This window comes from Callorhinchus milii, unplaced genomic scaffold (genome assembly GCF_018977255.1).
Source record: "Callorhinchus milii isolate IMCB2004 unplaced genomic scaffold, IMCB_Cmil_1.0 Scaffold1, whole genome shotgun sequence".
In the NCBI taxonomy this organism is placed as follows: domain Eukaryota; kingdom Metazoa; phylum Chordata; class Chondrichthyes; order Chimaeriformes; family Callorhinchidae; genus Callorhinchus; species Callorhinchus milii.
The window spans coordinates 1,591,903-2,168,618 of NW_024704742.1; the positions used below are offsets into that span (position 1 = coordinate 1,591,903).

At 43.8% G+C, this 576,716-nt stretch overlaps 1 protein-coding gene and 1 non-coding gene across 2 annotated transcripts; both read left to right on the forward strand.

Annotated features, from left to right (window-relative positions):
• Positions 1 to 16,837: 16,837 nt before the first annotated feature.
• On the forward strand, positions 16,838 to 461,763 carry ccser1 (coiled-coil serine-rich protein 1). Its single transcript, XM_042337524.1, has 12 exons — positions 16,838 to 16,940; positions 23,057 to 23,141; positions 111,210 to 111,970; positions 112,060 to 112,548; positions 122,301 to 122,485; positions 154,173 to 154,272; positions 177,049 to 177,160; positions 251,829 to 252,039; positions 314,301 to 314,378; positions 356,099 to 356,179; positions 407,265 to 407,342; positions 461,373 to 461,763. The coding sequence occupies exons 3-12, from the start codon at positions 111,268 to 111,270 to the stop codon at positions 461,379 to 461,381; spliced, it is 2,046 nt and encodes a 681-aa protein (XP_042193458.1). The 5' UTR covers positions 16,838 to 16,940; positions 23,057 to 23,141; positions 111,210 to 111,267; the 3' UTR covers positions 461,382 to 461,763.
• trnat-cgu lies at positions 65,302 to 65,373 on the forward strand. The gene has a single exon. It is a non-coding gene; the product is annotated as a tRNA-Thr (tRNA).
• Positions 461,764 to 576,716: the final 114,953 nt, after the last annotated feature.

Below are 576,716 nucleotides of genomic sequence, written 5' to 3' on the forward strand. Positions count from 1 at the left end.
TTATTGAAAGCATTCATCAACAGAAATGANTTTTTTTAAGCAAAATGTTCAGCTTCGCTATGAGTACAAACACAACTTCACACTTCCATCAGAGACTTAAAATTACACTTCCCAATAATTATCATTACCCTCCCACACCCCCCCCCCCCACACCCCCACACACCCCCCACCATGTTAAGCTATTGTAAATGCAAATTCATTGCATTTGCAGGTAATATCGTCTGTTGTTTTGGTAAGAAGATATGTTCAGTAATTGACCTCAGTTGTAGACAATTCTCTGAAGCATTACACTATTGTCGGAAGCGCTGATAGAAATAGGAAACATATTATGGAAATTTTAAGTAAGCAATGTGAGAAACAATCTGGTTAATTGTAGCCCTGAATAATAATGTTTCATATGACTGCAATTGTTCTATAAAAATGTGAACATGTGATATGCATTTGTTTTCCTTGTGATGTATTAAGTGACACAGGGGTATACGATAAAATAATGAAGCATTTCTGCAGCAGACAGGATGGGTCTAATTTGCGAGAGCTGCACACACTGAAATGGCACTTTGCCTCATTTTTATGCTGAGAACGGAAGTTATTGCAGTGGGAATCCTGGCGATGAGGGCAGCAGTCAAATGAAACGCGATTAATTTTCTTCAAGGAAACAAAGGACAATTGACGCCTATCTGGTGCAGCTCCTGTTCTACCGACGTCTAACTGGAGCAGAGCAAGGGCTTGGTTTGAGGCAGCCCATCACTGTGTGACACAACACAGCACCACATACTGCTTACTCTGAGTTCAAAGCCACGCGAACTGCAGCCTCAAAACTTTCAGAGACTCACTCTGGTTACTGTTTTCCTCTGAAATTGACTGAACTGACCATGTCGCAGCGCGGGATAACCTTTACTATCTATTGGCCTGGTTGACCAAGCCCCCCTTAATGTTGAGTCTTCAAGTCGTGCCTTAAAAGCTATTTCTTCAATCATGTTTCGGTCACCTCTCTCTTCCCCTTCTCCCCCTTCTCAGCATCCATCCTCGCCACTGTAAAGCGCTTTGAAATGTTATTCTACACGAAGGGCACTGTATAATTGCAGGCTGTTGGTGGTGGTGTCATCATCTCAACTAAGTGGTGTGGTCCTGGAAATGCTATAGTGTACGATAGGAACATAATTAACTGGAACATTGTCCAGTCAAAACCTATCAATAGTTGTTGGACGAGTTTACATTTCTTGGTCTGTGCGTCGCTGTCATTGCGGGTATTACAAAAGTATAAATACATTATTTTTTACTGCAACTTAAATGTTAAGACGCATTGTTAGGGTTTTGTAGGGAGGGAATGGCAAGTGGAAAGTATGACTGTGGATCTTAGCACTTAGTTGAGACTATAGATCCACACTGTTACAATCGAGATATGAATTTTGATCTGCTCGGTGACAAATAGTTACAGGGTTTTGGGCCTTAAGCTTGCCAATATTTTTCAAACTTCAACCCCCACTGAAGATATTCAAAATAGCCATCCGCCATCGACAGAGAGGTGTGAAAACAACCTCACACCCAAAGGGATGTATTGATACACTCATTTATGTGGTTCCACCGGTTACTGCGGAAAAAAAATTCAAACATAGACCCACATTTATTTTCATGTAATCTGTCAGTTAAACGGGATATTTGGGATCCAGCAATTACATATAATTAAATAAAATATGTGTGAGCTGTGAAGGGAGGGAGAGCTTAAACTGTTCACTTATATCTGTGAAATTCATTAGTTATTCACTCCCCAATCTGACATTGTGGGATGAGTAGTCACTTACTGTTAACTATCACTCACATATACTTATTACAATCTTGTCGTTTCAGGATTATGATGGTTTATTTTCCTGAACCCAACTCTAATCGTCTGTATAAATGCCTGAAATATACACAAATGCAAACGGAATTCACAGAAGATGTTTGCTACCACAATATAAAGGAGCCAATTTCAACTGAATGAATTCAAACCTCTAATAATACCACCCATTGTGTTTTCAGAAAGGTGCTAACTTATGGCATTTGACAATTAATAGCGCAAAATCTCACTAATTTTTGCTGTGCATTTTCTCACCAAGTGAATCTGCACGACAAAACGGAGGGACCCGCCTGAAATCAAACCAGTAATGCGTATTTCTTCTAATTTATGTAAAACATTTTTTGCCCGTTAATCCAAGCACTCCACAGTCAGAAATATTACATGGCAGAATACATATGTACAACAGCAACAGGAACATCCAAAGGAAGGTATCTCTGATATTGCAATGGTACCCCGGGATTGCCCTTCAGTGAGCCCATGCTAAGACTTTAGGATCATAGTCTAGACCAAACTATGCCCCACGGATTGGATCCAGCCCATGGGGCCACCAAAGAAGAGGCTAATCTAGTCCATGTTCGTCGGGTAATGTGTTTCGACGTTTTTCTTGATTGAATATTCCTTGATTTATGGCATTGAATAAAGAAATATTCAATCAAGAACATGTATGAACTGAAAAGATTGGCCATCACTGGTCGAGACTGACTTACCAATCAGATGCCGGGGGAGTCCTGCATTGTCAAACCCGCTGTCTGATGAACTTGAAACCATAGTCCCATCTGCTTATTCAGACGAACGTGACCACTACCTGAAAATAGAAGGGAGTTTCTGCCAGAATTCTGTCCAACAATCCCCCTGATAAAATAAATCATTCACTTTATGGCTGTTTGTCAGATATTGCTGTGTGAAAATTGGGGGCTGCATTCAACAGACATACGCAATTACTGTACGGTAACTCCTGTGAAGCTCTTTGAGACGTGTCAACAAAATTAAAAGCTCTTTACCGCATGCAAAGATTATTGTTGTTTTAACAACAATTTGCACTTGTGTGCTTTGTTTTGTGTAAAACAGCATGCCCCAAATATTTGATAACGGCCATCCAAACCGAGAAGTAAGAGATTTAATGACAGCAATGTGGGTGCAAACCTGAACTGGCTACTTGTCTCCATTGAAGAATATCATTATCCATAAATTTCTGCCATAGTAATCGCTTTCTGTGAGAACGTGTGGGATCCCCAGATGCATTCTGTATACTAGCACTTGACACATGGTATAGTGAAACAACGTGCTGAGTTCAGCAATTGTCAAAGGTAAGCCAGGTTTACATGACAGAGCTTAGAAACACAAAGTATATTGAATAATGGTCAGCTCATTCACATTGATTTACTTTGCTATTGAGCTTGTTTGCTTATGCACTGGGCGCATTACACCATGTTTCATATAGCATGCAGTAGAAATTTTCCAGCATGCGCAAGCATTTGTAATGCACGACTGCACATAGAAAGTTCAGGTGCGAACCTTTAGCATCTTATCGGTCTATCAAAGCTTTGAAACGTACTTACTGAGTACATTCTTTAACTGAATGAAGTAGCAATCCCGTTTTTTTTTAAACCAAAACAGCTGACAATATTTGCATTCAAACAAGACTCTTATCACTATTCGTTGCTCTAAGTGGTAAAATTTGCAGCGTTCATCAGTGCGTAAAAAAGAACGTGTGAAGGAACCCACTAATTTGTTCTTTAACTAATTAGTGCTGGTTTGCAATCGACTGACTTAGCTCAGCATTGAGGGTGCTGTTCCTAGACGTTAATTCACGCTGCACCGGTTTCCTAGAATAGTTTGCGCGAATGCTTATCTAATTCCATATAAGGAGTGCAAATACTTGGGAGAGAAATCCCAATGTTTACACTCCTTATCTCAAGTAAGACAGGCTATTGCCATGACCCACCACATGAAATCAGCTTTACAGGCACTTTCCCGTCTCTTTTTTTCAAAAAGGTGTCACCAGCTGATCTGTAGCTGCGCGCTGTGAGGCTCAGAGACTGGGATCGGTAAACTCATTACTCAGGTTGTCACAAGCGGTTAATTCGCACAACTTGACGCCAACCCAAAACGACAGATCTGGGGCTTTAGCTTTAGTGTGTCCCGTGCCTTAATTTGTACGAGGAACCAATTAAGGGATACCACAAATTTTACTCTTATATTTTCTTGTGAGCAAACTTGCCCTTTTTTTTTGCTTTGGAGTGATGTGTTTCCTGTCCACTTGACATAAAGAAGAAGATGAGAAGATGAAGGGGCAACAGTCCAAACTGTTGATTGTTAATGGTACCTTTGGATTTAGTGGACACCAACGTTTGCCTGGACACTGTCGTGAAGCACTGTGCAGAGACGGGGTGGAGAAGGCTCTTTGGCCAAGTTCATCCTTCTTAAACAATATAGCAAGGTCCCAACACAAGTGATGTTTGCGGCATATAAGACATATGTACAAACAGAGGGTCTTCCTCCAACCCATTTGCAAAATCCAGGGTCGAGCAGTGAGGTGGATTTGTGACAACCGCAGGAAGCGGCTATATGGAAGGAGGGCTCTGGCCTATACTGACCTGTTGCTAAGTGCCCTGGAGGAGAAGGAGGCTTCACAGTGGGCATGTCTATTTGCCAAAGCCTCTCACATGAGGACCTGGATTAAGCAAGTGTGCTGAGTGAGTCTATTTGGAGCTCGGAGAAGGTCAAGGATGCTGGCCAGTTGGTTGCATTGCCGGAGACATCCACCTTTGGATAAGCCGATTAATCAATAACCTGTGCCCCTGTTGGGATGGACGTTAAAGGTCCCATTGCACCACTTGAAAAGAGAAGGGAGTTTTTTCCCATTTCGAGATAAAATAGGTCATTCACTTCACGGCTATTGTGGGATGTTGCTTTGTGCAAATTGGCTGCTACGTTCACCCATAAATACACAAATGCTTCCTTTTACAGTTGATCATGTGAAGTGCTTTGAGACGCTTCAAAAACGTGAGAAGGCGCTATATAACAATGTACTTTTTTTTTAATTTGACCTGCGGGCAGTTCTTAAAACATTGTGAGTTTGGTGTGCGATGAAATCTTCCAAAGGCAGCATTTTCTTTAAACAGCAATTTTATTTCTTGAATTGCCACTTCCCCACCCCCCCCATCTCTCCCCTTCACTTCATCTCGTGGAGTCCTGTAGCTCAGTGGTTAGAGCACTCGCTTTGCAAGCAGGAGACCCGAGTTCAATTCCAGGCAGAGGGCGAAACCTTGGGCAAGTTTCCTTACTCCACACAGAGCCTAATAATAATCCCTCCAAAACCAAAAACAATAATAAATTGGTCATTTTCAATCTACAACTGTTTGTGGGACATTGCTGTGCGCAATTGGCTGCCGCGTTCGCCCACAAATATACAGTCAATTCACTTTACAGTGTGTTCTGTGAAGCGCTTTGGGACGTCCTCCCGATGTGAAAAGCGCTATATCAAATGCAAGGATTATTATTATTATTATTATTATCTCTCCCCTTCTTCTGTAAAATTAGTTCCATGGCACAGATTGCTAAGCGGACATGATGCACAATTGAATCTTGACAGTCAATGTTGGCGGGCTATTCGACTGTGGATGGGGGAAAGGGGTTGTTGGGGGAGGGGGGGAAGTCGCATTTGAACTAAACACATCCAAACCATCCTCCTAGCAGGGGTCTCCAACAAGCAGTCAGGAACAGGAGCTCTTATTGATATTTCCTCTCCATAATGCAGACCACTTGGGGCAAACGTCACACTCCAATCTCTGTCGGTGGTAAAATTAGGTCAGTCAGGTAAAGGTCTGGATTTGTACCTGCAAACCCATTGATACGGAAGTAGGAAACAATGTGTGGTGTTACTAATACAGGTCTAAGAGATATGTTACATTGCAGTTTCTCCATTTTACTTCCCTACTGCAAACAAGCAGCCTTTGTTTTTTGTGAGTGTATGTTATCGATACCTATTTTGGTGAAACAAAAGGAACAGTCCTTTGTTGGCATGATGTCCTGTTTTCATGAAAATAAAGCAGTTGAGGCCACTGCCAGGAGAAAATGAATCATGTTTTGCAGCTGCTGGTTGAACAAAAATTCTGTTCTCAGGAGGAATATTGATCGATATCATCAAGGAAACAGGCGACAGCAAAGGGAAGGGCAACAGTGACAGAAAATGTCATTGCTTTCTTTGCGCTCAAACATATAGTGCATCTTGGCTGCCATAAGTGACCTACAGCAGTTTCGTAAGTATGACTAATGCTATGTTGCAAACCATTCATGCACATGCTTGTATCCTTCCTACATCATCATTTTAGCCAACAGCTATTTACTGAACGTACAGGATTTCAAATCTAACCTGTTTAAGAAAAGGTTTAGAGTTATACTCTAACAATTGCCCCCAAAAATACAATATATTGTTTTTTGGATACCATTTAGAATAAAAAATAGAAAGGTTTACATTTAATGTCGCTGGATCTGAGGTGAAGTGGTTGGTGGGGGAGGGGGGGGTGGAGCATGCAACATCTATTGTAAAGTGAACATAAACTCCTTGCCCACTGTAATACAGCTGGTTCAATTGCCAGAGGTGATTAGCTGTCACTCAGATTGTAAACTGAATCTAATTTGGGATGACCTGAGTGCATTGGGAGATGGAGCCCGACAGATTTGACTCGTCATTGTCTGAGGAAGGGCCCACTGCATCAGCATGCTTTCTATGAAGATAAAGTACAGAGATTATTTGAAGCCGGTCAGTGAAATAATGCGGTGGTTAAGATATACTTCTGATCGACTCACTCAATAACACAACGGTGATCTTGTGTGAGTGAAAGGCTACTGCTGAAGGCGTTGGTTTTCTATTGTGCAATAGATGGTTCTAATCCAATACGATCCATTACATCTGGAACGCCTTGAAGAAGCTATTTCCACGGTTGGCAATGTTGCACATCTGGGTGAACCGAAAAGCACAACATATCTCTCTTAGGCAAAGAACCTATGCTCAACTTTTATTTCATCATATCGGGAATGGCGTTATTCTATGAGCTCAAATTAAATGAAGGCCAGGCTGCATTCATTCACTTCTTCGATTAGAGTTACTTAACTTAAAGATTTATGGTTGAATACGTTCAGGAACTATTTGGGGAACCGGATGAAAATACGTTTCAGCCTGGCTCAGTTGGTAGCGCTCTCATCTCTGAGTCAGAAAGTTGTTAGTTTCAGCCCCACATCAGGACTTGCAACTCCTATAGTCCAGGTTTGCACCCCGATACAGTGATGGGAGTGTGGTTCATTGTCAGACATGCTGTCCTACGGATGAGCCATTAAACAGAGGTCCTATCTGTCTGTTCAAGTGGACTTTGAAGATCCCATGGCGTTATTCAAAAAGAGAAGGGAATTTCTCCGGATGTCCTGCTCGCAAATCCCCCAAAATAAAATTGGTCATTCAATTCATGGCTATTTGTGAAACATTGCTGTGTGCAAATTGGCCACGTTTTTCCACAAAACATGCAGTCACTGCACTTTACAGTATATCCTGACCTGAAAAACAAATTGTAAGGATTATTATATTGAAATAATTATTGAAGATTTTTTTGTTACCAAACAGCTGGACACTTGCTGGAAGGGGAGGTGGACGACGGGAGTGCAGTGAGCAGCCTCGGGTATCAAAAACCACGGCACAGATCACACAGTTTTCAATCGGTAGCTGAATTTTAAATGAACCCGTGTCAAATAACTTGAGAACTGCCAAGTTCTGTCATATCAACTCCTTTATCCATCTGCAAAGCCAGATAGAATCAATAATCATGGACGTATCTTTCTACCATTTTTTTCCAACCGGATCGTGTCCTTTCTCTGACTGCATCCTTGCCTTTATCTTCCCTGCATCAGCCACCCTCAAAGTTGCATCCCATTGCCAGCTCTCTTGAGTGAAACCTTATTGATTGATGCTATTGACCGAAAAAAACACTGGCAGCTGCTTTGTTAGTCGTGCCCTGGATGTTGTCAGTGCCTCATCTTTTAACTCAGTCTATTCCTGCCTGTTAGCTGTCCAGGTGGTTCTCTAATTCCATAGCCAACTGCGTGTTGGCAATTTTTCAAATTCTCTCCAAGACAGACGGCAATTTTCATCCACACATAATAACGCGACTCAAGTTTAAGCATCTGGCAATCCACATCTGGAGTGTAGCATATTGAATCATGCCATTTGCCGCCGCAAGTCATTTCTTGAAATGGGGTCAGTGATATGCGTACACGTTCCAGTTATAGTTGATTTTTTTCCCCCCCAGACAACTGCAGTTGTCCCCAAAGGTTGTCAACCATCACCTCTGGGCTTCACTGACAAACAAGGTCATTTTATTTGCAGGATAACTGGACGAAGCATTATCTGGAAACAAAGTGAAGTTTTCATCTTATCTGTTTGCTTTACACATGTTTACCAATAATTGGAAGACCTGGGAGTGGAAGGTTATCGTACAAAAATACCATCATTTGTTTTTAAGAAAATGTATGACTGGTAAACATCCCAAAGGAGGAGAATTTCTCGTGTGAGTGATAGTAGAGTTACCGATCATTGGTGGCACTGACTGTCCTTGTATTCTTCTGAAGCACTGACATTCAAATACTGATTTTTATATATTCATATATCTTCCTATACTTGCCCCCTCCACTGGGCTAACTCAGGCTTGCTGTGTGTCCCTGCCATTTCTGTGTCGTCAATGATAGCCCAGCCTTCGGATTCAACACTCTAACCCTCTGGAATTCCTTCCCTCTGTGCCTCTCTCGTGCTCCCTCTCTCTCTATCTTTACGTCTGCCTTAAAAACTACCTCTTCAACTTTGTCTGTGGTACCCCTCCCCTGAAGGAAATAGAGACAATATGGTTTAATGTGTGGTATTCCTTAACGGGATTCCTCTCAAAGTGATTATATACGTGGAGTCCTGTCAGGTATTGGTTTGAGCACTCGCCCCGCAAGCAAGAGGACCCGGCTTCAATTCCCAGGCAGGGCGAAATGTTGGGTAAGTTTCCTTATTCCACACGCCACTGTTTACCCAGCAGTAAGTAGGAACTCAGATCGCTTTTCTGGATGGTAATAATCCCTCAAAAAAGATGTGGTCACTCAGTCCACAACTATTTGTGGGGACGCTGCTGTGCGCAATTGGCTGCCGCGTTTCACTCACAAAATAAACAGTCAATTCACTTTACAGTATATTCTCTGAAGCGATTTGAGACGTCTCGAAGACGTGATAAGACACGATATCAAATGCGAGGATTGTTTATTAGTATAAGGAACCTGAGTTGGGAAATGGAATGGACATTCTCTCTGGTAACTGGAGGCACATCACAGGAGCTTTTTAGAAAGGAAATGACGTTAAGAAATACTTAGCCAAGTCCCCATTATATCTTAGCATCGATGGATCTTTTTTGTGAATGCTTTTCTCAGTCCTAACAGGTATGTATGTAACTCTCTGGGATAGATTTCAGAATTATTACGCTGTCTTAAGATATGTTTAGATCGAAAGGAAACAACACTTGCACATGGAGTTAAAGATTTCGCATTTCAATCTGAAATACTGTATATCAGCTTTGTGAAAGTATTATGTGATTTCAACTACGCAGCATGTGGCAGTCTTACTACTATTTACAAAGACGCAATTTATGATGTGTGCAACCTAATTGCACATCGTAATTTATTTCAACACGTGCCTTACAATGCGTCTAACTCATCTTAGAGGTGAACACTTAGTTACATTTGTGGTTGGTAAAAATTCACAATTATTGTGACTGCGCCAGTAATAATCTCTCAACGAAAATTTCAAATATAAATATAGATTGCACATAATGTGCATATAAATTTACAGTAAAAAAACATACAATCAGAAGAGCATCTTTCTGTCCCACCGTGGTTGTCAATTCAACGTGAAGAGTCTGAAGCAGACTGCAGCTGTGCTCTGCTGCCTATAGGGAGCCCTGGCATTGCTTTCCACGAGTGAACTCAATGGGCTTTGTGGCTTTTTATTATTCCCTAAATTCTTATTATCTTATATAAAGTACCTGCTTTGAATTCAAGATTTGAGGGCTGTTACTTTGCTTCTGGCAAAACGATCCATCCCTCTGACCAGATGCGGGTTGCCTGTGCCGGTGCCAATGGTGTCCTACGCAATTTCCATTAACATGATTTTATGGTCACAATTGATTTCGCGGTAGCAATTAAGGGAAAGAAACATCAGGTGACAATAAATTGGTTTACATAAACCGGAAAAAAAGCCACTCCAGGGTCTAAGGGATCTTCTGCACTTCACAATAAAGTTGAAACCGAGTTCAACAGGGAATGTCTTTTTTTTAGAACGTGTACCTTGATCAAACGGCCGAGCATATACTGTAGGGCGGGTTGGGAGCGGTGGCCGATTGTTGAAAATGTTGAGAGAGAGTTGCCTATCGTACATGGATCATATTGCGTTGACATACATTGTTTGGAGACTTTTTTTTGGCTTTATGGCAAGGTGCACGGCAGTGCAGAAAATAACGTAACGTTTTCCCCACCCCTTTTCCTTCCTCTGTTCGGTGTCACTCGCCAGGGCCAAAGCCAAATTCATGGCTTCACAGTGTGGAGAGAAAAAATCATGAACGCATGCCTCAATACAGTGTTCAACGTCACAACACACTGCACCACGCCATTGTGTTACCTGACTGATGCTTAAGTAATGAATCAGATTTTCCATTTAATGTCTGAGTTGGGTGGTGCTATGGTGTCACTTCTCTGGAATGTGATAACTGATAACTGGCTGTCGTGAGGCTATAAATCACGCCTGTGTGCAGGTAAATTATATTGCCACCATTTGTACCACTGAGTGGATCACATTCCACGTGCGATTCAGCCAGTTTCACCGCAATCTCAAGCGAGCTTGGAGCAAAGTATTCCGAATTTATTTTTTTAAGCACCTACACAAATACATAAAAAGGGTGCACAGTCACAAATCATATCATTTTCACACTCCAGGTCAGGGCTGGAGTTGTGCCACATTGTCGGAGGTGCCATCCTTCTGATAAGACATTAAACTGAGGGGCCTCCTGTCTGTTCAAGGTGGACGCTAAAGATCCCATGGCACTTTTTGAAAGGATAAGGGAATTTCTCCTGTTGTCCTGGCCAACCACCCCCCCAAATATAATCGGTCACTTGCTTCATGGCTGTTTGTGGGTCGTTGCTGTCTGCCAATTGCCTGCTACGTTCAGCCCAAAAACACATCGTCATTTAACTATCCTGTGAAGCACTTTGGGATGTGTCCTCCTGACAGGAAAGGTGCTATACCAAATCTAAGCGTTATTATTATTGTTACACTATTACTAACTCTACTATATATAAATGCCCTCATAGATGTGATGATGTGTCACGAGTTGAAATTCACGAGGATGAAGCAAAGAAAAAATCCGCATGCCAAAGAGTTCTTTAAGTTATTTCCCTTTTGCGCCAAACCATTGGAGTCCTTGAGAGATGTTCCTCTTGAGAGGTTGGCCTGAAAGTAAAAAAAGCGGGAATGAGTGGAGGTGTATTACAATGGATACGCAATTGGTGGACCGGAAGAACCCAGAGGGTGGTGGTACAGGGAATGTCATAAGACTGGGAAAATGTTACCAGCGGAGTTCCACAAGAGTCTGTTTTGGGACCTCTTTTGCTTAATATTTTTGTAAATGATCTGGAACTAGGAGTCGCAAACTAAGTTAGCAGATGACGGCAAGCTAATGAAGGTGGTGGTTTGCAAAGCTGAACAAGATAGGTTACAGGAGGATTTGAATATACTTGGGACTTGGGCAGATCGGTGGCAGATGAAATTCAATGTGGAGAAATGTAAAGTACTTCACATGGGGACAAAAAATCCTGGAAGTGACTATAATTTGAACGGAAGGAAAATAATATGTACGGAAAATGAAAAGGACGTGGTGGGTCCTGATTGACAATAAATTGAAGCTCTCCCAACAATGCTCTGGGGCAGTGAGTGAAGCAAACCAGATGTTGGGATGTATCAAAAGATCAATAGGAAGTCGAAATAGTGGGGTAATCCTGCCACTGGATAAATCACCGGTGAGACCATACGTAGATACTGTGTATAGTTCTGGTCGCGGCAGTACGAAAAGGATATGGGAGAAATCGAGAAGGTACAGAGGAGGGCAACCAAAATGATTGAGGGAATGGAAGGACTGGACTATGAGGAGCGACTCAGTAAATCGGGTACGTTCACACTGGCAAAGAGACGATTGAGAGGCGACACGATCGCTGTCTTTAAGATTCTAAAGGGGCAAAACATTATAGATCATGACAGGCTGGTTCAACTTGTCCAGAATTGTAGAACCAGAGGCCACGGCTTGCGACTGGAAGAGGGAGATATTCAGAATGAACCTATGCAAACACTATTTCAGTGAGTGAATAGTAAACCTGTGGAACAGGCTCCCCAGGGAAACGGTTGAAGTAGGTTGAAATGTTGATTCTTCTGAAAACAGATCAGATCATTTTCTTTTAGGAAATCACATTGTGGGATATAGTACATAGGTAGTTTGGGACATGTGTGCAGGCGCCCGCCAGAAAGGTGGAAGATGAACTAGATGGATCTTGGTCTTTCATCGTCCAGCATTTCTTATGTGGAACACTGCATTTTTGTCAGAGAATTCCCCCCCTTTTATAAATATAATATTGTTATATTACAGCTCAGGTCTGAAATGCTGTACACTGTCCAGCACCTTGGGACATCCTCCTGACATGCAAGGCTCTATACAAATGTAATCTTGTTGTTGTTAATTGTGGCATTGGGAGAAATGTCCACATCGTATGTGGCAAGTGTGCCTCTCTTGTGCGTTTACGAGGAAGTTAGACGTACACATAATGGAGAAGGGAATAACAACAACATCAAATTACATGTATTTAGCGCCTTTCACGTCAGAAGAAAGTCCCAAGGAAGGAATAGAAAGATATGGGAGAGGAGAGTAAGAAGTGCAACAACAACAACAAAATTACATTTGTATAGCGCCTTTCACGTCGGGAGGACGTCCCAAGGTGGGTGGAGACTCGGGTGGAATATGACCAAAGGTGCGGAGTAGTGGGCTGTATGACCTGTGTACGTGCCTTACAGTCTATGTAAATCCTTGTAAACCTATGTATCGTAGGCACCATCTTTGGAATGGTGCATAAAGAAAGCATGTACCTGAATTCTGTGGGTTAACTGTAAACTGAAATATTTGCATTCAGATCTGTTGAATGCCTGAAAAGGGTCTGACAGGAACATTAGAAGCTTTAAAGGCTGTTCAGTGAATCGTATTCTTTCAAAAATAAATCATTTCCATAATGCTTCAAAATGTGTCTTTGGATCAGTTGGAGTCAAACTAAAGCCGTCGGACAGCTTCACTAGAAAATACTGAATTGATGTGAGTTGAAAAGAGTTGTGCCGTTTCTTGTATTGATGTGACATAAAAAGCACTTTGCATAAACACAAGCAATGTGCTATAACTGCTGCATCTGATTCTCTGAGTCTGAAGATATTTGACATTTCCAGTTAAACAAACTCCTTTGAGGGGGGGAAAAAAAAATTAAAATTCTGCGCACATTTATACCTCTCTAATCAAAAGGTGGACAGCTCCATCACAAAATAGTGCTGTATCAACACAACTGTTTACAGAGGGGGAAAAAAAACATACATAGTGAGTGGTCATTCGCCAATAAAAGGTGATGTTTGCGATCAGACCAAATGCTGATCTGAGTGAATTGCTTTTTGCGTCACTTAAAAAATACAAGAAACAGTACTCTTTTCAACTCGCGTGAATTCAGTATCTTTTATTGATGCTGTCCATTGGCTTTAGTCTAACTCCAACCGATCCAAAGATGCACTTTGAAGCATTATGGAAATGATTTGTTTTTGTAGGTGAGTAGCAGAGGTACTGAAAACCTTGGGATAATGAATACAAATTTTATGACTCAATGTGGTCTAATTTATTGTTGTGCTAACCATTGGGGGTACACACGTGCAACACAGGGAATTACATGTGGCCTTAACCACAGCATATAACGATAATCCTTGCATTTATTGTTATTATTATTATTTGATATAGCGCCTTATCACGTCTTCGAGACGTCTCAGTATATAATTAACAACCAGTGCAAAGGATTCCAGGATAAATTCAACAGGTGAAAGTGAAAGATGTCCTATGACGACGTTTGAAAATGTGTCCCTCTCCCTCCACCCACCTTGGCTTCCACCCTCGGTCCAGGTGCCCATCAGCACTGCGAAGCACTTTAAGATGTCTCCCCAACATGAAAGGCACCGGGTGAATGTAAATTGCATTGTGCTGAAAAGTGGAAGGGGGAGTTTCTTCTTGTATAGTCACTACAGTTAATGGAAATTAGTACCGAGTACTTTGAGATGTAAAATGTAAATTACGAACGTAAAAGAAACTAATTCGCATTAGTCACACACTTTTTTGGGTGGTGAATTGTAAAAACTTGTAAAACCATAGTAATTGCAAGTGTCAGGTGGGCATTTTCTTCATATTACATAGAAGTTCTCGTTGCAGTGGGAAAAAAAAATCCCTGGCCATAGTGACTGGTCTGGACTTGGAAGGGTAGACTCAGCTCTTGTTAACCCTGCAAGCCAAAGCCCTCACGGGGAGGGTGGTCCGAGCTGGACAAGCAGTGGAAAAGCTTGGCCAGACAGCGCTTTCAATGGAAACCTGTGTGGAGATTGAGTGGTTAAACTAATTACACTCCAGAAATACCCCAACGCACACGCTGGCATCCCCAAGCCTGGAGCCTTGCCAGTCTGCACTAATAACCCTCCGGAGTAAGCGTCCCGCCGGGGAGAGAGTGCGCATTCCGTTCCAATCCCCGGGAATTTCCACACGTCGGTGAGATAATAATACTGATCCTTGCATTTAATATAACGCCTTATCGCGTCGTCAAGACGTCTCAAAGCGCTTCACGGGATATACCGTAAGTCGGATTTCCTGTTTATTTTCTGTGGGCGGAACGTGGCAGACAGTTGGCGCACAGCAAGGTCCCACAAAGAGCCACGGAGCAAGGGAACAATTTTATTTGGGGGCTGGGGGCGGGGCGTGGGGGTTTGGCCAGGACATCAGGGGAGAGAAATTCCCTTCTCTTTTCGAATAGAGCCGTGGGATCTTTAACGTCCGCCTAAACCAGGCCGGCGGGATTCGGTTTGTCCTCCCTGTGAGCTTTGGATCTTCTGCAGGGTGGTGGCGGGTTTCCTCATGTGTCAGACTCCACGCTGTTTGGGCACTACTGATGATTGGCTCATCGGCGGAGTCTGGAAGGGCAGACCAGCCCCTGGGGTCGGGGAGTCATTAACCCTGGAAGCCAAAGCCCTAACTGGGAGGGTGGTCCCGGCTGGACAGGCAGCGGGAAAGCTTGGCCAGACAGCGATACCAATGGCCAAGCTATGTGCGGTCTTATCTGGTTAGACTCCAGCAGTTACCAACGCACACTCCGGACTCCCAACCCCCCCCCCACCCACCCTCCCCCCCCCCCCACCCCCCCACCACCCACCCCAAGCCTTGGCTCTCTCGCCCAAACCTGCGCCTTAATACCTCCGGGATTTCCGGGATTAGGTAAACGGCACGGGTGCCTCCGGGGAGAGGGGAGGGAGAGAGAGAGAGAGAGAGAGAGCGCATTCCATTCCAGCAAATCGATCCCCGTGTGGGTCGGGGTCCGGGGAACATCTCAGCTCGGTTCGGGGGCACTCGAGCGAGAAAGGTGGCGGGTTGGCCTCCCCGCGCGCGAGCGCCAGCGCGTGTCGGACAGACACCCATCGGGGGCCAAAACAACAATAATCACACACCGGTCTCACTTGGACTTGACCCACAACAACAACAACAACAACAAATAACCTCCAAAGTGCCAGACAGTCACAGACAGACAGACAGACACACACAGACACACACACAGACACAGACAGACACACACACAGACACAGACACACACAGACAGACACACAGACAGACACAGACAGACAGACACAGACAGACAGACACACAGACAGACACAGACAGACACACACACACACAGACAGACAGACAGACAGACAGACACACACACACACAGACACACACACAGACAGACAGACAGACAGACAGACAGACAGACAGACACACACACAGACACATAGACAGACAGACAGACCCTGCAGCTCCCAGAGGCTCTAGGACCCAGGGAGATGGGCTGGTGGTTGGTTGGATGGGAGGAGAGGAGGAGGAGGAGGAGGAGAGAGGAGAGAGAGGGAGGGGGGGGGGGGGAGGGGGGAGATGACTGCAGTCAGTCAGAGAGGTACAAAGGCAAAGAGGTATTTACCTTTAATTCCGACCATTGGGACATTTAAACCACAAACACTCACTGACTCTCTGACTCTCTGAAGCTTCAGATGGATTCCACCTGAGAGGACAGACACAGACACAGACAGACAGACACAGACACACACACACACAGACACAGACAGACACAGACACACACAGACACACACAGACATAGACACAGACACACAGACACAGACACACACACAGATACACACAGACACACACACACAGACACACACACATAGACACAGACACACACACAGACACATAGACACACACACACAGACACATAGACACAGACACACAGAGACACACAGACACACAGACACACAGACACACACACAGACACAGACACACAGACAGACAGACAGAGACACACAGACACACACACACAGACACACACAGACACACACACAGACACACACAGACACACACACAGACACACACACACACAGACACACACACAGACAGACACACACACAGACACACACACACAGACACACACAGACACACACACAGACACACACACACACAGACACACACACAGACACACACAGACACACAGACACACACACAGACACACACACACACACAGACACACACAGACACACACACAGACACACACACACACAGACACACACACAGACAGACAGACAGAGACACACACAGACACACAGACACAGCACAGACTGACGGACGGACTGACGGGGGTTCGGGATTCCCGGGAAGCGGTCGGAGCGAAGGTAACATTGTGTCACCAAACACTGTACATTGTTTCCCGTCTGAGAGCGTTTGGGGGTTTCAGGTGGAAATGGGGGAACAGACAGTTACACACAGACACACACACAGACAGACACACACACAGACAGACACACACACACACAGACAGACAGACACACACAGACACACACACAGACACACAGTCACACACAGACAGTTACACACAGACACACAGTCACACACAGACAGTTACACACAGACACACACACAGACAGTTACACACAGACACACACACAGACAGACACACACACAGACAGACAGACACACACACAGACACACAGTCACACACAGACAGTTACACACAGACACACACACAGACAGTTACACACAGACACACACAGACACACACAGAGAGTTACACACAGACACACACACAGACACACACACAGACAGACAGACACACACAGACACACAGTCACACACAGACAGTTACACACAGACACACACACAGACAGTTACACACAGACACACACACAGACACACACAGAGAGTTACACACAGACACACACACAGACACACACACAGACAGACCCACAGACAGACACACACACAGACACACACAGACAGTTACACACACTGATACAGACACACACACACAGACACACACACAGACACACAGACAGACACATAGACACAGACACACAGACACACACACAGACACATAGACACACATACACACACACACACAGACACACAGACAGACAGACAGACAGACACACAGACAGACACACAGACACATAGACACAGACACACAGACAGTTACACACAGACACAGACACAGACAGACACAGACACAGACACACACACAGACAGACACACAGACAGACACACAGACAGACACAGACAGACACAGACATACACACATACACACACACAGACACATAGACACAGACACACACACAGACACACACACACTGACTGTCTACTGTATCTGTGTGTGTGTGTGTGGACACTGACAGCCTCAGCTCTCTCTCTCTCTCACACACACACACATATGTATATATATATATACACTTCCTGTTTCAAATAAGACAACAGCAAAAAAAATGATATCGTCTCCTATACAGAGAGATTTATATATATATATATATATACATATAAGGCATTTGGTTCAGATGGCAGATAACCTGTCAAAGCAGAGCAGGGAACTGGTCCTACTCTGGGTACCTGGTGTCACCAGCTGTGATGGGGAGGAGAGAGGAGAGAGAGAGAGAGAGAAGAGAGGAGAGAAAAGAGGAGAGAAGAGAGAGGAGAGAAGAGAGAAGAGAGAGGAGAGAAGAGAGAGGAGAGAAGAGAGAGAGAAGAGAGAGAGAAAAGAGAGAGGAGAGAAGAGAGGAGTGAAGAGAGAGAAGAGAAGAGAGAGGAGAGAAGAGAAGAGAGAGGATCACATCACATCACATCAGATCCTCTCTGGATGGAGAGATTGCTTCATCCTGGCTGGGATCAAAGCGCAAGCCTGCAACACAGAGAGAGAGAGAGAGAAAGAGAGAAAGAGAGAAAGAAAGAGAGAGAGGGGAAGGGAAGGCTGAATTGTTTTACATTCAGTGTTGCGCAATTTCTTGCTCGTTTCACAAATGAGGAGCCACCTGCCTGCCCTGGCTCTCTAATAATAATAATATAATAATAATAATCCTTGCATTTGCTATAGCGCTTTTTACGTCGGGAGGACGTCCCAAAGCGCTTCACAGAACACACTGTAAAGTGAATTGACTGTATGTTTGTGGGCGAACGCGGCAGCCAATTGCGCACCGCAATGTCCCACAAACAGTCGTAGATTGAAAATGACCAATTTATTATTGTTTTTGGTTTTGGAGGGATTATTATTAGGCTCTGTGTGGAGTAAGGAAACTTGCCCAAGGTTTCGCCCTCTGCCTGGAATTGAACTCAGGTCTCTCACTTGCAAAGCGAGTGCTCTAACCACTGAGCTACAAGACTACAGGACTCTGTGGCAAGGCGAGGCACCCACTGCAGAGAGAAGGGTGGGGGTGTGTGTGCGTGTGGGTGGGTGGGCGTGTGCGTGCGTGGGTGGGGGTGAAGCCTTCATGTGCAATTGGTTATTCATAGCACATGTTCCCATTGAGCTGCCAATGCCCCTTCACTCATGTACCTTCATTGGGAACATTAGCCGCACAAATCAATCCAAACTATTCTGACAATACAGGTATTTATTATATATATATATGTATATTTAAATCCTAATGCAGGACATGGTTACCATCAGGCAGGGGAAGTGTGTTTGCTGTGGAAGGAAGGACTTTTGCTCTCTCTCCTGCTTCTTATTTGCACTTGGCATTTCTTTTTTTTTGATTGTACTTTAAACCCCCGAAGGTTTTCGCGTGGTAAGGTTCAACAGTTCCACGTTGCTTCGGCTGTGTTTTATAACTTGGGACTCAGACGTTTATAATTGGGTTGATCTGCTGGATGTTTTTCGCCTTCTTTTGAATTATTATAATAACGACACCTTGCCACGCGTTTGTCTTTGCCGTTGAGTCTTGTGAAGCCACGCTGCTGTGGTTGAAAAGGTGCAGTTCCTGATAATTGTAAAGAAAGGTGTGTGTGTGGTTTTTTTTTTCAATTAAATTTTGCTTGGGACTGAAACACGATTTCAGCATCAACACAAAACACAACAGTTGTTATCGCGGTCTGTGTCCTTTGGTCCTTTGGTCCTGAAATAGTTATTTGTGAGTTTTGTTGGTATCGCTTCACATTGGATTGTGTTTTCAAAGCAGTTATTGTGTAGGAGGAAAGGATTAGGGTATTTTGAAAGCTCAATCAGCATATTTCAGGACACACACACACACATATATATTATATATATATATATAGCTGCCTATATTATGTTTCTCCAGACGTCTGTGTAATGTGGAAACCCAAAAAGAGCAACTTGCAGTTTTTTTTCCCCCCTGCATCAGCGAGGTCAAGCCGGCCGTGTAAAGCTCTTGGAAAGTGTCCTGTTGTCAAGTGTAACCCATTCCTATCTTCAAGTGCATTTCTTTGTGTGCTGCCTTGAAGCTTTGTAACTGCTCCAGTCAGCAATATGCCGGCTGAGAGAGATAGAGTGATGTGCTCGGAATTTGTAGGAGATTAGCTGGTGACGATCACAGACCTACAGTGCAAACTTTGTTGGGTGAGAGAGACCATGGGTTTGACGAAAAGGTTCCAGTTTTAAGTCGTTATTATTTTTTTTTATTGGTTATGTTTGGTTGTCTGGTTATTTCCTTGTGCAGAATAATACCAACTGGACTGGGAATTTCACCCCTTCTGGTGTGGAGGTCAACAGATGAGTGTATAGGGAATTGTCTGAGGGCTCAGCGGTGATCGGAAATGGTATAAATCCCACCTTGTTTCAGAAAGCGGTGATGAAAAGGTCTGGCCGGTTGGCCTGATCGAACATGTATTTATTTTCCAACAAGGTACAGCCTCGGCATATATCTTACTGTTATCTCAGCTTTGTCTCAGTCGATCAAGTGAGATGTTGCTAGCCAAGGAACGAGAACATCCTCCTGAAGACCCTTTAACCGCCCAAGAAAGAAAAATGTAGCCTTTGCCTTGTGAATTGAAGTCATCAATGCGTTCGGTGTCCGAGGTTTACTGGGTTTGTAATCTTTGGCTGGGTTGCATGTTTATGATCGAGTGAGCTTCGGGATAAGGAGATGGTGGGTGTTGAGTGGGCCCTTCGTGATGAGACTGAAATAGTCGGACGTCAGAAAAATGCCCCTTTCAATATCTTATTACCTTCTGAGCGGGTCTAACGATGTATTTCCATCTCCATGGCAATGACATATTTTAAAAGACGAATTTTTTTTAAAACCCAAACCTTTTTGGTTGGATTCATCTGATATTCAAATGTATGTTAGAAAAGTGAAACAGATGACAGCGCACTGTGTGGCCTAGGGGATAAGACACCTTGATAGAAGCAGGTGAGGGGGGGGGGAAATATTCCCATCGACTGATGTAGTGAACAGGAGTCAAAACCTTCACATTCCCAGTTTAGCTCCCAAATCCCTTACTTTTTCCAGGTACGTTCCCACAGGTGAGACACTGCATTGGCGCCAGTCGCCAGCAATATGCTTCTGGTCACATTTTTTCTCAGGATTTAACCTCTCTTGAGATAAATCAAAAACATTGTCGATATTTTTTTTTCTTGGGAAGGATGGGGTGTGGACGGGATGTGGGTGAATAAATATTAAAAAAGGACTTTTAATTCGCGTGAAGGGCGTGCTTGGAATAAAACCATTGGGCGCTTGACATGTTGGCAGACGGAGTAGGTATGTTTTGGAATGACTTTTATTGGAGCTACAGACAAGAGTAAAGGTTGGTTTGATATTGGTGTGCGTAACACCTCAGGCAACATCTCCACATTTGGCCCCTTCCACAGCATCAATTTATCGTCTGCCAAAAAAAAAATATGGCACGTTTCTGATCAGCCCCCAAAAAAAATCCTTTTCTTTTGGATGGTAGAAAGCAATTTCTATTTTTTTAAAAAAATTTAATTCTGCTGCCAGGCATCTGAACCAACCTGCTTGGCAACCTGCTTTCATAGGAATCATCCAGATGTATTAATCATAAATAATTGTTTGCGTGTTTATGTGGGTGTGTATGTATTTCGGAGGGAGTTGTGTATTTTGGAGGAGACACAGCCTTCCTTTGTAGAGAGCGTTGAGGTTGCAGGTGTGGGACACACACTCTCTGTGTCTCTCTCTGACTGGGGCTCAGATGTTGAGTGAATCTTCACAGAAAGCAGCACCTCTAGATTTACTGTGGCCAGAAACAGACGGACAGACAGACAGACACAGACAGACAGACTTGCTTGTAAGTCGCTTTGCTGAGGGCGAGGAAGGAGATAGTTACTTGTGAACTTGTTCAACATCCACTCACTCACTAACTCACTCACTCATTCGTTATGTGAGGCGTTTTGAATTCATGAGCACCTGCTATTTTGGTGCGTGGTGGCCATTTGACCCAAGGTGGGTGGGTGGGTGGGTGGGTGAATGGTTTTCATTTACACCTCTTTTTCTTCTTGCAGTATTTCTTGACTGACCGATTCATTGACCGATTGATTTCTTGATTGGTTGTTTTCTTGATTGATTGATTGATTGAATTGATTGATTTCTTGACTGATTGATTTCTGGATTTGATTTTAATTTTAACCCCTTCAACGCCGTGCCTGCATATCCTTATCAGGAATATCCTCCCAAATCATTGCATCGGTGGAAAATTGTTGTGTTTTCCACGAGGCAACGAATAAGGATCAGCAGTCACCAAAACGTACAGTTAAAAGAATCATAACAGATGAAATACTGCCTGGGTGGAAGTCTATGTGTCTGTGTTCTCTCTCTCCCTCCCTGTATGTGTGTATGTGTGAAAGACCTTATTATATTGGATTCAGGGAGTCCAGAGGTAGTCATTTGCAGTGTGATTCTGCAGCCTATAGGATGGTGATGGTTTGAACCGAAAATTGCAATGATATACAGTACAGACACACACACACACACGCACACATACAACATACAGGCTACAGACAGACAGACAGACAGACAAGCACACCAGAGAGAGAAACACAAGAGGGACTGACTGCCTTTCCCTGTCATCTGGTGACCATTCGCTGGTGAGGTTGTGACTTGCTCTTCAGTCAATGTGAGCGTGTGTGTTGTGTGTGTGAGCATCCTCGTTTGGGATCATGGGGAGTGGAGGCTGAGGTCCTATTATTATTATTAGTAGTTTTTTTTTTGCATGTGATGGAGCAGGAGCTGATGAAGCTTCACTGATCTCACACACACACACACACAGAGACCGAGAGAGACTGAGCAAAGACCACAGCCACACTACTCCCTCCCACTGCAAATAACCTGCAAATTCTCTCTCCATCTCTCCATCTCCTTCTCTCTCGTTGCTAGGGAAGGCATTTTAAGGTTGGCGTTTTTTTTTAATATATATTTTATGTATATATATATATAATATATATTTATAGAATGTTTGTTTCCCCATCCCCTCCCTCCCCAGGATGGGGTATGTGAGAATTGGGGTGTTGATAGAGATCATTTGTGATCCAGTTTTTTTTTTGCTTTCACATGAGCAGAGATCTCACGTAAGATAGAGAGACAGAGAGAGGGAGAGAGAGGCACCTGGTGTAAGCCTAGGAATGAATGAGGCAAGAACAAACAGTAAGTACCCTAATGTAATATTTCCCCTGGCAAATCCTTTGCTTAAGCTAGCTCTCTGATTGCTAACCATAAGGTTAATTCTGTTTGCAATGTGTTGCTATGGTTTCCTTATATATGTGGTTTTTTTTTAGGGTTGATTTTTTTTTTACCTAATCATTGCTGTAGCCTTGATTATTCCAATAACCCCTAACTCAATCCCTTCCCCTCCCTCCCGCCCTACAATTTGATGCTCAGTGAAATGATGGAGCAGGTGAGGTTGGACTGTGGCGAATTTATCTGTCACTTGTTATTTGCAAATATTTTACTTGCTAACGTAGGGCCAAATGCCTCTGTGGTTTCAGTAGGGTGTTTTTATTGGTGCTGCTTCTCTGCAGTACTTGGTGTTTGTATCGCTTTTGTTTTCTCTCTCCCCCCCTCTCTCTCTCTCTCTATATATATATGAATGGATTCAATATTGTATGCGCTTCACTACATTCCTTTATGAATCCCTGAAGTTTCCTTGCGTGTGTACCACGTCAATAAAACCTCCTCCAGCGTTTTTTTTTGTAAAAAAAAGGTCTGACTTCTTGTAATTCTCTGCACTAGTTATCTAACACGTTATGCATTCAAGGCAAGGCACAGAGAGACTCGAGTTCAGATTGGGTGGGTGAGAGTGTGGGTGGGGGTGTGGGGTGGGGAAAGAGGATGTAATTATTGTTTTGCAAAAGAACAAAAGCACATAACGTATTAAATATGTACAGCGCTCGTAACCCATTGATTGCCAATAGACCATTATCTATCACCCTTTGGACCCGCTGCAGGCTCTTCAGCCTATTCATTAGCAATTATGGACGAGAGCACTTATTGTTTGAAGGAGTGCCATTTAGAATCTGTCAATAACTCCAGTCAAGCTGCCTGTTGAGCGAAACGTCGGACAGACTGATAACCATACAGAAAAGATAAGGAGCTGTCTGAGTGGACCTGCTAAAAGAATGAGAGATGGATTTGAATGCAGGCAAAGCCAACAGGGAAATAATCAAGCTTTGAAGGGTTAACAGTGCAAGGACGGTGGTGAGGATTTGGATGCGATTATGAACAAGTCACCGAAACAGTCGCCTCTTCGTGTGAAGCTTTAACCAGTCCCCCTAATCACGTGCATCAAAAGGCCATCTGAGACGCAAGTCTGACTGCTGTATATATAGCTCACTGGTGAGGCCTGGATTCAAATCCCCACCACGGATACATCCGTAAAACCCACACTGTCAGTTGTTCTGCAGTAACGTGCGGCTGACTTAACCCACACTTGACTCCTACCCATTCTGGGAAACCGAACGATTTCGATCCTTCCCGAAGGAACAAAAATCGTTGGAAGGATGTGAAAAGGGTTAGAAACCCTGAGCCGTCCTCAACAGGTTCCCAAAGTTACTAGAAGCATCTCGAGATGCTACCCCACATGAGGGGCGCTGTACAACAACAACTTAAATTCATATAGAGTCCTTTGTGTGGGCAGTGTCTCAGAGCGAGGAATCAATTAACATTGAGGGAAAACATGATCTTGGTTTACCAATTCCAAGAGGAAAGGAGAATGCAGATTTTTACACTTGGACTGTAAGCGGAAGGTTACAGAACAACAAGTAGAAGATTAAATAACCCCAATGATACTTGAGACGACCGGAAATTTGGCCCATCCTCACGAAGACGAGTGTCTGTTTACAATACATTTTCTGATGAACTTCTCGACCTGTCAGGACCTTATTGAAAAAGAGATGGATTAATACTTGATTCGAAATAGGATGCATCTCTCGTTTCTGAGTCAGATAAGACCTTAAACCGAGGCCACCTCTGGATGTTAAACGGGTGGCTGCATAGGCCCACAATATACAGTCAATGCAGTTCACAGTACATTCTGTGAAGCGCTTTGAGACATCTCAGTGACGGGATAAGGCGCTGTATCAAACGCAAGGATTGATAAATTGACCATTTGGAATACTGTAGATTGTGCGCTGATCTATAGATTTAACTCGGACTTCTCTCCTTATAACTTAAAGCTCTCGGTGACAGAGCTATTCTCTCAACTCTTCCTTTCACTCTCACCAAAATGTGTCGCAGTATTCTACAGTATTCCTGTCAAGTGTAGTGAGTGGTTCTGTAAGTAAACACAGCAGCTGTTTTGACCCTAGTAAAGTCACACAAACAGCCGTGGGGTGAATGATTAATCAATCCGCAAGATTATTGGGCAGAACTCCAGGAGAACAACAACAAAATTACATGTGGAGTTCTGTAGGATGAGGGCAGAGTGGCAGAAGGCCTGCCCACCAATGGTGGGGTGGGTGAGGCAGGGGATGTGAAGTAGGCTGGAGCCCGCTGAGCGGAGGGAGCGGGCGGGTTGGTAGGGGTTTAGGAGGTCATAGAGGTAGTGGGGAGCAAGGCCATGAAGGTGAGGACCAGGATCTTGAACTGTATCCTGGTCAGATCTGCCCTGGAGTGTGAACCCAGAGTACAATATCAACATGGGGTTTGAACCCATATATTTCTGACGTGGAGCTGATGGTGAGCCAAGCTCATAAAGTTGCAATAACTTTTCTGACTTACAGACAAATGCCCTTGAAATTTAACTTTGTGTTTGTTTAGTTTTATTTGCCTATAAATAAACATTTCACTACATTTTGCAGTAAATGCTGTGAAGTGCTTTGAGAAGCAATGTGACGAGGGCCCTATACCAAACACGAGGATTAGTACTTTGTTATTTATTGATAATTGTATGATGTGAAACTGTTTAACGCTGTGCACTTGTTTACTGCGTTCCCTTTGCTGACATGTTATATTTAGTTCCATTAACATCCATGTGCTATTTTTCAGCCATCTGTTCAATTGATTCAGATCACATTGAACGTTCGCCTACAACATATGATCATAATAGTTTCCAGTATACCCTGTAAACCTCTTTGAGGTGTCCTCTTGACATGAAAGACACTATTACCAAATGTAGTGATTGTTATTATTAATACGTACAGTATCTCCCTTAGTTTATACAGTGTCATAGAGCTCTGTATCACCAACATACTTCCTAATATTGCAAGATGTTATTCATAATGCTAATAATCATTATATTTGATACGATGCCTTATCATGTCATTGAGATTTTATGGTTTTATGGTGAGGTATACAGACTCTGCATTTTGTAGGCGAAAGCATCGGCCAATGTGCACTCAACTATGAAGTAATGTACAGTGTTTATTTGGTGGGATTGGTGGCCAGGATACCAAGAGAAACTCTCTTCTGTTTTCGAATCTTACCGTAGGATCTTTATTGGCTAACTGAAAAGGCAGACGTGACCTTGGTTTGAAGTCTCGTCCAATATGGTACCTCCAACAGTGCAGTGTACTCTCAGCTCTTCATAGTGCCATCTAGTACACTATGAGTTCATTATCCCAATGTGGGGCTTGAACCTGCAAACCCCTGAGTCAGAAGCGAGAGTGTGCTACCACCTGAGCCAGGCTGACATCGTTTATGAACTGTATAAGCAATAAGGAACTCAGTACTGACCCCTTCCCAATTCCACTCATAACTACTTCCTAGATGATTCCCTCTCCCATTTGTTATTATCTCTGCTTCCTGTTACAACGAACGTTTTCAACCCAAACTGATTCATTTGACGTTAATTCTCTGAGCCTGCATTTTAAGTGCCTCACACTATAATTTCTGTCAAATGTGACTGAAAATCCAGGGAAATTGATGCCCCACAAGATCAGCCACATCTACAAGTTCATTTATGCCGCAACCTCCCACCCCCCCCCAAATAATTCCTTTCTTACTATCTGTGCACTCTTCAAATAAAGCTTGATACTATTCTGAATAATGCTCTCAAACATCTTTTTTGCCAGTGTTGAGTTCTGAGTATTGTTTTGCAATTACAACTGTAGTAATTAAGATAAGATCCTATCTTTTTGACCATTTTACCCCACTACCATTCAGCAACCTCCTCAGCTCAGTTGGCTGTGTAAATTGCTTTGACATGTCCTCCAGACATGAAAGGTGCTATATAATTTGCGGTGGTTGTGGTTGTAATGAAGTTGCAGCTGTCCTAACATTCATCTAGCCAGCCTTGAGAGAAGACATCTCAGAGGGATCCTCCAAGAGGTGTATAAAAACTTGAATGGGATTGAAAACATAAACCCACGTCAATACTTTGGGATGTACCAAGATAACAGGACCAGAGGACACGGGTTTAGAGTTACAAAGGATAATTTCAAGACACACACCAGGAAGTTCTTGTTTAACTTTTTCTTCAGCCGTTAATGACTGGAACAGGTTGCGGGAGGGTGGTTGAGGTCAGGACACTGAATGCTGTGATGTGATGATGGTAGGTTGGTTATTCTGGAAGTATGAGAACAGATGGGCCAGAGGGCCTTCCTGATCCTGTCAGCCTTGTAAGGATTTTGGAGATTGGTGTCAGTATTGGTTGGATTCAATCATGGGATCCAAAGGTGAAAGGATTACCTTTGCACAATCTTGTCACCAGACTGTACAAGCGTGTGTGCGGTTCCAACTTAGATTTGAGGGATAATTCCTGGGGATACAAGGTCAGAAAATTACATTTGAGGAGATGCAGTGACTTCTTACTTGTTGAATTTAATTTATAGAAGAAGGTGATTCAATATTTGTTCACAGGTCAGTTAATGGCAGCATCAACTGTGTGTTCTTTGGTCTGTTGTTTTTATGAGGGAAAAAATAAGAATGCGGCTGAAAGCAATGATGAGCGAGAGGTGTAAATCATTCCAGTGTGTCAGTGTGTGCCTGATACAATCCTGGCACAAATGATGCATAGCTTTTCTGGCTCATTTCCTTTCCCAAACAAATATTTGTCAAACAACTTTGGATGGAGACAGTGTCCATTTAAAAAAAAAACAGTGCCAGGAGCCAATTGCTTCTTGGATTTATGTTTGACTCCAGCACAATCTAACGGGATGAAAGGTTTCGCTGTCTCTGCTGGCTGTGAGAATCCTCCGAGAAACAATTTTGGCGAGCGTCGGTCTAGTTCCTGGTTGGCAAGAATAATGCAAATGGTGGCTTATGCTTTGGAACCAAATTAGGATTTTTACACCAAAAAGCCCTAAAACTAAATAACCAGTTTGCTCTGAGAGCTTAGAAACGCTAATGTGGGAATTGCAAACGTAAATGGCATCGTGGCTTTTCTGAGGCTGGGGTTGAAGCATATTATTCGAAAGAAGTGGACGGATCGTATCTTTGTCGGAGGACTCGGTGTTGACAAACAAACCAAAAAAATAATAAATTGGTCATTTTCAATCCACGACTGTTTGTGGGGACGCTGCTATGTGCACTTGGCTGCCGCGTTTCGCCCACAAATATACAGTCAATTCACTTTACAGTCTATTCTGCGAAGCGCTTTGAGACGTCGAGAAGATGTAAAAAGTGCTATATCAAATGCAAGAATTATTATTATTATTATTATTATTGACAATGGGATACCCTCAATGAAAAGTGCAACAATTTAAAAAAAAATGAAAACGGCAGCAACAATTTATACATTTATCCAGAGCCTTTTGTATTGGGAGGACATCTCAAAGCACCTCGCACAGCTATCTGGGAGAGCTGAGGAGGGCTGGGAGGGGGGGATGGAATGACGATGACCGGATGACCAAAAGCATGCTTGAAGAGATGGGTCATGAGGCAGGTTTTTGGAGGGCGGGGAGGGTTTGGAGTTCCAAACGTTCTCTGATTGGAAAAAAATTCTGAGCGGTGAAATATGAAAAACATTTGCTTTTGATTGTTCGTTGGGACGTGGTGCGGGAGCTGAACATTAATGGTGCGAGTACAGCTTCCTGCTTAGTTCTCCACCGTGGTTTCACGTGTCATTATTTGCTTGTGCCAGTGACGGTCTTCGTAGGCCACGGGATGTGTTTGCATGCTGTTGATGCTAAATTTGTTTGCTGTGTCCGGGCGATATGGCTGCACGGTATACTGACCGCACTGGCCTATTCCGATTCCTAGAATCGTAGATATTTCCAGTGGCAGAAGGAAGCCTTTTGGCTGTTGTTGTCTGCACCAGCTCGTCGAGCAAGCTGTTCATTGAATCTCACTGCCCTGCCTTATCTCCACACCCCCCTTCAAACCTCTAACTTTTATATACCTATCCACTTCCCTCTTGAAACCTTCAATGGACTCTGCCATCTCCATGTTCCAACTACAGCGTCACAATTCTGGGTGTCCTCTGTCCCCTAATCACTGACTCCATCACCAGTAGAAATAGCTTCTCCCTATTCACCCTATAAGACCCCATCCATTTGAAGGGCAGTATATAAAATGCAACTTATTGTTCATTACTGTTCTGGAGGACACCTTCTCTGAGTTAAACTGAGGATTTGTTTGTGGCAGAAACAAACCGTTGATTTTAAGGCCTCTTGTTCACGGGCTAGTTTAACAAAAAAAATTGTAAATTGTAAAAATTCAGTCTTTATTTTTCTGACAGTAAAGGAACTGGCACTGGTCTGATTGATATTAAGAAATAATTCAGTAAACGTAATTTTTTTACGCCTCTACAGAACCCTTTTTGCGCAAAATACTAGTTGTAATCTGTTCTTGTTCCTGGTATGACTTTCGTTCAATGCTTTTATTGTTGTTGTTATAATTCTCCTATTTGCTGAATGCCTCATGCAAGGTTGTTTGCGATGCAATATGTCACCAATTGTAACTGATGTTTAACCGGAAGAAACAAATCATAAACAGCCACAGAATTAAAAAAACACTTCTTCCTGAATTGGGTCCGAGTTGATGCACTGTTGCCCGGTTCATCAGCAAAATAATATAAGAGTGAAAACAAGAAAAATAGTGGATTAACACAGAGTATGCTATCAATCGGTCATCTCTATAGCGCCATCAGGCTGACATCCATAATATGGTGATTTGTTTTTAAACAGAATAATGTTGGGAGCCATTTACTATAGTGTAAACATTCATTATCCTGTCCCCAATCACGGATCACTAAGAGCAAGCTCCTTTATAAACCAAATACCCATATTCTATTTTGCTGGCGTTACGATGATTTGTAGCCCTTGATTTTTTTTATTAGAAGACAGCACCTCCGACGAGTAGACTGATCCCCTCCCCCTGCTTTGCTGCAGGCAATAAGAAATGGTTACAAGATTGTTGTACACTATGGGGTGACATTCGCAGGATTTCCTAGCCCAGGAAGACCCACAAATTGCACCTTTATAAAGGTAAACGTGCCAATTAGTGACCATTGCCCTTGGTGGGGAGGAATGCAGGGAGCGAGGTTTCCTTGGAGCTGACCTGGCTCTTGTGTGACGTGCTCGGCGATTGAAAAGTCAAAATGGATTCAGCTCTCTGTGGTGACCTTGGTAGTCCGGTTCCTGAGCCAGACGGGTCCACAGTACTCGAGGGCTGTGTTGACGACAGGGATTCTTCCCACGCAGCTCCTGTTAAGAATGCCAACTCCTTGATGGACAAGCAGTGAGAAGTTGCCAAACAGTGCTTTCAATGGACAAAACCAGGGAAATGGAGATCTTGGGAAGAAACTTAAAGCCCCCACCCCCTCCACCAACGAAGGCACGTAAATAAAACATATACAGGAGATCACTGTCCAGCGCCTTGGGACGTCCTCCTGACGTGAAAGGCGCTATACAAGTGTAATCTTGTTGCTGTTATAATTCCCTTCAATGGAGAGCTGCCTCACTTAAAGAACGTGTGAACGACTGTGCAAACATGAGCCCGGCCACAATCCCGCTTCCAACGCTGAGCTCCTGTGCCAAAACATGTCTGACTTCTGAGTCGTGGGGTTGCCACCAATGTCACTTCCTGCTCTGCGGAAAAATCACTGTTAATGTGTTTAGGCACAGGAGGCACTGCAGAGGTCACCCTGTGAAGGAAGTGATGTCAATTGGCATGTCCTGTGCGTGCACAGCAAGTAGGAAGTGATGTCCTTCAGCATCCTCGTGGATCGGGACGTCACCTATTTATTGCGCCCTGCTTACGATGTAGCCTCTGAGACATTAGATCCAGCCGACCGCACATTATGATGAGTGCTCCCGGTACAGATGCACCCGGGTTAACAAAAGAAGAGAGGGGGAAGAAAGAGGACTAAGGTATGGGCCAGAAAGTTCGAGCCAACCAAGGCTGAACTTCAGGCCTGCAAGTATGTTGACTACAATGTTGAAACAGGAGGAGTGCACGTGTTTCTCTCTATGTCCGAAGATTGTGGGCCACACAAAGGCTTTAAATTCACCGAGCTGGGTGAGTGAACACATCTTATTGTTTGTTAGCTGGTATGCTCATCAACCTTTGCGATGTGGGCTTACGCGAAGGAAAACCCCACGTGAGTATATTTGTTGAAAAGAATAATTGTGCAATAGCAGGAATTGTTTGGGAGGGGGGAGGGCATTGTGAAATTGCCAGTGGCTAATGCACGTATGAAGTTTTCTTTTTTTAAAAAAAAAGGGGAAAAATAAAGAGGAACTGAGGTATCTGATTGCAGGGAGAGGAAACGAATCAAACATAATGACGCTTGCTATTTCAGACACTGGTTGGACTCCATCTGAGTTTAATGATCAAGGATACCATTGTCTTCAAGAGGGCACGGTTTGGGGAATGAAATACAATACTGGGTTTCTGCACTCCGAGGCCAGGTGAAGGAAGTTGAGCTTGCCAAGCTCTTTGGAAAATATTTTCTGAGACGATCTCAATTGGACTGGCATGATTACAAAAGAAAATGCAGGAAGTTGATCTAGGCAAATTGTTCGTACTGGTGAAGGGTTCAAACCTCGGGCACATCTTTCCAAAATGACAGAATTCAGGCGGAACTATTTTGAACAAAGTGGCATGAAATCCAAGTAAGTATTTTAAATATATTCAAACTTCAGTTGAATTGGCTTGTGGAGAATATTGCCTGCGGTAGGAAGGCGAAGGGAGTTAGATGAACCAAAAAGGGGTAGACTTGTTGATGTTCTGAAGCTCTCTGGATAAAACCTATGTTTATATTGAGAATATTGAATGTCTTGGAATTATTTTCAGTTAGCAACCTATGGGAAGACCCTGAAAAGCATCATACATTAGAACAAAGTTTGAGTGGCTTACAATGATTTCCACCCTGAGAAGAATTGCTGCCTGGAAATCTCTCCAGGGTCTCCATTTTGATTTATATTTAGCGTGGTGTACTTCAGGGTGGTTTTAGTATCTTTGCGTAAATACCTTCCTTGTCGGTCTCCCCAGCTCCACTTTCCACCAACTCCGTACCCCCGTCACCCCAGTCCTCGCCAGGCTCCGCTGATTCCCTATCACAGAACAGGTCGATTTCATGATCCTCTCACTCGTCTAGAAATCCTGTGATCCAAGATAACAAGGTCTTTGAATGAAAAGCTAGACAGGGAGGAGGAAGCCCCAGCAGCAGAGCAGCGGGCTCTAACCCTGCCAAATGCCAGCTTTTCGACCGGATTTCAGTCTTGTCAATTTGCAAAGCCACTTTGCAAGAAAGTTGCAGCTTTCCAATCCAATGTAATCGCTTTCACTTACGTTTACTCGTTCGTCCCTTCTCGCATATTTAGGTCGGCCGTTTCAGTTGGTCGCACTTTTGCCTCTGAGTCAGAAGGTTGTAGGTTCAAGCCCCACGTCGAGACTTCTGAGTTCACAATCCGAGCGCTGCATTGTGAGTGTCGTGGCCAGCAATCCTCCAGATAGAATTGGTCACTTGTAGTTGGTTGTGAGAGATCGCTGTTCTCTGAATTAGCTACCGAGCTCCCCTACGAATACAGAGTCACTACACTTTACGACAAATCCTACGTAACACTTTGAGAAATGTTGATAACACGATAAGGAACCATATCAAATGCAAGCATTATTTATTATTTTTATTTATGACCTCTATTACTATTACAACGACAGCTTGCATTTATACAGCACCTTGCAAAGAGCGTAACATCTTCGAGTGCTTTCCAAAGGCGAGGTCAGACACCGAGCTGGAGGAACGGGAGGGTGGGGACGATGATTATCGGCACAGTTGAAGAGGTAAGTTTCAGGCATGAGTTAAAGAATGAGAGAGGGTGTCATATAGAGGCTTGGAGAGAGGGAGTTCCAGAGGTTAGAACACAATATCTAAGGATTCGCCCTTCAGAGACTATGCACAAACTGTAAAGAACCAGAAAAACAAGTTAGTAATATAAATAGAAGTGGAAAGGTTGCGACTCATATAAATGCCGAAACCACAGAGGACCATAAATAAAGAATTTTGCTTGTATTGTTTGGGAAAGTCATAGCTGTCATCTTTGAGGGAATCCTGTTTTTCTTTCAGTCTGAGTGGCCTAGCGTTTGTTTCCTGGAACGGTACAGGTTAACGGTACTTAATCTGAAATAATTGAATACTACTCTTCCACCAACTTGTTATTTGAGATCACGTTGCTCACAATTTTATTGATTTACCCAAAGAGCAACATTGCCTGTTTGAGGAGCATCCTGAAGAGGACTCCACAATCCAGCACTGTGGAGTAATGGGATCCATCAGTACAGCTCTGAGCTAACAACATAATAATCCTGGCATTTCACACAGTGCCTTATTAATTTCGAGTACCAAGGACTGAACCAGGCATTCGTGCACCACAAGTCCTCAAAGTGTTTCTGGTGCAAGGAATGTTTTATGAAGTGCCGTAAACTTTGCACCTTGTGCGGACGTGCTGAATAACGACAGTTCTGTGTCTGCCTTTTTGGTGATGTTACTTGGGAGAAGTGCTGGCCCCTTTTCAAAGCCTAAGGTAATACACCGGCGACAAGGATGGGATGTACGGAACACACTTTAGCGCAGGAGGACAGAAAGTCAGCGGCAGAAGCTTGGAGAACAAGTGTGGTCCACAGTGCACCTGCACTTATATAATAATAATAATCCTTGCAGTTGATACAGCACCTGATCCTGTCTTCAAGACGTCTCAAAGCGCTTCACAGGATATACCGTAAAGTGTAGTGACTGTATTTTAGGGTGGTGGGGTGGGGGGGGTTGCGAGATACCATAGACAAACCGTCTATAAAATACACCGTCAATCCACTTTACAGTCTATCTTGTAAAGTGCTTTGAGGAGTCTCGATGAAGCGATAAGGTGCTACATCAAATGCAAGGATTATTATTATTATTATTATAATAAACCAGCTTGACCAGGACACTTTTTTAACCGGGGTGTTATCGCATTGAGTGATTTATTGAATATTTTTGGCTCCTGTGCAACTGCTCGTGCGATCAGTTTTAACATCTTAAATCATGAATAAAACCTTCCCGTGATGGAAAGGTTAAAATAATCCTGGAATCACGGTTCTGATTTGCGAAAACTCGCGACGTGTGCAGACATGCTCCGCAGATTAAAATTGATTTGCTTTTGTAGCAGCACCTATCGCCGTAGTGAGAAATTCTTAAGTAGTGCTTCAAGGTCAATGATTGTTGGTTTGAACTGAGAGTGAAATGAATCATAGATCCAATTCGTCTGTCAGTCTCTTTAGGTGTCGTATATTGTTGCAACATAATTCTTACGCACTCAGACCAGAGCACATTATTTATGTAGTGCCAGAAATGTGAGTGAAATTGACCTATTCTAACTAGAAAAAGGAATTGTGAAGTAAATAAAGCCCAAACATTGTAAATCCTCTGATTAAAGCTCAACTGGTAGCATGCTCTCTTCTGTTTCGGAAGCACAGGGCGAAACATTGGGCAAGTTTTCTTACTCCACACACACACACACACACACACACACGCCTCTGTTTACTTAGCAGTACGTAGAACCCTGGCTGTTAGTCGATTGCTGGATCGCTTTTCCGGGGATCATAACCCCTCAGAAAAAAGTAAAAATTTGCTCACTCAATCCACGGCTGTGTGTGGGACGCTGCTGTGTGCAATTGGCTGCTGCGTTTTACCCACAAATGTACAGTCAATTCACTTTATAGTCTATTCTGTGAAGGGCTTTGAGACGTTTAGAAGAAGTGATGAGGCGCGATGTCAAATGCAAGAATTATTATTATGTGGGTTCAAGCCTCACGTTAGGACGTAAACTCAGTCTAGACTAATACTCCAGTGCATTACGGGGGACGGGGGACGGGGGGGGGCTGAATATTCAGAGGTTCGGTTTTGTAAACTGAGGCCCTGTCTGTTTGCTCAGGTGGAAATTGAATATCCGTCCACACTATTTGAAACAAAAAGGGAACAACCTGGTCATTCACTTTGTTCTATATTGGTGGGCAATGGAGCTCAATGTTGAGCTGCATTGCCCACCAGGAAGCTCTCTGGAGTTCATGGTACCTGCCATTCACCCAACGAAGGCTCTAGCCCACCTTGTCAGATGTCAAATGACCATCGACTGACTATTCTCCTGGGTGGGGTGGTAAATGGGGCCTCCTTCTAGCTGACCTGACTTTAAGGAATGTCAGAATTGTGCCAATTCTCTGTTGCAGTTTAGTTAGTCCAGTTCTTGAGTCAGGTGGGTCCGCACTACTCCAGGGCACTGCTGATGACAGCACAAGTTCCTGGTTCATCCATAGAACTTGGAGGTGCAGATCAGTCATTGAGTTTAGAGATTCTTCTCACTCAGCTCCTATGAACCCTGCGTAATGGGTAGGGTGGTCCTAGCTGGACAAGCAGCGGGAAAGCTTGTCAGACAGTGTTATCAATGTCAAGATGTGTGGATTTGGCCTGGTTATACTCCAGCAGTACCCCAACACACACTCTAGGGTCCCCAAGCCTTGGGTTTTCAACCTGTGCCGAATACTCTCCAGATTTAGATAACAGGATGGGTCGCTCCAGGGTGAGAGAGCGCATTCCATTCCAGTGTAAGTGGATTTCCGTGGGTAGGTGGGGTGCATGCAACTCTCATTTTGGTTTGGATACCCTTAAGCATGGCGATGGTTTCTGTATGTGTAACCCAGCTGACTGTACAAAAAAAATCACTTGGCTGTTTGTAACTGTTATGTGCATTTTGGGTGTCACATTAGCTTAGAAATGACCTGGAAAACACTTTGAGGCATTGCGATGTCATAGGCTATATCTCACCTGAATTGTTTTACGCTGACACAGTGGGAGCCATAGATGATAAAGTGCCTGGTACGCTTTATCATCGATGGCTCCCACTGCCTGACAAACAAGACTGTTATTCAAACAAACATACATAGTGTTTCTCTTTTATTTCCCCTTCCTCTTTTCTCGGTTTTGCTCTGAATTGCTGAAAGAGTTATTTCTGAAAATGTCTTCTTTCTGTTCAGAACAATGTTCTTTCTGAATCGTGGGATAAAGAACGTTGCAGGGAAAAATAGCCAACCAGTGACATGAGTTGAGTTGCAATGAACCTTTTGAAAACAGGGAGAGGAATAGCGAGTTGGAGTAGTGATTCACTTCACGGCTGTTTGTGAGAAATTGCTGTGTGCAAATTGGATTTTTAATAAAAAAAATAGTGGTGGTGGATGCCTTTGAAAGATAGTGGCAGATGCACTGAGTGAGGCACAAGCAGAGTATGTCTGAGTTCTGGGCAAAAATGATTGAGACGAATATAAATCGTGGCCCTACCTGCCTGAACGTCTCTATTGCTGGACACCGTGTCCTACCACTTCCCATTGACACGATTGGCCCGAATGGCCTTCTTCTGCGCTTTAAATTTCTGTGGTTCAAGAGGGTGTAAGTTGTGGCACCAATTTATTTTCAGTCAGCTGGCGGTCTTGTCATGTGCAGAGAGACCCATCGACATGCTTGAGAGTATGTAAATTAGACTGAGAGTTCCACGTATGTATGCCACCTACACGCGGACATTTACCTTGTGCCTGGAATGGAACGCACACCCTCTCTTTCTCTCTCTCCTTGGAGACCACACTTGGAGCATTCTGCTTAGCAGGTCCTGAAGCGTATTTGGTGCAGATTGGCAAGAGCCAATGCCTGGGAACCTCAGTGTGCATTAAGCCATCGGAGTCCTGTAGCTCAGTGGTTAGAGCACTCGCTTTACAAGTGAGAGACCTGAGTTCAATTCCAGGCAGAGGGCGAAACCTTGGGCAAGTTTCCTTACTCCACACAGAGCCTAATAATAATCCCTCCAAAACAAAAACAATAATAAATTGGTCATTTTCAATCTACGACTGTTTGTGGGACATTGCTGTGCGCAATTGGCTGCCGCGTTCGCCCACAAACATACAGTCAATTCACTTTACAGTGTGTTCTGTGAAGCGCTTTGGGACGTCCTCCCGACGTGAAAAGCGCCATATCAAATGCAAGGATTATTATTATTATTTATGTGGCAATCTTCAGCTAAGGCCACCCTATAGAGGTTTGCCTTGCACGGGTAACAGAAGCTGCGTGGGAAGAATCCTTGGTACATAAAAACCTGCTGACAACCCAGGCTGCCTAGTCTGTCATCAGCCAGTCTGGTGTTGAAGTGGTGCATCACTGGTTTATTTCTCTCCTGAGGTCATTGTAATTTGAGCTTTGCTGTAATATGTGCAATATTTTGATCCAGGCCATTAACACGAATATTTGGAAACCTACCAGAATAGGTCAATGATAACCAAGACAGTCAAGAGTCAAAGCGATGCACGGATCGGTGATCAACCAACAAGCCTCAATAGGACTGGCTTTGGAGTGTAGAGGGTCATTGGAGTTGTAGACGGGAGATTTGAGTCTTCAAATGTATCATCAAAGTCGTGATATTGTAAACCAAACAAAAATAAAAAAAAGAGTGTGTTTGGATTTTTCTAATATCGTGTCGATGGAGTATTGTGGATAGCAGTGTCTGACATTCAATAGTTTTGTACTATGAATCTTGTGGTAGCAGCAGTCGTGTGCAATTTTAATCTCGTTACGAGTAGCAAGGGGTGAGTAAAGAGACTTGATATTTGTTCTTGGGGCTCTGAGAATAATGTGAGCCCAGAGAGTGAGGCTTGTGTTTAGTGGTTTTTTTTTGAGGTCAAGTTACATTTACTCATCCTGACATTTTAAAAAAAAGTGAAGTAATGCCTACTCTATCATCTTAGTAACAATAGGAATGACAAACAGCAGAAATTAAATTGAATGACGGCTGAGCAAGGCAGTTGTTTTATCACTGCAGAGCACTGCCACAGGATTACGAGGAGCCTCGAGAAAGGGAACAGATCTGCAACTGAGTCTCTGAGGAAGTTCGCAAATTTGGAATGGCAGGTACACAATTTGCCGGGGAGGGGAAATTTGTGAAAACAACTTTTCGACATCTAACGGGCAAAAGTATAAGTACATTTCGAAATGCAGATTGAATCCAGAAATTCAAACTGAGGATTGCATGCGCTATTGGCCGCCGTGTTTCGCCCACAAAATACACATCAATTCACTTTACAGTAATACTGGGAAGCGCTTTGAGACGTCTCAAAGATGACCAAAGTTGCAGTCAATGCAAAAGGTCTTAAGGTGGGGAGGGCAGGAGGTGGAGGGACACTGGGATCGTGTTTCAGAGTGCGGGGTATAATGGCTGAAAGCTTACCAGCTGCTTCATGTTCCCCACCCGACCCAACCCGATGGGATGGGTCGGCGTTGGGCGAGACCCTGGAGGAATTTAAACAGGGGTGGGGGGAACAAGGGTCTTGAATTCAATCCGCTGGAGGTTGGGGAAGCCAGCGGAGCTGAGTGAGGATGAGGTTGACTGGCTCACAGAGCCTGGTGTGGAAGAGGAGAGAACACGAGCTGCAGAGATCTGGATGGTATGCAGGAAGCGGTGGTGGGGAGGGGGAATCCTGGTCAGCAGGATGTTCAAACTGCTGCTGCTGGACACGAACGAACGTTGTGAACAAGTGTCTTCCTCGTTCTGCAGTAGTTCACTGTATTCCAAGACAGCTGGGGTGCAGTGGAGAGGAAACATGCACTTGTTGGGGGTGGGGGAGGAATAAAAAGGCATGCGCTGGCTTTACACATGTGCCATTAGCATAATTTCCAGCTGGTTTTCCATTCTACTGCAGAACCGATTAAGAGCGCACAAAGGGAGCAGTTAAAAGGCCAATAATTACATTTCCTCAGACCTACTAACTGATGCAAAATAGATTTCTGGTGATGCCAGATCTACACCAGATGGTAATTTACTGCACCTACCTTGGAATGCAAATACCTGTACCGGCAAATCTCGTGTACTAAATACGATTAGACTCGATCCTAAACAGGATTGTTCACGCTGTTTAGTTTATTCTAAAACTCCTCCCAGAGCTCGGTAACATAACTCGGATACACTCTTCGGAATGCACGGCGAAACCTTTCAAGTTAAGTTTACGGACAGTGAGTGGATTGTCAGTAATTTCACAGTAATAATGCCTTTTGTTTGGTCAGCCAGGTGTCTTGACATATGAGAAAATCTATTTCCATGCTGATTAATATTCAGATCAGGCTGCGAGTTCTACATATACTGTGTGTGACGGTACACTTGGAAATTACCCTTTGTCTGGAATGGAATGGATGCTCTTTCCCTGGAGGGATGCACCCTGCTCACCTAATTCTGGATAGTATTAAGTGCAGGTTGGTCAGTGCTACGCTTTGGGGATCCCAGTGTGTATGTTGGGGTATAATATATAATCAGCAATATTGGAGGGGCCGTTTTCGGATGAGATGTTAAATCAAGACCCCGAATGCCTGTTAAAGATCCCATGACACTATTCGAAGAAAGAAAGGAGCTTCTCCCAGTGTGTCCTGGTCGACAATCCTGAAACTAAACCTGATCATTCACTTCCTGGTTATTTGTGGGACATTGCTGTGAGCAAATTGGCTGCTGTGTTCGCCAACCAAACATACAGTCACTGCACTTTACAGTATATCCTGTGAAGCACTGTGAGAAGTCTTGATGGCATGATCATTGGTGCTGAATCAATTATTATAATAATATTTCAAATTTTATCTGATGAATCCAAGTTTGTTGAATCTAATGCAGGTATTTTGAATTCTTCAAGCCTCCAACGAGCTTTCGTATTCAGATATTATTTCACCATAAAGTAGTCTAAGTTTAAATCCAGTAATCTCACCAAATGCTCTGGAACTCTGCTCGCAATCAATCCTTGCATTTGATATAGCGCTTTTCACGTCGGGAGGACGTTGCAACGAATGTTGGTAATTGATTGTGATGCCCTCTGTGAAACACTAACAAAGGCATTAACTTCTTCCAAGACATTCATCCGTCCTTATAAGCGCATGATCTGTACTTTGGAAAAGAGTAAACATTTGCTTCCAACTGAGCACAAGATGAGTTCAAGGCACAGGCACTAATGAACCAGTAAAGACATAGAATTAGTCAGGAAATGCTGACTGGACGAAAACGAGATTGCTTGACATTTTAAACGATGCGGCCAACATTTTCTTTCTTTTTTTTTAGGAAAAAAGGAAACTATTTCAAATTAATTAAAGGTGTTTCTATCTATGTTGTCGATGGTGTATGTCCTCCACCAGTTTGCAATCTGTCATCTAATTAGGGTTCGTACAATCATTCTTAAAAAGAAGGGAGTTTCTCCCAGTGTTGCAGTTAAGAATCCCTTGAGATAAAATTGAGCTTTCATTTCATGGCTGTTTGTGTGTAAATTGACTGCCAGGTTTGACGACACTTTACAATAAATCCTGTGAAGCGCTTTGGGATATCCACCTGGTGTGAAAAGCGCTATATCAGATGCAAGGATGATGATTATTAATATTAAAGTGGTTACCGTTGATTAAGTGGCCGTCTCAGAGGCTGTTGATATCAATTTGTCTCCTCTCCAAAACAATCGCAGGAAAATATAAGAACGCAAGGAGGAGCGTTATGCACAGTGTGCTGTGCACTCCCTGAGCAGTGCAGGAACGTTTGAGAATAAGTCATAACGTAAGAATCATTGGAGTAAATATATCTGAAACGTAAAGGAATGAGGTGGTTGTTCAGCTGATTCATCTTGTTTTTCCAGTTGGATCCAGCTGGACGTAGTGAAACTTATTTTCAGTTTTCCACCTGCCTTGGTGCTAAGCTTAAAATCCCAGCCAGAAAAGATTATCCAATGCATGTTGGATGCCAAAGTTCAATCACAAAAAGGCAGGGTGTATTATTTCTCCTGATCAAAGGTGGTGGAAGATGTCATCGAGCACGCCGTCTGGGCGGGGAAACATTTTGAGGAGTGGTAATGATCTCATTGTTCAAACGTTCGGTGTCAAGGAGTCAGTAATTATTCATCGGGGAGGAGTGCGTCATATCTGTGACCAACCTATGCACACGCAGTTCAGGCTACAGTCATCATTTGGTTGACATTTCATTGCTGTGGTTAGCAATGCACAGTTAACTCCATTTTTTCCCCCTCTCCACTTAATAATAATAATAATAATAATAGTATTAACAATTCTTACATTTGAGATAGCATCTTTCCCATCGGGAGGATGTCCCAAAGCGCTTCATAAGATGTACTATAAAGTGCAGTGACACATTTGATTTTATTGTTTAGTGTGTAGGCTGGTTCATGGTAATCCTGAGGTTTTGACCATTGCAAAGATTGTAAAATAACAGTTCAGCTTTCACTGGTCAGGGGTATCTCTGGAATAAAATGATACCTCGTACAGATCCATTGGGTTTGATGGTATTTGGGAAGCTATTGATTGTATTTGGGACCCAGGTGGTACAGAGTGACCTGTAAGACACCCAGGTTTCGTTTGGGATCGCTTATAATATGAGTCTACTGTGAATACTGGAAGCGTGGCTGTGAATACTGGAAGCATGACTTCTGAGTAGCCATTCTTCCCACACTAAATAACGCGTCACATAATTCAACTACGTGACACCTGCTGCTTAGAAAAGTCTGGGTGACCCAGTTATAAAGGCACGTGTTGTTTCCAAACACTCGGTCCTCCATGTTATAACAGAGCAGGCAAAAAAAGGTTGCCATTTGGTTTGTCTGATATTACTTCCTGTGCATGTCTGTTATGCGTAAGAATTGTCTCTCGCTCGCAAAGGAAACCTTCGCGTTACTTTGCGTGTACAGAAAGGGGCAACGTGTGGTAACCCGCTGACCCAGAAGGCAGCCATTTAACTTTAACACAGGGGCCTGAGCTACGGACCCAGACCATCGCTTTATTATGAGCCAGCTCGCCCTAAATCTGCCTTTTCCTAGTAGATGATCAGATGTTGCCAGATTAGGTTCTTAACCAGATTAGGCTCCACGTCCCCCGCCCCAACCGCCCTACCATCGGTGGTCGGGCCTTCAGCCTCTCAGCCCCGAGGCTCTGGAACTCCATCCCCCAGTGCCTTCGCCGCTTCCTCCCTTTCCTCCTTCAAGGCCGTTCTCAAGTCCTTTCTCTTTGACCGAGCCTTCAGCTCCCCTCTCGACTCTCTACCCCCTCCTCGCTCCCTCCCTTCCCTCCCTCACCCTGACCATTTCCCCCCTCCTCCCTCCCTCCCTTCCCTCCCCTCACCCTGACCATTTCCCCCCTCCTCCCTCCCTCCCTTCCCTCCCCTCACCCTGACCATTTCCCCTCCTCGCTCCCTCCCTTCCCTCCCCTCACCCTGACCATTTCCCCCCAATGCTCGGGTCCTGACCCAACTGTGCAGCGCCTTGGGACGTCCTCCTGACGTGAAAGGCGCTTTATAAATGGAATCTTGTTGTTGTTGTTAACAATCCTATCGTCAGAATAAGGTGCTGCCGTTTGTCAGGCACTTTGAATAAAATCTTGTTTCACGGGTGCCAGCAGGTAGCGGGCAGACCCACAGTCTACGTCACTCCAGCTTCTCCTGAACACCGCTGCCCACATGCAGGAGTTTGGCCTCTGCATGTGTGCAGTTTGTGCTCTTAGTCTCAGGGAACACTGGAGCGCTCTCGGCTCAGTCTGTTTCACTTTGCTGTGTGCACTAATTATAGCCACCGAGGCTGATAGGACAGAGACAGGATTTTGCACCAACATTTTGCTGCTGTCAAAGTAGTTTTGGGTGTGAACATTCCAGTATAACGAGGGGATAAGAAAATACTTCAGCGGAGTCTTGTGACATCAAAGCTGAGGATCTAATCTAACATCAGCCTGTGGTTTGAAATCCTCTGCGTGACTTCCAGTGGGTGAGTTATGCAAAAAAAATCTTGATTTAAAAATATTTTCAAATCTTCCTTATTTCCCCCCCCTCCCCGTAGTTTTGACGCAGGCAGAATTTTATTTACATTTACTTTCCGTACCTGCTGGGGAAATGTTCCTATGAATAAAGCTTTTATTCGGTGTGGGATTCGAATAGGAACATCTGTAGGATCTCTTAGAAAGGCTCTGTTTCAGGAAAAGAGCGTTTCCTTCCTGATAACTGCTGAAGTGCAAGACGTGTGACTGACTCAACCCCATAAGGTGTAGTTGCTTTCTTACATACTGTATTATCGGAATAAAAAGAACTTTCATCTCCCCCTTATTGTTAATATTCTATCCAAGAAGCAAAAGGTTGAAAAACACATTTCGAATAGCTGTTTCTCATCTATTTCTTTGTATTTGATTTCAGTGTCAAGAGCCCCAACTAAATTTGAAGACCTTTTGAGGACTGATTTTCCTGTTCAGTTATATTACATTGACTGCAGTTGCTAAGAGTAAGGAAATACTTATTGCAGAAGGAGTACTGACTGCTTATGATTCATCAGTATTTACAACACTCCAGATGATTATGAACTGGAAATGAGAAAGCTGGGAAGAAATTATAGATAAAGTAAAGCTTGGAAGGGACTGAATTATGAGGCTTCAGTGTAACTTGTGCTCAAATAACACGCACTCGGGCATAAATCGAGATTATCATCAAGAAGCGAAAGTGAGGAGATTAGAAAATACCTTTGCACAGAGGATTTGTTAGCGCTGTTGAAACAAGTTTGAACCGGCATTTAAAAGGGAATTGAACAGATTTGTAATGAAAACATTTCAGAGGACATGCGACGCATGGGTTTGGACAAAGTGATAATAGATTCTGATTATTAATGCCTGTATTTGGTATCGCACCATTCACATCAGGAGGGTGTCCCAAAGCACTTTACAGGATATACTGTAAAGTGCAGTCAGTGACTGTGTGTTTTACAAGCAAATGCAACAGCCTGTTTTGCGCGTAGCAGTGTCCCACAAACGGTCACAAATTGAATGAACATTTTTTTTTACATTTTGGTGGAATAATAATAATAATAATAATCCTTGCATTTGATATAGCGCTTTTCACGTCGGGAGGACGTCCCAAAGCGCTTCACAGAACACACTGTAAAGTGAATTGACTGTATATTTGTGGGCGAACGCGGCAGCCAATTGTGCACAGCAATGTCCCACAAACAGTCGTAGATTGAAAATGACCAATTTTTTTTTATTATTGTTTTTTGGTTTTTTTGGAGGGATTATTATTATCTTGTTGATACTCGTCAACAAGAAAGGGGGAATTGTTGGCCAGGACAACAGGAGGAACTCACTTCTCTTTTCAAATCATTTCTTGGGTTCTTTAAGGTCCACCTAAACCGGCAGATAGGGCCTCGGTTTAACGTCTCATCTGAAAGCAGTGAAATTGGCTTCCGCTTTTCGCTCACAAAATATGTAGTCAAATCACTTTTCAGTAGATTCTGTGAAATGCTTTGAGACGTCTCAACAACATGATAAGGCGCGACATCAAATGCAACGATTATTATTGTCAAAATTGGTCACCTCCATTTCCGTCGGCCTCTCTAATTGTACACAAAGCTTCGAAACTTTTTTTTTTAAAAAAAAGGTTGTGGGGGTCCAAACTAGGCTGGATAAGGAAAGACAGGGAAGCGTTCTGTGAGATAGCCGGGGCAGAAACTTTTTCTAAACTGAAGGGGTGCTGGAATGGGGAGGACACGATGTGGAGTCACAGGCTTGAGGAAACCCAGTAGCTTTGGCCTTCATGGATACTTCGGAAAGGTTTGAATTGTTGGGTGCTACTCGATTTTCTGTCTTGTGTGCTAAAGCAGCATCGTGTACTGTGTGCTTCCATCAGTCTTGCACTGCACATCATTTATTCTCCATACTGCTATGGATGTTATGGTAGCTGTATATTTAGATCGGAATACATTTCCCTTAATAACAGAGTAATTGTTAATCCCTGAAGAATGGCTGTTGTGCATCAACAGAGATGGTGAGGATCTCTCATCGCTGTCTTTAGGCGCTGTTACTGCCCCAGGAACAGAACCCGAGCCAAGCCAAGTTGAATCAAATGAATATTGTTAATAATAAAAGGATTTTGAGACTGCAGTGTAATCTTGAAGGTTCAGATCATTGTTATACATTGCTTCAGTTATACTATCATGGCTTATGATGGCACATGAACCCCTATGATTGAATGATTAATTATAACACAACACAATTTACATTTAAATAGTGCCTTTCACGTGAGCAGGATGATGTCTGGAAGGTTTAACATCCAGCTCAGGTATCCGCTACGCTCTTCGCAATCGCCTTGTTTGAGCGTACAGATGTACCGTTCAATAAATCTTGCCTTGCCAAAGCTGACGACAATTCTGCTTGCTAACTGGACTGGGACAAATAAATGACCACTTGTCACTGCACTTGTGCCAGGCCGGCTGGTTTACAGAGAGCAAGGCTGTACAATTGCTGGATTGCAGGCTGAATTGATGATTGAGATTTTATCATCTTTATTTCAAGAGCAATGAGGACATTTCCGGGACTTGGGAAATTTACAGAGAGGCGAGCAAAATTGAGAGAGGGTCTTTAAGATATTAAATGGTAAAGTAGGCAGAAGCAGGTCAGTTATGAGTACAACAATGAATATATTACTGTTGAAAAAAATCTCCACGGAGCAGCAGGTATGTCGAAAAGATTTCCATTGAATTGAGGTAGTTATATGCTGATTAGCTCTTTTTCAAAAGAGAGAGAGAAAAATAGGTGGACGTTCGCGAGTTAAATTTAAGCAGCTCACCAGTAAGTCACACACTTATCCCTCCAATCTTTCATTTTTTTTTACACAGCTTTCCTTCTGCACCTGGACCTCTTATCATTTTTAATATATATTATAATATCATCACAGGAATAGGCAACTGGTATATAGCCAGAGGACCTGGGTTTGATTCCTGGGCAGGACGAAATGTTGGGCAAGTTTCCCTACTCCACACGCCTCTGTTTACGGTAACAGTAATTAGTTACCTGGTTGTTAGTCAATTGGCGGATTGCTTTGGGGTAATAATTCCTTCAAATAATAATAATAATTTGGTCACTCAATCCACGACTGTTTGTGGGGCGCCGCTGTGTGTAATTGACTGCCGCGTTTCGCCCACACGTGCAGTCAATTCACTTTACAGTATATTTTCTGAAACCCTTTGAGACGTCTCAAAGGCGCGATAAGGTGCTATATCAAGGATTATTTATTATTATGATTTTTTTTTTAAAAAGCTTTTCTCAGGAAATGCAGTGGTTTAATCAAATTAGCCGTTTCCAAATATTTTGTAGTGAGTCGCACCGAATCTTCAGACTGTTTTGAAGGGTTGGTCAAATCTGTCTGTTTTAACTTGTATCTATTATTTAGTCAGTGCTTTGGCCATAAATCCTCGCAGGTTTTACACTGAGAAGCTCATTCGTTGATTTTATCAATGGGTTTGGAGGAGGATTTTCATCTGTTTTCTAAACCAGATGTCCTGATGGATATCTTGGAATTCTTATAGCCGTCTGCGGTTATAAATGACTATTCAGCTTTGAAAGCAGCACTAAGCTTCTCCAGTTGATAAAGTGTGGGTTTTGAGTCGGAACCTTATCACGTTTCAACGCATCATTCTTTCTGCTAACTACAGAGGAACCACTCTCTGGAACTCCATCCCCCAAGTCCCTACCACTCGCCCGTTCCCTCGCCTCCTTCAAGATCCACCTCAAGACCTTCCTGTTTGACTGCGCCTTCGGTCATCTTTCTGAACCCCAGCTCGGGTGCAAACCCTCGACTGTCCAGCACCTTGGGACGTCCTCCCAAAGTACAAGGCGCTGATACAAATAAATGTCAATTTGTTGTGTGGGCGTGTGGGTGGGGTGGGGTGGGGGGGAGGAGGCGGAGAGGGGTGGATGGCAGATGATGTTACTTTAAGTGATTGGATTTTCCTCCCTGCTCTACGTTGACCTTCATCGCTGGAGTTAGTGGAAGGAATGCTCCTGGGTGAAAGTGCTTGAATCAAATTTCCATCATTGTTTCACTGATTTGCAAGTGGTCACCAGTAGTTGAGGGTGATCAGGGCTGCGAGTGGCTGCACAGAAATTTGGGGATGAACAAATGATCTTTCTTCGTGCTGTGCAAGATGATACGACATCGGCGAATTATGTGTGCTTATGAAATGGGTGTGTTTTACGTTTGCAGTCAGGTTCTCATTTCATTTGGGAACTTTTGTTATCAATCCATCGGGGAGTTTGAGTAGACATGTTCTCCTGCATGTTATCATAAACTTTTCTCTGGTCCCTTGTACAAGTGACAGTGGGGGAAGTTCTACCCAGGTTGAGATTTACTCTAGAGTGTAAAGATTTACTCTATTTTCTTAGCATTTCATTTTATAATAATAATAATCCTTGCATTTGATATAAAGCTGCATCAAACGTAAAGGGTTATTATATATCATAAATTGCTTCACAGGATGGGGGGGGGACTGTATTTTGTCCCACAAACAGCCTGAAGTGAATTACTATTTTTTTAATTTGGGGGCTTATTGGTCAGGATAGAGGGAAAAACTCCCTTTGCTTTTCGAATAGTGCGATGGGATCTTTAACATCAACCTGAACAGGAACTCGGTCTAACATCAGATACGCTGGAGGACTTTCTTCATTCAAACCATTCAAATGGTCTTGTGTTGTACGGAGGAATAATAAACCCATTGGGGTAGGTAAGCGAGGAACCCAGAAAGTAGTACCGCAGATTTTTTTGATTTTTTTTGCTGGTGGTCGTCCGGTGTCTGACATGTGTGAAAACCCATCACCGTTGCTTAAGAGTCTCCAAACCAAGCTGAGAATTTCATGCAACCCACCTACACGTGGAAATCCCAGAGATAGGTTGTTGGAATGGATTGCGGGCTCTCTCTCCCTGGAGGGATGCATCCTGTTTACTTAATTCTGGAAAGTATTAGGCGCAGGTTGGCAAGAGCCAAGGCTTGGGGATTCCAGAGTGTGAGTTGGGGTAACTGCTGAAGACTAATCAGCTAAAGCCGCACAGCTTGCCATTGATATTGCTGCCCGTCAAGCTTGACCACTGCTTGTCCAGCTAGGACCACCTGATCTGTTAGGGCTTTGGCTTGCAGGGTTAACAGGAGCTGAGGGGGAGGATTCCCTGCCCCAGTGACTGGTCGGCCCTTCTGTCATCAGCAGTGAGTGCCCTGGGATACTGAGGACCTGCCTGGCTTAGGAACTGGACTAGAGACCGGCACAGTGGGCTGACTCGATTCTGACATTTCATTGCCAGACATTTCACCTTGGAGCCACTTCAGCTCCAAGGAGAATCTGCTTACCTCCCCCCCCCGAGGAGGATAGTCACTAAGTCACAGAGGTAGGTTGAAGAGGAGAGACAATGAAGGATAATGGGGTTGTTTTCCGCCTAATTTTAATGGTAGGCTACTCCGTTTACAAAGTCCTGTTACCCCGTGTTTTTCCTCCTCCAACGCACTGACCGACAACCAAAACATGTGGAAGAATGATGATAATTGTATTCAGAAGCACTTACATATTTATGTCCAGTACAAGTGTTTACCATTTTTGGGAAGCTGCTTTTTGGAACCGTTTCTTAAAACCGCTACGCACATTTACCATTGTATTTCCTCTTGAGTTTCACGGACCCAGGTACTGATCACAGCATGTTCCTGAACCGTGTAGTTACTGGTATCAGACATCGTTACCACTCGAGTCGTCTGCAACAGAAAATAATAATTCATTGGAAGAAAAGAAACTGGGGGTTAACAGGACTTTGTCAACACCCTGTACATGTTTATTTACCGACATGTCCGACTATTGTTTTTTTTCAACCTTTATTCATATCTTAGAATTCAATTATAATGCGAGCGTTGGGGTAAACCTATTTTCTCCAAATGGATTGCGTTAAAGCCATAATATTGCTGATCCGGGGAGTTTCCACAAACTGATTGAAGAAACGGTGTGCTGCATAATAGCTGCCGGGTATAGTTTACGGTCGAATGTTGTAGCTGCTGCAGGGAAGACTTACTCAGTACCATTTCTTTCCGATTAAATGAGTGAATACAAATTCCACTAAAATAATTGAATTGTGGTCATTGATGCAAGACCGTCACAGCATCCCTACCTCTGCGTGGGAGCTCGGTGGATTATTTCCTGAATAAAAATCCAGGCCGTGTGATGAAGAACGGCGTTGAGAGGACCCTGGACTAGGATGTCCCACTCCCGCTGTACGGTGCCAGCATTCAACAGCTGTTAGAGCCAAGAAGGCAGAGCAGTGAAGCTAACTGAGGCTGACTGTTACCACGAGCACCAGCAGCATTTAAAATGACTTGTATCTTACGCTTTCTGTCTCCGTCTCTTTCTCATTCTCTCACTCTCCTCCTTCTGTTCCGCCGGCTCTCACTTCCATTTTCTTTGTCTCTCGCTCTCTCCGTCCCTCTCTCTTTCTCCGTTTTCGTTCACTCTCGTTTCTCACTCTCGTTTTCTTTGTCTCTTTCTCTCTGTGTGTCTCTCGCTCCCTCTCTCTCCCGTTTTCACTCACGTTTTCTTTGTGGGTGTTGTGTTTTTTCTCCCTCTCTTTCCCTCGCTCACATTGTTATTCACTCTCTTTTTCTTTCACTCACATTTTCTTTGTCTCTCATTCACGTGGTCTATATCTCCCTCTCTCTTGCTCTCACATTTTCATTCTCTCTTTTTCTTTCTCTCTCTCCGTGCCTCCTTTGTGTCTGTTTCTTATCACTGTCTCCTCAGCAGTCATAGCAAGAAAAAAAAAGCTGTTTTTACTTTTAATAGATTTTCGTATCAGAAATGCCTTTCAATAATAAAAACTAATTCCACTGTGAGCTCTATTCTTCAAGCCCTTCACGAAATCATATTTACGTATGATTTCAATTCCTTGCTTACTTCTAAAATAGTTTTTATTCCTTGCTTTGTTAACCTAGAATAAATGTACAATGTTTATATAGCGCCCTTCACACAGGATAATGTCTTGGAGCCCTGCGAGAAGCTATCCTGACTATTAAGCACACGCACACGCACGCGCAGTAGATGCAAAATGTCATTTCTATAAAATAGCAGGTTCTATAAAATAACATTCCACGTGCGGTTTATAATAACCCTTACATGCACCGTGTAGTGCCTTTCACGTCATGAGGATGTCCCAAAGTGTTAGACTTGTAAAGAGGAGTGACTGTATGTTGTGCACGGTCGCAGCTTTCCAGGTTCCACTGCCTTCCCGTCACCCAGCGGATTCACTTTTAAGACCCCGCATCCCAACCTCTCCGTGCCCTTGCCGACCCCACCTCTGTGACGGCCTGCGGTTCTACTCCTCCGTCCGCTCCACCACCTCTGCTCTGCTGACTCGTGTCTGCTTCGCGTTTTCTGTATCTCCTGAAGGAGCAAGCGTCCCGTCACTTTTGCTCCCATTCTGTTGGAAGTCACTCCCTGAATCCTCCCACATTGCACGCTCCTCTGCTTTCAAATCCTGTCAAAGTCTACCTGTTTCATGGTGCCTTTCATAGTGCCTCACCCCCACCCGCCTCCACCCCTGCTGACCCCAACTCCCAGCTCCGATCCTAAACCCCTGATTGTCCAGCGCCCTGGGACGTCTTTCTGACATGAAGGGAAGGCACTATATAAGTGTAATTTGTTGTTGTTATTTGGCCATTTTTCCCCAATTGCTAACTCTCCCCTCCTTGGGCTTCCACGGTCTCTGTGAACCACTTTGAGATGTTTTCCTGCCTCAAAGGTGCCAATTGATCTTTATTCTCTTTCAGTATTTCATAGCGTATACAACCAGACGATTGCATTGCGTTGTTTAAAAGGTTATCTTAAAATAACAGATTTGGGATAACATTCAAACAATTTATTAATAAAAATAACGAACAAATGCTTGCATTTTGATAAAAGACTTTTCACATAAGTCTCAAAGTGTTTCACGGGATTTACTGTAAAGTTTACTGACTGAGTTTTGCAGGCAAACACCCTCTAATATAATGTATTGACAGTGTTGAAGCCCATAGACTGCTTATACATTGCTCATTTTATCTGGGGGTAGTGTCGTTGATCACTAAAAATAGTGATCTTTCTGCTATGATCCCATTATATAAATCCCATTATAACCTTGCAGTGAAGAGACCACTAATTTTAGTGATCAGTGAAAAGCAGACTCCATTGTGAAGGATAATGAAGCCTTAATAGCTGTGCGATTCATAGTAGACTCATTTAACCACGACAACGAGAGGATATTAGATATGAAGCAGCTAAAGAAATCCTCCACTTCAACCATGGCCGATATCTGAGACTGAGACCGATTCTATGGCAACAGCACCACCGTTATGAAAGCAACGAGTGGGGATGCTCAGTTCAGGGGTCTGGTTGTTTGCAGGTACCAAAATCTATCACTGGTGTGTGTGTGTGTGTGTGTGCGCTGAGAGCTCAGTGATACCAAAAGGTCCGAACAGATGCCTGCTTGCTGCCAGTGCTGAGAGACGGGTGGCTGTAGTAGAGCCTTGAGCTTCCCTTCCCTCCCCTTATCTCTCCACCCCCATCCCATTCATCACCCTCCCCCCATCCACCCCCCTCCACCAACCGTGACAGCATTGCAAGGTGGTTCTCTGCTCCTTCAGAGGTTAAAAATGTGAGATAGCATCGGGACATCAGGAAAAACACCTTCGAGCTCTTCGAGATGAGGACGACACCAGCCAGCCATGCTCTAATGAGACGTGCTGTCTAATAATTGGCCTAACTGGCATGTTTGGGTGAAATGTGTTCTCCTCGTGCAGCTGGGCCTCAGAGTGTGTGGAGCGTGTGCAGCAGCAGCAATTACTGTGAGCCTTACCTTAGCCACAGTGACAATAGACTGAATTATTCAGCAGCACTGGTCTGTACGGGACAATCCAGGTACATGTATGTTTTATGACTGTGCTGTCCGGCTGACTTCCACTGTGAAATATTTTGCAAACACCCGCAAATGGTGCCGGGGGGGGGTGGGGGGGCACGGGGGCCATCGTGCGGAAACGGATCAGTTCAATGCCATGTTTATTTTCCTACTCCGTAAAAAAAAAAATCACGTTGCTCACTGTTTCCGGCCGGTCGTTAGAGTAGGGTTGTTAACGCCTTGTGGTCTGGTGGAGACAACGCGCCTGTTTGCCGCCGATAGAGTGCAGCGCGGAGGACGGATGGATTTTTCCACCTCTCGCAGATTAACCTTTCACTCCATTGTGAAATCCGCAAGGCACTTGTCGTTTCCCCCACGCACTTTGCGTTCAAGAGGATTCACGGACTGTGTGCGTGTGTGTGCGTGCATGCGTGAGCGTGTTTGTGCGTGTTCGTGGGTGCTTTGTGGGATGAAATAGGAAGGAAAACCACAAGTCATAGGCGCGTGGATCCATTGGATGCAGGACAATTTTTCGAGAGGGAATCCTGGTTTCATTTTGGACTTCCTTACCTCTTAAGTAACGTCCCCAATGATGTCTTCTTAATGTAAACTTGCTCTAAAGTTTATAGTACAGTATATAGATGAGCTTAATCGCATTGCATTAGCGCGATACAGAACCACCATTCAGACTGTGATTTGGGACCATTTCCTCTTCATCACACAGAGAAACCTTAAAAGTCAGGATTTTCTCTCCTCCAACTACTGTTTTGCCGCAATAATCCACTTCATTGAGGTGTAATTACGACTATAATTTGATCACTTGTTTTATTATACTGCAGTTCATTGCTGTCGTGGTTAAGAAAGTTACTTGAACTCCCCTTTGATCTAACAGTAAAACAGAATACAGGTGAACCCAGCAGCCCTTTTTGCCCCCCAAAAATGTCCCATAAACAGCCATTAAACAAATAACCAATTTTCTCTGTGGGATTGTTGGCCAGGAAACCAGGAAAACACTCCCTTGTCTTTTTGAGTGGTACTATGGGTCGGACTTCCTTGCCTCTTAAAAGGTTTCTGTAATGTCTTCTTCCTTACCTCTTAATGGGTTCTTTAATGGCCACCTGAACAGGCAGGTGGGACCTCATCTCAACCAAAGGATGGCACCTCCAACAATGCAGCACAACCCCAGCACTGCGTGTGAGTGTCAGCCTTGACAATGTTTTCCAAGTTTGACATTGCTTCATTGACCAAGGCTCTTGTCTCATTACATTTGCGTCCAGTCCGGAAAGTAGTAATAGGTTTATTTTCGTTGATTGTGCGATTTGTGTGAGTTACAATCTTAAATGGTTTTGTACAATGCTGTGAATGTTTGGTTGCACAACAGTTAAGAAATCAGCTCCTTTAGCTTCTTTGATATACTCTTTGTATGTAACTGGTGAGTGGTTTTGCTGATGTCTTTTGTGAAGAAGTAGCTGCTGTTAATGTTAAGCGTGTTTACATCACTCTCTTGGACTGCATTAAAATAGTGTAGTTCTCATTGCCTTTTAACAACAACAACAACTTGGATTTATATAGCGCCCTCCACGCCGGATGGTGTCTCAGAGCGCTTGAAGCAGGGCTCCAACACTGTGTATTTCCTTGACCTGATGCTGACATAGATACACCTTCGTGGTGACATACAGAAGCAGCATGCTCTGCTTCGCAAAAAGGTGTCAGCTGAGTTGATCTTCCTTGACCTTCAGTTTCTATACCAAGTCTTTATCACATTGAACGAGATTTACGTTGGGGAGAACAGTTCAAGTTGATCGCGACTCTTTGCACCCACTTTGGCTTCAGCTGTTGATGTTTAGGTGCTGACACTTTGGCGTTGATCGTTTTGCTGCCTGAGCTTTAAGCTTTAAAAGCCCTATGATTCTGCTTGTGGCCAACATCCTGGTTATGTTGTAGGGCACACCCAGCCATCGCCGGGTAAACAGGAGAAGCACTGCTTTACCCAGGTGGCTTCTAATTACATAATAGAAGCAAAAGCCAGGGACCATGTCTGAGCATTGGACAGTGATATTCCTGACCTAAGTCTTGGCTTGTGCTGCCACACTTTGTGCTTTGGACTGTACAGGAAAGTCTTTTCCAAGAATACGCAGAGATGCCTCTATGTGTGTGAGAGAATTGTGGCTGTAACTTGAGATCGCTAATTGTCCATGCGGCAAGAAACAAAACTGAGAAGGCAACTGGTGGAAGAATTGGTTCAGCTGCTGACACCAAAAAGGAAGAGGCCTTTTTTTTTGTTACAAGTAATTACCCGATGGACTCGAGTGCCAATCGAGTTCAATCTGGATCTCAAAGCCAGCGTAGAAGCCCTGGCAGGGATGGTAGAGTGTTTGGAACTCAACGTCAAGCATTCCCAGTAGGTCCAGTGGCCAACCTCAGCCAGGCCCCTGCAGAGAGGTGCCCTTCCTCACAGGACTGCAGCGTCGAAGGGAGAGACACATCACCCCACAGTCAGCGGCCAGGTATATTCCAGGTTCCAGCAAAACTGTTCAAGTAAATGGAAGGGGAAATGCAGCAGTATTCATGGAGAGACTCGATAAATAACACCCTTTAAGTGCATTTTAGCACAGGTTTTGTCAGTCAGCTGGACTGATGTTCCCATGGGCAGAGAATGGTTTCCGATGGTGCAGTCAGTTTTAAGTGGTCACAGCAGTATTTCCTTATGAAGTCAATTAAAAGAGAAAAAGGGGGGAATTGCGTCTCTTAAGTTTGCTTTTTGTGAAGACTTGTCTCAAGTGATACGATAGGTGCAGCAGGATTAAACATTGATGAAATGAAGTGCCTAGCTAAGTCCCCGTGCATCACAGAATATGCTGTACGGGCCAGGCGCTGTGAAATTAATTGTCACGACAGACGATTGGCAAGTTCCTAACTCACTGAGGTCCGTAACGTGCCCATTGCTGAAATGAGCAACCTTTTCACTACTTGTATTAATTTGTTTATGGTACGATGTCTCGTGATAAAGGAGGAATGTAAAGATTGTGTTTGGCTGTTTGTGAGCCATCGCTGTGCGCAACTTTAGCTGTCGTGGTCACCTCCAAAATCCACAACCAGAACTACTCCAGCTAAGATATGAAGAATCTGTTTGGTTTTATATTCCATTCTATTCTATAAAATCCTATTCTATGCAAATTACCTTCATGAGAATCCACTGCGAGCGCTCTGAGACACAACCCTGTGTGAAGGCTGCAATACACATGGCCAGTTGTTGTTAAGAGTACACTGTACTTACTGCACTGTGGAGAGATGCAGTTAAAATTGTCACCAGAAACTCTATAGCAATGCGACATGGGGGAAATCAGGCGGGACCCGCGACTAATTAGGTCTAGCTTGGTAGCAGTGGCCTCCTGCTGTGTGACTGACTGCCCAGAAATACACAAACCTTGGCAGGTTCTCGGAGAACGCAGACATTGCACGGAGATCCTTTTGCTGAACCCCGGCAGCTGCTTTGCAAACTGGCTTCCCCCCGTGGCATCATTCTGAGATTGCAGCGAAACCGTTTTCTTTTGTCAAAAAGCCCTCCTTGATGGACTCGATCGTAAAATTCCTCCCGTTTCATATTGTGTGCATTGCCGCCACGAAACATTATCGGTGTCACGATGCGGATGGCAGGATATAACCGAAGAGGCATATTTGATTTCCCCCCTCTTCTCATTACTGTCAGTTTTGCTCTGTTGGTCGCGCTCTGGGTCAGAAGGTTGTAGGTTCCACCGTGCACCAGGCCACGAGCTCGTGGTATAGACTGACACTCCAGTGTGTTGCATTATTAGAGGTGCCATCCTTCAGAGGAAATATTAAACAATATCGTGTTTCCCTGTTTTAATATGGACTTCAAATGAATTCCTATCAATTGTTCGGCGTCCAAAATTGACCCCCAACTGACCAATCATTCTCAAGACCTTCCTTTTTGACCGCAGTTTGGCCATCTTTCCTTCCACTGGGCTGCACATGCTTAAGTAAACACTAGGCAGTAATTATTACAAAATGCTTTTGAGATGTTTTGACATAATAATGATCCTTGCGTTTGATACAGCGCCTTATCACTTTGTTGAGACGCCTCAAAGCGCTTCACAAAATATACTGTAAAGTGATTTGACTGTATATTTTGTGGGCGAAATGCAGCAGCCAATTGCGCACAGCAGCGTCCCACAAAACAGTGGTATTTGGATATAATACATATATATATACAGACATACAAATGCATTTTTGTTTACTCTTGTACTAATGGAATCAAATTTCTGTTGGAAGGTGGTAAAATAATTTGTATCCTGGATTCTTAATCAACCAATGATAATCAAATACAAACAGAAAAGTATTCCCGAAAATTGATCAGAAGTTGAATCAAGTCTGACACCTTGGTCAGATAAAGTTTGAGTAATGTGTGTGTTTTGGAGTACCTAACCTCAGAGGGGTATCAGATGTACTGGAGTTACAGTAATTCAGAGCTGAGAGATGATTCCAGGTTTTGAAACACGTCCATTACTTATAAGGAAAGGATCATAGGCTTCGTCTCTTTGACTGTGTTATCGGAATTGCCTTAGAAACAGAATATAGAAGTGAAACCCAGGTTTGATCTGTAACTGTGATGGGTTTAGATTTTACGTTGAGAAAACTGATACACTTGTACTCCTTCATCGGAGAACAAGTCATAAATCAGAGCTGTAGCTTCCCTGCACCGACTTTCTGTCCGTTTGTCTCAGTTACGCCCAATGCATCTTGCCAGTGATCTCAATTAAAGCTGCTACTGAGAGGGGAAATTCTCACTTCAATCCAAAACCAGCCATTACAGATTGAATCGAGACTGTAAACTCGATCGGCGTATAAGGACTATTAAAGTCGTTATTTATTTTTTTAATTCGGTTTTCACTGATAAATAGCCCTTTTCTTTTCTTCAATGAAAGTCATTCGGTAAGACATATTTTCACCCGTATTTAAGTTTTAAATCAGAATTTGATGATTTTGTTTGGCATCTGTAACTGTTTGCACACACAACAAGCAAGGCCCGTCTGTCTGCAACTAGGAAACGTGTTTTGAGCTTATCCCCGAAGACTAGCATTGCAACAAAGCATCTTTCCCACTGCGAGAGATATGTAGATGTCCCAAAATAATTCCTGATCTGCACTGTATTCATCTTTGTTGGTGCTAAATCTCCCCCACCCGATTTTCTCCCTTGTTTTGACAGAAAAATTGACTCGAGAAGCCCCCCTGGAAAATATCCAGGATTTTTGTTTGTGAATAAAAACTGACTAATGCTGCTTAGCAACAAAACACTGGTCTACTTCATGTCCCTCACCCTGCCCATCCCACAGTCGGTGGTTGGGCGTTCAGCTTTTGTGCCACCACTCTCTGGAACTCCATCCCGGAATCCCTTCACCTCGACCGCTCCCTTGCCCCGTCAAGGTCCATCTCAAGATCTTCCTCCTTGACTGTGCCTTTGGTCGCCTTCCCATTCCCACTCCCTTGGCTCCCATCCCTCCTGAATCCAACCCCAGCTCGGGTGCAAACCCTCGACTGTCCCAACTCTTTGGAACGTCCCTCTAACATGTTATACAATGCAGTTTGTTGTTGTTGTTGTTGAGCAAAGCATGAATTTTTGCTGGGAAGGGTAGAGGAATGAAGGTGTATGAGTTCATACGGGCAACCTGTTACAGTCATTAAATACCTCTGAGTAAAGAAAAACTTTATTATATCTGTCCTAAAACTGCCAATTGTGACTAAACCTATGGCCTCTTGTTCTATTATCTTAGTGCATCCCAAAATATTGATCTGGGTTTACTTTTTCAATCCTATTTAAAGTGTTATCCACGTATAAAGTCCTCTCCCGAGATGTCTTCTCTCAAGACTGGGTTAATGTGGTTGATTGAAGCGAAGCATTGCTCATGAATTGCTGGCTGGAATTTTCTGTGGATAACATAACTAGAGGTAGAGTCTTCTCCAACAGGTTTTTTTTTGATGTCTTGTTTTGTTGCCCGAATTTCCTCATGAATAATAACTGGGTCAACTTATCTGTCATGTGGTAGATGCAGGTATTCATTCATTCAGCCAGTGGCTGTTAATGCTATCTATTTACCTCTATTTCAATATAACTATTTTCAGTCCAGGGGCTAAAGGAGATAAAACAAAAGGGAGATACAAACTCTTTGTGTCGAGTAGTTTACAAGTGTTATGTACTTTTCTGCTTGCAACCATGCATGTATCTCACTCGCCCCCTGAGGCCACATGAAGCAGAATGTCAGTGAATTCAACACATTCAGACACTGTAAATGTTGTATTGAACGCTTCAGATTGAAAATTGCAGCGTTTTGTTTCATAATATTTGTTGCATTTCATAAAGCATTCAATGCTGCGATAATTATCACATGGAACCCATTTATCAGATGCCACGAATTCTGCCTCTATCTGAAGCATTCACATGGTTTTCTTTGTGCTCGAGCATCTGATACACTCTCGTGGCATCGTGTTGCTGTGGGAAACGTATTGAAGCTTTGAGGGGAGAGGAACAATAATAGAAAGGAATAAAGTGGGTTGTGGAATTTGATACTGTCAAAGTGGCTAGATATGGAGATAGGAAACGTACAATAAAGCACAGCCCTTCTCTATTTTCCTCCCAATACAGTTCTTCACTTTTAGTGCGAGAACAGTGCTTTCAAATGGCATTGAAATGCAATCATGAAAACCCATGTAAACACACGAGTCTGAGTGTCTGCACGTTTCTCATAGCTGTTTATTCTTCTCGGTAATGATAGCTACTCACTCGCTAAATTGCCTCTCCTCATCGGCTCTCAAATTGCAAAAACTTTTACGTTCTGCATTTTGTTTGCTGCAGTTGCTGACCACAAACTCATTCCCACGTAAACATAGGGAGTGATCTGTTTACCGAAGCACGTATATGCCATCCACAGCCAGTCCTGGGGGAGCAGTTTTCTCTCTTGCAATTCGCTCTTGCATGCCATTGAGCTGCCTACACAACTGTGCACCGAGTCTTTACTGATGCTGGTTGGTATTTCTGGGGTAGAGTCACTGCGGGAGAATTCTCCTGTTAAAAAAAAATAGCTAATAAGGCAGCCGTCAGGAATGATTACAAATTCACACTTTTTTTCCCATTATGCGAAAGGAAGATGGCTTGAGACCACTTTTTTTTTTGTCTGTGCGCTCCCAACGCTTGACACCTTTCCTCTCACCAGCGACTGGAGCGGTCGTCTGTCTCCTAATGGAGGAAAAAATAATCATTTGCAACGAAGGTGTGTAGCAGCTGGTGATTAATGCATGTCATGATTAGTCTGAGCATGGAGGAAAGCATGGTCCTTGACTGCATCGAAAGTGGCTCAATCTCCAGCTTCCATTTCTTAGATAGATTAAAAAAACAATTACTGACCCACTTACTTAAGATTACTGGGCATCATCATTCAGATGGGTTACTTGTGAGCTTTCTTGTCTGTCTTTGAAATGACGGGAAGTCATCAGTTTGGCTCCTGCGTTCTGTTTTACTGGCTGATGATCCTGCTGCTTTGTCTTGTGAGCCGGCTTCCACCCCCACCAACCCCCCCGTTCCTCCCCCCCCCCCCCCCCCCCACCTCCCCGATGTTATTTACTGATTTTTATAAAAGAAAGCCCGCAAACAGGAGAATAGAAAAGGTCGTGCGGGGGATTGGTCATGCTCACGTGTATTTCTGGCTTCGAAGGCCTGAGGGAATAGCCTCTCTTGAAATCTGAAGATCAATACAATATTAGATACTCGGGAGTCAGCTCGAAGTCTAAAATCTAATCTAGGGGTTATATTGGACAACGCGTGCAGTCATTTGTGCGTTAGCAGAGCAGTGGACTAGTCATGAACTTCGAGGGAGGAACACGAACATCTATGTTCCTTTCATCGTTGCCTTACAGGAAACACACAGGAATACCTTGCTAAAAAGCAGAACCAGCATCGTCTGAGAGTCGAGGAGCGATATCGTTGAAATGTCTGTTCCTTTTGTTCTCCCGATGTTTTTTTCCTGTCCGGGTCAACTCTGGAATACAGCTGATCTGTTCTCAGAGCTTGGCAAAGGACAGCGTTAAAAAACAACTGTGAGAAGATGTGTAAGAGCACTGCGGTGATGAATGCCTTTCTCTCTCTGTCCCCTTGTAAGGGAGGAGAGAGGGAGGGAGGGAGCTACTGTTTTAACAGTACAATGCAGTACTGTGTAGTAATGATTAGGGGGAGACTTGTAATTCAGTGGTTAGAAGGTGAAGTAAAGGCCAACAGAAAATATCACAGCTTGACATTCAGATGATGTTGATCAATTGAGTTTAGTTCCGCCCTAACGGGGAGGGTGGTCCTTGCTGGACAAGCAGCGAGAAAGCTTGAGGGGCAGCAATATCAATGGCAAGCTGTACGGTTTTCACTGGTTAGACTCCCCATCAGCTACCACAACGCACACTCTGGGATTTTCCAAGCCTTGGCTCTTGCCGACCCTGCGCCTAATACTTTCTGGAATTAGGTCAGCAGGAAGCGTCCCTCCAGAGAGAGAGCGAGAGAGAGAGGGAGAGAGCGTATTCCATTCCAACAACCCATCTCTGGGATTTCCATGTGTAGGTGGGAGATGTGGAAATCTCAGCTTGGTTCGGATAATCTTTAAGCAACGGACACCCGGCTGAAAAGAAAAGTAGTTTGCCTGGAAATGATGCTCAAGCTGAATAGCATTTTTGGTCGGACCTCAGCTGGAATATCACAACTCCTCCTCAGAACATAAGAATTTGCTGGCGAAGGAAGACCAAGGCACATCTAGCTCGCCTTCCACCAGACTGCCAGTCGCTGGACATGTCGTGTCCCGAACTTTATACGATATCCCGAGATCTTATTTTCCAGCAGAAATCTACCGAGTTTGTTCGTTCTTGAAACGAAAAACATTTTCTGCTTCCACTGTCTCCCAAGGGAGCCTGTTTACGCAGTACTCCCGTGCAGGATCTCAGATCAGCGGGTGGGTGAATTTCCTTTGAATGTAGATATTTCATGTGCATTCCCTTGCATGTCCCGAATTTATGTTGTGTGGAAACCGCTGTGTTTGCTTAGGTTTCATTTTCACAGCCATCCTTTGGTGGTTAGTGACAGACACCTGGCTACTGTTGCCAACCAACTGTCCTCTTGTTTGTATGGTCTGATTTTAATTGGTGTGTTATCTAGTTTGATTTTATTGCCTGTTACGGGAAATTAGCGTGGCTCTTGCGCATTGTGCGTAGAATAATGAATACCTGGAAGGAGAATTGCAAAAACTGCAATTTAATCAAATCGTTCAGACAACATCCAAACCTACGAAAATGAAGATGGAGTGGTTTATAACCACACTCTCAATCCAAGATCACATTATATAGCTTTGAACTCCCTCTCCGGTGCCTATTTTGAATATACATTCATGTAATCTTCTATTCCCTTTGTCTGCGAGCGTTTAATTTCAATTTGAGACATGCTTTTGCTGTTGATGGCTGACAGGAAACGTCCCATTCTTGATCTGTCATAATGTTCACCGATAGATGACGCTGGCAAGAGTCATAATCGTTTCTTTTAATCCCCTGCTCATTTGAAGGTATAGCTATCTTTTTTTTTTTGAAAGGCCCCCAAATTAAACTGCACAAAATTCAAACGCACACCTTGTTTTGGCTTATTTCAGAACTCGCTGCATAGCACAGCCTGCTGAGCATTCATTCATGTGTGTATTTGGGTTTGTAGTTTTATCATTGGAGTGAATTACCACAGGGGATCTGGAAACATGTAACCCAGTTCATAGGATAAATCGCGGCTGAAGCCTTTCAATTGGGACGGAAAGAAATAAAATATCTCATTTATTAGCTTGCTCCAATAAAGGAAAATCCGATTTTTAAATACACCGAGGATTTAACGGCACTTGACGATGATGATGATTGTAATAAACAGAGACAATATTGCGTTATTTCTTAATGGATTTCTTAATTAAGAAATCTGGAACTCACTGATGCTAATTCGAGAGAAAGGGAGTTCAGCTCAATCCATATTCCGAGTGAGATTTGTTTGATGTGAAAGGTTTGTCTTATCAGCGCAAGTGATGGTTGTTCAAAGAAAAAGATAATGGATTTAGCTTATTTTCCAGCCTGACTGATGGTTATTTTGTTGGTGTTTTTTGTTGGTTGTTTTATTATTTCGTTTCCTGCGTGATGGCACGCTGTGCGCCAGCAGATTTTCTTTCCTTAATTGCAATTTTATTTAATCAGCAAGCACGACCGTACACCCTCCCCCCCACCCCCAAAAAATCACTGAGCCATTTGAAATCATGAACCTGTGCATTCTTGAAGAAGATAGATTTAATACTGATATCAAAACATTGCGATTTTCTTTTTAAAACATCCATTGTTCAGGTTTTGTGCTCTTCTTTCTCCCTTTGACTGTTTTCTCCCCTCTACGGGTATGTGTCTCCCTCCGCGTTGTAATGTCAGAAGACCACAGTGGTCAGGAGGCGCACATTGCAAGAGCTTCTATTCCCCCCTCCAACCCCGAAACTGAAGGCTCCACCACAGCTTTGGCACAGTCCTTCCACGCAGCACAGCAGAGCTGTAGTCAGCCCCTTGCCACATAATAATAATCCTTGCATTTGATACAGCGCCTCATCATGTCTTCGAGGCGTCTCAAAGCGCTTTGCAGAAGTATACTGTAAAGTAAATTGACTGTGTTCGGTGGCCGAAATGGGGTAAAAGATTGCGCACAGCGATGTCCCACAGTCGTGGATTGAGTGACCACGATTTATTTTTTTGAGGGTTTATATTACCCCCCCCGGAAAAGCGATCTGCCAATTGACTACCAACCGGGTTTCCTACTTACTGCTGGGTGAACACAGGCGTGTGTCGTGAGTAAACTTACCCAAAGTTTCGCCCTTCCCGGGAATCGAACCCAGGTCCTCTCGCTTGCGAGCGCTCTAACCACTAAACTACAGGACTGCCCCAGTACTGATCCTCCCCTTGATGCTGCCTCTGCTCAGCTCTCTTTTACGTGGCCTGGATTGGTAATTTGAGGAGCACAAACTACACATGTTTGGAGTAGCGTTGTGAGATAAATCGTATCAATTACGTTTACTCAATCTCTGTTACATCAAGGCAGCAGCATAGGCTCGATGGGTCAAAACGTCTCCTTTTGAGTCATTTCTCTTATGTCTTGAGACCTCTGAACACAGTTCTTACAGTAATTTTTTAATCCTGACTTAAAACAACGGACAGAGTGGTGAGGGTGTCAGGAGGGATCTCTATATTCCCTGCTGGTGGAGGGAAGGAATGGCAGACGGAAAGACGGCATTGTGTGTGTTTGGGGAGGCTCGGAATAATGGCTTTATCACTATGGTCGAGTCTGCCTTTGTGGCTCTGAATTCACAGCTTTCTCGGGCCCTCGAGTCGAGAATCTGAAGGACCTGAATGTCGGAGAACCATTAGTTATATTCACTGTCGGCAATGTTTTTTGGCAAGGAGTATAATCTGGATTGAGTGCATTGCAAGGGTGCTTAAGGAAGTAGGTGATCAAATCACTGGATAGCAATATGAAGTCAATCTCCCCCCCCCCACCCCACCCGCCCCACTGCCCAGATGAGATCAGCTAACTCTAGACACGATTGATTTGGGACCTGCTGAGCCTGTGCGAGTCTGTTCCTCCTCCAGGCAGTAGATTTTACCAGCTCGAACCATCAGCGAAGCTGGTGGAATAGATCGATAAATTAACCCAGCTGCAAATATCAAGCGTTTTATTGGAAATCTTTCGACCTAATCCACAAGCAAGTCCAGTCACAGGTGAACAGCAGCGACCGTCGGTTGCCTTTGTTCAATAACCAGAGAGGTGTAAACGTGCCTGATGCACTGGGCAGGCTGGGCGCTGTGCCATTGCAAAGTAAGACCAGCGAGAAACATGACACGGCGTGCAATTAACTCCTGCCACTGTGGGCTCCTTCACATTCCTGTTCCAATTCGGAAATCTCAAAGCAGATGTCGGGCACTTGTGCTTGTAGTTGTGGGAGAGTGCACGAGCTGAAAATTTCAGGCTGTACGCGTTCCGCATGCGACACGGAAGGGCAGCACAATAACCCAAAGGCGATCTGTAAAATAGACTATGACCCTTCGTTTCAGGGGGTTTATCTGCTCAAGTTAATGTTTCAAGGAATGGAATGCAATAAAAATATAGCTGTACGCGATTTAACCCTTTAGCGCCCGCAATTCCTTTGTGTAGATAGATCCTTTAATAGAGGCTGACTTTTACACGGTAAGCATTCTGGGGCGCCTGTCTCTCAACCTCTCGGTTGAATTGCCTCAAAGACACATTGCAGATAACGGCGTTAATCAGTGCGAACAGAGCAGTGGAGTGGGGGAGCTGTACTGACGGGTACATTGTGTTTACACGAAACAATAGAAACCCTGAAAAAAAAACAACGCAGCAAGCAAGATCCGAGTAGACTGAAAGATATGTTCTTTCCATTTGTCTTTTTTTTTATATATTGACAAGCTCGGCACATACAAAAGCCTCGAAGGTGAACTTTAATTTGGGACATCAACTGCATTGGAAATGAATTTCCTGCCACAGAAACTGCGACCGAGTACTCAGAATTGAAGTAGTGCAGAGGAGGTAGTTCCAGCTCCCCGGGTTACCACTTGAATAAGATGCCTCTCTATGTATAAGCCAAATTCTTTTATTCCAGTGAATAGACGGCTTTAATCTAACGGTGGCAGTTTTACTTCTATAAGATGTACCAATTTACATTGGGCAATCACTCCAGCCCAGCAGCCTGATGCATACAAATATGTATTGCACAGATAAGGTTGTTCCTTATGTTTAATGTACAGATGGACAAGTGTCCCAGAATTTTTCTTCACTTCGTGGCTATTTGTGGGATGTCGCTGTACAGAAATTGGCCGTCTGCCTTCCCTACAAAATACGCAGTCACTGCACTTTACAGTGAATTCCATGGACGCACCTTGAGACGTCTTTCTGACCTGAAAGGTGCCACATCAAATGCAAGTATTATTAAGGGAATGTGCTGGATATGAAAAGGGGAGCTTAGAAAATCTTATATTTAGAAAGAGGATTAATAATATTCAGCTTTTCATTTGATACAGCCTCTTTCACACCGACAGGATGTCTCAAAATGTTGAGTAGCATCTTCTGGAGTCCTGTAGCTCAGTGGTTAGAGCACTCACCTCGTAAGCGAGAGACCCGGGTTCGATTCCCGGCAGGGCAAAACCTTGGGCGAGTTTCCTTACTCCACACGCCTGATAATAATCCCTCAAAAATAAACAATAATAAATTGGTCACTTCAATGGACGACTGTTTGTGGGACAGACGCCGCTGTGCACAATTGGCTGCCGCGTTTCGTCCACAAATATACAGTCAATTCACTTTACAGTCTATTCTGTGAAGCGCTTTGGGACATCTCGAAGACGTGAAAAGCACTATATCAAATGTACGGATTATTATTATTGTAAAATGGAGTGACTGTGTATATCGTAGGTGAACACCTACATTGCGAATGCCTTATGGAACGTGAATGCCTCACAATACAATACTTTTTATACTAATATAATGGTTTCACATGGAAAGGATAGACATTGCTTCCACAATTTACCACAAATAGCTGTGGAAGCTGAGCCTATAAAGGTATGTCAACTGGAATTAGAGACTGTCATAATATTAAAAGCTGATATTACAGGAATGGGATTAAAGTAGATGGCGACAGCACAGTCACAATGAGTCAAATGACTGCCTTCTGTGCCGGTGGGTGCAATTTGCAAAATAACTTGGTATATTAAGATTAATCTTTTTTTCCCTAAGACTCTGCAGGTTAGGATTGAAAGGGGGTGAAATTATTGAAGGATCACGGCTGACGTGTTAATTGATGTCTGCCGGTCAAGGCACCTTAGGAGAGATTTCTTTGTCGCATATAGCCTACTTTGAGAGGCTTGAAAAGAGCTTTAATGAACAAAGTTCTTGGGTTCCTAAATCCAAGCATATGTCTGGGCTAAAAGGATCACAGTCTGTCAGCAAGCTGTTTGCCTTTGCTAAAAGCCTACATACTGGGGTTTAAATAGTGGAGTTTGTGACTGGCTTCCTCAGGAGTATGTTGCGACAACCCACGGGAACTCCCATCTATTGAGATCTACGTCTGAAACAGCGTTCCCATGGACCAACAGGAATATCCCGGGAGAAATTCCACCTTTATTTATGCGTCTATAATTCGGCAAATTGTGGACTTCACTTGTCTTAACTTTCGAAACCATCGTAATGTATTTCTTAAAAGAAACTTCCAGGAAACTGGCTTCAACGTGAAGTGTACGAGTTTGCCAAATCTTCCGTTGAGTAATTCTCAGACCCACCCGAGCGGAATTCCTCCCCCAGTTGGAATAATGAAACAATGCAAATTATTTCCAACACGATATTCTTCGCCTAGAAAGTTCACGGTCACTACACTTGCGGGGGAATGTTGCGAAGTGCTTTTGGGAGTATGTCCTCCTCACAAGAGAAGTGCTCTACCAAATGCAAGGGGTATTATTATAGATTGCTAATTAGTCTCTATTGTTTTGCAATACTTCAACCTTATCCTCTGTCTGAACTCTGTATTTGAAGACAATGCAATGTCGTAATACAGTGTCACAATCAAAGCTTCAAAATCAAGCGCATAAGGGGACGGTTTAGGGATTTTCCCAAAAAATGTGGGATTCCTAATCTTGAAGCCAAACACCCGACTTGAACTATGGAAAAATAACGCGCTAACTGTGAAGAAGAGTCTTGAACAGTCCTTTTCGACCACCAAGCGCTTGAATGCCAACCTGACACTGAATCACAGATCGCAATCATCTTTCGAAGTTGTTCGAGAACTTCCCTGTCTGCTGCATGGCATTTTCTGGTGATGATCAGCCAGTCTGCGTCACCCAGACCTCAGGTGGAAGACCAAGGGATCGTACAGTGGGCCCCTGTGGACTTCCTGCCTGATTGTATTTTATTTGCTGGTGAAGAGCAGGGTGTTTGGAATCACAGTTAACTACTTATAGTGGAACTGTCGCAATGTGCACCACCGATCACTTAAAAGTGAATCTTTTTCTTTATATCCTGGGCAGACCACAGTTGACACGTGCATGAAAAAAAAATACTCTTACCGCTATAGTTTCGGCCCAACCTGCTGCAGTTTTTTTCCTCCCCCTGACGCAGCATTATTTTAGTGGAGGGGAGGAGATGGGCAAGGAACGCGGTTAGATGATGGTCTGTGTTTTGTATCTACATTTTCTCTGAAGCAGAAGGGGCTCCTTGAGCTTTTGACCCACTTGTAAATTGAATGCGGGAACAATTCCGCCGTTGAAAGGAACTAAAAGATATTCAGCTGTTGCCAATGGAAGTGAGCTTGTCACAGTTCTTCAACTTATTAAATGCACTGATCTCCTGTATAGATACTACTCTTGCGCTTCAATTATTTTAGGTTGACTCAATGCGACCCTCTGCTTTCGAAGATGGCTTTTGTCCCCTCTTGGTTATCGGTATAAAGGGCAGTACGTTCGTGATGGCTGTTGAATATAATCCTTCCCATTCCTTTCACATTGGCGTGTGTTCCGAAGAAAGCACTTGAAAATTAAATCATTATCGGAAGGATTTGAGTCCAGTGGTAATTGGTAACCAGCAAGCCGTTTGTCTTTGGAATTATGGAATTCTGATTATTATTACTACCCGCAAGGTCGTAATACTACTCAGCACTGAATTGCTTTTCACTGAGATTTCTCTAAAGTGCGCTCATTTTGTCGGCGAACTAAGCAGCCAATTTACGCACAGCAATATCCCCAAAACGTCCATGAAGTGAATGACCAATATTATGTAGGGAATTGTTGGCCAGGACACTGGGAGAAACTCCCGTCTCTTTTCGAGTAGTGCTGACGGAGCTGAAACTTCCACCTGAACTTTGATTTAACGTCTTCTCCGACTGCTACCAGCTGGGCCTGGCTGACACCGGAATCTGTGGCAGAGGGGGTGCGTTGTGCTGTGATGTTTATTCAAGTGTAAACTCCCCACACGAGTGTTTGCGTACCCTACAGCCTCAGAACTTTCTAATTCCTGCTAAGCCAATTCTTCGGGCGGTATCTGACTGCGAACGTTACACAGTCGCAGTAAGACAGAGTCGCTCCACGGCTGACAGCTTGCCTCAGATTGTCACGTTCTCGCCTCAGGGTTTGATGGTATTGGGTTGAAGTTCCAGGTTGGGTTTGAGCTCGTGGAGAAGACTGACACTCTTAGCGAAATACCAGGAGAGCACTGCGTTGTCTTGAGTGTCGTCTTTTGGGATGAGACATTAAGCTGAGGTCCAGTCTGCTTCGTTCAGGTGGACCTTAAAGCTTCCGTGACAATGTCTCACTCGATGCTACTCGCCTGCTCCCTTTGCTAGCAATGCGAAGCGCCTTTGAGATGTCCTCCAGAAAAGAAAGGCACAAAGTAAATGTAAATTGCATTGTATAAATAAACACCCAAAATGCAAGGATTATTAATTTAAAAGATAGAGAGTGACGTGCGTTCATGTTAATTCCCTGTTATTTTCACTGTTCTTGAGGTTATAGTGAAATATTTTGAATTTATAATAGAGATGTGTTGAGTATCTTCCATCTATTTCTTCTTAATTCTAACTTTTTGAAGGTATAAATATTTAATTAGAGAATAGCCCTTAAAAATCTGCCATAGAAAATGAAGATCTACATATTATATAAAAGCAAGATTTGAGTTTGCGTAGAATTGAATACTGTGGATACAAATTGGGCTTCATAGCACCTTTTGTAATCTTAATTGAGTCTGTCAGTAATTTTTTTTTGAAATTCTGATTTTTTTTTCAATATTTCTGCCCATTTTTTCTCGGGCTCTCAGTATTGTTTCTCCTGTTTTATTATAATAATAATAACCCATTAGCCAATTGCGCACAGCAGTATCCCACGAACTGTCATGGAGTGAGTGACCAATTTTATTTTATTTTTTTCTCATCTAAGACCATTCTCCATTAAACCCCCGCTCATGAACTTCCATTTTCGCTCACTCACAGCACAGCTCTGAGTGCCTCGCTCGCGATTCCCAGTGTTGCAATGCACATTCACGCCCTTGCGTTCAGGTGACTGAGAATGGGATCGAGTCCCGTTTTCGCCACAGAAATGTGCATTTGTTCTGTGCAGTCATTATGTGCACTATATGGTGATGAAGGCGCTCAGGTCATAAGGGCATTATGTTGTGTCCCATTAAATTCCCTTCCAAAAGATCTTAAAATAACCTGGGGGAATTAGCCTCCCGTTGGTCATTATGACCATTAAGAAAGAAATCAGGCAGTAAATTAGCCTGATCAGCAAACACAGTACGGGTCCCAATTTTCCTCTGAACAATACTGAGGTGCCTAAGGTTCATAAGGTTACAGTAACCGACAAGGAAAAGGCGGCGTAAAGCACCTAATACTGTCATGGTGAGCAGTAAACAAGGACACCGGTGCAGACAAGAGAGAATTGTACCCAGACAGGAGGAAAATGGATGCAGCAACAACATTCATTTATGGTGTGCCCTTCATGTCTTGGAGCACTTTACAGTGGTGGGGTTTGATGCGGAGCAAGGGAGCAGGGGAGATACCCATAGATTTGTGTGAAGAGCTGGGAATTAAGGTGGGATTTAAAGACCGACAGGGTTTGAGGTGAAGGAAAAGTGTTTGGGAGTTCCGGAGATAAGCGACATAGTGACTGGAGGCCACAAAGCTATGTTTCAGCAAGGCTTGCTGGATTCTTTTCATTTAAAAGTTTTTCTTTTTTGTTTTATTGAATTCATTTGTTTATTATGTTCAGTGTTTTCTTCAGAAGAGGTATAACAGACAATAACAGCTAAAGGAATCATAAAACGCGAAATGCAAGAGCCTCTGTTAGAAAGGGAATTAGAACGGTGTAGTCTCCTGCATCCTCGCTGCGATGTTTGTGTCAACTTAAGAAAGATTATGGGACAAAAGGTTGTGCGTTCCAGTCACAGGTTACAACTTAAAACCAATAAAGTCTATACTGGTGTTCCAATGCAGGGCTGGGAGGGGTTTGGTGTTGTCAGAGGTGCCGTCCTTCAGATGAGACAATAAACCCAGACCCCCTTTACCTGTTCAGGTGAATGTTAAATATCCCTGGCATTATTCAGAAAGAGAAGGGAGTTTCTCCTGGTGTTATTAACAAACATTCCCCAGGATAAAATTAGCCATTTACTCCGTGGCTGTTTGTGAGACACTGACGTGCGTAAAATTGGCTGCTTTGATCGTCCACAAAATGTACAGTCACTGCTCTTTACACAAGACCCTGTGACGTGCTTTGAGATGCGCTCTTGTTGTGAGAATTGCTATATCAAATGCAGGAAATCCTGACATTTGTTTGCTCTTGTGTGCAACTTGTACCTCTTGTTTGAGATGGAAGGCAACCACAGTATTGCAGTATTTGAGCGTGAGGAATTAGCATAGTTCTGGTGCCCTAATATTGGTGTTTTAGAAGGCCGAGCAAGACCTTCATGTATTCTCTTTGTAAATGTTTGTGTTCTGCAGTATGCCAGGAGTGAACCATGTACAGATGGCACAGGACTTTCAGCAGAACTGGCTTTCAAACAGGTCCTAAGCTGCCAAAAGATACAGATAGAAATTACCCAGCTAATTGCTTCTTATGACCTGAGGGGTTGATTTACTGGATGAAGCTGGCAAAGGCGCACGCAATGGAAGTGTTTGGATCGATGGTCCGCAACTCGCATGTATGAAAATAATGCCTAGGATGAGGTTTAAAGCCTGCACGAAGGGGAATTGTGCGGCTGTCGTATCCTTGAGGTTATATCAACTCCCAAGACCTGGTATGGAATATTTTTCCCAAATTGTGAGCAATTGTGAATCCTGGCCTTCTCCCACTCTATGGTCCTCCATCCCGGAGTCCCTCTCTGCTTTCACCCCCGACGTCCCTGCCTTCAGAAATCGCCTCGAGATCTATCTTTTCAACTGCGTGTTGGGCCTTCTACATTGGCTGCCATATTTTCCCACAAAACATACAATGCCTGCACTTGACAGGATATCCTGTGAAGCGCTTTGAGACGTCTGATAAGGTACAATATCATGTGCAAGGATTTTGGAGAGTTCTAAAACTCGTATCCTCTGGATTATTACTATTATTAACAATAATTAATAAGAGCCTGATATTAATGACCCACATTGTTATTGACCCATATTGTAACCCTGTTGTTCTGTTGTAAGGTTGTTCTGTGTTGTCCACTGGAGGCTTCTGGAACTCCTATCCTCTGGATCTGGATTTGCCTTTGTTTCAAATGTACATCCAGAGTGGCTCGTGCACTGTCAGTAAATTTACTTCAACAAAATTGTTCCAAGGCTTGCGGTATCAAATTGTACGACTCTTTCAATTGCGATTCCTTTGAATCGGAGCGCAGTGTAACGAGAACGGAATTCTGCAAAATAGCCGCCACCAAAATAAATCCACTGTACCAGCGCTCTGTCCAATTGATTGTGTGTGTGTGTGTGTGTGTGTGTGTACGTGGTTTGTGTTGGGGTGTGTGGTTCCTGTGTGTTTGATGTTTGTGGGTATGGTGTGTGTGTCGCGTTGTGGTTGGGGGGTGTATGTGTGTGTGGGGTCGGTGTGTGTGTGTGTGGGGATATGCGTGTGTGTGTGTGTGTGGCGGAGGTGTGTGGTATATATGACAGGTCAGGATCAGACTCAGCTGTAGATCGTTCTGTTGTCTGCCAACATTCACGAACCAAGCTCATGCATGATAAATGACCATTTCAGCCCAGTACCAGAGGGCAGTCGGTGCCTGCGGAACAGAGCCCCAGCGGGAGAGCTCAGGAGGAAAGAATATAAATTTCACGTTCCCAATTTCGGAAATCCAGGAAATAAAACATAAGAGGATTTATAAATCTTTCGACTCCTCCATTCCCCACGTGACCGTGATTTCTTTTCACTTTGGCTCCTATCTCAGGTACAGTTTAACAGCTTTCACTTCTGATAAATCTATTCTATCGACAAAAGTTAAACCCAAAATGAAGAAGATGCCATCTCTTACTTTTATCTTTATTCCTCTAGCGGTGTGGTTAATGGTCTTGGCTGCTGTTATTTCGCCCACAAAATATACAGTCATTTCACTTTACAGTATATTCTGTGAAGCGCTTTGAGATGTAATGAGGAGCTACAGCAAATGCAAGGATTACTATTATATTATCATTTCCACAGTGATACCTTTTTTTTAATAATAAAACTGGCAATCAATGTGTTTATTATTTGCTGCTACATTCCAGCCTTAGCTGCGTAGGTTTCTGGTTTCCTTTGAATCCTCTCGGGTTTTGGGAATAAGGTTGCTTCGATCTGTCTGTTTTAAATGATGTGATTGCGCATTTAATCATCTCAGACAAGCACCCCTCCACCCCCCCACCCCCCGCCACAAACACACATACACACACACACACACACACACAGTTCTCTGAGATTCCCTTTACTTCCAGACTCGAGACTCCTATTGATTCAGGTCTGCAATGCTGCAACTAATTGAGAGTAATTCTCCATAGGTGTTGCGGTAAAATCAATAAGGGACACAATTGTAAATGAGCCGTTCTCCAACATGTACACAACCCACCACATTTTGCACTTCAATTGTTTTGTTAGGACCTTCACTGCAGAATTCGCGGTCATCAATTTTATACGTCAAGGTTACTGCCTAGTGCCTGTCCCAGCACAGTTAGTAAATGCTGATCAATATCTCCCTTGCTGTCAGGATCAGGGTTCTGGTTGGTTAGCACTGTTGGCTTAATACTGGACTATCAATACAAAGAATTGCCGGCTTCGAAATACTGTACATCGTGGGTCACAAGCGATTAATTACAGTAAAAGAAAATCCTCCCTTCATCGAACATTGCCAACTCAGACTGTCTTACATTAATTGTCTAAACTACTGTACAGCCACCTAATCTTATGGAAACATATGAAGGGTTGAGAGTTGGGGGGGAAGCATTTATTAATGCCACGCAGAGAAAATAACAGGGCATGCACTCGGTGTTTCGTGATTGGACTGTCTGGCTTCTTCTGGGCAAGAGCGGACACACCTCACCTAATAAGGTTACGATTGAAACAAATATAGTAATATTACAAGGCATACTTTAGCCTTAAGTGGTTTACAATGCCCTGCTCAATGTAAACACACGAGAACAGAACTGTGAAATTCAAATCAAGCTCCTTAGCCAACATTGTTCCCAAGATGCTAGTATTTCTGTCTCAGAATTATAATATTCAGTGGCCCGCAATTTCTCACAGTCTTAGGCTTAAGACCGTATCCTTGAAATACAATTTTAATTCGTGCAATTTTTGGAAAATTTTTAAATTTGGTCATGATCTGAAAACCACTCTTACGCATTTTCTTGTAGGAACCTCGAGTAAGAAAATTGGCTTCCCCAATTCTGCACAACCTTTACGTTTTAAGCAATTGTCTTCAGGCAAAGGCTGAGGAGTTTTGGTTCAAATGCCATTGGTTCAGTGGCCACAGTCAACATTGAATAGCAAGGACTCCCATGTTGGAAGTTTGCCGGTTGCTTTTCGCTCGTGTGTTCATAATAATAATAATAATAATAATAATCCTTGCATTTGATATAGCGCTTTTCACGTCGGGAGGACGTCCCAAAGCGCTTCACAGAATATACTGTAAAGTGAATGGACTGTATATTTGTGGGCGAACGCGGCAGCCAATTGCGCACAGCAATGTCCCACAAACAGTCGTAGATTGAAAATGACCAATTTATTATTGTTTTTGGTTTTGGAGGGATTATTATTAGGCTCTGTGTGGAGTAAGGAAACTTGCCCAAGGTTTCGCCCTCTGCCTGGAATTGAACTCAGGTCTCTCGCTTGCAAAGCGAGTGCTCTAACCACTGAGCTACAGGACTCCAACTCCATAAGTTCGTTGTTGAGATATTCCGCCATGGAAGGGTGTAGATCCAGAGGTTGTATAGCTACAGTCGCCCAACCTCTGACTTATAATTGACTTCATTCAGAATGAGAGGGGTTTGCATTGGTTTCGTCCCCACAAAGAAAGTACCTACTGTAATAGGGAAGGTGAGGGGGATTGGATTGGTGGTGGAACCGAAGGCTGGCAGTGGGAGCTCACACCTCTCCAATGAAAACATTGGCGAGGTATGTTTCTGCCCCCTCCCTCCCAACGTAAAAAAAAAGTTTCTGTTGATGGTGAGCTTGGTTCAGCGTCAAGACTGTCTCGTCTCTGAGTCGGTTCCGAGGTCCTGTGATTGCTATTTATTTGGGATGATTTCACTTTACGATTTCACTTGCCAGGCGGGAATCCCTGGCAACTGACTTCACCTCGAAAATGCTGTTGTCGATAGTGAGGATGGACTCGTTAAAGGATCCCGGTCATTACTCCAGTGTCATCGGTCGCAGTTTTGCCTCCCCACCCTCCGGCTTTGTTCCCCCACCAATCGTAAAGCACTTCCATTGCCAATGGTACTGTGTGTGTATGTATACACGTGCAGAACTCTGTGCAGGTACATACATCTGAGTGAGTACGCACAGCTCTGTGCAGGTGTGTACTTGACACAAACACTTAGACATCTAAGTTCTTTCAAGAACTGTAGAGAAAAAAAACAGTTTCAAAGTTCAGGCTGAATTGAACAATTTGACAAATTCTGGACTGTAGAATACCACATAGATAGAGTAAATCTAGACCCACACATCATTTTTTCATAACCTTTTGCTATAAAGCTTTGTCACGTCGTCAAGACGACTCAAAGGGCTGCACGAGATTTATTGCAAAGTAAGTTGAGGGTAACTGTGTTTTGTAGATGGACTCGGAAGCCAATATGTGCACAGGAATATCTTACAAACAGTCGCGGAGTGAAATGACCAATTGTATCTGGGGCGTTATTGACCAGGACATCGGGAGATGCTCCCTTTTGCTTTCGAATAGTACCCATTGAATCTTTAGCATCGACCTGAACAGTCAGACTGGATCTCGGTTTAATGTCACACATGAAGCGGTAATGCAGTGTTCCCCAGCACTGCACTGGAGTTCTAGCCCAGACTGTGAGCCCACAACCTTCTGACTTGGAGCGGGAATCCTACCAACTGGGCGGGCTGGAAAGGATTTCTCCCCGGTGTCGGTGAGCAGAATACTCAGCACCTGCAAATTATTCTGCATCTCGCGTCCTTGGGTTGTCCCAAGGGCCTAATTTTGTGGATTGTGCTAACCGTGGGTAAACTCGTGTACAGAGGGAATTACAGTTGCCCTTTAATGATGATTAACAACTGATGAAAAGAATTCCGGAATGGCTTCAAACACTGGAGATCATCCTCGTTGGCTTCAATTAAGAGTGATATCTAGGTGCTGTGTAAGCTGTTCAGTTTACACGACTGCAGTGCCGACCAATCAAGAAACAAAGCTCTTTCCGTGGTATGGAAGTTATAAGTCGCAGCTTTGCTTCAGGCCTCTGTTGGCGAGGCAGAAGCCTCAACATTGGCCTGGACGAGACTCAGTTTGCTAACGGTCAGAGAGAAAACAAACGTGCTTCTGCAAGGTGACACTGCACAGAAGCCTACAGTTCTGGTCACCATGACATAGGGGTTCTGCTTAGGCTTAAGAGGCGGTGCAGAGGAGAGCCACAAGGATGATCCCCAGGGTTTGAGGAATGTGTTATATAACCTGGGCCACTAGAAAAGTTTGCCACACCCATCCTCCTCCGCTACAAACACCCAGGTGGATGGTCTGGAGGGATGAGACTGGATGAGCTGAAGGGCTTTCTCATCACTGGACCGATCTTGTGAACCACATATTTTCCTGCATGGAGGGAGGATAATAGTAATAATAATAACAATAACAATTCTTGCATTTGATATTATACCTTATCACATCGTCAAAACCTCTCAAAGTGCTTCACAGCAAATATTATGGAATGAATGATCACTTTTCTCAACGGAATTGTTGGCCAGGATAGCCTCAGGCTGTAGCTGTACACCTTCCAGCAGTTCGAAGAGTGGCACTGGCATTCACAAGGGAGGTGGTCTCCTGCTCGTCTCCCTAGGAAACTGTGGAGGGGGAAGATATTGCAGGGAGAGAGAGNAAAAAATCAATTCATTAAACATTGATGAGATGGTTAGTGGCGAGCAGCGTGGCATCATTTATATTTGAACATTTTTGCTAAGGAGGAAGCGACTGAAATTAAATGTAATGAAAATAGATACACAAGCAAAGCAGCAGTCAACGAGGGCTGTTTTTTTTCCACACCGACTCCAAGCAATGTTACTGGTAAAAACAAAAAGTAAATCGGCTTTAGTTTTTTTTTCCCCCCTTCTGATTTGAAGGAAAAGGCACACTTAATGTGTTAGGTTTGTTGGCAGTTGGATTAGCTATTAGCTAATTGTGTCTTGTAACTGATTCACAATGTCACCGCATTACAGTTTATCCTGTGAAACACTTTGAGATGTCTCAACAGCGTAATAAGGCGCTATATGTCAAACGCAAGGATTATTTTTATTATTATGAAATCTCTCCTGTTCGATAATAATAAAATGATAATCCTCGCATTGGGCATAGCGCCTGTAATGTTGAACTTGTCAAAGCGCTTCACGAAGTTGTCTTTTTAACACGTAACAAGTTTCTGTAACATGGTACACGTAGGAAAACATGGCAGCTAATTTGCTGATATTCCCATGACAGTGGTTGCCTGTGTGAAGGTGCCCTGAGGCATTGTTCTGCTTCTCCGCGGAGTTGGATGCGAGCGCGACAAATGGCATTGTAGTCATAGAGTGCAGCAAAACACCCCCCAAAAGTATTGAGAATTCCATAAAAGGGAGAAAGCAGGGAAGTGGGAATAGGCTTGATAGCTCAATTCGAGGACTAACAACCAGCGTGCGCTCATAAAGTCGAATGGCCACCTCCTGCAGTAATTCCTATTGTTCTAATCTGGTTGGAAGAAGAAGACGGACTAAATGAGTACGACTGTACGAGTCGTTGGGCAGATTAGTTGCTGAGCTGTTTCCTAATGGCAATTATTTTCCAGAGCAAAGCGACGTTGAGAAACACAAAGCAGACCGAACGCTGGCAAAAAAGTTTGACTGTGAGCGACCTAGTAAACGACTTCCATTGTTCAGCACTCATAGACGGTGCACTGCGTGAAGGGCTCTATATAAATGTAAATTATTGTTGTTCCGTGCTGTCACTCTTGTTACTCTTCCACAGTTAAATTATTTTATAAGTAGAACAGGGTAGAAGGAAGTATTGAAGCTATGTCCTTCACTCTGGATTGTGTTGAATGCATCACAAAACTGGTGGGTTGAGTCTGTTCCTTATACCCTTATGATGTTCTTTTTGCTTTCTCTGTTTATCTCTCGTATTCTGCCTTTATCTCTCTGCTTATTTTTCACGGTTCATATTCCTCTTTGTCTGTCTGACTCTCAACTGTCCTCATTTCCGTCCGTGTCCCTCTCTGTGTTTCTCCTTCCTCTCTCTCTCTATAATGTATGAATATCAGCTGTATCAGCAGAAAGACTGACAAGCCTCTGGTAGAAGGAATACCAACATTTTAAACCAAGCTGATTCATCAATACTCATTTGGGCCGACAAAAGCATTAGATTATGCCGGAACCTACCATTCACCACCAATCTCTCCAGAGGCTACCTATCTCCCAATTAAACTCAGAGTTAAACTGAAGGTTAACTATCTCCTACTCTCCTTTGGATGAGACATTAAACTGAGGTCCTGTCCGCCTGTTCAGGTGGATGTTAAAGATCCCGTGGCGCTATTCGAAAAGAGAGAGGAGTTTCTCCCGATGTCCTGCCCAACAAATAAAATTGGTCACACACACGATTGCTGTTTGTGGATATTGTTGTGCGCGATTGGCTGCCGGGTTTTCACCCAATAAAATATACACTCTCCAGTAGCGCTTTGAGGCATCTTGATGATTTTGACAAGACCCTATATCAAATGCAAGGACTATTATTGTTATTCAGAAGCTGAACAAGGAAATATTTAGCGTAGCAAGCTTCAAGCATCTGTTAAACTGGTACCAACCCACTCCGTACATTTTCTGTATTTTTTCCCTCCAGAAATAATCTGTAAGTACAAATCCTAAATGTTACAGAAATACAATTTGAAGTGCAGGAGGTCGCCGTGAGAAGTCCGTGGTTCGATAGTGAGCATTCTTGTAAAATCGCGATGAAAGGATGATGGTGGTTTCCCCCTCTTCCGTTCACACAGAACAGCCATTTCTGTAAGTCAGGCAGTCTGCAATGCAATGCTTTTGTAGGTTTTTGACTGGCGTTACAATTATTGACGAAAGCTGGCACCAGCCATCTCGTAATGAAAGTGCATTTAATCACTGTTCTTCATTAGTTTCTCCAGATACCTGAGCGGTTCATGATCCCTGGTAATTTAATAAAGACTCTTTTCCCTTAACCCTCTCTGTTACAGAGTGGGACACTCCTAGTGTGGGGATTAAATGGTTATCCTGTTGAAGCGAATTAACGGGAAGAAAAATTTGCAACTGGCCCTCTGTGGAAATCAATTTTCTCATTCATTCTTCTCCGCCTACTATGAGTGCAGCTTTTGATCCACGTAGAAGCATCTTAAAGAGGATAGAAAGGCTGGAACGAGTTCTCTTTGTTTAAAGTATTCCCTTTGGAAGAAGAGGAAAATAACACTCATAAAAGAAATTATTCAGTTGAAACAAGAAATTCTCCCTTGAAGGCAGTCCCTGGGATCTAATAACACTAAAGGGTAACCAGGAATGAGCAGGGGACCTGGAATAGATAAGGGTAGCTACTGGAGTGTGCTAAACTCCACTGGGAGCCACCAACAGCACAGACTCAATGGGCCACATATAATCCTCGCATTTGGTATAGTGCCTTATCACGCCGTCAAAATGTCCCTAAAGCGCTTTACAAGATTTACTGTAAAATGATCTTGTTTTGTGCATTTGTAGACACATTCGGCAGCCCAGTAGCTCACAGCAATGACCCACCAACAGCCATGGAGCGAGAGGCCAATTTTATTTGGGGGATTGTTGGCCAGCAAACAGGGGAAACTCCCTTCTCTTTATAAACCGCGCCGTGAGATATTTAACATCCACCAGGGCAGGCAGACGGGGCAGCTGGTTTGGTGTCTCATTCAAAGGACAGTACCTCTGACAGTGCGGCGCATACCCGGCTCAGACGAGGTGGGTTTCAATACCTCTTTCTGTGCTATAAACTTTCGATGATTCTTTCTATGACCTGATGTTTCCTGCCCCACGTAGTTCTGTGACCTGTTTAAAGAGAGGAAGCGAAACAGTGTCACTATGTTTATGGGGGCTGTGGGGGAGTGGGGGGGGGGGGTTGTTGGGGAGGGAAGGGGAAGGAAGCCTTGGCCTGAGCTAATGCAGTGAAGATCTAGTTTGGGTATTGTGTACGACAGTCGAGCAAACGAGGGATCAGGTCAGAGTTTCAAGTTGGTCCAAAGTGACTGCATTGATCAATCTCAAATCGGGTCATCCCGGCACCTGCTCATGATGTACGTCCCTGGAGGTTCCTGGTTCGGGAGGAGGTAAGACTCAGGGAGTGTCTTCAAGACGTTCCTGCATGCAGTGCAGAATGGCTCTACGAGAGACCTTTTACTGTGTTTATTTCTACAGGGAGCAGTTTGAGGAAATGCGACTCCCTCTAGGCTTCATATGCCGCTGAAGTAACAGGTGTTTGGGCCCAAGAATAGCTCCCAATATTACAAGTGCATATTAGCAATGAAGTGCACTGGAGGACTTGATCTTTCTCAGACTATTCTCAGCCAATAGAGAGACGAAAATGCTTCTGGCCTCAGAGACTTCGGAAACTATTTGAGAATAAGCATTTTGCAAGTTGTTGTTATGATGTAACCTGAGTGAGGAAATGGGGTGAAGGAGATGGCTGTAGAGAGTTATCTGGATGCATGGTTAGCTTTGTTAACGTTTTAATTTGAGGATGTTCTAATTTGCTGTCAAGGCTATTGTTCCCCATCCCCCCACTCCGCCCCCACATATACACGGACACCTTTACAATAGCATTTAGGACGATAAACATTTGTCTTTTGAACAATATTGATTTACTGTCTTTGCTGCTACCTTCATCCTAGGCTGGAACCTCTCCTTCTATCCACCTGGATAAATAAATGATCCTTGCATTTGATGTAGCACCTTTCCCGTCAAGAGGATGTCTCGCAGAGCTTAACAGGATTTTATTGTCGGATTTTGCGGCTATGTGATTTGAAGGCGATTGCAGGAGTCAGTTTGCACACAGCAGTGTCCCACAAGGTAGCAAAGGCAACAACTAATCTATGATAGCAATGTCCCACAAACTCTATTAAGGAAACTCCAATAATATTTTTTTTTGGTGCGAATTTGGATGAGGGAAGATTTATGTAGAATATATAGCACAGACACAGGCCACTTGGCCCAATCAGTCCATACCGGTGTTTATACGCTTGTGTGCATCTCCACTCAGCCACCCACCCCTTTCTCCCTCTCATACCCTTCTATGTCTTACTCCTTCGTGTGTATATCTAGCTTCCTTTTAAATGCATCTCTCCTATAGGATTCAAACACGGCTTCGGGCAATTAGTTCCATGTTTTGGGCAGTGCGTTCAAGAAGAGTATTGATCAGGACAGCGAGGAGGGAATCAGTTAGGTTTTGGTGCTACTGATTGCTGGCCCACAAAAATTTGTACGCGAGTACTTTAGCTGAGAGCAGGATTGGACTCAATTGTGATTCCCTTGGTTAAGGCTTCCCACCTGAACTCGTGCCGGGTAGTGACCACTTGTCAAGTTAGAAGCTTACCCTAACATGACTTCGGGTCCCTGGAGGAAAGAGTAGAAGGTGACTGGACTGGTGACAGGTGGCGTGTAATCCTGATAACTCCTCTGAAGAGAGTTGCAAATACCTGTGAGCAAGGAACCAAGCTATTTTCAAGCTTTTCTTTAGAGGACGAAGTGTGTGGCAAACAGTTTAAATCGGAGCAAAAATACACGGAAAGCGTCATGCCTTCCTGCTTTTACTACAGTAGTGCCAACAAGACGCGAGAGCAGGCGGACTGTTGTGACCTTGCCAAAAGTTGCCCGGTGCCGGTCGACTTACTCGTAAGATGCTTATGAAAGGATGAGCTGTGCTTAACTAGCTCGGCACAGTGTGGTAGGCAAGGCAACCGTTGCTCACTTCCTGGTTTGGATTGCTGCGAGTTGTTAATTTTTTTTACGTGAGTTGCAAACCCGACTTAAAGTGAATGCTTTTAAAACGTCATTGATTTTTTAAAAAAAACGAAACAATATTTACTGTTGTCCCTGACTTGGCAGGTTTTGGAGGGCAAGGGTAAGTGTGGGTGGGGAAGATCATATCCCTATTTAACTCTTGCTGGCTGAGTCTAGCAATTTTATAATGATAATGATAAACCTTGTATTTGATATAGCGCCATATCACATTGTGGAGACGTCTCAAAGCGCTTCACAGAATATACTGTAAAGTGAATTGACTGTATAATTTGGATGCAAAACACGGCAGTCAATTGCGCACAGCAGTGTCCCCACAAACAATGGTGAGTGATCAAATTATTATTATTATTTTTTTTAAGGGATCATTATCTCCGGGAAGTGATCTGCCTATCGACTAATAACCGGATTCCTCCATACTGCTAGGTAAACAGAGGCATCCTAAATTTTGACAGTATTAGGATGAACTCCAGAGGCACGTTTGATTTTAAACCCGAGTGAGCAATCATGCTGGTCACCACTTCGCGATTGTTCACTTCTGTGAAAAATAACCTGCAGCCGATTGCTCGGAAATGTGAAAAAGTCAATTTTTGCGCGGTTTCTTAATTAAGAAATCAGCAGTCCCGGAGGGGTGCTGCTCAAATCTAGATTTGAAACAGGGTTCCCCTGCGATGGAGGGAATGTGTGTGTCTGCGTGTTCGACTTACTTCCAGCTACTGGAAGGAGTGAGTTCCCCCCACTCTGACTCCTTAATTAAAAAAAAATGGTTGCAAAATAGCACCAAGTTGAACCTAGTACTGTGCCCGTAACACATTCGGAAAGGGGAAGTAATTGCAGCTCTTTCAGTGCGAGTGTGAGCCAGTGCTGGTGTGAGATCGAAGTGTGGAAGTCTTACATCATTCTCCTTTCTGAATCAACAGCTTTTTGCAGTAAACAGACGGTAGTTTGCATGGCTATACATAGCTGAATTCTGATATGCATTGCATCTGCCTTGCAAATTATGATGTTGACGAGTGGGACATTTGCAATCTGTTATTTTGCATCTCGTTGCCGTTTGCAGACACTCTGCATTTGCTTTAGGAAGGATATCAAGGCCTTGGAGAGGATGCAGTGCTGATTTACCAGAATGGTACCATGGATGGGGGACTTTAGTTATGTTTCATTCAGTCAAATAAAGTGTGGCGTCAATAGCTATCAACAAAAGTTACCAGCCCTGTCAACCGCTATCTCTGTCAACACAATACATTCAGAGTAGAGCTTAAAATTTGTTTTTCAATTGAGTAACGAAAGCGCATTAGCTATGATGAGAAGCCAGGCAAAGTTGGGTTAAGTTCTCAAGATCTAAGGAGATTGAGTGATGATCTGATTGAGGTTTTTAAATTAACACCAGAGGGAATAGTCAACCACTATCTACAGTAGTTTGTTAATTCTCCCTCAATTGGGAGAAATCGACAAGCAAGATAATGGATAACTCTTCCCTTTAGAAAGGAATCCAAATAAGGTGGTAGTGTTAAAATTGGAGCTTTTTTAAAAAAAAAGCCAGTCGGAAGAGCGATCAGACTATATCTCTCCACCTAACGAGTTCCCAGAGTGTGAATGAATGTGCTACGCCAGAGACCATAGAGGCAGAACTGATGAAGATGCTTATCAATGAGATGTATGGATAGACAGATATTTGGGAAGTTAATGCTATTAGGAGATGCAGACAAAATCGGATCTAACATCTTCTAGGATCTGATAAAATAACAGAACAGTCTCAGCCTGGCTCAGCTGGTAGTCGTTTTGTTCTCTCAGTTAGAAGGTTGTAGGTTCAAACCCCATGTCGGGACTTGAATTCACATAGGCTAAGCCGACACTCTAATACAGTGCTGTCGGGTGAATTGCATTGTTGGAGGTCCCGTCCTTTGGATGAGACGTTCGACTGGACTCGTGGCTTCAGATGGACGTTAAAGATCCCATGGCACGATTTAAAAAGAGAGGGAGTTTCTCCTGGTGTCCTGACCAACAATTCCCCAAATGGGAATATTGCTGTATGCAATTATGCTGTTGCATCTGCCTACACCTACGCAGTCACTCCATTTCACGTTAAATCATGTGAAGTGCTTTGGAACGTCCTCCCAGCGTGAAAGGTGCTTGCTATACCAAATACAAGGATGATTGATTATTATTATTATAATGTGCAATGGCCTGAAGAACTTTTTCTATTCCTTTAATCTGGGAGCAATGTTTATTGTGTACATGCACATTTAGTGTTTAATTTGCTGGTTCCTTGTGTGCTGGAGATACCAATCAGGTGGCGATGTTAGTGAAGGGAAACCCTGTTATAACACAGCAATTGGGAATGCGGAGAATTTCAATCCACAAGAAGTGCCACTGACATCACTTCCCTCTTTGCAAAGTGAAGCCTGCGGGACTTTCTGTGCAGGACTTTGTGTGCGCACCGGAAGTGTGCCATGTCTACCCTCACGGTCATCTCAGGTAATTAGGGCAGCAGCGACAAGGTGGAACCACACTCCAGCGAGGAGATGAAGCAGAATTATGGTGCAAATGCTGAGGTCCATAGACACTCCGCTTTACCAGGCCATCTATCTTAGGCCGTTACAATGAGGTTCCCCTGCGCTTACTGGAAAACTTAGAGTGAGCTAACGGAACCGGTACAGGCAGACTCTCATTCCTGGTGATCGAGCCCTGGTTATCGTGTAGAGCTATTAATCGGGCTGGAGAGAATGAAAACGACTGGGGAAAGAACTCGAAATGGTCCCAAGGCCGTATTGTGGTTTGCGGCCCCAGCTCAGCTTGNTTTTTATCTGCCGATCCATTTATAGCAGTGATTTATTAATGCTTTCCTGATGTGGTTTCACATCACAGACCCTGATCTGTTTGATAATCGTTGCACTTATTTGCAATTGTGCTTTGATCTATCCACATTCCTGTGTAAAAGCTTTAAGTTAAACCCTAATAGTAAAGCCAGTTTACACTAACCATCGTTTGGTTCAGGTCTGTAGCGGTACCAATTGTTATACCCATTCAATGGATGGTAAAATACAGCCTGACTTTAAACTTACCTTTATTTAAAACAATATCCAGGATTTTGACTTTAACGCACAAAGAAAAATGTGATGAGAGAAAACTGGATTCCTAAAATTAAATTCTGAGTCACCAACTCTGTAGCCCTTGTCCTTTCCCACACTAGGCTCCGTGGGCTTATCAGCCCCATCCTAGTCTGTCTTCACTGGCTCCCCACCCTCCAGAGGATAGAGTTCAAGACCCTCACTTTTAAATCCCTTCACCCTCTTGCCCCACTGTACCTCTGTGACCTTCTTAAACCCTAACAACTCACCTGCTGCCTACTTTCAGCTGATCTGCCCCCAACTCTATGGAGCTCTATCCCATAGTCCCTCACCTCGCTCCTTCCGTCATCTCCTTCAAGTCTGGCTCAAGACTGTTATTCTTTCTTTACGTCTCCAGTCATCTTCCCAGTCCCCCCATTTTCCTTGCCCCCCCCCCCCAATCTAATCCCCACCTCGGGAGCAACCTCTGGAATGTCAAGCACCTTGGGACGTCCTCCGAAGTGAGAGGGGGTCTATAAAGGCAATTTGTTGTGCTTGTTATGAGCACCAGAACTCTCCAGTGATTCCAAGTGAACAACACAGAACAATCTCGCCCCTTCCCTCCCCTCCTTCAAGGTCCATCTCAAGACTTTCCTCTTTGACCGTATCTTTGGTCGTCTTAATATATTCTTGTTTAAAAAAACAAATTTTAATTCATGACCAAAAATTCCGCCTGAGTCTAGTGTTACTCTGTTAATGTAGCATTTACGATCAGCCAGAATTTGGCAATTTCTTAAATACTTATTTGTCTTTATTTTGAAGCTTTTTTTTAAATGTTCTTCAGAAAAAAAGGCTCGACAGTTTAGACTGAATTTAATCATTTGACAAATTCAAGTATGTAAAATAGTTCTAAATAGAGTCAGTCTAAACCCAGTGGAATTGCACCCCCATCAGTCTTTAATTGGTAACCATTTTTTTCTAAAAAGATCATAGTTCTTTCAAGGTTACATCTGAAGTGTCTATTCAATGTTGAGAAGCACTAACTAGCATTACTTGTCAGTTTCATAGCTCATCTTAAAATCCGCAGAAAGCCAGCCTTCAAATTAAGACTGAATTTAAGTACGCTGTAAAATTCTGTGCGATCTTAAATTATAAGACTTATGGTCTTTTGGCTAAGATCCGGGCCTCTGGTTCTTAAATAATAAATGTTAAATTATATTTTTTAAATACAGCTCTAACAAATAGAAAGCGTGGTCTCGGATCTTTTGCATTGAATATTCGAGAGGCCAGATTGAATAAGAAATGGCAGCATTAATTAACCCCCAACTGTGCCTCATCTGGCTTAAATTCTGCACATGCTGTTGGCTGCTCCAGCACGAGAGTGCAGACGGTCTGGGAATGAGAAGGCCAGTGATTTGCAGCCTTGTCAGGGTGAATTAGAGGATTGATCTGGACCCAGAAAAGCCAATTGGCATTTTATCAAATGCTCAGTTTGAGTTGAAACCTGGTACAAGTTAAGATCCAGTTGTAACGCATTGTGCAATGGTATGCTTGGGTGTTTTTCTTTGGTCAGAGTTCCTCGGACTAGACTGGACACTTTTGGTGTAATCTTCTTGAGTACTCAAAATGAATAACAATATTTATTTGGAAAGGCCAGAGACTGACTAATCTCCTACGACTGGCGACTGGTTTACGATTTAACAATGCACCTTCTCTATTACAAACTGATATAATTATTTGTCTGAGTCCCCCATATAAATTGCTGATTTGTAACCGCTTGTCTGTGCTTATTGTGTACAGTCCAGATCACAGACCGGCTGTGAGAGACAGTGCAGAAGAGAGCAACAAGGATGATCCTGGTATTAGATGGATGAGCTTTGAGGACCAAGTTGATAAACTAACTCCCTTCAATCTTACAGAAGGCAATGTCTCAGAGGAGATGTGTGAATCACTCAATGGGGTAGAGAAAGTAAACCGAGAATGATACTTACAACTATGCTAAAGCAACAGTACAAGAGGGCATAAATTAAGGATTATGAAGGGCAATTTGGGGACAGATGCCTGGAAGTATTTATTTACAGAGAGTGATCAACAGCCGAAAGATGGTGGAGGTTAGTTTGCTGGGCTCATTTAATAAGCTTTGAGCTGAATTGGGTTGAAGATGAGGGTGGGTATAACTGGGATGATGAGATCACACGAGCAAAGAGGCTTCTGCATCCAAACCTCTGCTATCTAGACTAGTTGTGGACGACTGTATCCCAAAGCTCCTATCTTCATTCTTGATCTTATCTGATATTTACTTAGCTTTCAAAAAAAAACATTTGACATTCTATTAATTCCTGATGGTGGTCATTCTACAGCATTTCTGAATGCTGCAAAACAGTGGTGCCATCCTTCAGATGACTGCCAGATAAGACGTTAAACCGAGGTCCTATCTGTCAGTTTAGATGGATGTTAAAAATCCTGTGGCACTCTTCGAAAAGAGAAGGAAATTTCTCCCGGTGTCCTGGTCAACAGTACCCCAAATAAAATTAGTCATTCACTTCATGGTTATTTGGGGTGCATTGTCGTGTGCAAATTAGCTGCTATGTTTGTCTACAAAAATACACAGTTTCTACATTTAAATCCTGTGAAGTATTTGAGATATCCTCCCAACGTGACATATCAGGTTCATGGATTCTATTATTGTTTCTGTACATAATTGGTGTGAATTCGTGTGGATTATTGTGTTTAGTTTTGGACACTAATTGGAGGAAGAATACACTAACTTCAGAGGGTATTCACTGACAATTCATTGTGATAGTATGTGGGGGCAAAGGGGTTAAGCTACAATGAGAGGTTGGGTAAATTTGGGTCATATTCTCCAGGGCTGAGGAACTAAAGGGCTGATTTATTGAGATGTTTAAAATATTGATAAGAATTGACAAGCGAGATTGGGGATTATTGGAATCTTTACAGAAGCGCATCATGTTTAAAATTGGAGCTAAATTGGCTCTATGTGAAATCCGAATATGATTTCTCACCCAATTATGGCACGGAAGTTGAATCCACTGCCACAGAAAGTCACAGATCCGCTAATTAATTGGGATGTTAGGTAGAGCGATAGAGAGAGGAGAAAGTTAGATAGATAATAAGAGTTTCAAAGGATGTAGGAAATTGTGGGGAACTGGGTTTCAAGGATCTGCCATGATCTGATAATATAGAAATTTAGTTTTGTTTGGCTAAATAGCCTATTCCTGTTCCTATCAACTTGCAATCCAGAAATCTATCTGATGTTTAGTCTTACTTGACGCTTGGCAATTTCAGATTGGAGTCCTCTGGGTCTGTGATCTCAGGACAGTAACCTCCGGCAATGTAATGTGGCGTGTCCTTTGACTACAATGGGTTAAAGCAAATATACAGTGAATCCGCTTTACAATATATTTGCAGTATATTCTGTGAAGTGCTTTGAAATGTCCCAACGACGTGATATATCAAGTGCAAGGATTATTAATTATTATTATTATCAAAATGACTGGCCTTGTCCTATAATCCAGTGCCGTTGAGTGGCTGCTTTGGAGGGAATTGTCATAAATCACACGAAAATATTTTTTCCTTTCATGTCAGCAAATCTGCGTGCATTCTCACTGTCCACTCTTTCCTATTCCGTTGGTTCCCTTAAAGTCATTTCTGCTTGAATTCCATCCAGCCAGGAACAGATTAGTTGAATAATTTACATTTGTCAAGCGGATACACTCCCAATAGCAACGTAAGGTGACCTTGATGCCTCTGTGTACACAGATCTTGTCACCACATCAGTCCAAATTTTCTCTAATTACACATTGCGCTGAAAAATAATTCCTGTCAGGGCGCCTTGAAACCCACTTCACGGCAGCTTGAATGAATTTGAATAGCATCTGCCCTGTATTTGTATGCATGATCAATCCAATTGCTACAGCAGAATTAATATGTAATCCTTTGAAGATGACAGTAGAATTAAAGGGGTTGCAGGGTTAAAAGGTTTGCCTCTAGGTATTTGTCCATACATGTGGGGAGATTTCTTACAGTGACTGCACTCAGTTTGGGTCTTAAAGGAACAACGAATCCCTCTGATTCTGGAAAGAGCTTTTGCGATATTCTGGGGAAAGAAATTCTTTGCAGAGAATTGCCCACAGCCACAGGCGGCTTCAAGATTTGGACCGAATTCAGTTGGCGAAATTTTTCACACTCTGAAATAATAATAATAATAATACTCTTTGCATTCGATATAGTGACTTTCTGCTTNAAAAAATATTGTGAATTTAGACCCAGGAAGAATTTCTCGCCTCCTGTGTTGTTAAAAATCGAAGCAGCGACTCACCAAGTATTGGTAGTTGATATTGCTATCATTGTCGGACAGTCTTTTTCCTTCCATCAACTAAGGTGTTAATTTTTCTTTTTGTATGGAATTATTTCAGGTGAACTTTAATATAATACTAATCCTTGCATTTGATATTAGCGCCTTATCAAGTAATTGAGTAGTCTCAAAGCACTTCACTGCGTGTATATATATGTGTGTATATATATTAAAGTGGATTGACTTTGTATTTGTGTCCCACAAACAGTGGATTGAGTGACCAAAATTATTTATTTTTGGAGGGATTATTAAAGCACTCACACAATCGACGAACGACCGGATTGCTCCTTAACTGCTAGATAAACAGAGGCAAGTGGAGTAAGGAAACCTGCCTAAGGTTTTGTCCCGTCTGGGAATCGAACCCAGGTCCTCTTGCTTGCGGGGCGAACGAGCCATCCACTACACTGTGAGACTCCAGAATGGATTTGATGCTCCTTGGGGATAACGGATAACAGTGGCTGGGAGAGTGCAACACATTTTTTTTTTTATTTTCCATCAGAGTAAATGCTGCGTTTATACCGCTGGAAGCGTTGTATTTGCGAGACGCTTAATGGTTTAGCTGATCAAGATTGATTTTACGTTCGGTGTCTTTTTAAAAAAAAGAAATAACCCGCAGCAAGTTGCCTTTCCAATGCTGTTGATTTTTTGCACACAAAAACACTTACTCATTCGGAGGATCGAGATGTCAAATTTAAATGAGACAAAGAACCCAAAGCGGACAAGTCAGCGGTATCTTTCCTGAGCCTGTGTCGATTTTTTACGAAGGGTTGATCGCGATCAATATGCCATGCTACAGGCTGTAACAAATAACACCTTGGAAACCAAACTGCCCGGAACATGCAGTAACCAGCCATTGCAAAGAAAAAGAACTGAACGGGATGCCCCAGCGACCTGACTCATTTCTTCTGGTCCACAGTTATCAAGTGAGAACCCGCCAGAAATTGATAGTTTCACGAGCCGGAAAGCTAATGCGGTTCACTTCCAATGTAATCAGCCATTTTAGCGCAAAATGTAATTTTGCACCGGAGCAAGCAGTATAATATCCTCTTTCCATCTCACAGATGTCCTTCACTTTTCTTTCCTCCTCCCCATAGAAATGTAGAACCGTAGACATGTGCAGCGCAGAAGGCAATTCAGCCCGTCAGGTCTGTGCAGGCTGGTTTGAAGGGCATTCCCTTCAGTCACATTTACAATAACAACAACAACAAAATTAACATTTGTGTAAGCGCCTTTCAAGTCCTGCCCGTTCCCCGTCCCTTGAGGCTCTCCGCTACTTCAATCTTTCTAGAGCAAAGCTCTATGAGTACCGCTCAGTCTCTGTGGTACCTCAGAACTGGAATGTCGTCCACAAAATGCACAGTCAATTCACGTTACACTCTATGTATCGTCTGTGAAGCGCTTTGAGGAGTCTCAACGACGTGATAAGACGCTATATCAAATGCAAGGATTATTATTACCTTAGTCACCAAATACATTGTTCACGTGTGAGCCTTGATCATGAATGTCAGGAGGCCTGGGTACTGAAGGAGGGAGTAATCTAACTGAACCTGATCCTCATTCCCCACTCGGGGACTGGATCCTGGCTATTTTGTTTGCCTTCCCTAATCTGGATGTCGATGCCAAGTGTGAAGTTCATAGCCCTGCTTTTTTTCCAATCACCCACTGAACACAGACTACAAATGAAACCTGCTTTACGTTCCTCAGCTACTGTCTGAATAAACCGGCTCAGGCCACTCTCTCCGAATAAACTCATTCAATTACTTAAATTATCAACTGCTAAACACAATTGAACAATGTGCTAAGAGCCTCCTGCGATCTGGAGGATGGTGCAACAATCTCGTTGGAGAATCTGAGTTGACTGCGATTCAATTATTTCCATTGAGAAGGAAACTGAGCTGTTGTAATTGGAATTTCTGTCTGCCTGCGACTGAGATAACTTCAGCAATCTTTGGCAGATTTCATGCAAACAGTACAAGGGTTCAAGGAGTCAATATCACTGATGAATTTCACGCTTAAGATCTGATCGTTTGATAATGCTCGATAAGAGGGGGCTTTACTGAGTGGCCAAGGGGATGATAAGCCTGTTGTTTGCCAGTAAAATGCTCTTTACTGTCAGTGTACGGGATTGTAATTCTCCCCTCCCCAAATTACTGTTCCCAAATCGATATGTTAAAATTGGGCAATAATAATAATATTTGCATTTATAGTGGGAGATTATATATATATGTCTGTGTGTGTATGTATATATATATATACACATGGCCACGCAGAGGTATATATAAAACACATCTTTGGTTGAAATCAAAGTAGATCTCTGTATATTTCAGCAGCAACAACAAATTTTAAATTTATATGGCTTCCTTTCGTGTCAGAAGGACGTCCCCAAGGTAACCCGGACGATCCAGGATCTGTAGCTGAGCTGGGGATGGGGCGAGCAGGGAAAGATGACCGAAAGAACGGTTAAAGAAACGGTCTTACGAGGGAGGCCTGGGTGGGGCCGAGCAATAGGAAGTCCAGGACGGAGTACCAGAGAGTGGGGGCAGACAGGCCGAAGTCGGATGGTGGGGCAGGAGGTAGGTGGGTGGGGGGATGTGAGACAGTTTTAGGCTCTAATATATACTCTTTCTCTTCATTTTTCCCAGTAGTCACTGTTCTAACTTCTGTTAACGCAGTTCAGCCGTTCCCTGAACACCGGCACCCAGTTCTGTTACGTATTCACACGATGGTCGGGGAAAGTGACAGAAATGTTTGGAAATAAAAGAGTTCAGATGCTAGCTATCTGCAAACACACGCAGAACGTCAGGACTGTGCGACTGAGCAGTGCCAGAATTTCACATCTTTTCGCAGCTCTCTCACTCGCATTCACTGTCTTCCTCCACCACACCTCGCAGCGTTTCGCAATCTGCTTACGAAACATCAGCTGTTCGAAACTTGCAATGCTTTTGCGTTCACATCTTTTTCCCAAGGTCTTTTTTTTCTCCCCACCTTTGTTTCGTCCTATTCCTCTCTCCGTTCCCATAAAGGGTCCTCAAGACCGCCACCGCTTAGAGTTTTCAGTACCGATGAAAAGTCTCACTTCAAACTCTGTCTCCGAGTTCAGTCTTTGAGATGCTGATCTGTGCTGTGTGTGGATTTCTGGGATTTGTGCTTTTTTTTTGTACACAGTAGAAGTTCGATGCTATCATCAAAGTTGTGGTACACCCCAAGCAAGTCCAGCATTATGTATGTACCCCACTGTGCTGAAGAGTCAGGAAAAATAGGGAAATTGCTTTGATTAGATCCTGAGATAGCACCTTAATAGAATGAACTGGACAGCCTCTGTCATTTCTACCACGTTGTTGTATTAGGTAGAATGACGCAGAATCCAGAGCACCGAAACAGGACATCTGGCACAACAGCTCTGTGCCGATGTTTAATCTCCGCACGAGGTCCTACCACTTTGTTCCTTTCTCCCTCATCTAAAATGTTTCTGCGCTTGTTTACTGTGAATGCGAAGATCACAATTTTGCAGGTAGATTTTAAGCTCCGCTGCCTGTTTTTGGTATCTTTGGCAACTGACATCAGATGACGTATCCATTGAAAGCGAAGACGTCTTGAGCACTTAAGTGAATAAAACGCTAACTATTGTTAACAAGTTTGCAGGGTTTAAAAGCGCCATTGGGTAAAGGAATTAACAGATCTCATTCCAAAATTTTTTTTGCGAGTTATAAGAGAATTACATTAAATTACATTTAATTATCATTTCACCTCATGGTTGTTTGTCGCCAGAAATCTGGAATAAACCACTTAAAGAAGTGTTAGGTGTTTCGTTCACAAAATATACAGTCAATTCACTTTACAGTTGATTCTGTGAAGCGCTTTGAGACGTCTCAATGACGTGATAAGGAGCTATAATCAAATGCAGTGATTATTATTATTATAACCTATTGATGAGACATGAGAAAAGTTATAGATTCCTTGGGTATTTACCACACAGATATAGTGGTTTGACATCTGAAATGAAATGAAATGAAATGAGATGGAGCCAATACAAAAGCAAGAGTGTGGTATTTGCAATTCCTTAATAATTTGCAATATTAAAAATACATCATAAATTTCACCCGTACCATTTTTGCGTAGTTTCTAGAAGCCAATGTCATGCCTGATGATGCTTGGGACATTGTTTCCAGTGCAAAAACTGCTCTGAATTTGCTATGATCTGAAACTTCTGTGACTTTCTGACCTGCTTTTCTCTCTGCTTCATTGGACTATCCAGAACTCTGCAGGTAGCTCCGTGACGAAGCTCCGTGAGCCTCTCACCCCTATCCTTGCTCGGCTTCACTGGTTCCCCATCCCGCAGTGGATCGGGGTCAAAATCCTCAACCTAACCATCGAATCCCTCCCTCCATGGCATTGGACCAGCCTACAGCAACAACAACAACAAATTACAGTCAGCGCCTTATACAATCAAGAGGACGTCCCAAAGTGCTGGACAGTCAAAAATGTGCATCCGAGCTGGGGTTTAGGATCAGGAGGGGTGGGGGACGGAGAAGGTGTGAGTAGGAGCCTTCCTCTGTGACCTCCTCAAACTTTAGCAATTTGTCCGCTCCCTCTGCTCAGCGGGCGCCAGCCTGTTTCACATCACCCACCCTATCTGTCCCACCATCAGCAGTCAGGCTTGCAGTATATCTAGACCCTATCCTGGAGTCCCATCAACTTGCCCCATCCCTCTCCTTTAAGTTCCGCTTCAAGACCTCCTCTTTGACCGCCCCCCACAACCCCTCGCCCTCCCATCCTCAGCCCTTGGACTGTCCAGCACCTCGAGACGCCCTCCTGACACGAGACACACGATATAAATGTAAATGTTGCTTTCTCTAAGTGCTTTCTAAACGTGAAGACAAGCAAGAGGGGAGTTTCCCTGTGGACGCGTTTGTGGCACAAAACCATATTCACCTTAACAAAGTGTGCCACTGCGCGTGGCCTGTTAAGTGCAAGTAATTCACGTGCCACTTTCTGATGAGCGTACAGTTGTTTACTCGCTGCCTGCGATGGCACGCTGCAGATGGTCTCCCTGAGCTGAAACACGAAACCCACGCAAACCGAAGGAGAACAGGGCTTCAAAGAAGTATTGCTTCCTTGGGTTCAGGTGATCTGGCTCCTTTGTAGTTCGCGATCACTTGTGGGTGCCTCACCTGACTTGGTGTTAGTAGATTTTCTGGTGCTCGAAGGCAATGCAGAACGAAACAGCGATAGGCCAGAGCCATCAAGCGCTTCTCTAACATCAGCACTCTCTGGAGCTTCATGAGCACACACTTTGATTGCGCACATCGCCTGCTCTCCGCAGCAACGGATTAGCTGCGCTTCCCGGGTGATATTAAAACCCTTTCGAAACCGCAGAGAATTCCATGAAGTTGGAGGAACGGGCCCGGCTCCCTTTTTGATGCGATTTGCGAAGAAAGGGCTAAGCACTTGGATTAGCAAAGCTGCCGGAGAATTGGATTGTGCGTTTCACTCGTCTTAATCCGAGAATCGAAAGAAAAGGGACCGAAAGTATGAGCACAAATTGGCAGCGACGTGCTACACTTAGTAGCTAATTTAAATAATTAGTTAACCAAATACGTAAAATAATGAGCTTACGCATGAAGCGATTATGACAGGCTATTGGTATGGTTGGGTTGGTGGGGGAGGGAGTGGGGGGGGGGTGGTTTGTGGGTGGGCGTGAAGGACTACATGTGGGTGGTAACTGCAACAATACCACCCACATGTTGTCCTCTGGGGAATCTTGGATCCCCCGGCCATTCTGCACTACATTACAGCAGCGTCTCCCTGTACTCTGTCCCATCAGAAAGTTAGGTGCATCGCGATGCTCATCTCGACGCGGGACATATTTACGCACAATTCCTGATGCTTCCCAGCACTGGCGGCTGCGTGAAGTTAAATGGAAAGCACAAGTAAATGGAATGCGCGGAATTAATCCTATTATAGGATTGTGTGCACTAGAGCCTATTAAATCTCTTGGCGGTCCAAAAATGAAAGCGCTGGAGGCTTGCCATGTGTGCGATCCTGTGGTGTCGAGCGCGAGATATTTATGACTCCTGACGGCGGTCGTGGAACACTCTGTGTTCCATTTTAACGACGTACACTATTAATTTTCCAAAGGATAGCAGTGCGTGCCAAGCCGCGTCTCAAGTTCATTCCCCAGTGTTTACTAACTAAGTGATAGAACCGTTATAGCTCGTAGATAAGAAGGTAGGGACAAGAGAGAGCTATCATTCGGGTCCGCGTTCGCAAGTAAACGATGTTGAGTTGCGCCGTTGTTCTCCGAACCGGCGCTGAAATGCTGGGAGCGTGTGGAGGCAGTTCACAGGTGCCGCTGGCCCAGTCACTGCTGTGAGAATGTTTGAACGCAACCGTAAGACATCAGACATAGCTGGAAAGGGGGCAGAGGGATGGCGTTCACTGTCGCCGACTGGGACGTTGCCAGTCGTGGAATGTCTTAGGAAAATGATCATCTAATCGCACGTAATAATAATCCTTGCATTTGATGTAGCGCTTTATTATGTCACTGCGACCCACACCTTTCACATCACGTTATTCGCTTCTCTGTTTGGATGGACCTCGTTGTGGCAGCGTTAACTGCTTTCGTTGGGTGTCAGTTTCACATATCCCTGACGTTATCTGAATGTATGTGTGTGTGTATGTGTGTGTGCGCGAGAGACCTGTGCGAATAATCCTCATCTCTAGTTCTGCTCGAGGCTTGTTATTTATACACAGTAAACACCCGGTTTACCTGGACTCCGGGTATCCAGATTCCGTACCTATCCTGACTGGGCCCAAAACTCCCCTCCCCCCCCAAAAAAAAATGTTTATTGAGAAATTTCTACAGGTCCAAAAATATCTCGGGCCTACGAGTAGACTTCTGCTGACCCAACACTCCTCGTGGGTACCAACGTGATCGAATGGTTTCCCACTGCACTGTTCTTGCTCTGGAGTCTGATGTCCAAGTGGGTGAATAATTCCTTTTTGTATACAGCGGAAGAAATGCGTACGCATTCCTGGGAAAACGACAGCAAACGCCATTACCGGCCTTTATGGCACTGTATTTACATTTTCTTTTGTTGCATTGCCGGCATCGTAATTCCACGCAATTGCAAAATCCGACCCAGCCGGGCGACAAAACCTGTTCCCGATGTTTGTTACTCTATTTTGGGGCAAAAACTGACAAATTCCTGCGGTGGATCCAGCTTGTTATTGTGAAAAATATATTGTCGGACACCGGAAGCGGCTGCTGGCCATTATTCTTATTAACAAACAAGGTTTTTTTTATATAATGTGCAATGAGGGGATGCTATAATTGTCTCTCTTGTTATGTTCTTCCCTCTCTCCATGTCAGGGAACCTCTTGGCCATTGCAGGATGCCGCGACTGAAACCGGGACGTCGGTACTGCGTATTGGCAACTCGGTGCGTGTGCGTTTGCGTGTGTGTGTTTGCGTGTGTGTGTTTGTGTGTCTTCCCGACGTGAAAGGCGCCAAACAAATGTACTCTTGTTGTTGTTGTCGTTGTTTGTGTGTGGATTTACGTCCGGCCACTTGTAGCACCATATGTACAGCAGGCACTCCTATAGGAATGAAATGTCACGCCCCTGTTGCTTTAAAGGGCATTTTGTTGTCGTCGTTTTAGCAACGCAGCTGACATTTGCAACAGAAGGTCGGACCGCTGATAAGGAAGGGCTGTTGAGCGGGGTTAGGTAACTCTGGCTGCGAGTTCTGGAGAGCACTCCTTCAACCTGATGGGTAGGAAATCCGTACCAATCGTGGCGTGGGGATCTCATTCCACTTGGTTCCTGTCTGACGCGGGGAATTACTAATTCGACGTAAAAGTAAACAGTCAACGAAGGAGTCTGTTGTGCGTTCGATCTCATATTTATTTGGTCCGTAATACAACGTTCCAGACCGTTCGCAGATAACCAATATAAAACTGGGCACTCGTCACTTTGTTGTGTGAACAAAAAAGGCAGTCAGCTTGACGACAGTAATAATAATAATCCTTGCATTTGACACAGCGCCTGATCACATCTGCGAGAGTCTCAAAGCGCTTCACAGGATGTACCGTAAAGTGAATTGACCGTATATTTTGTGGGCGAAACGCGGCAGCCAATTGCGCACAGCAGCGTCCCCCACAGACAGTCGTGGATTGAGTGACCGCAGTATCGTTATTTTTTTTGAAGGGATTATTACCCCCGGAAAAGCGATCCGCCAATCGACTAACAACCGGGTTCCTACTCACTGCCGAGTAAACAGAGGAGTAAAGGAAACTCGCCCAATGTTTCACCCTGCCCGGGAATTGAACGCAGGTCCTGTTGCTTGTGAGGTGAGCCCTCCAACTACTGACAGGGTTCTTCCCCACATACACTCGCCTGTGCCCTGACCCACAACACATTAGAGATGTAAGACGGTAGCCTTGATAGGATAGGACAGGTTAAGCTGTCAGGTCCTATTAAGACCATTCGTGTTCCTTGTGATCTGGAAGATTGAGCTATTACCTCCCGAGGAGATGTCCTGCAGAACCGAAGCAGTCACTTGTCAATACAGACTTTTACTGCGAGCACTGGATGGGAATTATCTGTTGAAGGATTACGGTCGATGGAGACTGAATGCAACAGACCTCTTGCTCTGTCTATATATGTATGTATGTATATATTTTTAGATATTCACAGGCTGCAGTTAGATTGCACTTGTCATGTTTAGCGGTATTTTTGTTTTACATTGGCTCTGTCTGATGTGTTCACAAGTACAGTCTAACACTCAAACTGCCGAGATGTACAGCAGCGAGTGTTTTCTTTGACGTGCTCCCGGTGCTGAACGTTCTGGTTGCAGGCACTTCTGAACATTGCGGGTAATCGTTCCTTCAAAAAAAAAGAAAAATAATAATAATAATAATAATAATAGATTGGTCACAACTATTGGTGGGACACCGCTGTGCGCAATTGGCTGCCGCGTTTCGCCCACNAAAAAATATGCAGTCAATTCACTTTACAGTCTATTCTGAAGCGCTTTGAGACATTTCAAAGACCTAATAAGGCACTATATCAATTGCAAGGATTATTATTTTGATTATTATTAGGTTGCTCGTACAGCCTTTGGGCGATCATGATGCTTTTGTGGCTATAGCTTACATCGCTCTGTTTCTCTGTAAGATTGAGATGATAAATCAGTTCTGTTTCAATTTATTTATACGTTGGTGTAGGTTTAATGTTGGAACAGTCAACACAGGTATTTCATGGCAATGTCACTGGAATGTCATTGAGTGGGTGATGCCAAGCTGGACTTTCCAAACCAATCTCTCTTAAGTGAAACCAAGTGAAGGACCACGTTTTCTCGTGGGCTCGGTCAGTCTCAATCACCACACATGAGCTCAGGATTCTGTCGCCGGAGAGGAAAAATTTACAGACTGAATTGCGTATTGTGCCGTAAGCCACTCTCGGACAATCTTTTTTCGTCGGCCAACAAAATAAATGTTCTTGACTGAATGTTTCTCGATTGATGCCAGAAATATTCAATCAAGAAAAACCTGGAAACGCGGTGACAACAAACATTGACAGTTTCCGTAACTATGTCATTCTGACCGTGCGCAACTCTGCTCTGATACAACCTCTACTTCCCCCATGTAATCACGGTTGAGGCAACGGGAGTTCGAACAGGATTCCTTCTTTAGAAGTGTCGCAACTTAGACACCGATATGACACTTTGATGGTGAGTTCCCTTTGAGGCTTTAAGGAGCTGGACGATTTCTGTTGCAGTCTTTGCAATAATACTTTGCATTGTTGTTTTGAACAGGGTTTCAGCTGCTTGCGCTGTGCATCCAGAGATAAAACGTTCTGCTGCTGTCATTCAGTAACCGCTGGATAATGCTGTCCTTCAGTTTAGACCAGACAACGTAATCCTGCAGTCCAGAAAGAGTAATCCTCTCAAGAGTTGTAAAATCGAAGCGGTGTTGTAATCGCCGACGGCAAACCCTCTGCTCTTGAGTGGGTAGAAAGACGATGGTCTGTTTTTTTTCTATTTGCGATTTTGGTCATTTGAATCACTTAGAAAAAAAACTTACAGAATTTTTCTTTCCGAAAACTATTCGGTGATCTCCACGCTTAAAAATTCAGGAAGGGTGGCAGGAGTAAACCAATCTCATTTAGGGGCCACAGCCCGGTTCCTTTATTGACTTAGCGATTTTGCGCTCGCAGCTGTTACAAGGCATCCAGTGGAGTTGGCAGAAATGATTATTATTATTAGCAGCTATTACTGTAATGGCAGGAAATGGATTAAATGAATAACTAAACCTTGGCCGCAGTAGGCTGGATAAAATAATTGGGGATGCTTGGCTCAGTTAGTGGCACTCTTCCCACTGGATCAGATGGTTGTGAGGTTAAATCTCATTGTTGAATATAATAATAATAATAATATGATCTTATAGTCCATTGCAGCACTGGGGGCAGAGAACACTGCAGTGTCAGAGGCATCATTTATTCGGACGAGACGTCAAACGGAGCCCCTTGTCTGGCTGTTCGAGTGGACGTTAACGGCGTCAATGGCACTATTGGAAAATGAAAGCCAGTTTCTCCCAACGTACTGGCGGACAATTCCCCCACAAGTGAATTGCTGACTCGCCGCCTGACTGCTTGTGCGACGGCAAAAGCCATCACGGTGTTTGGCAGCAATTGCCCGCAAAGTGCTTCGAGGTGTTTGAACGCGATAAGACGCTGCGAAGTTGCAAAGCAAACGTCTTCTTTGTCCACAAATCTTGATCTGGCAAATCTAGCGATCTGGACCTGTTTGGGATGGTGCGGTGGACCTCGCGCTCCACCCCTCGGCCTGCGCCCTTGGCTCAGGTGGCTCAGGCCCTCTGTACGCCCCTCAACTTTTTCGCTCCATCGGCGCAGCCGTGCTTTCAACACACTGCGCCCTGACCCTCTGGAGCTCCCTGCCCCAATCCCTCTGCCTTGCCCACCCCCCCACCCCCCTTCTTTGAGCAACTTCAGATCGCACGTAAAGGCCTTCTCCTTTGACTGCGCCTGCAGTCACCGCCATTCTTGAGCACTCCTGAGACGGGGTACACCCATCAGTGCCACATGTAAATGCAAATATTTGCTGTTGCGTCTTACAAGGTTGAAAACGAACCTCGTGAATTTACTTGTGTGATGACGGTAGAGTTCTTTGGCAAATGTTTCAAGCGCACATTTAGAGCGTTGGATTTAAGAGGAGACAAGTGGTGGGTTTTGTCCAATGCCCAATGTGATAGGGTAGAGGGCAGTAATGATATTGCCATTGACAAAGAAGATTTTCATTATCTCAAGGTTTCATTATCACTCTCTTGCTTTCTTCTCTAGTTCTTGCTTACTCTTTCTCTTGTGTCTCGCGTGCCCTCTGTTGTTCTCTGTTACTTTCTCTCTTTCACTCACTTTTGTTTTCAGTCACTTCGCTTTTCTTTTGCATTCCCCTCCTGGCTGTTTGTGGAATATTGCCGTGCACAAATTAGTCACTCTGTTTGCCCACAAAATGCACATCAACTACACGTCACAGTGAAGCACTTAACAAAATATACGGTGAAGTGAATTGACTGTATATTTTGTGGGCGAAAAGCGGCAGCCAATCGCGCGCAGTAATGTCCTACAAACAGTCGTGAATTGAGTGACCAAATTATTATTATTATCATTTATATAAATATATATATATATGTGTTTTTGAAGGGATTATTACCTCCCGGAAAAGCGATCCGACAATCGACTAACAAGCGGGTTCCTGCTTACTGCTGGGTATATAGAGGCGTGTGGAGTAAGGAAATGTGCCTAAGGTTTTGCCCTGCCTTATAACCTTTGCGCTGTATTTCTGAGGTCGACTCATATGCCGGTTCAGAGCTGCTGGTCCATTTGCAGATAAAATGGGTCGGGTGCTAGCAAGCCTCGAGGACTGAAGGGAGCAGTTGGAGGTCTCGAAGGTGATGCATGAAAAGACTTTTAAAACAAGTCACGTGCCTGCAACCGGTGGGAACCAAGGGAGCGAGAGACTACGCCGGGGTTCATTGAGTAACTGACGCTCTTCAGACTGGGACCACAAGGCGCCCATTTTAGCCTTCATTTATTTCCGGCAGACTCTCTTTTCTCCCTCCTGTGCTTTTGTGCAAGTTACGTTTCTCCACTGGGAGGCGGAATCGTACACGAGATGAATGTTCTGTTGCAAAATTGTCTGCGGAACTTTTTGGTTCTTGAATATAATCGAATATAATAGTAATCCTTGCATTTGATGCAGATCAAATCGCCTTATCACGTCTTTGAGACGCCTCACGGAATAGACCGTAAAATGAATTGACTGTATATTTTCACAGAAACATAGAATTGTACAAAGTTTGGTACAAACTCAATGTCACCTCCTGGTGTTTATACTCTATCCCTCTGGATATAAACACAATACAAAATTACATTTGTATAGCGCCTTTCAGATCGGGAGGACGTACCAAGGCGCTGAAAGCTCAGGACCCCAAATAAATCATAAAATTCTACATATTGCGGAACGTTGTTAATAAGGCAAACACAGCGGCTAATGTAGAAAGTAATATTTTCCTTGTCAGAATTCCAATAAAAAAGAATGCAACCGTCTGACAACCTATGGGAATAGTTTCCCGCCTGCAATGTCAGACGTATAGGTTATTTGGCCTCATATCGCTCAGGGGGTTAATTTCTGGTGAATCAACCCACCTGGGTTATTTAATTTGTCTTACAGACACACTCGAGAAGGGATCTTGTGATGTGAATAATAAAGAATTGAGGTTTTGGGTTGCGTATGATGAAACATGTCATTGTGCTTTACAGCAATTATTGTCAAGTATAATACTGTTTGTATAACACAGCCATTGTGTGCACAGCAAACTCGCAACAAACAGCCGAGCAGCGAACGACCATTTAATTTGTTGAATTGTTGTTCCAGCACTCCCGGCACATCACCCTTCTCTTTTACTGCGTTGACCTGTAACATCTGCCTGAACGGCCAAACGGGACCTCTGCTTAACATCGCATCCGAAGGATGGTGGTACCTCCAGCAATTTGTGGCTCAGTTGGTCGCACTCTTGCCTCTCGTGTTAGAAGGTTTGGGCTTCGAGCCCCACGTCGGGACTTTGAGCTCACATCGTCTAAGTTGATACGGCGCAAGTGGAGCTCTGCATTGTTGGAGCTACCGCCCTCTGGATGAGACGTTGGACCAAGGCCCTTCTTCTGCCTGTTCAGGTGGTTATTAAGGATCCAGTGTCTCCCATTCTCCCATAATAATAATAATAATAATAGTAAGATTCTCCCATTGTCCTGTTCAACAAACAATCCCCCGGATAAAATTGGTCACTCGCTTCAGGGCTCTTTGTGGGACATTGCTCTGTGTAAATTAGCTGCTGTGTTTGCTTTCAAACGCAATGAATGAATGAATGAATCAATAAATAAATAAATAAATAAATCCTATGAAGCATTTTGAGACTTCACAACCTAATAAGACACGACATCAATTGCACTCTTTATTATTGCCCTGGAGGAGTGTCGGTTTTAACAGGGCGAAAAACGTGTTGCTTCATAGCGTCACGGAACAACGTTTCCAAAAATTACGTCTAGCGGTACCGAGGCTGTTACGACACGTGATGTTTTTCGTGACGACGACATGTTTAATTCAGAGCCCACAATTACTCACTCGATAGATCTTTCTCGAGTCGTGAATTATTTTTAAGTTACAATGATAGTTCTCTGATTCTTTTTTAAAAAAAGGGCTGCTTTTGCTTTGAAATGCAGATCCCCCCGCCCCCCCGTCGGACGAAGCGTGAAGAATTAATTCGAGCCTTGCGCAGGCGAGCGTTAAGTGTTCGTTTGAGCAGATATTTTAAAAAAAACTTTCAAGTGGTTGTGGGGAAGGGGAGAGAGAGAGAGAGAGAGGAGAGGGAGTCTGGAATGGGATTTAAAATGTGTTCAGAGGTAATATTGTTCTTTGACGGTTTAACCATCGTCTGAGCCATGTAGTGTTCCCGAACCAATCTCCAGATGCGCTCACGGTGCTGCTCGGAGATTTAACCCTTGGAATAAACCGAGCGTCTTGCTTCGATGAGTTCCAGGCCTTGTTTGGCTCGCGCCAAAGTAAGCGCTGCCTCGAACCGACTCGGTCACAACTTGCCGACCTTCCGTCCTTCCGTAGGCTCTCCCGCCGAAGGGAGTTCCCGGGCTTCCGCCCACCCCAGCTCACCCTCCTGCTCCTTTCCTGCCGCTTTCGGGATTTGTGGCGGTGAAGGGCAGGTGCTCGCAGCGCGGGGCTGCGTGCGGGAGAGCCGCTGGTAGGGCTGCACGTGCCCGGAGCCATCGTGCAGGAGCCTGCTTTCCGCACAGCCCTCATGGAAACCCCAGGAGGCTGCGAGTGTGAAGAAAAGTGCCACCGAGGGCAGTGGGAACCACTTAGGAATCAGAGTTAGCTCTTTGCACCTGTTGTTATCACAAATTTCCTGTGTCGTTTGCCTCAGCGCCGATAAGAGCTTGGCAGCCTCTTGTGCCAGGATGGAAGCTTGTGACAGTCCAGAGGTACGGCAGATCGCAGCCAGTGCCGCTCCTAAGCAAACGTGTCCCCGAGTTCATTGTTTTGCTGCCACACCGTTTAAGGCTCTGAAGCGAGGCGTTTTGCCGACTGTTTTCGTTGGTCCTGCTGGATCGCTGCCAGCGGCAGCTGCGAACTCAGTGGAAACCAGCGAGTTGTCAGCCTGGCTCGGGCTGTAGTGTGCTCTCGCCTCCCTGAGTCGGAAGGTTGTGGGTTCATGTGCCCAGGGTCGGGGTTTGCAATTCATGGTCTTAAGCTGACACTCCAATGCAGCGCTGGGAGGCGTTGGATTGTCGGGAGGTGCTATCCTTCAGCTGAGACGCTAAAGGGAAGTCCCGTCTGCCTGTTCAGGTGAATATATTAACGTTAGAAGCCTCTGAGTTTAGAAGGTTGTGACTTCAAGCCCCACGTCGGGACTTTGAACTCTACGTTGACGCTGTTGAGACGGCTCCGGCGGAGGGCTGCATTGTTGGAGCTGCCGATCTTTGGATGAGACGTTAAACCGAGGCCCTTTTGCCCATTCAGGCGGATATGAAGGATCCAGTGTCAGTAGAAAAGGAGAAGGGAGTTTCTCTCTCCCGGTGTCCCGGCCAACAAACCCTCAGATAAAATTAGTCGTTGACTTGATGGTCGCGTGTGGGGCATTGCCGTGTGCAAACCGGGGCTGCCGCATTGGGGTACAAAATACCCAGTCACTACACTTGACTGTAACGTCCTGTGAGACGTGAATGGCGCTGTACCAAAAAGCCAAGGATTATTATTATTATAAGCCTGACAAAAGTGGTTTGTTCACCCCAGGTTCCCTAGGGCTGCACGAATAGAAGGCACCGTGCCTCAAAAGGTGGGGGCAACACACAAAAAAAATTACGGTGGGAATCAGATAAACATTAGATCGAAAACTGCTCAATTGTTAGGACGGCTACTTTTTGCATTGGGCCTGGGTCTGGCCAGGTGTAGCACAAGTCTTTTTATTCCGGGTCTTTTACGTTGCGAAGTTCCTCTGGCGGGTTTTTGTCACCAGTTCAGTCGAGGCCCTCCTTTGTGAGCTCGCCTTTCCCATTAATCTTCCTGTTGTTATTTTTATCTTCACCTGTCCAGCCCACTGGAGGTGCTCGTTTCCGCTATCGTTTAATTCAATCGGAATTCCCGCCTATTTCCACATTTCGTCCCACGCTCCGATGCCCTTTCAGACTCGGCTGAGGACAGCCCCGCTCAGCTCCGCTCAGCCCCTCTCAGCCCCGCTCAGCTCCGCTCAGCTCCCGGAGAGGCAAGAGTCAACATCACACTGCCTTTCTCCTCAGCTGGAACTGCAAACCATTTAGAAGCTGAACCACAGTAACCGTATCCCGCGCCGTACGGACCGACAAAGCAATTTTACTGTGGCCGTTCTGTGCAGGTTTTCCCCGGCCGCGGGTGAAAAATAGGACAGCTCCCGGGAATTGCCGGCCGTGTCTGTTTGCGACTTTAAACGGCACAACTTTTTAAACGCGCGTTCGTGTCGGAAGTGCTGCCGTTCCCATCTGCGTAATTTCTCTCGTCCCCGCACTGAATTCCACTGTGTATTTGTCTGCTTGAAAGGTTCGCGAATATTTGTGAGAGTTATTGAAACTCTTAACGCAAAAGGTTTTTTAAGATTTTCTGGGGCGATCTGGCGGCGCTTTCTTCTTGCGCTGCTCTCCGCGCATCGGGGGGTAGCAGTACGATGCGTGTACCGGCGTTTCTAGTGTCGGTAAAGAACCGACGCTCCCTGCTGGACCTTCGCGAGCGTTCCAAGAAGAGCTGGTGCAAAAAATGCTCGACAGAGTTTCCAGCACAATTTCCAGAGCTTTGCCGGGGAGAAACCCGCGCAGCGTGGGGTAAGGCACCCAAGGCTGCCAGCTCGCTCGCTGTTGGGACGTCCTCCTGACGTGAAAGGCGCTTTATAAATGGAATCTTGTTGTTGTTGTTGTTGTTGTTGCTGCCGCACAGGCACCGAGTGCCCACTGAGCAGCATTGCCTTCAGAGAGCCAAGAGGGGCATTTACTTGCGTTGCCAAGTAAGGATCCTTGCTCCAGCATTCAAAGCTCCGGCTGCGTGTGATCTGCAATGAAATACTTCTCGTCCAAATTAATCTCTGCCCAAAATCTTTTCACCTTGCTTCCCCCACACCCCCCCCTCCCACCTCTCTCTCTCTCTCTCTCTCTCCCTGACTTCACATTCCTCGCGGGAAAAAAAACGCATCTCTTTGTCCAGGCTTTTGGCCGGAATCCTTAATTCTTTCTTTCCCTCTACACGGTTCTCTCTCTCTCTCTCTCTCTCTCTCTCTTTCTCTCTCCGTCAAGTCTGTGAGACGTTCAATCTGTAATGGAAGGTCTGTACACACGAAAGTTATTGTTATTGTGGTCGTGCCTGGCTTCCCTCCAACTTGCCTGCGAGATGGCAATCCTTTGAATGTGTAGTGGGTGGGGAGGGGGAAGGTGGAGAGTGAAGCTCAGCTGTTGAATTGCTCTTATTGGTTTGTTTCGAATCTGGGGAAATAAAATGACATGCAAATATTTGTGTTCAAGCCATTTGTCCGGAAGAGCAGCAGTTAGGGTGGTATCTGACGAGTATTCTTCTTCAGTGACGGTTTTTACCTTGGTGTGCAAACCTGCAGTATTTCAAAACGGCTTCTTGCGGATTAAATCTAAAATAACAGCGCTCCTATTGCTGGCACATCACCGCTGCAGATATTAAAGCCACTTGCAAAGCAGGGTTTAGTCTTGATGTCGCACAAAGCTGGTCCGTCTGTCTGAGCCTGCAGGTAACGAGAAGAATGGCTCAATGGGAGGGATTAATATTTATAGAAAGATCAGAGCCTACGGCAGTTTTCACAAAGCATCTCCCCAGTCTGTAATGGAGTTAAAATCAGGACAGCTTTCATAAAGAGGCCCGTCACGTTCCATACTGAAACGCGGACCAGGTAACACTTCTGCGCACTCTGGGCAGCGGTTTGCGGTTTTTGTTTTGTTGCGGGAACCTGGCGCAACACTGAACCCTCAGTGCTTCCCCCCCTTCGCACCAGTTTGTGATCAGAAATTGCGACTTAAGATTCCAATTGTATCGGCTGTAGATTTATTGGCAAAATATTTTACTTGAAATTATTACTTTCATTTACGAATTGGTCTGTTTTCTCCCGCCGCTGTTCTCCTCGCCTCTGAATGAGCTGATGTACAATTCCTGGGGTGACAGGAGCCTTCCTGTGTCTCTCCCAAGTGTATTTCATGCACTGTCCCAAACAATGAGTTTCAGCAGACTACTTACCAATGGGCGGAGGTCAGAGTCCAGTCTGTTTCAGTCATTAATAATGATAATCCTTGCATTTGACATAGCGCCTTAGCACGTCTTCGAGACGTCTTAAAGCGCCTCACAGACTATACCGTGCGGGTGAATTGACTCTAGATTTTGTGGGCGAAACGGGGCAGCCCGTTGCGCACAGCAGCGTCCCACAAACAGTCGTGGATTGGGGCGACCAAATTATTACTGTTAATATAATTTTTTTTTTGGAGCATTATTACCCCCGGTGAAGCCATCGCCCACCGATTAACAGCCGGATTAGTACTTGACTCGCCTTTTCAAACGCCCTCCTCCTGGCTCTCCCCAACTTAACCGAGCACAGGAGCGGCCCACATGGCTCCCCTGCACTGAATTCCACTCCCCCATCTCACTGGTTCTAGCGATGGGTCCCTATCGGCGAACGGATCGATTTCAAAATCCCATGAAGCACTTAGAGACGTGAAGGTGAGCTGGTATTCAAAAGCAAGGATTATTGTTCATATGATCATCATTGCATTTTCCAATCTTTTGCGAATCCTGCGCCTCTTACAGCCCCTCGTGGAAAAAAAAAGAGAAAAAAATTGATGCTAATTAAACTATTGTTTTCAGAATCAAGTCAATTCTTCCCAAAATCCGGTGCCTTCGGGATAATTTAATAATAACCGGATAATTTTCTGTAATTTGAAGATATATCCTAAATGTTAAAGAAAATTGGCTTTTTTTTTTTAAAAAGCACTTGTTTTACAAATGCTTAGCCTCTGGCTGAGAAGAATGATATCTCCATCATGCCACAGTAACCTCAACCGAGTTATAAATGATAGCCATGGGCTGGCCAGTGCGACTGAAGAAAACCTTATTGACAACCGCCACTGACGCAGAGAGGACCGAGGACGGTAAATGGATGTGAAAGATAAGTTCACGGGGCACGTCTATGGGAATTCCTTGTTTTTAGTTCAGCCCGAGGCATTATTACCGTTCAATTCAGGCTTCCGCCGCTGCTGCCTGAGATCCGACCACAATTGCTTGCCGTCGTAGCATTTTTAAATACAAGTGACGTTACTTTTCTTCCTGTTTTCTTTGGTGGTGGGGGGTGGGGGGTGGGGGGGGGGGGGGGGGAGTTCTCACTGGGTCATGATCCCGCAGTGGGTGAGAGGTAGGCCTGATTCCAGCGCTCTCTGTTAGTCACGGACGCTTTAGTGGACTGTGAGCCGGCCGCAGGTGATGCTATCATCTCCCACTTGGGAAAGAGCCTGACCTCCCGGTCGCTTCCTCCCCCCCCCCCTCCGAAGAAAGCACAAGTTCAGATGTAAAGTAATGTGGAGCATTGGGAGGGAGCGTGTACTCCTGGTCTCCCAGCCTGTGTGAAGTGAAGTACACCGTAGCGTTAAACACTCTGCTTCTCCTCTGCTCTTTCCAGATTCTAGTTGCCTGAGCTCTCAGAAAGAATTGTGCGACACGGACGAGGGGTAAATGAGGTTGGCTGAACCCCATGGTACATGTCCACCCTGACGAGAGAGTTGTTGAGCTCCGGACGTCCTCCCGACGTGAAAAGCGCTATATCAAATGCAAGGATTATTATAATTATTATTATTATCTTGAATGTTATCGGTCTTTTGACACTCCACCGCACTGGATAAGCACTGGATTATGGTGACTTCTTAGCCCACTGAATTTATATTTTCGCTTGAGTGTCCAGACTGGCTCAGGTGGTAACACTCTTGAACCTGGGAGTCAAAAGGTTGTGGGTTCAAACCTGGCTTTGGGATTTTGAACAAGTCTAGAGAAGTCAACCTGACCTGACAACATAAAAGTACTGTACAGATGGAGGTGCCTTTCCTTGTTGGAGATGTCAAACTGAGATCTTGTCTGTCCGCTCAGGTGGGTCAGTGTTTGAAAAGTGAAGGGAGATTCTCCGTGTGTGCCGCCGGGCGAGTCATTTTTCAGGTAAAATTGGTCGTTCACGCGTAAGATATTGTTCGTAAGATATCATTGCGCTTAGATTGGCTGCCACGTTTACCTACAAATACACAGTCATTGAACGTCACAGTGAATCCTGTGTAGTTCTTTGAGACAATCTGAAGACGTGATCAGTCACTATCACAAATGAAAAGATTATTATAATTCTTCCTCTTACTATTATTGTATGCAGTGCTAAAGAACACTGCACTAAATATGGTACCTTCACACGACCGATAAGTGGACGATCTGATGGTAATCACGTTAAAAGACCAACAATGATAACCCATTCCATTCACCTTATGTGAACGCGTTAAGGCAACGTTATTACGTCACAAATTCTGAACAATTTCGAGTCCCGAAACTGTTCAATTCTTATTGGCTTTAAACTGTGACGTGTGTCCCGGAGAGGCTGGTTGAGCATGGTGTGTGTAGCTGTACCCACGCACGAGGTAGATAAACTGATCCAGGCTGTAAGCATTGATTTGTTGTGCAGTGCTACTGAAATAGTACAATACAATAAAAGATCACCATCTATTGGAAATGCCTCAGCATTGCAGGTTTTTATTTTACTGGGATAAATCAGGCACGCACACATACATTTAATACTACTACTACTAATAATAATAATCCTTGCGTTTCATGTAGCGCCCCATCACGTCTTCGAGACGTCTCCAAGCTCTTCACAGAATATACGGTGAAGTGAGATGACTGCGCATTTGTGGGCGAAACGCGGCAGCCAATTGCGCAAAGCAGCGTCCCCACAAACAGTCGTGGATTGAAGTGACCGCTTTATTATGGTTTTTTTTCTTGAGGGATTATTATCAGGTGTGTGTGTGTGTGTTGTGTGTGTGTGGTGAGTGAGGAAACTTGCCCAAGGTTTCGCTCTGACCTGCCAGGAATCGAACTCAGGTCTCTCGCTTGCGAGGCGAGGGCTCTTGTGCGTAATGAGTGTCAAGTCTGTAGTTGGATGCCGTTTGTACTGTGGTGGCTTGGATCCTCGTTGTCATGGGTCACGTTATAAATGTGGCCGCCAGTCAGCCCGTCCAACTCGTCAGGTCTTGCTGCGGATGTCAATGGTGACCGTTCCCACAAGCTTTTGCAGCTGTTGCTGAGATGGCAGTCGATGCTGGGAGATGCTTTCCAATCTCTCCCCCTGCACGGGAAGCTGACCCCTCAGCGCTGGATGACCGATAGATTGCGCCCTTCATACGGGATAGTGTCTTGGAGCTCCGGGCAATGGCTTAGTTTGTCGCTGAGTCTGAAAACTGAGTACAATGTGGAATAATGGGGTGCCATTGTATGTGCATTTTCTCCCATTCCTCCTATCCCCTCAAGTTATTTGACTGTTGTCCTTTCACTGGGGTTATGGATTCGCACGTATCCTTCGGTACCTCTCTCTCGGCCGTTGCTCATGTGCGAACCGTGATGGTGAGCGTTGGAGGGTTTTTGCAATCCCTGGAACAAAGGCTATTGCAGCCTTACATGATACTGTTATCACCCAAAGGGCCATGTGTGAGCACCTTCTATCAGCGAACAGCTTATCGCTAGCAGAGACCCGAGCTGGTGCTTTCCTCGCTAACCTTAGGGCATCGGAGCCAATTGTAGACTCCAAACTGCTGGCCCTACTGAGAACATCAGGAGGACGCCTCACAACACATTCCCAGTACCGGCTGGGCACCTGCTGTGGAGGTGGGGTCTGAGAGGGTTGGGAGGGCAAGGTGTCCGAAAACTTCCTGGTCGGAGAAAGAGTGGAAGGGAGGAGCGAGTGGGAGAGACTCTGGGATCCGGTTCCAGTTAAATCAGCAGCGGACCGAATCTTAAACGGGATTTCTGTTTTTCAAACGTTCCAACATGTTGAATGACGTGGAATTTTTAGGAGACTGAAACAAGCCGTTTGGCTCAACTCCGCTCTACGTGTTGTCTTCTCTCTCTTGTGCGCGCGTCAAGTTTTCCTCTTAAAGTCGGGCAATGAGTACTCCTTCTGACACCCGAAGCGTGATGAGCTGACCTGCTGGCCTCCTCCGCGCTTCAAGGCAATCCATCTCCAGAGAGGAATTTCTTGTTGGTCGCGGGAATTCTAAAGGAAAGAAACCTGTGAACGAATCGGGGGGAGGGGAGGGGGAACGGAGAGGAAAAGTACTGAACAGCATTTTAAGTTGATTACAGGTTTTAACGCTGAAAATAACTCCTTTCACCTGCCTGACGGGGTAACGGGTCAACCCCCTTCGATATCACCTGTAGCCTCCCACGCCTCCCGGTTCTCTTTCCTTTTCCTCCTCTGAACTTTTCCTTTCTTCTCCCTTCCTCCTCTCCTCTATCTTCTCTTCTCCTCTCCTCTCCTCTCCACGCAGTCGTCAGGCAAGCGCTCGCTGCATTAACTTAACGCCTCTCGCTCTCTCTCTCTCGCTCTCTCTCGCTCTCTCTCTCACTCGCTCTCTCTCGCTCCCTCTCTCCCTCTCTCTCTCTCTCCTCTCACTTTCTCTCTCTCTTGACGCCATAGTTTCTAAGATTGCCTTCCCGTTTCCTCTATTCCCTACAGGCTGACAGTCGCCGCGGCTCGGATACAGTCGATAGAGTTGGCCTGAGGTGTTGCGCCGATGGGGGACACTGGCTCGAGACGCTCCACCCTTGTCTCCAGGCTGCCGATATTCAGACGCAGCTCCGCGAAAAGGCAGGGCTCGTTACCTTCTTCCCCGTCCTCCGCCACCAATGGAGCCCACACCTCGTCCCCCTCCAGCACCAACTCCAGCTCCAGTAGCGCCGGCAAGCGCCGGGGCATCTTCCGCGCAGCCTCCATCGGCTTCCACGGCAAGAAGAGCCACGAGCCGAGGGCGGAGGCCAGGAACTCGGCCCCCCACCTCTCGAACGGCCTCCCTCTCCCGGAGCAGCCGCAGCCAGGCGCGGAGAAGAGCGACGAGGGCGTCAAGTCGAAGGCCAGGCATCCGTTCGGGTTCCCCGGCAGCTCGAGGGGCAAGAAGATCACCAGGTCGGTGACCGAGGACTTCGTGAAGGGGAAGGACCCGTCCGCCAACAGGAATGTGTTCATCAACTGCATCAGCGCCGGGAGGTCCAGCTTCGATGAGGCGGACGATTCGGGCTTCCCTGACGACGACTCCAAGAAGCTCTCCTCCGCCAAGCACTCCGGCCGGAAACTGCTGCCCAAGTCCTTCTCCACGCATGCCAAGCTCTCCAAGCAGGCCGCCCGGAGCCAGTCGGCCACGGCGGTGGACAGGCCCGTCGTCTCGCCGCGAGCCCATGAGGCGGAGAGCGAGCCCGGCATCGAGGCGCGCCCCCCCGCGTGTCTGTCGGGGAGAACACCGCCGAGAATTCCCTGCTCTCGAACGACCACACCACGGCCCAAACCCCGTCTGAGTTCACGCCGATTTCAGCGGATTCCATCTCGGAGGCCGACAAGGAGTCCCCGGGTACGCTCGAGTGTCAGCCCGCGAGCCCTGCCCCTATCCCCGCGGGCCCGTTCCGGCCGGCCGCTGGTTCCGGACCGAGCCCCTCGCCGCGAGTCGAGCGCGCTCCACGGAATGAGACCGAGGCCGCCGTTGAAACTCCCGACCGTCATGGGGAGAAGGGAGCCGAGAGCGGACGGGCGCCCCCGCCTGAACCCGGGACGGCAAGTCCGAATGCAGGCGAGCGGCGGGCAGGTCAGCGTCCGGAAACGAAGGAGGCTAGTTCGGGAGAAGCCCGGCAAAGGCCGCCCGATCTCGTCGCAGCGATCTCCCCCGTCGCGCACGGCGTACCTTCGGTGCGGAACGGTCTGGACGTGCTGGATCTATCTGCTGCCGAGGCTTATAAGCTGCCGATCGCGAAACCCGTCTCAGTCGCTAAACCTCAGGAGCAGAGCCACGGGACCTCGCAGTCGACAGGTACGTACGGCGATTCGGCGCTCTCGGGGCTTGCGCCGTGTCCTGTTTGTGTCGGGCCGCGAGATCTGAATTGGTCCGTTTTAAGAATCGGGTTAAGCCCGTTCGCTTCTTTGAAATAAGTTTGCAGACGGTACTTCCAACGCTGTCTGACTTTTATGCCGCCGTTCTGGCTGCATCGCCAATGGGTGTTGTATTCACGTGGGTAATAATAATAATAATCATAATAATAATCCTTGGGTTTGATACAGTGCTTCATCACGTCTTCGAGACGTCTCAAAGCGCTTCACAGGATATGCTGTCAAGTGAGTTGACTGTGTATTTTGTGGGCGAAACGCGGCAGCCGATTGCGCACAACAGCGTCCCACAGACAGTCGTGCTTGGAGGGTAAATCCATCAACAGGTTTAACATGATAATTGTGTATATATTGGGGGTCTAACTTACGATACATGATGAGAGAGAGGGTTTTCCGCAACAATTACTACAAACTTCCACAATACAAGAAAGAAACCCCCTCCCCACCCCCCCCAAAAAACTGGCAGCTCTTCATCTGTCATTGACGATTGCTCAAACATAGCTCAAAGCTGCTTCCAGCACTGGACTGCGCTTTGAACGATGAGACTATCCCTCAGGTAGATAATGAGGAAACAGAGTGCATATCTGCTTTGTTTGGCTGTTTGAACGCGAGAGCCTATGACATCTTGTGGATTATCTGCCAAAGGAAGATTGGGGAGTGGATAATGAAGGGTCCATTGATGTCTGGTCGCTGAGAAATAAGTACTAAACCAGCAAAGGAGTGTGTTCTTCAGAAAACGCCGCCACCGAAGAAATCCCGACAGCTTTTGAATGCTTCCAAGCAAAATTCGCGCACCCGCTCTCAGAGGCGTTTCGTGCTTCACGCTGCAGAGGCATTTGGAAAAAAAATTAATCGAGGAGTTCTGTGCTCCAGGGGTTAATTGGAACTTCAGCACAGTGCAGCAGGAGGAGAAAGAGACGAGAGAGAGGGAGAGCGAGAACGAGAGAGAGGTGGGGCGGGGGGTGGGGGGGAAAGGCAGTGGGTTTTCGCAGAGAACGTTAGCGATGGCAACAGCTAATGATTTAAAGGAACTCGTTCCTGCGCTGAGATTTGGAAGTAATTCATTGCTGCTCAGTGAGATAAGCCACAGCCCTCCCTTCATCCTGGAGGAAATTACACTTTCTGCAGCGGCGAGAAGGATGAGATGGGTGGCTTCGACAAGAGAGCGAGGCATGGAATTTCCAGGCGCAAGCTTCCTGCTTATCTCGCCCGGCCCTGCCAGCCCCGTCACAGTATGCTGCAGCAGTCAGTCCCTAATGTAAATCCATTTTTAGATCTCCTCGTCCGAGCGCCTGTTCCTGGAGTGAAAGTTATTAAACGCACTATCGCGCTGCTCCTTCCGAAGAGCAATTTTCAGCTGCTTTACTTTCCATTCCAAACCCGTGATTGTTGCTTTCACATTGCTGAACAGCGATGCATTTTTTTTTAACAACGAGGACATGGGTTGGCATTCACGACAGGAAGCACATTCCAATGGAGATGCTTTATACCGAAGCTCTAAGCTCTTGTAACAGTGCGTCTGGTCTAGACGACTTAACCTACATCTCTCCCACCCCCCCCCATCACCGCCCCACAACACACACATTCCACCCCCTTAACTGTAACGAAAGGTTGAAGCGGTTTGAGCTTGTTCTCGCTGGAAAACCGGAGAAACATGATTGTGAGATTGTCCAGTGCTTATTTTTCAGCTTTTCTGCAGTTCTTGAAAAGACAACTGTTTCCAAATGAATAATAATGATGTAATAATAATAATCCTTGGATTAGATATAGCGCCTCTTCGAGTCGTCCCACAGCGCTTCACAGAATATACTAGTGTAGGGAGAGAGCAGGTTGGAGAGATGGGAGTGTGGGGGGCGATGTGCCAGGGCAGGAAGGGATTTAAATACAAGTGTGAGGATCTTGAAATCGATCCGCTCTGTTAGAGGGAGCCACTGGAGTTTGACAAGGACTGGGGTAATGGAGGTGCGGAGTTTAGTGCGGGTGAGTATTCGGGCGGTGGAGTTTCGAATCAGTTGAATTTTGTGAACAGTGGAGCAGGGGAGACCAGGGAGGAGGGTGTTTAAATAGCGGACGAGGGTTTCAACAGCTCCTGGAGTCTCAGGCGCAGGCTGGTAAGAGCCAAGGATGGGAGTGTGCGAGTTCTGCTGGAGTCTAACCAGCTACGACCGCATAGTCTGCCATTAAAAGCAGTGCCTGGCAAGCTTTCCTGCTGCTTGTCCAGCGAGGACCATCCTACCTGTGAGGGCTTTGACTTGCTGTGTTAACGGGAGCTGAGTGGGATGACTTCCCGGCTCCAGTGACTGGTCTGCCCTTCGAAGTCCTGCCGCGGGGAAAAATTATTTCAGGAATATGATTCATCTGTACTGTTCGGAATTTTATCAAATGTACAAAGTCGCAGTAGGAAGAAACCCCTTTCACAGATGCCCTTTTGAGAGCAGCAGGCGAGGAATTTTTGAAGGTTACCGAGAGATGCTCATCACCCTGAGGTCAGTCGAGCGCGGAAATCTCTGCTGTCGGACTGAATCGATTCCTAATGAGAATTTTAGCATTTCGTGAGTTGGGAAGTGAGAGATTCCAGGAGGAGGTAAGTGACTGGTTGGCAATGAGGACTGACAATATTTAAATAAAACCCTCAAGTGTAAATAGCTGACACCGAAACCCGCATGCCCACTTTGTATGTGCTGACAGGGTCGGAGTACTTGTCTGACTTTACGCTTCCAGTTGAACTGGTTACCGGGGTTTGAAAAGAACTATCAGTGTGAGAGACGCTTATTTTTTTTTAACTCCGTGACACTTACAGACATCGGAAGCTGAAGATTGTCACTGCATTTACAGGATCGCTAAAACCTGGGATCTTGAACGCTTGAGCGAAACAGTTAGTAATCCCCGACTGTCTGCTCCAGATGTCAACAGTAATCTGCTAAAAACAAAGTGCCTGGCGATATCCGTGCTGCCTGTTACACTGACCCTGTGCTGCTCAATCCATTCAGTTGTTTTGTAAACCTATTAGAAGCCAAATAGAAAGCAAAATCAGCAGCTGACTGCGCTGTGTTCTATTAGGGCGGCTGTTGGTTGACAAATTATAGGGGAGTATAATGCTACAGCTCGGAAACAGGTCAGTTGGTCGGTGAAAGTCCCGGAAGCTCTGGAACGCTCTCCCTCTACCCCTCCGCCTCGCCCCCTTCCTTCCCCATCTTCGGCTCGCGCCTGAAGACCTTGCTTTTCGACCGTGCCTACGGACACCTTTCCCCCCCCCCCCACCCTCCGGCTCGGTGTCGTGCTCTGGGATGCCGCCCTGCGTGAGGGGGCGCTGTGTAAAGGCAAGTTGTTGTTGTTGTCGGCACCGGAACTTTTCTCAATGTGAAACCACCGAATCTGATTCCGCTTTCCTGCTCACTCCCCATCCCCTGTCATAGAATTATACAGCGCAGAAGGAGGCCATTCAGCCCGTCATGTCTGAAAAGAGCTTCCAAATCAACCCCACTTCCCCCCCGCTCTATCCCCATAGCCCTAGTCAACCCCACTCCCCCTGGAAACTTGTCCTCCCCAAACACCTATCTACTTCTCTCTCGAAAGTTGTTATGGAATCGGCTCCCACCAGCCTTTCAGGCAATGCATTCCAAATCCGAACAACTCGCTGTGCGAAAACATTTCTCCTCACCGCCCCTCTGCTTCTTTTAACAACTATTTCAAATCGGTGTCCTCGGCTTACTGTCCAGTGGAAATAGTTTCTCCATTGAACGTTCCTCTTTTTCAAGCGCCTATCTGATGTCCCTCTGGGCGGGCTGTTATACTGCAGTGGTCTGAGACCTCCAGACCAGACCACTTGGCGTTAAAATGCCTAACTTCCACATTGTTTGGTGGACGCTGCATGGGTGAGGACTGGATTGGCTCGGTCATGATGCCCCAGCAATCAAATAGGTCGTTAAATCTCACCACCAATTGCTCAGAGACATAATAATAATAATAATAATAATCCTTGCATTTGATATAGTGCTTTTCACGTCGGGAGGACGTCCCAAAGCGCTTCACAGAATATACTGTAAAGTGAATTGACTGTATATTTGAGGGCGAACGCGGCAGCCAATTGCGCACAGCAATGTCCCACAAACAGTCGTAGATTGAAAATGACCAATTTATTATTGTTTTTGGCTTTGAAGGGATTATTATTAGGCTCTGTGTGGAGTAAGGAAACTTGCCCAAGGTTTCGCCCTCTGCCTGGAATTGAACTCAGGTCTCTCACTTGCAAAGCGAGTGCTCTAACCACTGAGCTACAGGACTCCACGAGTCCACGAGACATGGGTAACTGCCACTGAAATCGGGTACAGGATGAAGACTGCGGAGTTTCTGTACCCCGGTAGAAGGAAAATGGAGCTCAGTGTGTGTCGTCAGCCTGGTTCAGTTGGGAGCACTGTCGCCTGTGAATGAAACCCATGTTGGTTCATATTTTCTAGGCTGACACTCCATTGCAGTACCGGGGAGGGGGTGAGGGGGTGTTGCTGAATTATCAGATGAGATACTAAACTGATGTCCCATCTACCTGCCATTAAATGACCCACGATGCTGCTTGAAATGAGAAGGAAGTCTCTCGCAGTATCCTGGCCAACAATCCTCCAGATAAAATTGGTCAATCCGCTTTATGGCTGTCCGTGGGACATTGCTGTGTGTTAATGGGCTGCGGTGTTCGCCTGCAAACTTCGCGGTACTCTTCGCAGTTTATCCTGTGGAGCGCTTTGAGACGACCTCCTGATGTGAAAGGCATTACACCAAAAATGCAAGGATTATTATTTATTATTATTCACGTGTTTGGGGAGACGACAAGAGTTAGGAGAAAACTTGGCAGAGAGGAAATGAGTAGAGAAAATAAACTGAAAACAAGTAAGATAGATGCTGCAATTGTTATTGGAGAGTCAGGATGGAGGAAAGAAAGAAGGCTTAATGGAAAAAATAATATTAAATTACTGGAATAAACGGTGATGGAGAGAGAATTAAAATGACAATAAAACCAAAGCGTTCAATAAATGATCCTTAATTTATATAGTGCCTTTAATGTTGTGAAACAGGGGATTGCTGTCCAGTGCAGTTAAATATGATGGATAGTTTAATATGGTGCACAAAATTCCCCCAATAAAGTCAGGACCCTGAGAAAAACTTCCTTCTCTTTTCAAATGTCAATGGTATCTTCAATAATATTGAAGAAGAAAAAAAATAATAATAATCCTCACAATTGAGCACGTCAGAAGGACTCAAAGGATTTACTGTCAAGTAGAGTGACTGTGCTTGTGGGTGAACTTGCGCAGCCAATTTGCGCACGGCAACATCTCACGAACCCACCTCCACAAAGTGGGCTCGCGAAACCACCTCACGAGCCCACTTTGACGCACAGCAAGATTTCGGGTTAAAATCCTGGGGGATGGGACCTGCTGCAACACAACCTCCGGTGTTGCATCAGTCTGGACGGGTTGGGGCTTGAACCCACACGACCCTCTGACCCGGAGGCTAACAACCGAGCCAAGCTGAGAGGATGGGATTGGATTTGGCGAATGCAGTGAATGGCGAATGAGTGTTGGTGCTGGAGAGTGACTGCGCAGGGTTGGCAGAGCTCGCCTGACTGCTTCTTTCGTGGGGTTTCGCTGCTCGCGCCAAACTGCGCATGCGAGCAAAAGCAATCGCGCCACGTTGCCGTGTGTTTGCGCTTGCGCTTTGCCGCTGATTCACTGGAGCACCGTTAAATCACGTGGCGACGTGCAAACAGCAGCTTGGGAGACGCACGTCGCTTGGTTCAGATCATGTCGCGGCCGATGAACCACAAGCGGCTTTTCGCTCACTCGAACCCAGAGTGCGTGACCGGCCGTGGATTTTTTTTGACCATCTGTACCCGTTTCACGTTGCTAACCCATCTGAGCTCTCGACGTTTTTCCCGGTCTCAGTTTACGTATCGGTAACAAAGGAAGACTCTCTCAAAGTAATTGCCGTCCACGTTCTTGGGAGAGAGGGCGGGGGGAGGGGGTTGGGGGGGAGGAGAAGAAATGAGTAGGTTGCACCTGCTCTCAGTCCACGGTGCATTGTCTGTGTGTATCTGTTTAAGACGTTGTCGGTACACTTTGGCGATTCAGGGACTAGACTACCCTCGGTGAGCACAGCAATGTTTGCAGGACGAGGCCTCGTACTGGGTTCATTTGTCAATTTGAAATTTGTTCTCTCCTGTTATAATGCGTTTTTTTTAATCTTTCACAACTATTAAACCTTTCTATTCCTCCCGGGATCTCGAGAAACACTTCCGTTAGGAATGTAAGAATGGGAGGTTATTCAGCCCATCGAGTCTTTTTTCGCCAGGACGTTAGGTTGTGACAGATCTTTGACATCTTCCGTGCAAGTGGTGGCGGAGCCTGAGCCACTCTGGGCACCAATAAAAACCTGTAGCGCAGGGGTTAGAGCACTCACCTCGCAAGCGAGAGGACCTGGGCTTGATCCTCCGGTAGGTTAGGTCATGGGCGAAACCTTAGGCAAGTTTCCTTGCTACACACACACGTCTCTGCTTAACTACCAGTAAGTAGAAACCTGGTTGTTAATCGATTGGCGGATATCCTTCCGGGGGTAATAATCCCTTCATTAATAAAATAATAATAATTTGGTCACTCAATCCACGACTGTTTGTGCGATGCTGTTCTGCGCAATTGACTGCCTTGTTTTGCCCATGAAATACAGTCACTATACTTTACAGTGTATCCTGTGAAGCGCTTTGAGACGTCGCAACGACGTGATAAGGCGCTGTATTAAATGCAAGGGTCATTATTATTTTATACGTATCCTTCACTTGCCGCGTACCTATCCAATTCCCTTGCGAACATCACAATTGATGCCGTCTCTGAGGCCTTGTTCATCAGTCATTCTACTTTTCTGTAACCCTCTGCCCAAAGCTCTCTCCGATCTCTTTGCCAACCAGTTTAGCTCTAGGTTTAAGAATATGTCCTTTGTCTATCCCTCCAATTGAGGGGAGAGTTCCTGTGTAGATTGTCATTCCCTTCATTATTTCATACCTCGCAATCAGATACTTTTGTTCACCTCCTCAACCCAAGTCTTATCCCAGTGAATTGTCACTGGACCGCTTTCAAGGCCAGATCATCTCTCTGTGTTGTTTTAATCAGACCACATTATTGGCTCTCCTTTAAATCTGAAATAGAAATAGCAAGCATGGTAAATGTACGTTCTTGTAATGAAACAACACAGGTCTCTTGAGGCAATTATTCCCTTTGGTTCTCAATCCAGTTTTAAAATTCATCCCCATCTCCTTCGAGAAGACTTTTGTTTTATTCTTCTGAAACACGGAAGAGAGTTCCTCTACCCCGTCGAAAGTAAAAAAAAAAAATGACAAGTCTGCGGGGAAAGAGCGGGACAGAGGGACTAATTGCCCTTCAAAGAGCTGACACGGACACGATGGGCTGATTGACCTCCTTCTGTGCTGTCGGATTCTATCATTCAGCGAATTCCCACTTTCAAGCCTTACCAAAGGCTGTAAGGTTTTCCTGGCGTGAATTACTTGCCAGCTTTGGTAAATTGACCAGCGGAGATACGGGGTGTTTAATCCGTTGCTCTAACACCAGGGACTCATCAATATTGAAACGCAACAACAGAACGACACAGAGGGAGCTGTACGTGAAAGAGAGAGACATCAATCTTGGGAACGACTCCCGGCTGCACACTCCAACCATAATAGCCGTGTGCAGAAACCTGGCACGAAAGGGAACTGTTTCACGCAGACGCCGGAAGGACCTGAACTTCAAATCAGCGCAAATGATCTGATTGCTCCAATCGAAATCAAATTAGAATTTCCCTGAATGATTCCAGAGTAGCTTAAAACTGAGGTCAGATCCCTATCCGCTAAATAGCATTCCAGTATTTTATGGTAATATTTGTAATTGGCATTTTCTATTCACGGATTTAATTTAGTGGGCGCTTAACGGCCTTTTTGCCTGGCTGTCTGTATCAATTTGCTGAACAAATTGCACTAACACTTATAGGGTACCCTCCACACAGGGCAGCATCTCAGAACGCTCATTTTGTCCCGGGCGGTACCTTGAAAGAAGGCAAAACACTTTGCTCCCCACGTGAAACAAAATTAAATTTGTCAATTCGTTGTTAATAAAATCCGGCGCATTCGAATCTCTGCCGTCTGTGTCCTCACACCACAAAATGGTGTAACCCCATCCTCCCAGTCCTTGTCAGCCTCCCCTTTCGTAGAACAGGTCGATTTCAACCACCTCACACTCATTCCCTGGCATCTCCTTACCTTTCCATGTAACTTTCCAAGTGGAGTCCTGCAGCTCAGTGGTTAGAGCGCTCGCTTTGCAAGCGAGACACCTGGGTTCAGTTCCAGGCAGGTCAGGGCGAAACCTTGGGCAAGTTTCCTTACTCCATACGCCTAATAATAATCCCTCCAAAACAAAACAATAGTAAATTGGTCATTTTCAACCCACGGCTGTTTGTGGGGACGCTGCTGTGCGCAATTGGCTGCTGCGTTTCGCCCACAAAATATACGGTCAATTCACTTTACAGCATATTCTGTGAAGCGCTTTGAGAGGTCGAGAAGACGTGAAAAGTGCTATATCAAATGCAAGGATTATTATTATTATATTATAACCTGCTTACATTCCATTCCGCCACCCATTTTCCCCTCCGCCATGTCCCTGCACCCCACCACCACCGACGACCGTGCTTTCAGCCCCCACACCCCAAAACTATGAAACTCGCAGCCCCCGTCCACCTGTCTTGCCCCCTCTCCTGAACCTCTTTCAAATCGCACTGGAAGTCATTCCTCGTCGGCCGTGTGTACGATCGCCTCCCCTTTCCCTCTCCCAGCCTTGATGTCAAGCTCCGCCTTTGTTCAGCGATCTAATATGTTTGCTCCACATATAGGGCTCTGAGAGGCTATACCCTGCGTGGAAGTCGTAGTTGTTGTTGTTGTTGACAAGTGCAAGTTGTTGTTGTTGGATAGAACTGCATCCAATGACACAGTCTGCACTGAGTTTTGTTGGTCTGAGCCAGGGCCGAATTGACCGCAGCTTTTCCCCCAAGTGCGGGACATGGTTCTTGTGCCTTTTCAGCGCTGTGAGACGCCTCAAAGATGTGATGAGGCACGACAGCAAATGCAGGGATTATTATCACGACGATGATGATGATTATTATTGTGAATGATGGCAACTTGGGTGGGTTACTGCAGGGCAACAGCGTGGGATACCTTCCCCCCACAAAACAGGTGGACGTTTTAATTCAGGGTAGTTTCTAGATGCGTAAGAATGCGACCTAACGTTTAAATGATTCACATGATTATACTGTACTTTATGTGGTTTACACGCAGCATTTGACAATGTAGTAGCTCGGCATTACTTGCTAAACCTCGACCTTGGGTCAGTCTGGCTCAGTTGGTAGGGCTCTCGCCCCTTGAGTCAGAAGGTGGTGGCTTCAATCCCCACACCAGGACTTTGAACTCATTTAAGTCAACCCTGACACTGCAGGGCAGGAGACGTTAAACTGCGATCTCTTTAAGTGGGTTGTCAATCTGTCTCACTCATTGCGATTGCTCCTGTTTTTCCTTCAGGTTTACCAGGACTGTATGTAATATGCGCTCAATGCTTCTGTCTATTTTCTGCACTCAAGGTAAGCCTTCCTATCTTGCAGTGACGGTGAACCGAACCTTTAGCCCCCACCACGAAGAGAGATGGGTAGAAAGGCGCCTGAGGTCCTCATCTGAGGGAACGTCTGGAAGCAGAATGAGCCACAGCATGAGAGACGGGCGAGTGGAAGAACTGAACAGTCTGAGAAAACCGCGAACAGATTCATCGTCTTCGAAGATGAACAGCATGGTGGGTGCATTGAGATCGACCTTATTTTCCCCTGTGGCAATGTGTTTTAATATTTGTTCCAGCGGATTTTTTTATTTATTTTTTATCCACCCTGTGTTGTTTCATTGGAATAGTCTGAGAAAGTTCCATTCAGCGAATATAGATATTTCTCAACACGTTAACAGTGCAGATCTTTTCGAAACGTTTCCTGGTGTTTGTCCTACACTCGTCCTTCACAGTCCTGCGCTCTCTTGCCCTTCTGGGTCAGTGCATCGAAATTTAATCCGTGTTTATTCTTTTTTTTATCCCATGAAGCATTTCCTGTAGCTGTGTAAAGTCACCGTGATAAATCTCTTTCTGAGGAAGAGGAATGCTGGTTTATCTAACCGTTGCCGTGTTAGTACCGCGTGAAGGGAGTATTTAACAGCGTGGTGTTGTGTAGGGCTACTTCGGATGTTTGATGTCCATAGTCCGCTTGCTTTGTTGGACCAGCAGAGCTCTGAAATAAATATAAAGCTTTAGTCAAGCCCTCTGCGATAGAAAAAAATGACCTTAAATTCTATCAATACCTGCGTGAAATTGAAGGCCCCCAAGAGCGATAGTGAGAGGGATATTTTCCGTACGTTCCCATAACGCTTCTTCCTCAATAAATCATAACAAATGGTCATCTTTGCATCGATATAGCTTCCTTCAAATCGCGAGGATGTCTTAAAGCGATTGACGCGATTTTACTGTGAAGTGTAGTGGCTGTGTATTTTGCAGATGAACGCAGCAGCCCATTGAGCCAGCCTGATGTCACAGGGAGAGCCATCCCCTTGAAGGCTGTTCTCTCACCCACTGATTTTAACTCCGTTGGGATTTGTATCCGTACAATAAAATTATTCACCCGGGCAGAAGGCTGTTCATATCATCGGAAATGTTCTATCAGAGACGCACGATGTCAGTGCGTTTCTAAGAAGGGCAAATTAGGTTCAGGTGTTGTCTCCTCTGAAAATGTGCCCTGTATTCCCACTACTACACGTTGTGGATGGTTTGTTTGCTGTGGGGCTTTGCTGCTGCTGATGCCAATTCTCTGAAATACTGAAAGAATCATTCCTACGATCTGGATCTTGCCTCCGATAGTCTTGTCTCAGCAACCAGTGCCCTACAATCTCTATTTCTTCGGATTTCAGAGCGAAGAGGGAGATTGGAGAAGATAGGTAACAGTAAAGCTCGCAATTTATTGGACGCACAAATTCATAAAATGCCACAGAAAATCTGCCAAACTCCTAAAAGATCAATTTCACTCGCAGGAAATCCTAATAAGAAATTGTTTTAGCACTTTATGCAAACGTCGAACAATAAATCCAGTTAACTGGTTGCTGTAGATTTCAATGAGCCCCATTTCACGTACAGTCAATCCTGACATGACACATTTATTTTACGCTAATTCAAATGAACCCCAGCTATTAGAATTTACTATCTGTAAATTGTAATAAAGCTCATTTCACCTACAGTTACTACTAATGAGATCCATTTCATATCCATCGGTAAATGGATATTAAAGGTCCCAGAACACCATTCAAACGGAGAAGTGAGTTTCTCCCAGTGTTCTGGATAAATTGTTCATTCATTCAAGTTTGTGGGACCCTGCCTCAGTGTTTCCCTGCAATAAAAATAGGGATGATATTTGAGAGTAATTGCTTGTCAAGTGCTTTGAGACATTTTATCATGAATTGGTACCGTAAAAGTACAAGTTCTTTACAGTCACAGTGATTTCTAATGAGCCCCATTTCATCACGAGACACGTCATAACATCACGAGATTGGTATGGATGAAGAAGGCACTTCGAATCATCCAATCTCATCATCCCATTGCACCCAAACAACTATCCTCCCATTCACAGCATCAGTCTTTTTAATGGAGTCCGGTGTTCTGGTCTCAACTATGTTTCCTAGTGTTCTGGTCAGAGTTTGACCAGAACCGTACGCAGAACTCCCAAGTGCGGTTTGACCAGAACGCAATACAGACCGAATAGAATATTGCTTCTGGGATCTAAACTTAACTGATTTAGCTTCATAGCCAAACATCCTCTTTGAGGATCATTGTTCTGTAAAAAATTGCCGTTCTTAAATCCTGTGGTACACTTTGAAACATCTTTCCAAGAAGCACTATGTCAAATGCAAGGATTATTATTATTATTATTATTATTATTATTATTATTATTATTACAGCAGTAAATGCCATATTCTAGTGCCAATTTAAGTAAATGAGTAAGATTGTTCAGCCGTGTCTGTCAGGGTCAAACGAAAGGGATTAGTATTCTTCAAGCTGGTGTGTTGTGTGTTCTTGTTGCATGGTTAAAAACTATTATAATCTTGTTATTTTTATGCTATGCCAAGATATTGAATAACATATCTAAAATTAACTGCAATGGATGCAAACCGTTGGATAATTTTAAAAAAGTTGGATTTGGATATCGCACCTCTAATCTCAAAATATCTCAAAAAGTGCCTCATAAGCAATTGGTATCAAGTGTAAGTGACTGTGTATTTGTAGGATAGCAAACGTAAGGTCCCACCAATGGCAATGACCAATTTATGCCTAGTCTGGATTTTGAGCTCAAGTCCGCATTGGTGTGGGGCTACTGAGCTTATCCAACTCTTTATTAATTCCATTGTAGCTCAGTTGCAAACGCAAAAGCCTAATAATAATCCCTCCAAAAACAAACAATAATAAATTGGGTCATTTTCAATCCACGGCTGTTTGTGGGGACGCTGCTGTACGCAATTGGCTGCCGCGTTTCGCCCACAAATATACAGTCAATTCACTTTACAGTCTATTCTATGAAGCGCTTTGAGACGTCGAGAAGACGTGAAAAGCGCTACATCAAATGCAAGGATTATTATTGTATTATTATTATAAGTCATGTTTCTGGCTTCGCAGGATCCAAATGTGCACAAAATGCTGGTGGAGCCTCTGCACGTTTAGGATGACGATACTATATTTGTGCGTAGAAGTTATACGTTTTTTTATTTTAATTCTTAGAATCTAGGGATCTATAACGTTCAACGGGTTTCTTAATTTTCTTCTCGTTATTTCAGCCCTGCTGCTTTTTGTTCACCAATTACACCAGCGTGATTCAGTTGGTAGGCACTCCTTCCTCTGAGCGAGACATTTGTCTCAGCAGTCGAAGTTCAGGACTTTCGAGTCCTTTGAGCTCAAAACCCAGTCTTTGGAAAGAGAAGGGAGATTCTCCCTGTGCCCTGGCCAACAATTCTCCGGGCAAAAGGAGTCATTCACTTCCCAAAATGTTCGGGAAATTGGCTGCAACCTTTTCCTGCACGGTCGCTGCATTTTGCAGGAAATTCCGACGCATTGAGATGCTGAAATATTTCTCTTTTCGAGTAAGACGCCAGCCAAACGCAAGGATTATTATTGTCAACGCGGATTGCGACTTTGGGAGCATCTTTGACTTTAATAGCTGCGTTATGTGCAAAGAATATTGTGGTTTTAAGTAATGCAGAGTATTACTGATATGTTAATATAATACATTTCCAATGATCGCGCTGCAGTGAAGTGTTTCGACAATGTTCAGGATCAGTGGCCAACCAATGGGCGTACGTTAAGTGCAGTAAATTTTCATTACTAATAAACAGTCCTTTGGAAATCAAAGCAATGGATAAAATGTTGACTGGGCTCCTTTCAGCGGTGAATAAAGGAGAATTGCTCAAATCTTAGTGAGAAATCAGGCTCCAGAGAAAAATAATACAAGGATGACAAAAAAGGCCTTTTGTGGTCAATTACCCAACGTTCAGCAGACATTCATAGTACCTTCAACCAACCTTCACTTAATTGCTCCAAATCATTTAAATGTTTTCACACAGTGCTTTCCGATGGCTTCATTTCAGCGTGGGAAGCTCTGGCTTTTTTTTTCCTAATATAAGACCTGGCTTACAAACAGCAAATTGAGATAGTTTTGGTTTGTCCTATCCCTGAATATCGTCGCCAGCATTTACAGCTTTGCCTTGTATCTGACGTAACTTTAACCTGTATTAATATGCGGTATTTTCGTTGCATCTTTTTTTTAAAAAAACGCGATGCAACTTGTGCAAGGCTTGTGTCCACGTGTTATTTGCGACTTTGTTTTTTTTGCGCGTTGCTCTTCCATTTTGTCCATCTGTACCGATACAGCGCTTTGGGACGTCCTCCTGACGTGAAAGGCGCTTTATAAATGGAATCTTGTTGTTGTTGTTGTTGATACTAACAGGAGCATTTGGTCAACAATCCCCAGATAGTAATTGCACATTCGCTTCATAGCTGTTTGCGGGACGTTGCTGTGTGCACATTCGCTGCTGTGTCCGATGCGTGTCTACGGCTATCGAGAAAGATTGGAATAGGTTAGAGCTTTGCTGTCTGGAGATGAGACCTTACAATCGGTGAGTCCAAAACAAAGGGACATAGATATAAGGTGACTCGTAGCAGATCTAAAAGGAGGTTTAGGAGGAACTTTTTTTATGCAGAGGGCGGTGAGAACGTGGAACGTAATGCGTCAAGTTTCCAATCTTTGCTGGATTCTCAAAGTAGGTAATAATAACCCTTGCATTCAGTATAGTGGCTTTTCACATTAGGAGATCCTTGCAAAGCATTTCACAGGATAGACCGTCAAGTGGAGTGACTGTGCGTCTTTTTGGGTGAAAGCAGCAGCCAACTTGCACGCTGCAATATTTAACCAACAGCTGTGGAATAAGTTTAATTATATAAACAACTGGTGTTTATTTAGTCGTGCCTTTCATCCAAAATAATGTCTTGAAACATTCCGGAAATGAGAATAATTTTAAAAATGAAAGGAATATAATGCGATTGCTGCTCAACATCAACCGAAACAGTTGAACCAAAAATTTCAGATGATTTTAGGCACCGAAAGGCTGCCAATATTCACCATTGAACGTGGTAGTTATCGACCAAGGTTTCATAATAAATAATAATAATAATCCTTGCATTCGTTATTGCGTCTTATCATGTCTTCGAGACGTCTCAAAGCGCTTCACAGTAAAGTGAATTGACTGCATATTTTGTGGGCGAAACGCGGCAGCCGATTGCGCCCAGTGGCGTCCAAAAACAGTCGTGGATTGAAGTGACCCAATCATTATTTTTTTGAAGGAATTATTGCCCTCTGACTAAATATCAAGCAAAAACAATGAATTGCACTAAGCACACTTTCATTACGTTCATTTTTGTTGCCCAAATCTGCGGGAGACTTGTACGCACTGAGCATTTTGGAGGCTAACATCACATTTTGTAAATGTTTGTGTATGCCTACATACAGTTCCTGTTGGCTGGGAGCTTTAACGTCAGCCAGGCTGTACCTCACGTTGCCACTAGATGACAGACTGAGACCGTGGATTATAATGTGCATTAAAATGATTTCATAACCAAAACACTGATGGCTGCATAACCACTTTCAAAGTTTGCAGGCAGTAAATAGTATGTGTGTTTTTAGCAGAGATGCTGTGCTTTAAATTGCATGAGTTATTCATTTTCACAGCGGCAGCCTGTCTCAGTTGGAAGCGCTCTCGCCTCTCAGTCAGAAGGTTGTGAATTCAAGCCCCATGTTTTCAACTCACAGCCGAGGCAGACACTCCTGTGCGATGCAGGAGATGTTCCTCGTTGTCGAAGGTGTCACTCCTTCAGCTGAGACATTAAAACACGAACCAGTCTGCCTGTCAGGTGGACGTTACAGATCCCACGGCACTATTCTAAAACAGAAAGGAGCTTCTCCCTGCCCCAGCCATCACCCTGAATAAAATCGGCCGTTGACTTCAAGGCTGTTTGCAGGTCATCGCTGTGCGCGAATCAGCTGTTCCATTTGCCCACAGAATGCACAGTCACTAAACTTTATACTAGATGCTGTGAAGCACTTTGAGATATCCCGACAAAGTTATAAAGAGCAATGTCGAATGCAAGAATCACGTTGAGTCTCAATAGTTCTGTGAGTCGCTCTTGAAAGCATCAGAGGGTTGGCTCTATACAGATGGTGAGCATATTGCACAGTGTGAGTGCAATTCTACACTAAATACACAATGATTCTCAAACATTTAGATTAACCAGCCGTGCTTGTTCTGCAGTGCACTGTAGGTTCTTTTATCCAAAAGGCAAACATCAACGTAAATTTCAGTTGTTTTTAAATAAACAAAATAATAAAAGTCCTCCTCATTTCAACTGTTAATCGGGACTTGGATGTATCATTATTTGAAATCTTCTGTCTATTTTCCAACAAAGTTGAAGGGCAAACTTGTTCAATACAATGTTAAGGAAGCGATCAAGTCTTAAAATCCCCATTTGGAGGCTGTTGCTGAAGTAGATGATTTTTCTGAAGACTTAAATGAATTATTTAATTGTCATCTCCACATGGTACAAATCAGGAAGTTTGACAGGAAAATAGCTCAGCATGCCTGACTCTCTAACATCTCCTCTTGTATTGTGTGACTTCCTCTCAGTCTCAGCTTCCCCATGAGGTCTTAAGTTAGGTTTCTCCCTTTACTGCCATCAGTTGCATTGGCATTTCCCCAACGAGCTTATTTTTTTCTCCCTTTAGGACAATAACTCATCTGTTTTTGACATATTGGACAAAGCAGTGTTTTCCGTACAATTTATGTGAGACTCAACACAATAACACCCGAGACTTGGCCAACTTGGGTTCAGAATCCGGGTCAGGAGGAAGAGACTTTCTCCAGCAAAGGGGCATAACTGATATCTGTGAAGAGATGGTGACTTCATTTCATATTATCATGCCTGATTGAAAAACCTCTTCTCAACAAAGACCGTCTCCGGATGCTTGAAGAACTAATGAGATTGAGAATGGCAAAGGTCAACTCATGAATAAGTGTTCATTCAGACAAACGTTTGAGTTTGACTTGTTTACCAGATTCTCCCTTTCTCCCCAGAAGGCGAGGACTTTAATAATAACCCTTACGTTCCGCGCAAGGAGGACGTCTCAGAGAGCTCAGATTTCTGAAGAGTAGTAGTTGTGCGTTTACGTAGGTGAACGTGGCAACCAATTGTTTGCACAGCAACATCCCACAAACAGCCATGAGGTGAATGACCCATTCTGTGAAGGACACCGGGAAAAAATTCCTTCTCAATCTCATTCCTTCTCTCAACAAGTGGAGCCACGGGATCTTTGCCATGAACCTGAGCAGCAGGTGGGACCTCAGGTGTAACATCTCACTCAAAGGGCAACACCTCTGACCATGCAGCACTCCACCAGTAACGCACTGGAGTGTCAGCCAGACTACGAACTCAAAGCCCCGACTTGCGGTTTGACTCGGTGGTCAGAGTGTTGTCAACTGAGCTGCCTTGACACTCGACCAGGAGCAGGAATCCTGACTGGGCTCAAGCCCAAGCCGCATGCATTGCCTTTGTGGTTCACTCGCTGAGTTCAACTGACCGTAAAGAGCTGACTCCTGAGCATTGCTTCAGCTGATAATGTGCCCGGAATGCATTTTTTTTTTATTCCTGTTGGGAGCAAAAATCTATTCAGCATTAAATATCATTTGTCATTTGTACATCCATTTGCTCAGACTCCACAGGGCTTTCAGAATCATGCACCAATTGCTTTGGTGCATGTTGTTTTCACAACAGCTTGACGTCTTCTACTAACGTAGACATTCTGTTTACAGAATTGTCCCTCCACACGTTAAAGAACACAGGGACCAGAAAGGAGTGATCTGCTGTAGTCTCTCCAGGGCTAAATGTTCCAACCAGTGTGTGGTTCTAATATCCCCAAATCTCTTTCTGTATCACAAGCTTTCACGTTCACCGTGATTTTATTTCGAGGCACTTCATGAAGTCCTTTCAGAAAGTCGAGCGATATGGTGTCGATCAAATTACCCTCATCCAGAAACTCAGTTATCTTCTTGAGGAATTCCATTAAATTTGATGGACAAGCCTTTCATCAACTCGCATTGGTTTTAGATTGCCTTAGCTTTCACTAGATAATTGGAATTACTTTACCACAGTCTTTGAAATGAGAGACACAGCGTTTTCTGCGTCCTGCTTCCAACATCATTTACCTTTTTTTGAATATATATAGTTATAAAAAACAATGCAGTTACAGGTTCCAGCCCCGGCCCGATTCGCTTGCTAAAAGGTTTATGCCATTTCCGTGCCCTTGTTCAGCCGGTAGCGTTCTCGCCTCTGAGGCAGAAGGGTGTGGTGGGTTCCAGGATTTGAACTCACACAGTCTAAGCTGACACTCCCCAGTTCTTGGGATTGTGCTGCATTTTTGGAGACGTTGTTGTTTGGATGGGGTATTAAACTGAGGTCCCACCTGCCTGTTCGGGTGGACGTTCAAGATCTGTAGTGACTGTCGTGTTTTTTTAGGCTAATGCGGCAGCCAACTTGTGCACAGCGAGGTCCCACGTGAAGCCATGAAGTGAGCGACCCATTTTATCTGGGGGATTGTTGACCAGGACACTGGGAGAAAATCCCTTCTCTTTTGTTGTCAGAGCGTTTAAAATGGAAATCGGATCAATTTCCTATCGTTATTTAGCCTCAGGTGGGCTTGGTGTATCTGGTCCAACCCTCACATCTCGGAAAGCTGCTTTTGCAGTAAATAATAATAATAATAATCCTTGCGTTTGATATAGTTCTTTTCAGACCTTCGAGACGTCTCAAAGCGCTTCACAGGATAGACTGTAAAGTGAATTGACTGTATATTTGTGGGCGAAGCGCAACTAATACACAGCCACACACACTAGCGTGCAAACAGCAAAGGGACGAATGCAATTATTTTCTCTCTCTCTCTCTCTCTGCTTCAGCCGTTTCACCGGATTTGACTTTGCCCCCTCCGTTCGGCCCCCTCACCCTCCCTCCATCTGCCTTACACGGCCACCACTTATTCTTGCTTTCCGCCTAACTCCGCCCTTTTCTAATTGCCGATTGCGAGGGCTAACACGGCAGGCAGCCTTGGCCGTGTCTGTCACCTTTTACGTCGGCTGCTGATTGTGGCCTGACTTCTTGACAGGCCGACAGCAAGAGCTGATGGCAAGGCGGGGGGGGGGCGGGGTGGGGGGCGTTGTGGAGGGAGGGAATAGCTTCCTTGCTGATACTCGCAGCTTGCTAATGTGCCTGTTGTCAGATGTACTTAAATGAACTTAATAGGCAATGCATACGGAATCGGAATTGAATTAAACGTCATCCGCTGCAAACTCTCCGCTGCTTTGCTGGAGCGGAAACGAGGTGTGTTTGTGCGCATTGATCAAGAAGCGAGCGGAACCGGACGCCCGAGCTGCTGGTTCACCACTATTCGGAGTGCCGTTTCTTTCTAATTGCTGTCTTTTTTGGGGGGGTGGGGTGGGTGGGGGGGCTTCCTATTCCGTGCTGTGGCTGACGCCAGTGGCAATTGCAGTAGCCAATTGTCGACCGTTGAGCTGAGTCCGAGGGCGGCCCTCTCTGTAGTTCGGTGGCAGAGCTGGGAAGACGCCAGGAGTCACTCAAGCTCTGAGTTTCACATTGCGCTTCACACTATGGCTCAGTAAAAGAGGAAGGTCTTCGTATTTGATCTGAAGTCAGACAAGGAGGGGACAAGGCAGAGGGGATTGAGGCAGCGAGTTCCAGAGCTTTAACATGCTTTCAAACCGTCTGTTATTCTGTCCATTGGAATCTGGATGACTACATTCCTGATGAAGGATTGAATGTTGGTTCTCAGTTCCCATTTGCCACAACTGTGTAAAAAGTTTCTTTTGACAGTGAAGTGTTTGCGTATTTCCCAGGACTCGTCTTGGTAACCTAGTGTGAGCGTTGTAACAACATCGCTGTGGCGTTAAATACTTGCTGAAGTCTGCTACGTGCCTGTTCACTCCTTTCACATCAAGTGGTGGCAATATGTATTTTGCTCAAGTGTGCTGCTCAAATGGAGTCCTGTAGCTCAGTGGTTAGAGCACTCGCCTCGCAAGCGAGAGGACCTGGGTTCGATTCCCGGGCAGGGCAAAACGTTGGCAAGTTTCCTTACTCCACACGCCTCTGTTTACCCAGCAGTAAGTAGGAACCCGGTTCTTAGTTGATTAGTGGATCGCTTTTCTGGGGGTAATAATCCCTTTTTAAAGAAAATTCTAAAAATAAGTATTTGGTCACTCAATCCACGACTGTTTGTGGGGACACTGCTGTGAGCAATTGGCTGCCGCGTTTCGCCCACAAATTATACAGTCAATTCACTTTACAGAGTATTCTGTGAAGGGCTTTGAGACATTTAGAAGATGTGATAAGGCGCAATAATCAAATGCAAGGATTGTTCCAGTTTGCTGCAGTCGTACTGAGCAGGTCATGTGGAGGGAATCGGCTGTGATTTGACTCTTATTGAAGGAGAGTCTGTTCTACTGAATAGATGGGAGCTGGAGTCAATAGGAGTTTGAAAAACATTCACCCATGACATGATTGCCTGTCACGTGGTAGCGAGGCTTATTTGGAGCCTGTGGGTTACCCTTGCCTGTGGGGAAGGTTGTCCATGGGCTGTACCAGGGGTTAGACAGAAACAATAAAACACGGCGGTGATGATTCTTTCGCTGTGATGCTAAGATACGTTATAATTGAAATGTTTCATTGGGCATCAGTCAGGGATGCTGAAATTGAAGCTTTAACTCGGTCTGCTCGATGATCTGGCACAAGGTTCGCCAGGGTCTGAAAAGGAAAAGGGAGTCCTCCGTCCTTTCTGTTTTCAATATCTGTCTCAAAAACCTTTTGCTTTGACCGTCCCTTTGATCACCTCCCTCTTACTGCACTCCATCTCCCGCCCTGCTCTGCAGAATGTTTTGTAAAGAGATAATAATAATAATAATCCTTGCATTTGATGTAGCGCTTTTCACGTCTTCTCGACGTCTCAAAGCGCTTCACAGAATAGACTGTAGAATGAATTGACTGTATGTTTGTGGGCGAAAGATATTACCAGAGTGAAAGATGCTTTGGATCCAGACAAAAGCAATGAAGTAATTCAGGACTGCAGAGTGTGGCAGCCTCTACTTTCTACTTTGTCTCGGCTATATAGCCATAGCTATAAAAAGGCAGATAGTGAGGAGGAGATATTAATGAACTGATCAATTAGTTTGCTATAAAGAACTTCAAGGTCTCATAGTGGCATTCTTTAGGATCAGAGAATCAGAGAATATTACAGCGCAGAAGGAGGCCATTCGGCCCATCGTGCCTGAGCTGGCTCTTTGGAGGAGCTGCCCCAATCAATCCCACCTCTCTGCTCTTTGCCCCATATCCTTGCAAACTTTTGCCCCAGGAGATTGTGTGAACAAGTGGATTTCATGACGGGGTAGATTGTGCATGGTGTGTGTGGAAGGAGATGGACCGAATGATCTTCTTTATGTTCCTTTTTGCTTACGCTCTGATCGGCATAATAATGGTGCATTTGTTCTATTTTCTGTGCGATAGAAAGCAACGTGTGCATTCTGACAGCAGAGTACAGTTATGAAATCTTACAAACAAATTGGCCCAGAGAAGCGGTGGGGAGAACCACTGAAAGAAAGTAAACCTCTAGTTGAGAATTCATGCTCCAGGCACCTCTGGACTCTCAGAGGTGTCATTCTAAGTACTGAAACTTGCTTTGGTACAACACCTTTCACATGCAATTGGCATTTCAGAGCTGGACAGCGATAATGGAGGGCACTGAACGGGGAAAAAGAGAGAAATTATGGAGGTTGACCAAAGGTATAGATGAAGAGATATGTTTCTAAGTGGGTTTCGAAGGCAGTAAGGAGGGAGATAGCAACGGAAAACTATTTTGGGAGAGTTCAAGACAAGGGACACACACGCTGGTTGAAAACTTAGCTAACGATGACGGATTACAGGATGGAGTGGGGAATGAGCAGCTGACCAGAATCGGAAGAGAGATGGTTATATTTATCTTATATGTAGATATAATGGCTAAAATACAGATTCTCCCTACATTTGATAGGGAGAATATATATAACCAGTGAGGTCTTTGTCTGTAAACTACAGCTCTATCAATACTACACCATCAGGTTTGCAGCTGTGTTTCATTCTTCATCGGATCACTGTGCAAAATAATGTAGCAAAATGTGACAGTCAAAATTACTATCAAATGTAGGGAGAATCTGTATTTTAGCCATTATATCTACATATAAGATAAATATTTTCTCAGGCCAGAATACAGTTGGGTTCCTAATTTATCTGCCGATCTCTATTCTATGCCCACCCTTTATCTTTTATATAAATTTTAGTACGTTCAATTATTTTCCTTATTTTGCACGCCAATGTATTTGGACTATTTGCCCTTTATAACTGTCATTATATCGTGATGTATTGGATGTAATGCCGGCATCAAGCTTCTCCCACTTGCATAGCTTCCTGCATCAAGTGAAGTCCTAGATTTACAGCAATATGTGTGGCAGACGGTCACACTTTGTGCTCCATACAGTAGGCTATAGGTTAATTTGTTCACTGTCTTTGAAGAATGGCTTCTGTTGGCTTATTTGCAATGACCTGAAGCAAATTCTTCTGAAAGTATTTTCTGTGCAGTGAATGTATATCAACTTCAAAGTAAAACTGACACAGGAATAACATGAGGGAAAATGCAATTAAAAACTGTATCTTAGAGTTTCTAAAAGGTAGAATTGGTAGATTGAATTTCTAAATTGCTTTTAGCTCCAACATTGGCTTTCTGGTCCTGTTTGGTTTTGTCTCTTGCTGTAAGATTAGAAGAGCAAGTGAGTTCCTAATTACAATTGGTCTGTTTGGCACAATATTCTCCCTGTACTTTTCTCTCCGTCTCTCACTGACTTGTACTGAAGTAAGAATCCAAAATTGCTGGTGCTTTTCAGAACCTGAAACATAAAGAACATAAAGAACCTTCCTGTCCTTCCTGTCTCAGGCTGACATTAAGGGGGAAAAGTGAATAGTAGGTTTCAATACAAAACACGGTCGATGTCAAAACTGGCACACATTGCAAAGTTGGAAGTTCATTAAACCGACCTAGAGGATGATGCAGAGACTTGTCACAGAGAGAATGTCCATCTATTAATATACAAAGGACTTTTGCATTTCATTTGTGACGTTTGCCAACAGAATCGTTAGTCTGACTCCAATAATTGTCAAATCAATGAATTCTTTCACTGGAAGCACAGTAGGGGAGTATCTATGGGAAAATAACCGAAGAAATGAAAGGAACTTGAGTTCAAAAAGGGTAGATCTTATCTGGTCAATCTCACAGACTATTTTGAGGAAAAGACATGCCAAGTTGGATCTTACAAAGAGATCGGCAGTGTATGCACCTGGTCACAGCAGGTCCCAAGGCTGATAAATAAATGATAGAACATATATAGAAAGTAAAAGTACGAGGCACACATACTCCATAGAAGGCATAGAACCTGCCGAGGGGAAAATTGGAGGAGATCAAGTGGTGATAGACGGTCATGAATAAGTTAAAAACAAACATGGCGTGCTATCCTAATTAAACTCAAAATCCTCCCGAAACAAAGTCATTTGTCTGGACAGAACTCGGCTCATCTCTGCCCAATTATCACAAAAGCTTTTGAATATATTCCTCCCATTTGCAGTGCGCAGTGAACGAGTGTTTGTCTCAAATGCTCACTGTGGACGACAATACCCAACTTGTGAACTCTCTCCCTGGAGGGACTCATCCTGCTCACCTGATTCTGGAAAGTATTAAGACGCAGGATGGCAAGAACCAAGGCTTGGGGGCCCCCAGAGTGTGTGATGGGGCAACTGCTGGAATCCAACCAACTAAAACTGCATAACTTACCAATGAAAGCACCGCCTGACGAGCTTTTCTGTCGCTACAGAGCACGGGCTGGATTCTGACATCCCGTTGCAAAACATGTCACTTTGGAGTCAGTTGAACTCCATGAGGTGACCTGCAGATAGATTAGGTGGCGGTGGGAGGGCGGGCGGTGGGTGGAGGGGGTTGGGGGGAGCGAGACTCAGCCCTCTATAGCCCTCTATAGCCCCTATCAACGCATCGAAAAATGGCATCTGTGGTCATATTCATTACTTTTCATAATAACTTTGTAATACCCCCTCAAAGGTTATGTGCAACAGCTCAGTTGAGTGAGGCAAAGCATGTAAATGGTTTTCATGAATTATTCGAGGAAGGCATGGAAGGGATTTTGAGCAGAGCTTGGAAATTAGATTCGATTTCCAGTCTGGCCCCTGATTTGTATGCAGACACCGGCATTTCTTTTCTCTCTTTTCAGTATTTAATCTCACACAAGCAGTAAGTGACACTCTGAACCTGTGGCAGTCTCCAGGCTTCATTAATGCAATGAACTCATCCGATGCAGATCCCTGGCCCCTCAAACTTCCCCTTTCGTTTCCCTGCGCAATACAGCTAACCAAAGTTGTCAATCTGTGAAGCGCTCTCATAAAATCTGCCTGCAGAGGGCTATGAGAAAAGACACAAGCTGGTGGAACAAGTCTTGTGTTAACAGGAAATCTCATTTCAATGCACGGTGGCTGCTCTGCACTCTACACTGGTATGTTGATTGTATTGAAACGAGTGAATGGTTTTGTATTCCTTGGTGCCTGCCATCTTCACAGAGAATATATCTTCCAGCTCATTGACTGCTTCAATCCAGACAACAGCACTTGTACCAATGTAACCCATTACTAATAAGTGGTTTCCTAAAGAGGGAGAGGGTTTGAAGACTTAAAAAGGAAGTTTAATCAAAGTTCTTGCCTACAAAACACCGCGCTACACTTTACATTAAACCACCACTGCAACAATTTATATTTTATATAGAGCCTTTCGTGTTTGAAGGATGTCCCAAGGTGCTGGACAGTCGAGGGTTTGCATCCGGGATGGGAGGGGGGGCCAAATGGGCAGGATAGGGTTGAAGATGATCTAAGATGGGGGTCACAGAGGGAGGTTTTGAGACAGACTCTGAAGCAGGAGAGGGAAGAGTTGACGTGAACGGACTCTGGGATGGAGTTTCAGAGTGAAGGAGAAATTATTCTTCTGTCATGAAGAGATTTATCTCTTTGACTATGCTATTGGTCATCTTTTCCCAATTTGCTCCAACCCCACACAGCTCCCACCGCCACTTCCCATGCCCAGTCAGTACTGTTAAGGGTATTGGAATGTAGCTGCGACATGAAATAAGTGTAAATTTGTATTGCAAATTTATATGTCAATGACAAGTATTATTCGCTTCAGGTAATGAACCTAAGCCTCTTCCTGTCCTGAAAATTTCTGTGTTTCAAACAAAATAATAATCTTTGCATTTGATATGGCAGCTTTAATGTCGTAGACATCTCAAAGTCCTTCACAAAACTTCCGTAGAGTGTAGTGTAAGCAAATGCAGTGGCCAATTTGCACACAGAAATGTCACAGAAACAGCCAAGCAATCATTAAGTGAATGACCAGTTTTGTATTAGGGATTGTTGGCCAAGACACCGGGTGAAACTCCCTTCCCTTTTTGTAAAATAAACAGACCACTCGCTGCAGGAGAGGTGAAAAAGTGAGACCCCAAAATGCAGAGTGTGTGAAATAAATGCGAGAATGCTGGTGTTACGTTACTAGACACACGAGAGAAGGTTGCTTCATGTCTCCAAATGCTGCTGGTGAGTGGAACTCTTTATCAAGCCCTTCATCAACTCCGTTCTGCTTAATCAGCTCCGCTCTGAGAAAGGTCATAAGTAAAATGTTAATGTTAACCTGTCTTTATCGGTTAGCCTGCTGATGTTAAAACAATGCTGCAGATTTCCAGCTGAATTGATCTTAGTTTTAATAGATCCCTACTCTACACTGAGTTAGCTGATCTCGAAGGAGGCACCTTCAGTGTTTCAGGTTAATAAGGAGAAAATCTCAGTTGAAATCCAGCTTCTTGTCACTGTCTTGTGAACACCTGGTGAAAAAAAGTAATGTGTAGAGATGTGCGTGAGGACAGGCCTGTCCTTGGCTAAGATTTTCCTTGACCTTTCTTCCCCCGTTGAAGCACAATCTGGTTGAATGTAGACCAATAAATTATATACAAATATCTTGGCAATTTCTATGTGTAGGTCGGATGATGGAATTCTCAGTTTGATGAGGCATTTAACAGCCTGATGGGTTTCTGTGTGTGTTAGACATCCGGCTGACCAAATAAAAAATGGTTGTCTCGACTCATACATGAAGAATGGCCATTTAGTAATGGCCTTATATTATTCTGCACTTGCATTAAATATGGGCAATATACCTGATAAATATATTACAATGGAGTCGTTATGTCATGACAGGAGAATGTCCACCACAGAGGAGTGTTTGATGTGTTTTGGAAAACAATGCCAACTTCTGAGGTTATAGATGATGATTTGGCAAACCCCACGGTGGGAAGAACTCCAGCATGAATCAAATCCCAAAGCCGAGAGCCAGACTAACAGAAGAGCAAATTGTAAATACGTTCTCGTAAGCCTGAAGTTGAATTAGGGAAAGTTCAGGTTAGTGTAGTTCAACTGATTGCCTTCTCTTTGCTGCCATTGGTGACAGTAACAACACCCTCTTGTAGCGATGGTGATCAGCTGCTCAATATTTCCATTAAGATTAAGCTGCAAATCTTTTGGAAGGAAACAGGGTATTTGGAGATTAGCTCATAACAGCAGCACAAAAGAAGCCTTTTCCCTTTTGGGCTCTTCGAACATTGCCAGCGACAAGACCTGGAAGATGGCTTCTCTTCCCCTCTCTTCTGTAAGTACAGAAATTCACTCTCCACTGCGATGTTGAATGGCTTTGGAATTTCTTCACTGCAAACCAGCTGACCGTGTGGCTGACTGCTGCCTGGCAGCATCTAAACCAAGCGAAAAATCCGTGTGAACTGCAAGTTCCTTGAATAATTCCTTGGCGTCTACGACAGCTCGGGTCTTGTTTTTAGAATCCCAGAGGAAGCAGACCATAAAATATCGATCTTGATCATTTAAGTTGACGAATACCACGATCGGTTGTGTTGATCGCACCGTTCGTCCTGTGAGCCCAACGCACAGCAGGAAAATAATTCAGCTCCTTATAAACTCTGTTTTGTAAAAAAAAAAACTTGGGAATTAGACTGGATGAAGCAAGGCACTGAGAGAGTTAAACACAGGTACACGACAAAATGAAGATGTTTGCTATCAGAGTGGCTTTATTTTTTAAAGATCATTTCTCCTGACCTGGTTTCATATAATAAGCAGATTGTTCAGTACCAGAAACCAAATCACTTGTGCAAATCTAAATTGTTTCCATTACACTCCATTTTCTGTGCTTTCACATTGGGTTTGCTTCTCCTGAGCTCTGACGGACCTTAGAACAAATTCTCCGAGTATCAATTTGTTTTCAAATCCCTTCGTGCCCTGGTACCTCCGTACCTCTCCGACCTGCTTACCCCCCCCCCCCCCCCCCACACCCAACGCAACCCAACCCATAACCCGCTGCCTCCGCTCGATTGGCTCCGAACTTCTGTATGTCTCCTGTGCTCTCCGTTCTACCATTGGTGGCTGTGTTTCCTGTTCGACCATGCCTACGGTCACCTTCCACTCCCCCACCCGGCTCGAAGTTGTCATCCGCCAACGTCAAGTGCTCTGGGATGCTACCCTGTGTGAGGGGCGCTGCATAAATGCTTGTTGTTGCTGGTGGCGTATTGTACAGTACCCGTGTCTTGATGACTGTGTTAAGGGGTTCGTGTTTTCTGAGCTTGGCTTTGCGGTGATCGCAACTCGGAGAAGCTCTACAATTCCCTCTGTGGTTGTACGTGTTGAATCACTGCAAAGCTGAATCCGAATTATAAGCCGGCAAAGACAGACAGAGAGGGACATGTTTGTCTTTCGAAAAAAGAGATCCCCCCACACCCCCAACCCCACCATCCCCATTTTCTTTTCATTTCTTGCAGAATGTCACACAGCTTTTGCGACACTCAAAGGGAATATTTACATTTGTTTGGAGGGGAATGCTGCCCATTATCTATCTGGAGGGTCAAAGGATTGCTGAATAGTAACAACACCACCACCAGCTTATAATAATAATAGTAATAATAATAATCCTTGCATTTGCTATAGCGCTTTTCACATCTTCTCGACGTCTCAAAGCACTTCACAGGATAGACTGTAAAGTGAATTGACCGTAAATTTGTGGGCGAAAGCTTGGATTTATATAGCGCCCCCTCGTGCAGGGTAGCGTCCCAGAGCGCTTGACAGTGGTGGGACACGACACCGAGCTGGGGGTAGGGGGAGGAAGGTCTTCAGGCACGACTTGAAGGTGGGGAGGGAAGGAGCGAGGCGGAGGGATAGAGGAAGTGTGTTGCAGAGTTTTGGGGCGAGGCAGCTGAAAGCGGGGCCACCGATGGTGGAACCGAGAGCACGAGGGACATGCAGGAAGCCAGAGCCAATCGAGCAGAGGCAGTGGGTAGTGAGTTGGGAGGGGGTTAATATATTACATTAATGTAATATAATAGGATGAGTGCGATCGCAAGGCGATAAACATACGATTGCAAACATTTTAAAAGTGTCCCCGCTCCACCCCAAGCAACAATACTCACGGCGAATGTGATTGCCTCCTCTTCACATCTATTAGTAACAATAATGACTTCCTCTGGTAGGTGCTATGAACAACCGTAATCAGCCGCTCAATATTTCCACTAAGCTGCTACGAAGCCTTTGAAAGCAAGCCTGACATTCGGGCACATGTCTGCCACTGTATAAAAGTAACCCAGTGGAAAACGCAAACCCCTGTTGCTTTTTATTCGGAAGTTTTAAATATTTTAACGTGCCTTTCTGACTGTCTCTCTGCTCGCATTATCGATTTTAGAGTGTGTGTGTGCGCGCGTGTGCGTGTGTTTGGGGGTGCGGGGAGGAGTAAGAGAAGAAGTGCCTGTAAGCAGCCAGTGTAGCCAAGCTATCTCAACCTCCTGAATCAATGATTGGTGTCGATTTTGGAAGAGAAGTACAAAGCGACTGTCACCTATCTGTAAACGGGAAACTGACTAAGTTTCCGGTGATCACGAGACCGCGTCGGTTTGGATGACGAAGCCTTTTTTGTTCCATTCACTTTACCGTTTTCCCGTTCCAGCATGGAGCTGTTTTACTCAATGAGTCCAGCGTCCTGCCCTCAACCACCCTTCCTGGTAATCCGTTCCATTCATTAGTTACCTTTTGGGTTTTTTTTTTAAAAAAAAACTAACTGTCCTGTTCAGGTGTCTGCCCTGAAATTACCCGTTGCGATTTTAATCCTGTGTCCCAACAGAAAATGTTACAGCAGAAAATTCAAGGGTTTCAAATAAAATTACTACTTTATAGCACCTGAGAATTCCATACTATTTAAATCCGTCATTAACCATTCTCGGATCTGCATGCCATTTTTATTCATGTATAAGAACTTTAGTTAACTGGAATTCGATTGAGATAAAAGCAGATGGCCACGTTGAATATCAATGGCTATCATTCAGCTGTAAATGCAAATTTCCCCCAATTTTTGCAGTTCTGTTTGCTCCTACTTGTTCATGTATGTCATTTCCATTTTGTTGTTCAATCTGATAAGCCATCTTCTGCAGAATTATTATTTTCTTTTCTGAGCTTTGATTAGATTAAGCAAATCCGTCTGCACTGGGAGCAATAACGAGATGTCACTCTCATCTCCTTTCGCTGTTGGATGTTTTGAGTTATATTAAATTTAAAGTGGTAGAATAGTACTGCATTATACAGTACTGTATTTTACTATAGCGAGAGATTTGCCACATCCATTGTTTTCAGTGTTTGATGACTCTCTTCTGGACTGGGAGATATCATTGATGGGTTGGTTTGGCTTGTCATCAATGCTGATGTATTCCTTTTTTAAGGAGCTATAAAAGACCAAATGCATACTGTACTTTTTGGATGTGCATCTGATTTAAACCTAGTGTTTGAATCCAAATTAAAGTTTGCATTCAGAAAGCAGTCAACAAGTCAAAGGGGATGTTGGCCTTTCTTACGAGAAGCCTGAAATATAGAAGTAAGGAGATACTTTTAAGGACTTTACAGTTAGAGACAGACTCCATTTGGAGTAGTGTGATTGACTTTGCGCAACCATTCTCAGCAGGGATACACAGTACTAGAAGGTGTCCAACCAGGGTGCACTAGGCTAATACCTGGACTGAGGGAGCTTAGCTGCGATGGGTAGACAGGGCCTATATTCCTTAGAATAGAAGAGGTGACGGGATGATTGAGGTACTTAAAATAATGAAAGAAACCGATAGGATAGATAGTGGATGAAGCTTGACTCTGGTAGAGAGTTTCATTATAATGGCAGCAGAGCCTTAAAGTCAGACCTTTGATGGTTAGAATTGAGATCAGGTGAAGCATTGGTGTTAGAAGATCTGACAGGATCAAATACAAAATGCAACAGGCTCAATGGGCTGAATTGCCTCCTCGTGTTCCTTAAGTTCCGTTCAATTTATTAACTGGTGAGCAGCAGCAGTCATAAGTGGATATATTCTATCAAAAGATTCTCTGAATCACATTGCAAGTACGACTTGAAAAGGGAAATCACTGCTAGAATGTGTGAGCTACTTGGTGAATAGCTTTTTGTTTTAAATGCTCTTGGGGTGTTTTTTTTTCACCCACCTCTGCTCTTTTCACGATGTTGCGCTCATGTTTGCAAGACCACCAGATTAGTTTGGAGGAAAATTACATCCCCTCCTATGCCCAAAGGTTTCCAGTAGCATTCAGATGATCATTGGAAGTCTCTGGAGTAGCATTCTTATCAATCCAGGGTTGCTCAATAATACAATATAAATTTAGGATTCTGTTAGATCAGCCATGATCTAATAGAATGGTAGAGCAGCCTCAAGGGGCTGAATGGCCTGGCCCCGTTCCTTTATTGATACGGGGCCTTTGATGTTGGGAGGATGTCCCAAGGCGCTTAACAATCCTAGCCTGGCACCCACACAGGGAGTGGGAGGGAGCCGAGGAGTGCGGGGAGGGGAAAGCTGCCAGAAGATGTGCCGAGTACAGAGGTGCTGACAACATAGAGTGAAGCAGTCTCCAGTGAGCTGCCTGGAAGCAACTGTAACGCGTTTCGCCCACAAAGTATACAATCAATTCAATTTACAGTGTATTCTGTGAAGCGCTCGAAGATGCGATAGGGCGCCATGTCAAACGCAAGGATTATTATTGTATGTTATATTAAATACGGGATGCCGAGGACGAGATTCCCTGGATTGCAAGCCCTAATTGGCAGTCCTGTCCCGATGGTTGACCCTTTCATCGAGGATCCAGAGCTGAGGCTGGTGAATGGAACATCATCACAGTTATTGCCAGTTGTCCAGTATATGAGAAGATTAAGGAATGACTTAACCAGATCCGCAGCATAAGGGAGGGTTATGTTAAATGGTAGAAAAGTAATAGATTAATTCCACTGGTCAGCAGATTGGCACCAAGAGAGCACACATTTAAGATAACCTGACAGAGAATTAAAGCGGGGGGGGTGGGGGGAGAATACATTTATTTCCACAGAGGATCGGGTACAACGTGGAATTCTCTGCTTCGAACTGTTGAAAAAGTGGACTATTCAAGAGTATAGGGAACAGGCAGAAGGATATAATGAGATTAACTAATTCCCCTGGAGAATAAGACCATCACAGACACTGTGGGTTAATTGGTTCATTTCTGTACTGTCACATTTTAGTGTTAGTGGATCCTCAAACCAGGTGTGTTCACCAGAGCATTGCAATCATTTTCCTGACAGGTGGCTTTGGTGGCTGCACAGCAATCTTATTTGAGCACGAATGCTCAACTTTCGTGTGTGGAAGGCGCTATATAAATCCAAGTTGTTGTTGTTGTTGACTTCACAGGCACTTTCTACAGCAAGCCTGAGTCAGACAGTTTGAATTCTGCATCCAGCAGTATTTAAACTATAGATACGAACGTCAGCGCAAGTGACACTTGTTACTATCTGCGTCTATATTATCCCATAATGGGTTTGAGATTTATTGAGTGCAATGCTTGTCTGAAGTTTGTCTAAAGCCTGATTGCTTTCGACACCAATGAAAGTTGTCAATTTGAATATGCCCTTGATGTACTCGGTGTTGAATCAACGCAGTGTTGGTTGAACGAGCTCCTTAATGACCAATTTAGGCGCAATATTTTTGCAGAAGGGGGCAATTGAATGGGCAACTGCATCAATCTGGTTGAGCTAATTGAGTAACACATGGATCCATTCCGCATTCGAACACGCCCTTTTCTCTTTTTCGGCTCTGTCTCTTCTAAGTTGGTCGGCAGGATTCACTGTTTTAATGTTACGAGAAACTTCATGCAGTTTGTAATGTTGCTCTGAGGCAAAGGGACCTTGTCTATCTTAGTAGCGACCTTAAGGTTTATTTATTTATGAGTAGGTGTTTCTTCAGAAGCTCAAACTTAACTAGCTCCTCATTAGATTGGTTCTCAGTCACTACGGGAGCTACTCTGGTCTGGATGTACTCTGCAGCCCTTTTGTGGATGTGGACTAAGTGCCATTCCCTCTGGTGAGTTTTGAAAATATTGCTAACAGTAATATTCCTTGCATTTGATTTAGCGCCTTATCACACCTTCTAGAGGTCGCAAAGAGCTTCACAGAAGATACTGTGAAGTGAATTGACTGTATGTTTTGTTGGTGAAATGTGGCAGCCAATTGGGCACAAGTTGCATTAGTTACTGTATTTATATTTCAGAGCACATGGGTCAAATGCACTAAATTGAGGAGAACAGTGTTAATGTCACGAATGAGCTATGTGGTGCAGAATAATACCATGACTACCGGTAATGATGATGCTTGGGTTATTCTGAAGAGCTGATTCTGACTTTATAACAGAATCATAGGTCACCATTTCCGGGGAAGTTGCTTGCTTGGATTCCGAGGCTTGGTTAGAAATTGCCTCAACCGTTCAAACAAATGGTCAATAAATGGTACATTTGAACTTCTATTTATATCTGCTGGTTTCCGTAAAAATTTGTTTCAACGCAACTGACAATTCTCATTCCTCGTCCTTTCCTTGAAACCGTAAAGAAGGGATACTTGCCTGTTTTGTCTTGTGGGACTCTGGATGGTTTCACTTCACGGGCGATGTACAACTTCATTTGAAGCTGATTCCACTGATCAGGCATCAAATTCTGTCGTCGTTCAACACTCTAGATGCTACCCGGCATGAAGCTCACTATATGAATACAAACTGTTGTGTTGTGTTGTACTGTCATCGGATTATTATTCCTAAATGCACGGATTATCAAAGAGGGAATTCCACCCAAAAGAAATCTTGAATTCAGGATGGAAAGATCAGCAACTCTTTCTGACACATTGCCTTGGACTGGATGATACTGAATAACTTCATTGATCTCATTGCTGTGAGCTTCATGCCTTTCCGGTGGCAATTCAATGAGAAATCGCTGCGGTTTTGTGTTGTCATCGTCCAGATTGCTGACCTGACAACCAATATTATTGTGCCTCGCACTTGGTGCTGTATTGCTCTGGGTGTGATGAAAGCTCTCGCTGATCTCAATGAAACCAGATGAATGACACTTGTAAAGTCTGCCAAGCTTTCCCTTAATGAAGCGTGCATTTCCTGTTCCAGTTTCTATAAAGGCCTTGCTTTCTGTGCTGCTTGGATCTGTGCTGTGCTGTATCTGTTACAGTCACAGTCGGAGCAGGTTGCGACACTGTCATTTTTTTGTTTGTTGTCCACGAAAGCACCGAGGGTTTCCGATCGAGACACCCTGCGGAATGTCAGTCACCGAACAAACCACTCACTGCAGCTATTATGCTGTCAACACAGCATGCATCTGAAGACTTTCAGCTTCGGAGATGGTCGGGAGTTAACTTGCCTTGTTATAAATAGCAAAGGGAGACATACAAAAGAAAGAAGGGAAAAAGGTGGCTTTGGGAAAGGATATTGAGATGAGCGGAGGTTCACTCAGTGCATAAACACTTCATAATCACATGAGCTTCCGCATGGATGAATTGGGCTGAATGAATGTTTTCAGTTCTGTAATTTTCTATGTAATCGATGCAGTATCTCACACTGACCTCTCGCAGCTCCACTCAGCTTCCAATTTGTTGCCTGCAATCCAGCTTTGCAGAAATGAGACTGGCGTGTGAATGGTGTTCCAGAAGGTCATGTTGAGAAGCACTCGGGGCACCCTGCTCTTTGGGACCCTCATCCTCCTGTTGTAGAACAGATCAATTTCAAGATCCTCATCCCCATGAACAGAGCTCTTCATGCCCTGGTTCCTCCCTACCTCTCCGACCTACTTACACCCCGCTTCTCTATCCATCGCCTTTGCACAGCTGGCTCCGGCCTCCTGCACATCCCTTGTCCCATCTGCCTTTGTGTATGTGTACCTTCATAAGGAGCGCTCCTGCTCAGAAAGTCAGCTTCAAGACAAAGCCTATATTTATAAGAATTAGCGAAATTCTGGACTTCCTACATAAATTTAGACCCAGGTGAAATTTCTCCCCAAAGGTACATCTCAAATAGGTGCCATTGGAGGAGATGTCCACTGGAGGATTCTGACCATACCCACGTTAGCATCAAACTTGCTCAAAGAATAGCCTTAATCTTATGTTTTTGTAAATGATACACACATCTGTGTACAGACGCTGTACATTTGCATGTAAAAGAGTTGCCTCCTTAAATAACTTGATGAAAGTTAGAGCCTTGAATTCAGAGGTCGATCTCCCCTTCAGATGGCCTTTGTTTTTTTTTTTTTTGGTTCTCCAATGGCTCTTAACAGGCCGTTGAAAGCCATCTTCTCTTCAGTTATATTTTTCACATGAAAACATTTCCATACCTCATACCAAGTCCTGTGTGTTTCTTGCGATCGCTGTTCTCTTTGGCAGAACCCTCCCTCCCGCTCCCGGTCCTTGCATTGGACGGAGAGCCAAGTTGGGCTTGTTTGTTTGCTGAGCTGTGGTTGCCCCGTTCCCTAACGGAGGAATCGATGAATATGCAGAAGGCTTGAGATGGCTGAGTGAAGGGATCTGAATGAAAATATGCTTTGGATGATTTGACAGTCGATTTTATCTTCCTTCCCTATTCATCAGAAGAATCTCTCTTCTCACCCCCTCTTCTCTCCCCCCCCACACACACAAATTTGAGTGATTAAATACCATCATTACACAGCATCATTAACGAAAGGAAAGGAGGGGAAGTGGGGAATAAATTAAATTTCGCAGAGTCTTCCGGTTTATACAGTGCCCCACTTGATGTATTTGATTTAATACCTTGTTGGAGTGTTGCTACGAATAAATGGACTGAGTGAGAGCGTCTAGCTTATTAGTCAACATGCTACCACTGAGGAGCACTTAATCTGAAATCGGTGCTTCATTAATGATGCTGTGTAAAGCGACGCTAGACTCATTTGTTTTAATCCAAATTGTATTGTCTGAAACTGGAGGTTGTCTCCAAAGGTACTTTTATGGATATTCTCCTCAAAGAGTTTTGCTTTGCTGTGTTTTTTTTTTCCCCCGCTTGGATCTTTTGGATGATCTGAATCAATGCAATACAAATTAAAATTTAGACAGTACCTTTCACGTCGGGAGGACGTCCCAAGGTGTTTGACAGTCTTGGGAGACTGTGTGGGAGCTGAGGGAGGGTGGAGAGGGGAAAGATCGAGAATGAAACGCATTGAGAATGAAAATGTACGGAAGGAAACCGAATATCTCTGTGACTGTGCGGTGACGTTAAACCTCGATATTGCCAGAAATGAATTGCTTGTGAAAAACTGCGAGTGGGGGGAGCAACAGTTCAGTCATATTCGCTTAATGAATCCTGATGCCTGTTTGCTGTATAGTGTGAGAGTCATTAGAAAGCAGCATGAAATGAACAGAAATGCATAGCCTTGTTTACTTGTGTGAATTTGGAATAAAGCACTGTGAAGCTTTCCAGGCCAGTGCTTTCCACTCCTGTAGGCAAGTTTAGCTTGTATTTGTAGGACACATTAACACGGCTAACATTAACACACAGATCACAATAGCCATCTCCTTAATGTGATCCATTAATCCACGCTCCTATCCTCGGAGCCTTAATTGCTGTCCTTGGATGCTCAAGAAGCAATTGACAGGTTATTGGAGGCGGCTAACGTCCTTTGCCTTAGCATAGATTTAACCGAGGGAGGCATTTGTTCTCTTGGCCTGCATCGTATTTTGCAGAAAAACTGTACCTGAATTTGGAGATCGTCTCTCAGGCTCTCAACAACAACAACAACAAGATTCCATTTATAAAGCGCCTTTCACGTCAGGAGGACCTGCCATTTGCATTAAGCTCTCGTGCCACCATCACTAAAAACAACTTACATTTTTGTATCGCCCTCTTCATGTGGGATGATGTTTTGGAGTGCTTACATGATGGCATAGAATGGCAGCTACTGATATTATTTCATACTTTTATGAGGAAGTTAGTTGACCTAAAGTGCAGAGATTACTACAGCAACAACATTACATTTATAGAGCACCTTTCACGTTGGGAGGACATCCCAAAGCACTGAACAGTCAGGTGTCGGGGCCCGAGGTTGGGGAGGGGTGGGGTAGGGGTGAGGGAAGGCAGAGAGGTGGGAGGGAGACCAAAGGCACGGTTGAAGAGAAGGGTCTTGAGACCGGCTTTGAAGGAGGCGAAGGAGGGAGCGACGCGAAGGGACCGTGGGATGGAGTTCCAGAGTGTGGGGGCAGAGAGGCCGAAAGCCCGGACACCGGTAGGGTGGGTCGGGCGGGAGACATGGAGCAGCCCGGAGCCCGCTGAACGGACGGAGCGGGCAGGTTGGTAGGGAGGTGGGAGGGCATTACAACGTGTTTCATGCGGCCACTAAATTTAGTGATAAAAATACAGTCCCAAAACTCAGTCAGTGGACTTCTTATTTTCGATGTGTCTTCCCTCACTGTCCTCCATGGGAACTACCCCAGATAGTCTGTACATTGGTTGTTCGCTGATGGGACTCTGTATAATGTACGTGAGAAGTAAGGGGTATGGGGGGGGTGTGGGGGGGAGAGGAAGATAAGTAGGGATCACTTTCGGGTTGAATGGTATATAGAAAAAAGTAAATACCTTGTCCAAAGTATGCTGACTAATGCACACACACGCATGTATATATCATATATTATATTTTATACATTCAGCCAATATCCAGCAGCTATTTCAAGCAGTAAATAAATGATATTCCTCTCGAGGTTTGCCGTCATTGGGAACCTTCCCCAAGCTCGGTTCATTACATTATTATCTTGTAAGTCAGAGCCAGGTTATGGTATGGTTCACAGCATACGCGCCAAGCACATAAGTAGTTTAGATCTGGCTTAAAGGTACTTGTTTATTTTCTGAAACCAGCTCTTCCAGTTACACTTCCAAGCAAAATCGCTTCTTTTTTTTTTTGGCCTCAATCGCGTGATGGAAAAAAGGTGCACTCCCCATAATAACAAAATACCAAAACACTGTGGTGCCAGAAATACCAAAAATATGGGTTTGGAGAGTCAAATTTACCTTGTCAAACACGTTATATACTTCAATTGAGTTTAGTGAATTGGTTTCCGAGATAAAACCAAGGTACCACGCCGAGGAAAGAGATGCTCATCGGAACACCGTCTTTTTTTGTTGGAAGAAAGAAGTGAAGGAAGATGCCGAGAAAGGAATTTAGAATTCCTGTTCACTTACTTTTGCCATTTTCCATTTCTGTGCTGTTGAAAGCTCATTTTCACTTCAACAGCGAGCGCCGGCATCAGTGATCGGCTGCTGGCTCAGGGAACGTATATGGCTTTGCAATTCGAGCGAGAAGAATAACATGTACAGTTGAATCGGAAGCACTGTTGGATTCACGATTTATATCTGCGCCAATGTGGCGGCGTCACACTCTCAAATCCCTCTCAGTCAGCAAGCAGTCAGCTCCTCCTTCGCAAGAAAAGAGCATTCTTTCCCTTCCGATCGTCTGAAAGGCAGAACTAAAAACCGTGCTGAAGTGAACAGAGTTGCTCTGCAACGATTTACGCTTCAAATCACGTCCCGAAACTAATTTCCGGTGATTCAGAGTTTCAGAGGAACGCTCGCTAGCCTGTGCCTCTGTTTCCATCCTATTCTTTTTTTCTTAGTACCTAACTCCAATCGGTGGATACACGTTGATTTGTTTTTCATTCTTTTGTTGTCCTGAAAGTGTACTGTAGAGGAGAAGAACATTCAGCTCTCAGTAAAATACCATCCCAGCCTCCCAACACAGCCCTCCCCAGAGGGAGAGCCCCAGAGAGAGAAAGAGTCCGACTTTTTTAATCGGGCAAATTCAGCTCCGTGCGCCATGACCTCTGGCTGCCGTCTGACCCCCCGCCCCCCCTCCCCACCTCCCACCTCTCCCTGGTTTCGAGATTCAGTTTCTCTCCGGGAACTCGTTCTTTTGCTTTGCTTTCCACTTTTAACTTGCCTTTTTGCGCTGGTGGTTGACTCGAAGTTTACCCTGAACGTTACGTTTCAGAAAATAAATGATAATTTTTCTATAAATACCGTTTTATCTAATTAATTTTAATGAATTCCCTCCCCCCACCGCCCCCCGCCCATCAGCCTGGCAGGATCGAGATGTCACTGTGGATGGAATGGTGTTAATTCCTCATTTTTTTCACACATGCACACAGGTGTTTTAATGAGATTCTTCTCATGGTGTTTTATCAGATTCTGGCGAGTTCAGTACATGTTGGGATCATTTCCAAGCAGAATGAGTCTGCCTGTGGCCTTTATAAAACTGAATATCAGCGATGTTTAATGCCCGGTTTATATGCTGGAATTCACTGTGGAGCCAGACAGCAAGGTGTACGTGTAGCTCAGTCCATCTCTTTAATAACAGTGGAAAGGGTCCTTACAATTTTACCGACGGAAATGTCGGCAGAATTGTCAGACGACAGAGTAAATGCAGTAAACGCCTGATAACTCGAACCTGGCTTGACCTGTCACGATCACTGAAGCCATCGTGCTGTCAATATACCGGCTGCATTTATTTATATATATATATTTATACAATATGCCTAACTACACCGTTCCGGATAACTCTTCCCCGAGCCATATTTCCCTTGCAGTGACAGAGTTGACTCAGCTTCAACAACCAGTTAGTTTTGTGTTTGATGTGGAAAGGAAGAGCTGTAATCAGGCTGTCACAACGGACAGTAATCCCCGCGTTCAGACAGTGGATGGCAGCAGCACACTCTACATGAAATCGATTACCGCTGAATTATGCAATGAAGAGGCAGTGTTTTGTTGTGACGAGATAACGTTACACCTGCTTAAGGTTACGAACCGAGTCCTAAATTATCAAAAAAGCTAGACTGTAAGTACCGAGGTGAACTTTTGCTGCATTTACGTCGTGTAGCGGCTGTCAGACCTCATGCTGCAAGTTGAACGTAAAACTCGTAAGTTAGAAATTAATTTCCGCCAACTAAGTTTCAATTTGAACTTCCTTCGGGCAAATATAACAAACTGAACTATTTTCTGCAAGTACTCTTGAACCTCCGTCGAGAGTGATTTGGGAATATTCAGTAACTCATTCCTGCAACAAAGCTCAATGTAGATCAGGCAAAACACGCTCACTGTTATGTCTTGTTGGCTGTAAGGTAATTATGTTTTATAAGAAAAAGAAATTAATTAAATGTAAATGAGGTATTGTACCTTCATTTTAGTGTAATTTAAACACAACCTCACACGCTTTTGTTGATGCAGAGGTAATTTAAAATTCAGCAACCCCAAAGTAATTTTGTTAGAAAGATAGATTCATAAGCTAATGTACCAAGATTTTATTTTAGCCTTAAGCTGCAGCAGTAAGAAATATTAGGAAATCTCCTTCAGTTATATGAAAATGCATATTTTATAGCACAGCTTCAGGCGTGAATGTTCCAGAAGTAGATATGTAGTGCGCTCTTTGAGAAATGACTGACTTTAATTTCAATTTATTATTTTTAGGCCATTTAAAAGTTGGTTGAAAGTTTTCTTTATGCAGAACATGATTTTATCATACACAGTATGTGTGTGTGTGTATATATATATTATATGTTATAATAGCAGTAAATAGGAACCCGGTTGATAGTCGATTGGCGGATCGCTTTCTGGGGATAATAATTCCTTGAAATTTTTTTAAAAAAATTAAAATGTGGTCGCTCAATCTATGACTGCTGGTAGGATTCGGCTGTGCGCAAATGGCCGCCGTGTTTCGCCGGCAAAATATAGAGTCAATTCACGCGATAGTGTATTCTATGAAGAGTTTTGAGATGTCTCAACAAAGTGACAAGGCACTATATAAAAATCAAGTATGATTATTATTGTGTGTGTATATATATATTACATACACACACAGGCCTGTTGCAAGAAGATTAATGCTGTCTGGAGATTTGTTCCTACTTGTTATATTTTAGCATTCAAATGCTATTCCAAGAGTGAGACAAAACTATTATTATTATTTTCGCTGCAGCTTGTTTCACAGCCACAGTAATGCAGCAGTTTGACATTGTTGAAACGAAGTAAAATTGTCACCCGCCATACCTGGTAGTAGGAATTGTTCTTAGTTTTCCTGAAGCTGGACAATTTGCTGTGACACTTTGCGCGTTTCCCTTTGAATCGTAGGGGCTGAACACGCTGCGTTGCTGTTTGTGTTGTGGGAAAGCACGGTCTGGCGACCTGAAAGGTGCCTTAAGGCATCGCTGCTGTGTGGCCGCTGTCAGAAGTTTTCCTTCTCTCCAGAAATTCTCCTGTACAGCACAGAGGCACAAGATGTCTGCTCTGACTTGGCTTCTCATTGGATCTAAATTCTTGCGAGTCTGTATGATATACAGTGGATATCCTGGAGCAAGTGCTATTTAAGTCGTTGGTGCTTTTTTATGGAGCCATGCGGCGAGGACAGCGATAGAGAGCTTTTTTTTCACTGTATCCGCCCTGTCAAGATCCTCACCCTAGTGTTTAAATCCCTCCATTCCTTGGCACCCCCCATCTCTCTAACCTCCTCTCTCCCCACAGCAGCACCGGCTGCCTCTGCTCTACTGGGTCCGACCTCCTCCGTGTCCCCCGAATCCTCCGCTCCACCATCGGCAGACGTGCCTTCAGCCACTACGGTCCGAAACTTTGTCACTCCCTCCCTCAACCCCTTCTCCCTTCTCCTCGCCACCCCAGCCCCCCCCCCCCCCCCCCACCCTCCACCCTTCCCCATCTTCAGGTCACGCCCTGAAGACCTTCTTCTTTGACCGCGCCTACGGTCACCTTGGAACCAACATGGTCCAAACTGACACTCACATGCAGTACTGGGTGGGGGTGGGGGGAATGGTGAGCTTTTATTGTTGGAGGTGTCTAAGACATTACACTGCGGTCCTGTCTGGCTGTTCAGGTGGACGTTAAAAATCCTTTGATACTATTCACAAAAAAAAGGAGGAGTTTTTCCCGGGGTATTCTAACAATCCCCCCCACCCCCGAATTTAATTAGTCACTCACTCAATGGCTGTTTGCAGGACAATGATGTTCGCAAATTGACTGCTGAGTTTTGCCCACGCAATACAGTCATTCCACTTTATAGTGAATCCTGTGAAGCGCTTTGAGATATCTTGAGGATGTGATCAAGTACAAAGCAGTATTATTTGGGCAGCAAATCTTGTGAAGAGGTTTCGAGCCGTTTTGAAGGCGTGATAAAGGCGCTTTATCAAGTACAAGCATTATTGTTGGTGGCGTTCGTTCTCGTGGTGAGCAGCTTCAGTTCTTTATTCAATGGTAACGCTATTATTTTTTTCCCCCTCTGATCTCAGGACGTGCTGAACAGATTGGGATCCTGCGATTTGGATGAGGATGACTTGATGCTGGACCTGGAGTTCCCGGATCAGGGTGACAATGCTGTGAAACGCTTTGGTACGTCTCTGACTGTCTTCCGTTCGCGTTTTAAGAGCCCCCACAGCCACACGCGAAGCAAATTAGAGCTCTGTTCTCACTCCCATCGATTGACCTTGGTCATTCACTACCAGAACTAGACTCCTGTCAAGAAGAACGCAATTGCGTTAAATCCACTTGATCTGTCGGATTAAGTGACCGTAACCTGTAATGTATTGGTTTATCGTACTGTCTTAAAGACTTTCCATCGGTTTTGCTTGTTCGAATTGACTACAACATTAGCCAATTTAGCAGTTCAACTGTTACCATGAGGACTTTTTTTTATGTAGTGTGTGTGTGGGCGCGGGGGTGGGGTGGGGGCGGATGCACGTGGGTAGAGATTTATTTATTCATTATTTCATCTTGTGGACCATTTCCCAGGTGAGGTGATGGTGGGGAGGATAGAAGACAGAAGAGAGTGCAGGTCCTCTCTAATCTATCATGGTCACTCACTAAGCATCCACTGGGAGGTCTGTGTGACCCAAGCACGGCACACGTCTCATGAAATGTTTATTCCATTTTCTCCTCTGCTGACAAAATTAGCTCATCTCCACTTGTCTCATCTTTTATGTCAGTGATTTATGGAGATCTCGGACAAACTCTCAATCCATTGCTATTCCAACAGTTTGTACACTTTGTACTATCTCGTCCCCTGCCTGCTCCAGCCTTCAACCACTACACCCACAACCTCTGTAACTCCCTGTCTCTTTTCCTCCGTCTCGTCCCCTCTCTGTCTACAAATCCCACCGGATAACCCACCTACCTCTTCAACAGCACCTAAAGTCACTTCACCTTCTCCCTTGTTGGCATGAAGCACTGAGAAATGTTCCTACATGAAGGGCTCTACGTAAACGCAAGCTGTCTGTGGTTGCAGTAGTACCTCATGCATGCAATATTCCAGAAAGGACAAGACCCCATTCCAGAATCCGAGGCCTTGGAGCATTCCTGCATTTGTCAAAGGAGGCCTTTGAGCCAAACTGGAGACAATTCGATGGTCTAATTGAGCCAATTTATTTCAATTATTTCAAAATCGGCACCTGCTGGATGTCTTTTAAACTAATACCCAAAGGGGAGAAATTGATGGATCCAGATTTTTGTTTTTTGTAAAAAAAAGTCAGTTTGATTTTTAGGACCGACTGTTTCGTTCCGGTACCGAACATAAGACACACCTCGGAGCCTTGTTAGAAGTTGGTCTGACAGCGCTGTGGACTGCTCGTGGCAATTGGCATATTTCATTTACCTGTATCTCAAGTTTCCCGATGTTGCGCTACTCTGCCTATTTTGAAAAGTCAACGTGACGTATCTCTTGCCCCGCAGCCACGTTTAATTGACTTCGGACCCAACTTGAGTATTAGTTCAATGCCCTCAGTGGAGTCAATTAAAAATTAATTGTGCATCTCAATTTTGCAGACTCCTGCGATACTTCCTGCCTTCTTTCCAATTTCCAGGTCTCTCTATCGAGTAACCATGGAAATGTATTCAGACACAACGAGATCAGATGTGCTGATATAGCTGTCATCTCTTTACTTGTCAGTCCGCACTTTGCAGTCCTTTGGACAGAACAAGAGAGACTGCGCTGTCGCAGCAATTGGTGTTTATTTCGCCAGGTTCTCTGCACTTCATTAGTTACTTCTGGTTATCAATGCAGAGGATATGAGGACCTTGTACTTGTATTGTTTGGGTTGATCAGGATGCGAGGCTCAGTTTTACAGTTGTGCCACAGTCTGATGTATCTGATGGGTTGGTACAATGACCAGACACCGTCATCAACAGTTGACGTTTCTGAAGGAATTTCAAATTTCCAGATTACCATGGTGCCATTAATATCACTTCCTTTGCACGGCAAATGTGATGTTGGTGGTGACCTCATATGGAATTAAGGCATTTGGCTACCACCCCAACCCCAACCATACTTCATCCTTCTGCAAGCAAGTAACAAAACGGCAATAAGTCTGTATATTTCAGGTAAACTAATGCAGGGGTCCGAAAACCAACAGCACAATAAACAAACCTGCCTTCTTAAGAAAACCCTTTGTAAAATAGTTCCACTCCATGTGGAACACTACCCAATAAGGCGGTGGGGGAAACTCCTGTCAGCAGACTAGAAACCGGCTTGTCAACAAAAAAAAATCCATTTGGGACCATGTTGTCTATTGTGGCTTTTGTGGAAACCGTGTGTTTTATATTATTTGTATCAGCACAGGTTTTTGGAGGGACTTATCGGTGCTCTTATTTATGTAATTAATCAATGAAAATGTATAGAATTAATGAGCCCTTTTGCCCACGGTTTATACATTGATTTCTCACCCCACCCACCACTACCAGAGCAATGTAGTATTTATCCAATTTGGGATATTCCTAATTAACTGTCAAAAACTCTTTCCTTTGTGTGATTTTATTAAGAAAAAAACTTTTTGTCCAGAACGTTAAATCTGCCAGCAGGAGAGACTTTGTCTGCCTACGAAATATATAGTCACTGCACTCTACAACATATCCTGCGAAGCACTTTGAGACGTCCTCCCGACCTGAAAGGATTGTTGTTGTGGGCACAAGGACCTTGGGGGTAGGAAGCCTCGAGTTGTTTTTAGCTGCTGTGTGGTCTTAATGAGATCCCCATGCCCCCATTTCTCTCTTGGGTGCTGTGGGGACTGGACTGAGAAGGGTGGAGAATTGGCCTGAGATTGGTTAATGTTTGGAGCAAGGGTGGTTTGGTGTGAGGGTGGGGGAGGAGAATGAAAGTGCACAGGTCTACAAGAGGAGTGGCAAGCACTGACCATGAGATCAGGTGCCTACACCCCTCTTCAGTCGCTCTATTGCTGTTTCAGGTTCCCCCTCCCCTGAGATAAATAAAGCCTGCGTTCTAGCCCAAGAGTCTGCGACCAAATCTGTCTGACTCGGTGGGTCCGCCCTCTATTATAATCCACGAAACACTTGGGATGTCCCATAGAGCGAGCGTTGAGTATTCTCACGATGTCTGGCAGGGTTTTTTTTTTCCCCGAACAGTTTCATCCACATTATGCAGCCTCTGGAGCATAATTAATGCACTTAGTCTATTCCTTTGTACTTTAGTTTGCTTGGCTTAACACAAAGAGCATAGGTTTTCTTTCAGTGAATTTGGAGTCGGAACATTTCGCAGTTGAACCCTCTCCCATTCCCGCAGGGATGGTTATTCTTGTACGGCAATTTTGGAACCACTTCACACCTGCCCTTTTGTGGCCTCGTTCTCTCCTCCGATTCGCTGTGGGTTCCCTAGAGCTAGTCTGGAATATGTGCATTTAGTAACTTGTTCCCCACCTCTCGTCATAGGTATGTATCGGGCAATTTGCAACCCAACCTGTAAGCCTGACTGCAGGACATTTGGAATTGGGCTGTTATAAATAACTAAAAACGCTGCCAGATGAGAAATCACTACCAATCGACAAGCAAGAGTCACGGGAAAGGGGGGGAAGACGCAAATCTTTTTGCACCTCGAGTGTAACCCTCCAGCAATCAGCAAGAGCACTCTCTTCTTTGGTCTCCAGCGCTTCACTTGATATCAGAGCTGCGCTCAAACCGAAGCTGCTGCTCCACTCTACCATGTCGACAAAACAGCTGCTGTGTGAACAAGGGTTCGCTCTTGATAGACCCACAACTGAGCACCCCTGAGTGGTTAACAACCTATCTTAACATGACAGTAAAATGTTGATGGTAAATATTTATGGGCCTTCTCGTTGCCTGCGGTGCTTTTAGGCAGTGCGCTGAGTATAGATTCAGTCAGTAATTTCAGCAGATCATTTGCTGAAGCAAAACCTCCACAGCTCCTGGGTTGATACTTTCCGTGCTTAATTTGTTCTGCGCTGATCTATTGGATATTGAAGAAGAGTCGTGGATAAAATTGACTTCCCGTAGAGATATACCCTTACGTCTACCGGCTCGATGGGTCGGTGGACTGTAGAGCGGTGGCATGGAGTGGCAGATTGTGTTTTATCATCGAAAACCATTAAAGAAGCTTGGTTCAGAGTGCATACGAGGTTGAAAAGAGTGTCTGGGTTTATTCTGCGTTGCTTTTGGTGCTTTTTTGCAGTGGGATTTTCCAGAGGATTGCACTCACAGCACGGTAAGCGCTCTGAGACGAAGGGGGCTAGATAAATGCTTGTTGTTCTTGTTGGGTATCAAATCAACCTTCAGATAAGTTGAAAGTCCGGGAGACTCGACACCTGGATAAATAGCGTGGGACAGCATATCAGCGACATAATTACCACCAAGGCCTCCACCGGCCTCTGAAGACCAAAGACATCAGTCTTCCAAAAAGAAAAGAAGAAAGAAAACAAAGTAGATCACATATTGTCATTATGTCCAGCCCTGGCTCAATCTGAATATCTGATCAGGTATAATAATGCAGCTAAATATATACACTGGACAATCTGCAAATACTTTGATCTTGATGTAAAGACCAACTGGTATGAACATCAACCAGCATGTGACATTGAAAAATAACACCACAATAATCACAAGTACACACAGGTAGAACAGTGATCTGTAACAAACTAGATATTATCACAAAGGACCAAATAGATTCTACGTGTATTATTGATGCGGTTACAACTGTGTAATTATCACCTGGGTTCAATTCCAGGCAGGTCAGGGCGAAACCTTGGGCAAGTTTCCTTACTCCACACGCCTAATAATAATCCCTCCAAAACAAAACACAATAGTAAATTGGTTATTTTCAATCCACGGCTGTTTGTGAGACGCTGCTGTGCGCAATTGGCCTCCGCCTTTCGCCTTCAAATATACTGTCAATTCACTTTACAGCATATTCTGTGAAGCGCTTTGAGACGTCGAGAAGACATGAAAAGCGCTATATCAAATGCAAGGATTATTATTATTAGAACTGAAGAAACAAGGAACAAGAGAAGATCAGGACGTATATCGATCTACAAGTTGAATGTGGACATGTAAGGCAGTATGAAACAAACAGTTCCTATCGTCATTGCGGCAACTGGGGCTGTCAACAAGACTATTCAAAAATGGCTTGGCAAAATATCAACCTCCCGTAAAAAAGTAGCTAGTTTAGGAAGTTCAAGCATATTAAGAAAATTTACATCCGTTCAAGTGTTATTGGTCTGGCTGACCCATCATTGAAAGCTTAGACAATGTGAGTTCAAGTCCTTACATGGAGACAGACGGTAGCGTTACCACACATTTGGAGATTGGGAGGAACAAGAGTATAAAGGTCAGAGGACCAACAACCACAAGGAGGGTTGATAAAATGGCCAAAAACAAGGAGCAGCGTGGAACCAAGAGAGCAAGACCGATTTGGAAGATATTGGGTTTGAACCCACAGCTCCTGATGCAGCAAATTGTTACTTATAGCTAAGCTGTCGGAGAATAGCACAACAGAAACCACGTGATTCTTCAGAGGAAGTTAAGGGAAATCACCAGCTTTCTTCATAACTATGGGCTACTCTTCAAGTGTCCATCTATCAAACAGCCTTTGCTTCGTGTTTGTGACACCAAAGGAAGGAAAGAGCCTAAACCTAGGGAAAAATTAGATGGTGTGGTGGAAATAATTACTAATATTAAGAATTTAAAATGGTATAATATCTCCTAAATAATAAAACAAGATTGAAAATCAGTTTCTTTCTGTGAATTAATGAGTGCAATATGTGGTGACTTCCAACGGGATTCTTCAGGAGGGAAACCAAAAGCACTTAACCTTGACCTGTACTCCGATGCGCTCTACAGTTGGAACTAAGTTCTCACCGAGTGCACTTTCAGTTAACGGAAAGAGATTCCTTTTTAATAATCATATAAGATTCTTACATTTGATATTGCGCTTTTCTTGCCGGGGTGGGTGAGGGGGGGGGAATGTCTCAAAGCACTTCACGAGATATATTGTACAGTGCGGTGACTGTGTATTTTGGAGCCAAACACAGCGACCAATTTATGCGCACAGCAATACCCCACAAACAGCCATGAAGTGAGCGACCAATATTACCAGGGGATTTCTTGGCCAGGGCACTGGGAGAAACTCCATTCTCTTTTTGAATAGGGCCATGGGATCTTTGGCATCCATCCCAATAAAGGTCAGTAATATTTTAAATGGGACTGAGAAAATAAACTCAGAACAATACTTGTGTTTGTGCCCAGACAGTAGAACAAGAGCACACAGGTTTAGAGTTGCAAGGGACAATTTCAGGACAAATGCCAGGAACTATTTGTTTCAATACCTTGAACAGGTATTAAATCAATAACTGGAACAGATTACCAGGAAGGTTGAATTGAGGACTCATTTCAGGAATAGCTTTGTGCTGTGATGAGAGGATTGTAGGGTGGGTATTCTGGAAGGATGAGATCAAATTGGTTTCATCTGAACTAATCTTGCGAACTATACAATGCTCGTAACTGGCGGGGCGAAATGTTGTGCAAGTTTCCTTACTCCACACGCCTCCGTTCCGTTTCCCTAGCAGTAAGTAGGAACCCGGTCGTTAGTTAATTGACTGATCGCTTTTCCGGGCATAATCATTCTTCGCGGAAAAAAAAATAATAATTTGGTCACTCAATCCACAACTGTTTGTGGGACGCTGCTGTGTGCAATTGGCTGCCGAGTTTTGCCCACAAAATATACGGTCAATTCACTTTGCAGTCTTTTCTGTGAAGCGCTTTGAGACGTCGAGAAGTCGTGAAAAGCGCTATATCAAATGCAAGGATCATTATTATTATTATAACCAAAATTTGATCCAACCTTTTAAGTCTTAAGATGAAAGAAATCACCGGCAAATGGATAGAACAGATGGAAGTAAATTGCAGTCTAACGAATCGTTTTGCCAATGGTAAAACTAAACGTGTCATGTGGTGATGAAAAATATCCCACCGATAGGCAATTAATCTTCAGGCGGTTGTCGTTTTGTGTGGATTAGATGAAGATGACAATGATTAATTACAAAACATAAAGCAAGATTCTTTAAGTAATTGCTGCATATTTTGATGTTAAGGCTGATTAAAGGTACACTGGTTATGAAAAAAACTGATTTAATTGGAAATTAATTTACAGCTTAAAAAACTGACAGGCTGTCATTGGATCATAGAACCGTGGATATTTACAGTGCAGAAGGAGGCCATTCGGCCCATTGAGTTTGTACTGACTCTCAGAGCAAGGTCTTTCAATCCCACTGCCCTGCCCTTTCCTCATACCACTTCAAGTCTCTATCTTTCAATGAGAGATGTTCTATATATATATATATATATATATATATATCTTCTACATCTCTTCTACGTACTGAAGGGATGGGATCTCTCCAAGGAATTAATATCCGCTGCTTTTTTGGGGGTCGTGTGTTTCACTATATTGTGGGGAAATCCCCAATCCTTTTATCTCGCTTAAGGATTGCTCATATCATCATGTGCGTTCCCAGTTGGACCTGATCGTGTCACTGGATAATGACCACTAGGACCCCAGCCCACAGTTTCCACCTCTGCCAAGTCTCTTGTGTATAAATCTCATATTCATTCGCTTTTACAGATTGATTTATAAATTAGATATCGTGCTAACTACAGAGGTCGTGCAGATAGATCAATGTCTTGGCATTGGAAGAGACTATTTGGGCAGCTCATTGCCCCAGAAACATGCTGTTTAATAGCTGCCCTGCTTCTAACATAATGATTGTTTTGCCACGAGTACTCATTGCGGGCTGCACAGTGGCAGTTTGTGCCCAGGTTATCTTTAGAAAGAGAGAGCAAAGAGGCTTGCTGATAGTTGCTTTTGCTTTCCTGCGGAATTTCTGTCCCACTGTTAATTGGATAATTGTAGGCAAACTTGTCTCTCAATTAAACAGATTGGAGGCCTATTTCTTTCCACGTTTCTTTCCACACCATTGCACGTGCAATGCCCTTGCCTCAGGCCTACAGAGCAATTGTCTATTCTCAAGGTAGTTATCACCCTCCTGTGTATGCTTGTGATGCAGTAGGACTCTACACGGACTCCAAAGCTTGTATTTTAATGCTGCCTGACCTGCTGAGTGTTCCCAGCGTTTTCTGTTCTTGCTTATATTTTAATGTACTGCCTTTGTCTATATATATTAGATCTTGGATCTCTAGGACTGATTGTGTGGGTTATGAGGATCAAGCTCAAGAGATGCTCTATTGCTCCATTCCGTTTATACTAATTAATGTAATAAATACTGCAATTATTCACGGTGACTCCTGAAATTATGTGTAATAGGTGCTGACATTTCTATTCTCTGTATCAGAGAGGTATAGAAATTCGGTTTCTAAGTGGTGTTTCAATGCAGCACTCGAGAGTGCTGAATTGTCAGAGTTTCAGCCCTTCAAATGAGATGTAAAGCTGAGTTCTTCTCTGCCTTTTCCTCACATTGACGTTAAAAATGCCATAGCACAAATCTCAAAACAGAAACAAGGGCGTATCTCTTGGTGAGCATGCGGTCTTGAACCCACAACCTTGTGACCCTGAAGCAATCAATGGTTCTGGCGAACTGAGCCAAGCCAATGTGTAAACTGACCAGAGTGGGCCAAATGAGAGTGAAAGTAGTTTTGTGAGTCTGTGGGTTTATTATGGATTTTGGTAGAAGGAGTATCAGAGGTAGAGAGGGTAGAGGTCGAGATGGACCAAGTCAAAGTGCAGGTTAGCTGGTAGTAAGAGACAGAGCCAACTTCTCCTGGTCAGAGTGAGAGCAAGGTACAGGCTCTCTATCAAACCTGTAGTTCACTGGATACATTTGCTGTAGAGTATTTTTTTGTTCAGGAATGGAAAAGATTAAATGATCATCGAAGTTCAGTTATACATTGTCTTATAGCAGTAAAGCTGTAGACTGTATAGCAGAGAAATAGGAAGCGCTTTGAAATGTCTCAACGATGTGATAAGGCACTATATCAAATGGAAGGATTATTATTATATGATCAGCCCAACTAGTTTATGCTTTACATGAGTCTTTTATACATATCCGAATCCTCTCCGATCTCCCTCCCTCCCTCTATTCCTTGTCCCTTGTGTGTCTGTGTGTAAGTTTCCTGTAAAGTGCAGAACTAATCCTGACTCTCAGGATAGATTTCCTTTTGTGGGTGTTTGTTTTTTTCTTTCGATGATGATGAAAGTTGGAGAATTAAAAATGCTAATGTTATTTATTACACTTGAATTTCCTGTCACTGTTGTGTCACAGTAACGTAATTATGAATGATAGTACTCGTGTGTTGCAGTCACACTGGGCACTCTGTGATTACTGGAATACAAATAACTTCTGTGTTTCAGTTCAGCTCATAGCTTCCCGATGGACCATCCTCATAGCTAACCTATTGAAGCGTGCATCAATGAAATTGATCGAACCCTTGACAATAGTTTTTTTTTTTGGCAGGTTTCGATTTTACAGCACCCATCTCATTTATTTCAGCAGGCAACGCGAACAATTTCCGTAGTGCCCTTCATTTCGAGGAGCTTCAGGCTGCTGATTTGGAGTCTGAAACCAGGGGGCTGGGAGAGAGGAGGCACGGAAAGGGAAGAGTGGGCAGAGCGTCGACAAAGATGGCGGGTTTTGAAAGCGGGGAGTGAGGAGATGAGGCAGTGGGGGTGGGGGTTGGAAACTCGTAGCTGCATTTCCCGAGAGCCGGGGTCAGAATGGTTGAGACGTCTGCGACGCCGTCCGGCGTGGAGGGCGCTATATAAATCCATGTTGTTGTTGTTGAAGTTGATGACTCGGCGACCGATGGTATGGCGAATCAAGCAAGGGATGTGAAGCAGTTTGCTTTGACTGCAGCTTCTGCTGACCTCTGAAAGCTGTGCACTTTTCAAGGCATCGTAACCACCCTTCCTGCCCCCGAGCATCAAATCTTCCCGCTGCAATAGGTGAATCTGTGGCATGACGCATGTGTGATCTAAACATCAAGTGGTAATAATCTTTGTCAATATGACGGTGCTAATGGTTAATCAATAGAATATTGCACCAGTTGTATTACGTTCCTGGGTTTACCACTTTCAGGAGAAATGCCTCGTAATTCACTCTGGCCTATGCTGCTCATGAATTATTGACGCGTCACAGTCTTATCATTTGAATACTGTTTATTCTGGGTTTTAAAGAGCTGTACAGAATAAAAATAAAAAAACAAGTAAGCATCAATAACGGTTGAACCCAAAGTCTTCAAGCTTCCATGAAGCAAGCCTGTTTAGCCCCTTATTTTACACCTAAAGCACCCCACAGTTGAAAGGAGTCGACTATTTTGCAAGTTTTTAGCAAAAAGTATATTTGTAGGTGCAGTTTAATGCACAGTGCACACCGAGTGACTTGCATCGCGATTTAAGTGAGAGTGCGAGAGGGATGAGTCAATTACATGTTATTAATCGATAGGCTTTTCCGGGGGTAATAATCCCTTCAAAAACCAAAATATAATAATAATTTGGTCACTCAATCCACGACTGATTGTGGGACGCAATTGGCTGTTGCTTTTCGCCCGCGAAATATAGTCGATTCACTTTACAGTATATTCTGTGAAGCGCTTTGAGACGTCTCGAAGACGTGATAAGGCGCTTTATCAAATGCAAGGATTATTATGATCTTTGCAGAACAACTTGATAAGGTAGAACTTGTTCAGTCTTCAAAAGAGTTGTCTCAGAAGGGACCTCATAGAGGTAATGCAAGATGCTGAAAGAGACAGAGAAACTAAATTCCAAATAAAGGTAATTTTAGTAATAAGAGAAGACTCAAAAGCCAATTTTTGTTTAAGCCTTTAAGGCAATAAACAGAATGTATTTCACATGGAAGGTAATTAATGTCTGGAAAGGATTACCGAGAAGATTTACAGAGGACAGGATACCAGAATGCTTTAAGAAAGCTGTATAGGAAAGAAAGTAGACTGAGCATCGTGGGATGATGAGCTGGCGAACCTTGTTCATCTCTACCTCTCTTTAGATTTTAATATTGAATGATGTTGACAGTGGTTGCCAATAGTTTCAATAGTTTGCGTTTCAAACAGTGGATGCTATTGAGAATGCAACGCTGCATTGGTCTTACTGCCCTGTTCCCATTTGGCAGATGTTTTATGCATTCAAACGCTTATGGCGATATCAAACAAAAACAGACGTGGCTGGGAACACACAGCAGGTCAGGCAGCATCTTCGGAGAAAGGAAAGTGACTCAACGTTTCGGGTCCGAGACCCTTCGTCAGAACTGAGTCAATCCTTAGAGTGCAGGGGAAGGGAGAGCCATATTTTTCAGCTGGTTGTATATTTGAATTGTTTTCTTAATGTATAAAGGTTAACTGTAACCAAGGCCTTCAAAAACTACAGGCGCACACTGATATCCAATCAATAACCCATTTCATATGGTAACGTTTGCCATTCTCCTGTCTGAATGCATGACAATTATGCACACTTAGCGGGCAGGAAGACAGATCTGCAATAGATGGACTGCTCTAACATTGATCAATGCAGTCTGTTCCTGTAGTTGCTTCTTTCACCTGGGTCCATTTAACTTATAGTCTGTGAATATGCAATCTTTCAGAACCAGGAAGTATGATGAAGCAGGCACTATAGATTCTGCAGCTCTTACAGTCGTAAACCAGTGATTTCAAAAACGTCTGAGGAATAAAGCAAATGAAATCATTGAGGGTAGATCCGTTGAAAAAAAAATCCCTTTGGCTGTTTATACTTCTGCGGCATTTAGAAAATAAAGATCTCAGTGCGTATGTGAATCTCTTGAAGTGATTCATTTCATCAGGACATGAAACTTGTGCATCGAGGAACTTGCTTACCTTGCAAGCCATTCTGTGTAGAACGATTCAGATTGCACACTTAATTTGAGCTGTAGCTTGTTCGTTTCCAATTAGCATCGTTTATCGACTGAACAAAGTGTTGATACAGTTATGATGACCCCGATTTAGCGCAGTGCTGTTAAATACCATAAACTGGAAAGCACTTCCCTCACACAAGCGGGGCAGAGCCTGAAAACCTGTCGCAAACCTTCTTTGATGCAATCTTTTTGTAAACGCAGAGCAGCTTCAACTTCCACTCCATTTGGAGCCGTAATTGGCCTTCGGGATTCAATCTGTTTACACCGCACGAGGTCGATTCCACCGCACTGGCCGCGACAGGCAACTGCGTGTCATGTATGTCCTGAAGTCGCAAGCCCGGTACGGTGACTTTCGTTGCTGCTCGTTGAGCTGCGTGCGATGAAGAGTTTTGTGTTCGGGTCCTGAAAGCTCAGCCCAGAAAAAAGGGGCAGTCAGCGCTGGTGTCTGCGGCAAACATCTCTGTTGACTCCCTGCAACACTATTTAGCTTCCCCAGCGTGTCGTCCTCTTATTGAACTTCAAGACAGCCGCCCGGGTTATCAATCCTGTTATAAAATGTCATTTTAGACCGCCCTCCCCCCCCCCCCCACTCTACTCGTAAGTTGAGGCACGCCCTCAGCTCTGTGAGCTAAAGCCCTAATGGAGAATCCTAGAGCTCTAAAAATTGACGGCACAGAAGACGGCCATTTGGTCCATTGCATCTGTACCGGCTTTTTTAAGAGCAATCCTTTTAGTGCCGTTTACCTGCCTTATCCCTGTATCTCGTGTGTGTTTTGAGAATTCTACATTTAATGGTCCTTGCCAGGATAAGTGATCTTAGTTGGCAAGCACCGTTAAATGTAGCATTCTCAAATACAATTCTTCTGAAGTTAAGCTCGACACTTTAAAATATGCCACTCTAACTACACTCGGACTATGTTTCATTCTGGGCATCGCACCACACACAAATATATATATTTGCTTCCTGTAAAGATATATTAGAGAAAGATTTTAGTTCAGAAAGAAGAGGATTAAGCAAGGAAATGTTCTCATGGTACAGTTAAGTGCTGATAAAAAATAATAATTCTTGCATTTGATGTAGCGCCTTTCATATCGGGATGTTCTGTAAAGTGCAATGAGACTAATATAGCAGTCAGTGTGTTAATTATTCTGCATCATTGTTTTGAACGGGTGAGCTGAGAGCTATTATTAAATATTTGAGCGGGCCACTATTTTCTAAACGATTAGATATCTTAATCGGTCAATACAAAATGTCAGCCCAGATGCCTGCAGTAACAAAGCAACACATCTTCAGCATTGCATTGGAGCACCAGCAGAGACGATGAACTTGTGCCCATGGATTATTGCTATCTCCCAATATGTGCTATTGGGACGCTAGCGATCACATAAGAACACGTTTTACTTGCCTGACAGAAGAGAATATCAGAACTGAAACCCAGGTATTATTGCTCTTTGGAGCTGAGATGCACTGAAGCAAGAACAGCACACACCATGGATCTGAATCAGAATGGTCATTCCAATATAAATGCTGCACTAATAGGCTTCCTTTGGAGAGACTGCAGATCTTAGGATAATTGCACAGTGATATCTGTAAAGTTTTATGAAGGCTAATTAGGTTTCTGTTTTTTTTTTGATTGGTGATTAGGTTACAGCAAGCTGCTGCAGTCCATCTGAAAGAGCTACTATTATCATTACATTCTAATGAGGACGTACTATATATGATTGAGTGGTACCTACAGTGGAAAAGGGAACGTGGCCTGCTGATTCAAGCGCAAAGTGACAGTCTGGTGTTTGAACTAATCCAGAGTCTCTTTTCCTTGCTGGCGCCAATTCATTCCGCAAGTGCTCTCGAAAGTGATTAAGTGATTGAAAGTGATGCGTTTCCTTGCTATTTTTAAATCCCTTTTTCTAATTCATAATTTGCAATTTAAATTTTTGCACCAGGTTACGTGTGTGTACGGCTAATGTCTGCACTGTTGGAGGGCTGAGACCCCAGATTTTATGTTCGGTGGGACAGGCCTTTGCTGGACTATACTTTGTTGTGATTTGAGGCTCTCACTGTTGAAATTCCCACAGATTCTTCTTTGGTTTCATTGCTTGACGACTGGTTATTACTTAAGGTCCTTTGCCATACCAGGCAATGCTGGTGCTACAATCTGGTTTAAGCTGTTAGATCTCGGACATAGATATACAAGAGGGTTATGTGCTTTCTGAGATAATATCGCTGTTGATTGGGTTTTCCTATTTCATGCTTTCATATGTTTGCCCGCAAAACACAGTCACTCCACTTTAAAGTACAATACTGTGAAACAATTTGAGACATCCTTCTGACATGAAAGGCACTAAATCAAACGCAAGGATTATCATTATTATTATTATGACAGCTATTCTTATTATTAATCGTTATGTTTACTCCACGTTGCCTGCGCCAGGTTGTCCTCGGTTGCTGATCTCTTAACTGATCATCATGCCTCGACTGTTCAGGTTTAGGGAATGTTCCTCCGGGAGTTCCATTCACTTCATCACTTCGGGAATCCAGTTTGTGAAGTTTGCAAAGGGATTTGTAAAATCGAGGAAAAAGGTTTGATTATTTTAAATATTATTTTAATCAAACGCTTGATTATTTAAAATGTCTTTTTTTGCCAATCCCACATCCCTGTGTTCCGAAATGTGCATTTGCTTCTTTAGGTGAAATCCTGTTAAAATGTTTCCTTTTGAAGATCCCGTGTTATGTCGTTACGCTGACGGATATGGTTAGACATTTACATGTCTTTTGTGGCCAGTGAAGGCTGATTTACTTTCCGCGCCCTCCCACCCCCCCCTCGCTCTCATCATGTTTGATGTAATAAATCCTGACCTGACTGACAAATTTAGTAATCAATTGAAGCACGAAAGGATGGACTCCGGGGAGTCTGGAAGTATCTTAATGCTCACATGTTTAGCGGGACCTGTCAATGGGATGAAGTGAATGCTAACTAGTGCCTCCATCATGTCAACTGTGTCAAATATCAAACCGCCTGCAAGGTGCCTGCACAAAACTGAGCGTTGCAACTTACTTCATGGCAGGGCGCGTGAGCTGTCACTTGCAGCCACCGCCCTATTCTGTGCCTCTGACTGTATCTGCATCAATGGGCGCTGTTCGTTTCTGGAGATATCAGAGCACCCGATTTGTGTAATATTGGACTTCGTTCCAATTTGCAAAAAAAAAGCGACCGCTTCGCTGGCCGGAAAAGACTCAAACTCTACGTGGAACCATGTCTGTCGGGACGAGCGTATCACATGGAATCTTTGAAATGAAACAATTTAAAAGATTTCATGTTTAAGAAGAAAACAACAACAACAAGATTCCATTTATTGAGCGCCTTTCACGTCGGGAGGACGTCCCAAGGCGCTGGAAAAGCAAGTATATATTTCAGGCCGAAAGAACGGAATGATTAAACCTCACTGGAGTCTCAGCCTCAATTAGAAGAGTAGATCCTGATGTTGGTGGGGTGGTGGGCGGGGGGGGGATGGCATGAATCCACCACTCGCCGGGTCGAACTGCTATTCACCCCATTTAAAAGAGCGTCCTGCTTGATTTTTGAGTGCAGAACAGTGGTTTGCAACCAGAAGTTTTAACTAACCTTCCCCAGTCGCAAGTTGAATGCGTGAGAGGGAGTTTATTTAAGAAAAAAAAGAAGCACTGCAGAAGTTCATTAGTTTGATTGGTACTTGTCTAAAGTGTATGAATCCTCAACGGGCTGGAAGGGATCATAGAATGTTATGGCACATACACAGGGCATTCAGCCAACTGTCCTGCTGCTCTTCTCCACATCAGCCACCTCGTCTAATCCTCGTTCTACTGACTCCATGCACCTCTTGTCAGCCATCACCGTTGCTTAAGAGCATCCAAACCAAGCTGAGGACTCCATGTATCCCACCTACACATGGAAATTCCAGAGACAGATTGTTGGAATGGTATGCGCTCTCTCTCTCTCTCTCTCTCTCTCTCTCTCTCTGACACAGACAGCTTACCTAATTCCGTAGAGTATTAGGCGCAGGTTGAGCGAGAGCCAAGGCTTGGGGGGGAGCCAATGCAAATCTGCGTGGAACACCAATTGCTGGATCTTCCTCGTAAAGGAGCGCGATGTTATTCATGGTGTTGACCTTTCCTGTATTAATAAATCTTGATGATCATCCCCCTGCCTGTCCGCACAAAATGAACAGAACATTCAATGTCCTTCGTACTGCTGATTGTTACCATGGAGCATGGAACAAAATGCACGTTGCCTTTGACAAAACACAGCAGGTTGTCCTTAGTGATGAGAGTTGCTGTGTTTGTTTTGTTCTGGGAGTGGAGCAATGGCAAGAATAAGAAAAAAAGTCAATGAAGCGTGCCCCTATGCATTTTCGGTATTAGATTTCTGGTCGTGATGGAGTTTGCTGTTGCAGTGTCTTTTTTTGCGCACTGTGTAATAACGTTGAATGAATACTCTTAAGCTCTGAATAAGTCCATTTAAGGCCGGGGTCTGCAGACTGTGGCTCAAATAAAAATACATGTCAGAATCCAGTTGCAGTATTTCCGGTATTGAACTCACTCAGAAGCTCAATATGCTTCTACAATTACAGCTTTCAACCCATGGGATTGCAAAAGTAAACCCAGAACAATACATAAGGGGCACCAAGACACCAGAACAAGAGGACAGACATTTATCACAAAGGACAATTTCAGGACAGACACCAGGAAGCTTTTCTTTAATCAGAGGGTAATTAATGATTGGAACAGGTTCGAAGGCACGGTCGAAGAGGAGGGTCTTGAGGTGGGTTTTGAAGGAGGCAAGGGAGGGGGTGAGGTGGAGGGACTGCGGGATGGAGTTCCAGAAGGTGGGGATAGAGTGGCTGAAGGACGTGAAGCAGGCCGGAGCCCGCTGAGCGGAGGGAGCGGGCAGGATGATAGAGGCTTAAGAGGTTGCAGAGGTTGGGGGGAGCAAGGCCATGGAAGGCTTTGAAGGTGAGGACCAGGATCTTGAATTGTATCCTCTGTGCGATGGGAAGCCGGTGGAGTCGGGCGAGGATGGGGGTGATAGGGTCGCGGGGCCTGGTGTGGAAGAGGACACGGGCTGCAGAATTCTGGATGATCTGCAGCCTACGGAGGGAGGAGTTGGGGAGGCCGACAAGCAGGGAGTTTGCGTAGTCAAGCCTGGAATGCAGTAGTTTCCATGAAAAGAATTAAGACATACTGACAAATCAGGACAGAAACAGGTACCAATTCAATGGGAAAGATGAGTGAGCTGCTGAAACTAGTGGATAACAGCTGGCCAGCATTGAGGTGTCTATGTAACATAAAGCAAGCATTAGTCACACTGACACTCAATTCCCCAAGAACTGTTTCATCCTCTGCAATGATGAATATAATACAACGGTGTAAAAAAAAGGGAAATAATCTGGTCATTGTTACAGAACTTGCATGTTCATGTCAATGCCCGTTGTAACTCCTTTCGGGTCAGGCGGGTGTTTCAAAGCGCTTCAAAAGATATACTGTGAAGCGTAGCGACTGCGTGTTTTTTGGGTGAACCCAAGGAACTACTGTCAAGCAAACTCGACAGCCACTGTGACCGTAAAGTGAATGAGCTATTAATCTGGAGGATTGCTGGCTGGGGCATCAGGAGTAGCTCCCTTTCTTTTTCAAATGTTGCTGCAGGCTCTTTAAGGTCCACCTGAACTGGGAGACGGATGAACGGCAAGAGGCTCGGTTTAACTTCTCGCACAATGAAGGATAAGGAGGCAGGCAGACGAGGCTTCAGTTTAAACTGAGCACAATTGTGATCTGTACACAAATAATAAGAGTGTGGCACAACATTGCGATCCAAGTTAGGGTGGGCAACACAGCATGCCTCAAGGCACGTTGTAATGGAATTTAGCGCTGAGCAATGTTAACTGAACCCAAGCACTGGGGGCAGTTTAATCATTGGAATAGATATTTACTGACCACAATGTTCGCCCTTTCCTTTCGCTGGGTTTCAGGAGCATCGGTTACTGCATTGCGTTGAAATTCTTCTGAGTGCTTTTGTCTGTGAATTTACTGATGATCAGATTTGAATTCAGTGGAAGTTCTGATTGAATTTGCATCCACTTAATGATAATCCTTGCATTTAATATATTGCCTTTCATATCAAGAGAATGCTTCGCAGGACTTACTGTGAGGGTGAAGTGACAGTGTATCTTGCAGCTGAACCCAGTGGTTAATTTGCCCACAGCCATATCCCACAGACGGACATGAAGTGAATGACTAATTTTATTTGGTGGATGGCTGGCCAAGAAACTGAGAGAAACTTCCATCTGATAATCTGGCACTGCCTTAATACCTATGCCGTAGGACAGAGAATAACAGTCACTATTGTACTCTGGGCACACTGGACATTCTGGCAATGTTTATTATACCCTATATATTATATACCATATACAATTAATGAATATTAGCTACTGTTATAGCAGTGATGTAAAGCAACTTGAGAGTTAACATCAGCCTTCAACCAAAGTTGCCTCATTACCGTCTTAATAACGGAGAGTTGATCCCAAGGTCCGTTACTCCCAGAAGCGAGTTGCTCTCGGTATCCTGGCTGACAATTCTGCAGCAAAATTGTTCGTACGCTTCAAGGCTGTGCGGAAAAGCGTGTGCAAGTCGTCGCTGGTTATCCTACAGTTACACGTGCGCTACACGTAACGACAGGTTAATTACAGGTAAGCTTTTTGAGATGTTTCAGTGGTATAGGCTCTTTATAGTGTGTTGTATCCCTGGTTCGTGCGCAGTTGCTTTTGAGCGCTGTGAAACATGTACTGTTAGCTAGAACGAAGGATACCGAGAAGCGGACGAGTATCAACATGCTTCCTTACATTTTCCCTTCATAAATAACTCTCCTTGATCTCTTGTTTACTTCAGTGGATGCTCCTGAGCGCATAGCAATCCGATTTTTGTTTCTATCCAACTTAGAGGGCATTGGCAATGACATTATCATTGAACTCTCCGAATCAACAGTAGCAGTGATGAGGCCTCAACCAACGTGACATGTTCGACTTGTGTCTGACCTGCAGTCCACTTATATCCCTGTCAATTCATATTAATGTTGAAACACAATGTTTCAGCCGGCACAGTGGCTCCCAATCTTCAGACACGCACGTAGTTTCTTTTTGTTCAGCTTGTTATATTTTTTGGGGGGGCTTGCGAGGGTTATTTTAGGTTTCTACATGTTGTTGTTACTGCCGCACTTGCTAAATATTTTCTTTGCGACTTCAGGTCTCTTGGATAAGAGGTCCCTGATCGGTAAAGTGCAGGATTGGTGTTTTCTTGCTACACACTAAACGCCTACAAATACACAGTCATTACACTTTGCAATAAATCCTGTGCAGTGCTTTGAGACATCCTCCTGACGCGAAAGGCGCAAACCCAAATGTAAGGATTATCAAATGTAAGGATTATTAATAGTTCAAATGCTCTCCTGGGTCGATCTTCAGAAATGTATTCAAAATGCAAAGACAGCAAAAGCAGCAAAAACAGAAAGAATATGTTGCCGCTCTTTCTCATAGTGCGGTACTTTGAGTAGTGATTGTAGAAATTACAGAACAGGAAGAGGACGTCTGACTCATTCAGTCTATGCTGTTAACCTATTAACTTAAACTTAAAGCAAATCCAAATATTCTTTTCCTTTTGCAGTGACCAGCTTATTTTCTCCCCAGGACCTAAAGACTGCAAACCCCTTTATATCTGGTGTCCTTTTCCTCATTCAATCTTTAATACCTTAAAAGGCCTTTAATACCCAGGTTTAACACCACTTAATCATTATTTGTGATTTATCTTGTCTGCGCCTGCTCCTTTCAGCCTCGGTGGGATCTTTTCTGTCTTCGACCTGATGGAAGGGGAGATACTGTACTGGATATAACCTTTAAAAGATATTACATCTGAAGCACAGGATGAGCATTATCGATGATCCTCAGTGATGCTTCCTAGTTTGGAGCCAAACAGAAAGCTCAATGAATGATTGGCTTTATCACAAGTTATAGAAGATAACGCAGCAATATGCTACTGTACTTATATTGAGAATTGGCCACCATCTGATCTTGAGGATTTTGTTCAGACTCAATGTTTGTTATAATTGGAGCTAAAACCCTTAAATGTGAATCAAGAAAATATTTCTTCACACAAACGCTTGAGAGAACGTGGGACGTACTGTCCCAGGATGTTATAGAATGTTGTCCATACTTCGGGAGGAGATGCGCAGGTATTTTGCATGTTATTATATTCAGTGGGATATGGGGAGAAAAGGCAAAGAATTGATAATAGAAAGGTGCCACGAAATATANTTTTTTTTGTGTGGCACGCTTAAAGGGCTGAATGCCTATTCCTGTTTTTGTGTCCCTCTGGGAGCGTGTGTCGTAAGCAGGGCCAACAGAAAATTGCGGAAACCTTTCCCAACGCGCAGGGAAATTCGCTGGTTTTGCAGAAAATTGAGGGGTGCCGTTGAGAGGTACGTGATTGTTCGGGAGAAGTGCCGGAGGTGAGGCCACGAGCCACCGAGAGAAGTGAAAAGCCAAATTAAGTTGTGGCCGGGAACTTAATGTCGCTTTCGTTTGTAGTGGAGTCCTGTTGCTCAGTGGTTAGAGCACTCGCCTCGCAAGTGAGAGACCTGGGTTCGATTCCCAGCAGGCCGAAACGTCGGGCAAGTTTCCTTACTCCACACGCTCCTGTTTACCCAGCAGTAAGCAGGAACCCGGTTGCTAGTCGATTGGTGGATCGGGCTTTTGGCCACTACGCCCCGAAACTCTGGAACGCTCTTCCTCTGTCCCTCATTCTTGGCTCCTCCTTGGTGTTGTGCTCCACCACTGTCAAGCGCTGTGGGGTGCAAACCTCTGTGAGAGGCGCCATATAAATGCGACACTATTATAGAACCCAAAATATTATTATCTTAGCAATTGCTCGCGAACTACTCCAGGTCGCTTGCAGGCGCGAGCCCAACATTTGAGCAAGGCCTAATAAGGGTGGTAAATGTACAGCAGTGGGCATCTCTGGCTGCGCGTTCCCTCACACAATGCATCAGAATAAGTGTGAAGAGCAGAAGCCATGGTCTTTCATTGTAAGCCCTTTATCCTTGTCTCTTATCAGCTCAGCGGGAGCCAAGGCTACTTGGAAACAAATGGGTTCTTCCTTATGTGATTACCGAAATAGCCTCAAGTATGGTTGTTAGCACCATGGGGTCTGCATGCACTCTCGGTCCACAGAATGTGCTCCGTTTTTATAAGTGAGCTTCTGAGCGAGGCTGATAATGAAGATGCACATTGCAGCAGATTCCTTTTCCTTTGATGAGCTGAGCTGCCAGAATCACTGGCCTTGGGAGTGCCTGTGTCATATTTTTTGTATCGGGGGATTTGTACCAAACGTGTAATTTGGTAGCCAAGAGTTTGATGCCGTTCACCTTTCCTCACAAGTCCGTGAAGGGTCTTAAAAGGCAGATGGTTCTGTGTGTGAAGACGCTGTGATTCTGGCTTGCTCTTAAATGGTTTTGCATGTGCTTCTGCTTTGCATAGGCATGTGGACGTTTTAATAATATTGATTAGGAACAACCATCAATGACATTCTGCAGCTTCTGATCGACAACACACCAAAACAATTCATAGTCGCATAACGTTTACCGCACAGGAGGAGATAATTTGGTCCATTTGATAAGTTGTCTGTTTTGCTATGAGCGTGCCACTGGAACAAGCTACTTCAATTTTTGCCAGAAAAGGTGATTAAGACCAGACCACTGAATTTGTTTATAAAGCAGCTAGATGCTGGTTGGGAGGACAGTAGGGTGGGATGAGATCAGATGGACTTAAAGGCCTTCGTCAACCAGGTCATTCTTGTGAACTCCATTACCATGGTCTTTTCTCATGCCCTTTAATGTATTTTCCTCACACATTGATATCTAATTCCCTGACGAACTAGTAACCATCATCCTGGGGGAGAGGAGGTAGATGAGGTTTTCTTGGAGCTGAACTGAATCCAAGGTGACATGTTTGGCAAAGATAGAACATGGAGGGATGGACAAGTCAATGGAGGCAGGGAATCTCCGTGCACCTGATAATGATCCCTCAAGAAAAAATAAACAATAATAAGAAAAATTGGTCACTCAATCCATGACTGTTTCTGGGGCACTGCTGTGCGCAATTGGCTGCTGCATTTCGCCCACAAAATATATACAGTCAATTCACTTTATAATATATTCTGTGAAGTGCTTTGAGACGTCTAGAAGACGCGAAAAAGCGCTATATCAAATGCAAGGATTATTATTATTATTATTATTAGGTGAAGTATCAGTGTGCTTAGCCAGTTCTTGCCATTATTTTAATTTCCCTTTGTAGAATAGAGCAGTACCCAACATCACAGCCCATTGCTATCTGGACGAGAATTATTGGCTTGGTATTCTCAGCACTGAGTATATAACACTTCATTGTGGCATTTCAATTTATTCACAGTACTAAACTGTGCCGAGCTGACTTTAAAAAGAAAACAACTTCTCAGTCTGTCTCATAATATTGTGTTTCACTATTTATTAACAGCCTGCTTGCATTTTGTTTGCTCATAAAAATGTTGTGGTCGATGCGTAACGTAATTTCAAATTAAGTGTGGATAAGGTACTGAGTAAGTCACAGCACAACTGATTGCGGCTTAATTGAAAGACGGTAGTTTCTGTCGGCGGTAGGAGTTGAGTTACAAAAACAAGGGAAAACCTTTTGTTTGTTGCAAACCCATATGACGTCTGTTGTACAACAGTGGCTCAAATCGGTCTGTAGAGATGTTTTTTTTTGCTGAACATTAGAGATGAGGGTGATTCTTTTTCTCTGATCAGAGTAGAACCAGGCTTGAGCTATGAATACCGCCTCTCGTGTCGTTTTCTCATGTATTTTTTTTTCACCCTTTGCCATCTTTGCACAGTGATATTGATTGCTGTGTGTTTTCCCCTTGCAGTGGGCCGTGAAGACTCAAACCAGTCCATCAAGTCGTGCATTGAAATCCTGCACTCACCGGTTGAGCGGAAGATGAAAATCGAAGGACCAAAAGTCCCAGACGCTCCAAAAGAGTGAGTTACTAACCCCACTGTGCACTTCATTCTCCTGATTACCCGCTCTTCTAATTAGGAAAAATAGTCATTTGGGCTCGAATGAAAATATCGGTATGGTTTTGAGAATAACGGTGAAGCGGAACCCCAGGGGACAGCATTGTTAATGCTTTGAGCGGTAACATTGATGGAGAGACAAATACAGAAATATGTACTTTGTATTCTGGTTGTCATTTTTTTATTGTAGTTCTTGTATGTCATCTTTGAGTGCCTCCCGTACACTGGTGGAAGGTTGTTCCCTGCAAGCCCTGTTACCCTTGACATCGTGGTCAGTTTAACCTTCACAAAAGCAGTTGACCTCAAGGGGTACGTGGTGGAAGCTTAGGATTCAACCTGTTTCTGTATTCTGAGGTGTGATTCCTTACCAGTTTGGATATGGACCACGGTACATTACTGTGTTGTTTATAGGTGTTTGACATCTCAGGGTGTTTTTTTTTTTAACCCTCACATGATGCTTCACACCTTGCATATGCTTTCATAATAAGAGATGAAACAGGAAAGAGAAGAATATAATTAAGAGCAGCCAACACGGATCTATGAAAGGAAGGTCACGGTTGACCGAACTTATTGAATTCTGCGAAGACGTAACTGTTATATTGGATGAGGGAAATGCCACGTGAGAAACTTTTCTCATCCGGTCCTTCAGTTTAACCTGATTAATAATAACATAATAACAGCCCTTACATTTATATTGCATGTTGGGGGAAGGGAAAGAAGACCATCACAAGATTTACTGTAAAGTGTAGTGACTTTGTATTTTGTAGGCAAAGGTGGGAGTACCCTGTATCTAATTATGTATTTTCCTTTTTAAAAAAACTTTTTTTTTTGTCTCTGAGACAGGTTTGGTGTTCTTGTAAACCAAAGCACTTTATTGGCACTTTGTGCTGCCTGCAAGTCGGGTATGAAAGGAAATTTGGTTGACAAGTTAGTTCAACCTGTTCAAAAGAGGGGTATGCTTTAAACTGGTCTTAACATGTGTCTCGTTGATCGTTGAATACAAACACTGTTCTTGTGCCTTAGCAGATAATGGTACAAAGGAAACAAAATTAATCATTTGAGCCGTTCATGTAATTATCCTACTATTGAAACTGAGGAAGTTGGCATGTTGTACGAAACGACATTGTTAGAAATTAATTGGTACCTTTTCACTGCTAACGTACAGGAATGTCTGATCGAAGTGCGAATTAATAATGACTGTTAGTACACTTAATAAGTGTAAACTACCAGTGAAATTTACAACACAGGACTAGGTCTTATACCCAGCGTGTCAGTGCTGGCTCTTTTAAGAGCAAACCTTTCAGTCCTATTCACCTGCCCTTTTCCAATTTCCCAGTCCGCATTATGATCTGCAGGAATCTCAACACAAGTTCTCTGGATATTCAAGTTGCTTTTGCTTCCAATTCGGGCAGGCAAAGGTTTGAGCTGAGACCTCAGCAGCCGCAATAAGATTTCCAATTACATTGATGTCGTTGCTTTTCAACAGAGTTGCAAAGGTGAAGAGTTTCCTTTCTGAAAAACACGCAGTTACTGTATTTTCTGTGCGCTGTAAGGGTAATTGTTTTTTTGTAACCACATAAATTTCGGACTGTCATCATTGCTGTTCAGACTCCATAGAGTCCCAAGAAACTCTGGAAAGCTGCAATCTGCTAACAGGCAGGCGAAAGCCAGCAGCCAACTGCAGGATATTATCAAGAGCTGCGTTGGGGGAGGCCTGTCCCAAAGTGATTTATATTTGACACTTACGCAGTTTCTTAATGTTGCACTGCAAGCTCCTGCGCTTCACTTCCAACAATATTGTGGGGTGGAGCAGAGGGCTTGATTTACATCCTCGAATTCAAGCAAAAGCTTTACAAACCGCAGAAGTCCTCAACAGGAAAGGTGTTTGGGGCCAGGTTCCAGGATTCGTACTTTTTTTTTAAAACAAATAGTTGGATGCTGTGTTGGGAGGAGAGTAGGGGGCTGCTGTCCTGCAAGGACAAAGATCAAATGGGCCGAAGGTTTTTCCTGATCAGAACCAATTGTGTGATCTTTGGGCCAGAGCAATGACACTCTATGGTATGTACATTCAGACCAAAATCAGGGCTCTGTTTTTACCATTATTAGAGAATGATCCATCACAAAATGGCTTGACAGTTCTTGGGTTTGCAGTTGACTCCCCAAAGAGCTTTCAATGGACCACGAGGGAAGGGAGGACAGTGATTTATAGCTGCCATGTCTATCCTGGAGCTGATGCTTCTCAAGCTGCCTTCCTGTTGAAATTTGCTGGATAGACAGTGCTTTAAAAATAGTAAGCTATGTGGTTTTAGCTGGTTAGACTCCCAACAGTTACGCCAACGCACGCTCTGGGGTCCCCAAGCCTTGGCTCGTGCCAACCTGTGCCTAATACCCTCTGGAATTAGGTAAGCAGGATGCTTCGCTCCAGAGAGAGAGTTAGCGTTCCATCCCAACAGTCTATCTCTGGGATTTCCATGTGTACATGGAATGCATGGAATTCTCAGCTTGGTTTGGATCCCTAAGCATGGTGATGGGTTTCCGCTTGCATCTGACCAGAGAAGAATCAAGCTGCCTCCAAGCAATTGACTAACAACATGGTTCCTACTTAATGCGAGGTAAACAGAGGCGTGTGGAGTAAGGAAACTTACCTCACGTTTTGCCCTGCCAGCGAATCGAACCCAGCTCCTCTCGCTTGCGAGGTGAGCGTCTAACCATTAAGCTGCAGGACTCCACTCTTTAGGGCCATATGAACTGCCATTTATGGAACAGATATTTTCTTTACAGTAACCGCTGTCCTCACCGTTACTTATCATTATATCCTGAGGTTACTCTTCATTCCGCCTCCCAGATGTAGTAATGCCAGAGATGTTAAACCGTTTCTCCCGCTGCCTCCGGTGACAGCAGCCGTCCTCTATCCAAAACTGCAGGTGCCAAAATTACAACAAATTAATGCTTGCACATTTGGGCGCAACAGCAGACTGAACTGTCAACCTACCTGCACAGGGTAGCACTGGGAAAAGCCACCGTTTGGGACTGTATGGAGCTTCCCAAAGTAGCAGGGACAATCTGCAGACAGTGACAAAATCACAAACTCCAGCATGAAAACAGCTTCCGAAACTAACCGGGACAAAGTCCACAGCACAAGCTGCCTCCTTCAATCTGCTCTGCGGTGTAAACCCAGCGTAATTGTGCATTGATTGCACCCTGTAGCCCAAACCACCGGTTCTGTTCTGTCAACACATTGCTGCGGTTGTACGATGCGTTGATCCATTCGGAGGATTTTCTATCCATTGCCTGAGCATTCTCAAAACTTGCTGATGCATCGACGCGCGTTAATATTTCAGCAGTATGTCTTGTTGTAGTTGCATGTTTTTAAATCCAAAATGTGCAAATCAGTTTCCTGTATCATCCAGGTTTGTGTCTGCGATGTTAGCTCTTACTCTGCGATGTGTCTCTTCGGTGATTGTTTGCCTTGCATGTGATTGAACGATCGGGTTGTTAATTTGTAGATGGAAATGGATCTATTTACACCTATTACCGTACTCGATTTGAGCACGCTCACATAACGAGTGCAGTATACACCGAGCAGCTACGGTAAGCTTCCGGGGTGGGAAGATTGTGTCGTGTCAGGCAGTGGTTGGTCCCAATGTAACTGTTATCCTCCGCATCCTGGATGGTGACCGGCAGATGTTGGACACGTACATTTGATGCAGGGGATCCGGTTTCTTTTAACGCCATGGACAGAGACCCCTTGTACACAATGAGATCTGGTTAAGGAATGTGTTACAGTGCTGTATTTGAGAAAGAGACTGCCCTCGTTGGGTATGGACTTGTTGAGCCTAGACTCTGACCTGGTGTTATTAATCCTTGCATTTTTGATGTGGAGTCTTTCACGTCCGGGGTGATTCACAGGATTTTACTATGATCTATAAGGTGTGTTTTATAGGCGCCCACAGAGCCACAACACCACCTAAACAGGCAGATGGGACTGTGGTCCCCTATATATTGACCTAATTTGTACACATTTAAGTTTATACTGACATCTACATCTAAATATGTTTCTGTAAGTATATGCTGACTAGCAACTCCCACGTGTCCTTTTTTCAGTGGCCAACAATCACCCAGATAGAAATCAGATATGCACTTCATGGCAAGGATTATTATTAGATTATGTATTTATTCTTTAAAGCGTCCGAGTGTTGATGGAACAGGCTGAAGATGTTCAGTGTGTGCTTGGTGCATTTTACCTTACCGCAGCCAACTCGTGACTGCTGAATTGCTTAAGGATTACGGAGGCTTAAAGTTCTTAATGTAACTGATTTCACTGCTTGTTCAGAAAGAAACGCAGTAATTGCTGAATTTGATTTTGTTGTACGTTTGCAGAGCTTACTGGCATGAGTTGAAGCATTGGAGTAAATTCTCCTGGCTTTTTGCAGATCACACTCACGATACAGGCTGATAGAACAAATGGAAGAAGAATGCCTAGAGTTTACGAAATATATAGTTGCAGCCGATTTTTGGAATAAATTCATGCAAATTTGAGTTCATCAAATAAATGATTGACTGGCTCCATAAGATTCAGAGTCTTAGCTATGATGGAAAATTATAATTTCAAAGCAGAATAGGCTCCTATTGAGGTGGTGGAATTAACAACAACAATAAATTACATTTGTTATACCGTCTTTCACATCGGGAGAACATCCCAAGGCGTTGAAGGCAAATGTACATTTAAGTGAAATGTTATTAGACAAGCTGGACTATTGAGCTGTCGTGCACAACATTGATGCTGGTACCAATTCATTGTAATGTGCATTTTGGAGTGGAGCAGGAAACCTGTGGAATATTGTCAATGTGGAAATACAGTAGAATCCTGATAAGTACTTTCTATAATAAAGAAACACTGTGCCTGCATCGAGCGCGATGAAACCATTGTGATATTTTCATTGAATTAAAACACGATACAGAGAGTGATGTATTTGTCTACAGATTGAATGACAAAATTCAGAACTGCAGAAAAAAAGTATGTTAACGCTATAGAACTCCCAACGTTCAGTGAGGGAGGGAGGCATTCGATTGTGAGAGTCAAAGTAATTGACAGTGCCTATAACCCAAGATTTATTATAGCCAATGAATGGAAATACTAGTGGACAGAATCCCTTTTGCATGTGCTGCTATTAAAGATGCCACACAGTAAAAGATTGCCCTCTGCACTGCAATTCGTTCAATCCAAATATATAGATGAGGGAGAAGGGAACAGCAGGGTATGGGAGGGATTAAGAGGCTGAGTATAAAGAGCGACGCAGTCTGTTTTGGACTGAATGGCCTCTTTCTGTGCTGCAAAGTCCATGTAAATCATCTGTTCAGAACTTCAATCGCATACAAAGCCTATTCTCAATATGTACCTCTTTGACTGTGCTTTAGGTCATCTGTCCTCTCTCCGTTACCTGGGCTCCCAAGTCCCAGCTCAGGTGTCCAGACGCCATTGTCAAGTGCTTTGAGACATCCTTCTGATATGCAAGGCAAATGTAAATTGTATTGGGTTTAACCTAAATAACGATAGAAAATACTACATAGGTCTGTAGTCATATAATGGGTAAGGATAACCTGTGGTGTGGGAACGAACCCTACGGACCCCAAGGTTTCCAAGGCAGTTCCCAAGGTTCTGCCCCAGGTAAAGACAGCGTTAGCTGATCACACCCATGTAACGAACACATTAATTGGCTTCAACATCCTGGTTCTGCAAACGAATAAGCCATTTACTGTTGCTGACCATCCGAAGTGTGTCAGTCTGCCTCCGTTGGCAGGACACTCGCCTCCGAGTCAGAAGGTTGTGGGTTCAAGCCCCACATCTGGATTTGGGACGCGTACAGACGAGACAGACAATCCAGTGCAGTGAGTGTGAGTGCACTGCGTCGTCAAAGATGAGACGTTAGACCGAGTTTCCATCTGCCTGTTCAGGTGGGTAGATCCCATGGAACTATTTGGGAAGGGAAGTTCTCCCAGTGTCCTGGCCAATCACCCCCTAGTTAACATCGGTCATCTAACTCATGGCTGTTTGTGGGATGTCACTATGTACAAATTGGTGTTCACCCACAAAATACGTACAGTTACTGCACTTCACAGTATATTGCTGTGAAGCGCTTGGAAATGTCTTGTGTGATTATTTCGGTACCTATATTGAGAATACATGAATACGCAAGGAGGTGGGAGCATGGCGTGACTGTCAAATTACGATACATTGGAGAAGTAGATGTGCAGGAGAGAGTGAGTGGAATTTATAAATGGAGCTGACTGAGAGAGGACAGGTACACTCTTTGTTCTTCAACAAACTTTAGATTTGAAAGCTAAGTCGCATGTCAATTTCAAGATAAATTGGTCATTCATTCCGTGGCTGTTTGTGGGACATTGCCGTGGGGGTACTGGCTGCTGCGTTTCGACCGCAAAAAGCAGTCAAACCACTTTACAGGATATCAGCAGAGGCTGACGAGAGAAAGAGCGGGTGGAAAAACAATAATAATAATCCTTATATTTGGTACGGCGGCTTTCACGTCGGGAGAACATCTCAAAAGGTGCTTCACGGGATATACTGTAAAGTTGAGCGATTGTGTGTGTTTTGTGGACAGGCACTGTCTCACGATGACGTACAACAGTCCTGAAAGTCGTATCAGTACAAAGCGAGAAGAATGTAAAGAGCGTGGCCCACACGTTATAGGAAACGTGAGAGTTAATAAGCTGCTCCCAAGTGTCAATATTTCGTATGTGTTTCTGCTTAATTCTGTTTCATCTTCAGTAAAGTGTGGAGCGCAGATTGATTTATTTTTAAAAATGCAATGAAACCGTTCAATTGATTTTCGGAGAACAGGTGGGATAAGCTGTCGATGCCTAGACCTCAGTGAGGGGGATATGAGAAAGAGCAGATGGCCGATGCAGACCACAGAATAATGGTTCAAGTTGGGAAAAATTAGATTTTGCTGATTCGCATGATTTCATTTCACAGGAGCAGCGACTTGGGGGGAAAAAAAAGAATTAAGAAGTGAAACGTTTTTAATTCAGGAGCAATGAATCGATTGTGTTTTTTTTGTTCAGTTTTTTTTATTGTTGACCATATCTACCTTCTGTTTTCCATTGGAACTTTTCCACCCGCCCGAAGATGGGAATGAAGTGATCAGTCTCGGGTATATCCAGTCGAGGCGTCTCATGAATGGTTTCGACGTAATTGGACATTTTGTGGACGAAACGAGGCAGCCAACTGCGCACTGCAGTGTCCCACAAACAGTCGTGGATTGAGTGACCAAATTATTATGAATTTTTTTTTGAGTGATTATTATCCCCGTAAAAGCGAACTCCCAATCGACTGACAACTGGGTTCCTAGTTACTGCTGGGTAAACTGAGGCGTGTGTGTGGAGTAAGGAAACTTGCCCGATGTTTCACCCTGTCCGGGAATCAAACCCAGGTCCTCCCGCTTGCGAGGCGAGTGCTCTAACCCCTGAGCAACAGCACATGAAAGGTGCTCTGCCAAAGAATTATTATTAGCGCCTTTCACCCCAGGACAACATCTTGTCAAACCATTTTGTCAAAACGGTTACAGGATATACTGCAAGGTGTGAAGTACTGTGTAATTTGTTGATAAATCTGTTGGCAGAATTGTGTTCCTGCAAATTCTGTGTTTGAAATAGTGTTCAGGTCGGGTTTGCTGCTAACTGTGTGTGAAAGAGTATCGCAGATCAGCTTAATCATACAATCAAAAACCACTGCAGAGGATTTATAGTCATCTGGAAACATTTACATTGGTTATTATATCAATCAAGAACATCTGTAACTCTTAGATTAATCACGTGGGCTGCTATCAATAGCTACAAATTCACCATAATCAGATTCACCCAACGATGACCATTAAACTCTGTAACTGGTTCAGAAATGCAATAAATCCGATGGGTTTTTAGTAAAAATTTTTTAGTCCCTGATTTCTAAATGATTGCTAAATTAAATCCTACCGATTTGGAAAAAGGACCTTTCCTACAGAGCGATGTATAAATCAACCTTGCTCTGTCTGTTGAAAAGCCGTGCATCTTGCAGTCAATGCTATTGCTACATTTGGTCAACGCATTAATAAATCTGTAGAGGAACGATATTATTCATCACGACTATATATTTTTTTCTCTCTGTCAGTGAGGCAAAGCCGTTAGCCTTCCAGAAACATAATCTGCCATTATTGTCCAGAGATTTATGACTCTAGACATTGTCCGGACCCTCAGTCTGATTGAACACTTCTGTAGAAAAAGACTTTGGAGAATGCTTTTCCTATGTTGGTAAATGTACAAGTGTTTGCTGGTGTGCGTACTTGCAGTGGGAATGTATTCATTGTGATGATAATTAATAGTTCCCTCAACTCCCTTCCCCTTTGAATTACTTTTGGCCTAAATATAAGATAAACAATACCGGATCTAAAAGGGCGTTTCCGAGGAACATCTTCAAGCAGCGTACGGTGGTGAGAATGTAGATCTTGTGGTCGAAGGAAAAAAAAAACGGGAATGTATTGAAGAGGAACTTGATGGGGGAGAAGGGAGTAGAGGCTGTAATAGAGGAAATTAGTTGAGGGCTCATGTGGAGTATAAACACTGGCGCTGACTAGTTGGGTCGAGTGCCCTTTTCCTGTGCCATGGCGCTCTGTGTAATTCTGTGTCATTTCTGGAATACAAAATAAAGCAAAAGACCATGTTTAGCAGTGCTGGAAGTAACGAGATTATTTGTTTCAGACATTGTGTAATGACCGCTGTTCTCTCGAGGCAGCTCCAGATACAGATTCAGGAAACTGTCGACTCGCTTACTGCAGACTGGCACAGGTGCTTGAGAACTGAGACATTTCAGTAAGTTTCTCCCAAGCTGGAATAACTCGCGTAGGAAGACGCCATGCGTGGTTAATCTGTACTCTGTGCGGAAAGCGCCTTGATCACTCATATTTTTTGAAAAAGTCTCCTCTTGAAGACAAGACAACCTTTTCGATGGCAGTGCATTTGCTTGTAAGCACAAAGCCAGTTGTTCTCTTCAATGGAAACGGAAGCAGAAGTGACTGGGAACACTCGGCAGATCAGGCAACGTCTATGGAGAAAGGAAAGTGAGTCAATGGTTCGGGTCCATGGGGGGGAAGCAGGGTGAGGACGACAAAGGAGAAAATAATTGACCGCCATGTTCAAACCCAAGGCTCACAGCGACTCCAATTTATAGAATATCCCGTGAAGCTCGTCCTGAGGCGCTGCACCAAATGTAAGGATTATCGTTACCATCTCAAGGTATAATGTCAGCTCAAGGCTCATTGTGGGACCTCGGTGTGCACAATAGGACTGCCGTGTTTGCCTGCGAAATAACTCTTGAAAGTAATAAATGTAAAGAGCTTTACGACATTTCAACGAAATGATGCCAAACAAAAGTGTTGGTTTTTTTTTTCCACTTCGAATCAAACCCTGGGTCCCAGGCCTATTCCTGTTCCGCCACCAGTCACTCCATCTCATCTCAGAAACACTCGTGCTCCTGGCCCCAACTTCCATCCAATTACAATCCTGGCTTATGAGGCAAGTCTCTCCTTTGTGAAGACTGTAAAGGCCGCCCTGTGCAGTCTAAATTACAGAGCAATTTGTCCGAAAGGGCTTCTTACTCCAACCTCTCTTGTGATTACAGTCTGGAATAATAACAATCCTTGCATTTGATACAGCGCCTCATCACGTCTTCGAGACATCTCAAAGCGCTTCACAGAATAGACTGTAAAGTGAATTGACTGATTATTTTGCGGGCGAAACGTTAGGCAAGTTTCCTTACTCCACACGCCTCTGTTTACCCAGCAGTAAGTAGGAACCTGGTGGTTAGTCGTTTTTGGTGGATCGCTTTTCCAGGTGTAATAATCCCTTCGAAAAATAAATAAATAAATAAATTGATAATAATTTGGTCACTCAACCCACGGCTGTTTGTGGGGACGCTGCTGTGCGCAATCGGCTGCCGCGTTTTGCCCACAAAACATACAGTCTGGTCAGCCAGGTGTCTGACACATGAGGAAACTTCATTGTGCATAATTAATTCATGCTTAAGGGTTTCCTAACCATGAGAAAACTCAATGCCATGTTTAAGAGGATTCCATGCATCCCGCCGTTACGTGGACATTTAGGAAATATTTATTCAAATGGAATATACACATCTATCATCCTGCTAAATTGAGTCTAAAAGCCATAAGGAAAGCTCATCTGATCTTGGATTATAGAGATCGTTTGTGAATCCACAGTAATGCGTCAGCACATCTTGATTACATTCGTTAATTCTCACCAGCGGTAAATACTTACCTAATGCGATACTTGAAGAGACATTGTTGTCTCCTCTACCCTTCTTTCAAATTAGAACAGTCCCTTGTGAATGCAGAAGTACAGATTAAAGCTCGCTCTACCTATGAGTGTTTACAGACTGGAGTAGATCATTCAGAGAGAGTGGGGCTGTGGTCTCTGGCACTGGCTTTATGCCACGTGATTCTGACGTTCATTGCTAAATGTGTGTTACGCACAGGTGCTGTGAATCCCTTTAAAGCACAAGACTTGGAGGATATTCACGCCTGGTGCAGTATAAGCAGGAGATGCAGTGGCCATGAATCTCTCTAGGGCACTATTGTTCCATTACACAAATCTACAGTCAATTCACTTTACAGTATATTCCGTGAAGCGCTTTGAGACGTCTTGAAGATGTGAAAAGCGCTATATTAAATGCAAGGATTATTATTATCATTATTACACCAGGAGGTGGATAATACCTGGCACAGTACAAATGGGATAAGTGCTACTTGCAATGGACTCTCGTCCATGAGCTTCACTCGAAGCACCCCAAACTTTGAACAAACTCATCGCTGTTTGTTGACGGGTTGAATGGATCTTCACAATTTCGCCACAATTCACAAAGTATCAGCAGAAAGCCAATTTAATTTGGGCTTTCTGCTGATACTGGCCATGTATTATTATCCCCGTGGAACGTGGTGTTTTGGTTTCGTTCCAAATTTGCAGTGATGTGTACTGGCAATCGTAAATCCGGCTTCCTGCTGGATCTCCCTATTCTGCTGGCAGTAACAGTACCACGTAAGGCAAGTGAGGTTTGCAGAGCTGAGTCTGCTTCCACTGGATGAAAAAACTGAGATGGCACATGGTTAGAGGTTTAAGATGCCAAGGAGCTTAGTTGGTTCACATGCAGACTACCTGACTTGACCTGCACGGATAGAATAAAAGCACTTGGATTTAATACTCACACACGGTAGATGAGCTCCCATCAACCCGGCAGATGAAGCACGCACGCAAAGTCAGCACTGCTTTTTTTTTGTTACGGCCATGAAACAAGAGCTGAACTCGGTGCTGGATCAGTAATAAGGGTCAAGCCATTCTGCTTATCAAGACATTAGTTTGATAACTAACAAATTAAACCTATTCAGAAGATGGGATCAGACAGATTCGAGAAGAGAATCTCTGACACTCTCTCCCTACCAGTAGCAAGGCGATGGACGTAATTGGTCTCTTGTATCTCACAATGATCTACGTTGCATTCACAGGCTGCCTGAAGGAGGGATAACAGGGACTGTCCTGCTTAAAGCAAAATTTCTTTATTTTTAATTGGAAATCTGAACCTGTGAAGAAAGAAACCTTATTATAAAAGAATTAGCTACGTCTCTCGGGCCTCACTTCTAATCCCGCGCACTTTCAAGGCGTCCTTTTCATACGATCGGTAGTAAGAATAATCCTTGCATTTCATGGAACAACTGCACCGTCAATGTCTCAATGAGCTTCACAGTTAATTCTTCAAACTCTACATCCAGGTTCTCACTCGCTCTCCTTTCCCTCACCTTCGTAACGTTGTCTGCCTCGACCCTCGCCCTCAAGTTGTTCAGATCTTCATCCGTTTCTTCAGCATCTTCAGGTTCAATTACTCTAATGCCACCCCCGACTGACTCCCTCGCTCATCCCCACACAAGCTGCAGCCAACGCTTAACTCTTCAGCCCAAATTCTCTCCCGCACCAGACTCTGTAAACCCATCACCCACATCCTGGCTTGGATCCACTCACTACATGTTCCACAGAGGAGTGAGTTTTTGTCCTCACTTTGAAAAGTCTCTGTGAACCTGCTGTACCCCCTGCTATCCCCAGGCCTCTCCCTCAGCTCAGCTCGGACTAAATGATCAACTGCATTCGTGACTGGGACAGGTTACTAGGAAGGGTGATTGGGACCACAAAACTGGACTGGAAGGACACTGGGATAAGTATTTTGCAGGATGAAATCAAATGGACTAAAATCGATCAATCGATCTCGTGAAGATATTTTTTGGCGCGTGAAAGGAAAATGAAAAACACGGATGATTGACTTTGTGGTCATCCCCCCAAAAAATAACTATCTGATGATGAAATGAAACGTACCCACCTGCCGTTTTTATTTTAGAGTAACATTTCAGATTCCGAAACCCACGCGAGAGAAATTCCACCCGGGTTTAGAATTGATTCTGTTCCAGAGCGTCAATTCACTTGACGTTTTGGAAAAAAAAGGTATTAAGTTTTGAAGCTGTGCGATATGGAATGCTTAAAAATAGACAGTCGTCACCCAGCTGTCGCCTGATCTCTGCGACTGGGCAGAAGAGGTACAGTACAGTAAGCAGGTCCTTTGCCTTGTTACTGCAGTAAAGAAGTCAAAGCAGAATCATTTACTTGGCTCATTGAGGCTTTCATTATCGTACAGCTAATGGTGTCCTCCTGGACACTCACCTTATTCAGGAGTTGTAAGCCCAGACACTTTCCGCTGCTTTAACTAAAATCAGGAAGCCTTGCAATTTGACAAAGGCTGAAGTTATTCGTGTAATGTGATGTTCGGAAACACTTCCTCTCATCGCTTTCCACCCAGTGAAATGCGGCTGTTTTGGGATTGCTCTGATGTAAAGTTAATCCGCTTGAACATTATTACAATTAGCAAGAGCCAAACCCAAACATGTGGATGCTTTATTTGATTAGATGCGTGCTCCCGGACACCGTGGGCAAAATGGGCTGTTCGAAACCTTGTTGCGGGGTTGCCGAAATTGACTGAGGTGAAATATTTTGCTCCGAATGAAGCTCTGTGCATTGCAACGACTGCGCAACGCAACATGTTGCCTTTGTGCGGAGGGAAGATTTCATGGCCAGAATCGCTAATGCTGCTGTTATACCCTTCATCATTTAAGATCCGACTGATGCTGATTTGTTAAAACCAAGTGCTTATAAATTGGACTGAGCAAGGTGTTCCTCCTCTCGACCAGTTTTAACCCCCCACCTCCCCACCCCCCCACCTCGCCAAGCTAATGGTTGGCAGAGCCTGGAAAAGCTCGCACTGATAGATGTGGCTTTTTGATCGAAATCACCCACTGAGGTCAAGTGGTAAATGTGTTTCCTTGAGAAATCCAATTTGTTTTGTGTGCGCGAGTACATCTTCCACTGGAGTGAAATTCTACAATGACGGTCGTGTTCAACTTGGTTCGAAACAACAATCGTTTGCTGCAGATTATTTCTGCTGTGCTCACATCCCCCTTCGCGTTAAATGGCCATACACCTCATGGTGCAAATCGCTACTCCCATTTGCCGGCGAAAAACGTCGCCGTGCTTGACGGCAATTCATCGTGAAACACTCTGGGACCTTTCCGAGTTGGACAAACTCGTGATTCGCTCTCCGTGGCTTTAAGACATCAATGCACCCAACTACAGCAGACATCGATCTTGTCACTAAGCGCAAACCACCACATTTCTCAGTAGCCTCTCGATGATTTATGAAATTAATGGAATTTCTGCTGCGGGTCGCAGTTCAGTCCCTACGAAAGCATCGATCGTTTGCTATGAAATCCAATTCCTGAACCCGTATCTCCATGACATCTGGATCTGTAGATTACATGTTAATAATTGTTGCTGAGCAGGTACTCGCTTCAAAACGCTCAGTAGTGCCAATGAATCTAAAATGAATGTTAAAAATTAGTGATTCTTTATTTGAAGAAAAAGGTGCGTGACTAGGAATAGATTCCCAATACCACTACGATATGGAGAAAATCAGCATTTTAGATTATTGATAATAATAATAATTCATATTTTTTTTTAAAAAACGGCCACTCACTCCATGGCTGTTTGGAGGCTCACCTACAAAAATACACACAGTCACTGCTTATCACATTATATCCTGAGAAGCACTTTGAGACATCTCGATGATGTGATAAAGCGCTATATCAAATGTTATTAGTATAATAATAATCCTTGCGTTTGATATAGCGCTTTTCACGTCTTCTCGACGTCTCAAAGCGCTTCACAGAATATGCTGTAAAGTGAATTGACTGTATATTTGTGGGCGAACGCGGCAGCCAATTGCGCACAGCAATGTCCCACAAACAGTCGTGGATTGAAAATGACCAATTTATTATTGTTTTGTTTTGGAGGGATTATTATCAGGCTCTGTGGAGTGAAGAAACTTGCCCAAGGTTTCTAACCACTGAGCTACAGGGCTCCACATATAATATTATAATTATAGTAACAGTTATCATGGGTCTAAGCATCAAAAACGAAAATGACAAAGTTAGACTTCAATGTGGATTTTTGGATTCCCTCAGTCCTCGTGTGTTTTTTTTTAAAAGAGGATGGAAAGTCGTCTAATTCAAACGCATGAATGATTTTCCCAAATGTGAAGCTTTGTTTTTAAATATCATTTGGTGTATTATTTATTCGCAATGATTACAGAGGATGTATTCTGGTTGGTTACACGATGTGCATGCTGCGATTTGCATTATCCAATAATGTGCAGCGTAAATAATATCCACCTTTGGAGAATTTCCACCTGCGAAGACGTTAATCTCTGATGATTTCAGGGCGTGCGGAATTTGCCCAACTATTAAATGCAGCTTCGCTTTTGAAGCTGTGTTTTTTTTTTTGGTGGACTCGATTTTGGAACCTGAGATAATTGGCTTCAAGTACGCGACTGAATTTAAGAAATTGTCAAATTCTGAACCTTGGGAAAGAAAATAGTGTAATCTAGACCCAGGTGGATTTTCTTTTCTGCCCCGTGAGCGCAAGTGTGCGCGTGTGTGTGTGTGTGTGGTGTGCGGTGTGCGTGCTTTGTTTGTGCGTGTCTGTGTGCATACTTTAATACAAATCGATAGTCGTTTGTAAATGACAATGCAGTGCCTTATCATGAAGCGTGCAGAATGAATTCTAATGATGTTCTTAGAGCGAGCGGATTCCTTTTTTAATGGAAAAATCATCTTTCTGTAATTCAGTTTGACTCTTTAACTTCACAAGGGGGCATTATTCACCCTGCTGTAGTGTCTGCGTTTGCTCATTAGCACAGCGCTCAGCGACGACCAGAATAATAATCATCGAGTCTTTCTGCCCTGCTTTGTGCAGAACAAAGAAGCTTATTTTTATGTCTGTGCTTCCAAGAGTAATGAGTTGGAGTAGCAAAGCGCTTAGTGTTGTTTTTGTTTTAGAAAATGAGATGGGAAAAACTATCTTGTAATCCAAGTAAATTCATAGTTTTCTTTGTTGTGTGAAAGACGCTCTTCTCCCTCAACACCACCATCTTGTGCCCGGCCTCTATCATATTGGTTGTAAGCCACGATTCACAGTCAGTATCTGCCAAACGGTTCCTTACAGTGAATACTTGTTTCCTTTCCTTGTTCGTTAAGCTTCTGTGATGACTGAAATTCTGGACACGTTTTCTGGAAACTTAGTGTATTATCACAGGGTTTCCAGTGACTCATCAAACTGGTGCCTTGGCTTTGGATTCCAAAGGCTTTCTCACACCCTGTCCACTGACTGAATGCATTGGGTTAAACCTTCTTCACAGATCGTCCCTCTGAAAAGTGGAGGTCACCCTTATTGCTCTCCTTTGAACCGCTTCTAGATTGCGCGTAGTGACCAGAGCTGTACGCCACCATCCAAGTGTGGCCTACTTATATACACTAGGAACATGATGGGGGCTTTCTTGAGATCCTGTGACTTGTTTACACACAGGGAGCACGTGATGCAAAGTAAGTGATTCCTGGTTGTGTCGGATGCAAGCCTTGTATTTTACGGCATACTTTGATTAATTGGCCAGGGATATTCTTGCAACTGTAACAGCAATTGGATTAGTGGTGGAGATAAAAGAAGATTGTAATTGGCTTGGAGTCGTGTTAAAAATTCATGATAAATGCTCACTTACCTTATCGTCAGAGCCGCGTTCAATGAAGACGTGAAACAGAAAGCAACACAACAATGAAAATCCATCTGCTAACTTCTCAATGTTTCTTTTTTTAGGTCAAATTGATTCAATACTGAAATCGACTTGCGTATTTGCAAGTAACTTGCCTGAGATGAAGCAATGCACTTGAGGAGCAAATCACTCGTTTTAATTAAGTATTTGATGCATACAAATTAACTTTGTATTTTGTCTCACATTGTTGCAGCTGTTCGATGCAAAACAAGGGGGCGAGAGTTATTAATCACTTATTATTCAATCTGTTCTGTGGCGGTTTTAACCTGCTTCAGTTACTCTGGCAAACTTTATGCAAAGTAAATAGTAACTATCCTTGCACTTGATTATAGCTCCGTGCAGAAGGATTCACTGTAAAGTGAAGTAACTGTGTGTTGTACGTGAAATAGACTGCTTGACAGCAGTCCTGTAGATTAACACAACAAGATATTCGGGTGACAAAATGCAAATGTTTCTTATCTTGGAATTGAAGTCCCCCCCCCACCCCCCACCATGACTATTGTTGGGGAAGCTGGACTTGGATGGGAAAGTGGCGGGAAGTTTGACAGACAGTGCTTTCGGTGGCAAGTGGTGCGGCTTTCGCTGGTCAGACTCCAGCAGTTTACCCCAATGCAAATTATGCGGTCCTCAAGCCTTAGCTCTTGCCAACCTGGGCCGAACGCTCTCAGCAATTAAGCAAGTTAGGGTGCTTTCCTCTGAGGAGAGTGTGGGCGTTCCATTCCAGACACAGGAATTTCCATGGGTCGATGGGATGCAAGGAACTCGCAGTCTGGCTTGGACCTTCTTAAGCACGTTTGTGCGTGTGTCAGACACCCGGCTGACCCCCCCCCCCCCCACCACCCCCCCAAAAAAAGCATCTTTTGTTACAACAGCATCACATTGGAGTGTTTTTATATACATCTTCCTCTCCACCACATGGGGTGTTTAGTACCTGTGGTTTGTGCCCACCTAACCTGGAGCTGGTCTATTCTGCGTTCAGTGGTGGTGTAGTCGATCCATAAAATCCACAGTCGTTCTGCTTTTCACTCACTTTGGTAATGGAGTCAATTTTGCGGTATTTATTAATTGATCTTTTAATTACGATGTGGATTTTTTTCCTGCTCCATGCGCACTGCTTCCTAGGATCTTGTCAATTTCTTATCGATTCTTAGAAGCTTCTCTTCCCCTCCCAGCAACCTATTTTCTTGCCTTTCAAGCCGGCGGATCACAGTGTGACACCACGTCGAACGAGTTTGCTAAATATATAGCATTCGCTGAGCTTCCCTTGTTCACGACTTTGTTTCTTCAAAGAACTTCCAACAGACGTTCACGTACAATTTCCATCCACTATTCCCGTCTCCAGCTTTCCCTCCAATATCCGATTTGACTGTAATTTCCCGGTTTATTTCCTTTATAAGTTGGTGTGAATCTCCCTGCTCTCCAACCTTTCTCCCTCGCTCCCTCCGCCACTTTCCCCGACACCATGCGTGTTTTCAGTCAGACCCTAAATACAGTACGTCTGCTGGAATCAGGGGCATTCCTTTGTATGTGTATCTTGATATCTAGGCCTGATGCCTTGCCGGTTTTATTCAGTGCCTCGCAAGATGTGAATGGTAGTCATTTCCTATTCATGAACTAAAGCACACACGGTCTTTACGTTCACGCTGTCTTTCCTGGCATTATGAAGGTCCTGTCAGCGAGCATAGCATTTGTACTTTTGTTTCACTTGCTGTGATTTTCAACACATTTGGATAGATATGGCATGGCTATTGCTGTTGCTGTACAATAACATAGGAGTGTCTTTATTTATCTGCAATATTATGTGCCAGGGATTATGAACGCACCCGAAAACACACATATACATAATTTAACAGCCTTTTTGACACCGTGCAGGAGTATGATATAACTAGATGGCATGGATTTCTTGTTGATGCCTGTTTTGTGGGTCTCCTGACCCTTTTATTGCAATGTGTGTTCATTATTCTGGGATCGGGTTGTTGGGGAGAAATAAAAAATTGAGCAGTGAAGCATAGACGTGTATCAGCAATAAATAACCAGAAGGAAATTGAGTGAGAGTAGTAAGCTTTAACTACACTGTTAGTCTGAGTGACTGTTTTCTTGTAAGTATAAGGGATCCACCTCAAACCAACATTTGACAGATGACAGATGATCAGCTGCTGACTGTCCTCTGGGGAGGGGAAAGATAAGTCTCTCAGTCACTCAACTCGCGATGTTCTTGGCAACAGAATATCTGTGTCTAAGTCAACCAGCCGGGGTCATTGACAGAACTTGGAGGGGCAGACCAGGTATTGGGGGCAGAACCCCTCACTCAAGCCAAAGCCCCAATGGGGAGGGTGGTCTTAGCTGTCTAAGCATTGGGAAGCTTGCCAGACTTTGTTTTTTTTTTTGACAGCCTTGTAGATACACATAGAAAGCTCTCTCCATGATTAAGAGTATTTAGATCAGACTGGGTGTTCCACATGTGCTTGCCACCCACACGTGGGAATTTATCTCCCTGTTTACCTGATTCCAGAGAGTATTAGGCACAAGATGCATTAGAATATACAGCACAGAAACAGGCCATTCGGCCCAACATGAGCCTTCTCCTGCCCGTCCTCAACTAAGCCTTCAAGCATAACCTTCAAGATGGTAAGAACCAAGACATGGGAACTCCAGTGTCCATTAGATTACTACTGGAATTTAACGAACTAAAACTGTATAGCTTCCTATTACAAAATCAAGCTGTTTAGTAAGAGTCCAGCGTTGGTTTCCTCAATCAGCCTTCTGGGTAACCTGGTGTCTCCCTTAAAAAAATCCTTTCACAACCTTACACCTGTGACTATTGCTCTGCTGCCTTTGTTAACTCTGAAAATATTATTCAGGATTTATTTTGTCCATAACTCATTCAGTATTTCATATATCTCTATAAGGTCTCCTCGTAGATGTCTCTGTTGACGGCAGACGAACCCTCGCTCTTGTTCCTCACTATTGATCATTCTAACACTGGGAAGCAGCTCTCCTCTTCGCTGTCTGTAAGGCCCAGACAATCTCTTGTGTTGCCGTGTCCAGAATCATACACTGAACTCCAGCCTCACCACGTGTACTGCCCGCGAATTTGTATTTAACCCGTAGGAAGGTGACGAGCAGATTTCAGTGGAAACTGAGGACAGAATTAGTCTTGTGAATGAGATGGTTTGCTTCTAAATTCCTTTTATTGTTGAAAAACTTTACATTGAATGACAATACCGTACATTGCGCTGGTCACACGAAGGCTTTAAGAATGCTTTAATTTGTTTTCTGACGTGATTCTGTTTGACAAACATTGTTTTACGTGCATGGAGTAAAGTTGGCCCGTAATAAATCTTAACTTCTCTCAAGTTGGCATTTGATTTGGAAATGTTCTGTATGTGAAGGGTAACACCAACTCTCTGATGATTTGTTTTCTAATGGATATCTGGAGCGTGTAAATTGAAATTCAAAAATGTTGTTAATCCTGCCACTTGTCTATGGCTCCACTTTATCAATATATCAACCAAAGTTATAGCTGAGACTTTCATGGCTAGTTCTGTAATTTACCACCATGTGCTACTGCATTTTGATACAAGGAGTAAATCTAGCAAAGAGTTGTATTTAATCTGGACAATGACACGTCCTGTTTATGCCCAGTGATGTGAAGCCTTTAATGACAGAAAAAATACCTGCAATGCATAATAATAATTGCAACAATAATAGTCATAATCCTATCAGTGTTAACCGAGGGTTGCCTTGCAATCAAGTGACCTTGTGGGTTTGCCATTTCAACAGGAGGAACCAACTTCGATTCGATCTCGCCCCCTCGCCCCACCGTTTGAAGACTTCCGGCTTTTCACGCTTTCCTCTGGGTACAATTCCACCAGTTCCAGGTCCCACTTTGCCCAAGAAGTCATTGTTAATGCGGGTCAACAAGCTATTCAACAACCCCACCCGAGCCTGATCCTATCCTCACCCGACTTGCATTCATATATACCTTCCGGAGGTGAGCCTCTGGAAAGGGGTCAGAAGCTGAAACCCTGACTGATTTTCTCCTTCCCCTACCCACGAGAGCTGAAGTTAATTTTAATAATAATAAACCTTGCATTTGACACAGCGCCTTCTCTTTGACCGTGCCTTCAGCTCCCCTCTCAACTCTCTACCCCCTCCTCGCTCCCTCCCTTCCCTCCCCTCACCCTGACCATTTCCCCCCTCCTCGCTCCCTCCCTTCCCTCCCCTCACCCTGACCATTTCCCCCCAATGCTCGGGTCATGACCCAACTGTGCAGCGCCTTGAGGCGTCCTCCTGACGTGAAAGGCGCTTTATAAATGGAATCTTGTTGTTGTTGTTGATCACGTCTTCGAGACGTCTCAAAGCGCTGCACAGAATACACTGTAAAGTGAATTGACCGTATATTTTGTGGGCGAAATGCGGCAGCCGATTGCGCACAGCAGCGTCCCCACAAACAGTCGTGGACTGAGTGACCGCATTTTTTTTAAGGGATTATTACCCTCGGAAAAGAGCTCCGCCAATCAACTAACCACTAGGTTCCTACTTACTGCTTGATAAACAGAGGCGTGTGGAGTAAGGAAAATTATCGTATCGCTCTGTCCGGGAATCAAACCCAGGTCCTCTCGCCTGCGAGATGAGCGCTCTCACCACTGAACTACAGACCACACGTGACTCAGCACAGACTTGACTTTAAACCTTCAACAGTCCAGTCTTTATGGGCTGGTGCTGTATAGCAGCATCTTTTCTTATCTCGGTAAGCCATGCGGGAACACTAGATTTCATTCTTCGATTTTGCACTGATTCCAGGAGTGAAATTGATAATCGGGGTTCCAGGTTGTCTTCTTTTTTGCGTCTTGTTGCAGATATGAAGTATGTGTCGATGCTAAAAGGTTCAGCCTGTCCTCTGTATCCGGAGCCCTGCTGATAAAAGGAGGTCCCGATCTTTAACGCCTCGAACACTGAGCTTCATGATGCACACGCTGTGCGACAAAGGTCACTTTAGGCGAATGTTTTGCTCACCCGAATCCCGTGAAGGGTCCCGAACGCCTTTTGCTTTGCAACGCTTCCTCACCGGGACACTTGGTGCACAATGAATGTGGGCCACAGGAGAGCAGTCATTAGTCCCGCACTAATGTGGTTAAATCGCTGGTATGTAGGCTAATAGGCTGATGAAAGGTCACCTCGGTGAACTGTTGCACACCCTGAGATTGCTGCATTGCCTGTCAGAGGGCTGCTTGATCTCCAGATGATCTTTTTTCAAGCGCTGCCGTGACACGGGTGACCTTTTTACTGCAGAGTTGTTTCCGTGGCGTGGAATAATGGCAGAGCCATCATTAGGTTCCAATTTGGTGTCTCTGCCAACTGCGTTCTGACTGTGTGCGCGCAACCTCGTTCGACACCTGGTGCGCGTTTGCTTTTAATTTCTTCTGCAAACCTAACGTGCGGGAAAGAAAGTATCCGTTTGCTCCATTCTTTTCGCCCCCAAAAACTATACGGTCAATTCACTTCACGGTCTATCCTGCGAAGCGTTTTGAGGCGTCTAGAAGACGTGAAAAAGCGCTATGTCGAATGCAAGCGTTATTATTACTATTAGTTAGGGGAATAAGAGCATTTGGGGTTATTACTTGGTGAGACAAATGTTGAGACACCAACACATTTATGAGGTTATTATTGAAGTTAAAAGCCCAGGCACTCAACCGGCAGACAGAATCCAAAATGATTCTTTTGGGAAGTTGGAAGGGTAGATAGATTGATCAAATGGTCTATTCATGCTTGGAAGTGTTAAAATGTCCCTGTTCAACGATTATAATAGAAAAGATTTGCAATGACAGATTAGCAATTAGTGATGTGCAAAGAAAGGGTACACAAGTCTTTATGAAACTGCTTTCCGAGCAGTTGCCATTCATTCTACGTTCTTTTATTACAGTATTTTTATTACAACGTTAAATCTTCAGTCCTTGCCAAGCTTTGGGAAATTATACAGTAATTAAGAACACAGACGTTTTTCATTCATTGTCAGGCCAAGACAAAACTGATAAAAAAGCACGTAAACGGGTATTTATAATGGAGTGGCAGACTCTGGTAGGAGCCGGCAGTTATTGCAGCTGTGTGTGTGAGATTTATGTGATTTTTCAATGCAACAAAAATGCTTCCCACCACATATATGAGGTTATTATTGAAGTCGAAAGCACTCGATGGGCAGATGGGACAAAATCAATTCAATATGGTGTGAGCTGTAATCTCGGAACAAATTATTTCGTTGGAGAACTTCAAACTTTTTTTTTATTCCCCCCCCCCCCCCCCCCCCCACCTGTTTGGAATTCAATCTTCCTTTCTACGTTGACAAAATCAGTGGCCGAATTGATCTCGCTAACATTTCTAAATCAGATGAGAGCATCAGGCGACCTGGTTATTTTTGAATAGGTTTTCCGTGAATTCTTCACAGACGTATTCCATCTCCTCTTCCTCCTTCTCCCCGTCCCTCACTGCCACCCTCGGAGGAGGAGGAATGGATTGCTCTTTAACAATCGGCGTCTCAGCGGTGGTGGGGCGGGTGGGGGGGCAGAGCTACTTCAGCGAAGTGGCTCTGCGGCAGAAAGTCTTTAGACTCGGATGGTAATGAAAGTGATTTTTTTTCCCCCCTCCCTACCGTTGACCTCCCAGTTAGTTTTCCCAACGCCTTAGTGCTGCACACACGATTGTCCCTTGCGATCAGCGGAATTTCCAGCCATCCGATATTTAAAGAGCCGAGGTGAAGGTGTTCCCTCAATATTTGTGTGAAATTTCAGTGGAAATTCCTTTGAAGTTAATTACCATCTTGTCGGGACGAGATGGACTAAGCGTTGACCGGTTGAAAGATTGATCAGAAGCTTCCCGGCCCCACGTGTGACACTTTTTTTTCAAAAAAATGGATCCGCTTATTAAATGTCACCAGTAATGTCTTTCTGGTTGTTGACTGACTTTTCCAGTTCGAACAATATTTCGGCTTCCGTGGTTTTATTTTATTTTATTTTTGCCACCTGCACTCGTCTATTACATTTGGAAGGATAACGGTTGTCTGATGTCCCTGCGAAATCCGATCCGTCTCTAAAATACTTGCTGTGATGTTTTTGTTGCTGCTGAAGCCGATAGCCGCATCCAGATTCGCGTTGTTTCTGATATGGGGTTCATAATCACTTGGCGAAATTAATTCCCGTTTATAATGCTGCTGTTTATTATAGCAAATAACTTTCTCGCTGTCCCACTAAATTTAGTACCGGGTTAAAATCATTTACTGTCAGACATACGAAGACCGCAAGTTCAGTGTAATCAGAGCAATGTGTCCACAGGAAAGTATTTACATAAAGAAAGAGGGTAAGGAACAGCTCGACCAGGTAATAAACTGGGCCAACTGAAGAGTGCGGATCCATTTTATCCGCGAATCCACCTGTACGCACAGTGTGCTGGACCCCAGGACCTCTGCTCGCTGCTTATTCATTGCTGCTACTGTGTGCAAACAGTCCTCCTTGATGGATCTGAGCTCCTGGGGGAATGCAGAGGGAGAGGCTTCCTCCCATCCCCTTTGCAAACTCCAGGATCGAGCAGCGCGGTGGATTTGTGGCAAACACGGGGGGGGAGAGCGGCTGTAGGGGAGGGAGGGCTTTCGGTCTTCACTGACCCGTCGCCAAACCCCCCCTGGAGGAGGAGTCCGTTATTGGCTGCCTTTCGTGCTCCAGGCCAAAATGGGCCAAGCGCTTCCAAAACCTAAAAATGTCAATGCGCAAACAAGCAAATGGCCTCATTCAAGGTCTTATTAAACTTATTAAAATCCTCTTCCCCGCGTCCACGTCAGTCCGCTGGCCGGTTCTTAATCTGAACAGAGCAGTGATGCTGCAATTTGGGAGCAAATAAACAAGCTGCCCCTGATGGCCCATTTAGCCCCCGGAGGAAAAATGGCACGTACTTTATCTGTATTCTTTTGATGTTGTGCCATTTCATCGCCCATCGAGTGGCTTCATTAAAGGTGCACTGGTGAGAATAAGAACGGAGTAATTTCTCAATTATTTTCCGCCCTTCCTTTTAATGCTGAAAGGCTTGGTAATCATGCAGTCGCAGGATTAGAGCCAACCTCAAGCTGTTTAATAGAGATTGTTGTGTTTGCTTCAGTATTTTCCTGTCATTAGCACACTTTCAGTCTCCTAGCAGCCGAATTGGGATCACAGTGCCCATTTATCATCTTGCAGCATGATCCACGTCTTGCAGGACAAAGTTAATGAGACTCTCTTTCTCCCCGCCACCCCCCAACGCACCCCCCCCCCCCACCCTCTTGCTCACTTGCAGAAAAATACAGACGTAAACGTTAACCCTTTCGCAGCTTTTGTTTTCACCCGACCCGTAACAGTCGGACATATTCGCGTTCCACACGGGGTGAACAAAAACGAGCCATTTCGTGAAGCGATTTGAGGTGATGACAGACTCCCCCAAATCTGTTCCACAAATGCTACGTTTTCCGTTCCGATGTCTATGAAAATCAAGTTATAAAATGGAATCTGAAGTCGAGGCAGATTGCAGTACGCGTTATTCTCACAGGCTATTCTCTGTGTAAAAAAAAAGCATTGCTCTGCAGCCCTTATTTGCTTCAGTAGCTTTAGAGAGGTTATGGGAGTCTTCTATTATTTAAGAGAATGATCTCAGAAAACGCAGGAGCATTAGCAGTTAAAATAAACTTTTTTTTAGCAATTTTTGGTGGTCAGGCAAGTTCACATTTTTTTTTCCTTATTGCTGCTGCTTTTCTTAGTTCACCGCTAAGTCATACAATACAATAAACTTTAGATTTTTGCAGCCCTCTTTCACGGCGGGGAGGTTGTCCCAAAGCGCGTAACTATACTTGCTGGGCGCCCGAGCTGGGGGAGGAAAAAATGACCAAAGAGGTTGGTTTTGAGACTGACCTTCAATGACTTGAGGAAGGGAGCGAGTCAGAGGGACTCCAGGATGGATTCCATCGAGTGGCGAGTGGGGCAGGTAAGGGTGAGGGTCATCAATCAGTCCGGTCGGCCAGCTGAGCGAAAGGAAAGGCCAGGTTGGTTGGGTTTTGAGGAGGTCACATCGCCAGGGTGGGGTGCGACCATGGAAACCGAAGGAGACTGTGCGTCCGTCCAGGTTGATGCTGTCGGCGTCAGGCAAAAGCAGGAGAGTCTCTGTTTTGTCGGCGTTCATCTGGAAAAAGTTAGAGCTCCGACTGTCAGCGTGAGGAAAAGGGCAGCGGGGAGCGAATGGGAAGTCTGCGAGTGATGGAGTGCTGTCTCACACCCACATCTCTATCGCAGTGTGAGCTGTGTTGACGAGCGTTGGCCACCCTGCAGCTACGTGCATAGACAATATTGTGACCACACAGTCTATGCACATAGCACAGTGTGGGCATCATATGAAATAAGTTCATACTTACTCAGCGTTAACTCCATATAACAATTCGAAAACACACACCGTTATTGGGGGGGAGCAAAAGAAAAATACACAGCCAGAATCTTTATTGTCCAAACCGAGTCATTTTCTTGTCAGCCTCAATGATCAGACTCTGAACGTGCGATAAGGAAAAAATATATAAAAGGGATATAACGATAATTTGTCAAGATCGTATTCTGCCTGATTTTTTTTTTAATCTGGGTTGATCGACATTTAATTAAGGGTGAGTTTCGCGCCTTCGGTCACCTCCCCACTCCCCCCGGCTCGGTGTCATGCTCTCCTGTTGTGAGGGGAGCGATATAAATGCAAGTCCTGTAGCTCAGTGGTTAGAGCACTCGCTTTGCAAGTGAGAGACCTGAGTTCAATTCCAGGCAGAGGGCGAAACCTTGGGCAAGTTTCCTTACCCCACACACCTAATAATAATCCCTTCAAAAACCAAAACAATAATAAATTGGTCATTTTCAATCTACGACTGTTTGTGGGACATTGCTGTGCGCAATTGGCTGCCGCGTTCGCCCACAAAAAATATACAGTCAATTCACTTTACAGTGTGTTCTGTGAAGCGCTTTGGGACGTCCTCCCGATGTGAAAAGCGCTACATCAAATGCAAGGATTATTATTATTATTATTAAGTTGTTGTTGGATTTTTTTTTTTAAATGTTAAGATGTTAACAAGAGCCGATCTGTAAACTCACTTGTGCAGCACTCAGTGAAACGATACTCTGCTACCTCGTCTTTTTTCTCCCTCCCCCACCCCCTCTCCGTTAAGAAAGCTTTATTTTTATCTGGTACAACAGCTCGAGGATGTGCTGTTTGGATGCTATCTCCTTCAGAGCAAACTAGGGCTGCGAGCTCAGTAGCCGAAATAGTACTTATCTGAAGTGACTGCCTTACAGATCGGAATCCAACTGTTCTTTTTTTTCCTCCAGATAAATATAAGCAAAAGGAACAGTTCGTCCTTTTTTTTTTTTGCGTTTTTGTGTTTCAGTGAAGATGAAGATTTCAAGCTTTTTCTGCCTTTACGGTGCTTTTCCGATGCATTGAGAATTCGATCGCTTGATCACTCCTCTCAGCCGATGGTGGTTAGTGCTGTACTGCCATCGTCTTGTTCATGCCCACTGGAGTGAGAGCACAGGGTATTCATCTACTATTCAAACAGGTTGCGGATTCAGGCTTTTCATCTGGATTGATATTCCAGTGCAGTGCTCGGGGAGTTTGCGTTGCCAAAGATGCTGTTCTCCCCCAACTGAGACCTGTAAATAAAGTCCACAACCTGACCGGAACTCAGACTAGACTGACGCTCCAGTGCAGGACGAAGTGAGTGTTCAGTTGTCGATGTTGCTATCCTTCAGCTGAGACTTTATACTAAGGTCCCATCTGTGTGTACAGGTGGCCAACACCCCTCCAGATTAATTGTTTTTCACTCCCTGGCTGTGTGTGGGAACCTGGCTGATGGAAAATAGCTCTTACATTCGACTGCGATACGTATCTACTTGTGACAGTAAATCGTGAAATGCTTTGATGCTTCGTGTCCCCCCAACTCTGCCCACACCACGATCAGCAGTTGGTGTTTCAGCCTATCTGCCTCCGCTCTCTGGAACTCGATCCTGGATCCTCCGCGGCCTTGGCCTCGCCCCTTCCCTCGCTTCTTTCAAGGTCTACCCTGAAGGCGTTCCCCGCCCGGGATGGTCGATTCCAAACGGGATTCCTGAATTAAATAATCTGGAATTGCAGCGATTCAACTGATGGCAGCTCCGTTCCAAAATGATTTGGTGTCGGAGGGAGTTCTTGCTATTTGAAGTGATGCACTTTTGATTTGGGATAATAATAATAATAATAATAATAATAATAATATCTTATTGACTATCGTTGCAATTTGCAGCCCAAAGTGCGGCTTGAATCAGTAAGGAGTTTTTTTAAAAAAATACATTGCCTCTCAGCAATGTTGTACGTGACAGCTGGCCGCCAGCAAGACAGTTTGACCTTGTGTTGCGATCTCCTTTAAGAGGTTATTGAGATCTTACGAGAACATGCTCATTTACAACCCCCCCCCCCGCAACTCTCGGGGTCTTGACCTGCTGGGGTTCACGCTGCAACATCAGCAGCTTGGTCAGCGTCACTGTTTTCACACGGTGCGACACTGACTGGAAACTGCGGAAGACCCGGGGCTCCACAAGAAGAGCTGTGCGAAAACTTCCAGCAGATGGCAGCGACTAATGGCAAAGCGAAGGAAGGGACGAACCCGGGTTCACACGGAACCAAGTTGCAACGAAATGTCTCGTAACATTTCGCAGGCTCGTGACTTCTTCGTGGGAAAACGCGACTGCCCTCTGTGCCGGTAGGGTCCCACAAATGTCCGTGAGATAAGCGACGAATGAACGTGCGGCGCAATTGTCCAGGACTGTGGGAGAAATTCTCTGCTCTCGTACCTGCAAGAGATCTTCGACGCCCACCGTATCAGGCAGATGGACCTTGGCGAAACGATTCACCTGTGATAGAGAGCGAACTCGTCCCTTGCGATGCTCCAATTGTCGCGCTGACAGATGCTGAGTAGAGCTGGAGACAACGTGGTGATGGAAGGCTGGTGTGCACTGAAATTTAGGGGCAATGCCTTGCCTCCAGCCTTTACGGTGCTTTTCCGATGCATTGAGAATTCGATCGCTTGATCACTCCTCTCAGCCGATGGTGGTTAGTGCTGTACTGCCATCGTCTTGTTCATGTCCACTGGAGTGAGAGCACAGGGTATTCATCTACTATTCAAACAGGTTGCGGATTCAGGCTTTTCATCTGGATTGATATTCCAGTGCAGTGCTCGGGGAGTTTGCGTTGCCAAAGATGCTGTTCTCCCCCAACTGAGACCTGTAAATAAAGTCCACATCCTGACCGGAACTCAGACTAGACTGACGCTCCAGTGCAGGACGAAGTGAGTGTTCAGTTGTCGATGTTGCTATCCTTCAGCTGAGACTTTATACTAAGGTCTCATCTGTGTGTACAGGTGGCCAACACCCCTCCAGATTAATTGTTTTTCACTCCCTGGCTGTGTGTGGGAACCTGGCTGATGGAAAATAGCTCTTACATTCGACTGCGATACGTATCTACTTGTGACAGTAAATCGTGAAATGCTTTGATGCTTCGTGTCCCCCCAACTCTGCCCACACCACGATCAGCAGTTGGTGTTTCAGCCTATCTGCCTCCGCTCTCTGGAACTCGATCCTGGATCCTCCGCGGCCTTGGCCTCGCCCCTTCCCTCGCTTCTTTCAAGGTCTACCCTGAAGGCGTTCCCCGCCCGGGATGGTCGATTCCAAACGGGATTCCTGAATTAAATAATCTGGAATTGCAGCGATTCAACTGATGGCAGCTCTGTTCCAAAATGATTTGGTGTCGGAGGGTGTTCTTGCTATTTGAAGTGATGCACTTTTGATTTGGGATAATAATAATAATAACAATAATAATAATAATATCTTATTGACTATCGTTGCAATTTGCAGCCCAAAGTGCGGCTTGAATCAGTAAGGAGTTTTTTTTTAAAAATACACTGCCTCTCAGCAATGTTGTACGTGACAGCTGGCCGCCAGCAAGACAGTTTGACCTTGTGTTGCGATCTCCTTTAAGAGGTTATTGAGATCTTACGAGAACATGCTCATTTACAACCCCCTCCCCCCCCCCACTCTCGGGGTCTTGACCTGCTGGGGTTCACGCTGCAACATCAGCAGCTTGGTCAGCGTCACTGTTTTCACACGGTGCGACACTGACTGGAAACTGCGGAAGACCCGGGGCTCCACAAGAAGAGCTGTGCGAAAACTTCCAGCAGATGGCAGCGACTAATGGCAAAGCGAAGGAAGGGACGAACGCGGGTTCACACGGAACCAAGTTGCAACGAAATGTCTCGTAACATTTCGCAGGCTCGTGACTTCTTCGTGGGAAAACGCGACTGCCCTCTGTGCCAGTAGGGTCCCACAAATGTCCGTGAGATAAGCGACGAATGAACGTGCGGCGCAATTGTCCAGGACTGTGGGAGAAATTCTCTGCTCTCGTACCTGCAAGAGATCTTCGACGCCCACCGTATCAGGCAGATGGACCTTGGCGAAACGATTCACCTGTGATAGAGAGCGAACTCGTCCCTTGCGATGCTCCAATTGTCGCGCTGACAGATGCTGAGTAGAGCTGGAGACAACGTGGTGATGGAAGGCTGGTGTGCATTGAAATTTAGGGGCAATGCCTTGCCTTGCCTCCAGTTCCTGGCAGAACTGGTGGATACAGGAGTGAAACACTTCTCAGGAAAGCATTAGTATTTTCGGGTCGGCATCATGTATTTTTGCGTTGGCACGATGTCAAGAATCTCCCTGCAGAAAGCAGGTCTAGTTGTGAGATGTTATTTTTGTGGATGAGGCACAAAGCAACATTTTTTTTTCCCCCCAGCTCCCCACATGCCCAATCTCGCGTATGAGCACTCGTGTGTATCTGCGCGTGTGTGTGTGTGTGTGTACACGTGAGAAGTTGAACGCAAAAGCAATGGGTGGAAAGTAAATTATAACGGGGAGGAAATAATTAAGCTGTGTCAAGTCGTTCTGTTTGTATTAGAAGAATGACTCCAGGATAATAATATCATTGTGATCGAAATGAAGAGTGCAGGGCACCGTATATCAGCAAAGACTGCGAAAAGCTACCTGTGACAATCTCATTACTCAACAGGCTACATACAGTATGGCCTTTGTTTTTTAAAACAAGAAACTTTCAACGAGCTTTAAATTGTTTGAGACAATGGCGTTATTACAAGTGAACACGGAAACAGAAGTCGCTGGGAACACTCAGCAGGTCAGGCAACATCCAGAGAGAAAAGCAAGATGCTGCCTGACCCGCTGACCGTTCCCCAGCGACTTCTGTTTCCAGATTGCCAGCATCTGCAGCATTTTGTGTTATGGCAAATGTTGTGGCAATTGTAAGTTAAGAATACTGCCCTCCCCTTAAGCTGTCTGACGATTAGAATGAGAATATTTCCGAACGTGATTACACGTGCTGATAAGGAAACGGAATAAGAATGGCCTTGGGGCGTCCTCCTGACTTAATTTGTGGTTTGTCGTCGTCGTAGTTTTCTTCCACCAAATTGTGGCTCCTGGCTCCTGCAGTGAAATTAAGCTTCACGCAAACATGATATGGGCAGTGTAAGATGTACGTTCAATCTCTCCTTCCGTAAGGCCATTTGATGACAACTTTATTAACATTCCCATCATGAGACTGACATATTTCCGCGTCTCCTGCTGGAGCAGGAGGTGAGCTCTGCAGCGGCGTAATACGAACCATCCAATGTTCTAAAATCCGACTTTAATCAACACTGATAGCCTTTAAATACCGCGGTGCCGGTGAAGGGGAAAGAAAATAAGGGAATCTTTCTTTTCAATTTGTTTGCGCACGACAGCAGGTTCACTAATTCACTACGCCTGGTTGTTGCAGGACATTTTTCAATCAAAACGAAAGCAGAAACCAGACTCTCCGTACCTGCTTCGGTCTGATTTGACAGCAACTTTATTGATGTGGTTTTAAAAAAAAAATGTCTTTCACTTCATGGCTATTTGTGGGACACTAATGTTTCCAAAATTGGGTACTGAGTTCACCTACAAATACAGTCACTACCCTTTGTAGCAAAATAATATAATAATAATCCTTACATTTGGTACAGCCCTTTTTTACTTGTCAGGTGGATGTCCCAAAGCACTTCACAGGATTTACTGTTGAGTGCATAATTTGTAGGTGAACACAGCTATGTCCCACAAACAGCAGTCATGTGAATGACCAATTTAATTTGGGGGATTGTTGGCTAGGACACCAGGAGAAACTTCCTTCTCTTTTCGAATAGCGCCATGGGATCTTTGACGTCCAAATGAGCACGCAGACCGAACCTCAGTCTAACGTATCATCCAAAGGACGTCGCCTCCGACAATGCAGCGCACCCAACACTGCATTGGAGTGTCAGCTTGGATTCTGTGACTTCTTGTAAAGTACTTTGAGACGCCTCAACAACACGAAGGATTGCTATTTCAAATCTATTATTATTTGAGCAATAAAACAGTATGCAACTTGAACATATTCAAACTATTCAGGTCCAGCAGCACTGAAATCACTGGCCCGGCCCGTGTGCAATTAATTCACAACTGTTAGATCTTGTGTTTTGCTTTTCTTTGTATTTTTATTTGCAGCTTCTCCTCAGCTGCCCATCTGAAGTGCGCTGTGTTTGTACTGAATACTTGGCGGTGCTGGTGAGCAGCCAGGCTGAAGCTCGTGTCCTAATACTTCTTTGAGGTGTTGGTTTGAAGACCACCTTGTTGTAATATCAACCCAGTGGCTGTGAAACTCACTGGGCTCACTCCCTGTAGTCCATTATAAGCTCTCACTGGCTCAGGTCCACCACCCCTTCGTCAGAACCCAATTCTAGCCTTAACCCAGTTCTGACGAAGGGTCATGGACCCGAATCGTTCACTCACTTTCCTTTCTCCATAGATGCTGCCTGACCTGCTGAGTGTTCCCAGCCATTTCCGTTTTTGTTTTCAGGTTTCTAGCATCTGCAGTATTTGCAAGGATTAATATAACACATTTGAAGCAGGCTCACTCTGGAGTACTCTAATGCTAGGAAGTGGAAGCCTAAAATGAGATACTAATCTATCAGAGTCCAATAGTTTCAATCCCTTAATTACCTTATTAAAAACCTTTCTTTAATTCAAGCATAATAACCTCTCATTTTACTTTGAATAAACTCACCAAATGCTGTCAGCTCCTGAGGTGCAGAGAGCACATATTCATTCCCTACATAAAAGGATTGTAGATTTCGGCTTTGTGTATAAGGCATAAACATGCCCAATTTGAAATATAAGTTGTCGATTTCCTCTCATTTCCTTTCCTCTCCAACTCGTGTTAGCCTTTGTTTCCAATGGGCAATGGTCACCCGAGTGTGCCTATCCTTCATGCATCAGTGTAGACAGTGTCAGCAAGGCAATTCAACCATGAGGACATTATGGCCAAAACTGGCCTTGCCCTTATTTGACATCTACACAGAACACTTTCAAGTTGGGGAGGAGGAGAGGTCACTTGATAGTTATCAGACATGATCCAAGGCAGTTCCCCCCACCCATTCTCCGGTAAACTGCTTGTCCAGCCAGTAACTACCCTGCCCTAACCTTTCTGGCTTTGGCTTCCAGGTTTACCAGGAGACGATTGAGAAGAATCCCTAGTTCCCAGTGACCACCTCAGTCAATGAAAGGAAGCATTTTTTTTTAGTACTTTATCACAGCAAAACATCCTCTTCACAGTCATTGTTGTCCAGTGTAGTGATTTTTGTGTAGGCGCAGGTGGCATCCATTTAGCCACAAACAGCCATGAGGCTAAAGACCAGTTTATCTGAATTCTTGTCAGTGCGTTTCCTCAGCACAAACCAGTGATCAAACCCGGGACCTTTGGTGGTCTATATTGTTGTAAGGCAAGTGACCCGGTAGATGCAATGGGAGGGTACATTGCGGGGTAAAAGCCCAGGGAGGAACGATAGGAGGAGGAGAGTGCAGGCCATGGGCTCTACAATAAAGTGAAGCCATTTCAAGCTTTGAGTGGCAAGTGTTTTCATTTGATTTGAGATGCATGTGGCTCTGACTTCAGCTGTGAACTTACCAGCTGAAGTAGTAGAGAAACTCTGGGACCGACTGTGTTTAAAAACAAGAGGAGTAAATCTTTGCATAGGGTGGATTGAGAAAACCAAACAATGACGATGACAATGATTACGTTTGACCCTCAAAAGTCATGGTCTACCTCGCTTGTGGAGATATCTATCAGATTATTGGGTTGTCTATGACATTTACTGTGATAGCGACCTGTCAGAAAGCTTAGGAAAAAGGATTGAGTAACTCTGAAACATCTATTGATCAGATCTCCCATGTGTGGAAACAACATCAAATGGTTGTACGTTATGATTTTGTGAGAAAAAAAATGTTTAATATTATTTGCTTTTGATATAGTGCCTTTCACGTCGGCCATATCTCTCAAAGTGCTTCACAGGATTCATTGACTGTATTTTTGTAGGCGAATGTGGGGGGGAGGGGGGAGGGTTTGGGGGTTAGAGGAGGACATGCTCGTTAAGGTGACACTGCTCATATCACCACTATTCGGATCTTCGCAATAAATGTACTCTTTGAGCAGAAGCAACAGCTGCATCTTGTGTCTTTCAAATACAAATCATCCAAGTTGTCAAATCCTAGTATCCGTGTTATTTGGGGTATTAAAGTTGATGGATTTACCATTGCCTGGATCGAACTATTAGATTGCTGTAAAGTTTAGCTGAATTGAGCGCGGTAATATCAGGCTTTCTGCAACCCATGGTGCATTGATTGGGAAATAAAGGCAGTCAGGCGAATGGGTTATTAAATGCTATTGATCTGCTGAACAGATTGGAAGCTTGTGTATATACAGGAGATATGATGGGCTGTCATCTGGAAAGTGTACGGGTCAATAACTGTATTCACCATATTCTCTCACCCTTCATAACTGTTGCTTGATGCTCATCACTTCTCTCTGTAGCGATTAACTTCTGCTCCATTTCTGGTTTTGTAGCATAGACTGATATTGGGCTCGAAATTGCACGAATAAACGCTAATAGCAAGTTTGAGTCACAAAGATTGACTTCTGCTGGGAACCTGAAGCGTATCCATGAGAGCCGAAGGGCCTTTTTCATTTCTTCAGCCAAGCCGATCTCTCATTATCTCGCGATCTTGGGGGTTCTGGTGAAGTGGATTGCAGGTCGGAGTGGAGTTCCTCTTGATCTGGGATCAGATGGACTGAAGGGCTTCCTCCATCCAAACCGATCTTGTGATCATTTTGTGACCTTGTGAGGTGGATCGCATACCTGAGCGGAGTTCTCAGGGGTGGGTGTGACCAGCTTTTGTTTATCCACGTCATTGTGGATTTGATTCAGGCAGATCCTGTGCTGTACTAACCGAAGACCTTCAAACAGCGACCTCAATGCTGATTCAGATCGAGGGTCCCGAGATGCCCCTACCACATTTGCATGTAAAACTTTTGTGTTTAATAGTAGTTGCGAAAGTTTATTTCATGAGAAAGCCACTACATAGAAAAAGCAACAAAGAAAGGGTCTGATCCACCTCTCACCACAATCAATCCATCGCGTACCTCAGTCCATTTGGCCTGAAGCAAAAATGCCAGATCACAAAGAGAGAGAGCAGAAAAGGAAACATGGTCAAAGAATTCTTCGCACACTTCAAAAAGTCGGTGTCCCTTCACACTAAATTGTACAACGTCTGAAGCAAGCTCTCAGGGTCACTTTCTTTGGTGTGGATTCTGTACTCATTAGCTGAGGATTATTCGTATGGGAGAATAGCACATGTTTCCATTTTAGTCAGCCTCCAACTCCAGGTCCGACGCAGCACAGTGAGCAGTCATTCAGAACTCTGCAGCTCGTGTACTGTCCCGCACCAGGCTTCGGGACCACATCACTCCCACCCTTGCTCGCCTCCGCTGGCTCCCCATCCCCCAGAGGATTGATTTCAAGATCCTCATCCTCACCTACAAGGCCATTCACGGCCTCGCTCCCTCCTACCTCTCCGACCTACTATGCCCCTACCTACCTGCCCGTACCCTCCGTTCCTCCGGCTCCGGTCTGCTCCACGTCCCCCGCCCCAACCGCCCTACCATCGGTGGTCGGGCCTTCAGCCTCTCAGCCCCCAGGCTCTGGAACTCCATCCCCAGTGCCTTCGCCACTTCCTCCCTTTCCTCCTTCAAGGCCGGTCTCAAAACCTTTCTCTTTGACCGTGCCTTCAGCTCCCCTCTCGACTCTCTTCCCCCTCCTCGCTCCCTCCCTTCCCTCCCCTCACCCTGACCATTCCCCCCTCCTCGCTCCCTCCCTTCCCTCCCCTCACCCTGACCATTTCCCCCCTCCTCTCTCCCTCCCTTCCCTCCCCTCACCCTGACCATTTCCCCCTGCTCGGTCATGACCCAACTGTGCAGCGCCTTGGGACGTCCTCCTGACGTGAAAGGCGCTTTATAAATGGAATCTTGTTGTTGTTGTTGTTGTCATGTTTGAATTTTCGTGCTTTCGTCCTGTCGCCTCTTAGCAGTATGGCCTCCAAGCGGAATAATTATCTCCATGAACTTGGAGTTCTGCCCTGAAAGAGCAAGCATACAACGGATCTAAACTCTCCCTGACCAATTATTCTGTGACCTGGATATTTAACCTGCTTTGTGCATTGCCAGGCAGAGGTTTCCAGACTAAAGAAAGCTTCGAGCCTTTTTCTTCCAACAGGCAACGCATTGGAGTACGCAAAAACTTTGGCACAGTAGCACAGTAAAATTGCTCCTCAGGAAAGTGACAATGTTACTGGCATCTCACTGCTGGAAAAAACACAAGTTCACAAGATTGGTTTGGATGAAGAAAGCCCTTTGGCCCATCCAATCTCATCCAACCAAAACACTTAACCTTCCTTCTCCCCCCCCTCCCCCCCAACCCAATCAGAGCATCAAACTGTGTTTTGAACCAGTCGAGTGACCTCGCCTCAATCACGCTTCCTGGTAACCTGCTCCAGTAATGAATTACCCTAAACCTTATTGCACCACTGTGTCTTTCCAGGTCTGTCACGTTGTCTTGTGAGATCTAGGTCCACCTCAATTTAAAATTGCCTTGGAGATGACGTCCGGCTATGTACAATGGATTTCGTTGCTGAACATTCAAGATTGTCTAAGCTTTTGAGAGGGCACTGTATAAATACAAGTTGTTGTTGTCTTTCATCAACTCTTAATTTGTGGTTTGTAACGCAGGGAAGGAAAGAGTGGTAAGAATCTCTAACCTACACATTTTCTTTTAAAAGGTGAAACCAAATGTGATTCAGGATGTTTTTTTTTTGGTATACACTTGTGCGAAATTCATTCTTCACCCAACCCGCTCAGGTCAACCCGTGGCTCAAACATCCCGTGGCGCTATTTGAAAAGAGGAACGTTTCTCAGTCAATAATCCACCAGGTAAAACTGGTAATTCACTTCATGGCTGTTTGTGGACCGTGGCTGTGCCGTGGGGCTGCCACACTCACCTACAAATTCAGTCAGTTCACTTTACGGTTAAATCCTGTGAAGTGCTTGGAGATGTTCGAACGATGCGATAAAAATGCTCGCTTAAAATAAGCATGTTTTTGTTTGTTATATCCGAGCACTGAATGGTGCAGGTCACTAACTCCTTCCGCCTTAGTTGGCTGTGTCAACAAATACACCGCAAGATCTGTTCTTTGCGATAGGAACTGCAGTTGTAATTCAGTTGCATCGGGTTAAGTGTACTTCATTATTTTTTTTTGAGGTGATCATGCGAGGTCCACAACTACTTTTCTCTACCCCGCCTCTTGCCCCCAAAAAAGGAGGACGCGGCTTTTTCAATATTCTGCTTTGAGCATCGAATAAACTGGTGGAAAAGGTCGTTCCCGTTTCCCTGTGATCCTCTGCGGGAGTGAGACTCGACGCTAAAGTTGCTGTTGAGTGGAAACTGTGCTCCTATTCTCGTATTCACCTGGGGTTGGCAGAGTCCTAAGATAAATCAGTGCCTGCTCGCAATCCAATTTTATTCGGCTAAGTGTTTGCTTTACATTTTAACTGTGTTGTGAAGCTGCCGTAGGAGAAATTGAAAATAAATTGATGTTCTTTACGTTTGTGATTTGTGGACTAAGTGTGATCCTGTCTCAAATTGATGGAGTTCAATTTATTTCCTGTGCGGTACCGTGCAGGGTTTGCTCTTAAGTCATTACTTTTTTGTTTTGTTCCTCCACTCTCATGGCAGCGGTGATTAAAATCATTCAACGTGTTACCGTTAGAGACATGTTGTGGGTCAGTCATTGAGTGGGAAAGCAGAGTTCATTTGTGGCTGTTTTCACATCCTTCTATGAAACATTGAACAGTCAGCAGCATTTGACTTAATTTCTCAGAACAAATAGCAGCCAACAAAGGTTTGACTGAAGGTAATGTCAAAACACTTGCCGGGCAGGATTTTTGAATGTTGTTGCATATTTATTTACCGGCACTAAACACCGGGATAAATGTTCTTATAATATATAATAATAATAAACCTTGCGTTTGATAAAGCGCTTCTCACGTCTTCGAGACGTCTCAAAGCGCTTCACAGAATAGACTGTAAAGTGAATTGACTGTATATTTTATGGGCGAAATGCGGCAGCCGATTGCTTACAGCAGTGTCCCTCAAACACTCCTGGATTGAAGTGACCTATTTATTGTTTTTTTTTTCTTGAGGGATTATTATCAGGTGTGTGGATTACGGAAACTTGCCCAAGGTTTTGCCCTGCCGGGAATCGAAACCCAGGTCACTCGCTTGCAAAGCGAGTGCTCTAACCACTGAGCTACAGGACTCCACAAGTTCTTAAGCAGAAACATTTAAAAGTTCTTTTTCCACTGTACTTATTCAGAATCCCATTCTTAGGCCTCTCCCCACAAAAGAGGTATTTTATAGTTGGAGCTTACTCTAGATCAAAGGACACTAGGACTGCATGGGCAGTTGAGGAGAGTCTTCAGGAATTATCTGAAAATGAGGAGCTCCAAAGCTTTGGGGCGCGATGGCTGAAATTATAGCTGCCGATGGTGGAGGGGATGAGGGACGAGCAGGAGACCAGTGTCAGATGAACGGAGGCAGCGGGTGGTGGAATGGGGAGTAATCAGGTCAAAGCGTCAGGGAGGTGCCAGGGCATGAAGGGATTTGTAGACAGGTGTGAGGATCTTGAAGTCAATACGTTCTGTGATAGGGAACCAGTGGAGCCTGGTGAGGACTAGTGTGATGGGGGTACAGTGTTTTGAGCGTGTGAATATAAGGGCGGCAGAGTTTTCAGTCAGTTGGATTTTATGGATAGTGGAGCTGGGGAGACCAGCGAGGAGGGCATTGGAATAGTTGAGGCGGGAGGTGACGAAAGCCTGGATCAAGGGTTTCCCCTGCGTTGGGTATGAGGTATGGTTAGAGGCGGGCCATTGATGTAGATGGAGGAAAGCGTTCCTGATCAGCGATCGGATATTGGATAGAAAGAACCTCTGGGGATCGAACCAGCTGCCTAGCTTACGCACAGGTTCGGTAAGGCTTGGATCTCCCAGGGTGGTTGAGGAGGTCAGAGCCATAGGAGATAAGAAATTGACAGCAGCAAGGAGTAATGGCTTCCGTCTTGATGACATTCAGCTGCAGGAATTTGGGATTCATCCAGTCCTTGATGTCTGATAAACAAGCGAGTGGTGTTTTGAAGCGGCGATGGAGTGGGCTTGAATTTTTTTTAAGTAAGCGAGTACCGGGATCCACATCTCAACTGCGGTGTGGCGTGGACAACAGTATTGTGAGCACAGTTATCAAATCCGGTGCTTGGTAATGATGCTCTACAACAGGGTTTCACTGCACATTACGTCACCTTCTATTGTTAATATTTGAGAAATTCAGGATGAAAAGTTTGTTTGTATTAATGTTTTTGTGCAATAAACCACTGAGCTGCGAAAAGAATGATTTCCAAACAGTCGTTGTATTTACCAGTTTCCTTCCATTGTGCGCAAGCTGAAAATTACAATTCATCACTGGAAGCACAGGGGACAAGAATGCCAATTGATTCAGTGCTTTTGGTTACAGTATATGAATCTCCACTTTCCGATGCTATATCAAACGTCGCTTTAATAATGATCGTTGCATTTGATATAGCGCCTTATCAGGTCGTTGCGACGTCTCAAAAGCGCTTCACAGAACATACGGTAAAGCGAATCGACTGTATATTTTGTGGGTGATATCAAAGGGACAGAATGGTGCTTCTGATTGTAATAGCTGAGCCGAGAACATTGAATGTACAGAGACGGATCTTCAAAAAAAACCTGGCTTGTTATTTCAGAATTCAAGGACTGACATTATTTGCTATGACCAAGTCCCTCATCCTTTGGGAAGAAAATGTGGTTGTTCACTGTTGACTTCTAAGCGAACTATTTTAGTAAAAGGACAAAGCACGGTCTGTCTCACTGCTGAGGAGACGTCTAGGAGACTGGGGACTTTGAAGACACTGTTGTGCCTTGACATAACAAGATATGGGAACACACATGCAATGACCCTTCTTTTTTTTTAAAACACAACGTACACTTGTAAGTGCGGCCCAGGAACACGGAAAGTGGGTTTGGGTTACACACTCGGTTTTATCCCTGCGATGTGTTTTGACTCCCACTGTAGTGGATAGAGTTGTTTTGAACAGATATGTTGGACGCACAACTGTGTTTGCAGCTGCTGTCAGTGTTGATTTGCCTTTACTGACAAGGTGGTACCGGTGGGTATTTCTTTGTACTGGACAATTCTTGAAAGACGAGTGTTTTTCTAATTTTGCTTCTGTGCAATAGGTGTGTTTATTTCATTGAAACTCGAGGAATAGTTTTAATTATCGTAGCTGTTGGTTGAGAAACCAGGGCTTTCACGTAGACCTTATGAACTTGATTCACAGTCAATGTGTGTTCAGATGCGGATCAGAAGGATTGAGTACTCAGCCACGCTGATATCTTGATGTTGACTCATCTACTTTCGAGTGGTTATCATTGCAGCCTGCAATGCTGTCCCGAGTAAAATGAGCCACCTGAAATAAAGACTAGGCAATGTCTTTACCCATTAGACCATCGAAACAGCTGTGTGAAGTACTGTGAGATACCTCAATGTCATACGATAGCATATCATATGTAAGTCTTGTGGTAGTCTATTGCTACAACTTGTTACAGCTGAGTTGGTATCTAATTGCTAATGCATCAAGCCTCCAGAAACCCTAACTGTTTGCTTAGAATGAACTGAATTAATGATTTCCTTGGAACGTAGATATTAAAAGCGACAAAACCACAGAGCTGTAACTTGGGAGCACTATAGATGACATCGGGATCACGATGAAACGCTGAACAATTTCATCGCTGTAGATCTTCAGATTTATTCTGCTTTCAGCAATTAATCAGTTTGGTGGGTATTAAAACAAAAATAAAATGTTCGACTCCATGCCTACGAATGGTGATTTGACTGCCGAGTGATGGCAGAACTCACTGCAGTGAATGATCACTTGATGGGTCTGATCCATGCACAGTTCCACACTGTTTGTGGGACACTGCTGTGTGCATTTGGCATCAATTCACTTTACAGTCTGTTCTGCGCAGCAGTTTGAGACGTCTCGAACACGCGCTAAGGCGCTATATCAAATGGAAGGATTATTATTATTACGAGTCCTTCTTTGTTGGGGGGAGAATCCAAAAATGAATGACGCATTGAATAAATAAAATATTGAGGTTTGGGCCATGTTTCTGACCTCCTTTCGTTTACGCAAACCACACTTAGAACTTAGTTGTAAAAGAAGCTTCAAAATGGATCCTCTAGTTTAGTTTCTATAACATTGTAACATCAGGGGGCCATTAATGCCCTTGCGAAAAGGTGACTGGAAAACTATTTTTCACACATTTTCAAGCATAGAATGGGACGGCCTTTAACCGTAATGAAAGCCCTCTGGGAAAAAAATTGCAACGTGCGGTGTGTTAATTATAACAGATGAAAATTGATAAATGTGGTCAAGGTTGCTGGTCGATAACTAAAGATGGCTAACTGCGGTGTAGGGATTCTTCCCTCAGGTTCAGTCAGAATGTATCGGTCACCATCTGCCTGTGGCCTAACTTAACAAGAAAAATCTTGTTATTGACGGCCCTTGATGACTATATTTGTCACTGGTGATAATTAACACACGACAAGTCACGACTTTCATTCCTTCATCCCGTGGTTCGAGTCTGGAGGACATCCCAAGGCGCTGGACAATCGGTGTTTCGGACCCGAGCTGGGGGTCGAGATTGGGGAGGGTGGAGGGCAGAGAGGGAGGGTCTTGAGACGGGTCTTGAAGAAAGTATTCAGAAACCGAAGGGAGAAAAAATTCAGCAGGGCAGGTGAAGGTGGTGATACAGTGGATGTTACTGTGATGGCACAGTGTGATGCTGATCTATTTCTTTGTGATAAATGTTTGATACCATTACGTTCGGGATAAAGGTTGGATTTTTGAACCAGCAAAAAGGCTTTATTTCAAATGAGTATATAAGTCCTACGGCTCACCCAGTAAGTCCGTTGCGCGCATTATGAAGCCTCAAGACTCGAGGCCTAATCAGGTCAGCCTGAATGTCGGCTCTCACTGATATATTTTCCACTTACTTTGCTCCACTTTTTATTCGCACTGTTCAAATCGGCACTGTTTTCTCCACACCTTCCTCTGTAGAAGGTGTGCTAACTCATGCTTGGATTTCTGTGGCTGTCTCGTATTCTCGCCATTCTTCATGGCGACTCTAGCGAGTGTTAGCAGTCTCCTCAATTGCGAGGGAACACTGAAACAGAGCCCAGCCCTACCTGTGTCCACACCTTCGCTCGTTCAGCAGATACAAATGGAGAGCGATCAAAACCGGTAAACTTGAATCTTTCTTTTTAAATGGATCCGTGCGGGTCTGACTTATTGTTGTCAGGCTAACTCAGTTGGTGTCACTCTTTCCTCTGAGTCAGAAGTGTTGTCTGTTGAGCAATTCCCCGATTGCGTTTGGAGCTCAGTGTTGGAAAGGCTCTCCAATACAATTACTCAAATAAAATTGGTCGTTCACTTCATGACTGTTTGATACACATTACAAAATGCACAATACACTACGCTTTGCAGTAACTTTGAAACACCCTCAGTGCTCTGAGATGCTTCTCTGCGCGAAGGGCACAAATTGTGAACGACACTATATTAAGCAAAGGATTTTTATTGTTATTTATTCTGATGAAGCACTTTGAGACATCCTTCCTGACGTGAAAGACGCTGTATCAAATTCAAGGGTTGTTATTTATTATTATTGCGGATCTCTTCTGTAGCAGTGGAGACAGGCGTTGTATTTGGGTGTACACTTCTGTATAGGATGTAGGGAGAAGGGGAGAGAATAGGAATTCCTGTGGGCTGGTGGCAGTTTGATATTGGGAAAAAGTCCTGGATTAGGTTACCATTTTAGTTGGGTAATGTTTAAGGGAAACAGAAGGGAAATCTTAAAGCGAGAGAGAGAGAAAGCACAGAAATGTGGGGTTTGTAACAGGAGTTTAAAGTGCAAAGATTAACCCATTGAATGATTATTAACCCCACAAATTTAAGCCCCGCAGTTCTGAAACTCATCGTGGTCCATTTTGCCTTTGATCGCTGTCCATTGATAGCTGCCGGATGTTCATGTGTGTGGCTACAGGGGAAAAACATGACAGTCACAGTATCTCCTCACAACTGTAGTCCGAGGTGAAGTAGACTGCATTTTTTTAATACAAATAAAATGGGCCGACGTGAGGAAGAAAAACATACGTGCCACAGAGTGTGCCGTAGTTAGTCGGTCCTCTTTTTTTGGGGGGGGTTAAAAGAAGAAAGCATTGTTTTCTGTGTGCTTTCAGCGTTGTTGATAAAGAGCTATGCAGATGTGATTAAGTACCCAGTGGAACAGGAGTATTAGTCCTGATGTAGTTGCATGTCAAGGAGACTCCTGCGGTTCATTTTTCTTCGCGCTTTCTCTGGATGGGCTGTTGTGCCTTTCTCGAGGGTTGATGAATCTTGTGCTGAAAAGCATTCATCAGCTGGTTCTGCCTTGAGATGCTGTCGTTGCTGAGTAAGAGGTTTTTTGAACTTTGACGCCTTCTACTCGGAGCTATTCTGCGGCTTTGACTAGGCAGATGTCCTGCTCTGGTGATGGCAGCGTGCAAAGTGCGTCGGAGTCGGCTGTTTTGGTATTTGATTAGTCAACGTATTTCTGCAACGCACGATGGTTATTTATTTTGCGCGATACACCATGAATTCTGATCGCATAAACTGGAAGCGCATCCGATTTCGAGTACCGGCGAGTGTTTATTAGAGAAGCTCAGTTACAGCATATGTAAGCGTTTTATTATTTTCCTTTTGAAGAAAGAAAAAGATCCAGAGGCCAAAAAATAACCTTCCTGGTTAAGACTTGCAACTACTTCAGAGAAAATAAACTCAGTATAGGAACGGAAAAAAATCTCATTGCATACTCTCTTTTAGTGGCCAGATATTGAGGGTAAAATTGCAATGTAGCTTTAACTGTTCCTTGTGCTGAATTGCACAAGTAATAGGTTAAAGAACACACCACGGTTTTCCACTGGAGTTAACTTAGTCTCTGTAATCAGAATGCTGCTCTGACCTGCACAGCTTAATCCTTCCTTTAACTTGCCAGCCTCCAGGTTAAAAATACTGCACTGAGCCACCTTTATCATAACCTATATTTTGTATATATGGGTTCCTTCGTTTCTCGAGTTGTTCTCTCTCTCTCTCCCCCTTAGCCTGAGGTGACTCACTACAGATTGCTGCCCTCTCACTCTAACCCTAACCCTGGGTGAACTGGTTCAGGTCGGTGTATGTTAAAGTTCCCGTCGCCAGCAAGCGCTCAAATCGAATTGGTCATTCACTTCCGGCTGCTTGTGGGACGTCGCTGGGAGTAGATTAGTTGTTCCGCTTGCTTACCAATATGCAATCACCACATTTCACGGATACTTTTTAAACTGATTCGAGGCGGGGTTTTTTTTGACGTCAGGTGTGTTGTGTATATCAAAATGCAATGATTTTATTACCATTGTTAGACCAGAAATGCCACGTTTCGTCAAAGTTTAGCGAGCTACGTTGAAAGGCAGCAAAGAAGACTGAGCGGAGTTGGTGGTGAGTTGAAAACTGGAGAAAAGGGGAGGAAAAAGGTTTGATTCTCTTGAGTGTCACAATCTCAGGGCTTTTGCTCCGACTGAGGTGTAATGATTGAATGAGGCAGGGCATCAGAGCTATTTTCAGCAACGAAGCAACTGCATTTCCTTGAAGCCCAGAGAACGCTCACAAAATCGGAAGCTGTAAATAAAGACTGTCCTCTCCAAGCCGTTGCCAGATTCTTGTACAGCGAATGGATTTGAGTAACCGGCAATGCTTGGAACCTCACCTGCAACCTTCTGCGGTTAAAAAACACAATTGTCATACCATTAAGCCACTGAGGTAATTGGGCATCCTTAAATATATCTCGTACAGTACGTGTGTTTCATACTTATCATATCGCTTAACAGGCAGTAAACATTAAGATACAACTCCAGTCCTTCACAAAAGGGTAAACCTTTCGAACTTTAGGTTTAAGTTCTCGTCGGAAATATTCTGACTTTATTTTCTTTCACTGTTTTTCCCTGCCAATGTTTCTTCGCTCTCCTCCTCTGCTGAAGCACTCTGATCCGTCCTGTCTGCTAAGGGCATGGTTCAGCAGGTGCTTGTTCCCCTGAGACGTTGCTCAAGGCTATTCAGGCGTCAAACCTTGTGTCTGTTATACTTATCAAGAGATATTGCGATTGGCGTTCCAAACTGATCAACATAGAAAGTCCCACTTTGAGTGTCAGCAGGCTACTGAATTGGGAAGAAAAGGTAGTGGGACCCCAACCTCGACTGAGGTTTATAGATACACAGTCCCTCCCTCCCTCTCTCCCTCTCTCTCTCTCTCACTCACTCACTCACTCACTCACTCACTCACTCACTCACTCACTCACTCACTCACTCACTCACACAAACACCACACCCCAAATGCACACACTGCCAACAGTGATAGCTAACCCCAGTGGGTTTTCTCCCATCCTAACTTTGGGTGTTGAAACGGATTTGCGGTGTTCCTATTGCTGCCGCAGCTGAGACGTCAGCTCCATCCCCAACTGTGGTTTGCGGTTGGCTTACTGGCAGCGTGAATCCACCCTGTCAGCTTTCACCTTCTTCTGTAAACACTGTGCTGGCAGTGTGCAGTGTATAAATCATAAGAACAGCCTTACTTGCAAGAAGGCATCTGGGAGCAATTGAACAAGCCACTGGCGACTTGTGCACTGGTGTGTCTGAATGGTGAAATGTAGAGTCCAGGACAGAAATGGTCGTAAACTACCTGTTCTCGATGAGGGAACGCCTACTCACCTCTTCTCCTACGAAACCCATTTGGCTCGCGGCTATTTTTATAACCAGTAACCACAGGTTCATGATACAAGCCATCGGCCTGCATTGCAGGCAGTGATGCAGATAATCAAGTGTTAATATTTTGGTGCTTTGGAAATAAAAATAAAACGGGAGAAGGCTTTACGTGGCAATTGGGTGCTTGGCAGAAGTTGAAAATAAAATCATTCGTAATAAACGCTGGCTGAGGGAAACAGACACAAATTTGAGTATGTTCTCTTTCAGTGCTCGTTCGCTTCCCGGATCTATTCCCTCCCGCAGCTTTTTGCTCGAGTAGAATTGACTGTTATAATAATAATAATAATAATCCTTGCATTTGATATAGCGCTTTTCACATCGGGAGGACGTCCCGAAGCGCTTCACAGAACACACTGTAAAGTGAATTGACTGTATATTTGTTACCTTTCAGAGGGAGATGGTAAATGGCTGTGAAAGAGCTTACGGCCATGTAAATGAGGATGTTTTTCATCAATTGTCAAGGCTGCATATTTATAACTCGGTGCAGGTCAACAGAATGCAACGAACAGATATTATCAAAGTGAAAATGTGCTTAGTTGTGGCCTAATTCAGCGTTGTATTGGCTGACAGGCCACATCACTCTTAGAAAACCAGAAGCCTGGTCTGAAGGCTTATTTTAATAAGACATCCATCATCTTGTTGAATGGAGCTCCAAGGTGCAACCCCCCCCCAACCCCACGCCCCCCACACTCCCACAGCCCCCCCACACACGCTCAGCTCTGTCTGTACTGAGATGTAACCTACGACTTCATATACTGCAAACAGCACACAAGACGAATGCCGTGTTCTTGTACTGTAATGCTGGAACCCTCGGTGATGGGACTATAGGGCTCGACTTCGAAATACATGTAGGAAGTGAAACTGTTAAAAAGAAAAACAAGTCCCTGAGACTTGAAATAAATTGGACAAGTCTCAATCCAGTTCCTGGAGAGAGTGTGGGTGCGCAGTACAAAACTGCCCCCATTTCCTCTTGTGGACTCGCATGATAGCGTTTACACTTTAGGTGAAAATCGGCTGCCTCACGCGTTAAAGGTTTGGGGGAGGGGAGGAGGAAAGGGAATGCCAGGGAAACACAATCCGGAAATCCTGTCTTCTCCTGACTCAAACTCCTGAGTCTACTGTGACCGTATTGACCATAGGGGAATTGGTTTAAATCGACCGTGTGCCTCGGCCACAAAGGTAGCGACGCCCAACCACCATTCAAACACCGAGCAGTAAATGCTCCTGAGATGTGGTCTACGCTGCAGATGACCCCTTCAGAACAATCGTTGTGAGTAATGTTGTAGCGGTAGAAGGGGCGTGGGGGCGGGGGGAAGAAGCATTTGACGCCAATCATAGTTGGTGAACAAAACAAATCAGCTTTATTCGGGGGAACACCAACAGATCATGTAAATCGCAGGTCAAGGACAGCCATAGTATATGACTTCAATGTCATCACCGAGTTTCCTTATTGCCCCCCACCCCTTGTTTTACTTTGGAGTTTCTTGGCACAAGCCACAACTGCAGGCTCTGTTAATGTGGCTACGTGACTGTTGGTTAGTGCGTTCCCGTGTAAATCTCCCTCCCGGATGAGTTGGTGGACTCTCACTGTGTCCCACTGCAATGTAGGAACGTGTTGGAGCACCACTGTGCTGGACTGTTTATTGGGCACCGGTTATCGCAGAAAAAAACGTTGGGATAAAGAGCTCAGAGCCTAAGGTGCCACTCCAATGCAGAGCTGGAGGAGTGCTTCGTTGTCAGAGGTGAAGAGATGTCCCAGCAATATTCCGAACAAAAGGACAAGGCCTCTCCTGAGAACAGTTCTCCAGATAAATTGATCAATTCACTCTGTTCCCATTAATGTGTCTTTGCTGCGCAAACCTGTCTAATCAATTCACTTTGCAGCTCTTTGTTCTTTGAGACGTTGCAGTGTTATAGCCGCGACATCAAATGCAAGGGTTATTATTATTATTATTTTAACCTTACCTTTAAATAGTTGAGTGGAAGAAAGCTTCTCGGTGGCTTGTACTGTTTCCAACGTGAAAAGCTCAGCGTACAGCCGTGAGAAGAAAAGACAACTTGCAACGCGTCTGCATTTAGTAGTCATTGTAAATTAAATAGAGATCTGGCAACTGGTGCCACCATAATGAAACTTTATCAAATATGTTACTGTATATCGTGGTGAATTTTATAGGATTGTAACTCTCGTGTTGTGATTTATCCGATTTTACCAATTGCCAAAGTATTAAATTACTTTCTGAGTGAATGAGAGATATAAAAGGCAGAGTTATTACTTAGCAGGGTTTATTTTAACAGGAATTTCCTCAGCTAGAATATTATGGACACAGGAATTTAAAACACATTGAAAGCAGTTGATCCTAATATGAATAATAACTAATAATCCTTGCATCTGATATAGTGCCTTATCACATCGTTCTGATGTCTCAAACGCTATTGTAAAGTGCTTTCGACTGTGTATTTTGTGCAGCCAGATGCGCACAACAACGTCCCACAAGCAGCGACTCATTTTATTCGAGGGAATTGTTGGCCAGGACACCAGGAGAAACTCCCTTCTCTTTTCGAATAGCACCTTGGGATCTTTCGCGTCCACTCGAATAGGCAGACACGACCTTAGGCTGACAACTCATCCGACAGACGGCACTTCCAGCAATGTAGTACTCCCCCCCCCCCCCCAGCATTGCGTTGGAATGTCGGTTTGACTCCCAAGTCCTGACTGGAATACATGGGTGTGTTTTTTTTTGTTATCCCCAGAGAATTTTCCTTGTGTTTTTTTCGGTATTGGACATGATATTTATAAAACAGCACCAGATGTTCATAGCAAATGGCTCTTTTTTTCTGAGCCATTGGTTCTGAACAGGGGAGATGGATGATGGTGTCAAGGTTAAAACTACTGCTTCAAGCAAACCATTTCCACACCAGTTACTATAGAAACGAGTTGCATTTTCCTACCTTTGCGATTCAGGACTGGAAACCTAAAGCAGCCTTATTCGGATAAGGTTAAAACGTGGCAAAAGAGCGCGGGTGGGGGGTGGGGGGGGAGAAAAAAAAGCACAAGAATTTCAATCAATCTGCGCAGTTTGTGACAAACTGTAAGAATTTTATCAATCCCTATTACAAAGAAAGCGTCATAGGAATTTCCAGCAAAGAAGTTGGCTGTTCAGACCGTCAAGCCAATACCTGCTCACTCAAAGCATTATCTTATCCTATCTTTTCCCCATACGCTTTCATATTTCTCTTTTGCAGATATACGGCTTGTGGCGTCAAGCCATTTATTGGGATTTATTGGACAACCAATTCAAATATAGTCGAGACCTATTATTTCCAGCTTCACTTTGTTTCTGAAAAGAAATCACAATCCACTATGTCAAACTTCTGTTTTGTACTGAGTGACGTGTTAAATGTTTTTGAGCACATTTTGTACTTTTGTACTCTGCTTGTTGACTCCGTCTTCAGTGACTGGTTCCTCGTTAAATGAGCCAAATTTCTGGTCGCGTCAGCTTTGTATTCTTTCTGCTCGCTGGAAGCAAGTTCATCACCACATTCTTATTCGATGTGCTCGTCGAAACGGTTTGCTGAAGTTATCCTCCGGCTGGGTTTCCACCGAGCTGTGTTAAGTGCTTTTTGTTCAGAAAACAATCGTTAGACTTGCTTGCAGCCCAAGCGAAACGTTATCCCTGCTAATTTTGGCCCTGTCAATGACTTCAGTGACACAGCGTACCAGTGATGCTTCCGTTGGTTTGTGTACAAAATACACAGTCGTTACGCTTTACAGTAAGTCCTGTGAAGCACTTTAATTTGTCCTCCCAACCTGAAAGGCACTGTGTCAAACATAACGATTTTTTTGTATTGTTTGAAAGAATAATAATAATAATAATAATAATAACCCTTGCATTTGATTTAGTGCCTAATCACATCTCAAAGCAATTCACAGAATATACTGTAAAGTGAATTGATTGCAACTTTTGTGAGTGAAACATGGCAGCCAATTGCGCACAGCAGTGTCCCATAAACAGTGGTGGACTGAGTGACCATATTATTATGGTTAATTGACGGACTTAGGGTCCAATTCACAAGCTTGGTGTTAAATGAGTGAAGCAAACATAGCTTTCCATTGAAAGCTTCCCACTGCTTGTCCAGTCAGACCTGCCTACCCCATAGGGCTTTGGCCTGATGGGAGTTGAGTGGGAAGAGTCTGGTCTGTGATCAACAGTGCCTCGGAGTACTGTGGACCTGTTTGGCTCAGGAACCGGACAACTGAGACTACCACAGAGGGTTAGTTTTGGTCCATCTTGGAGCTAGGTCAGCTCCAAGGAGACCCCCCCACTGCCTCCTCCCAAAGAAGCTTCTGGAGCCTTCTGTCTTATTGATCGTGTAGTTATTCCCGGAAACTCATAGATCACAAATCGTACAGGACCACACGATCTTTCACGGCATTACAGACATCTCTGTAGTCAGGTCCCTTCCACTGTGAGCTCAGTGGGAATACAGTGAGAGGATTGAGACGGAAGATCCATTCCTTGTATTTGTTTGTGTCTGTAATGGAAACTATCTGTTTCACACAGCCTCTTGTACCTTCTCTTAGACAGTCAAGCCATTGCGTGTCTGCTTCTCCAAGCCTCCCTGTGAAGGACGGTTTCTTTGTTCAAGAAATAATGAGCAGCGAAGTATAGAAATTATGCTCTTCCCTTCCTACGTTTGGTCTATGAGGTGGGACTGAACTAATTAGTAGCGAAACTATTCCACCTAAACAGATTTTTTTTCACCGCATAATTTTCTAAGTGTTCTTCATAAGCTTGATAAGGTACCAATGAATGAATTCCTCTTACCCTGCTCCTGTACTTTTTTTTAAACACCAGTGTAACTTTACATGTAGACTTATTTACTCCTACTGCCTTATTATATACACACCTACACTCGATGTGTGCCCCGAATAAGGCAATCCACTCTCACAGAGAAACAACTGATCTGCCAGAATGTTACAGCACAGACACAAGTCGTTTGTCTCATTGGGTCTGTGCTGGTGTTTTCTCCACATGAGCCTAATCTATTCTTACTCTCCTGCTCTCTCCCATCCTATTTAGTATTCCTCTTATTTCAAGGAGCTGTCTAATTCCCTTTTGTAAATAATTTATTGACGCTGCTTCAACTAAGATTTAGTTTAACGATGTAGAATTCCAGAATCCAACTGCCCTCCGTGGAAAGGAATGGTTTGTAATCTCTCTAGGTTTTGGGATAATAATAATAATAATAACCCTTGCTTTTGATACAGCTCTTCATCACATCGTTGAGATGTCTCTTAGCGTTTCACAGAATATATTTCTCTCCAGTTGACTGTATATTCTGTGGGTGAAACATGTCCCACAAACAGTCGTGGATTGAGGTGCCTGCATTTTTTCAGGGATTATTACCTCCGTAAAGCGTTCCGCCAATCGACTAATAACTGGGTTCCTACTTACTGCTCGGTAGACAGAGCCCTGTGTGGAGTAAGGAAACTTGCCTGAGGTCCTCTCGCTTGAAATATTTATCTTAAAATAAAGTACCCTCTCATTACTGGACTCGCCGAGCAGTGCAAATAAGCTATTACCCATTTCCCTATGGTAACGTTTTTTAATCGTGAAGGTCTCTATCAGGTCTTCCCCTTCCCCTCATCCCTTCAATATCATGTCTCTGCTCTAAGAGAAGAAACTTCCAGTTTCCCCCCTTTTCTTTCTGTAACTGAACTCTAACCCCCACCCAACAACAACAACAACCACCACAAAATTATATTTATAGAGCGCCTTTCACGTCGGGAGGACATCCCAACCTTTAGTTGAACAAACTATTTAACTTGTACTGGGCATTGAAAACATAATAGAAGTTAATGTCCTTTTTTTTTCTGCACATCTCCAGATTATGACCCGTTAGGCATTGCTATATAAGAGAGAGTAGAAAATACGAGAGTGTGGGCAAAATGGGGGTTTTAATGGTGGAAAGCCCACTACTAAAACACTGAATACTTAGAAAATCTGGGTCACAGTACCCTTCTGAGTTGGTGAATGTCAGTCTGTGTATAAAACTGTCCATATGAGGATAAACGACACTCCCTCGCAGTTTGCTGCTCCATATAACACTTAAATGGATCTCTGCTGCAAGAAAACCACTGCAGAAGATTGCTGGAGACATCCCGTGTTACATTTTTTCCGACCAAATAAATTGTGCTTAATTTTACTTTGATTACCTTTTTCCGAAGGATTATCTGTCTCGTTGGCCGAACTTTCTGAGCCACTGTGCACTGTACTGCAGGTAAACTTTCAATGCTAGAAGCCAGCAACATGGAAGAAGAGATGAGGGATTTTTTGATGTTTGTTTGAGTTTAATGGTGGAGAATCCGGCATTCATCTATTTACTGAGGAGGATGCAGGAGCAATGGGAGGAAATCTCCTGCGCATATTGTGTAGATGTTATATAGGAAACTAGATGCGGGTGTATTTTGCACCATGTGTAAAATGTTTTACTGTGAGCTTGGCCTGTGACCTAGTTATTTATTCAGTGAATGCGCCATGTTTCTTGCCACCTGTGATATTATGCCACTTAAGTGCCTCTGTCAATATATAGGAAATGAGTTCATCTGTTCACTGCTCTTACTATAGTTTGTTCAACGTGAAGTCAAAAGAAATCGGCCCAGCTATATACAGATATGTGACAGCAATCATTCATTGACTGTCTTCGCATTTCAGTCGATCGAAGAATCACGTATCACAGTCCATTTTGCGTGGAACCAAGTCGCGTTTAATGTAAACCTTTGATCTTCATTCCCCAGAAGCCATTGTCTCTCTCGCTACCTGAATATACTTTCCGACCAACTCGCTGTAGGCGTGAGTGAGCATTGGGCGCGGCATTGATATAGCACACGGGTTTGTGAGAACTGAACCAGATGAAGATGAATTATTGCGTTTAATCCAAGGTGCACCACAGCCACAGGAATCTCTAATTGAGCAGTCAGAGAGAAATAGACTAGATAGCGAGATAGCTGGATAGAGTCAGAGAGAAAGAGCTAAATACCTGACAAATGGTAAGGTAACACTAGACATTATGAACTTCAGTCTCTACTCAACTATCTTAGGTGGGAACACTGAGAAACTGGGCTTGCAAGGTATTGATAATCTGTACTTCTGAATTCACAATACGCTTTCAGACTGTGTAACTTGGTTGGAAGCTATTGCTGCTAATCCAACATTGAGCGGCTGTGAAATGCTGGGATCTGAGCAGGCGTAACCATTTAAGGATCGCACAGACATCATTCTGCCGTAACCGTGCGATTTCTTTGCGAAAAAAAAAAGTCCTCTACGACAAAGGATGTGTTCCACGGAAGCTTTTCTGAGAACGAGGGGCGCCATCGGATGGCATGCATCACGCCAAGGAAGACGGAACAAAAGTTGCTATTTGCATTGGGACATTGCCAGCCACAAACTGGCTGTGGGTGTTAATCTACAAATACAGAGCTGCTGCACTTTGAGATGTTTCGCCAATAAGCCCTGCGGACAATGCGCGAAAATGAACTTCCCGCGATCACGTCCAGGAATGTCAAAGGTTCGTCACTGAACACGTGTCGAATGTTATTTCGGATTCGGGAAAGAAGATGGTCTGGTGTCGAGCAGCGTTTTAATTTCCAGGTCCGCGACGCTTGGAAGTTTTAACACCAGGTTATAAAAAAAATTCTAAGCGAGTCGGCAAGTGTTCGAAGGGCGTACTTTGTGTCGTGGCGAGAGGTGTTGGCGCGACACTTCTGTCGGACGACTCTTTTCAAACCGTTTTCGTTGGGGATTGTATGTGTCTGTGTGCTGACTGAGAAACCACTTTATCCTTTCCTTTGCTTGATCCTCTTCCAGCCTCCTCTCCTCTGGTGTTGCTGCGTGTTCAACACAGATATTTTCTAACCAGAAGGGCCACAAAAATTCGCCCATATCCATCACTGACGCGAAAGTAACTTATAATGCAATTGACTTGTTTCTGAAGTATCAATATGCTGGCAATAGCAAACCATTTCAGGCTGCAAGACAGATTGGGTAGAGAACCAGAATTGATTTGCAGCCATGAAGATTCTGTTCAGACAGTAATGTGATTTGGTTGGTACTGTGATCGGAGAGAAATACAATGGAACTAAATTCTCACTCGCTGAAATTTAAAGCAAGCGCAAAGTTAGTATTCAAACACCAATTCATCACAGTCCTGTACTACACCCACCTTCCCAGGAGAGGGGGAAAAAAAAAGCAATAAGCTTCTTGGCCAAGCAGTTTTTCCTTCCGAAAGCTGTTGTATTTAAGTGCTTTTGAGACAGTACCGCGCCCGAGTAAGAGGCGCTACATGAATGCAAGTTGTTGTCGTATTCTGCCTTTTGCCATTGCAGCAAGCGTTACACGAGTCGGAAGAAAAGAACCAAGGAAAGGATTATTCCCTGGTTCCAGTTCATTTGTAAAATAACAAGTCTGTCACGTTGGCTGCTTATTTGTAGTGTAGCTAAGTTGTGCACGAGGCAGCCTTCCTGTAATGTGCTCAAATATGTAGGTGTTGGGTGAGGATTGGACTGGGCTTAAACGGGGCGAGGAAACCATCATAAGATCATAGCACCGAGGTCTGCAAACGTTACACACCTTTCTTTCTCTGCCCTTTGTTTCACCGTGAAATCTACTCAACTGCGAGGTGCTTCCTTTTAAGATCAACCAACCAAAACATGGAAATCATATCGGATGTACAATTACAAACGAAGCCAGGTCAAGTCAGCAACTTCTAAAATGGGATTTCTTTTTTGAAAGCAAAACAGTCCTTCAGACCTCTCAGAAATGGGTTCCGATGTAAAAGACTTTCTTAGCACAGTTGACAGACTGTGGGGAGACCCTATTCGGATTCCTTCTTAAGGACAATAAGCCACACATAACATAACATGTAGGAGCAGGAGTAGGCCATTCGGCCGTTCGAGCCGGCCCCGCCATTCAATCACGGCTGATCTTCTAATTTAACTCCAGCTACAACAACAACAACAACAATATTGCATTTATAGAGCGCCTTTCACGTCGGGAGGACGTCTCAAGGCGCTGTTCAGTTGGGTCAGGACCCGAGCATTGGGGGGGAAATGGTCAGGGTGAGGGGAGGGAAGGGAGGGTGCGTGGAGGGGGTAGAGAGTCGAGAGGGGAGGTGAAGGCTCAGTCAAAGAGAATAATAATAATAAACTAATAACCTGACCCTGCCTTATCCCCATTTTGCAATGAAATCTATCTATCTCAGCTCTTTGTCTATAACGTACTGCAGTACTTATTATCCTTCGTGTGAAAGTAATTCTGTGTCCCACAGTTGCCACATCATTTTCATCTCCTCTCCCCACCTCTCCAGTTCTCTTCTGTTGTCTTCCAAAGGACCCGACTTGGGCTGAGACACAGTTCCACCATGAATTTGCAGACGAGCAGAGCTTTAGATGCTCTAGCCTGCCAAGGCCTGTAACTGTTGTGACCTTTTTTGTCGAATCACCCCTTTATTGGCTAGGTTTACACACCAAAGCAAGGTGCCCCAAAGTTCCTCACTGTAGCTTAACTGAATTGCCGGTGGGTGAACATCTCCTGAACAAGTTTATCCAACGGCATTGCTCAAGCTGCTTCGAGGTTGACCGTGTCGCAAAAGAGAAGCAAAAAATGCAGCAGTCGCTATTATTATTTTTTTATTTGACTAATGACGGGCTCGATCACACCTTTTTGCCGATGTGATCGAGGCTGAATGGTGTGTTTATGGCTCAGTGGATATTCAGCCCCTCTCTTCTGGTGAAGCTGATGCACTTGTTCGAAGTTCTGCTGCTGTGTTCATCCTCAAACATTGTAAGCTTGCTTCTCCGGCGTCAATGTTTCAATGACCCAGACCTCAAACCAACATGTTCAGCTTGAGTAACTGATGACTCGTGGTGATGTGTTGCAGCACTTTTCGACGCAATGCCTTGTAGCTTCTTACCTCATTCAGCAGTTCCTCACATAGTAATAATAATAATAATCCTTGCATTTGATATAGCGCTTTTCACGTCGGGAGGACGTCCCAAAGCGCTTCACAGAACACACTGTAAAGTGAATTGACTGTATATTTGTGGGCGAACGCGGCAGCCAATTGCGCACAGCAATGTCCCACAAACAGTCGTAGATTGAAAATGATCAATCTTTATTATTGTTTTTGGTTTTTGAAGGGATTATTATTAGGCTCTGTGTGGAGTAAGGAAACTTGCCCAAGGTTTCGCCCTCTGCCTGGAATTGAACTCAGGTCTCTCGCTTGCAAAGCGAGTGCTCTAACCACTGAGCTACAGGACTCCACATGGCCCGTTCTCAACAAGACCTCTCTATTTACTTGGGGCCCGATCATTGCGCATTGATTTTTTTTTCTTCTTCTTCCCTGTGCAAAATATGGTCCGTCTGCGCATTTAATATGAAAAGAAATCTTGACCGATCGCTCATTCTGTTCCCGGAGTGGGTTTTTATTTTTGAATTTGGTTTTGTTCTTTTATTAGAGCATTAAATCATCACAGTAGAATTGCAGAGCTTTGAAGTAAAGTAACAGACGTATTGGTTATTCCATTTCTTGTGTTGTCTGTTATTCAGTGCCTATGTCCACAGAGCTTTACCTCATCATCTCTGCCTCCCCCTCCAATTCTCACTCTGGGACACTCCCCTGCGCTGAGGGAAGGAATGGTGTACACGTGCAATTTGTTGTTGTCGCTATTGCATTCCATCCATCTGGAATAGAAGTGTTGGAAATAGACTGAGCAGAGCCTCAGGGTGACTGAGGGGATCTTTGTAAAGTGGCAATTCTCGACGACGATCCCAAGGAGGGTAATTTCCTTGCTGTTTCCTAAAGTTACGAAGCGTTCGACGGGCAAACCGCGGCAGCCGATTCTCGCACAGTGTTGTCCCACAAACGGCGAAGAATTGAACGGCCGATTTTATTGCAGCTTTTCCGTACAGTTCCAGGTGCCGAGCAGTTGTCCAGCCTGGCGCGACGCATCTCACCTCCGAGGCAGACAGTTGTGGGTTCAAGACCCACGTCAGGATTTGGAATCACACAGTCTAACCTGACACGCCGGTGATGGGGCGGGTGGGGGGTGGGGGGTGGTGGGTGGTGTTACATTGTTGGAGGTGCCGCCCTTCAGATGAGATGTTAAACCGAGGTCCCATCTGCCTGTTTCAGGTGGACGTTAAAGATCCCACGGCACTATTCGAAACAAAAAAAGGTTTTTTTTCTCTCTACTTGGTGTCCCGGCCAACCAAATTCCCCAAATAAAATTGGTCACTCACCGCATGGCAGGTTGTGGGCCATTGCTGGCCCATCACATCTTACCCGTCAAACACACAGTCACTCCACTTTACAGTGTGTCCTGTGAAACGCTTTGAGACGTCTCGACGTTGCGACCAGGTGCTACGTCAAACGCAAGGATTGCTATAGATTATTAGAGCTTCTTTTCTACACTGACCTTACCTTCCGGATGATCAATTCTCTTTTGCGCCTTTTTCCGTGATGTGGATTTTCAGATGAGCGCAATGAGGAGTAATATTGCAAGCTGTTGTTAGACAGGAATCGAACCCAGGTCCTCTCGCTTGCGAGGCGAGTGCGCTAACCCCCCACTAAACTACCGGACTCTGAAAAAACTACAGGACTCAGCTTTTCTGCACAAGTCTCGATCACACTCTCGGACTTGACCAGTGCCTTTTCTGTCCTGTGACCGCAGGCAAAGTCAAATTTTCTGCCCACACACGAGCTGAGCTGTAAGGCCGAAGCAAAGACTTTTTTTTTCGAAATCTCTTGTGCGTGTTCTACCCTCACATCCTGCTGGAGAAAATTAAAGCACAGGAGCTATCAAACAGATGGTAATCTCCGTACTGACTTTACAACCAGGAGAATGTCAAACTCGGTAACACTCGTCACACGTAAAATGGGTATCAGGGACCTGTTCACGACTGATCTTAAGTTACAGACAATTTTCCGACAATTAGCATTTAAATAAAAATAAATTTAGTGGCTCAGGTAACGTAATAAAACTTGGGCATAGATTTTGAATATTATCGGGACCCTAATATTTGATTTAAATCTTGTATTTTTCACCTCTATGTTACAATATAACGCTATACTCCCTGCCTGAGATGATAGCTAGGTAATCTTCACTTGTAACAGTTAATACTCCTGTGTCGTGTAAATAGTGTGACTACCAACTGTAGAGTATTGCCTTGTGCTTTGTAGCAATGCAAAGAGAATTATGCAGTGGATCGAAAGCAAAATTACTGAGAAATTGACATTTGTTTGGTATCACAATTCAATTATTTTGTTCACTGAGCAAACAAAAAAGGTATGAATTAAATTTCCGCGGTTTCCTTTATTTCTCTTAAAAAAAATAACTTTAAAAAGGGTAAGGTGTTTTGCGATATGTTAGCGACTTAGTACTTATTAGCACTGCCAATAAATTTAGCGAACTGGTGATATTTACCACATTGACTGGTCTCTAGGTTTGCTGCAGGCAAACTCTTCTCATTAGCTATCTATGCCCTATAAAGGAGTCCTGTAGCTCAGTGGTTAGAGCAACCGCCTTGTAAGCGACAGACCTGGGTTCGATTTCCGGGAAGGGTGAAATGTTGGGCAAATTTCCTTTCTCCACACGGCTCTGTTTACCTAGCGGTATGTAGGAACCCGGTTATTAGTCGATTGGCGGATTGCTTTTCCGGGGGTAATAATTCCTTTTATAAAAAATTGGTCGTTTCAATCCACGACTGTTTGTGGGACACTGCTGTGCGCAATTGCCCACACAAAACATATGAAGTCAATTCGCTTCACAGTATATTCTGTGAAGCGCTTTAAGATGCCTCCATATCAAATGCAAGCATCATCATTATTATTATTATTATTATTATTATTAATCTGCTGACTGCAGTTTACCCTGGGCTTCTGACTTCAGCTGCATTCCTTGCAAACCGCCTTAACTTTTTCAAAAAAAAAGTCATCTTACGGGTGGGGTCATACTGACTCAACACTCCTTCGGAGGGTACGGTTGGCTTTTTGGACCCAACCATATTGAAGTTTCCCTCCAGCACATCTGGGAACCAGCCAATCTGTTCACAAAATCGCAAGAGGTCCAGATGAACTTAATTTTTTTCCAGAACACACATTGTACTGTCCTCCCACGATGGCACCAAGCTGTGAATTATTACTGGGTTACTTGATGGACTGGAAGTGCAGCCTAAAGAGATCTCAGTAAACATTCTTGTCGGTCGCTCAATCTAAGCTCAGTTTGGTTCCCACGCATGCACACATACATGAGCACATGTGCACGGCCCACACAAAAACACACACGCTCACGGCTTCCCTTTTGAAAACATTTGCATGTTTTTTTTGATCAAGTGAGGATCAGGGATTCTAACTATTTATTATACAGTGTTATTGGTTCCTGAGGCAAAGGCTGTGCTCAAATTACAGCTCAATCCCACAGAGGTATGAGGCGACTGACACTTGCACAACAATTGTGGTTAGTTAGTGTAAAAGACAGCTAATTGAAAAGTTGTTTGCTGTGCAGTAGATCCTCCACTGTGCATAAAAACACTTATGTTGCTTTCAGTAAGCGGGAGCTGTGTTCCTGTCTCTAACAGCAGTAAACACAGTTTGATGTGTGTTGTATTAGTGCCTTTTGTTTGTAAATGTAGCTCCACTGGTAGTGACATTTAAGTTACCCAAGGAGTTAGTACGACCTGTTGCCTGATTCCTGTGAGAACTTCTTATACATCATGTTTGACACTTGAGAAGTGATGTTGTGCTTTTGTCTGTCTGTCTGTCTGCTGTCTGTCTGCTGTCTGTCTGTCTGTCTGTCTGTCTGTGTATGTATGAATGCATGTACATGTGCTTGGTTCCTTAAAACCCGTTACCCTCCCCTATCCTCACTTGGCTTCTCTGACTCCCCAGTGGGTTAAATCCAAGGTTAGCTTTCTCTCTAATATGGCTATGACTTCCCCCACTCTACTTGTGGCTCTACTGACGCTCCCTCCACTCAGTGAAAGATGTCCTGCTTCGTGTCCTGTGCCTGATCCACCCCTCCATCTCTAGGCGAGCTTTCAGTCATTCTGCCCCAATCTCTGAAACTCCCAATGTTCCTCCTCCTTGCCCACTCCTTTCCCCACCTTCAACTACTGTCTTAAGACCTATCTCAGTCAATTCACTTTACAGTGTGTCCTGTGAAGCGCTTTGGGACGTCCTCCCGACGTGAAAAGCGCTATATCAAATGCAAGGATTATTATTATTATTATTATTATTATCTCTTTGTTCATTCTTTTGACCAATTTTTCTCACCCCAGCGCAGCTTCCCCAGCCCCCGGTTTGGGTACACACACTCTTTCAGATGTTCCCCCTGACGTAAAAAGCACTGTACAAATGTAAATTGTTGTTTGTGTGTATGAGTGTGAGTATGTATGTTTCTGTGTGTATGTTTTTATATGTTTATGTGGACGAGTGTGTTTGTATTTGCCTGTGCGCCTGTCGATGTGAGCGAGTGCGTGTGTGGCTTTGTGTCCATCAGTCTGTGTGTAGGTGTGTGACTGTGGGAGTGGTGATTTTCTGTGCCAATGCTTGTGTCTTTGTGGGTGTCTGTAAAGCTTTCCTCAGCATTATTGATTCCGCATGACAACAGTGTTACTGGGGGCTGTACTGTACTTAGGAAGAAAGTTATTGTGCTGGTGCTTGGCCTTGCATTGGAATACCACTAATCAGAGGTAGTAGTCATCTCTACACCAATGAATATTCATCTCCCGTTTCATGGGATTAAAACCCACGCTCTGAGAGGCTGAAGTTTCAGTGAATAGCCTTGCAGTTTGCACTGCGGGGAAACAATGATGTGTTGGAGCCTTTAGTAGGATCTGAATAGAGAAATATCTCTGCTCAGATATACTGTTCCGATTGCCTTCCAGTCAGTTCCTCACTGTAAGCAAAAGAGAACCAGTCGAGTGAGGCAAGACCTTGGTCTAAAATCCTGGCCCCAAAACTCAACGTACCGTTCTGCTGTCGACGGGGAGATGAACCCATCCGGGCTCAGATGATCTCAGGTTTGGTCACTTCTGAGTTAGGTGATCTCACAGCCAGAATGCGAGGCGTTTGCTAAAATTTGCCCAAGTGGCTGTGAAGAGGGAAAAAAATCCGACTGGGATCCTGCTGATGTTCGATATTCAGCACCCCCTACATGCTGCAGTAAATCCTCTTGGGCTGCTTTGAGATGTTTTGTCAATGTGATGAGGTACTGTATCAGATGTAAGGATTGTTTATTGTTGGGCTGCTCGTTTAGATGTCGGGTGAAAACAGGATTGTATTGGTTGCAATGTTCAAACCAAAATGGTTGCGTTAGCTGTAATACCTCAAGGTATGCCCACAGGTATATGGCAGCAAAGCAGGCAATTTGCACACAACAATGTCCTATGAACAGCCATGAAGGCACCTCCAACAACGCTGCACACCCCATACAACAGTGGTATGAGTTGGGAGTCCCAAGTGACTCTCTCTTTCTCTCTCTCTCTCTCTCTCTCTCTGCTCGAGCTATATATCACCACTTAATATCACCACTCAATAAAGTAAGGCACAACCAGGAAAGGAGGAGTGTGAAATATTGGAGGAAACTGGGGTGAGTGGAGGGTAGGGGGAGAGAGGGAGGGAGGAGAAATAGCACAAAAAGATACAGCGAAATGTCCAGGTCTTCTCCAGCTAAATTACAGCTGCTTCTAAAGACCTGGACTTGCCGAGTAACGATGTGGATTGTGATTGAAGTGCTGCGCTTGACAAAATAATTAAACGCTTCATTAAATAATGAGAAAAACTGGTGTTTTCAATCTTGTAAAAGATGAGCAGCACTGCAGGTAGTCCTGATTTGAATAAAATGAAATTGCCACGTGAATGATGAGAGCGTCTACGAACCACCAATCCATCAGCAGACCAACTGATAACCAACGTTCGATGCTCCGCATTTAACTCGTTCTCTTGCTAGGAATGCACATGGATGGTCAGTGTTGGGATGGATGCAGTGTCGGCTGAGCCGAGCCGTATTTAGATTAAGCTATTTATTCAGTTAATGAGGAGCATCGATATTACAGCTCGCTTGTACACAGTTGATGCTTTGTCAACTAGGTGTTGTGACAGGATTTGAAACGTCAGATGGTTTTGTGATTTCCCCACCATCTGGTGTATACACCGAGCCAGAAAGAACCTGTCTCCAGCTGAATCTGCTGATTAGTTTTGTGACTACTTTCCCGAGTTCTTGACTCAGGAGACGTATATTAGTCAACATGTAACAGCCAGTCCACCGACCAGCTCTCACAATTGCCGTGAATCTAGCCGGCCAAATAGCAGTAAACCCATCTAAGACTGTTTGATAAGACAAGGGAGTTTCTCTCGGTGTCCTGGCCAACCATCTTCCAGATAAAATTGTCCACTGAGCAAATTGGCTGCTGCGTCTCACATGTCACTACATCACAGTAAATTCTCGTGAAGCGCTTCGAGAAGGTCTAACAGTATGGGAAAGAGGCTACATCAAATGCAAGGACTGCGGAAAAATGTAAACGATCGTCCTTCTCGTTGAAGGAGATGCGAAACGTGTATTTATTGTCTTTTAAAAAAAAAAGACGCGAATTATTGTTAGATTCCATGAACTGCAGATTACACGCAACGATACAAATCCAATCACCTGAACTTGCTCGATACCTCAGGAAGTCAGCACCCAGAGAATTAGTGACAGATCAATTCACCCCCTAACACACACACACACACACACACACCAAAAAATCAGTTGAACCTCAATCCAGATGGGAATTGTACAACCACCACATATGCCCATAAGCGATATTTCAAGTTATTTGTTTACCCGGAGGGAAAGCTCCTCTTGAGTGTTTGTCAGAGGCTGGTAAATGCTGTCAGGATCCCAGAAGATCAAAAAGAGGAAAGATGCTTCTGACGTCCGCTCATCAATCCTCCAGGTTAATACGGCTTTCGCCTCACGTCAGGTCAAAGCACTCCGAGATGCTATCCTGCACGAAGGGTGCTATGTAAGTGCAGTTATAATGTTGATGCCTTTGTTGTTTGTAGCATCTTAGCTGAGTACGAAATGTCTGTTGCATTAACCTACATTCATAAATTCACCACGCTATTGAGACGCGATAAAGGGTAATACAAATGCAAGTTCTTTGTATTATACTTGCGTTGGGATTCATTGAAAGGCTTTGGCAGTAACCTTTCCGTCCACTTTTGTTTTCAGCAGACTCCGAAAATGTGTTTGTTTTCTTTTAAATCCACCTCCTCCCCCCCCAGTCCTCTCCATCTCCGTTCCGTACACTATTCTACGTTCAAAGGTGCATTGGCGGGTTGTGGTGCTGCCAGATTGAGTGTTCGGAAAAGGCTACCTCCCCTTAATCTTTTCAGCTTAAATCAGTCATAAATCATAGTGTTGTTCCCACCTAATCTCCGTCACACAGTGCCTGTTCTCGCCAATGTACTCTGCTCTTTTTGACAGCACGCTCAATTCGTCAGAAGTGCGTTCCCTGGAGTGAGCGGACAGGCTTTAATCATACTGCCGTTGAGTTGACCCTGTCGATTAGATTTTTTTCTCCCCCACCCCCTTCCCCACTCCCCCCAACAGGTCTTTCTTCTAAAAATATATTTTCAGCACAATTCTATTTTTCCCAAACGCCACATTCGTAAAATAAAATGTCGGTGTCTTTCTCTTTTGTCTCTGTGGAAGCACAGACAACCCGTACGAAAGTTCGAAGACCTGTGCTTACACTCCTGGTCAGTACCGACCGGGGTGAGCCCGGCATCGTCCTGAGGGCCATCCTTTGGACAGGATGCTTGACGGAGCTTCCATCTCTTTGTTCAGGTGGATGTGAAATATTTTATGACGTTATCCTCAACAATTAATTGACTGATCCATTCATGGCTGTTCGTGGGACCTCGCTGTTCCCAAATTGGCTGCCGCATTTGCCCCCGAAATACGGTCACTCTACTACATGAGAGCAATACCAATACACTGTGAATTAGTTTGAGACCTTTTAACATCCTATGCTCTTTCCGCCAAATGCCAAGATTCCTCTTATTATTTTTGGATCGCAGGAGTGTGGCGAAAGGGCAGGTAAGTGTCACCGAAAGGAAGGAACTGGCACAGGCACGATGGGCCGAATGGCCTTCTTCTGTGCCGTAAATGCTTATAGTTTTGCGGTGAAAGCAAGCTTACGTTGACGCCTCGTTTGATGGGTGGTACTGTTTGCGGTGCAGCACCTAGTGCTTTGTAGAGGATAGTCTCTAACCCGGGGTGACTTTGAGAACCGTGTCATTTTAACGGTGTGTAGTTAATTAAGTTCCCTTTGCTTTCTCGAGCCCAGCAGCTACTCTGCCGTTTGAAGCTCCTTCTGTCTTTTGCACAGCGTATAATTAGGGACATGTTCAGCAAACCCAGCACGCAACTCGCACCCCGAGGCCACCAGTGATGACTAACGCTGCCAGACTTCATGGGCACAGTGTGTGCTTTGCACATGGCGCACACAGCGTTTTATCGTGCGTGTCTGTGACACGTGTCCAAGTGTTACACCTAGGAATTCCATGCAGATTTTCAAGGCTCTTTCTCCCCGATCCCGGGTCGAAGTTGTCCAGGTGACTGCCAAAACCTTCGAGGTGCTGAAAAAACTCTCTCCCAAACAGCAAGGAACCTGCTGACCGCAAACCTGTTTCAGCGATTCGGGAAATTAAAGAACTGGATAAGCTTTCGGTGACCTGAACATTTACACCTGTTAAAGACAGCCCACCGGGGGTGGAAGGAGTCTTTTGCGCAAGTTCCAAATTGTTTCTTGCTGTTGTCCGCACATCGGGGCGGGGTGAGAAGTGAAATGTTCTTGTGGTTGTGTTCAGATAAGTCGCATTTTCTGCTGATAACTGGTTGTGTTTATGACCCATACATATAATAATAGTAATCCACGCATTTGATAAGGAGCTTTTCGCGTCTTCGAGACGTCTCAAAGCGCTTCACAGAATATACTGTAAAGTGAATTGACTGTGTATTTTATGGGCGAAACGCGGCAGCCAATTGCGTACAGCAGAGTCCCCACAAACAGCCGTGGATTGAGTGACCAAGTTATTATTATTATTTTTTTCTTGAGGGATTATTTTACATGCATACACACTCTCTCACACACACACACACATACGCTCATTCAGCACCAAAGATGTTCGGCACCTTCCTTGCTGGTGTTTCAGTGCATCTTCAGACCTTTGCCACTCGCCGGCTTCTACAGCTCACAATAGTACAAGCAGAGGTTTGGATTATGAAGGCTGTTTCTTTGTCCCATTTTATCTTGTCTTGATACCTAACCCTTCCAGAATACCAGACGTGCATTGCATTGCTGACAACCTGACTCAGTTGGTAGCACTCTTGCCTCTTAAGTCAGAAGGTTGAAAGTTTCTAAGCCCCACGTCAGGGACTTTGAACTCGCACAGTCGAGGATGACACTGCAATCCAGTGCTGTGGGTCGACTGCATTGTCGAAGGTGTCGTCCTTCAGGTGAGATGTAAACTCAAGATCCCATCTGCCTGTTCCGGTGGAATGTAAAGATCCCGTGGCACTGTTTTTTCCTGGTGTCCTGGCCAACAGTCAGTCCCCCAAATAAAATTGGTCACTCACTTGATGGCTGTGTGTGGGACATTGCTGTATGGCAATTGTCTGTTGGGTTCATCAACAGAGGCTCTCTGTGAAGAGCTATTAACAGCGAGAGAAGAATCTCGATGTTTTAGGTGCCGTTCTTGAATAGCGGTGTAATAGCACGTTTTTAGGGGAATCGGGGGGAGAAAGATTCAGTTATTTCGAATGATTCAGACATTCGAGCAGAAGACCAGAGGGTCATCACTGGCACAGCCTGAGTTAGCTGGTTGCAAGTATCCTCCTTGATTTGTCATCAGTCCCTTATTGGAGTAAATGCACTGACTTTTTAACTGATCCTTAATACGCTGGGTTAAGGCATCTGGTTGCCCCCAGGATATTGGTGACTTAATTGCTGTGCGTGAAGCAGTTGAGGGTAGGTAAAAAGATAGCAGAGGAAATGGAGGAAACAATCCGAGAGAGATTATTAGTATTGCGTGACTTTAGAAGACAAGTACTACATGTGGTACAACAAGTAGCTTTCGAAGGTGAGCCGTTTAAAAGGAAATTAGATATAAAGACTTGAAGACCAATGCTCCAAAGGATAAGGCAGAATGAAATTGGATAGATAGCTGCGAAGGGAAACGGCAGAGGTGTGATGGGCTGAATGGTCTCCTGTGTTTTAATGTCTCTGAGACAACGACTGGAAGTTTATTGTGTGGGTGCTAGTTGCATTCATCAACTAACACATGAAAAAAAACTTGAGTCAAACTGACACAGCTAAAATTCAGTTATAATCTCCAATGTCAGTGTTGTCAGTCAGTGACATGTTCCCAAGATTGCTGTAGGTTGGGTACCTTGATAAACATGGACTGTCTTCCTGCTGATCTTCAACATTGTCGGTTAAAACCTGACAGATTTGCCCCAGGACATGAGGTGATTTAATTGCTGCGTGTAAGGGGGATGCGCAAAGTGCATCGCGGAGGAATTGAGATGGCAGAGGACATGGAGGAACCAATCATTAGGATCTGGAAACACAGGCAAAGGACTGCGCAGCACTGACCTGCATTGTAAACAGCCGACTGCAGAGGGTGAACAAACCATGTGCCCAGCATGTCCGTGTTAGCTATCAAAGGGCCTCCCTTCAAAGCTCGGCTCCAGTTCGAAGCCACAAGCAGGGCACAGCGCTCCTGCTTGGCTCACAGTGGGTTATGGCTCCGTAAGCCAATTGCAAGCGTGTCAGTAAATCACTAAATTCGCGTTTAATCCTCTACCTGGAAAGTTGCGATTTGGAAACCGTGCCTGTTCTGAGATCCGTATCGATTTTTCCATTTCCTGATGAGACCCTCCGAGAAGAGCTATTGACCGGGGGAGAAGAAATCTCGATGCTTTGTGTGCCGTGCTTGAATAGCGTGTGTAGTGGGGGCGGGGGGGCGGGGCGTGGGGGAGAACGAATCGGTTATTTCGAATGGCTTTGCGTGCGCTCAGGCCACAGTAGTGCTTCTCACGCTTCTCGTTTTCTTTTCAATGGTCGGGAGGGATGGTTCAATGCAGGAACCAACCAGAAGGAAGGAGAACTGTTCACCTCAGTAACAAAAGCCGTTTAGATATTTACAGGAATCTCCTGGGATCCAAACCGCAGTCTGACCACTCGAGAAGTTCACTCGTACGCGTGTGAAACTACTCAGTGAAACAAACCCTTTTCATCTGACCATAAACCCCCTGTTACACAGTCTCATAGGTAAGACTGTGCATGTGTGTGTATATATATATATATATATATAGCAGCACACAATGTTTCTGGATCATTGTAAAACCTTTTTTTTCTGTCTCTCAGATGACTTGACAAGTGTCTGTCAGCTTTATCTCCAGCTTATTGGTGACCATCTGTGAAAAGATGTACAAAGTGGTGGACCTCCATCAGACCTGCATTTACTGCACCAAGTGCTTTTTCTTTGTCTGCCAAGCTTTGTTTACCGATACAATGGGATCGAGATAACAATCTCAGCGTGTACCTACCGAGGGTGAATTACTCTCGTCCCTTGCTCTACCAGGGAGAGCTGTTATCTGGTGGAAAATGTCAGCGCTCCTGGAATAAGCGAAAGAGAAAAATGTGATAACATTCAGGGAAGTGACCTCTGATTGGGGCAGTGAGTGAATTGCATTGCAATGAGACGAGTGTCATCACCTCCTCGGTAATCAACTTAAAACGCTGTTTATTTCCCGCCGACTGCTGTTTGGCACTGATTTAATTCTGACATATTGCTGACTTTTCACTTTCCCCGACGCACGAACATTTCAGTGTTCTCGTGGACGATCATCTGCCTCTATCTGGCGCGGTCTACCTGAGAACTGACAAAACACAAGGCATTCGTGGCTGGAAAAAGGAAGCCTTAATCCTGCCAGATTTTGTGAAATGAACCTTTCTGACGGTCACTTTAATTCGATTTAGTGTGTCCGCCTTGCTCAGACTCTTGCCTCTGACTCACAAGGTTGCGGGTTCCAGCCCCAGCTCAGGACTTGGAACTCCTATAGTCACAAGATGACACTCCAATGCAATGCTGGGCTACATCGTTGGAAGTGTCGGCCGTCAGTTCAGATATTAAACTGAGGTCCCTTCTGCCCGTTCAAGGGGACGTTAAAGATCCGATGGCACTGTTTGAAAAGAAAAGGGAGTTTCTCCTGATGTCGTGGCCAAAAGACCCTCAAAATAAAATCGATCATTTACTTCATAGCTGTTTGTTGCTGTGCACAAGTTTGCTGCCGCATTCGCGCACAAAACAGAATGACTTAAGGTGGTGTCCGGAGTTTCATAACTGAACGCATAATTCTGTGACGATTGATTGATATCTCCTCGGACACATGAAGGAATATTGGGCTCAATTTTGCTCTATTTCTTCACTGAAGAAACAAGTCCTTCTAGTTGTCAAAGTATATCGTGCACGAGACTGTGGGGAGAGGGAAAACCCTGGCTCTGAAATTAAACTGAATGCGATCGAGGTTCCCTGAGTTAGCATCAGGGACTAACGGAAATCCATTGAGAAATGATGCAAAAATCAACCCCCGATGTTTGCGGTTTGGGGGATCTTAGCTTCAGAAGTTTACTGTGGGTAGACTTGAAAGGAATTGGAGAAGAGCGAAGATGGTGACGGTTTCTCAGGGACTTTGGGTTTTGAGGTTTTGAATCGTAGAAATATAGGACAGAAGGAGCATCGAGAAAAGGAATGTTCCAGGTTTTTATCTGCCCCATCAGCGTTTTAGTAATTAATGTAAGATTTGACTTAACTGTGATCAGAGAACTTGGCAACGTGAGAAGAAAATTAACAATCCTCGAGAGATGTTGAGATTAGAAGTTTTACTTTCTTGCTTACAAGGCTATGGATACCGTGATTAGTCTTTCATCGAAAGTGGTTCCCTTTGCATTGATCAAATCCTATAAGGTAACAGCCGGATAAATAATCTGGTTATTATTAAGATTGAAACGCTAATAACTCTGGTGATGAATAATAATAATAATCATTTCAACAACAACAACAACGGCGTCTCAGAGCGCTTAATTTCCATTCCGTAAAAGTGCGTCTCGGCCAAGTCGACGGGGAACTTCTCACCCGCTCAACGTCACCCAGCTTCGTTGGCTGCTGGAATGGCTTGTCAGGAGGAGTGCTTGATGTCAATCGATTTCCAGATCCTCTCGCTCGTCTCCAAGTCCCTTCAGGGCCCTGGCGCCTCCCTCCCTTTCTGACCCGCTTCCTCCCCGCTCCACCATCGCCGACTGCGCTTTCAGCCACCACACCCCGAAAGCTTTGGTGGTCTGAGATGCTGCCCAGGGGCGAAGGGCACGATAGAAATGCAAGTTGTTGTTGCCAGCCAGCCTTTTAAGAAATGGCTGGGGTATTGAATTGGATGCAGGGTTGGCCTGGCTCAGTTCGGTAACGCTCTCACCTTTGAGTCGGAAGATTGTGGATTCAAATCCCTCGGTGGACATCGAACTCGGATAGTCTTAAGCTGACACCCGGGGTGCAGAGCTGGGGATTGGAGTGAGAAGCCAGAGTTAGGAAAGGTTATAAGGTGCGAGGAAGCCCCTGGACAGGGGCAGAGGATCATCGTGTTGGAACGGGAGAGAGGTTTCCGACTAACTTCTTCTTAGCATATTTTGGTGGCCAAATCATTCACAAGTAAGTTAGTTCGGAATTGTAATTCTTTTGTCTCGCAGTTGTTGGTAAAAGATATCGCATGTTGAATCCAGCACAGGGGTTCCACATTGGGATAAGTGACTTCTTCCTGTGCTGGAACTGTTATAATATAATATTCCAGCGCTTTGGGACATCCTCCCGAAGTGAAAGGCGCTCTATCAATGTAATTTTGCCGTCGTCGTTGTTGTAATAACATATCGTTAGAAAAAAATAGACTGAGGTGAGACTAGTGTGCATCTCTGCAGCGGGTGTCACTGACAAAAATGGATCCACAGAGCCGCAAAAATTTGAAGCTCTCATTTTTTTAATGGGTAATTGAGGTCAGATTATTCAGCAGTTTGTATGGATTCATTGCAAAGGCTGGACTGTGCGTAGAGTTGTATAGTGTCTCTATCAGTAGCTGAGAGATTCTGGCTATTTTGCATCGGTTATGCTGTGTGGTTAGGGCTATAGACTTCTGGATGATTTCATTGAACGATTAATCTTTCTGCAAAAGTGTCAAGGAAGTATGTTGAAAAGAAATTTCGCAGTATGGGTACAGACCATTTATATTGAATGCTTTAATTCCTGGTGTGATCAAATGGCGTGCTCTAAAACATCACAGTTTGATTTCATTAAAACATCCTACAAATCTATTCATGCACCGAAAGCGGAAAAAAAAAGGACAAATTCGCAACGAGAAAAATGTACCGATTAATCATTTGAAAGCTTTCTCTCTTTTGCACAATAGAGGAAAAAAAGGGGACATTTTGCACATAATTTATGTACTTTGCCAGTTTCCTACATATTTTCATTCTGTTTTCCCTGCTTAACTGTACACTGATGATGGGCACTCAACGTACATAACAGCTCTTAGATCCAAGACAAAGTCCTGTAGCTCAGTGGTTAGAGCACTCGCTTTGCAAGTGAGAGACCTGAGTTCATTTCCAGGCAGAGGGCGAAACCTTGGGCAAGTTTCCTTACTCCACACAGAGCCTAATAATAATCCCTCCAAAACCAAAACAATAATAAATTGGTCATTTTCAATCCACGACTGTTTGTGGGACATTGCTGTGCGCAATTGGCTGCCGCGTTCGCCCACAAATATACAGTCAATTCACTTTACAGTGTGTTCTGTGAAGCGCTTTGGGACGTCCGCCCGACGTGAAGAGCGCTATATCAAATGCAAGGATTATTATTATTATTATTATTAAGATCCCATCCATCCAGGGCGGCCCTATTAATCAGTCGCACTGCAACCCGCTTTGCCCCAGCTCGGAGCCCCACACTCCACCTGCTTTTAGGCTGAAGGCTCTCAGCGCGTTAACCCGATAAAAATGATTCCCGTCAGGCTAAGCGCCCGGGCTATTCCAGAACGGAACACCGTTCCCGTTTGTTCACAGTTTTAAAACCGCGCCCGAGTTTGGGGGGAAAATTCTTGGAAGGCGGTCTCCCTTGGGGAAAGCCGCCTTCCTGAAAAAAAGGGGTGTTCACCGTCCGGGCTTGAGTTTAGGAATTTTTTTTTAACGAAACGAAACATAAAAATACAATACGATAAACAAAAAGTTTTCGCCCAATCTGACGGACGGTCTCAAGGCTAAGATGGGATGAGAGAGATTTCGGGTCCCCCCTCTCTCTCTCTCTCTCTCTCTCTCCCGTGCGGAGACGTGATTGTGCAAGCTTGGGTAAGCCAGCAGGTGGGGCTCACAGTCTGCTATCCACGGGAATCAATAGGTTCCTTTCCCTCCCTCGCAAGTTGAATAAAAAGTGAGTGTGTTTTTTTTTCTCTCTCTCTCTCTCTCTCTCTCCCTGTACGGTGACTGGCTGCGAAGTTGACGTCGACGCCACTGGGAGGAAAATTATTATTTTTTCTTTTCTTTTCCCCCAGCGGTGTTCTTGTACAAATTCCAACACCCGCTCACGGTAACACGACACTCGAGAGAGAGAGAGAGAAGGGGAACTTGACGACATTTGTCTTCTGGCGAGTGAGGTTTTCGCTGAAGGTTGCAGTGATTTTTGCCGCCAAGTGAGGGAGCCTTACACAAGCTGTTTACGAAACGTCAGCGAGCTTTTTTATAATAATAATAATAATAAACATTGCATTTTATTGCGACTTATGATCACTGCTGATGAATGGGGTTTGATTTTCACGTCCGTGATGAGAATCGTGGGAGTTTCTTGACACGTGTCAAGTGATTGATGAGGAAGGAATGGGGTCGATAGGGGAGGCGTGAGGATGGGTCGGGGCGTTCCGTCCGCAAAACGTTAAAGTTCTGTTCTGCGAAGCGCTTTGAGACGTCTCGAAGACGTGATATGTTGCGATATCAAATGCAAGGATTCTTATTATGGAGTAGAGGTATGAGGATAGAGAGGAGAGGTTCCCGGCAAAACTGAGGAGAGACAGACGGGGCCAAATCAAACCAGTGTATCGACTGCAGTGAACAAAAAAAACATCATTTGAAATAAAACTTATTTTGGGGCAAGGTTGTACAGTTTGGCAGACGAATGAACACAAGCAAGTACAATAAAGCTGGAGATAAGCAGCTGCTGTTAGATTAAATGGCGTGGCCACAATTTCCTGCAGGGTGAACTCCGAATCTTTGGTAGATCATGGGGAGAGATGCTGAATAGAATCTGTGGCCATCATCTGTGCTCTTTGATTGGATTACCGCCTTGTGATTCACCAAGCAATGGCTGTTTTTGTGTGATTCACGAGTCTTCTCAAATTGGAAGCAATGGGTGACCACTTTCGTCCGCACTCTGGCCCTCCCGTGCTTTTCAAGAGGTGAAAGAAATACTTTCAGACACAAACCCACCTTGCCGCTGATTTTAACCTATTCAGAGAAGTCTCCTTCGCCTCCCTTCAGCGAACCAGTCATCCATGTCCTAAAGAGGTGCGAGGAGATACAATATGGGGTTGTGGATCTATTGTGATATCGCAGAAGGACATCACAATAGTAGGTCTATTGTATAATCTGCTATTGATTGCAAAGTGTTATCCAGGGAGAGTAACAGATGGAGGTGGTGAGGGTGGGGGTGGGGTGGGGGGAGGATTTAGACATGCACATACGTGGTCCTGGTGTGACGTGGGCTTGGAATTAATGGAAGTTTCACGCCCCAGAGTGCTCTGAGTTGCTGATGTTGTTGCTGTCCGTCATTGCAGTCCACACCGTCATTGGAAATTTGCTCTCGTCAGTGGAAATTAAGCGCTCCTTCGAGAATCCATCCGGGCTGATGGCCGCTATATAGAAATGCGAGTCGTTGTTGGTGTTGACCAATGAAGCTTCTCCCGCGGATCAGTTGACGAATGTGCCGCCCAAGAAATATGGCTTCCAAGAAGGTTCTAGTGTGTGTAAGCACTTAGCTGAAGGGTAGGGAATAGATTGCCAGGAAGCCGGAGGAGGTCTGGGCTCCTGATGCTACAGTGGGAGGACAGAGGAGTGGACGTTTAGGAAGGATGAGATCCATTGAGTCAAAGTGTCTTCTTCATCCATATCTTAGCGATCTGGGACTCTACCCTGCGTGAAGGGCACTATATAAGCACACGTTGTTGTTGTTGTTATTATCTGATGAGCCGGGGTGGAGCAATGTTCGGGAAGTTGCAGTTGATCTCGACGCTTTCGAGTTGATCGTTGGAAAAGAAAAAAAACAACCCGTTCGTAACTCTGTTAGTAACACGCGTGTGGATGAACATATGAGGAGAGGTTCCAGTTCACACAGAAGGACTATATTAAAGAATGTGGGGAGGGGGAGAGAGGACAGGGAGGTGGGGGTGAAACAGATAGCTCTTTCGGGGAGCCGGCAAAGACACAAGGCGCCTTTTGCGTCTTTGGGGCAAACACGGCGAATTCTCCGTATATTATTAACAGCAGCGAGCCTGTGCACTATTGCACCGTGTGGCGCTTACCCAAGGGTGAAATGGCTTCTGAGTTGCGATTCTGTGGCGGTCGCTGCCATTCGGAGAGCTCCGGATACCTTGAGCCCTGAGATTTCTTCTTGCTAAATTTCTGCTTACGGCGAGCTGCCCTGTTAAGCAGCCGAAGTAATTAACTTCTTGCGACTTAATCAGCAGTGGCAACTGGACTGTCTCCTTCCAACTCCAAACTCTACGCGGTTATTACGTTCAGGGTTGGATGGTTTTATCTCACTTTCCTCATTGAGTATAACTTGATGAGCTTTGTGCTGGAGAAAATCCATTGCTGGGTATTCTACCATTATAGAAGCATTTTTTTTAAAATACGTTTATTTCAGTAATTGTACTTTGATACTCTATAAACCTCAAATTACCACTGCTCTTCATTACTGGCAACGTTTTTGGTCATGTAACAAAATGTCACGGAACAGTTTATGGGCGAGAGATGTGTGCGTGTGTGTCCGTGCGTAGACGTGGTTAGCTCTGGCAACGTCGCAAAGGCTGGTCTGTCCCCATACCTTTCCTGGGCCCGTGGCTAATTTGTATGCAGCCTCCAGTCCATCCGTTGTTTGCTATTGAATTTTAGAATTGAAAAATTGTCATTTAATGCGGGACTCGTCTTGGCAAATGCTTTCTGGAGAGTGTCAGTGTTGTGCTGAATAGCTTTCTGCGCCTGCGATTGTGGGGATGTAGTTTGCCTGGCAGTCGAAGTGATTTTCAGTTATGGCTTCGGCATCTATAACCGAATACAAGCCCAGTGGTGAATGTTTCTTATCTCTCTCCGTTTAATGTGAGCCCACTCTTATCTTTCTTTATTGCCCAGGAGCAGCAGCCTCGATCAAAACAAACACACTGAGCTTTTCACTTACTTACCGCCAATTTTGCTGCTGCAATTTGTACCTTAATCTATAGATCGATGATGGGGATAAAAATGTCCCATCTTTGTGGCCCTGCGGTTATCAATCGTAACTTTGCTCGCTGTGCCATATTTCGAGCCTGAAACCTTTACCCCGACAGTCTGCACAGCGAGGAGAGGATTGGAAGCACCATCTGTCTTTGGGACAAATGAGAAAAAAACTCCCATTTATAATCTGTGTTTTGCAATATGGTTGTTTTCAGGGTGGATCATTTTGCCTATTTCTGATGTGTGCCTCTTTCCTTTTATAGACCCCCGTCCACCCAGTCTTCGAAGGAAGGTGAGGCCCCCGAAAGTAGAGCGCCCCGCAACACTTGTTGGTCCAGCGTTCCGTCTTTAGACTGGTCGCTGCTGAGAGACGAGGAAAATGGGGCTCTGGAAGCAATGTCCTTGAGGTTGATGATGCAGGATTGCACAGCAGTCAAGACGATGCTTCTGAAACTGAAGAGGATTCTGCAGGAGGTAATGATGCAATTATTTCTGCAGGATTAATAGGTTAGTGTACGAGAATCGTTTGAAAGGAAGCAAAGGAAAAAAGCACACACCTCTGGGGGATTTGTAGAGCAGCAATATTGTCCTGAACATAATAGACCTGAATTGTAGGCTTTGAACGATACTGCTCTGTCTTTGATTTCTGTGAAATTGCTGTGGCCGCTTCCATTGCTATATTATTAAAGACCGTGTGCATAACTTATTGACTGGATGCTAAAACGTGAAGCACTGGCACTGTTTCGCGAGACTCACCCGGTATTTAACGACTCCACTACCGGACACGTACTTGGATCGTGTTCCAAATTAAGCTCTATACCACGTAGGAATAAGAAGGTACTGTAAAAAGGAAGTCGATCAGTTTGCAGAGTTGCATATAAGCTGCGCTGTGGTGGTTTTATGTTGAGATTGCGAGTAACAGTTGCCTAGTTACTGATCTGACCTGATTTCTAAGTCAAAAGTAGTTTTGCTTCTCTTTTTTTGCCTGATTGGCCAAATAATAAAAGGGGTAAGACTAGATTGACTTAATAATAATAATAATTATTCCTGCATTTGATACAGCGCCTTATCACATCTTCGAGGCGTCTCAAAGCGCTTCACAGAATAGACTGTAAAGTGAATTGACTGTATATATTTTTGTGGGCCAAACACGGCAGCCAATTGCGCACAGCAGCGTGCCACAAACAATCATGGATTGAGTGACCAACTTATCCTGATTATTTTTTTGAAGGACTTACTTAACTAATTCCTTTGTTATTGGCTTCGTGCAATCATTTGTAAGTGTCAGGAAGAAGTCCTATCCACAGAGAGAAAGGAGAGATGTTGCAGGACGTGACGTTAACAGAAGAGAATGCTAGCGTATTGGTGGCTCAAAGACAAATGTGTGTCCACTGCTATTAACTTTTTTTCCCCGACTGCTGTGCAGCATGTTAGCAACTTGCAGTGTCTGGCTCGTAGCACATCTTCTGGAGTTGGTTTTGAACTGTGGCTGCTTGACAATAAACATACAGCCATTAGTTTATTGCAGTGTAAATATGAGGAAGTTCTTGCAGCTTGAAGTCGCTGCTGCTTAACAGTAACCATATACAGTAGTTTGAAGAAATGCATTAAATGGACTGTACCTTTATCCAAACCGTAGATGGAGCTTTCCCAGCGAATTATACTCCCGGCGAATTGTCCAAACGACTCAATATGCCTGAGACGTACACCGTCAAGCTTGCCAGTTGCACAAATCTGGTTAGCGTCCGTTTAAAAGCTTCATGTGTTAAGAAGGCTTCAACCAGAAACCCTATGAGATGGATCAAATCACTCTGCCTTGTCCATCAACGGATTATCTCTGCAACTCAGTGTAAAATAGAACTTCTTACAAACGGAAGCTACTTAATGGGTGAGCTTTCCGGTTGAAGATGTTTCAGCATAGATCCAGAACTGATATCCTTCAACAACGCTGTACCAGAGAAGAGAATGATTCAGTTGCGTGCACATTTACAATCTTGCCAATTCCTGCAAGCCAACAACTGATTTTTTCACAGCGTTTTATTTATAGACCCAAGTAAATAATTCACTTTCTTATGATCGTCTACAAAGAGATCATTTATTATGGCTTCAGAGAGTTCGGTAAAGAAAACTCTTAGATGCTTAAAAAAACACATTGGGTTAATGGTGCTTTATCCTTGGTTTCAAAAGCGAGAATTCCTCTTAGTGAGGGCTAGTGCCATTGTTAATGGGATGAATTAAATTAGCTTCAGTATAAATTCACCTACAAAATATACAGTCAATTCACTCAACAATTCGCTTCTGTGAAGAGCTTTGAGACGTCTCAAGGACGTGATGAGGGGCTATATCAAATGCTGGTATTATTATTATTATTATTCCTAACTGCTTTACTCCTGGTAACGGTGAGGCAGTCCTGGACTTCTTTGAATCCAAAGTTGAGGGAATCCGCTCAGCTGCCACTGCCAATCCGCCTGATGTCCCACTCCCCATCTCCCACTCTCACCCTGGCCCCGACCCATCCCTCTTTACACACCTTCGGATCTGTCTCCCAATCCTCTCTTATCACCACTATAACCCGTTTGAATCTTGGCATCTTGTTTGACCCTCAACTCTCCTTTCTACCCCACATCCGTGCCATGACCCTCTTTGTCTTCCCCCACCTCTGCAACATCGCCCAGCTCCGCCATGTCTTACAGCACAGGCCGCCAAAACCCTCATACACGCATTCAGAACACCCAGGCTTGATTACGCAAACTCCCTGCTTGTCGGCCTCCCCAACTCCTCCCTCCATAGGTTGCATATCATCCAGAACTCTACAGCCCGTGTCCTCTCCCACACCAGGCTCCGTGACCCCATCACCCCCATCCTCACCCGACTCCACCGGCTTCCCATGGCACAGAGGATACAGTTCAAGATCCTGGTCCTCACCTTCAAAGCCCTCCATGGCCTCGCTCACCCCTACCTCTGCGACCTCCTAATCCCCTACCATCCTGCCCGCTCCCTCCGCTCAGCGGGCTCCGGCCTGCTTCACGTCCCCCAAAATCAAATGTAAATATTATTTTAATTGTTGTGGTTGACGTTGCTTCACTGAGCATCAACAGGCATCGAACCATGCTGCCCCCGAACTTGCAAATACTTGACGCAGACGCTGGATGCCCTATAAATAGTAAACTGACCCATTTCTCACCGAGAGCCTTCCTCATTTTCACATCCACAGCATTCACCAACAAGAAAGTTTTAAAGGAAATAGGTTACCTCGTGTTAAGGGATATTAATTCTGAAGTTGCGAATCGTTTACCAGTAGCCTTGTTCTGGCCGGGCCACCCCTTAGGCTCTGCAAGCAGCATTATCAAGTTTTTGATTAAAACAGCATGCCAGACTTTCAGAGACGTGGCTTTGAAGGGCTGTGCGTGCTGTGTGCTGCCGGGGTCTGTGAAGGCTACCGCTGTAATCCCTTGCTGTGCTGCTCGAACCATTCTCACCCCCGTTCATAGCAGGTGTGAAAAGCAACGACTTGCACTGATATACTGCCTTCCTTCCCGGGGGTGGGGGTGGGGGGGGGGTGGTAACATCCTGAAGTGCCGTGTCCCACAAACAGCCAATTTTGAAAGTGAATTAACAATTTTATTTGGGGGATTATTGGCCAGGACACCAGGAGAGATTCCACGCTTTGTCTTTGTCAGCGTCTTGGGACATCCTCCCCACGTGAAAGGCGCTATACAAATGTAATCTTGTTGTTGTTGTGGTGGTTGTTCTTGTCTGATAGCGTGGCACTTTTCCTGTCCACCTGAACAGTCCGTTACAGCTGTGTAAAATAACTGACGGAGAGAGATAGAGAACTCCTTGCACTATCGAAATGTGCTTCCGATGTGATGACAATTCTTGCAATGTGATATCCTCGGATCCATGTGCGGTTGTGCAGAATTTTCTTTACACTCGTGGCCGCTTAGATTTTTTTTTAAGAGAAATGCTGCACGATCTTAAATTTGAGCGCGATGAGTATAAGGTTATAACGTAATCGGTTTGGGCAGTCAAGAGGCGATACATTTTACTGGCAACCTGATTCCACTGACAGCAATTAATTACGCATCGTCAATGGGTGGTAAGGTTCTGTGCTGGGGTGCCTACCGAGTGATTGAGTGACGGGTTTGGAACTTCCCCACAGACGTAGCAAAAGGAATGCTTTGTTTAGTGATCAGCACAAGATCGACCGCTGTGCATCAAACTCAGGAATAAGACAGGTATCACCAGGAGCACATCTCCAAAAGATCAAATGGGCAGAAGGGCTTTCTTCATCCAAAATGTTCTTGTGACAAGAACAGAAGCTACACCATTACAGTACAGCAATGTCAGAATTGCCTTCTTTCAGATCAGATGTTAGAACCAGATGTTCTTCAGGTAAACCACCAAGATCGATTGAGCAATTCAAAAAGGGAAGGGATTTTATCCAGCTGTCCCAGTCAATAATACTGTCTTGTCCGTCTGGCTCAATTGGTAGCACTCTCGCTTCGAGTCAGACGGTTGGTTGTGGGTTCACTTGGAACCCACAGAATCTACGCTGATATTTCAGTGCAAAGCTGGGGATGTGCTGAATTGTCAGAGGTCCCTCCCTTTCGATGAAATGTTAAATCAAGGTCCAATCTGCCTCTCCGGATGGATGTTAAAGATGGGAGTTTTCTCTCGGTGCCTTGGCCAGCAATCCCCCAAATAAAATGTGGGCGCTCCTGTTCCTGTTTGGGGGATCATTGCTGCGTGCAACGGTTATTATTAATCATTAATGTTTTTTTGTTATTGGTGCAGATTCGTTACTGGGTTCACCCAAAAAATGAACACAATCACACCACTTTACACTGGTAATAATCCTGAGAATATATATAATATATATTATATATATGTCTTAAATATATGTCATATATATAACAGTGTATTCCGCGAAGCACTTTGAAACATCTCGAGGATGTGATGAGGTGCTACATCAATGCAAATATTATTATTATTATTATTATTATCCTCAAGATGAATTACACTTTCACTCGACAGCTGTCTGTGGATCTTTGCAGTTGCATAATGGCTGCTGTGTTTGCTGACAAAAAAAAATCACTACACGTGACAGTAATTGCTACGTGGTGTGTTTTGAGTCATTTTGACATTATAGGTGCTTGAATCCTGATGATTTGTGTGCACTGGGTTTAGATTAATGGAACAAATTATAATGGGAAGGTTTTCAAATGATTTTATTTTCTCTCGAGTGTTGCACAACAAGGTAACACTACCGAGAAGATTGCGTGCCCGTTTGAGCGAAAACAATGATCATGTTTAGGCGGAAATAAATGAATGGAGATTGTATCACAACAAGAATATGCACAGGACTTCAGATTTTTGGTTTTAACTGAGAAATACCAGTGAAAAACACCGATATATAAAAAAGCAAATCAGTGTTTCTCTAATAAACACAGGAAAAATACGGAATACCTGTCCTGATATAACTCTGAGGTGAGGCTGTGTCTCTCTAATTTGCTTTTGGTGGTGCCCTGATGGGCCAATTGCGCTTGCGTTCCTCTCGCTCTACGCCTCTCCCTCTCCTCCTCCGTGTGCACAGGCGTGTCTGGTTCAGCGAGTTTGAGAGGAGGGAGATGCCGTACGTCCACGAGAGTGCCTTTCTCCCTTTACATCTCAATCTTCTCATGACGGTAACCAAAAGCCCTGAATGCCCCCATATTTTGACGTCTACGTAGAACTCAGATTACGTAAAAATAAACCCCGAAAGATGAAATTCGTAACACTGAAAAACAGAAACCTTATGTGTACAGCTCTGGCTGTGGTGTCAATGGTTCTCGCTGTCAATGCAATACAATACAATACAGATTTACATTACTATAGTGCCTTTCACATCGGGACAACATTCCAAGGAGCTGTTCAGTCCAGGGGAAAGATGGCTGAAAGCGCGGGCAAAGATCGATTAAGACATTGGTTTAGAGTGAAGAGCTAACGTTACAGGAATCAGGCTACTCCTGACGTCAGAATGGCACCATAGCCTTTGTAATAGGCAACTTGGGAGTTGAAAATAAATAAAAAGCAAAGAAATTTGACCGAGGGAGTGACTCACGGTTGTACGTTTTGTTTTAGTAAATACTTTAGCAGCATATTCCCCATTCTCCTATTCACCAGCACACTGTCTGAATGACGTTAGCACATGTCATGAGTTTCATGTTATTTCTCAACGCAATTTCTGTAACGTGATACCAATGTGCACAAAAAACAGGTCTTCTGAGCATAACTCCAGCCCAATACCAGATTTATACCATCCTTTGTGAATGCAGACTGCAGTGCTCTATACATTATAGCTATATCCTCCATGGCTCAAAAAAAGCCACCAGCAAAAGTGCACTCCATCCTCTGGGAAGTATATTTTGTGCCAGTAGAAAATAAATCTTTAATTTATTTACGACAAAAAAGGTTTCCGTGTCGTACTTTAATTTCATGGGACTTTGTTTCGCTTGTTGCCTGTTCCATGCTGTTTTCACTCAATTTCAAGTACTTGTACAGCAGTCAAGGGTATACAAGTGCTCAATGAGCAGAAACATATTAATGGTGCTTTTAATTTCACGGGACATTTTTTTCTCAGTTGCCAAAATTCAAATCTGCATGAAAGTGAAGAGTTTTACGTTGTGATGTGGAGATTCGGGGAGCACTACTTGTTTCCGCCTTCACGTGACGGGATTGATATATTTCTATTGTACCTGTAGGAAATGTCCACAAAATTACCGTGCGTCAAGCAGGGTTGTGAGAACTTCACCGCTGAGGGAAACTCGGGTCCAGGCTAAAGTCCCATGACTCTGAATGATGTACAGGCTGGAAATAACGCTGTGTTGCAGGCCCCTTTGCTGTCAGCCGCACAGAAGTTTTGCCGGGAGAGCTCTTGAGCTCTTTTCGTTGTTGGTTTCAGAGGGAAGTTGACGGGTATATGAAAGTTCGAGGTTTGGAGGGGTATGGGGACAGGGCAGGGCAGTGAGATTGCATGAACAGCTTGCTCTGAGAGCTGGGTCGGACTCGCTGGGCCGAATAGCTCTCCTTCTGTGCTGCAAATTTCTGTGATTCTATAATGCAGTTGTTATTTATTCCAAAGAAATATGAAAGAGAGAGAGAGAGAGAGAGAGCAAACAGCGTATATTTACAGGATGTCACCAGGGATGAGTGGATACAGCTATCAGGAAAGTTTGGAAATGTGGAAGGTTTTCTCTGCAGAGTTGAGATGGTTGAGAGGAGTCCTGAGAGAGGTGTTTAAAGTTATGAAAGGATTCGATAAGGTGGATGATGACAGGCTATTTCCACTTGTTGGCGAGTCCAAAACTGGAGGGCATAAGTGTAAGATAGGCAAGAGCAGATCTAGTAGAGAAGTTCGCAGGAAATTCTTTACGCAGTGGGTGGTGAGAATGTGGGGCTTCAGAAGGAATAAAAACACTAGAGTGGACTAAGGGGCAAGTGTTTCCATGTGGTATCATTGTATGTAACTCAATTTGTCATTCATGCTATATTACACGGGAACAATCGGATTAGAGGAGACTGAAAATACCATTTTTGGATGATCTGCTACTCTAATGTTGTAATATTCTGAAGCTTGCTATCTTTCCTAACCCTCTGTAATCCTTGTCCACCATCATGTACTCCTAGGGTTGCACGCTTAATTTTGGTGAAATCAGCTAACCACATATCATTGCAATCATTGACTAATGAGCGATATAAATGGTAACTTTTTAAGGCACGACTTGCTTGAAATTATCAGCCAGATGTTAGCCTGGCTCACTGGATAGCACTTGCACTTCTGAGTCGCAAGGTTTGGGGTTCAAGAAAAGTGAGGGAGTTTTACCTGGTGTCATGGCCAACAGTCCCCCAAATAAAATTGGTCATTCATTTCATTTCTGGGACATTGTTGTGCGTAAATTGGCTGCCGCGTTTGCCAACAAATACCGGATCGTTCCGTTTCACAGTAATATCCTGTGAAGTGCCTTGAGGCATCTCGACAATGTGAGGCGGCACTGTATCAAACGCAAGTATTATTATTTTTAATCCCATTCCCTCCTGATAATGTTGACATCATCCACCTCTGCTGCTCGCTGTGCAATCCGTGAGCATGTATTCATCTCATCCTTTTCCATTTGTCAATGTGAACATACCTCTCTCTGCCTTTCCTTCTCATATCTGTTGGCTTATGACCCTCGAGCTCAATGCTAATCATTCTTCTTCGATTTATTCACCCATCCTCTCTCCGCCTCCTTTTCAGTCTCGGTTGTGTTCTGCAATATGGACCTTGGGCCTTCAACGACGTTTTTCAATTGTTAAAAAACAAAATCCAGATCCTCACCGTATTTTTTATATCAGTAAATAGTGCCTTTGAAAGAAAGGGAGTGCATACAGTTAATGGTGGTCAACAGCAACAATGAAGGATTGGTATTTATTGAATCGCTCTGTACTGGAGGGGAAAGTAATATATTGCACCCATATTGTAACATTTAAAAGGCAATTTGATAAGCGTATGAAGAAACCACATCCTCCTGCCATGAAAGGCGCTAAATAAATGTGAATTGGTATTGCATTGAGAAACAATCCAAAAGGGTTTGGGAATAGAGCAGGAAGTATTAGCATAATACAGCTCCCCATGGAGGAATGAGTACCAACATAGGCTCGATTCGTTGAATATGTTGTAATTTCTGTGATCCTATGCAGTACGTTCTGAAAATCATGCAGCTCTTTACAATAAAGTCAAGGTCTGCTTTTTTAATGAAGATATACAAAACCCCAAAAGTAATGAGACATCGAGCAGCAGAACTGGGAACCTGGAGGATACAGTGGTGAAGCTGTCTGCACTGTGACAGGGCACAGAACTATTGCACGGACATGTCTTGAAAATTAATGGCCTGTAGAAAAGGCTTTAGGCAAAGGAAGCCTTCATGTAGTCCTAAATCCAACATTCTTTGTGTAAGCTGCATGCATTTTTATAATGTTACACACTTGCTCGGCACTGTGTGAGAGAGGGAGATTTTATCAGCTGAGGCGATTTAGTAGATGTGGAGCAGGTTGACATCCATCTGGGTTTGCCATTCTTCTCTGAAGACCACTTGTTGATGGGCAGCAGAACCAAGTGTCTGATGAGATTATTTTGGTTTCAGTCTTCCGTGTAAAACCGTGATTTGGTTTTTGCAGCATACAGTTTTATGAAGTCTTGTCTTTTTTTAAAAAATGCCAGGACTGAATTTATATTTTTCGTATCCTTTTTGTTCCAAAGGATTTTGATGCGCGGACTGAACAAAGTACCTGTGCTCTGTAGAAGGATGTGAGGAAAGCTTTTGAGACGAGCTATCAGTTAAGTTCAGATCTCGGGGTCAGACTTTGACTTTGGATAGCTCCACGTGTTCTCGTTGGATTCGAACCCAGGATTGATGAGAGGAAGAACTGCATCCTCTATCTGGGAGTGATGGGGAGATGCATCCTCTTTAAATATGCTGCACTGAATGTCTTGCGTTTGCAGAAGGATCTTGTCTTGTCAGGTTCCCGATATAAGTTCAAAAGGTTGTGGCTCAGGTCTCTTATCTTAAGTCAAACCAATTTATGAGGTTGCCTCGAAAGCTCACCTACACCAAAGAGCTGGAACTCAGCCCAACCCTGTGCGTGTGACTGGATTAATAATGGTTGAATGGTAAAATACAGTCGATAAGACCTCTCTACCTTTTTGTGTCGTTGAAATGTATATGAAACTGGAAAGCACTGGCATAGGAAACTGGAAAGTGCTCCCCCCCACCCACCCCTCCAATTTTATTATCGGGTTAAACCGATTGTGAGTTTACTGCATGCATCCAAAGAAAACCAGTGTGGAAGGGATTTGATTCACGGACCAGTGTCTCACTAGCAGCTTGCTTCAGTTTGATTTTAGTGCCTTTAATTCGTCCTGTGTTGGAGCACTGCCTTATAGGATGGCAGGGGTTCAACGATCAGAGCTGGCGTGTGCTGATGTTAACGTGTGGCTCTGGTCTTTGGAGCTGGGACAACTATTCACGGTGAATTATTGAGGAGCGTCGAGGTAATTAAAAGCCACACCGTGAGCACGGGGTTGCTCTGGTTCGCTTTATGCCGTGGTAGAGCCCGGAACAAGTTCACTTCTATAACCTCGTTGCCAAGTATGCCAAGTGGGTTCTTTGGATTCAATTTTCCACTTTATGTATTCTGCATCTACACAAAATGAGCCAAATATTCAGCATGTTTAAACCACCCCGTCGCACTGCACTCCTCAGGTGCACTAAATTCAAAGCAAAACAAATTAACTTTCTGTCATTTGAATCACTTACCCATCTGTTTACGGCGATTGCTGGATGTCACAACAGTTACCTAGTCTGTTCCTGCATGTTCTATTTGTCCTCCCAATACGTTACCTCGCACAGAATTGTGCTGCGAAGGGTTGCAGGTACTTACTGTAAATAGCCTTTTATTTTCGTGAATTTTTTTTTGCATTGAATCAAGTGGATTCTATGTTTTTCAGGCGCTACGCAATCCTCCAGAGGGTCAATCCAGGCTTTAGCGGTTTAGTTGTGTATATGCTTGCGTTGAGAGATCTTGGGACCCTGTTGCTTTTTTTCCTCGCCAAGCATTGGAGAGAGATCAGAGGCCACACCAGTGGCAATCTCCGATTGTCAGTACCTTCTTTGACCCTGATGTCCAAGCATGTGATATCTCTGCTGGTTGGTAATTTTTCTTGACCTCAGCTGTTTTCCGGAACAATCTTATAACAACCCTTCATTTGCATTTGATATGGTGCCATGATGTTGCAACGTCTCCAAGTGTTTTGAAGTGAGTATTGAGTACAGCGACTGTAGACAAACACAGTGGCCATTTTCTGCACATAACGATGTCTCACAAGAAGCCCTGATGTGAATGATCTGTTTACCTGGAGGACTGTTGGCCAATAGTCTTGTCTGATAGTTCCAGTGTTTTTTTTTAATGTATAATCGGAACAGTCAGATGAGGCTTTAGTTCAACATCTTGTGTGAAGGACAGGACCTCAATCAATGCAGCTTTCTTCGAACAACACACTGGAGTGCCAAGCTCAAACACAAGCTGAAAGTATGCGACGTGGGGTTAAAACACACAAGCTTCTGACTCATAAGTGAGACCCTGCCAAACTATTGCATTTTTTTTTGCATTGAGTTTTGGATTGTTCGTTGCCTTTTTTGTTCAAGATAAAAAGAGAAGTTCTACTTTACTCACCAGCCTGAAAAAGAAAAGAAACCAATGTGTAAATGTGGGATGGTGGAGGCAGCGGGGAGACCGAGAGAGTGGGAATCAGATCTGAACAGCCAAAATATGGCTAGTGGGCTCAGCCCCTATGAGGCCTTCTTGCTTGGGTGGGGTAGGGGGATTTGATACACTGTAAAGTGCCACTAATATAAAATTAAGCATACAAGAAGGAACTAGAGTAATTGCTTTATCGAGGCTGCATACAAAAAAATGGCCATCTGGTCAGGCCTTTTCTACTTGTGTCTTAGCAGGATGTAGCCAAGGAGATCGATGCAAAGAGCATTTTTAGTTTTAATGACCAATTTTACCTGTAAGGGATGCCATTACTGTATGTTAAGGCTTGCTTAGGATTCTAATGCCCACATTTATCATTCTTGCCATGGTTTTTCCTCTTTCTTACCCCTCCCACGTCTCTGCACTTCCTAATGTTTGCGAGATATCCTAACCATATGCTCCAATAAAACTGAAACGTTGCTGCAGTTGGCTTTGTTTATCTCGAATACCTTAACTATCTTTACGACGCGTGTAACCGGAGTGTTTTTGACTCGTAAAATGCTATTTGTCTTTCGAGGAACTCGCTGCCAGTTCAAAAAATATGAAGGCACTCGCTTGCACGTAACTTTGAATGGGCGTAAACATTGTTCTGGTGATTGGAGTTTTTGGAGCAATGCAGAAACTAGAATGACATGCAATTGCATAAAATGTTACAGCACGGAAATGGGTCATGCCTCAATGCTCCACTTACAAAATAATACTTATAAATAATAATAATAATATGTGGAAAAAGCGATTTCTAAATTTGTTTGGTCAGTCAAAGATGAGGACATCCCAAAGGTTCAGCCCCCGCCAACCACCCGCCCCCCCCACCCCTCAACAAAGAACATTTTCAGCCACCGCCTATGTGGTTGGGTTGGTAGGGTTTGAGAGAGTCTCAGAGGTTACGGTGGGGCAATAGTGTGGAGACATTTAAAGGTATAATTTGCACTGTGTATTGTGGTCCATTTTGAAACACAAATTTACCAAGCTGCCACAAGCGTGGCAGCTTGGTTACAACAACAACAACAACAACTTGCATGTATACAGCGGCCTTCACTCGGAGTTGGGGCGGGTTCTGACTCCGAGCCAGTGGGAGGGGGGGCAGGTTCCCCCTGAAGATCGTAAGCACGATCAAAAAGGAAGGTCTTTAGGGGGACTTTGAAGATGGGGCAGGGAAGGGGTCGAGATGTTGTTACATCGAACAAAAACCTCCGTAGCCTCTTTATTACTGAATTGATTGGATCTTTACCAGCATAAGGGACTAAGGCATAGGTTTCAGTGCACTGCTAATGCCAACATCAAACTTCCCCATCAAGGTGAAACTTTCCTATAAGGCAGCACTGATGTTACGGGCAGAATGGGCAGCGAGTGAATCAATACTTAACTGCAGGCTTTAAAATAACGTGCTATTCTTTTGAAGTGAGAGAGGGCCACCATGCAGAGCTAGACTTATTTGTTGTATTTGTTGTTTATTTACTTGTTTAACCGCGGAGCTTCCGGCACTTTGCTGCTGGGTTGGTAGAGTTTGAGAGCGCCTCAGAGGTCAAGGTGGGGCAAAAGTGTGGAGACACTTAAAAGGTATAATTTGCACTGCAGTGTGATCCATTTTTAAACACAAATTTACAAAGCTAGACAAATGGGAGAGGGAGAAAGAGCATCGTTCTTCTGGCATCGTGAATGCTGTGTAAGTCAGCGTTAGTGAATCCTGTGAACATTCAAAGGTCCGGTCCATCATATTTTTTCTTTATTTGATTTCTGCGAAGACCAAAATCAGTGGAGTATGTTTGTTTAAAAACAGTGCTTCAGACACAATCCACATCCCCCTTTTTAGCCCAAGTTTAATATATTTTTTTCTGCGTTTATCTAAATGCCACTGAAGAGGGTTTTTGACTGTGACTTCCTCTCAGGCTCCTGTTCAATTTAGTCGTGAAATTAACTTAACTGCTGGGAGGTTTGTAAATTGGACAGTGGGGGGGTGGGGCACGATGGAGGAGAGAGTGAGAGATGGAGAACAGTCTAATCTTGTTTATTCTGAAAATATTCTGGTATTTTCATTTCCCTCCTGTCTCCCCAATTGGATCGCACTCAGCGTTTTACCTCATGGCTTGATGCTGCTAGCTCACCTCATGCCGTTGTAGTCTTGTACTCCGTTGCTGGCAAATGACTTTACAGCAAACAGCAATAATTACCCTGCTGTAGCCTGAACAGAAAGCCTGTCAAGACCACTGCACGTGAACACTGAAGTGTTAGTGGCTTCGTGCTGGTTGCCTGAGTGTCAACTGTCTCACTCATTTGAAGAATAACAGCAGGTCCGGGACAAGATCAGGCAAGGCTTCGATGCTTCCCACGGCCCAAAAGCCAGGTTAAGCTCACACATGAAGGGTACCTTGGAATTGCATGGGAAGAATTGTCACGTGAACAAGGTGAAAGGAGGAAAACCTGCGCTTGTAGAGCCATGACCCCCGACCTCCACCACCACCAGGAGAAATTGTTATTTGAAAAGAAACTGCTTGCAGAAAATCAGCTATAAAAGATGTGTGCGTGTTGTTGGGTCAGGTTGTATCGAAAGAAACTATTCCTGGCCAGGGCCAAACCTTAGGCGAGTTTCCTTACAAGATATACAGTCAATTCACTTTACGGGACATTCTGTGCAGCGCTTTGAGTTGTCTCGGAGATGTGATAAGGCCCTATATCAAATGCAAGGATTATTATTATGTGTCAGCCTACCTCTGTTGGTATGTCTCTGTGTGTTGTGGGTTCAGGCTCCAAGTTGGGACTTGGAATCAACATAGTCCAGGCTGACACTCCAATACAGTGCCTGGGGCTGAGCTGCATTGCTTTAGGTTCCATCATTTAGATGAGATTTTAAACTCGTGTCCCTTCTGCCTGTCCAGGTGGGCGTTAAAGACCCCATGGCACTCCTTGAAAAAAGCAAGGAAGTTTTTCTTGGTGCTCTGGTCAGCCCTGTTGGCCAAACTTTCAGTGATGGCAAAAAAAAAATCACTTTCCAGATTTGTTTCCCTTCCTCATAATGAATATTGGCTGGAATTGGACTTTGTTGGTGTTCATTCTCTTCATTCTCAACTCTTTGGTGGTGATCACTGGGTGGCAGCAACCGCTGCCCCTTCTCCCCCCCCCATTAAGTGCTTTGAAATGCTGAAATGCTACCCCATGTGAAGGAGTAGCATATGCAAGTTGCAACTGCGGAAGTTGTCGACCACTCAACTTGAGGGCGAGTCAATTATTACTACATAACAACAATAATAATCTTTGCATTTTGATATGACGCCTTGACGTGTCGTCGAGACATCTGAAATAACATTTTACTGCAAAGTGGTGTGACTGTCCGTTTTGTGAGCTAGTTGCCTTTCGAAAGCTAATAAGGATTTTGCCTCAACCATCGCTCCTGGCAGGGCATTCCATTTCCTAACCACTCTCACTGCGTGAGAAAACATCTCCAAACCTCTCCGATTGCTTGTTTGTTATCTTAAATTGATGCCCTCTAGTTTGCAAGAAAATAAAAGCTTGAGGAAATGGGATCCAAGTTTTTCAACTGCAGGGAGGATGAAAGCAATTATTAGCCTTGGACGGAGCGGGTATTAATACAAAACTAGCAAACCTCAAGCAAGACTTTAGATTAAGAGCAATGCTCTTTCCCACAGATTGTGAAATTGTAGAACTTACAAACCACTGAAGCAGTTGGTGCTGTTTTAATTCGCACCTTTTTTTTTAAAGTAAAAAGAAAACCTGGGCGAAAATCTGCTCAGGGACAAGGTGGAAGGTGCATTCAGATGAAGAAAGATAGCGATAAACTGTGTTGAACATGAAGGTTCTCGGGCTAGTGAGATTATGGAAATGTCAAGCTCGGCATAGCAGGCAGTGAAGGATGAAATGTGTAATGTTAGATACGTGTTTGTCAGTTGTTAAGTTTGGAGGGAAGCAGGGAGGTCTTTGCAGGATCTTTCCTCGGGAGATTAAATAGGGTGGGTGGAATCCTTGATAGAACCGGCTGCTGGAACCTGATTGTGAGTGTTTTGCAATTGCATCAAAGTGCCTTTGTGTGGTGTAGTGGCTCACATTCTGCAGGTGTTAAATGCTGGGTAGCTTCAAATGCATTTGCAGGATTTAGAGATGTATGGTTTCTTTTCAGAATCCAAACTTTGTAGCGCTTTTGAAATTCAAGACATTTCTCAGAAATCTGCCCTATAACAAGGGCGTAAATGCTAAGGCAACAGATTGTCGCCTGAATCACCTGCTTCATAACAATGCATCCTAGGGATCGCTTGTTTCCCCTGGGCCCCAGTACAAGCTAACTGTGCAGTTTCATTAGGTTAATTGTCTTTGCAATAAACAAATAACATGAATCTGTTTCTAAATACTAAATTCTAAATTCTAATGGGAGTTCACTGCAGTAATGAGATGTAAATCACTGTCATTATAAGATATTCTATGATATTTGTTTCCAATCTTATTCAAACGTGTGGGGTCGCAAAGTTAATTCTGTGGAATGTTTCCATGCTGCGTTGCTAGTCTGAATTAGACAGTCTCGAAAATATTCTTCTTTCAAAAGTGCTGAGGAAGGGTGGCGTTGTTCGAGGCTGCCATCCTTTGGATGAGGACGTTAAACCAAGGTTCCTTCTGCCTGTATCCTGGCCTACAATACCTGTAATAAAATTGATCATTCGCTTCATGGCTGTTTGCGGGACACTGTTAGGTGCAAATTGGCTTTGCTTATAAATACAGTCACTACATTTTACATGATATCCTGTGAAATGCATTGAGACATCCTCCTGACAATAAAGAACGGTATACCAAATTAAGGATTTTTTTTTCACACTGTTTTGTTTTCTAACTTTCATACCAAAGCGTAACTTGTGCTCTACTGACTCTTGCTGGGAGTTTGGAGAAATCCGTTTGGATTCATGTTAGATTATCATTGAACCATGATAGATCTCTTCGCAGCTTAGAGATGTGGACTTTTCACCTCACTGTTTGCAATTTGTAGCTTGGAAATGTCCCAAAGTAAGTATCGGTGAGCCATTGGCTGGGGAATTTCTGAAGTGAACGACAAAGATGCTTTGCCAGGAAACATAAAAAGAGTGATCAAATCAACAGTATAGTAACATTACAAACAGCAAAATGATTACAGCTTATCAACTAATGGCTTAAAAGTGGTTAATGCCGAGAAATCTCATCTATTGGCAAGGTAACAGTCAGAGCAAGGTGACCTTCATCCCAGAAAACCATTCTCAAAACAAAACTTCGCACAGAATGTGAATCATTTGGAAAATGCTGCAGATTTTGTTATAGCTTTCCTATTGATGTGGATAGTCATCTATTGATCAAAGCTTCCTTGATGAAGCATCTCTATCAGACTAGGGGTAACAATTCCATAGGGCGTGAGGAGCAATGCCTTTGGCGATATTGGCCGACAGTGAGATTCCGCACAATTGTTATGCAGACTTTATGCTCATTTGTTGGAGGCTTTGTGTTTTGTGAATTACTATTCGTGGGATGAAAACTGAGAGCCAGGCTGCTAATTATCATGGCAATAATTTGCACATCTTTGAAAAATGTATGGTGAATCAGTCGATACTAATAACTCTTGGACAGGCCCCCCCCTCTCTTCCCCCTCCCCCCTTAGAACCATGGACATTTACAGCTCAGAAAGACTCAGTCCAAAGCCAAGAAGAGCTATGGGATATTAATTTAACTGGACAAAAATTCAGGGTTAAGCAGGGGTCTTGTAAATAGGCACTTCAATGTCATCATCCATCGGCTGGCAAGTCCAGGGGTGCTTTGGGCAAACTTTGGACCCAACAATTGTGTTGGAGTTGATTTTTGAAGGATTTTTCTCATCTTTGGTTAAAAACAGTCTTGTCCACGTTGATGAGCAATGCATTCACGTCCACCAGTGATCACTATCACATCACAGTTCACACGGTTTACCCATTGTTTGTTATTTAAGACGGTAGATGTGGAGCTGTCATACACTGTTGTGTCTTTACATCAAAACTAATTAATCTAAAAGCACATAAAGAATCACTTGTTTTGAGATCTCCAAGGTTAGCATTTGAGGACAGTTAACTTTATTTGCATTCACGTGCGATTCACGTGATGGGAGATCGTAACAGATGAAAATAAAATCTTTGCAGATATTTGCTGTACTGTTCACCAAAGTTAAAGTTATTGAAAACTGTAAAGAATGAGCTGAAATGAAGAGTCCCGTGAAATCTAAAGTGCTATTTACTGTGCTCTAATGTAGATCCAACAGGGCTGTGCTCGAGGGCAAATAGAATGGATTTTCATATCTCTGAGAAGCAACAGCCCATAATTCCAGTTTACGATGCTTGAATCACAAATGTTGTGATTCTACACCCAATTGAAAACATAGCATTTAAAGCTTACAAGCTTCAAACTCATCCGATTTCCCCCCCCCACCCCCCAAAAAAAACTTTGTACTTTCTTCTTTTCATTCAGTAAGAAAGAGAATGAAATGCTTGCAACTAGGTCTCTATTGCTGTTTCCAAGTTTTTTTTTCAAAGAATGCAAGTAAAGATAAAACATAAAATTCACAGAAAGTTCGGTATTGTGTTATCTTTCTGTACTGTATTTGGATTAGACAGTGTATTCTAGCAAATGTTTAAATGAACCAGCATAACTGATATTTACTCTATTTGAAAGGACAATAAATATGTGTAATGAGCACTCAATTCATATCTGAGGTCAGAGGACTCAGCTCTTGTTAATCCCGCAAGGCAAAGCCCTAACAGGTAGAGGGGTCCAAGATGGATAAGCATTGAGAAGCTTGCTAGACAGTGGTCTCAATGGCAAGCTATGTGATTTAACTGGTTAGGTTAAACTCCAGCAATATCCATCCCAACACACGTTTGAGATTCCTCAAGTCTTGGCTCTTGCCAATCTGCACCGAATTAACAACGAAAATTTGCACTTACACAGCGACCCTCCAGACAGGGCAACGTCTCAGAATGCTACACAGAGGCAGAATTGAAACCCGAACAAGGGTTGACTTATTTTTAGGTATTCATTTTGTTCTCTTTCGAAAGCTGGTAAGAATTCAGCATCAACCGCTGTTCGCAGCCGGGCAAGGGCGTCGGTTGAGGCAGAATCCATACAGGCTTCGAAAACGATCCAGGTCAATACATAAATATGGCCTAGTGTTGCCTTCACCTCCTGGGCGAACAGCAGAGCCAATTGCCCCCGGAATGGGGGTATCTGCTGCAATATCCCAGCGCTAAATGAAATGCATTTTATTCTTGGCAGCTGCAAAATCTCCATGTCGCCATTGATTACATGCATTGAGGAATTCCTATCGGAACCAATAGAAATACAGATGTGTATAGCTTGTTGATATCATATAAAGATGTAATTTTCCTCAATTTTGCCCTGTTGCTGCTTCATTTCCTTTCCATTCTAATTATTTTCCAGCAACAATTTAAATAAAATGCATAATAAATCCAACTTGTCAACCTTTACCTAGTCGTGTGGCTTGGCCTAATGAAATTTAAAACATTTTGAAATTCAATTACAGTCTCATTTGATCACAGCTATTAGCTTTATCTGAACAGTCCAATTCATTCATGGTTAAATCTGCTTCCTGCTCTTATTTTAATTGCACAAAAGGTCTGAGGTGGCCTTCAGACTGAAATATTTTCTATTTTCTTTCGTCTGCTGAGCAATGCATTTCATTTTGACTTTTCCTGTCCAGAGATTCAAAATCAAGTCTACGGTCAGGCTCGATACTTCAAGGAACAAATCATGAAAAGGCTTCTAGAAATGTTCTATTTGAGGCTTAAGCCCTCCAAGATGCTCCTTACATAAAGGTCGCTATATAAATGCAAGTTGTCACTGCTGTTATTGTTTTCCACACCAATAAAAACACTTATTATTTGTTATCACTCGAATCTACCTATTTGGAAACCACAGTTTTGCAGTTTGAGTAACAGTTAACATGCTAAGGACTATGTGTTGGCTGTATTAATGGCAAGCTTTATTGTATTCAGCAACATTATGTAGGGTTTGATGTTGCCACATTATTTACATCTGGGATTCGTTTCAAATCCAACACCAATTAATGGGATCAAAGTTACACCTTTCTACTGGCTGCTGAGAAACCTAGGTGTAATGAGCTTGGCTGGTCTCAACTTACTTTACTGTCGTCTATTGAATGCAGGATGTCTTCAAAGAGACCGTTATGGAGGCTGATATGGATGCATTGGTTGATACAGTACAGTCGACTATTTTTAAACTGGGATTGAGGTATGGTTTTGAGCCGGAGAACAATACCTTCCATCTAACTTGCGTAAAAGCTGTTGCTGAAAATGCTCAATAGATATTGAGCAAGAAATTCAAATCCTGCAACAGGCCCATCCGGCTGTGACATTGACGTAATTGTTGGACAGGGAGACTTACACAAAGAAAACCAAAATTATAGAGAAAGTTGCATTGGAAATAAGACGTTTCGAAAATACCGTACTTTCTGAAAGTTCGGTATATTTTTCTCCGGTCCTTCAGGCCCCCTTGATTAAATCGTGCCCACGTCTTCAAGTTGACAGGTTGCGTAGCTATTTAGATCTGGAGGAGTATCTGGAATGTAAGTGGAGCTGGCAGCGGGGATGGGCGGCGGGGGGCAATAATGCGATATGTATTGTCTGTGGGGCCAACTGAGAGCTGCAAGGGTTGAACACGCCAGCACGTCTTACATTGTTCCCTTCCAGTGGTGCAGAAAAGTGATTTTACCGCAGTACTCAGGAGCGCCCTGGATAGACATCAGCTAGATTTTATCATTTCCATTTACATCACTGCCAGAGGTAGTGCAAAAAATGCAGCTACATGTGCCAAATAACTGATTCTTGTTCAGCAATGCAAAGCGCAGTTTTACGCCATCTAATATTCATCACACGATTTAAATGTGGTTTTTTTTTTCCCCTCCGTTGCGGTTTAATTTTCGAGGTTTCATGTTTTGTGTCCCACGAGGAACTCGCCTCACATGGCGCAAGAACATTAAAGCGGCTATCTCTTGTCCCTCATGGTAGAGGGAATAGATGCAAACAAAATATTGTTGCAAGGCCATGCTGTGTACAATCTGGATAGATATTGATTGCTTCCAGCCTTGTACTGCAGTCTCAGCCTATGTTATGCAAGTTCTAAATCCCGACATGGGGTTTGAACCTTTTGACTTGAGAAATGACACTGCTACCGACTGAGTTAGTTGATTGATTCAATCCAGGAACAGGGAAGGTTTGGCTTGCTGCTTATTGATGCTACACCTCCACAACAACAACAAGATTCCATTTATAGAGCGCCTTTCACGTCGGGAGGACGTCCCAAGGCGCTGTACAGTTGGGTCGGGACCCGAGCAGGGGGTAAACGGTCAGGGTGAGGGGAGGGAAGGGAGGGAGCGAAAAAGGGGGTAGAGAGTCGAGAGGGGAGCTGAAGGCACGGTCAAAGAGAAAGGTCTTGAAGGAGGAAAGGGAGGAGGTGGCGAAGGCACTGGGGGATTCCTACCCCCTTTGGTGCTTCCCACCCCCTTAGTTCCCATCCAGAATTGCCAAGTACTTTGAGACATCAATACTGACACCAGAGACCCAAAAGAATATCAATCGTATTTATTTACCAAATGAATATTCACAAGGCAACCCCAAATAAACTGTACCACATTTCAGTTGTTCAGGCGAACCAACTGTTATACCTCACACGGCTGTAGATTTGGGTCCCGTTCAACTTTGGTGCTTAGTTAACACTGAGAATTTACGTGGGCAAAGATAGCACTGGACCATCCAGATGGGAAGCTTGCAGTTTCAAAAGCCAGTCAGTGATGTGTTAGCTGATCTCAGGACAGCAGCTGTGTCACTGCAACTGGGAGAATCGGCCATCGATCCAGGTCTTAATTACTCGGAGACCTTAACCAGAAGGTGCATGTTTGTGAGGGCTTTGTGCGGTGACCAGTTTGGACTCAGATCTGATGCTCATGTGGGTAAATAGCCTACCAGTGTTTAGTATGAATACTTCTTCATGAATAATGGCCACTTGGGTACCAGTGAGGTCTCTCATGTACCTGTGGTACATCATCCAGCAGAAGTCAATGATGTCAGACGGGGAAACAAATTGGGGGAGAAAAATTGGCAGGAGCGAATGCTGGGAGGGAAGCATTTGATAGGTTCCTGACATTTACTCTCTTGTAATTCAATGTAGGACTGGAGTCTTTGTAATGATGAGTCACCATTCTCATTCTCCATTGAAGCAAATGCGTGTGGGGGAGGCAAAGCCGTCATTCTCTTGCTTTCCTGTGTCCCAACCGGTATTTGGTTACTCGCATCACAGCAGTTTTATTAGCGGCCCAGTAGAAAACAAACTGAGGTTGGATTTCTCAGTTTAGAGAGTATTTTAGCCTCACATTTCTGTAGATCAAACACGCTTATCTTTGTACTTGATGTACTTGAAAAACGGCCACACAACTAGTCCTTGGAACCTCAGTTCAGCTGCTTCAGTGGCTTCTGGAACAATTTACAGCTTTAGCTTCAGCTTGTTCCAAATTCTGAATTTCAGGGTCCTGCTCCTTGGAAAGGAGGATTCACGCTGTTTGTTTGTAGATAATGTACGTATTTTTCATGTTTATATTGCTCACCAAGCACTTGGTTTTATCCCCTGCCATCAGATGCCAAGCTTAAGAGTTTTAATGGATCTTTGCGTTGGCCAGTTTCCTCTCCTTTCCTGAAGATATTTCACTTCATTTTCCTTTAATATGCGGTGCTACAGACCCTGGGCAACCTCTGTGTGGAGCATTGTTCCCGAGAGAGCTTTAACACTGAGTGTCGTCAGGTTATTTGGCCACTCTTGCAACAGATTTTAAATCATCTTTTTCGGCATCCGCTGGTGGCGGGCGACGAGATTATTGGGAATAACTTTATGGCGTGGATTCTGCTGGGTACAGTTAAGAAAAAATAAGCGTTTAAACCAGTTTGAACTTTCCAACAATCATAAATAAGGATTGTCACGTTCGGCTACTTCATTATTATTATTATTATTATTATTATTATATCGTCTCATTAATTGACCCTTTTAAAGTTCTGATTTGGACCTGGCGNAAAAAAACAGGTGAACAATTGGCGAGGCTGAATGTGTATTTCTTTTCTGACATTCATAGCCGATGGAGGCTTGGTGCTTTCAGGGCTATTACTCAGCTTTGTATCGTGCTAAATGAAATTTCTTTTGAAGTGTTTATAACCTCCTCGCGAAGCAGGATAAAATAAACTGACTTGGAACTGAGGAAGAGCTGGCAGCTCCTTACCACTTCCCTCCACTTTTGTATCAGAAGGTGATGTACTTATTTTCCTGACGGGCTGCTAGTTATTCCCAGGAGCATCATTCGGTTTACACCGCGAGGTCTAGTTTGAGTTCTTGACAATCTGCTGGCCATCGACAGTCCACTGTTAGCAAATTTATTCCGATCAATTGGCAATTTGGCCTCAGCTCCTATAGTTTGAACAATTCAAATTAAACTACACAGAACTTTATGCCTGTTGCCAAAATGGCACGTGCATTTTTTTTTCCTTTGCCAATATCTTAATCTTAATAATAATGATCCTTACAATTTGACTAACTCCTTTCATGTCAGGAAGACATCTCAAAGCACTTTGCTGTAAAGTGGAATGATTGTATTTGAGGACAAATGCAGCTGCCAAGTTGCAGAGCAATGTCCCAGCCATAAAGTATTTTATCTGGGGAATTGTTGGCCAGGATACCAGGAGGGACTCCCTTCTCTTTTCAAATAGTACCATGGGATGTTTAACATCCTTTAAAGTGCTTTAAGACACCAAACACTTCCGGGCCCTGGAAAATATGGGCATTAAGTATGAACAATAGGGGTAGAAATTCCTCCTGGTTCAAGGTTTACTTTTATTTTCTCAGTATTTCAGACCTTCCAGAATTTGTCAATTTCTTCTATACAACCTTCATTACGAAGTGGGTTTTCTCCACTCCTCTTTTGAGATCGACAGAACGTCAGCTTCAAAATTAAGACCGAATTTACCTCATTCTGAATGCTTCGAAATCTATACAATTAAAGTAAACGCGTGTTGCAGAAACGTTACAAATGCAGTTTGCAAACCCGTAAGAACTCGGACAACGAATGGACAGAATGAAGATCATTATAGAAACCGATTATTGTCAGATAAACCAGCTTACGGGTTTCATTGCAACTAAGGCACCGGGGAAAAGATGTGAATCTCACGAACGCTAGATTGTAAAACATAACATTTAAAAAAATTAATAAAACCTCAAAGCCTGTCATTCCCTTCCAGCTGTTAACACAGCAGCCGGCAGGCAGACACACCAGCTTTTTTGGCAGGTTACTTAAAACAGACTCCAAAAACGCAGCACGCACTTGGCCCAAACTACTTTCAAGGGCATATCCAAATTGCACATGTTTTCTAAACGTGTTTAAGTTGACATGATGCCTACTCTTTAGCTTCGGTAAATAGGAGAGTTGCAAGATTATGACTTAGAAGTACTCTTATTCATTTTATCCGGTGATATCAAAGCTCGCCTAACTGCTTAATATTGTGTATAATTGTTATGTAGAGTGACACTGCATGGAAACAAGACATTATTCAGCCAAATGATTTCTGTGCTGCTGTTCACACCCCACGTGAGCTCTCACCCATGCTATTCCCATCTCCTCTACCCCTTTCATTGGCCAATGCAGAGGATTATGACATTGCCTGCTGTTCCCTTCCTGTACTTATTTTCTCTGGTCATCCTACCTCAGCGATCTCCCCAAACCCTGCCATCCCATGTTCTCTGGTCATTGAGCACCAGCCTGCTTCATGCCCTTGGTGGCTGGACTTCTTTCAGTCTATCCACCCCGGCTCGCTCACCCCCTCACCTTATTCAAGGCCCGTCTCAAGAACTACTTCCTTGAGTACTTTTCAGTCATCGTTCCAATTTCCACGCTTAGTTTGTGTGCCCAGCCAGTACTTTTAAGGATCTTTGGGAAGTCTTTCTGTCACGAAAGGAGTTGCATCAATGTAAACTTGTATTGTATTGTCATGCAACTTTCTCTTCGGATTTGCGTTTTTTCTTTGTGATACCCTGTCTTATGTTTTAATAGTATCTGCTCCGTATCCTCTGCTGGTCCTGCACGTGCTTGAAACTTTTGAATCAATACAATTCTCTTCCTTTTTGGACAGTTCATGTTTTCATGCATGAGATGACAATTCCTCTGCTGAGCAGTATATCAGGAAAAGGCGATGCTTATTCATGCAGCCAGCTATGGAATGACACTTAAATGTTCTTGGGCAAAGGATGTTTTTTTTCCAGCAGCCAAAAGATAGGTTTGTTCATCTCCAATGCACCCTCCAGTGTGTGCGAACAGATTTCCTGCTCAAACTGTATTCTGAGAGTAGTTTTGTCACCTGGTCTCTACCATAGAATCCTTTCAAAATCACAAACCCACAAGATGCATTTAATCTGTGTTTCCAGCCCCAATTGGGGCTATTTTTTTGTCAGACTACAGTGGAAAGGTGATTATCTGCACTAATTGGGATGGGCCCCTTTTGTGGATAAGAAAATAATGTGGTTAGTTTTTACATCATTGCAAAATACAATTTGGCAACAGTACCAATTAAAAAAGGTACCATTGAGAGTTATTCTAATGCTATAGTGCCACACAGCTCTTCTCTTTCTCTTTCACTTTCTTGTCTTTCTTTCTCTTTGACTCTGCCCTTTTCTCCTTCTCAGTATTTCCCTCTCTCTCTCTCTCTCTCTATCCCTATCTGTAAGTCTCTCTAATTTTCTATCTCTCTTTATTTCGACATTGTCTCGATCTGTAAATCATATGCTGTTTATAAAAAAAACCGCACAAGATTTGCCTTTTTAACAGGCACGAAGCAGCAACAACAACAACTTGCATTTAGGCAGCGTCCTTTTGCGCAGGGGAATGTCCCGGAGTGCTTGTGCTCTTTTGGATGAATTTATATACGTGCGAGTGAAGCTGGAAGGGTTGGGATGAAGCCAGGATTAGAGCTCTGTGTGCAAAGCCTTGTGCATTGTACACAAAGTCACTCAGAACACACAGGTCTCTTTGCTGGTATCTCGTCGTCCTTCCTCCAGCTTTCACTGCGGAACCCGATGCAAATAAACAGGCACGTAAAGTGTTTGGAGTGTGGATAGCTGGCTTTCTGCTGTAGCACAGCCAGCGTGGTATATGCATGGGCCATTGATTATAACAGGCGAAAGACTTGCTTCACATAATTCACGGTAGATGTGGTAACAGGATGACAATCATTCCAAAAAGGAGCATTTAGGTGAAGAAAACATTCGGTCGGACTTCAAATGACTTTTAGGGGATTTCAGCTCGGTCCTCGAGCTTGCGTGGAATATGGACGTGAAACCATTAAAATTCCATTTCCAGAGGCCGGTTTAGTGGATTACAACTGCTTGACTGGAGCCGAGGATAAGACAGCGGAAAAACTTGAAGCCTGTAGGGAGGCTTCAAACTACTTCCAGTGAGGGGCAGTGCTCCATAAAACGCTAAGGTCACATACCCGGTGTGCAGAGTAAACGTATTACTGCAGTGAGGGAGTTCCTTTCCAACTCAGTCGGCCTTTGAACTGAACAGGCAGATTGTTCGATTTCCCCCCGCACTCTTCACATCACTTCAGTAATAATAATCTTGCCTTTGGTGTAGCGTCTTTCACACTGGGAGGTCGTCCCAATGCGCTTTACAGAACTGACTGTGAAGCAGAGTGACTGTGTATTTGTAGGGGAATGCGAGAGCCCAATTGCGCGCACAGCGACGTCCCCAAAAAACAGCCACAAAGTGAGCGACTCCAATTTTTATTTTGAGAGATTGTTGGCCAGGACACCGAGAGAAACTCCCTTCTCTTTCCGAATAGGTCCATGGGATCTATAGCGTCCACCTGAACAAGACAGATTTTACCTTCGGTTCAACGTCTCGTCCAAACCCCGGCCCCTTCCGACAATCCAGCACACCTCCCCAACCACCGCATTGGATTGTCAGGTTTGACTTGTGAATTCAAGTCCCAACGCTCAAACCCCAGAAAAGAAAAGCAAGCCTGCAGATTGTTTTCAGTGAGGAAATGCCAAGCCAGTGGCATTTAACACTTTTGCGTCATAAATCACACTTCAGATGCCAGCGTGTTATACACTGTATAATAATGTTTGGGCAAGCACTTGCATGACAATATTGCCTTTGAGCGAGTTGAAGTGTGCGTGGAATCCTGTCTTGGTGTTTTAAATGTGAGGAAGTGAACTGAAAGGGCTGTGCTTTTTTTTTCTTGAATAATGGTTAAACCCAGAGCAGTGCGATTGGGTATGTAAGCCGGCACACAGGCATTGTCAGCACAACTAATATAGAATTGGTCGGATTTTATTGGCGAAAGTGAACAAGTGCGCTTGCACATCTTATGAGATGGATCAAAGCTTCCTCAGATTCCATGCTGCAACATGTAAGACATATCAGATGAATGTTTTAAAAGATCTGAACAATGAATTCATGATATTGACATGGTAATAAAAAAAAACTTGGATCAGAATATCGTTATTTCTTTCTTCCGTCTGAACCTGGGTGTTCGACTGGCTCAGGTGGTAGCACTCTCAGCTCTTGAGTCAAGTTGTGGGTTGAAGGTTATTAAGTCGCCACTGATGTATTCTCAAAGCAAGACTTTTTTTGGGGGGTGGGGGGGTGGGAAATGACACGATGACCCGGTGGATATTAAAAAGGCCGTGGCACTATTTGGAATGAGAAGGGAGTTTCTCCCAGTCACCTGGTCAACAACCTCCCAAATAAAATTGGTCTTTGGCTTCATGGCTGTTGTGGGAATTTTGCCGTGTTTATTGTTGCCGCTCGCTGCTTTGATATGGTGAGCGGTGAGTCAACTCACACTCCAAGCTTTCTCCTCGGCAAGTACATGTATTTTCTATTCTTGCATCCTCCACTTGGTACCTCACATTTATCTATATTATCCTCCATTTGCCAGTTATCAGCTCAAGTGTATCAAGCTCTCTTAGTAGGACCTTTGCTGCCTCCTCCGATTCCACATTTTTCCCCAACTTGATGCCACCTGCGAATTGAATTACCTTACAGTGGATTTATCAATCCGAGACATTGACTTAAATGAGTAACAGTAGGAGTCTCAAGTACACAACCCTCGGTTGCCTTGATTCTGTCTGTCTGAGATGAGATGGATGCCAAGCAGGAGAGCCTCGGGCTTGTCTTTGTTTCATCGAAAAAAGTTAGAGCTTATCCAGGACTTGATGACTGACAGGCAGACCGTCAGGAAAGCTGGTCTGGGAATCGAGTTTCTTGGCAGGGAGATAGAGTTGGGTGTTATATGCGAACATATGAAAGTGTACCCCTCGTCTGAGGATGATGTGGCCTAGTGAGAGATAGAGAGTCCTGAGGAACATCGCATTCGACTGTGGGAAGTGAGAGGAGAAGCTGGTTGATGTGACTTGTTCATGAGTCCAAACAAAGTGGAAAAATATGAGTTAACCAGCAGTACAGTTAAAGGAGAGTTTATGAGGCACTTGTTTATGTAGAGAGTGGTGAGTGTGAGAATGTGGAATTCACTGCTGGAAGCTACGATTGAAGTAAACAACGACAGCACATTGAAGAGGAAACTTGATGCGTTACACGAGGAAGAGGGGAATAGTGTTAATAACTTAAGTTACGAGGAGTATAAACACAGACTGGTTGATCCAGGACTCTATCCTGGTTGAAGGATGCTATATAAATACAAGTTATTGTTGTTGTTGTTCTTTATAAAATTGAATTCCTCTCAATTGAATTTCTCTTGAGCTCCCATCAGAATTAAAAGGGAGATTTGAATAGATTATTCACCCCGACTGGTTGGAATGTGTAATTTTCTGCGACCAAAAATATTGTTGAACTAAATTCCATGAATTATTTTCATTGGGGGAATTAGACAGATGCTTGAAACGGTATGGTGATCAAGCAGGAGAGCCAGATTAGACTAGATAGTTCATGTGGAGAAAATCATCAGTGTAGACTTGACAGGCCAGTGTTTCTGTGCTGTAGAAATTTGATCAAATTTGACATCGATTGGGGCAACTGCACCCAAATATTGTGGCTCGAGAAGTAATTAACATGCGTTTTGTGCCTTGCAGTAAGATCATTCTGGTGCCTTCAAATATCAAAATAAAGATTATGTTACAGGCTACAGTTAGATTATAAACAAAGAGCACAGACGTTTCTTTTTATAATCGTTCCTTTCAACTACCTGCAGAGGGAGTGTCATGGGAGTTGGGTTGGATTGTGTTGTGTGGTTTGTTTCATCTTAGTTCAGCGTTTAATTCTGGAGGTGTTTGTCTGACGCTGATATTTCTGTGGAAATCAACCGAGGACATTTTCTCTGTAATGTCCACCTAAACAGGCAGACGGGGGCCTCTGTTTAACATCTCATTCAGAATATAAATATCAAGCAGGTAAGGATCGATACTGCACGTGCAAGTTAAAAGCACGTCATATAGGTTCGTGCTACTTGGAGATGTGCGAACACAAGACCTTTTACTGCCACATGCGTACATGTGGTGTTTCACTGTACTGGGGATAGGGAAGGTGGAACATCAGTACAGAACAAATGCACCAAAATATTTGCTATGTCCCATAAGCAACCCTGAAGTCAATGGACAATTTTATCCCATAGGGAAAAACTCTCCCAAACAAGACAACGCATTGGTTTGAAAGGGACGCTGTCTGATATTGGAGGGCAAGATGCTGTTAATTGTGAACACAATATGTTCAGAACTTTATCTTTGAAATGAACCCACAGAAACACCATCTGTTCTTTATTAAGTCACTCTCATGTGACTGCAGTGTTTCTCTGTTCTCCGAGTGTTTATACTTCAAAACCAGTAACCTTCTTGTGAAACGTAGTCAAGTTCACATTGAACGGGATTTATCAAAGTTATGAGACTAAAGGTAATTTGATACTTCTTAGGTTCCATCTAAATTTCACATTGAGTACAGACCTTTACAACTCCAAGCATAATGATAATAATCTTTGCTTTTGAAATAGCATCATTGATATATGTCATTGATATATGTCATTGAGACGTCTCAAAGCGCTTCACAGAATATACTGTAAAGCAAACTGACTGTGTATTGTGTGGGCGAAAGACGGCAGACAATTTGTTAAGCTATTAAGTGAGACGGGTAAATTGATGAGGGTGAAGTCAAGTAGATGACTTCCTTATGTTGATTTTACTATTATCTACACAGGTTCAGCATAACAGTAGTGTCCTTCAAGACTCTGCCAACTCAGTTAGAGGTGTGAAAAACCAGTTACTCTTGGGGGTAGATTTTGAAGTCTCTCCAGGAACATAGGAGAAGTTTGGGAGAAATATTACAAGATCGCAAGAATGGTTCAGATTAAAGAAGGCACTTTGGGCCATTTGATCTATCCCTTCCAGAACACTCAACCTACCATCTTCCCATCACAGCATCAAGCTGTTAATTTAAACAAGTCCAGTATCCTGGCTTCAAGCAGTCTTCCCGGTAACCAGTCGTCAATTACTCTCTCAGTAAATAAATGCTTGTCTTTATATATCCTCCTTTGCAACTCTGCGGGCAATTTCAGGAATAATAGCAGATACGTGCAAGATTCCTCACATTAATCTTGAAACCTGTGACAAACTTGACGCCTGAAACCTGTGACAAACTTCCAGGTACACATATTTTGGCTCTGGCAGAAGTCTTTAGCAGAAGTAGATATCAACAAAGCATATGGTATGAAGATGTGCATAGAATAAAACATGTACAAAACACCTGGTCCAGATGGGATGCAACCTGGAATCCTTTATAGGTTAAGCTCTATGTAATACTTTAGCTCTCTGAACACAACATATGATTTGCACATGAGACTCAAGTGGAATCTAAACACCGCACACGGTAGTTGGGCCGAATGACCTGTTTCCGTGCTGTACGTTCTTTGCAAATCGTTGTCAATGACCAATCATGCCTCGCGAATCTAGTCGATGTAGTTGAGGAAGCCCTGCGGGTATGATTTGTTTGGGTTTTTCAGGAGGCTTTTGATGAATTCTATATTCAAGACTTAAAACAGATTTAGGCTCATTAAATTAATGGCAACAAAACCATGCTGAATTGGAAAATGGTTCAGCAATAGGATGCCAGGGGCAGCAGTAAATTGGTAATGAAAAAGAACTTGAATTTGTGTCTTGCCTTTTTATATTATCATAAAACAATGACAGTTCCGTTGGGAGCTGTTCTTAACTTTTCAACGGAGAACATTTTATAAGCTGATATAAAATGTGCACGTATTGTCACTCTATATAAACAATTGATGAAATAATAGAGGTAAGTAATAGAGGTAAGCAGTATTGAGACGGAAAAACAGTTAGACAGTTAAAGGCAGGAGATTTGCCATTGAGGTTGTCCTCCCAATGCGAAGGCGCTGTATCAATGTAAATTGATATTGTATTTCACAAGCCATGATGTTTTTCTCAGTCTAGTGAAGGAGTTTGAAGATCTGGAGGGAAGATGGCCAAGGATATACAGTGGAGAAAGGGGTATGGGGAAATAAGCCGAAGTATTTTTGTTCAGTACTGAGGAAATATAATTTCACTTCACATGCTCAATCATTTTGGGTCATAAAGTAAAAAGAAACACAAAAAATATATTAAACCATATCAAACACTTTGTTTAGTTGGCTGAAGCTGGCTCGGCAAGAGTCTACAGTGCGCTATGGAAAGAATATACAGATTAGACACGAGGGTGACGAAAGGTTGCCCTTCAAAGAAACTAACTACATTTGAAATGAAAGGTCTCCAGTCAGCTGCCAGGCATGGTCTGCCGGAATAGATGTGAGGAAATCAGATCGAAGGTGAAAGTAACTTTGGTTGAAACCAGAGGTAGGTTTGAGTGGTTTAGGGACGTGCGGCTGAGAGGAATCCTGCGAGCTTCGCTGAGAGTGTGCAATTTTTGTTTGCTTTTGCTTACAGACCGAGCGAAGCAACTCATATGGAAGATCAGAGAAAAGATGGTAAAATTATCTTAAAGGAAAGTCTGAACAAAATAGGGATGTTGCCGACGGGACCTTTGAGTGCCTTGGGACGTCCTCCCGATGTGAAAGGCGCAAAACGCATGTAATGTGTTGTTGTTGTCGTTGACATTTGAATGGTACAGGATGCTCCAGAATATAAGGGCTGATGTAGAAAAAGAGCAGTTTTACTGACTAACCTTCTGCACCGGTATTAGTTACACATCACACAAATGACAGAAACGTGAACATTTATTGAGGGAGAGGAACCTTCTGTTTTCACATGACGTGGTCTGATTATTGACTCTTCAATGTATTATTGACCAGTGAACTCACTTTGTGTTTGATAAGCAAGTGCAACCATGAAGTCAATCCAAGTTGTGTTTTATTTGGGGTGGGTGGGAGGGTCATCTCATCTCATTCCAATGGAAATCTCGGAATCTATAGGAGGAATTACTCTTCGGATTTACTGTTAGTTTTCGAAAATAAACATGTATTCGATTCTCATTCCCGCACCTCGTGTTTAACTTCTTATAGTGTATTTACAACAATAATTTACGTATATATTACACCTTCCACATCGGGAGGAAATCTCAGAGCGCTTTGCGCCACTGACTGGGCACTGGAGCTGAGGGTGGGGGGTTGAGTTAGGGTCGGGGAGGAAGGGAAAGTGGACTGAAAGTGCAGTTAAAAAGATGTGGAGGGAGGGGACAAGATGGAGTGACACCAGGGTGGAGTTTAACAGAGTGGGGGACAGAATGCCAGAGAGCACGCCCATTGATTGTGGGGCAGATTGGGTGGTGGACATGAAGCAGGTTGCTGTTTGCTGAGCGGAGGGAGCGACAGAGACAGTCGGTTCTAGACCATCACAGAAGGTTGGGTGAGACAAAGCCATGGAGGGATTTGAACATGAGGATGACTTTGATATGCCTGAAATCGAGTCAGGATTGGGGTGATTGTATTGCTGGAGGCATTGTCCTGCAGATGAGATGTTAAACCGAGGCACGTCTGCCTGTTTAGGTGGACACGAAAGATTCCAATGGCCCTATTCAAAAAGAGAAGGGAGTTTCTCCCGGTGTTCTGGCCAACAGTCCCCCAAACAAAATCGATCATTCACTTCATGGCTGTTTGTTAGTTACAAATAAGTTACTGCATTCGCCTCAGTGGTCACCACACGCGCCAGTATAACCTGTGAAGTGCTTTGAGATGTCTTCCTGTTCTGGAAAGAGCGATGTCAACCGTAAGGCTTATTATTCTTTATTTCAGAGGGAAGTAAATCTCCGTCCACCCTTGGTTTCAGGCCAGTAAACACTGGCGACCTTGGAAACTGCGTCTGCATTTGAGATGCACCTTTGAGACCCAACCCTTGTAAGATTTTTTTTTGGTCAAGTTTGAATGACGCGCGGGGCCCATTGTCATGACTTTGCAGTTATGAAGATTACCCTCAGATGCAAAAATTAGAACTGGCCTCAATCCAAATTTGGTTGTCGCTCTTACAGATCTCTACTACGAGATCTAATGAAAGAACCCTCTTTCTCCGCACTTGCCTGCGGCGGTTGCTATTTGTGCTATGTTACAATAATTGTATGCCCGACCTTTGTGCACCTATTGAAAAATTCTGCATAAAATGTCAGCGGTGAACCCTCACATACGGCTCTCTCTCTCTCTCTCCCAATCTCATCACTCGGTACTTTGTCTTCTGAACGCTGAGGTTAAATTGAAGAGTTAACCACTGACAGCTCAAGCTTGGAAGCTGAGGCATAAATCAGGCTCTGATGAAACTCTAGCTTGCCTGTTGACACATCAGGACAAATGTTCCCCAAAAATCACCGGCTTGACTGCTGCTCCTTTCTGGCTCCAAACTTTGACATTAAAGACAAAGCTAAATGCAGAAAATAATTTAATTGCTTCTACTGCTATTAATTATAAATCTTTGATTATGGGAATTATATATATTAATCTTCAATAACAATCCGCGTATTTTATTCAGTGACGTTCATGCCGAGAGGATCTTGCACTTTGAAAGGGCCAGCACAGACACAACGGTCTGAGTGACACTCTTCTGTGCTGTCAACTTATATTGGCTCTCTGGATCTCAAAAGAATTTCCCAGGATTAATAATAATGATAATAATAATCTTTGCATTTGATATAGCGCTTTTCACGTCTTCTCGATGTCTCAAAGCGCTTCACAGAATAGACTGTAAAGTGAATTGACCGTGTATTTGTGACAACAATAATAACTCTTGTATTTAGTCTCGAGCCTTTCGTGTCAGGAGGGCGTCCCAAATCACTTCCCAGGATATTCTGCAAAGTGCTGTGACTCTGTGGATTTTGTGAGCTATTGCGACAGCAATTTGTGCACAACAATGTCCAACAAATAGCCATGGAGAGGGCGACCAATTTTTTGTGTGTGTGTGAGGGAGAGTGGGGTTTTGGCCAGGACAGAGAGAGAGAAATTTCCTTCTCTTTTCAAATAGTACCATGGGATTATTTAACATCCACGTCTTATCTCGCGACCACATCACTCCCACCCTCGCTCGCCTCCACTGGCTCTCCATCCCCCAGAGGATCGAATTCAAGATCCTCATCCTCACCTACAAGGCCATTCACGGCCTCGCTCCCTCCTACCTCTCTGACCTACTATCCCCCTACTTACCTGCCCGTACCCTCCGTTCCTCTGGCTCCGGTCTGCTCCACATCCCCCGCCCCAACCGCCCTACCATCGGTGGCCGGGCCTTCAGCCTCTCAGCCCCGAGGCTCTGGAACTCCATCCCCCAGTGCCTTCGCCGACTCCTCCCTTTCCTCCTTCAAGGCCGGTCTCGAGACCTTTCTCTTTGACCTTCAGCCTTCAGCTCCCCTCTCGACTCTCTACCCCCTCCTCACACCTTCTCTTCCCTCCCCTCACCATTTCCCCCCTCCTCGCCCCCTCCCTTCCCTCCCCTCACCCTGACCATTTCCCCCCTCCTCGCCCCCTCCCTTCCCTCCCCTCACCCTGACCATTTCCCCCCAATGCTCGGATCTTGACCCAACTGTACAGCGCCTTGGGACGTCCTCCCAACGTGAAAGGCGCTCTATAAATGAAATCTTGTTGTTGTTGTTGTTGTCTGACATTGCAGCCCACACCCCAACATTGTAATGGAGTGTCATCTTAGACAATATGATTCCAAGTACCAAAGTGGGTCTTGAACCCACAACCTTCTGACTGGGAGGCGAGAGTGCTGCCAACTGAGCTAGGTCGACACATGAATCATTATCGACCGATGATAGACATGAACAGTTCAGAAAGAGGGAGCAAAAATGGAGAATTTGTAAACATCGAAACCTGTTGATAACCGGACGGACGTCAGGCCCTACTCACCAGAGGTCCACTCCGACACGCCAGAGATTGTATTGGAGCGGAGTTTCTGCTGGTTGTCACGCTCACATCCGGTACAGGCACGGGTTCCATATTCATGAATCATTTTCAAAATAAATGTGCGGCAAATATTCCCGACCCTGATACCGTTTAGTTAGACAACAAGGACACACTCAGTTCTCTGGCTAACTGAATGTTTCCTGCTATTTGCCCTGCCCTTCCAATAATGATGCTATTGATGATGATGATGATGATAATAATAATAATTAAAAATAACATTGATCCGAAATGTCATCCAATTATATGTCGTCAAGCACCAGAAACAGTATCTAATTCGACATCACAATCTAACTAAATAATTTCCCTGGACAATTGGTAAATGCTTGGATATTGATGTAAAGACCAACTGGTCCGAACAGCAAAAGTGACATCGAAAAATAACATCAGAATAATCGAGGACTCAGAAGTACAAACAGATAAATAGTAATCTGTAGCAAACCAGAGAGTATCATAAAGAATCCAATAACTTGTACGTGTAGGATTATCGATGTGGTTATTCCAAGAGATAACAACGTAAGAAAGAAGAAAGTAGAGAGGATCAGGAAATATATCGATCTACAAATTCAATGTGGATGTATGAGGCAATATAAAACATAGTTCCTATAATCTATAATCATTGACGTACCTGGGACTGTTAATAAGACTATTCAAAAACGGTTTGACAAAATAGCTGGCGAACAAAATATCAACCTCCTGCAAAGAGTTGCTATTTTAGAAGCTCATTAAGAAAATTAATATCCATTTAGTCATCTGTAACCGGGCAGCGTTATTCTTGGCTAACCCATCACTGTAAACCACTTAGAAATGACCTCTACAGAGTGATTCAAACTCTAATGACATAATAATAATAATAATAATAATAATAATAATAATAATAATAATAATAATAATAATGAACCTTGGATTTGATATAGCACCTTTCAAGTCAGGAGGAAGCTGCAAAGATGCAGTGTGAATGAAACTGGGGTCCAAATGCAAGTGCGTCTGAATTTGTAATTAAATGTCCAAGTGAAACATTGACCAAATGGATTTATAATATTTTCAAATGCTTCGATGAATACCTGATGCCTCGGGTGACATTTGGCATTTAGTCACAACACAGACACAACACACACAACACATTCATATATATATAAATATATATATCTTTGTCGCAATGATTTTGTACTCCCTGTTGCATTTTTTTTCTGCCCGGATAGAAAATGCCCCATCGGTATCCAGTACATTTGTAAATGCATTTGCATTTGGAGACAACGCATTTGAACTTGTATTTAAACCCGGCTAAGCTTTCGTAAGATTTTTGTAAGATTTTGTAAGATTACAGAACATTTGTATTTGCATTCAAAAGTGCTCCTCCGCTGTGTAAAGTGAAGTAACTGTGTGTTTTGTGGGCAAATCTAATATCGTTAAAGGTTTCGTTAATGCTATCAGGAGATGTCAGCTCAACGATTAAGTCCTGTTCTTCGGACATGAAGCCTGCAGCAGACACACAGCGTCAGAAATATCTTACGTCGAAACTTCAATTCCTTTCAATTAGCATTTTCCCCTCAGCAAGCTGTGACTGAAAGGCTCCGGTAGCCTTTGTACAGTCACACAAGATGAACCGCAAATTTCTTTTGCAGCACGTTGTTTATACTTAAGGAAATTACTGAGGTGAGGAAGCCGGTGCTGGCTCGGGGCGTCCGGTTTAATTTCATTCGAACATTTAAATCCACGGAAATTGGATTCGAAGTCTGAACGTCACCCCTTGCTCTCTCTCTCTCTCTCTCGCATCGTCCATACTGGTTGAAGGCCCATTATGACATTTCCCATTGCGTGCTGAGGTGTCCAACGTACACACTTTAGCTGTGAAGCTAAGATTTCTGCGTCTGCCGCTTTTAGTTCCCCCTTGTCCACGTGTAGAAACAAACTTGTTCATTTTGGGACGGAAATTGATCAAATCCCCACAGTTACATTTACACAATATCCAGATTAGAGCTGTCAAGATTCAGATTGCTCTCTCAACTTCCGTTTTTTTGCATAATTTCTCCTTGGGGAGGCGTCTTGCCGAGCACGCAATGTTTCCCACATCTTCCTGCGAGTGACGTGTGTGGATTTTAGGGGGGGGGGATTTCAAAAGGGAAGACAATCTGACGCCATTCTGAAAAGGTGAGATCCAATGGCGTGAATCTTTATAACATGGGAACCGTTAGTGTTGCCTGTGTTACACAGTGGCTAAAAAGTCAGCATTAGCTTTGTAGCCCGATGGGTGCGGTGGTGGGAGGGGGCAATAGTGCCAATAACTCAATAAGGTCAGTTTGGTGCCCTTCGCAATACCCAGAACCTATTCTGGAACTGACTAAGTGTTGTCCCAGCACCAACCCATTCATTTGGGTGTGATCAGGTGCAGGTAGCAGACATAAAAATAATTATTTTGTTTGGGCAGCCTGGTATCCGACAGATGAGGAAACCCGTCGCCGTGCTTTTGGAGAATCCTGCTAACTAATTCTAGTAAATTAAGACTTAAATTAATAAATGAAGTGAGATACATGTACGTCTTAATTCCCAACTAATTGGTATAGGAGGGCCAGCCTCACCATTTTGTGGTACTGCAAGGTGTAGACACAGATCATTTTGTCTGTCTTTATAAACTGGATGAAAGCATTCAGCCATCACATTTGCTTTTGGAACAAAAGAGTCATTGTGTGCAATCCAATACGCGTGTATTAGTTATGTGGTAATGATAAAGTCTTTCGAACTTCTCTATTCAGCCAATGAATTAGTCGAGGATGGTCTGTGCCTTGGGTCCTTAATCAATAGCTCATTAATAGTTAGTAAAGAATTGTTTAGGATTGGATTTGTCTTAATTGATCTGAACCAGAGTTTCTCAAACTATGGGCGGGGGGGGGGGTGAAGGGGAGAGGGAAGTCTCCCCGGGGAAGCACATGCTTGCACCAGGAGAGGCATCAAGTTGCACACTATGACAAAGTTTCCCTGATCTCGGCACTCTGCGAAAGTAAAGTGTGGATTGTTTTAAATAGTAGCTATCACCGTCAAATTGTAACTGGCACATCCAATGAGAAATATACCGAGTTTAATTCAGGCAGGCCTTATTCATTTACAAAAGCCACAGTCACTACACTTAACAGTATATCTTGTGAAACATTTTGAGATGTCCTCCAGACGTGCACTGTGTCAAATGCAATGATTGCTATCGTTCTTATTCTGATAATTTACTCGGATTGCTTTGCCTTCATTCCCACGAAAGAGCACAAGGAAACATTTCCTTGGTGAGCTGGTGAAGAGGTTTTGACAGGAGCATCTTTTTTTTTCATTTTTGGACTTGTATTTATTATCCAGATTTGACGTGCTCTCGATTCCCTTCATCTGTCAATCGTACTAATCACGATAACAGTAATAATAATCATCATAAAATCCTTGCATTTGATATAGATTCTTCTCACGTGATTGAAAAGTCTGAAAGCGCTTCACAGGATTCAGATGTAGTAGTTGTAGGCAAATCCGGTTGCCAATTTACACGCAACAAAGTCCCACAAACAGCCATGCAGTGAATAGTCAGTTTTATTTGGGGGTTTGTTGGCTCGGGACACTGGTAACATCTTTTTTCTGGATCCTTCTCTTTTCAAGTAGTGCTATTGGATCTTTAACGTCCATCTGAGCAGGAATATCGTCCCTAGGTTTTATCTGAAGGACAGCACCCTCTCTTAGCGTTACACAGAAGTCCCAACCTAGACTATGAGCTCAAAGTAGGGTTTGAAATGCTCCTCTGAAGTTAAAGGACTGTTGTTTTATCTAGTTTGCACCCTTCCCATGCAGTATAAACTTCCCAAGTCCCTGGCATTCAAGCACAAAAACATCTGTCTGCCGCAATTTTACTCTTCCTGTATTTGTTTCCGTAAGTGCACAGCTCTTCTTTACATAATTACACTAAGCCATTCTTCAATTATAATCCTCTAATCATTGAATGAACACCCTTCTGCATTGCATCCTTGATCACACTCCTGAAGCCTTCCACAACTAGCTGTCATCCTCAAACTTCTCAGATCATCATCCTAGAATCCAGCTAAATCATCACTTGCCAACAAACCTTCACTGTCCTCATCAAAACCACTCGGGCTCCTGTCTTTGAATTATTATAAGAAAAATCATCATCCTTGCATTCAATATCGCACCTGTCATACCAAAATGTCCCAATATGCTTCACAGGTAAATGCCATCATTTGTAGTTACTGTATTTGTAGGCAAACAGACTGCCAATTTGTATGCAGAAACATCGCACAAGCAGTCATGAAGTGAATGACCGATTTATTTGGGAGATTGGTGGCCAGAGCATCAGGATAAACTCCCTTCTCTTTTCAAAAGGGCTGCAGGAAGTTTTAACCTCCATCTCAGCAGACAGACGGGACCTTGGGTTGGGATGGTCAAAGATTTTCCCTGTAAAATGAGCAAATGCAACAAAATACAGTCATTGTCCCTGAATTTCCTATTTATGATTACTTTTGTAAGTTATGTGAACATCACTGCTTCAATATAAACGTGTCTGGATAGCTCTCGAAATTTGCTTTGAGAATTTCACAGTAACTGTTGTGGAGCAAATGTGGGAGCGAACCAACAAAACTCACAAGCGGCTATTTAGCAGTGATCCCAGAAGCTTTCTCCATTAAAGCCAAATCCTAGCATTGAGCCTGTTCTCAGCTCCATTTCCGGGAACAGATTGTGAGCTTCAAAGAGCACAGTGCTCGGCCAATTACAGGAATTGTGCCAAAAATGTTGATGTACAAATATGTGGTTGAGAAAAACAACTGCAGAGGTTAATGGACAGTTGGATTCAAGTGATGTAGTTCCACTGATCAGTTCTTATTTCATTTAAAAGCTTGACAAAGCACTGGCCTGTGACTGCTGTTTTATTCTTCAAGGTGGATATAATTTCCATTTACTGTTCCAGTGTCCTCATATTCACAGCAAATCTCATGCACTGCATTTCAGAGTCTTCCTTAACACAATAGACTGTAAAACGTTTGCGAGTGCAATTAACGCAGTAAATTGTGAACTAGTCACTGGCAAGGAACTGAGTTAAAGAACCCAGGAGTGAAAAATCTATGTATAATTTTCTACTTGATTGTTTTTGTCAATACACTGCGCCAGACTCGCTGAAAATGTCAATTGGATTTTGTGGCATATTCTGATGATGAATTTCTTCGAAGTCCACCGCAAACATTATCCATTAGTCAACCACTTGTATGTTTCAGTATTTAACAAAAATGTTTGTATTTATTGTTTGGAGAAAAGAAAAGTGCTGTTTTTTTTTTCCCCCCCGTGTCTACCAGTGCATTCTGCTATTTTAATAGCTTGCCAACCATGCTTCAGTCTTACACCAGAAAACTTCCTGGTGGCAAGTTCAACATCCCAACGTAGCTTCAAGTGAAAAACCTCAAGTGTTGGGGTCCATGAGCCCACCTGTCCAAATCCCTGACTGCCCAGCACCTTGGGGCATCCTCCTGACGTGAAAGGCGCTATACAAATGTAATTTGTCATAATTGTTGTCGCTATGCATTCACTATCGTGAATTGGCACAGGCTTCATAGGACACCTACGAGATAGATCACCTTGAAAACTCCACAAATGCTGAATCTCTGAAGCTAGGCGTGAATTATCTTAGGCTGGTCAAAAGAAGATCTTTGCCAAAACGCTCCGCTCCGCGACACTACCCCGCAGGAAAGGCTCTATATCAATGCAAGTTGTTTTATTGTATCTTTCTAGAATACCCACCCTATCATTGTCCCATGACGGAATCCAGCTGTTTATTATATGAGCAATATGTTCAGTCCTGGCCTTATGACTTCTCAGTAATTGGTTGCAGGTGTGAAAATAAATACCTTCCAGTTTCTGTCCTAAAGTTACCTCGTTGCAAATCCTGGATCTGTGCCCTCTTTGTCCTTCTGCCTTGGTAGGCCTGAAATTATTGTTATGAGTTTATTTTATCCCACTCTAATAAAGTGGGCTTCCTCATAGGATAGGAGTCTTGGATGCCACCCCTTGTAAAAATGCAAGTTATTGATAGCTCTTCCAGGTCCTCGAAAGAGATCTATTTTCAAGGATGAACTAGAATGGTTCTAGGTACTCCAGGTGGAGCCTGACCAAGGCACTGTTCATCTTGAGCAAGCCGTCTGAGGATCTGAACTGAACACATTTGTCAGTGTAGCCTAGTGTCGTGATTGCCATGTGTGTTGCTATTTCTCACTGTTTGGACATGATTTGATTCAGTCAAATGCCATAGTATCGCTGAAGTGCTTTAATCGAGTCCAAGACCACCATACCTCGGTGGAAGATTAAGTGAAGCTGTGCCAGTTACTGTAGAAAGCAATTATATGACATAGTTTGCATTGATTCAGTTTGATTGCAGAGTAAAATCAATGTTGAACGTGCAGTGCAACCAACGTTTACCAACTTGATTTGATTTTAGACACAGCGCAGGCAGCAAACCTCCAGGAGGTTTACAATTGAACTATTGACTACCAGCTGCAGTGTGTAACTCTGGTTTGACTGATGTCAGTGCAAATCTAATTGGGCAGGTCCTTTGAACCATCATTACGGTTCTTATTGCAGCTAAAGAAATTAACAGGCATTAAGTGTTGGGTACCTGTCTTCCAGTTTGACTTTGCCCCAAGAGAGAATGATTTGAAGCCATTACTGTAACTGTGGTTCATTGGTTTCTATTCACTCCAGTGGCTCAAATGAGTGGCAGCGGTAAAACTGGGGCATTAATAATGGAAGCTTTCAACAGGATGGCTCCAAAATGCCGACAAGCTAGGTGAAAAGTTCCTCTTGTTACCAAATGTATAAACTTTATGACATGAAAATACACTTTAAAAATATATATACTGGCCAAGAGGTACATAAGAATATAAGAATTTGCTAGGCGAAAGAAAGGTCCATCTAGTTCGTCTTCCACCAATTCGGCAGTCGCTTGACGTGTTGTGTCCCAAACTATATCCTGTGCCGTTTTCCTTCATGGTCTTAAATGCCTTCTTTTTTACCTCTTCATGAGTTGCTTTGTGGCCCCATCTAACCAGGAAGGAGTACCCTCAAGCTTGGTACCTTTGCTTTGCGCAGGTACACGTTGGTTCATTGCACTCCAAATCACTGCCTTGAATGATCTCCTGTAAGAGAATGGTACAGTGAAATTGAGCGGGCAGATTGGGTGGGATACACACAATTATTGACGTGAGTCCTGATGCACACACCACCACCAGCGTCAGAGAGTTTAAAACATCCCAAAAGTACTGGAGGGTTGGATTTGGACTTGTTCCGACTCCCCAAACACATTAAAAACCCTGACTCGCTCTATGCTCCGAAACGCTAGCCCATGTGAAGGGCACTGTACAAATACAAGGTTTTGTTGTTGTTGTTGTTGTTGTTGTTGAAAAGCTTTAACTTGAGTTACTCTGAACAAATTTCTGTCCTGTGTGAATTTCACATCCGAGGCTCTCATCCCATCAAACAATAATAATAATGATGAAAAGCCTTGCATTTGACATATCGCCTTATCGCGCCGTTGAGACGTGTCAAAGGGCTTCACAGGGCACACTGTGAAGTGAATTGGCTGTGTATTTTGTCGGCGAAATAATAGAATCATTCGGACGTTTGCAAGACTCTTCGGTTTCCCATCCCTGCAAATAGCTTAGCACCCAAATCGAAGCTGCCATTCCATTTCAGAGTGATCGATTTCAATTTCCAATCCTATCTGCTGTCGATAAGAAGGAAGCATGGATGGCGAGAAGCATCTCAATCGCAAATCAATTTGTCAAGGCTGGAGACCACAGCCACCGGAAAAGAAAGATTAACATCACTTTCCTCGATGCGAACGCGACTGCCGCGTGAGCTGAACTGAAGGGAGCTCACCCAGACTGCTGCAAATTGCTTGGCGCTTAATGAGGTTTGATTCAGCTCAGGGGATGCTGCCACTGTGAAGCTGCCAAACATTGGGACCTATAATTAAAATTACAGATGGAAACTGAACTGAACGAACAGTGAAATGTGTAGAGTGGAAGTTCTGAGAAAGCGAAAGGCTATCAGTTTGCACAGTCGATGTTAGACACCAAGTACTTTAGAAACTGAGATTACCAGAGGTGTCTTGTTTACGGATTGTGTTTAAACACTTGGTATCACTTTCGTAGGTTGTCAGCTACATAATTAATGGTGCCTGGAATTCCCACTGTACGTGTGTGCTGACACAAAGAAATTAGACCCCAAATGTCAGGTCACTGGTCCTGATTGTCTGTTTTTCGGCAGATCTCCAGGCCCTTCAGGCCTGCGCTGGTCTCCTCTCCCCCTCCTCTCCCCCCCCCCGCCCCACCCAAATTGTCCACCCAGTTTTTGTTCAAGAAGAAATTGATCTTTTTTTTTGCAAGAATCTAATGCGTTATTTCCTCATGTTTAGTTTCTGTCAATAAAGTGAAAGAATGTAGGTCGGCAATAAAATGTACCTCGAAAGCACCAATCAACCACCCGCAACTTTCCCTCGAGATTTGCCGAATTTCCCTGCAAAACGCTCAGATTTCTCCGCCACTGTTGGCAAATATTTCCGCAACTGACGAGGTGCAGGTCAGACCTCCAGGCCCTCCTTGGTGCTATGAATGAATGGGCCGGTCACATCAGAATGGAGAGAAAATGTGAATTCAAAGAAGAATACAGGATTATAGGTAATAATATCATGTCATGTGCACCACCCCTCTCTCCCCCCCACCCCCCACCCCGCTACCATTAGTTATTGGTTCTTAAGTACTATTTTAGTTTAAATTGCATCTGGTGCGGAAACAGTCAACTGGGGTAAGATGAAAGGAAGTGACGTAGGAGTAATGAAGGTTATCTTTATCGCCCGAGCTCACAGAATCTCTTCACAGTGTCAATGAGGGGGTTTTATGCAGGAGAGTGGATGTGGCAGACATCTGAATTTGATCACCAATCAAATGTCCCTTTCTGAACGGTCCTTGAGAGACTCCTGGATAACAGTATGCAATTTCTCCTCAGCAGTTTCTTCCTTGATTCTGCAGATGAGTGAAATTGTGATGGTGAGGGAACGTGCTTTGGCATTCAATAAGTCGGAATATAGTTCAACAGCCGCAATCAGAGCAGATAGTGATTTGGAAGAGTCAAGCATTGCTTCTTTTTCAAATTGTCTAACAATTATTTTGAACAGTATAAGGTCTGATTGTACCTACAATACATTATTTATTTCTTAAACATAATAACTAACGGGAGTAAATCTCAAATATAAGAATGCCGTTTGTATATATTGTAATCTGCTTTTAAATGCAATGTCAAATCTAATTTTCAAGTGGGAAATAATATCTTGAATCATAATACAATCTCATAGCTTTAGACGTCTGATTCAAGTGAATGTGACGGTTTTCCCACTGCCAGACGGGTTCGTACAGCATATTGTTTATTACCGAAATAAAGTGTGTGTTTTAAATTTATAAAACAGTATGTTACTTTCTTCTGCAGTGACGTGGCTGATGGACTTTGAAATGGTTTGGACACTTAGCTTAATCAAGCACATGAGCGTTGGATACACAAATCATTTAGCCTATACTGCACCAATTGAGCTGGCAATGAGTAGAGTCAAAATACGTTCACTTCAAAGCTCAGTCCCATTTTAACCGGTCTCAGTGCATTTAACAGTGATGTGGTGAGAGCTGGAAAATGATTGTTTTCAAAGGTCAAACAAGCCCATTTAAGAGGCAATGAAGTGTGCACAGATTTCCGAGGCATTTGGTGCATTTGATGTTTTAGTCCTATTGTGGTACAGAAAGAACGAACGGATGGTTTGTCCAGATCTTTGTTCGGCGTCAAAATTTCCCCGTGTTTTCTCGATGCTCTTCCTGTTACTCTTCCTGTCCAGCCACACGAATGAAAACATATTTAGCGAAGCAATAGAAATTTGCAAATGGTGATAATGCTTCGATAAAGCATACATAAGTGCAGTGGTTACTGAGGTTGTTCAGGTGAACTGAGTTGGACCTGTAAATAACACTTCTACAATGCGTCACTGGGGATTGAACTGTGCATTCCACTGGGTAAAATCTACATTGTTACAGGGAACATTTTGTGGTTCATTTTCTTGCTGAAATCCCCTGTGTCAAGATTTTGTGTGGACCAGATAGTTCAGNTTTTTTTTACATGAAGCTTCATATTCTTTCAGTTCAGATTCGCCTTCTGAGCACAACAGATGTTTCTGTTTTAACAAGGGCATTCTTATTCATCTGGTTGTTCTAACTAAAAAAAAGATCAGCCACAAGAAAATCAAATCTCTCCTTCAGAAGCCTGATCCTCGAAAATGCAAGGATCCCAATGGGGAAGATGCTTAGGTTGTCAGCGAAGGAAGCAGATGCTCCTTTGACTCATCTGTCCCGGGAGTGAAAAACAGTGAATTTCATGCCTCTCCAAATGAAGGGGTCAAAGTCAGGCTCTAGGAACTACAGCATAAATAACTAAAGCATAGATAAGTGCAATGGTTACTGAGGTTGTTGCGGTGAACTAAATTGGACCCAAAAGTTATCACTTCCACAGTGGGTCACTGTGCATTGAACTGTGCATTTCACTGGATCAGGCCTCCTAGTCATGCAAATCATTGTGAATGAGAAGGTGATGCCACGTCACAGTCCCAACGGCTGTCTGCTTTCCAATTTGACTCCGGAGTGCATCAGTTCATCTCTGACATTTTCGATCCCTGGGCTTGCAATCATCACTGACCGCAACAACAAACGGATTCTCCCAGCCTGAAGTGAGAGAAGGCTTGAAAGGACGTTTATCTTCTGGCCTTGTTTGAGATGCTGGACCTTTGTGGCACGTGTGTTGAGCTGCCACAAGTCATCAGACTTCAAAGGAGCCGCAAACGCGGGTTGGGTTATAAATAGGTTTTGTCGCAACATTTACACAGAGAACCCTTGATAAAGTGTGCCTCGGTTTGTCTGCTTCACCAACGGGGGATGTCAGAATGAGCAAACATTTTTTTTTGCTTTCGGCTGAAAAATGGTCCAGATAATTTGCCATCTGAAAGTCTAGCAGCAGCTGAATTGCAGCAGGCAATTATAGATGGATTTTTGAAAATGGGCAGAAAGACGACCTATTTGCTATGTGCCTGTTAAGCAAACCCAAGTCAGGAACCTCGCTGAGAAATATCGGTTGTGAGGTTGCGCGATCTCTACTCTGCAAAGCACCCAAACACGCCTTTAACTGCTCACTCGTTTTTTGGGGGGCTCTGAGGAGCAATGGCAACCACTGCTCTCTTTCCAGTAAAGATGTTTATGGAAAATTTGAAGGGTGAGATTGCCATATAAAGGTTCAGGACAATTCCACACTTTCTTTTGTTAAAGCCACTAAATCGATATTGATGGGGTAAAAAGAAAACGTGCTCTGAATAAGAGGAGACTGATTATTGGCACTCAAAACGAGGGAGACTTGGTCAGATCAGTTAATGTATTTGTCCAGGAATGTGTTGGTTAGTTAATATAATATCTATTGACAATAAAGTAAAGGTTTCACAGTGTCAACAGGGTAATGCATCTTTCTGATGTTTCTAACGTGCTGCGAACTTCTAATACACCTTTAGCTGGTTGGTGAATTAGACAGTTGGTTCGTTGTTCGATGGGTTGTTGTCATACCTGAGGTTAAAATTCCAGTGCCCCGACTGTGAAGAGTTCTGGTTCAGTGGATATAGTCCAAAACACAGCCTGAACTTTCTTGCTAAGCAGCATAGTTGCACATCATCTGTTCTGAAGCAGGCTGTTTCCTCGCTATTCTGGGGAACGCTGCCTTGTCCCAGATTGCTGTGTTTTTCATCAAGCTGTTGCTGTTCCCTTGAGCCCCTCTTGCCATTGCCCCTGGGGGCCAGTGGGCATGATTCTCTTGTTCCATTTTGCTGAAAAGTGCCAGCAAAATGTCCAGCAACCAAAGTGGCAGCGTAGCCAACAGAAATGAAACAGGAAATAAAAGGTGTATCCCGCCGTCGACCTAGAATGGGGGAAGATTTGGAGAAAAGTGTTGATAAAGTTTCAGATTCATTTGTAAAATCCAGCTGCTTGGAAAATGCGTTACCGCTTGCAAAGTTATCAGCGGCTCTATAATAGTTATCAGCTATTTTTTTTGGGGGGGAGTTTGGTTTGCTTTCTAAATGCGACTGTGTACTTGGTGCTCCAGGTTAAGGAGCAAAGCAGCACTTTTCAGTGCTGTTAAAGTTTAATGGCATCTGCAGACTGCCGCCGAAGATACCTAGTAATCTTCTCAAATAGCTCGCAGGGCGAGGGCAGAACAGTCATAGCCAACCTTGGATGTGCAACGTTAACATCAACATGAGCGAGGCGAGGTGCTAGATTGGCTCAAGGGTCTGAAAGACAGTAAATCCCCTGAGGCAGATGAACTGAACCTCTGGGTGTTGAGTTGGTACAGGCAGCAGATTTGTGAAGTGCTGACAGACACTTTGAAGAATTTTAATAACTACACTGGAGCTTCTGACAAGAATCAAAACAAGCGATTGCGGTTCCCACGTTCAAGAAAGCTGACAGAATCATACTGGATAACTGCAGAGCCATTAGCGCGACCTCGATAATTTCCAAATCTAGTGAAATCAAATCACAGGTAGCAATTTGTGGGGGTGGGGGATGAAAGAAATGACAGCTTCAAAAGGAGTGGACTACTGTGACAAGCATCGTAGCCTTTTTGGGGAATGCAACATTCCCAATTAAACAGTCCAGAACCATTGGGCATCCAGTCTTGAGACTTTGGGTGTCATCTCCTTTACTAACTGATAACACCGATCACTGACTAAACGGAAGGAATGAGAACCATACTTTCAGATACGTCAAAGGTAGCAGCACAAAGTAGTACAAGTTCAGGGTGTGAATTGCAATTTCAAGACAGGGATGATAGGATGACATGGAACGTTACAGTAGAAAAACGGGCAACTTAGTCTGACTAATGTTTATACTCCATATAAGCCTCCACACCTCCTAATCCCCTCCCCTTCATCCCTCTAAATTATCTAGAAACGTAATTTTTCCAAGAGGATAATTGAGCCTGGGTTAGGCTGCCCTGTACGGGTAGGAATGTTGAAGTATCTTTTAAAAAAAAAACCTTGATTGTGTAAGAGGACGACTATAAATGGAGTATTTAGGGAGAGATTAAACGGGATAAGCCTTTCTCATCCAAAACCTCTCCTGTGACCTGTTGTTCCTTACAGTGGCTCTAGGAGATGTCTATCACACGATCAGTTGTTCCATTCTATCAAGTAAAATCACACGACAATGTTGTGATCGCTGGTCACCCCAGGTACAAATTGTAGTGTCAGTGATCACTCTTTTCTCGTTTTGATGAACTGTCTTAAAAACTGGAGGGAAGCAAATAAGAATGAACGGCGGATTGAACAGTGGTCGGAAGCTGTTGTGATCTCCTTGGTTGAACGGTGCATGTTCAACTCAGGCGAGAGAAATTAGCTTGGAATGAAACTAGCCCCAAGGAGAAGTTGCTGACACCTCGGAGTGTAAATCTGCCACTTTCTTCCGTGTTCTGAGCTGAATGTGTTAATGGGACCGGGGGGGGGTCTCTGGCAGTGTTGGAGTGATGTTACAAAACTGCAAAAGGAGAGGAAAAGCTAGCGCTTCAAAAATCGTAGGTAGGTCACCCTCGTGTGTGTCAACCTGGCTCAGTTGCTAGCCCTCTTGATTCTGAATCAGAAGGATCATGGTTCAAATCCCACATCAGGACTTGCAATCACATATAGTCAAAAAGGGGGTTGTTGATTTGTGGGAGGTGCCGTGCTTCGGATGAGACACTAAACCGAGGTCCCATCTGTCTGTTCAGGTAGACATTAAAGATCCCATGGAACTATTTTGACAGCTTTGGGGCATAGTGGCTGAAGACACGGCTGCCGATGGTGGATCGGAGGGTCGGGGGGACGAGGAGGAGGCTGGAGTAGCTGAGCGGAGCAGCGGGTCAGTGGTGTAGGGAGAGAGCAGGGTGGAGAGATGGGGGAGGGGGGTGGGGAGGAGGAGGGGGGGGGTGCCAGGGCTTGAAGGGATTTAAATACAACAGTGAAGTAGATTTATGTGTCATCTGCATTCATGCGGAAGTTGACCCCGTGTCTGCGGATGACATGGCCGAGAGAGAGCATGTAGATGAGGAAAAGAAGGGAGCCAAGGATGGAGCCTTGGGATACCCTGCAAGTGACCAGGCGGGGGCGAGAGGAAAAACCTTTGGCCGAGATGAAGTGCCGACCGTTGGTTAAGTAGGACTCGATGCACGCGAGTGCGGTCCCACTAAGGTGGATGAGGGACGAGAGGCCGTGGAGGAGGACGGTGTGGTCGACTTCAGTCAGAATTTAATCACAAATATAGAGGGGCAGAAACGTAGATGGAAAGGACGATTTGAAGCCTAATACTTATTTACGTTTGCGGTACTCTTATTAGGTGGACTAGAGGTGCAAAGGAGAGAGAATCCGGTGCTGTGTTGATGGACGGGTGATGTAGTCAGTGACAGAGGTTGCAATTACTCTGTAGCTACAATGTTTGGCTGCTTTAATCAGGCTTAGAAACGGAGCCCCATGTCATTGAATTCATCTAATTTTCTCATTAGATGGCCAGTTTATCTTTGTGTGAGACAGCTGCGGCTGTCATGGCCCAAAGTCGGTACTAAACCAGGGAGTTCATGTCGGATCTGCAGGAATGTTGCTTTGACGATTGTAATTCCAGGACACACGTGACGTTCTCTGGGGCCGTTACTGTTAGGTTAGACACGTTTAGTAGGACAGACTGGGAACGTGCTTATTGGAAGTTAAATCTCAGTTGATGGGGGTCTTGTGTTCGTTGAGGGGGGAAAATTTTAGGTGAAAACCTCCTAAAAGCTACGGATTTGTTTGACCGCGAAAGATAATTGCATCTCTTTATGAAATGTCAGCTTTCCCATCCAATCTTCACGGCTGACCATGGAACTGAACACCCCTGTACCTCCTGAACAGCCCAGATTTTGGTCGGTCTGAGGATTTCTCCTTTCCACTTCTGCTCCTGATCACATAGGTTGGTGCTTGAGTGTACCTAAAAGTTGGACCGCAACATTATTCAACTGATATCTTGCACTGCATCGCGGACACCGTCTCTGGGATCCAGAGAAAAAAAAACAACAAACCCAGACGGCAAGAGTTTTAAAAGAAAAGCTTCGGAATAAAACCAACGTACTAAAGTGGGAGATGGAAGTTTTTTTTTTAAGGAGCTAGAAAGTTTTTAAGGAATGGATAAAAATACGTCTCATTCCGCGTTTGATGTGATAATGGCGTCAATCTGTTCTGAATGTTTCATCTCCAGCACATTTGGAACAGAGGATAACAGGAACAGAAGGAGGCCATTCAGGCAAATCGAGGCTGTTCCATCAATGCATTGGATCTTGGCAGAACTCTTAATCCCAATGCCCACCCTTTCACCCGAGTGCTTAATACCTGTATTACTCAAGTATCTGTCTTAACTCTCCCGCTTTAGACATCGCTATTGATTCTGCTTCCGTAGCTATCTGGGGCAGAGTATTACAGCTTCTTCCACACCCCTCTGTGTGAAGTAAATCTTCCTGACTTCAATCTAATATTAGTTGCCCCAAAACTTCCCAGCGCGCGGCTTCACAATGGGAAAATGCAGCAAAGCTCATAGGAGCAATCACTTGTTAAATCAAAGTGTAAGCATTCATTAGCTGTTACAAAATCTCCATGGAAGCACGATTATTTAAAATCAATTGGGGAAAAAATAAATGAGTCACATTTTGGGGCACGCTGTTCATCAAATGATGTCAGCCGCTTGCTTGTTAGTTTATGATCCATCGCTTGCTATAAAAAATTGATATTTTCCAGGACTGCGGGTCTATTGTTCTATCAAGTTATTGAAGCAGAGTTAATAAGTCGTTTTTAAATTGAATTAGATAAATGGAATAGTAAAGAGCAGGGAGAATAGCAAAGAGCGAGATCAACAACAACAACTACTCACATTTATGTGGCACCCTTTATGCGGTGCGGCTTCTCGGAGTGCTTCAGAGCACTCGGAGTAGCTCACGTGGAGGTTATGGTTTGAGTTGATGGGTCGACGGGCTTCTTTTGGCGCTGTAACCTCACGATGTTTTGTCCAAAATGTTCCACGGGGCGGGGGAGAGGTGGCTGTAAGCGCGGTCGAAGAGGAAGGTATTCAGCTTGGGGTGGACCTGGAGCCCACTTGGTACGGAGAGGATTCCCTGCGGAAAGCAGTACTCAAGAGGCTCTCTCTCTCGCTGCCCGGCTCCTGTTCACTTCCACAGAAATATATAATAATATAATAATCCTAGCATTTGATATGGCACCTCATCACCTCGTTGACGCGTCTGAAAGCGCTTCACAGAATATATTGTAAAGTGAATTGACGGCATATTTTGTGGACGAAACGATGCAGCCGTTTGCACACAGCAGCGTCCCCGCAAACAATTGTGGATTGAGTGACCAAACTATTATGATTATTTATTGGTGGAGAGATTATTCCCCCAGAAAGTGATCCGCCAATCGAACTAACAACCGGGTTCCCTCTTACCGATAGTTAAACAGGCGTCTGGAGTACGGAAATCTGCCTGTGGTTTCACCCCACCCCAGGAATCGAACCCGGGTCTTCTTGCTTGTGAGGCGAGTGCTCTAACCACTGAACTACAGGCCTTCATGTAATTTGGTCACTCAATCCACGACTGTTTGCGGGACACCGCTGTGCACTATTTCGTCTGCAAAATGTAGTCAGTATACTTTACAGTTTACTCGGTGAAGCGCTTTGGGACGTCCGAACGACGTGATAATAAGCGCAGTAACAAATGCAAGGATTATGATGTACCATTAGACTTTCATCAGTGACATATTCTCAACCCAACACACGCAAGTCAGCGGATACTAAGCAGCGCAGGGCTGAACACCATCAATGACTTGGGCGTGTACAGCGAGCTTCACGCCGGACTGTGTCTCAGGGCACTGAAGGTGGGAAGCAGTCATCGTATCGCGGTTCATGTCAGCAGGAAATCTCAACGAAGGATTTGTAAACAGCACAAGATTGACACCGACCTTCTGGGACAGCACTCGGATATGGAAGTCGAGCTCACGGGAGCGCCGGATGTGTTGTGGAAAGTCAGCCTGAAACAGCTGCCCGGGATCTATTAATTCCCAGTCCTTTTTATTTTGTACGCTGCAATTTTGACCCCCGCCAAAATCCCCCCAACCCTCCCATATAGCACACAGATATACGGCTGTCATTAACAAGACTTGCACTGCTGCATCTGTCCCCCATGAGCTGACTGACATAATGCCAGGAAGGAGACTTGGTTGGAAACTGGAAAATATCGCAGTCTTCTCAGCAAAACAACAAAGATGTAATTGAATTGCGATAATGAGCTTGCTCTGTACCAACGGCAGGTGGTAAATGATGGACAGCGGTGTGACTGAAACATTTCCATCCTTCAATCACACTGCCTGACCTCATTTACGGTTTACTCTCCCGCATCAATTATTGCTCAATACAAGAGGGATCCTACCCTCGCTCGCCTCCATTGGCTCCCCATCCCCCAGAGGATCGAATTCAAGATCCTCATCCTCAGCTACAAGGCCAATCACGGCCTCGCTCCCTCCAACCTCTCCGACCTGCTATCCCCCTACCTACCCGCCCGTACCCTCCGTTCCTCTGGCTCCGATCTGCTCCACGTCCCCCGCCCCAACCGCCCTACCAACGGTGGCCGGGCCTTCAGCCTCTCAGCCCCGAGGCTCTGGAACTCTATCCCCAGTGCCTTCGCCGCTTCCTCCCTTTCCTCCTTCAAGGCCGGTCTCAAAACCTTTCTCTTCAACTGTGCCTTCAGCTCCCCTCTCGACTCTCTTCCCCCTCCTCGCTCCCTCCCTTCCCTCCCCTCATTTCCCCCCAATGCTGGGGTCCTGACCCAACTGTCCAGCACCTTGGGACGTCCTCGCGACGTGAAAGGCGCTCTATAAATGCAATCTTGATGTTGTTGTTGTTGCACATTTGGATTTGGAAAAGAAAGAAACAAATTAGTTTTTTCATAGTGCGGAATCATTTTCCAAACGATACCCAGACATTTCAAGACCTTTTTGTGACTTTGTGCACATAGAAGAGGGTAAGAATCATTTGGGTTACGAGACCTCTTAGCTTGGATTAACCTGACCTTATCTGGTGAATGAAAAATCAGATTTAATTGGATGTTGATGAGGGGCAAAACTTCAAAGAGCATCAATTAAAATCAAGTTCCATTCCCTGGATAATAAATTAAAAATAGTGACCTTTATGAAAGAGTAATAAAGGGAATACATTTGTGGCTAAGTGCTTTCCCTTCCCATAGAGCTTAGAAGTCGAAGAGTGGCCTGAGACGTTGGGAGTCTAATTTGCAGCGTTGCATAATAGGATCCCTTTAGAATCCCTGTTGATCTTTTGGAACACTTCTTTCCTGAAGTATCCGTGTGTCGCCCTTCCGATTCCTGGAAAAAAAGACCCTATTTGTTCACATTAAATCCCTTACAAACGAATCTCATTAAGAATAGTGTAAATTATTGCTGTCGTAGCAACCTATAATGGAGTTAATCTGATGCCAATTGCTAACAGTCTTTTCATTGCTTCATTATGTAATGGTATTTCCCACTGTAAAGCCAGTAATAAAACAATGATTGTATTTTAGCGCCTGATAGACCCCAAGTTACTGCTCTTAATCTTCAGAGTTTTAAACTGAATTGAATAAGGATGAACGGGATGGAAAGGGATGCTTTGTTACATATTTGCTTGATATCTAGACATGAATGCCCTCCATCTTCAAATAGCTGGTGGGTCTTCTTGTATGGAACCCGAGGATCCTGCTTTGTTTTTCTATCCCTGGGAAGCTGCATTGAATTGCTTTGCATCTCATATTTTCTGGCTGCAAGTTTAAGGTAATCTGAATCCAGCCAATGTTATCTTAAACCAAACATGCTTTGGAAAGGACAGATGAACTTAATTAGATATATGAAGGACAGTCATTGTCTTAATTAGCTCAGTGTTCCCGAGTTTCATGATTCACGTGGGCAGAATATTGCCGAGTGCCTACAATATAAAGTGCTTTGTTCGCATAGCAGAACGCTCAATGCTGCTTCATGAGTGCCCATCACTTGCAGAAATAAGTTGCATATTAAGTCAATTTGTGTAAGAAATTGCATAATTCCATTCTATTATTCAAAGTGTTCCATCATCCACAACAACGCCAGTCTGATTTTCCATAGGCCAAATGTTCAAATGGGAATGTAATTGATAGCTGCAATTTAAACAATATTAGTATTTTTTTTTCCCCCTAAAGATGCGAGTGTAGTCGGGCAATCCATTTTCATCTATTAGACAATGATTGTTACGCTATAATTAAGCAATATGATTGTGTTATGACTATGTCTGAATAACACTGGATTTTGGCAGTGAGGCAACATCGCAGTTGTCGAGAATCACAGTTCTGCTTTCTTGGCCATTTGTTATTGCTGTTGCACACGAGGCTCTTATTCAACTGGTTTTACTGAATTAGAATTAGGTGGCTATCAGGAGAAACTAAACCACTGTGATTGCTCCCTGCATCAAATGTCATTGTGACAGCTGCTATACCTAGTAACTCTGTCTGAATACACATGAAGTGTTTTATTGATGATAATCATAGTAATCCTTGCATTTGACATAGCGCCTTATTTACTTTAAAGTGTAGCGACTGTGTATTTATTGATGGAGGTGGAGTTTGAGCCTGAAGTCACACAAGGCAACTGTCGTGGAGAATTTCCCTCAAAGGCATATTGTTCATTTTACATTGGACAGATAACAGCTGGTAAACCTTCTTGCACTTCTTGAAAGACAGATTATCCGAGATATTTGATGACGTGACAGCACATCACTAATTGTACCTTCTCTTCTGCATTTTTAGACATTTTTTTCAAGATGGAAACGTGAGCATTGAACAGCCAAACAAATCATAGAAAGGTTTTCCTTATAGCGCAGAGTTGAAACGTGGATATAATAATAATAATAATAATAATCCTTGCATTTGATATAGCGCTTTTCACGTCGGGAGGACGTCCCAAAGCGCTTCACAGAACACACTGTAAAGTGAATTGACTGCATATTTGTGGGCGAACGCGGCAGCCAATTGCGCACAGCAATGTCCCACACAACAGTCGTAGATTGAAAATGACCAATTTATTATTGTTTTGGTTTTGGAGGGATTATTATTAGGCTCTGTGTGGAGTAAGGAAACTTGCCCAAGGTTTCGCCCTCTGCCTGGAATTGAACTCAGGTCTCTCACTTGCAAAGCGAGTGCTCTAACCACTGAGCTACAGGACTCCACTATTTGCCAATATTTTGCTGTATGGTTGACAGAACAGGCTGTTGTTGGCTTCCATTACAATTTATTCTGTCACCCTTTATGTAAGAGCACACATACAGTGTATAACTGGTTTCCCAAATAATGTTTGTTTTAGAACAGAATTTCAATAAACTGCTGGTAAAATAACATTACTACAGTTCACTGAATGATTCCTTCGGTGATTTAGTCTGAATAAACACACGAGCGACATCTCCATTTCATACAAAGTAGAGTTTCAACATATATGATCTTGTGTTGCAAATTGGCAGCATTCATTGTTCTGAGCACTGAAACCCTGGACAATCCAGGAACCTTTGATAGGTTTGGAGAATTTGTAGATCAATTTCATATCGGGAATTCTATGAAAATCAGAAGCAGTTGGGCTGGCGCAACCAAAATAGTGTTTTAGTTGAGTGTTTAGATTGTTTGACTGGAAGTTCACGAGAAGCTGAGAGACTTGGACTCTGATGAGGTCTCGGGGTCCCAGGCAAAGTGTTTTAATCCTCGCTGCTGTCTGTAAAAGGGATTCCATGTTGTAAATGCTATTTCCATCATGAGCTTCTTTTAGCAGCCACACCAAGGTTTTCATTTGAGATATTGCCTTTCACGTCCATAGGACATCTCAAAGTTGGTAGAATTTTACTATAAAGTTCAGTGACTGTATATTTTGTAAGCGGAAAAAAGCAGATAGTTTTCTCAAGGAGACAAGGGATGGCAGGTGAAACTCCTTTCCCTTTTCGAATAGTGCCAATGGATCATCAGCGTTACTCTGAACAGGAACTCGGTTTAAACGTCTCATCCGAAGGCCGGGATGTCCGCCAGTGTCACCCTCGACACTGTATAAGTGTTAACCCGAACTATCTGAGTCCAATGTCCCAAAGTGTGGCTTGAACCAACGACACTCTGACTCAGAGGCGAGAGTGCGACTTACTGAGCCGTGTTAATTCCTATAGATTGATAAAATAACCCTTGCAATTGATACGACTCCTTATCATGTTGACATGACATCTCAAAGCACTTCACAGTATATATTGTCACGTGGTTTTGCGAGCGAATCTTGGCAGCCAGTCGCACGCAGCAAAATGTCCCACAAACAGCCAAGGAGTGAGTGACCAATTTTGTTTGGGGGACAGACAGGCAGACGGCAGCTTGATTTAGCATCTTATCTGAAGGACATCACCTCCGAATATGGCACACTCCCAGCACTGCATCGGATGTGATTCCAAGATCCCGACGTGGGGCTTGAACCCACAGCCTCCTGATTCAGAGGTGAGAGTGTTACCACTGAGCCAAACAGGTTTCTGTACATTGCATAGATGTTAGTAAAAAAAAAGTTAGTGAAACTGCATCAGAAAAAGAGCTATTCCCAAAGTGTTGAAAACCCATTACTGATGGGCTGTTCCCCCACCTCCGGAAGGTATGATTTGTGTTCTGTAATTTTATTCTTATACATCTATCTCATTATACCACTCAAATGGAGCTCTGCTAGTAGGGTGGGCAAACAGTAATGAACAGGAGACCTCTTGTCAGGTTTGCAGATTGTTCCTTGTCAATCACAGGGACAAGGCCAGTTTATTTTCCCTCAGATGCCGGCAGAGAGAAAAAAAATGTAGCCTTTAGTTTTTGCTGCATGTCTTGCACTATTAGTGAAGCATTACAGAGTGCTTCCTGTAGAGCACAGCTGTGAAGAGAAGCATTGCTTTGCCTCAGACTAAATATAAACCAGCGTGCTCTAAGTAGCATGGAAACGTTCCAGCAAATTTAACGCAAACTTCCAGCTTGTTCAGGTTGAAGTTATTGCAAAGGTCTCAAATGGAGACAAATGCAGTCTTTTTAAGTTCAAGCCTCCACAACGTAAAGCAATATTAATGTGCGCCAAAGTGGCTTCAGCAGCTTTTCTTTTGTCTGATTTTCTGGTCTTGCACTTGGATTTCACCAATGGTTTAATGATTGTCCTTACCTTCCGTGGCCCGTTAGCTGTGTACGTAGACTCAATGCTCTTTGGTCATTTTCCCACCCCTCCCTTCTTGGTCTACTTGTGTCTAATCTTCAGCTTGGGTGCAAAACCCTTCATCGTCCAGTGCCTTGGGACGCCCTCCCAATGTGAAAGGCGCTACACGAATGCAATTTGTTGTTGTTGCGAAATAAGAACTTGGACTTCAGAGATCCGTTTTTTTAAATTCTGCCAATTGCATCCTTTTTCCCAAACCGTTTGCTCACAGAGTTGCTGAATCCCACTGCAGGTTTACAATGGGAACATAATCCAAATGAGAAGCGGGGGTTTATGTAAATGGAGGTCTTTGCTGTTCGATTTTTTTTTTACCTTTATCCACGGTAGCATCTGAAATGGAAGGTTTGCAAATAGGACGTGTCAATCCTGAAGGTAGCCGTTAAGTTGTTCTCTGGAAGCTTGCTCAGGTGGCACTGATGTTGATCTACTGCTCGGAGCTGGGAGCTGTAATGTGGCTTCAGGGAAGTTGGAACTGAGATTGATGTCTGAGCAGAGTTTTGGATGCTGACCCTCGCATCTGGGCACCTGAAAGATTATTTGTTTACAGATCTTTTTGCAAGTCTTAAACATTAGACCCAGTGTCAAAGTTTGCTCGGAGTGTCGGGGATAGATTGGACAGGGGAGTGAAGAACATTTTCCTCGTAAGCTTTGGGCAGAGCATAAACTGCTCTGCGCTATATGCCTTTATAATATAACTGCATTTTGCTGTGATTTGCTCATTAATTGTTCAACAATCTAAAAATAAGCCTATTAGAATGGGAAGCTTGAGCGTCTGTCCGTGTTATCAATTTACACCTCTTTGCATAACAAACACAGAACACCAGGCTGACAAAGTCTTTTAAGGGCATCTTTCCTTGCACACAATCTATCTGTCTCATGTAGCAAAGGCTGCGAAGGTTTGTTAAGAAAAATCCTATTTTGGAGACAAATTAATTGGACAGTCTACCTTGGCAAGTTTCCTTTAGGGTTAGAGGTTATCCATCACTGTGTGTGAAGGCTTCACGCGGACATGAAAACCAGTCAAACCCATAAACTTCCACAGACCCCAAACCATCACTTGTTCACTGTGCCTTTCCTTTCCTCCTCGATGAATCCCTCAACAACTCACGAGGCCCAAATATTCTCACCGTCTCCGCCTTAAAATTCAAGATTGTTCAGAACTTTAGAAGTGAAAGGTGCTGTACATTTGTAATTTGTGGTTGTTGCGTTCGCCTAAAAAAAAATAATAGTCACTACATTTCATAATGTACCCTGTGAATCCCTGTCACCCGGTCACTGCCCTTCTAAGTCCTGCCAATGAGCCAGGCTGCCTGACCTGTCACCAGCGTGCTGTGGGCCGGCCTGGCTCAGGAACCGGACTACCGAGGCTGTCATTAGAAAACACGCTCAAGTCCAATAGTCCGTTGCCAACCACGTCACCATGGACTCAGTTCAGCTCCGATGAGATCCCGTCCGAAGGACTGTAACCAGTGGGTAGCGCTATGTGCTCCAGTACCAACAATACCGCGATGATAGATGTTCCCTCAGTGAACAATAAGGTTCAGGAGATAACCTACCGAGGAAAGCAACTGAAGTAAAGCGATGGAATGAGTGGTCTGCTGTTTGCCTGTACACGGAGTTTGTGCTCTGCTTCAATTGAAATATCTGCGAAAAGATGAGCTCAGAATGCGACACAGGTAGATGTTTGAGTCTGTCGCCATTCTTTTTATTTCAGTGCCTTCGGTTTGAGATAAAAAATACGAAGGGATTTTTATTGTTATCTCCCCCTCCTCTCCTCTCTCCCCCCTCCCCCCCCCCCCCACTTCTCCGGTCAATAGAAACCCACATGATCTTCCTTCTTGCTCGTTGTGGGGAAAGAAACAGATGTGTTGCGGATCGAACATCTGGCAGAGGCAACACCCGATCGCCTTCAGCTAGTTGGTCCTCAGCTATTCGCCTCGTATTTTTTTCTGAGCCAAAATTGCCACAAGCATGCTGTTCCGTGTTTTTCTCTTGCCTAATAGATGTTTTGGAAACTAGGTGGCTGACAGTAATTATAACAAATAAATACATAAACATGGAAATCTGTGAAGCTCCGAGGCACTTGTACGTGGGTAGGTTTTTATCCTGGCATGTCAAACTGTTCACACAGGTCAGAACGCGGTGCTAGGGGTTGGGCGAGGGGGAGAAATGACAATATATTCCCAAATAGGAAATCAAATACCGCTGAATTATGTTGGTGCCTTTCGAAAATATCCAGTTTGTAAAATAAAAAGCTATTTGTGATTTCTTAGCGCTGGCAAAGGGGGAAATAAAAAGCCAATTTAGGGGGCGAAATATCAAAGGCGTGAGTGGTCCTTAGAAAATGGTTTGTGAATGTCACCATTTTGATCCTAATGATAGGAAATAATAATAATAATCCTTTCGTTTGATATAGTACCGCTCACATTTGAAGGACGTCTCAAAGTGCTTCGCGATGGATACAATGCACCGAATAGGCTTCTTCAGTGCTAGAAATTGCTATAGTTCCTGTGGTTCATAGGATTTTACTGGCAACTGTAGTGACTGTTTTTTTTTCAGGCAAAACACAATTGCAATATTGGAAGAGTATCCAATCCCAGAAGGACTAGAATTTGCATCCACTGGAGAGAAAAAAACAAAATGAAAAAAAAAATATTAAATTGGTCACTTCAATCCACGGCTGTTTGTGGGGGACGCCCCTGTGCGCAAATGGCTGCCGTGTTTCTCCCACAAAATACGCGGTCAATTCACTCGACAGTATATTCTGTGCAGAGCTTTGAGACGTCTCGAAGACGTGATAAGGCGCCGTATCAAATGAGAGGATTATTATTATTATTAGATGGATCACAGTGTGCATTCCCCTGCCTGTTGCCTGACGGGTTTCAGCGTGGTGCATCTTGGCGCTTACAATACAGTACCTGGTGGAGCTGCGCGCGCTCCTCCATACCCCTTACCAGCGGCACCTGAGAGAGGCACCTGTCTCTGGGTTCTTTTCTCTTCGAAATTCTAAGCCGAGGAGGCAATCGGGGCCTGAAGCTATGAAAGAGTTTTGTAAGAAGTCGGGATCTCTCCTCACTTAAACCAACCCAGAGAGAAGTGTTTAGACAGGGATAACCATCCCAGGAGTACAAATTGCAGCGAGTGCTTCATTTTTTTTCAAAGAAAAGAAAAGAATCTTTGAGACGAATATTACACTTCTTAGGCTGAGCAGAAGCCCGGTAATGATGGCCTTTAAACTATTGGTGAAGAAAGCACTGCTGGGCTCTCTGTGTTAAACAACATTATTTGTTTACTCATTTTAAAAGTGGGATTAAACCATATGGAAGCCCCGGAGGCCCTATGTAAATTATCCCTTGTGATCTTTTCAGCGTTGCATGGAGTTTGTATTACCAGGTGGCGGCTAGCAATGTGAGCTTTGCGAAGTTAGCTGGAAAGGGTGGGAGTTGGAAGGCTGCCCATTTGCCAGAAAGAATGCTGCCGGGATAAATTATAAATTATCAGAAGGGTTAATGCAGCCTCTGTGTCACTTTGTTCCACAGCGTCTGTTTACCGAGCAGTAAATAGGAATCCGGTTGTTAGTCAATTGGCTGACCGCTTTTCCAGTAATAATAACCCCTCCCCAAGAAAATAAAAATAATAATACTAATTCGGTCACTCAATCCACGACTGTTTGTGGGACGCTGCTGTGCGAAATTGGCGGCCCCATTTCTCCCACAAACACATGCAGGCCAGGTCACTTTACAACGTATTCCGTGAAGCGCTTTGAGATGTCTCGAAGATGCGACAAGGCGCTATATCAAAGGCAAGGATTTTTTTTATTGTTATTACTTAACAGCTGTTGTTCAGTGTTTATTCAGAGGGAGGCCATCCAAATTGAAACCCTGGCCACCTGCCTACATTTGCAGGTTCTTCTACACTCAGCTCGCTGCTGACCTGAGGCTCTTGTATTTCCAGTAGGCAGTCTTGCTTTGATCAAGTCTTTGTTCCTTGATTGAAAGAATTGTCATGCCCTGACAGACCCTCGGTCTGAAGACTTTTTGAACTGGGCTTCAGTTCATTTCAAACAAAGGGTCCACAGCAAGAAACCGATTGAACATTTTTATAAGGTGCGTGGCCTCAATAGTGTGATGATAATAGATTTGTGCACTGCAACATCCAACCAACTGTTGACCGAGACGCTGGGAGAACCACCCTTCGCTTGTTGAACCGTGCCGTGGGATCTTTAATGCGCGCTCGAACACGCAGACGGGACCTCAGCTTCACGTCTCATCCAAAGGACACCACATTTCGCAATGCAGGGCACCCTTGGCACTGGAATGCCTGTGTAGACTGGGAGATCAAATTCCCAACAATGGGGCTCGATTTGGTGAACTTCAGTAAATTAGTTTGACTTCTGAGGTCTGTGCCTTTAATTCATTCACTATGATCTCTTGCAGATTATGCTAATAGAATCGCTGTAAGATCTACTGACATGGATCTTCGTCTCTAAATGCCTCCTCGGGGATTCCGAGCCTTACCATATGGAGAACACCAGGGGTGCAAAGCAGTGCTTCTTGTTGAAACTCCTGTGATGAAATGCCAGACACTACTATGTCTTTAATGTCTACAATATATGTGTCCCGGGGAAGCAAAGTAAATACGCATCCCCTATCAACCTGTCCGCTCCCTCCGCTCAGCCTGCTTCACCCAACTCGCCCTACCATCAGTGTTCGGGCTTTCAACCTCTCTGCCCCCACCCTTTTGAACTCCATCCCACATTCCCTTGCCTCCCATCCAGTCACGTCACAAGACCCTCCTCTTCCACCGCACATTCAGCCTCCTTCCCTGCCCTCCACCCTCCCTGATCCCAACCAGCCCTGCTCAGGTCCGAATCCCTGACTGTCCAGCGCCTTGGGACGTCCTCCCTATGTGAAAAGCGCTACACAAATGTAATTTTGCATTGTATTGATTAGATGTCCTCTGACATTCCATTATATTTAATGTTTGACCTACCCAACGTTCCCTGCTCTCTCCACCCCACCACCGTACAGTCTCCCCGTAAATTTAATTTAAACAACCTTCAAGAGATATTACAGTGGAAGCAGTCCATTGATTATTGATTTGAGTTGCATGAAAACTGAAACAGAAATGGGTTGGGTGAAGACGTCGAGTTGTCTTAAAGCACTTCACAAGATGTATTGTAAAGTGATGTGACTGTGTGCATTTTGTAGGCAAACACGGCAACCAATTTGCGTACAGCACTGTCCCAGAAACAGCCATGGAAGGAGTGAGATTATTGAAGAGAGCAAGTGTATTAAGGAGACTGAAATGCAGTGTGATGGTTGACAGATTATTTTGAATCCAACAATGTTTTTATTTGCATATATATATTTTCATATCGGCAAAGCCTGAATGGATTGATACGTAGTCTAATTAGATGAATCAACTTATCTAAGGGGAGAGTGATATTGGAGTAGTCGGGAACCCAGAGAGATTAAAATGAAAGCCCTGTGTTTTGATGACCTTTCTTTTCTTTCCAGAGTGCAGAAATGAGCCCTGCAAGCAGCACTCACTCACTTCCGGTCAGCCCGATCACCGAGATGCCATTCCCTTTCAAGGTAGGATAAATGCTTGTATTGAGGTAAAGTAGAGAGGTTAGGATAGAAAGTCCAGGTCCTAACTCTGTAGGAATTGACCTCGTTTTGTGCCCGGACCGTTCTCCCCGGGCTGAAGCGACGAAAGATTGCAGTCGTCGAACATTTGAAACAATCGGATGTTTGAATCAGCTTGAAATAACGTCTGGGTTCAGTTTTATAATGGAATTCCTTAATAAGAAATGCAATTCGCGCAACAGGAGTTGGTCTCCTCCAAAAACCTGAAGGACATCTCGTCGCCCCGCGAGAATCTTGTTCCGACTCAGTCTATGTCTGGAGTAGAGTTTTTGGTGTCAGCTGACAGGGATTGTGACAGTGTTCCTTCTGAAAGAATCCCGGGAAGAAATAACACAAATATTAGATGCCATGACATCTGGGCGCGGGTAGTTGTAGCGCGGGTAGTTGTACTTCACTTGCTTCAAAAGGATTCAGTAAACAAGTATTTTGTTTGAAGAAGATGTTTCCCAGGAAAGGTTGGCTGATGCCAGCACACGTAAGAATTAGCTTGATGCTGCAGCAAATCATTGACTTGAGTCAAAGGATGTTCTTCACTTGGATTTATTTGGCATTCCTGGACTCATTCCATTTAGTTTGACTGAGGTGGAAATTTTTGAACCAGCCTCCGAGACCGTTTTGGGACGGTTGATTCCCCCTTCCATCCCCACAAGGGAAGCAAAACATCAAATCGGTAAACAATAAACTACAATCCTTGCCTTTCACGTTGGGTGGACATCTCAAAGTGGCTTCACAGGATTTACTGTGAAGTTTAGGGACTGTGTGTTTTGTAGGCAAACAAGGTAGCTATTTTGCGCACAGCAATATCCAATCAGCGATGAAGTGAACCACTTTTTTTTCCGGGGGAATTGTTGACCGGTACACCGGGAGAAACTCCCTTCCTTTTTTTAACCAATCGTGCCGTAGGATTTTTTTTAGCATCCACCTGAACAGGCATAAGGGTTGAACGTCCCACTTGAAAGGACTGTTCCAGTTGTTAATTACACTCTGAGTGAAGAAACACTTCCTGGTATCTGTCCCGGAATTGCCGTCTACAACTTTAAACCTACGTCCTCTCGTTCTGCTGTCTTGGAGTGTCCTAACGTATTATTCCTTTGATGTTCAGTATAGTTCAGGGCTCCGGAATGGCTGAAATAAAGAAACGCTTGTTTTTCTGATATCTTCGAAATAAGTGTTTCTTGTTACGTCTATAGCATAACTGAAAGGGTGTCATTTTGCAATATAATTATGTTTCTTTGAAAATTCTGTAATTTAGAGCTGTGGTGAATTAGCCGCACTCAGCTCTCATGGCAGGTGTTACAAATGAACTGAGTGCCCTGCGTTCGGGAAGGAAAGCTTCAGACAGTGTTTCCATGGTGACTCATATTGCCCATTGCAACCTCTTTCAAGGACTACAGGACCACTGCTGTTCTGACCAATTGACTGTCAGGCAATCAGTCCTAGATGAGCTTTAACTTTCTTTGGTTGAACATCGACACGACCAAGATTCCCCTTTTTGGCTCCCATCGATTCCCGAGGAGATAAGGTGCTAACGGCATCAACCTGTGTGGACGCACTCTCTCTCCATCTCGCAGTGCCTCTGCGAACCTCGGTGTCTTGTGTGGCTCCCAACTGTCCTCGAAACCCCACGTCCGTGCTCTGACCTGTTCAGCGTTCCCTCACCGCAAAAGAAACATTGCCCACCTCTGCCGCTACCTCTTCCCCCTGGACCGCTGAGAAACCTCATCAGACCTTTACCTTGAGACCTTGAGTGTGTCATCGCCCTGCTTTCTGAGTTCCCCAACTCTTTTCTGCATTGGTTGCAGACTGCGGAGAACTCTGCATGCCATGTCCTCTCCCGCACCAAGCTCTGTGAGCCTATCACCTATTCTTGTTCAGCTCCACTGGCTCCCCGTCGGATCAAGATCCTCATTCTCACCCTCCAACCCCTTTGTGATCTGGCCCCACCCCAACCTCTGCAACTTCCTGTGACAACACCCTACCCGGCCATTCCCTTCGCTCAGTGAACGTCGGCCTGCTTCATTGCCCCCGTCCTATTTGTCCTGCCGTTGGTGGGTAAGGTTTCACCCGTTCTGCCGTGCTCTCTGGAACTCCATAATGGAATCTCTCCCAACTTGTTCCCTCCCTCATTCAAGACTCATTTCAGGACACTCCCGCGCACACACTCTCACACTCCCACTCGCACGTTCGCGCACACACACACACACACACACTCACATTTGCTTGTGCTTTTGGTCATCTTGCTCCTCCCCACCCCCTTCGGTTCCCACCCTGGGGCTGTCGAGACATCCTCCCAACATGAAAGACGTCAAACAGAGAGAGGTAAATTGGATTGGGATTGTACTGGAGATGGTGTGCTTGTGTGGGTGATAAGTGAAAATGGGATTGAGTTTGGTTGCAATTACTCTTGTCCCAGGTTGAACAGCCTGCTGGCATTTCGTGCCAAGCCTCGCACGTGAACAGTGGCCTCTTGATTGATGCACAACTGGAGGGTGACTTACGACCTGTGGAATTGCACTCCCACAAGGACACGGGGCAAAAAAGAATCTAAATACCTTTCAGAGATTTCCCATTACATCTGTCTTGAGTGTCCACTGTCTGAAGCAGACCAGTTTCACCCGACTTTATACTTCCATTATTGCTATTACCGCTGTTAGGATTTTGTATTGCTCTTGACAATTAATTGTCCCAATTGGTTCAGAAGCGCCTGTGGTTATTAATAATAATAATAATAGTAATAATAATCTTTGCATTTTATATAGAGCCTTATCACATCATTGAGACCTCTCAAAGCGCTTCAAAGAATATACCATAATGTGAATTGACTGTATAGTTTGTGGGCGAAACTCGTTAGCCAATTGCGCACAGCAGTGCCCCACAAACAGTTGTGGATTGAGTTATTATTGATTGGATTATTGGATTATTATTATTGTTTTTTTGGAAGGGATTTTTACTCACAGAAAGCTCTAGATCCTCCAGATTTTTATCACTGCCGCATCAAAAGGACTGCTCTCCTAACCAAAAGTTGGTTTTCTCACCTATCAAAGCTTCTCGAGGTAGAGGTTAGCTCGATTGCAAACCATCTGTCCGTATCTGCATAGATATACATTTGTAGCTTAATATGTTTATCTATGTTTGTCGCTTACCTTTGGCATCTCTAAATAACGTATCTCGAATAGTACGGACAGGGACCGTTTCAGTTGGAGACATCTGAAACCTTTACGATGCAAGTTCTTCAGCCACCAAAAGATAACCTCCATGCCTTTAGCCTGCTATCTGTAAAACTATCTAAAATTCGAGAATTATTATTATCTTTCATCTATAAATAAGTGTGTGGTTCTCATGTCGGTTCCTCTTTGGCTTGTGAGTAGTTTAAATGTTTTTGTGAACTTGTAGCAAGCTTTTTTTAAAAATGAAAAAAAAGGCCGGTTTGGAAAAAAAAAGATATTTTGTGGAGGAAATCAATTTGAATTCATAATGAAAGACGTTCATACCTGCATCAAAAAATTGTATACACGTTGAGTGTAGGATCTAAATAACAATATAATAATAATCCTAATAGCAATAATTATCCTTGCGTTTGAATTTGCACCTTATAGCGTCAGGAAGTCTCAAAACCCTTCACAGGTTTTACTGGGAAGTACAGTGACTGTTTTTTTCTGGGCGAACACAGTAGTCAATTTGCATGCAGATATGTCTCGCAAACAGCTGAGATAAGTCAGCCGATCTGTCATCTGGACGATTGTTGGCCAGGAGAAACTCCCTTATCTTTGCAAATAGTATCATGGCATCTTTAACGTTCCCCTGAACAGGCAGACCTCGATTTATCATCTCATCCAACGAGGCAACAATCCAACCACGCAGTGCCTTTCCAGCAATGCACTGGAGTGTGTCATCCTCGACTGTGACTGAAAGTCCTGACTTGGGACTTCAACACATCAGAGGGCTACCAACTGAGCCCGGCTCACCGACGCTGAGCCCGGCTCACCGACGCTGAGCCCGGCTCACCGACGCTGAGCCCGGCTCACCGACGCTGAGCCCGGCTCACCGACGCTGAGCCCGGCTCACCGACGCTGAGCCCGGCTCACCGTCGCTGAGCCCGGCTCACCGACGCTGAGCCCGGCTCACCGACGCTGAGCCCGGCTCACCGACGCTGAGCCCGGCTGACACCACCTGCACAGCCAGGCTGACTCCATATTATCGATGCAGAGACTGAACTCTTCTCCACTGAGTTCAACACACCGGGTGGGGGGAACTGTCTGCAAGTTTTAACACGTAAGGTAAAAGAAACGTGTACAGACAGACGGTCGTTGCAATGCGCAGTGCTTTAGCGCGAATGTCTGTTGGAGCCGAATTCATAACAGTTTTTAAAAGGAAAACAACATTAAAGCTATGTGGAGAAATTGAGATCACAGTAGGTCCTATGGGTCATTTTGTGCTTGCTCCTGTGGGTTATTTAGTGCCAGCGCAGATATGATGTGCTCAATCACATCTTTCTGTGCTTCGATTTCTACGATTCTATTATTGAAACAATTTATTATGTTGGTGGGGTGGGGGGGGAAACATTTTGCCCAGGCTCATTTTGCTGTCTCCAACATTCAGGGGAAGAATTATTTAGCAATGAACTAGTTTGTATCTTTATCCCCTTTGCAAATACTGACTGGACTGTGGTGAAGGATGAAATTACAATAGCAAGTGGGAAGCACGACATTCGAACAAAGCAGATCAATGAAATTTTTAATCAATAATGAAAACTAATGAAACTACAGCAAACAGTTGTGTACTTTTTCCGAGTGGCTCCGTTAGGGCAAGACCTATGATCTTGACATTTACAAGTTGTGGGCAGTTTTTTTTGTGTGTGTGTGTGCAGAGCAGCACACACACAGTCAACACGTTGGGGCTCAGGAACACATGAAAACACAATTGTTTTCTGGCAAAAAACACAACAAATTGATTCTGGAAATCTTATTTCTGTCGCTGCCCTGTGAGCGGGCTATTTTTCGCGTTCACGTTCTCTTGGCTTGCGTGGAGCAGGCATTTAATTCATTTTACAAGTAAAACTCTTACACGGTGAAGTGGTGAGCGGTGTCAGAACAGAAGCAGCGAATTGAAACGCTCCCTTTGAAAATTGACTGCTTTCGGTTTGAACACTGCAAGTCAAACAATTGCAGTATAACCACTGGTAGACGCCGGTGTTTGTGTGAATTAAAAATTGCATATCAATTCTAAATGAAGGGTACAAGGGCAAATAGTTGTGCTTAATGTGTCCCCTGACAGTTTTTCAAGTGGCAGTTATTAATAGACGGCTTTGAAAGTACCAGAGCCTTAATGATCTTCGCAGGATCTTTCAAGTGTGGGGAGTGCAAACTGAGGGAGGTCACTGCAGGATGCTCATATATTTTAATTTGTCTAGACTAACCAGCTTTGCACTTGCGTTAATTTTTACTGTCTATTCGAGTGTGCCAACTGCGTGTTTGACAAAGGGACGGGACATTCTGATGTCAGTGGATCTTCCACTACAATCGAGAGGAAATGTAATTGCATCCCATCAAGTGCGAAGACAACCGCAACAATTTGCATTTATATAGCGCCCTTCACGCGGGATAAGGTCCCGGAGGGCTTTAAACAGGCGGCCAACTTCCCAATAAGAGAAGGGAGTTTTTCCTGGTGACCTGACCAACAAAACCTTCCCCCCACCCGCTCTCCCCCGGATATAATTGGTCACTCACTCCACGGCTGTTTGTAGGACATTGCTGTGCGCAAACTGGCGGCCGTGTTTTGCCCACAAAACACACAGCGTATCCTGCGAAGGCAAATTAGCTGCCGCATTATAGACATGTACAGCGCAGGAGGAGGAAATATTGAACGAAAACATTTTGTTGAATATTCTTTCTGATGGAGCTTTTTTGGGTCACTGAGCAACTTGCTCCTTTCTAAAGCGATACGTACACACATACACTCTACATGTATGAGCGGGTTCTCCTCCAATGAAAGCGTTGAATTGATTCGACCGAGTTTTCCTCTGGTGACCTCGCATCACAAGACTGCGAAGAGTCATCTTGACATCTGCCGAGAATAAATAGTTATTGTGAGATGTTTGAGAAATATTCCACTTCCACTTCCGTCCATCACTCCCTCTCCCTCTCCCCCCCCCTCCCTCCCCCCACCAAAAAAAAGAAGAAAAGATTTGATAATATCGTTAAGTTTTTCACCCATTGACGTTGTGCAAAAGGAGATTGATCAATCATTTTTAGATTACCGAGAAGTCAGCTCAAGGACAAGGAGTCTGCACTCCCAGCCGTGCTGCAGAATCTCCGCACGAGAGATGTGTGGAATGGACGTGTCGCTCTCTGCAGCACATTAGTGCTGCATGAGTCTGAAAGATACAAGGTAGATGAAAGATAGAGGCCTGAAGGGGTATGGGGATAAGGCAAGGGCAGTGGGATTGGATGAACAGCTTGCTTTGAGAGCCGCTGTGGACTCAGTGGGCTGAATGTTCTCCTCCCGCGCTGCACATTTCTGGAATTCTAGTGTAAATCAAATAAGAAAGTCCTTGGTCGAGTGAAAGTCTGTACGGCAAAAAAATTGAAATGCTCAGCTGTGTGCGTGGGGCGCGGTGCGGTGCGTGCGCGTGTGTGTATGTGTGTGCGCTTTTCGCTTTGATCGAGGCGAAGTTTGTTTTAAAAATCAGCTGCAGGCCAGCGGGAGTGAGCTCTGTCCTCCTATCTGTCCTAGTTTGGGGAGTCTAGAAAAATGAAAAAAGTTCCAGAAACATTTGTTATCCTTGGCAGTACCCTCGCGCTTCTATAATTAGAACCTTTAAATGTGAATTCCCAGAGTGAAGTTAGACAGCAGAGCGGGTAATGAAAGTGAACGTCCCTATCGTACAGCACAAGGTGCATTTAGGAGTTTGCTAATGGTTCTCTCATTTATCCTCCAGCTCTTGTCAGCCCCTCTTGTTCTCCGCTTCTATTAATACCCTGGCAGTAACCTGAATTCTGTTTAAATTTAACACCTCAGGAATTGCTAATGGGGTTAGAGCTGGGACAGACTGCAACAGATTAAGTGAAGCTGGTAGCAGGTCTCATCGTCTCCAAGACAATAATTGATTTTTTTTTTTTGGATCGCATGGCTTTCGAATGCCCTCGATGGAACCCTGATAGTTTGTTTTCTTGTGTAATGTTATTAAAAATGATAGATTGGGAAAAGGAGGTGGAACAGAGTCGTGGAGGGAGAGAGAGAGAGAGAGAGCGAGACCGAGGGCGAAGAGAAAACAAGCCAACTCTGCAAGAGATTTGGATTTGAAACCAATCCCCATGTATTCTTTCAGGACATGAGCCGGGAAGATTAGTTGCGATAAATTCACCCTTATTTAGAGAATGAAAAGTCTCTGCCTCTCTCTTCAGATTGGAGAGTTATACGGGATGTGTCTGTACAGGATGTCATTTATTTCAACGTGGAGTTAGGGGGAAAAAAATCAAAATAGATAAACCTTCCGTTTCATTTATTGTGCCTTTCACTTTGAAAGCACTTCACAAAAGTTATTGTAAAGTGTGCAGTTACCCCCAATGCAGACACCCCCCCCCCCCCAAGCAGGACACTGGAAGGTCAACCTAGACTGTGGGACATCAAAGTCCCAACATAGGACTTGAGCCCACAACCTTATGACTCCGAGGCGAGAGGGAGATCAACTGAGCCAGGCTGACACCGGGCAGATTTGAGGCCATTTAAAAGGGGGGGGGGAGGGGGAGGAGGGAATAAATGTTAAAGATTACTGGAGAGATTTTTTGTTTCTGTTTACATACTGTATTAATTTGCAAAGCAAAGAAAACATCTTTGCAGAAGATTTGTCTGTAGGCAGATAAATAGAAGCAGTAATTTTTTTGTTGTTGGGTGGGGGGGTGGTGGTGGGGGAAGCCGGGTGTCTGACACATGCGGAAACCCATCACCTTGTTTAAGAGTATCCAAGCCAAACTGAGACTTCAATGCAGACCACGTGTGCATGGAAATTCCCGAGATATTTATTGGAACGGAATGCACTCTCTCTCTCTCTCTCTCTCTCTCTGGAGACACATATTCCTGCTTATCTAATGCTAGAGATTATCAGGCGCAGGTTGGCAAGAACCAAGGCTTGGGGACCCCAGAGAGTGTTTTTTCGACACCGCTGGAGTTTAACCAGCTAAAACCGCACAGCTTGCTATTGCTGGCAAACCTTTCCCACCTCTTCTCCAGCTAGGACCACCCTACCTGTTGGAGCTTTGGCTTGCAGGGTTAACAGCTGCTTTTGTGGGAAGAATCCCTGAGCTCAGTGATGGGCCGGTCCAGTCAGTGAGGCAGGCTGGCTGGGCTGTTGTCAGCGGTGCCCTGGAATACTGCGGACCTGCCTGGCTCAGGAACTCAACTGCCCAGACTGCAATAGAGGGTGGGCTGTTGTTCAGTTCGGTTCCAAGGAAATCTCACTCACCGATCTCCCAAAAAGGATGGTCTGCCCCAGGGTGGTTATTTGACATCTGACAAGCACGGATTAGAGCCCTCACAAGGTTGGATGGTGGTTACCAAGAACTCCTTGTGGGGCCTCCCGCTGGGCAACACAGCTCAGCTTGAAATGCTTGAGAGCATTGCCAACATCTTCCTGCCCGCAGCTCGGACAAACATCCCTTCCCATTGAGCGATGGCTCCACCGGGTGGAGGTGCGAAGCTTAATCGGGGTGGATTCCAAGCACTGACGAACTCCCCAAGTCACGCCTTCCAGCAGCCGTCGCTCCAAACCTCACAGTTTCCTCCTCCGCTGTCTGTCGGGCATCTGGCTTCAGCGTGGTGGCATGTTACAAGCTTTCCATTTTGTTACGGAGGAGCTTGTGACAAGCCAGCCACCTCGATGCTGTCAAGGTCCCAAGTCCAATGCCACTTTCCAGGCTTACTCAGCGCCAGCCGCTTCAGCCAGGTTCAGGGTGAGGGGCTTTGGCAAATAGACATGTGGGAGCCCGACTCTCGGTGCTCAGCAACAGGTTAGTGTCGGCCAGAGCCCTCAAGCCCTCGTTTGCACACATCCACTTCACCGCTCGGTCCCTGGCGTTTACAAAAGGGCTGTAGGAATCCTTCTGCTGCATCCCCAGGAACTTGGATCCATCGAGGAGATGCATAAAGATAAATTGTACAATTGATGGGTCATAAATATTTTATTTTCGGTCGTAACTGTCCCTGTCAAATGGCAGGTCGTGTGCATTGTTTGGTAATGTCTTTAAGGTATTGCATGCTGTCAGCGACTGCTGAAACTTTAGTGCTGACCGGATTCAGTTGACCTATATAGCTGCTCAGTGCTTAACAGGTTGTTGGCGGCTAGAAAGGGAACCCTAATGTGCAAGTTAATTAGCTTCAAAATTAAAGGGGGATGGATTGTTCCTGGCCTATTTCTGAACACAATAGGCATTTGGCCGTGCTTTCAGTTTGCTAAATATTCGAAGGCTTGACAGGTGTTTACACGTGAGCAGTGAATGAGAAACGATACGGTCTGTGTCAATGTTTTGTACCGTGCAGTACAAGATACCGAATTGTATTCGTATTGCGCCTTTCATGTCGGGAGGACGTCCCAAGGCTGGGGATCTAGAGGCTGAAGGCCCGACCGCCAAGGGTGGGTCCTGTTGGAGCGGGGGACATGGGGCAGGCTGGGGAGCCTGCTGAGCGGAGCGTGTTCTTACCATGAAGCACAACACGCTTTGGTATGTCTGGCATCATCGCTATGTTTAAAAGGAGCGTCTCAATTACACGCGTGGATTCCCCGTGAAATGGAAAGTATGTCAAATCACTTTTACGTGAATAGTGGAATGAATCGGAGGAGATAGAGTAATGACTTGAAATACCTTCAGGATCTTGGACCTTCAACCCAGAACCCTCTGATCCTGAGGCAAGAGTGCAGCAAGCTTCGTCCCCTTTGCTTACTTAGCTTTACCGACAAAATACACAGTCGCTACACTCGATAGTAAAGCCCGTGAGATGATTTTAGGCCTCCTGACGTAAAAGGCACTGTACCAAACGCAAGGAATGTTCTAATCGTTAATTGTTTTTTTTTTCCTTTGTTTAAAAAAAATCGGTGGCTTTACCGATGTACCCGCTGCGTTAGTTAACACGGTGTTGAGTTGCTGGAATTAGGGTCAGGGTACGGTAGCTTGTCTCGACAGCGCACCGGGTATTTGGTCGAGAAGTTGGCGATGAGCGGGAGGTTGCGAGTGAGCTATCTGGAAGCCTGAGAAGTTCTGGCATGTGCCTACCTGGAGAGGGAGGGTGTGGGGTGGGGGGGATTAACAGATGAGTTATTTGAGGGGTCAACATTGTCCTGGTGCTTTCACAAGACAAACCACAGCGTCACCTCGCGTGAACCGAGCGAGGAGGAGAAGGACGACCCGAGCGGAGACGCTACTGCGTCTGTACAGCTGGCAGCAAGTCCGTATCTCGGCACAAACGTCCACGAGAATACAAAATGGTGCATTCTGAAAGCTTATGCTGCACTAGATACAACATCTGCTGCAGCGCCAGAGTTTCTCTTGAGCCAACCCAGCCCGGAGCAAGCTGCTTGAGTAACTGAGCCAATGCAGAAATTCCCAGTCAAGCCGCCTCAACTAATTCCATTGATTTGAAAAATATATCCGCGAGACAGTTTGAGTATCGGAGAGAACAGCGATTTTTTTTCTCTCTCTCTCTCTCTCTCCAGCTGACGATTTATTTGCTCTCGCGTGTGAACGGCGTGATTACGAAACGTGAAGGCTACACCGAGCACCGGCTGTGCTTTTGAGACACTCAGACCTCGTTCCTTTGTGAGCGAGCTGATCTCTGCTGGGGTGAATATATGATCATGAGAAATGACCTCTTGTCTCGGGGCGGGGGGAATGGGGTGGGGGTGTTAATCTGACTCATTCCCTTTCTTGGTTACTGACTAACGAAACACCTGCAGAGAAACTTCAAAGTTAAAACTTTATGGGAAGCAAACAGGATCTGGGTTTGCTGCCTATTCCGATGGATCAGACCCTCTGACAATCGATAGATCGCAATTCTGCAGTTGTCCCTCCGATAGCTGGAAAGCACTCGTTTAAGAGAAAATCTATTGCTTTAAATCTGAACCAAGGGTAGCTCAGCATCCCAGGTAGGACTGCCTGTTTCCATAGATTGAGTGAAATGCACTCCTGGTGTTTCTAGCCATCCATGTTTCACATACAGGCCCCCCCACCCCCAGCACTGCAACACTCACCCCAGGCACACTGGCAGCCCTCCTACTGCAGGTAGGGAGAGGGGCTCCTGTTGGGTTGATGGTACTCATGCCAGATTGCTTTGTGGGGAAGGTGGGGGGAAACAAGTGGTGCAAAGGATTGGTTGCGGTATCTTCATCACACGGATACAGGCTTAAATCAAGACCGGATCGATTAGACCTGACCTCTCTGTGAGGAACTTGCACAAAATCAGTTTGCCACGTGTTCGAACAGTTCCCGGGTGGAGGGGGTTGGAAACACCATAATTCAGCATTAACTGGAACAAAATTGGCAATGGCACTCAGACAGGCATCGAGGATGGCAGATATTGGAAGCAGATATGTCACGATGCGAATGTGGTGATCCCTCTGACATTTGAAGGTGATACTGTGGAGATGCACAGAATTCTCAGGTCTTCATTTACTCTCAGTGTTTGTGCTCAATCGTCTGGGAAGGATGCTCCACATCTGATTTTTTAAAAAAAATCCAAATGGAAATGCAGTCCAGGCCCAGATAGTTCATTTCAGACTTGGGGCTGAAATTAAATGAAAAAAACTTTGAGCAAAAGGAGTTCTGTCCCAGGCGACAATTCCCCAGAAAAAAAGATTGGTCATTTACTTCATGGCTGTTTGTGGGACATTGCTACAACAACAACAAAATAAAATTACATTTGAAAAAGCGTCTTTCACGTCGGGAGGACGTCCCAAGGCGCTGGACAGTCGGTGTTTCGGACCCGAGCTGGGGGTGATGGGATCGGGGAGGGTGGAGGGGAGTGGGGGGGAAGAAGGGTGATCGAAAGCACGGTCGAAGAGGAGGGTCTTGAGATGGGTCTTCAAGGAGGCGAGGGAGTGGGCGAGGCAGAGGGGACTGGGGTAGAAGGACAATGTAGAAGGCACAGTGCCTTTTAAGTCTGGAGGATCTCCCAAAGAGCTTCACAGGATTTACTGTGAAGTGGAGTGACTCTATTTCTCCCTGAATGAGGTAACCCATTTGCACAAGGCAATGTCCTGCAAATAGTCCCACACAAAAGCCATGATACACTTAATAAATATAATATAATATAATAAAGCGTGGAACAGGACAAGGACATCGAGCTCAATACTATCCCTCTTCTTCCTCCACAAGTGCACTCCGGCTACAGTGTTCGTCTCGAGTCTTGTTGTCAAAGGTTGTTCTGCTCCTGTAAACCTGAAACTTTACGCACGAATCAATGACTAAAGAAAATAGAATCTCGATAATGGCAAACTTCCACCCAGAACTACGGACTTCATCAAACCGTATTTAAATGTAAATTGATAGCGGGCCAACCCTGCAGTGAACAGATATACTATTGCCACAAACAATGGAGTACATCATTGCATTTCTGAAATCATTCCCAGTTTCCTAAATTGCACTGACCAATCTCATGTTCATCCCTCAGGAATCAAATCCAATTTACACCAGTTTTTTGATGTACTTAAAATAATACAACTGTGAGACTGGTGTAATGCCGGAAAGAAATTTGCTGTGAAGATTTTTTTTAATATTTTCAATGGCGTGTAAGCTTTCGGCAAGAAGTCCCGAACCATTTGCATTTGCCCTAACCAGCCTACAGGGGACACAGAATAATACGCTGCTGGAATGACTGGTGTAAAGAGGCAATGTTTGGAGGAGGTAAGTGTTTGACTGAGCCTTTTGTTTTCGTTCAGGGAGGGACAGAATTCAGAAAGTTGGTTGTGGCAGAACGCTGGATTCGATATACATTCGTTTATTAACTATTACCACTCACAATTTGGCGTGATGATGTGTTTAATTCATTGATAAAGAATGTAACGTAAGTTTCTACACAATTGTAGTAATAATTCTTGCATTTGATAGAACGCCTTTCACATTGGGAGGACGTCTCAAAGCCCTTGACAGAATTTGACTGTAAACAACGATTTGGCATTTATACAACTCTATTCATGAAAAATAACATCCCTGGGGCACTTTAAAGTGTCAGGGGCAGACGTTGAGGAGGGCGGAGGGCAGATGGGAGAAGGAAGAGATGACCAATTGGTCACCATAGGTCAGTGAGGCAGGTTTTGAGGTGGGTGAGATGGGGGTGGAGGCGGAGGGGAACGAAGGAGAGAGTTCCAGAAGAGAGGGGCATGGAATTGGAAAGGCTGGGCTCCAATGGTGTGGGTAGGGCTAGGGGGTATATAGAAAACGTGAATGAGCCGAGCATCAAGGGCGAGCAGGTGAGTGGAGTAGACGAAGATTGGAAAGATAGAAGATGTTAGGGCGTAAAGTATAGTGACTGAAAATTTTGTCATCAAACTAAACAGAAACAAATGGTTGGCCAAACCTTTTCTTGTCATCGCAGGCAGTGCCAATTGAAGCAAACAGCTGATTCAATTCTAAGGATGAAAACAGAAGCATAACTTCATCACATTATCACATTAGCCTTTAAAAACGATCCCAAATTCTCATAAAAGCAACCGCTTCCACCAACACAAATCCTCTTTGGCCGGTCTGAAGACAAAACAATGCTGCTTGTCATTGCAATTCTGTTTTTGACTGTGTGCATATTGAGCTCAGTGGCAATGCAGATCATCCATCATCTTTATCTCCTGCCGATGGCTTCCTCGGAAATTCTAAATGAAATGCATATCACCATCATGCATCTGGGGAGCAGGGCAGTTCACAACAATTTATTGCGTGCAATCGATAAAAGGCCCCTCGGCACAGCTTGGTGAGACATTCTGTCCAGGTGCTTTTTCACAGCCGTTTTGATTCAAATAGAGCAACACAATCCGTGCCACAGAGACGCAGGCACCAGTTCTGGAGCAGGAAGGGGTTTGAGATTGGCTGGAAATACATTATCAAGCCTGTTGTTTACCAAAGGTGTGAGTTGGTGTTGATAGAGGGACACATTCACAGTCACTTGTTTGCGTTACACTGATAGTGTCTGTTACCTTTGTTTCACTTTGCTTTATTGGATTTTATAGGCGCTCACTCAGGCCTCAGGCGTTTATAGTTTGCCAGACGCAACCCCATGAACAATAACCGGTAACAATACAGAGTTGAAACCAAGTGTTTGCTCTCAACATATTCCATTTAATCTTTTTCGGACAATTTATGCCGGTCAAAATTGTGGCAAATTTGAATCCTTCCCTAGAAAATACACAGTCACTATACTTTGCAATAAAATCTTGTGAAGCGCTTTGAGGTGTCTTCCTGAAGTAAGTCACCAGTCATCAGTCATTTTGACCGACTGAACACTGTCTTTAATCACTGTTTTGAGAGCAAAGTCTCCGTTGGGAAATTAGTTCCTCCCTCCAGGCTTCTCCTGTTCAATTTGACTGCTATCTTTTGAAAACAAATAATACTCTGATGCTATGAGAACAGCTCTTTCCACTTTAAAATGTAACTTCAAATACATTTTAGGACGGCGTATCTTATGTTTAAGATACTGCAAATGTTAATTTGAAGAGTACGGCACTTAACAAAGAATTGGTTCGAAGGAGCTCGACCCGGGCGTCGAGTGAAGCCGATTTCGTTATGATGGAAGATGGAGAAGTTGGATCTATATTCACTTAAGCAGTCAAAGTTGGGGTGGGACTTGACAGAGCGGTACCAAATTATGAGGGAGATGCTATTTCCACTGGAAGGGGAGTCACTGACTATCACATGTAGATGTAAGTCAAAAGAAGAGCGAAAGGATAGTTTAGGAGAATTTTTTTTCTCAAGAGTTGAAAAATGCGCTGCCAACTAAAGCGTGAGAGGCAGAGTTCATTTGGGTTTCCAGAGAGATGTTGGTAGCCATATGAGATTAGGGGATAGAGGAGGGCAGTGCGATTGAAAGTATGGCTTGACCTGATGCAGACTAGATGGGCTGAATGGCTTCCTTCTGCTCTGTGAATTTCTTTGATTCACTGAGCTTCTTAGCCCCTTGAAGTCTCTGAAAGAGAGATCATAATGCTTTCCCACTGCCAATTAGATAATATCCAACCCCAAAGGCTAAGATTTGCATCACCCGTTTCGTGTATCTTCAAATCTTCAAGCTTTGCCGTATATCTCTTGCAAGCATTTCTATCCGGGGATTTTGAAAGACAACAGCCAACAAGATTTGCCACAGCACTGAGGCAGATCCAGTTTCTTCACCTCCTGCTCAAACCTGTAGGACAGGAACTGATACCCCACCCCCGAAATCTGATGCTGGAGCCAGCAGACTGAAAGGTGAAAGGGGAAGGTCTTGTAGCTACAGTTTAATACTTTTTTTTGGTCAGCCAGGTAGGTGTCTTACACAAATGGAAACCCATCATCTTGTACTCAAGAGTATCCAAAGCAGACTGGGAGCGCCATATGTGTTCGGCACCTATACATGGGAACTTCTATGTCTGGAATGTAATAACGTGTACTCTCTCCCTGTGCGCATTGCATTCCACTCATTGAGGGACGGATGCTGCTTACCTAAATCCTTTAACAATGTGCGGCAGCCTGGGTCAGTACTCGGCCCGCACTCTGGCCACTGGGCCAGAAGCTCGTGCCACCTCCACGCTGAAACTCCAATGCAGCGCGCGCTGGGTGTTGTTGCATTGTCGCCTGTGTGTCGTTCTGATGAGGCGTTAACTGTGTGTTCAAGCCCCGAGGGCACTATTCCAAAAAAAGATGAGAGTTTTTCCCAGGGTCCTGGCCAACAACAAGCCCCCAAATAAAATTGGTCACTCGCTTCCTGGCTGTTTGTGGGACGTTGTTGTGGGCCATTGGGATGCCACGTTCAGTTACAAGTGTACAGTCACTGGACTTTAGTGCATAACGACAAAGCGCCTCACAGAATATATCTTGAAGTGTGGTGACTGCGTATTTTGTAAGCGAATACTGGTTCCTCTGCCTCGTTTGTGAAAGCCAGTGAGCTTTGTAGCCGTCCCCTTACGAATGAGCAAGATCAACGTTAAACTTAAAACAAAATCTAAACGTGAACCTGAATTTCCAATTATTTGGGAAAACTCTTGTGCACTTGCTCGAAACGGCTCATTGCAGACCTAAAGTGCAATAGATGTGGAACAGTTCCTCGTACGGAATTAGCAATGGAGTTAGCGGATCACAGAAGTAGGGAGGAGCAAGGCTGGGGAGGGCTTTGAAAGTGAGGGCGTGGATTTCGAACTCTATCTTCTAGAGGACCGGGAGCCAGTGGAGCCGGGTGAGATGGGTGTGATAGGTTTAAAGAGGTTCACGGAGCTCGTACCCCACCACTGTGGAGCTCAAGGCTTCAATGCTGTGGCAGAAGAAATAAACATCCAGCTCTTTGATGGGGAAACAGGAAAGCATTGCAACAGCCTGAGTGTAAATCATGTCTAATACATCAGTCATGACACATCCATTTTTAATGAACACATCCACCCTTGGCTTATTGTTGATCTCGGTCTCAAACTGTTTTTCGCATGGAGAACAAGACTGTTGCAGGACATCAATATTGGTGAAGGTTCCTGGGTGCAGAGCACATGACGGAGGTTCTACCAGCAATAAGTTACCTCAGCACATACTCACGTCGAGGTGCAAAACATTTCTGGGTGGAGGATAAGCTGCTATATTTTGAATGAAGTGTTGAAATAATTGGGAATTGTTGTGCATTCAAGAACCCAGGAGCATAGAAATGGTAATGGACGAGAAATGTCAATACTGATCCAATCCAGACTAACTGTTACATCACATTTTGGAGCTCACTGTAGTGTAGACGTCAGCTGTATTCTTGTAATTGGGCCCCTGTGGGTCATTTGCAAGTTATATCCAGTTACCGTTACGTTACGCTGTAAGACAAATGTATTGCAGTAGAAATACATCATTCAGCCTTGAGACGCAATCGCAAAAAAAAACTGAATGAAAGTTTCATAGTTCATTTTGATGTTTTATGTATAACATTTCAGAGAATTGAAGGAATGGAATGAAGGATGTGTGTGGGTGGGTGGGTGGGAATGGGGGGATTCGGGGGGGGTGAAATTCTGCCATGCATTAGAACCATTTGGTAGCTGATATTTCTGGTTTTTTGCACTCTACACTGCCATGGTAAGATTGCATTCTACTCAGTGTTACACTGACTGCCAGTGACAACCCTGTTGTAATGACGTTTCCATACATTACGACTGACTTAACAAGCTGCCAAGGTATCATAGATCCAAATGTGCTTAGCAAACTACAGGTGCAAAGCCACCAATAAAATACCATATGGATTTAATAATAATATAATAATAATAATCCTTGCATTTGATATAGCGCTTTTCACGTCGGGAGGACGTCCCAAAGCGCTTCACAGAACACACTGTAAAGTGAATTGACTGTGTATTTGTGGGCGAACGCGGCAGCCAATTGCGCACAGCAATGTCCCACAAACAGTCGTAGATTGAAAATGACCAATTTATTATTGTTTTGTTTTGGAGGGATTATTATTAGGCTCTGTGTGGAGTAAGGAAACTTGCCCGAGGTTTCGCCCTCTGCCTGGAATTGAACTCAGGTCTCTCGCTTGCAAAGCGAGTGCTCTAACCACTGAGCTACAGGACTCCAATGGAAAGAAAGAGTTTACTTGCCATGAGGAGTATTGTAATACAACGGTTGTGTTTTAAACACCATTGTCCCATTACATGAATGAAAATGAGTTGGGGGGCGACACAAAAGTTATGTAAGTAGGAAACAGTTAGTTCAGCTGGATTCACACACAAAGCTACTGTATGCGCCGAGTGATGGTAGATTTATCCTTATTGCAGACAATGAAGAATATTGAAATTAAGGCTACAATGTTTGTAATACAAATATTAAAAAGGTGCATTTGATTTTCTCCCCGGCTTGCTCCAAACCTGAACTCAGTAGTCCCAACATTGAGATTAATTACAGGGGTGAAGCACAAACCGAGGATGGGAAATTGAGGCTTATTTGAGAAGCAATTTCACCTGGGTTGATTTATCCTGTTTAGCCAGTTTATCACACTGTTAAATACAGCCTTGATTGGGAAGGTTTTCTTTTTGGACCTTCTTTTGAGAACTTCAAGGTTATGGCTAACTTCAATAATTTGCCCCAAACTAGATCCTACTTTTATTAATTCCATTAATGCCAAATTATCCCGAAAGTGGCGAAGATGAGTGTTCGGCAGAGAAATGCCTACTGGGCACCGCTGTTTTGTTTTGTTTTGTTTTGTGGGTGAAATGTTACAGAAATGAAATGAATCTAAACCCAGGTGGAATGTCTCCTTAATGGAGAGCTGGAGATATGGGAACAGTCATTACTGCGTGTGTGATGTTTTGCCCACTGCGACTCCTTTGTAATGCTGATTTGGGGATCAATCTCCAGGAAGCTCTGACTGTGAGCGCACATATTAAACATTGGAGCCCGGTTAAAACGTTACGCGCGCCCTTTGCTTGGTCAGTGGCAGGGTAAAACCATCTGCTCTTGCAGCAAGTAACAGCAAGCTCTAATTGTAAATATGTCACTGCGCTACTTGGTAAATGTTTGGATGTCTGGTGGCGTTTGTTGATAGCCCGCATTTAATGGACGATTGTAGTGTGGGATAGCCCTCATTGCTTTGACCAAAGTTGGTGTCAGAAGCGAAGGTCTTTAAAACTTAAATGATCACATTATCAGTTACATATGTACTACCCTAACCCATATTCCAGTGGAATGCATCAGAGCTAATCTGGTCGTGGCAGGTGTAAATGAATTTAAATGAAATTATGGCGTAAATGAAATGAAGTGAAGCCACGTTAGATCATGAGCTCCTTCTGATATTAGCACAAGACGTTCCAGGAGATCACATGCCTCTTACCTTCTCATAAGCCATAAGAAACAAACGTACAAATTGCAGAGACTGCGCTGATGTCAACTCGTCATTCCTTAGATGTTTTGAGGAAGGTTGAAGCACGCTCACATCCTATTCCATTGCCAATTCCTGTTGTACCAGCCACTTGTACTGGTGGCACTGGCTGTCGTTCCTGTATTGAGGCCTCATAGTCTTCCCTGTCTTGCCCTTTCATCACACCATTAATAATAACACTTGCCTCGTGCTCCACAGCCTTCAAGTTGACTTGTCTCTAGCCCTTTGAGCTTTCACGAAACTGCTGCCGGTGTAATTCCTCTTCCCTAGCAGTGACTCCCTATTTTTCAGATATTCCTCTGGAATTTGGGGATTATTTAAGCTGCTGCCAGCCAGAGTCTCATGGGCCTCTTTTTTCATTTATCAATATTTTATCAATAAGATCCTATTTGTTATGTTGCAACAAATCCTCCTCACCTTCAGCGGTGCCCAGTAGGCATTTCTCTGCCGGACACTCATCTTCGCCACTTTCGGGATAATCCTTGACGGTGTATCTCTGCTACTCCGAGCCATTTCCATAATTCCCAATGTTCGTATTCGCAAGCTTGATGGGGCTGAGGGATGCAGGATTTGTCTTGTACCAAAAATAAGTTATTACTCCGCTTCCACCCCGGTATCAAAACATGTTTCACCTTTCTGTTCATGTCAGTTTTCCACCAATCCAAAGTGCCAAACATCCGTGTATTAGGCTCATTCTAGACACGATTTTCAATCAATGGATGCCCTGTAACTTGTATTCCTAGTTTGGAGATCTCTTGAGCAGTCTGTCTGTCGTTATGACAATTAAAACTTGGCCAAATGTCATTTGCATTTTAAAAGGCAAATATATTGTCTTCAGGCCGTTTAAATTCACTGCGCTGCCTTTGAAAGATGTGGATTACACTGGAATCTTGACTATTTCTCAACAGTTGTCTCTTCGTTCGAACCTTGAGGTGAAGAGTGTGGTACGCAGTGGCCTGTGAGCAAATTCTCAGCATAGCTGAGTATGATGCAAAACTTATCTGTCACACATGCTCCATTATAAATAATATTCATATAATAATCCTTGCATTTGATATAGTGACTTAGCATATCACCGAGATGTCCCAATGCGCTTGAATTATCCTTCTTAATTATTAATTATCCAATAGTTATGGAATAATACAGTTTAAATGTTTTATAAAATTTCAGGTGGATATTGAAGATGTTAAAGATCATAACACTATTCAAAAAAGAGAAGGGAGTTTCTTGCAACATCCAAGCCAACAATTCCACAGATGATATCGGTCATTGATTTCATGGCTGCTTGTGGGGTATTGCTGTGTGCGAATTGGCTGCTGCATTCTCATATATATTATATATATACATAAATACAGTGACTGAACATTATAGACGTGCTTTGAGATGTCCTCCTGACGTGAAAGGCATTTTATCAAATACAAGGTTTATTATTATTTTTGTTATTATTACTATTACATTAGAAATACATTTAAAAGACCACGACCCTCATAAAGAATCCGACAGGTCACTCATACCCTTAGAGCGCAATCACGAAAAGAGGTACAGCACTCGACGTGGTCAGTGGTTGGGTGATAAAGTGGCACATCTGAGAGAACAATAGAGTGTGACGCAATGAATAATACTAAAAGCTTTTTGATAAACATTCCCATGGCAACGAGGGAGCCGATATTTTTCATGCGCTTCTGAACGGGCTTTTAGAAACAGGACGTATGAGCGCTGTCTCAGCGATTCAGTCAATGTAACGCATGAGGTAAGGCGTGGCACCGCCTTGTATTTTGTACGCTGCAGTCTGTTCTTCAGAGAACTTTCCGAAAGTTCTCGAACCCTTGCGCTGTGACAGACCTGCCCGAACCGCCCTAAGTTTTGTACGCGAGGATGGGACGCGCGAAAGATATCTGTTGACATTCGAGAGCGATCGTCCATTTTCAGGCTACACGGAGGATACCGCGTGCCCGCAGTAATGACCTACAATGTACTTTCTTGCAGCCAATATTAATATGAATGTTGTCTACTGTCCAGGGTTGATATCAGACGTGACAGGCACTTTCTGCTTTGGGGCGGGTTCTCTCACAACGCGCATCTGTACCTGGGTCCAAGCTTCTGGGTACCTGGTGCCGTTTTCAGATCCCTGTTTCCAGAGACACGATATGCGCTCCAAATCGCACTTTGTTGCTGTATTTCAAGCCACTTTAACACAGCTTCGTGGATGAAAGTGGCAGATGAGGTCCCGAGGTCGCTCCTCGTGTCTTTACGTGATGTTTGTGCGACTACGTTGAGATATATTTAGGCACTCGATGTGGTCAGTGGTTGGGTGATAAAGTGGCACATCCGAGAGCACAATAGTAGTGTGACGCAATGAATACTACTAAAAGCTTTTTGATAAACATCCCCATGGCAACGAGGGAGCATTATTAGATCTACTTTCCATTATGGAAGCTGAACACCTTTGAATGTAGAGAACAGAAAATCGGACTCTTAAACATGGCCTCTGGAAATTCAGGGCCGGAAATATTGGCCATTTCACCATATTAATGTGGAAACGCGGTACGAGACAAAGAGAGGCAGATGGGATTTTAAAGTCCTTGATTAAGTCTGGTTGACGTAGCCAATGTTTTTACATTGAGCCAATTAGTTTTTCAAGGTAACAATTAATGTTCATGCTGATGAAATGTCTTCTTCGGGTTTCAGACTGAATATAAGGTGAATTTTCTTTTATCGTCCCTTTCCGGTTTGCTTCTTCCAAGACTGCCTGTCAAAATTCTTAAATAATCTTCATTGGCCATCAATGTGTTTTACGAATTACAGAGAATCGGTTTCAAAGCTCAGACTGAATTGAACCATTCGTCAAATGTTGGTTTTCTCTAAAATGCTACATAAATAGAACAAATCCAGAGCCAAGTGAACGTTATCCCCAAGCAGATCTTTATTTTGCAGACTGAGACAAAAAGACAATTTCGTCCTTTCTAACTACACTTCAACACGTAGTTTAGGCTGACTATTCTGTTTCGTTCTTGGGCGCAATAAACAGAGGCTTAGATTTGGAGCTCAGCATCTGAGCCTTCCGAGTCCTTCTGCCAAGCTCAGCAAAAGCGGTAGCACTCCCTCCTCTTGAGTCAGAAGTTTGTGGGTTCGAGACGCATCGGTATTTTGAACTCGTACAGTTTAAGCTGACACCGATGCGGGGCTGGGGGTGTGCTGCACTGACAAGAGATGGCGACCTTCTTATGAGACCGAGGTCCCATCTGATAAACCCATTCAAAAAGCGAAGGCAGTTTCTGTTAGTGCACTGGCCAACAATTCCCCAGATGAAATCGATATTTGACTTCACGGCAGTTCGGTGCTGTGTTCAAATTGCCTGCTGCATTTCATCTGCAAAACACACGGTCACAAAATTCACTTTACATTAAATCCTGTGAAGAACTATAGGATGTCCTTCCAACATGAAAGGCGCTACATCAAATGCAAGGATATTATCAGTATTAATATATAATAATCGCAAGTTGAGTTTCACTCTGAACTGAATTGTATTGAACACCAGCCTTGACTTATTGTCAGAGAATGGGCAATAATCCAACTCAATGAAAAGCTATTGTAAGAATTTAAATATTAAAGGGTTTCTCTGAGGCGGTAAATTTAGTACAGTTGTTGAAGCAGACAACAGATTATGCCATAAACAATGACAGAATGAATGTTTAATACATCAAAGGTACTATGAACAAAGTTGATTAAAGGAAGATCAGAGCAGTTTTAAATTATTTAGGGACAATCTCTTCCCACACAAGCGTCACGTGAGCGGAGTTTGTGATATTCTGAAGCATAGAATTTGACGCCTTCGTTTTCTTTCATTCGGTAGTTTGGAGGAAATGACCAGATCTGCCTGTTGACATTAATTGTTGAGGCAATCAATTTGGGCTGCAATCACCTTTGCTTTCAGTAACCTTATACGTGGTTACAATTGGGGGTCAAGTTAGCGTGCATTCAGTGTTGATCACGCTGAAAGTATCCCTCCCCCACCCCCAATATCTCTCTCAATGGTGAAGCTCAGCCCCCAACACTGCCCCCCCCACTTCCCCACTGGCAGATCACTGCTTTCGATGCCTGGTTAGCAGATTATCCGCTTTTCACAAAGCCAGGAATTCATTAATAGCCCAGCGAACTGCTAACCAGCTGTCGCACGCCCGAGTCCACGAGGAGCAGGTCCAGCTGTGTGACGCAGCTCATTGAAAATAGTGGCTGGTTGCGTATTGTAGGAGCGGGAGGTCTGATCCAGCAGGTCCGGGTACCCTCAATGTGATCAATATTGAACATAGCACTAAACTGATCCTGACTCTTGTATGCTACCCTGAAGCACAGAATTGTTTGCCCTGGCAGACCAGCCTGTGCTTTCTGGGGTCCCACCTGGGTGGGGGGGACAGCCTAATAAATGAGAACAAAAAAAAGTGAAAAAGTGGACCTCCACAGTAGATGAACCACCTTATTATCTACAGGAGGACTGATGGATGGCACAGACTCCAGCAAGGATTTGAAAGGAAGCCAAACTAGTTGACTTGATAAACATATTTGATACTGTACGAGGCCTGACCGCGAGGCCTGTTGAACTGAATTGAAGACTAGCCAGGTCTTCATTTATGGCACAGTCAGAGTTGCTTTTGCCATCGCTGTCTTTTGCCAATACTGAAGCGAAAGGCAATTAATTACAAGGGGTGCAATGATTCTTTCATTTTCGCAACGCTTGCCTCTTCCACAGTTGACAGTGAACATTGTTAAAATGGTAGATTTGCCGATGCTTGTTCCTCGACGGCAGCATCTGGGCTCACACGCTGTTGACGTGAAGTTTTTCTGAGTTAAATCCACTTGTACAAATTGATGTGATTACCCTGTTTCTGTCTGGAGATAGTACAGCAGCTGCTGTAAAGCAGAACACAATAATTTTTACACCAGCTTACTCTAATGTGGTAAATGGTAGCCTCGACAGTAATGCCGCTTTGGGAGATATTAGCGTTGTTTCACAAATTCCAACTTGGGTTGAACATGGTGATGTTAACGAGCGCTCTAGTGGAGTCACGGTCGTGTGGCCGACAGGTTAAATAGAAACTGGCGACACAAATTATTTTCACTGTGAAGCACCGTAGTCAGTCGCTGGAGATTGGATCCAATGAGATCTCGGATCGGAGCTTAGGCCACTTGAGTCGTGTGCAATGTGAACAGGAAAAAAAAAAGCTTATGCATGATCTTGGTTCTGAATATTTTTTGGCGATAAATAAATATTTTGGTGGTAAACATCTTATACCAGCTTCAGGTAAGGGGGTGGTTCCGATCAACCTCCATCATGATGTACGTTCCATTTCACTATGGAGCTACTTTATAATTGGGTCAGAAGATCAACGAAACCTTTGTAACCGGCTATCAGCCCAAGAAGAGGAAGTTTCATTTCTCCCAGAGGAGGGAAAAGGAATAAGGGCTGGTTTGGGCATTTTAGAAAGGAGGTCTAAGCGTTGGAAACTTTTCTGTGGAGCAACTATCTATAAGGACATACTCTCGGAAGATGGGTGCTCGTGAAGGCACCTTCGTGTGTTCACACGAGCCAGGAAGAAAATGGCAAAGGTACGTTCGACGCTGCAAAATGATTTAAGGAGATCATCAGTGACTCCAACTGTTCTGCTTGTGACTGTGGAAGTGACAGCAGCCATCAATTTTCCGGATACTGGGTGTTTCCAATCACGGCAGGTGATTTCTGTGGCATTGGATGAGGTGCCATATCCATCTGTATTGAAGAGTTGACGGATGCTCTGCTCTGGAAGGCTGGCAGGCTCATCCATTTCCACCAAAGTGCAGAAAACCGTCAACATTTTTGTAACACTGCCGTCTTCCTGCAAGTGTTAGATATTATGGTCTTGACACAGGGGCGGGGGATGCAGGTTAAACTGTGGGCAGCATCAATCACACGCATTTCTGTTCCTTCGGTACGAAACTGACTGGCAATGTTGATGAAGATATGCAGATGATAAAGCCGTGATGATGTAAACATAGCCAGTGAATGCCTTTATGCACAGACTGCCACGCGAGTCGTTTCTTTGCTCAGGGCAACGGACTGAGATAATGGTGTTTTTAGGTGAACACCTCTCCAGTCTGAAACTGGGGCAGAATTGGGCACGCGTATTTGAGACTTTTGAACATCGATCGGAGGGTACAATTCCCTCTGTTTCACCTCCTTCGACCTTCTTATCTGAGAAGGCGATGACTGCTTCAATTGGTATAAATAACCTTCCACCAACATAACTATGTCTTACATCGGTCTGATTCTGGTGTGGGTTACAATGTCAATTCGATTACTCCACAGCAGAAACATTTCAGTCAATCTTGATATCATGCAGTTAAATGCTCTGTAACTTCAAATATCCACTCTAGCGTTTCAATTGCTTTCCGTCGGTGAGCAGGAGAAAGGACATGTAAAGTCGGGCATTCAAAGAGGCATATGGCTAGTCAGCAAAATGGAATGGATTTGTTCTGTGGCTTTGAGTGAGCAAAGACTCCAAAAGGTTTGGGCAGATGATGAGCTGTAATTGTTTATGAGAGGTTTATGGAAACTTAATTTGCTTTAATTTCAACAGGAAGGCGATCAAGAAATTTAACCGGGCAATTACCAGTACAAAATGCTTATTTTTGTTCTCAATCAGTACATGTCACAACATGGGCTTGCAAGTTCAGGAACATGTCTGCACTCCCAAGCCTTACTAAAGCCTTCAAACCTTTCTGGTTGATTTCTGTGGCATTGGATGAGGTGCCATATCCTTCTGAATCATTTTACTGATCTCTCGGGAGGTTTAGAGTTCAAAAACTGTGACACTCCTCCCGTGCTTCTCAGCTGATGTACACTTCGGGAAACTGATTCTGATTCTCAGTCGTGTTGACCCAGACGCAGTCTTCCCAATCAGAGCTATGTCCTGTCTGTAAATTAAACCTTCAAGAACTTGTGAACGACGGTTGACATTTTTCCAATCAGATGTGCCGGGATGTAATTCTCTACCAGTATCTTATATAGTTTATCTGCCTCATCTCCTAGTTGTTCAGATACTTCACTGTGATTATTGTTGTTGGACACTGACAGACTGACTGTCTTTAACTTGCTACCAGTGCCAAGTATGTACAAGAGAGAGCTCTACCAGCACATGGACTCTGTCGAAAATATGTATAGTGCAAATTTAATTGTTCACACTCCAATTATCTACCATAACATGGAAGGTGAATGATCCATTAGCCTCCCTGACTTAGTTTATGCCTCAGTGCTTGCCCCTGTTTGCATGTAGTAGACTCGGTTGTAAGTATGGTGGAGAAGAGACAGTCAGCCGGAGGGACACAGTAATGGGGTATAATCTCCATTCTCATGTAATGGCACAAAGTACTGTCTGAAGAGTCTTAATGGTAAAAAAAATGACAATAGATCACGGTAAAAAGTGTCATCTTAGACAATATGAGTTCTAATTTCTGACATGAGGTTTGGAGAAGATCTAAGATGGGCTCTGGAAACCATATCATTATTACTTCAGTACATCCTAGTCAATGGTCGCCCTATGAATGGGAAAATGCTTCTTTTAAACCAGTGTTGTCACACATTATACAATATCAACTTCATAGAAGTAATGATATCAAAGGATTGTTTGGCTGGGTTGCTATTTTTGGTAAAGGTCTCCTTATCTCTTTTTTGAATAGATCGATACTGATCCACAACACTGCATTTCTTTGATCGGCTTAATGATAGTAACACATTTGATGGCAGTTGCTGCTGGGGGTCTGTAGTCTAATGATAGTAGCACATTCAATGACCGTCGCTGGTAGGGTTTCGAGGATCCTTATTATCGGGAAGATGTGATTAACTTTATTTGCCTTTTTTTTTTGAAAAAAATTTCCTTCGTGGAGTCCTGTAGCGTATCGGTTTGAGCAATACGCCTCGCCTCGCAAGCGAGAGGGCCTGGGTTCGATTCCCGGGCGGGGTGAAACCTTAGGCGAATCTCCTTACTCCACACGCCTCTGCTTACCTAGCAGTAAGTTGGAATCCGGTTGTTAGTCGATTGATGGACAGCGATAATAAACACTCAGAAAAAAATATTGGGTCACTCAATCCACGACTATTTGTGGGACAATGTTGCGCTCAATTGGCTGCCACATTTCGCCCACAAAATTCACAGTGGACTCACTTCAGAGTGTATTCTGTGAAATATTTGAGATGTCTCGAAGATGCTACCCTGCTTGCAGGCTGCTGTATAAGTGCAAGTTGCTGTTGCTGTTGGCTCAATGACGTGATAGAACATCATATCAAATGCAAGGATTATTGCAACGAATAGTATTTTGAAACAACGGTGCCATTGCAAAGCAATTCTGCTGCTGACTACTCTAATCAGGGCATGTCTAATTAATGTGCTCCTGTTGCTCACGGGGAGCACTGAACTTGGAGGAATTGTGTTGGGTTATTGGTGGCCAATATGTCCCATGATTTAATGAATACTGCTATACGAGTCTGATTGGAAAGTGACTGTTAAATCTCAACACGCGGCAAACCATGTAGGTTCTGAAGGTTGACTGAAAAGCAGCTCAGAAATTAAGGTTGAATTGAAGAATCGCCCAACATTTGCACACACTTTTTTTAAAAAAAATACTAAGGAAACGGTCTCACTTCTAGAAGCAGGTGGAATTTCTTCCCTCTGGTGACAACGCTGAATGATAGATGCGCAAGGAGGAGAAGTAATGTGCGCTGGTATTTTCTGCAGGCATTTTGGATGGATACCAAGTGCTGAAATGCAGCTGGTGTGCTCCCGGTGTCAGAATCGAGGTCTGACTTTGAACACCAGTGACTCCCTGTGCTGTTGCAGTCAGGATCTTGTGAATGCTTGGCTGCCTGCAGGCATCGTTTCAGTTTGGAAAGGAAGAAAAGAGGGCACCTGAACAATTATCGGTGTCAATTACGCCCCATTTGTAAACCATATGTGAACCCACGCGTACAGATAATTAACAACTGAATCAATTGCATAGATTTCTGTAATTAATGAACCATTTCCATTGATTGGTTATCAGTATTACCAAAGGAAATCGCTTGTACTTTCCTTTCCACATTAGACACACATGGTTCACAGGTGCATATATGTATGTGTTTGTCAGTAAGAGACTGGTTATGTTTTGTTGTACTTGTTTTGTACAGAGTTTGGGAAGTTGTTGAATAGTGTATGTGAACAGTAACAAAAATAGACAACTGGCAATTCACAACTTGTAGCCTGTGGAAAAGCATCCAATGTGACAATTGTCAAACTGAATCTGTTTGAAACGTAGCTTTAGAAACCCACTTTACTCAAATACAAACACCATCATAAGAATAGACCCCGAATAAAGAGGACAGCTCCACTGCAGTATTGCTAATGATTTATTCAGGGCTGTCACCTGTGTCATCTGAATCACTTCAAAGTGCCAGTTCGAGTACCTCTGCACTTTATACTAATACAATTATAGAATCCTAATGTTTACAGGTCAGAAGGTGACCATTCAGTCTCTCATGTCTGTGCTGACTTTCTGAAAGAACTAGCCCACGATTCCTTGACCTATTTCCAAGTTGCCAAACTTCAGTTATGGAACATTTTCTAATGATTAGAAACCGCTCGGTATTACATTACTAACTGAAATGTGTGCGTTCATCTTATTCCTTCTGCGGGGGAAATGTATTGCAATCCAAAAATAATAATAATAATAATAGTGTAATCCTACATTTGTCATAACTTCAAAATGTCTCAAAGAGTTTCACAGCACTGACTCTGGAGTGCGCATGGCTAGAAGAACACGGTAGCCACCTTTGCACATAGCAATGTCCCGCAAAGTGAAGTGACCGATCACCTTTTCGCCCACAAAAATACAGAGTCAAATCCACTTTAACGAATATCGCCGTGAAGCCCCCTGAAGTGCCTCAACAACATGATTGGGTGCTGCATCAAATGGAAGTGCTGCTATTGTCAATTTTTATCTGAGGAAGGTTGTTGCAGGACAGCAAGAGAAACTATCCAGTGCAATGGGATCTTTAAAATCTCCTCGAACAGGCAAACCTGACAAAGGGTTGAGATCTCATCCGAACGCCAACATCTCTAACAATGTACCACACTCCCCGATTGTTGCACTGGAGCCTCACCCGACACTCTGAACGCAGATTCCCGTATTAGCTTGGCAACGTACGCAGCTCATCTGGAACTCCGTCTGCGGCTGCCAATTGATTTGTCTGATGCTTGGAGCTTCCTTTGCCCCCAGACTGACCCGTTAGAGGTCGGAGATAATAATAGCATCTGGGTAAACAGTTTCACCGTGTAAACACGAGACCCTTCCTGGGACTTGCAGGATTCTTTATTTGCAAAGACTTTTGGAACTCCCAGCGTGTGAGACCGTATAAACGCCGACTCTATTTCTGTGAGGGAAGAGCCAGTTCTGGACGTCTCCACACTCACGCCACCTGAATCCTGCGATGCAGATTGACAAGGCACCTCTGTGGGACTGGGCATACTCAGAGCAGGGTTCATGCACAGATGCACACCCTTTGTTTCGCCTATTTGCTTCTCGGGGAAATCCGGCCGAATGCGTTTGTATTTGATGGACTCAGTTGAATGCACAAGATCACTGTTCATTCATAGCCATTTTCTGCCTGTCTAAAAATCGCTTGCTCTTTGGCAGGATTGGCTGCCGCATTCGGTTACGAAATGCACAGTCACTAAACTTTATGGTAGATCGTGTGACACATTTGGACAAGTCACCCTGTAAAAGGTGCTTTGGGTTATTATTATTATTATATTGTTCTGATGAAGCAAGGATTATTATTAAGTGGTATTTCTGCGCACTTCTTTTCCTTCCCTTAGGAGGAATATATGGCTTTGTCATTTTCAGCCGAGTTCTTCCATCAAGTATCGCCTGGTGCCAATAAAATACTTGTCCGCAAAAAAAGTTGGTCCGTGCCTTCGGTTGGACTTGAGTAGACGCTCACACAGACTGCAATTTGCGAGCTCAGCTTCTGTTCCATTTACCTTGAGAGCAGCCAACCTTGATGTTGCAGAATGCAAGTAATGACTCGCTCGGCCACTTTCGAAATGGTTAATCGCGATTGATGGGCGAAAGCTGCTGTTTTGTTTTCCAGACTTGACAATTTGCTTCAGGAGGCAATATTTTGCCGTGTTCAATGCTTATTGTGGCCGCGCACACACACACACACACAAAAAAAAATGGTAGGTAGGGGGATAGTAGGTTGGAGAGGTAGGAGGGAGCAAGGCCGTGAATGGCCTTGTAGGTGAGGATGAGGATCTTGAATTCGAGGTGAGGATGGGGATCTTGAATTCGAGGTGAGGATGGGGATCTTGAATTCGAGTAACCAGAAGCTGGGTGGGGAGGGGGTCTAAGCAGCAGGTGGTGGGCTTCATCTTGGTGATGTTGGGAGAAAGGGAGGAGGTTAGAGATGGGGGCAAAGGAGTGTAGGTTGGGGGCCATGGTCGGAGCTGTGGTAGGAGGAGTGGGTGATGGAGAAGGAATGGGGAGTGTGGAGGAGGAGGTGGCCAGGCAGATATAGTCTTTGGATTTGATAGAGCGCCTTACCACGTCTTCGAGACGTCTCAAAGCTCTTCACAGAATACACTGTAAAGTGAATTAACTGTATATTTTGTGGGTGAATCTATCTTAGATATAAAGAAGTCCAGGACCTCTTCTCACTTGGCATCTGAAGTGAGGATTGAGGGGTTGAGAGGGGGCAGGTATTGGCGAACTGGATTTTTAGGTTGTTTTTGGCCTCGAGAATAACCTGTGAATAGAAAGCGGATTTGGCTTGAGAGAGGGAGCAATGGTAGGTGTGTATATATTATATATATATATATATATGCAACCTGTGAGTCTCAAGGGTGTGATTTATGTTCGAGTGTCATCTGCGTGTTTCCAGCTGGCGTACAAGCAACACATGTCACAATGTCAGCTCAGGCAATGTGCCAAATTGAATGGTGTTGATCAGGACTAAATGTAACAGGATTTAGTATTAAAACTTTATTACCAGTTAATACAGAAGTCTGCTGCCTGTAAGGGACGAGCGGTTGCATTTGAAGCAATGGAGGTGGACTTCTGAGCTTGAAAGATTATTACGGGGCAGAATAGAGGGAACTTTACTCTGCGCCTATAGGCGTTATAACTAATCTTAGTTAACCAAGATTATATTACTAAAATTATGCTATCCTTAGTTATAATAAATAAATAAAATAATGCTTGCATTTGATGTTGCGCTTTTCACGTCTTCCAGACGTCACAAAGCGCTTCACAGGATATTCTGTAAAATGAATTGACTGTATATTTGTGGGCGAAAGCCAATTGAACACAGCAGCGTCCCGCAAACTGTCGTCGTTTGAGCGACCAAATTACTGTTTAATTTTTTTTTTCTTGAGGGATTATTATCAGGCGCGTGGAGTAAGGAAACTTGCCCAAGGTTTGGCCCTGCCGGGAATCGAACCCGGGTCTCTCGCTTGCGAGGCAAATGCTCTAAGCATTAAGCTACAGGGCTCAGTTATCTTAGTTACCTTAATTGATGCGGTGTACCTAAAATAGTCATTTCCAAAGTAATAATGACCTTAACTTTCTGAGCACAATTCTTTTCGTTTTGTTTCAATCTGTTGAGCAGAATCAACCGAGACTCCTGCCATTTGATACCTCACATTTCGTAGCTCATGCACCCTTGAAAGACCCATAAAAAAGTAATAATAATCATCCTTGCATTTACCATAGCAGCTTTCACATCAGGAGGACGCCTCAAAAGGCTTCATAGGATTTACAGTAACTTTCCTACACCTGACTTACCTTTCTTCTAATTTCTTGAAGTTCCTAAAGTCGTACTTTTCAAAAAAAAAAATGTGCTTCGTGTACTCAAACGAAATAGCTTTCATTGGGTTAGTTTTGAAGCCACTCAAAAGGTAAGAGACTGACAATTGTCGGGGATATAGGATAGAAACAGACTTGGGAAGAAATGGGGGTCGGAAATGTAAATACACCGGTCTCGAAGTATAATCACAGTCTAGCTATTCAATGATCATTACCTATTCAATGAGGATCATTGAATCATCATCATTGAGACTAATCAATTCAATAATTTGTCTGATACAGAATAAAGGTAATACAACAATATTAAATGTGTCGCTTTTGTAATTGTGAAATGTAGGGATAAGCTGAATGAATTTCATAATTTCTGAACAGTAGAAAATAATAATAATCATGATAATTTGGTACAGCGCCTTTCGTGTTAGGAGAATGTTCCAAAGCCCTTCGAAGGATATCCTGTATAGTGCAGTGATTGTGTGTTTTTGTGGACTTAAGTCGGTGTATAAATTTATTCACAGTATTACTTCAGATCACTCATTGCATCAGTAAATTTGCAGAGGTATCAAACCAGCTGATAATGTATAAGTAAGTCTACCCCGTGGTTAATAATTTCTAATGATTAGGCTACTAAAACAGAATTTTCCAACGCTAATTCTGTCTTAAAGGGTGTTTTTTTTTTGATGGCGACGAAAAAAAAAATAGCCATGTAGGGTTCTTGGCAGATGAAATAATTTCCTGGAGCCACAAAACTAATTAAAAGAGGCAGGCGGCATCACGCAGCTGGTTGAAGTATTATTGTAAGACATTAGATAGCAGTCTCAGCGAGAGAACAGGGTGAAATTCCACGTTTCTGCTCTTCCGCTCGCACGTCTTGTGCCCTGGTGCATTACGGAACTTGCCGGTGTTGGCAATAACGTGTGTGGTCCACAACTTCTAGAGGGTCTGGAGCTGTCATTCGTTTAGTAGTTCCCAGCGAAGTGGACGCCAATAGGAAAATCACCAGTGGGCAACGGCTACCTCTTGCATCCGCGTGACGTCGGACATTGTCTCTGAGCGCTTCACAAGGACAGGGTTGGGTGCCAAGGAAAGGGGGAAATGGGGAGGGGACCGTACCTGGGGTTGAAGGGGTAGGTTTTGGGGGGGGCATTTAAAGATAGATAGAGAGGGGTGAAACAGAGGGACGGAGGGAAGGGGGGGAAGAGGTGCAAAGGCTGAAGGCTGGGCCACCGGTGGTGGCACGGAGGAGGCGGGGGTTGTGCATCAGCTCCACGTCAGGTGAGCGGACAGGGCAAGTGGGAGAATGTGTTAGAGTTGGATCGGAGAGATGGAGAGGTGAAAAGTTTTGCAGCGATTTATAGATGTGGGTGAGGATTTTGAAGTTGAACCATTGGGAGAAAGGGGGAGCCTGGCGAGGACCGGGCTCATAGGCAGCCCTGAAGTTTGGTGCTGTGGTACCTTTTGAATCGTTGGAGGTTGTGGATAGTGGAACTAAGGAGGACCGGTGAGGCACGTGTTGGAAATGTCTATTTTAAAGGAAACAAGGGCATGTGATCAGGGCTACATACTGGGTACAAAGCACCATGCTTCATCTTGGGTTTCAAACACACTAGTCCTCTATCCTTATCCTTTTAGCCCATACAATGTCAGTGAATGTGTGCTCCGATTACTCCAACTCTGTTACGTACACTTTTCTGCTTAAAAAAACTCCTCCCCACGCTTTTCCTGCGTGTTTTCGTGCCTCCCGTGTAATACGTTTTGCAGGTTAGACACTCTTTAACGAAATTGCCCAATTTTCTGGTTGTAAACTAGGTTTGAAAAGGAGAGCTATTTCAGGTTTTCAAGGGCCCTTGACGTTCGAAGGTTGCCACAGCCGTGTTCTCGTCACGACCGGCTTGACCTGTGAACTGATTTTCCGATGTCAACCGCTGGAGCTGGGTTGTGGGCTCCGGGACACCTTCTGTCAACCGCAAACAACGTCAGCAGTCTGACTGAACCTCAACCAGACGGTTTTGTGGAGTGCACCCCCACCTACAAAACTCGCTGCTCTCACTCGAGGAGTGACGTGGACAGACTCGGAGGGCGTGCAAATGGCCTGTTTCCGTGCTGTCCACGTTAAAAAGAATGCCTTTCCCTCAAGAAAGAAATGAGGTGGGTCCCAACGTGCGATGTTTGCAAGCCCGAAAACCTGTCGTGGTCTGAGACGTAGTCAACCGTGTCGGGCGCTGTATACATAAATGCAAGTTACTGTTGTCATTGCCTCTGTTGGTTTGTGAATGTCGTGCTTGCGAATCCCCCGAGATGGGTAAGCAACTTGGGCTTTACTAAAGCGTGATTCACAGTCCACTAGGATTAGGCAAATATAGTGTCACTTTCCCCACCCCTTCCCCCCCACCCCACCCCCACCCATTGTGTGCTTTCTTGCTCTTAACAAGTTTCGTTGCAACGACTCCTTTCGCTGTTCTCTGCCCTTGGAGTGTGAATCACCAGTTGCTGCACTCCCCCAACCATGTTCGGCAGCTGATTTAATGACACCATCTGGTGTCTCCACGGGCAACGGAAGTTGCAAGAGGAGGGAGACCAAAGGCTGTCTTTAGCAGCGGTGAACGGGTCGATCGCACGTACTGAGACGGGGCATAGACCCTTAACCGAAATAGCGTCACATTTGAATGTTCGAAGGTTGGCGTGGTCGTGCTTGTTTCAAGAGAATTACGGCAATTTTGGGGGCCTACTGTTTGAGCGTTTTAACTCGCCTGGGCCAATTCAAGTATGCCTGCGCTAGAAGCATACTTCTAGATACTTCCCAAACGACTAGGGAAGCTAACACATTTAACCATCAAAGCTGTTCTTCAGAACCCCAGTGATCCCAGATGATATTCTGCTTTATTACTTTTAATCACTCACAGCACAGCACAGCTAGACTTATATTAAGATGCTTTCAATCTGTGCATCCATCTGTTTTTCTGTCTATCCATCCACCGCTGAGACATGTCAACCACACACTTAAAAAGTGTTAATGAATTTTTACTTGGTTTGATTATTTTCTCTGATGAGTTCCTGCATTACTTTGTGAACTGGGCATGCCGGGAACTTGCTCTTCATTTGCCCACTGTCTGTGAACATGAATGTTATCTGAAGATTCAAACCGCCTTGACTTACTCACCTTGTCCAAGGCGGTGAGGGGATTTGGATAGTAGATATGAACAAGAATTGCGCACTGTAGAGCACTTTGTCGGGTTTCCGCAAAATTCTGATTGAAATGAGCATCAGAGAACCTATAAGAACAGAAGGATTGCCAGACAAAAGAAAATTGAGGTCCGCCCAGTTTGCCTTCCATCATCTTGACAGTCGTTTGCAGATGTCATGCCCCAAACTATAATACTGTAACCCTCAAGGTATTATTTTCGAACGGAAATCTTATCTAATTTGCTTTTGAAAGAATCAACACTTTCTGCTTCCACTGTCTCCACAAGGAGCCTGTTCCATGGAGTTACTGCTGTATGGAACGGGCTAGGTTTCGAGGGTGAAACACGGCAGCCAATTGCACACAGCAGTCAGTCATAACTACTCATTCCTTCAGAGTCAAGTTCACCCACTAAGAAACGACTGAGTATTTTATATAAGAGCAGCCGCTCCTGACAATCTACCTGTGGATTTCATTAATTAAGACACCGTCAGCGGTGGCCTTTGTGAGTACGCAACTAATGTGAATCGGAACCCCGTAGAAGTCGTGATCTAAACCACTTCGGTGTGAGGTGGGAGAGCGTTTGATGGGATAGCGAAATGGCCCTGCCTCTCTGCACTTTCAATTATTGTGCAGCCAGCCAGCTGTGGGTATCTGCTAAAGCTTAATTAAAACTGATTATGTTGCTTCACCGGATGTCTTAGGCAAGTGCATCGGCTCATATGGTTCTCAGCAACGCAGACCAGAAAAGTCACACGCCTTGAGCCCTGTTGAGTTTGCTGAGCTCGGTTAGGCAGCTCAGAGGGATCTTTAGGGGCCGATACACTCGGCTTCAGTTTTTTTTCTGGGCAGAAGGGGTAAGGGAAAAACCGCACGGTTGTAGATTTTCATTCCTTATTTTCCTTCGGTGCATGTGCGCTCATGTTACGTGTGGAGGGATCGAGTGGGGGGGGGGGGGGGGTGAGGGGGCAGTATTTTATTTTAGTCAGCCGCGTGCGTGTCTGATACATGCAGAAACCCATCGCCGTGCTTAAGAGTGCCCAAACAAAACCAATCAAGCGTTTCACACGTGGACGGGCTTTTCTACTTGTTTTCCGTGGCGTTCACACTTTCCTCACAGAGGGTTGCACCCTGCTCACCGAATCCTGGAGAGTTTAGGCCCTGAGTTGGCAAGGGGCCGACACCAAGAATGTTCGTTGGGGTACTTGTGGAGTTACACCAGCAAAAAAAACACTTGCTGCCTTTCCAGGTAGGACCACCCTAGTTAGGGCTTTGGCCTGCAAAATTAACAGGGTCTGAACAGGAAGAATCCCTCGTCAGTGAATAAGCTGCTCCTGCAAATTCCGCTGACAAGCTCAGGTGGCTGATCTGTTGTTAACAACGCCTTGGAATACTGCAGAGCTGCCTGGCCCAGAAACTGGATGACTACGACAGTCACAGAGGATCAACTCGATTCCAATATTTAATTGCCGGGCATCTCCGAGCCAAATGAGCCCACACTACATTCCCCCCACGCTCCTGGATTCAGAACGCCTTGTAAGGTGTAACTGGCAGAGAAAAAAATCTGCCACAAAAAATATGCTTTTTCCAGGGAACCTTTTCCCCGGCGGTGTGTTACACTGACTCGCAGCTCCAGGATCTCTGAGCCTGTTTGCGAGACTGCGTGACATAGACAGAAGGAAAGGTATTTTACGTTCCAAGTCTCTATTTCCCATTGAGTGTTTTTTTTAATCCCATCATTCTGGCACAAGTTATCGATGAAAACAATTTGCTAGTTTCTGAAAGTTAGCTCCTAAGTATGGCTGGCAGAGAACTGCTCCCTGGATTTAATTCTCGCAAAATATCTGCTCTTTCAGACAATGTCGCAGTGTGCATTCCTCGTGCAGAATATAACACGTTACCACCTCTCAATTTCTCTCTGTCTCTCTTTGCAACCCGCTAATGGCTAGATAAACACATGTGTTTGCATTCCTAGGAAGCCCAACAAACAGAAATCTCAGATCAGTGACACAGGAGGATTATTTCCCACTATCTCCGTTTAATCCCATTTTAATTAGGTTTCTTTCAATGATTAATTTTATACTCGAACACTCTGCTGGTACGTTTGTACTGCAAACTATTGAAGCCTCAACTGCAAGAAGGTTCAAATGCAGTTTGCTGTAATGTATTCCTTCGAATTACAGTGGGTAACTGAATTGAAAAATGCAGCTTTCATAAACACATTTGATGTGACAAATGTGAAACATCGCATTTTGCAATCCAGCAAATAATTTGAAAGCTGAGCCACTTATTTGATTGGCAAGATGCAGTAATCTTTCGTTTCTCCTCTATAATTTGCCCGACTGTTTTAGTTCAATTTGCAAACTTCATAACTGACCGGGCGATGAGGTGCACACAGTTGAAATCATTTCAAAGCAGGTCCATTTGGTAAATTTATTGCAGCAATTCACATTGGAGCCAGTGAGCTTTTCATAGACCAGCGTAAGGCAACTTAGAAGCTATAATTGACTAGCAGAGTGCAGGCACTGTTGTCCTCGATGGAATTAATGCCGTATTTCAATGTTACCTCTGTGCTCATTGAACTCCTACTATGCAAAATCTGTCTCGGAATAGGCACTGCACTGCAGATTTTCGGAGTGCTTAAATGGAAAATTATGATAAACTGTCAGGTATCTCTAAACATGTGGACGTACTCTCATGCGTTAAGCAAGCTCGAGGATTTCACAGTGAATGACAAGTCGAGCATTTTGGTTGGTTCATACATTACACAGCTGAACATTTCAGTAGATAAGACTGTAATAAATGGTAACCTGTCTCCATTTTAGAGGAAAATATCAGGCTACATGCAGTAGAAAGCTGTGTATTTTGTTGTGATCTCAGTGAACGTCTGTGCTGCAGTATACTGTGTAAAAAAAGAGGTTTTGCCTGACTTCCCTCAAGGGCAGATGCTCAGTAAATGAGCTGGTGTCCGAGACTGATGGTTAATGATGACCATCCATGTTCCTATGTGTTCCTGTGAAGTAGTTAGGAAACAAATCATCTCAGGGCTCAAGTCAGTTCAAAAGGGATATGAGCGAAACGATTTCTTCCTTTTAAGGAGGGGGAAGTCGTACCATCACAATCAAAAATACATCAGCAGATCATTTGGTTTTGCTGATGGCTCCATGATACAGTGACCTAGATCATGGCATGGTCACGCCATTGAATATTCACATCCGTTTGTGATCTAAGGCCAGCAAAGATCCCCATACGATACTTGCTATGTACTGTATACATTTGCCAAACACTATTACATCTCCCCCTGCCCCCCCTCCCCCCCAGCCCCCTATAAACATTTACTGTGTGGATTCCTGTTGTTAACCTATTTGTGGGACGCTGTGCAATTGGCTGAGGTGCTTTGCCCATAAAATACGCAGTCAATTCGCTTCACAGTAAGTGCGTGAAGTGCTTTTTAACGTCGTCCGAAAGATGTGGTAAGGCACGACATCAAATGCAAGGATTATTATTATTATTATTTTTGTCCCTTATTGCCCTTGTGCCTTTTCCAGTTGGTGTGTCTCCTGTCAAATCTGTGTGCAAAAGCAGCAGAGATAAAATCACACGGCCATGAGAAGTGGCTACTTCGGTGATTGTTGTCACTCCTACATGAACACTGCAATTTTGTTGTTGATGTTCTCAGAACCTAACCGTGCGGGGAAATTGAAGAGCAACAAAACCATGTAATGGACAAAGCTGTTCTTCACGCCCTTCTACTCCTGAGTGCCAGCGTGGACTGCTTGCAGTGGAAGAAGTTTATTACTTTTCTGAACACTTCAGAAGTGTCTTAATGGAAATGCCTCCATCATTGGCAAGGCGTAAACTCTGGCACTCTTACGTTGACAAGCTGTTAAGGTCCCTAACAGTAATGTCTTATCACCACTTATGTTGAGAGGGACGCTTATGTTGACAAATTGTTTAGGTTCCTAACAGTATTGTTTTATTACCACTTATGTTGATAGGATGCTCTTAAATTACTATTTTTTTGACTTACATGACTATTTTTGTAAATAAGTTCATGGAAATGCATGTAAATCAATGGTTCGGTAATCTTAATGAAATATATGACTTTTCTTGGAGTAAATCAATGAAAATACATGTACATACACAGTACAGAAATTTTTATCACAGAAAACTTATTGTCCACTTGTGACCACCTATGTCGACAAATCGCTCATGTCGACAAAATTCGAATGGTCCCTGACATGTCGACATAAGTAGATAGGACGGTGCAAGGGTTTTACCACAAGTTGGCCAAGGTTATGAATGTACTTCATTTGTGTCTTCATTAGGTTGGCGCTAACAAGCATTTAATAGGATTTACCTGATTTATGTTTGCTTGCTTTACTTGACAGAGGTTTTTAAAACCATAAAAGGGTTTAATAAAGTAGATAATAGACTATTTCAACTTGTCGACCAGGCTATTACAAGGGCGTGGATATAAGATAAGCAGGATCAGAGTTTAGAAGAGCTTCTTTAAGCAGAGGGTGATGAGAATGTGGAACTCGCTGCCAGCAACAGTGATTGAAGCAGGAAGCATCAAAGAATTTAAGAGGAAACTCGACACATACATGAGAGAGAAGGGAATAGAGAGAGGTGGGGGAGAAGGGAATAGTGGGGTATGGAGAGGCCATTATGAGGGACATGGTCACATGCAATGTAAACACCAGCAGAGATTAGTTGGGCTCAAGGGAAAGCTACGGTCCTCTACTTGTGTTATTTTGTGCAATGTGATACTGCACACGTATCTTATTAGGAAGCATATAGTCTCACATAGATTGGGAAAACCCCGTAATAAACACAAAGTTACCCAGATCAGTACATTTACTGAATGCGACAAAATGCACTCTTTGGTTTCACCTCCTGCGGAGTTTGCCTGTCTTTAGGGAGTGCGTGACGCTCTTTTGCTTACTATCCTTCCATCTGATGTGCTTGGGTAAATAGGAGCTTTTGGCTGGCTATTCGCTGCAACTCTTTACATAGCGAATTTCTGAGGAAATTAAATGCATTTGGGAGTGCCATTAGGGAAATACTGACTGTCTGAGAGCGTCCTGAATGCATGTGTCTGATAGAATACCTTGGTAGGACCTTATTCAGAGAATGTCAGTCTTGCTGTTGAATAGATTTTGCTTTCAGTGATGAAAATACATTTTGTCACAGTGTTCTTTTTAAACTCGTCTTAAGAATCCCTTTTATTGTATAAAAATATCCATCTGAATGGATCTGCAATTAAGTTCAGCATTCAAAAGATCAGCTTGTGCGTTATGATGACAATATATTGGTTTGTTTCCCAAGAAAATGTGTTAAACTGTAAAACAAGTATTTCCTTTTTTCTTGAATAGCTAAATCTTGGGTAGAACCTTATAACACAGTAGTTAATGGGAATTTACATGGGTAACATTTGCAGTATTCCCTCGAGCGTTCCTGAGAGAAGAATAAGAATCTCAAGCCCAATGCTGTCCTCCCCTGATGGCTACAGAATAATCCTTGCATTTGATAAGCAGCTTTATCACTTCATCAGAACATCTCATGGCCCTGAATAGAATTCACTGTGAAGGGGCATTGAGCCTGTTTCATGTCCTTCGTCAAACTCACTCCTCCATCAGCTTACAGCATTTCTGCCCCCAACCTCTGGAACTGCATCTGGCCTGAAGTCTCTCTGACTTACTCCCTCCCTTACTTCATGCAAGGTCAGTTTCAGGACCTATCTCTTTGAACGTGCTTTCGGTCATCTTTCCCCTCGCCCACACCCACCCGCTCAGCTGGGGTTCCCAGGCAGCACCGTTAATTGGTTTGGCATATCCTCCTGATGCGAAAGAGGCTGCATAAATGTAAATTCGGGTTGTAATATATTGCAGGGAGCACATATTTGTACGCAAACATAACAGCCAATGTACGCAGGGCAACATGTCTCAAACAGCCGTGAAGCCAATGATCAATTTTATCTGGAGCATGTTGACCAGGTCACTGGAAGGACATTTCCTTTTGTTTTAATAATAACAAATTGGAGTGTTGACCTTGACTTGTGAGCTCAAAGTCCCGGCTTGAACCCACAACCTTCTGACTCGGAGGTGAGAGTGCTACCAAATGAGCCAGGTTCCTGACAGCATCCGACTGAGCTCAACGAATAAGAGCTGGAAATCGAAACCCAGGAGCATTTTTGCCTACTTGGTCCATTTAATAATAATCCCTCCAAAACCAAAGACAATAATAAATTGGTCATTTTCAATCTACGACTGTTTGTCGGACATTGCTGTGCGCAATTGGCTGCCGCGTTCGCCCACAAATATACAGTCAATTCACTTTACAGTGTGTTTTGTGAAGCGCTTTGGGACGTCCTCCCGACGTGAAAAGCGCTATATCAAATGCAAGGATTATTATTATTATTATTATTTTAACAGTGGTTAGGAAATTTGCCACCTCAACCAGAGTGGAAAAGCTGACCTCTGTGACAATTGAGAGTAAAATTGTTCCAATAGTAAGATCAATTGAATATGTAAATATTTGCCCTTCTTTTTTTTAAAAGGACCTGAGGGATGAAAGTTCGCTTCTCAAGCTTCAATTAAAGGAGAAAGACCAATTGATTTCACAGCTTCGAGAAGAGCTGGTGAGTAGAACTTGCGACGCATTTCACAAATGTGGCCTTGCGACAAGGTCATTCGTAAAGAATGAAACAAATAATTTTCCATGCTCGTGTCAGAAACATGGTTGTCTGTCTGTCTGACGCTCGGATTAATGTACTTTGATGACTGTGCAAATTCTCGCTCCGTGACGCTGGTGAAGTCAGAACAAATGGACTAACCTGAACTGTTTGTTTTTGCAAGACTCTCTCAACATTGCTAATCTAACCAGGAAAAGCAATTAATCAGTTATCTTAAAAATATCAATTTGCTTTATATATTCTCATTCCCTTTTTTGAAGGGAAACATCTTTATTGAGATAGTGTTGCTGAAGTATGGGATGTTTGGTTAGTTATCTGGAACAAAGCAAAGATTAGCCAGTGATTAAAGTCTGCTAAAGTATGGCCTGATGTTGAATGACACGATTGTTTTTTTTCTGTGTATAAAGCTGTGGATTCTTGTCAAATTCTGGTCTTGGGATTGAGTTAACACATTGCTGGGGTTGGGTAGGGACATACCCCATGTGACACAGTGGTTTGGGTCAATTCGATGCAGCGTTTATAAGCAAAAACATTATAAGAATGGCTGCCGGTTGCTGCTTCCAGACGATCAGTTTGCCAGTTATATCACTCCCTATGACCTGCACATGTGTATTACGAGCAGGAAGCCTGACAATCAGCTCCAGAGACCAACAGCGTATCACGTTCTATCGATCTGTGCATTTAGCTTGTACTTGTGTTCTCAAGAATTGAACTGAAAGTCCAAATTAAGCAGCCTTACCCCATCTCCACGTTCCATTGCTCTCAACATTGTTTTCAAAATGTTGCATCAAATTCAACCTGAAAACCCCTTGGGTTTCTGTCAATTCCTTCTCACAACTTGGAGCCGTTCGACCCGAAATCAATGTTATTTTGTCGCTTAGCCTCTTCCATCGTCGCTGCTTTTAAAAATAAAGTACAAAATCTGCAGAGTAATCCCAATCATGCGTTCGCCAATTATCTGAACAAAATTTTGAATGACTTGTTTCGAATTCGAGCCATTGGCCCTTTGAGACACATTTCTTGTTCACAGCTCGCCTTGCTGTGATCATCGTTGCGTTGACTGAGCACTTTCGATGAAGGATCGATAATCGTATCCAAGCCTTTTGGTTCTTTCACCGTTGCTGACAGGCAGCTCATCTTGATGTATGCACGTTTCCTGTTCTAATGTGCAAAGTACTACATCCATCTACATTAAATTCCATCTGTTTTTCCTTAACTTATCCAATTAATTGGTCCAGATCCCTTTGAGTCCTATTGATCTCTATTATGCTCATTCACTGGTAACATAGCTTGATATCATTGGCAAATCCTGTATTACAAGTACAGGCAATGATTTATGAATCACCAGCGACCCAGAAGAGATCCCTCCCTGAGGTTCCACGCTCTAGTCATCCAACCAGAATTTTGTCTCGTTTATCATCACATTCCCATTATTCGTGCCGTTTTCCATATAATTTGCTATTTTGCCGTCAATTACATGGACCTTAATCTTTCTAGACTTGTTTTCACAGACTTTATCATTCGGAATTCATGGTGGAGGTGGAGAGGTAGCTCCTACCTTTTAGTTGCGATAAATATCACCTGGATCACAAATCTCATGCCGGTGTCAATATTTGCCCTGTGGTAAACACACAGATTTTTATGAAACGGTTTAAAACTCATTCATTTCCCTTTCTGTTCCTTGAGCACGCTCAGATGCGTTACACGTGCTCAAAACACCTGGGTACATTTTGGACTGAACATTGGTCTTACAGTCACCTATTGTACGGATATTGGGGTCAAAACACAAGTAGAAGTAGAAATTCCACCTGGATCTAGGTGGACTCATATTTTTGACTCTTATTTTCTGTAGCGTTTCAGTGCATCCGACAATACCGTCGAATCCTTAATAAGAACTTACGGAAAACTAACTATGAAATGTAAACTATTGAAGGATTTCCTGAATACCAATCTCTCTGAAATATGAAGAAAACAGATTTAATCTAATCCATGGTGGAATTACTATCCCGGTCTGTATTTATCACTGAAAGTTGCAGATCGCAACTCTTTCTGGTCACTAGCTGTGTCATTGCCTCCCTAGAGGAACTCTGACCCAGTCTATTTGTTGGGTCATCTGGTTACATGTAGAAATCGTCATTTACGACTTTGTTTAGAGTTCAGCATTTCTATTCCAACCCCCCACCCACCCACCCACCTACCTGATGTAAATTGGTTAAACAGGGTACGATGTCAGGACATTAAAAAGCAAACAATTTGCTCACTTTTGCTCTACTTTCAGTGTTCCTACCATTCAGAAACTGGCATTGACATAATTAACTGAAGTCGGAGAAACACGCAATTTGATTTAAGGCCTTGTTGAAGGCCACTAACGGAGAAAGTCTCGCTGAATTGCTTGCCGAAAAGTGATTTAAACTTGGGTTCCGCCCGCCATCCGTAAGCTTAGTGAACGGGAAAAAGAGGCAAATAATGGGAGAAATATAAATTGACACCATCAATAGAAAAAGACCTGAATGGTAGAGAAGAGAGCAATGCCCGGCAGTACACATGCAGGGAAATTGGTGACTATATGACAGGAAAGGAGGACTCAACCAAGAACATTTATCAACGAAGGGCATCATTGAAGCACTGCATGTCAGCTTTTCCACCACATGTGCCTCGGCAGTGACCTGCCTCAGGACCACTTTCCTGCCTTCGAGTTGCAAACAGGGCTTTGCTTTCTCCTCGTAAACCGTGAATTTCCTTTTCCGCACATTCCTTCACCTTTCTCTATTTGCTCGCTGCTTTGGAATTAGAATGCATCACACCTCCTTCCGGTCGAACTCAATCTTCCCCAGGTCCTCAAGTTTGTGTGTGGAACTCCATAACCTCTGTCAGGCTTCTCTTGCTCCTAATGGGCATCGACACTGCCTTCGTTTATACTGGAACCAAATCTCAACGGAAGATCCTGGCCATTAAATCCATTTTTTTTTTAACCACTTCACCTCATTAACTTGACTTAATGTGTTACCTCATTCGATTTTAATATGTTGCATTAAATTAATACATTTTTGAAGATTCGCGGAGCTTGATTTGGCGTTTGCTTGTCGTACGGGCCAGAAATAGGTCAGCCCACTTATGAGATTGAAATCGTTTTCTTTAGGCCTCGGTAATGGATTCTCTCTACATGCAGCTTCCTGGGGGTTGCCTGTGTACCAATGTCAATTTGAGATTAGTATTTAAATTGTTCAGTTTAATGCTGTGCACCTACTGCTTGCAGCTGCACCATCAATTAACTCTCACAAGTTCCAGAAACATTCATAGGCATGTACAGGAACGGAAAAGATTACTGCAGTTGATTCATTTCGTTTGGTCACAAAGCTGCGATATTTTTTCTTGCCAATGTTCTCCACTCCACTCTTCCGTTCTTCGGCTCCTGAAGGCATTCGGATCCTTTTTTGCTTCTACTGGGGATACAGTTTCACTGGTGCCCTCTCCAGTGCCTCATCCAAGTGGTAGTTATGCACACACACACAGACGCACGTTGCCGGTCAGTGTGGTGAGGCAGTTTGCACGCAGCTGAGACGGATCCAGCGCTCATATAATATCCACCCCTGGCCTTCCTGGTATCTGTCCTAAAATTGCCCTGTCCAATTGTAAACCTATGTCCTCTTGCTTCGACTGTCATGGTGCGTGCTAAAGTGTCGATCTGGATTTACTTTTTTAAATCTCGCTTTAATGAATTACCCGCATTAAATGAGATTGAAAATGTAATGCATGTTGCTGTCCACTCACTGCCTGGAGTTCCTGGGCAGCCTTATGTTGGGGTGAACAGAACAAGATGCACGTTTCAAGGTGCGTTCTGACCAGGTCACTGTAACAGCCTGAGTATGATGTCTGGGGACCTAAACTCGACTGCTCTAGCAATGTAACCCAGCATCCTGTTTGCCTTGGTTATTGCTGACTCGCACTGTTGTGAGATAGTGAGCAGTAAGTCAAACTAACACCCCCTGAATCTCTTTCAGTTCAATGCCATCCATGAGTACACATTTCCTACTCTTGCTTCCAACACGCAGAGGTATTCACCTGCTGGCGGGTTAGAGGGTAGGGCTAGGATAGTGGAGTGGACCTTTCTGTTGACCCCCGAGACACAAGGTTTGACCAGGATAGACAGGCTTCGTCTGTTTAGCCGGCTTTTCAAATTCGGAACCGAAGTTACTTGTGTTTTACATTTTAAAGCGCATTTACTTAATAACGCAGAAAGACGTACAAGTTTGAATTGGTTCAGTAAACGTGGATACAGTCGGCAGGGTTGCGCCAAACAGAATTGGCTGATCTGCTCGCGTTGTAGCAACGTCACTGCAATTGACGACGTTAAAAGTTCTTAAGCAGCAGGCGAATGTCTCTTGCTTCTCATTTCTCTGTTGATAGTAGCGGGCGTGGAATCAAAGAACCAAAGTTGAACCTCTTAGTGGTTGTGCGGCAGCCACATTCTGCAGTCTGTTCTTCTCCTCTGCTTTTTGTTTTCCCCCCCCTCCGTTGTTGCTGGAATTACCGGAACTTTGAACCGTCGAGGTCAAGGAGCTTGAGTTGCAGAGCGAGGGAAGATACAGATGCACTCGCTCTCACCAGCTCGGAGCAAACCCCAAGGGATGGCCAACTCTGACTGAACAAAGTATGGCTTTGCTATATCTCTTTTATCATTATCCTTTTTTTTAACACTGCGATGGTCGGTGTGGATCTGCGCATTCTCACCCATCCATCTGATTGCCGTTTACGGGCTGGGCCCATCCTTCGGTACAGGACCCACGAGCTGATTCTGATTAAAACAACGCAGAACCTTTACATCAACAGAGAGCTGCAGCTGTGATAAACACACTCCTTACCTTCTGAACTAATTCAACTCTTCAAGGCACAACACACTGACAACTGGGAAGACTTATGCCAACTACCCTGTAAACTATGTCATGCTGAGATATAAATTCTACAATTCAGCTCAATTTAATTTGGTTTAAAGGTCTACAAGTCATTTCAATACTGACTAACTAGCATGAGCAGGCTTCATCCGATCCAAGCAACCAATTTAGAAGCAAGATTTCATTGCACAACGTCAGCTTGACACTGGCTAACAAACCGAAGCATTTCTAAGTGAAGTAAAACGATAATTTAAGCAATGATCAAGTTCTGAACAGAAAACTACCAGGCTCTCGGAGTAGCTAGCACCAGCTTTTTAATGTCAGTTTAGACGTCTTGGGGTGAAAAAGTACAAATAAAAACAGTGCTGGAAATGTACACTGAGTCAATCCATATCTGAAAGACAAAGAAACGATGATATTTAGGTAGGATTATGTGTAAGTCCCAGTATTGAAATGTTAACCTACCTTTCTCTCTACAATGCTTTTACATTTTCAGTACTTGAATATCTGGCATACAATGCTTCAATATTTATGCCCTAGTCTAGGCTGACATTCCAGTGCAGTGTGTATCACCAAATTGTCTTTATATATTTCTATATATTATACATTAGCTATATATATAAATGCAACTGTAGATCTGTAATATTTGAAACGGCTATTTCACAATGAGCGTCATAAATGTAACTGACACTTTTCACACATTTCATTTTGTAAAGAAAACAAAAGTGGGGAAATGGCAAATATCACAATACACAGGAGCTGAACTATATTTCCGGTGCCGACAACTCAAAGGAGAATGGAATTCCTTTGAGTTTGTTAATCTTAATTGACTGAAAATAGGCTATTGCCCCAAAGGTCAAAATGTTCTTTCCCTGCGTTAGCATTGAACTGCAGTCTGGTTTCTTTGGGAAGCTAGTTTCAACTCAATGCCTATTATATTAAATTAAGTTCTGCTGAGAGGAGGGAGAGGCTATGACACAGAAAACCAGCTGGAAATGGAAAGATAAAGGTAAGTCTGCTTTTGAGACAGAGATCCACTTGCTGAAAATGTTGGTGACTGCTGACGCACAGATGGTGGGATATCTGGCGTACCGTGCTTCAATAGTTATGCCCCAGTCGAGGCCAACATTCCAGTGCGGTGCTGGGGAATGCTGCGTTATGTGAAGTTCTGGATTGTTTTTTGTTAGCTGAATATCTGACCTGTAGGGAATCACCATGCTCGAGAGGATTCAAACCGGACTAAGAATTCCACAAACGTATGCTGCCTACGCATGGAACTTTCCCAGGTTCTGGAATTGATATGCGTTGGGAGTGCAATTCCCAGGATTTCGCGAGCAACATTACCGTACAGGATCCTGGTAAATCCGAGGATTGAAACCGCTTAATACGCACTTTCCCTCCTGGAGGGAAGCATCCTATATACCTGTGCGTGTTGGCTGCCACGTTTGCCTACAAAATGCAAAGTTACTGCATTCCGCGATAAAATCTGGGAAGCAGCATGCGGCAAGCCCATTCGCTTAGTGGAGGGGATGAGCAGAGGAGTAGGTTAGGAAGTTGATCAGAGCGATAAGGAGGTGCTAGCGAGTGGATGGATTTATAAGGAGCTTGGCATCAATCTGCTAGGAGACTGGGAGACAGGCAATGACTGCGATGATGGGTGCGCAGAGTTTTGTGCAGGTGAGGTTGTGAGTAGTGGAGTTGGGGATCATTTGATTGGTAGAACTAAGGAGAGTAGCAAGCGGTGCATTGGGAAAGTCTAAGAGGGATGTGATGAAGGAGCCAATTGGGAAGATTCCCTTCCCCCAGTCTGTCCCTCCAAGATCAAGCCCCTCGAAAGACACATGGCTTCGGCTGGTGTGTCAACTCCAATGCCATGGAGTCCTGCAGACCAGCCTGGCTCGAGAACTGGATCACTGAGACTGTCAACTTGATTCTGACATACAGTAGCCAAGCATCTCAGACCCATTGAGGCATCTCAGACCCATTGAGACCCATTTACATCCCATTCCTACTAAAGAGGTTTCTAAGCTAGTAATAGTACCCCACACTTTGTACTACCAAAGGTCAAAATGGTATCGACAATTCAATTTTAAACTATTTTTCTGAGTAACAGGAAGAACAATAACTGATCTGTTCATCCATTTTTTATGCTATATGTATATGTATATATATACACAAATATATATATATATCAGGGTTAAGCTTCTTTTGAGATGTATTGTTACCATTAATTGTGCAACTTGCATGAGCTCAGAGATGGTCTTTCAAGTGAATGCCTTGAAAGTACTTTAAAATCTCCTTCAATGCTTTTTCTGCACGAAAAATTGCGAACGATTATTAAACTGTCAAATATTCTTTCTGTGAAAATTAAATAGAAGCACTTTGGAAGAAGTTTATCTCTGTAATAATTACATTAAGTACCTATGAGAAGTGGCAGCATCACTTCATTTCCCATGGAGTTTGGATTTTTTTCCTATTGTGTATCGTATTTGGGGGGAAAAAAAAACCGATGCCGTGATAAACCTCTGAAAGTCACATTTTATCCATTCTTAGTTTCAGCAAGTTCCAATCATTAAATACAGTTCCCCATTTATTTCAGACTCAAATACTCTTCTTTCATGTTGCAGACAATGAACTTCAGGTCAACGATTTGCACACAGTTTGGCCCCAAACAGCTATGAATTTACTGACTGATATTTTACCTGCAGGATAACGTTACCCAAATAGACGGGATCCAGGTACCTCGGTTTAGGTCTCATCCCAAGAAATGTACTTCTCATTAGTTTAATGCATCCCCAGCACTGTAGGGCTGCAGGAGGTCACGTATGTAAGTTGGGGCAAGTGCCTGGAGGGATTTGAGTGTCAGGACAAGGATCTTGGATTTGATCCGCAGAGAGTTAAGAAACCAGTGGAACCCAGTGATCATGGGCTCACAGAGTCTGGTGTGGAGAGGATACAGGCTTAGTGGTCTGAAGCTTGTGTGTTAAACAGTTGGGAAGTCCAGTGAGCAGGACATTGGAGTAATCAAGACTGGACATGGTGAAGGCATGAATAAGTGACTCGGGAGTAGTGCTGGAGGCGAGTGAGTGAGAGCCCAAAGGTACGGCTTGAAAGGCAGGTGAACAAAGATAGTTAAAACAAGTTAGAACTTATACAGGAATCTAGTGTCTCTTATATTTGATGGCTACACTTTTAGCATTTCCTTTATTTATCAGCACTCTGACCTCACAAGGAATTCTCCCCCGTCCCAACCGCCCTACCATCGGTGGCCGGGCCTTCAGCCTCTCAGCCCTGAGGCTCTGGAACTCCATCCCCCGGTGCCTTCGCCGCTTCCTCCCTTTCCTCCTTCAAGGCCGGTCTCAAAACCTTTCTCTTTGAGTGTGTCTTCAGCTCCCCTCTTGACTCTCTACCCCCTCTTCGCTCCCTCCCTTCCCTCCCCTCACCCTGACCATCTCCCCCCCTGCTCAGGACCTGACCCAACTGTCCAGCGCCTTGGGACGTCCTCCCGACGTGAAAGACGCTCTATAAATGGAATTTTGTTGTTGTCGTTGTTGTTGTTGTTTGCTGCAGTCCCGAGAACCTTTTCCCTCTTTCGGAATTTTTTTTATCAACAAATAGACGTGTTAACAAATCGGGATTCTAATTAATTCCAAATATGTCTTGAGTTGGATTTTGCAAGACATCAAATGCACCATATTTCCATTTCAGCACAAAGCTGCTTACAAGAGTTACATAGACCTTACAGCATGGGAACAGGCCATTCAACCCAATCTATCTGTGTCGGTGTTCACACTCCACAAAAATCTCCATTCAATCTTTACTCCTTTCCATACCCTTCTATTCCCTTTGCACACACTAATGCTGTACAAACAGCCATGAAGTGAAATCATTAAGTGCTCATAAATGAGAACTGGAGTTGAATAGTTTTGAAGGGAAAGTCTAAAGGGAATGGAGTTGTCAATGCATTAAATTGCTTGATCCTTTTTAACACTAATCCTTTGAGTACCCGTAGATCTAATGAGCTGGTGGTCTCAGCAGGCTGACTATTTTCAGCTCACCATCATGATGCTAAAGCATCTCTAACATTGCATTCACCAAGCCACGCTAACATGCGGTTTGTTTCGCTGCTGTAACATTAACCAACATAATGGAGAAACAAATAAAGAGTGAAAATATTTTACTAAAAAAAATTACCTGTTGTCACTGTGTTCCTCCCTAAACTTATCGTTTCATCCTGACAGTGCCATCTATTTTGACTAGGAGGGGCAGAGCAGTCACTGGGAACAGGGAGTTTTCTCCCACTGAGCTCCTATTAACCCTGCAAGGCACAATCTTAACTGGTATATTGGTCGTAGCTGGAAAATCACTGGGTAGTTTGCCAGACAATGGCAAGCTGTGTTTTAGTTGATTCAAATCCAGCGACTACCCCCAATTCATACTTTGGCATTTCTCGGCCTTGGCTCTTACCGACCTGCGCCTTTTGCTCTCCGGAATTAAGTAACCAAGGGAGAGTGCCTGTTGCTTTATAGACACAGAGAAATAGATGCATGTAGATCATCATGTACATATATGGAACTCTTAGTTTACTTTGAATACTCTTCAGCATGCTGTGGGTGAGAGCTATTTGCTTCTTTTGAAGTGTTAGAAATCAGCTTCACAAGCGATTCTGGTAATCAATGCAAAGCTTAGAAAGATGGAAGACTGATGGGGGGCATATCATTGATACAATCGGATCAATTCCTCCTGCAGTATTCACATCTAAAGCAGAATATATGGGCTGTAGATGAGTAATCACATCGACCGCCACTGAGACACAGAGGCACTTGAAAGATTGAACGTGTCTGCAGTGCTCCAAAGATTATGTTTTGTACAGGGAAAGTAAACCCACTGGTTGCCTCTTGTTAAGCTGTTATGTTCCTTGGGTTGAAGGAGGCCTGGGAGTAGACACGTTTATAATTGATGAATAAGGAGTGATGGCCATCAATTGTCTCCATTCACGATTTAAGAGCAAGAGGAGGAGGGTTACCTACACTGGGATCTAACACGTAAAATATGCAAGAGGTTTTGTTTCAGTGTTAGTCATGCACACCATATTTCTGTGAATGTATTTGTCTAAAGGGGATTTCTATTGTGCTAAACTATGCCTTAATGTAATGCCCACACTTGGCGTCACTCACTCCTCTTCCTTCACTCCTTGGAGAAAACAAACATTGGGGCAGAATTTGAGAGATTCTCAAATCGGTTCGTAAATTTTGTACCTGAAAGATAGAGGATGCATCTTAGGCTGATCCTCCAGACCTCTGCCATCTTTCTCACAGAACACCGGGAAGCTCGTTTGCCTGAAATCCGCTTTCCTGGAAGTTGACAAACCACCAATGGGAGTTTCAACAGCTCGACCTGAGATGCATTCCTAATCTCTCGATTTCTGAGTTTAATTTAATAACCTAATCCTTACATGTGATGCAGCGCCTTTCATGTCAGGAACACGTCCCAATGGCCTTCACAAGTTATACTGTAAAGTGCAGCGACTGTGTTTTGTGAGTGAATGCAGTATCCAATTTGCGCACAGCCTTGTCCCACAAAACAGCCATGGAGTGAGTGAGTGACCGACTTTTATTTGGAGGATTCTTTGACCAGGAGATCGGTAGAAAGTCCCTTTTCTTTTCCAATGACGCCGTGCGATCTTTCATCTCCAAATGAACAGGCAGACAGAGCCTTGACTTCATGTTTAATTTGAAGGAAGAGACCTCCAGCAACGCATTAAAGTGTCAGCTCAGACAAAATGAGTTCCGAGTCTCAAGGGAAGCTTGAATCAAGAACCTTCTTATTCGGAGGGGATAGTGCTACTGACTGAGTCTGGCTGGCATCGTTTACTAATCGATTTAAATAATCTTTCAAAGTCCCCCCCCCCCCCTCCTCCCCCACCCCGTTGGTTGCTTTCTCTTAGCAGACCTTCTGAAGGAGGTGCGAGCATCACCAATAGTGCAACGTTAGTTACATCGTGCCACAATTCAGCACGATAGACTCCAACTATCAGTAAATACACCCGCAGCGATGTGGTGTGCAGGATCCATACCAGAATCTGTCCCAGCTAAAAGGATTCTAATAGCAACTATAGAGTTTGACCTTTTGGGCGTCCCATGTTTTCTCATGTCAGTAATGAGAATAAACGAAGCCCAGTGTGCAGCAAAAAAAAAACACAGCTTCATTAACGTTCGTTGGCTGACATGGTTACAGATTGTCTTGACTTTTTTTTTCCGGATCATGTACAGAGAGCGCAGAAAAGTAAATGCATTTTGGCAGCAAGTAGTTCTGGAGAGTACCGACCTTCCTGATTATCTGTTTTAAACAGTCCAGGGTGTGTTTGAAGAACGTTAAGCAGAATCGCTGCTGATATTCAGTGACGGGACTGAGAACAGATTATGTTGTATGGATCTTTTGACCCCTGTTTCTGGTTTGTTGATTGAGGTGTTTCGACGACATGATAAGGCACGATATCCAATGCAAAGATTATTATATGATCACTCAGCAGGTCCCTGTTGCCCCAAACCTGTTTGCGATATAACCAGAATAAATTTTAATTGGGATTTCGCCTATAGTTCCCAAATGATCCCACTTTTCATTATTTTGGAGTAGCTTCTCCAATCTTTTTACATTCCAGTTATTTTTCTTAACAAAAGTGATCTTTTGATATTTTACCTTCCTGTCCTCTCGTCACTTCTTCTTTCTGCCACCACTGTATCTGGCTCATTATTAAAGATTAGAGCCAGGCTGTGTTGACTGTTGAACAAACTGTGAGAGAAACCAATCCAACTCTGAACAGATGAACGTCTCATTATAATCTTCTTCTGCTGTTTTTCATAATCAGTACCTGGGTAATTCAAATTTCAATTGACGAATGTTCCGGTTTTCACACAGGAATCCCTCAGAACATTCCCTGTCTTACCCGTTTCCTCCTCTTCAGGAGCTGCAAAATGATGATCAATTAACCAAACTTGTTTCTACCTTTTACTGCTCTTGATCTCAATCAATTCAATCCACTGTATGTATTTTCTGAGCAGTCATGATTCTGCTCGTTGTGTATGATTCTGAATATATATATACCATTTATAAAGTAGAGATAGAAAGGGACAACTGCTCTGGTTTTAATATTTGAACGTTCTTTGGTTGACCCCGAATCTTGAGCCAAGAAGAGCAATGTAAATATTTAAACAAGGTATTTGCTTTCCATTGTGTGATGCTATGTGTTATACTGTCAACCGTGTACCATACACTAACTGGTTTAAACCTGGAGTTCTTGGTGTGTGGATTAGGAATTCAACCTGATTATGCCGGAGGGAGGGATAAGCCTTCCAATTCCCCCGACTCTTCCTTCTCTGAGTCAAGCTATCAAGTTATCAGCTGCCTACTAGCGGAATTGCTATGACTGAATCATAGAAATTTACCGTGCGGGAGGTAAACCGTTCAGCCCATCGAGTCTACACCGGCTCTCAGCAAGGTGGTCGCTCAGTCCCACTGCCCTGCGGAGATGGTGTCAGAGGGGCTCGGCTCACTTTGCCTTGCCATTCTGAGTGTGACGCTGGAGGATGTCACTGTGGCCGTGCACGTCCTTATCCTTAAAAATGGAGACAATACCTTTCAGTCGTTGTGTCTGACTTTATTCGTCTGAAGGCCACCAGATCACCAGCCTCAATTTGGTCAAAGGCGAACTCCCCTCCCTCATCTAAATTTAAACCCCAAGTTAAATCCCATGATTAGTAACGTAGAAAAAGTCACGTACAGTCGATACCAAACATCAAAACTGATGTGTTTTGCGCTGTAAGGAGACAAAACACTTAGGCACACCCCACACTACGGCATATCCCTTTCAAGTGCTTTGAGACGTTTTAACTATGTGGAGTCCTCTAGTTCAGTGGTTAGTGCACTCGTCTCGCCAAGCAAGAGGACCTGGGTTCGATTCCCGGGCTGGACGAAACGTTGGGCAAGTTTCCAATTCTCCAAACACCTCTGTTTATCTTGCAGTAAGTAGGAACCCGGTTGTTAGTCAATTGCTTTTCCAGGGGTAATAATTCCTTCAAAATAAATAAAAATAATGTGGTCACTCAATCCACGACTGTTCGTGGGGCACTGTTGTGCGCAATCGGTTGCCGCGTTTCGCCCACAAAATATACAGTCAATTCACTTTTTGCAGTATGTTCTGTGAAGCGCTTTGAGACGTCTCGAAGATGTGATAAGGCGCTAACTCAAATGCAATGATGTTACTGTGATGTGTGCGATCAGGCTCTACGTTAAATGCATGGATAACATTTTTTTCATAAATTTTACTAAAACACCTCCAGTTTTAAAGTAATCTTTTAGATATTTGGATAATAAATGGATTTGTGATGTGACAATTATCACAGGTGATAATTATTACATTACTGAGGACATATTCTCATCGTTGTCATAACCGGTGACCTCTGTAGATTATTGGAGGTTGCCATTTCCTTGTATACGTCAAGCTAACAAAGTTATTCTGGTGCCAGCAAGAGATGACAGCTTGGTACAAAGGTCATACATATTCACGTAATATAAATTTGCAGTCCACTTGCACGCTTATGAACTGATTCATGCATGATTGATGGTGTGCTTGAGGGATCCCAAACACTCTATCTTACATCCAACTGAAATTGTAAATTCTATCGCAATCGGCCCATCAAGATATCAAAAGGCAATGACGACGTTAAAATAAAAAGATCTCCAACCCGCGGTGGGCATTGTGTTGTGGGGTTTTTGGAGCTGGTCACAGATGTGGGTTGGTGTCAGCAGTTTAGCCACAAGCCAAGTCCCTGAATTCAGCTGCTGTCAGGCAAGGCACCATATGGAGATCAGGCTCGACTGAGAGGATGGAGGGGAAGAGTGGCACAATTGGCCTATTTTGCACACTTCTCATAGCAGGATAAAGAACTGCGCCCGTATTCCCCTAATTTGGATAAAAAATGGGGCAATTCTTGTTTCGCACCTGCAACGATTCTCACAAGAAGTTACTAAATCTCACCTCAAATTCTACTTTGCAAATCAAATGTGATGTCCAGTGAGATGAGATGTCTAGTAAGCAGCAGAAGTCTATTCACAAAATCAACAAAGCAATTAATTGTTGTATTCTATAGACCATGAGCTGCAGTGGAATTCCAATTGCCCAGGAAAACACCTTCAGCAAGGGACAGATCATTTGGGTTTACTATAACCCACGGTCTTGAGCAAATCTCTCAGCGATTAATTCAGAGAGAAGCTGGCAGTATGCCTCTGGATTGACCACTGTAATCTTTTCTCAGTACTTCTGGCTCAACCTTTCAAACAAAAGAAGACTTGATTTGTTTTGATTGCTGGTATCTCACCTCTCCTACACTGGGCAGCCAACTCTGATTCATTTTAATCTCAATGCGGAAAATGTGAACCATGGCTTCTTCGATTGGAAACATTCTTCACATATTATAAATTCTATCAACCGGCAATGTTAACTCAATCCTTTTTAGATAACTGTTAGTGATCATGACAGGTAAGACCTGCATGTGAATTAGAAATTGTTCATTCTCTTCATGGCGGTTGTAAGACATGCAGGTGGGCAACTTGGCTGCAGCTTTTGGGCACGAATCAACAGTCACTGCACTTCAAACTAAATCTTATGAAGCACTTTGAGGCGTGGGCTGACATGAAAGGCGTTGTATCAAATGCAAGGATGACGGTAAGTAGCATTGTTACTAATAGTAAGTGTACAGAAATAATCTGCATTGATAGACTGTGTGCACGATTGGTGAGTTTGGAAGTGACACCAAGTTAGGGAGATGACAGCAAAGATCTTACAGACTGTGGCAGGGTAGGCACACAGTCTGATCACGAGCAAATCAAACTCACACAATTGCAAGGAACCACACTGAGGAAGTAAAGTAGTGTACCTTCCAATATAAATACGCTATATTTTAAGAGTATGCAGAATTTCACAACCTTTTGAATTCAGGCTTCACTTTGAAGTTGCTTTTTCTTCAAATCTTAAAGAAGAGAATCTTCCGAGGGAATCGCCTTCAACGCGAAGGATGTGTACAAGAATTTGCCAAATTCTGGACACTTTAAAATGCTACATTAATACCGTAAATCTAGACCCAAGTGGGAATCTCTCCCTGCAGTGTGAAATGCAAGCGTATGACAAACCAGGAAATAGTCCGTGACACAGAAGCTAACAGCTGGGACAAGCAACCAGTAACGGTGGTTGAGGCCAGAATGCTGAATGTATGTGGGAAGCATCTTGATGTCGCAACGAGAAGACAGCACGGGTTGGCATTCTGGAAGGAAGAAGTTGAATACATTTATCTTCTCAAGTTCTAGACCTCAATAACGTTACCATCTGATACGTCAAACCCAATTTAAACTCCCAACTACTGCACTGATTCAGTTCAAAGATCAAATTAATGTGATAAGGGCTATTGTGTGTCAGCCTGGCTCAGTTGGTAGCACTCTCACCTCTAATTCAGAAGGTTTTTGTGTTCAAGCCCCACGCGGGGGCTTTGAACTCACACAGTCTAAGCCAATAGTTCAGTGCAGTGATTGAAGGCGATGTCCTTTGGAGAAGATGTTAAACGAAGGACTCATCTACCTGTTCAGGTGCCATGGCACGATTTAAAAAAAAATGGAGTTTCTCCCAGTTGTCGTAGCCAACAAATCCCCAGATAAAATTGGTAATTTGCTTCATGGCTGTTTGGGCCACACTCGTGAGTGTGGCTCACCATATAATAATAATAATAACAATAATCAAATGCAAGAATTATTATTATGATCATATAGTGAGCACAAATTGGATGCTCCACTTGATCACAAAATATACTCATTATAATTTACAGTAAATCCTGTGACGTACTTTGAGGTGACCCCCGACATGATAGACATCGCGTGCAAGGATTAATTTTATTATTATAAACAAAGGGTAACATTTCCAATAAGTGTTAGAAGTTACCTCATGCTTACAATAATAATGATAATGCTTATAATAATCCTAGCATTTGATATAGCGCCTTAACACATCATTGAGACATCTCAAAGCGCTTCACAGTGGTGGTCAGATGCTCAGAATGCTCAAATAGTATATTTGCCAGTGGTGGAAGACTCGAGCATCTGAAGGATGATTCTGTACAAAGAGTAAAAACACTGGAGTAAGTTGTGTATACTTTCTTTCAATGAAACAGTTAAAAACGCTTGCTGTTTGAGAAGTGAGCTCTTAATTTTCACACAAGATAAAACCAATCCATAGGAACAGGATTTTGGGGCTATTCATAGAGGCTGAATATCTTCGAACAATTAAGCTGTATTGATCACACAGACTAATGCTAATCTATTGTCTCCCTTGCCAATTGCTTTCCAAGTCCCCTTTTCTTGCTCCTGTTTAGTATGTCCAAAGGTTGTCTGCAGGACGTGAGCTGGATTACGATTGCTTTATTCCAGTGCGCTCAGGAAATTACAGGCTGCTGTGCAGAATATTAGACTTGATGTGCTTAAATACAGCAGAATCAAGTCAATATTTAAAGCTAACTTTGTCAATTCATAGCACCGTCCCTTTCCTCAGATACAAGTTTGATAGGTGCAGACATGCAAGGGCACCTTCTGCACATGCAGCGCACAAAGCCTAATCAACCTGAGTTCTGTCAGCGTGGAACAGAAAATAAGGGAGTTGTCCATTATTACAATTTTTTATGTTCCACTTTACGTTCCAATGATCTCAGTCACTTCACTTCCGAATCACAAGGTTGTTGTTCAACCCCCATATCAACACTTGGAGCCCATATGCTCTCGGCTCCATTGCAGCGCTGGAGGTGTGCTGCCTTGTCGGAGGTGCCATCCTTTGGATGCAACGTTAAACCAAGATCCCGTTTATCTACGGAATACATAAACGTTACACTGCATCCTCTGATCAATCCTGTGATTAATGTGCACTTAATATCATGATTTTCATGTCGGGGATTGTGTCAAAGTGTATTACAAAAGGTGACGTGGATCATTGTGAGGACTTGAAGATGTCTGTCTGTGCGTGACCGAAGGAAAAAGGGATTTAGAACGGTATTGAAGGCAGGTAGAGAAGGCACAAGCTGAATCGCGGACAACAGACAAAGTGGTTGAGAGCTTGTTTGCTGGTGGGACGGAGGGAGAGGGGGTTGGGCGGGATAATAGGGTGAGGACAGAACCCTCGGTCGATCTGGTCGCTGATTCACAGGACAGAGTTGGAAAGCACAGCCATTCTCGGTGCTCAGAGGTTTGCTGATTTACTTTCATCTTATTTTGATGTTGAAAGCCATCTCGAAAGACTTAAAGCCATATCATTAGCAGCTCTCCCATCATACTATAACCAGGGGATTAGACATTAAGATCTGAACTGATGAGTTCCGGATTGTGACCCCCCCCCCCCAGGTATAAACTTAATAAGCGTTAGCTGGCAACTTGGAAATAAATGAAGGAACGTTTAAACTCACCAAAGAAGAAAAAAAAGGACCAAAATGATCATTAGCATCTGTTTTAAAAAGTGTTTGCCTCAAACCTCAGAAATAATCAATTATTTATTTGTGGAACTGGTCATGATTAAGTGCAGTGGGTTCAGTAAATCCCATTATAAGGGGGCCACTTTTTTGTTTTGGTTAGACAGGTTTCTGATGTTTGTGGGTATGTACCACCATGCTGAAAACTATCCAAGTCAGACTAAGAGCTCAGTCTGAACTCAAATTCTCATGCCTCCGGTGGAATATCGAGGCTCCCTGGAGGGATGCATCTTGCTAAAACCGTATAGTTTGCCATTGCAAGCACTGTCTGGCAAGCTTCCTTGTTGCTTGTCCAGCTGAGACCACCCGAGCAGTTAGGGCTTTGGTTTGCAGGGTTAACAGGAGCTACACCAGTGACCAGTCCGCCCTTCCAAGTCCTACCGATGAGCCCGTCTTGCTGAACTGTCCATCAGGAAAACAGGCATGAATATAATTACAGCCTCTTTCGTACGTAGGAAAGAGGCTGAAAAGACGATTAGGAAGGCAAAGAGGAACCATGAGGAGAATAGCAATAGAAACGAAAATGAAAAGAAATAACAAAGATTTCTATAGGCATGTTAGCAATAAAAGAATGGCTAAAGTAGAGATATGACCATTAAGTAGAGAAGAGGATAAGCTCACAGCAGATAAGGAAATGGAGGAAATACTAACCAAATACTTTGCCTCGGTTTTCACAAAGGACACGGATAAGGAAAACTTAATAAGAACAGGAGGGGCAGGGTGTAAAATTGCAACTGTTAAGATAGGGAGAAGGGAGCTATTAAATAAATTCCAAAAGCTTAGTGAGGACAAGGCACTTGGTCAGATGGCCTGCACCCAAGGATCCTTAGGGAAACAAGGGAGGATATAGCTGAGGCTTTTGTGTGCATATTTAAGAACTCTGTAGAGAAAGGAGTCATGCCAGAGGACTGGGGAATGGTCAATGTGCTATCTATTTTTTAAGTGGGTGATTGAGATAACCCAGGAAACTACAGGCAGGTTAATTTAATATCGGTTGTGGGTAAATATCCTGATCTATAATAAACGTGAAATAACTAGTCGTCTGGAGAAGGAAAATGTGATTAAAAGCAGCCAACATGGATGTACAAAAGGAAGGTCATGCTTGATTAAACTTTTTGGAGTTGTTGAAGGTTTAAATGATGAAGTAGATGAGGGAAATGCGGTGGATCTTGTGTATCTGGATTTCCAGAAGGCCTTTAATAAAGTGCCATAGGAGAGGCTCATGATTAAAGTCAGGGCATGTGGAATCATGGGAGAGTTAGCAGAATGGATCAACGAATGGTTAGGAAACCGTAAAACAAAGGACAGGAGATAAAGGCATTTGTTCAGCCTTGCAAGAGGTAGGAAGTTCCACAGGGATCAGTGGTGTGAACTCTTCACCATATACATAAGTGATTTAGATCCAAATAAAACAGGTGTGGTGTCAAACTTGGCAGATGATACCAAACTGGGAAACTAGGGTGGGGTGGGGAGGGGGTGGGGGGGTTGTATGGCGAAACAGTGAAGGGTACTGTAGAAAAATGCAGGGAAAGATTAACAGGCGAGCAGAATGGGCAGACAGATGTCAACGACGTTTATCATAGGAAATTGTGAAGTAATTTACTTTAGCAATAATAATAAAGATGTTGTCTACAATCTAGATGGTAGGAAACTAAGAGAAGTAGAGGAGCACAGAGATCTGGGGATTCCGAGCCTACAAATCTGCAAAAGTATCTCGACAGGTAGATAATTGTGGAGTCCTGTAGCTCGGTGGTGAGAGCACTCGCTTTACAAGCGAGAGATCTGAGTTTGAAACCTTGGGCAAGTTTTCTTACTCCACACTTCTGATCATAATCCCTCAAGAAAAAAACAATAACAATTTGGTCACTCAATCCATGACTGTTCGTGGGACGCTGCTGTGCGCAACTGGCTGCTGCATATCGCCCACAAATGTACAGTCAATTCACTTTTCAGTCTATTCTGTGAAGCGCTTTGAGATGTTTAGAAGACATGAAAAGCTCTGTATCAAATGCAAGGATTATTATTATTATTATCTTGGTTAGACCACATTTGGAGTTTTGTTGTCCAATTCTGGTCCCCACCCTGTAAACATATAACAGCGATGGAAAGAGTACAGTGTAGGTTTACTAGGATGATACCAGGTGGGCAGGTTATTGCTATCAGAATAGGCTGGAGAGTTAGACCTTTTTCGCTCAAGAAGAGATGTTTAAGGGGAGGGGGAGATAACAGGTGTTTAAAATTGTAAAAGGGTTCAATAAGGTCAACATAAATAGTCTGTTTCCACTGGTCGGGGAGTTCATAACCAGGGGACACATATACAAGATAGACACGAGGGGGATCTGAAAGAGAATTTAGAAGGAACTACTCAGAGGATAGTGAGAATATGCATTGCTGTGCACAAATTGCCTGCTACGTTTGTCCCAAAGATACACACAGTCCCATCACTGTACAGTGAATCCCGTACAGCCCTTTGCAATGTCCCTCTAACACGAAACACGCTTCACCACACGCAAGGATTCTTCTTATTTGAATAAGGAAAAACGGTGTCCAACACTTACAGAAGAGGAGGGCGAAGGGAGTAAAGTAATGGAGCGAATTGGATGAGATAACAAATAACACACCCAAATGAATGGTAATAAAATGACACGTCATTCTGCTGTTGTACACTTTGGCCGAGTGACGAGGGAAGTCGAAAACCCAGGTTTAGAACAGCCTCCGTTGGAGGATTTAATTTCTGATGAATGTCATCCCTCAAAAAGGTTTTACTCCCTGCGCTTGTTGCAAATACGTGTTGAAAACACATTAAAAAAGTAATTATTTGTAACAACATGAATTCACCCAGCACTAGATCTTAAGGAGTGAAGGATAATGGATCCAAAAAGCTCGTACGAGCGTCTGACGCTGAAGGACACGTTCCGTCTATTAATGCTGAACAAGCGCCACCCTTGCTGCGTGGATGCAACGCTTAGCTCAAATTATTCTCTCCCTCTTTCTCTCTCCCTGTGCCCAGCATCCAATTTAAATCCAATTTGGGGGAGCTTTGCATCAGAACATCTAGCTGTGCGGAAGTAACCGAGTTTGCATCGATTAATCAAGTCCTGCCTCCTCACCACCACCCCCCACATCTCCCCCCCCCCCTCCCCTCCGTCCTGTCCCCGGGGAACACTTCCGAGTAGATCACTGATGACGCTATTGATGTGATTTACGGAGTGCGTCACATTCATTTTTTTTTAATGCAGTTGTTTAGAAATATTATTCAATCCAGCGTGTGCTCACGCTGTGAACTGCCCTGGCCGCATTATAGCATTCATTCTGTATGATGTAATGTCCTGCAGTTTGCTCCGTCCAGGAGACCTGGCTAATTATTTTCCAAGTCTCACAGTGGGGCGGAATTTCGGAGGTTAATCTTTCAGCGGCTTATGGGTTTCTAGTGAATGTGGCCAAACAGATTTTTAGAGGCTGGTGCCTTAATGCTCGATTTTGCAAGTTTGAGTTCATTTGAATGTGCGATACGTCAGACTAATGTTCACTTTAAAATGTGCTGTATCTTTCAGAGTGGAGTTCCTGCTACAGCGAAACTTCCGACGCAATTTGTAAAGGCCTTTTAAAGCTTTCCTTGTACCCAAGCATAGAATGCACCAATGCTTGTCTCTTGTGAACTGCCACACATTTTATTTTATTATTTGAACTGCCTGTCTCTTTCAGAAGATGTACAATACTGCAAGCGGACACAGGCTCTTTCCAATCGAACCAAAATAAGTTTAGTTACGGTATAGAGCAATTAAACAAAGTAAATCATTCAATTGATTTACTTTAAATTATCATTTACTTTAAATTATCATTTAAAGTAAATCGATTAAATAAAGACAGACAGAAGCAATGTACCGAAAATATGTATTATGATAATATTAAGAGCCTTAGATTAATCTTATAAATTCAAGTCCAAAAGCTGAACTGATGTGCAGAGTTGAAAAACATAGAAATGTTTCAGGATTCACCCAATTCAGGACAATTATCCAGTCACAGTGATGCTCCGGATAAGCAGAGCTGATCAATCGCTGACGCCACGTGGCTTACGCCCTAAAGCTGCCAGTAGTTTGAAAGATGTTGAAATTGGGAAACCCTTATATCTCAAACATTTATTCTGTGGGCAATAGTGTGTACTTCAGAGCGGCATACGGGGAAAAAAAAGGGATCGTAAAAAGGTTAAATGATAGTGGTTCTGTGACCATCCACTGAAGTGAGGAGCTTACCGCCAGCAGGAAATTACATTTCCCACCTGGCGAAAATGATAGGAATGCATGGCCTCTAGGTTTTCGACTGTTCGCTTGATCCCCGTGTCACAGGGAACTTCTTTCAGCACTCAGCAAGAGGAGCATAGGCGTAGGAAATGGCCTGGCATAAACGAGCACGCCACTACCAATTTATATCTCTTGGGTCTGGACTCGCTGCTTGTAGATAGAAGATGAAATCTCTCAGTCACCTAGACCTTTGCTCTGTGTTTTTTTTTGGGGGAGGGGGTATATCTATAGCAATCTGGAAATGTCCCCTCAATGGAACAAAACTGTAGCCGAGCAAAATATTTCATTTCCCTTTTCGCAAAGTCTGACTTTGTTTCGAATCATCGAATGTGCCAGTAACAGGCGTTACCACTCACTCGCCCATTGTGCCTGTGAAACCTTTTTGTTAGCGCTGTCAATTTAGCCTCACTCCCTCTGCCTTTTGCCCATAGCCTTAAATTGTACGCTGCTTTTTGATGCTTGGCAGTTTCACTGGACAAGAAATTGGGACCTACTCCCGACGTGAAAGGCGCTACACAAATGTCATCTTGTTGTTGTTGTTGTTGTTGTAGGTCACACTCGATGAATTGGGAAGTTAGCCTCACGTTTTTAAGCAATGTGGTAAAACAGCTTCCAAATTAACAGCAACAATTTGGGTTTATATTGCACCTTTCACATTGGGAGGATTTCCCAAGGCACTGGGCAATCAAGGGTTTGCACCCACCCAAGCTGGGATTCGAGAGAGGTTGGGGAGGTCAAGGGAGGTGGTGGTGGGGGGGGGGGTGGGGAAAGATAACCAAAGGTGCGATCAAAGAGGAAGGTCTTGAGATGGACCTTGGAAGGAGGCAAGGGAAGGGACTCTGGGATGGAATTGGGGCAGTAACATGAAGGCCAGACCACCGATGGTGGGGCTGGCACGGTGGGGTAAGGGAGCGGGCATGTTGGTCGGGTTATAGAAGGTCACACAGGTAGGGTGGGGCAAGCCCGTGGAAGGTTTTGCAAGTGAGGACGTGGATCTTGAACTCGATCCTCTGTGGCATGGGGAGCTAGTGGAGCCAGGTGAGGATAGGGGTGATAGGTTTGCAGAGTCTAATGCAGGAGAGGACGTGACCTGCAGAGTTCTGAGTGGTCTGTAGTTTGTAGAAGGAAGAGTTGGGAAGTCTGGCAAGCAGAGAGTTGGCATAGTCAAGCCTGGGAGTGCTAAAAGCATGGATAAGGATCTTGGTGGCCCAAGGCATTGGCAGAGGTGGGCAATGTGACGGAGTTGGAGGATAGCTGATTGGGTCAAGGCATGGGTTTAAAGGACAGTTGAGAGTTGAACAAGACATCAGAGTTCCACACTGGCTTCAGGAAGTGGTGTGTGCATCCATGTGGATTGATGCTGTCAGCGTCTGATGGGAGCCAAGCAGGAGAGCCTCTGTCTTGTCGACATTTAATTGGAGAATATTAACTCTCATCCAGGAGTTGATGTCTGACAGTCAATCAGTCAGAACGGCCAGTGGCCCTGGAATCAAGGGTGGTGGCAGAGAGTCTGCCCTCCAGAGGAGAGTCTGCCCTCCAGGATAGAGTCTGTGCCCTCCAGAAACATGTGGAAGTTAACTCATGCCTGTGGATGGCATCACCAGGCACAACCATGCAGATACTAAAGAGGAGAGACATTTCCGACGATGCAGCACACCCCAGCACTGCCTTGTTGTGTTCCTATGTGAGTTCAAGTCCTGACTTGGGGCCTAAACCCCCAAACTTCTGACTCAAGGGGTAAGAGTACCGACTGAGCCAGACTGAAATTGTGGGTGTCAAATGGTTGCATATACTCTTACCTTTGACAATAGTTTGCTGCTCTGGCAGCAATTGCATTTTCTTTATGCATTTTGCATTAATGAATTTGAAAAACATCTCCAAATCTCTCCGTATTTCATTAGTATTATGTTCTTCCAGATATATGAATGCAGACTAATAAAGTTGACACCAGTGTTGGTGTTTGTGCTCCTTGCAATGCAGTTCATTAGCTTCTTGACAGCTTCACTGAGTTTAATTTCACACCTTGTAACTAGATCCAGCATTTTTTAAAATCGTATTTCTTCGCTTTGCATCGATGTTGTTCTCTATTGTTTGTTGCACACAGCAACGCGTTTTTGCCTCTGGCGTCTACCATTGATTTTTAACCCTGCAAAGACTGAGGCTACATTTTTTTTGCATGAAAGTATTCAAAAGTTTATTCTCTGCAATTAATTTTAAACCAGAAGAAGCGCGTGGAACTACTCAGTAGTAGTTTTAATGAAGAGTCCAACAATTCTGAGGTCGTTTCTACTGTCCCGATATCTCGAGAAAAGTTTCAAGCAGGACATACTCCCTTAGACTTACTGCGGAATCTTGTATTCTTATGTTTTACGATATTAAACTGTATTTGCTACCTTTCTGTCAACGTACCCAGCTTCTCTAGATTCCCTCTGAATGCAATGTGTCCTTGCATTTGCGTTTATGTATGCAATTTGGAACTTGCATACTTCCTCAGGATCCATAATCCTCACCTTTACTTGATCTATGCGCTCCCCTTTGGTGACATGATCCTCGGGCATTGGGTTCATTTCTCTATGTACACAAAGACAAGGTATGCCCATCACAACATCAAGCGGATTCTTAAATCAGTCAAACATCTTGGTATTACCCCCCAACTCGGGAACCCATTCCAGCTGAGCATTGCCAGTTGCGTAAAGAGATTCTTCCTGGTGTCCTTCCTGGAATTACCCTTCGCAACCTTGATCCTCTTGTCCTCATCTGAAATGTCTGTATTCCCAGGGTGAATGGCACAAGACACTGCAAGTTGTTGTTAATAATAATAATAATAATCCTTGCATTTGATGTAGCGTTTTTCACGTCTTCTTGACGTCTCAAAGCGCTTCACAGAATAGACTGTAAAGTGAATTGACTGTATATTTGTGGGCGAAATAGCTTTATATAGATTGATTATGGTGCTTGAGGATCTGATCTCAACTGATTTGTCAATGTAACTCACCGTCCTGTTTGCCTTGTTTTTTTGATGCCTCACACTGTTTTTTGAGCTTCAAGGATCCTCCTTTGGCTTCAAGCCAGCTTCGCAGAGACAGAAATGCGATCGGCATCCGGGTAAAAGTTCTGGAGGGACACAGACGAATACCTGCAGGATTTGTTATTCACCAATAATAAATTCACAAATTAGACCCCCAGTTTTCCCTTCTGTGGGCGGCTTTGCGCAGTTTGCCCAACAGCCAGATGTAGAGAGCTCCAGTGTCAGCCGCTACCTTTGTGCGTCAGGTTTAATATTTTATCTTAAAACTCAGGTAGAAATAAATTAGTCATGTCACATACACTGGAGCGGATGCGAGGATGCTTGAGTGCAGATGGCACAAAAGCAGCCTCAAGGTTCAACGCTGATTCAAACCACCTTCGAGCTCACAGCCTCTCCCTCGTGAAAGCCCAAGCGGTGTTTTACTGCAAGGCTAAGCTAGAGGCCAAAACCATCTCCAAGGCTCTTGTTTTCTTCTGCTCTCCCCCCCCCCCCCCCCCCCCCCCCCACCTCCCCCACAGCACTCCATCATCACATCACATCCCAAATGCAAAGAGGTCAGGGATTTCCTCGCCAAACCCGCCATGAAATGGCTGCACCCTGCAATAGTAAATGACTTCGCCATATGCTCACCCTGAAAAAAGGAGAGCCTTTTCCTGCAATAGTCTGTTTGCAGCTCTGGAAACTGCACATTGTGAGAGTTTGTTTGGAGGATTGTGTATCTCTGAGTCCAACTGCAAGCTTCAGGTCAGAGTCAGTGGTTAGAACCGCATATCAATCTTGTAATAATAATAATAATACTTGCATTTGAGACGTCTCAAAGCGCTTCACAGGATATACTGTGAAGTGGAGTGATTGTGACGAAATGGGGCAGCCAGTTTGCACACAGCAATGTCCCACAAACAGCCACGGAGTAAGTGACCTGTGAGATTTATTGATGCCAGGGCAGCTTGGCTGCCGAGTTTGCTTACAAATACGCAGTCAGTAGATTTTCCAGCAATTGAAGTCTTTCAACCCACAACAACTTGACTTGCTCTGTCACATGAAACCTGGATAAAATGATCAGAAAACATTTAAGAGGGAATAAATGGCTTGGAGCTTCAGAGTGCATAGGAATGAATGGATTAGTCCAATGAAATAGGATATAAAAGTGGACAGTGAAGCTTTGTCATGTGTCAGTGGATTTTTTCTGAATCAGAGGATAATGAGATGTTAGTTGTTTTTCACACTCATTGCGTTTATGCAGAAATGCCTTTTTGCCACCTTTATTTAAAAAATAAACACCAGTCAAGGCTGAAATGAACCATATCCTTTATTGGCTGAAGAAATAATTGCAGAAAAACATATGGGATACACCTTCCATCTAATTTTACTCGTGAATATTTTATTCTTTTGAACGGTGTTCAATTCTACAGCGGATGCTTTCAACTTTCTAGTGGAGTGTAAGCTCCTGCACACTTAACTGTGTGATGTGATTTGCATTTGCAGGCTCATGTGAAAGACTGCACGCAGGAAGGAAAAAAAAAGCCTTTCCACTTGACGTCGAAATCCAATTGTCACAGAAGCTTTATCTGCAGGCCAGATATTAGCTGATTATAAATGTGAAGAGATTGCATGCCATTACAATGACAGTCCTCAGTCACAGGTTTTAAAACAATGGTCAGTGGATTGATTGGGATGCTTTATGTCTCTGAAACCTCTTAAATTAGTTCGCATCTCGTCTTCTCCCCTCTCCCGTGAGCAGGGGCTTTTACGTGACTTAAGTGTACCTGAGACAGAAGGCAGCCGTTTCGCCGAATGTTAGCTGGGCTGGAGTGGAATGGGATGCATGAGGAGGTGGATCGCACTCGATGCCTACAAATGAGAATTTCCGCTGCACCTGAATTGGATTTATTTGTGGAAGAAGCAACAGGTTTCAATTTGACGCTGTTTCGCATAATGGAGGCCCGCATACGCATTCCCTTAGGAAGATTGGTTGGGAGCGCGCGCGATGAGGCGGTTTGTTAACTTTGATTGTTGCTTGTGCGTGCAAGCCCTTTTGTCAACAAGAATAAATTGCATTTATCGAGCACTTTTCACGTCGGGAGGATGCCCCAAGATGCTGGACAGTCGAGGGTTGGCACCCGTGTCAACATTCCCACTCACTGTCCGTCCTCTTCTGTTTTTCGGTGAGGTTCAGTGAATGAATGTCAGGTTGGCGTTTGTGAGACACAAGATTATTCCCCGCTTGTGTTGATCCAATCCTTTCAATTTCCACGGTCGTCTCGTCTCGTCTATGTGCCTTTGAGGCATTCATTTTCCTGGTTTTCGAGTTGGGTTGCGTATCCATTTCCATGATTATCATGGGCTGTCAGTCTAACTTCTCTATTGCTGTGCCAGCCCAGTGGATCTATCTATCCAAGATTCCAATCTCACCTGTGAGGAACCGTTATCATAAAAATAATAAACTTTGCAATTAATGTGGCGCTCTATCACATTGAAACATCTGAAAGCTTATCATGCGGAAACATCTCAAGGCACTTCACACAACAAGCTCTCTTGAAGTCTATGTCTGGAAACGTGGCAATAATCTGTGCCGGCAACAACTGCAAACTGCAATAAAATAAACCACCGATTGTTGCGTGACAACAATAATAATCCTTACATTTGATGTACTGCCTTTCACATCTGGGAATGCCTCGAAGCACTTCACAGGGTAGTAATAATAATAACAATCCTTGCATTTGATATAGCGCCTTATCAAGTCGTCACGACGTCTCAAAGCTTCACAGGATATACTGTAAAGTGGATTGACTCTGTATTTTGTGGGTGAAATACGGGTACACAATCCTTCACAGAACGATCTCCCAGATCAAAATCAAATTGGCGATTCACTTTGTGGCTGTTTGCGAGACATTGTTGGGTTCAAGTTGGCAGGAAATGGCAGCTTGTTTTATCGCTAAAATTTGAACAGCATTAAAATTCTAAATAAAAGTATGAGACTTGATGACTGAGGCTTAGCAGTAGGTTCAAACAGTATGTGGAAGTCTGCCTCAAATGACCTGTTCTGCCTTCCCCGCCTCCACAACATTACTCGCTTCCGCCACTACCTCTACCATTAGGCCGCCAAGACCCTCATCCATGCCTTCAGCACGTCCAGGCTTGACTACTAACTCCCTGTTCGTCGGACTACTCATCTCTTCCCTCCACGAGCTGCAGATTATTCAGACCTCTGCAGCTCATGTCCTCTCCTGCACCCAACTCCATGACCCCTTTGTCCCCATTCTGCCCCGGCTTCACTGGCTCTCCATCCCACAGAGGACCGAGTTTCAGATCCTTGTCCTCACTTTAAAAGCCCTCCTCGATCTTGCTCCTCCCTACCTCTGCAACCCACAAATACACCTTCTTGCTCCCTCTGCTCAGCGAGCACAGGCCTGCTCCGTCTCCCCCACCTTGCCCGCCCCACCATTAACGGTCATGCCTTCAGCCTTTCTACCCCCACCCACTGGAACTCCATCCCTGGGTCTCTTCACCTCGCCCCCTCTCTTGCCTCCTTCAAACCCATCTCAAGACCTTCCTCTTTGACCGTGACTTCGGTCATTCTCCCAACCCCATCCCCGTTGGCCCCCACCTCTCTTGATTGCAACCCCAAGCTCGGGTGCAAAACCCATGGCTTTCCAGCGCTATAAGGCGCTATATGAATGCAATTTGTTTTTGTTGTTGTGAAACATACTAGGTTCAGTTTAACATGGGTTAGTGTCTCTGGCTTGGTAGGGTGGCAAACATTGGTTAGAACCAGGAAGCACTAGTGAAGTACATAGCGCAAGTGTTGAGTGACAGCTTGCTTAACACGGTTTCACTGTATGAGGGGTTGTCTATATTGGGTCACCTGTGGTGAGATTTGACCTCATCCACCTTCTAAATGTCCTCTGACCTCATCGACCTCTAGTTTAGTAATGATGAAGCAATTGTGAAGGATTGGAGTTTCCACTGCACTTTTCAGCGAAGAGAAGGGCGTAGTTCTCCTGTAGCTCTCCCTGGAATGTTGTCGCAGCTATTGTATTTTCGCAAATCAAAGCGCTTCACAGGATACGCTGTGAAGTTCGTGACTGTGTGTTTTGTGGGCGGACCGCGGCAGCCAATTGCGCGCTATTGTACGATAATGAAGGATGACACTTTAGGACGTGTCGTCTGACCCTCCATCGTTTCTTTTTAAGAACTGCAGAAAACTGCTCCCAAATTGTTACTGAATTTTAAAATATTGCAGATTTCTGCACGACCTGAAAGAGTTGAGCCTTGAGGTGGGATTCCAGGGCCCTCTGTGGCTTATCCGGGGACTCTCCTGAAAACTGGATGTATGTCAACATTGAAGGAGGACGGGAGAGAGAATTGGGGGAAAAAAGAAAGCGACTGTAGGAAATGTTAGCTTGCAGCCTCCAAATTGGTTTGCTCAAGAAGCAGTCTGGAGAGCATCCAAGCCGCGTTTTACGACGCAGAGAGTTTGGAAATTTTCAATCGTGCAATCTTCTGAACAATGAATTGCTATTACGTTGGACGTTTGAAAGCTTAAAACTGTGTTACGATTAAAGGGTTTGTTTGATTCCTTCATCTGTTGATTTCGAGACAGCTCCCAACATCGTTTCATGCTGCATTACCACACCTGTAACAATGTCTACCTGTTGCTCCAGCTTCTTGGATTGAAATATGAGGATGGATTAAACCTGGTTCTGATTAGCCAAGAATTGTTTTGAATGCCTGTACCGTAAGCCCTTTCATCTTCGTACATCAGAGCTCTCACTGTGAAATCAAAAGCATTGCACCAAACATTAGAAAATAAATTGGAAATAGCATTAACTGTAACCAGAATTACAGTTCTCTTTAATGTAATGCAACTCAAAGATGCACAACTATTGATAATTTAGCAGCTAGGAGTTTGTTTCAACGTGAGAGACGAGATACTTATTTCAATTTGAAGATAATTGTAAATTTCTTCTACTTTCATCCCCACTTCAGGACTTTGAACTCACAGTCTTCGCACGAGAGTCCCGTCTGCCTATACCGGTAGAAGTTAAAGATCGCAATGCACAGTAAAAAAAAAAGAGAAGGGAGTTTCTTCTGATATTGTGGCCAACAATCCCACAATTAAAAATGGTCGATCATTTCATGGCTGTTTGCTACATTTCTGTATGCAATTTGATGGCTTTGTTCATCCACGATATACAGTCACGCATCTCACAGTATATCCTGTGAAGCACTTTTAAGACGTACTCTACCGGCAAGGTATCAATTGTAAACATTATTATCTTTAATTCAACTGTTTCCTTTTCTGATTCAGTTTGGGGACCTGGTGACTCTGTTGTTTACTTATAAAATTATAATATGGAGAATACAAACCATCATTCTTCAACATGAATCACTTGACTAAGTGCTATTAATGTTCATTAATAAACAATGAGGAAAATTAAGAAAAGAGCTTGGGAAATGATGTGTGAATACATGTCTCTCGTGTCTTTAAAACCTTCAGTCAGTAAATATTTAATTTTTGTTATGAATTTAGAATGAATAAAGAGCTTGTTCGCAAAAACTCCGCAGCAGACAGGAGAGTCACTGGTGAAGTGAAGAGGTACATTATTGTAATAGAAGATTGCTGTGGTAAAAAAATCATTTGATATACATTAAATATTGCTTGTTTGTCTGACCTGCCCTGACCTAACAGTATTGTGGTACAGGCATCCTATTCTGACATGGTTTGCAGGTGGTATCGGCATGTACAAGCCAAGCGCACGTCCTTTGTTCCTTTAATTATACAATTATAAATATTAATTTAATCGTGTCAAGGCATAAAATAAAAGCTGCCTCTGATTGTCTCACTTATGAAGGTGCAAGAAAACTGTCAACTGGGCATTTGTCCTCAGTTATTGAACGCCTGAAATTTGGATCGTGGTAAAACTGAAGCCCAGATACAATGGGGAAGGATTTTGGCCTTTGTTTTCGCCCCATATAGATCTGGTCTGGATGTCGTTTGCTGTCACCCGTCTCAATATATATTAAATAGAACCTTCTACGCACCTTTTTTTTCCCCCCACCAGTCATGCACAAAATCCTTCTGGATTCAGCTGCTGAATACTGATTCCCACTTTGTGGAACAAAGTGTTTCCGTGGTAATGCAGCGCAGTTGTGCCAGTGAGAGGCCCTCTTTGCATCTATTACAATAATGTTTTTATTTGAGCAAGAGGGTGCACTCAGTTTTGTTTCAGTTGTGCCCATATAATAATTCTGTGAGTTGACCCATAGCACGGACCGAACGACGACAACAACTCGCACTTACATAGCGCCCTCCACTCAGGGTAGCGTCTCAGAGCGGTTAATAGTGGCGGAGCCTGACTCTGAGCCGGGGGCAGGTGACCGTAAGTACGGTCGGAAGAGGAAGGTTTTCAGGCGGGACTTGAAAAAAGGGAGAGCGGAAGGATTGAGGGAGAGCGTTCCAGAGTTTCGGGGCGGAGCGGCTGAAAGCGACCTCCGATGGTGGGGGCAGAGGGTGTGAGGGACGAGCAAAGCTGGGGCCAGTCGAGCGGAGGCACTGGGCGGGTGTATTGCAGAGGGAGGGAGGGAGGGAACGAGGGATTTGAACACAAGAGTGTGAGGAGGATCTTGAGGTCGATCCATTCGGTGATGGGGAGCCAGTAGAGCCTGGGCCAGAGCTGGTGAGATGTGGGGACGGAGTTTGGTTGGGGTCAGTCTGTAGGCGGCAGAGTTCTGAATGAGCTGATCTTGTGAACGGTGGAGTTGGGGAGATCGGCGAAGAGTGCGTTTGAGTAATCCAGGCGGGAGGCGACAAACGCATGCACGAGGGTTTCGGCTGCAGTTGGGGTAAAGTACGGTCGGAGGCGGGCAATGTGGCGAAAGTGGAGGAAAGCGGTCCTGGTCAGGGACCAGATGTGGGGGAGAAAGGACAGCTGGGGATCGAATCAGATGCCAAGATTGCACACTGGTTCGGTGAGTCAGAGGGAGAGCCCAGGGAGGATGAGGAGTTCAGATCCGCAGGAGTGAAGGTGTTGACAGGAGCCAAGGAACTTGTGTTTTACTATAAGTATAAACGTACACTGAAGTATTTGGTTCGTTGGTTGAACCAGATGTGGGAAGAGTTTGTATCGTGGTTGAATCCACGAGGAACACCAGTTGATGTGTGAAAATGATTCTGCCCCAAACCATGTTGTCATTTTCAAAGCCATCCCTGAAGCTTCTGCTCATTAAAATGTAGGATCACCAGAGAGCAGTGAAACACATCTTGCTCTGGGTGAGATGAACATTTGCAGACTCATTTTCCTTTTAATGGGNAAAAAATAAAGCTTTACGAGGTCAAAGAGACGTTTGTCCAAATATAAACATTTCAGGGCAGGTGTTAGGAAAATGTGTTAAACTTTCAATTTGTAAACCCAGCGATTTAAATTTTTTCTGACAATTCAGTCTTGGTGAATCATTAGCCTTGCGATTTAAAGCCAGTTATGTTGTCCCTTTGCAAAACTACAATTGTAGACTTGCAGATAGATTCAAGCCCTATGTCGAAACTCCCAACAGTTTAGGCTGACACTTCAATGCGATGCTAGGGGTGTGCTGCGTTGTTGGAGGTGCTGTCCGTCAGATGAGACATTAAACTATGGTCCGATTTACCCATTCAGGTCGACATTAAAGAATAGTTCCATGAATACTTCCAGCCCGCGATTCAAAAAGAGAAGGGTGTTTCTTCCGATGTCCAGGCCAAGAATCCCTCCAACAATGTTGGTTATTTATATACTTCATGGCTATTTATGGGACATTGCTGATTGCAAATTGGTTACCGCGTCTGTCTATAAATCCACAGTCACAACACTTTACAGTAAATCACGTAATATCAAATCTAAGGATTGTTATTATCCATGATTGCTCAAATAGAAACACTTTTTGACTGGTAGAATTGTATAATTGTATATCGGAACAAGAGGAGGCCATTCAGTCCATCAAACCATTGTTATGTCAGGTTATTCGATCGGATCTTTGAGCCCATTTCTTTGCACTTGGAGCTGTCTTCGTCACATAGATGTTTTCTCTATACGATTAATATTTTAAACATTGCAGTTGATTTGCCTGCAGCATCTTCCCTGACAGAGTATTCCACTAACGAGGAGTGTTCTCAATGTGAGCCATGTTCCCAGAAGGAACATGTATGCCATGAGCTTCTTCATGTTGGCAGTCATCTCTTCCTTTACTGTTTTTCTCCTGATAGCCAGCGGGAGACTGCAACACAAGCCGTTGGAACTGGTCTAACCAATGACCGAGACAGGGAGATCTTATGGTGGAGGAGCAAGTTCAAAATAATTATCTGACTAACATCTGACAATAATGAAGCATGGAATACTGCCATCAGGGCAGTAATTTTGAACCAGTACAATCCAATACAAAATTACATTTGTAAAGCGCCTTTCACGTCGGGAGGACTTCCCAAAACCCTGAAGAGTCGGAGTGATGTGGGTGGGTGTGGTGGGACCACAAGCGAAAGGAATGTGCCAATAGGGATGTCAGTCACTTTGCTGAATTGGTAGATCGAAAGATGACCAATAATAAGTTGGCATTTGACTGAGTCCCCCTGTGTTATCCATATTTAATTATTTTGCCTTAATGCGGTAAATTGAGTCGGCAAATTGATTGTGATCACAAGAGGACTTCAACACACATGATGTTCTTTCATTTCTGAGAAAAAAGCACTTCACGGGGCTGCGTACAAATTTCCTCCAGCGTGTTGGTTTGACCTCACTCTCTTGAGTAATGCAACATCAGAATTATTATGAATAGTGCCAATTCAATGTTTTTGCAGGTGTCTTGTTAGCCACTAATATTCGAAAGGTCAGCGGGAATAGATTTTGTATTCAAATGCAAAGCATGTGCACCACAGGGAGCTAGAGATTTGTGGGGAATTGTCACCCAGTGGAACATGCGATGCAGTCAGTTCCCATTGAGATTAATTTGCGAGTGTTCTTTAAATATTAAACACGAACAAAGGCGGTGACGAATGGCAGCTAGAAATCCGTAATGATTAACTGATTTATGTGACTGTAACCGAAGAATTTCTGTTTATGTTTTCGGCTTTCTTTTCCCCAGGTATCTCAATGATCAGATGAGAACAAATGCAGATTATTCCCTCTGTGGACAGACCGAGCTGCTCTCTGTAACCCCCGTTTCCTCTTCAAGCAGTACTAGAAGTGCACATCTTGCAGCTGCTGATACTGCTATTTCCAACTCTGTGCCTGTCGAGTTATGCCCAACACACACACACACACACACACAGAGGATAAATTGCAGGGAGATTCGTCACAAGGCTAAGTTGCAAGGGGTTACAAAATTCTTACTTTTGTGGAGTCCTGTAGCTCAGTGGTTAGAGCACTCGCCTCGCAAGCGAGAGGACCTGGGTTTGATTCCCGGCAGGGCGAAACCTCGGGCAAGTTTCCTTCCTCCACACGCCTGTTTCCCTAGCAATAAGTAGGAACCCGGTTGTTAGTCGATTGGTGGATGGCTTTTCCGGGGATAATAATCCCTAAAAAAATAATCATTTGGTCACTCAATCCACGACAGTTTGTGGGACACTGCTGTGCACAATTGGCTGCCGCGTTCCGCCCACAAATATACATATATATACACATATGCACAAATATAATTCACTTTACAGTACATTCTGTGAAGCGCTTTGAGACGTCTAGAAGACGTGATAAGGCGCTATATCAAATGCAAGGATTATTATAACTTGTACTGAATTAGACAAGGTAACCGCTAAAATCTGATACAGTTGTAATGTCTTGTGCGGATTCTTTATTCTGCATATCCGGGCTTGCCGATACCGCAAAGCTAGATATTGTAATATTGTAGAGAGAACAGCAGAAAATTGCTCAGGGAAATAGATTAAGCAAATGGTCAATTGTGTTTAACTACAAATTGCGATGTTGTAGACTTTGGATGCAGCAACGAGAATAAATCTGTACCAGGGAGCACTCAAGTCACATAATCAAGTGGTATGGGGGAAAAAGTACATTAGTCAGTTGTAGTTTGTGGGCACAAACATTGAAGCTAATAAGTCCTGGTCTTTATAATGAGAAGCCTGAAATATGAAAGCAAGGAAATGCTGCTGGAATGAGTATAGAGAGTGGGAGTCAGACCTTGTTAGAAGTTGCGTGTTCAGTTTGCGCACCTAATCTTTGGATGTTTGTGTGATCGATACCTACGATGAGAGACTGGGGAGCTGAGGGGGTTATATTTCTTAGGACTGAGGGCAAAGGGGGGGATGCGGAACACCCTTCCCTCAATGGAGGGAACCAAAAACAAGCATGTGTGCCTTTTACAATTGATCTATAGAAGATCAAGGAATTTGAACGTCAGATCAGGTGGATAATACAATTCAAATTATAATACAAATTTACATATATATATATATATATAGCGCCTTTCAGGTTGGGAGGACATCCCCAAGGAGCTTATTAAAATTATTATTTATTAATTTTATTAAAATTAAAGATGTGTTAGCACTGCCTCAGCGAAGGCATGCAGAGAGCTCCCTACACTGGGCAATATTACTCCCTCTATCAAATCCAGGCAAATCACGTCGTCATTCGTTTATATTGCAGCTTTGTTTGTGGGAGGTTGCCAGAGCTAATTAGCAGTCATTTTGCCAACTCAAGTCACACGAGGGCAGCGTTTGTAATGTTCCTTAACCTGTTTTGTCACCGATTTACGATTGCCTGGCTTATCGCGTATTGGATGACCTTTGTAGCCCCTTTCTTGGTTACTACAAATGTCAGTGACACCTGGCTTTGCTCCTTCGGGGCTTGTTCTGGGGCACATACTAATTACGTGGATGGAAATGATCAAGTTCACACCCAGCCTGGCCCGTGACAAAACACCTGGAAATCGCTTTTCAGTCTCTTCAAAAATAAGAGCAGGTATTTATTCATCGGCCATGACACCAGCTCCTTTTTTTCCATTTGAAGAACTGGCTTTCAATTCATGATGCTAAACGGTTATTGTTAATATGTACACTTTAGGATGTAGATTTTTTTAAATTAGCAAGTGAAAGAAAAAGACAAAACAGCAAAAGCAGGAGAGTGCGATCAACTCAGCCAGACTGACACGTCGAAATGGAGGAGTGACAACAGAGGGCACACAAGTAATTCTATAAAGCATTGCGCAGCTGTGCATATACAGTATATATATTTAAATGTATTCATTTGAACAGCACTGTAAAAGTAGACGTGTGTGTGCCAAGCTCTGCGGCTGATACTGTAGAATCTCCCCTGGGGTATAACTGATGGAAAGACTGACTGCCTCTTCTGTTTTCATCAGCTGTACAGTCTGCCGCAATATCGAACTTGTGCAAGCGCTCATTCACACAGTTAAAAGGATCAGTCTATCTGTTCAAACCAATTGCAGTTGATGAGCTCTGGTAATTAGCAGGATTTAACCAGCTCTCAGCTCATTTTGTTAGGTCGGTCACACCTATTTAGCCCCAGATTGATTATACTGACGGCAGATTCTGATTTAATTTAGCGCTGAAACGGGCAAATGTGGAGCCAGCAAAAGAATCGCCAGTTTTGGCCTAATCCTACTCAGAAGAAGCTCTCATTACCTCAGCGCACACTAGGGTTACACAGGGGACACCAGCAGCTTGGATTAGAGTATTTTAATCATATCCACTGACTTTCAGGAAAAAAATGAAATATTGGAGGGGAGGGGTAGTGTAATTGTGGCTTGTGGTATGATAACTACAACCGGTGATTACTCTCCCATCAAACGCAGCATTTTTTTCCATTCGATTACTTTTCATCAAATCATTTAAGTTTTTTTTATTAAAAAGTCCGAAAAAATCATGCCAGCCGCCTGTCACTAAAAACATGAAATATTGGATGAGAACGAAAGGGGGAAAATGCAATAACAAAATGTGCTGATTATAACCACCGATAACTATCGCATTGTGCACCGTACTTTGGATGAATAAATATCAATGTAAATATGTCTTTGAGGATGGGGGAGAATAGAATCACAAAAAGGATCTTTTGTCCATTGGTCTTCAAATGCAAATAATTCTATAAGCCATAAATGTCTGGTGAGTACATCGACATGAACTGAAGCAATCCTCTTGAGAGGATTTGACTGCATTACCATTTCTTTGCGTCGCATTGCCACTGATAAGAACACGCAGCATTGTGGTAACATCCTTCCCTCCCTGGAACATGCCTTTAGTGACTTACAATAGGAATTTACATTTATATAGCGCCTTTCATCTCGGGAGGGTGTCTCGAGGCCCTTGACGGTCCTGGCTGAGGAAGGGGCAAGATGACCGAAGGCGCGGTCAAAGCGGTAGGTCCTGAGATGGACCTTGAACAAAGTGAGGAAGCGAGCGTGAGAGTCGGAGTCTAGGGGTTCCAGAGAGAGGAGGCAGATGAGCTGAAAGCCCAACCACCGATAGTTGAGCGGGTAGGGCAGAGGACACGAAGCCAATACATGCTGACTGACTGGTTGGAGGAGGTTGAAGAGGTTGGGTGCAACCCAACATAAAGGGAGCTTCTCCCGTTGTCCTGGCACAACAGTCCCCCACTTAAAATTTCACTGACTGAGGAATATGGTGAGAAAGGAGGAAGGTCGGGTTCCAATCAGTCAGAAAAGAGCCAGGTTTCTTGAGCTAGATAGCTCTTTACGACCCCTAATAACTTCCTGTGTTGAGTTCCAAGGCATTTTGGCCCACAAGAGAGTTAAAAGAAACAGCACCACCTCATATCAGAGAAATAACAGCACATCAACATAGGTTGGTGCTGGTTCCCCAATAGGACACAAAACGTACAGTCAATTCACTTTGCAATGTATTCTGTGAAGCGCTGTGAGTCGTCTCGGAGACGTGATAAGACGCTATATCAAACGCAAGGATTATTATTATTATTATTATTATTATTACCTTCTCTAATTCCAGTTCTCTGTTCTTTCTTAAAATGCTTTAACACTCTTTCTCTTTAATTGTTTGTCCAAGTCTCTTTTGTTCAATACTGTTTTGGCCTTCTGAATACTGCGAAGCAGCGTTAGTGACTATTCAGCTCAGATTTTCAGCTCAGACAATGGTGAAGAGGCTAAAAACGCAAATGGAGAGGGAAGGAAGTATAGCATTAAATCCAACAATAAGGAAGGTCCCTGAATTAAATAGCTGTGACGTGCCTCTCGTCAACCAAGAGTTGGTGAATCCGATACACCGTGGCACAGTTGCAGTACTTTTGCGAAGAAATATGGTGCTAGGATTCTTCTACAGTGTTCTGCTCTTCTGGACTCCGAAAGAGGTGTAATTGAAAGTTACACATCTTGTTTTTTTTTTTGCAAATCTCACAGAGTACGTGTAAGATGGAAACCAGACAAGATGAAGCATGTTCAATCATAGCGTAGACTGTTCCAATGCCATTCCAGCTGTTCCAACACGTGCTGGTATTAGGGAGAGAGTACTCTCGTATATGGATGTTGGCCGCTGACCTCTTGAATGAAGGGCTGCAGGATTAATTGTACTGTAACCAGAAAAAAGGTGCGAAGATGCAGAGTGAAACATTTAAGATTTGATGTGGCTTCCCCTTGCACCACTTTGCCTTCTACAGTTAAAATTTGGCACTCTTCAAAAACCACCATTATTAAAATCGTCCAATTCAGGATAATAATAAATCATATAATAATCCGTGCATTTGATGTGGCGCCTCATCACATCTCCGAGACGTCTCAAAGCCCTTCATAGAATATACTGTAAAGTGAATTGACTGTGTGGTTTGTGAGTGAAACTTTACATTTACTGTAAAGCGCCCGAACAACTGTGTTTTGTGGGTGAACGTGGCAATCGATCAGTTTGTACACAGCGATGTGGCATAAACAACCATGAAGTGAATGACCAATTTTATTTTGGGGGGTTTGTTGGGCACAACACTGGGAGCGCCCCGGCGGGGCAAAACCTTGGGCAAGTTTCCTTACTCCATACGTCCTGATAATAATCCCTCAAGAAAAACAAATGATACAAATATTGGTCACTTCATTCCACGACTGTTTGTGTGGGACGCTGCTGTGCGCAATTGGCTGCCGCGTTTCGCCCACAAAATACACATAGCGCCTTTCACGTTGGGAGGACATTTCACAGTATATCACAGGAAACATTGTAAACCGTAGTGACTGTAACTTGGAGGTGAACGTGGCAGTCCACGTGCGCACAGCCATGTCCCACAAACAGCTGTGAAGTGAATGATTGTCGGGCCGGACTCTGAGAGAGAAACTCCCTTCTTTTTTTCTTTAACAGACAGGGCCTCAGTTTAACATTTGATCCTAACGGACAGATTTCCAACAAGGCGGCGCCCTCTCCTCCAGCATCCTGCATTGGAGCTCCACAAGAAACCATTTGCAAGCGAATTTGATATTGTAAACGCGTTTAAACGCCTCATTATATTATTTGAACAAGTTCTGGGCGTGCTGAAAATTGTTCCTCTGACTCCCCTTCCCCCCTTCCTCCACCCGTATCCTCTCAAAGCAAAGAGAGAGGTTTTCCCCTCGTATTTTTTTCTCTCTCTCTCAATGAAAAAAACGTTCATGTCTATCTGACTGCGGAATGCTTTTAAGTGCTGGGCCAATAGGGGAAATGGAATTTTTTTTTTTTGGGTGGGGGAGTGTTCACTGTTTAATTCCTGCCAGAGTTGTTCCATGGACATAATGCTCGTGCCAGCCAGGGCGAGGAAATCAAACCGCAGGGACCGGTGGAGACTGTGCGGGCAGCCGAGCGGCAAAGTAGGTTATACACACAGTGAACCATCCGGGAAGGAGCTGCGAAATGGGATCATTTGAAATGTACTTACTGAAGACTGCCCAGTGTGGTGCGGAAAGCCAATTCTCCTCAGAGCAGCAGCTGCTCTCCAGAAAGGAGACGGCTCGCAATGCGGTAGAGCTTTTGCCGGAAAGGAGCAGAGGCAATAAAACAGTCCTACTCGTGTTAGTGATGTGTTTAATAAGTTGTGAACGGTGCAGCTCTGTGCGTTTGAGGATAGAGCAGGGACACAGCCAGGCGTTTGCTACAACTGATCAATTTAGCTTCTGGAGGCCATTGTGAATAGCTTATTTTCTTGATGAAATCTCGAAAGCCAGCCGCTTCTGTCAAATGCATTGAATATCTATAGGCTCCTCTGGCGTTCGGATTTATTTCGCCCACAAAACACGCAGTCTCTACAGACCGTGAGCGCTTGTGTGTCCAAACCTCATCCTTTCCTCTATTCATTTAACCTTCCAGGGTAAAGCTTCACGGAGGCAAGTCTCCACTCACTCCTCAGAGACGACTGTTAGTTTTTGTCGTACGTTGTTCCTTCTCCTAAGTCACGTAATCGGTGTAAATGGACTTGCTTCACCTCTCCAGCCTCCCCGTCCCCCCAACCCCTCCGCCACACACGACTTCCCCAACCTGGGCAAACGATTAGCCTTTCTACTGATGGAATTCTGTAGCTCTCTACACACTACCAAGACATGTCACACTACTGGCTGCTACAGTGTAAATACAAACAGTTTTTTTTTAATGCCAGAGAGAGCCGGTTGCACTCCCAGCTTTCAAGTAGCGGGAGTGCGGAGTTTTCTCTTTTTTTCAGGCAAGACAAGTTTGGGAACGGCAACGTAAACCTGGTGTGTAGCTCCAGATCGTTCAATCGTAAAGCATTGTGACCGGGACTTGAGCAAAGCAAGATTCGGCTTTGGAAGTTGGACTGTCTTTCTCCAAACGTAAATTCACAAATAATAATAATAATAATAATAATAATCCTTGCATTTGATATAGCGCTTTTCACGTCGGGAGGACGTCCCAAAGCGCTTCACAGAACACACTGTAAAGTAAATTGACTGTATATTTGTGGGCGAACGCGGCAGCCAATTGCGCACAGCAATGTCCCACAAACAGTCATGGATTGAAAATGACCAATTTTATTATGGTTTTTGGTTTTGGAGGGATTATTATTATTAGGCTCTGTGTGGAGTAAGGAAACTTGCCCGAGGTTTCGCCCTCTGCCGGGAATTGAACTCAGGTCTCTAGCTTGCAAAGCGAGTGCTCAACCACTGAGCTACAGTTAAGCCACGCTTAACTTAAATAGTTAAGCAAATGTGTGGGAAATGTAATGCCTACAGGCAATATATTTGACTCTCCAGTATACATTTTGACTTGTGGTATTTCCTAGTTGTTTGCAATTGCTGCTGTAATTAAACCAGAGACGTTACCCAGGCTGAGTTGGATTCGGCTGTCAAGAAAGGTTGAACAAGTTGCGGTCTTTCTCTCTGGACATGAAACAAGTGAAGGGACATTTAACGTTATGATAGGATTCAGAGTGTGGACATCAATAGGCAGTTTTAATTCGTTGGTGAGTGCAAAACAAGGGGTGTGAGGTGTAAATATGATAAAGGTCATAGCAGATCGAAAATAGAGTTTCGAATGTACTTCTCTCGGCAAAGGGATTGTGAGAATGTGGAACTCCCTGCCAAGAGCTCTGGTTAAAGCACGAAGCCATCAGCGCATTTATTTTAAGAGGAAACGTGAAGGAGAAGAGAGTTATCGGAGAAGTGAATGGGAAACAAAGATGCTCTTGGGGAGCATAAACACTTATAGACGAGTTGGGCTGAACGGATTGTTTCTGAGTTGTAAAAACAGATGGATGGGCAGTGTCAGTTGAAAAATGGTCCTTTTAAGCCACTGCTAGGAAAAAGGAGCAGTTTTTTTTTTTAAAAATGACATTGAAAGTGTAGAGCAAAGTGTGCAGCCAACAGAAGTTACATGAGAGCCAAATTATGAGGCGACATTTATGTGGTTCGTAAAAGAAACAAATTTTTTCCAGCGTGAAGCACCATTTACACTGCTATTTTCCTGGCAAATGCCTTTTCAATCCCAGAGTGAAACCTTCGTATCAATAGCAAAGTTTATGCAACAGCTCTATTCTGTTGTTCCAGCAGACACAAGAAATTTGGGATTTTCAACCAAATATTGTCCATCGGTTCGCAAAGGGTTGGATAAGTACCATACCATCGTGCCGATGGGTCAATGAGAAAACTGTCCTGCGCTCACGAAATTAATCCGCGAGAACGTGTGGTGAAGGCGTCCGATGTATTTTAAAATACGGGTGAATCAGCCGGTGGGTGGTCCCGTGGAAAACTGAATCAATTAGTCGCCTTTAAACTGATATAAACAGAAGCCTCGAAAAAGTGGTGGTTCACAGCAGTATTCACCTATACTAATCCTGGAACACGAACTGGGAAATCCTGCCGCTAACCAGAGTTTGTGACAGTGCGCTCCTGAGACCTCGGCTCGGAAGTGAAAGACACAGCTTGCTGAAATGTACATCATGTACAGGTACGTCAGTACACGATTTACTATTGCTATTTGTTCCAATGAATGGGCCTGGCTTTTAATAGCTTGTGGCGTCTATGTGCCTACTTCACAAGAAGCATTAGCTGAATTTTAAACGGCCTCTCGGGTGAATGCAGTACTTTAAATTGCCCGTGTTGACATTGGCTACATTCAACGTCCAGGCTCCACTACCCAAACTGCTCGCTTGTCGACCTCCCCAACTCCGCCCTCCATAGGCTGCGGATCATCCACAGAGCTCTGCAGCCCCCATGTCCTCTCCCGCGCCAGGCTCCGTGACCCTATCACCCCCGTCCTCGCCCGACTCCACCGGCTTCCCATCACACAGAGGATACAGTTCAAGATCCTGGTCCTCACCTTCAAAGTCCTCCATGGCCTTGCTCCTCCTTACCTCTACGACCTCTTAACCTCCTACCATCCTGCCCGCTCCCTCCGCTCAACAGGCTACGGCCTGCTTCACATCCCCCGCCTTACCCGCCCCATGTTCTGCCACTCTGCCACCACCCTCTGGATCTCCATCCCACAGTCCCTCCCCCTCGCCTTCTTCAAGACCCTCCTCTTCGACCGTGCCTTCGGTCACCCTCCTACCCCTACCCTCCCCGCCCTCCAGCCCTCATGATCCCAACCACCAGCTCGGGTGCGGATCCCTGACTGTTGAGCGCCTTGTGAAGTCGTCCTGGCATAAAAGGCCCTGTAGAAATGTGAGTTGTTGTTTTTGTTTTGCCTGTATCCTTTGTGGGTGAAACAAGGCAGCCAACCGCGCACAGCAGTGTCCCACAACCAGCCATGGAGTGAGTGACCACATTTTTTATTTGGGGGAATTGTTGGCCAAGACACTCCTTTAGAAACGCCCTTCTCTTTTCGAATAATGCTTTAAACATCGACCTGAGCAGGCGGACGAGACATCGGTTTTAATGCCTCATTCGAAGGATGGCACCTCCGAGTGTGCAACACCCCCCTCCCCCCAGCACTGCACTGCAACAAAGTCTCAGCTTAGACTGTGTGATTCCAAGTGGATTCCACAACCTTCTGACTCAGAGGTGAGAGTGCCACCACTGATCCTTGCTGACACACAGTGGTAAGTATTTTTCAACTGGCGGAACGGAAGCCTTGCTTGTAGATCCTGGAAACCTTGAGCTTCTCATGGGAGGAACCTTAAACGATGATCCGAAGAGTAAAATTATCTGACTGAGGAAGAATTGAGCACTGATGTGAAGAAGCGAAGGTTGTGAAACTGAGTAAGAAACCTTGAGCACTAATCTGAGGAGCCTGTCTTATCTGAGCTGGGGAAATCTTCAGTATCGATCTGAGGACAAAGGGAAAAAATCTAATTCTTAAACGTCTCACGTATTGGTCACACAATAATGTTCGGTTTGACTGGGAATCATTCCGCATTGATTTTCAGAGTCTGTAGCGTCCAACAGGGGACACTTTGAAGCACTGTCTGCGTGTTCGGAGTTGAAGGGACAGCATTTGGTATTGATATGTGAAGTCTTGATTGTTGGTCCAACTCGTCCAATGGAGAAACAATGGAACATTGATCCCAGAAGCCTTTGGATGGTGATCAAAAGACTTTAGATACACTTGAGTGTAGCTCCTTTGAGCATCAATCCAAGAATCCTTTAATTTAATGCCAATCCGTTTTGTAATGTTCCTGGTGACAAGTAGCCTTAAGAGATCTGCAAAGGAATCTTTGAGTTTGAGAGTCAAAAGTCCCCTTTGTAGTGGCGGCAAGAAACCCCGATATGTACAGTAGCCATTCGGAGCTGTTTGATTGTGAAACCACCTCCTGGTGTGACCTGGAAAGCTCGATGTGTTCTTTTTTAAATACATGCAGGCGCGGGATAAGACTCTGTCAACAACACAGCAGAAGTTTGTCTTTCCCATTCCGTCCGTCACTTCGATTTTTCACTTCGCTATTCTTGCCGAAGGCAAAACCGTCGAGTGTTTACCTTTATGTAAAAATTCAAAGCAGAAGCCTTTTTGAACAGCGCTTCCATTCTACGTGGAAGCTGCTGTGGCACTGGTTAGGGAGATGATCGAATATGAATCAGATTACATGCACTTAGTTGAGGCTGCATTATCAGAGGTGTTGTCCGCCTGCCCAGGTGACTGCAAAGTTCCCCTGACGCTTTAAGTAAAGAAGCCTATTTCTCCTGGTGTCCGAGCCAATGACCGTCTGGGTCAATTTGTCATTCATCCCATGGCTCGCTCGGTGGGGCTTTGCTGCCTGAAGAGCCCTTCTTATTGCAGTTACTCTCATTGCTCGTGAAACAGTTTAAGCTGTTTAGATGTGATAAGGTGCTTTGGAAAAACAAACGCAAGCTTTTCAAATTCAGTACTGATAGTTTCCAAACTTACGCCACACAGCGCGTCTGCTCACATTATGAATCAAACGTTAGAATCTTTGATGTGTTTGTGTGATTAATTCAGGGAATGGTGTGCAGTTCAAACAGACTGTTTCTATAGAGCAGCAGGATTGAAAATCATTGTCATAAAAAACTCAGCATGGACTTGTTTTTTGTTCTGACAGTACTCAAATTTGACTGCTGTTGTGATCTTTTCCCTGGTGCTTTTTATTCCTCTGGTCAGTACTTTAGCCATCTCTCTCTCTCTCTCTCTCTCTCTCTCTCTCTCTCTATAAGGCATAACCGTGATACATGTTTCCTCGTGTGAAGTACACGTTCAACTGACTTACGCTGTGTAAAAACCGACCTCTGCCAATGTCAGACTCATTTAACTAATGAAACTGCGATCGATCCATATTTTATCAGGACACAGCATAAAGCCAAAAATTAAAGGTAATGAAGGTACGCACCGTGAGGCTTGTAAAATGAAAAGTAGAGCTCCTGTTTTATTTGTGTCTCTGTCTCTATGGATTATATTTCATCATTCCTTTAGTTGTGTATCAGTGCTGTTTCTCAATGTCTCCCTCAGTATATAAGGGAGTGTATCCCTTAACATACTAAAATGTGCCATTCGCAAGCAATAAACAACTTGTATTTATATAACGGCCTTCATGTAGGGTAATGTACCTTAGATGACTTTGCCAGGAGCAAGTCGGGTACCGAGCAAAGGAAAATGGGAGAGGTAGAGGGGGCAAATGGGGAGGTGGACCATGGACACGGTCAAAGAAGGCAAGACTTACAGATAGATAGTGATGGGGTAAGATGGAGAGGTAGATCCAGAGATTAGGAGATAGGATATGAAGGCTTGGCTATCAATGGTGGAGCAGAGAGGTTGGTGGCCTTCTCTGCAACCACCATCAATAGCCAAGTTTACCTCGTGGTTGAGGGTGATCAGAGGAGTGGGGCAGAAGATCAAAGAGATGGTCCTTGGGTGTGGAGGGACTTAGGTAGGTGAGGGTAAGGACCTTGAAATCACTCTACTGGAAGACAGAGATCCAGTGGAATTTGTGAGGAATTTGTGAGGACTAAGGTGATGTGCGTATGGAGAGTTTTAAGCTCTCTGAGACACAACCCCACGTGAAGGGCACTATATGAATGCAAATGCAGGTGTTATAAAGGTTAGTTGTTGGTGGTGTGGGTGAGGATCAATGCCGGGGGGAATTTTGGGTGAGTTGAAGCTAAGCAGTCACTGCAGACATTGGTTTGAGTCCGAAATTGTGCAGTTCACTAACAAATTTACTTAGATAGAAATGAACAAGTCGCAATCTTTGTAGACAGCGTTGTTACCTTCCATCATTTTATCAGCTGTTCTGAGCCATTCATTTCTCAGCTGATAACGTGTCAGGATGCAAAGTGCAGACCTCAAAATAGCTCTGTCGACACTATGGGTCCTGGTTTATTTTAGAAAACCTCACAATTTCAGTCGCAACATTTCACATTTCGCAACTTCTGGTTTGTGAACGTTGTATTTCAGGCCCCACTATCTACCTTAACGGTTGGAGTTCAGTCTATTTGCAACAGGGGTTGTATTCAGAAAGTGCTCGCTGGAAGAGGCAGGTCCAGACTCCTGGAACCTGATTTAACATGTTCAAAGGGGCTGAAGATCAGAGAGATGTTCCTGGGGTGTGGAGGGACTTGGGTAGGTGAGGGTAAGGACCTTGAAATCAATCCACTGGCAGTCAGAGAGCCAGTGGACTTTGTGAGGAGCGTGGTGATGTGCGTATGAGAGGAGGAGAAGAAAGGAGAGTGAAAACTATGGAAGGAAATGAACATGAGTTCATGGATAGACACACGTGGTATCACTGTTGCTGCTGCATCTTTGATATTGGGTGTAAGAGGAAGACTCAGAAATGGTTTAACTGTTGCGGCTCTGCGGCAAATAAAGAAGTCAGATCGAGAGGGGGGACCTGACAGAGACAGAGAGCAGATCTGACTGTTTTGTGCCCTGCATTACTAACAAAAAAACTACTGTTTTGTGAGATTGTTGAGATATCTCCGCCCTTGTTTCGTGAAGCCCGAAGAGCGATTTCCCGATGTGTTGTTGCCAGCCGGGGTTAGTTTGAGCATGGTCATTCTGTGCCTGTGAAATCAGTAAATATTTGCGCGGAAGGAGCAAAGCCTGTTGTAGCTGAAATTGGTCATGCACACGAAAGAGGCTGCTGAGGGCATTTGATATAGATAAGCCGGACAATTGGAAACTCATGACATTCAACATCACATATGTTTGCAGCACTCCCAGACGTCCAGTGTTGATAACCCTGTCCCCCAAAGACAGAGCAATTCAGTTGGTTACAATTCATACAACCCCACACATGAAGGACAGAAACAGAGGAAACTTAAGACACGCACAGGAGAACCATTATCATACCATCCTATGAAGCCTTCCTTCGTATCCCTATATTGTAAACCTGTGTTAAAATGGAAGCCTAAAGAAATAGCTGAAGTAATTTGCCTTCAAGCTCACAAACTTTCCGTCCGTAGGAATGAAATGCCTATTATTTGGCATGGTTACATGTTAGCTACCGTTTAAAGGTTTCACCACGTACATATCGCCTCCACTAATGCAAAATTGATCATTCTTCCAGAAAATAAAAAGCTTTTTCTTCGTGCTTTCGCTCAAGAGCAGTGTCACCATACGTTTAGGTAAAGAGGATCCTGTGTAGCCAGAGGCCAGTTACAAGAAATGTTTTCACAAAGAATGATTACATAACTGCTCGTGAATAATGGCTACCTGTGAGTTAGAATAAGAAAAAAAGGGAGAACTTGCGTTTTTAAGAGTGCTTCTTAAAAGCACTTCACAAGAAACTCCTGGCAAATGTAGTGACTGTTTTTTTTGGTGAGGAAACACGGTATCTACTTGCGCTGAGAGCCTTGAGGGGAATGACAATTGATGATCGAGACAGTGAGAGAAACTCCTGTCTCTCCTTTTGGAATCGTGTTCAAGTATCTTTACATAGTCTAAGCCGACACTCCAATGCAGTGCTGGTAGGTAGGGTGGGCGGGTTGGTGGGGGGTGTGCTTGGGGGGTTGCATTTGTCGGAGGTTCAGTCTTTCGGATGAGGTGTTAAACCAAGGTCCCGTCTGCCTGTTCAGGTGGATGGTAAAGATCCCATGTCACTGTTTGAAAAAAGAAAAGAGTTTCACCCGGTGTCCTGGTCGACAATCCCCCAATTTTTTAAACAAATTCATAGATCTGACACCAACTCTGCTGCCGTATTTGCCTACAAAACACACAGGAGATAGGTAGCCTGGAGATCCTGCAGAAAAAAACCTAGCAGAGAAGTGACATATCACCATAGGAAACCAACAACAACTTGCATTTAAAGAGCGCTCTTCACGTGAGGTTGTGTCTTGGAGCGCTGAACCTGCAGTCAGTTCTACGCATAGCTGAGGAGTGATGGACGGAAGGTGACCGAAGAGGGAGAAATAGATTCCTTCACAATTAGTTTAGTCTAAACTCTAGGTACAAAGACGCCCAAACGTTAAACGTGGCAGATTTATGTTACCCAACAGTAATGTTTAATGTTGTTTCCATTTCCTTGTTGTTTCTCTTTGACCGTGCCTTCAGCTCCCCTCTCCACTCTCTACCCCCTCCTCACTCCCTCCCTTCCCTCCCCTCACCCTGACCATTTCCCCACTGCTTGGGTCCTGACCCAACTGTACAGCGCCTTGGGCCGTCCTCCCGACGTGAAAGGCGCTCTATAGATGGAATCTTGTTGTTGTTGTATTGATTTAACAGGGTAACTGCATTGTGGAGTCCTGTAGGTCAGTGGTTAGAACACTCGCCTCGCAAGCGAGAGGACCTGGGTTTGATTCCCGGGCGGGTAGGGCGAAACGTTGAGCAAGTCTCCTTGCTCCTCGCGCCCCCTGTTTATCCAGCAGGAAGTAGGAACCCGGTTGTTAGTCGATTGGCGGATCGATCGCTTTTCCGGGAGGTAATAACTCCTACAAAAAAATTGGTCGCTCAATCCACGACTGTTTGCGGTGACGCTGCTGTGCGCAATTGGCTGCCGCGTTTCGCCCACAAAATATGCAGTCAATTCGCTTTACAGTAAGTCAGTGAAGTTACTCGCGAATTTGTGAAGCGCTTTGAGACGTCTTGAAGAGGTGATAAGGTCCTATATCAAATGCAAGGATTATTATTATTATTATTAATAGTTATTATCTTTGCTATTTCGCTAGCTGGGCGAAACAAAACGCTGATCAGTTTAGGAACCTTCGTCTTAATGTCTCAAATAGTAAGAGAACTTCTGCCGAAACAAACTTGACGCAAAAAGTATGACTTTCTTTGTTTTATTCTGTCTCGCGACACAGTTTGAGTGAAAATGAATCAACCCTAATACTAATGGAATATGGCACCACCGAGAGCAAATTATTCACAATCTTTCATTCGTGTAAAAGTCCACTGGAACGCACACTCTCCGGCAGTGCTCGTGAGTTATAAATCTTTCATATTCGGAAAGGAGTTTAAATAGCTCACGTAATATCCTGAGCTGGTACTTTGTAGGTTTTATTACAGGGCTGTAAGGGACACCTGCCAAAAGGCTACTAAAAGTTTAATAGTTATGAATGTTATATTAAAACTGTCAACAGCAGGGGATACGTGTCTGTTGTAATCCGAAATGTCTTTCAACAGTTGCACACTAATCAAGCCGGAGCTTAATGCAATGTTCAGTAAATTTATTCTGCGCTCGAAACGGTGGGGTGGGGGGGGGGTTTTGCAAGATGTTTTCCGACGCGAAAGGAGCAATACAAACGCAATGTGTTGTTGTTGTTGTACTCGGCCTGCGGGGGAAGTGAATTACACGTGGATGAATTGCACCGACCAAGTAAAAAGGCATTTGCGATTTTGTATTGCTCCCTCTGAGTGAAGTTCGAAGCCATTCCAGTCCGAGGTTTAGATGCAGAATGCATTTTTAATGATGTACAAGGTTCAACACTGTGGCACTTAAAACACCAGAATTTAACCAGAGCGTTTCCGCAAATGGACCTGGAATTTTTGGTGAGTCTGTTTGAGAAATTAAAGGTCGTTTTGGACTCCAATGGTAGGCGTTCGCCTCCATCTCTCAATAGGTCTGGATTCAGGAAGTTTGTTTTTCATTATCGACCTGTCAAGCTAAAGAGATTTCGAACATAGACAGTCCACATTCATTGTGTTGCTTCGTTTCATTGTCTTGTTTCGCATTTCATCAACATAGTTGTAGTCAATCGTCTTGAGTCTATAAACATTTTTTTTCTGGAAGTGCGGAGGTCGTGCAAAGCATCGTGTGTATTTTTTTTTGGTGTCTTCTTCCATTGCAAAGAAAAGGTCGGTTGCATTTCTATTTTTCCTGTTCCATTTCATGTAATTATGACTTCCGGACAACGGTTAATTGTTGAGACCAGCAGCTGATTAATACAATAAGAAACACTCCCGGTTTGTCCCGTGTTCTTGACCTGCAACACACGTATTGCTTTGTTTGCGAGAGGGTGAAAGCATTTTATATCCCACACGATCAACTTCAATCACTGCGGAACTTTCTCTGAGGACTTGGTGAGCTTTCCTAACTCAACGAGTAACGCCTAATAAAGTGAGGGTTTGCTTAAAGTCTTCACCTGTTTTCCTCAATGTTATTTCTGGATTTCCTGCTGGTCACACCTTGACGTTCTTTCCTCCCTTCTTCCCCTTTGTACCCATGAACGTGAAAGACTGGAATTATAAATTATTATATCAAAGCTGTTTTTGAAACATTGCGATTTTAGCTCCAAAGATTTTCGCAGTTGCCTCCACCTCGCATTGCAGATGGCCATTATGTAATGAACTATCGAAATGACTGTTGGGGAGAAAATCCACCCGGATCTAGATTTACTCCAGATCCTGATCATTGCAGAGCAACCGAGAGTTGGCGATTGTTGAATTCTGTCTCACCTTTGAAGCTGCTTTTCTGTACTTCTTGAGAACTACGTCCTTTATTTAGGGTCTTGCCAAGTACTGGCTCGCTCTGAAATGTTAATAATAACTGTTGCCTTTGATAACAGCGCCTTATCCCAACGTTAAGATATCTCAAAGCGCTTCACAGAACACATTGTAAAGTGAACTGACTGTAAACGTTGTGGGCGAAACGCGGCAGCCAATTGCGCACAGCAGCGTCCCCACAGACAGTCGAGGATTGAATGACCAATTTTTTTTTGTTTGTTGGGGAGGGATTTTCACCGGCAAGTGATCCTCCAAACGTCTTAACAACCGGGTTCCGAATAAATGCTCGGTAAACAGAGGCGTGCGGAGCGAGGAAATTTGCCTGAGGTTTCGCCCCACCCGGGAAATGCTAAGAACATAGCGTGAACCCGAGTGGAACATCCACCGCCAGAAGATTCGAGTTGCCTCACCGGAAAGTCGAGTGTGGCTTGATATGTCTCTGTGTCGCGGGTAAATGTGCACGATTGTGAAACGCATGTCACTTCTGTTTGTGACAGGAACAGAAGCAACAGTCAAAGAAAGCGATCTCGTCACGAGCGGACAAATGCACGCAGACAGAAATCAGCAGTCACGATGTGAGTACCTGCTTGCCTTGCTTACCTGCTCCCTGTTGCTCCGATCACACCCGGCCTATTTGTGTGTGTGCTTCTTGCCTGTTCTCGTGCCTGTGTTTAATGGGGTGCGGAGAAATAACGTCCGTCTTTTTTGTTTGTTCCTCCGTTGGGTTTTAAGACCTCCTACTTCGGAATTAGTTAATTACAGATCAGGGTGTACAAGAGCTGGGCTACAGCTCGCTAAATTGCTTGTTTTTGCCCGTAAATACAGTGGTGCAAGTTAAGTCAAAAGGATTTTTAAAAAAAGATACCCGAATGAAAGACTTATTGCAATCAAACCTTAAAAATGATGATCTGTCCTACCTAGCCAGTGACTTGAGAAATGAGGTGACCGGACTCAGCTTGGTCAGGTCACAGAGGTAAATGTCAGGCTGGTTTACCGAAAGGATTTCAGCAATCGATTTGATAATTACTAAATGGCGCTTCCCAGATGTGACAGACTCCTCACCAGCCTGCTTCCGCCCCACCACCCCACCCTGCCTTCCCGTACCTCTCCCGCAACAACCTCCGCCACTCTGCCTTACGTTCCCATCGGTGACATCAGTGAAACTGTGTTCACGGCGCTGAATTTCTGAACCACACCATCAGCGCTCCCGGTTGGCGGATGGCAGCGGTTTAACTGCACACAAACTTAAGAGTGGTTGGTATCCCACTTAAGGGGCTGGGCAGTGTTATCAGTTCCAGGTAAGTGTCAGGTTTGAGAGATCGAGATTGGTTTCGAACTGAACTGAGCTCCTCATTCTGCCTTGCAGCGGGCGGGCAACAGACTAGATTCTCCCTGTTTTTACACATGTCCCTGCATAGGTTACAAGACAAGGCACCAATTTCAGCCTGCTCGAAATTGTCTCTCGATTACACCCTCGCCTCCAATCTCCTTTCTTATTGGGAAATAGCACTTGACTGGAAACGGCCTGTCATTAATTTGGCAAAGGAGCAATTATAAAATTCACCAGCTGTGTTTTGCTTTTTCGATGATATGTTGGTGAGGCTGGAGCGAGTTTCCTGCTGCTAAAATATGAAAACCTGCACGCAAGGCATAATACCCACTGCTCCAAGTTGAATGGAAGCCAAAGTCAATTCTGTCAAATCTCCCAGCCACAAAGTATTCATTTGAGAAACAATTAGGTGAAGTTGCTGGGGTGGGTTTCATACGAATCGTTGTGCTGATGCGGTGGGGGAAACATACACCTCAAATCTCTTCCCCACCCCACAGCTCAATAGCATCTTTGCACACTGTGGTGTTTCTCTGCGAACGGCGAAATTGTCATTTGAGCGCAGCCAGAAGAGGTCGTTGGTGTAATTGGGTCACCGTTCTGTGAAAGGCAATTCCAAATGGTCTGATGGTCAGAGAACGAAGATCGCAGCAAGAATAATGGCGTGAAAAAAAAGGCTGTTTCGCTGCTGGTTAGCCACATGGTGTGTTTCTTTACTAGACCAGAAATTCCGGGTGAAACTGCTGCTCACTACCCGGGCAGACACATGCTAGTCAGATATCAACCAGGCAACTCGGCTGGAGATAGGCTGGGAGCAAAGGTCCCACCTCCAGCAAACATGGCCGGTAACTTACTAATTAATCGACACGTTACAATTTTCTAAATGCAAACCCATGTTGGGCTCTTAATCCGTTTCATGAGATAGAGAAGGAAATGTGACAACCTGATGGAAAGCTCCCTGCGTGAAGGGAAAATGTTGCAAAGACTATTTTTTTCCGCCTGTCGTCTGATTAGTGCCCGGAATTTGTGGTTTTGCATTTGTTTTTCATGCGAACAATTACGGTTAATCGAGACTCTTTCAAACAAAAACAAAGACTATTTTAAACAAAGATGTTGTCAAGTTGCTCGTAAAATTTAATGTGGTGCTTTCGAGACAAGGGGGTGGATGTTCGGATGATCAGGAGAAGCTTGATTGAGATATGTCAGGACTGACAAACCAGACTGAGAAGGAGAGAATTCCTTTGCTGCATTTACCAGAAGGTTAGTGCTGTGCTTACAGCCAGAGTGAACCTTCTTTGCTCCCAGTGGTGCAGCTGGACGGAGAGGGAAGCCTGATTTATACTCTTCGCTCTACATCGTTGCTGTTCAAAGAAAAAGCGCAGGTTGCCGAGTTCTGTGAACGTGTGGATCCGTTACCTCAGCAGAACACAGATGTCAGCTGCTGTCTATAATACCGGTGTAATAACCCACAATTAAGTTGTTCATAATAGAAACATGGAACTGTCATCTGCTCGAGTCTCTTGACCCGCAGGACTCCCTGGATGGTCAGGGGCGGCTTGAGAGCTTTCAAAATTTGGGTTGGGTGAGAAGGTTGGGTGAGAAGCTGCTGAGATTTTTCACCCATCCGTGTTCACTAATAATAATAATTACGCTAAGGATTATAATCCTTACATTAGGTGTAGCACCTTCCATATTGGGTGGTCATCGGAAAGCGCTGCACAGGTAACAACTGTTAGTGGAGTGACTGTGTTATTTGTGTTTGTTATCTAAAGACGTGTGTGTTTTTGTTCAGGGGTGAAAACCTGCGGGTCTCTGGGTACGGAAATCCAATGGCTTTCCCGCTGGCTGGCCCGATCCCCATTCGTGCGGCACATCTTCTGGTGAATGATTGTCAAACACGCAGCATGAACCCATCGATGGTATTGGATAAACCCAGCGAGTGCACATTTGACTTCAACTTTCAGGAGTTTTTTGTTTTCTTATTGGGTACCGTTTGCCCAATACTTGGGTTTTGTGGGTTTCATTCTTGTTATTGTATGACTGTGATTTCTGGTGGTGTGGTATCACTGGTCATAATTACCACATTTTTCACCCCTAAAATCATGAAATAACACAGCTTGCCAACGAATACACGTGTCTGGAACCATCTTACTTGTTAGAGTTTGGGCTTTTAGTGGGAAGAATCCCTGCGTGCCATGACTGGGACCCTTCCAAGTCCTACCGATGGGCCTTGGGCTGTCATCAGCAGTGCCCTGGAGTACCACAGACCTGCCTGGCTCAGGGAACAGACCACCGAGACCGCCACAGAGGGTTGACTCAATTCCTGACATGCTGAGCATGTCACCATCGAGCCAGTTCACCTCCAAGGAGACCCCACTTACCTACCCAGCAACCGCCCACACCCTTCCTCCCCATTGTATTACTGTGAGAGAGTCCAGAATGCTAAAAGCGGTTGACTTTCATTCCACGAGGTCACTGCGAGGCCTGTCACTTCCCGCACATGACAGAAAGTCACATTGATAGCAAACTCAAGACTCAGAAGTCGGCCTTTGTGTTACGCCCGTGCAAAATGGTTGGTGCATTGGAACAAGCCAAAAAGGGCAATGAAATGGACTTTCACAGCCCCGTTATATTGCAGTTTCATATGGATTTTCGGGATCACTGCTGGTCACTGCCTTACAGCGGAGATCCACTGTACGATCAAATAGTTCTTCGGCTCTCATATTGTCACCCGCGAACGGAATAAAGGAAGCGGCTCAGGACTTAAAGAGTCCTCAGTGACTCCATTAATTCTTAATGGCCCAAAGTAAGCCTGTCATGCAGCAACTTTGGTGGTCTAAGTGAATGGGCACAGAGGAGCATAACCGAGTAATACAAAACAAATGGAAAGCAATTTTTGTAATTAAATGGGGCGATTATGAGTAATATAATAAGTAATGTTGCCACTGGGGATCAGTTCACCTTTAAGGAACATTAAGCGATAATTAGCTCTTTAAACTTTTCCATTAAAATATCTTCATTATGGTATTTAACAAATTATATCCTCCTGGGTGGGGGCGAGTGGAGTGGGGGGGGATGGGGGGGGGCTGTATTTTTGTGTGCAACAACTGAGTACAAGAAAAGTACGGTGTCACATGTAGAGGGTAAAGAGCTGGATATTCGCGACAATAATAATAGTGGAAAAAAAAATCAACATTGTACAATCCGAATCTACCGCTTGAAGCTATGGTCTTGTTCCGGACTCCATTTGCTACAGTCGTTTGTGAGTTAGTCAGTGAGGCAAAGCTTATCGCTGCAGTTTACGAGTTGGCGCAATTGATTATTTGTTGCCCTTAAGAGTGGTGCGATGTTGCAGCCCGGTATAACAATCCGGAAAGAAAGCGTGCTCGCCCATTTGAAGACCGCGGTTGAACTCATTGGGAATGCTCCAGAAGAGCGTAATGCTCTTATTAGGGTTAGGGTTGTCCCGAGTGGAAGAGGGTTGTTCAAAGACTTCTTCGACCGTTGTGCTCTTGAAGAAGCTCTGAGTGTTGAAGTGTGTTGGCTGATTCATTCCTCACTGTCGCTGCATTCAGCTTGACGGTTGGGCGTCAACCTACGTGAGATGAGCAGCTTTGTCGTGCCGCTTCTGGAAGCAGCCCGCGAACGGTGTGGAGATTACTAGGTTAGTGAGTGACTGAGTCACTTTAATCTCTCTTTCCTGCTGAAAACCCCACAGTGGGTCGCTGGTGAGTGCCTCGGTTTAATTCATTCGACTTCTAATCTGTTCCTGAAGGTGTCAGGCTTGCTCAGTGGGTGGCACGCTCACTTCTGAGTCAGAAGGTTGTGGGTTCGAGCTCCATGTTTTGGACCTTGAGCTTACAGTCTCGGCTGACACTTCGAATGCACTGCTCAGGGAAAAGGTGCCGTCCTTTGGAAAAAATGTTAAAGCGAAGTTCTGTCTGCGTGTTCAGGTGGACGTTAAAGGTTTCACGATACCAAGCAAAAAAAAAGGGAAAGGAATTTCTCCTGTTCTCCTGGACGACGGTCCTGCAGATAAAATTAGTCATTCATTTCATGGTTGTTTGGGAGGCATTGCTGTGTCCAAGTTGGTTGCTTTGTTGCGCTTACAAAATATACAGTTATACAGTCAACGACAATAATCGCTGATTATTCATGACTCTCACTGCATTTAAAAGAGCCTTTCATGTTGGTAAGATTGTCTGAAGGCACTGAGGTTCAGAGTAAAAATCCTGTGAAGTGTTTCGAAAGATTTTGACGCCGCGATAAGATATCATAAATGCAAGGATTATTTTATTCTAAAAGTTACAGTTAATTGTTGAATCTCTACCTCGATTTGTTACAGTTTGCTGTGATTTGCTTTCATCATATGAGCAGTCGTGCACGGAACAAGGAAGCAAACATATGGCACTTGAGTGAAAGTCACTACGCTTGGGGTTTGCTTTCCCATTCTTGTAATCCCATTCAAGAGTTTGGGATAGTGTTTCAGAAGTTGAAAGCCACAGTGGGAGCTACACAGCGGCTAAGAGTTTTTGATATTAATGATATTGGTCAAGCTACGGAGGTGAACAATATGATGTCCACAGACTCCATTTGATGCTTTGATTGCAACTGGTTGGCAAAATCCGTGGGCAACGTATCGCAAACCTCAGGTCGTCAAAGAACGGGAAAGGCAGCATCCAAAACACTGAGGAGAAGAGGCCAACTTTGGAGTGGTGATTCGCTTTGTCCGTGAGAGTCGCCAAATTAGAGATACAAACGGGAAGTTGCAATTAACGCAATGCATTTGGTTTGCACGCATCGCAGAGTGGACCCTAACTTCCACGATGGGTGCGGAGGGTGAGTTAAATTGCGCAGTTCAATGCCCTTTTACCGGACGGAATGAGGAAAGTTACCACGACTTGAGGAAAAATGGTTCAGGAGAACCCGACTGAAAGGTACACACGCATGACTAGTTTGGAGTGAGGAATGTCAGCATGGCTCATTTTGGAGGCACTCTTGCATTTAGTTGAATCTGAAGGTTACGGGTTTAAGACCACGTATAATCCAGACTGACCAATGTATAGTACTGGTGGTGGGGGATGGTGTGCTGTTTTGTTGGACCTGTCGTCCTTCAGCTGAAATGTTAAACTGTGGGCATTAAACGGCACTATTCGAAAAGAGAAGGGAGTTTCTCCTGGTGTCCTGGCCGACACTCCCCCAACTAAAAGAAACTATTTACTACTTGGTCGTTTGTGCAACTTTGCTGTACCGAACCGGCTGCTGTGTTGGCGTAGAAAATAAACAGGTACTGCACTTTATAGTAAATCCTGTGAAGCTCGTTGAGAAGTCCTTCCGTAACCTGGACTGCACAATGTCAAAGTAATATTCTTTTGGCTCGCTAAAACAATCAGTGTAAAAAATTATACCCTTCTGCTGAACATGGACTGGATGGTTAGGATTTGCATAAAAGTCGGGCTTTTAGATTTTCCAATAAAACCACAGACCGGGGAGGAGGGGGAGGAGGAACTGAAATTGCCATCCGAGCAGACTTCTAGAGGGTCAGCAGCAACACATCCTGGAGTTTAGAGATCAAACTGTTTTACACAACTCAATTCCGTCGCCCCTCTGACGCCTCTGACTGGATCTTGCGTGTTACGAGGTTGTACGAATGCTGCGAGTGGGATCTCTTTAGGTCCGATTTATATTTGTCCAGTGGAAGCTCGGTGAGCTGGGTCCCTATCATCCACGATAACTGGGAACGTGGATATTGTACCAGTATGAAGTTGCAGGTTTGGCGGGTGACAAAATTGTTTGTGTCTTTAGGGCTTTGAGCTTCGGGAGCTCTCGCACTCCGCCAAGGACCTGGAGCTACTCTCCACGTCGGTGCTTCGTGGATTATGTGAAACTCTCCACAGTTCAGAGCTCCAGCAGTGCTTTGAGGACATCACCTTGAAGGCCAGGACAGGCCAGACCAGGGCAGGGCAGGCAGTCGATATCATTTCCGCAGGGACTGTTGGCTGATCTCTGATTTTCTCATTGAAAGATTAATTAGCCCCAGATTGCAGGATTCTCCAGTGCTTCTCACACTGCGTCGTATCATCATCAGCCGCAGAAGCACTTTTTTTTTAATTGGTTTGTTACGATTGCAATCATTTTTTTTATTCGCGTAAAATTTCCATTTTACAATCCTAACTAACCGATATCTAAAAAAAAATGAGTGTGGGACAACACTGTTCCAATTAATGAAGCAAAGCATTGTAGAACGGCGTTTTAAAAATTATTCGTTCTTGCGGGAAGTTAACCTCTTCTCTTTTGCAAACACGTCTAGAAAGAGGAAGGCGTGACACCGGTGGGCCGTACACTGTTTATTATTCCGATACTTGTCGTCTCAGACAGAGTGTGGGCGGCTGATAACTCCTGGAAAGGTGTTACGTTGCGGGAAAGCGTAGGAGTATTTCAAAATAAAAAAAAAATCGAACTTGTAAAATGTGGGCAATATGTTTAAGCTGCCTTGCTGTGTCATTACGAAATGATACCTGGATAAACATCGTGCAGCAAGACTAATTTGCGCATGAACATCGAAGAATACTGATACGTCAAAGCATGGCCTTGGTTGTAAAATGCCCTATCGCGCATTCACTCTTAAGGGATAGCATCGCTGGTCACGTCGATTTCTGGATCAGTGACACTCGCAGCTGATGCCTTTGTGACATCTGAAAGGAGACGGCTATCAAAGAGAGTGCTTTTGCATTAATGATCTTTGATGTGCTACTTATTTGATAAAATTCACTCGGAGGGCCTCAAATAAAAGAAAAAGGGAGTGGTAATAGTCCTCTCCTTTAGTCAAAAGGCTCTTACACGTGTTTGTCACTCGCTTTGATCAGAGCCTTTATTTTTCCAACATGTGCTCATTAAAAGAAATCATAGCCTGACACATAATAAAGCATTTGAAGTCACATTACCTGGTTTAAAATAAACACAGGGTTTTCTTCTAGCCACTTTTATTTTACAGAGGTAATTAATTACAAGTCTCCTCAATTGAAGCCGCCTTCTGAAAAACAATTCCAAAAATTATCGTCTCCAAATATTTCATTCAATTACCTTTGCTTCTTGCTTCAAATAAACAGGCCGGGCTCCAGCTTCATAGGGTGAAATGTGCACCGCAAAAAATAATGATAACCCTTGCATTTGATACATCACCTTATCAAGTCGCTGAGACGTCTCAAAGTGCTTCACAGGATATGCTGTTAAATTTTGCGACTGTGCGTATTTATATCAACAGTGTCCCGATGTTCCTATGCTGGGTGCGGCGAGCGGAAAAGCATTCAGTTCCTTCAACACTCCTTATCTTCAGTGAGCGCACATGTTCACCAGAAGAGAAACTCATTTCACATTCTCGTGTTTTCTGTCGGCATCGTTTGATGAGTGATTTTCTTCCCGCCCCCTGTAGCTAGGTCTGATTTTCACGTGCAGCGAATCAAGTCAATAAGATCAGATTTGGATGTGCCTTATTTAAAAAGAAACGCGAGACGGAAACACTGGAATATAAATTCCCAAGTTGATGGGCTATCTGCGGGTGGATTGAAATTGCATACCACAACTCACTGGTTGATTTCATCTTCAGAAAGCACGTGTCTTGAATCATCCTCTGTATGTTTTTCACCAGCAGATCTGTGGTTTGAATCACGTGGCAAAATAAGCATCCTTTCTTCCAAAAGTATGCGCATGCGTGTGTTATACCCAGTGTTCCTGCCACTCTCAATTCACCTGCGGACAGTTCACCTGCTCAGGAAATGTGGTGGAAACCAAGATGAGCCTTGTTGAATATGAACAATACATCCAAATTCATGTTAAGATGTATGAACCTAACAAAGGAGCGGCAGGTAGATTTTATGTACACTTGGAGATATATGTGAAGTGTTGGTTCATTATACTCTTGCCCAGAAGGCCTTTCCTCCAGCTTTATTAAAATGGGTTTCACACAGCTACTCTCCCATTAGAATATTTTCTCCTCCTCTCCAGATGGCATTGAATTGTACTGGGGTACGACTCCACAGGCACGACAGCACGGTTCGCACACGTCGACGTAATGATGCTGTCTTGCAGGCGATACATTCCTTTTTCTAGGAGTCCTGCAGCTCAGTGGTTAGAGCACTCGCCTCGCGAGCGAGAGACCTGGGTTCGATCCCCGGCAGGGCCAAACCTCGGGCAAGTTTGCTTACTCCACACACAGCCTGATGATAATCCCTCAAGAAAAAAAGAGAACAATAATAAAATTGGTCACTTACAATCCGCGACTGTTTGTTTCGACACTGCTGCGCGCAATCGGCTGCCGCCGTTTCACCCACAACATATACAGTCAATTCCCTCAACAGTATATTCCGTGAAGCGCTTTGAGACATCTAGAAGACCATTTTTACGATGTGCCATTTATAACCATTCATGGATGTGTCAATATTTCTACATCGAAAGCAATGAATTTCGCATCTGTGCCTTTTGTTTCTGCTGTTTTTTGTGGTTGTTTGGAATGAACGGGTGAAAAGGTTCCCTGAGGTTCCGTCAGCGTTGTAAGACTCTGACTAGGGGGGGATTAAATATTATTCTGTTATGTTATTTGGCGGCACTTCACTGCGGAAGTCGTTTGAGAAATCTATTTGTTAGGGTCTGCAAGCCCAGTGATTCACAAACAGCCCAGAGTAAATGAATTTAGATGCTTTTCTCCTGAATGAATTGAGCTGATCATCAGCTGACAACAATTCTCCGGTCCACTTGCGAGAACACAGCATGGCACAAAACAGGAAAAAGCCATTCAAGCCTATCCCGGGCGGGGACGAACCTTAGAGCAAGTTTCCTTACTCCGCACGTCTCTGTTTACCCGGCAGTAAAGTGGGAACCCAGTTGATAGTCGATTGGTGGATCGCTTTCCAGGGTTAATGCTCACTCGATTCCCCGAATGCTTGTGAGACGCTGCTGTGCGCAGTTGGCTGCCGGGTTTGGCCCACAAAATATACGGTCAATCCACGTTGCAATATATTTCGTGAAGCTCTTCGAGACATTTTGACCTCGTGAATAGGCGCCACATCAAATACAAGGATTATTATTATCATCAATTTGTTCCTTTCAACGGTCCAGAGCCTAATGTGGATGTCACACATCTGCTCCCGGGAATATTATGCATAGGTATACTTTCTAATTGCCAACTATTCATCCGTTTCCCCATATCCATTATTTTTACGACTAAAATCTGGTCACTTTCTCTCAACAGACCTATACTGCCCTCCCCCCTTCACCTCCCCCTCCACACACACATCACGACTCCAGCAGTGTAGGAATCTTTGTGTTCTGTAGTGCAATTTGATCATCTCCTGATCCCTGTATCCTCTGATACTTTGTTCCGTAAATGCGTTATTTACCCAATTCTTGTTTTGAATGAGTTAACGGCCACAGCACCGACTCCTTCTGTCGCGAGTGTTTTATCTGCTTTGCTATGGAGGCAGAAGGACTTCTTATTAATCTCAGGAGTGGAGTTAACTTCCTCTGGTGTCCTGGCCAAGGATTCCCAAATAAAATCTGTCGTTCACTTCAAGCTGTTTGTGGGACATGGGGCTGCGTACAAATTGGCCAACACGTTCGCCCATAAAACACATCGTCACTCCACTTTAGAGATCATTCTGTGAAGCCCTTTGAGACATCTTCCTGACATGAAAGACACGAGAACAAATGTACAAATTACTATTATCTATTTCGAAAAAGCCCAAAGGCTTGAGCAGGGTTATAGGTTCATAGAATCCTACAGCACAGAAAGAGGCCATTCAGCCCATCATGATGTGCTGGCTCTTCGAAAGAACTGTCCAGTTAGTACCTACTGCCCCGCTCTTTCCCCATAGCCTGGCAGATTTTTTTTCTTTTCAAGTAAATATCCAGTTAACCTTTTGAAAGTTATTATTGAATCGGCTTCCACCAGCCTTACGGGCAGTGCTTTCCAGATCGAAACAGGATCGCAGTGTGAAGAAAATTCTCCTCATCTCCCCTCCGGTTATTTCGTCAATTCTGCCAAGTCACCTTATTGTGATCGCAAATTTTCAGCTCCATTTGACCGTCCTGCCCTAATGTCCTCTACTCACTCATCTTTGTTAAACCTACTTCCATTGACCCCATTTAATTTTGCCCCGTAAATGCACCTGTATCGTTTGCCGGTTGATATCTATCGTGAAGTTGCTTTATTGTGTCTTCAGGGCAACCGACCTCCGAGGAAACATGTGGACAGCCTTTTGACAATTCTCTTTCTCGTTTTTCCTCTTTCTTCCGCCCCCTCTTCCAGGAAAGGCAACTGACACCCAGCTGGAAATTCCCCACAGCAACCGAGGTGAGACTTAGCAGTTCACTGGCATGGGACTGTGTTTGTGGGAATAGCAAACCAGCATCTGCCATTTCAGTGAACTGACCATTGATGCCCTTCCCAGTGTATTCTCGTGGCATGCCGTGATCGCCAATATGTTCTGCGCTTTAGTGATGTTCCTCGTGGTGGCTGCTTTCTGTTAGAATTGTGAGTTAGTGTTTTCAAACAAACTTGGAACTCGCAAGGACATTGTGTTGTGACACAGAGTCGCACAGGATTATTATGGGTGATGAAATGGGAGTGTGTTAGGCACTCATTCCCCCTCCATCTCACGTAAACCGGTTTGCGGGTGCAGAAGAAATGAGAGATTAAAATCAAATTAAACAAATGAAATCAGCGTTAAACCGTGTTTTAACCTCTCAGCTTTTCATCTTTCTGCATTTGACTTGCTTACTTACTACGTCTGACGTGTTCAGCCTCATAATTTTTTGGGCTACATCGTGTTATAATTTGCCACAGGAGATGCATATCAGTCCTGAATGAGGCAATATCCAAAGACGCATATTGTCAAATACCTTATCATATAACGGTGTTGACTGCACTGCCAGCAACTAAAGCAGTGTTTTAAAGTAAATGGGCTCTCCTTTAGGTATTCACAAATGCCAATTCTGTCAGGAGGTATTGATCAGTCCATAAAGGAGAAGATTTGTATTTTTTTTAAGTATTATCTTGTAGGATATAATGTAGCTTTGAAGCGGGGAGCCCTAATTCATGCCTGAACATCAATACTGCAGATTAATCTTTACAAATACAGTTTTTAAATTACAGCACTGCAGTATGTTTGATGGAAGCTGCTATAAGTGAACCGTTATGCTTCTAAATGTTGGTAATTCCCGTTCTGGTTTCTAACCTGTGCTTCATTGGACTGCACCTTTTTTACGGCAAAGAAAAGGGATGATGAGGCATAAACCACTGATGTTTTTTTTGGTCCTTAGCCAGTAAGAGATCCTCCTCTGTCATGCCATTTCCTTCTCAGCGCTATTAGTTCATTAAGCTGTAATCCAACCCTGCCAAGCATTGACCTATTGGACACATCACCCCAAAAGTCTTCCTTTGGCGTCTAAAACGCGGTGATATCAAATGGGATTCCTTACATAAAGGATCTGAAAGTCTGCCATGTCGACTCGCGGGAATTCCCTTCGATGTGTAAAGCCCGTTCATCATTTCCCCTTCACTCTTAACTAGAGGGGTTACAAGAAAATATAGAATCCTGACATTTCCCTTACATTTGGTACAGTTGCCTTTCGTTTCAGGAAGACAACCCAAACCACTTCAGGAGTATATGCCGTAAAGATGGAGTGATTGTGTGACAAACCTCCTCTTCCCCCCCCCCCCCGTTCGAATGGGAATGGGGCTCTTAAAGCACATCGAATCCGCGAAGAAACTTAACATATGTTTCTCCACATATGTGTTATCAGACTCTGTTGCACCTTCTGGTACGAACCTCCTCTCCCCTCCTCCGGAGTTTAGTTTGTACTTTCTTTCATGCTGTGCGGTGTGTTTCTCAAATTCAGGTTCTGGTACAGACCCCCAACACATAAGCCCCGCCCCCCCCCCAATTCACCCGCAAATACACAGTCACTCCACTTTGCAGCGTATGTGTTTCGCCCACAAAATATACAGTCAGTTCACTTTACGGTATGCTCTGTGAAGCGCTTTGAGACGTCTCGAAGACGTGATAAGGCGCCATATCAAAAGCAAGGATTATTATTATCCTGTGAATCGCTGACGTGAAAAGGCTTGATACCAAATATAAGCACACGGCACGTAATGTAAACTCTGTGTCGAGCAGAGAGAATTGCGGATAAGTTCGCCCACAAATATACAGTCAATTCACTTTACAGTGTGTTCTGTGAAGCGCTTTGGGACGTCCTCCCGACGTGAAAAGCGCTATATCAAATGCAAGGATTATTATATTACAAGTGTACGTGTTAAGGCAGCCAGTTCTGGCCTTCTCCTGTGTTTTTTTATATATATATACATATATATATATTGGCTGAGTTCATCAATTGGAAAATGAAACGCTTGCAAAAAGATTACACAAGATACCACTCGCTGTGGAAAATGACAGTGCTGCCGAGTTTAAAGATTTACATTATTACGGTGGTTGGCAATCATCAGAACCCTATCATTTTCTCTCTCAATTGATGTATTAGCTCATTTTCACCGCGAGCACTAATGAGTTTCTGTCCCGGCCAGGAGATATTGGCAGGTTCTCGCCAATAGAGGGGTGCTGTGTCTGTCGACAGTGGACTTAACAAGTGGTAAGGCTCGTCCCACATTCCTGAGTGGAATGAACCCAATTTACAGCACTGATCAATGTACATTTACAAGACGCAAGATTTCAGATCAGGGTGGGTGGGGGGGGCGGGGGCGGGGGGCGATATGTCGAAGTGTTTCACACCGTTCCCCGGGAACCCGAACTGAGAGGAGGGGAAAGGTGACTGAAAGTACGGCGGAGGATTTTAAGGTGTATTTTGAAGCCTGAGAGGGATATAAGGCCATATTTACCTCATGCAAATGGGGTCTCATTTCAGTAACCAGACGAACATCGCACAAAGATGTCAAAGTAATATAGCGAAGTGGATGACCCCTGAACGGGAAATTTCTTGTGTAAGGAAAGCCAATCAGACGCTCCAGGGATTATTGGAGCTGTCATCCTTCGGGTGAAAGGTTAAATTGAGGTTATCTGTGCCTATTCAGGTGGCGATTAAAAGATCCCAAGACACTGTTGAAAAAAGAAAATTCTGTCAGCCTCCTCGTCAGAAATTGTCCCGATAAAATAAGTCGTTCCCTTCCGAGCTGTTTGTGTATCATTGCTGTGTCTACGTTGGCTGCCGCTTTTGCCGTCAGCTGCACAGACACAGGTCCGTCCAATAATAGCTGTAAAGCACTTTGCAAGGATATTTTTTGTTATAAGTATAAAATGATTTGGATCCGTTTGGCTACGATCCTGAGTGAACCCTTTCCTCTTTCATTTTCTCAAAACTCATCGATCCTCTTCAACCGAGGGCTGTGCAAGATCAGTTCTCGCTACGTTTTCAGTCCTCTTATTTTTTTTGAAGTGTACAGAGATTTTTGTCATTAGTTTATTCCTGACCTCTTCGTTCATCCAACGAGCTTTCGGGTCTCGCTCTCTTTTTGCTCGATGGGATACGCTGGTTTTCCGCATCACTTGAATTTGCCTTAACCTTCAAACTCCCAGCATCTCCAGGGGATTCTAGCCTCACTGAACTGGCTGCTGCTCTTTTGCTTTGGTTTATTATCCCATTATAAGGTCATAGGTTTATCAGCCAGCAGAGAATAGTACACGCTCACCTGCCAAGGTCGATACATTTATCGTCAAGGAGAGAACCACTCCCACGTCCATATAGACCGTTGACACTCAACTTTATTCTTCCTTCTCGCTTTCTTCTTGCTGCGAGCCTTCCGCGTAGACCAAAGGGGTGAGAAATGAAGAACGTGACATGATTATCACACTGCAGCGAGTTCTGCTTCTCAACACGTCCCCAGTCGATACAAGCTCCCCCCCCCAACTCCGTTTCAAAAGGTTGCGCCAATCGTGTGGGCCTGAAATCTCACCCGGTCTTGGCCTGTCACAAGCTTTTGTCTTAAAAATTTAACAGTGCTGACACTTCCTGAATTCAGTTTTATTTTCGGAGTCGGTTTCCCGATCAGAGTTGCGGGAAGCCGGCTTCCGAATCAAGCACGGGCGTTAAGGAATGCCTGCAGATCCGTGCACGGGTTACACTTTAAGGCAAAATACGAACACTTGGTGGAATTTCGGTCCTGTGCTTTTGACAGCGATTGACTTGGCTGGTGGCACCTTTTTAAACAGCTAACGTGAGCATCCAGGCATTTCAGTGCCAGTTTAACGAATGCCAACTACGCTCAACTTGATCGCTGTGCTTATTATCACATTGTGTCTCATCCAAAACCTTTCACGACGGAATTGTTTTCTCTTGGACTGAACGGTTCCTCATTGTAATCATAAGGCAGTGACTACAGTACCTTTTCACCGCTGCTGCAATGATGGAATTCCTTTTCTCATCAGTTGGCACATTAATCTGTGTCTCCGCTTAGACACAACGCCTGTTTAGTGGCCTGTACAATACAGATGCAAATTGGCAATCGTGGCCGAGAAGCAAAAGGAAGCCCTTTATTCCAATCTGAGAAGATGCCTGTAATTTGAAGCCAGCAAATTCATTCTCAGTTACTGCATGTACTGTGTGACAATAGCACTGGGCTTTTGCAGATATATGGAGATGTTTCAAGGGAAAAGTGAATTATGTGCCGTAGACAACAAAGGGAAGTCAGGACACGAGTTAACATCTGCATTCATGTCTTTGATGTTTCTCGACATCATCTGCTGGTATGCTTTTGATCTCTCAAATGCTATTTTCAGGATGAAAAGAGATGATTAACGATGTGCTGTAGAATTGTGAGTTCTCCGTTAGTTGCTGAAACACAATGTGTTACTCTCGCCCTTCTGAACAGAAGCAGCACAGTGTTCTGTTGGAAAAGACCGCAGCGATGAGGGGGGACCTCAGCACAGCATGATAAAGATGTTTGAAAAGTGAATGTAAGAGGCATTCCTATTAAGTGCCATTTTTTTTTCTTTTTCTGTTCCAACAGACGCTGAGGCCATTTTTTGTTCATCTCAGTTTTTCACATTATTTAGGGGATTGGTGTTTCGTCACCGGGGGTTGGCGGGGTGGGGGGGGAGGTGGTGGTGGTGTGTGGGGTGGGGAGGGGTCGGGGGAAATTGGCATCATCAATTTACCTCTGATGCTGAGCCAGAGACTGGCAAACCATCACAGACTGAGACTTTCTGGTTTGCCTGGCAGACTTCCACGCTGGGGAGGAGTTTAACCAGCAGTGGTATTTTGATACTGTCTATGAAGATAAGTCGATTTACTAGAAAGATGGGTGTGACATAGGTGATATAAGGAGCACGGATTCCTTGGGAGATGAAACGCTGCATTCTCAATACCTTGCAAATTGCACTGGCCTACGCGTGTATCATTTGTTATCCAATTCAATACCAAATTCGCCTACATATATACCAAAAGAAATGCCGATCCCAAACAATAGCAAAGGCTGTTTTCCAGCTGACTTTCTGAATTTCCAGCCTATCATCGGGCTTTTATGCAACTTCCAGTTTTTGAGAGCCAGGTTTTCAATCCCATTACATCAAACGGTGTGTTTCCAGCACAGCCCGAGGTTAAGTATCAAGCCCGGCACTGTGTTCTTTTAAGACTGCAAACACAGGTTAAAATACCTAAGTCACTTAATTTGCCCATTAAACAGGTATTCGAGAAAGAACAGCATTACTCCATTGAATGAAAGTTCCATATACTATATGAGCAGCGACAAATTGCACTTATATAGCACCTTTCACTTTGGGAGGATGTCCTAAGAGGGTGGTCAGTCAAGGGCTTGCACCCGAGCTGGGGGTTGCAATCAGGAGGGGTGGAGGGCAGAGGGTGGGAGGATGACAGAAGGCATGGTCAAAAAGGAAGGTCTTGAGATGGGTCTTGAAGAAGGCAATGGGAGGGGGCGAGGCAGAGGGACTTCCAGAGGATGGGGGCAGAAAGGCTGAAGGTTTGACCCCCAACGATGGGGCGAGCAGGACAGGGGACATGGATCAGACAGGTTGGTATGGTTTTAGATAAAGAAAGTCTTGAGTGAAGTTCGTGATTAATTTTTAATCCAAATGGTTAGATCCCGAGTCATACCTACCCATATTTGGTCTGACCTCTGAACCTTTCACGGTCCCACTGCAGCAAAAAGTCAACAAAATGAGTTTTGATGCCCCCTAAGACTTGTTCACTCAGGCTAATGAAGAATGTCAGCCTTTGTAGCTTGCTAAAACCAGAATAAAGAGCAACGGATGAAATGTAACTGGTGCTGCATTCCCGTAGATAAGAATAGGGAGAGATCTTTGGCCTGGTCCAGCCTATATCATTTTCAGCATGATGATAGTCTTTATAATCCCACGTCACCATCTTTTCTCCACGTCTCTGAATACACCTTACGTTTCAAGTATTTATCCCAATGTATTCGCAACCCCGTGTGTGAACGGCGAACACATATGTGTGTTCTTTCACGATTATTTCATCTGTGTAGCAAGAGTATTATCAATAGTAATTGTCCTTGCATTTTATTAGCACCTTACCATCTCAGGAGAACGCCTCAAAGCACTTCACGATTAAGTCAAATTTAGTGACAGCAGTACGATAAACGTTTCGGACTTGATTTTCCACCCAGGAGAGCCGAATAGTTTTGCTGTTGTGTTTCCCCATCTCCTGCCCCCAGATATCACTCAGCTGTGCTCTGGAAAGAAAGGGTCATTGTCAGAAGCAACAGCTGGAAAGGGTACTAACAATTGGCATCATTCAAATTGATTTCAAATCCTCACCAATGAATCATAATGCTTTGCCGCTTGTTGCTGGCAGTGCATTAAATTTATATTAGTGTCTATTCCTAATTGTCCTTTGAATGTTTCCCTTTAAAGCAGAACTTTTGTGAGACACACCAAATTATATTCCAGCTGTTAATCTCCAGTTCAACACTTGCCACCGTTTTTCTCATTCCTGTCATTTTTATGTTGTCAAAGGTTTTTTTGTACAACCTTGAATCTATTTACTGTCAAATAATGCATGCAGGGCTTCTTCAAAATAACTTATCCCCTGCTGTAACTCAGTTGAAGGTAGGTTTTTTTTTGCAATTGATTTACCGTGACAGGTGCATTGCATAAATGTGTGCATCCAGGAAAAAAGCGTGTGTTTCGCACATTACCTAAATCCTACTTACTGGCATGCAAATGCGCTGGGCGTGGGGTAGAGGTGTACATGATATATACCTCCAGATCTTTACATGGAGCTCCCGTTCTCAGCCTAAACATTGTGGTAAGAATCTGAGCAACGAGAACAATAAATAATCCTTGTATTTGATATAGTGCCTTATCACGTCATCAATACACCTCAAAGCGCTTCACTAGATGCACCGTAAAGTGGAATGACTGTGCGCTTTCTGGGCAAAAAACCTTCTTGTCTCTCTACGGATGTCCGTTGAATAACCGATGAGGAAACTTGAAGGCTTGGAATGACAGCAGCCGGAAGGCGTTACCTGGAGTCTGCGTACGTGAACACACTATTGATAATGTGCGAGGCTTGGGGAATCCACCTCGATGGGTTTGCAGAAAGCTGAGCGACCGCTGCTCAAGCTCCGCGCCTGCAGTACTCCAGGGCACTGCTGATGACAGCAAAGGCAGCTCGACTCATAAGTAGGAACAGATCGATCACTGGGGCGGGGGTTCTTCGAACTCAGCTCCCGTGGACCCTGCAAGCTCGCGGGCAGGGTGGTCCCAGCTGGACAACCAGCAGGAAAGCTTTCAACGGCAAGCTGTGCGGTTCTGGCTGGTTCGGCTCCAGCAGTTACCCCAACTCACACTCTGGGGTCCCCAAGCCTTGGCTCTTGCCAACCCGTCCCTATTACTTACTGGAAATAGATGAGCAGGGAGAGAGTGCGTATCCCATTCCAGACGCGGGGAAATTCCCATGTGGAGGTGGGGTACTTAAGGGGAACTTATATCTGGTTTGAGTATTTTTAAACGTTGATGCATTCGTAGGTTGTGACTAAAAAAGAAATCCCTGCAGTGGCGGTGAAAGTACAGAGTAGCAATAATCTTGTTCATCGTAATTTGCTGCTGGATTTGTCATGCAAGCACCCGACACCGTCATTTATTTGAATAGATGTGTATTGCGATGTGTTGTATGTGTCGCATTCAACCTCAACCAACCGAGCGTGAGAGTTCAAAGCAGTGACATATCTTATTTACCAAAGGTTGAAAGTGCAACACTCAAAGCAACACCCGGTGAGATATTACGGAGCACATTTTAAGCGCTGAACTGGGAAAACTGCAAAATAATACTGCAGTAAAGTAATTCACCCCTCTTTAACAGAACCGTTTCCTGGTTTTGTAAAGAGTCGGATTCGGGTCAAAATACCCTTGAAAAAAGAGCTTCTGATCTGTTTGAAATCTTCTTCCCTCGGTGAGGAGTTGAAACATATTCCGCACTCACGAATGGTGGGGTTTGGGGCCTTTTGGAATGAAAAATCGCGGCGTTGAGATGGAGCCACGCTGAGGGATAGCTTCCCTCCCGCTGTCCTTTTCACCAGTCTGTGCTTCTTTCTGCCACGTGTGCCTTTTTCTCCTTTGCAAACGGTCTGCAGCACTCATCCCTTTGCTCGTACAATCCTTCCTGCGCAATAAACGGCAACCTGACAACCTGGCACGCTGCGGTATGTGGTACATCCTTGCTGTTGTGTTCGGTCTTACGGGGATACAGTTAAGCAAACCCCAGTCAAAGGGAAATGCAGGCCTCATTTACCTCATTTACTTCTTTCCATTCGGTCTGATAAACCTCCCATTCGCTGCCCGCGATGATATGGCTGCTCTTTTTGACATAACAAATCAAAGTCAGCTGCACGTTTAACCTCTACGGTCGGAGAAGACAACCCTTGATCAGAAGCGATTGGTTTGAACTCTGGATTTTAGCAGCGGCTTTTTCTTCAAGGCGAAAAGCATTTCGAATTTCAACGACTGGGATTATTATTTTCGTAATATTTCAAAGCCTTCCACCCACTTCTGGCAGCTCCGTTCAAGAATACGATGCAGTCAACTCGGATAGGTAATCTGTCCTGAAAGCATACCTTTCAGTGACGCACAGTGGATCAAGAAAAGTTGGTAGAAGAGTAGGAATCCTCTAAGAAACTCAACTGTACTTGTCACCGTTGGCAGCCTCAGCTTATACAATATCTTGTCAGTAATTTAGTTCAGTCAGTTTGACAGGCAGCAGAGAAATTCTCTCTCTTGCGTCTGAACTCAATAACTGTCCAAAGTTATCCGTATCAGGGACTTGATGAGAATGGACTGCTTCTTGCCACATTCCGCCCTCCGCAACAAGGCGGTGTGGATAGGCTTTCAGTCCTCTAAACGAAAGTTACCACAGCGTAAAGTAAGGATTTCATGCTTAAAACAGTCACACAAAAGCTGTTACAGCTGCACTGTGACTTTGCCGATAATAATAATCCTTGCATTTGACGTAGAGCTTTATCACTCCATCGAGAAGTTTTAAATCGCTTCACGGAAAATACTGTAAAGTGAATTGACTGTATATTTTGTGGGCGAAACACAGCAGCCAATTGCGTAGAGCAATGTCTGGTCCCTTTCTCCCTGGACTGCAAAAAATACAAGGAGTAAAGCTTCACACAGTCAATCAACTGCTTCTGGTGTTTCATCTGTACGCAGTTGTTCAAATGCAGATTAATGATTATTCAGCGAACGGATTTCCTGCAGTGTATTGGTCAGTGGCAAAGACCTTCCCACTCCCAACACAGTCTTCACGTGTGTTCCCAACACCCACCAGGATCAGATAATGATCCATGTCCTCGTCAAGGTTACCCACAGCGAGAGTTTGGGTTTTGCTGCTTTATACAAACACAAAGAAAATTCATGTTAGAATTTTTTTTCGTGGAATAGAAATTCGTGTTTAAAAGCATTTGAAAGAAAGAAAGCGGTCACATTTGTGATTTGGAGTGGAGTGAAGAGAGGTTTGTCACCGATGCGGTAAAACGGGTTTAGTTAGGTCTCCTTTGTGATCTTAAACAATACATAGACTTTTTTTAAACTTTTTTTTTCCCCCTGTTTGTATCGTTTCTGGACGAGAACGTACGCTCAGAACAAGAAAGTTTTGGTCTTAATGAAAATATAATGTCATAGGAAAGTTTTGAGTGCGGAGCAAACTTTCACAGTGCGAGATGCCTGATGTGCATATGGGTACTGCCGTTGCTAGAAAATTTATAAAAAAAATACTTTTCCCCCTGCTTTGATAAGTACACGAGCACAATCCTTTCCCATTTCGCTTCAGTAAACTTCATCATAAATGTTCTCAACCTCTCGTATCATTTATTTTCGTTCCCCTGTTCTTTACATTGCGCCCATTAGCCCTTTGAGTAATTTTGTGCATTTACATAACATTGATTTTACAGTTACTAATGTGACTGGAGATGGATGCAACTAATGTTCGTTCATTTGTCTCTCCGAGTATGTTGTTTATCATCAGACTGCTGGCAAATGCAGCCATCGAGAACTTCTGTGCGCTTGAGGGTTGATCTCACAGGTCCGGAAAAAAAGGGGACAGAATGAGGGGGACGATAACTGAATTCTGATCCCTATGTCCAAGAGTAATTTCTATATTCGAGTGATAATAATAATAATTATCCTTACATTTGATAAAGTGCCTTATCACGTTTTCAAGATGTCTTCACAGAATATACTGTAAAGTGAATTGACTATTTTGTGGGCGAAACTCGGCAGCCATTCGCGCACAGCGCAGCGTCCCCCGCAAACACGTTCGGATTGAACGACCAAATTATTATTATTTTTATTTCTTTATTTTTTTTTGATTATGAATGGAGTCCTGTAGCTTAGTGGTTAGAGCACTCGCTCCGCCAGTGAGAGGACCTGAATTTGATTCCCAGGCAGGGCGTAACGTTTGGTAAGTTTCCGTACTCAACACACACTCTGTTTACCCAGCAGTAAGTAGGAACCCGGTTGTTAGTCGATGGGCGTATTGCTTTCCCGGAGATAATAATCCTTTGAAAAGTGATCTGAGTTAAAGATTAAATCCTCGTGCTTAGCAAGATTCCTGTTGCAGTGAATTTATTATATCCTCTATTAATCATGGGTAGAATATCAATACTGTTTGTCTTGAACCTCTGCTAACTGAAGGGCTGAATGGGTTTGAATGTTGCCATTATACACTGTTTGCTGAAAGGAGTCATTTAATACAATGGTAAAGCCATCCCGCGAGCAAGTGACGCTTTTAAAAGCATATAAGGAACCGTTTGGGTAGTGGAGTTTTGGGAGCTTTTTGTGGGTATTTTCTGCACCATTGTAATTGTTTTGGAAAGGGCCTGATCTCTTTAGCTCTCTGAATGATAAATTGAATAAAGTCTTGCCTTGAGTCAGAAGGTTGTGTGGGTTCAAGACCAATGTCAGGACTTGAAACTCCAATCGGGTAGCCTGACACTCCAATGCTGTTCTGGGGGAAGGTCGCGTTCCTCGAGGTGGCCATCTTTCAGATGAGACGTTAAATCAAAGTCCCTTTGGACGGTAGAGATCCTATGGAATTATTCGAAGAGAGCAGGGCATTCTCCTGGTGCACTGGCGATCAATCCCCCAACCAAAAAAGTCAGACCAATAGAACACCATAAACGATCAATTTTGCCAGACTTCATACTCAGTGTATATATTTTAAAATGATTCCTACTTCATTTTCTAACACAAAAAAAGGAGGTGACAAAAGGCAATCGTAAGTGTCATGTGGGCAGCTATTGAGTCAAGTGAATTCACTGCTGACTTTGCTCTCCGTAAATTCTTGGGTGAAATAAATAGCTTGTGATATTCAGTGACTGGGTGGATAAACTACTGTAACCGTTAAAACACAGTAATAATAATAACAACAATAAATAAAGATATCTTGACGATGTGATAAAGTCAGATATCAACAGAAAGGATTATTTAAATAAATAATCCTTTCTGTTGATATCTGACTTTATCACATCGTCAAGATATCTCAGTGTTTCACAGGATTGCCCTGTAAAGTGGAGTGACTGGGCTGCTACCCCATGAAGGGCGCTATATAAATGCAAGTTGTTGTTGTTGTTGGCTGTGAATATTTTGTGGGTGCACGCGCACAACAATTGCCACGGAATGAGCCTCCAATTTAATTTGGAGGCGTTTTGGCCAGGAGGAAACCAGATGAGAGAAGCTTCCTTCTCTTTTCAAACAATATGTGGGGGTCTTTAACATCCACCTTGACAGGCAAACGAGGCTTCGGTTTAATGTCTCCTCCAAAGGATGGATGCCTGAAACATGCCTGAATATGCAGTGTGGGAAAAAAAACGATTAAACGTGGCATTGCATCCGTCCTGTGATGTATTTCTGCGGTTTGCTTTTCTGGACAGAAGCAGGTGTTGACATTTTAGACGCTGCCCGAGTTGGAACCTGGCACTCTGGCACTCTTCTGTTTCATCTAACCTGCGTACATTGCCTACCGCCTCTCTTGAGAAGATGGCGAGGGTGGGGGCCAACAATGATTTTATTCTGTATCTATGCTGGAGAAAGGCAGATAAGAGCACAAGATATGTAATAATAACCTCTTAAACAACGTAACACTGCCCCGGTAATATATATCTTGCGGGGGATTTGGTAGATGATTCCAACGGGTGGAATTTGGAAACTGATTATTCAACACAATATGCTGTGTTTTGAAATGCCTGAAAATAATTGGCATCTCGTAATGTATTTGTTTTTATTGTTGGCTGAGTTATAAAACACTGCACTTTTCACCACACCGCTGTTTGTAGGCTTTTTGGCATCTTTATGATGTCTCAGCAACTGCTCTGAAGTCACGGAGAGTCTTATAATAGTAGTAAAGCACTGCAATTGGATTTAGTCTTTCTGTATTTCAATGGCGCTGCAGGTGTCTTAAAGGAAGATCATCTTCAAGCCGTCTCAGGCATTATCCTATGGGGAAGGGTGCTGTAGGAATGCAATATAGACACTATCTTAAGCGCTCCGAGACGCTGCCCCAAATGACGCTTGCTATAGAAATGCAAGTTGTTGTTGCATATAACGGTGTTGTTGTTGTTTACGAAGATTAGTAAAGATGAAATCCCTATGTTGAAATATTGAGGTTGAAATTGCACCTGTCTGATCGGCCCACCATCAGTGGCTGAGGAATCACCATCTGTCCTCGCTCTCTGGATCTCCATCACGGAGCCTTGTCCCTTTGGTCTCTCACCTTCAAAATCTACCTTTTCAAGAGTGCTTTCAGCCACCTTCCCCCTCCGCAGAATCCCGCTCTCCCCCTGCCCATTGCGGGCTCCTAATTAGCTTTGTGAAGCACTTTGAGATTGTCCTCCTAACGTGAAAGAGCTCCCTACATGTAATTGTCGGTGGTGTTGACGCTCAAACCTGTCTCAAATGGTGAATGTCCAGGAACCAAAACCATACTGTGACAAGCTACAGGATCTCCTGTGCAACCCAGTCCGCGTGTGGAGCAGATTTCCTGTGAGTCAGTATGATGTGCCCAACCTCTCAACATGAATAATTAATAATCTTTTAATTCACCGGTGTTTACATCCCTGTTGATACAACCTTCATCAAACGATGGGCATCAAAATCACATTGACGTATTAGGTGTGATACAGTAGCATCAGATAAAGCATACGCCTTTCATCTCAGTTCAACGATCCAAGACTCTACCCTGTGTGAAGGCGTTATATATATGTGTGTGTATGCAACTATTGTTGTGTAGGAGCAATGTCTTGAAGTAAAGTATCCGTCAGACTATGTTGTGATTATACATTTTCACAAAACAGTGGGGAGCAGAGAAACACTGACAAAGAAGACAGTTATGATTCACTGATGGCTTTGTGACTTTATTAGTGGTCTCTGACTCATGGAACAAAATAGGTTTAAAACTCCTCCCCACCGGGTGTCTTCTATTTATAAAGCTGCTGTAACAACAGCTCTCCTATTCACAAAACCTGCAGCAAAAGCTCTAAACCAAATTGTTAAAGCTGTGGAAAGAAACAGCAATTTCATGGAACATTTGTGTTAATGTAGCCTCGTGCATCAGTCCTTTGTGAGAGTGCGCACCTAATTATATTTTCCAATCAACAAATTCTCACCCTATGCCAAGAAGATGAAGTTTCTGAGCGTGCAAATGAGATTCTGAAATGAGATCTGAATCACATGTGATCCCATGTGCGATAAATACTATTTTTCTATTGAAATCTTTTTTGCATCCAAATTCAAGCGCTTATTATTTCTGGGCCACAGTGGGTTAGGTACAGGCTCGATTTGTTGCTGCTGTCCAAGGGAACACTGATAGCACGCTCCACCTCACAGCATTCCCATCCCGGAGGCACTGGTACCTCATCTTCTGGAAGTGGATCTGTTTCAAAAATGTTCCAAGGCCTCCTGAGCCACTTAACACCACTAGACTTCTGGATTTGCTATCTTGAATCATTGCTGGTGGGTTAACGCTGTCCTCACTGGTTTAAAGCACAGGACCACGTGTTGAGAAAACATTTGCAATGCAGAGGTAAAACACTGGAAAACAATTGTAATAATGTAATAATAATACGAATAATATCACGGTTTTTCTGTGAAGTGATATGATTGTATTTGTAGGCAAACACACAGAACATTTAGTTCCCAACAATAACTTACAAGTCATCAAGTGAGTGATGATTTATTTAATTAATTGGGGGGATTGTAAGACAATTCGCTGGGAGAAACTTCCTTTTCTTTTTGAATAGTGCCTTTTTTGAATGTTAGCTCTTTAGCATCCCCCTGACCAAGGCTTGGTTCAACGTCTCGTTTTGAAGGACAGCACCTCTGATGACACAGCACAACCCCAACACCTCGAAGGGGTGTCAGCCTCGACTTTGTGAGTTCCCGAAATCCCGACGCAGGGGCTTCAAGCCATAACCTTCTCGTTCGGAAGCGAGAGTACTATCAACTGATTCAGTCTTGGCTCCTTCAGCTGCAATATTAATTATTCACTGAACACTAAGCCTCATTGACTTTTTCTTCTGAATAAAGAAAAATTGTACGCATTCATTCACTCCACTGCTCAAGTTTAGCAGTAGATTTGGTCTTTTTTTTCCCTCCCTGGCCATCAACGGAATCTTGTGGCATGCGTTTTCTCAAATCATAAACTCAGCTTTGTTAGCGCTACTGTTTATTTTAACAACAGCTTATCAGTAAGCAGTCACAGTTGTTGCACGACGCTAATAAACCATGCGTTTGCGGTAAGGAGCTGTAGTTGGTGTCCATGTGTGTTAGCCCTGTGTGGGCTCAGCAGCTGGTCCTTCAGCCTTGCTAACCCCACTCTCTGGAACTCCATCCTGGTGTCCGCCTGCTTCTCCCCTTCCCTCACCTCCTGCAAGGTCTATCTCAAGGTCTTCCTCTTTGACTGGGCCTTTGGTCATCTTCCCTCCCCCCACCACGCCCAAACCCAGCCCCCAGCTCGGATGGATACCCTTGCCTGTCCAGCATCTTGGGGCATCTTCCCGGTGTGAAACGCGCTATATAAATGTATATTGTCGTGTACGGTATTTGTGCTATCTGCGCCAGAAGAAGCTTGTGGGTGGGGGCAATGCTTTAAAGTGGCAAGTGCTCTGATACATTCTCCGGGCGCGAAAGGTGCTCTTATCAATGTAAATGAGATTGTAAGTAGCTCAATATTATAAGCACCATAAGGCAGAGCCATTAATCAGTGCATTAACTCTCATCCTTATCCGGACTATGTACAATGTGTTCAATAATGGAATCAGAGCCCTCACCATCTCTTTAATCTGCGTTAAGGATTCCTAAATAAACCCTGACATCCCACCATGTCTCCCACCCTCCTCCCTCTATCCTCCGCCCCCTCTCCCCCCTCCCACCCCACACACACACACACACACCACACACACACAAACCTCAACTATTTGATTTGACTCAATTGCCTTAAATTACTGTTCCCCATTGCCTTTCGCTCCCCTGTGGAAATTTATTTTGCTTGAACCCAACGTCACCATCTCTTGCAAAAAAAAAAAAATCACTGTATTAATGTGGCTATTTAATGTGAGGAAATGAAAGAGGATGAGTTCTGGAGCTGCAAAGTCAAAGAAGAGGAGGGAGCTGTCTCATAATCCGGTGTTTTTTTTTTAACCTGGGGCTGCTGTGCTGCCATTCGCAATGCACCACAATCTTATTTGGACGCTCTCAGTTTTGCTGAACTATCTTATTCGTGAGATTAAAAAAAATCACAACCTGCTGAAGAGCAGTATTGCGTTCAACCAAACCAGTAGATGAATGTTAGCCTAATTTTGATTGAATTACTTTTGCTTCATTAATATGACTTTGCTGTCGGCTCTTAATTATTTTGTGAAATTACCATGCTTTTTCATTCATCGTGTTTTACAGCCACTTTATTGCCGGGGCCTTTCGCCTAATTCGCTGCAAAAATCTGTATGAAAAGCCTTTTTCCTCTGATACTGCTGATCTTAAATGAAACGCACGGAGATGTTGAAAGTGCGGATCTGCTAAACATCTCATTTACACATGTAATTGAGGTCTAATTAGTGTAATTCATTAATGTGACATTCCCAACCAAACAACAATTACTCTCTGTGTTTCATGTTTAGATTTGTACTGAATTATCCCTTTTCAAATCTTAATTTGCATTCAGGATAATGCCTATCGGAATAAATGGGATTTATTTTTGGGGTGTTATGTATGCGCTCTTTGTCAATGCAAATGTGTTTTAAGTATGACAAAGATCCAGGGAGCTCCTGTCCTCTGCTTATTTCCTGTCAAATGGAACCATTAATATATGGTTCAGAAAGCGCTGCTTGCTTTCCCTGTGTCAGACACATAGTTAATTGAAAGAATTTGCAATGGGCCATTTATTTTGAATCATTATGTATATATGTGTGTGTGTGTGTGTCTGTGTAGGTGTGTGAGGGGAAGAGGGCAGGGTTTGAAAAAATGAACATTATTGAATTTGTACCAATTTAACTTTTTTTCCGAATGTATTTTCTGTGCTGGCTGGCAGCACATCACAACGCTTATATAAAAAAAAAGTGCCACTTCCAAAACTAGGAAGAAGACCAGTTGAATGCTTATTTTTTTGTGTTTTTTTTTAAGTAGAAAAAAATAGGATAAAGCTAAGGAAAAATCAGAGCAGTCATTTTTTTCTCCCTCATATTTTCAGGTTGAATTTTTCTCTTTTCTCTTCTTAATCTGCACTATCTGACACACATACGCACAAAACACCTTCGAACCAACAATGGTCAACTCCCACAAATGCAACTACCGACACCGGCGCGAATGGAGAACCCTCTCTGTAATGGTATAAAGATAAATTATAAACTCATCCAATTATAAACGGCCTGAGTTAGCTGATCTCGGTTTGGATTTTGCACTTGGCCTCAGTGTTTCCTGAGCGAGGGAGAAAAAATATCAAGTAAAAACACAGATCAATACTTTAGGATGCACCAAGACAGAAAGATAAGAGGACATAGCTTTAAGAGTTGTGAAGGGCAATTTCAGGACAGACACTGACCGGCAGTTTTTCCTCACTCACAATGACTGGAACAGGTTACCAGCAAGGACACTGGACTCATTTAAAAAGCCAGGTTGATGCAGTGATAGAGGTTCAGGAGGGTGGGTATTCTGGAGGGATGATATCAGAGGGTCAAAGGGTCTTCTTTATCAAAGCCAATCTTGTGATTATGATCAGATCTGGAGTCTGGGCTTAGTCTCTATCCGGTGATCGCTCTTGGTAAATGGGCATCGGTCTTTGGTGAGATTGGGATAATATTGGTCACTCACTTCCTGGCTCGTTTTGGGGGACAGCACTGTGTGTAAGTCGGCTGCTGCGTTCGCCTACAGAACATACAGTTGCCACACTTTGCAGTGAAATCCTGTGAAGCGCTTCGAGAAGTGTTGAAGTCGTAAAAGATTGTTATTAACTATTGGGCCATTAGCTCGCTCTCAATCGCTGTCTGGGTTTACTTTACACATGAGGTATGGGTGCTTTTTCTTGACAAAAGAAACGGGCACTCAGATGAGCCGCTGGACAGTTGCCAATCCCTTAGGAAGTGTGTCCAACAAAAGTCAGCACTTAGAGGGGAGGAGACAGGAAAAGCAGCAGGAGAAATTGGCGACAGCCACTCCCAAAATGTATTTGGAATAGCATGAACTCAGCCGCAATTATAAAGATGGAAAATGCTGGTGAGATGCAAACCCCTAATCAGAACAGGGAAGAGCTACACAACATTTTGAGTTTGAGAGCTCACTGACCTTGACCTTGCTCCTCAATGACATTGTGTCCTTTCTTATTTCTAACTCATCAGACGGTTTTCGCCGTCCGTTCCCACATCCCTACGTGTGTTCCGTTTTTCGTTCTTGCCGGATGCCTGCCTTCACTGCCAGGCAAAGCGGTAGCGTTGCATCCAAGGCAAAACAAGAAGGTTAAATGCGAATTTAACAGTATACAAGGAATGCAGGACCCTCAAACCTTGTGGGTGGCAGCATTTGGGATCCGAAGTCCTTTCGGGCAGGACTTTTTTAACAGTCAAATCACGTGCAACCACAAAGTATTTGCTGTGCCGGTCAAAGCAATCATTAATATTACAAGACAGCACCCTGGTGCATGGTTTCCACAGATTTGATGCAGATTTCCCAGTCATCAATGCAAATTTCTAACAACCTGGGGACACATGAAATGAAAGATATGCGCGCCTAATATGTGGTACAATAGACTACAATACAAACTGCCTGTCAAAGTCTGACTTTTAATGACTTTTAATGACGATATTTTATGGAATGTTTTTTTCCATTTCAAGGTTTGGTGCAAAGTGGGAGTTGCAAATTGCCGAGTGAAATTTAAACAGTCTTGACGCTACCAGTAGATGTCTTTACTCTTTAAATCACCTGTTGACAATTGCTTGTGATGTTGTGCTGTGAGTACAGAATAAACCAGGGGGAAGTGATAAATCAAACGCAGCACAAAATACCAGACTGCCAGCCTCCGATGGTTCTGGTGGTAAAGTCGCGAGTAACGATATATTATTAATAATCGTTGCGTTTAAATATTGTGCCTTATCAAAATGCCTCAAAGCGCTTCGCAGCGAAGTCTAGGGATTGTGTGTATTAGTAGATGATCCCTTTGACAGACCAGAGAGGACTCAAGCTGAATTAGGTGATCTCATTTGAGAGAGCAGTTGGAGCACTACAATTGACAACCCTGCCTGTGGGTGAACGAAGGTTAAAACCGCAGGCCCAGTCACTATCTAGTGACTCCTGCACCTAGGAGCACCTGTACCATGATGGTATGAAGACCAGGACAGATGCAGGATGCCCTCGCAGACCACTTGTGTGGTAGGCTCACGCGTAAAGAAGGGCAAGCTAATGGAGGGCATCCACGAGAGTTTATTCTGAATACCTTCTGCGAAGGAGCGGAGAAAATTAGAGTGGGCAAAACAAAATATTTATCTGATATAGCTGGGTTTTCCAATCATTTCCAATGCCAGGTGGTATAACCTTGATGCTAAACAGCTCGATGCTATGATGGGGGAATGCGAGGGTGAGTGTTCTGGAAGGATGAGATAGATCGGACGGGCCAAAGGGTCTTCTTCATCCAACCGATCGCGCGATCTCCTAAAAAGGGCGACGGAATGTGAAGCTGCCTCTTTGGTTGATAATTCAGGGACAGAGTTTTTTTTCGCACGAGTTATCAGTTTGTACGGCAGTTGAAAAGAGGGAGGATTCGGAGCAGGTGATTCGGTGGAATTTTATTGCTTGGTTTGACACTGTAGAAACTGGTATTGTAATAACTGCAATGTGGTACGTCCAGCATGAAACAAGAACAACAACATTACATTTACGTCTCGCCTTTCACATCGGAAAGATATCCCGATGATTTTTTTATAATTTATTTAGTTTATTATTTATTGATTATTAATTCCTTATCGGTGATTTGGGACGGCAGGACCCGGTTAATGTATTAATCTATCAACCGATGCGGGTACGTTTTTCCACGTTGTGTTAACTAATACTTCACAGGTTACAACTTTTGCATCCAAGTGTTCACATCTTCCCCCTCTTCCCCCAATCTCAGCTCAGCTGCTATGAGGAAGAATTGACTGAAAAGCCAAGCCCCTACAAACAGACAAAAGGTCTGTTCACTGGCTTGAATTCCGCCCCGTCATCTAATGTGACTTCCACCAGTTGCCTTCCAGCGACATGAGTGGAGTGATGTGACATGGAAAAACCAGATAATAAGCTCACAGTGCTTTTGGAGCTAAAGGAATACACAAGGAATTTAATTGTACCGTCATTCAGGACGATAGCATTCCTACAACTGCATCCATCACCAGGTACCCAATAATACAAATCAAACATAACACACCTGACAACTCTAATACATGACAGAACACAAAATAAACAATTTTAATATTGAAATAGCCTTCCTTGTAAACTCTAATCTTCTTCACTTGCTTATTCACCAGAGGTCATTATGTTGCACTACAAGATGTAATGAAACCATGAAATATGAATTCCCCCAAATATTGCTGTTGTAGTGTAGGATAAACAAGGATATATTGGAAGTCAAAATATTTATTATAACACTGGTGCGCAGTTTGTATCTTCAAGCATATTGTTGTGAAGTGCAAATTCTGGATTAGTGAGGTGTGTATATATCTTTTGTCGGAGAGGCGTGTAAAAGCCATCGGCAAAACAATTACACTTTAGCTGTTTTGTTATCTTGCTCAGTTCTTGAATATTTATTTTGATTTTTCCTTGGTCATGATTTTCTTCTGCGCTGATCAAAGTGAGAACAGTCAAGCAGTGAGCTGGGGGATGGAATATTACATTTCTGGGCACCCAGCCTCAATCAGTACTGAACACCCAGTCAGTGGGCATTCCCCCACAACACACGCAGTCACTGTACTTTATAGTGTGTATCCTGTGAAGCACTTTGAGACATCAGCCTGACGTAAAAAGCACTACATCAAATGTAAACACACTCAACGAACAGCTCAACATTGGCCTCGGGCAAACTGAATCTCTTCAAACCCAAAAGTACCTTCTGTATTTCCTAACACATTTTCTAACTAAAGAAACCAATCTAAAGTAAAGCTATTATCTTGTGAGTCACAAGTTAACACATAGGGTTTCAGGCTTTTTTCAATTATCTTTGGTTGAGAGCGAGACAATGAACTCATTGCGGTAGCATTCTTGCCTCTGAGTCAGAAGGCTTTGGGGTCAAGCCCCACCTCGGGACTTGAGCTCACACGGTCTAAGTTGACCCTCCAATGCAACGCCGGGGTGGGTGTTTCATTGTCGGAAGTGCCATCCTTCGAACGAGACGTTAAGCAAAATTCCCGCCTGCCTGCTCAGGTAGACATTAAAGGCATGACACTTTTCCAAAAGAGGAGGGAGTTTCTCCCAGTGCCCGAGCCGACATTCCCCCAAATAAAATTGATCACTCAAGCCATGGCTGTTTGTGGGACTTTGTTGTGTACAATCGAGCTGCTGTGTTTGCCTAACAATACACAGTAATTTAATTTCATAGGAAATCCTGTGAAGTGCTTTGGGATGTCTTCCCCTGAAAGACGCTACATCAAGCCCTCATTCTATAGTTGTTACATGTATATTAACAGTGATGTTTATGCAGATCGGTGTTATCTGTTGGCTTTTCCAACACGTGGAATTGTAGAAGGAAGGAAGAAGTGAAGTGCACGTTTTGATTAAATTCAGCAAATTTATTTATGAAAGCTACTCAAAGAAGGGGTTTGGAGGAATAATATCCTTTTTGCCATCATAGTAAAACAAATCGTCTTTCAGCAGATGTTTTAAATGAACTAACTATCTCATTCACGGAATGAATCACCCCCGTGTAGCTGTCGAATGTCAGCCCAAATTCATGTGATATTTTAGAAAAAAACACTATGTGGTATCATTTTGTAATTTCCTTATCCTTTTCAAATCTCATTGAATGTCTCACTGAAATTTATAGTGAAATAACCATTTGCTCGAACATCTGTAATTCATCTTAATGATCGTTCACTTACTTATGAAACTCCACTTTGTATTAAAGGAGGCGTAACTCCAGGGAATATAGAGAAAAAGAAAGATGTTGAATAGGTACCATCCTTCAGAAGAGATGCTAAACCGGTTTTCCTGTCCAACTGGACATTCACGATCCCATAGCACTGTTCGAAAAGAAGAAAGAGCTTCTCCTGACCAACAATCCCCAAGATACAATTGGTCATTCATTTCATGGCTGTTTTCTATGCACCAGATTGTCCAATATGTTAGCCACCAGCTACACTAGTTTTGCCCACAAAATATACAGCCAATCCACTCGATAGTATTGTCGAATCCCTCTGTGCAAATCTCTTTACCCGATCGGACATTTTTGGCACTTCATCCTTTGAACCCTGACTTTTTTCAGGATCCAGCAACACACTTTGGCAGTGCCGGCCAGTTTATCTCACTAATCCTTTCTCTGTCTGTGACATCTTGGGCTTCGAGTAAACATCATCGATCGCGTGTTGGCAATAGCTGAAGCCTCGATATACTTATGACCACTTTCTCCTGTGTATTGAAGCTGCCAGCAAATGGCTTAATGAGACGAGCACAAAGCTGTTTGTTACTTGACAGCTTGTTGTGCTTTGCACTCAAAGGATCCAATAAAATGTGGTGCTACTCAGTGGGCTAATGAAGCCGAATTTGTCTCTGATAGACATGGAGATACCATCATTCCCTGTATCATTGTCAAAGTATCTCAAAGTGCTTCCTAGGTTATCAACACCAAGTTACGAGAGCTCTGGGCCGTTATAAATATGAGCTGTTGTTCAGTAGTGACTGTTTATAAGCAACCACAGGAGTCATTTGCACTCGGCAAGATTCCGCAAAGGGAATAGCCAATTTACCTGGAGGATTGTTGGTCAGAATATGGGAGAAACACTTTTCAAATAAATCTTGAACACCAGATGGGACCTCAGTAAAATGTCTCTCACGTGAGGGAACTACGACAATGCAGCATTCCCCAAGAACTCAAAGTAGAATAGAAGGAGTGTCGGCCGAGACTCTGAGCTCAAAGTCCTGACACAGGATTGCGTGTATAACTGAAAATGCCCACATGGAAGGAGTGACTGTTCGTCTCCTTCAACAGTGTGCTGTGCATCACTAAGCTAGTGTGCTCTACACAATGGTACATGTAATTAATTCTTACGGCAAACTGATTCAGTTGTGGCCGCGGTTAGATTAACAAGACTAGATTTAGAAGATTTAAAAATGTCATTTTCATAGTCCCTTTGTCGAGTAACTACAGCGAATGTAAATGTCTAATTTCAATGTTTAAACATGAATTTTGCTTGAGGATTTCCAAAGTATTAATTGCACTGCTTTTCTGCCAAAACGTGTCAGGAACCAGACTTTTATCTTACAGACTTGAATGTCCCAGCTGCCTACCTCAGCATATCGTTTTGTCTATTGGACATGTTAGATACCCTAGTTATTCAAGTCATAACCTGTCCAGGTGGACATTAAAGATCCCATGCACTACTCAGAAAGAGAAGAGCAATTTTTCCAGTTTCCTAGCCAAGAATCCATCTACTAATAACTCGTGGCTGTTTTTTGTGGGCTTTGCTGTGTGCAAAATGACTGTCGTGACTGCCTACGAATCCACAGTCACTGCACTTTACCATAAAATCATTTGAAGTGTATTGAGAAGTTTTGACTCTGCGATAAGGTGTTGTATCAAGCTCAAGGATTATATAACTCAATGCCTTTTGGTACTCAACAGTTGCGATGCTCTGCAGCTCAGGAAACATTGGGGAAATGATTTTGATGTTTAAAGTCTACCATCTAAAATTATGCTGGTGTACACAACCAATAGGACTGTGAGCTCAAGTCTCAATGTGAGGGTTTGGTTACACAACCTCCTGCCAGGATTTGGGTTTTAGTCATTAGCAGATTGCTTGCCTACTAACCGCTTTGTTAAAAAATGTTGCTTTGACATGTCAAAACTACCCAAGTGTTTCACAGGATTATTTATGTAAAGCGGGACGACCGTATTTGTAGACGGACACAATAGCCAATTTGCAAACAGCAATGGCCTCCGGCAGATGCAAAGTGACGGTCTTTCTTTATTTGCCGTCAAACGTTTTGACTAATTCCTTTGAAGAATTTACAAGTCACTGTCGCTCCCTGTGGTACATCGACTGAGCTCGACAACACTTATACAGTGAATTTTCCTGCTATGACTGCCTACTGCCCAGATTGGGAAGTTGTCTCAGCAGTCAGATAATCAATCCTATACACGGCCGGTGTGGAGTGACATTGGACATGGTGCAAGGTTTTGAGAATCAGAAATGGTTTCCTACAGCACAGTGCATTTTAGTTGAAGGAGATGTAAAGGGCAGTTGAGCATTTTACACATGAGGCGAATAGTAGAAAGATGATTAATGTTGAATAGATTCCTGCAATCCATCAATCTGGTTCAGCATTCCACCATTTCAGCTCTGCAACGCAACAGGATTGATCCTCCTATAGACTGCCAAACAGTCGTGGCCGATTTCAATTAGGTTTTTGAAGATAGAGGCCGCGTGAGGTTGTCAGCAAATAAGAATAATGTTGTGACATTACTAACGTTCCCTCAAAAAACAGCAGTATTCCATGACAATATTCGAAAGCTGTTCGGCGGTGGTATGGCACGCTGATCACTAAAGCCGGTGATGTTTTTATTGCAAGCTTTTTTTTTTAAAATAGGAAATGCCGTTGTAGACATCTGCCAAAGGAATCGTCAGCGATCAGTGAACAATAGAGGCCGTAATCTCTCTGTAGAATACCGGGGTTTAATATTCCGGATTGCTCGCAGGTTTGGGAAATATTAAATCCCTCACTCGCCAAGTTTTGACTAAATTAACCTACCTGAACCTCATCAGATAAGTAGGCATGCAACATTCAGAAGTTTGCTGGCTTGCAGGGCGAAAAATTCCTGAGTGTAAATGGACCACCCGCACCGCAATATACTTGGAAGTGTGGCACTTCGGAAATAAATGTGCGAACGTTCGCGGCCGGGGAGAAAGGAAAGGCTGGAAAGAAAGCCCGAAAGCAGAGGCAATCATCCTGCGGTGGTTTTTTGGCTACGGTAACCCTTTAAGATGGAGCATTCTGTTGAGCGGAACAGATAACTTACTTCCCTGTGACAGTAGGCAGGTGTTGTGCTGCCATTTGTTTTGTTGAAGGATGGATTACGAAGGGAAGAGGACAGACGAGCTGGGCACACACCAGCAGATCTAGTTTGTGTACCTTTTTATTCAGTTAGCTGTTGCAGTTGGCCGATCTGGTGTGTTTCTTGTACAGACTTGTTCAGCGCACAACAACAACAACAACATCAACAGCTACTTGTATTTACATATCACCCTTTATGTGGATCGCGTCTCGGAGTGGTTCTCTTCACTAGGCTTTCCCTTCGGAACTTCGGAAAGCGAGGAGAGGTAACCATGACTGTAAACACGGTCGTGTTTTTAATTAGCTTTACAAAGCCTAATTTTTTTTTCATAAAGTTTCTAATCTTTGCTTTAAAAGCTTCCCCACCACTCTGACCTGCTTTACTCCCTACTCCACCACCCGCAGTCTCTGCTTAGTTGGCTCCCTCCGCATTGCTCCCTCCTTTCCCATTTTCAGATGACTCCCCCGCCTATAATCCTCTCGATATCTGGATGTACCCAAGGTATGAATGCGGGATTTAGTGAAATGGAAACCTTTTTCAGTCATTAATAATTATTGATATTGTGCTACAACATACCAAAATGTCAAAGGGCTTTACAACATTTTCTGAAAAACACCAGATAGCAGCCAATAACCACCAAGTAGCAGCCAATAACCACCAGATAGCAGCCACTGTTAATATCAGACTATATTGAGGTGCTCACTGTTAATATCAGACTATATTGAGGTGCTCACTGTTAATATCAGACTATATTGAGGTGCTCACTGTTAATATCAGACTATATTGAGGTGCTCACTGTTAATTTCAGACTATATAGAGGTGATCACTTAATAGACTATATAGAGGTGCTCACTGTTAATATCAGACTATATAGAGGTGCTCACTGTTAATATCAGACTATATAGAGGTGCTCACTGTTAATATCAGGCTATATAGAGGTGTCACTTAATATCAGACTATATAGAGGTACTCACTGTTAATATCAGACTATATAGAGGTGTCACTGTTAATATCAGACTATATAGAGGTGCTCACTGTTAATATCAGACTATATAGAGGTGCTCACTGTTAATATCAGACTATATAGAGGTGCTCACTTAATATCAGACTATATAGAGGTGCTCACTGTTAATATCAGACTATATTGAAGTGCTCACTGTTAATTTCAGACTATATAGAGGTGATCACTTAATAGACTATATAGAGGTGCTCACTGTTAATATCAGACTTTATAGAGGTGCTCACTGTTAATATCAAACTATATAGAGGTGCTCACTGTTAATATCAGACTATGTAGAGGTGCCCACTGTTAATATGGAGTCCTGTAGCTCAGTGGTTTGAGCACTCGCTTTGCAAGTGAGAGACCTGAGTTCAATTCCAGACAGAGGGCGAAACCTTGGGCACGTTTCCTTACTCCACACAGAGCCTAATAATAATCCCTCCAAATGCAAGGATTATTATTATTATTATTATCAACACCCCCAGCGCTGCATTTGGAGCGTCAGCCTAAGCTATGAGCTCAAAATCCCGACGTGAGGCTTGAAACCATTCCCTGCTGATTCAGAGGCGAGAGCACCACGAGCTGATGCATTTTTATAGCAAATTCCCTCGTCTGTGTTTAAAATAACCTTTTAAGAGGAGGATTAGTACCTGTCGAGTGAGCCTTTTCTTGGCTAGTGCTCAAACAATGCGGTTGTATACGACTAAATTGCAAACGTTTCAACAGACCTGTGAAATTAAGCAACGAATACACTGAGGAAAACAATATTATAAGAAGGGGAGTTGGGGTGGGGTGTCACTGATGAGTTTCGAGGGCAGGGAAAATTTCTTTTGAGTACACTATTCGAATGAAATCTTCACTGCCCTCAAATTTGCTTAGTGAGTGGGCACGGAGGTCAATGCGGGGATACTGACTTAAATTTTCCGTGGGCTACAGCGCTGAGCGGCACGCAAATTCAATTATCTAATCAATATTGGATCTTAACCGCGAGAGGATTGGATGAAAAGGAAAGCGTCAAGAAAGGGATTGTATTCTCACTCAGAGCAATTCAGCCCGCCCGTCCTACGAGCCCTCCTGCCAGCATGTCAACTGCAGTCATGTCACCTGCTCGTCAAATTGCCTTTGACAAATCTTTTGTGTTAGCGGTATTAGCGAATCGATCAACTCAGTAGCTGGGGGGAGAAAAAAAGAAATAATGGCTTTGCGCCGCACACTACAACCCACCAAAGAAAGAAAAAAAATGCTTTGTATTCCCTTAATAGCTTGTCTGAATTTCAGCTCTGCGTTTATATAAAAAAAAAGCTACTGCGTGAACCAGATGGAGAGAGTTATACAAATGGCCATGATTATAAGCTGTACATTTAAGGTGTCTGATCGATCTAATTATGTGCTGTTCCCTTGATAGACTCTGCTGGTTAGAGCTGGAGATAGAAAAGTTCCAAAAATTAGTGCTAGAATGAGAAATTCCACCTGGTCTATATTCACTCTACTTCTGTTGTATTTCGGAGGATCCAGAATTTGTTAAAGTCTTATTTGCAGCCCTCATTTGGAAACTGTTTTCCTGTAATAATACTAATGTAATAATAATCCGTGCATTTAGTATAGCGCCTTATCACGTCATTGAGATGGCTCAAAGCGCTTCGCAGGATGGAGTGAGTGACCAATTTTATTTGGGAAATTGTTGGCCAGGACACCATGGGAAACTCCCTCTTTTTAAATACTGCCATAGGATCTTTAAAGTGCACCTGGACCTTGGTTTTACATGTCATCCAAAGGACCCCACCTCCGTCAATGCAGCAAATCCCCGGCACTGCATGACTGTGTCAGCAAACACCACACGAGTTCCAAGTCCTGATGCGGGGCTTGAATCGTAACCTTTTGACTCGGGCAAGAACGCTACCATTTGAGTCAGGCCAGATCTGTTTGCAAGTCGTACAGAAAACATCCCATGAAATCTACGAGGAACAATAACGGAACATGTTTTGACTGACGTCTATATGAATTTGGTCGTGGGTCATGAGCTCCCCTGTTGAATCTGCCTGCACAAAGCTTACTTTGGCTAAATTCAGACCGCAGTTTGATGGCCCAAATTACAACTTGTGCCCTTGCACTTTTGCGACATACATACATCGAAGGTACGATCCTGAAAATATCCAGGTCATAACCCATTCTGTCTATTTTGATGGCTACCTTAGGTGATGGGAAGGCACTGCGATTGTATTGAATTCAGTCTGTGTCAGATTCTCCACCCAGCTCAGAACAAGCTAATTATCCCAGGGTTTTAGGGCTGTCAATGCCAAATGGTCTCACAGTTTGCAACGCAGAAGAGCAAGAAGCCTTGGGGATTCACCTGGCCTCTTTTGCAGGACAGACTCTCTCCAGCAGTGTTTTCAAACTATAAAAGGAGTCGTGATGTGAAGGTGACTGAATAGAGGACGAATAGAACAGGTTTAACTTTTGCAACCAGGTCACTGTGAATAATTCAGTACGGTCTTACAATTCAGTGCGTGCGGTGAACTCACATGTAGGTATCTTATAATTAGAACAGATTCCCCTTCTCTCTTTGAAAATTGTTTGTTTAAAACCCAAAAAAGGTTTTGAGCAGACAGCTAGTTGGAGAGGAATTAGACAAAACCCCGCAGATCATGCAAATTAGTTTGCAGAGCTCAGTTTTCAGGAAACCGTGTGCATAATTCACTGTGAATAAAGTGATTAAAGAGAGGAGAGAAAAATCACAATCTTAAAGGATATTTAACAAAGGTGATAACAATCCCACGTGGATAGTAGTTTATTTCTGCATCAGAAGAATTGTGTCTCAGAATCAAATCCCAGCTCATGTGATCGTATTATAAACAATACAATAATAAATTGCATTTGAATAGCGCCTTTCACGTTGGAAGGACATCCCAAGGCGCTTAACATTCTGTCCACCTGTGACCAGGGCTCCTACTGTCTCCTCGTCCTCCTCGACCTCTCTGCTACCTTTGACGCTGAGGACCACTCTGTCCTCCTCCACCGCCTCTCCTCTCACTGCAACCTTCAAGCTTCTGTCCTCGAATGGTTCAGATCCTATCTCTCACACCGGCTCCACTTTGTCTCCACAAATGGCTTCTCCTCCAGCCCCCGCACTGCCTCGTGCGGCGTTCCTCAGGACTCTGTCCTCGGTCCCCTCCTCTTCAACCTGTACAAGCTCCCTCTTGGCGACATTGTTGTCTGTTTACTGTTGGATTACTGATTCCAACAGTAAGGTATTGATTACAGAGGTTAAAGTTACTGCTCACAACAGGTAAATGTCAAAACAACCTGAAGTTGCAGAAACAATTACTCCGTTCCATGTAAAATATCAACATGTTCCCATTATAGCATGTTTTTATGCCTCTACAAAAGACCAAAACAGCGGGAATGCATTCAGTTTCTTAAAAAAAAAGCAAGCGATTTCTTGAAAAACCTTAACATTTTAATCCGGCTGTTGTCTCCGCAGCTACAGTGATTTAATAAGCCTTGATAGAATCCAAATGTAATGCTCCATTTCTCTGAATATTCAGATGGTAAGAACTAGATTTTGTTTGACACAAACATCCTGACTCTGTTGCCAAGGCAATCAAAACCAATCTGAGCTTCAAGAAGAAATTGCTCTGTGGCATGCAAACGGTGCGCAGAATTATGGGGATGAAAAAGCAGAGTAGTACACAAACTAAACTGTTATTTTATCTCCTTCCCCTCTGTGGTTGGTATTTTGGTTCAAGCGCTGTCTCAGGACCTATGTTTGGAGGACACTTGCCCTTGCTGTCATCGCCCATTCTCCTCTGTAACTGATCATCGGGAGATGTGTAACAATAATTTGGGTTGATGTTTTCTGCCAGTGGAGGAAGCACTGTGTGTTTGCTCTGTACAATAACAACACTATGTCTAGGAATATTCATTGATTAATTGTCTTGAAGAACTTGATCATTTAAAGGCTTTGCTTGAAGTTTGATGTAAAACTAGTAGTCGGGACTGACTGGTACTGGAAGATCTAGGCGGCTTGTTTTTTTGTACGTGTGTCAAGTTGAATAGATTAAAGTCCACTCAGATGAACTCGAACAGAAGAAATTGTTTCCTCTTGGAAAGTTATTGTTCACCTGGGGCTGCAAAGAGAAATGGGCAGAATAGTTTTATCGCTTTTGTGCACTCGCACGGTAAGTGGAGTCTGTAAAGCATTCCCTGAGCTACCGTCATCAATAAGAGGGAAAAGTTTACAAGAAGACTTCACTTTAGGACAAGCTTTAACGCAATGTTATTGACAAATTCCATTCAGTAAGAGATGGCACAATTTAGTCTTTGAGCATCAAGCTTTGACAGGTGACAAGCAGACATTAAGAGTCTAATGTAATGGCATCAAGTGATGCTGTAATGGCACCAAGCGATACTACAATGTTTAAAGCAGAGATTTTAAATAATTAAGTGAAGCAATGCGCCAGATGGTCAATTTAAATCCAAAGCAAGCTTGCTGAACAGAGTTGGTAGTAATATCAAATATACAAAGAGTCACAGATTCGGGAAAAAAAATACTCTTAGCTTGGTGTAATCTTTAAAACAAAACTTAACTCACAAACTCCGTATGATTAAGTGGATTTGCAACGTTTGCCGCTTTTTGATGATCACATCTGCCACCTCCTGTATTTCCTGAATGTTCTGGGGCTGGTATGGTGTGCCACGGTTGAACGGTTGTTACAAAAACCTAGCGCCAACTATCATACAGTAGACCGACAATTTACAACATAGCCATTCACAAAACAGGGATAGTTCTGCAATCCCTATGCCGTTTGATAAATGTGGACTGTAAGGGTTCGTGTCACCTATAGCTAAGTGGCCTCTGTCACCATATTTTCCCTTTCGCGGTTCCTAGTGGAACCGCATTTGTTTAATTAATTGACCAACACCAATCGTAAATGTGTGGCACCTCAATCGATTCATTTTACATCAATTGAGCCCCCAACTCAAGAGTATTTTGCACTTCAGATGGGTTCATGGTACGAACCCTGATACTATTTATTCCCCTCCTTTTAATTTAGCGGAACTCAAGCAGACTTTATAGAAGTAGTTCTTATTAAATGCCATTGCCCTGGCTTAACTCAATCGCGATAACGTAGATAAACTGTCGCAACATTCAACAGTAAGCTTTCGATCTAAGAACTGATATGACACTATACTAAAGACTGGCAGGAACTCCCCAAATAATAATCAAGAGAAACCAATTTTGACTGGGAGTTCCACCCCCAGTCAGGCACGCACCTTAATCTCCACGTCAGCAGACGGAAGTGAACCCCAAAAAGAATCAGCGACCTTGATCCTTTCCAATCCACCTAACTTATACCCCCTTATTCCCGCCAAAAGGACTTCAGGTTCCAGGCGGTCTGCTTAATGTACAGTTTGAATTCCGGTTAGACATTGCCTTGTCCGAAATCACGTGCGTTTCCCTCACTTTTTGGGTCTATTTTTCTTAAGCGCCCCCCCACCCCCGCCGCCTCCATCTAGTCTTGACCCACTCCAAGCTCAATTTCACTCTTATTCTCAGTTCCCACTCGATTCAAGTTCGTTCCTGCAACGTATAGCAACTAATCCATGGATGTGTACGTATGGTCTCGACAGCGAAAACAAAAAGGTTGCACCACATTGCTTTTAAGTATTCCATCACGCATTCCTCCCACAGCTTTCTCCGCAGTCAGAATCATTCAGTGATTCTACATCACACATCCAGCATTTACACTGCGAATTCGAACATGAAACTCATTATAGGTTAGTCCGGCTCGCCACAGGACCCAGCAAGCCACCACAGCGAAAGGCTGCACATTTATTGTCAAACCGATGGAAGTCTGGTGTGAATAAAGTTGTCTCCCACGTTGTGACCCTACAATCTGTGAGGTTAGCGTTAATTTCCTTTGAGGATTGGGAGATATTCGCTGTTTGTTTTTCATTCGGGAGATTAAGTGGGATGATGAGTCCGGGCTGTCCCCAAGCGGTAATGTTGTGTATGGTTTGTGCAAGAAATTGTGACATTATCCATTACTGATAATTGTAAGTCAATTGATGTTCTGATAACCGAAGCCCGAATCCTTCTATTCCATTTGATTATATACAACAGTCTTCCCATATGAGTCTAAAGGACTGTTGAGGGCAGGGAAAGGATGGGATGTTGTCTGAGCAGGAAAACCGATCTGGGCTGAATCGTGGTGAATCTGTGAATTTTCTGGAGAGAATGATAGATTAATGGGCTATTTAATCAGTCAATTCAATTTCCCAAAGAATTCCTGCTATCTCAGCCTGTGATGCTCCAGAATTGTTTTGAATTCCAACCGAAAAAGTCGAGTTCAGTTTTGAAAACCTGCATTCTGTCTTGTTCCATCTGTTACTGTAGTTTGTTGCACATACTTATCACCCTTAATAATAATTCATCTTTACTTTCCATTTGAAATATTTAAACCCTGCTCAAAAAAAAAACACCAGCTATAGTGGTTGATAGTTTCTGGGCGCTGAAGATAAGAAAAAGACAATTCTCTTGCATCTTATCCATATGAGATAGTCGCAATACTATCAAATAACAGCTACTGAGATAGATTGCAATGCAGAAACAGGAGTAACGTAATACCTATTGCATGGAAACTTACAGTTTAAGCAACTTATCCCAGTTCCCTATGAGAATTCTCATGGTCTTAGCCTCCGACCTATGGCAGTGAAGATTCATTGCCTTAGAATAGAGGAAGTACAGTGTTTTCACAGCAATTGGGCCAGCAGATTATTACTTTTGGATCCAACAGGAAAGAAACACGGTAGGGAAAGATCCTGAGCCTATTATGAAAAGGTTGAATATGATAGCCCTTGGGTGCCTTACTGATTGCCCATTAAAGTCTGCTTTACCAGAGGCAAATTGGCAAGTGAGAAACCAGCTGATAATGAAGAAAATGATGAGTTGCTGAGGTTTAACCAATTTAAAAGTCCATTTTGCTCAACTGTTGTTTTTTTTTTTCAAAGTTTGCTGGAATTTGTATTGCTAGGGCCGCACCAGCGGGGTTTTTTTTTCAGTAATGCGCTTAATTGCGTGGAGTGAAACCCCAACTGGGTTTAGATTTACTTTGTTATCCCAGCAACGAAGAGCGTGCAACATTCAGCCAATTTGTTGAACTCAGTTTGAACTATCAAGCCATTTCTCTGCTATTTTTCGGTCAGCTGCAGGTCTGACACATGCAGAATCCCATCGCCGTGCTTAAGGGTTCTTGTTAATCAAAAATCACACATTTTTTTCCTGCGACGTCCACACGGCATATACACAGTTCTCAACATCTACGCATCTGACTTGCTATAAAGCAGGTCAGCCCTGCTCGGTTGATAGCACTCTTGCCTCTGAGTCAGAAGGTCGTGGGTTCAAGCCTCATGTCAGGACTTGGAACGCCTATAGCCTACACTAACACTCCAGTGCGGTGCTGGGTGTGTGGTTGCATTGTCGCAGGTGCCATCCTCCAGCTGAGGCATTAAACTGTGGTTCCATCTGCCCGTTCAGGTGAATGCTAATGGTCCCATGGCCCTACTTAAAAAGAGAGAGGGGCATTTCTCCCGATGTGCTGGCCAACAATCCTCCAAATAGAATTAGGTCACTCACTTCCATGGCTGTTTGTGGGACATTTCTGTCTGCGACTTGGCTGCGTCATTGCCCACAAAATACACAGTGACTAGAGCTTAGAGTATATCCTGTGAAGCACTTTGAGATGTCTTGACGACTTGAAAAAGCACTATATCAAATGCAAGGATTATTATTATGATTAATATTATTATTTTTATTATAAATCCATTGGAAACCTGGATGAAATTAATCCATTAAATATTTAGGTGTTGGGGAATTTCAATGACCGCACTTTGTACCTAACAAATTGATTTCCAGGGGCCACAGCGCTGCTCATTCTTTTAGGTCCTCGGGCACGCCCACATATTCTACGGCTGTCGGCAGAGTCTTGCTGTCTGGGAATAGGGAAGTTTGCTGAAAGAAATCGACTAAGAATAAACATGAAATGAGGGCACCAATGAAAAGTGGAACACTGCACAAAGGAGGGGAAGAAATGGAGTAAACGTGTTGCTTTGGAATCTGTACATTGTGCATTGTGCTAAAACTTTGAACAAAATACAATATCCAAGAGGGTTTTTTGTCACTGAGCACACATAGGGATGCATTACGAAATGTGAGAAATGTGCTAGAAAGAAGTCTCCTCATTCGAATTGGGGCACTTCAAAGCAATGCCGAGACGAGTATGTGTTACTGCGAAAGGAAAAATCCAGTTAGAATCAGATTTATAGGAAGATTCAGAGTTACAGCACTTACAATAACTCGCCCTCTCGGGAGGAACAGTGTCTGGTGTGCGACTTGGGCGCTTCACCACTTTTTTCGCTGTGGTACTGTAACCATTTTTTCACCCAAATGATAATATTTGGAGGATTGTTGACCAGGACATCAGAAGAAATTCCCTTCTCTTTTCGAACAGGGCCATGAGATGTTCAGTGTCCACCTGAACGGGCAGACGGGAGCTCGGTTTAACATCTCATCTAAGGCAACCCCCCCACCCACCCTCTTCCCCCCCCCATGACCCCCCCCAGCACTGCATTAGAATATTAGTCAGCTCAATGAGTTCCATATCCTGATGTGAGGCTTGAACCTGCTACCTTCCGACTCAGAGGCGAAAGCGCCACCAACTGAGCCAAGTTGACTGACAAACCACCTTATAATAATAACAATAATAATCCTTGCATTTGATATAGCGCTTTTCACGTCGGGAGGACGTCCCAAAGCGCTTCACAGAACACACTGTAAAGTGAATTGACTTGCAGGTTTCACGGACCCAGTAAGCTGTCCGCCGGTTTTCAGAGATTTGATTACGAGCCAACGCAAGTTCACGGGTGTAGGGCCACAAGTTACTGAGGAGGTTGTCTGCGTCCAACGCCTCCAAGGCTACGCAGCAAACAGAGTACCGCTAATAGGTAGCCAAGTTCCTGGCGGGCACTGCCGTTACCCGTGCAAATCACCGCCGTGCGCAATTGGCTGCCGCGTTTCGCCTCGAAAAACACACCGTCGATTCGCTTCGACAGTACGTTTCTGCGAAGCGGGTTGAGACGTCTCGAAGTGCCGTGCGCGCGGGTGACTCGGCAGCCCTGACGTCCGGCAAGATTTCCTGCGTCCCATGTGCATGGAAGGAGTGCACGGGAAGCGACGTGAGCAGCAACGTGCGATCCAGAAGTCAGCCGTCTTTTGGCCGGGGAGCTGGCTGTGCCACACCTTGTGGTTAATCACAGTACACTGTGCTCCGAGGCGCCCTTATGTCTGTAGCGAAAATATTTCAGTGTTTTATTCCACATTCTGGTGTTTATTTTACGTGGAAGTCCACGGACCTCAGAGTGTAGGAAAAAACACAGGTATTTTCACTGGAGTACCGCCAGCACATTTTAGTCAACCCTTATCTATTCGGGCCTCTTGTTCTTTTATTTTTATCTTGTGTAATTAGGATGAAACTGCAACAAGGTTGTATGGTACTGACGAGAGTTTTGTTCCAATACAGGTTTATAAGCGCTTAGTTATTAATTGATATCCCGCAAGAAAAGAAATCTGTCTTGTCAGATTGTGCTTTGGGAGCTATTACCCATTCAGCATGTGTGATACCACATGCACTGTGGAATTGATAATAATGTCTTTACTCATGGTGAAAAAGAGCAGCACTTGAAAACAAAGTCTTTAATACGTACACGTATATGGGTGAAGTTTGGAGTATTTCGCAATGCATAATTCTCATGAGGAGCATGCTACGAAACGGAGCAAACTTCACCCCATTATAACATAATCTATTAATAAATTCAAGGATTTAATTGCAATCTCTGAGGTTTCGGGATCATTTACAAACTGCTCAAGCGTCGTACTAATGATCTGTGCCAGAATCTCTTGACTGAATAATGTGCATACCAGTTATCTAATATTATAATTGAAACTAGAATTTTATGGTCTTTGTTGAAACGGCAAGCAGAGTGACAGACAGTCGGGCCATCTCAGGAATACTGCTCGCTCCGTACGTCTGCGGCTAGTTGGTTAGGAACATAGAAAAGCAGGAACAGGAGGAGGCCATTCAGCCCGTGGTGCCTTTGACAACATAGTGTATTAGATCTTTTAATCCCAATCACTCACCCTTTCGCTATACAATACATCTGCCATTCTCCCCACCCACTCCCCGCACCCCCAGCGCAGATGCTCAGCCAGCAGTGTCAAGCACTTTGAGACATCATCTCGAGGCGAAAGGCACTGTAGAAATCTAAATTTGTATTGCCTCGTAAGTCAAATCCACCTAATGCCTAGCTATTTTGAAGTGACTACAGGGATGATAAACACTACGGATTGTGTGTTTTCTTTTATGCAAACCGCTTATGTTTAGATGCTGATATCGAGGGAAAACAAAGAGTTCAAGTGAGAAGAAAAGTCTGCATTCGTTCAACTCTCGTGAACCGAAGAACTCCCATCATCCATAATGAGCCAAAGTATTGTCATACATCATTCAGAAAAGAAAGAAATAATAGTTTTAAAGACAAATCTCTGTGCCTTGTAGTTGGTGTCGGTGGTGTCTTGTCTGGAATGGGTTACTCCGAAGCTGTGTTCGCATATGTCATTTGATGAAAGATCCTTTAGGGCAGTTAGACTACAGCACAGGAATACAGCAAAGGAAAAATAGGGCACAGAATGAAAACGTTCCTGGCCAGAACCTAGCTGTCATCATACCTCAAAGCAAAAACATGACGTTATTTGCTCTTCTCCCACCCTCTCCTTTGCCCCCGTGCCTTTATTCCAACTTGGTGAGAAACGAAGCTGTTTTACTGAAATCGTTTTCCGCGGTAATTCATTGTATTTTCTCGCTTTGAGGCTAGCGAGGGGTTTGGATAGAACACTCCGTTTGAAAAAGTCTCTCGTTCGCAAGGTCATTGTAAGGTTTTTTTTTGTTTATTGGTTTCTTATCAAGTCACGGGTTTTAAGCATTTATTTTCTTTGGTGCTTTCAGACGCAGTTAACATCAAGCATTTTCAGTTCAGATACCTCGCGGGCGTTAGATGCTACACTGCCCCAAGCATTAAGCACCCAGCGCTATTCATTACCGGTTCTCAAAGCAGCTCTTGTGGTGACCTCTTTAAGGTGAGGGATTGAACACGATATCCTGGGAGTCTGAAGTCACATGAGAAAGTAGTCAGATTTGTTTGCCCTGCGGCAGGCAGAGAGTTGGTAACGGTTCATAAGCGTACGGTGCTCCATTTAAGTCCGCAAGTTCACATTTTGTAATCCATTTATGCTAATGGCAAGCTTCTCTTCGTGCCTCCGTTGTACTGACGACGGGGGTATAATGGCCGCGTTTTTTTTTGAGAATTCCTTTAAATCGGGTACGTGAATCTGTTTTGGGTAACTGGAAGTAAGCCATGCCAACTGGGAACTCCTCTCAGGTGCAGTCTACTTCTGGAGCGGAGTTCTGCAGAAGATTTGAAACGCAATCTCGTTGAGGAATACCGCAAATTAGACCCGTTCTACCACAACTCTTACTTAGAAGATTCATTTGAACCTGATAAAGAAACTGAGGCTCAGCAGGATAGTGTTGAATCGCGCGGATTTCTCCAGGAATGTTACGTACTGACTAAAATTGCTCCCTTTTCTGGCATTTCTCCTCTGTATATCAGCCACGTTCTCCTTTTCGTAGCTTGACAAAATCATATCCCGCTTTGTTTCTCCAGTGCCTGATACCGTGTTTACTATTCCGATGACTGTCCTTTCTCTAACCCTCACCGGCAACCCAGATGTAGATTTTCCTGTGTTGAATGGAGGCTAGAATTCACAGCAAACGATCGGAGAGACGAAGATTGAGCTAACAAATAGAAGTACAATTGTTATTATTATTAAGCGTTTTTAAAAAAAAACGTTGTTTACATTTTTTTTAATGTTAAAGAACAAATATTAAGAAACTAAGCTACGTTCATTACACTTTCCCTCAGTGCTTTGTAACGGCATCCACTCCTGGAGTAAATCCGCTGAATGTGATGAATAACAATTCTTGCATTTGATATAGCGCCTTATCCATTCAAAGTGCCCCAAAGAATGTAATGTGAAGAATTTAATGTAAAGCGTAGTAGCTGTATATTTAATCTTCCCAATGCAGTCAGTCTGGACTCACATATATTACCACTGCAGCCAAGGAGAAAGCAGCCGAAAACAATTTAGATGAGGCAGGAATATTTCTTGGACTCATCAAAAGCAAAGTACATCACTGATGAATATACCGTTGATGCACGAGGTCCAAATCTGTTTCAGATCCTTCAGAAAATCTTCTGCACCTGTTTTCTCCCTTCAACCCTTTCCCTGAGATTAGATTTTCTTTTTTCACCCTCCAGCACCTCACCCCAAGCGACTATCGTTCACGTTTAAGTCTTTAGTAAATTTGGGGCAGGGGATATTGGAGGGGGATATCTGAGTGAGGTGCTGAGTTAAAAGTTGGTTACTTTCCCCCCCACCGCCCCCCGCCCCCCACCTCTTTCGAATCCAACCCCTGGGCCAGGTGCAAACCCTTGTTTGTCCAGCGCCTTGGGAAGTCCTCCCGACATGAAAGGTGCCACGTAAATGCATTTTGTTGTTTGTGTTGTATATTTTGTGGGCGAAACGCGGCAGCCAGTTGCGCACAGCCGGTCTTGGCTTGAGTGACCAAATGTTTATTATTATTGTTACTTTTTTGAAGGGATTATTACCCCCAAAATAGCGATCCGCCAACTGACTAACAACCGGCTTTCTACTCATTGCTAGGTAATTAAACAGAGGTGTTTTATCCAGGAATCGAACCCAGCTCCTCTCGCTTGTGACCACTAAACTATAAGTCGCCACAAAAACTTTGGCTCAGAATCTTTGGCCAATGAAGCTGGACCGATTATCAGTGAAAGCTTCCGGTAGCTTTTATTCGTGCAGAAATGTCTCGACTTCTTCTGACCCCGTAAATCCCGGAATTAAGATAGAGTCCAACAATCCTACCTGCCTTGTGGCAGGATTGATGAATAAAGCAAGCACACAAGTCTGGATATAATTGGGAACCCTGCCCTCATTCAGCAACCCACTGGGGAACTATATTTTTATAATTTGTTAAGAATAGATAGAAGCGCAAGGAATACATGCTCCACAGATATCCCTATAAATATCCGAGTTATATCTGCTGCAGTTTGTTCCACTTTATCACCCGCTTGATCCGACCTTTTTTACCGGCCACCGAGAGAAATCTCCGCAGGTTTAACCCGCTTTGTCGAATTGCAGGCTGAGTGACAGTGGAACGAGTGGCTCCCCCTTGCAGGCTGGGCAAGTGAGCGTGACAAGCCGGAAAAGCAAACGGGAATGCCACTGCGCTTTGCCGGTGTCAAGGAAGAAGGAAACTCTGTCGAGTTGAATCGAGAGCAGGGATTAAAGTTGCAGCTGTTGTGCTTAGCACTGCTGTGCTTTACATCGAATTCGGCGCTGCAAAGTCGGCGATGTCAGGAGTAGTAGGAACACGGTTTAAGCAGTGCTGCTCGAATATTTATGCCGGGACTGAAGTCATTGAAGAAGGCAGGCAATATATTGCTTTCCCTAATCACTTTACTTTCTGGTTTTGCAGCCCATCCCAACTCCTTCCCGACTGCGTGGCTTTGTGTGTGTGTGTGTTTGTGTGTGTGCTCGTGTGTCGATAGGTCTGATTTTGGTCACAAGATTACAAGAGAGGCTCAAATGAAAAAAAGGCCCTTTGGGCTGATTTGATCTCATTCTATCAGAAAAGCGAAACCCCCTGCCGTGTCCCCATCACAGCGTCCAGCTGTTTATTTTAAATGAGGTCAACCAACATCCTGTCCTCTTATCTTCCCGATCCCTGCTCCAATCATTGATTGGGTAAAGAAAAACGTCTTGAAGTCCGTCCTCAAATTCCTCTTTGCGACTCCAAACCTCTTACTGTCTTAAGTGGGTCCCGAATCGTGGCTCCACGTTTACTTTCTCAAGTGCCACTTAAGGTCGTTTCCACTTCTGTAACGTTCCCATTCGAAGAGCCCAGATTCTCGGCTCATTGCTCGGAGGTCATTCCTCCACAATGAGAATTGAATTGTTGCTCTCCTTTGCACTGCCCCTCCGACCGCGGCAATCCCCTTAATGATGATAATAATAATAATAATAATAAAATAAAACACAGGAGAGGTAAAGGTCCCTGTGATGTCCACAGTGTTTTTTTCCAGACAGTACCCTCTAAACCCGCACGGACTTGCCGGTCTTCAGATCAGCCCCCAAGAGATCGACAGAGCTGGAATCTCCCGAGACTTTTTACTGCCCACTGTCAAACAGCTGCTTTAAGTACTTTGCTTATTTTGAAAGTGTTTGCACTTTCATAATAATATTAATAAATCTTACAGTTGGCGCAGAGCTTTTACAAGTGCTTTTTTTCATCGCCTCCACCTTGGGGGGGTGTGGGGGTGGGGGTCTTGCTTTATGATGTTCTCAAAGGCGCTAGCGATTGCGATTTGGGTTTTGCCGTCGAGCGGGACGTATCACCAGTGTCCCGCTCTCCCGATGTAAGTTTCCGCATTGCCTGAAGTTGGCACAACAAAATAATATTGTTGGTGTGGAATATATAATTTTTTTTTAATTAAAATTCAGCAGGCTGTTTGCCGTAGCTGATTATTCTAACTGTGATCATATTGATCGGTACTCTGACCACGTTCCACTCAGGTGCCGAGCCGTTAATTGTCGAGCGCCTTGGGGCGTCCGTACTGATGCGAAAAGGCGCTGCGCAAAATGTAGATTTGCATTGTTGCATTGGCGGCCTCGACAACGGGTAAGGCAAGGCATCTCCGCAGAGGAACGCAGCGATCCTCGCCAGAGGATCCTTCAGAGTGGATTTGCAGAATTCTGTTACTGATATGATACTATATCATTTCTCGTTGTGTCTCCGTATCTGCCGATCTGGAATTGGTGTGTGGAATTTAATACCACGCTGATGTCCATCACGTCCGCGAATGCGTCTTATCAGCTCGCCGACTTGCAACTTCTTTATTGGATTTTGCAGCTAATTGATGTGTGAGTTCACGCGATAAGGCTTGAGAGTTCCAAAGAAGCCGGAGAGCGACACTTGGGGGTGGGGGGGGGGGGGGTCCTGATCACGTGCGTGTCGCAAAAATGTAATCCGTCATCTCTCTTTCGAGACTGCGTGTGCCGATTGGGTGTCCGTGCCTTCAGCCTGCATTGTTCCTCACTCGTCGCAGCCCCCGCCAGAAGTGATAACGTCTGATCACTTTCCGTTTGCAGTGAATTCACCCCGAAAATAATAAATAATAAGCGTAATAAATAAATAAATAAATAGATAAGTAAGTAAGTAAGTAAGTAAGTAAGTAAGTAAGTAAGTAAGTAAGTAAGTAGATAAGTAAGTAAGTAAGCGTACGTGTGCTGTCAAACTACATACGCTTATTTATTATTTATAACTCTTTAGAATGATTTTTGAAGACCTTATCCGTAAGAACACTCCCTTGCTGGATGAGGATCGTTCTCATCCGCGTAGACTCAACTTCACTTTCCTGTTGTACTTTGAAGGAGGGTTTCCGAAATAATTAGCTGTTTGCGCTTCACGAGCTGCTGTCTTCCGTGAAAGCACCGCAGCGTTCCAGCGCAATCTGAGCCGTGCTTCAGAACAGCCTGGGCTGAGGGCGGATCTGCTCCCTTTTGCTTTCCGCCACGAATTCCGGCAAGGGTATCGGAAGGCATACCAAAGCAGGTTGTCCAGAGAACAGGCCGTCAGTCGCTCGTGATGAAAGGTATCCCTGCCTTAAGTCTGTCTGCTTGTCACACGAAGCACAAACTGAATGGAAGAACTCATGCCGTTCCGTGATATCAGCTTTCAGCTGCTACGCCCCCAAAAGCTCTGGAACACTCTCCCTCAGTCCCTCTCCCTTTGCCCCCGTTGCTCAAGTCCCACCTGAAGACTTTCCTCTTCAACCGTGCCCGTGGCCACCTCTACCCTCTACGCCCGGCTCGGAGTCAGGCTCCGCCACTGTTAAGTGCTCTGAGACTCTATCCTGAGTGGAGGGCGCTGTATAAGTGCAAGTTGTCGTTGTACCATCACTGAATGGTGCCTGCGATCACCTCTCTCCCCCACCCCCTCACCTTCCTCTCAGTTCAGGTCCAACCAGTGTCATACATGGAGGGCGCTGTTTATTGTTGGTACAAATGGATCTTGTGGTATCTGCGTTGATGTGTGGTCGGGTCCAGTCAAGTTCAAACCGCTCTCATTTTATTCGCAGCCTTGCTTTTGCTCACTGTGATAAGAAATATTTCGCGGAAGCAAAATGAATCATTGGCTTCAAAAGTCTTTATTTCGTTTTACCTTTTTACGCCTTTCCCGAAGTCCTTTTTTTTTCTTTCTACCTCTCTTTCATTGATTGTTATTCAAACCGTTACGTACGAATCTTATTCGCCCCACTCCGCCCGCTCCTGTACACGTCTGCACTGTCTTTGGTGAGAGCGAAACCGACTGCTTTTCCCTTATTTTTAAGTCTCATAAGACGCTTTGCTTTCTCCTGTGCGTTGTCTCGGTGTGCCTTGGCACCGGTGCTCTTGTCTATCTCACCCAGCTTGTCAGTGTGGAGGAGGGGTTGTCGCAGAAAGGGAGGGAACAATAACGCAAGAGGAGGCGGTGGAACAGAATTCTTAATCCCATCTGCTTGTCAAGGTCCCTTCTGTCGCTGTCTCTTCTTTGGCTCTCAGCAGTGCTGTGTGTGTGTGTGTGTGTATAAAAAACACACAGGAGTCTGTACTTTAGAAGCTTCTGCTGCAAAAATATTGTTTACCGAGAATGTTTCTGATACTGAGGCAGGACTCACACGGACTCAAACACATTCTAATCGCGAGGACGTTGGAGTAATGCTTCTGGGCTATAGGCAGCTCGAGACCGTCACCTTTTTTTTGTTTGTTTGTTTTTCCTTTAGGTCTACTGAGAAAGCCAGAGATCACCTTCATCTCTAGAGAAAAAAAATATATATAATTTATTAATGAAAACCCTATCTCTGAAACGAGAGATTGAGACAAAGAGAGAGAGAGAGAGAGAGAGAGAACATGTTTGACACAAATGCTTTCTAAAACAGTACAAAAACCTATTTTACAACATTTCCATTAACAAGTCTTGGGACTGGATGGCCTTTGAAGTTTTTTTTTCAAAAAATCCTAAACAGATGTTTTTTCCCTACGACAAACACGTTTACGGGACAGTCTTGTTGTTTTTTTAAGAAAGTTTTTACAAAGCACACTGCTGTAAAACAAGAAGAAAATATTTCTCTGTACAGTGTATTTTTAAATAAATATGTACATCTTGTGTTTTTCTTTCTGTTTTTTGGTTTATTGTCTTCGAGAAAAGCTGTGAGTTCTTCTTTAGGTTTAGTTTACGTGGATGTGTGCCGCCCGCCCCCCCCCCCCCCACAAATAAGCTGCATGTCGTTATTCTACCCCGAGGGGCATGTCGTACATCGTGCTTTTCCTTCAAACGATTGTGTTGAACAGTTGTTTGCCATCGTCATGATGAGGGGGGAGAGAAAGCTTTCCCTTTCTGTCGATTTCCGTGCGGTAAGTGGGAGGCATGGAAATCTCAGCTGGGTTCGGATACCCTTAAGCATGGTTTCCGCATGTGGTCGGTGGTGGTGGGGGGGGTGGTGGGGGTTGGTCGAGAGCGACGGAGTCAATAGCACTTTTAAAAGCAAAAAAAAAACACCTCCATCTGCCCACTCTTGGNAAAAAAGGGTTTATTTTACCAAAATTTGATTCAAACCCATCAGTTTCTTGTCTCCGCTCTGAAATTGAGCCGCTCTCAAATCTCCTGTGGGGCATTAATGGGCCACTTTATGAGATGTTATGAAAGAGCAGACTGGCTCTTTAATAACGCTCAGTATCGGTCAACACGGTAAGTTTAGATGTGCCACGTCCAGAACTACTGACAGCATCTTCACAGCCCCTGAGCGATGTATGAATCGGGAAGTATAAATCACTTTCAGCAGCAATAAAAGAAGATATTGAGTGTGATCTCATAAGCTGGGACAAGTTCCTCTGCACCAATGTGACAGTTCTACGTCCAAAAAGGCATCCTTGTGGCCTTTTTGAAGAAGACTAAAACCTTGGACCCAAACTCTAACACTTTGTGTTCTGCACTAAGAGTTGGGTTGCAACCCTATTTCGCTTTGGACCCTTAGAATCAGAAAACAAAAGAGAGCCGTTTTTCCTATGGGTCTGGTGTGAACTCAAACACAAATAGCGGTGGGCAAACCCACTTACATCACTGATAGATAGGACCTAATGTATCTCCAACTTAAACATTTCAGTCGCTCATTCACTTTGCTGCACCTACAGAGAAAGGGTGAAACGTTTCGGATCCTGTGAGAGGAAACGTTTGTATTATCGCAATTGTAATAATATTATTTGGCTCGAATGCCTTGAGCTGATCTCGTGCTTACTTACTCTCCTACCAGGCAGTTTCAAGAAGCAGTAAGGAAAAGCCAGACAGATAAGCCATTATGCGCTTCCAAATACCACACGACCTCAGTGCTGTCTGGAAACTATCATAACCCCTTCAATCATCACAATAAATTCAAACAAATTGAAAAAAAAATCATTTTCAGCACTAAGCAACAATCTCATCCACACATTAACATAACAAACTTGATGCACAAAAAACCCACAGGTGTTTCAGAGGCATAGAGCGATGACAGGATTTGACCCCAGCGCTGGCGTTACCTCTTAGAAACTGCAGTCACAGGTAGAAAGAATCAATTCAGCAAAGAGGAATAGTTGGATCCTTTTGGACTAAATGCTCCAGCTCCCTGAAACCTCTCGATGGCCACCCTCTCTATCTGTCTCACTTTTTCAACCTGTTCCATTTCAATCCATGCCATTATCTTAGAAAACTATGGAAGATGACGCCAACTAAAAAGAAAGTTCTTGGTAACATATGCCCGTACCAAATAACATATTGCTGCCACATACTATGGACAGTAAAGTGTTATAAACGGTACTCAAGACAGGAGGCGGTTATTTGTTTTCACATTGTTTTCACATGGCAACCAGAGTATCGCAAGGAAATGGAAATTCACCTCACACACTGCTGCAACCTTTAGCGATTGCTCTATTTCTTCCCCCTGAATGAAGTGCTAAGCGACAACTTCATGAGGGGCTGACAATAAACACGTCACTCACAAGCACAAGACTTGGCGAGCGAGTTATTTGCAGGAACATTTATTCTGTCCCTACACCGCATGTACGCAACCAAACGTAGTGTTTAACGGGATTCCAAATGGCTTTGCGTTAGCTTGTTGTCTCTCAGAGCATTTATCGTTGCACTGTGGGGTGCAATGGAGTGATGGTGATGGATTGGAGAGATTTTATTGGAGCAAATGCACCACAAGGCAATATGCCCAAAAGACCTGGTTTGGCATTCTTGTTTGTTTTATCCTTTTTTTCTAAACCTGTGAGCATGCAAGGTTGGGAGTTGTTAAAAGTCGTGTTCCACATTTTCCCATCCCATGTGATGTTATTGCCGTTGACACTTCTCAAAAGGTATCTCACGCCTGTAAGTGATGGAATGGAAATCTTGTAATCAAAACTTGGTGTGAGTGGGATCACAAGCTAGAAACTCTACACTCCACGCCTTTACCTCGCAGCTAAAATTCCAGTCCATCAATCTTCAATTGCTCCATCTTGCATAATTCTCAATCAATTTACTTGCCAAATAACTATCTAATCTCCTTCTGGATTTGCTGACAGGCTCAGCCCCTTCCCTTGGGTTATCTCGTCCCATATATTCACCGTAGACAGGGACGGTAACAGTTTGTGTTCTGCAACTTATGCCCTTAAGAACTGGGTTGCAAACCTGTTTTTTCAAGCAGTTTAGTCTAAATGGGCAATGGCAAGCTTGGGCTTTGAAAGCCTGCAGTTAGTTAGGTCATGAGCTCCACAGTCGTGAGGTTCTGGGAAAAAATACGATTAGAAAATTTTGCAATGGGATTTTGGTACAATGGGGTTGAAGAAAGAATTAATTACACTAATTCAATTCCACCGATAAAATTATAAAAATTTGTTTTTTAAAAAAGCACAATTTAATAATACCCTAAAAGCACGATAGAATATGAAATACCAATTCACATGGAATCTTGCAGAGAATTCCTACAGGAATTTGAGCGATGAAGCTTTGAAGCTGGTCAAATGATTATAAAATGATTATAAAATGAAGAATGGTTAGGAATATAGGAACAGAATAGGTTATTCAGCCCATCAAGCCTGCTCCCCTTATTTTGGGGGTCATGGCTAATGTGTAACTCAAATTCATTTGCTTACCTTTTGTCCACAAACCCTGTTGCCCTTACTAGCTCAGTATTTATCTGCGTGCCTCTTAAACATCCGCATTAACTCAACGACCTCAGAGGAAATGAATTCTAAATTGTCCACAACTTTCCCACAATGAGCAAAGAAACGTCTTCTGATTTTATCCCTGTCAGGTCTGGTGTATTATTTTTCATGTTGCCCTTTTCATCTGGTTCCTGCATTCATGGGAAAGAGTCTCTCCTGATCCAACTCCGTTAATTCCTTTAACAATGAAATGCAATATAATTTACATTTATGTCGTGCTTTTCACGTCGGGAAGACATCTCAACCTACACAACTTAATCCCACCTTGATCAGAATCCACCTCTCAACCTCCTCTATTGAGAAGGAGAAGTAGGATTTGATTTATCCAGCAATACAGAAAATTGAAAGTTGTGAGACGATTTTGAGAAGTTTCTGGATGGGGTGTGACTCCCGGTGTGAAACGACTGTGTCTTCCATCGCTAGTAAGTCAGTAAGAGTTTTACTATCTGTAGTTTAGAAGGAATAGAAGGCAAAGGGTAGCTATAATAAAAGTGTAGCAGAATTGAATGCCAATACTGTTGAGGAATGAAGCGGTCTAGGCGTGCAGTTATGCACATCTTTAAATGTGTGAATGCAATTAGAAAGGTGATAACTTGTGTAAACTGGTTTCTGAAATTAATACCTCCAGACATTGAATACAGAACTCTGAGGAGAAAAGCTCCAATTTGTCCAGTCTTTCATGGTAGGTGTATTCCCTTGTTCTCTTGTAAAATCTTTGCAAATCTACATACACTGTACTCTCAAATTTTAGAGTATCCTTGTGATGTGGCAACCGAAAACTGTGCACAATTAATCCACATGTGGGCTATCCAAGGTTTCGTATGAATTTAACACGGCTACTTTATACTCTAATACTCTGGACATAATGCCGAGGACTAAATTCTGTACGTCTCTATCCGCCTGTGCTGCTACTTTTAGAGCCCTGTGATTCTGAATCTTCTTTATTAACGTTTCTTACCAAAGTGACTCGCTTCACATTTCCCTGTACAAGTCATCTGTTATTGGATCCCTGAGAAACAAGGACTTCCTACTTTTTACCAGAGTGAGAATTTGCCCTTTACTCCTACTCTCTGTTTTGTATTTTCCAGTCGTCGCTGAATCCTTTCTGTTGCCTCTCTCTTCACTCAAAATGCCTTGATTTTAGCCATTAGCCTCTTATGTGGCAGCTTATCAAAGGCCTTCTGGAAGCCCATATAAACTACATCCACTACATTTCCCTAGTCCAGTTTATCCGTTAACTCTTCAATGAATTTGCTAAGCTTGATCAAGCATAACTTTCGCTTCGCGAATCCACGCAAGCTGCTTTTAATTATATTCTTCTTTTTGATTTGCTTGGTCATTTCATCCATTATAATGGACTCCAGTATTATCACTCTGCATAACTCTATATAAACTTCACTACCACGGATGTTAAGCTAATTGGTCTGTAGATTCCTGGACTAGCTCTTTCTCCTTTTGAAAACAAATGGCTACTGCATTTAAACTCTTCAGTTCTCCATTGCGTTCTTAAATATATATATACTCGTGCTTCATCTATCTCCTCCACTGGAGGATTGTCATCGGATGAACTAGTGGGAGGTGAGAAGAAATGTTTTCACACAGAAGGCTTTCAGGAGGTGGAAAGCTTTCCATGAGAAACTGTTCAGGCTGAAACTATCGCAGCATGTTAGACTCACGTGGAGTATAAATACTGGCACAGGCTGGTTGGGCCGAATGACCTGTTTCCGTACGTTCTGTGTAAATCTATCTAAACATCTAAAAGGGAATCAGATAAATATCTGAAGCAGAAGATTTTATCAAGGATAATCCTTGCCTAAATGGCATACGAAGGAAGCAAGAAATTGGAATTAAAGTTGTAATAAACAGTGACACGATAGGTGTGGGTGAAGAAGGTCCTTCGGTCCACCTTCTCTCATCATTTCAGAACACCCACATTACCATCCCGCCGTCACAAATTTAAGCTATTTTTTTTAAACGTGCCCTGGCCTCAATCACTTTTCCTGGCAACCTGTTGCACTGTTGATGGGCCTCTGCGGAAAGACAAACCTTGATACAAAAGAGTCCACAATCGGCTTCGGAGCAAACTGTTGTGCCAGAGTCAGGAGGGTGGGGATATTCATTCTAAAACCTAAATACCTAAAGATAGCTTTGGATTGCACAAAATCTCACCAGCAATAAATATAGCATTGAATGTTACGTTTTTTTTTAGGCAGCCTCTTTAAATCCTTTCCAGCTTCATCAATCTTTGCTAACCACGTGTTATTTGAGTTCATCATGGTGCGGGTTCCAAAAATAAAAAATATCTTGGCGTCAGCAATTTTGGCATAACTTTATTTTACACTGCGTGTCCCACATTTATACTGTGAGATTGGACCTGGAGCTCATCAAACAGCACAATGTTCCGCTGGAACCAGGAATACTGACATGTTGTCAACATTTCGTATGAAAGGCTGGATCTAGATTGCATCCCATCACTTCCATCTTCAACATGTAGCTGCCTGCATCCATTAAATGAATAGGTTGGAGCTGAGGCTGTGTTTTATAATCTGATTTATACCACAATGTTACAGCATGGGTTATCATTGCACTCTACCTACCAGCACACACTTATCTCCCCGGGTCAATATAAGGCTTCAATGACCGTAAAACGAGTGCTTCAACTGAGGATAGTAGAGTTCTGGATGTGCTTTATTTAAACTGTAAACCATTATAAAATGTCATTTTATATAAATGTCATATATATGTATAATAGCCTCAGACATCAAGGCCATGCAACCAGACAGGAGGGTTAAGGGCTAAAATTAGGAGCAAATACATAAATGCATGGAAATATTAAAAATAAATTGGTGAAACCAGAGGCACTGGCAGCAACTGCTAATTACGCTGTGGTTGGAATCACAGAGAGCTGTCGAAAGCAGGATAATGTAAGTGAACATAATTTACAAGAGTTACAGTTTATTCAGGACAGATCAGATGGATAGTAAGGTTGAACCAGCATCGCAGGTTCAACCGTGGTATGAAAATCTCGTCCCCATTCAGATGGCACAAATGGCATCGTCCAAAGACCATATTTCTGTTACAACAATGAGCTTCCGCAATCGACTCATAGATCATCAGTTTTGTTGCTTTTCACTATAATTGTTCCAAACACTCTGAGAGCTTTTCATTATTTGCTTATCCTTTTGACCTGATAAGTTGAAAACCGGCGCATGTACCAACCATTGCTCAGTTACTACTATAAATCCTTTCGTTTGAATTTCTTTGTGATATATTTGTAAGCCGGATTAAAATTTGTTTGCCGTGTGTCTCCAAGTGCGTAACTAAAATAATCTTTTGCCACTTTTTATATCTCAGCAAATGTAATCACCTCGAAAGTTGACTTCAATAAAGGTATAACCACTGATTCGACATAACGTCATTCAACACTTCCATTCCATCTCCTCCAGAGAAGGTACATTTTAACTTTTAAGTGGGAGCTTGCTGTCCCTTCACCCTTTCTACACTGTAACTTCACTCCTATATTATAACTTCATCGTTCAACACCACTTTTCTTCATCTTTGCCCCATCGCCAGTCTCCATCTCCGTGTCATGCCCACACCTTTGTTACCCCCAGACTGGACTTTCCCATTCCCCTCTTTGCATATCTCCTGAACTGTACCATCCAGTCCAACTCATCCAGAATACAGTCACTTACGTAGTTACTCACACTCAGCTTCACAAGCCAGTCACCACCAGCCTTGGTCTACTCCCCTGGCTTCCTATTGACTTTAAGGTCCTCATTCTCACCTACAAAACCCTACACTTCCTCTCTCAGTAGCTCTTGTTTTTTCCCGTGCACAAAGCAACATTGGACCTGCTGCATGTCACTCTTCCCCCTCTACACTTCAGCCGCTATGTCCTACCCTCTGGGAATCCCTCCCTAAATCCCTCTACGTCACCCTCTCTTTATCTCTGTGCTTTGATACCCTATGCCAAAGGTGCCATAGAAATGGAAGTGGTTTTCATAGCATCACCCCTTTCTGGGTGTTATATAAATCCAAGTTTTTTGTTGTAACTTCGTTCTTTCTGCACTGGAACCTGGAACAATTTAACAATAGATTCCAGTCATTGGAATTCACATGGAATAGGACTTGTACATTTCAGAATTTAATGTAACATCCATGACATCAGCTGTGCTTGGAGGTTATTTGAAGCCACTGGCAATTTAAAATCAAAGCTGAGTAGAGAATGTAAGGACGTTGCCAGTTGAGGTAATTTAGAAGCACCGGATTTAAGAAGAAAACTAGTGTAAAGGATTTTTATTTGAAATGCAGGAGCCTGATCATGAATTATATCATTTATTCATGAATGCAACAAACACAATTACCTCCTATATGATCTTCAGAACTGGGCCATTGGACAGTTCTCTTTTGCAGAGGCTCAGAGAGCAAACGGTTATTCCATTAGGAATGAACGTCGTGTTGAGAATCGTCTTGTCGCCACCATTCGGACTGACCTCACTTAGCTTCCTCCTCAAGGATTTTTACTGCGCATTCAAATAGGCTTTCAGGTTTTCAGAAGGCTGGAAGTCAGCAGGGTTTTTTTAAAAAAAAACGGTGAGCATTCAGTTCTAATTTAATCGTGGGATTTGTTCTTTGAGTTTCGGTGTCACCTCAAACTCCCATGAGTAAACTCCAGTCTACAACTCAGTCCCAATCATCCATAATTCGGTATTGTGTTACTCAAAGTTTTTTTTCCCCTTAAACTAAATTTCAACTCTTTAATGAGTTTGTGTTGCATTGAATATTGTATTATTATTAGTAGTAGTAGTATTGCTGTCAGATCTGATGGGTACTGAGAGATGTAACAGATCCAACCCAAAGTTTAAAATCTGTGTCTAACTACTGTGACCAACCTTTAAAGGAAACCTTGTCATTCATTCGATCAGCCTGGCACTGATTTCCACAGGAGCATCCTCTTCTGGAGCACGTGGCAGGCAAGAATTCTTCCGCAAAAGCTCATAATAAAACTGCTAACTCTGTCATCAAATATTTGTCCTCAATCACTCATTTGGGATAATGACAGCAGCTAAACCGCACATAAAATATTGCAACAGACATTAATGTTCCAGCTAAATTGCTGATAGAGACTATTAACAAACTAATTGTCATCAGTCTTGTCAGACTTGAAACGGTGTCATACTCTGTGATATTGTAAATTAACAAAGTTATGCTTAACTTCATTCAGTTTTTTTTTGGGGGGGGGTTGGGGAAATGGAAAGCTCAAATGGCAAGGCTTTGATTGCAATGAAAAGTTAATCTACAGATAGGCTTGATCGTTTGCACTGTCAATTACAAGACCAGAGGTGTGCAATAGTACAAGTCAACAGTCTGCTTAATTGAGTGTGGCCTTGGAGCTCAACACATAAGGCACCAATTTGCGCAGTAAGGGTGTTTCGCGAAGTGTCAGAGACATAGTAATGACTAGTTACGGTCTATTGCAATTCCTTGTGATTTGCTTAGAGGTGCGTTACATTATAAGCGCTGTATCAAATACTATTTTAGAATTATAATTCTTGAATTTGATACAGCATCCCTCTTCCCCTCCATTCCACCATTGGTGCTTTAACCCGCTACGCTCCAAAATTCTTACTTCCTTCCTCAATCCCACCACCTTGTCCCCTCCTTGCCCATCTTCAGACCACACCTGAAGTCTCTGCTCTTCCACCGTGGCTCAGTTAATCTCCCGTCTCTCAGCTCAGCGTCGAGCTCCACCACTGTTAAGCTCTCCGAGATCATACCCCGTATCAAGGGCACTGTGGAAATGCAAGCTGTTTTTGTTGTTATTACTTCCCAAAACACTTCACATGATTTTACACTGAACGTGAAGGTTAATGCGGCAACCTTTTGCGCACATCAATGTCCCACAAACATCCATGATGTGAGTGACCAATTTTATCTGGTATATTACTACATTGAAAAGAAGTTGACAAGGTAATCAATATTATTTGAAGATTCAGATAATATCTGCTGCCTTCACCAGGAATGAAGAAGCAAGTCACTGAAATGTGCTTCGGAATCTGACACATGCCAAATTTTCAGTTCTGCTTCAGGAATTTATAGATCGGATCAATTTGGATCAGTTCTTTGGGATTTGGGGCTCAGTTGCATGATCCCATTTGGTCGTGTGCACAATGTAAATGGGTTAAGCAGGATTTTCTAGTTTCCCTTTTACATTATCTTGGAAAGATTGGGTTAGACTGAACTAATTGAGAATGATTGCCTCGTTCCCAATGAGTTTGTCAGTACATTTGTTTATGGTTAGGCACTGAGCCATTCCGATCAGCTGGTCACAATTTTTTCTACTGGTCGAAGCTGAGTCAGTTGTCCTCAGCCTGAGAATAGCCTAAGAGCCCCTGGAAAGGAAACCATCAAACAAGGGGATTGCTCCTGATCACTGTTGATCACTGCTAAAAAATGGGCACATGTGGCTATCAGGCGAGGGCAGGAATTGATTTGGTTATAATACCTTCTCTTCCCTTCCCTCTATGGTTGAATAGTCTACACGTACTTACTATCTCGGCTCTCACGTAAAGTGCAGGAGGGCTTTCATTGTCCATGGAACCATGCTGAGGTGTGAAGTACACTTCCAGGGTACAATAACATTAAATTAGAAGACAAAAGTCTGTAGCCTCCAGGAATAGGGAGGAAAAACTTAAATTAAAACACAATTATGCACTGTGTATCAGGCCACGTACTATTGTCTTGTGAGCATGTTGTGATTGGTTATTCTAGAATGTACTTCCAGGGAACTTGCTAAGGGGGTAATCGCAGCTCTTTATTTGCAGTGTTATTTGAAAACCTAATTTCCATGAGAAAATGACAGCAAAGTAGAAATCCTGTAAACGCTACAGAAGCATTCAGTGCTGAGTGGAATCTCACAGTGTTTTGCATCACACCCTTGTGTGGGTTTGACAATAATATGAATATTGTGATTACCGCACAAAGATATTCACAAATAATCTTATTCTGGAACAGCCCCTGGCTTTCTTTTACGTTGAAATTGGGCCAATAATGCAATTACAGTTGGGGTGTTATGGTACAAGTGGCACTGGATACTTCAATGGGTTAGAACACCGACTGTGACAAAAACTTTGGCTTGGCTTGAATTGTGGAACGTAAACCCTCCTCTCTCTCTCTCTCTCACACACAAACACACACACATGTTCTGCACTGCAAAAGTCCTGTGTGAAATAAATCAGGCACGGTCCAAGCAGTTTCCCCGTGACTTATCGGGGTAACGTTCCACCTGGTTCTACATTTACTCTATTAACGCAGCATGTTACAGAGCTGGAAAATTCTTGCACGCAGCTTTCATTTTGAAACCATCTTTCCGAAAGGTGTTCTTTTTTAAGTAACTACAGAAAAACGACTTGGAATTCAATAACTTTCCCCATGCCGGATGCTCTGAAATCCTAATTGAAAAGATTAAATTTGGACCCAGGTGCTGGTTGACCTCACACGAGTCAATTGCAAAACAAGTGCTTAGTTAGGGTTTAGTGTAGGTCATGAATGAATTGTCATTTCAGTCAGAAAGAGGGGCAGATGACAAATTTCACATTATTTCAGAGAAAGCTTTATTCTGCATTTACGTGATTTGTTGCTCACATAATTTGTAGCTGACACTTTATAAACATAGAATTGTACATTATGATGACAAAAGCCTCCATTAACACCATAAATAATCATTTGGATGCTCGCTATGAATAGCCCAGTTTGTTTATGATGGTGTTTTCACAATTTATTTGGGGAAAATGCATTTCATTAGGTCTGTAAATAACCAGTGAAGATAATAATATATAATATTATATTTTATATAGCACATTATACGTCTTAGTAATAAGATCCCAATTGCCTGCACCTTTCATTACTTTTGCATTGACGATGTTTAGCATCAAATGCAAGGATTATTGTTTAATACCCTACCAAACAAATGGGTTGAGGAATGTGATCCAAGCTTAATATAAATTAACACGGTGACATGGAAGAATCCAATGCATTTGTGTATGGACAGAGGATTGGAGTTATAAACTAATTCAATTAGACAAAAAGTAATAGAGGGAACTGCCATCAAGGTGATACGTCAACTATGATGTGCACTCACAACAGATCAAAACACATAGGGTCACACAGGTTACAAGAAAGAAGGAAGGAAGGAAGGAAGGAAGGAAGGAAGGAAAAACTTGCATTATTATAGCATTTAAACATATCAAAATATCTCAAAGCACTTAACATGTAATGACTGTCAAGTGCAGTGACCAATTTTGTAGGCCAACTTGGTAGCTATTTGTGCCAATGAAGTCCCATGATGTAAATAACCAATTCATCTGGAGAATTGCTAGCCAGAATACTGGTCTAGTAGTCCTGATGTGCGGTTTCAAATCACAGCCTTCTGACCCAGAGCTGCGACTGTTACCAACTCAGTCGAGCTAATGCTTGGAATAATTTGATGTATGCTGCAATATTCTAACACAGTTCTCTGGGCTTGGCTGCTGTTTCTTGCCGTGCCAGTGTTTCATACTCACTCACGATTTTGACCTCGGTCCTCTTCCGCCTCCCCTTTCCTGCGATGGAAATACAACAACAACAACAACAATATTACATTTATAAAGCGCCTTTCACGTCAGGAGGACGTCCCAAGGCGCTGCACAGTTGGGTCATGACCCGAGCAGGGGGGAAATGGTCAGGGTGAGGTGAGGGAAGGGAGGGAGCGAGGAGGGGGGAAATGGTCAGGGTGAGGGGAGGGAAGGGAGGGAGCAAGGAGGGGGGAAATAGTCAGGGTGAGGGGAGGGAAGGGAGGGAGCGAGGAGGGGGAAGAGAGTCGAGAGGGGAGCTGAAGGCACGGTCAAAGAGAAAGGTTTTGAGACCGGCCTTGAAGGAGGAAAGGGAGGAAGCAAGAAATAAAGGATTTCACAGGAGTAATATAAGAAAAGGCAGCCAATATTGGAATGTGTAACCTTCACTCTGACAACACATCTTCCAACCCGAAGCAAAAGTCATGACGTATGAGATTCACTCGAGAATAATGTGAAAGTGTACCAGGGAGAATGTAGACTCACTCCTGCCCCCTCGTCCATGCACGCAAAAGTATGGGATAGTTCCTTCCGTAGCAGGTTACCATTTTAAATACTGTAAATTTTTGTTTGTTTGTTTGGAGATTATAATGGGGAGAGAAAAAACGGCATCATGGAACACATGGGGGCTTATTGTGTAAATACAAGAAAAGGCACGTGTTAATAATTGTCGCAGACAGGATTGTGTTTTGCTTTTGCTACGTGATGCGTTTTGCAGGTATGCCCACAGACAGCAATAATTCTAGCAGAGCGTGAGAGAACAGATCCTGTAGGAGGGAGCGGAGGCTGCTTTATCACATAATCAGGAGGGGTAGGAAGCAAAGTACCTGCATTGAGGTTAAGTTAATTGGATGTGCCATTTTCTGTCTCATTAGTGAGCCTTTCTATTCCCAGGGGGAGATGGTCCAATTTTGTCCTACTTTATTATGTGTACGGAATCCTGCTCAAGTGCTCAATCATTCAGAGCAAGTGGGATGGTGGCGCACCTCTATTGGATATAAAACAACTCAATAGAAGAACCTCAGAGAAGGTTTGCGTTGAATCAGGCAACTGCTCAGTTATCAAGTTCAAATGAATTTGAGTGAGATTGTGGAGCAAAGTGGATTCAAGACTTCTCTCCTACCGTTTCCTCCTCCTCCTTACTCGATACGTACTTTGCACTATTACGGCACGGAGATCCCTGCTTTATTCCATTAATTGTCTTAAAAATATGCGAAAGGTCTACTTCAGATCCAAGGTGGCCAGAGACCAGAAGATGAATCCTATTGCTTGTGTTCACAAGATCAGACTGGATGAAGAAGGTCCAATCTGATCCCTCTGCATTACTCACTCTCCCCAGCTCCCATCACTGCTCAGGCTGTTTTATAAACGAGTCCAGGCTGCCATCACCCTTTCCCTTCAACGTGTTCCAGACATTAATTACCCTCTTGGTACTGAAATGCTTCCTCGTGTCTGTCCTAAACTTACCCTTTACAACTACAACGACAAATTACACTTGTGTCATAGCGCCTTTCACGTCGAGAGGACGTCACCAGGCCCTGGACAGTCAGGGCTTTGGTTGCCCAAACCAAAAGTTGCAATGAAAACAATTAAATTCAGATTCCAACCGTTGAGTGTTTTAAACCTATGAAAGCCCTTCTCAGTGTTGAGTGTTGCGGAATCCTGTTGCTCAGTGGTTAGAGCGCTCACTCTAGCGAGCGAGAGATTTCTGGCAGGGCCAAATGTTGGGCAGGTTTCCTTGCGGTAAGTAGGAACCCAGTTGTTAGTCGATTGGCAGATCGCTTTTCCGAGGTAATAATTCCTTCAAAAATAAGTAAATAGTAAATTAGTCACTCAATCCACGACAGTTTGTGGGGACACTGCTGTGCGCAATTGGCTGCCGTGTTTCGCCCCACAAAATGTACGGTCGATTCACTTTACAGTATATTCTGTGAAGTGCTTTGCGACGTCTCGAAGATGTGATAAGGCGCTGTATCGCACGCTAGGATTACTATTATTGAGAGACATTGTGGCACTGTGTTCACGAACTGTTGAGCAGATTGACATTGGTAGTAAGGCAATTTCTGCTGTCTGGGATGACTGTCAAGTACAATAAATGTTTACATCTTTTAAACCATATTGCCATATATCATGGAAAATGCCTTGTCAACTATAGTCTACCATATTGTACACTAATTCGCAGTTGTTGAAGATATTACCTGCAGGCTACTTAAACTCACATATTGCCCTTAATAGGCGGCTGGCTCAAGGTCATTTAATGCTGTTACCTTTTAATTGTTTGCTTCAAATGGCTTAGTGTTTCTTCAGCATCTAATGTTGTTTCACAATACATGAGAGATTTGTGTCTCTCATGTTCTCTCATCAGGTCATTCGGTCTTACTCTGTAGTCCTGCTGGTCAGGACTAAATCATGAATGATTAGAGAAAACACTTTATATCTCTTTCAGTCTGATACATCTTTCATTACGTACAGTGGGCTTACAGTACCACTAAATTATAGGGTTTTTTTTTTAAAAAAGTACGATATATTAATAGACATCTCCTCTACTTTCACTCTTCAGTCACTGTCAAGGTCAACACTGAGTTGTGTTCAGACAGTCTCAACCCGGTTTTCAGTGAAAGTAACAATCTTTGCGGTCGAAATTCTGCCGGGCTCTAGATTTTTGTCCGATTTACGGAGCATTTTTTCAGCGCCCGGAATTTGGAAAATCGTTGAATTCAATTTTAGCTCTGAAGTTGTTTCTGTGCAGTCCTTCAAAGAAAACCGGCTTCAAAATTAAGGCCCGTGAGTAAAAATTTGCCAGAATTCTACACACACTGGAAGGCTAAATGGTTGGAGTAAATCTGAACCCAGGTGGTATTTCTCCCCATTCACAACAAGGAACTCCTCATTGTCCAGTCTCTTTGTTTTTGTGAAGTAGCCTCTTTTCTAAAATAATGTGGTTGCCTGACCTTCTGAACGGTGGAGATGCTGTTGTGACTAGAAGCCTTGATGCAAATAATGCAATACAATTTACATTTATGTATCACCTTTCACATTGGGAGGGATTGTTGACCTCGACCCTGTGGGATATGGCCATACGAGACTGAAGGTGGGAGCTGAGAAGGATGAGGGGAGAGGAGAGATAATCAAAAGCATGGTGAAACAGATATGTTTTGATGTGCGCCTTTAAAGAGGGGGGGAAATGAGTCGAAAAATATTAAGTACGGATTGGCAACAGCCAAGGCTTGGGGACCTCAGAGTTTGCATTAGGGTAACCGCTGGAGTCTAACCTCCTGGAACCGCACAGCTTGTCGTTGATATTCGCTGTCTGGTAAGCTTTCCCACTGCTTGTCCAGATAGCACCACCCTACGTGGGATCCCTCCCTGCCCCCCCGTGTTTGACTCTTGACATCTCATGTTGACTGACTAATCGACCCCGAGAGACATCACAACCGAGCCTGATCTTGCCTTCGTGCATACACACACGCTAACACTTCAGTAAGGGCCGCTACAAACCGGTCAGGACTATGAACCACGTGATTGTCTCCTCCCCAATGCGGAATCCTCAGGCCAATTGCGTTGCCAAAGCTGTGGCTGAAATCTATGTTGTTGCAGACTGTGTGCATCGAAGCTTCCTGAGACCTTCGTGGTTGATATGACTTACTAAAAGTCCCGGAACAAAAATGAATAAGTTGAGTCCTGCTGAGGATCAGAGAGCTAACACATTTCTTTATATCCTTTACATATTCAGTGAAAGACGTTATTGTAATCATCAAACGAGATCACAAGAGAGGCTTTGGGAACGAAAACCCTGTGAACCATTTTATTTCACCCATTCAGAAAACCATTCAGAAAATCTTCCCCGGATTTCAAATCCTTTGTGCGCTGAATGAAAACCGCACAGTAACCCAGTATCGAAGGCAATGCAGAAGCACCTTTTTTTTTACACCGCCAGGCAAGTTTTAGTTGCCTGAGTAGTGTCTGCTATGGAGCTCAATTGTTTTCTGCAAGGTTACCGCGTTGTAGGAATTAGGAGTCGCGTGCTGAGCCTGTCAATGCGAGAAACTCCGAGAGAGCTTTATCTTTGGGTGGGTGCTGCCCCCCTTTTCCAAAGAGACAGTCGCCTCTGATAGTTTAATCGTAGCGCTCAGCTTGGGTGTTCGCGGCAACGCAGGATGAGTGGAACGGTGCAAACTCTGCTCAAATTGCTTTTCATCTCCCTTTTCGCAAGTGCGTTGAGTGGCAGAGAGTAGAGAGGGACGAGTTTGCTCATCAAGCATCCCGAGGAATGGGGCGAACAATAAACAAGATAATCTTTATGCCGCAGCCTGGGTTGCGGAACTTGGAAGGCTCTTGGCTTTTGTTCCTGCTTTGTCTTTTTTTTTCCCCTGAAATGTTGGTCCACACAATAAGTCGTCAAGGTGTTTGAAGGTTCACGTTTTAAAATATAAATGTGTTCGTGTGGCTATCTTCCCCACTTCGGAGGATTCCAACCAATCATGAAGAAGCACATCCAGACAATTTTGCTTATTTAAGGACACGTAGTTCTGTGAGTAAATGTATGGCTTCCACTTGAGATTGTAAGGCTGTACAGTCCTGTTAGCTCCAAGTGACTACAAATGAATCTCACAGAGAATCTCAATAATAATAATAATAATAATAATAATAACCCTTACATTTGACATTATGTCAGGTTGCCTTTCATGTCAGGAGGACATCCCAAAAAGCTTCACAGGATATTTTGTAAAGTACAGTGACTATTTTTGCAGACAAAAATGGCAGCTAATTTGTGCACGGCAATGTCCGACAAACAGCTGTGAAGTGATTGACCATTTTTATTTGGGGTTGGTTGCTGACCAAGACATCAAGATTAACTCTTTCTCTCTTTTCGAAGAGTGGCATGAGATCTTTAACGTTTAGCTGAACATGCAGACAGGACCTCAGTTTTAACATCTCATCCAAGTGACACTGATGCACACCCCCAGCACTGCGCTGGTGTGTCAGCCCAGACCAGGAGTTCAACGTCCCGCCGTGATGGCTTGATCACACCCACTGACTCAGAGGCGAGAGGGCTACCCACTGAGCCAAGCCGACCACGCAAATACTTGCTTCCCACCACGTCAGTTTCATGTCTTATGTATTGCGGTACATCCTGTGAAGCTCTTTAAAGATGTCCTTCCCAATTGAAAGGCTACGTACCAAATGTAAGCATTATTACTATTGTCTTTCTTCTCTCCACCTCCTTCAGCTCCCATACCCAGTTCAGGTCCCCAGACAGCAGTGTCGAGCATTTGTAAAATCCTACTGACATGCAAGGTACCACATAATTGCCATTTGTATTGTCCATAACAGCCTCGTAAATTGACTCCAGTGTCTATTTGAAGGAAATATCTGTGATACTGTTTCTACACAGTAGACATCTATTGTGACTCGCAGAATGAGAAGGCTGTGAAAAAATGATCTAACTTTAAAAGTCTGGTAGCTTTTACAGCATATCTGATGTTATATCCAGATGGAACGGCACTAAGGTGCTTACATAACTGCGCTGAAACATTGAACTGATTCCTTCAAATCGAAGTAGGTTAGGTTACAATTCACAAGGCGATGAAAAGTTTAAATTAATTTTATTATAGGAACAACTGTGTTGCCTCCGCTGTTGTAGGTTATTACATTGCTCCCATTTATTACATCTTACATAAAACAGTACAATTAAAATAATTATTCATATTCACTCCAATGAAAGTAAAGTGTGTATTTAAAATCTGTGCTGCAGAATCTTTTTTTTTTAGGGGAATGTTTAGCTTAAAAGACCGAAGTCAAAGAAAATAAAGAAAAAGGCTTTGTTTTTATGACGAGCTTGTCTTCTTCAGTGTTGTTATAATACTAAGAATCCTTGCGTTTGATACAGCGCCTTATCACGCCATTGAAACATCTCAAAGCACTTCACGGAATACACTGTAAAGTGAATTGACTGTATTTTGTGGGCAGTCAATATATGGCCTTATATGCTCCTGCCTGTCTATACATCCATGGTTGAGCCTGTTATGGCTTAGGAAGCTCTGCAACCAAGGCATGGGAGCAATTTTATTTTCAGGGGTCGAGGAACACGGGAAAACATTAAACAGGAAAAGGTTATTCAACCCATCGAGCCTGTTCTACCAGTTTATGAGATTTTAGCAGATCTTTTAATCCCATTGCTCCATCTGTTGTTGGTGTGTACCATGTATCTATGAAATATTCTTGCCTTTTCTTGCTACGAATGAAACTAATCTCACCTTGTAAATAATATCTTGTGTTGGGGGTTAGAATTGAGAAAATAAGACCATTTCCTTAATTTTCTTCCTTAATTTGGGTGCCATGTTTTGTAGCTTAGTGGTTAGAGCGCTCGCTTAGCAAACGAGAGGACCTGGGTTTAATTCCTAGCTGGGTGAAACATTGGGCACGTTTCCTGCCTCCATATGCCTGTTTATCTAACAGTAAGTAGGAACCTGGTTGTTAGTCGATTGGCAGATCACTTTCCAAGGGTAATAATCCTTTCAAAAAATAAAAAAAATAATAATTTGATCGCCCAATCCACGACTGTTTGTGAGACATTGCTGTGTGAATTTGGCTGCCATGTTTCACCCCCAAAATATACAGTCAATTCACTTTACAGTATATTCTGCGAAGCACTTTGAGACATCTCAATGATATAATAAGGTGCTATATATCAAATGCAAGGATTTTTATTATTATTACTGATCGGGGGATCTACCCCAGCTCTAGCCCTTAAATTGGATATCTGTGCAGAGTGGAGAAAAATCCACATATTGGTTGACCTGAGATTCAATTGGAATTCAGAAGAGGTCTTGAAGGTCTTCGTGGTTTTCTCGATATCACTGGAAGTTTATGACATTTCTTCAAAACAAATGATGGGATTATTTCTACTTTTCTGGGGAAAGCAGAGAGCCACAATAGCAGTTATAAAATTGTAATGGCTTTATTGACTAGAGGTCAGGGATTTCCCAAAGAAATCTTACGGTATTACCTTCCTAAAAGATGGCTTTGCTGTGATTATGTTGGATCTCCTTCGAAATGAATTGGAATAAATTGCCTGCAACCCCAACAAATAATCCACGTACTGGCGGGTCACAGAGCGAGTAAAATTCCCTTCTGTCTTAGAAGATAACTCGAATCCTATTTGAAGTCTATGGATTTTCTAGAAACCTGGCTCAAATGCAGCATGGAAGTCATAAATCAAACATAACATAACATAACATAACATGTAGGAGCAGGAGGAGGCCATTCGGCCCTTCGAACCTCTGCCCCGCCATTCAATCATGGCTGATCTTCTAATCTAACTCCAGCTAATAACCTAATAACAATACAAATAAAGACAAGTGATATGTTTACTGAGAACCCTATACGTTGGAACTTTAATTCAAATAAGAGGAAAATTTAGAATCTGGCCCGAAAACGGCTTTTCACTGAGCTTTTGCCTGTCCTCTTCCATTTTGCCTCCTTCCCCCTCTTTTGCACGTCCTCTCCCATTTGAAAACAGCGATTGGAATTTTATTGCGATTTTGTTTCCTGCGGAACATGCAGCACATCTTAGGAAAGGAGCTTCCACGAGAGCAAAGCCAAAACAACAGTAATTATATAAGTTCTAAATCTAAATTAAGGCATGAATTAAAATCATCGCTTGGAAGAGGAGGTGAGGGGGGGATGGGGGGGGAGATTGTAAAATAACTCTTTACACGCAGAGGTATTAGACCAGGTATCAACCTGGTCCAGTTGACGGCACTCTCTCGTCTGAGTCAGAAGGTTACGGATTTGAACCCCTACTTCGAGACTTGGAACTCCTATAAATTAGGTCACCCTCACTCCACCTTCACTCCAGTCCAGTGCTGGGGGTGCGTAACAATGCCATCCTTCAGATGAGGCATGAAACCGAGGTCCCAGTCTGCCTGTTCAAGTGGACGTTAAAGATCGCGTGGCACTATTTGAAAAGAGAAGGGAATCTCTTTAACAGGTCCAGGTGGCCAACAGCTCTTATATTGGTTTCGTCCTGTGAAGCACTTTGAGATAAAGCACTTTTATCAAACGCAGGGATTATGTTTTATTATTGACACCCTCAGAAGCTCCATAGGCCTGGTCAACAAGATATGCGGAAAAACAATCCACAATCCACTTAGAATGAGTGGACCACAAGACTGTGCACAAGGCAAAAAGATGCATAATGGCCCTGTTATACTGCAGTGCTGCAGACGAGAGCAGCTTTGATATGGATATGAGCATTTTACTGTAAAGCATTTTTATTGTCTCCGGAGTAGTTGTCATCCATTTTGAGGGGTTGGTGGTTGGGGTGGTGGGGAGGGGGCGGGAGGTCTCGGCTGGAGGCGAAAGTAAAATCATTGCCATGGGCAGCTGTTGCCACTGGGTCAGATTCACTTCTCAACCACCAACCAACCGACCAATCTGCTCCAGGTCTCCCGCCCGTCCCGCCCTACCATCGGTGGCTGGGCTTTCAGCCTCTCGCCCCCACACTCTGGAACTCCATCCCACTGTCCCTTCGCCTCCCTTCCTCGCTCGCCTCCTTCAAGGCTTCTCTTCGATCGTGGCTTCGGTCTCCCTCCCACCTCTCTGCCTTCCCTCACCCCTACCTCACCCCTCCCCCATGCTCAGGCCCCGACACTGACTGTTCAGCGCTTTGGGACATCCTCCCGACGTGAAAAGTGCTCTATGAATGTAATTTTCTTGTTGTTGTTGTCTGTGCAGCATTAACTAGCTACTTATTGTTATAGAGCTGTGTAATATAAAGTTAACAATACCATTGTTTCTCCCTTCAGAGTGTGCTGACCAGTGAAACCCACAAATCACAGTCACTTCACTTTACAGTAAAATCCTACAAAGCATTTCGGGACGTCCTCCCAAGGGTGAAAGGCGCTATACCCAAGTATAAGGATTATTATTATTATAATAATGGAGTCCTGTAGCTCAGTAGTTAGAGCACTCGATTTGCAAGTGAGAGACCTGAGTTCAACTCCAGGCAGAGGGCGAAACCTTGGGCAAGTTTCCTTACTCCACACAGAGCCTAATAATAATCCCTCCAAAACCAAAAACAATAATAAATTGGTCATTTTCAATCTACGACTGTTTGTGGGACATTGCTGTGCGCAATTGGCTGCCGCGTTCGCCCACAAATACACAGTCAATTCACTTTACAGTGTGTTCTGTGAAGCGCTTTGGGACGTCCTCCCGACGTGAAAAGCGCTATATCAAATGCAAGGATTATTATTATTATTATTATTATTATTATTATTATCATCACAGAAATAGGGTGCAATTTCTTCAGAAACAAAAATGAGTGAACCAGGCATGAGTGAGCTAGTTTGGAATTTTCTTTAGCGGATGAATAATGAAGGGCAAAGGGAAAGGTTGGGCGTGAAAAGGAGGATGAGAAATATGCAGATTTGTGATATGATTTACGAGAGAAGAATGTAATATACATTATCTCCTCTGCCTAGAGTTCAATGCATTATGCTAATATTTTAAGTTCTCATGCATTTTAATTTATTTTAATATTTTTTGTTTCCATGTTTATCATTTTTTTCTGTGCGTCTAAAAACATTTTTGGGCCTTTTTTTTCTCCTTTTGCAACGTGGTCGTTCACCCCTGAACCAAGTCTAGCGATACCTTCAGCTTTGGATTTCTCTGTAAAGTTCTTCTGACCCCTTGTACCAGACTTGAGGAAAGTCTGCTGGCCAGATTAGCAATATTTTTGTGTTTTCCTGCGTAAATGTAACGTAACATTTACGCAGAGCCATTTTCACGTCAGAAGGACGTCTGAAAACCCTGGGCACCTAAACTGTGGGTGGTAGCCGAGGGAGGTAGGTAAGGTTAGGGGGAGAAGATGACCGACCGAAGGTATGGTCAAAGAAGTTGGATCTCGATTGTACCTTGAAAGAGCGGAGGGAGGGAGCAATTCGGAGGGCTCTCTCAATTACTCTCTCTTAAGCCCCCTCTTTCACCCCTCTTCCCCCCCCCCCCCCCCCCCCCTCTCTCTCACACACACTCTCTCTCTCTCACCTCTCACAATCTCTCCTTCTCTCTTCCTCAATCCCTCTCTCCTCTCTCTCCTCTCTTTTGCGCTCTCTCGCACACCAAGCTTGTGTCTCATTCATTGATCTTGCTAGCTCAACTGCTTTCAACCTCAGTAGTGTCTTGCATTTTGGCACTTGGTCCTTTGCCTCGTTTCTCAATAAAAAGAAACTTGTTAGCTGTCAGCATAATACAGCATTGAAAATTGATCGACAAGTGTCAATTGACCGGCAATGATTTATTGGCATCAATTACCTCGCCGTGCAATTTTGCAGATGTTGCTTTTTGTATGCGTTACGCAATAAAGTCAGTGAAATAATGGATCCATTTCAAAAAATAATTATGTTATCCATATTTCTCTCTGAAGCTATTTATTCAAATAGCTTATAGCTGAGTAGCAATAATCCCCCCTGGAAATATTTTAATGAAAATAATCTCAAAACAGTCTTGCACAGTCTTCAATCAATGTCAGCCATCTATGTGTTTGACTATCATTACCCTAATTTCCATTTAACTGATATTATGGGTTGCATTGGGAAAACATTCTGTTCCGTAATGCGTGTTTAAAGTAGGAATTCGCGGGTTTCACTTTGTTCGCAAAATCTAAGAAAGAAGTGGGGTCTCTAATCCTCCTTAAGATTTTTGGGTGATTTGCTGAACAATCAACAATTGATTTAACCAGAGATCAAGTCAGGTCACGTGGGAAAGGACTGTTATAGGACCAGACAATGTCCAGATTAAAGTGGTATCTCCCAGAGGCCAAATGAGGAGCATTAACCCTGACGAAGGTCGCAGGTTGGATTCCTAGATTGCGCGGATTTCAGCTAGAGCAGCACTTTCAGAGTAAGTGTAACTGGGTTAGAGAAGGGAAAAATAAGCCACAGTTCTTGCAACTGATTTTACGTGGCATAGTTCAGATGTGTGGGCTTTGAATGGAAATGGGATCAGGCCAATCTATGGTGTGCTTCGCAGTGCGATAGCTTCTAGTTATAAATGATATGACTCATACATGAATAATCACCAATTGAATGAGGTACTGGAGGACAAGTGGCTTTCATGGAAATGTACACCTTCATGTGAGGAGGAGGGTAGATAAAATTGGAAAACAATGCACAGCTCAGCATCCCTCGCTGCAGAATTGATCTGCTGGACATTCAGTTACTTAACAAACATTGTTTTTCAAGTGTGCGCAATAATTTTCAGAAGATTTTTGCCCAAATGCAGGTAACCTAAAATGATCAGTTCACTCTATCTTACTGATCGATGCCATTGCCATCCTGTGACCTGAGCAAAGGTCTGTTCACAGATCACAGACACTACCATCTGGATCTCGTTCCCAAGCTCAGACATGGTATCAGAGAATCTCCAAATGATCCTGGAGGAGTGGGCAAGTTAGTGGAGAATGTCTATCTAAACCAAGGAAATCTTTACTCCAGGAGGAAATAAAGACATAGTGAGGAAGAATTGAGAATTGAACTGATATCCAAACCAAAAGGCTCCTGGAAATAACCTTCCCTAGAAATCTAAATAGATAATAAATAATCCTTGTATTTGGTATAGCACCGTTCATGTCTAGATGAGGTCCCAAAGCATTTATTATTTATTATTATTATTATTATTATTTCACAGGAGAACACAGCAGCCCAATTGTGCATAGCAGCATTCCACAAACAGCCATGAAATGAATGACCAGTCTTATTTGAGAGATTGATGACTGGGGAAATTTCCGTGTGTAGGTAGGACACACGTGTGGGAACCTTCATTCTAGTTTGGATACTTCTAAGCATAGTGTTCACGGGTGTCAGCTAACCAAAACACATCTACGCGTGTCTGTCCACTCCAATCTGAAAATAAACATAAAAACATACAACATACAGATCTACCGGACAGAAGGAGGCTACTTGGCCCATCAAGCTCACACAGTAAGGAGATTGCTTCAATCCCTCCACCCCAATTTATACCCATACCCCTTCAAACCTCCCTCTTTCCTAAGCCTGTCCCTCTTGCAAGCTACAATTGTGTGATGTATCTCCCATCGCCCCATCCTGCACCCGACCTCAACCTGTTCCTGGCTAACCTAAACCATTCCTGTGTGAATAGAAATGAGGGGTTATAAAAGGAGTGAAGAGGATTAGAAATTCTGGGCCGGCCTGAGTGGGTTACCAATGTTAGTATCATAGCAAAATTGGGGAACAAAATTGATTAGCGAACCTCTTTATGCAATCGGGAATAGACAGCTGATTAGCACTTTGAGATATCATTGAAATGTGAGCCTGGGTGGAAGTATTTTAGCCTCTGACTCAGAATGTGGTGAGGTCGAGCCCTATATTGAGCCTTGGAACTCACATAGTCTAAGCTCACACTCCAGTACTGCATTGTTGAAGGTGCTGTCCTTGGATGAGACGTTAAACCCAAGTCCCGTCCATCTGTTCAGGTGGACCTCAAAGATCCCATGGAACCTATTCGAAAAGAGGAGAGAGATTATCCTGGACAACAATCCTCCAAACAAAATGAGTCATTCATTTCACAGCTGTACGTGCGCAAATTGGCTGCCCCATTCACTCAAGAAACAAGCCTCAGGGAGGCATAGCAAGGAGCAATCCTTGTACACTTCTGCGTTCCAGCAGTATGGAAAGCTTGCCAGACAGCCATATCAATGGACAAGCTGTGCGGCTTTAGCTGGTCAGACTCCAGCAGAACCCCAACGCACACTCTGGGGTCCCCAAGCCTTGGCTCTTGCCAACCTGTGCCTAATACTTTCTGGAATTAGGTCAGCAGGAAGTGTCCCTCCAGGGAGAAAGAGAGAGAGAGAGAGCGTATTCCATCCCAACAATCTATCTCTGGGATTTCCATGTGTAAGTGGGAGGTGTGGAAATCTCAGTTTGGTTTGGATACTCTTCAGCAACGGTGATGGGTTTCCGCACATGTCAGACACCCGGTAGACCAGAGAAAAAAAAACAGTTAGTCTTCAGTCCAGGCTGATCAGCCCCTTTCAAGAATCCCTGCAGCACAACATTAGTAATTAAATTAAATCCAAACAACAGAAGCCGTTGTCTAGCATTAGGGCCTAATTGCCAGCCGGTTGAAACATTCAATTTTGATTAATTGTCTAACATCTCTGCGAACGATGTTAAAAGTGCTCTCTGAAATGCCACAGGATAAGCTTTAACAGCGTCTATTGAAAAATAAGTCTACAATGGCTGTTGATTTGATGCATGCTTCACATTATGCCGAATACTTTGGTGTTGTGTTTGACCACCAAATAGTTAAGTGTATGTTTCGGATATGTGAAGAACTCGCAGCAAATTAAATTTTAAAACTAAATGAGGCAGAATTGGGACTTTACAAGAACTACCGTGGAATGTATGTCAAGGTCAACCTTTGCGGTGAAATTTCCCCAGCACAGACATCCTTGTGTTTCTTTTCTTGGCTGTATAGTAACTGAATGTGGTCTAGGCTGTGAATTAGTCACTAAGGCAACCGTGCAAAATAAAGCACTTTGCACAGCCATTATACTCAATACAATATCAGGAATGTGATCTTCAAAAAAACGTGGATTTTGCAGCAACAGCTGTTGAGTGGACTTATATAAGAAGCATTGAATTAGTCTAGAATATTATGATGTTCTGCTCCACTCACCTTGTTGGCGCAGATTTGGGAAGCAGGACTTTATAAAATGAAGGCAATTTGCCCGCAGAGATCACAAGATCGATCGAGATAAAGAAGGTCCATCGGCCCATCTGTTCTCAACCATCCTCCCATCAGAACATTGAGCTACTTTTCCAGTACTCCGGCCTCAACCCCCATTTCTGACAACCAGTCATTCGTTACTTGCCTCGCAAGCGAGAGGACCTGGGTCCGATTCCCGGGCAGAGCGAAACGTTGGGCAAGTTTCCTCACTCCGCACGCCTCTGTTTACCTGGAAGTAGGTAGGAACCCGGTTGTTAGTCAATTGGCGGATCACTTTTCTGGGGGTAATAATCCCTTCCCCCCGAAAAAAATAGTAATAATAATTTGGTCACTTAATCCACAACTCTTTGTGGGACACTGCTGTGCGTAATTAGAACTGTATGCAGTACTCTAGGTACAGTCTGACCAGAGCACTGCAGAGCTTAAGTATGACCTATTCAAGTGTGGATCTAAACTCGAACTGATTTGACAATATAGCCCACTGTCCTGTTAGCCGTTGATTATTGCTGCCTCACACTGTTTGACATTGTGAGCGATGAGTCAACTAGCACCCTTAGATCTCTTTCAGCTTCCCCCTTGGCACACTCTCTTCCATCCACAGAGTACTTGTGTTTCCTCTTCTTACTTGCAATGTGTAATACATTGCATTAATTTATAATAAAAAAAGGGTTGATTTGTCCATGATCAGCGCATGTGAGTGCTCTATCAAACTGTTATTTGTAGGACCTTAGCTGCCTCCACAGTTCCCCCAAATTTGGTGTCATCTGCAAGTTTAACTATCTTACATTGTGTCTGTGAATTCAGGTCATTACAACAACTTGCACTGATCTTTCGAATGGGCTATAGTTTATCGCCAGGCAGGGTGGTACTGGAAGTGACCGTAAATACGGTCGAGGAGGAGAAGTCTTCAAATCTGTTTGTAAGTGAAAACTCTTTCATTGTCTCTTGATCTATCACTAACCAGGCAGGGCATAACCTTGGGCGAGTTTCCTTTCTCCACATTCCTCTGTTTATCTACGTTTTGCACACAAATACACAGTCAATTCACTTTATGGTATATTCCGTGAAGCGCTTTGAGACGTCTCAATAACGTGATTATGCAAGGATTATTGTTGTTATTATAACTCTCAAAACTGTCTCTCAGATGTCACGATGAATATCGGCTTTGGGATCCTGTTTTTAGTGATAATCTTCTCCCTCAATTCCACTCCGTTTTGTTTTCTGTGGACACTCCTGTTCTTTTTCCTGAAGTAGAGGAGGTTCTGGGAAGGCTGCCCGGAATAATAATTTTTTTTTCCAGAACGAAACAGATAGTGAGCCCACAAACAATGTCCTTCCCCGACACTGCACACCCTCCTTTCCCCCACCCCAATGATTAACCAGTTTTGTGCTATGTTATATCATTAAAGCACCACAAAGTACTGGATTCACTCTCTCTAGTACGCTGCCAAACCTCTTTATTGTTATTGCACTTTATTTAGCTTCCAAAATAAACACTCGAAAACATTTTTTTTTCGTAACGTGCGAACTGAATGGTCATTTAGCATTGAATGCGAATTGGAGTTAAGTGAAGTTCACACCCGCGCAATTATAGCCCGAAAAAAAAATGATTTAAACAGGCTGCGAAAGGCTTGCTCTCGCGCAGATGTCTGCAGGAAAATATTCGACGCTCAAAAATTCCATCGAAGGTTCCGACTTTCAGGAAATAAAGTCGTCAGGTTCAGATCTTGGTGTCAACAAAGTGAAATTCAAAGAAGAGATTCCCGCTTGTCGTTTCGCCAGGAGTTGATTGTTGAGTACCAGGAGTAAAGGTGAAAACCATCTAAAAAGGCAGGCTGATGGTTTATCAGTGGGGTGGCGGCTCTGAGAATGCAGTGCCTTCCCCGGTACCTCATTGAAGTGTCAGCCTCAAACTCCAAGCTCTGCAGTATTTGCAGGTGATGGAGAATCTACGTCTGAGTGAGCCAGGGATGTAAATGTTGAGACGGAAAACCTCTGCGAAGAAAAACCCGAAGCTCTTTTGGCTTGTGAGGAGATTGCGTTGAACTAAAATTCGCAGCTGCGTTGAAAGCAGAAAAGGACAGAGCTACTCGAAGGGGTCAATTGCATGTTAAGTACTTCATATTTTGTATTGGAATACATTATTCCGATAGCGTTTGGTGAACCGTATTTTGACAATTTCTTTTCTCTGCGCGCTGGGGCACAGGGCACAGTTTCAACACCAACAAAATCTTGCGTTTATATAACACCACTGGTTGCGCAGAGCGAGTTCTGCGGTCATGAACCCAGCAACTTCAGAACCAAGCTCTAGCGTTTGCGATTTTGTGTTGACTGCAGAAACACTGGCTGCGAGAGAGCCTCTATTTTTTACCACGCAAGCTCCGAATCCAGCGCCTCTGGAAATTCTCAGGCGTCGAGGGTCTCAAGACTTTCATACCTCTTGAGGATTTTGCATGAGACCGAGGAGGAAGATTCCAGATGAGCTCAGTGTTTCCATTTGACGGACAGGTGCCCAAATCGTCACCTCTCGTGCACTACCCTCAGAAGTCGGAATACATTAAAGTTTCAGTCGAACGGGCAGACAATTTCCAACACTTCTGAGTGTTCATTCACAAGCTCATTATGATTCAAAGTTGCTGCGGTTTGCTAAAAAAAACAAGATTTTTGTGTTACTTATTTGTTACGCGAATAAAAAACTGAGTCATTGGTGCATGACGGACCCCATTATTGAGCAGGTCGAAGCAGTTTACAGAAATGAAGGGTTTAGTGCGTAAATGCGCAGCAACATCTACCAGTTACTTAGAAAAAAATCTTTGTCATTTCTAGCACTTTACACAAGGAAAACAAACTGAGCTTTAACCACGGAAATGCGTCTTTCTAACACGCGTCTTGTTGCACACTGATGGTTATCAAATCTCAGTGTGAATTTCTTTGTCGTAAATGTTCCTAAATCTGCTTTTTTTTCTTTCGAGTTGAAAAGAAGGCGGTGTGCATCATTTTAACGCAGAGGAGGATTGCGATAGCATTTCGGAATCTAAGGAAGCTATTTGATCAGATTGAAAGTCACACCGTGTATAAGGAGATTGAACAGGCAATGCTTCAGTAATGCTTCATATCCAGTGTAGATATTGCAGAGAATATCATTAATGTAGATGGTGTAAAATAGGAAATTGATGTTGCATTTCTTAAATTGTTGCATCATAAGGCGGAATGGATAATAGAAATGTGGGCCTCAAAGTGCCTATACGTGAGCGCTAAATGCAACCTTGAACTGGACGAATCTGGGGCAGTGTTGCAAAGTGGGCCAATTCACACTGCCAAATAGAAAGTGCATAATTAATGGAATAGTGTTTGGGGATTGATCGCTGTGCCATCCGTTCGCTGAGCTGGGCTGATTAAAAGGTACATCATTCAGTGCCTTCAGTGAGTTTAATATGGTGAAATCACAGCCATAACTTTCCAAAGTGGGAAGAGACTAAAGCGATTTAGGACAATGAATAAAATGACTTATCTGTTTCCGAATGTGAAATTACACAATGAGGGCAATGTCAATTGCCAACTGTCCTCCTTCTGTGCAGTAAACATATTTCTATGATTCTACGGTGATTCTGCTCTTCCACCCACACACAAGAAAAGCACCATCAGAGCGTCTTTTGCAATTGGCTGTCTTTGCCACTTGGCTCTCCCCTGAAACAAGTATTCCCTGATTTGAAAAGGAATTCAAACGTGATCGCTGAGCAGCATAAGAGTCATGTTATGAAATCCGGTTTCCTTTAGGTTCACCGAGTGAGTCCAATGTTGCCGAGGTCTACGTTGTCTGTTGTCGTAGCGCGCTTTCCAGTTGGGTTGAAAAACGTATACATATGTCAAGCTTCAGACTAAATGATGGTAAATTTAGCGCAATAAACATTATGCTGCTGTTAGCCAACAAGTGAGAAACGCACTCATTTGAAAGCAATAATGTTGAATTTGAATTACAGCTATTAAAATGAATAGACTTCTGGGTACGCTTATGGAACTTGTAACGATATTCTCCTTGCTTTTATACACAGGAGGCCTCAATGCTATGTGACGTCTTTCTAGTTTCCTCCCAGATTACTGTGTTCTAATAATAATGGAAATAATAATCCTCACCCTTGATATACGCCTTACCTTGCCGTAGAGACATCTCAAAAATATGCTGTTAAACAGAATTGACTGTATGTGTTTTTTTTTCCTGTTTAAGTGTAATTTCACAGTGCTAAAATTAGAAGGGTGTTTTCCTCCCAAAAATGGAGAGGTTGATTTTTAGACTGATGGAGACAATTAGTGTAGGACTTTAAGGATCATAATTTGTTTTAGGACTTTAAGGATTACAATGGTTTAAAGATGGGGGTCTGTACAGGTTTTCACTTTGTCTCTGAGGTTAAGATTTGCATCGGTGTCACACTGTGAAAATGACTATCTTTCGTCAAAGTGTGGGATTTCCCGGGAGGGTTTTTGATTGACGAGTTCTCTCAATTTCTGGGATAGAATTTTTGTTGATGGGTTCCTTCGAGGATAGACGATGATTACATAATTTAGCACTGAAGCCTCCTGAGCGTAATTTATGCAATTTGACCCAACTTTTGTCAACAGAATAGGAAGAGAACTGAAATTATCCCTGTATCATATCTTCCTCTAGTTGTTTGCCCAAGTTCAGTCGCCTGAGTACTTTGTTTTTTCAAAAACGCGGGTCCTTAATGCCTGGAATCATCCTTGTGACTGTTCTTGGGAAGAATTAAAGGTCTGATTTTGCAGAATGTCACTGTTCGTCAAGGGAGGAAGAATAGATTGAGCAAATCAACTGTAGCCCAAGGTACAATATGGTATTTAAGTGGATGGAGCTCTCTTCCCTTGTTTAGTACGAGAAAGTTTGCTGAATGAAAAGAAGTCAGTTAAGATGCACTCTTCCCCTCCATCCCCCGAGAGTGTGTCCTGATGTCAGCCCAGAGGGAATTACTATACCAGCCGAATGTAATGTGTGTTTTGCCCAAACTGCCATACAGCCAGGAGCTGTGTACAACCGGTTACAGTAAATTCAATTTAATGTAGATTCTGTCTCTCCCTTTGTTGATCAATTGACGTTTGACTTAGATGTAATTTTACAAGTTGATGTTTATTCACTGCAGGCTGTTTGAATTGAGTTGAATTTGAAGTAAGGAATGCAGCAGACCTGAAGAGCAAGACCACTTTCCAGTGGTCTCCTCGCGCTTATTGTGATTTCGTCTTCTCCGCAGTTTCGCAGCTTACTCGGGCCCGACTTGTGCGTGTTAATTAGATCCTCTGGGACTGCTCGAAATCTCCCATCGCCTCCTCAAGCAAGCACGGTTCCGTTAGAGTAGTACACGGTTCAGATCTTTTCATACTCAGTGATGCACTTGGGATTCTGATGCAACCCTGGAATACCTGACAATAGCATACAATATTGGGAGTGACAGAAACATGTTGTATTTTGTATTATTCATGCCAACCAGAGAGACTGAGTCATGTGTCAGATCACCATGGCTAAGGTGCATTTGCTGAAAAGTCAAGTGCAATTTGGGTTCAGTTACCGAAAGCTGCATTCAAATTATTACTACCCGCTCAGCTGAATCAAGTTGAGCGCAAGAAAGTTTAACATTTGCTTCAGAACCTTGATGTAAGGAAAGCTACTGGTCCTCTGGGTATTGGTGCTCATGGCTTTGAAAAGCCTAGTCCAAAGAATTGGTTTGATCCTGGCTCATCCAAATGGAAAATAGCAAACACTGAGCCTGCCAGAAAATCAAGTCTTGTTATATATATATATATATATATATAAAAAAGAAGCTGTTGAAATGTTTCAGTGAGAGGATCGTGGGAAAGTAATAGCATTTTCAGCCTGTGGTGAGCCATTGGTTCTTCCAGCTTCCCATCTTTCAGCTTGCCTGGAGATGCCTGTGACACATTATATCTCATCATCTTTTAACTCCACATCCTTTTCATTTCCCGGAACTCGTCGAGGTTTTATTTTAATTAAAAAAAACACACACATTATTCAACTGTCTCTGTTGGTATTTGTTCTCTACGTAACTTTTTGTCATCCGGGTGTCTGACATACGGGGAAACTCATCGCCATGCTTAAGAGCATCCAAACTAAACAGTTACATGCATCCCCCCCTGCACTTGGAAATTCCTGACGTGTTTATTGGAATGGAATGTGCGCCCTCTCGCTGGAGGGATGGATCCTGATTGCCTAATTCCAGAAAGAATTAGGCGCAGGTTGGCAGGAGCCAAGCCTTGGGGCACCCCAGAGCGTGCGTTGAGGTACTGCTGGAGTTTTCTGCTTGAAAACCCTTGAGTGTGAATTCCCACAGGCCACAAAGTCCCGAGAGAGAGAGAGAGAGAGAGAGAGAGGAAATAATAACTCGCGTTTTTATTTCAACACCTGTAATGTTAAACATCTTGAAGCGCTTCACAGCAATTACCGTTACGTTTAGACACCTTATACTTTGCAGACAAACAACCCAGGGTCGCAGCTAAGTCCCACTTAAAGTCATGGGGTGAATGACCGTTCTCGGGAGTAAGCACAGACCCCACACGGTGTCGAGTTCGCCTGCGATCACCTCAGGGAGTTTTCTGACCGTGATTTGGCGAATGGTGTGAACTTCCAGCTGTCACTCTTCATGAAAGGAGCAGGAGAGAGAAATTGTACATTTCTACTTAAACATCTGCTTCCAGTCTCGGCTCCCACGAACAGTTGAAATGCGTAGAAAATGCAAAACGGGCAGAACACTGGCCAATGTGCCGCTCGTTTTTCTTTTGTTCAGGTTTAGGATTATGCGATAATTCAGATAATTGCATTTCCTCTTCAAACCCATTTAATGAACCACCGCTGCCGTTCACGCGCTGCCTTTGTGGAAAGGGACGATAAGTTAACGTTAAAGAGGGCGTAAAATCAAAGGAGTGGAGGAGTCTGGATTTAAAAAGTTCCTCGTCTTTGCAAGACGGATGATTTCCTGGTGGGGTTTTTTTGGTGGGGGAAGAAGGGGGAGCATCCAGACGCGGAGTCCTGTAGCTCAGTGGTTAGAGCACTCGCTTTGCAAGTGAGAGACCTGAGTTCAATTCCAGGCAGAGGGCCAAACCTTGGGCAAGTTTCCTTACTCCACACAGAGCCTAATAATAGTCCCTCCAAAACCAAAAACAATAATAAATTGGTCATTTTCAATCTACGACTGTTTGTGGGACATTGCTGTGCGCAATTGGCTGCCACGTTCGCCCACAAATATACAGTCAATTCACTTTACAGTGTGTTCTGTGAAGCGCTTTGGGACGTCCTCCCGACGCGAAAAGTGCTATATCAAATGCAAGGATTATTATTATTATTTATTATTATTATTAACTTTAAATATCTGAAGGGAACGACAGCCTGCTTCTCAGAGCTACTCAGCTTCTGCTCGCTCTGTGCCGTGATGAAGGTTATTCCCGAGTGAATATCGCAGCGTCTTCTCTGGCTGTGTTCAGAAATGTTTTGCCCCCTTTTAAGGGCTCTGCTTTGCGCTGCTGTCTGCGTTCTGACAGTATCGGGACACGAAAGCTGCTGTGTTTTTCTCTCAAAACGAAACTGCCTGTCGTTGAAACGAAACCTGTCATCTCTCCGATATTCAACCCATTTTAACTTTCAAAGTGGTTAAAATGCATAAATTCCCAATGATTGTTTAGCTGGGGTCCCCGTCATTTGATTTAGCATATGTACTTTCCTCCTTACGGAAACGAATGATTCGACACCGAGTGCGACAACACGGGGACCTTCTATTTACTGCGAAATTTTGAGGATGGCTTGCTGCCTTCGGTGTGAACTACATTTAATAATAATAATAATAATAATAATCCTTGCATTTGATATAGCGCTTTTCACGTCGGGAGGACGTCCCAAAGCGCTTCACAGAACACACTGTAAAGTGAATTGACTGTATATTTGTGGGCGAACGCGGCAGCCAATTGCGCACAGCAATGTCCCACAAACAGTCGTAGATTGAAAATGACCAATTTAATTATTGTTTTTAGTTTTGGAGGGATTATTATTAGGCGTGTGGAGTAAGGAAACTTGCCCAAGGTTTCGCCCTGCCTGGAAATGAACTCAGGTCTCTCACTTGCAAAGCGAGTGCTCTAACCACTGAGCTACAGGACTCCAAATGATGCAGTTCGCAGACATAACCTCCTATTGATTAAACAGTCTAATTAAATCCCACTTTAATTCCTTTAAAATGCCCCCAAGGAGACCCAGAGAGGCGAAACAAGCAATATTTAATGGCATTCATGGTACAAAGTAGAACATCTGTTTGGAGCGTCTCAGTGGTACCCTTTACGGACCAAAACTTTTAATTGAGGAGCCTTTTGAATGCACTAAAGGCTGCAGGGACTCCATGCGCAAAGACCCTGCACATATCAACCAACTCGCAATAAAAGCATATTTATTTGTGCATTGCTGTGCGGAAACCATTTTGTATCTGTCAGCAGTACGGAATAACAGTAATGAGACATCTTACCTTTAAGTTATCAATATGCGGATTCACATTCAATGTCCCTGTCGATGTATTAACTAAATGACAGACATATATATATATATCATGGCACTTGTGCTGTACGTTGATTTAATTTCCATTTGGAATTACTGTCAGGACAGCGCCTGAACGTGTGTCAGAAGCTTCACCTCTGCCTCAACTTCATTTGAATCTTTGTCAGGAATCCAAGCGTTTAATAACCGAGAGCTTGAGGGCTGATGAATTGTCGAGTCTGCAGTGTCAATTCAGCTCTCTTGATTATTACGATCTTCCTTGTTGACGGTCCACCAATAATGCTCTGGATTATTGTACAGGGACTGCACAAAATTTAGACAAAATTCTGTGTGACAGTGTATAAGTTTGTGTGGAGTTCTCCAGTGCATTGGTTAGAGAGCTCGCCTCACAAGCAAGAGGACCTGGGTTTGATTCCTGGGCAGGGCAAACCTTAGGCAAGTTTCCTTACTCCACACGCCTCTGTTTACCGAGTCGTAACTCGGAACCCAGTTGTTAATCGATTGGCGGATCGCTTTTCTGGTGGTAACAAACCCTTCAATTTTTTTTTGGAAGAAATAATAATTTGGTCACTCGATCCACTTCCATGACTGCGTGCGACACGTTGCTGTGCGCAATTGGCTGCTGCATTTCACCCGCAAATTATCCAGTCAATTCACTCCACGGTGAGCTGGGGTTGGATTCAGGAGAGACGGGGCTTGGGTTGGGAAGATGACAGAAGGCGCACTCGAAGAGGAAATCCTTGATACAGACCTTGAAGGAGGCAAGGGAAGGGTGGAGGTGAAGTACCTCACTCAGCCTGTATCAGCTCATATGTAGTAGAAATTACACGCGCAGTCTGTGCCACTGAGAGAGCAGTATAAAATACAAAGTGTGGTGCTGAGAACCAAATGAGCTCACTCATCCCTCTCTTATGGTGGGTCAGTTGTCATTGTTGTGACTGAAATAACACTACGATGCATCTGATGCGCTTCGGACCCCTGACATAACGCACTTTATTTATGACTTCCATTCCAATAGAGAGACGCCCACACGAAACAGGGTTTTGCTTGGCTTCAAAAAAAAAACAACCTAATAAAGTAGGGTCTGAGGTATTACATAAAATAACTGACGTGGCGAAAGGGTTTACAAGGCTGTAATTCAATCTTGGAGTTATGTCGAACTTTATAAGGTTCTCGAGCAGCACTCTTGTTTATAGTGTCACCGCAACCTTTTGATTGAATTCTGAGTCTGTAATTCACTCCGCAGTAACTATTGTTCTGTATAATGCAGCACTCACGGAAAGAAAGCTTTCAAGCTTGATCCTGAATTGGCAAACTCTGCTGCTAATTAAAACATTTGTTTACATGCCTAATCACCCAATCTGCCTCGGTATTTCAAGTCAAATGGCTTCTGTGAAGTGATTAGGTTTTAAATGATTGCGCTGTTTTACTGTGTCGTACACGGAGTTTTAATTTTTCCCTTCTGCTCTTTGGACAGATATGTTGTTTGCAGGTGCGTAAAATCGCATGGCGTACAGTTAGCGCTGCGCACGTGAATCTGCACTGATTTTAATTGGGTAGAGTTAGGTTGGGCAAAATGAGGGCATATCATTTATCCTCATTGATGATCATCCACTCCTTGGCATTTGGCAATGGAGCGTTTTCTGTCCCTCTTAAGGATGACAAGCCGCAATTTATTTAAATCATCTGAAAACATAAAGAGGTCCAAGATTTCACCAGGTTTTAGCCTTTAAAACCGCTGTATCTTAAAATGGAAGAGTTTGTACAATTAGGGAAGATCCTTCAATTCAGTCTTAATTTGGAAGCTGTTTTTTATGCCGTTCTTCAAGGTTTAACACAGAGTTTAAAGAATTTTCAACGCATCTTCCGCAATCTTTAAATTTTAAGACAAAGTGTGCTCACAGCCCAAGCCTAAGTCAAATGTTGGGACCTCAGGCGTGTTGGAAACCTATCGCTGTTGCCCCGTTACTCTGGGAGCGCTGGAGAAGATTCTCACGAGAAAAGTTAATAAGGTCAGTGCAAAGTTTTGATGGATCGCGTGTGTCCCATTTGTGCTTTGTTTAACGCAGTGAAACCGGGGTCTAAATATAGATTCCTTCAGTCGACCAAATACGACCTGCTTCACCAGGTGCCACTTTACAACTTTAAAATGCCCGGTTTTAAAGAGAAACGTCCGAAATGCTTTGAGAGGTTTCGACGTGATACGGTGCTGTATCGCACACATGGGTTTTTATCGGTCGTAAAAGGAGTTATTGCCTCTTTCTATTGAGGCTGTACACGACTGGCTCACTCACATAACGATCGATGTACCAGCTGAGCAGATGTGACCTCATTGCATTTTATGTGTCACTTAAGTATTCTTTATTTGTTCCATCTCTCTCCCCTGTGTGTGTGTGTGGGGGGGGGGGGAGATTAATTTTGAGCATGGATTGTTTATACCAAATTTTGAGTCCACTTATGGGTCTTAGATACTGAATATTAAGCCATAAACATAGTGCACAGTTTATGACCACTCTGACAACTAAGGGCTGTGTGTGTGTGTGTGTGTGTGTGGAGGGGGGTTGGTGGTGGTAGTGGGGTTGGGGTGGGGGGGGGGGAAGGAAATATAGCTAGTGATATTATCACTGGTAATGTTAAACATTAAATCTCTCCCTTGTTAGTTTTAAAGGGGATTTGGGTTCTTTACAACACAGTATCTAATAAAATGTGACTTTGGTTTCTACCTAATCATTGGACAAGACATTCATCTTCACAGGGTATTGGCTCAGTGTCTGAGTTCAGACCATCTCGGTCAGAACCTGATTATATTTCACAAGCCGGGAACACAGTCGGAGACAATTCCCATTGTCCGATATAGAATTGTTAATGCTATATTTCAAGAAATGGGTTGTGACCTATCATTCGTGCAACCTTTTTTCCCAAAGAAAGACCAGTACTTTTCTTTTGTTTTTTTTTAAAAAAGTAGTTCATAAACGCGAACATAGGAAATCAATGTGGCTTGAGCTCCGTTTTAACCCTTAGCCCGGCAGCAGGTTTGAATGTGTCCAGAAGGCAACCAATTCCACATGCTTCCAACTCACATCATTTGAAAAGAATATGGATATTGCAGCGATGCTCAGGCGTGTGGAAATTGCTTTGCGACTAGTATTTGGTCACTCAATCCACGACTGTTTGAGCGACACTGCTGTACGCAATTGGCTGGCGCGTTTCACCCACAAAATATACAGTGGATTCGCTTCGCAGTATATTCCTTGAAGTGCTTTGAGACGTCTTGAAGACGTGATAAGGTGCTACGTCAAATGCAAGAACTATTATCATTGTATTAACCTATTTTGAAATAATTTTGATCCCAAGGTTTTTAAAAATAATTTGTAACCTTAAGAGCTTTAACTTATGGTTCCTCTTCGGCCTCACTAACAGAATATTTTAGGGTGTGTTCGTTAGCTCAGCTGGTAATCTCTAGGTCAGAAGTTTGTAGGCTCAAGCCTCACGCTGGGAGTTTACAGTCCAGGCTGACAGTGAATTGCCATCCTTCGGATTAGGCATTAAACTGAGGGCCTGTCTACCTGTTCAGATGGACATTGCAGATCCCATGGCACTATTCAAAAGAAGAAAGGAGTTTCTCCCAGTGTCCTGGCCAACCATCCCCCAAATAAAATCTGCTATTCACTTCATGGCTGTTAGTGGGACATTGCTGTACCCAAACTGACTTCTGCCTTTGCGTACAAATGCACAGTCACTCCATTTTACAGTTAAATCGTATGAAGCTTATTGCCATATCTTCTTGACATGAAGAGCAATATATTAAATGTAAGGATTGTTATCATTTTGGAGCTCAGAGCAATCTGTTTTCAAGATGTGTTTTATTGGCCGAATAAAAATACTGGCTCGACCGGTTTTACACCATTGGATATTCCCAACCTCTTGGGATTGATGAGAAATTGATGTGATGTAAGGAATGATGTGTAATGGTATTTCTTAGTTGGGAAAATAAGTGAAGACTCCTTCTGTTTAACTAGAAACACATCATAACAAAAGTCACGCCAACTGGTGGGAACTCCACTCCGAATGTAGCTCTCGTTGACGTGTGCGTGACTCACTTTCTGGTTTCCTTATCAAACAATCTCATGAGAAATTGCCGCATGTTAGATCTACGGAAAGTCCTTGACGGTAAAGTCACACCAGAAATGTCACTGATGAGAATACAGTACTTGCCCCTGACCACCGTGACCCACCAATGGGAAAATCAATCGTTTCTTCGAGGCGCTCGCAATGGTAAGCCTTCCTGTTGGAGTGAACCCCAAAGGAACTTTGGGGAAGATGAACAGAAAACGTCTCACGATGTTGCTAGCAGCCGTTTCCATTCTTAGCTGCGCTTGCGAAGGAGTAATTTTACGCTCAGATTTAACTTTATGGGGTGAAAAATTAGATTTTTCCAAACGTTGTTTTGATGTGGTATCTACCGCTATTTTTTTCCTCGCCAATTAATGGAGACGTGCAGCAGAAGCTCTACGTGCTACTACCACAACAACAATTTACATTCATAAATGCAAGCTGTTACTTCGCGTTGGGAGGACACGTTAAAAGTGCTGCGTGGAATCGACCGTGAGCTTGAACTGGGGAAGGGAAGTAGGTTAAGATGGTTTACTGCTTGTGCAGGTACAAGAAGCAATCAGCAGTCGGAAGCCGTGGAATAATGACTGTTTGCGGAGTTGGTGCTTTCTGGTCCTGCAGAGATTAATTCGTGAGCTGGAATGCTGCTTTGCACAGAAATCTGAATCGTGGACATTGATGAGCAACCAGGGAGAGAGACCTGCTTTCCAATCTGTTTGGAATTCCAACCACGATACCTCATGCAGATGTAATGGGTTACCTGGACCACAAATCTCCTAAAGAAGTCCCTCAATGTAAAGGAAAATAGCGGTGGGGATGGGAGCGAGCGAGATTGGGAAACTGTATGGTTTGCATTGTGATACAGTACGTATTCCGTCAAATCCGTGGAACACTGCAATTTTCATCCTTACGTCTTCTTCTATTATGTACCGAATTTACTTTAAACTCTGCGATATAGTACTAGTTTAGTACTGAATTGTCCTTCGCCACTTTACTCTCGAAGAAGTCACGCTGAGAAAGTCGAGGAACTGTAGCCTTTGCCACACACAGAATAACCAAAAAAAAATGGGTGCTTTGGGGATGTTACAAGGCAATAATACCTCAGGGAAATAAGACATTGAGAGTGAAGCTCACGAGGTTTGTAAACTCAGCTATGCCCTACGGTCGGATTCGTTTTTTTTTCAACAGAAAAGAAGTCAATCGAATAGATAATGCTTTGATCGATGGGTCTGTTATCCGTTAAGAAGGGTCAGATTTTCAAATCAAAGCAGCATTCATTAGCGTTTCTTTCATTCAACACAAAAGCCATTCATCTTTCCGCTGGGCGTTCAAGGTGTATCCGACGCATTTTGGAATCCAATGAACAAAAGCCGACTTGAAATCTTTTCAAGCCCACAGTCCTTTCTCAATCCCAATCCTCTTTGCTTTGCTTTCTCCAACATTACTTTGTTTTGTCCACCATTGGCCGTAACTTGCATTTGTATAGCGCCCTTCGCATGGGGCAGTGACTCGGAGCAATACTTTGCATTTTTCGCCATTACCGCTTCGCAAGTGACCCTTGAGAAAACCTGAAGGAAGGACATATGCATCATCAGTGCAATTTTATTGTTGTCGGTGCACCCTGTGACGGTCGTTCTGTTCACCTGCAAATATGCGGTCACTGCACTTGGCGTTCCTCCCGGCGTGAAAGGCGCTCTATAAATGTCATGTTGTTGTTGTGGTTGTTGTCGTTGTTGACAATAATCCTGTGAGGCGCTTTGAGAGACTTCAACAACGTGGTAAGGCGCTGTATCAAAAAGCAAGGATTATTATAGCAAAGATGAAATTAACATTCCTTTAACACCAACAGCCATATGTATTCATGTAGTAGCCTTCACACAGCGTGTTGTCTTGGGGAGCTTGCTAGTGTCCAGTTTGCGTAACACCTGAGAGGAATCGAACACCTGTCTGACCGCTGCAGAGCACTTATCTGACTCTTTCGGCCCATTCGGGACTTTGGACACCGTTGTCTTGAATTTTAAAAGATGCGAGCAATTTTAGATTTTCATTTTTAGCCACAAGAACAGCTTCTTAACTTTGGAGGTTTAGCGTGTAATCATTTTAGGCGAATAGCTGATCACGATGACAATGATAATGAAGACCAAAGTCCGCACGTTGTGCCAATAATCAATGTTGGCTTTAATTACTGAACACTGCAAATTTTAATTGCATTGCAGCATTCCTCCAATTGATCAATACCAAAATGACAATTGCACAATCCAGGAGTTATGTCTTAATATCTGGCTACTTTGCTATCAGGCTGTTTCCCTCTCTGACCACGTGTATTTAGATTGCAGCAAATGTCTTAGTCTCGCTAAGTTGCTTGCATTCGTGCCTCTGAGTCAAAGGGCTGTGGATTTAAGCCGCACGTTGGCAGTTTGATTTCACCGAATAGTCTGACACCTTCAATACGGTACTGGAGGGTGTACTGCATTGTCATAAAGTGCCGTCCTCTGGGTGAAACGATAAATCGGGGTTCCGTTTGCCTTCAGGTGGACGTTAAAGATCCCTTAGTGCTATTTGGAACGAGGAGGGAAGTTTTTCCCAGTGTCCTGGCCAACAAGTCACCCAGATATAATTGCTCATTCACTTCGTGGTTGTTTTACGGGACATTGTTGTGTGCAAATTGGTTGTCGTGTTTACCCACGTACACAGCCGGTGCATTTCGCAGTAAATCCAGTGAAATGCTTTGAGCCATCTGAATAACATGAAAGGTGCTATATCAACGGCAAGAATTATTATGATTATTATTGTGCCAAAAATGCTGAAAGAATATGTATGTGCAAGTGCCAAATGTATAACATTGTTGTATTGCTTTCACGGTGATGTTTGTTGCCACCCCTAATATCGAGCTGTAGGAGAAGGAGCTGTATTAACCCCTCGATCTCACCAGCCCTCCGCCTGCACAGCTCTTGGGCATATCACAGAACATGTGCAGTCACTCATCAAAACATATAGTATATACTCAGTTGCTGTTCGCGGTCCTGAAATCTAACCTTTCGAATGCGAATTTTAAAAGGTGACTTCTGTCTTATAATTGTGTGAAATTATTGAATTTAGTGGTAAATTGGCTGGCCGGCTTTTCCTTTTCTTTAAGTCAGCCCGCTTCAAAATTAAGATTCAAATTTAAGATTCCTTTCTGTGTTACGATCAGTGGGCAAATTTAAATTTTACGAACCAAAGGGTCCGATACGGTAAGATTCGGTGGAACCTCAGGCTCAACACCGTTCAATGTACAGTACCACACGCTTTCTAACCCTGAACTCCGAATAGCAGTTTCTCTCACGCGCTAAATCTTCACCGCAAACACCCCTTTGAAATGTTCTGTTCTCTTCGCCCTTCTCCCTTGCCTTGCCTGCCGTCAAGGAATGCTCTCTGTACCTATATTCAGGTCGCTGATACGTAGAGTTGCAAAGTATACTATTTCATAACGGTCTGGCTCCTACATGCCAACTGTTTTCCTCTCTACGCCATTAGGTTGCCGAGGTTAAAGTGCTTCGAGCCTCTCTTGCATGCTGTCTGCAAATCTATGTAAATGGCATCGCGGAATCCTGCAGCTCAGTGGTTAGAGGCACTCGCCTCACAAGCCAGAGACCTGGGTTCGGTTCCCGGTCGGGGCGAAACGTTGGGCAAGTTTCGTTACTCCACACGCCTCTGTTTACCGAGCAGTAAGTAGGAACCCGGTTGTTGGTCGATTGGCGGATGGCATTTCCGAGGATGATAATCCTTAAAAAAACAATAATAATTTGGTCACTCAATCCACGACTGTTTGTGGGGACGCTGCTGTGCGCAATTGGCTGTCGCGTTTCGCCCACAAAATTTACAGTCAATTCACTTTACAGTATATTCTGTGAAGCGCTTTATCAAATGCAAGGATTCTTTTTATTATTATTATTATTATTATTTTATTATTATCTACGTGAAGGGTACTATATAAATACAAGTTGCTGTTGTTGATGTCTTTATCGCTTTCAATTCCAAGCACTTAATTTTACTTATAGTCATTTCAATGGAAGCTCTTTGACTGCCTTCCGAGAATCTATACAAATGTAAGATCTGATGCCTATACAGTTCTGTCAAACGATTCCATTAGGTTTATCAGATGTGACCTGCTTTTCATAAAACTGCTCTGCCTCACCTTGAGCAGCTCATTACCTATGCAAATGCTCAGTTTTTCTATCCTTAATGATGTATTCTGGTAATGTTCCCATTACCAATGTTAAATTGACTTGCTTCTTCCCCCTCTTGAATAATTATGGCACATTTGCCACCTGACAATCCTCGAGCATTACTTAAGAATCAGAGACCTTTGAAAGATTATAATGAATGCATCTTCAATTTGCTCATTTATTTATTTTAATACCCTGGAGGGGTGGAATTTATCAGTGATGGAAATCTGCCTAACTTTGGTCCTTGTAGTTTATCTACTCTGGCTGTCTTGTTTATATTAATAAACCCTATAAATTTCATCATTTTCCCCTACCTCAAATATCATAATCTACTCTCTACTGTCAGGACTGATGCAAAGTATTAATTTAGCAGTCCAGCCATGTCTCTATGCTCCATTATTGTGACGCTCACATCTCTTTAATGGGCCTACCTCCCTAATGCACCTTTCCAGCCTCTCTTCTTGCTGCGCTTATAATAACATTCTCAATAAAATTTGATACCATCGGCAAGTTTTATCCATATTCAACCCTTGGGCGTCTTATTATTTTCTTGGGTCTCCTTTTGTTGCCCATCTTGTCCTCTGCTGGTTGGCGTATTTACCAACCAGTGGAAGATCTACCCTACCATTCTTATAAAATGATCAGTGCAAAAACCTTGTGGAATTCTATCCAGCGGACGCCAGGAGTAAAATCCTTTTGCAAAGCACCAAAAAAAATCCAAGCCTTAGCTATTGCTGTCCCTACCCACCCCGACGTCTATTCCTGAGCTCTGCCAAGGTTGAAATCACCTCAGCATGTTATCTTTTTCTAAAATGCTACCGTGTCGCAGCCAGATTATTATTAGATGATTATGGAGAGCTCAATCAATCATTCTGATGCAGATGGGATTCAGCGATGCTTTGGTGTGCGCGTGCGACTAAATCTACGCTTGCAGCATGCCCGGCAGTGCCAGTGAGATGTTTCTGTGATAAAGGGTAGTTTGGTGATGTTTTGTACCCGGCTTTGATACCCTTTCATCCAGTCCAATCACTGAGTTACACAAACCTCAAAACGGTGCAAAAGTACTTGCATTTCTGCATTTGATGGCACGGTTGCCCAAATGAAGAATGGATTAGGAGGGATGTAGAGTCCTGTAGCTCAGTGGTTAGAGCGCTCTGCGCGCAAGCGAGCGGACCTGGGTTTGATTCCCGGGCCGGGCGAAACGTTGGGCAAGTTTCCGTGCTCCACACACCTCTGTTTACCGAGCAGTAATTGGGAACCCTGTTGTTACTCGATTGGCAGATCGCTTTGCCGGGGATAATATCCCTTAAAAAGAATAATAGTCATTTTTTCAATTAATCCTCGATTGTTTGTGGGACACTGTTGCGCGCAATTGGCTTGCAATCTGCTATTTGGCCCACAAAATAAGCAGTCAATTTACTTTTCAGTATATCTTGTGGAGCGTTTTGAGACGTCTCGGAGACGTGATAAGGCGCTATACCGAATGCAAGGATTATCATTATTCTTAGACGAATGATTAGTAAAGTTTTCTTTCATTCTGTTTGGTTCAATCCATTACACAGAGCCTATCTACAGTAGTTCTGTGAGACATGGTCCAATGCTCTGTATTCAATGTAGCATTTTATATTCATATTAAATTCTACCCGAACTTTCTTTTGTTGCAATTTTATGACAGCAATATTTAAAGGTTATTCAATTTGCAGCGTTACACAGATGAGGTTGAAGAGAGAAGCAGTACAACATTATTACTTCCTTCATCTGGTTCATTAAATATAAACTAAGTAATAATGGCAGACGGCATGCATACTTTTCCAACTGTATATCTATACATATGTAGCTAGGAATTCAGGCAGATATGGAGCCAACTCGTAACAAGGACAATTAACCTTTCGCTGTCCCAGGCCAATACATCACTTTTAATTACATACAGAGCTCATTCAGACTCAATGGTGCAGTGTATTTTTCAAATCAGCCATTAATTAATGCTTTACGTTCCCGGTTGTGTTCATCTTATTTCGCAGGTAAGTAGGTACGGGTTTTCACTATTAAAATAACTTCTTTTTCCGAGTGCAAGTTTTCCGACACGGGTGGGGTGGGGTGGGGTGGGGAGGGGCGCAGGGATTTGTGAGAGAGGAGGGGGAGGGAGGGAAAGTCCTTGAATGGGGACTGGTTCGTGGGGCTGTGAAGTTTGCAAGGACCTCGCTTTTATCCTCTGCGCTTGGTTTTGTGATCTCAGTCAGAACATCAAAATATGCTCGGATATGAGCGCGTGTGCAAGTTGGTCAAGTATCCGACAAGGTTTGGATACGAATTCCTCAAAAGTCCGCCTGTAAGAACCAATTTATGATTGTACAGAACTGAGGGGAAGTTCTTAATTCAGTCGTCATTTGATCCCTGCGCCTTGTTGAGAATGGTGGAAAACCGGCAGCCAGAGCAAGGCAGAATTGAATGAGTTTCCATAATTCTGGCGACCGTTTAATATCCTTTTCTTTTAAAAAAAGAAAAATAGTCTGGCAGAGCGGGACTAAAGTGGAATGTCGGCCCTCTCTGATCAATTGGCCGGCTGACACTGTGTAAGCTCACGCATCAGGAATGGTCACTTGGGTGAGGTAATAGGGGCAAGTCTCATCACTTACCCTCCTGCTGAATGAAGCAGTGCTCAGCATCTCAGGGCTGGGGTGGGGGCGGTGGGGGGGGTGGCGGTCGGTGTGCGTGTGGGGGGGAGGAAGAGGCAGAGACGAGGCTGGAGCCGTATGAGATGAAATTTCTTCTTCCCTTTGCGCTCTCTCGATAAATATCACTGTGCCTGTTTACTAATATTTGACTTGTACCTCGGTATCTTCGGCGAGTCAAGGAACCGGTGTGTTACTTCCAGCATTCTGAACTGCGCGGATTTCAGACGGGCAACTACGCAGGAATAAAGTAAATTAGCTTGAAACCGCTCAATTTAAAAAAAATGTTGGTGGTGGGCTAGTGTGAGTGTTACAGCGTTGGCTCTCTATTTCTTTTCAGCAGCTGCAATTTGTTTTGGGGTCGGCCGGGTGTCTGACACAGGCGGAAACCAGTCAACCCCCCCCCCCTTCGTGTTATCGACAGCAGACTGAGAATACCGTATACGCTTGGAGATTTCCCGGTGTCTGGAATGGAATGCACACTCTCTCCCTGGGGGGAGCCGTACCTGCTTCCCCAATTCCGGAGGGTATCAGGCACAGATCGTCAGTACGCCAGAGTGTCTGTGCCCATCTGTGCCCCAAGAATTCAGGGGTCCTCACACTGGCGTTCAAATCCCTCCATACCCTGGCACCTGCCTACCTCTCCAACCAGCAGCTCGATGCAGTGATGGGTGTGGGGGGGGGGGTGGGGAGGGAGGGAGAACACAGCAGGGTGGGTGTTTTGTGAGGATAAGGTCAGCCGGGCCGAAAGAGCCTCCTTCATCCAAAACAATTTGGTGATCTTGCGATGTTCAGAAAGGAGCAGACTCGATCATAAAACACACACGCAACTAATCTAGGAGGGCTGTGCACCGACAGAGGTCATAAACCTTGCGAGGCATTGAGAATAAGAAGGAAGTGATTGATTGTACAAATATAATGAGATTTAGTGCCTCTTTGACACTAACAGTTCTTTTATTATTATGTGGAGACGTGTTATCCACGGTGCTGCGCTTGACAGACAGAATTTTGTCCTCGGAGTTGGATGGTTACTCAGCAACAGAGCCAGAGCAAAGGCAACAATCAATTGAAAATGTTGTTTCTTCGCTGCTCAATTTGCTCGGCGCTGATATCGCCACCCACACCCCCCCCGCACCCCCGACCACTTCACAATGCAAATCCTGGCTGGTCGCATCAACTTCTATTCTAAGTAATTGGATTTTAGCCATTTTCGGGGAGTGCGATGGGGTGGGGGGGTGGGGGGGAGGAAGGTCTTTCGAGCTCCACTGCGGGTGTGTAATGGTAAGTCTCCCAACTGTCGCTCATTAAGAGAGACAATCGCTCGTTTTCAGTTTAACAACTTAATTTATTCTCCCGCTCATGGCTCTGGCAAATAAATACTGCTTTATGTGTTTGGCAGGCTTGCTGTCTCTCAATTGCCAAGCGACATTGCAGGACATGGATGTTGTCCTGGAAGCAGGGAGGCGGAAAAAGCATACAAAGACTGTTATCTGGGGATCGTTGAGCTGGCAAGGTTTGGTGAATCCGATGCAAGCAGTGAACGTGCAGTGATTTTATTCGACCTCCAGGGCTTGTACTTGAAGGGTTAAAGGAGAAGCCGTTGATCGCACGAGAGTTAAATTGCGTTTTTTTTTTCTTTTGGCAGTGTTTCCATTTCAAAACCACAATGTATTGCAATCCAGTATTGCTCTGCAGTTCCCCTTCACCCTGGAATTTCTCCTTTTTGACTTTCGAGGTCAAAACTACTACTACTGCTCATAATAATCCTCGCCTTTCTTACAGCGCCTTATCACGGCTTCGAGACGTCTCAAAGCGCTTCACAGGATACCCTGTAAAGTGGATAGACTGTGTATTTTGCGGGCGAAACGCGGCAGCCAATTGCGCACAGCAGCGTCCCCAGTCGTGGATTGAGTGACCAAACTATTATTTTGCTTTTCGGAGGGATTATTACCACCAGAAAGCGATCTGCAATACGAATAACAGCCGGGTTCCTACTTACTGCTGTCTTAAACAGAGGCGTGTGGAGTAAGGAAACCTGCCCGGGAATCAAACACCGGGTCCTCTCTCTCGCACGCGAGGCGAGTGCTCTAACCCCTGTGTTACGGGGACCGCAGTATCGTGGCGCTACAGTGAATGAAATCATGAGAGAGGGAAAATGTTGAAATTTAACTGTGGCCCAGAGCACTTAAAGATTCATAATTTTAACTCTCGAAACTTTAAAATATTAAAATCATGGAATTTACATCACAGGATGAGGCCATTTAGTCCATCCACTCGACACTGCTGCCAGATTCACTGCGGCTATTCATTCTAATACCAACGCGTTGCTCTTTGATATCTACCTTGTGGACTCTGAGATAAATGTGGTCCTTTATTTCCTGGCTGTTTAGTTGATTTCTATGCTGTACATTTTGGGGAAGTTCAATGTCATCCAAGGTGAATAAACCTAAACGTTTTTTTCTAATTATTATGGAATCGGATTAGTTTTTTTTGGGGGGGGCAGGACGGGTGGAAATAAAGGAGCAGATTGTTAATAGAACAAGTTACGTTTCAAACACCTGCCATTAAACCCGACTGAAACTGTGGTAACATCATAAAACGATCCTGTTTGCGCTGAACACACGGAGGCAGAGATTTCCTTTTTAGAATTTGACACGCGTACCAGCCTATAAATCCTGCACCTGAGTAAAAATGGGAGGATAATTTAAGTCCATTTTAGTGCAGTAAACTTAATGGTTTTTATGATAATGGATGCGCGAGATGGAATTATAATGTTATTTTTTTTTTCTGAATGGTAATAGGAGATGCTTTGATCGGCCTTCTCCCACAAAGCTGTTTGCTGGTAGAGACCGATTCAATTCAGCCGTCAGCCCGGCTCGGGAGGTAGGAGCTTTGTGGGTCGCATCCTGACGTAAATCTGAGAGCACAACTAACGTTTGAGGCTGAGAAAGGAATCAACATCTGTTGCCTTTGTAACCAAACCATAAAACATAATGCATTTAAAATGACCTCGTAATGCGGGAGTGAGAACAACATAGGCCCTTATTGCAACAGGGGCCTCGAGAGCTGAGTGCTTTGTGTCTTTTTTTTAATGATCATGGAGGTACAAGCGAATACTAACCATAATAGCTTCGCCATTCCTGGCCAATGCACTTGCAGAGATTACTTGTGTTGCTGTTGTTGTTGTTTTTTTTTGCAAATGCAACTTTGGCGCAGACGTCGATCGATAGAGTCGCGGAGGATCTTTGAATCGTAGGAATTTACAGCGCCTGAGGAGGCCATTTGGCCCAATCTTGTCTGCCAGTTGTTTGTTCAGTCCTAGTGCCCACAAGATACACAGTCGATTCCCTTTACGGTATATTCTGTGAAGCGCTTCGAGACGTCTCAACAACGGGGTATCAAATGCAAGGATTATTATTATTATTATTATTATTATTATTATTATTATCATCAATGGCTGGACCAAACAGCCCAGAATCGCATGATTCTGTGACACGACAATAGCTGACTTCACGATGATCTCACTGGAGATATCAGCTCACTCCCTCCCCCCCCATCTTCGCCTGCGAAGTAAAGTCACTGCGCTTCACTGTGCATCCGAGTGACGTCTTTTGAGATATCCTCCTGAAATGAGAGACGCCAGGTCAAATTTATTGTTTCGGAGCATCCAGAAACTGACAAACTCTTGAGCGCAAGCTTTAATTTTTTAAGCTGTATGTTTTTCGGGAAGTTCTTTTAGAAACTGCAGAAAACTAGATTCAAACGTCGCAGCCGAATTCCACAATTTGCCAAATTGTGGACACTCTGAATACCTGAGTGAATAGAGCAACCGTGGACCTTGGTGCAATTTCTCCCCAGGTGTGTAACTGGGCCTGAGAATGAAATGGAACAGCCATAGGGGAGAGGGGAGATTCACTCTCTGTTATTGCACAAAAATTGGAAAACTTTGTCAATTGGGTGTTTTTCGTAGCTGCTGTATTTGTAGCTGCTTTATTGATAGTCAAACCTCTATCTCGGGTGATGTTTTGCAATGTGCACTTTACAGTTCGCAAGTTAAGAAAGACCTGCAATGTAGGATTGCTGCTGTGCGCAATTGGCTCTTTGTTTTGCCCACAAAACACAGTCGATTCACTGTACGATATATTCCGTGAAGCGCTTTGAGACGTCGCAACGACATGATAAAATGCAAGGGTTATTATTAGTATGATTATTATCTTATTTCTCAAAATGAAGGCTACTTCAAAGATAACCGACTGATGCATAGTCACGCACATTTTATGGACAACCTCTTAACATAGTTCTTTATGTGAATCCATGTCAGATATTTGTCTTTGATATCTAATTTCTGTTATTCTCTGTTAAAGCATCTTGAGACGTCTGAACGCCATGATAAGGTGCTATATCAAATGCAAGGATGATTATTACTATTATTATTGCATATGTTTCCTGGAGTCTGGGGAGTTCAGATTAGTTAGACCACACTGACCCATATTTGTTTTGTGCTCCGTGCTATTGCAATGACTGAATTCTCTTGCTACTGGCCTGTTGGCTCTCAGTTCTTTCTCTGATCTTCACAGGCATGTTCAAGGTCGGAGACTTAAGCTTTCGATATTGTTAATCTACGCGTGCGAGATGGCTTGCTTTTGTTGTGCGTGTTCTGTGTCTGTTTATCCCAAACCTCGCCTCGCACTTCCCCAAGTCCAGTTTGTGTTTCTGAGCCATTGTGGAATTTTCACACTGATGTCTGCGTTGCATTCCAAGCAGTGAACGGCAACGGGTTCACAGAGAAGGACCTCATTAGATCGGGATGTTGAGCCCGAAGTAACAATGGGAGTTTTAAGCGTCTGTAGTATGATGATCGCTCGCTCGGTTGAAACTCTACAGAGCTCGCAAGAAACAGCACTGCTGTCTCATCGCTGTACCTGTGTTCGCTGCTGCAAATTATTGATAAGCCTTTTCAGAATGAAAATGTTGTCGATGATGCTAACAATGCTTATATTGGGTGGTGTGGCGGTTTTCACCTGCTTCTAGGACATATTGTAAAGTGAAGTGACTGTATATTTGTAGGACAACAAGGCAGCCCATTCGCGTGCAGCAATGTCCCACGGTCGTGCACGAATCGAACACCAATGTTATTTCGGTCCATCTGGCGGGGCCTCAATTTAATGTCTCATCCAAAGGACGGCTCCTCCAACAATGCAACAACAACAAGATTCCATTTATTGAGCGCCTTTCAGGTCGGGAGGACGTCCCAAGGCGCTGTACAGTTAGGTCAGGACCCGAGCAGGGGGGAAATGGTCAGGGTGAGGGGAGGGAAGGGAGGGAGCGAGGAGGGGGTAGAGAGTCGAGAGGGGAGCTGAAGGCTGAAGGTCAAAGAGAAAGGTCTTGAGACCGGCCTTGAAGGAGGAAAGGGAGGAGGCGGCGAAGGCACTGGGGGATAGAGTTCCAGAGCCCCAAGAACTGCATTGGAGTGTCGTCCTGGACTGAGTGAGTTTTGAGTCCTGATGTGAGGCGTGAACTCGTTACCTTCTGACTCAGAGAGCGCTACCGCTGTGCGCGTCCTCATCAGGCACATTGCAGAGTCGTTGAAGGTAGACTGCAGTTTGCCTATCCTGAAGCTTGGAATAAATGGAAGCATGACACCACTGCTGCCCGGTCTTCGATCACCTCCAGTGTTGTAATGTTCGTTCTTTTATGCCAGCATTGTTCAATTTTTCTTTTAGAAAAAGAAAGCAAATAGATATTCAGACTTTGCTCAACTCGCCATGGCTTGCCAGGCGTAGCAATGAGAAATGGCAAAAGTATTATCTAACATAAATAAGCTTATTATCGAGCATAGTATTGATCATATCTATATAATAGGAGAATGCGCTAATACTATATAATGTGATAAATGTTGCTGGATGTACTGTATGCGAATGTTAACGGGTGGATTGATCTTTTATGGTTAATTTCAAGGAAGTGAATTGAGCAGTAAACGGAAAAAAATCCTTAAAGCCTTTTTTTGCCCGCCTATCTTTGCAAAAATATGACAGTGTTAGCAACCGCTTTATATTGTCAGAAAAATGATTTTCCTATTGTCGGTATAGAGAGGTACTTCAGATTTGCATTAACTTTTCTTTCAATTGCCATTGTGCTCTGCCCCTCGCACTTTTCATAGCTACTATTGTGTGCAGCACTGTATTTTATTATTGTGCATAAAAGAGCTTATGGCTAGCGATGGCTGGCAGGCAAAAATAATTATACTGATGTTCAGGAAGTAGCAGCATTAGGCTTCAATTCAGCTTGAAGTGTAATAATATGTATTACACACAAGAAAGCCTCATTCCCACGTGACTTTAGCTCATGTGGATCCATCCTTATTCAAACCCAGTACACTCTCACCATTCCTCCTCAAAATCCAGTGTTCCAGTAGCATTGCTCACCAAATTCAGTGTTCCTGTGATAAAATAGTTAATATCCATTGCTCGTGTTATCGTGCCAGCGTCTTTGTTCCCCGTAGACCAGTGTAATATTGGAATACGTTGATTTCTAAAAATTCACAATTATAGAAAACAGCAATGGGTTTGGCTGAGGGAACTTAACGTAATAGCCACGTCTTGGATTTCTAATAAGTTAGACACACTATCTTTCACACTTTACTGAAATGATCCAATGGATTGCTGCCTTCTAAATCCCCGAGGTAGTGATGATCGGGTTTTTAATAAACACAATAGATTATAATTCTGTGTATTTTAATGTGCTGCAATGTAATCTTGTAGTCCTATAGGTTATAGGATAATCAACTAACTAACTAACTAACTAACAGGGTACTCCTACATCACTATCTACTTTACGTCAATATCTAAAGCATACGTTCAACCTTATGCCAATATCTGAAGCAGGGAATGCCGTGCTGTGGAGGTGGCGATATGGGTTACATTGTCCCAGGTGTCGTCCTACATCTTCAGATGTGATGTTAAACCAAGGTCCCGTTTATAAAATCCTTCAGCATTTTTCTTTCTGTTCACTGCCAGTCTTTCCTCACATCCCCGCTTGTCCTTTCACACCATTTTTGCTTCCTTTCTATGTATTTTTGTCCATTGCTTGTTTTTCTTTTGTGTCATACTGTATCTTTACATTGATTGCATGCCTCTCTTTTAAATCATATTAATTTCTCTACTCATCTGAGGAACTCTAGTTTTAGCAGTACCCCCTTTATTTAATTGTAGATATAAGCAGACTTTGTACCCAGCTTGTCTCGGATTTGAAAGTTTCCCACTGCTCATCTACTGTCTCATCTGCTAGACTTCCTACCAAATTTATTGGTTAGATCACTCACCTCACAAGCGAGAGGACCTGGGTTTGATTCACTATTTGCTAAACGCTCCCCTACTCTCACATTACTCACTTGCTCCACTTCATTTTCCTACAACAAGATCAAGAACAGCTTCCTTCCTACTGAACACGGACTGGTTAAAGAAACTATCATGTACACACTGCAGAAAAACGTCCCCTTATTGGCCACTCACATTGTCTGCAATACACTTTGCACAGCACATCTGTTGATCTCAAATCTACATTGTCCTTCAAAATGAACCGGGTATCATGAAGAATAGCAGGAGGTTCAAAGTAATAACTTTTCCTTCTTCTAGCAACTGGCAGAAGCTGCTTTGCCTCACTATCTTGAGGTCTGAGATGGCACCAGAACGGCTAGATTGAATTACTGCCTTACAGCTGTCTGCCAGAAGTCTGTATACATTGGCCACTTCAAATGAAGTGGTAGCATTTGGCAGCGATATTAGAGCCGTGTAAATTAATAACGTACAGTAGCTACAATACTGCCTCTCATTAGTTCAGTTTACTACTGCTGTAGCTGGCAGGAAATTAACACTAATAAGAGTTCAATGTGGTTGAGGGAGAAATTCCAAGCAGCTCCATTCCGCTACGTACAATAGTCAGTTGCATGTGATGTTCAGTTTCTTTAATTGCATCTAATGCTTTGTACGTAAATCCCAATACCATCTAATGCCTGCCTGTATGTAATTCCCAATTCCATGTCATGACCTTTTGCACCATCATGTCTAATTAGATGTAAGTCAGACATTGTCATCTCCAATAAAGAGCTTCAGTTATATCTCTTTCAAAGTTCTCATTGCCACGGATTCTTGGTCTATTCCTCTCGTAACAATGTGGGCTGACAAGGACTTTGATCGAAATGAGTTCTGATAGCCTCAGTCTGCTATCCTCGGCATGTGTCTCAGGATCCCACAGCACAAAGCAGCTGGCAGGTTGAACAGAGTTGGCACTAACGTTCGACTCTCGCTTAGAGACTCGCCATGAGCATAGGCCATATGGGAAAGGAGTCCTGCTTAGGCTCAATTTTCTCCAGCCTGCTCTAGGAAATTGTGCTTTCCGTGCGTTAGCTTGACCTGCAGTGCTATTTTTTTTATGATCCATCTGGTTTGGTCTATACCCTTTAAACAAGCTTTGTATCAACTTGTCTTAAATACTGGTAACTGTACACCTCCCTATTACCTTTGAGAAGGTGTGTAGGAGGACAGTGCACATCTAAAGAATGATTGCAAAGGAGTTAACTTAACAATATACAGGACACAATGGATATTCGGTAGGTGTTACAGGAGTATTGCTAAGGGGCTGAGATAGTTTCTATAGATAATAATGGATGCCTGAAAATAACTACCCCAGTTCCTTCAGATGTAACATTAAACCAAGATTCCATCTGCCTCCTCAGGCAGATGTTAAAGATCTTATGGAAAGATTGAAGAAATGCACCTTACGAACATAAGAAATACTAGACGAAAAGAGACCAATGTCCATCTAGTTCACCTTCCACCGTAGTCGGCTGCACATATGTCCCAAACTACCTATGTACTATATCCCACAATGTTCTTTCCTAAAATAAATCTATCTCATCTGCCTTCACATACTGTAGTCACTGGGTATCAAGGGCACAACATGGATATGGATTCACAATTGGCTAAAGGGAAGGAGGCAAAAGGTTTTTGCTAGGGTAGCTGGATCAGAAGGGGGAAAGGTATTAAAGGTAGGGTGGCTCAGGGGTCTGTACTGGGACTCATCTTGTTCCTCGTTATATTAATGACCTAGATTCATAGACCCAGTGTAAGATAGTTATATTTACAGATGACACCAACTTGATTTAACGTCTCAACTCAGGAAAGGACCTTCGACAATGCAGAATTCCCCCAACACTGCATTGGAATGTCAACTCACCATCGATCCAAAGACCCTCTAAGAAGCATTGATTTCTGTACGAGAACCTGGCGTAACTTTCCTAAACTTTTTAAAATGAGCAAACTGGGTGCGAAAACCTTACGCTTTTATTCCTGGATCAGGGAGAGAGTCTGTCCTCCATTTCAGACAAATACAATATCTGAGTATATAGCACCCTTCATGTGGGGTAGTGCATCGGAGAGTTTAACAGTGGTGGGGCTTGATACTGAGCCTGGGAGAGGAATGAGAAGACCAAGGCAGAGGGATTGAGGAAGAGAATTCCATAGTTTTGGGGAATAGTGACCAAAATCATGGCCACTGATGGTGGAGTGTCTCGGACAAGGGATGTGCAGGAGACCAGAGTCGGCTGAGCGAAGGCGGAGTTAGGGTGGAATGTGGTTTAAGCAGGTCGGAGAGGTAGGGAGATGCCAGGACATGAAGTGATTTGTACAAGTGTGAGAGGACCTTGAAATCGGCCCTTTCTGTAATAGGGAGCCAGTAGAGCCTGGCAAGGCCTTGGAGAATGGGGGTACAGAGTTTGGAGTGGGTAAGGATATGGGTGGTACAGTTTTGACTGAATTGGATTTTGTGAATTGTGGAGCTGGGGAGACTGGGGAGGAAGGCGTTGGAATAGACCAAGGCTTGGATAAGGATTTCGGCTGCAATGGGTGTGAGGTACAGTTGAGATGGGGCAATGTAACGGAGGTGGAAGAAAGTGGTCCTGGATGCCAGTGCGGGAGTAAATTAGGTCCTTTTGGGTGAAAGTTTACAGTACAAAGCAAAGAAACTGGTACTAAATTGGTGCAAAAACAAAGGCAATGTAATTTATCAAAGCATTAATATAACTAATTCTGCTCTGGTCAGCTGCAATGAAAGGACAATACAAAGCAGCAGACAATCTTCTATCTCACCGTGATTACGCCCTGTTCCTGTCGAGCCTTTTGACCCCGATTGTATCGAAAATTGGATGAACAATTTACATTTACTCGAGCTGATGAATGAGGACTCTACCAATCTGGAGAGATGTCATAATACAAAGGGCAAAGGGAATGGGAAACCACTCCAACATATACGTTTTTTGAAACAATTATCCTGGCCTCACTGCATGTAATATTTGGAGAAGCCATTGCAATATCTGTGCTAGAGTCAAACATAAACTAGATTAACGGTGTTGCCATCTGTTCAGATTACTTACATGTGAATTCACTTGAAAAAAGAAAACTGCGTACTTCAACATTCACTCACAAAATGTACGGTAAATTCACTTCACAGTATATTCGGTGAAGCGCTTTGAGACGTCTCAACAATGCGATAAGGCGCTATATCAAGTGCAAGGATTATTATTATTATACACAATACCTCCGAGCAAGAGGGACAAAACTTGTGGGGTCAGACACACAACTCTGCAGTTCAACTCAGAGACTGAATTTGACGGGAGCTCAGTGGCCTGTTCTGTTTGCAATGATGAATTGCACAGGCAATGATAGATAGCACAAGTTGTGAGCTGTGAGTACAACTTGTGCAGGACATGTCTTGTAGTGCAATTACAGGACCAGTTACTAAGCCTTTTACCGTTAGTAACTGAAGCAGAATCCCAGTTCAGTGGATTCATGCGGTGTAAGGCACGGAATACCATCATGTTTGTGGGACGCTGCTGTACGCAACTGGCTGCCGCGCTCTGCCCACAAAACGCACAGTCAATCAACTTCGCATTATATCCTGTGAAGCGCTTTGAGATGTCTCGACGACGTGATAAGGCTCTATATCAAATGCTAGAATTGGTATTATTATGTGCAAGCTAGAAAGAGTGTGTAAGGTTGCATTTATAAATTGCCTGTCACATTAGATAAACATCTTGAAGCATTTTACGAAATAAAATTGATTAGAAAGGAAGTGCATGTTGCTTTGTTGTCGAATGCAGCAGCTAATTTGTGCCAACAAAGTCCAACAAACAACTGGAGATGCTTATTCAATTTTACGTTCATTTAAAGACAAAGGAGGTGGGACGTCACCACCAATCCATTGGGATCTGATTTGTGGCATTTCTTAAAGCGATCCCTTGTTAAGGAATCCGAGTCAGGGCAAATGGGACTTCTACTGATAACTCAAAGTACGTCACCGCTATCATCAGAACTCCCTTCCTGAGGATTGACTGGAATTCTAAAGGAATTCTGCAAATGATGCCTCTCTTTAAATAACTTTTACCACTGACGGTCACAGGGAGATTGGTTTCTTTCGTTGCCAATGCTGTCTAGCGTTCTTTGACTCCGCTACTGCTTCAGAAAAGACAGCTTAGCTGATGTAGTGCATTAGCACAGAAGCCCTGATGGATGACTCAACTGAGAGAGACATATGTTCTTTGCCAATTGTCTCATCTGCTTCCCTTCCGAAGGCGTTTTTAATTCATCAACCTCTGATCTGAAAAGATCTTGTATCATCCTCCACCGTGACACTAAGCTTCCAGCTACAGGGAGAATCCAACACCAAATTGTAGTCAAGTAGCCTGTTACCAGTCGCTGTCAAAGGCTTGTACAAGAATAACAATGTACAACTTGGCTGATGGGCCAGAGGAGGTCTGCTGCCTGCGAACCTGTACCTTCTTTGGTGGGAAGAGGAGTGCCGAGGCACTCGAGAGGGCAGCGAGGGAGAAAAATGTAACGTTGAGACATTTGGCCTCAGCAGAATTTGATGAGCACGAGGATCTCCACAACTCTTCAAGGAGGAGCATCAGTAGACAAGTTAAGCACTCTGCAACGTTAACCTGCGTGAGGGGTGCTATATAAATCCAAGTTGTTGTTGTTGTTGTTGTAATCGGTAAGGTCAGAAGGAAGGTTACCTTCGCCATCCAGTGCTGTTGTTTGGCATCGCTGAATAAGTAATAAAATTCGACAGAAATTGTACTTTAATGCAGGTAATCGGAAAACACAATGTATAATGAATGACGAATAGATGAGAATTGGCTTAGCAGGAGTGTGGTTAACGGCAATGGGGGCTGGCAGCTAAACTGGGACACGCCGGCTACGTTTCATCTACATCCGGAGATCCCGTGCACGGTCCGGCATTAGAAGGAGGAAATCCCACATGGAAACAGTTTAATGGACTGCTTTCTGGGAAGGTTGTGGTTTGCTGAAGAGAAAGCAAGACTGTTGGATAAAGGTCAACCAGCAAGGGTAAAATCTGCTTTCCTTTCAAACACTGTCACATAGCTCAGACACCACCAACCCCCCTCCACACACACACACACACACACTTACACAGTGTGAGATGTCAGTCAACTGTCTGACTCTCTGAAGTGCTTTGAACCATCGCCATCCTCCTGACATGAAAGGCCCTAGATAAATGTAAATTGTTATTATAAATGACAACAATTGAACATATTTGATTCCATATTAATTGCTGCTTCGGCTGCAGATAAGCAAGAGCTGATTAGATCTGCGGGTAATTTGTGACATACTGTGACGCTCACTATTTTCGCCAACAAAATACACAGTCAGTCGACTTTGCAATATATTCTGTTCTTTGCTTTGAGACGTCTCAATGATGTGATAAGGTGCTGTATCCAATGCAAGGATTATTATTACTATATTATAAGCGTTAAGGCATAGACGGAGGGTTGTTTTGGCTTTGTCACAGCGAACACTCGAGCCACATCGGATGGAGCGGAGATGTCAACATTAGACTGAAGAAAAATAGCTCTCATTCAGAAGTTGATGTCTGACAGGCAACTGGTCATATACACAATGGTTTGGGAGTCGAGGAAGAGAGATAGAGTTGGGTGTCATCTGATTACCATTGAAAATGTCCAGCACCCGATTTTCCTAAAGCAGCTCAGTGTGGCCTTCAGTTACATTGACATTATTAATAATAATAATAATAATTTGATCTTTCAATCCATGACTGTTTGTGGGGACGCTGCTGTGCGCAATTGGCTGCCGGGTTTGGCCCACAAAAATATACAGTCAATTCGCTTTGCGGTATATTCTGTGAAGCGCTTTGAGTCGGTTCAACGGCGTGATAAGGCGCTCTAATCAAATGCAAGGGGTTACTGCGGTTTATGTAAAAGTGAGCCCCAGGTCTGTGGGTGATGTTGCCCTGCGTGAATATGCAGATAGTGAAGATGAGAGGACTGAGGAGAGAGCCATGAGGAGTGCCCGCATTTTATACTGTGGGGGCTGGAGGGGAAGTTGTTTGAAGCAACAAAGATGCTGGGTTCAGTAAGACAGGACAGAACCGTGAAGAGAGGAGAGGCGGAGGAGAAGGATAGTGTGGCTAATACAGATTCTAATGGCGTTCTGCCAGTTGCTTTGTTTAGCTTTGGTTCATAGGATTTGTGAGCTCTCCAATTGCTGTCGGTGTTAGAATACGTCTGATTCCTGGCACCGTAAATAGCCAGTTATTGTGGCATTTCCCACCTTGAATGTGTTAATCAATTTATGACGGCCATTTCAGTTGATTGATCATGCAGTGGTCCGCAACTATCCAATTCTCTCATGTGCCCCATTGACAGTGAACCTACTCCTAATGCTAGGTTTTAAACCTAGCAGTCGATACTCTTTACTGTTTCCAATGTTTTGTCAATGTGTTTTATGCTCGTCAAAGGTTTAATGGCATTTTTTGGAATGTTGACTGTGGTTGACATCTGGTGCATATCTGTAAGCCAGAAAAATATCATCAACATCTGCTGGAAACGTCTGTGCATTCCCATACTTCCTAGTTTCAGAATTTGTCACTGATATAAAACTACAGGGAGCCAAGTTATTATTGACGAAGAGTCTGACTACCATGTACAGACAGGTTTATGGGAGTGACACGGACAGGTTGTACAGAGAATAGCAGATACCTGGGAATGATTTCAAGGCAGTAAACTAATCGAGAAGTATAGATAGTTTGCACACTGAATAACAGGTTCTGAGTTAGTGATTACACGTCAATAATCTAGTAATAATGCAAACATTTTGCACAGAAGGATGACGCAAGTGGTACAGTATACTGTAAGTTGTTATAAGATCATAGACCTGAAACATTAACTCATTTTCCTCTCTCTGTGGATGTTGCCTGGCCTGCTGCGTGTTCCCAGCGACTTCTGTGTTGAAACTGTAAGATGTAGTGACTGTGGCTTTTAAGGGTTTCAGCTAAGACAAGGGAATCAAGAACACTAATCCACTGTACAAAGAGTTACAAGAATATGAACCTTGTTATCTCGGCAATAGATGGAGTCAAGAGACAGATGAATACATATACTTGGCAAATGCAAGGATTATTATTAAATAAGGATATCGAGATATAGGAAAATGGGATCAAAGTGAGTTGCTGTTGAATAGTGCAGGCAAATATTAGAAATTATTCAGTTCATGTATATTTGCTGGTGTGTTAAGCAGCAGCAAAAATAACCACAACAACTAGCATTTATACAGCACCCTTCACACAAAGTAGTGTCTTGGAGCACTTAACAGTGGCGGGGCATGGCGCTGAGCCAGGGCGGGAGAGAAAGAGGTGACTGTGAACACAGTTGAAGAGGAAGGTCCCTCTTTGCCTATCTTCATCTGAAGATGAGCAAGGAGAGACTGAAGTAGAGATTTGCAAAACTGTGGGCTGTAGTGGCCGACGATGGTGGAGTATCACTTTAATAGCAGGCACTTCAGTCACACGTCTCGTTTCTAAATTCACTTTATATGTTGACTTCAAGTCTCCACATGCTCCAATGCTCTTGATGCCTGATGATGTTCACACAGAGGTTGTAATCTCCAACAGATTACTAAGAAATTTAATTTGCAACTCATTTTATGCAAGATTGACACAGGAAATGTGGAAAACAGATTGTTATTGGATATATAAACAGCAAATGCGTGTGCTAAAACAGTTTGCAACATAGCAAACAAAGGCTCGCATTGCATAGGGTTTAATCGAATAAAAGTGAATTACGAGGAGAGGATAATGAAATGATGGGGGGGGTGAAAAAATTGTGATATGTGGTATGAAAATCACCACCCAGTGAATTATCATCTTACATCTCAATGTGACTGTGACACTAAGCAGAACAATGAACAGACAAAAGTGGTGGTGGCATTACCATAAGGTGTTGTGTGATGTGTCTACTTTTTGACCTGTGTTAAAAGTTTAGAAAGTACAGTATATATATATATACTATATAGAAAGCGCTATATAGAAAGAACCTCACAACTTTGGTATTTAAAGGTCTTCCCTTTTGTGCTGGTGTTTTTCTACGCATGGGGAAGTGGAATCCCACTCTCCTGTTTGCTCCCCAAAGAACAAAAGACTTGCATTTATATAGCGCCCTTCGCGCAGGGCGGCATCTTGGAGTGCTTAAGAGTTGTGCCGTTGATGCCGAGGCAGGGAGAGAGTGGGTGGGTGGCTGTAGGCATGGCCGAAGAGAAAAGTCTTCAGGTAGGATCTGAAGAAGTTCGAAGAGAGAGTAAGGTGGAGGGATTGAGCCAAAGAGTTCCAGCGGCACTCTTTATATTACTCTTTCTCTTCGAGCGTCCTCGATCATTCACCTGCAATGTATGCAGTCATTACACTTTACAGTGTATCCTGTGAAGCACCTTGAGGTGTTTTGTCGATATAAGGCACTGTATCAAATGCAAGGATTATTATTATTTAAAAGAATTTACGGACTTTACTTCAAGTACACGTGTATCAGATAATTCCACCTTCCAACCACCTTCTGCATGAATGTAAGTAGTTTGCCCAACCCCTTTTTTTTACCTTTAATTCCTCTGTGATCGTCTTTAAACCAGCATTCAATAAACGGAGTAAGATATCCACGGAAGATGTGAATTGCTCAGCTCCAGAAGACTGGAAAGGCAGAATCAATCGTGACGTTTGAGAAAGAGATAGGCAAATACATGGGTAGTTGTTGTATTTAGGAATATTTTGAAAGGGTGAGGAAATAAACGATTCGCCAAGTATAACAAACTGATGGAACAGGCTCAGTGGGCTGAATGGCCTCCTGCTGTTGCTATTTTCCTATGCTCTTAATGCAATATATTGTTACAGAGAGAGTATCAGTCGTCAAAGCTAGCAAAGGGAAATGTTACTGGGGAACAAGTGATTGATGGTAAGTACTGTTTCCAAAACAAAGTCATTTATTCTATATTCGGTGCCAGTAATATTCCATTTATTTCCGTCAAAAGTCCAGTTGTTTTCATTACTGGAAAGATTACTGTGCTCAATTGACTTATACGTTGAATTGAGGTCAAGTGCCCAGAACTCTAGCTCAAGGTCAGGATGCACTGGTCAGACAAAAGTGTAGAAAGTCATACTGTACTTTCTACACTTTTAACACACGTCAAAAAGTAGACACATCACACTTTCAAAATAGCACCCAGTTCTGGTCGCTGCAGATTAAGGGGCTGCTCAGGTTCTCGAGGCAGTCCAGAGGAGATTAATGAGGATGATCCCTAGCGTTGGAGGAACGAGACATGCTCGATGATCACATAAACTAGGACTTTTCAACTTTGAAAACGCGTATCTCAAAGGGGGACCTTGCAGAGGTGCGTACGATTTTCAATGCGATTGAGTACATAAACCCAGAACAATACTTTCAGATATGTCAGCGGAGGAGAACACGAGGGAATCGTTGTTCACACTTCCAGAGGACAATTTCAGGCTGGAACAGGTTACTCAGAAGAGTGGCTGAGGCCAGGGCAGGAGATGTAAAAGGTACTATCTAAGTGCCAGTTGTTGTTGCATCTGAGGCAGTGATTCCTTATTCCTGCTTTGTGAAGCGTCTTGGGGTATTTTAGCTAAGAAACAACAAATTACACTTGTGTAGCACCCCTTTCTGTCAGAAAAGGGCGCTGGACAGTAGGGTTTTTGGACCCGAATCAAAGAGGAAGGTCTTTAGAGGGGACTTGAAGGAGGCAAGAGAGGGGGTGAGGTGGAGGATAGAGTTTCTGAGTGTGGGGGCAGAGATGCTGAAATATCTACCACCAATGGTAAGTGCGGGAAACCTGAAGCAGACTGGTGTCTGCCGAGCGGAGGGAAAGGACAGGTTGATAAGGGGTAAGGAGGTCAGGAGAGTCGGGGGGGGGGGGCGGGGATCAAGACTGCGGAGGGCTCTCAAGGTGAGAAAGAGGGTTTTGTATTCGAGAGTCACTCACTCAAAAAAATACCGCTGGCGTCACGTGAACTGCTGTAAAAATGCACCCAGCGAATGTTACATCTGCTCCAGTGCAGATCGGTATCTGAGAAGGTTTTACAAGCCAATGATTCCTTTCTCATTTATTCTTATTCAGTGTGTAGTTAATGACTGGAACGAAATTGCCAGGAAGGGTGGTCAAGGGGAGAAAGTAGAATTAATTATTGAAAAGCAGCTTGATGCTGTGATGCGAATCTTGTTGTCAAATCCCACCACAGTTAAGGGCTCCGAGATAATACCTGTGTGAGGGCTGATATATATATATATATTTGTCTATGTGTGTATGCAAGTTGTTGCTGTTGGCATTAGGCTAGGTATTCCTTAGGGATGAGATCAAATGGGCCGAGGGCTTATTTTATCTGAACCAATTTGGTGATCTTGTGTGGCCTTTGTGGTAAGCTACAGAGTTGAGAAAATGAATTGAAGAAAAAAAATTTGAAAGATATCATCTACGATTCCCCCTTTCCATTCCCCGTTCATTTACACAGACGTACGAGGCAACAGCAGTTGCCCCCTGGATAGAGTAATCAATGAGCTTGTGCAGGCGAACGTTGCAATAGCAACAACATTGTGAATCGCTGCAATGTTGGGCGAGCTCTTTAGATAAATGTTACCTTCAAAAGGACTGCAGACCCTTCTGTAATTTTAATGCAAGTGTTATCGATTTTCAGCATAGTTCTCCGTTCTTACAACAATAACATTGTCAGGGAAGTGTTGATCTCCCTATTTAAGGTTTATCTGTTGTCTTAATGTCTTGAACTGAAATGTTCATTAACCTGTTGCCCCTTACATCCCTCTCACCCACCTCTGTCGACAAGACATGAAAGAAAAACATACATTGAGCTGAATAAAAATGACAGTACAATGGAGAAATCATAACCTAAAAGCAATATTTCTCAGCTGCACATGAAAAGATTCCTCCCTCAAAATCCTTTACAAAGTCAAGCTTTAGCCCTTTTTTTTTCCCCCTTCTGAATTGATTATTGATCAGAATATTTAAAGGGTTCTGATTTTACCGCACCTTTCACAATACCTCCCCGGATTTCGTCGGCAACAACCTCTCCTTAGTCCAGAAGGCTAATTGCTCTGTGTTAGTATTCAAAGATAAAAGAGATCTATGGGTGTTAGTTGACTCATCACTCATGGTGTCAAAACCGGGTGAGGTGGCAATAAATAAGGCAAACGGGATTCTGGGCTACATTGCTAAATCAGTTGAGTTTCGATCCCCAGATGTCATACTCTGACTGTACAAGTGCTCTGGTCAAATTTCATGTAGAGCATTGCAAGTAGCTCTGACCATTGCGATATAAGGGGGCCTTAGAGGCAGTGCAGAGGAGAGCAAAAGGATGATTCCCAGAGTTATAGAGGAACGAGCTAAGAGGGACGATTATCTAAGCTTGAGTCTTGAAAGGAGATGCCCTCAGAGGGGATGCTGCAGAAGCGTATAAAGTGTTAAATGGGAATGAAAAAGTAAACCTCGATCAGTACTTTAAGATGCACCAAGATAGTAGGACAAGAGGACAGAGGTTTAAAGTTTCAAAGTGTCATTTCAAAATAGACGCCCGGAAGTTTTGCTTTACTCAGAGGGTAATTAATGCCGGGAAAGATGATTCAAAGCGCTTTAAATTCTAAAATGACTTTGCTGTGTGTATTTTATGGGCCAAACACAGCATTGTCCCAAAAGCAGCCGTGGAGTGAGTGGCCAATATTATTTGTGGGATTTGTTAGCCAGGACACCAGGAGAAGCTCCCTTCTCTCTTTGAATAGTCCCATGGGATCTTTCACCTGCACCCGAACAGACAGCTGGGACCTCAGTTTAACATCTCATCTGAAGGATGGCATCTCCCGACAGTGTAGCAAACCCCCAGCGCTGCATTGGAGTGCCAGTTCAGACAAGGTCCCGGCATGGGGCTTGAACCCACAACCTTCTCATTCAGAGGCGAGAGCGCTACCGCTGAGTGAGGCTGTGACACTGTTTGCTATCTCCTCCTAATGTGAGACTTGAACTTGATTCAGAGGAGCGAGTCCTGCCAACTGAGCCAGGCTGAAAACCCTGACTTGAGGGGAGGGGGGGGAAGCACTGTAAAGCAGACACGCAAAAAAAAAAAGTTGTGCCAGAAATTTACTCAAGAAACCAAGTGGAAATTAAAAAAAAAATGAACGAATGAATGAATGAATGAACTGAACTGAGCATTTTGCTGTGAGAAAATTGATGCGGCTTTGTATTTTACGGCAACGGCGACAGCGTACACTTTTACGTGGGCTCCCGTTGATGTCGCTCATGTTTTCTCGCTTTCGTGGAGGCTGAACCCTTCCTCCAGCTTTAACCGTAGTCGCGTGACATATTTGTGGATCAGTCCTTGGTTTAAAAAAATCTCCGGGATAGAGTGTAAAAAGCCACAGCGGTTGTCATAGGAACACTTTTGCCCTGATGTCCAACATTAACCTCCACAGACAAAATGCTCGATTTCGCCTCGGTTCTGGGGGAGTGCACAACAAGGCAACTGTTATTTACTTGGCTGAAATGTCCTTGTTCTGCAGCACAGTATTAAACCGTCAAATTTGTGTCCACAACAAGACGTAAGATTGGTGAGGCTCATGACTCAACCCTCCCCCCCCCCCCCCCCACCCCACTTGCTCTGTTGCTCTCTCTTTAGCTCTGTGTCTCTTCGTCTACGGACACAACTCCGTCTCGTGCGTACTTGTGGCACCCGCACAGCGTTATCCATACTCAGTCTGATAACTGTTCAGTCTCATCTGTGCACTAATACTGTCTGGCACGCAGATGTCCCTGGGTGGCTTTTACCACTTCAATTTGTCCCAGCTTTCGCGTGAACTCCAATAATGTTGACAGTGCGCAGAGCGTGGGAACGGTGCCCGCAGGAGCTGGACGAATGCGAAACGATGGCGGAGTAAAATCTTTACAACAAGAGATTTCTTGAGAGTAGACTTTTCTTGTTCGATAAGCCTCGATTTGCAGAAGACTCCGGTGTGTGTCCAGGGCCTCCTCTGGCACTTGACCCGAGCTGGACGCGCAGATTTTGATCAGCCCGGCAGCACAGCGCTCAGCGCACTCGCCTCGCAAGCGAGAGGAGGGTTGAAAACCAGGTGGTGGGTTTGCCAACTGAACCTTCGGGACCTGCTAAAGAGATTCGTTACCTCCTTTTACTGTCTATTGTCACGGCATTTATCCTTATTGCGCACGTTCCTGCTGCACCTCCCACCTACCCACCCACCCCCCCTGCTGCTCGTTGCTTTTCCTGTCTCTGTCCTTCTCCATTCCTTTCGCATGTCATTGATCCTTTGCTATGTTGTTGACAAAACGTGGGAGAGATTTGCTATCCTTTTCCATTCCACTGAGGTACGTAACAATGGACGCCTTCCCCAAGACGCCGCTTTCGTGTGTTTCGTGCGGCTTTACAGGGAATCTTGGCAGGCGATTCAGCTGTGCGAAGGGGCGGGTGGGGTGGGGGACACTTAAGTGGGGGCTGAGATATCATAAGTGATCCGAATCCTGTCCTCACCCAAAGTCCACACTCACCTTCTAATAATGGATCTGCGGATAGCAATCGGTAGCAAACATCATCAGAGGTTTCCCTTTCCCAAGTGCTGAGTGCACTGAGACCAATTGTAGAGCGTCAGCTTCTGTGCAGATGAGACCAGCTAACTCAATACACAGCAGGGATTGAACCTGCAACCTTTGGTTTGCATGGCAGATACCCCCGAGGTCTCGGATGGTGCCGTTGTCCACTAAGTTATCAAAGGGACTCCTGCTTCTTTGTCGATACTGGAGGCCTACAATTTCACTGAACCATGGCCTGTAAGACCAACTTTTCTCCACGCTTAAGAATTATGGAAAATTGTTAGATCAATCTCAATTTGAAAACTGGTCCTTTTTTTTAAAAAAAAATCTGTGGAAAACCCTCTTACAAATTACACGTGCATTCAGAGAATTGTTCCCAATTCTGGACGGTCTTCAATTTTAAGGCCAAATGGTTCTTTTTTTTTTCTTCACAGGTCGATTTTCAGCCCTGGAGTTTCAGTGAGATTTCAGTTGAAAAAAATCTCAACCCGTTGATCAATTTTTCTTTCAACTTTTGAGTTCTTCCAGTTATCGTCGAGCAGTGAGAGGATTAAAAAAAAAAGGGGAAAATGCCATATTCGAGGCGGTTTCTAGTTCATGTGCTCTTTGTTCTGTTTCGTTGTTTTCGATTTCCTCCTGTCTGCTGTTTAGCACTGGCTGCAACGATTAATGCTTTGCATTCCTTCCTTGCTCCACAATTTGCTTTATTCGCAGGGCACAGTGTACAGAAGTGTATCCTCTCGCAGACAGATATGTGAGTCTTTACCTCTGCTCTGTATTGCATTTATTGACTGTGCGGAATATGCTGTAGCATGGCCGTTGAGAGTTAACCAAACCAGCCCCGATCTGGTGCCTTTCATTATTCCCTGAGTTCAGTTCGCCTCACTGCTTGCTGCCTCCCCTGCTTTGCGAGTATGGCTTGATGAGGACTACACTGCCATTGCTGTTGTGCATGACGAGAACAATGATTGATTCATCCTGCGTAGAGAATGTAAAGAGTCTCCTCTCGGGCTAAACTAGGGACGCACAAGTAAAAGTATCAAATTCGACGCCGAGTGAGCGAGAACCTTTGAAACCTCAGCGGTCTGGAGATAAGAGTGCTTATCATGGAGGAGCTTCTTATGTCTGCTGAGATTTCTGGAACTATTATGAGATAAATATTCCTTTGCATTCTCTCCCTACTTGATTTGTCACGATCAACACAGAGCTTTTCTTTTTTTTGAAAGGCTTAATTTCAGCTTAATGCTTCTGTTGTTTTGCGCTTTGCTCTTTCATTTGCATTTGCAGATCATATTCTGATGTGACTCTTAAAGGAGCATCCTCATGGCAAACGTGTCCTGCAAGCCTGTTTTGCCATGTTTGCACTCCAGGCAGGGTGTAGTGACTCAGTGTTATTCATTGTATTGCTAAATGGCATCAATGGTGGATTTGAACTCCCATCACTTTTGCTGAAAGGAATCTTAAGAGAACTGCACTAAGAAGCTTTGTGCAGCAGGCTATATGTGAAGGCACACAAAAGCCTGTGGCGATAATGCTTTTCATAAACTGACTCTTTTTATTCCCCAGCCCTCTGATTCGTCTTTTGGGGCGGGGGGTGGTGGGGTGGTGTAAGCAGTCATTTTTACTGTTGGCTTCTGCAACGTTCCCTGGGTTGCTCAGTCACTTGTGCCCACCTGCACATCCTTGATACAGTGGTATAATAACAGTAATGATAATCCTTGCACTTGGCATCACGTCTTCGAGACGTCTCAAAGCGCTTCACAGAATATACTGTAAAGTGAATTGACTGTATATTTTGTGGGCGAAACATGGCAGCCAATTGCGCACAGCAGCGTCCCCACACAAACAGTCGTGGATTAAGACATATTAAGATCCTAGTCACATATCAGTGGTCAAATTCAACTCCTCCCTCCCGACAAGTCATTGATTTCTTCACTTTGAAGAGCTCCAGTGTAACCCTTCATTCAAACTCTTGTGTTTCACTTGAACTTGGCATTTATCTAGTAGAGTCAAGGTGGAATCCTAGACTTAAAACATTCAATGTTATTGAAGAGAAAACTGACTCAAATAAGTTCAAAATCTGCCTCGGGGAAGGCAGATTGCAGTAGGGTCTACAGCATGCGATGCCAAAGGTGACGGCTACAAGGACTGGGATGAATGAGCTGAGACGAGATGTGCCGCAGAGGGTGAGTGTTCGACGGCGTTAGTTATCAAACAAACAAATGTGTGGCTTTTTGCAGTGTGTTCATCTGTGCATTTCGGAACGTTGCCGGGGAAAGAGCTTTCAGAAAACCAACATCAGAATGAGCGACGCGTTTTAAGAATTTGACAAATTCTGAGCAGGATGCCTTAACAGAGCAAAGCCGCGTTGCTTGCCGCTGATATCGACGTCTGGCAGGCTTCCACGCTGCTTGTCCGGCAAGAACACGTCCTATCCATTAGGGCTTTGGTTTGCAGGGTTTAACAGGAGCTGAGCGGGTTGAATTCCTGAACCCCCCACCACCCCACCCCACCACCCCACCCACGTCTGCCTGTCCCAAGTGCTGTCATGATCCAGGCTGACTGATCTGCCATCAGCAGTGTCCTGGAGTACTGTGAACCCGACTTGGGTCATGAACTGGACTTTCGAGACCACCCGCCACAGAGGATTGGCTCGATTTCGGCATTCTGTTGTCCAGCAGGTCACCTTGTAGCCCAAACTGCCAGCAATCAAAAGAGTTTGTTCCTCTCACGGCCTTTACTTTGACGTTTTGTTTCCCATTGAGACCTTTTGCGGAGTGATTTTGTTGAGCAGATTTTAGATGATTAGCCCGAAGGCTTCACCCCGAACTTGCCCGATCGCTCTTTAATTGAGAAAAGGACAGTTTTAAAATCTCAGCGTAGAATATCACTCTCTCTTTGGTTGATGAGACCAGATATTTTGGTTCTCCTCGGCAGATCGATGCTGGGAAAGCGCAATGAAATATATTTTAAAAGAAACCTACCAATTCAGTTTAGGGTCTAAAAGTCACAATATGAAAATTCCTTGCCTTTGGGTCAAGCAGAATAGTTGAGCGAACAGGAACAAACCACTTACTTGAAGGCTGGCCTCGCATACTTGTAATTTTCAAATGCCGCAGAACTTATTTCAGGAATGTTCCAACTACCACAGATTTTACCCTAACTTTACTTGGTATTTGGTGAGCATTCATTGAACTCAGATTTTTCTCTGTTGTCTATTGCCAATGTACATTGAATCTTCGATAGCACATGGCAACATATTTCCAAATGCATGGTCGTCTAATGTCCTTGTGCATCCTGTCCCGAGTAATCTAGTCATGACACCTGTCAAATTCTTCAGTGTTGACTCATGATGAGTGCCTAGTCTTGGTGATCTAACAGTAGTGTGCCTTTAAAAGTTAGTCTGGGTGATAACCACACATCCGGTAATCTAATCTCACAATTATCCAACTCATGGATGCTTATCATTGCACGTGTGTCCTTAGAGATCTGGTTAAATGCATCCATCTATATCTTGATGGACCGAGTTTAGACTCTTCAAAAGTCTACTTAATCTCAAATCTTGTTCTCGAATGTATCGTTGCTTTTCACCAAAACGTCATCGAATCCCAAGCTTTAGTTTCAATTATAAAAAAGTATCTCTCCCGTCAATTTAAACTGTGAGATCTTGTGGCCCATAAAAGTTGTAGCTAATCAATAATATAAGCCACCGTGTGACTCATCACCAAGATTAGTTCTGCTTTGGGCTTGGCTGCCTTGTTGAGCAGAAGCATCATCAGCCTTTTCGCAAGAAAGTTGAACCCGGCTGATGTTCTCGGTGCTTTGATTTTTACAGTGCCAGGCCAGATGTTCTCCCTTATTTTGAATCCGGCAACCTTGCCAGATTTTTGTCTCTCTGAGTAATTAGTCGCAAAGAACCAGCCAAACCAAAGTCAGCGTAATTGGCAAATAGCTGCAATTTTGGCTCGGTCCTGCACAAGTTCCCTGCTGTAAAAAAAAAAACACCGTGGCTTTGCAGCATTGCGCGGCTTTCAGATCTGAAAACCATCAAAACACCGGTGTTCTGCTTCACGCCAAAGTCAACGTTGAGTGTACATGTTTTCATTTTCCCTCGCTTGTCTCATGTCAGACTGAATTTCGACACAGCTGATCAGTTCAGAAATTGCTCAACTGCACTGGAGTTCTTTCCCAGGATATTAGTTTGTCGCATGCAGTTTATCTACACTTTTGTACGCGCTTTGCTTTGCTCAAAGTTGTGCTGATCCCTGAATGCTGATAACATAATCTGCTGAAACATCAAATTGAGTGCTTTGCCAAAGAGACTCACAGCTCCAGAAAGACTTTTATCTGTCATTCAAATTTGACGGGTCATGTATTTGTTCTTGCAATTTGAATCTTTGTTCATTTTTCTCTCTCTCGATCCACGGAAAGGTTAGATAGGAAGCAGATGACAGCTTGGGAGTGGATTGCAAGGCTGCAATGCTGCAATTTTCTTCAGAGGCTTATCGATAGTTTAGGAAGGCAAAGATTTGCGAAGATTTCATAACCGATTCGGATGAAAACAGTGGAATTTCAGCCGTAATTATAAACTGTTTTCGAGTTGTAATATCCTCCCAGCTTTGGAGCAATGGGTTGCTGCATAGGAACGTCAGTAAATACTTTGGCCACTATCCTTGCGTGGATGAATTACAATCGGGCACCTTTCAACCACGCGCTTCTATCTGCACATCTGTTTATCTGCAAAGACTCTGAAGTGGGTCCGCAAGATACTGGCAAAAATATCGTTGTGCGTATTTATGTATGCGGTATATGATGATATCTGTAAGGACGCTTTGAGCCAGGCTGATTCTAACAACTTCAGTGGACACGACATCATGTGAATCCACTGGCAGTCAGATTTGGATGACAGCAACGTTCAGTAAGGCTTTGGCTGGCAGAGTTAACAGGGGCTGAGTGACCGGTCTGCCCCTCGAAATCCCAATTGCCAGGCTGGCCGTGCTGTCATCAGCGGGGCCCTGGAGCATTGCAGACCTGCCTGGCTCAGGAACCTGATGACCAAGACGGCCACAGAGGGCTGGCTCGATCCCATCATTCTGTTCCTTAAAACATTCAACCTTGTAGCTCGTTCAGCTCCAAGCACTTTCCTCATCCACCCCCCCAGGAAGTTAGTCACCAGTTAGTTAGTTAGCTAGCTGGCTAGCTAGTTAGTTACAATTTGTACAGCGCAGGAGGAGAGGTCTGACTGAGACCTGAAAGAGCACATTGAAATTCAGGTAGAGGAAGTTTACCAGCCTCAATTAATCTGGGCCCAGTTGGGAATACCCTGGACATTCTCAATATAAAATGCAGCAGCAAATTAGAAACCTTTACGGCTGATGCCTTCAGTTTTCTTTTGTACTCTGTTATCTGCAGATTGAAATGGCATGTGCCCTTGGGTCATTTTTTATTACATTAGAAATGCATTCTTCCAATGCAAAAGCAGCCTCCTGTGATTAATGATACCCCTCCTTGGGTTTTAATAACGGTTATTAAAATACAATGGAAACATATTACTTTATCGTAAGTAGCTGATTCAAATGAGGGTCTGGACATGGCATGGACGAATGAATGGACAAACTAACTGTGAAGGATGGCATGGGTTTATTTATTTCTTCTCTGAGGTTTAGAAAACTTGGACCCTGTCCCAATGTACTAGTCAAGTCTGTCTTCCATTTGCAGCTTAAACATTTCTTCAAGTCGGTGGTGGTGGCGAGGGTGGTGGGGGGCGTTGGTAGGGTAGGAAGGGCCATCAAGCATTTTTGTTAAAAAAAAACCTTTAGTATTGACGAAAGTTGGCAAAGTTCTTTCAGGGTTTATTTTAATCCTTGCATTTGACATCGAACCTCATTTAAGCGCTCTGGGACGCTACCCCGTATGAAGGGCACCACATAAGTGCAAGTTGTTGTTATTAAGTTGTTGAGACATTTCAGGGCTCTTCGTGGATATACTGTAGGGTTGATGTAGCTGTGCTTATTTTGTGGGCAAAATGGTGTTGGATTTGAAGACTTATTCTCGAGCATTGCTTGAGTTCTTTCAGAAATGTAACAACATGTTATAATAATAATAATAATAATAATAATAATAATTGCATTTCCTACTCACAAAGAGAAGGAAGTTTCTCCCGGTGTCCTGGCCAAAAAAATACAATTGGTGATTTGTTTCATATTTGGGTTAACCGCCGGAGAAAAGAGGGCAACTTGCATTTGTTCTCAGAACACAATCTGGAGACTCATCATAATGAAATAGCCGGAGTTCCCGGAGTTGCACCTTGCACCTATTTGAAATGTTGCCTACCTTTAAGGCCAACCATGGCCTCGTCCCCTCCTACCTCTCTGACCTGCTGACTCCCTACCAACCTGCCCGCTCCCTCCGTTCAGCGAGCTCCGGGCTGCTCCATGTCTCCCGCCCGACCCGTCCTACCATCGGTGGCCGAGCTTTCAGCCTCTCTGCCCCCACACTCTGGAACTCCATCCCACTGTCCATTTGCGTCGCTTCCTCCCTCACCTCCTTCAAGGCCGGTCTCAAGAGCCTTCTCTTCGACTGTACCTTTGGTCTCCCTCCCACCTCTCTGCCTTCCCTCACCCCTACACTACCCCTCCCCCATGCTCGGGCCCCGACACCTGACTGTTCAGCGCTTTGGGACGTCCTCCCGACCTGAAAGGCGCTCTATAAATGTCATTTTGTTGTTGTTGTGGTTGTAGCTGGTGCACACCTGTATCAGTAAGCACATGGAAGCCAGCATTGAAAGATCTTGAAAGTCTAAAATGATGGTTGATGGAGAAAATGGCAGCAGTGATATATTTGCTCTCCTGCATTGTGCTGTTTGGATTTGACGAAGATCTTCAAGATGAAATTGATCATTTATTTCTTGGCTGTTTGTGAGGTGTTGCTGTGGGCTGACTGGCTGCTGCATTTGCCTATAAATACACAGACACTACACTTTATAATAATAATAATAATAATAATAATATGATAATCCTTGCATTTGATGTAACGCCTTATCATCTCTTCGAGACGTCTGAAAGCGCTTCACAGAATATAGTGCAAAGTGAATGGATTGTATATTTTGTGGGCGAAATGCGGCAGCCAATAGCGCACAGCAGCGTCCCACAAACAGTCGTGGATTGAGTGACCAACTATTGTTATTATTTTGAAGGGATTATTATCACTGGAAAAGCGACCCCCCCAATTGACTAACAACTGGGTACCTACTTACTGCTGGGTAAACAGGCATGTGAGTGGGAAAACTTGCCTTTGCATAAAAAGGAATGGGTTTCATAAATTACACAGAAAGAATAGTATCGGGGACTTCAAATGTCAATAATGTTTAAGTCCTATTTTTGTAACCCAATTCACAAAAATCGTTGTCACTCGGCGATGACGAGAAAAGGTATTTGCCAACTCCTTTGGCTTATTCTATTATTTTTTTTTATTTGTTTTTTGCTTATTTTTACCCTGAAAGGGAAACTCTGAACATTTCCTGATGGCCACCATACTGAAAGTATGGCTTCCTGCCTTACTGAAAAATAAGATAACCTCCACAGCATTGCCCACATTAACTCACTTTATATTAAAAAAAACTCTTTAATCTCAAATTGAGGTGCACTTTACATTGAAACTGCTGCATAATTTGTTACTAAAAAAATTATATGGTAAAATCGTAGTTAATAGCCAGAAAAAGGTAGTGCTTTTCACAAAGTAATAATGCATGCTGGACACAGATTTTCCCTATTGAGAATTATTATACATTATTGAAGATATGGTGAAGTCTTTCCCCCATTCACGATGGTTTATCTTCTCTTTCTTATCCAACCATACCTTCAAATTCAAATGAATTGGTGATGAGATATAGCCTGTGTTTGCCGATGAAGCGTTCACTTAATTTCTTATCAGGTGTGTTTTATAAAGCGCTTTGAGACATTCTACACGAAAGGTGCTAGTCCAATGCGAGTTGTTATTTTCCCTGTTCAACCTGCATTAAAACACCTTCAATAATATGGAACAGTTTTTCCTCTTTCAAATTCTTTGATTTAGTGTAAACATCTGGAAACGTGTCGTTCAAAACCAAAAGAGCTCTTTGTTTTCAACGGTAGCATTCATAGGACATTGAGAGGTGTCTTACAAGTAAACATTTGCTTACAAGCAAAATTCATTCTTTTACTGGAGATTTTTACTCTAATCCAGCTTCTGCTCTTTCCCTGTACATTTAATCACTTAACCATTCCCTTGAAGTCTTGTTATAGACTCAGCCCTGTTCGTCGTTTGTAGTAAGGCATTGCTATACCAACATGTACTAACTATGGGGACACTGAGTTCAAACCGTCTTAACCTGATCCTGCGATACAGTGCTGGGTGTGTGCTGACGTGTTAAATGTGCCATCCTTCAGATGAAACGTTAAACCAAGTTCCTGTCTGTCTCGCTCCCCTAACCGCATTCCTCTGTTTCCTTCTCTTCAGCTAATTGTGAACCCATCCCCCTGTCTTGGTCTTGATACCTCCCGCAACCTTTCAGACAGCACCACATTTCCTGCTGCCACCACCATCCCAGTGTTTTAAACATGAGCTTGAAATCAGCAGCGAAGACAGTGACGTGAAAGGGAATAGCCTATTTGTTCGCACTCGATATAAGGAAATGGGTCCGATAATCCAGGTTAATGATCGCGCTTTGAGCGGAAAGATATTGTCCAAACGTGAATAAGGAAGCCGCAGATTGTTGGTGTCCTGCTCGATCATATTTTCCATTAGCTTTAGAAACGACATCTCTAAGATGGAGGGAAATAAAATGCATTTTCACGATCAACGTTAGGTCAAATTTGTTAGCAGGATTTCAACGTTACACGTGTATAAATTTACTGTTTTCGAACAATCTAAAACAATTGAGGCTTTTTGTTAAATTCCATTTCAACTTAATTTTCTTTCAAGGACAACAATGTCGCCCCAAATCCTCGCCCGGCTCCATTGGTTCCCCATCCCTCACCTTCGAACCTCCACGGTCTGGCCCACAACTACCTCTGCGTCCTCCTCAAAACGTACAAACCCAGCACTCCCTTCATTCAGAGAAAACTGGTCTGCTTTATATCCCTCGTCCACCATTACCAGTCTTTCTGCTCCCACTCACTGGAACTTATCCTGTAGTCCCTCTGAGTCGGTCCTTCTCTCCGTCAAGGTCCGTTTCAGTAGCTAGGCCTTTGACCATCCCTTCGGTCATCTTTCTCCTACCCATCCCTCTTGGCTCCCACCCCTAGTTCGGGTGCAAAGCCAGGACTCTTAAACATCTTGGGATGTCAACGTCAAAGGCACCGTGTGAGTGTATGTTTGCAATCCCTCCTGCCCCTCCTCTCTCTCCACCAGAAAAGAAATGGGTACCGGTACACTGAGAAGCAGGAGGAGGATTCACTTATCCTCTTGACAAAGACACCATTGATCCTGGAGGTGGGATGAATACCCACCTCCTGAGGCAGCAATGCTGAAACATTAATATTCAGTTCGACAATACGAACACGTTCAGTATTTCTAATTTCATGGATTGTCTTCTCTTCCCCTCGTCTGGCGAGTGTTGTCCCATAGGTGCCAGGCATTAATGCGACTGTCCTACCAGAATCATCCTTTGTTTGTCCACCTGGCTCGGTTTGTAGCACTCTTGCCTTTTGAGTCAAAAGATTGCGGGGTTCAAGTTCCACATCAAGTCCTGTAGCTCAGTGGTTGGAGCACTCGCTTTGCAAGTGAGAGACCTGAGTTCAATTCCAGGCAGAGGGCAAAACCTTGGGCAAGTTTCCTTACTCCACACAGAGCCTAATAATAATCCCTCCAAAACCAAAAACAATAATAAATTGGTCATTTTCAATCTACGACTGTTTGTGGGACATTGCTGTGCGCAATTGGCTGTCGCGTTCGCCCACAAATATACAGTCAATTCACTTTACAGTGTGTTCTGTGAAGCGCTTTGGGACGTCCTCCCGACGTGAAAAGCCCTATATCAAATGCAAGGATTATTATTATTATTTTGAGCCCATGCTGACATACCATCAAAGTGCTGCATTATCAGATGTGCCATGCCGTTTTTTGGATGAGGACATGAAACCAGGGAAGCCCCTCTGTCTATTCAGAGGAACGGTGAAGATATCCTGACAGTGATCGAAAAGAGAAAGGAGTTTGTCCCGGTTTCCTGTTCGACAATCCTCCAAAACACAACCGGTCCTTTACTTCATGGATATTTGTGGAACATTGCTAAGCTGTAGGCAAATTGGCTACGTAATATACAGTTACTACACTTCACAATAAAATCTGTGAACTGCTTTGAGACACCCTCAAATGTCAAATATAAGGATTGTTATATTATTATTATCCTTGAAAAAAACAGAAGGGTTGGGATTCTGATAAGTGGCTCACATAGCGTAGATATAATGGGTCAATTAGCCTTGTTTCTGTGCTGTAAAATTTTGATAATTAGTGATTATAATGTAGATAATTATAGATGATAGTAATAATCTTGTATATGCATTTGATGTAGTACCTATTACGTTGGAACATCTTAAGAGCGTTTCGCAGGTAATTGCTGTCAAGTGTAGTGACTGCGCATTTGCACACAAAGGTGGAAGCCAATTTGCCCACAGCAAACAGCCATGGAATGAAGGGTAATATATCTAGAGGATTGCTGAATGCCTCAGCTAAGACAGAGCAGACCATGATTTGAATCTGCACCCTTATCGTCCTCGTGTTACATTGAGCACTGCCTTTAACCCTCCAGGACATGGAGGATAAACGAGCTATTTAAGGATGTGCATTTTTCTCTCCTGCCTCTCTCTCACAGCGATATTGTAAAACCAAACGTTTATGCATTATGAATATTTTGTGCCTCGTGAGAACCTGATCTTACAGTAGATTGAAATGTTTGTACTTAGGAACTGCTCTTTGCTGATCCGCGGTTGCTCGCAGCTCATTCACAGTCTGCTTTAGACCACTCTAGGTACACTGCTGGTCCGACACGCCTGCTCCTCCCACCTCTGGAATTTCAGTGGTCAATAAACATTATAATTCCTGAGACTATAGCGAATGAATTTATAGAAGGAATAAAAAAGAAAGGCCGTTGTTATCTCGTAGCTTGATTATTTGTTACAGAGAGGGAGAGAAAACAACATCAATTATGCACCGCGATAACAAGGTTATGTGTGGTTAATCTCAGCAACATTATTAATACCGGAGAGGTTAATGCCATGCTAATAATCTGTTATCTATTTTCAACAGCAAAGCATAATGATTCAGGTGGCAAACAATCATTATCTGCAGCTTCATCACCTCGGGCAATGCAACGCTGCTTTCTGACGATGAGTCATTAATGCTATTTACTTCCTTTATTTGTAATGTTGCCTTCCAATTAGTCGTTGGCGGTGCTGTCCTCAGTCGACTGTGCTAATGCCTTGAAAGATAAAGCCTGCGCATTTGGTATTCAGTGAGAGAACGTGGAAAGCTGTAGCTGTTCAATGATACGAGCGTTGCAAAAAGCCAGCGAGTGGGTTGCTGTGCGTATGATACCTCCATACGCTTCCTTCCCACAAGTTTCTTGGGGACTCAACAAAAGCACAAGGATGGCTGCTAGTTAAGACGACAGCCTCAATTTTTTTTTAACCACTGGTATGCGAACGACTCGGAAACCGTTTTGTGTCGGAAGCAGCATTTTGAAAGGGAGGTGGGAGTAAAATTAGGATCGCCAACACTCCAGGATTATCTTGGGAGGCTCCAGGATGTAAAGATTAATCTCCAGGACGAGGCCGTGAGCGAACCCGGGAGAGCGATCATAGGAAATTCTCAAAATGAATATTGAGCAGTGAATTGGATTTATCCTGTTATCAGCTTCTTGTTTGTTTCATACACACCTGGAGACTTTGCTATCCAGCTGGCGTTTGAAATGTCAAGGCAGTGTGCACTCGCCCTCTCTCAGCTATCTTATTGGTCTCCTGATGCTAGATGATTTACATTATCTAACTACCATAAAGTCAGTGCTGTCTCGCTTTACAATTAGCGACCAGGCACAAACCCCGTGGCTCAAGAGCAATCACAAAGCATTTTGCACTTTCCAAAGGAACGGAACCATTTCTCGAAATGGATGGTGTTGGCACTCGCCCTCTAACGGATTTTGTTTCAGAATAAACTTAGTCCATAAACAGTATTTATGTCATCTGATGAAACCTCCCGGTGTGTGTCCAATCAGAGTTGGCGCACCCTAAGTAAAATACCTCTGTGTGTGTGGGGTGTGTGCGTATGTGTGTGTATGTGTGGTGTGTGTGTTTGTGTGGTGCGTGTGTGTTGGTGTGGTGTGTGTGTTGGTGGGTGAATGTGGGTGGGTGCAGAGGTGTGTGAGTGAGCGTGCGGGTGGATGGGTGCAGGAGTGGATACATTTCCAGGAGTAAAAGAAAATTGCTTGTATCCCGGAGATCTTTCAGTCCACAACAAATTAACTGGAAAGCCATTTGGCTGAACAAGTCTTCAGGTTTTCTACAGCCTATGTATAGTCTTAGTCCGTCATGTCTGCGCTGGCTCTTTTCGGAGCAAATAACCTGCCCTTTCTCCATACCCCTGTAGTTTATTCCTTTTGAAGTATTTATCCAGTTTCCCTTGCTCTGCACCGTCGGGCTTTGGCTTGGCTGCTTTCAACAGATGACATTTCATGCCCATGGTTCCAGTAACTGATGAACCATTGTATTCCATGATGTCAGGTAATTACTGACCATTTTTCATGTGTGCAACATCCAGTTCTTAACCGTCGACATACATATATGTGCACGCGAGTTATTTTGAAAGGAATTAATCAGAGCAGAAACTGCCTTGTTCAGTAAGAGGCTGTGTTACTCTATTACTATATAGGGAGGAGGAAACCATTCTAGAAGTGATTCTCAAACAATTTTAATGATGCTGCAATCTTACATCGTATATTTTTTCCACTGTAATTCAAACGGACAAGATGGGTAATTGTAAATAGAGCACGAGCCCATTATGAGATGGCATTAGTGCTAAATAAAATCCTAACCACTGTTATAATGGGATGTGATCGCAGTTCAACTCTTCCACATTAATGTGTGCGGGAAGCCGATCATCTTTATTTGTTTTCTCTGTGCACACTTTTAAATTGATGCTCTATAAATGTTGGGGTCCATACTCTTTTGCACTATAAATGGACCCACGTTATACTGAAACTCAACAGACCTGGACGTAAAGATACAGGTCTGTTTGTCCACCTCCGCCACCGAGAAAACTCCGGCATATGACCCTGCATGAAGGGCTCTATAAGTACAAATTATGGAGTCCTGTAGCTCAGTGGTTAGAGCACTCGCTTTGCAAGCGAGACACCTGGGTTCAATTCCAGGCAGAGGGCAAAACCTTGGGCAAGTTTCCTTACTCCACACAGAGCCTAATAATAATCCTCCAAAACAAAACAATAATAAATTGGTCATTTTCAATCCACGACTGTTTGTGGGACATTGCTGTGCACAATTGGCTGCCGCGTTCGCCCACAAATATACAGTCAATTCACTTTACAGTCTATTCTGTGAAGCGCTTTGAGACGTCGAGAAGACGTGAAAAGCGCTATATCAAATGCAAGGATAATTTTTATTATTATTATTATCATTGTTATTATTAAGTTGCTCTTGTTGCTGTTCAACCACATCGTAAAGGGTTCTACTGTATTTTGATAACGATGCAAGTAGCTGCCGTTGGAAAAGTAATGCTGAGAAATGTGCATCGTTGTTTTTGGCAGTGAAGTCGGACTGCAGCCGAGTGTGCACATTGCGAGCTCCAGAGAGGATGCACCCGGTTAGGCTGTTTCCTCGCTGGCCGAAATGCTTGGTTTACATTTCGCCTGTTTGCTCCCGGCTGGTTGACTCTCAGCGTTGCACCCAGCACAGTTCCCAGCCTGGCTGCAGTTCTGGATTCAGCATCATCGTGGTGAGTGCACTTATGCCAAGTCCGACACATTGCTGATAACAAAAATTATCATCATAATAGTAATCCTTGCATTTGATATAGCGCTTTCCGCGTCTTCGAGACGTCTCAAAGAGCTTCACAGAATGTACTGTAAGTGGAGTTGACTGTGTATTTGTGGGCGAAACGCGGCAGCCAATTGCGCACAGTAGCGTCTCCACGCAGTCGTGGATTGAAGTGGCCAATTTATTTATTTTTTCTTGAGGGATTATTATCAGTTGTGTGGGTTAAGGAAACTTGCCCAAGGTTTCGCCCCGCTGGGAATCGAATCTAGCTTCCTCACTCGCGAGGCGAGTGCTCTAACCACTGAGCTACAGGTCTCCGCTAATCATCGCTGATCAAAGTGATCTGTGCCTCGCAATTTAGAGCAGAATCGCCATCCAATCATAAATTCATAGAATTGTGAAAATTACAGTATAAAAGGAGACTGTTCAACCCATTGAGTTAATACTGCTGCCAGTCTCCTCTGAATCTAACTTCTCTGATCCCAATTCCCTGCTCTTTCCCATCGCTCTTTATGTTGTACCTCTTCAATGCTATTTTGATGGCTTAGGCTTTCAGCCCCAAATAGCCACTTGTAGCAAAACATGCAAAGAGCATGCTATGCAACTTGCTTTCTTCTAACCTTCCCTGTAGTCCCTCCAGTTACGTTCCTGTATGACTCCTAATTACTAATTCACCAACCAGCGGGAATAACCTGTCACTGCTTATCTTCTCTAAACCTTCCAGGATTTTGAAATCCTCTCTTCAGATCTTTTTGTGAGTGAACGAAGCTCTCCGTCCTGTGCCTCCAATTTCCCTGGTGACGTGGTAGCAATCTCCACACCAATATGTCGTGCGCTGTTGTGTGTGTTTTTTTATATATGCATTTGGATTTACACTACCTGAATTTGGCACAGGGACCAGTGTCAGCCTTCCAAAGTCTGCTTAATCCAAATGCTCATCTCCGCAAAGAACATTGGAAACGCTTCCGGTTCAAAGATGGTCTTAGCGAAATGATTCAAACGAAATTCTCTTGAACCGTCTTGGCAGAGGCGAACTTTAAATTCGGCTTTGCCTCCACTGGAGGTGCGTGGTGGATATTAATGGTGGTGTCTGGCTTTCTTGAAAGCTGGTGCTCAGAATTTATGACTTGGTTGCTCTCCCAACTCAGTGAGTATTGGATTCAATTTTTCATTTGCGTTTCTCAGAAATCAAAAATAATTTCCGTGATATAGTATTCGCAGGGCAGCTGGACCGAATAGGAAAGCAATAAAGAATAGCCTCTTTAAATATATTCTCACTCAGCATCCTGCTTTTGGCCTGCTATGGAACAACCTAGCCCTGGGTTTAATTTGTGCCTGCTCTTAGGTTAGCTCGTCTCGGTCTGGAGAACGCTAGCGCAGATGCAATTGGCTTCAGTTTGCCCTCAGGCTAAGGAGAAGAATCAGCTCTGGTTCTTATTCTTTCTCACAATTCTGCGGTCTCTGCTGAAAGTCCCTATATAGGGGCATTGGGTCAGGATAGGATTGGGCTTGGCTGCTACACCCTCACCTCAATGAAATGGTGTGTTGATGCTCACTGACCATGCTTACGTGTAAAGACTTAGGCGAGATAACAGAGGTAACAGAATGGAACCATAATTAACCACAATTAATTGCCACCACCCAACAACAACAAAATTACATTGTTCAAGCGCCTTTCACGTCAGGAGGATGTCCCAAAGCGCTGAACAGTTAGGTGTCGGGGCCCGAGCATGAGGGAGGGGTGTGGGAGGGGTGAGGGAAGGCAGAGAGGTGCGAGGGCGACCGAAGGCACGGTCGAAGAGAAGGGTCTTGAGACCGGCCCTGAAGGAGGCGAGGGAGGAAGCGACGCGAAGGGACCGTGGGATGGAGTTCTAGAGTGTGGGGGCAGAGAGGCTGAAAGCCCGGCCACCGATGGACAGAAAGAAAACAAGGAGAGAAAATGGCCAGAGCATAAATTTTCTGACTGAAGTCTGGTGATATAGTTTACGATGGTGCATGATTGTGCCTTGGGACGTCCTCCCGACGTGAAAGGCGCTCTATAAATGGAATCTTGTTGTTGTTGTTGTGTGCCGTGTAAGTGATCATTTTGGTGAGACAATAATACTGTAATCCCCAACGATATGACATTCCCCCAGTACCGCATCGCCTGCCAAACCTGTGAGCTGAAAATCGAAAACCTGTGACCGTTTCGACTCCGAGATGAGAGCGCTACCAATCGAGTCTTTGGTGGCGATATTCTGCTGACTGCTGAGAGTTGCAATATACGGTAAGTGTCTGCTTAAAATGGGGAAGCTCCCAAGTTGCATCATTAGCAGCAAGTGGAATATCAGCCTGATCATCATCTTCATATGCCCCAGTTTCTAGGGAGAGGTACACATTAGCAGAGCTTCACTCCAAAGACAGAGATGTTTGTAAATAATAAAATTAAGAACGAGTAGGTCCATTTGATAAGATGGCTGCTCTGAGTTGCTATCGCACACTAAGGGGCGCTATATAAATACAAGTTGTTGTTATTTCACGTGGAACACCAGCTGCATCTACGCACAATGTTTTTCTGAACTTTCTTCCTTTGTTCCTCCAAAGCTCCCAAATATATCAGCTTAACGTTCTCTTCCCGCTTACGGCATCCTGAGTGCGTTGCAATCAAAACTCATTGTGTCACCTCCCACTCAAGTTTACCAGCTACCCAGTTTCCCTGGCTTTCGCTGCTTTATTTAACAAATTTGCTCAGGCTCACGCTGGGAGCGGAAACTGCTGCTGATGTGCTGAAGGTGTAATTGTTTCACTTCCAAATGTTATCTCTGAACATATTGCTGAGCTACCTTCAGCCCACCCTGACCATTGGCAATCAATCAACAGTCGCTGGGTGTTTATTATTTCATGCCTATGGATTTGCTTTTCGAGAGCCCCGAGATACTCCCTGCCTGAAAGGCGCAGTACGAGTGCAGGTTGTTGTCAGTGATGCTTTTATATCAATGCAATTCATACATAAGTAATATATCACAATGCATTTGTGTATGAATAATCATATATACATAACCATACAAATATATCAGACGTGAATCGTTATGGGTATGTGCATATTATATAATACATATGATGTATGTCACTAAAATATATAACGCTGAACACAAAACTAAATTAGAAGTGGCAGGGAAGTGGGAGAGAAGTAGAACAATGTAATACTGGGCTCGTCTGCTGCTATAACAAGGAAATGAGGCTGAAAAGGTGTTGAGCGTTGAAGTACTGGGACAGAACCACAGTGTTATGCGTGATTGATGATTTCTTCAGGCGAAATCTCCAATCCTGTATTATATATTTTATGCATTGTCAAGTATACCTCAGAATTGCTTTAAACTATTTGGGTCCGCAAAGCTCAAGAATTATGGCACGTAGACCATTTTGCAAAGAAATTACACCTCGGTCCAATCATTCTTTTTGTACTTGTCCTCTTACTCGGCTTCTCTGCATCTTAGTATGTCATATTCACTCTGCACAGAATTCACTGGGCTACATTTTGCAGGACTCTCAACCATTCTGTTGGGCAGATGAATGTAATCCATCTGTGTTAAAAGCTGCATCCTTACATCTCCCCTCAGACACCACAGGCAATCTTTTTGTTTATTGATTAAATGATGCCATTTCCTCCCGTAGGCACAGGATTCTGACAAGAACTGAATCTGCGTTAAGCTATCACAACTTTGCCTCTCTTTCTCTATCGCATCAATAAAACATAGCCATTGGTTCCCTGATCTTGCCAAACTCCAAATGTACCACCCAGCACGCTCATCTTTCTCCCTTCATTGTACTGAAAGCAGAATTAATCTCGCCATCTTCTATTCTAATCAGAGAAGTTCTAGGACCTCAAAGTTTTGGTCCTCTTTACCCTCCTCTTTCTTCCATGTACAAACTATTTCGCTGGTTAAACTCCAGCAGTACGGCAACACACAATCTTAAGGCCCCCAAGACTAGGTTCTTGTCAACCTGCATCTATACCTAAGCGCCACATTGGGCTTTGAATTCATCGTCATCGGTACTGACATTTTAGTGCAGTGCTGGGGGTGGTGATGAATCGTTATAGATAGCATTCTTTAGATGAGATATTAAACCAATGTTCCTGTCTGTCTGATGCTAAAGATCCCATGGCATTATTTGATAACCAAAGAGAGTTTCTGCCAGTGTCCTGACCAATAATTCCACCCTCCCCCGCCCACCCCAATAAAATTAGTAATTTAATTTATAGCTGTTGAAGGACATTGCTGTGCCTACAAAATACACGGTCACTACACTTTACTGTGCAGTGCATTGAGACATCCTCCTGACCTGAAAGGCACTAAATGCAAGCACAAGGATCATTATTAATACTCTTCAGAATTAGGCAATCAGGTTTCGTCCCTCCAGGGAGAGAAGGTTCATTCTATTCCAAACTCATGGGCATTTCTATGCGTAGGTGGCATAGATATGTGGAATTTTCTGTCTGGTTAGGATATTATTAAGCTTGGTGATGGATTTCTGCGTCTATCAGACACCCCAAAAAAATCTGCACTCAATAATTTTAATTTCTGTCCAAGTGTATTGGGAGGTGCTTGAGTTTAAGATCTGTGAGTTCTGCTCGTAATTGAAAGGGTTCGCAGCACAAAGATTTTTATAGACTGGATTCATTCTCGCTGAGCAGCACCATAAACCTCCATGGACTCTCAAGCTGTAAAGTTAACACGAGAAAGATAGATATTGGAGGTCAGTGGCTGTGCTAGAATATCAACATTTTGTATTTCGCACGGTATCTAGGATGAACATCTCAAAGTGCTTCACAAAGGCAACGGGACGAAGGAGGGAGATTTGTGGATGTTAACCAAAAACATAGACTAAAAGGTCATATTTTAAGAGAGTTTTGAAGGCCGGGAGAAAAGTTGCAAGCAAAGTGATTTGGGGAGAGAGTTCAGAGAGTGTGTGTATGTGTGTGTGTGTGTGACAGCGGTGATAGCATCCCATGTCACACCCAATGATATCCATAAACATAGGACAACGTTGCATGTACTCTAATGCCTTGACATCACCATGTGTGCACAGAAAAGGTGCTCTTGGCTGTTCATTTTGCAGGAGCTACAAGAACAGTCATTGAAGAGTGATTCAACCAGTGACACTTGACAGCGCAGTACTGCGAGGCAGTTACCCACCCATTTGTTGAAAGTATTTCCTGTTTGAATTCTTGGCATTGTGCACGATACAAACAAATGATAGGTCAGCTCCACATGTTTACACTGTGCTTGGGTCTCACACTGGATATGCTGTTCTGGAGGCAGTTTAGATTATGAATGACTCACCCATTTTTATGTATAACACGTTTCCTTGGTTAAATCCAGTCAGTGGCTTCCATCAAGATTTTCAAGCCTCGCATGTCATTCGGGGAAAGGTTGTATTTGTGCATTTGGAGTCTTCTCTTTCCTTGGGTCAGTTGGTAAACCCGTTACTAAGGGTAAAAGTGAGCCGTTCAGACCAGGTCAATCCACGGTTTGTAGTGCATTCCTTAATCTCGAACAGGACCGTAGTTTTGGGGTTCCAAAATTGCTTTCATCAGGCCTGGGGAGGGGAAAACTCATCTGCCAGAGTTCCTGCTCCTGACTGCTAATCAGGACCACCTTGAGTAAAGTTTATGGGCATTAAGCTCATACGAGGACAGGAAGGGGCTCAGCTTTGATTCAACATACGGGTGCGTAGCCTGGCGATATTCACTGACCCTAATCAATATGCAGTAAGCCGCTGCTTAATTGAAATGAGAATGTGTTGCCGCTGATTATCTGTCCGGCGTGATGTCGGTACATGTTTGTCCGTGGTTGCGCTCAGCATTCAATAGATGTTTCCGTGCAATTAATCGGATTTCATGCTGCTTTGTTTTTTTTTGGTAGTGATCGTTGAGTTAATCAAAGTCCTTTTGTGTGATTGTATTTGACGTTACTCTGCTGGTTGTTCTGTCCCTTTGTCCTTCCAACCCTTTCATCTCATTCTGCGTTTCCTGGCTACAGCGAGAGTAATCATTAACAACCATCTATCTCCAGGTACAGTAATAGCCACGGCGATCCATTGGCCTCTTAGTACCAACTCCTATTGCTTTACCTGGAGGCTCTAACCGCACTGTGCTTTGTCCTTTGTGAAATTGCTTGCAGACTTTCTTGATACGTTGGCCAATGTTTGATGCGGTAATATTAATCTAATCCACCACCAGTGCTCTATGAATTTATAATGCTGAAAGTTATATATTCAGGTGCTGATGCTCAAGTTATAACTGAGATAAAGTGGGCAGAAGTCCAGCCCTCCACTTTGGTTTTTACCTTCTCACCGGTTTTATTGCCGCCGATTGTCCTGACTCATGAGGTTTCCAAACGTGGGCACTGGGTGTTAAATTTTTTTGGTGTTAAAGCCATCAGAAGAAGCTGAGGACGAGGGGGTGGAACAGCCGAGGGAGAGAAAAACTACAGGATAAAAATTAGCAAGCGAATTGTTTTGAAAAAGTAATCATTATGAAGTGAAATTTCTTTCCTGTCAGTTTGCGTGAAAGAGACTGGGAGCTGTGGGCAGATGTGAAGTAGGAATTAGTAGTCAGGAGTAATTGGGGGGATTATCTGGTAGCAATTATTCCATTCTATCAAAGGGGATAATTTCAGAGTCAAGATGTCCCGTCTCTGGGATTTCCCTGTCCCAGTTTTGTCTTCAGAACACTGGGTACTGTATTGACTTTGGTCGAAATAAGACCACTAGCCAAGGTTAGCCACAGCCCGACACCTTCACAAGACCAACAGTTGCAAATGTGATTTGAAACTTTCCGTTTTCATTTTTAGAAAAACACACAGGACATTGCACTGTGTAAATTGACTTCCAAGTTCTCCTAAAAATACACAGTCATTGCATTTTATTGTGAAGTGCGGTCACACATAGTCAGATGCTTCAGATGAATAATGGGTGGTGTGCACACAAATCTACTGTGCGAGCTCATACTGATGCTTACTGTGAATCCAAATTAGTTTCAAGTGAGTGAGTGTGATGGAAGAGCAAGGAAAGCAAACTGATCGAGGAGAAAGAAAGAGAGGGATAGAGAGAAAGAGTACGGGTGGTGGGGAGGGGAAGGGTTCAGAGGCGACAGAGAAGTAAGTTGTTTAAAAAAAAGGAAAGGGACGAAAAACAAAAAAAAGAGATTATTTTAATGCCAAACAACAACAGCAACAACTTGGATTTATATGGCCCCCTCCACCCCGGACGGCATCGCAGAGCGCAACACAACACAATATAGCAACTTGCCCCTGGGGCAACAGGACAGGTTCCTATACAGATTGGTAGGAGGCATAATATAATCATATTGTAATAATTCTTCCTTTTAATACAGCTCCTTGCCTGACAGAACAAAACAAAACAGTCGATGGTAAGAGTTTACGGCAATCACTGTAAAACTCTTTGAGACCCTTCGATGTACCAGATCCTATAAAGACGCACGCTCTCTCTATTTTCTTTACGTAAAATTGGTCACTCGTGGCTATTTATGGGACATGCAGCGTCCAAACCGGCTGCTGTGCGTGCCCACAAAATACGTAGTCACACCACAGAACGGCATATCCCGTGAAGCACTTTGAGATGCCTCGATTATGTGATGAAGCACTTTATCAAATGAAAGAATCATTATTATTATTATCATTATTATTATTATTATTATTATTATATCCCACGCAGCTCTTAATAGACAGTTACAGGCAGAGTTAGAATGAGGTCACAGATGTGGAGCAGGGAGATTTATGGAAAATGTGAGCAGAGCAAGTAGAAATGTGAGAAAACCAGGACCTTCCTTAGCCTCGCGGAAGGCACTGATAACATCACTTAAAATATTTCACATTGTACAGTTTCTAAGTTCCTAAATTCTTAACTAACATGCATTCGTGTGAAATCTTGACCGTATTTGACCTTCTTGCACTTCTACAATTGTTCTGGATGATTATTATTATTTTGTTCCTCGTCGCTCTTGAAGGCATATGAAGTTCCAACAATTTAATGGCTCGGATCATCTAATAAATCATGCGAGTGGCAATTTGCAGCTCCAGTCCCCAAGCTTGGAGAAAATATTTTGGAAGTGGTAAGGCTATGTCATCAGCTGCCTTGTAGGGTCATAAGTTTGGGGGAAAGGAATGATCAATAGAGCCTCAAAACTAAACCAACTAGTTAGCATCTGCAAAACAGATAAATGCCATTTTTCCATTCCATTCCAAGCAAATAAAAGAGCAATCTTATATTGCGCTTCCAGTGTTTAAATGTATAGCTGTGGTGTTTACTTTTGCTTAAATCAAATCAGTTTTACCCCTTTACGTAGGAGCCACGATCCAGTATGTTATTGCAAAACAATGGTTGAATGTATAAAAAGCCAAATTAAATTCCAGGAAAATCAGCAAACAAATGTCGGCGGATATAAGTAGAACCATAAATTCCAGCAAAAATAAATTCTCTCTCATGCATACTTCAGAAGCGTTTTGAAAGCCAATCTAACCAGTTTGTTATATAACCAGCGTAATTACTACAGCAATGGGAGTAGGAACTGGCTTTGAAAATCTGCACTTGGAATCCATTTCGCACCTCTTTTCCTTTCACCAAAGCTAAGATTATTATTATTTTTATTATTTTTATATTATTATAAGATACTCAAACTTTTCCAGCAGGAGCTAGGGAAGAACAAACTGGAGTCAAGATACGTCTTAGCATAATTATATACAATAATAGTAATCCTTGCTTTTGATATAGCGCCTTATCGCATCTTTGAGACGTCTCAAATGTGGGTGCATTTGCTTGTGTGCTTTAACCATCATCAATCCTGCTTACCCGCAGGAAATAGTTTCAAAACTAAACCACCAGTTACAAAGAATTACAAAGAGGGAAACAGACCCACCCTTTCGGCTCATGTCACCTTACGCCAGTGTTTTTACTTCGCACGCGCCTCCTGCTCTCGATTGACCTCTCCCGTAACACTCTATTCCCTTGATGTTTTCAATGTGAATGACTGACATCAAGAACTGAAGCTGAGAGATATGTAATCTAGTTGGACTGCATGTCTCACTTCTGGCTGTTTCATTTCTCCGTACAGCACAGTTCCACACATGCACCCAACTCTACCTTCCTTGAATTCAATCCCAGGCAGAAGGTATTCGTGCAGTATAATTCTAGTTTCTCTTTCTGAACCGCTGCACTGCAGTGGGCGCCTGATGTAAGTTCATGTCTCACTGAGCACTGTATGTACTTCGAACTATTTTAATTAAGAAATTAATGACTCTTTTATTCAAAAAAGCAAGCACCAATTTGTGGGGGGTGGTGGGGGGGAGAGAGATGACAACAAAAAGCCTTGTTCTGTTCTGGTACCTTTGACCTGATACAAGATTCGAGTGTGAATTCGACACCTCTGAGATTGGTCTGTGCTATTATGAAATCCGTGTGTTGATATTGCCCGTGCCATTATGTATTCTGCTCAGAGGATTTTTTAAAAAAATTTTTGTAAAGGAAATTCTCTGAGGTTATTTGTTTGTTACAGAGCTGCCGACATCTGGGAAATGTGGAGTGACACTTATGATCACTAATAATGACACCCATTTAAACATCGGGAGCTATATATGCCTTCAAGAGTGACATAAGTGAAATGAAGTGGCATGTTTAATCCAGAGTGAGTGGTTGTTGCTGCTAATGAACGACACTCACCGGGACTCTCGCTTTTTGCCTTCCCCCGATCCGTCCTCTTTTAAGTTCCTTCGTGCTGCCACCCACCACATTGCGTCCTCCTCCTCCCAGCTGAAAGGATTAAGCTACCAATGCTGCTCTTTGATCAGCCTACAGGAGGCGAACATTTTGGAGTGGGCTTATAGCCCTGGCAATTTTTCCGTTTCATTTTCCCCTCCCACTCCCATCCCCATTACTGCACGCTTTTTTATTTGCGCTGTTCCATCCTGCCCGTCTCGTTGAAATTTGCCCAATGAGAACTGATGCATCCCAATGTCAATCAACACTCGGGTTGCAACAGGTAACCTGTGAGATTCACCGAGTGTCTATTATTCGGAACAAAACAATATGTGTGTTAAGTATCAGCACAGATCAGACAAAACGGGTCATCTACCCCAGTCTTTAACGTCCTATTGATTTCATACCTATTTTCAATGTTGGCATTTAATTTGATTTAATTTAATTTAAATTTAATTTAATTTGACATTTAAATATTTACATGCATTTTAATAATGCACTGGCGACCCACCTGAAAAAAAACAGATTGGTATTAATAAATAGATTGCACTAAATAGGCACGTACGATAAAGGATGTACCGTATGAATTATTTTGAATGCATTAATTGCTTTCAAAAGTGAATGTAAATATCTTAAACGAAATGGTTGAAAATGCCACTGATGAAGATCAGTTTAGTAGGCAGTAACATTATGCTTAAATCATATTTTAAATCCTGGTTGTGTTGAACATCTAAACTGCTCTTTAATAAAAAAAGAAAACTGGTCCCTTACTCCTTGGCTGTTTGTGGAACATTGTCACATTTGCCCACAAAATACACAGTCATTGCAGTTTAGAGTATATCCTGGCAAGTACTTTGAGACATTGCGGCCAGCTGATGAGGTGCTGTGTCAAATGCAAGGATTATTATATATTAATATTATTCTAATAACAATAAAATGATTTTAACATTCCAGTGTGGTTCAAGAGCTTTTACAGTCACATTTCTAAGCAGAGACCAAATTGACTTCATCATCTGCGTTTTTGTACTACGTGAATCATTTTCTTGGTACAATTACTTTCTGAATTGGAACCTCAAATAGGTTCTAATAATAATAAATCCTTACATTTAGTATTGCAACTTTCACATCAGGACGACGCCCAAAACGCTTCACTGGATACACTGGAAAATGTAGTGACTGTGGGGGCTTTTTTGTGTCTCAAACATGGAAGCCAATTTGCACATATCAACGCCCCAGAAACAACCATTAAATGAATGACATAATTTCTACTTTATCGTCTACCTGAATGGGCAGATGCAGTTCAATTTCTTATCCGAAGGACGGCACCTCCAACCATTCTGCAAACCCTGTATCAGAATTGTCATCTTTACGCTATAGCGGTTCCAAGTCTCAACGACCTTATGCGAATCTCTTAAAAGGTTAAAGCTAAAGAGCAGCTGGCTTTATATTGAGTTTTGGGTGTTAAACTGCCGTAATCTTTGACTCACGAGCCCACCACAAGCGAACAGGCCAATTTTATCTGTTGGGGAACGTTGGCCAGGTCACTCGGAGAAAATCACTTGTTTTCGAATAGCGTCTTGGGTTCTTTAATATCCACTTGACCAGGCAGACAAGACCTTAATTCAACGTCTCATTTGAAAGATTAGCACATTTGCGAACGCAGCACTCCCCACGTATTGTGCTGAAACACTATGGGCGAGAATGTTTCATGTTGCCCATCCCAGAACACTTTTCTGTTGAGAAGAAGTTTGCTGGTGTGTTTGGAGTGCTTGTTTGCTGCCAAATTAATGCGTAAAGACAACTCCTGAGCATCGGAAGTGTCAATTCTCCTGATTTCAAGTTCCAGAGTGGAGTTATGCTGCCGTGTGTTGTTTTTGAGGCTTGAAAGAGCAGATTTAAAGGCAAGTCACAATCAGCCGTGCAGTGTAAACGGAGACTCCATCTGCATGAAGCACACTGAAGTCCTGCTGTTCGCACTGCCTGGAGGAGAAGGTTCCAGGAGCTGTGCGATATTCTCACCCGCAGTTTATGTCAAGCCCCTTAGTCTGTCACATTCTAACAAGTTTCGCATTCTGCACGTCTCCTTACTCCACACAGAGCCTAATAATAATCCCTCCCCCCAAAAAACAATAATAAATTGTTCATTTTCAACCCACGACCTGTTTGTGGGGACGCTGCTGTGCGCAGTTGGCTGCCGCGTTTCGCCCACGAATATACGGTCGATTCACTTTACAGCATATTCTGTGAAGCGCTTTGAGACGTCGAGAAGACGTGAAAAGCGCTATATCAAATGCAAGAATTATTATAATTATTATAACAGCTGTCGACATCATTGTGCTGTTCGCTGGCACGCTTTCAAAGCAACACACCTCTGTAACATTAGGCAAACGGCATGCAAATGCTGTTTGATTAACAGAAAGCCTTCGGTTTGACATGACTCGGTCTCGATACTGCTCTTTTGTAGCTGAAAAAGAATCCACAAGGCAACAAGAAAAATGACTTGTGCCGGTGTAACTCCACCGGGAACTTTGGTGAGGAGAATTGACATTCTAGATGCTAAAGAGCTGTTTCACACAGTTATTAACTCTAAATTGCTCCAGGTTATCACCTCATCATCGCAACAGTCTTGAAGTTCCCGAAATGAAAAGGTGTTGATTGAACTATGATTACATTAAGTACAGATCATTACCTCTTATGTTTAACTTCGTACCAATGTTATTAAACTTTTAGCCAGAAATATGAAAGATCGTGGCTTAATTTTTTATGTCACCCTGCAGTCTTTGGATCCTGAGTGCATATTTTTTCTTTTCCACCGCTTCCGCACTGCATTACTTCACTCCATCGAAAGCCCCACTCGCATTTAATTTCATATTTATAAAAAAAAATTCCCCCATGAAACTTCTCCTCTGAATGCCTCAGTGCACGCATTTGCAACGAGCTCCAGTAGAGTACAGAATGAGATTGGCCAGGAAGATCCTTCATTTTTATCTCTGCCGGGTTAGCAGAACAAAGTCGAAGATGGTTGTTTGGCAAATACAATTGATTAAGTATTGCCAGAAAAATAAAAGTTAGCCAGGGTTTCCTGCTTCTCATCATTATTCTCTGGCTCCTGATAAACGTCAGCAGGCGTGGACATTAGGCGAAATCAGAAATGGGCTTGCATATGATGTCAATGTTCACTGTTAAGGTTTGCAGATGGAGAATGGCCAATTGGGTGAAGTAAAAGAGTAGATCCAGCACTGATGGATCCATACCCCAGTAATCTGAGGGTGGCTTTGGAGCAATGGATTGGATAGCTGCATTTTCACATTCAGGACCTGGGATTTTTTTTGTTCAGCCCACACTGGGGTGAAGATTTACTTCATGTCCAAACAGAGCGGGGCAGAAACAAACACGTCAATGAGGATGCCGAGTTATAGTGCTAAATCGGTTGAGTTTAGGTACCCAAATATCATACTTGGGCTGTAAAATGCTCTGGTCAGACCGCACCTTGAATTCTGGTCACCACGAAATAAGGTGCCCAGGCCCTAGAGGCAGTGAGGTGGAGAGCAATGAGGATCATCCCTGGTGTTGGAGGAATGAGTTATGAGCAAGAATGAGACAAGTGCGGGCTCTTCAGTTTTGAGAGAAAATGACTCAGAGGGGACCTCATGGAGGTGTACAAAATTTGAAATGAATTGATTAATTAAACCCAGATTAATACTTTAGAATGTACCAAGACAGTAGAATCAGAGGACGTAGGGTTAGACATGCAAAGGGCAATTTCAGGACCGATACCAGGAAGTTTTTCTTTATTAATGACTGGAACAGGTTGCCAGGAAGGGCGGTTGAGGCCTGGACACTGGACTCATTTGAAAAGCAGCTTGATACTGTGATAAGAGGAACAGGACAGTGGGTATTGTAGAAGGATAAGATCAGATGGAATTTGACATTCGCTTCACGTCTGGTTGTGGATATGTGAAAATTCACCATGCGGTGAAATACTTGTTTCTTTGCTTTGTTTTAATAACCCAGATGTGATATGATAATAATAATAATAATAATAACAGTAATCTTCCTTGCATTTGATGTAGCGCCTTATCACGTCTTGTGAGGTGAGTGCTCTAACCATTGAGCTACAGGACTCCATCTGGACTGATGTGGAACAAGAGGTTTAAAATCACTCAATTGTCGGGAGTGAAGTTGCTTCATTCTCGGTGAAACGAGCCGAGCTTAGGCGGGCACAATGTTCAGTTCTAACTACAGAGGAAATGTGCATCATTTCCCTTCTAATCTCACAAAGCACAAAGCTAAGCCCGGCTCAGTTTGTATGAGCTCTCACCTCTGAGTCAGAGGCTGAGGGTTCAAGCCCCACGTCAGAACTGTGAACTCAGATAGCCTCGGCTGACATCCCAGTACAAAGTTAGGGCGAGTGCTGCGTTTTTGGAGGTGCCATATTTCGGATGAGATGTTAAAAGAAAATAATCCTTGCATCCAGTATAGCGTCGTTCACTTCACGAGGATGTCCCTAAGAGTTTTCCAGCATTTTACTGTAAATATCGTTGGCAGCCCAGTTGTGCAGAGGAATGTCTCGCAAACAGCTATGAAACAAATGACCAATTTTGTTTGGAGGATTGGAGGATTGTTGGCTAGGACACGCTTAAAGATCTCATGCCATTATTTTAGAAAGAAGAGCAAGGGAGTTTCTCCTGATGGCCTGGCCAAAAATTCCCTGCATAGAATTGATCATTCACCTTATAACTGTTTGTGGGACCTTGTTGTGTGCAAATTAGCTGCAGTGTTTTGCCTATCTAATACACGCTCGTAAACACTTGGCAGTAAAGCGCTTTGAGACCTCCTTCTGATGTGAAAGGTGTGATCTCGAATTCAAGGATTGTTACAGTGAACTCCTTACAGCTTATAATAATAATAATAATAATAATCCTTGCATTTGATATAGCGCTTTTCACGTCGGGAGGACGTCCCAAAGCGCTTCACAGAATATACTGTAAAGTGAATTGACTGTATATTTGAGGGCGAACGCGGCAGCCAATTGCGCACAGCAATGTCCCACAAACAGTCATAGGTTGAAAATGACCAATTTTATTATATTGTTTTTGGTTTTTTGGAGGGATTATTATTAGGCTCTGTGTGGAGTAAGGAAACTTGCCTAAGGTTTCGCCCTCTGCCTGGAATTGAACTCAGGTCTCTCGCTTGCAAAGCGAGTGCTCTAACCACTGAGCTACAGGACTCCACATCATTCCAAGGGGAAAGGGTTCAGTGACGAGTTATCTGGCGTGCCGAGTCAGACATATGTTAAGTACGTATGTTAAGTCCTCTCACTAGTACTCTCATTGGGACTCTTACAGAGACAGAGGCACAGAGCACAGTTCCTCTGGCTGCTGTCAGCTTTCCAGTTCCTCACCTCGGTGACCATTTTTCCTTTATGAATCTTGACGTTGAGCACCCACAGAGTATTGTATCTAGAAAAAAAATATAGATTTGAGTAATCTTGAGTTTGATATCGCAGCTCTGCGATCTTTCTTGTCAACAGTTTGACGTGCATTTGATGAATGTTATTCAATGATGAATCCATCTCAAAGGTACTTTTTCATGGCTTCAACATTTCAAATCGCATTTGCCTTTGCGCCGGTGCCATCTGAAAGGTTGCAATAAATTCACACGTTCCTGGGCAAACCATCAACGTGTTTCATTGAGGCTGTCATGGTAAAAAGCAGTAGACCTGTGCAATGCTTTGGGGGCAAGCAAAAAGACAAGCTGTCCTTGCGCTCGTTCCACTGAAGGAGTCTGAAAACAATCCATTCTCGTACACGCACCACCTTTGCTTTCCCTTTACATAAATAAAATGGAATTGATGTCGGTCTGGTTCATTCGGTGGCACTCTCGCCTCTGAATCAAAAGGTTGTGGGTTCAACACGAACAACTTGCATTTATACAGCGCCATTCATGCTTAAGGGTTTAAGAACCCCTGACATGGGCACCCCAAACATGCAAAGATCATTTGGCACCGCTGTATTTGAAAAGAGAAGGAAGTTTCTCCGGTTGTCCTTGACAACAATTCTCACTGATTACAAAAGAATTGGTCATTCACTTCATGGCTGTTTGTGAGACATTGCTGTGCACAAATTCCGTGCTGTATTTGCCTACAAAATACATTCACTAAACTATCAGCTGTTTTGATGCAATTGCTGTTGCAGATGCAAACATTATTTTATTTTTTTTATTAATAAAAGAAGAATGCAAATGATTCTGGAACCTTTGCATCAGTTTGTTACTTAGATAATGAATAAGTTCCTCTGTACACTAGCGTTGATTGGTACCTACCATCCACCTTGTGACGGCTCAAACCCACGCTTGTCGGATGTCAAACGACCAATGTTTAATTCTAAAAATAATGAAATGACTATCTTCCTTGGGGGGAGGTCAGGTAAGCAGGATCTCCTTGGAGCTGAACTGGCTCCACGGTGATGTGTTTGGCAATGAAATGCCAGCCCACCCTGGTTGTCTGTCGTCTGGTTCCTGAACCAGGTGGATCCCAGGCGTTCCAGGGCACTGCTGATGACAGCACAGCCCAGCCTGGCTCATCGGCAGAACCCGCACACTCTGGGGTCCTCAAGCTTTGGCTCCTGCTCAGCCTGTGCCCAATACTTTCTGGAATTATGTAAGCAGGACGCGTCCTCCCTCGAGGGAGAGAGAGAGAGAGAGAGAGAGCGCATTCCATTCCAGCAATCTGTCTCTGGGATTTCCATGTGTAGGTGGCACGCGTGGAAATCTCAGTTTGGTTTGGAGACTCTTAAGCAACGGTGACACCCCCCCCAAAAAAAAATCAAGATTTACACATAATTAGCTCAGCTCACATAAGGTGTCCTGAAAAAAAAATTATTTGCGTTCAGTAAATCTTCCATCCATATTGGCTCCCAAAGTGACCCTCCGATGTTCGTTGAGGTTCCAAGATATAATTGAAGATGCCTTTAGAAATCAGATGTGCACTTGCCATGCTTCCAGGCAACGGGGCATGAAAACTGCTTTTAAATACAAATCAAAGCAGTCATGTTTCTCGGTTATTTTGAAGGCATGACTGAAAGGCACTTTTGGAGTGGCATGTGACATGTACCAGAGACTCGCGGATAGAGCAGAGTAATGAAGGATGAGACTAGGTGCCTGATGTGGCCTATTCTGAACTTACCATTTGTGCTTCGTAAACAGCCCCATTATTCAATAAAACCAAAGGCACAGGACTATTGTTGTCATTTTTTTTAATTTAACATTTCAGGCTTTTTATCCAGTGTTTTCTCTTCCAAACCGTACCACGCAGATTGAGCTTTCTTGCGGCAAACTGCATTAAATTGTCCCAATTTGAGAGTACATTTGAGTAAATAAACATGAATACCCATAGGGTAATTCCATGATCATGGTGCTGATACAATCTAATTTCTTCATAAATTCTCTGGCGTACCCTTGGATAGCACTGTATTTTCATTGCGACGTGAAACAGTATAAGCTGCTGCATTTAATTAATACTAATGGCTTTGTGTACGGTATAGCTCTACCTAATAACAAGCTGCAATGCCAGGCTGTCATCCTTACACAAAATGTGATTTACTGTGTTGATGTTAGCACGGCTATGAATTATTCACTCGCTTTTCTGCTCCCTTTCCTGCACGTGTAATGTCATCTGGATGAATTTCATATCAATAAATCCTAAATTGCTTAGCAGCACCAATTTCATGCTTGGCCTTTCATAAGCCACACACACGTAAAAAGGCATTCTTCACGTGGCCAAATAGTCTTATTTCAGTGCATAGACTCTCAGAAACAATGACAAATCAGCATTGCTTAATCTAATGCCTTCGAAAAAGAAAGGCCTACTTGCTGAAACTCTGTATAATATGATTTATCGATAGTTTTCCGAGGGCTAAAGTGGCTCTTTATTAATGTGATTCAAGTAAGGAACAAAAGATCAGGAGTGGAAAAAGACATTAGGTGCTTTCGGGTTCAAGTTGAATTACGTTCATTGTGGCTTGGAAAGTATTGCTTGGGAATGATACGGAATAAGCTACATTACTGACTGCTCGATCCTCGAGGTTGTCTATAAATTGTACCAAGTAGTAACATGTGCAATTCTGCAGCGCAGCAGATTTGGTGCATGTTCCGTTGCAAGAGCCAAGCCGGCTGGAAAAGAAAATTGCAATTTCCAGCGCAAGCAATTGCTGGGGCATTAGCACAGCTTAACACTTATGGATCATTATCCTTGACCCTTAAAGTGCTGGTGTTTAGCTTATTTATTCACAGCTCCAGATTCCCAAATAAATGTAAAAAAAAACATCAATAATTTGGTTACTCAATGCCACGGCTGTGTGTGGGGACGCTGCTGTGCGCAATCGGCTGCCGCCTTTCGCCCACAAAGTACACAGTCAATTCACTTACACTATATTCTGTGAAGCGCTTTGAGACGTCCAGAAGACGTGATAAGGCGCTACATGAAATGCAAGGATTATTATTATTATTAGTAGACATGAAATGCAAGTTGGAGACCAAGCGTGATGCACGTCTGTTGAACATCCGTTGTTCCAGCTGTTGACTGACAACAAAGGCAATCTGTAAAAATGCTTTTAAGGCGGTTGAAAATAGCGTCTCTCAAATTGTAAAGTGGAAGAAAGGTAAGCAATAGGTGTTCAAGTTAAAAATGAGTAGGACAAAGGTAAGAGTAGGTAGAAATATAGACAAATACGTTGAAATGGTAAAATTACAGTTGAAATGCTAAAAAAGACAACAGAAAGGAAGGCAAGCAGTGAACAGACAATAGAAAGAGTGCAGAAGTGCTCGTATATTGTATTTTTATCTTTATTTGTGGCTAGGTATCTTTATTATCGAAATATTGGTGTAACTCTAGGCTGTGAGCTACACATGTATCAGTGGGCCACAGAATAAGATGATTTTATTGACCTGGCAGCAGTCTTACAGTTAAAAAAAAGTAGTCAGTTTAGATTGTTTATTGGATTATTTGGTCAGTGTTCAGCCAGATGATAGAGGCTTGTTATGTGCACTAGAAAATGGACAAATCTTCCCTATCAGGTACTGAGGCCTATGACGTAAAGGTAATTATGAGGAAAGGTAATTAATAGTACAGAGGTGGAGTGAAGCTCCATTTACTCTGCCTCAATGAATTGCCTCTTCCCCAATCTCAGTAGAGCATCAGGAGGTGTGGAAGGTTTTGAAACAGGCCTTGAAGGAGGCAAGGGAGGGAGTTCCAAAGGGTGGGGGCAGAGAGGCTGAAGGCCCGACTGCCGATCGTGGGGCGGGCAGGGCGGGGAACGTGGAGCAGGCCAGAGTCCTTTGAGCGGAGGGACCAGACAGGTCGGAATGGAGTTAGCAGCTCACAAAGGTAGGGAGAAGCAAAGCAGCGGTAAGCTGTGAAAGCGAGGGCAAGTCTTTTGGACTGTATTCTCTGGGGGAGATTGAATGGGCCAAGTGGCCTTCTTCATCCTGACCAACCTTATGATCTTGTGAGTAAGCAGCAAATTGCTGTAAACCAGCGCTGTATAACGCTTGAGTTTTTTTTTCTTCTATGCGAGTCTCGTTTTATTCAACACGCTTTGATTATCACCCGGGATTGCCTGAATAATTTTTGGACATTTGCGTTCTTATACACGAGCAACAAAAAGTTTCTAACGGTCTTCATAACTATGGTCAAGTGATGAATCCAGTCTGTTAAACAAATTGGAATGTAGCATTGCCTTCCTCCGTATGTCATCCATTTGTTGCACCATCTGGGCTTATAGTGTGTCTCTGCTAGCCTCACCAATCTCTCAGGCTTTTTCTGTTTCAAAAATCCTAATGAGTCATGTCCGTACTTGCTCAGTAAACAGACGAAGATCTCTCCACTCAAAAGTCTTCAGATGATTTGGGGGTTTGATAAGGTTAGCATAATTAGACTGTTTCCACCTGTTGTGGCGTTTGTAACCAGGCAACACGAGTATAAGATATCGACTAGCGGATCTAAAACAGAATTTAGGAGGAAATTTTTCACGCAGAGGCTGGTGAGAATGTGCCCGAAGCAATGGTTGAATTAGATGCATTACATGTATTTAAGAGGAACCTAGACTTTTACATGAGGGAGAGGTGAATAGAAGGGGATGAAAGGAAGTAAGGAGCAGGTAGAGACTTATCAAATTAGATCTCAAGCATCTTTGACAAGAAGAAGTCTAGGACCTAGGACCTGGAGTTCCTTTACCTTGCCCCTTCCCTCACTTCCTTCAAGTCTGTCTCAAGAACCTCCTCTTTGACTGGGCCTTCGGTCATCCTTACCCATCCTCTCGGTTCCAACACCCTGCTCGGGGACAAATGCTGGACTGCCCAGCACCTTGAGATGTCCTCTTGACATGAAAGGTGCTATTTCAATGTAAATTTGTTGGTGGTGGTGTTTCTTAGTATGATTATGCTACAGTTGCACCATTTCAGGAACTATAATAATTATTATCCTTTTTGTTCGGTTCAACGGCTATCACGTTCAGGAGCATGTCTCAAGACGTTTCTGAAGATAAACTGAAATGCGTAGCGACTGTGAATGTGTGGGCCAACCATTTGCACACGGCAACGAGCCACAAACAGCCACGGAGCGAGTGACCAATTTTGTTTGGGGGATTGTTGACCAGGACACCGGAAGAAACTGATGTTCCACACAAAAGTGGATGAACTCTATTTGTACTGGTCCTTGTGACCCACAATCCGATTCCTAACTCTCGATGGGATCCCCCTTTTTGCCGAAAGTGTTAGTAAGCAGAGCACAAGCTGCTTTTGCTGAAACTCAACTGTTCGGAACCAACACTCTATGGGGAAATCACTCGACGCTTGTTAATTTTGTACTCGCAGCCTAAAATAAATAACTTGCTTGCATCTTAGCATTTTATTCTGTAGCGCTCAGCACTTTAAAGTTCTGGATCAATTCCCCCCTCTCAATCTTCTTTCCAACAATAAACCTATCATTGCAGCTTGGAGCTGTTAGCCCTGGAATGATCCGTTCTGCTCCTCTCCAACCCCCTCTCCATTTCATGGCACCCTTTTGAAGGTCAAGTGCCAGAAGTGCACCCGATGGGATTGACCTGACCACGTTAAGAATCTGGACAAAGTTGATTTAAGTGCACAGGAGTGCGTAGAACTGGAAAGGACCATGATGATGCATCTCATCGTACAATAGTCCATCCCAGAGTACAATATCCCGGAGTCCTGTAGCTTAGTGGTTAGAGCACTCGCCTCACAGGCGAAAGGACCTGGGTTCGATTCCCGGGCAGGGTGAAACGTTGGGCAAGTTATTCACTCCACACGCCTCTGTTTACTTAGCAGTAAGTAGGAACCCAATTGATAGTCGATTGGCGGATTGCTTTTCCGGGGGGTAAGAATTCCCTCAAAATAAATAAAAATATTTTTTCTCACTCAGTCCACGACTGTCTGTGGGGACGCTGCTGTGTACAATCGGCTGCCGCATTTCACCACAAAATATACAGTCGATCCACTTTACAATATATTCTGTGAAGCGCTTTGAGACGTCTCGAAGACGTGATAAGGCGCTATATCAAACGCAAGGATTTATTATTATTATAACTATGTTTGATTGTTCGTAGCTCTTGATTTCTTCACCTGTAGTCATGCATAATAATGACAATCCTTGCAATTAGACCTTATCATTTCACTAAAACGATTCAAAGCACTTCACAGGAATTACTGTAAAATCTTGACACTGGGTGGCTATAGGCAAACGTAACAGCCAGTTTCCACGCAGAAATGTCCCACAAATAGCCATGAAGTGAATGATCACTTTTATCTGGAGGATTGCTGGCCAGGACACCGGGAGAAACTCACTTCTCTTTTCCAATGGTGTCGTAAGATTTTTAACGGCCACCTGAACAGGCAGGTGGACCTTGCTCTCACGCTTCATCTGAAGGACGACATTTCCGGCAATGAAATGCTTCTCTCAACACTACATTGGAGTGTCAGCCTACATTATGAGCTCAAAATCCTGACATGGGGCTTTATATAGTCAACTGCAGTGAAAGAAAAATCACCTTTGCCGGATAAAGACATTAAAAAGGTTTGCGATACGATTTTGTTGAATAATTGATTGATGGCAACTCAGATTTTTTTCTTTTGCTGTGAAAATCAAATGGATTGATGATCACTTGCCCGCTCGTGCCAAAATATTACTAGACGCGGTCGTCGTTCAACGACACTGAAGCTCGAGACGTATAACTGGCTGATGCCAACCCAGAGGCTCCAGTGGACGCAACACTTGGGGAAGTAAATTTGATTCCCTCCACCACGAGTAAAGAGATGCTTTAGGTAATTTACTTTTCTCACAGAAGCCCATCGCAATGCCCTTGATGTCACTTTAGCTGAAATCAGTTCACTCAGCACAGAGCAGGGATCACACTTAGGCACACGGTGGCTTGTGTGACTCAGTTAAACTCTGGGCGCTGAACCGTCAGAGCCATTGGGGAAGCTTTTCAAAATTATTTTGATGGAAGGGAATGGTGGTTTGTCATGTATTTTATCCAGCTATGCCTCAGAGAAGGGGTGCACACACACACACAGACACATACACACGCACGCACGCACATACACACCCCGCTGCCTGGAACCCCTCGCGCTTTGCAAGGAAGACACTGGAAAAATTTGCTTGCTTGACCCGATTCTCACCTCAATTGCATCTGTGCCATTTTAAGAAAAGAGTAATGAGGTCATCTTGTTGAGGTGTGCCGACTTGCCATTTTTAGCACTCTTTCAATAATTGATACTTAACCAACTACATTTTCATCCTTCAGTAATGTGGTTGAGGGAGTCCATTAGTGCCTTGTTTAAGAAATTAATAATTATGTATAAGTCATATTAAAGCAATTGCTTATAATGTATCGAACAGCCACCTCACTTTAAAGGAAACGCAAAATCCTGCGGACGCTGGAAATCTGAAACAAAAACAGAAGTGGCCGGGAACACTCAGCGGCTCAGGCAGCATCTATGGAGAGAGGAAAGTGAGTCAACGTTTCGGGTCCACGACCCTTCGTCAGAACTGAGGCACGTTGGGAGGGAGAAGCTTTTAAGGGCTAACGGAGATGGGGGCGGAGGGGGGGGCAAGGAAGACAAAGGAGAAGATAGGGGTAGAGGACAGGGGATGAATGGTTAAAGAGGTGTTAATGATCCAAAACAAAAAGGATGGTGGGGGGTTGCAACAAAACAGGGGAATAGAGGTGTGAATAATGCACAACAAAATGGTGGGGGAAAATTGCACCAAAATAGGCAGATCAGAGAGAGAAAAGATGTGTCTGGAACCCAGATGATGTGGTGACCAAGGTTCATACTGTTTGTCGACTTAAATCTTACTTGTTAGGGCGTTTGGCTTTCAGAGTTAACAGAAGCTGAATAGGAACCCAGTGATTGTCGCGTCTGTTACCAATACCGCTCCGGTGTACATCAGCGCCAAGTAAGGTTACAGGGTAGATTCATGGCGGGTTAATAATAATAATCCTTGCATTTGATATAGCGCTTTGCACGTTGGGAGGACGTCCCAAAGCGCTTCACAGAACACACTGTAAAGTGAATTGACTGTATATTTGTGGGCGAACGCGGCAGCCAATTGCGCACAGCAATGTCCCACAAACAGTCGTGGATTGAAAATGACCAATTTATGATTATTTTTGGTTTTGGAGGGATTATTATTAGGCTCTGTGTGGAGTAAGGAAACTTGCCCAAGGTTTCGCCCTCTGCCTGGAATTGAACTCAGGTCTCTCACTTGCAAAGCGAGTGCTCCAACCACTGAGCTACAGGACTCCACAACAATTGTTGCAGTTAAAAGGAATGGCTTGAATAATTGGGATAGTTTTCTTTGGAGCAGAGAAAGTTACGAGGGAATCTTTTTGCAGATCTTCCATTCTGAGAAAACTTTTGAGAGAACAAATAGTGAAAAATCGTTCCTGTTTATTGGTGAAGTGGCAACAAAAGAGACCCAAACTCTGGAACAATACCGGAAGGGTTAGGGGGCAGTTTGGAAACCTTATTTCATGCAGAGGATTGTTTGGACTGCTTTATCACGAGGATCTATAATAATAATAATAATAATAATCCTTGCATTTGATATAGCGCTAACAGCATTTTAAAAAAACGGAATCAGATGAACGTTTGAAGAGGAACGATATAAAAAAAGACGCAGGGAATGAGAAGGGAAATGGAGTTAGAATAGTTAACTCTAGCGGAGGATTGAGCACAACCTTAGGATCAATTGGCCATAGGGCCTCATTGTACGTTGCAATTTATAGGATTCTTCACTTCATTCCCTTCACTTCATTCATAGACATAATCGTTGGCCGCTGTTTGTTCAGGAGGAAAATAACGATGTGGAAACTACTTCAAACCGACTTTCCCGCTTCCCACGTGCAATTCATCATTGTCTGTTTGTTTTTATCCAACGTGCCCAGTTTGTAAGCGGAGAGTGTTACACATAGGAATTTGTGTAATCATTTTGCCTGCAAAGCTGCTGTGTCCATCTTGATTAAGGTTCTGTGGTTACCTTAATTCAGTGCTGAATGTCCAAAGTGCTTATTTATAATGAATCTATTATCTCAGAAGCCCATCAGGGTAATAGAAATGTCTCTTTAGTTCCTTCAGTCACCTCTGGGCACACCTACTCTATTCTTCTGTTGCAGTTTGTGAGGCTTGAAAGACAGCAACAAACTGGTGGTACAGACGCATTTCAAGTCTCATGTATTCCCAGACATATGGATGGGATACATAGGAGCATAGATACACAGACAGTGCACATAGATACCGTCCTTCAGATGAGACTCGAAACTGAGGTCCGGTCTCCATGTTTATGTGAACGTTAAATATACAATGGTACTATTCAAAAAGAGAAACGTTTCTCCCAGTGTCCTAGCCAACAATCCTCCAGATAAAAATTGGCCATTCGTTTGTGGCATATTGCTGTGTGCACATGGGGCTGCTGCGTTCATCCACAAAACACACTGTCAATACACTTTACAGTAAAATCTTGTGGAGCGTTTTGAGGCATTTTGATAGAGTGATCAGGCGCTGTATGCTAATGTTGTTGAGGCATCAAAAGGTCCTTTACAGGATAGACTGTGAGAAACCTAAATGAAATACACAGTCGTTACACTTTACAATATATCCCGTGAAGTGCTTTGAGACGTCATCCTGACATGAAAGATGCTGTATCAAATGTAAGCATTATTTTTATTAAAACGTCAGCAGGCCAGATCTGGTGCCGAAACCTTTTTGCAGTTGGATCTTATCTTTGCGGAGGCAAAGAATCCACAACTTTGTGACTCAGAGGTGAGAATGCAAGCAACTGAGCTGGTTGATGCTGGAGATTGACTTCAAAGATACTGCTTGCCTTTCTAATAATTCCGTTGTCTAATAATATACAAATATTGGTGCAAACTGAGGGAAACAGGAGCAATTTTACAGTACTTCTTAACTGGATTGAATAAGGGATCTGGATATGTGGGAACTTCTCACATCTTGCAACACTCCAATGTAGTCTATTCTCCAGACCAACGTGCCCTCAGGTTAGTGTGAGATGCTTTCCGATCGAAGGACGGACACATTCACATTGAACTTTTAAGAAAGTTCTCAAGAGCTGTCGTAAAATTGAGCCGTCATGGCACACTGTTTTCCCAAAGGGTTTCAGCAGTGACCGGGGAAGATGGTGTTACGGCCAATGGCATTATTGGATACTCAAAGTCACTTGCGCAGTTTTTTAGTTGATGAATCACAACAAATTGCATTTATAGAGCACCTTTCAACGTCAGGAGAATGTCCCGAGGCGCTGAGCAGTTGGCAGTCTCCATCCGAGATGGGGTTTGGATTGGGAGGGGGGAGGTGGTTGGGGATGAAGGAGAGTAGGGATGGGGGGTGGGAAGATGATCAAAGGTGCGGTCAAAGAGGAAGATCTTCGGATGGATCTTGAAGGAGACGAGGGAAGGGGCAGGGTGAAGGAAGCCTGTTATGGAGTTACACACAGTGGGAGCAGAAAGGTTGAAAACCTAACCGCTGATGGCGGGGCGGGTTGAGTGTGTGAGGGGAAGCAGGCCGGTGCTAAGCAGACCGAGCAGGTGGGTTGATAAGGTGATAACCTTGTGCTCTGTAAAGTGCAGTCAATGTGTGCTTTTCTACGCCGTTAAATTTATTTAGAACAGACTCAGCGCTTGGAGACCAAGGACAAAGAAACAGTCCGTCTCTTGTGGGCTCTGTCGTGACAATTGATAGCGAGGGCGCGCTCTGAGGTGAAAAGTGTTGGTGATTTTCGCAGCGTGGCTGCTCGTACTTGATGCGTGGCATTGAACTATGCTAATATGCCCAGGGAAACCTTCTTATTTGCCACAATGAGCTCTGTGGCATCAGCAGGCAGTTGGTCTGAGTTCTCGTAGCATTTGCGTCAATTAAATGGCAAATTGTTTTGTCACCTGTGGTTGCTCTTCAAGCTAACGCAGCCAGAATTTCAGCTCAAACAAAGCTGGAGAATTACAGTATCGAGCAATAAATAATAATAATAATCCTTGCATTTGATGCAGCGCCTTATCGCATCTTCGAGACATCTCAAAGCGCTTTGCAGACTATACTGTAAAGTGAACTGACAGCGTATTTTGTGGGCGATGAGGTTGAAGACTGTGGTACGTGATGTGACAATCGAGGAACAACTTGTTGCTGGTAATGGGGTCGACGGTAAAGAGAGTATTGGGGAAAGATCAAATCAAACAGGCTGAAGAACCTTCTTGCTCAAGACTGGCTCCAAGACGCTGGCCCCGCGCGAATGGCAAGTTGTCGTTCTCGTGCAATTATCACAATAACAGCAGTTGGAGCAAATTGCATTGATCTGGCGCCCTTCCTGTAGGATAAAGCGAAGGCTGTCGTTTAACATTTGTACGGTGCTTTTCGTGTCAGAAGAACGTCTGAAATCTCTTCGCGCCGCGGGCCAGTGCAGGCCACAAGGCTACGAAAACCTTTGAGACACGACCAAAAGAAAACTGAGAGAATACGTGATTGAGGCGTTTAATTCCTGCAGAGGCTCTGTCTGATAAGGTAAATGGTGAGAAACGACTAGTTCCGCTTGCAGGGAAGTGGGACTAAAAGGGTTGCCCTTTGAGAATATCAGGGGCGGGTTCTCCTTGGGTGCTGTAAATTTCCATGATTGTCTTGTGGGAAACGTTCAGCCTGAAATTGCGGTGGGTGTTGGTGCCGTTCAGCTTGTCACAGCAGTATGTGTGAGGGTAATCAGCCGGGCCAGTAGAAAAGCGCGGAGATATTTGCCCAAATTGCGGGGAAATTTGCCCGCGGGATGCGAGGGGCTTGATTGGTGCCATTGAGGGGACATTTTACTGCCAACCTACAGTTTTTTTCACTTGATGGCTAAAAACTGAACGCGAGGAAACAGCACGTACTAACTAGATTGTTGAATTTTTTTTTATTGATTCATTTCTTCTTTAACAGTAACTGGGTGGCCCATTTGGAGATCCACCAGCTCCTGCCTCTCAGGGCCAAACACCGCACCACACCACACCATCACCACACCACACGCAGACACAGAGACTCAAAGAGAGACACACTCATACCCGGAGACACAGAGAGAGAGAGGGAGTGATTCTCAGCGCGAGGGAGAGACACACACACACACACGTACACTCATAGCCACAAAGAAACACACAGACACACAGGAGAGAGAGACGCACATGTACGCATTCACACTCCTAAACACACGCGTACACATTCACACAGAGACACTCCTAAACACGCGCGTATCTAGAGAGAAGAGGCAGGCGCGGACACACTCACAAACGTACAGAGAGAGAGAGAGAGAGAGAGAGAGACGCGCAGACACACTCACGTAGAGGCACTCACAAACGTAGAGGAGTGACGTCAGATAAACAGCGCGTGAGGCCAGGGGGAAACTTCACCATTCGGAGGTCTCACAGCTCTTTCTAGCTGTTTCCGCGGAGAAATTGCGGGCACACTTTTCCACGGGCCCAACTCGTCAGCAGCTGTCGCACGTCGCACCCAGAGCTGTCGACTGCTTTTCGTTTACGGCTGATGCGATAATTATCGCAGGTGAAAACGCCACATGGTGCCTTTTCCCTTCAAGAAAAAAAGGTCTCGCCTCATCAGCGTTCTTCAAAGTTGAAAACAAACGCACGATTTGTTTTGTGTGGCGCTGTCTCCCTTCCTGGCCCGACTTGTATTCTTTCAGTGCTACGTCAACTTATCAGTCTGGTCTGGTCTCTTCGGAGGTCAAGTAAATCAGAAAAGCAATCATTCCTGTCAGAATCACTGCAGCGTTCATGGAAAGAGAGAGAGTGAGAGAGAGAGAGGGGAAAAAATTACAAGTGCAGATCTTGTCAGTTGGCTTTCATTCATCGCAGAAAGTCATCATTTATTCAGCTGTACACTCTTTCAATTCCATAGTGTTAAGTAGCAACGGCCGTAAATAATTCATTAGCTAAAAGGATTTATGGAGAAGTCAGGGACCTCAAGGTTTGGCCTCGTGCAGTATAAGGTGTAAGCGCAAATCAGTTGGGGTGTGGGAGTGTCTATGCATTCTTCAAATCCGTTGAAAGCACTAACTCAAGCCCCACCTTAAGACTTGGAAGCACATCGTCCAAGCTCACACTCCAATGCAGTGCTGGGGGGTGTACTTGCCTTTGAGAGAGGTGTCGTCCTTCAGATGAAATGTCAAACCGTGGTCCCAACTGTCTATTTAGGTTTTACCAACTGAATCAGGTTCGCAGCTCGCATTGCATTTTTTTTAAGGCTGCGCTTTAGTTAATAATCCTAAAATTGGCACAGGAGCCCAGTATACTCCTGCGTCGAATTATTAATGAAGTCTGGTTGTGTAGAGTTTTTAAATATTCAAAGGATTCTTGGAAAGATGTATGAAGTTGGAAGCCTTAAAGAGACAATCCTATAGAATCTGTAAACCAACCCTGGACAAATTTCGGGTTCTACAGCCAGTCACCAAGCCAGCGTGCGGGGAAACAAATATACCCTGACCGGACCAGCTCCGTTGGTAGTACTCTTGCTTTGGAGTCAGAAAATTGTGGGTTCACACCCCACATCGGGGATTTGAATTCACAGGCTGTAGGCTGACACTTCAGTGCGAGGGTAAGGTGCGTTTGGAGGTGTCACCTTTCGGATGAGGTGTTAAACCAAGGTCCCGTCCGCATTTAGGTTAAAGATCGCATGGCACTGTTCGAATAGAGAAGGGAGTTTCTCCCGGTATCCTGGCCAAGAATCCCTCAAATAAAAACAATTGATCGCTGAGCGCACGGCTATTTATGCAACGTTCTGTGTGCAAATTGGCTGCTCCGTTCACCAGCAATTGCACAGGACTACACCTCCGATGCTGTGTATAACGCAAGGACTATTATTACTATCATTTTATTCTTCACTGTTTTTGTAACTGGAAATTAAACCCCAAACAATATTGTTTGTATCACACAACAGCCGAAGCAGAAATTATATATATTTGGATTGGATTACAAGTGCCATTAATATTCCCTTTCGATTGGGCTTCTTGTCTCCCTCTATTGCAGTTTCATACATTGCAAAACAACTTACTGTGATTATTGCAATACCCAGCAGACTGCCTTCCACTAAGAACAAAATTACATTTGTTAGAACTAAACTTTTAAGCTGAGAAAAAAGCAAAATCTGCACAATTTTGAAAACTTTTGCGCACTTTGAAATGGGACAGGCTCATACATCATTTATCGTTCTCAGCCTCTCCTCACCATTTTAGCCCATTGTGAGCATTAAAGCCCGTACTAATAATAATAATAATAATAATAATAATAATAATAATAATAATCCTTGCATTTGATATAGCGCTTTTCACGTCGGGAGGACGTCCCAAAGCGCTTCACAGAACACACTGTAAAGTGAATTGACTGTATATTTGTGGGCGAACGCGGCAGCCAATTGCGCACAGCAATGTCCCACAAACAGTCGTAGATTGAAAATGACCAATTTATTATTGTTTTGTTTTGGAGGGATTATTATTAGGCTCTGTGTGGAGTAAGGAAACTTGCCCAAGGTTTCGCCCTCTGCCTGGAATTGAACTCAGGGCTCTCACTTGCAAAGCGAGTGCTCTAACCACTGAGCTACAGGACTCAACTAAATCCCTTAATAATAATCATTATTATTTGATCACTCAATCCAAGACTGTTTGTGGGGGACGCTGCTGTGCGCATTTGGCTGACACCTTTCGCCCACAAAATACACAGTCAATTCACTTTACGGTATATTCTGTGAAGCGCTTTGAGACGTCTCGAAGACGTGATAAGGCACTGTATCAAATGTGAGGATTATTATTATTATTATTATTTTGTCCCTATTCTTGCCTCTCTCTTTGCCTCCTCCCTCTCCCTCCCTTTTCCTTTGTTTCCTCCCTCTCCCTTTCTCTCGCTCCCCTTTTCCTTCTCTCCTCCTTCCTCCCACTCCCCTTCTCTCCTCCCTCTCACTTTCCTTTCATCTCTCCAATCTTCCATTACCTCCTCCGTTTCCACTTGCTTGATCCAACTTGCCCCCTCTTCCCTCCTCTCTCCCCATTCACTCCCTCTCTCCCCCTCTCCTTATCCCGTTGCTGAGACGTCTCAAAGCGCATCACAGAACATACTGTAAAATGAGTGTGTATTTTGTGGGCGAAAAGCGAAGCCAATTGCGCACAACGATGTCCCACAAATAATCGTGGATTGATTTTTTTTTTCAAAAGAGATTATTACCGCCGGAAAGAGGTCCGCCAATTGACTAACAGCCGGGTTCCTACTTATTGCTAGAGTAAAGAGAGGCTTGTGGAGTAAGGAAACTTGTTGCTCATGATACCAGGAGAAACTCCCTTCTCTTTTACTGAAGAGTGGGATCTTTATCATACCCCAGAGCAGGCAGACGGAGTCTTGGTTTAACGCTTCATCCGAAGGACTGCACCTTCAACGATGCAATGCTCTCCCAGCGCTGTATAGTAGCGTGAGCCTAGAACTGTGAGTATAGATGGTGGATAAATACTGGATCTGGATTGGGGTATGACGCAAATGCTCACATAACCTGCCTGTCCTCATTGTCAAGGCTCATAAGCGAAGCTGCCCACTTGAGTGAGACTGCAGACATGACTGATGTCGTTGGAACTATAGGCAGCCGGCGTCACCTCCTCAAGAGAGGAGGAAAGAGGAAATTAGTGCAAAGCAAGCATCGATTTTATTTAAATGAAAACAATCAGTTTCTACGCGCTTAATTTGGAAGAGCTAACTCAGCAAGCGCATCTCTGTAATAAAATCGGAACCCACCGGAATCTAAATTGCAGCGTTTCTGAAAGGGATTTCTCAATAACCGTTGCAAATGGGGAGTCCTTCCAGTAAATGGAAATATATCACGTCGGCATTTTGGGAAAGCCGCTCTCGGATTTGCACCGTAGAGCTTTTGAGCGTCTGGTTACTTGGGGTCATTGGTAAGTGAGGGATTGTCGGTCAGGACACTGGGAGAAACTCCCCTGTTTTGTTGAACCTTGCCGTGGGACTTTTAACTTTCACTTGAATTGACGCGTGGGGCCATGGTTTAACAGCTCGTCTGAAGCACGGAATCTCTCGCAACGCAATGCTCCGCAGCTCTCCATTGAAGTGTCAACCTGAACGATGAGCTTCACGCCCTGACACTGGGCCACTAGTGGCTTCAGCTATCACAGCAGCGGACCTGAGGTATTTGGACCACATTTGTGTTCGACCATTGCGGGTTGAATGGAAGTTGTGGATCTCCGAGGGTTTTCGTGGGCTGGGGCCCCCCGATACACTTTTCCGCTCACGTAAATCATTAATTCTGAAGTGAACGCCTTGTGAGTGGCACCGAAAGTGTTGCCGAAATACAATGAGAAATCAATGAAGATTTGCACGTACGTGGGTTTCTGAGCGCTGAACCTCTCCGGAGGAGGGGGGTTGACTTCTGTGCTTGCTCAGGAGACCGTCTTTTCCTCGATAAAATATTCGGTCGGTGAAAGGAAATCGGAGAGAATTAAACACAACAGCGCAAAGAAAAAATGAAAGGCGCGTTTGTACTTTGGCAAGGCTCTTCGGGAAGTGCCCGGAACTCGCCGAATGACGAGAAACAGGTGAAATGTTCCGCTGCGGGGTAACGTTTGTCGCTCTGTGTAGAAAATACGCAGTTAGCATAAATAATGGGTTCGTGGTGGGACACATACATCCCTTCTTTCAGTGTAGGCACAACAGTGATTTATGTCACACACAAACTGTTACTTAAGCCTATTAAAGGCTATAGGCGGACAGATTGGTCCCAAATACAGCGGATGAGAAGGGATTTTGCTTATCACTGTATTGTTACGAAACCATAGAATGGAGGTGTGACTCACGCCGCTGAAGGCTGGACCAGGTGAACGCAAACATTTAACATTAAAAAAATTATAATCTTTCAGCTCGCAGCCGCGTAATCCCCAGTCTCCCCGCAAGCTCGTGCTCTGAAACATATCAGCAGCACTGCCAGCATACTCCGGTGTCAGTAATGCAGCTTTCCTACTGTAGATTACAGTCCAGGTTCAATCCCAAGGGCAACGTTTTGAAAATATGCACATAACTAGGTTCAGCAAATGGTCGGAAGCTGGGTCAAAGTGATATGTCTTCACGTGGAATGCCTGTTCACTTTGCTGCAATGTATTCTAATCTTTTCACAGGTTAAAGCTTTCCGAAGTAAGAATTCCAGTCTAATAGCACGCACAACCGATATCCGTTTCCATTAAACTAATCAGTTTTCAGTGCAGTGTAAAAAAAAATGTCTTGAGTAGGGCATCTCAAAGCGCTTCACAGGATATAACAAACTTGCATTTGTGTAGCACGCTTCACGTGGTGCAGTGTCTCAGAACGCTTACATATTGTGAAGTGTCGTGACTGTGTATATTGAAGGTGAATATAGCAGGTAATTTGTGTACAGCAATGTCTGGCAAACAGCCGTGAAGCGACTCCAAGATATTTGGGAGTCAATCAAGTTCCTCGTGCTGCTGTTGTGGCAGTATTGCATCTTCAATGTGTTTTATAACCAGGATTCTGTAATATTATTTAAAACGCCAGTGTAGCTCACAGCATGATGTGTGTTTGCGATGTAAAATATTACTGAGCCTTTAATACGAGTGTGATAAATTTCCAACCGCACGAGTAGGCGTATTTGTTTATCTTTTGGGTCACACAAGGGCATCTGCCTGATAGCATGCATGGGATCACCTTGGAGGAACCATAACATTAGCGCTGCAGTGCTATTTCCATTCTCAGCCAGCAAAACCGAAACCAAGCTAGCGTGCTGCAAGATCATAGGTGAGAAATTCCACCTGGGTCTAAATGTGCTCTCTTCATGAAAGATTTTAGCGTGTGCGGTAATTTGGTAAATGCTTGGCTTTTTCTTAAATGACTTCCACACACAAAAGAAAATGGCTTTAAAAAATCAAGGCTGGGTTTTAAGAATTTGCCAAATTTTGGATTTGCTAAAAATTCTATCGAAATAGAGCGAATCTGGACCCTGACGGAATTTCTAGCCCAATGTTACTACGTGCGTTAGTTTGCAAAGAAACGGTAAGCAGTTTTTTTTTGTGTGTGGGGATTTTAACAGTTTATTATAGAGAAGTGAATGGGCCCATTTAATTACCAGCAGCTTGTATATTCGTTTCTTTCCCTCCTGCAGTGCAGTCTAATGCCATTTAGACTTGCGACAGCTTGAACGTGTGCCAAGTGACTACGCATTACACGTTCAGACATATCAATCCATATGCAGTGAACGTCTTCACAATGCATTGCGGACTGTTGCTTCTGCTATCACTAATAGAGCCGATTCTGACAGCGAAACGTAAATCAGACTCCTTCCGCGACATCTATGACTCCGGGTAAAAGTGCTATTTGTGAAGCAAATCATCCACTTGTAACCAGCGCTGGCTGAGACCTGGGCATTGATACTGTGGAGCCCTACCACTGCATGCAGTGCTGTACGTACCTGCATTGTGAGTTTCACACATCGCTCACTGCTTTTTTGTTAACCCGCAATGTTAAAGTCTGAGCCCGAGGGACTCATGCTGTAAATTAGTCTCGAATGTGTTTTCACAGCAGACAGCCAGCAAATGCGGGGCCTTACTCAGTGTTTATTTTGGCATCTCGCTGAAGGGAACCGAATAAAACAATCGGGTTTAAAAATATAGTGCCGCAAATCGAGATTTGGTTGGAAAGTCCATGTGTGTTTTGGACCAAACCCGGGATCATATTCTCCATCTCCCCTGCTCTCCAGAACTTACATCCAAGAGTCTCTTTGACTCGTTCCCTTTCTCCCTTTGTTCAAGGTCCACCTCAAGACCTGCCCCTTTGACCACGCTTTTGATTATCATTCCCCTTCCCCACCTCTGGATCTGACTGGAGCTCCCAGCTCGGGTGTCCAGGCAGCATTGTCGAACACTTTGACATGACCTCTCAATGCGAAAGGCACCATATAATTGCATTGTGCTGTATTTCCCAAACGTCCACCTTAAGGTTGTAGCATTGCTCCATTGCCCTCATTATTCTGCCCTCCGCAACTGTTCTAACGGAGATTTTTGAACACATAATGTTGGCTTACACTTGGATGCAGTGCTTGGGGGAGCTCTGCAATGCAGAGATGCTGCCTTTTGACGACGTTTAAACAGAGGTCCCATCTGTCTGTTCAGGTGAATGGTAAAGTTCCGATGGGGGTATTGAAAAGAAAGGAGTTTCTTCCAGTATCTTGGCCAAACATCCTCCGGGTAAAATTGAAACTACACTAGTTTGTGGGGCTTTGTTGTGTGAAAATCGGTTGCGATGTTCGTCTACAAAATGCACCGTCACTACATTTGAGAAACCTTGTGAAATGTTTTGAGATGTTATGGACATGACAGACACTGCAGCAAATGCAAGGATTATTTTTCAGATTATTAATGTTCCTGGATGAACGTTCTTGCCTTTCATTGTGTATTTAAGCCACTCGATTTAAGTGTAAAAAATGATAATTTTATGGTGCCTCCACTTAACATATAATAATAATAATAATCCTTGCATTCAATATATCTCTGTCTCAAACTGCTTCACAGAATATACTGTGAAGTGAATTGACTGTATATTCTGTGGGCGAAACTCGGCAGCCAATTGCAGACAGCAATTATTAGTATGAGTTTTT

Excerpts from the sequence above, each read along its gene's own strand:
- ccser1 (XM_042337524.1), top strand. The coding sequence starts at position 111,268 with ATGGGGGACACTGGCTCGAGACGCTCCACCCTTGTCTCCAGGCTGCCG. Across the intron at positions 112,549-122,300 it reads CGGGACCTCGCAGTCGACAG|TGACGGTGAACCGAACCTTT; the intron begins GTACGTACGGCG and ends CCTATCTTGCAG. Across the intron at positions 177,161-251,828 it reads GTCCCAGACGCTCCAAAAGA|ACCCCCGTCCACCCAGTCTT; the intron begins GTGAGTTACTAA and ends TTCCTTTTATAG.